Source organism: Erpetoichthys calabaricus, chromosome 6, assembly GCF_900747795.2.
Source record: "Erpetoichthys calabaricus chromosome 6, fErpCal1.3, whole genome shotgun sequence".
Taxonomy (NCBI): Eukaryota; Metazoa; Chordata; class Cladistia; order Polypteriformes; family Polypteridae; genus Erpetoichthys; species Erpetoichthys calabaricus.
Genome location: NC_041399.2, coordinates 40878792 through 41436958, shown reverse-complemented (window position 1 = coordinate 41436958; position 558167 = coordinate 40878792). Strand labels below are relative to the sequence as shown.

The 558167-nt window shown below is 38.3% G+C and overlaps 2 protein-coding genes and 1 long non-coding RNA gene across 9 annotated transcripts; 2 read left to right on the top strand and 1 right to left on the bottom strand.

Annotated features, from left to right (window-relative positions):
* The first annotated feature begins 99487 nt into the window (after positions 1 to 99487).
* On the top strand, positions 99488 to 177994 carry alkal1 (ALK and LTK ligand 1). 2 transcript variants are annotated; one of them, XM_051929390.1, is made up of 6 exons: positions 99488 to 100278; positions 101980 to 102257; positions 166513 to 166566; positions 168698 to 168778; positions 176050 to 176125; positions 177628 to 177994. In XM_051929390.1, exons 1-5 carry the CDS (start codon positions 100148 to 100150, stop codon positions 176112 to 176114), a joined length of 609 nt encoding a protein of 202 aa, XP_051785350.1. In that variant the 5' UTR covers positions 99488 to 100147; the 3' UTR covers positions 176115 to 176125; positions 177628 to 177994. The 2 variants fall into 2 exon arrangements, with proteins under 2 accessions (XP_051785350.1, XP_051785349.1); XM_051929389.1 differs by having other exon boundaries at positions 99490 to 100278; positions 168695 to 168778.
* Positions 177995 to 280963: 102969 nt separating this feature from the next.
* On the top strand, positions 280964 to 542975 carry st18 (ST18 C2H2C-type zinc finger transcription factor). 6 transcript variants are annotated; one of them, XM_028803518.2, is made up of 25 exons: positions 280964 to 281244; positions 293859 to 293938; positions 297498 to 297613; positions 330494 to 330656; positions 409094 to 409200; positions 427946 to 427997; positions 431619 to 431649; positions 440564 to 440751; positions 458466 to 459167; positions 471063 to 471194; positions 483785 to 483875; positions 484661 to 484753; positions 486418 to 486626; positions 491718 to 491926; positions 502677 to 502907; positions 506734 to 506852; positions 509805 to 509867; positions 512361 to 512429; positions 518129 to 518191; positions 518499 to 518579; positions 522686 to 522907; positions 523143 to 523234; positions 531331 to 531434; positions 539370 to 539513; positions 541765 to 542975. In XM_028803518.2, exons 3-25 carry the CDS (start codon positions 297503 to 297505, stop codon positions 541903 to 541905), a joined length of 3417 nt encoding a protein of 1138 aa, XP_028659351.1. In that variant the 5' UTR covers positions 280964 to 281244; positions 293859 to 293938; positions 297498 to 297502; the 3' UTR covers positions 541906 to 542975. The 6 variants fall into 6 exon arrangements, with proteins under 6 accessions (XP_028659351.1, XP_028659352.1, XP_051784701.1 ...); XM_028803519.2 differs by having other exon boundaries at positions 293859 to 293942; XM_051928741.1 differs by lacking the exon at positions 502677 to 502907 and having other exon boundaries at positions 293859 to 293942.
* A 13013-nt stretch (positions 542976 to 555988) lies between these two features.
* LOC127528356 (uncharacterized) lies at positions 555989 to 557503 on the bottom strand. Its single transcript, XR_007935245.1, has 3 exons — positions 556357 to 557503; positions 556136 to 556231; positions 555989 to 556100 (listed from the first exon to the last, which is right to left on the bottom strand). It is a non-coding gene; the product is annotated as an uncharacterized LOC127528356 (long non-coding RNA).
* Positions 557504 to 558167: the final 664 nt, after the last annotated feature.

The following is a 558167-nucleotide window of genomic DNA, read 5'->3' as shown; positions in this document are numbered from 1 at the left end:
CGCCAATCTACTTCACTTCAGGGGTTCTGTGGGCAGAGCAGAGCCTTGGTAGATTTGGACACAAGACAGGTGCCAACCCTGGACAGGGTGTCAGTCCATCTCAGGGTTCATTTAGAACTGCCAGTTAACTGAGCACATACAGTATTTGTGGTCTGGGAGGAAAAGCCCTTTGGGATGAATGGAAAAACATGCAGACTCCACAAAGACAAAAACCAGGGTCACAATTTGAACCCAACATCCTGGATCTGTGAGGCAGCAGCACTAAACGCCACATCACTGTGCCACCCCAAACATTTAGATGTATTCGCTTAGCAGATGCTTTTATCCAAAAGAAGTCAATGTGATCCAGTAAACATCAGTCTGGGGGACTGTTTAAGAACAAGTGCTACAGAACAAGGTTATGAAATTGAGCATCACAAGTGAAGAGCTTTAAACCAAACAGAACAACACAAGACTCTGGTGAGAGGACCATACATCAAAGCCATTATCAATTACATTATTCACAGAACAAGAACGTCTTCAAAAGCTTCTTGAACACATTGAGGGAGTCAGCAGTTCGAAAGGAGGTGAGCAGCTCATTCCACCAGCTAGGAGCTACACGTGAAAAGAGTGTTTGATGCTATTCAGGGGTTGCGTTATTAGATGGCATTTACTAGCAGACCTGAGTGGGCAAGAAGAAGAAACTTGGGACCTCATGAGTGCATCCATATACATAGGCACTGACCTCCTGACTGCTCTGTAGGCAATCATTTAGGATTTAAACATCATGCATTCTGCTACAATGAGCCAGTGACCTAAACAGAGGAGTGACATGCGCCCATCTCGGCTGATTTTGAATCAACTGCAGTGGCTTGGTAGCACATGCATGTACTCCTGCCAATAGTTATCCAGATGTGACAGGAATAGTTGAATTGAGATTTAAAAATAAATAACACATCAGAGAGATTCAGGAGTGTCATCTGAACCCATATTTTCCACCACCGTCTTCAAATTTGCAAGGTGTAGGATTTCTAATGGAAGAATGGTATCCCCTCCATCTACGAGTAGAATACATGCCAAGGTGTGGTGAAGTTATGGTGGTCATCTCTTCTGGAAAGATGAAAGAGTCTTTGAAATACACCCTCAAAGTTAATACTGGATGCTGAGAAGGACCAGGAAGATCTTTCCTTACTGTGAGGTTCTAACAAGTTCTTGCCTTGACTTGCTGTACAGAGTCCAGTTGAAGGGTTTTAAGTAAGGGCTTAGTTAAGTTTATGTTGAATACATCAGGACAAGATGCTGAGGCCAAATGAATGCAAATCACCACCAAAGCATGGGGCATGTTGACAACAATGAGGACACCTTATTCTTACCGACTGAACACTCTAGTGGTGAGGCCAGTACTGCAGTGGCCTGAGGAGCCAACTTAAGGATGGTTTTCCTCAAAAACTCTCTAATGTGACTCACATGCTTACACATGAAATAAGTCTTCAGTAGCTTTACTGGTGGGACCTGAATGGAGAGCTTACCTGCAGTTCACCATCTGGTTTCCCCATTGTGTTGCAGGTGAACATTAATGGATCACTATAAAGAAGGGTCTTCTTGAGAAGTTTCTCCTGGAAACCTTATTGACATAATGTTCTGAGCTACTGTCTACGCTGTATACTGTGCATGACCAAGAAGGACCTGTATGCACACTCATACACTCTTTTAGACAGGAGACTGCAGCATCTGTGGAGAGGATTTCAGAGGCAGTGATGGGAAAGTCTTGTGATCACACAGTAATTTCAGTTGGACTGAGGGATACACGTTCCTCCTAAGAGGATGTCAACTCTATTGCCAAGAAGCTTCTGGTAGAGATGTTCTCCAAGCTGGGCCAGCTTCCTGAAAGAGCCACATAATCATTAGGGATATCATTTTGAATCTCAAGTATTTTGGAAGTTGTGCTGTACAAGTCCCTGAAACCTCCTGTTTCCAGAGAAACAGAAAGTAAACTGGGTGCTGAATTCGCCCACCTCTGACTATCAATGTAATTAGCATCATGGGATTGAAACACTGACTGGTGTATTTGTACAAATCTTGCATGAGACAATGACCTGGAGGAGATGAGGAACGAAATACAGGTCGTCTTGAGGTGGGCAGGGACTTTCTATGTAACCCTATGAACACACTGAAAAATCATTTTTATGGGGTCCTTTAAACACAATTTAAATTGTGTTAAATAGTTAATAGTGGGATAAATCAAGCACTGGCCATTAACACATATCCAGCAACCATGCCACATGCAATTCCGAAGAGGTCATCCACCAGAGTCTAAGCATCTTCAGGCCTGGCCAGTATTTGGATGGGAGACCAAGCAGGAAAATGCTTGGGCTCCTGCTGCAAAAGGTGTTGGTGAGATCAGTAGGGGGCACCTACCCTGTTGTCTGAATGTGGATCCCAATGCCACAGTGCAATGATGGGGACACTGCACTGTAAAAATGGCGCACTTCTTCACATGAGATGTAAAACCAAGGTCCTGACTCTCTGGTTATTAAAGATCCATGGGCATCCTTAATAAAGAGTAGGCTGTATCCCAATGTCCTGGCTAAATTGCCCACCATGGTCTAGTCATTCTGGCCCCCTAATTATCCTCTGTCTCTGTTTGGCTAACTGTCTCTCACACCTTCAACAGCTAATGTTTGGTGATTGTATTGGCACAAAATGGCCACTGTTGAATCATCCAGGTGGATGCTGCACATTAATGGTGGTTGAAGTTGCTCCCCACTCACTGTGTAGTGTTTTGAGTACCTTGAAAAGTGCTACAGTATATGAATGTAATGAATCATTATTAATAATGGGTTTGCAAAAAAATTATTCTAGCAAAATGCTGAAGGCAGCTCACAGGCTGGATGGGCTAAGATGCTTGAGTAGCATTCCGGTAAGAAGGAATACAACCTTTAAAATGAGGAGAATTTGGGGCAGAGACTCTCATAGGAAACAAATCAGATAGTATTAGTAACATTACTACCTGCATGGGGCATCATCTCAGTGTTGATGAAGAGTGTGATGATGATTGCCAACACCGTGCTACTGACAGTGTTCAGAAAAAATGTGACTCGCTGCTTCTTCTTCCCACTTTGTATTTATTACTTCTTTGTTTCCTGTGGTTTGTAAAAATGGGAAAAGTTAATTCATTGTTTTGTTAGGCTCTTATACTGCATTTACAGTACATGCTATCAAGACAGATCGGTAATAAGGATTTCCCATTTAGAAATTTCACATGAATATCTTTGAAAATGGGGGCTCTGAATTTGAAGAAAACAATACTGACTTTTCCAAGTTGTGATGTAACTCTGATGTGTCAGCTCAGTCAATTAGTAGAAGTCTTTCGGAGTATGTGAATTTCCCCTTGGGATTAATAAAGTGTCTATCTATCTATCTACAGTGCATCCAGAAAGTATTCACAGCGCATCACTTTTTCCACATTTTGTTATGTTACAGCCTTATTCCAAAATGGATTAAATTCTTTTTTTTCCTCAGAATTCTGCACACAACACCCCATAATGACAACGTGAAAAAAGTTTACTTGAGGTTTTTGCAAATTTATTAAAAATAAAAAAACTGTGAAATCCCATGTACATAAGTATTCACAGCCTTTGCTCAATACTTTGTTGATGCACCTTTGGCAGCAATTACAGCCTCAAGTCTTTTTGAATATGATGCCACAAGCTTGGCACACCTATCCTTGGCCAGTTTCACCCATTCCTCTTTGCAGCACCTCTCAAGCTCCATCAGGTTGGATGGGAAGCATTGGTGCACAGCCATTTTAAGATCTCAATCAGATTCAAGTCTGGGCTCTGGCTGGGTCACTCAAGGATATTCACAGAGTTGTCCTGAAGCCACTCCTTTGATATCTTGGATGTGTGCTTAGGGGTGTTGTCCTGCTGAAAGATGAACTGTCGCCCCAGTCTGAGGTCAAGAGCGCTCTGGAGCAGGTTTTCATTCAGGATGTCTCTGTACATTGCTGCAGTCATCTTTCCCTTTATCCTGACTAGTCTCCCAGGTCCTGCCGCTGAAAAACATCCCCACAGCATGATACAGTTTACAATACAATACAGTTTATTTTTGTATAGCCCAAAATCACACAGGAAGTGCCGCAGTGGGCTTTAACAGGCCCTGCCTCTTGACAGCCCCCCAGCCTTGACTCTCTAGGAAGACAAGGAAAAACTCCCAAAAAAAAACCTAGTAGGGAAAAATGGAAGAAACCTTGGGAAAGGCAGTTCAAAGAGAGACCCCTTTCCAGGTAGATTGGGCGTGCAGTGGGTGTCAAAAGAAGGGGGTCAATACAATACAATACAGTACAGTACACAGAACAATTTCTCAATATAGTAAGAAATAAAAAAAAAAATATATATAAATTTTAGAAGTACAGAGTAGAATTTAACAGTAGATGATATATCCCATAATAAGATTTGTATTTGTATAGAGTCCTGGAGACCTCATCCTTCAAGCTGCCTCCCCCATTTGGCCATTCCACAGCTGAAACAGTGCTGGGTCAGCCAATCCGATGAAAGGACCCCTCTCTCCCACGATTCCTGCGATCCTCCATCTGGGATGACTTTTCCTTAGGCAGGCAAAACAACTTGGCAGGTGGGCCATGGCACCAAGTGCCACATGATGCTGTCACCACCATGCTTCACTGTAGGGATGGTGCCAGGTTTCCTCCAAACGTGACGCCTGGCATTCACACCAAAGAGTTCAATCTTTGTCTCATCAGACCAGAGAATTTTCTTTCTCGTGGTCTGAGAGTCCTTCAGGTGCCTTTTGGCAAACTCCAGGCGGGCTGCCATGTGCCTTTTACTAAGGAGTGGCTTCCGTCTGGCCACTCTACCATACAGGCCTGATTGGTGGATTGCTGCAGAGATGGTTGTCCTTCTGGAAGGTTCTCCTCTCTCCACAGAGGACCTCTGGAGCTCTGACACAGTGACCATCGGGTTCTTGGTCACCTCCCTGACTAAGGCCCTTCTCCCCTGATTGCTCAGTTTAGATGGCTGGCCAGCTCTAGGAAGAGTCCTGGTGGTTTCGAACTTCTTCCACTTACGGATGATGGAGGCCACTGTGCTCATTGGGACCTTCAAAGCAGCAGAAATTTTTCTGTAACCTTCCCCAGATATTTGCCTCGAGACAATCCTGTCTCGGAGGTCTACAGACAATTTCTTTGACTTCATGCTTGGTTTGTGCTCTGACATGAACTGTCAACTGTGGGACCTGATATAGACAGGTGTGTGCCTTTCCAAATCATGTCCAGTCAACTGAATTTACCACAGGTGGACTCCAATGAAGCTGCAGAAACATCTCAAGGATGATCAAGGGAAACAGGATGCACCTGAGCTCAATTTTGAGCTTCATGGCAATGGCTGTGAATACTTATGTACATGTGCTTTCTCAGTTTTTTTATTTTTAATAAATTTGCAAAAACCTCATGTAAACTTTTTTCACGTTGTCATTATGGGGTGTTGTGTGTAGAATTCTGAGGAAAAAAATGAATTTAATCCATTTTGGAATAAGGCTGTAACATAACAAAATGTGGAAAAAGTTATGCTAAGTGAATACTTTCTGGATGCAATCTATCTATCTATCTATCTATCTATCTATCTATCTATCTATCTATCTATCTATCTATCTATCCATCTATCTATCTATCTATCTATCATACACAGTGTCTAAGTGCAAATGTGTAATGAAAAGCAGTTACTCCACATGATGCTGTTTAGAAGTACAAGGTGCTCTGGCTTTTGTTTGTAGATCATATATCCACGTGTGATACGATTTTCCTGCTTAATTTATGCATATCATAGGTAGCAGCATCCTCCATTGTTAACTCATTGTGTAATCCATAGTACCAGATATACAATGACACTATTCAGATTTCCACAAAGTATTTCGCTCGCTGCAGAGAGCCCCTACTAGATTCTGGGGTAGATCACAGATATGGTGTACTTTCAATGGATTCAGAAAGTATTCTTACAGTTAGTGTAGTTCTGAGAAAAAGAAATCAAAATATACTGGCCAGTTAAATTTCTCTGAATGTGGTTTAGCATGTGCAGTAGGTTGGTTTGTGCAGTTCTTGCTGGAGGTGGTTATGAATATTGTAATGAATGATGGGATGGCAGTAACGACACACACACACACACAACCAACCTGAGGAAATCCGAACTGGGCATTTAGAATCAATAAAACATCATAAACCTTCCTGTTGTTTTTGGCCACGGGAAACACCTGATAAACGCCTTGCTGCCTTAGATTCAATCCCTACTGTGGCTGCAGATTTTTGTTTTAACCAACTTCCGTTTTTCATTGGACTCAGCCTAATTAAGTCAATCATTATTTCCCAGTTTCTGTGTTTTTGAGTCAATGTAGAATTTACAAACTAAGTTTGGTAGATTTTTATTAAAATGTAATTATCAGTTATTTGGGGAATATATCATTTTTTTAAGTCGTTAACAGCATTTTCAACCTAATTTTCAATCTGCTTTTCCAGGTGTTCTGATTATTTAATTGATTATTCACTAATTAGTGGGTCTGACAATGAAGTCGTTGCTGCTTTCATCATCCTGGGTGTCTGCTATGCTGGTTGTTAATTGTCACTATTAGGGTTTAATGAAGTGAGCAAACTACACAGGAAGAGGGGAAAATAATAGAAAAACAACAAAAGAGAGTTATTTCTACCTCTTTATTTATTTCTACTTAAATCACATAGAAATATTTCTAAATGTGTCATAAATGTAGAAACCCTACTGTTGTGTTTTTCTGAATGCAGAATAAGAGAAGAATAAAAAACACCAGCTAATTAAATGAGATCAGTTGTTATCGATTATTATCACCGATTGTAAATCTGGTTGGAACAAAAACCTGCAGCCACAGTGGGTCCCCAGGATCGAGTTTGGGAATCCCTGCCTTAGACGATCTCGTCCTCCTTCACAAGTCACTCCTTCAGAGGTCCTTTGAAGCACCTGTCTGGAGTAGTGCTCTTTGTGTAAAAAAAGACCCCTTCACTTTTTCCATCTTTTGCTATGTTGCAGTCTTGTGCTAAAATCTTTTAAATTCACGTTCTCTTCATCAAACAGCACTCAACAACTCAGAATGACAAACTGAAAAGAGGATTTTAGAAACTTTAAAATAAAAAACGAAACATCCCATTGACACAACCATTCAGACCCTCTACTCTACTCAGTGCTTGAAGCACCTTTGGCAGTCATTACAGCCTGGGATCTTGGGTTTGAGGCGACAAGCTTCAACCCATCTGGATTTGGGAACTTTTTTTGCCATTCTTCTCTGCAGATCCCCTCAAGCTCTGTCAGGTTGGCTGGAGACCGTTGGTGGACAGTTATTTTCATGTAGATGTGTGTGCTCTGGCTGGACCATTCAAGAACATTCCTAATTCCTAATTGTTCCTAAGTCACTTCTGTGTTGCTTTCTGCTTAAGGTCATTGTCCTGTTGGAAGGTGAGTCTTTTGGTCCAGTCTGAGGTCCAGAGCTCTCTGAACCAGGTCTTCATTAAGGATATCTCTGTCCTTGGCGTAGTTCAACTATCATTTGACCCTGTGTAGTCTTTGACCCTGTATAGACCCTAACCCTAACCCTGTGTAGTCTCCCAGATGTTTTAACAGTTCCTCTCTCTCTTATTAGGTATTTATTTGTGTATTTCATCTTTTAAAGTGTGATCCTCATTTTTGGTCTCGTATGGCCCATAGCTTGCAGGTAGCAGTTGGGAGCTGACTAACTTGGGGTAAGCCTTTTCTGGACAGGCTGATGGAAATCTTGGCCTGCTTTGTGACTCTTTGGGAGGCTTCACAGCCCATTTGCCACCCTTAAATCTCCTGAATACTGCATAGCCATATTTTTTTTCTTGGTTTATGTTTTCTGGTGTCAACTTTGAATGAAATAGCAAATGCAAGAATTTTCTATCACATCTGTGGCATTGTACAATGCAGCCCCAGACATAGCAAAATGGGCATGAGGTCTCCAAAATATAGCTAGACCTTTACTAGCCAATGCAAAATGGGCTCACCTGGACCATTTTACTCCTCATTGCTCTCTGCAGGTTTTAGCCTAGAAGGCCCCAAACAAGAAGAGCTGTCAAAATAATCAGAAATGTTCCAAAATATAGCAAAAGCCCCATGTAATGCCCCATGCCAACTACCTCTCTAGAACTGATCTTACTATGGGACATCTAGTAGTTCATAACCATGAATAAAACAGGGTGAATGAGAGAGAAACAAATAACAAGAAAGATGGATATAAAAAGTGTTAAAGCTCTTTATTAGAACAGATCGTATCGAAAATATCAAAGTAAATATGTTTAAGGGTTCTTAGTTTCCACATGAATGAGATATAAATAATAAAAATAATGAAAAATCAATAGAAAAACCCCAATAATAGGTCAGTGTCCTTTTCTTTCTTCCTTTTCCAGTCTTTAAGGAAATGGAAGGATTTTGAAAAAAATATATAACTGATTCAGAAACTAAACTAATGTCCTGCTCACCCAATTTTCTCCACTAGCAAAGCTAGGGAATAATTAATGCATACATTGCAATCTTCTTCTCTCTTTCAAGTTGCTCAGAAGAGCTCTGAGGCACCTTCCTCTGACCACAGACTCAAAGCAAAATGAAGAAAACGCAGGCCAACTCTAGCATCACTTTTCCTGTTTTATGCAATCCCAGGATGTTGTCCTCCAGTTTCTGTGTACGCCTCTCCAGCCCCTTCTAGTTACCTTGTGTGCCTTCACTCCGGTTGCGCTGCGCACTTCAATCCAGAAGGAGCTCCATAAATTCACAACTCATGCTCAGCATGCGTGTGTGTCCATCTTCAATTTCTCGGCAATAATTAATTCAGATCTATATGCTTGAGCCCCTTAACACTCACCCGAATGGCTTCTCTAGCTTTTCTGATTTAATGTTCTTACAGGTGGCGCAGTGGTAGTGCTGCTGCTTTCCAGTAAGGAGACTGTGGAAGATTGTGGGTTCGCTTCCCAGTTCCTCCCTGTGTGGATAGCGCTTTGAGTACTGAGAAAAGCGCTATATAAATGTAATGAATTATTATTATTTATTATTAATGTTTCCATCCATGCATAGACAACTCCATGGCCACCCCAAGCACTCTGCCTCGGACACTCACCCTTGTGCAACAGCACCACCATTTTCTCTACCAAAGCTTCCAACGGCACCCCCTTCTAACCTCTAAGGTAACTCCAATAAACGCCATAGCCTGGCCCACACACTGACAAGAGGGGGGATGACAGCAAAATCCCAGCCTGTAGACATAAAGACAAATAAAGAATCTTTAAAAATTAAGAATTTGACAAAAAAATTAAAATAAGGCAAAAATGCTTAAAACAGAAAAAAAGGCAAAAAGGAGTTGCCTAAAAGGAAGTCCTACAGCAAATAAGTCCCAGTACACAATGTTGTAATTAGAATCCTCGCAACAGCAGCAAGAAGTCATCAAAAAACAAAAATCCAAAAACAAAGTGCAATGTTCGCCTACTGTGAGCCTTCTCTGCTCTGACCTAAATAGCCAATGGGAGAGCTCATGAGTGATGACATCAGAGTGGCTCTGCCTCCTGGGGCTCCACCCACAAAGTGCAAAGAACTGAAGCACAATTAGTTCAAGTTCAAAGTTTATTGTCATGTGCACACTAAGGAAACACGTTTCCCTGTACAATGAAATTCTTTCTTTGCTGTCCACACCAAATGACAAAACCAACGTATAAAGATAAACATAAATAATAAGTAGCAGATAGATAATAAGTAACAGAGGCGGCATAAAGTATAAAAACAGAATAGAAGTATAAAGTGTAATGTGCAGGTAAGGTGTGTGATGGACAAGTCAAATACAGTTACAGTTGTGTGAGGTAGATAGTATGAGGTGAACCATAGTTATAAACTCCACTCAGTTATTTAGGAGTCTAATGGCCTTGGGAAAGAAAGAGTTCTTTAGCCTGGAAGTCCTGTGTTTTATACTTCTATACCTCCTGCCTGAGGGTAGAAGTGTGAACAGTTTGTGTTGGTGGTGGGTGGGGTCCTTGAGGATCGAGGCAGCTCTCCTGCAGACTCTGCAGTTGTAGATGCTCTGCAGAGAGGGCAGTGGGGTCCTGGTGATCTTCTCTGCAGTCTTTACCACTCTCTGCAGGCGTTTGCGGTCCATAGCAGTAGTGTTGCCGGACCACACGGTGATGCAGCTGGTCAAGATGCTCTCAACAATGCAGCTGTAAAAGTTGCTGAGGATCTTAGTCAACATACCAAACTTCCTCAGCCTCCTCAAAAAGTACAGACGCTGCTGGGCCCTCTTGACCATCTGTGTAGTGTTAAGTGTCCAAGTGAGGTCCTCACTGATGTAGATGCTCAGGTATTTAATGCTGCTCACCCTCTCCACTTCAAGCCCTCAGATGAACAGAAATTAAATGTAACAGGATATAATTGTAACAGTAATAAGATAAATGTATGAAAAACTGATTAAAAAATGACAGTAAAACATAAAATTCATATTGATACAGTTTATTACAATAACAGGTATTATTTTGTGGGATTTGTTCTGAACTAATAAATATTAATTGATTTACACCTAATTTCTTAGTAATGGAGAGAGAAGCAGGATGGGTAGATTTTATAAAAGCTTATAAAAAAAAAGAATCAGAGGGCGTGAAAAGATTTAAATCTTTCATAAAGTAAATCTCAGATTGTTTATTTGAGACTTTGGAAGTGGGAATGAAATATGAATCCAATGATGAAGTCTCAAGAGACAATGAGAATTATTTCAATAGGAGCACACTTGATTCCTGCTGCCAAAGACAATTCACCCACAGTTTCCAGCTGGGAGTAATATTTCCTTTTGCAACGTGGACGGTGTCACTACGAAAGCTGCTAAACTAGAAAACAAAGTTTTCTCATGGTTTCCCTCAACGGTTGTTCTTTTTTTAGAGATCACCCCAGTTTTCATCACCCCAGGATGGAGGACATGACAAAGAAGATAACAGGAGAATCACAATTCTGCCATGTGGACCTCCAAGAGAAATCATTTTTTTAATATATGAGGATTTTTAGAATAAAACTATGGAAATTGCAGCACACACTGAAAGCATTTTTAAAGGATATCACTTGAAATGATAGTAGAGTTCTTTGCTACTACAGAGGGGGCACATGTTAGCAGGTACATAGAAAGTAGCTTTGGGAAAAGGTATGAGTCTATTGACTTAAAAAAAAGATAAAATATTGTATCTACTTCATATACTGTGAGCGGAATCTGAGAACTTCAGTTACAGCTTGTGACAAAACAAAAAAGTATAGCATTTGAAAGATTATGCCAAAATACACTTTGCTGCCAAAATCTATTTCAGAAATCTAATTCATTCATCAATTCATTGTGTACTGCAATCCAATTATTCAAATCAGGGTCAAGAAGGCCAGAGCCTGTGCTGACAGTGCTGGGCATAAGGTCATGAGATGGCCTACACGCACACACACAGTTCTTCTGCCACGGCCAGTTTAGAGTGACCAGAGGTGTTGTCACATCTCGTTGGTTTGATGTTTTATTTTAAACTCTGGTGTGATGTATTGTTCATTTAGGTAGAGGACACTCACCAATCGCACACTGGTACAGACTAAAACAACCATACTGAGACCCTTTGGAAAAGGTGGTCCAAGTGCGGTATCAAGCAAACCCCAAAGTGGTTCTCCAGCAGTATGAATATAATCTGACATGGAGCTGATTTAACTGTGTTCTGGGGTGTACAATCTTTAGTGTTTCAATTGCAAACTGTTTATATAAACTTTTAATTATTTTGCTTGGATGAAAATAATGTAAAGGAACTTTAATTACAGGCATTGCGAGCATCCTTTTGTATTATACTAGCAATTTAGGCATTTGTACCAGTCAGTTTCTATTTCAATTTCTTTATCACCTGGAAATGTGAAATAAGTACAGTACTTACCACAGAGGTTGTTTCAATTTGTTTATTACCTACAAATGGATGGAAGACTAGGACTAGGAATTACCATATTAGTTTGCAGCTTGGAAAAGGAAGGAGTACAGAGGTACTTAAAAGGTCAAACAACCTGACCAGAATCAAAATGGTTGCAATAACACATGTCCCAAAACCCCATACTTTTAACTTAAATATGGCTCGTCTGATGAACCAGATTAGAAGTGGAAGAAAAACAATGACAGAAGGGTGACATCAGACATCAAGAGACGTGAGATCATCTGATTTGGATGTCAGAAAAGGTATCTATGAATAACACCAATCGCTAAACCAAAAGCTGTCCAGGACAACATCCACCCCTTGTCACTTCTGGTTTTCAGTTTTCTAAGACTGTTTATATCCAGACTTTTCTATTATATTTTCTTCTATTTGGTATTGTTAGACATTAAAAAACACCATGTTACTTTAATATTTTCTGTACTTTGTCTTTTAAATAGAGTGATCGAAATAATAAATGGGTGTTAGTTAGATAGCTGCTGTCCTATTCACAGGATTTATCAAGGCTACTGAGGTCGCTCCTCGGTACTTAGAACAACTGTAGAAGTAAAAGGGCATAGTCTGATGAGTAAGTAGCATAGAACCAAAAGAGCTGAGCCTTTATATGTGTCACGCTGACACCCGCGTGTTTGTTAGAGCTGCTGATAGTGACTCCTTATATCGGGAATCTTATGTAGAATACTACAGAGTGACTGGCAACTGATGCATTCGAGACTTCGTCCGGATAGGATCACTATGTGTGTGTGTGTACACCTGTGTGTGTGTGTGTGTTAATTTTCAAGGGTGAGAGTAAATTATTGGGTATAAATGTTCCTGGTAAGTCTCACACATTTCACAATAATACATGCAGAGGAGACTTTGCCCAGTCTGCAGTAGTCCACTGCTGGTATTTAAAGGCCCTATTTTGTCTTTTAAGGCCACGGTTTTCAAACTGTGGTACGTGTACCACTGGTGGTACTTCAAGTCATGCCAAGTGGTACTCGTGTGGTCCTTTATTTTCCACGAATCGATGTTGCTAGAATGCCAATATGTTGCATATAATCATATATAGTATAAGTATACTACTGTAAATGCATCGAAGACTCCAAGCCGGCTTTTATTAGCGCAGGCACCCATTTCTCTTAATTAGTTTAATATCACTTTAACATCATAATTATAGTCATTATAGTGATTATAGTGACTTTTTCTTCAAAACAGCACGGGCGTAAATTAACGTTTCATTGACAGTGGTATTTCAGTTTACTGGTCCTCGCGGAGTGGTACTTGTTCAAAAAAGTTTGAAAACCATGGCTTTAAGGAATGGCTTTCTTACTGCCACTCGCCCTGTCAGACCTGCAGCACAAAGTCTCCTCATCACAATAGAAACTGAGAGTTGCTTTTCTCATCCACTGTTAAGCTGTGCTTGAAGTTCTTGTGCTGAGAGGTGCCTGCGATCAAAAAAATTGGTGACCCTCAGAAACTTGTCTTCAGATTGGGTTGTGACTTTGGGTCTGCCAGATCTCTTCCTATCAGAGTTTCTTCCAATCAGAGTTTCTTCCAGTTTCCAATTGCTTTTGGATTGCATAGGACACCAGTGTACTCGCTGGCACTTGGATTTTTTTTTTTTAAATTTCTCTAAATGAAAGGCCTACACTTCTAATAATGCTCTGTCTCATTTCAGTTGTTAATTGCTGTTTTCTTGCCATTATCTCTGGAATTTACAACTTTCTACAGTGTTATATTGTCCAAATAGCACTTCAGAGGGTGTAGTAACACAGTCTGTTCCAACTCTGCTTTAAGACAGAGGGTGGGTTTTTAAGTAATCAACAGAAGTTGGGACACCTGTGCAAACTGTTTGCTTCAACTTGCAAGGCTTAATCTACTTATTTGCTGCAGAACATCTGTACATAGTAACCTATGAGATGTTCCCTAAAGAAGGTCCATTTGTAATATTCTGATATTTCCTTTTCTCAGCTTTTGCTAACCTAAACTTTAAATTTAAGCCTCTGGCAGTTTGCTGCTTACCTTTTTACCATTTTAGGTCATTCATTGAATTTTAACTGATCAAATTAGAAGAAAAACTGAGGTGTTCTAAAACTTTTGACTGGTAGTGTTGTTTGTGTGTTTTTACTCAAACTAAACCTATTAGACATTTATATTGGACATTAACACCCTAAAATTTTTAAGGACGTTGCAATATGTTTACTTCATTCCGAAGTTTACAGTGTTCAACACAACCAAACTAAGCGGAAATTGAAATAAAGTAATGAATCATATCCTAATTTGTCTGAAACTGCCTTAAGTGACCTAACATGTACATCTTTGAGATGTGGGCTCCAGAGCAGAGAGCCGAACTCCAGATGCTCACTTGCTAGATAAACGTCTTGCTGTTGAATGTTAAACAAGCTGTAGCTGTTTATTGCTTTCTTTAGCCGTGTACAGTGGAGGTTTTGGTCATGAAAATTCTAGTGGTGCCATACCAGATTTTCCCTGTATGTTTGTAGACAAATAATTTACCTAACTAATAGTGCCTGTCCCTGTTTTGCTAGTGACTAGTGAAAATTGTTAGTTTATACACCTTTCACATCACAAGAAATCAGTCAAACAATGGTGTCCTGGTACCTGGTCCATCATCAAAACCTGACAAAATGCAGGCTTAGAGATTTAAATATCAAGTAAAGTGAGAGCCTTGTAATCACACACTGCACAGGACAATCATTTGGCTACTAAGTACTCAAAATTAAAGGACCGTTCCTCAAGTTCTGCCTTTGAGGGTGAAAAAAGACAAATCACAATAACACAGACAGAATACACCGATGACACAAACTGCACAACCCAAACTGCACTCTGCATGTCCAATAGCAGCAACTACTGTGTGGCCAGGTGTTTGGTGGTCAAACCTGGGACAGCACACAATGCAAAAAAATGATTTGCCTACATACATACCTGTTCTTTCCTGACCAGGAATCACTTCTTTGAGACAGGAGCCTCACACTGCTGGATTCTGTTTCACAAACTGGATGGAGCACATGTAGACATCCTTGGTGGCTTTTACAAATTTGGTACTGTCATCCTCAGAGGTGGGTGAAAATCGATCTGCACCATCACATGGGATTAATAAAGTATCTATCTATCTATCTATCTATCTATCTATCTATCTATCTATCACATCTTGTGACTATTCCTTCCTGATATTGACCTTCTTTCTTTTAGCAGATTACCATGTCTTCCTTTAACAGTGCATTTGGTTGTGGACTTTTCATACCTCTGTGTGTGCTAAATGGCTACAACTGAGAAAGCACAAACTGGAAGTGTGAATATGTGATTAATAAATAAATCAATAAATAAACATGCAGTCTTTAAGACTCATCATGCACTCACACTCCCAAGGGCATGGAGAACACTGCAGAGCCAACTGCACAAAGACAATTTCATATTCTGTAACAGTGCTTCCCAAACTCGTTCCTGGTGACCCCCTGTGGCTGCAACCACCTTCTGTTTTTAATTGGACTCCTGAGCTAATTAAGTGAACGGTTATTTCCCAAGTTCTGTGTTCTTGGGAACAATATAGAAATTAGAAAACTAAGTTTGGTAAAAAAAAATATTAAAACATACCAAGCAGTGATTTTCATTCTACTTTTCCAGGTGTTCTCATTGTTTAATTAATCCATCATTTACTAATTAGTGGGTCTGACGCTAAAGTAGTTGCAGCCTTTGATTATTCAGTGTGTTGTTTGCCTGGGTGTTTGCTCTGCTCGTTTTAAATTGTCATTAATAAGATACAACGAAGGGGGAAAATTGAACAGAGAAAGGCCAAAATACAATGAAATCAACAAAAGAGAGTTAAGCATTTAAATCTATAGCAAAAATAGAAATACTTCTAAGTGTCTTATAAATGCAAAAATCATGCCGCTGTGCTTTTCTGAATGTAGCTAATCCCAGCTAATTAAATGAGATCAGTCTTATCAGGTGTTGTCACTGATTATGAATCTTGTTGCAACAAAAACCTGCAGCCACAGTGTGTCCCCAGGACCGAGGTTGGGAAGCACTGCTCTATAAGACGGAGTATTTTTCTAGATAAGTAATTATATTGAGCATGTAATAGGAAATTGGATAATAAACTTGAGGGTTAAATTACTGAGGGAAGTGTATTACTAATTTTGCACAACATCTGATGGGGCTGTGCCTCAATGGTCTTAAATGCCGCAGAAACACTACTGAAAGGTGATTACAGTAACAGCACATTACAGAAGTGGGTTAATAACAAAATCTTATGGCAGTTTCTCAGCATCCTGCACTGACAGAAAAGGTCAAAGTGATGCTATGTCTCTTAAATGGAAAGTCCTGGTTAATGTCGGATTTGAAGTTTACTTTAGAATCTATGATGACGCCTAAATTCATTATTTCTGGCTTGATCTGTAAAGTGAGATGATTGAGTTTTGTCATCAGATCCTTGTTTTTTCACTTGAGCCAATTAATAGAACTTCTCTTTTTTTCCATGTTAAGCTTAAGAAAATCAACTGTTGATTCACTCTGTGCTCCTAGACAGGCATAGTCATGGGGTTAAGAGCAGGTTAATCAGCGTAATTGACCTTGATAGCTGTGGGTCATCTGCTTAGCTGTGGAAATTCATCTAATATATTTTAAGATAATTGTACCCTAAAATACCGTTATTACATAATTACAAAAAATTGTCAGTTTTTAGTTTTTTAATCAAATTTGCAATCCTTTCTTTGTTATTTTGAGTCATTGAATGTAGATTGATGGATGGGCAAAAATGTCAAATTTATCCATTTAAAATTAAATCTACAACACAATAAAGTGTGCAGAAAGTGAAGGGGTCCGAATACTTTCTGAAGCCACAGTAGATACAACATTACTGTGTTGGTGGTAAACTACCTAATTGTTGCCTAATAAAACATCAGGGGCCTCTTGCATAACACCGTGTGTAGAATTTACACTAAAACATGGCGTATGGACAAAAGCGGAAATGTTCATACGCACAAAAAAATCCAGATGCATAAATCTGTGTGAATGGAAACTTCCATATTCTTCTACTACTTAAATCCCGGTCAGTGTAAAAAGTAATGCATGTTCATGTGCCTGCTGCCACTCCCCAACTCCTCCCAGAATTACGCCTCTTTGAACATGCAAATCAATATAAATAACCCTTAAGCTCAGCGTTCTGTAAAAAGGCACTGGTAAAAGCACGGAGGAAATAGAAGAATTTCAGCGAATACCAAGTGGCAAGGAAAAACGTACTATTTGTTGGTTTAAAAAGTGGTATAAACAACAAAAGGAAGTTGATCGAGTGACATAGAGTGTGGAAAAACTCGAAAGCACAAGTTCACAAAGTCACACAGTGCCCGAAATAAAAAAGAAGTTGTCAGATATCAAAGTCACTGTGAAAAGGCGAGTCGGAGCCCACTGTCTGAGTGACATATGAAAGCTTATGAGGGTATAGAGAAAAGAAAATAAAATAGGGACAAAGTGAGAAAAAAGCTCAAAATGTAAACTTTAATCTCAAAATTTCCACTTTAATCACGTAGTTTATTTTGTCATTAAAGTAGAACATCATAAACTTCATTTTTAAATCGTTTAGTTTACTAGTTTCTCAAATACCATCGTAACTAAATTAGCACGTTAAATGCTTTGTTTTCTATGTGTTCTTCTATGTGCTCTATGTGTGTGAATCACTACGTGCTTCTTAAACGGGTTTTCTCTTCCTCCGACAGGACACAGAATACATTACATTCGTGATATTACAGCTCTCTGAATAATTTAAATACTGAGATGTATACTTGACATCATTTTCATGATGATAGGAGTCAAAGCATGTTATTAAACATGGGAACACGGTGGCACAGTTATAGTGACAAGCTGGTGCCCTGTCCAGAGATTGTTCCTGCCTCCCGCAAAATGCTTGCTGCGCCGTGTGCGACCTTCGATGAAATAATTTATTGCAGCAGTACTGTCTCATTCAAATGTACTAACCCGCAATTCCTGTCCTTACTTTTCTTTCCCCAAGCAACCAATCGCCACACAATCAGCTCTGTAATAGATGTTAAGCCATCTGTAAGCTTGGAATGCCGATTCTTCAAAACTTTTAAGGAACATTGAAATATCTTCGTATTACATGTTTAATTATTCTATCCATCTATCCTTCCAGTGTCATGTCAGCCGCAGTAAGAATACAGTGCAAGGCAGGAACAATCCCTGAACTAGCTAGCGCTGCGACACCATGTTCTCACATGTTTAATTATTAACAATATAGATTATTTAAATGGTGTTAACATTTTATGTGTATAATATAATAAACATATTTTGCTGCATTTCATCTTAAAAATGATATTGTCATCATATGTAAATACGCGCTTTATAAAGTTGCTCAGGTTGTGCAATATTATAACTGTATCACAAGTTTACAGTGAGGTGATTGTACTTATAAGTACAAACAGTTCTTCAAGGAGCACTTGATGGACTGATTGAGTGCGTTTATAGTTCTTGGGATGAAACTATTTCTGAACTGCGAAGTCCATACAGGAAAGGCTCTGAAGTGTTTGCCATATGGGATCAGTTCAAATAGGCAGCATGGCTGAGGCAGCGTGTGCTTAATACTGTATACCGATAATTCTCTTTCTGATCAGCTGCTGTAGAGCTGTGATTCCAGACTCAAATACAGTAATATAAATACTCTGAGTGGTGCAGTGAGAGTAATATGGAAAAAGATAATCTGCTGTGGCAACCCCTAACGGGAGCAGCTGAAAGAAGAAGAAGAAGAAGTTGAAGAAGAAGGTGCAGTGAGAGTAACATCGCTAAAGCAGCTATGGTATTTGGAATAGTTCGGCTATTCTGTGGACCATTATATTGTTAAGGGTTAATTACAATCAGATGCCTTAAACTAATAAACAATATGCGGTGAATTTCAGTGTACCTGTATTTGATAAAACCGTGTCAGGGATGTGGATCTAAAAAAGAAAGGAAAACCACACTGGAAGAAAAGCATTGCTTTGACACTGGGTGCCACCAGTTTACAAAACCAAGCAGAAAACTTGTGTACGCCAGGGTTTGAGCTAGCATGAAAATGTGCGTGGCTTTGTGCCAAGTTTAGGTTTTATACATTGCGATGTGAGCGTGGAAATGGGCGTACGCAACATTTTTGTGCATATGCACCGTTTATACATGAGGCCCCAGGATAACAAATACCAAAACTGAAGGAGAAAACATGTAAGAGGTGTCAGGAAGTAGCATGTGAATGTGCTCAGTGTGCTGTTGATCCTGGCAATCGTTAATTATTTTGAAGTTTCAGTTCACTTCGAGGCTGACCGCCTGTGCACACACCCGAGACATAAGGAAGCATACCATGAACACAAATGGCTAAATGAATACTTTCTTTTTTACGGCGGTTGGTGTGAAATATCAAGGTGCCTGGACTAGATGGGACAACAGTACAGTCACTTGGGCTGAGCTCTGGAAAGTTGAGCCCTACAGATCAGGTTTTTTTTATCCAAGCAGTGTACAATGTGTTGCAGAGCCCTGACAACCTACACACTTGGAGAAAAAGAAATACCAGCTTGTCCCATCCTGCTTAGAGTGTGGAACCTAAAAACACATCTTGAGCAGCTGCCAAAAAGCTCTGTAAGATGATTGCTACAGTATCTCTGGTTCCATGATCAAGTTTTAAAGGTAATTGCATAGTGCATCAGTGCAGCAAATGAAGGAATCAAACAATTTCTTTCCTCTAAGACTTTGATCACCTTCATCAGAGCTGGAGGTCAGCCATCTCCCACCACAAGTCTTGCTCACAGCATGTGACTGGAAAATGGTTGTTAACTTGAGAAAACTCAAGTTTCCATAACACATTGCAATGACTACTCTCAGACCAGATCTCATCCTATTATCAGACTCTACCAATCACACCATCTTAGTAGAGCTGAGGAGCTGGGGAGGGCCATCTTGAGGAAGCATTTGAATGAAAACATTCCAAATATGAGAGACTAATCATCCAATGTAGGCAGTCTAGATGGCGAGTAAGGCGCTTGCCAGTTAAAACTGGATTCAGGGGATTTGCGACACAATCATTAGTTTGAGTCCTCACAATAGGGTTTGAAGGACAGATGCAATGGAGAGCTATCGGTGAAACCACCAATGTAGCAAAGAGAGCCTCAAGTTGGCTGTGGCTCAAAAGAAGAGAACTTTGGGCTCACTTCTATTAGCTTCTTGACATCTGGAGACAAGCAGGAGTCTAATCAGTCCCTGCTGGGTCACCTGGGAAGGGAGTACAACGTTGAAAGATCCAAATCTCTTGAATATTCTTGGAAAACCACTCAAGATGTGTCTAGCTGTGGCGTCAAATGATGTACTGTATGCACATACTGTATGTGGGTTTGGTACACAGATGTCATTTTCACACATATTTAGTGTATTTCTTGAAAAGTTTGCAGTAAGAGGTAGGAAGTTTGGTGTAAAATGCACGAGAAGAGCTTGTCCTTTTTTCATACATTACATTTAACAAAAGTCTGTTTATTATCTTGTGAACATGTGTCTCAGACTACGTTCTGTATCTGCCCCTTATGAGTTGTATCTGGTATAATGTTAGAAGAAAAGAAATAAAGAATACCCTCAACTGGTTCTTGTTGCTCCACAGCCGTAGCAATCTGATTGTTAAGATTCTCTCCCCATCACATGGAACAAGTCTGCAAAGAAGCTCCATTTCTGTACCTGTAATTTTAATCTTTTGATCACCACACACAAATGGTTGCTATATATAAATGAGTAATCAGAATCCACAAAAACAAACAAAATCCACAAACCAGAAAATCAATACAATCTAAGAACTTTAATGAGCCTCTGGAGGATCTGCTCTTAGCTTCAGACCATAACTATAAAGGCTGAGGGTGGTCCTTCTGCAGTGACATCAGGGTGGCCCCGCCTCTTAGGGTCACACTCACAAAATGCAAGGTATTTAAGAGAACAAGACAAAATACATAGAAACACAATATTTACAATTAATTAAAGAACACATAGCCAAAGAAAAACACGATCTTAAATAAGCAGAAAGATGTGGATTTAATAAACAACTACAAAAATATTAAATACACAAAAGATAAACCTCAGCCAGGGTAAAATTCCTGGCTAAATGCTAACATGAATACTCTCCAAGCTTCAACTGGACATTGATAGAAATCAAAGGCATCAACATTCTATTTTCCAATTGCTCTTTTCAGTCGAGAATTCATCTGTGTGCTTATCATTAGTAAACAGAGGGAAAGCAAACTCTTTGTCATGACCATGAACAATTTTTAATTTTTCTCATCTGATTATTTCATGTATTTCTATGATTGCATTCTTCTGTATATGTGAAATTCACTTTTGTAATTGGTTTTCCCATCTAGGATCATTTTCAGCATCTTACAAATACTTTGAGTCTTGGTGTGCCACCGTTTTGTTTTTCTTATGTTTTGTAAAATAGTTGCAATTACAGAACATGACCTGGGATGTCACTAGTGTAACAGTTTTATAGGTCAGCATCAGGCATCTTCCATTGTCTACGGTTGTGTAAGTGGAATAGCTTTGCAAGTGCTTTCAGAGTTTAAGACTCTTTGATTGTTTGTCAACAAATTCTATTGAATTGTGTTTGACTTTCATTTTGTTTTAAGTGTGCTACCACTTTGTCATCCCAGTACTTGACCTTAGCCAGCCTCTACACTTTGCTTCCACGTTTTTCCATCTCCTGGTTCTTTTAACAGCCTCTTGACTGCCTGGCTTGCCGGACACCACACTCTGCAGGGAATGCACTCCAAACAAAAATGAACTAGGGTTCAAGCATTGGGACCAACCATACAGTAAATGACAGAACAGTTGAAGGGTAAATTGTTGCTATCAGGTAGTTTGAACTAGAAATCAGTTTAGGATATAGAAAAGTATTATAAGAACATGGGAAAGTAAGCATTGTTTTATACTAAACGTTAAACATGTGAGTGTAAGGATTAAAAAGCTTCATATCTACATATTCTTTATTATTTTGAATGAGCTAGAAAACATCAGACGTGGTACAGAGTCGAAGGATGGGCCCTCTCTCTTGGAGAGGGAATGTGAACTCTTTGGCTGTAAATAATGGTAGCAAGCAAGAACAGTCCTTATCGAACAGATAAGACAGACAGAGCAGGGTTTGACACCCCCTCAACTAAGAATTATTGGTGGAATTAATTAGAGGCAAGATTAGAGCAGTGGCATATGAGGAGTCAGATGAGTAAGAATAATGGCTTAAATTATAAGAATTGTAATAAAGGTAAAAAGTGCTTATGGCTGGAGGCTCATTGTTCCATCTGAGTTGAGTCTGTATGTGCTGCCTGTCCTGAGACTCAGAGTGTCTGCACCAGTCTGCTTCAACAAGGACCTCTAATTTTATTTAGAACAAATATATAATTATGAAATTATAATTATGTAACATAACACATATCAACTAATGTACGCTAGTAATAAAGTTACTCAAGTTTAGAGTTCTTTTTTTACTTCTTCCTCTACTTTTCAGAATAAACACTCAAAGAGTGGACCATTGCCAGGAATCTCTTTGTCTTTATTAGTCTTCAAAAAGAGCCCAAAACAGAACTAGACTTCTGTTTACTGAACACCACTGCGCACACATTCTCTTCTCTTCCCTTTCTTCCTGAATGCATTAAAAAAGGTGGCTGTTCAGCCCAAAACACATTTGAATATCAGTTTGAACCTGCATTCATACATTTCACCTTACACTACTATTCCCTTTTTGGTTCGAATCCCACCACTACCACCAGTGTACGCTTACACTTAAGCTACTAACATTTAGGATTCGTTATTTCTTCTTCCTCTACATTTCAGAGTAAAATCTCACAAGTGGACTGTTGGCAGGAATCTCTTTGTTTTCATAAATTTTCAAAACAAGACAAAAACAGAAGCAGCCTTCTGTGTACTGAATGCCACAACTCGCATATTGTCTTTCTCTTCCCGCTCTTCTTGAATATAAGAAAATAAGGGGGGAGACCATTCAGCCCATCAAGCCCGTTTGTTTAGCTAATCTCTAAGCTGTCCCAATATCTTCTCCAGATTCTTCTTAAAGGTTATTAAGGTTTCTGCTTCAACTCCATGTCTCAGCAGTTTATTCCAGAGTCCCACAACTCTTTGTATAAAGAAGTGCTTCCTGGCACCAGTTTTATATGCACTTCCCCTTAATTTCCACTAATGTCTTCAAGTATGTGATTCACCCTTAAGCCGAAAGAATGTTGGCAGTTTACCTGGATTTAATATTTGAATATTATATAGTACAAATCCGTATTCAGAGATTTAACCTTACACTTATAAAACTATACAAATCTGACATTTCACTTTTTAATGCTCTTAATGTACAATACCACACCATACACTGGTAATAACATTCAGGCTTAATGTACAAATTTTAATTTTAAGTAGAATTCTATGTAAGGATTAGAATGAGATAAAAAGCGACCATTACAGCTGAGCAAAATGGATTAGGCGCCTGGCAGACGACTCTTCCCAAATATGCACTGGTATCTCTTTTTAATTTTAACTTTGTAAAGTGAAATACCATTTCTGCTAATACCAGAATTTGCTCACCAAGATCACATTTCATTATATCAAGTGACTGCTATCTGGTTGATTAAACAAACGGCAGTTACTTCTTTATTTATTTCTTTTTATATTTGACCCATTTTATGTTCCTTGATTAAATATAACTAGCATAGCTGGAACTTAGTGTCAATGTGAATATACTTCATAAAGCTGCTATCCATCTTCTCAGGCGATTCTGTTTGAATGGGTATGATAGTGAATAAAATATGAATTCTTTGAAGTGTTTGTGTAAAAAAGGATTAATAACCGTAAGTAATAATTAATTTTTAATTTTATTTATTACCCTTATAGTAAGTTTGAAATGATTCAGTACATCATGGATAGGCAGTGACAACAATAAAACAGAAATAGGTCAATTGTAGAGAGTAGTGGAACAGGCAGTAAAAGTCCTGATATAATCTGGCAATAATAAACCTGTTAAAAAAAAAGAAAAATATCTTTACTATTTTGTACCTTTGATTCCAAGTAATTGCCACCAGTGAACATATTAGCATATGTACTTCAGGTTGTTGGTGTTACTTACACTGAAATTAAAAAGTTAAACTTGTGAGATCCTAACCTCCTTCTATCAGACTTGCAGATGCTGGCTGTCAGCCACATTCAGTCTTAGACTCTGCGACGCCGCATGGACGCACATTCCCTCACAGCCGAATTCTGGGAGTAGAGCTGACAGCTACATCCAAGCAATCAGGCACAGAGAAGTCTGCTAACCAGACAAAGATTTACCCATTCTGTGAAAAGTGTCTGGCATACAGACCTCCAGTTGCAGATTCTATTACTCCTACCGCTGGCTTTGATTCGAATGCTCTCAAAATGGCAAACAGGTGTGAGGCCTTTAAAAGATATATGAACCAGGTCAGGGCCTTCCCCTAGCCTGACTAGAATAGACCTCACCCTAGGCAGACTGACCCTAAACTCCACAGGCAGACTTTGGTCTATCAACATGAAGATCTGGCTTCAAAAGTTTATATTATACATAAATGTCTCACAAGGGGGACAAATTGTAAAAGAATGTTTGGCTTGAGAGACAAGTCCAATGCAAAGTATTTCAAAATGATTATGTTTATTTGAATAAAAAATAAGAGCATAAATAGCACAAAGACAAAAATGCAAATGCAAAAAGGGCTTGCCCAAGGAGGTGGAACACAACAAACAAATCCAATCATTATAATCTATCATAAACCCAAGACAGAAGAACAATGATACTTACAAAAATACACTCAAAAATGCCAATCAATGAACCACTGCTGGATCCATTCCTCAGTCTGGCCAAATCTATATCTATATATATATATATATATATATATATATCTATACCTATATATATATATATATATATATATATATAAAATCCAACGTCTGTCTGTATGTCTGTCCGCTTTTCATGAGAGGACTGCTTAATGGATTTAGATCGGGTTTTTTTCTATAATTTGCTTGAACATTCCAGTTGATTTTTACGACTTCTCTCATCGCGCTAAGTATTATAGTTCGCTTGCAGTACCGATTTATTTGCACAAATTCGAGAGAGGCACTGCAGGCTGAGGGGAGGGGGACAGGGCCCTCCTCACTCACATGCCAGCCTCCATTCGAGTCAGTCTACCTCTCGCCACGTGTTATGGAGAACTTGGGAAACTTTACAAATGCCCTTACAATCCTGTTTGGCCTACTTTATGCTCTTAACATGAACTATCTCATCGACCTTAAATACATATTTGAGGTGGTCCCGAAAGTGTTCCAGCACCTTGGAAATGACTACACTATTAGAGTGCAATCTCTAAAAAACAAACTATTTAAATGCAATTGACTATTAAATGGTCTGTTTTCTTGTTTGATTTATTCATTTTCTAAATAAGTTCATAGTACTAGGGTGTTGTACCATGTTAGCCATTATGAATGTAGAGAAAAGCCAAGCAAAATGACAAAGAAGCAAAGTGAACCAACAGAAAATGGCACATCTCCATGCCTACAAAAAAGATGCAAAACATGTGTCCACATTTATGATACAGACCGTATAGTTATACTACACTGCCGACTTGAACATCACATAAAGGGATGTGATGTGATTTATAGAAATAAGTCTTCTGAGGAGATGAATTGTGGGTTTTTTTGTCTGTTTTTTAATGATCTTGAGCTAAACAAGATGACTGCCGATATTTTTATTGCAATTGTCTGCACTATTATGATTGGTAAATTCTGTCAACAGTTTTTGACATCATTTTTTGGGTTAAATTGTTGTCACCATTCTACTGCTCTTACATAAAGCATTCTTTCTGTGCAGCTTAAATGCACAATAATATTGCAGCTGCAAAGTTATAAATGTTGATAATAATTCAAAAGTGATGTGTTAATAAAACATTTAAAGTATTTTATTTTTGTCCTGCATTATTCAATAAATTCTGTGTTAGTTTTAATTTGTAGAGCATAAAATGTACAGTTGTGTTTAGTTTTTATACTGGCTTTGTAGTTAACTAAACTAAACAATAGTATTTAATACAACACATGAATATGTAATTAGAACAACAAGCTGATCTGATGAGTACCAAACATTTAACTGACACAATGTATTACTGTTATTTGAGCCAACGTGGCAAGGATGTCAACACAAATCAAAATAATCAATTTACACAACTTTAAAATTCAACAAGTCACTAGAAAATTTTAAGTTGGAAAGGGCAAATGTTTTTTTTTACAGTGAACCTTTCTGAATAATTTGTCTGCTTTGGACATTAATCTTGCTTGGCGAAGTCGAACGTTTCTGATGATTAAACATAGGACTGCTCCATATTGTTCCTCTTCCTAATAGCCATATTGTTGTCATGGTCTGTGGCAAGTAATTGTAGTTTTTTTCATTAAATGTACCATGATATGTATAATCTGACAAAGCCTTTTAATCTCCATTGCTCAATTGGATGTTATTTCCTTACATTAATCAGATACTATGGTGTGGGTTTCTTTTTGGGTATTTTGGATTTCCTTCCAAATTCCTAAAGATTTGCATTTTAGGTTCATTGGTGATTCTAAACCGATCTTGCAATGGACGGGTGTCCTATTCAGGACTGATTCCTGCCTTGGATCTCAAATTCCTGCCTTGGATCTCAAGTTTTTTCATGATCTTGAACAGGATCAAGCAGGGTAGAGATTGTTATGTTCCATACAAAGTGTAATCAAAAAGATCAGAGTCTATCATAAAAAGAGAAAACCAGTATATCCAAAAGACTTATTTTTAATATAATCCCTGCCAATACAAATACACTTGTTAACCTCTCACACAAAATGTTTTGTCTTGCTTTTCCAGGCTCTCTGTCTTCATCATTGTCATAGCACATTCCACCAGGGTAGCCCTTCAGATTGTGGTCACATTAGACCAAATCTGGAAGATAAGGTGGTTGTGGATGTTATGTCAGCACACTGACAAATTTTGAGACAGAAAAGGGTCAAAACAGGAGATCAATTAGAATGCGTGCCATAACCAAAATGAGAGACAAAAACTGTAGTCAAAAATTCAAGAGTAAAAAGTCAAAAAACAGAAACACATTTAGAATAGGAAGTTCTTTAAAAAAATGATCGAATTGAAAAGGAGTTTTGAATCCGCAGCACAGAGGTGTGACTGAAAACTTGGACTACTTTTTATCCCCTTGCATCATTACCTGTAGGTCATAACTTTTGAGAGCATGCGCCTAGCATCACATGACATTGCCCTAATGATGGGAGTGCAAAATGGCAGTGATGATATAAAATATAGAAAATGGTAGTTGAAATGGTCCAAAATAATATATAACAATTAAAGCAAATGAAGAATTGAAAAATAAACACCAGATTCAGATTGTGTGACCCAAAAACACCCAAAAATGTGTGTCACATCTCTGAAAATGATGGAAAAAAGCATATAAAATATATAAACAGAAACAAATTCTAACAGTGGAATCTTGTTCAATCTATAGTTTAGCAGAAGCAGCCTATACAACCTACACAGTGTGAGCAGACCAATTGTTGTGAAGCAGACAGATGATAATAGACAGCTTTCCTTGCTGCTTTTACCTAATTGTTTGAGACCAATGTAAATAAAAATCTGTGAAATATTAATGAGGTGTTTTGATTTATGCAATAAACATAATATTAACTACACCCTCAATGTCAAAAAAATAAGACTGTGCTCATGATTTTTCTGGCACTAACTCGGACCTTGAATTCTGTGTCGAGAATTCCCATCCTTCCATTGTTACATTGTTATTTTGGCACTGGGTCATAGTGATGTATTAAATGTCACCCCCAGTTATTTAGCACCTCTCACATTTTTCCCACTCCAAATTTAAACCTATGATCATCTTCAAGAGATGTCCTACCACAACAGAAATCTGCAACCAATCTCTTTCCCATGCCATATGAAGAAGACTGAACCTAATAACTATAAAGGAATTCCAAAATGGATATTTTTCTTTAGTAGAAAAAAAACTCAATGACATTTTTGACATCCAAGTTCATTTGGTGTTGAAACAAGAAACATACACTTTAAACCACAAATGCTAAAAACATATGATTCTAATTATATTCAAAAACACATAAGTTTATTTTTGGCCTTATAAAATCATCATCATAACCCAGCCACAGGTGATGCATCAACCAGTGTGTTTCTTCGTGCCGGTCCCAAGCCCAGATAAATGGGAAGGGTTACATCAGGAAGGGCATTCGGTGTAAATTTTTGCTAAATCAATATGCGGACAGCAATACAAATTTTTATACCGGATCGGTCGAGCCCCGGGTTAACAACGACCGCTACCAGTACTGTTAGCCAACAGGTTGCTGGTGTAAATTGGGCTACTGTTGGCCGAAGAAGAAGAAGGAGAAGAAGAGGGGGGAGACGTGTTCGGAGGCAGGAGAAGAGGAGGAAAGTAAAGAGAGTGGAACTGAGGGTAGGAACTTTGAATGTTGGCAGTATGACTGGTAAGGGGAGAGAGTTAGCAGATATGATGGAGAGAAGGAAGGCTGATATATTGTGCGTGCAAGAGACTAAATGGAAGGGGAGTAAGGCCAGGTGGATTGGAGGTGGATTCAAATTGTTCTATCATGGCCTGGATGGGAGGAGAAATGGGGTAGGAGTTATTCTGAAGGAACAGTATGTCAAGAGTATTTTGGAGGTGAAAAGAGTGTCAGGCAGAGTGATGATTATGAAGCTGGATATTGGAGGTGTGATGATGAATGTTGTTAGTGCATATGCACCGCAAGTTGGATGTGCAATGGATGAGAAAGAAGATTTTTGGAGTGAGTTGGATGAAGTGATGAACAGTGTACCCAAGGGACAGAAAGTGGTGAATGGAGCGGATTTCAATGGGCATGTTGGTGAAGGGAACAGAGGAGATGAGGAGGTGATGGGTAGGTATGGTGTCAAGGAGAGGAATGAAGAAGGTCAGAGGATAGTGGATTTTGCCAAAAGGATGGGCATGGCTGTGGTGAATACATATTTTAAGAAGAGGGAGGAACATAGGGTGACCTCCAAGAGTGGAGGAAGATGCACACAAGTAGATTACATCCTATGCAGAAGAGTTGATCTTAAGGAGATTGAAGACTGCAAAGTGGTGGCAGGGGAAACTGTAGTTAGACAGCATAGGATGGTGGTCTGTAGGATGACGTTGGAGATGAAGAAGAGGAAAAGAGTGAGGGCAGAGCCAAGGATCAAATGGTGGAAATTGAAAAAGGAACACTGCAAGGTTGAGTTTAGGGAGGAGGTGACACAGGCACTGGGTGGCAGTGAAGAGTTACCAGACAGCTGGGAAACTACAGCAGATGTAGTAAGGGTGACAGCAAGAAGGGTGCTTGGCGTGACATCTGGAAAGATGATGGAGGAAAAGGAAACCTGGTGGTGGAAAGAGGAAATACAGGAGATTATACAGAAGAAGAGGGTGGCAAAGAAGAAGTGGGATAGTCAGAGAGATGCAGAAAGTAGACAAGAGTACAAGGAGATAAGGCGCAAGGCGAAGAGAGAGGTGGCGAAGGCTAAAGAAAAGGAGTATGATGAGTTGTATGAGAGGTTGGACACTAAGGAGGGAGAAAAGGACCTGTACCGATTGGCTAGACAGAGGGACCGAGCTGGGAAAGATGTGCAGCAGGTTAGGGTGATAAAATATAAAGATGGAAACGTACTCACAAGCGAGGAGAGTGTGTTGAGCAGATGGAAAGAGTACTTTGAGAGGCTTATGAATGAAAAGAACGAGAGACAGAAGAGGTTGGATGATGTGGAGATAGTGAATCAGGAAGTGCAATGGATTAGCATGGAGGAAGTAAGGACAGCTATGAAGAGGATGAAAAATGGAAAGGCCGTTGGTCCAGATGACATACCTATGGAAGCATGGAGGTATTTAGGAGAGATGGCAGTGGAGTTTTTAACCAGATTGTTTAATGGAATCCTGGAAAGTGAGAGGATGCCTGAGGAGTGGAGAAGAAATGTACTGGTGCCGATATTTAAGAATAAGGGGGATGTGCAGGACTGTAGTAACTACAGGGGGATAAAATTGATGAGCCACAGCATGAAGTTATGGGAAAGAGTAGTGGAAGCTAGGTTAAGAAGTGAGGTGATGATTAGTGAGCAGCAGTATGGTTTCATTCCAAGAAAGAGCACCACAGATGCAATGTTTGCTCTGAGGATGTTGGAGAAGTTTAGAGAAGGCCAAAAGGAGTTGCATTGCGTCTTTGTGGACCTGGAGAAAGCATATGACAGGGTGCCTCGAGAGGAGTTGTGGTATTGTATGAGGAAGTCAGGAGTGGCAGAGAAGTACGTAAGAGTTGTACAGGATATGTACGAGGGAAGTGTGACAGTGGTGAGGTCTGCGGTAGGAGTGACGGATGCATTCAAGGTGGAGGTGGGATTACATCAGGGATCAGCTCTGAGCCCTTTCTTATTTGCAATGGTGATGGATAGGTTGACAGACGAGATTAGACAGGAGTCCCCATGGACTATGATGTTTGCTGATGACATTGTGTTCTGTAGCGATAGTAGGGAGCAGGTTGAGGAGACTCTGGAGAGGTGGAGATATGCTCTAGAGGAGAGGAATGAAGGTCAGTAGAACAAGACAGAATACATGTGTGTAAATGAGAGGGAGGTCAGTGGAATGGAGAGGATGCAGGGAGTAGAGTTGGCAAAGGTGGATGAGTTTAAATACTTGGGATCAACAGTACAGAGTAATGGGAATTGTGGAAGAGAGGTGAAAAAGAGAGTGCAGGCAGGGTGGAATGGGTGGAGAAGAGTGTCAGGAGTAATTTGTGACAGACGGGTATCAGCGAGAGTGAAAGGGAAGGTCTACAGGACGGTAGTGAGACCAGCTATGTTATATGGGTTGGAGACGGTGGCAATGGCCAGAAAGCAGGAGACAGAGCTGGAGGTAGCAGAGTTAAAGATGCTAAGATTTGCACTGGGTGTGATGAGGATGGACAGGATTAGAAATGAGTACATTAGAGGGTCAGCTGAAGTTTGACGGTTGGAAGACAAAGTCAGAGAGGCGAAATTGTGTTATTTTGGACATGTGCAGAGGAGAGATGCTGTGTATATCGGGAGAAGGATGCTAAGAATAGAGCTGCCAGGGAAGAGGAAAAGAGGAAGGCCTAAGTGAAGGTTTATGAATGTGGTGAGAGAAGACATGCAGGTGATGGGTGTAACAGAACAAGATGAAGAGGACGGAAAGGTATGGAAGAAGATGATCTGCTGTGGCAACCCCTAATGGGAGCAGCCGAAAGAAGAAAAGAAGTTAAATCATCATCATAGAATACCTTTCAGGTTTAAAACCTTTATAGTTTGACCAGGGTTTCCTCTGTGGCTTTAATTTCTTTTTGATTTTTGGTTTATTTAGTTTATTTAGTTGTTTTTTGTGAATTGTTTTGTGTTTCTCTAACTGAACATATTTTTGTTTAATAACTTTGATTCTTTAATATGCATTATCTTTCTTGTAATTATTTTGAATTTTTCTTTTATGTGGATTGTGTAGTAAAATTCTTTGTATTTCATCTGCTGAGCCTAAGGGGGTGGACCCCCCTCCCGCCCCAAACTCAACCACTGAAACTGTAAGACTGTCCTCAGCCCTACATAAGTTCTCAAATGCTCATGCTTAAGGCTGAGGCATTAGATTCTGCTCTGGTTGTACATCTCAGTTTAGCTTCCTCTGTTTTTGTGTTTGCTTTTTCATCATTTTGGTTTTGATTTTTTTTGTTTTATCTTTGGATTTTAGGCTTGGCATTGTTTCATCTTTAGTAATGTTTTGTTAACTCCTAATAAATTTCTGGATTTTTGTTCTTTCTTGGTTTTTCAAAACTTTTTTGAATTTATTTAAAAATCTCTGCTTTTTTTCTTTCAATTAATTGTTTATATCCCCTTTTCTTCTTTTCAGATGTATAACCTTTGGATATTTTTTTGGGTTTGCAGGCAACAAGCCTGCTTCGTGGGCTTTGAAAAGCAGGCTTGTTATGATTACCAGCACACAAAATGGTGAAAAGGATGAGCAGACCACCAAATACCATGAGCTAGAGCAGGACTTCATCGAGTCTGACCCTAAAGTAGGCCTTACCCCAGGCAACCAGATTCTAAACTTAACAGACTGGCATCCAGGTCTGCACAGGAACAAAATGATACTTGAGCTTTAAAAAGTTCGAAATACTCAAAGATTAAAAATTAATAGACCTCTTCAGGCTAAGATTCATTTAGCGAGAGAGAGACAGAGAGAGAGAGGAGAATAGTATATAGTCATGATCTTTTGATCAGACAACTGTCCAACAAAGTCTTTTGAAGATTTTGATGAGTTTTTCCATACAATGTGGATCTGTAGACAAGCTGTCTAGATGAGTCAGAGAGATGTAAACAATCTTCATATCTGGTCATGAAACTCTTGTCTTTATTTAAACAATGTTGTAATATGTTAAATTTTAGCATCAGTTTAACTCCCCATTTTTTTCTCTCTTGTTGTGTCTTGAAGTTGCCCATAAGCAGGACTTCACTGAGTCTGACCCTAAAGTAGGCCTTATCCCAGGCAACCAGATTCCAAACATAACAGACTGGCATCCAGGTCTGTACAGGAATAAAATGAGGCTTGAGCTTTTAAAAGTTCAAAATACTCAGAAATACACAAACTCAGCTTCATGGAGGTGGGAAAAAACAAACCTCTGACTTTTAGAACAACACAAAACAAAGCTCAGTATGTATGTTAAAGAATTTAATACGTTATCGGAAAGGATAAAAAAGAAAAAGGCAAAATATATGGTAAAAAGGGTATGCCTAAAAAGGTAAGTCCAAACTAAAAGTCAAAGGCAAAATCAAAGAACAGAGCAAAAACTCCACAACAGCAGAGAATCTAAAAAGTACTTACAGTATAACAATGACGAAAACTCAACAACTTCCCAATGAACGTCTGAGGGACTCACTCCCCACCATGAATTATTAAACCTGAGGTTGGTCCCTTGGCAGAGATGTAAAAGTAACTCTTGGGGTTTCAACCACAGAAATCAGGGAGTGTAGCTTGGGACTCATATGTACAATAATTAACAATTACATGACTTGTACATGAAACAATTCTAACGGAATTTACATAAAACAAAAAGATAGGAACAATAATAATTCCAAAGCAAAAATAAAATGGAAAATATATCTAAACCTGGAAATAAACCCTGACTGAAATGTAAGAATGCTCACCTTTTTGCTCTTGAGGTGGAAGTATGCGCCTGATTTTGACTTTGAGGCCTCCTTTGCGGTTTCGTGAGCCCTGGTTCATAACAGCATGCACGTTATGTTACTCCCTGTTCATTCATCACTGTGTGCAGCTTCCTGCCCTTTAATTCAATTGCCTACAGAAAGTTCACACTCACCCCATCTAGATGGCACTGTTTATCTAATTATCATGACAAAAAGCACTTTTAGATTGAAAGTTCCAACTGATTCCAACTGATGCCTGCTACGATGTGATTTCAAAGTTAATTAAAGGTGTTTTCACACCTAGTTTGTTTGGAGGCTGATCCAGTCTTAAAGCCTCCTTTTCTGTCTTATGATCTCCCATTAACAAAAGGTGTACATTGATTTATAATCAAGTAGATCAAACCAACACCATTCAGGGTTGGTGTGAAGCAAATGCCCTTTGCGATTGATGATCAAACCCCCTAATCTTACACTGCAAGAGTGATGTGCACAGAAAGGACGTGCTCTCAATGCGAGTGTAAGATGGAATGATGCAGACACTGTGAGGGCATTAACTTTGATACCATCTAGTAAATGTGAATCTAACATTTCCAAGTGACTATTATTAACAAATATTTACTGGCCTGAAGATAGAAGGCATGTGATTTGATATAACTTAAATAGAGGTGACGTTCATGCTGTTGAAAAGTGAATATGCAACATCATACGATGTAATTAAATTCACATAATGCATTTATTGTCTAAATTAAAATTAAGGCACATTACTGTATGCCCTCAGCAGAACCTGCCATAGAGTTGCCAGATGAAATGTGTCCTTTCGTTAGCCTGCACAGTACTGCATTTTCATATTTTCTTCTGGTACTAGGGTGTTGTATCGTGTTAGCCATTATGGATGCAATGAGAAGTCAAGTAAAATGACACCTTTTATTGGCTAACTACAAAGATTACAATATGCGAGCTTTCGAGATAACTCAGGACCCTTCTCCATGCAAGATGTAATACAGAAACTGGAATTCCTTGTGATTATATATGAGGGGGGACCCACAAATAACCGGAATTTTGTTGTTGTTAGGTTGGTACTTGTAGTACGTGGTTGGGCCGCTAGGGCGATCTAGTTACACTCCTCACAAGTCAGTCTGCCAAGTGCCATCAGTCTGGAAGGTTGTGCTTGTGTTCAGTGAATTTTTTTGTAAAAGTAGGTTGCGCAACAGTGTGAGAAGGAAACGCCCTGATTTGTGGGAGTCGGGTGATTGGTTCTTTCATCATGACAACGCTCCATCTCTCACTGCTCTCAGCATTCGCCAATTTTTGGCAAGAAACGGTATGACAACCCTGAACCACCCACCCTACTCACCGGATTTAGCTCTGTGAGATTTCTTTTTGTTCCCTCGGATGAAAAAAGACTTGAAAGGAAGGTGTTTTGCTGACGTTGAAGAGGTAAAACAAGAAATGACCAGAGCATTAATAGGCATTACTTCAGACGAATTTAAAAAATGTTTCGAACAATGGAACAAACAGTTAGATAAGTGTATTTCCGCCAATGGAGAGTACTTTGAAGGAGACTAATTGTAGTTTGTACAGAGAATTAAATTAAACACGTTTTAAAAATATTTCCGGTTATTTTTGGGTTCCCCCTTGTAGACACTTTAAGTGAGACATCTTAGATGTAAAAAATTAATAGACCTCTTCAGGCTAAGAATCATTTAGCGCAGAGAGAGGAGAACAATGTATAGTCATGATCTTTTGATAAGATAACTGTCCCACAAAGTCTTTTGAAGATTTTGATGAGTTTTTCCATACAATGTGGATCTGTAGTCAAGCTGTCTGGATGAGTCAGAGAGATGTAAACAATCTTCATATCTGGTCATGAAACTCTTGTCTTTATTTAAACAATGTTCTAATGTGTTAAATGTTAGCATCAGTTTAACTCCCAATTTTTTTCTCTCTTGTTGTGTCTTGAAGTTGCCCATAAGCACTGTGACTTCAAAGTCCTTCTCACAATGTCTATGGCTGTTGAGTTGAGATCCTACAGGAATATCTTTCTTGCCATGCTTAATGAGGAACCTGTGGAAAATCATTCTTCTGCGGAGTGTTTGTCCAGTTTCTCCCACATAGAGTGCAGTGTCAGGACATTTCATACAGAGAATTAGGTAGACCACATTAGATGATCTCTTTAGATAGATAGATAGATAGATAGATAGATAGATAGATAGATAGATAGATAGATAGATAGATAGATAGATAGATAGATAGATAGATAGATAGATAGATAGATAGATAGATAGATAGATACTTTATTAATCCCAATGGGAAATTCACATTCTTCAGCAGCAGCATACTGATACAATAAATAATATTAAATTAAAGAATGATAATAATGCAGGTGAAAAACAGACAATAACTACGTATAATGTTAAATGTTAACGTTTACCCCCCCGGGTGGAATTAAAGAGTCGCATAGTTTGGGGGAGGAACGATCTCCTCAGTCTGTCAGTGGAGCAGGACAGTGACAGCAGTCTGTCGCTGAAGCTGCTCCTCTGTCTGGAGATGATACTGTTTAGTGGATGCAGTGGATTCTCCATAATTGATAGGAGCCTGCTGAGCGCCCTTCGCTCTGCCACAGATGTCAAACTGTCCAGCTCCATGCCAACAATAGAGCTTGCCTTCCTCTTCTTTATGCAATATTCTAGTTGGCAATGTAGTATAACTACATGATCTGTATATAAATGTGAGCACACGTCTTTTCTGTAGGCAGGGAGATGTGCCATTATCTGTTGGCTCACCCAGGGAGCTTCGGACAATTAGTTGCTGCAAGTTTGGTTTTAGTTAGCCAATAAAAGGTGTCATTTTGCTTGACTTCTCATTGCGTGTTCTCTTCTAGTTATCAGATAAAAGACATTCTACTTGCAAAACTCTGCATGGTAAACGTACAACATAATCATCAAAATATTCCAGCACACAAACACAGCTCTTGCTGAATCTTCCTCACGGTTTTTCCTATGGAAAAAACACTTTCTATCTAATGAATGAAATCCAAAACACATATTTATAGTTACTTATGATTAGCTTGTAAGATGCAAGTGAATGAACGGCCAGTGAAACAAAGTAACTCACAATCTCCTGATTGGGAATAAGGCAAATAGACTACAAGCGTGAATCTCTAGGATGTTCTGGAGTACTTTTTTGTTTCCCATATTAGTTTTTGGAACAGGAGGATTTTGGATTTTGTAACAGTTTTTATACGAAAAATGAACATACTATAAGTGAATTTTTTTTGCAACTTTCCAACACTATGTTGTTTTTCAGTTGTTGAGGTGTTGCTACCATTCTGCTAAGGAACTAAGCCAGAGGTGCCGACTACTAACATTGCCATCATGACAGTGTAAAGATGACATTTTGCACTTGCTAATTATCCAAGTTACTGGAGAAAAAAATAATTTCTGTATGAGTATATTTTGATAGAATTCCTGACAAAAGACTTAAGGATTGTTTTCTGTGACTTTGATTTTCTAGTTTTGTTGTAAGATCGGCAGACCTCTCTTTAACAAACTTGGAAAAGAATCTTGACTTAGATCTATCTCCTGGTCCTTCCTAATATACAAGGGACGTTCAAAACGTTTTCACACTTTTAAACTTTAATTGGAAATGGTGAAAGTGGGAGGAGTAGTAATTGGGCATTAAAAAGTTGGTACAATGCTGGGGAAAATTGCATCACAAAGGAAAGTGACTATGTAGAAAAGTGCTCGTAATTTTGTTTTTGAAATTCTAAATAAATAGAGTTTAAAAAAAGTAAGGAAATGTTTTGAACATCCCTCATATATACTGTCTCTCTCTTTGAGTCAGTAAAATGCCCAACCAGATGTGGTTCTTGTTACCAAATGCTGTTGGGATGGGCATGACCTCTGCACCCCTAAACTGGATTAAATTTGATGATGAATGAATAGATGCAAAGGACCAAGTGGCTAACACCTGCTGCCTCGCAGCTCTAGGGACCATGGATACATTTTAGCCTGATTTCTATGGAGTTTCCACATTTTTTCCGTGGTAGTTTTGTTCCATTTCCAGGTACTCTGGCTTACTACCACAACATAAAGACATGTAGATAGATACAGTGGTGTGAAAAACTATTTGCCCCCTTCCTGATTTCTTATTCTTTTGCATGTTTATCACACAAAATGTTTCTGATCATCAAACACATTTAACCATTAGTCAAATATAACACAAGTAAACACAAAATGCAGTTTTTAAATGATGGTGTTTATTATTTAGGGAGAAAAAAAATCCAAACCTACATGGCCCTGTGTGAAAAAGTAATTGCCCCCTTGTTAAAAAATAACCTAACTGTGGTGTATCACACCTGAGTTCAATTTCCGTAGCCACCCCCAGGCCTGATTACTGCCACACCTGTTTCAATCAAGAAATCACTTAAATAGGAGCTGCCTGACACAGAGAAGTAGACCAAAAGCACCTCAAAAGCTAGACATCATGCCAAGGTCCAAAGAAATTCAGGAATAAATGAGAACAGAAGTAATTGAGATCTATCAGTCTGGTAAAGGTTATAAAGCCATTTCTAAAGCTTTGGGACTCCAGCGAACCACAGTGAGAGCCATTATCCACAAATGGCAAAAACATGCAACAGTGGTGAACCTTCCCAGGAGTGGCCGGCCGACCAAAATTACCCCAAGAGCGCAGAGACGACTCATCTGAGAGGTCACAAAAGACCCCAGGACAACGTCTAAAGAACTGCAGGCCTCACTTGCCTCAATTAAGGTCAGTGTTCACGACTCCACCATAAGAAAGAGACTGGGCAAAAACAGCCTGCATGGCAGATTTCCAAGACGCAAACCACTGTTAAGCAAAAAGAACATCAGGGCTCGTCTCAATTTTGCTAAGAAACATCTCAATGATTGCCAAGACTTTTGGGAAAATACCTTGTGGACTGATGAGTCAAAAGTTGAACTTTTTGGAAGGCAAATGTCCCGTTACATCTGGCGTAAAAGGAACACAGCATTTCAGAAAAAGAACATCATACCAACTGTAAAATATGGTGGTGGTAGTGTGATGGTCTGAGGTTGTTTTGCTGCTTCAGGACCTGGAAGGATTGCTGTGATAGATGGAACCATGAATTCTACTGTCTACCAAAAAATCCTGAAGGAGAATGTCCGGCCATCTGTTCGTCAACTCAAACTGAAGCGATCTTGGGTGCTGCAACAGGACAATGACCCAAAACACACCAGCAAATCCACCTCTGAATGGCTGAAGAAAAACAAAATGAAGACTTTGGAGTGGCCTAGTCAAAGTCCTGACCTGAATCCAATTGAGATGCTATGGCATGACCTTAAAAAGGCGGTTCATGCTAGAAAACCCTCAAATAAAGCTGAATTACAACAATTTTGCAAAGATGAGTGGGCCAAAATTCCTCCAGAGCGCTGTAAAAGACTCATTGCAAGTTATCGCAAACGCTTGATTGCAGTTATTGCTGCTAAGGGTGGCCCAACCAGTTATTAGGTTCAGGGGGCAATTACTTTTTCACACAGGGCCATGTAGGTTTGGATTTTTTTTCTCCCTAAATAATAAAAACCACCATTTACAAACTGCATTTTGTGTTTACTTGTGTTATATTTGACTAATGGTTAAATGTGTTTGATGATCAGAAACATTTTGTGTGACAAACATGCAAAAGAATAAGAAATCAGGAAGGGGGCAAATAGTTTTTCACACCACTGTAGATAGATAGATAGATAGATAGATAGATAGATAGATAGATAGATAGATAGATAGATAGATAGAAACTTTATTAAACCTGAAGAAAATTTTAAGATTACAGAAGCAAACAAAAAAGACACAAATATACACATAACAGGAATTATAATAATCGTAAGTATTCTAACAAGGTACCAATACACATATAACAAGAATTATCTGTAAGTAAAGTAACAAAGTGCAGGTATTTACTAAGTGTAAAGTGATTAGAATTGCACATACTTAGCAGTTACAGTTTCACAGTACAGGATGTCAGTCATTGGCACAGTATCAAGGCACATAGCGCCATTTTCTGTTAAGCTGTCTGCTAGACCAGCTCAGTACCATTTCGCACACAGGGAACAAGATCACCTCAGGCGAATGGTCACTCATTATAGAGCCTGATGGCAGAGGATAGCAACAACTTCAGATGGTGCTCTCTGGAAGAATGTAGCTGTCTCAGTCTGTTACTGAAGGTGCTCCATTTTTTAGCCAAAACCTTGTACAGAGGTGAGAGTCAGAGTGCAGGATTGTAAGCAGCTTGCTGAATGACCCCTGGTTTACCATTTCCTCCAGTGAGTCCACCCTGACTCCCAAGATTGAACTAGCCTTTTTAATCAGTTTATTTCTTCTGTTAGCATCTCCTGCACTAAAACCATTTTCCCAGCGCACTACCGAACAGAAGATGGCACCAGCCACTACAGACTGGTAGAAAGCATGTAAGAGTGGTCTGCATACACCAAATGACCTAAACCTCCACAGGAAATAGAGATAGCTCTGATCCTTCTTGTATACAGCCTCTGAGGTGGTACTCCACTCAAGCCTCCAGTTCAGATACACCCCAAGTTACTCATATGTCCTCACCATCTCCTCAACAATGAGAATTGAGGGAAGAATGGGCTTGAACCTCCTGAAGTCTACAATTATCTCCTTTGTCTTACTGATGTTGTGCTACATGCAATTTAGTTTGCATCATTTAATCAAGTCTTTCATTAGTGCCCTATATTCTCTTGCCCACTACTGATACACCCAGCTATGTTTGTCCTCAAGAAATATCTGCAGATGACATGATTCAGTATTGTATCTAAAGTATGGGATGTACAGGGTAAACAGGAAGGGAGCAAGTTCAGTTCCATCTGGACACCCTGTGTTACTCATGACTATGTAGGAAATATAGCTCTTAAGCCACGCAAACTGGGGTCTGCCAGTTAGGTGGTCCATTATACAGGATACAATGGTAGAATCAAAACACATTGACCAGAGCTTCTCCCCCAGCTTGGAGATGAATAAATTAGTGAAGTCAAAAAACAATATTCTCACCCTGCTGCCCTCTTTCTCCAAACAGGATCGGACTCTATTCAGCAGAGAGATGACAGCATCAACAACCCCTATGTGGTCCTGGTAAGTAAACTGCAGAGGGTCCAGTACTGTTCTGACCAGGGATTGTAAGTGAGTCAATATTATCCTAGAGTCATTAATCTAGAGTTGTATTATTATTCTATTATTCTAGAGTTCAGAGCCACTGGTCAGTAGTCATTTAAGACTTTTGGCAGCACTATCTTGGGGACTGGTACCATACAAGATGATTTCTATACTGCTGGGATTCTTTGTAAGATCAGACTCATATTGAAGGTAGGCTGAGAAACTACACACTCAGTACATTAGGGTAAACACCATCGGGTGCAGCAGTGTTAATTGGTGACTTCGAACTTGCCTGGTGTGACTCAGTATACCCTTTGTTAGAACGGAATTCAACCCTGGTCCCCCTGACATGGACTTTGACTCCTTAAAACCATGCATGCAGAAAATAGATCAAGGAATGACCTTCTTGATGGTGTTCCAGGCCTCTTGTTGATGACTACTGCTGGCCTGTAGTGTCAGAGGCAGGCAGACCACCTTTTCTTCTGGGCAGTGAGTTCATATCATCTCCATTATTATTCAGCTTGCAGCCTGATCTTCATACAAGGGAAAGTCGGCCTCATTTGAAACGAAAATCCTGTAATTGGTGTCTTAATGAAGTTGTAACAGTAATGTAAAAAGCTCTTCTTGAAACAGGTGACAGGAAACCGGATCAAATAGATCCGGTAAATGCTTCCATTGAATGGAATTTTAACACATGAATCTAAAGGGTGAGACTGGATTGAAATGCAAGAATAAACATTATCAGTCTTGAAAAAGGAGATATTGATATTAGCAGACATTTGCAAAAGAGCTAACTGGCAGCAGTAAGTAAATAAAATTAAGCATTTCCTCCCACTCCAATGTTCCCAGTCGAGCCTTTATGACTTTTAATATTTCCCTGGGGCCAAATATACTAAAGGAAAACCCACATATCTGTTCAGAAATAGTCACAGAACGCCTTTGGAGTGACAGGAAGCAGTAAGACTGTAAGAGTTTTACCCTCCAGAAAAATACTCAAGATGTGTATTTTTAGAGCTTTGACTTTTCAACAAATACAATGCTTTTATTTTAGGTACCTTAAGTGCATATTTTTATTAATGTGTTTCTGCGGAGGTTCTGTACCGAATAGTGGGTTGTGGAAATATAGACAACTTGACTAATTTCCTCTGCTTTCCTCAGCCAGATCTTTCTCAGACATGTTCCACATTCATTAACTCTGGCTGTCTTCTTGGTTTAAAAAAGAGGATGTGAAGTGCTGTCCAGGCTTTTGTCAAGAAGGCTCACCAGCACCTCTACCACTTTAGACATTTCAGGACAGCTTGCATTTCTCTGTCTCTTCTCATAGTTGATATCCTGATATAACACATTCTTGGTTCAAGATTGTAAAGCCCCCAGAAGGTGGTGATGGTGGCACAGGACATTACCTGCACCCATCTTATGTTGAGAACCTACAGTGCCTTTGAAAGTATTCAGATCCCTTCACTTGTGTTGCTGTGGTCGTTGTCCTTCTGGAAGTTTTTCCCATCTTCGCACAGGTTCTCCGCAGCTCAGCCAAAATGACCACCAGATTCTTGTTCTCCCATGATTGCTCAGTTTGACCACGCAGTCAGCTCTAGGAAGAGTCACGGTTGTTCCAAAATTATTCCATTCAAGAATTATGGAGGCCACTGTGGTCTTCTGAACCTTCAATGTTGCAGAAATTTTTGTAGCCTTCCACAGATCTACAGTATGCCTTGACGCAATCCTGTCTCTAACCAATGCAAGCAATTTTTTCAACCTCATGGCTTGGTTTTTTGTTTCTACAGAATGTCAGTTGTGGGATCTCATACTGAGAGCTGTGTGACTTTCCTAATCATGTGCAATCATTTGAATTGACCACCGTTGGATTACAGACAAGGTGTAGAAACATCTCAGTGATAATCAATAGAATGGGATGCACCTGAGCCAAAGATGAAGTGGCTTAATAAAAGGGTCTGAATACTTGTGTGAATGAGATATTTCAGTTGTTTATCCTCTTTAATAAAATCCTTGTGTGCGTCCATGTGTCCGTGTCTTCTGGTGAAGTGCGCATGCGCGGGGCACGGAGCGATGCTTCAAAGCAGATGCTTCAGAGGCTGCCTGACGCATCACACAAGACAGAGAGGGCGGGACCTATAAAATATTGTGCGGCAGATCCAATTGGATTTCGGTAAATGAGGTAAGACCTAAAAGAGAAAACACGAAAAATCCAATTGGGTACTGAGACGTGGAGACCAGCTCTCCCATTGTTGTGCAAGCGTTCACTCTGAGGATGTCAGATTTGCAATTAAGAAGCTTGGCCCAGTAAAGTGTAAAGTAAAAGTAGATTTATTTTTGCGCACATTACATCAGTTGCTGGGGAGCATCTGTTGATTGCCCACTGTTGTCACAGAAAATTAAACGCATATTACAGACAGCAAAGCCAGTATTACTGTCAGAGAAAATTACAGGCATTTTACGGAAAAAATTTAATGAGGTAAAAGGTCCCTTGCCATTTAATATAGACTGTTCCTACTAATGTTTATGGACTACTGTTCTAGCGCCCGTTATTGTAACAGGCTTAATGACTAGTTTTTAATAAATTTATAAAGAATTCTAAAAGCCTGTTTTTGCTTTGTTATTCTGTGGCATTGAGTTTTGTTTAATGAGAGAAAAATAATTTAAACAATTTTTAGCAAAAAGCTGAAAAATAACAAAATGCATAAAACAGAAGATGTCTGAATATTTTCTGATCACAATATGCAATGGTCATTGTCTTAGAAAGGCAAACTGGATAACTGAAGACCTCATCCATCCTGCATAGTTGCTTTTCTCTCTGCACCCTTTATCCAAACAGTACAGAGCAATTGGTGCTCACTCCAGTAGATTCATGGACTATTTCTACCCACAAGTCATAAGGCTGCTGACCAGTCAAGGATAAGAATTCAAATGGTAAAATATAACAAATGGTGTACATATATAATAACTTGCAAATACATACTGTATACTGTATACAACTGTACATTATATACACTGAACAGCCACAACATTAAAACCACTGACAGGTAAAGTAGATACCATTGATTATGTCATTACAATGGCACATTAAGAGGTGAGATATATTAGGCAGCAAGTGAACGGTCAGTAGTTGAAGGTGATGTGCTGTGATGGCTGGATGACTGGGTCAGATCATCTCTAAAACAGCAGGTCTTGTGGAGTGTTTCCAGTATATAGTGGTAATGCCTGCCGAAAGTGGTCCAAGGAAGGACAACTGGTGAACCTAGCAACAGGTTCATCGGTGCCCAAGGCTCATTGATGTGCATGGGGAGTAAAGACTAGCCTGTCTGGTTTCCTCCCACAGAAGAGTTGCTGTTGGTACAGATTGCTGAAAAACTTAATGCTGGCCATGAGTGAAAGGTGTTAGGACACGCAGTGCATCACAGCTTACTGTGTATGGAGCAGCATAGTCGCAGATCAGTCAGAGTTCCCATGGTGACCCCTGTCTACCGTTGAAAGCATCTATAATGGACACATGAGTGTCAGAATTGGACATCGGAGCAATGGAACAAGGTGTCATGGTCTGATAAATCACATTTTCTTTTAGACCATGTAGACGGCTGGGTGCGTATGCGTCATTTACCTAGGAAAGAAATGGCAGCAGGAGGCACTATGGGAAAAAGGCGAACCAGCAGAGATACTGTGATGCACTGGGCAATGTTCTGCTGGGAAAGCTTGGGTCCTGGTATTCATGTGGATGTTACTTTGATAGATATCACTGACATAATGATTGTTGCAGACTATGTAACACCCCTTCTTGGCAATGGTATTTCCATGATGGCAAAGGCATCTTTCTGCAAGATAATGCATCCTTCCCCACTGCAAAAATTGTTCAGGAATGGTTTGAGGTACATAACAAAGAATTCAAGGTGTTGACTTGGCCTCCAGATTCTCCAGATTTCAATCCAGTCAAGCATCTTTGGAGTCTCCAATCCATGGTGGCCCCATTTCACAACTTACTTAAAGTTAAAGGATCTTCTGATAATGTCTTTACTGGAAATCCAACTTTAAGTCACTAAAATTTATTACAAAGTAATGTAATGTGCCCTTCACTGTACCCTTTTAACTTGTTAAAATCCTATAACGTTCGTATGAAAATAAAACTTGATGTTTGAGATCAGGGTTAATAAAATAAAAAATGTACAAAAATGAAGTGGGCTTCGCGTCACGTCTCGTCACTGCGTGAATTACGAAAGGAAGAGGAGCCAGCTCGAAGATAATCTTTGCTTTAAATTGACTAATTATGAAGACAGACTTGCAACATCAGACTTCTGTGATGAAGGAGGATTAAAGAAGGATTTAAAGGAATCTTTAAAATTCTTGGAGATTTTAGCATCGCCAGTTATTGGTAGCTGAACCAGAAGCAATGGGACAAGGTTGAAAGGAGGGTCAGGACTAGACAGTAAAAGAAGGTTAAAGTCATTGCAGGAAAAGTGGATGAACTTTATGGAGGTATCAGGGGACAATATTGAAAATTAAAGCAAAAAATTTTTGAAAACTCTTTTCTTTCCTAATGTGGTTGATAAATTATTGAACGCCCCTCGTACCTGACTGATAGACCATGTATATAGGATTTGAGCTGAAGATATTGTGTCTATCAGTTGGTGGTGTTTACCACTACCACCATCCTGCCTTTGTTTAGTACACAGGAAATGCCAATGGCAGGCCATTTTGTATTTCAGCGTAGTGTTATTATGTGACAGACACAGTTAGTCAGGCTACATTTTTTCACATTTGGAACATGGAAATGTGAAGTAGAAATTCGAATCTGCAATCTTTTCTTTCAACACCAAGTGCATTTGGTTTTAAAATACTTACTGTGATCCTTGAATGACCCATTTGAAAACTCTAAAATAACCAAGAATACCGACAATGAAAATTCCATGCAGACCAGGAGACTTTATGTCTCATTGAGCAGCAACAAGTGGCATTGCATTGCTGCACATTTGTTTGTCGTTTGTATTACAACATATTTACTCTGACTTTATCCAACAGAGGGCATGTGGCAGTTCAAATGACATTAAATAAGGCACAAAGACAACAGACTGGTACGCCAACAAGTATTGCTGTTAGCACTGGTGCCCGTCATCTTCTTCATTTGGATTAAGTTGGCTTAATAACAGATGAATGGAATACAGCTGCACATAATTCTATGTAAAATAAATGAGCAACTTGTCAATGGGAGGATGTCTACAGGTGAATGAAGAAAACAACACACCCTTATGTCTCCCATGACAAACTCTGGGTAATAAAAGAGCCAACTAACAATACAGTTCCGATGCTAAAAGAGAAAGGGTTTATTTACATGAAGGGTTTATTTACATGAAGACTTACAACAGGGCAGCACGGTGGCGCAGTGGGTAGCGCTGCTGCCTCGCAGTTGGGAGATCTGGGGACCTGGGTTCGCTTCCCGGGTCCTCCCTGCGTGGAGTTTGCATGTTCTCCCCGTGCCTGCGTGGGTTTCCTCCGGGCGCTGCGGTTTCCTCCCACAGTCCAAAGACATGCAGGTTAGGTGGATTGGCGATTCTAAATTGGCCCTAGTGTGTGCTTGGTGTGTGGGTGGGTGTGTTTGTGTGTGTCCTGCGGTGGGTTGGCACCCTGCCCGGGGATTGGTTCCTGCCTTGTGCCCTGTGTTGGCTGGGATTGGCTCCAGCAGACCCCCATGACCCTGTGTTCGGATTCAGCGGGTTGGAAAATGGATGGATGGATGGACTTACAACACCAAAACTGTAAATCAAAAAACTCTTATACTCACGGCATGTGTGAACAAACTCACAAGTGAAGGTGGGTGCTGTTTTTATCTTCTAATTACATGCTGTATATCTTACTCCTTTATATTTTTCACTTATTCTCCTTAATTAAAAAATTTGATTACAAAAAACTACACAGTTAAATGTTTACAGGTGATTAAAATAAAAGCACTCATATTACTGGTAAGAAGTAGTCACTACTTGCCAGTTACTTCTGTAATTTAGAGAATTTTGTTGCTCATGTAATAAGATCTGAGGCTCTAGGAAGAGGAAGGTAGAAGACCAATCGATGAAGGCAATTCAGTGCGAATACTGAAGGATAGAAAAAAGTTATTGAACTCTAAGATGGAAGAAGAGTTGTGAGGATGTAGACAAGTCAAACTCTAACAACATAAGAAGAACACGAGAGAAGTCTCAAGAATGAAAGATAACAGCGATGTCTTTATCTCGACACTCCGGCCTTGCCTATGGAAGAGGTGGTAGCCATGGGTGATGGGAGCACAAGAAGTTCCACATTAGGCTGCTAGATTTCCACAAGACAGGGCAAGTGATCATGTCTCCATAAGAATTAAATAACAAAGAAAAAGAGAAGGTAATGAGTTGAAGTAATTTAGTGATCACACATATAAAGCACACATGAAATTTGTCGCCAAGTAATTGTAGCCACGTTAGCCTTTGTGACTTTATCAACAAGGTCATGGAAAGGTTAAATACAACGGATTGAAAGAGCATTTAATTAGGAACGGTAGAAAGAGAGTCTCAACATTGGATTAGGAAAGGTCAGTTAATTTCAGACAAAACATGTCAGCGATGTCATTGACCCTGATAGAAAACATAACTTCATTTGTTTAATTCTCCAAAGAGTCTTCAGCACTACCACACACAAAAGAATACTGCTTAGGCACAGGTCGCAGAAACTATCGTTTAGTACTTCTATTTTACTGGAAATCCAACTTTAAGTCACTAAAATTTATTACAAAGTAATGTAATGTGCCCTTCACTGTACCCTTTTAACTTGTTAAAATCCTATAACGTTCGTATGAAAATAAAACTTGATGTTTGAGATCAGGGTTAATAAAATAAAAAAGTAGACAATTTACAAAAATGAAGTGGGCTTTGCGTCACGTCTCATCACTTTTTATTACATAAGGAGAGGAGCCAACTCGAAGATAATCTTTGCATTAAATTGACTAATTATGAAGACAGACTTGCAACATCAGACTTCTGTGATGAAGGAGGATTAAAGAAGGATTTAATGGAATCTTTAAAATTCTTGCAGATTTTAGCATCACCAGTTATTGATAGCTGAACCAGAAGCAATGGGATAAGGTTGAAAGAAGGGTCAGGACTAGACAGTAAAAGAAGGAAAATATAAAAATTAGGCTATGGACAGAGAAGATTTAATGTATTAAACAGTAATCTTCCTAACGAGATGTTTCATTGTTGCCTTTGAGATTTTCAAAACCTTAAAATAATTCTAAGTGATAAAGTGTTCTGATGCAGTGGTCGGCCCTGCTGGGTTGACTTCAGACTTGTGTTTTAATTGTTTTTCACGTATCCTTTTTTACTTCACACATGCTAAAGATTTGCAAGTCAGGACTCAGACTCTGCATTGGCCCAGTGTAGCTGTGTGTGTGTTATGTCAGGATTTGGTTGTTATGTTGCTGAAACAGGGTCCTGAAACAAGTAGGTGGGAAAGAGGCCCTTTAATGAAATAGATGGAATAGGCAAGTTCTGATGAAAGCAATCCATTAAAGCCAACTTATGTAACGGCCGACCCCTTACCCAGACCGGCCACTACACTACAAAGACTATTCTTTGGATCACCTGAGGTTTCTTGCTCTAATAACAAGCCATACTTCTTATAGATTGTCTTATTTTTCCCGAAACGATGAAATAACCAGAAAACAGTAGACAGGAATGTAAAATCAAATCATATATTGTAATTGGATAAGACAAACATATACTCAATAACTTAGATATGTGGGTGCAAAATACCACCACCCAAAGACACCAGCGAGTAATTACAATATAAAAACACGAATATACAAATATTTACATTAAACCCTCCCTTGACCCTATACAATAAATAAAAACACGTAACACAAATACAAACACAGATCATTTAAACACAGCAATTGAAATGTGGTGAAAAATGAGTTCAAAATAAAGTCCGGCAGTACTGATACTGGCTGTAGTGTTATTGTGCTCCTTCCAGAAAACAAAACGACCTCACTGTGAAAAGTCCTGGCAATGGCTGGTATGATTCAGAACCCTGGGGTTTCTTGGCTCTGGCTGTTGTGATGTTGAATCAGTGGTTGAAAAAGCAAGCAGTGGAATGATGCAATAAACGGTAGTGATGAGTTTGAAAATGATTGGGTAAATTGTCTCCTTTCTCCTCTCGATTTGTGTCCTCTCTCTCTCCTCCTCGCCTCTCCTCTTGCCTTCGCTCCTCTTTTTTTAAATACAGAATGTCCCGGATGTATCTGGTGAGTTAACAGGTAATTTCCATCTCAGGGCTGCGGTCTCTCTCCATCATCCTTCCCCTCTTCACTTACGGGGACAACATTTACTGACGCACATATAACGAACAGTAAAGGGGACGATGAAAATAAAAAGCACTCAGCACATACAAAAACAAATACTTATTATTATGTAGCCCCGATAATCACGCCTATTGGTGCCCATGCGGAGTAGGAAAAAAATTCTGACAGATTTATCATGTAACAGAGAAGCATAACATTGAGCGATAACAGGTCTGTGATGCACTAAAATGCACATGCGCTACACTGAATGGGTCAATGTGTGACTAACCATTGAATCCCGTTTGTGATGTGGACGGGGGAATGAATTTTTTCCCATGAGCGGGAAATTCCCAGTAAGTGCATGTCATATGCTCATACTGATCAACTTCCTGCTCTTTGTACACACTGATTGGATGGTTTAGCAAGGTCCTCAGTTTTGCCTTGCTAAGGCAACTCACGGCATCTGGTGAAACACCTAGAAGACGATTGAACTTGAATACACAAGAAGTAAATGCCATAACAAGGTTTGTAGGTGAACCCGTGGAAGGATCTTTACTGAGCGTCCTGGGGCAAGAGTGCAGTGGTGAACCCGTCTCCATCTGCTGGTCCTTCCCCCATGGGATCAATGCTTCAGTATCTGCATTTTCTGTATTGGCAGGTTTTTTCAGGAATGTAACCTCCATGGATAATGAGAATTGACTGTACTATGTAACGTCAGCATTAGTGTTAACCAGCTATCTGAACTCTGTGTTCTTGCTGAAGAACTCATCACTTAGCTGTGCACTGGAATTTTGTCTTTCTCTCCATTCACAGATTGACTTGAATTAATGTATTCATACTCTGTTTATGTCTTAGTATTTAAGTATTTAAAAACAAAATACCCATACATCCATTGTGTATGCCTTCTTAATTCTATTTTAGGGTTGTGTCACACCTCATGCAAGGCAGAAACCAGGCCAACCATCTACGGGCACACTCATGCACTCCCAGACTCTTTAGATATATTGATGTATATGTGATACTATTAAACATTGTGTTGTTGTGTTTGCAAGTTTTTTTTTTATTTTTGTGTTTGCTCAGAATAATCTCATGCAGGACCAGATTTAGACCGTGTTCCCAAATCCAAGAAGAGTTAAACATAGCCAAACATAACACTTTATTGCAACCAAATAAAGGAAGGAAGTACAGAGAAAGCGAAAATAAAGCAGAAAGTAACAACAAAACAGCGATTAAACAACGACCCCAATGCCTCCCTAGACCGATCCGTGCAGGTCTAAAGCAACTCTCCAGTCTACTGGAATGGCTGCCCACTTACCCAAGCAAGGCTACACTACTGTTATGAAAGTTTTTAAATGAAAATGATCTTCGTTCGCAATAGCGTTTTCTAATTTTTTTTTAAAAAGTACCTTCATCCACAGTAACATGACTGAAAATACAGTTAGGTCCATAAATATTTGGACAGAGACAACTTTTTTCTAATTTTGGTTCTGTACATTACCACAATGAATTTTAAATGAAACAACTCAGATGCAGTTGAAGTGCAGACTTTCAGCTTTAATTCAGTGGGGTGAACAAAACGATTGCATAAAAATGTGAGGTGCCTTTTTTGCAAACTTCAAGCAGCCTTCATGTGTCATTTGGCCACTCTGCCATACAGCCCAGATTAGTGGAGTTCTGCAGTGGTGGAAGTTTCTCTCATCTCCACACAGGTTCTCTGGAGTTCAGCCAGAGTGACGATCAGGTTCATGGTCACCTCTCTTACCACAGCCCTTCTCCCTCGATTGCTCAGTGTGGCCTGGGCTAGGAAAAGTCATGGTTGTTCTAAAAATTAGCCATTTAAGAATTATGGTAGCAACTGTGATCTTAGGAACCTTCAATGCTGTAGAAAAGTTTTTATAGCCTTCATCAGATCTGTGCAGGCAGTTCTTTCGATGTCACAGCTTGGTTTTTGCTCTGATACACATGGTCACCTGTGGGACCTCGTATAGACAGGTGTGGGCAATCAATTGAATTGACTACAGGTGGACTCCAAACAAGGTGTGGAAACATCTCAATGATGACCATGTAAAAGAAAAATGAACTGCTTGCAAGCTGCTTAGGGTTAATAGCTGACGAAGCCATTTTGCTATAACGGCAGGTTATTCATACAGGCATCTGTCATAAGACAGGGTGCAATAAGCTGACCCAGGACAACTTCCAGTTTCGTTAGGAACGCGTCTATTTGACACAGGAAAGATGACCTTTCCTTCTTTAGGGTCTTTCTGACAAGTGAAAAAAATAAGAACAGATGGCCCATTAGCGTAATAAAATAAAATGCTTAAGTAAAGTATAGTATGATTTTTGTTATAAATAACAGGAAGGAGAAGGAAAAAGAAATTATAAAACGCCAATAGAAAAAAATGTAACTTTGCTCTTCTGGTTTGCAATGCAGAATCCAGGAACTCATCTGTGACTGAATAAAAATCTAAATGATTGAACTTGTCTTGTCTTCCTCGGGGAGTTTTCTTCCACAACCAATAGAATGGGATGCTACTGAGCCAAATTTCAAGCATCATAGTAAAGGGTTGGAATACTATTTTCATTGTGATAATTTAATTTTTTATTCTTAATAAATTTTCAAAAACTCCTGCTTTCCTTTTGTCAGTCTGGGCTATTGAATATTTTTAATGTGAAAAAAAAATAATTTAAATAATATGATCATAAAGTTGCAACATATCAAAATGTGTAAAAAGTAAAGGGAATTAAATACTTCCTAAAGGCACTATAGATTAAATTTCCAATTTAAAAAAAACAAAACAAAAACGTAAGGCATTCTACAAAATAGATTCTTGATGAAGAACAAAAAATCTGTGAGACTCTCTTTTCATTACTTAGAAAATGGGTAGGAATCTGCTGAAGGTCTGCATGAGAAGTTTCTATCCTGTTGTGGACTGTCCCGCGTCTCCATTTAACACAAGCAGAGGTCTTTTCCCCCTGAGACCCTAATTCTGATCTCACCCCATCTATCCCTTGCAGGATACTAAACATGGTACAGGATGCTAAGTACATTCTTCAGATAGGGCTACTTAACGTTTAAATGTAAACTGCAAGAAAAGAAATATTTTAGGTAAACCACTTTTCATGAGAGCCAATTAAAAGCTTTTTGACTAGTTTAACAATTCTTACAAAGTAATCTTTTCTTGGCACTAATGGCCTCATCAGACCTGAACACCAAAAAGCTTTAATTACATTGTTTTTAGGATTATTACAAGACATTGGATCAGGAATTTCTTTTATGTTCATGAATGCAAGGGCCACTTTTAATCTAATCACTTGAAAGTTTTTGTTTATTATTATTAGCATCACATGGAGCCCAAAAATCCTTGAAAACACTTTTATTCATGATTTTTATCCTTTGTTATAGTGAGAAGTTAAGCAAAATGACACCTTTTATTGGCTAACTAGAAAGATTACAATATGCAAGTTTTCAGGGCACCTCAGGCCTCTTCTTCTTTGTGATTACATCTTGCCAGAACAAGAGGCCTGAGTTGCCTTGAAAGCTTGCATATTGTAATCTTTCTAGTTAGGTAATAAAAGGTATCATGTTGCATAACGTCCCACTACATCCATTATGGCTAACTTGGTACAACACCCTAGTATACTTTATTTGAAAGCTTTTATTTGACGGTGAGAAAGTTTGGGAAAAACTTTATGATAGGCAGCATTGGCCAAATATGGTCAAAATAGTATGTAGTACAACGGTCTTCTCTCTTTCATTTTGATGTCAGATGTAGACGCATGTGGACATATTACCAACTGCTTTCTTTACTTTGTTCAGTCTAAGATAGTTACATTATACCATTTTCTCATAAGGCTCTTTTCATGTCGATTGTAACTAATAATGTAAGTCTGAAGAAGCCTTCAAAAAGATTACGCAGAGTCCAGATCAAGGCCAACACCTCTGACTTATGAAGATAGCTGGCAGATAAGCCTATTGTTGCCAAAAATTTGGCAGGCACATTTATTTAACTGCAGGCACTGCTTATCTGCTGCTTTTATTTATTTATTTTTTTATTGATTGGTTATTTTTCTTTAAAATATGGAGGACAGAGGAAATAAATGTAAAACAATTGCTTCATCTCTCCTGTACACTCTGTGGTATAAGAAGTTTGCCCATTTTCCTCTTTGGTAAAACAGATGTAGTACTTGTCTATTTTATGTGTGAACAAGGAAGTCCCCCCTTAGTGCAACATTGTTAGCACTTGTGCAAAGATGCACAAAAACTGAAAAGATCGTGATAATAAATTGTTAATTAGGAACTTCTTCCCAACTGGCTGCAATTTTAAAATGTTGAGGTTATGAGAGGTTCAACTCAGGAGATTAAAACATTAGATAATTTGAAAATTGTGCCTAGAACAGGCCATTCAGCTCAACATGCATTTCACTTAGATTGTCTAAAATAACATCAAGATGAGATCTGAAAGTCCCCAAAGTCCTACTCTCCACCGTTGTTGAGGGGTAACACTTTACAATTATGTGATTTAAGTTGTCAGATTACTGTTTAAAGTAACAAATAACCTCATGCATTACTAAAGTAAAAATATGTCTGTTACTTAAAGGTTAGGAGCACACGGTGATACAGTGCATTGCCTCACCCACCACATTACAAACCAACTCAGGATCCCAGAGTAGGACCCGGGTGACACGTCAGCACCACACTAGTTCAGATGGAATGGAACAGTGTGAGCTGTTTTATGGTGGCTGGAGTGCCAATTCTGCCAACAATCCCCAGGTTTTTCCCTGTAGGTTGGAGGGCCTACCTGAAGATTAACGTCATACCCAGGACGAAGCAATTACAGGTTAAGGGCCTTGCTCAGGGGCCCAACAGAGTAAAGTCACTTCGGGCGTTTACGGGATTTGAACCGGCAACGTTACGATTACCAGTGCAGATCCCTGCCTCAAAGCCACCACTCCGCCAGTTACTTTAAAAAAAAAAAAAAACATTTGCATTACTACGTCACTACTGAAGCTAATTTCCAACACTTCATGCGATCTGGTGACAGCTAATTAGGAAAAGGATAAGCACATGCGTAGCGTTCAAGCAAGTGAGAAGAACTGAACAAAGTTACAAGTACATATTTAAATATATATGTGCTGGGGGCAAATTCATTCTGTTCAGTTTAGGGTCATGGGGAGTGTCATGGAAAAATCTTCTCAATGTTTAAAGAAGACAGTTACAGAGTCCAGATAAAAAGGCAGAACATTTCTTTATTTGCACAGAGTAATGCAGTCCATGGAGTGAGCAATCAATTAAACAATTCATCGCCTTTTATACTGTTTTCTAATTACCATCACCTCATCTAATACATCACATCATCTGACTCTTAATATGCAGAATTTTATCACCACCTCCGATCAACTAAAACCACCAGTAATTTCTGATTCTTGTTGAATCTCCCATTATTCTGAGCACCGCTTCATTAGAAGGGGTGTTTTGCGGATCGTCCTATTGATCTCAGCACCACTTCATAGAAGGGGTGTGTAGGCTTTGCCACCAGATTATTCCCTCTTTCTAGAATGGTGTTCATTACGCATTTACTTCATTTTAACCTTAGAAAATTACGTTGGTGGCTTCACAAAGACAAGGCAGAAACCCCTTTAAGTTACATTTAGTTAACCGTTGAGTTTCATTGAGTTCTATTCCTTATATTTAATAATTCATTCTGCCTGCTTTATATGGGAACTGGAGAAACACCTGTGCCTGCATGAGAAGAACATTTAAAACATGCCTGTTAAAGTAGAGTTATAAAGAGCAAGGCGGCCAACAGATCAGCAGCTAATTTGGTACTGTTTCACAGTGAAGAGTACTGAGGGGTACAAAGCCATTCTGTGGAACACTAAACATTTTGTAGTTTTAAGAAATTTCTGTAACTGCTGCAGCCTCTGACAACTAGAACTGGGGACTTCAGGTATCACAAATCAGTTAAAAGATGGAAATGCACTTCAACATAGAACTCTGTAGTAGGGTGTTGTACTGTGTTAGCCATTATGGATGCAATGAGATGTGAAGCCACATGTCACCTTTTTGGCTAACTGAACAGATTACAATATGCAAGCCTTCCAGGAAGCTCAGGCTCCTTCTTCAGGTAAACTGTAGTCAAGCTCTCCCCAGGGTTTGTTTCCTGCCTTGTGCCCTGTGTTGGCTGGGATTGGCTCCAGCAGACCCCCGTGACCCTGTAGTTAGGATATAGAGGGCTGGATAATGGATGGATGGATGCGTGGATGACTACAACTTGCCTGAAGAAGGGGCCTCAATTTTCTCGAAAGTTTGCAGTTATCCAATAATTCATTTATGTCATTTTGCTTCACTTCTCAATACATAAATCTACCATTAATTCATCAAGTGCTTTATTGTATGGATTTTATAAAAGGGAATAGAAACATACAGGTAATTATGCCTTTAAAATAGAATTAACATACACAATAAAGTTCCTTCTTAACTGGAATTGGATTAAACAGCTTCAAAATGACGAATAGACAGTAATAGGTGTCGCAAGTGGTTTTGTCATTTATTTCCTTTATTTTTCATTTAGTATTTTCTGGGTTGTCATTTTATAAATAAATAGACAGAGCATCATTTGTCCTCAGGGGGAAATGTGGCATTTTACAGCAGCTCAATAAATAAGTACATAAGTAATAAATAAAACATAAATAAGTACATAAGTAATATTATTATATTATAACAAACAATAGCACCCTTCTCAAATACACGCCAGACTGTCTAGAAAAAAACAAAAATGAAAGAAACCATTCTAAAATGGCTAAAAATAAAACACAGTCACAGGAAGGCACTTTAAAAGGCATACTACTGTAGCATTTCTTCTGCTAAATTGTGCTGAAAGTCCTCAGTGTTGGCGTGTCAGTGAGATGACATGTATCATTGTTCATAATGGCACTTAGTTTTGTTTTAATTCTCTCCTTTGTTACTGCTTCCCAGGGGTCCAGAGTGGGTCCCATAACTGAGCCTGCCCTTTTAATTAGCTTGTTGATTCAGTGGGCCTCTCTTGCAGTTACATTGCCAGCCCAGCACACCAAATAATAGAAAATTGCACCGGCCATTACAGTGTTGTAGAAGATGTGAAGAATGTCACTTCCCATGTTAAAGGAATGTAGTCTACTATGGGAAAACAGCCTGCTCTGCCCTTTGTAATATAGTTCCTTAGTGTTACAAGACCAGCCCAGCTTGTCATGAATGTGGATCTCCAAGTACTTGTAGGAATGGACCACCTCTACATCCACTCCCTGAATGGTGACCTGACATAGAGGCTTTTTGGTGTGGCAAAAGTCAACCAGATCCTTGATTTTCCTGACATTCAGTTGCAGACAATTCTTTCTGCCCCAGGAAACAAAGTTCTCCTTCTGACTCCTATATTCTGTCTCATCCCCCTTATTGATTGATACACCCGATAAGTGCAGAACCATCTGAGAATTTCTGCAAGTGATATGACATGGTGTTATATTAGTAGTCAGAGGTGTACAGACTGAAGAGAAAAGGAGACACGGCTGTTCCATGTGGTGCTCCAGTGTTATACATTCATATCAGAAACACAGTCCTTAAATCTTTTGGACTGCAGTCTACCCTACAGAAAGTTCATTATCCAGGACACTATAGGCTCATCCACCTGCATATCTCTGAGTTTACTCCTTAACATGGATGGCTGCTTGGTATTGAAGGCACTGGAGAAATAAAAAAAACATAATCCTCACAGTGCTGCCAGTTTTGTCCAGGTGAGAATAAGCATTATGGAGAATTCCAATCTTTGTCCAATAGGCAAGCAGCATTGGGTCCAGGTGATCTACCCGGGACCAGCCTGTTATTCTAAACATCAAAAAAAGGACTCCACATTTTGATATCCTGGAGTGTGGTCTCACAGTCTCAGTTGTGAAACTTGACAAATGGATAATTGACAAGAAGGTTCTTTAAGTCCACTACATCTCGGCTGCACCCGTGATGTTTCACATATTCATACATTCCTTAGGTCATGTGTCTGGATGGTAAACACACAAAAAACATTGACAGTATTCATTATTACAGGAAATAAGGGTCAGAAAGGTCATCTTGACAAAGGCACCTTTTCACAGTAACATGGAAGGGTGAAGTCATTCAAAACTCATTATTATGATTGTGTTCCTAGAAAACCCTTGAAAATAAAACTGTTTACTATTTTCTTGCTAATCTAAAATATCAATTTTATGAACAATCATTTTATGTATTCATGTATTCATATTAAATTAATTGCTACCAATTTATCATTGTTTATATTTTTGAAAATTCATTATAATTTAGAAATGACAGACATAATATTCTTTTACTCATGTGGCGACATCCTATTTTTACAGCAGAGAGCAAAGAACTTAAAACAAGGACAAACAATTTATATATAATATTGGGGAAAATACAATACAATGTAAATCACCATGGTAAAATAATCAATCATTCATTTTATTAGAGATCAGTTAAAGGACATTTATGGAAGCAAATTTGTAGATTTATTGCATTACAAGTCACATAACTGTATTACCAAATTACAAGTCACATAACTGTATTACCAAAGATTTTATTATTAATTTAAAAGATGGATAGTGCAAAGGTTGAAGGAGTAAGATAGTGACATGCTGTCTTACACTGAACAAATCCAGACTGGTTTTTTAAAGGTTTATACAGGGATTGTGGGCAAATTACTTGTTTCTTTCATTATTAATGAGATGTGTTTAAATTGGGAGTAACATAAAAACATGGGCTTAGATTAAGTCTGTGTCACTCTCTGCTGCGTGTGCACTTCCTCTCTGTGTCCACATTCATTTTTTCCAGGTACTCCAATTATTTTCCAGATCACAAAGATGTGTGCCTTACATTAATTGAGTAATTAGTTGTTGAATTTATAGATCCTCTGTGATGGACTGACACACCATTTAAGGTTTGGGTAACACTTTAGTTTGGGTACTGCAAACCTACAGTACCTAACTCAGTTACTGCTATGTAACAAAACCTTAACAAACACTAACATTTATAAAGCATCAGTAAAGTGTTTCTTCATCTCTGTAATGTGACCTACTAACAAAACTTCACTTTGGGAGGCTCTGAGATGGCTTAACTGAGACATATTTCTCTTGATATTGTACATTAAATATAAGACTTCTTCATACTAAGAAGTCATTTTACCATCATGTCAATATGCTACACTGCAAAGAGATGAGTATCCGATCTACTCATGTTTTATAAGTGTTGTGAAGACCAAAAGAAGCCTTTGTTAAGGTCTTGTTATGTAAGAGTAAACTAAGAAATAGCAGTACCCAAACTAAAGTGTTATCTGGCTTTGTTTCCTAACACTTCTAGACTTTAGAATTTTCAAATGGAAAAAAAGTTCCATAGATTAATAAATAAATGGACAAAAAAACATTTTTGATTGATATAAAACCCTCCCAAAACTGATCACCTAATGCTTTCTAATTCCGTTGAAACAGCAGTTAGTGCTGCTGTAGTCTTGCAGGGTTAGGCGTGATTCTCAAACGAAAACACATATGTGGAGATAACTCACTAAAATGTTTGTAGTGAATGGCAGGTTTCTTCCAAAAAACTCACCTCCATATTCCGTGCATTTTATATGTTCTGTGTTGCAGTGTCCCATTTCAACTCACATATTACAAAAATAAATAACAATGGAAATATGGAGAGAATAAAAATAACTGAACAAACAATTGGCAAGATAAAATTGATGTTATCGATTCAAGAGCTCTGTAGCACCTTGTAACTGAAGCATAATGATTAATGTTTACATTTTAATGAGCACGGGAATAGAAAAGGCAGACAGACACAAACACACACATGCGTAGACCACCACAGGTGCACTTGAGAAGTGCTTCTGTCTGCTACAACAATTTTCTTTCATTTTGCCTATTACATCACTATATGGCATTACAGCATAGCAACAATAAATATAGCTTAGATAAGCATTATACTCTATAAATACATATACTGTACATATGTACATACACGTACTTATATATATTCTAAGGTTTCTAAACTCTTTTGGGACTCTTTCCAAGTGATTGCTGTCTGTGGGAGACAGCTTATCCTTTGCCGGGGCAACCACAGGCTCCCAGTGCTGCTGCAGCTCGCTGTGAAAACAAATCCGAACCGACCGTGGTCGTGCTGTAAGTGTTTGTCATCAATGGGTGATGCAAGAAACATTATAAATACAGTGAATAGTATTACTTGGGTATTAACCTGGTCATGACCCTGCCTGATTGCTGTGTCTGTGTATAGGAGAGTGGCAGATCACGCTACAATAAGTAACCGTGCTGTTCCTATTTCAAGCTGTATTTGCTAAAGTACTGAGACTCTGCCTCGTACTTTGGGGTGCAAGACAGGGACTCACATGTCACAAATATATATATAAATAGTAAATAGTACCATGGAGGACAGGTGAGTGAGCCAGCGGGATGAGGAAACTGAATCTTTTCTGGCCAGAGGCATATAAAAGATGGACCAGTGGTAGTCAGAGGCCAGGAGAAGTTCCATCCCCTGTATATCAGGTGGCAGAGATCCTCTTGAAGTGTCCAAGTTTGGACCCTCACAGGGGTACATGGGAGTGGGAGTCTGAAAATGCAGCCCTGTTGTGGTCCCTTGGTGCCGTTAGAGGGTGCTATTGGGGGATGACTTAACTGGTTTCCACATGACCTGGAAGTACATCCAAGAGTACAAACCATGACACCAGAAGTATTCCCTAGTCCAGCTTAAAAAGAGTCTGCTGCCTTACCTGGATGAGTCTGAGTCAGGATGCACTGTACGTGTGTTATGAAAACTGTTAACCATCTGTAGAAAATGGCACTGTTTAGTGGTAGACATGTGATTTAACATTATAAATGGATGCAATTGACCGAGCAGCAGGCAGTTGGTCCTCTCACTTTTCTGTTAGGAAAATTATATACAAGCAATGTAAAGAGAAACTATAGGGAAAAAAATATAAAACACACAAGTTTGTCTAAGAAGAAACTGGAGTCTTCAGGTCACACTCTGTGGCACTGCTCAGGAAGTGAGCTAAGGAGGAAAACAGCCACAATAGCAGTGATAGCACAAGCTCAATAAAGCTGGCTGGAAATAAGAGTGCTTTTTTAAATTATTAATTTGTTATATTAAAAACAGTCTTCCAGTCTGGGTTTGTGGTGAAGCACACCAACAAGAATGCTGACAGATGCATCAAAGCAAGAGCAAGTCAATTCATTTTTTAAGAAAATCCATATCTTTACATTTTCAATCTGAAGAGTTAAAATGAACTTGTAATGGAAGTGTGTCGGATCCAGAACTGCACAGATGGTAGCCAGCTTACTCATTTATGCTGACGGCGCAGCGGTTCTCTGTGGGCAGCTACCAGAGCTTATACTGCGTCCCACCAGTCACAAATGATATGCAGTCCGTTGTTCTGCTGAGTTTGTAGGGTTAAGAGTGTGGCTAAAGCTGAGCTGCTTACTCAATACACAGAATGCTGCAGAGCGTCACCCAGAAGGTGTCAATCAGCAATCTGAAGTACAGCAAGTAAACAACAAATTAGTTTAAAAAATAATCCAGGACTGTGTGGTGCTATGTATTAATAGTACTGAATAGTGCAGAAATTCCCTGAATTAGAAAGTTCCTCCTCTGATAAACATTTGCTTTGTTTTAATCCTGAGGCAATGAGAAGGCTGCACTTTAGAGGGAAATATCCACACATGGGTTTCTATTATTGGCATCAGATATCTTTTATAATACCATCCCTGAAAAATGTGTGACTGGATACAATGGTATACGAATGCTATAGGCATATATATACTGGGTACACACAGAGTGTGTGTGTGTGTGTGTGTGTGTGTGTGTGTATATATAATGGGTGTCACACAAAGAAAATCATGGAGGAGTACGAGCTGACATGACCTTCATTCTGGGTGTTGGAAGCTGTTCAGCCTTTATAATCTGCCTACTCTTAAGTACTAGAAAATTGAATAATACACAGTTTCAGAAGCTAGAGTCATAAAACATTAAATCAGAAATGTTTAAAAGGTAACTAATGACACCACAAAGGTTAGGATTAGCTTCTCATTCTATTTACAGCATGTATTCATATGTATTTTGAGTCTTAATTATAACTTTTCTTTAACTGTTAAGAATACAAGGCATTTATTTATATGACACTGTGCTTGGTAATTTTGCTAAGTAAAACTTGTTATTTTAATTCTGGAACAATTATCTAGATTTAAAATACTAGTGCAAAAATAGAACTAAGGTTCATTTCATTTCCGTTTTAAACAATAGATTTCTCTTAGTTAATCCATGTGATGGAAAACTGAATAGTTTTTCAGAATGCGTAGCTCTTACAGATTAAAATGTGAGAACTAAGCAGATGAACGTTCAGTCTACACTAACACAGATATTAATTGTCTAAAGTTGTTAAAAAAGAAATACAGTGTTTGTGTTTCAATCAGCACCAAAAAATACTTGATAAGCAATGGGATCAAAATCTTGTAAAAAAAGGCTCATGTGTAAATAATATATATTTTACAACTACACTTAATAATTAAAAAATGGTACATTTAGGTTTTATTTTTAAACATTGCCACAACTGTATATTAATACTGTACTATTTAAACTGCTCTGTGTAATGCACTTTATCTACTCTATAATAAAACGCTAAGGTCTGTTTATGTGTCCTGTCCCTCAGAGCAATCTTCGCATTGATGTGATTGGTCAGTTTGTCTTTGATGATGCAATGGAAAGAGAGACAGGTTGAGACACACGAGGAGGAGTAAAGGCACAGGAGGCATGCTGAGATTTGAAAAGTATAAAAGCAGGCAGCTGCCGAGCAAAGCGCCTTGAAATGACGGAGTTGGACAAGCGGGCTTTACGAGAACTCATTTGACAGAGAAAGTGGGAATTGAGTAAGATTCGGACACATGAGGATACTGAGGTAAGGAGCTGAAGGTGCACAAATGACAAGGATATCAAACATTTTAAAATTTGTTTCATGACCTGTCTTTGACAGGTAACATGGCTAGTTGTTATATAGTGTTGTGCATAATAGATTAATTCTAAAGACTGTCAAGACGTAACCTGATAAGCAAGGAGAATTTCTTTAAGCAGGTCCTTGAGGTTATCGTGACTGCGTTTCTTATTTTCAAGCCCAGGACGTAATACTTTTAGTTGATATTCTACCAAGGAATTCAGTCTTTCACAAATTGAGCTTCCAGTTTTTGAAGAGGAATAACCTGTCTGTAACCATGTTTAATAGCTCAATAGCTGCTGATTTAGCATTGAATAAGTAATGCAAGCAGTTAGGAGACACACTCAGAGAGGAGAGATTGCGTTGGTGTCAACATGTGCAGAGGAGAGATGCTGGGTATATTGGGAGAAGGATGATAAGGACAGAGCTGCCAGGGAAAAGAAAAAGAGGAGGCCTAAGCGAAGGTTTATGGATGTGGTGAGAGAGGACATGCAGGTGATGGGTGTAACAGAACAAGATGCAGAGGACTGGAAGATATGGAAGAAGATGTTCCGCTGTGGCAACCCCTAAAGAGAGCAGCCGAAAAAAGAAGAAGAAGAATCTAGTGAACTGGAAATATTGACAACCAGCCGACGCTCACCATAGCATACGGCAGTGTAAGAATAGGAACGGAAAACGGTGAGAAAGGAATTCAGAAATCAAGAAGAAATAAGTACTTCTTGAAAGACACAGTGTGCATGTAGAATTTCCGGCCAAGCAGGATTACATGTGAAAGTGATACATAAATCAGGCTTTCTGAATTTACGTACTATGGCCATGGCATCCTGATAGTTTTGTTGCATGTATCTTGGACTTCCTGGAAATGTGTACGGTAATATGATCATTTTGCCTACATGAATGTTGTTATTTTCAGCTTTTGCTTGCAGTGCATCTGATAGTTCGACGCGTAGATCTTGTTGATGTAATCTGAGATAGTTGAGATGCGCGCCCTCTGCTTTAACATACGCATCTACGATGTACTGTTGGAATAGTTTGCCGCTGGAGTGCAAAATACTAAATGTATTCCTCATTGCTAATCTGTACGTGTAAAATGGGCATTGAGTAAGCCTTATTCGCTTAGTGCTTCTTTTATCGAGAACATGTTGTAAATCTTTGTGCCTGCCAATGTCTCCGTAAGGGAATAAAGTGGTTAAACCATAGGATCGCAATTCATATTGAGCGTGGAAATCTGTTTACAGGAGTTGCCTATGGGATAGATGCAAATCTCTCTTTCGTCAGGCGTTTCGCCATCTTCTCCAACGAAAATCGCTGCAACATCGGTGTGACATATCGGGGCATTGTATCATCATAAATCCTGCTTAAGGGTTTCCTTGAAAACCATTCATACACATGCTGTTGGATTGGAGTGAGTGATTTCATGCATGTGTTTGTATGATTTAGCGAAGGGGTTGATAGATCTGAGCATGGAATCTAGCTGGAGAAGTACATTTTCGCTGCATGCAGAATTTGCTTTATTTTGTAAGCGTACTTCAGTAGCTTGCGCTGTGTCAAAAGCATACAACTGTCCATATCCTGGAGAGGTAGAAGTTTTAACGTATAGTGGAGAGATTTGGTGATAAATTTGCCCGTATATTTTAAAACAGTATGGTCCGTGGCCAGGAGGTTGAGTTATCTGTGCACCCATAGAAGCAAACGCTAGAGAAGAGTTGTATTCTCAAATGTGTTCACGATAACTTTTAGCTTCTGATGTTTGCTGTGTAAGAAGCTGTTGTAAAGACACAGGTGGCTCCCGCAAAGGTGGTAAAGCTACTTTACCGTTGTGGCAGCACCTCGAGTACTTGTTGGATGTATTACGCTCAGCAGGCCAGTATAGTGCATGATATGGAAGACGACGAATAGGAATCGAGAAATGCCATGTTGGCTGCGTGTGGGCGGGATCGGTTATGAAGTGGAAGCAGGACGAACGAGAAGAGAAATATATATAAGTGATAGCTGTGAACTGTTAGGGAAGTTTTAACAATAATACAATAGTGCACTGGAAGCTAGTGTAATTAATCCATTTCAGGGGTCATGTCATCATCCATGTCAGACCTCAGCAGTATTTCAAAAATAAGGAATAAGAAAAACAGAAAAACAGAATATTCACAAGAAAAAAAAACAAACACAATTAATGACTGAAAAATAATAAAGATCATAACAGAAACTCCTATAGCAGTAGAAAACTAGCTGACAGTTTCTTGGTCTGAACAGAGCCATATTCTAAACAGTAGAATATTTACATGAAACATGAAACAACTGAGAAAATACATTTTTAGCAAATAAAAAAACATATTCATAAATCTGTACTCCTATCCTAATATCCATGGTTAGGTCTATGCCAAAACACTAGCAGATTAAGCACCTCATTGAAGAGAAGATAGTGAGCCAGGAGAGAGATCTGAATCTTTGAGGTTGCGGTTTGAAGTCCCACTCCATAGCTTCTGGCCATGCTGCCTCCTGCAGTAAGAACTCACTTGAGCTTTAAACGTTTACATTGCTGTGGTTTTGTTCAGTTCCTACAAAGACAGAAAAAAAAGATATGAGCCCAAGAACGAAAATGATTTTTAAAATGATTATACAGACTGTAACATTTATTATCAATTGTAGCAGAAAAACAAAATGTATCCTTATGTGTATTTCCTAATTCTGTGTGAACTTCTTTCTGACAGTGCCTGCCTGTTTAACTGAAACATTCTGTACCGTTTTTACCGTTTTTACCCAGCATATTACCAATAGGTGGAGTGGTGGCTCTGAGGCTAGGAATCTGCACTGGCAATCGGAAGGTTCAAATCCCGTAAATGCCAATAGGGACTCTGCTCTGTTGGGCCCTTGAGCAAGGCCTTTAACCTGCAATTGCTGAGCGCTTTCAGTAGTGAGAAGAGCGCTATAGAAATGCAAAGAATTATTATTGTTATTATTAAGGGATCAACAAGATAATGACAATTAATATACTTAATTTCATTCTGTATAAGTTCCTATTTAGGTATAGACATTTGCCAAAGACTTAATCTATTTTACTATTTTGGGACTTTTAGATATACAAAGGATATATGTGTGTTACAGATTGTACCTTTTACCTGTATGCTGATTGGTGCAAACAAATGTGCTTCTTGTCTCTGTTTTGAACCTAACTTATTTTAAGATGATTGCTTTGTTATATTTTCCAGTCTTATCATATTGAGTTGACCAGTGCACATGATGAGTTCCCTCAAGCTTACTTTAATAAAGAGCAGCCATCTTGGATGTAGTCATAATGGTAATGTCAGCTATTCTTTCTTTAAAATGATAATTTCCTTGACAGTTTTTGGTGCCTTGAATCCTGGGATATTCTTGCCGTGTCTTTTACCTGTATGGTCCTTGACTTGTGGAATCCTCTTCACTTAATTGGATTGCCACTGAGTCGGTTCACCAGCGGGGTCTCTCACCTTTGGGAGTAACTCTGTTCTGGCTAAGACAGATATTTCAGGAACTGTTTTGTGAGTGTTATTTAAAAATAATTTTTACAAACATCAATTCAAGATGCAGGGGACAGGAAGATATGGAAAAAGATAATCCACATATTATTACTATTATCTTTATGATGAAGTCCTACCCTTAGAAAACTACAAAACATTATCATGCTTTCCATGAAAACTACACAATGCCTTCATGAGTGCCATTTTGCTGCTCGGGTGTTAAAAATTAATGGTTATTTATTCTCAAACATGACCTCCTCGCTGGGATGGGTGTAAGATACTTCATAACTACTTTTCATGTCTTTCTCTGGGGTGAGACCAATTCTTATCCTAGTCAGAGTTTAGTGCATTGCCTAGGAGTAATTCTGAGTCACTCAGTAATCACAGGTACTGACTAGTACTTCTGGTTTTGGCCATAGCTTTACACATCACAAATTTAGCTATAACTTTTAGTGTCATATTACAAATGCTTTTTTAAAATTATCAATACATAATCAATAACAAAGTGAACGTTTAGGGGTTTCTTCAGTCTCTGTTCTGCATGTCACAACATCACACATCTGCATTTTCTGGATGAAAGTCATCTGTTAGGTCGTCATGTGACAGCTTCTCTACGAGGTCTGAGTGGATGAAGATGATAGCCAAGCTGCTTGTACTTTCTTGAGCCATGGATGACCTCAACTTGTTGAGCTTGAAGATTCAAAACACTGGTAACTGGAAGGATTGCTGCAATCTGGAGGGCAACCCACAGATTTGGACTTCAGTGGTATTTAGTGGCAATGATATACCAATTGATTTGTTTCCTTTTATAAATGATGGCCTAATTAGTAATAATAATAATAAATAATACCAAAGTTCCGGAGTATCAGTGCGCTGTTACTCTTTGTTACTCTGTGACTTGAAATAGCCAACAATGTCACTTGTGACATTTGATACAAAATCAAAAACAATTTTAATACTACCACTGTGAACACTAAAGGCCTTTAAGGATCTCTTAGGCGCAGCCATCAGCAGTGTGTCTGTCTGCGGAGAGAGTGTCGACCTGGTCGAGAGGCTTACTTAACTTGGCAGTGTTATTCATGTTTCTGGTAGCTCTTCCTATATAGTCAGTAGACGGGAAAAGGGTGTGTGGCGCTCCCAATATCTATGCAGAAGAACGAAGGTCCAAGTCTTTAGAGTCCTGGTACTTCCTCTCTTGCTATAAGGTTGCGAGACGTGGACGCTATCCATTGACCTGTGACAAAGATTGGGCTCCTTTGGTACTGTGTCTCTCTGGAGAATCCTTGGGTACCGCTGGTTTCACTTTATATCGAATGAGCGGTTGCTCACGGAGTCCTGAATGAGGCACATTACCTGCATTGTGAGGGAACGTCACTTACGGCACTACGGCCATGTGACGTGATTCCCAAAGGGTGATGCAGCTTGCAGGATCCTCATTGTTGGGGACCCGTGTGGCTGGACCAGGTCAAGGGATTCCCACGTAACACCTGGCTGCAGCAGATACAGGGTCATTTCTGGAGAGTGGGACTGGACTGTCAGCAACTTTAATTTGACAATTTATGAAACAGCAATAAACCCAACAGAGTCAAGCTGCAGACCTCCAGAGCTCCACTTTGGTGAGGAGGTAATCGCTTTATATTATAATTCAGTGATTCTATACGATACAATAGGTTACACTATGGTTAAGATAAGCGTTGTGGGAGGGGTTATCTGACAAATAAGCCAAGCAACAGGAAGGTGTAATCCAATAGGCTGTCCAGCAGAGCTCCTGAATCATGGAAGTCTGTGAACCCTCAACTGCGGCCCACACCACACACACATTGGTCCTCCAATCAGAGGCCTCACACACAGTGTGTGATCTGAGTATAGGCCGGCTCAGGTTCTTTTTAACCAATGTCTTAATTCGAGATTAAACTCTATTAATTAATGTTCTTATGCAATTATTGAATGTATCTGGTTTCTAAAATGATTGGTCCTGTGGGTTGTATGTTTTTGTAAATGATAATATAACTGGCACATATTTCCTTTCATTTGATTACTAAGATTCGGAAAATGCAAATACGTCATGTTTTCGCACCCATCAGTACACTCACCCAGTCATACACGCATTAGGTATATCATTTTAGTATGGGGTTGGACCTTCTTTTGCCTTCAGAACTGTCATAATTCTTAGTTGCATAGATTTAACAAGCTGCTGGAAATGTTCCTCAGGGATTTTAGTCCATATTGACATGCTAGCGTCATGCAGTTGCTGCATATTTATCAGCTGTACATCCATGATGCATATCTCCCATTGCACCACATCCCAAAGGTGCTCAATTGGATTAAGACCTTGTGACTGTGGAGGCCATTTGAGTACAGTGAACTCATTATCATGTTCAAGAAACCAGTTTGAGATGCTTTGAGCTTTGTGACATGGCGCATTATCCTGCTGGAAGTAGCCATCAGAAGATTGATACACTGCGGTCATAAAGGGATGGGCATGATCAGTAACAATACTCAGGCAGGCTGTGGCATTTAATTGATTCTCAGTTGGTACTAAGAGGCCCAAAGTATGCCAAGAAACTATCCTACACACCATTATGCCACCACCAGCCTGAGCCGTTGATACAAGGCAAGATGGATCCATGCCTTCATGTAGTTGATGCCAAATTATGACCCTACAATTGGAATGTCGCAACAGAAATCAAAACTCATCAGACCAGGCAACGTTTTTTCAGTCTTCTATTGTCCAATTTTGGTGAGCCCACGTGAATTGTAGCCTCATTTGCCTGTTCTTAGCTCACAGGAGTACTACCTGGTGTTGGTGTCCTGTTGCTGTAGCCCATCTGCTTCAAGGTTTGACATGTTGTGCGTTCAGACATGCTCTTCTGCATTCCTCGGTTGTAATGAGTTTTTATTTGAGTCACTGTTGCCTTTCCATCAGCTCAAACAAGCCTGGCCATTCTCCTCTGACCTTTGGCATCAAAAAGGAATTTTGCCCAGAAAACTGCCACTCCCTGGTTATTTTCCATTTGTCAGACCATTCTCTATTAACACTAGAGATGGTTGTACGTGAAAATTTGAGTAGATCAGCAATTTCTGAAATACTCTGACCAGCCTATCTGGCACAAACAATCATGCAACCTTCAAAGTCACCTTTCTTCCCCAACAATGTCTACGTGCCTACTAAATACAATGAGTTAATGCCATGTGATTGGCTGATTAGATATTTGCGTTAACTAGCAGTTGAACAGGTATACCTAATAATGTGGCCAGTGAGTGTATTTTAAAAGTGAAGTTCCAAACACTGTTTCACCTTAATTTGTACAATCTACACCTGCAATGTGTGCTCATCATAAAATAAATGATAGAATAAAAATATTAAAAATTACAAAAATAAAAAACACAAGGATGGAAACATACTAACACACATTGCCTCGCTTAACATTTAATAGGATCTAATTACAGTATAAGATCCTGTGAGTCTTTTTTGAAGAGAGAATGGACTTTCTAAAAAGTTATACTATTTACAATTTAGGAATATCATCGCCATCACTTATTCTCAGACCTGCCTACACCAGTTCAGGGTCTCAGGGGCATGAGGCTATCCCAGTAGCACTGGATGACGGGCACAATGCAGCCCTACATAAGTCCATCACAGTCACCACTCCCTCCCTCATACACATCCATATCCATACTGACGATCACAATTTTGAATCACCAACTAACTACCCTGCATATTCTTGGGATAGGATAGAAAAGTTAGAGTACCCAGAAAAAAACTCACAAAAAATACAAGAAAAATCTGTAAACTCCACACAGATAACAAACCTCAAGGTGTTGGATTCAAACCTGGGAAGCTGGATTTCTGAAGTGGCGGCACTTTCTGTACCATTCCATTCAGTAAACAAAAATGTAATATACTATTTGTTTTATAAAAAAAAAGAACTGTTTGAGGGCCGAACTTGATTTTGGTTATTCTGTATTGCCAATAGAGTCAGTCTGAAGCCCATATGGAGGCCTAGCCGGTATCCTGAGCAAACGCCCCTTGAGTTTCATAAACAGTCCTCGGTGTCAATATTGTACATTCAGTGTTCTTGTTAGATGTTTGGGGGTTCCCCTCAGTGTCTGGATCATGCGCCACGGAACCTCTCAGTGTCCATAGCACCATTCAGTATTATTAGACTTCAGGGATGGGTGCGGGAGCCCCTATTGGTGTCCGGATTTCACAACGGCCCCCCTTGGTGTGCATAGCACAAGCAGAGGGACAGGGATATGGGGCATGTGGATTCCAGAGTGCACGCCGCTTGAGTTTCATAAATGCTGCCTCTTAACTATCATAAACAGTGCCCCTCAGATGACAGCAACCTAGACGGCTGTCCATGTCACTTAATGGATTGAGTTTAACAGTTTAATTTTAATTATGCTGGAAATGGCAATGAGACTTCTTTATGTAATTAGGAAAAAGAACAAATATTTCACAATGGATCCAAGATGTAACAATACCATAAGGCTCTCAGAATCTTTTACATATTTATAGACTTTGTTTTCATCTGCGTGCCTATTCTTTACAAAGATATAAACATTTGTCAATGGATATTTTTTGTAGAGTAAGACCAAATAATTTAAAATATTTGCGTGCTAAATGGTTTTAACGGATGATCTGTTTCATGTTAGTGTCACAATGTTATTCATTGTTTTGAACTCACATTCACAGTCAGCGAATGTCTAACTGTTTCCGACACTGGTACTGTACACTGTGTTGAAATATTCCATTACCTTCTTGCAATCCAGGAATACTTCTCGTAATTTTCAAAGTGTTATTTGTGAATGTTAGATATGTGCTTTAATTAGGCAGTGAAATACTCTTTGCCAAAGGTCTGCATTGCTGACTTTTTTTTATCATTGACTGTGTTTATACTCTCCCCTCCATGATGATTCGGGTGCTTTCACTTTTCTTGGCTAGTTGGTCTAAGTCTATTATGAGATTCCTTTTTTAAGAATTCTTGAATTATGCAGACCTTACTGTATCTATTTAAGGTAAACCAAACTCACATATATACAATTTCATACAAAATGAATAAGAAAAGGAGAAATTCTGTGAGAAATCAGAATTGGGGCTCTATACACAAGAAAAGCATGAGCTCTAGCAACAAAAGAATAATAGTACAAAGCTAATAGTTTCAGAGGAGACTTCACACTTTGTCTCAGTAATATATATTTCCTGTTGCAATATGTAATGAAAGGCAAAGGTTCAACTGTTTTAGAGAGGGAATGTGGATTTTCTAGTCTTATAGTTGCAAAGACATAAGTAGTGCTGATGAGACTCATAAATTATTTAAAAGTAATGTTAATATACAGTAGTGTCACTCTGCAATGGACTGGCTGTCATGTCTCAAGCAGGGTTTCTCCCCTGCCTGGGGTTTAAATTCATGTTTTATGTCTCTTCAGTTCATTTTTCATTCATTCATTTATGTTTTTGTGTGCATCATTCTTTATTTTTGGTCCTGCCTATGCGTGTAAGCTGCCATTATTATGTTCCATGTGTTTTGTAGGTGGTCCACATAGAGGCGGGGTTACCTGGCCATCACCACCAAGAACTGCCCTTAAAATCCAGGGGGTCTTCCACAGATCCTGGTAGTTCATTGGGATTACGCTAGGATGTTGGTGAGTGTTCTTGTGTTTATTGTAATTTCTTTGAATTACTGGATCTCTTTCCACTTTTTGCTTTGTTTTTTGAGTTTGTAATGGAATTTTGTTCAACTTGGATTGCCTTTGTTACAGGTAATTCCATTTTTCCATTGCTTCCTTGTGATTGGAATCCTTTTTGTAAAATATAAATCTTTTATTTTTTTAAAATTATGTGGTTGTCCTTGGGTTTGATGATGATATCCCCCTCTAGTGGGCATCAAGTGTTGGGGACTATGTGGGCAGAGGGGTCCTTTCATCAGATTGGCTGGCCCAGCACTGACTAGGGGGAATAGGGGGAGGCAGCTTGATGGCCGAAGTCTCCAGGGGCCTCATGTATAAACGGTGTGTACGCACAAAAATGTTGTGTACTCTAGTTTCCACGCTCACATCGCGTTGTATAAGAACTAAACTTGGCGTAAAGCCACACACATTTTCACACCAGCTTAATTCCTGGTGTATGTAAGTTCTCTGCTTGGTTAGGCAAACTGTCGGCACCCAGCATCAAAGCAGTGCTACTGTTCCTGTGTGGTTTCCCTTTATTTTTTAGATTCACATGTCTAATACACTGACATTAACCGCATACCGTTTATTAGTTTAAGGCATTTGATTGTAATCAACCTGTAACCATATAAAGATCCACAGAATGGCCAAACTATTCCAAATACCATAACTGCTTTAGTGTTGTGGAATCACAGCTCTACATCAGCTGATCGGAAAGCTCTACCGCAGATTGTGGCAAGAGCAGGGAGAAATATCAGGATAGGGCTTCTAGAACACGCTGCCTCAGCCATGCGCATAGTCTATTTGAACATCTTCCATTCGGCTAACGCTTCAGAGCTTTTCCTGTGCAGAACTTGCGGTTCAGAAACAGTTGCATCCCAAGAGCTTTAAATGCACTCAATCAGTCCATCAAGTGCTCCTGGTGGAACTGCTTGTACTTATAAGTGCAATTGCCTCACTGTAAACTTGAATTACAGTTGTAATATTGCACAACCTGAGCCACTTCTACTTCATATTGTATATTTTTCACTGTTTTTATCCTATTGTTATTACTATTATTATTATTGTTGTTCTTATTTTACCATTTTATAGGAAAATAAGTTTATGGATGATTTACATATTAAATCTCATTGCACCATACAGTAACAATAAAGGAATTCAATTCAATTGAGAGCACGTATTTACTGATGATGATGACTACTGGCTTCTCAGTCAATTTAGATTTCCAGGCACTATCTTCATGGAGCTCTTGATATAATTTTAAAGATGAAGTGCATTAAAGTATATACTGTATATTACATTATACAGATACATTTTAAACTTCATTTAAATAATGTATATTGTTATTGATTAAATATGCATGGACTTGGTGGCGCAGCGTCAGCGATGAGCTGGTGCCCCATTCAGGGATTGTTCCTGCCTCGTGCTGTATGCTTGCTGGGGCTGGCGTGACCCTGGATGGATAGATGTATAGAATAATTCAGCTCACTACTGAAAACGGCAAATATAGGAGGCAGTCGGGATCGAATCGGGGACTCTTGATTACAAGTCAGCAGATCTTACTGCTACGCACGGAAGCTGTTGTATTGTTCTTGAACCTTTTGTGAAAGTGTTTATTTGATCTTTGGACGTCAGGCTTCATACATTATATAGTTTATGCCAACATTTTGTCATTTACTACTAAAATATGAAAAACGTTTCTGTTCTAACAATGTGTTTACACAGATTATTGTAGAAATGGAACACACATGAAATGCATGTGTTCCAAATAATGATCTATTATTTCCACTCTAAAACTCCAGCACTTCACTCCCAGATAATCAATCAAGGCATGAGCTGGAAGAACTTTGTGCATGTTCTGCGGTAGTGGGGTATGGAATAGCAGGCTGCTTGCTGCTTGTCTTAATCAGCACATTTAGAGGACATTAGACGCTGAGGGAGAGGTGCGAACGGATTTAAGGTGGGCTGGGTCTACGAGTTTTTTTGTAGACTCTGGTAATTCTAGTGTTAAAAGTGTGTTAAATCTAGTGTTAAATTGGCATTCTATGGTTACAGATGGCTTGACCTTTATTAAAGAGCTGATTGTTTGGCAATTGGTTATTTGGAGAAGGAAAAGGAAGGACAGGAATCGGGGGTTAGTACGTTTGAAAAAGACAGTACTGCTGCAATAAATTATTTTATTGAGGTTTGTGCATGGGGCAATAAGCATCTTGCGGGAGGCCACTGCACCAATGTACCTCAATATTTTATACATGCTTTAATTTCTATCATCATAAAAATGATATCAAGTATACATCTTAGTATTTAAATTGTTCAGAGAGCTGTAACATAATGAATGTAATGTATTCTGTGTCCTGTCGGCGTAAGAGAAAGCCCGTTTAAGAAGCACGTACTTATTCACACACGTAAGTGCACATACAATTCGAAGCATTTAACATGCTACTTTAGTTACGATGGCATTTGAGAAAGTATTAAATTAAACGATTTTAAGCTGAAGTTTATAACGTTCTACTTTAATGACAAAATAAACTACTTGATTAAAGTGGAAGTTCCGACCTTTTTTTCACACTGTGTCCCAGTTTATTTCTTTTCTCTGTACCCTAATACGATTCCATATGACACTCAGATGGTGGGTACGACTCTCCTTTTCACTGCGACTTTGATATCTGACCACTTCTTATTTATTTCGGGCACTGTGCGACTTTCTGAACTTGATCTTTCGAGTTTCTCTGCTACTCTGTCACTTGACCAACTTCCTTTTGTTGTTTATCACTGCTTAAAACAACAAATTGTATGTTTTTTCCTTGCCTCTACTTGATATTCGCTGAAATTCTTCTTTCTCATAGAACGCAAAATATAAGGGGCTATTTATATTGACCTGCATATTCAAAGAGGCATAATTCTGGGAGGAGTCAGGGTGGAGCGACAGGCATGTGAACGAGCGTTACTTTTCATTCTGACCGGGATTTATGGAGTGGAAGAATGTGGAAGTTGGAGTACGCACAAATTTATGCATCTGGATTTTTTTGTGCATACGTACATTACCGCGTTTGTCCATACACCAGGTTTTAGTGTGTATTCTACGCACGGCATTATGCATGAGGTCCCAGGTCTCTGAACAAATCCAAATCGTATTATGTGATATCATCTACTGTTGAATTCTGCTCCATACTTGTAATATTTCTATTGCGTTATTATATTGTATTGAGGATTACTTTTGTTCTGTTCTGTGTATTGTATTGTATTTACACCCTTCTTTGACACCCACTGCACGCCCAACCTACCTGGAAAGGGGTCTGTCTTTGAACTGCCTTTCCCAAGGCTTCTTCCATTTTTCTATCCCTAAAAGGGTTTATTTGGGATTTTTATCTTGTCTTCTTAGAGAATCAAGGCTGGGGGGCTGTCAAAAGGGCAGGGCCTATTAAAGTCAATTGTGGCACTTCTTGTGTGATTTTGGGCTATACAAAAATAAATTGTATTGTATTGTATGTACTTCGGAACCACTTTAGTGCTTGGGACGCCTAGTTCTTGACATGGGCCTTCTGCCTGGGGCTGTTTTGCTGAAAAGGAACATTTTGCTGAGATCTACTTTCACTTTGAAAGTTTCAGTTTTTTTTTTTCAGTTTTTTTGTGTTGCTTAGTTTCAAAAAGGCCGTATTATATCCACTGTCATTCAATGTTGTATAATAAAAATTGTGAAAATTTCAAAGGGGGTGAATACTTCTTAAGGACACTGTATACAGCAATAATAAATAATGATGAAATCTATTGATAGTGTATAGTTAATGTTTTCATAATGAGTTCTCCCATGCTTTCCTTGTATGCAGAATATTAGTGACAAGGGTTTAGACTGGCAACATGAACAAGGAGGTCCTCCACTAGACACACGGTGTTCTTTTGTGTGGCTTTTGATGCCTAGACGCAATATCAGGTGCTTAGAGGGGCTACAGCTCTTTTATATATCAGTGCTGACACCCACTTGTTGTCTTATTGATATTGAGAAGGCAGAAATTAATTTATCCTGTATAGACTTCCTTTATCGCATTTATGTGCTGCTACTTGGATTCCTTGAGGTCACTATGCAGGATCCCTACCTTGTTCTTAAAAGTCCTTTTGATGGTTGGGAAGCATGCACTGGTATGGTAGGATCCTATCTGGAAACCCCCAAGTCAGACATATGCATCCAGTGCCACCCTCTGGAAATGACCTTCTATCTTTCGCAGCCAGGTGTTACATGGGTGTCCTTTTGACCTGGTCCAGTCGCTCGCATCCTTAACAATGAGGATCATAGGAAAGCACCATGGCTCTTAAGACTTGGACCTTTGTTCTTTTGCAAAGATATCGGGAGTGCCACAAACCCCTTTCCAGCGACCTCATGACCCCTCATGCTCTCCCAATCAGTCTACTGACTTCATAGGAAGAGTCACCAGAGACATGAATGTCACTGCCAAGGTACATAAACCTCTTGATGAGTTTGACACTCTCTCCGCAAACAGACACACTGCTGATGGCTGTGCCCAAGAGGTTATTAAAGGCCTGGATCTTGGTTTTTATCCTGGACACTTGCAAGCCCAGACACTCACACTACTCACTCAGTCTCTCGAGAACCCTGATCAGTGCCTCCATTGACTTAGTGAAGATCATAAAGTCAGCTAAGTGAAGATCAGTAAATCTTTCTTCACCAACAGATGCCTCACAGCCACTGGACCCCACAACCCTGCCCAACACCCAGCCCATGCAAAAACACTGAACAGGGTAGCTGCAAGAACACACCACTGACGAACCCCAGAATAAACTGTGAAAAACACACAGTATGCATACCAGTGTACAGCCTGGCAATGACATCCAGCAATTTTGAGGGTATCCCGTGAAGTCTCAGGATGTCCCAAAGGGCACCTCGATCAGCTGAATCAAATGCTTTATGAACATTGACAAAGACTGCAAAGAAACTATTCATGTTTGCACTCGATGAGAACCCTCAGTGCCAGGATGTGGTCGATGGTAGACATCTTAGGTGTAAAACCAGTAGGTGAGCAAGTGATCATGGATCCTATTGAGATGACCCTGGCAAGAGCCTTACCTGGCACAGAGAACAGTGTTATTCCCCCGTAGTTTCAGCAATCCAAGTGATCACCCTTCCCTTTCCAGATAGGGGTGACAAGTCCTGTTTTCCAGTCAGTTAGGAAGATGCCCATCTCACAAATGGAAGCAAAGATTGCTTGCAATACCAGGAGGACAGCCTTACCACTAGCCTGGAGAAATTCACCCCAGATATCACAGATCCCGGCAGCCTTCCCTACCCTCAACTAGTTCATCACCTATGCAATCTCAGTGAGATTGTGGTTCACAGCTAATTGGAGGATCAGCCTCAAGAACCGTGGACCCAGAGATGTCCAACGTCCTATTTGGAGAATCTGCTTTAACCTCCTTTTGATGCTTAGCTGCTAAATCCCAACTACTATTATTATTTATAATAAGTTACTGACATTTCTGTGAAGACACAAAAATACATAATCTAAGCAGAAGATAAGTTATAAATCATTCTTTCATACATGAAGATTTTTAAAGGAGAAAATACCAAGCACAAAAACACTTCAAAACCAACCTTCTCCACAAGACTCAATAGGAGATTTCTGAAGATGTCAGTATAACATCCCAAATCAATTTGTAACAACTTGTACAAGCAATCAATTCATCTTGGAAATAACCAAGTGACGGGTCACCCTGAACCACATCTGCTTTAACTCATTTAGTGAAGTCATTCTGTTTGCCTTTAGGAACTTTCCACAGCTCTGATGGCTAGCTAATTCTATTTTTATTCCACTCACTTCCACAAATAGAGATTTGGTGGTAGTGCGGATTGAAAAGAGATAAGTAAAATTCAACCATTAGAACTAAAATTCAAATAAATGAGAGACGTATAGTTGAATAGTTTGCAATGGCAGTCCTGAGGGTTTTCATCCCAACCCGTTTCACCCTCGCTGAATCATTTTAACTCTAACTGATCTCATTGTTTACCTAACTAGTATTTTTTGTTTCTTTACTTATTCTGCATTTAGAAGACAGTAATAGTATGCAATCTATACTCAAAATAAATATTTATATTTTGCTGGAGTTTTATGTTTTTAACTCCCTTTTTCTGTAGTTTGCTTGATTATTGTAACCTAACAGTTACTATTAACAAGGAATGAAGTACACACAAAGGAAACAACGTAGTGCTGCTGCCTCGCAGTTAGGAGACCTGGGTTCACTTCCCAGGTCCTCCCTGCGTGGAGTTTGAATGTTCTCCCCGTGTCTGTGTGGGTTTCCTCCCACAGTCCAAAGACATGCAGGTTAGGTGGATTGGCGATTCTAAATTGGACCTAGTGTGTGCTTGGTGTGTGGGTGTGTGTCCTGCGGTGGGTTGGCGCCCTGCCCGGGATTGTTTCTTGCCTTGCACCCTGTGTTAGCTGGGATTGGCTCCAGGAGACCCCCATGACCCTGTGTTCGGATTCAGTGGGTTGGAAAATGGATGGGATGGATGATTAATTATGTGTTTTTTTATGTTTGGTTTTTAAGATTTTCTTCACCATCGTCATTATTGTATTTTTTCATTCTAGTAATTTAAGACATTATTTCCTAATGACCACACTACTGAATCTGACTCTGAACTTTATACAGACACTGATGTACAGCAGTTGCAGCAAACTGCATGGGAAAAGATAAGTCAAAGCTCCCGTCACACTGCACGATTTTCCAGCAAGTTTTCAGTCCAGACTTCATTTACAGATTCTTTGTGAATCATGGAAATCATCATCAAGTCCTGTGACCATCAGGCCATCATGTAGTTTGACTCCCCCAGTGACTCAGAAATACTGGTGTGTGACTTGGTGTGTGATTTAATTTGTAGCGGTGAGGTCAACCAATAAATGCTTAGTCACACATAAAATGCATACAGTGCAGCTGAGATGAAAGAAGAAAGGCTGTTGCCTTGGATGGTGCAAACAGAAGAGAGGCTTCTCAGTCCAGGAATCAAACAATATGCCATCGGAGCAAAGGCAAAACAAGAATCACAGTTGTGAGTTCAGAAAAATGAGTCTTAAACCAGTCTTAAACCTTATAACAAGGTTTAAAAAATCTCGGATAAAATTTAAAGGACATTCTGATGTTTATATGGTCATGTTGATGACACCACAAGTAGTGCAATCTCAGAAAATTCTTGAACCTATCGCCAGGGCAATCATCAACTCTGTTGCCAGAATATGCTGATGTTCACAAGAAAAACAAAGAAGCACCACGATAAAGATAAGCTTTCTTGGGAGGACTTGGATCACAAAATAAATGTTGTGAAAGGGTGCGTCCCGGACACAGGCAGGCAGACACGTTTTCCTCCATCACCACGTTTATTTACACTACTCACTATTATTTACAAAGTCACTGTGCACCACACCAAACCTCCCCACAGTCTCTCACAATCCAGGCTCCTCTCTGAGCCACTTCTCTTTCTCTCTCTTCTCTCTCACATCACACAGGGCCTCTCCTCGCCCCCTCTGCACCAGCCTTGTCCACCTCCTACCCGACTCCAGCCTTGATTGCATGGCGGCGGCTCCTTAAATAGGTGGCTGATTGCAGGCCGCACCCAGCCACCTGCGACAATGTCAAAAATGAATTCCCTGGTTATTAAAACCCCATAAATTTATACCTTGACCCAAAAATTTCAAGGAGGCACTAAAACAATTAAATAAATGAACCAATCACAACAGCAAAAGTGTACTTTGCAATTTAGAAACTGTCAAAGGCAGTCATTCCTTCAAAGACAAAATGAGGAATTGAAATACTGGCTATGGACTACTGCAAACTGGCTGTCCTTGACTTCCACTCTCCCTCTCAATCCTGCAGCACAATGTCTCATCTTCACAGTAGAAACTGAGTGTTGCTTTTGCTGACCTACACTGTTAAGCTGTGCCTGAAGTTCTTGTGCTGTGAGGTGCCTGTGATCACGCAAGCTGGTGACCCTCAGAAACGTGTCTTCTGATTGCGTTGTGACTTTGGGTCTGCCAGATCTCTTCCTATCAGAGTTTCTTCCAGTTTCCAATTGCCTTTGGATTGGGTAGGACACCATTGTACTCACTGGCACTTTGATTTTTTTTGCAATTTCTCTAATTGAAAGGCCTACACTTCTAAGGGCAATAATGCTCTGTCGCATTTCATTTGATAATTGTCATTTTCTTGCCATTATTTCTGGAATTTACAACTTTCTAAAGTGTAATATTGCCTAAGTAGTACTTCAGAGGGTGTAGTAACACAGTCTGTTCCAACTCTGCTTTAAGACAGAAAGAAGGTTTTTAAGTAATCAACAGAAGCTGGGACACCTGTGCAAATTGTTTGCTTGAACTTGTAAGGTTTAATCTACTTTAAGTGCTGCAGAACATCTGTACGTTGTAATCTCTTCATTGCTCCCTGAAGAAGGCCCATTTTTAATAATCTGATATTTCCTTTTTTCAGTTTTTGCTAACCTAAACTTTAAATTTAAAACTCTTGGAGTTTACTGTTTACCTTTCACCATTTTAGGTCATTCATTGCATTTCAACTGATTAAATCTGAAGACAATGGGGTGTTCTAAATCTTTTGACTTATAGTTTACATAATCTAGAAATGCTGGTGAAATAAGCCTCTGTATTGGTAATACCTCCTCAGCTGTTTTGTGCACAGCTTATTCTAATAATTGTAATAGTTTACGTGTTCCCACAAGGTATATAATCATTGTCAGCCGGACTATCTATATATATAAAAGTCAATGTATGTGTGTGTGTATGTATGTATGTTCCGGCATCACTTCTGAATGGCTGGAGTGATTTTCATGAAACGTGGTACAGATGTTTCTCATTGGTCAACTAAAAATACAGTAGGGTGAAATCAACCCTAACCCACCCCCTTCTGGGTACGGTGGGGGGTGTTCTTGCGCTCATGTTTGCATGTTATCATTCAGTTGACACTCGGAACGAACACCAGAGGGCGAACTGGAGGTGACTGCCAGCATTCTTTATGTTTGAGCGTCACCACCGCGCCCCTGTTGCTTTTGAAATTAAATAGAGTTGGCCGGTTCCGAGCATCAACTAGATGATAACATACATACAAGACCTCAAGACAAGCACTTAAGTGAGTCTTCATTGTTTGTTAATTTATTTTTATTTTTAAAGTTGTGTTTTTTTTAATTATATATTTCTCAAACAATTAAAAAAAAACACTTTATTTTCCTCTCGGGCAATGCTGGGTATTACAGCTAGTATTCGTAAAGAATGTCTAATCACAGCATGAATGACATACTAAAGCACGAACTCCATACAATGGGCATTGTGGAAAATTTATTATCAGACTTGGAGGACATGTGCAAATGTGCTTCCACAGTGGATAAGCCTCGTTTAAACTACAGGGTCTCAATACCCAGATTTAAATTGGTGAAGAAATATGATGCGATGTCAGTGGGAATCGCATTACACAGTCTAGCTATATGCACGTTCAGTTAATGTGACGCATTGTGATGCAGCGCAGGTCAGGCATAAACATGTGTCCCTACTTATTTTTTTTCTGGTGATGCTCCTTAATTTTCTACATTTTAGAAGCTCATTTAGGGCTTGTTTTCTAAATAGGCTGAGTCAGTGGAGTAGGGCTATGACATTATAAGCCTTGGAATGTGTCACCTTTTCACATACCTCCTGTAATTCACACAGAATTCTGCAATCCTCTGCCAGGCTATCACACAAGAGTCAGTGTGAGCTGAGCTTCTTTGTTGTACTCCATTTGTGTTGGTCCCCTACCTGTCGAACCTTCTAGCTACACTTTTTGTGTACACTCCCTGGCGTTTGTATTGGTTAGTGACTCCTTATATCCTTTCATGCATTTTAGAAAACACAGTCTAAGGTTTCCCAGATCAAAGGCAACAACTTGAATGTCTAAGCTTTTTTCTTTTTTATCAACTAAACTATGTGATGCTTCTTTTATGTATGAGGAGAATATTAATGAGAATTACATCAATCTATTTTCTGAAACTACCTATTCCATTAAGGAGCTGAGCCTTTTCACTGATACACTGGACACAAGAATCAGTCCTGCAATGAGAAATCTAAGACTTCATTTTTAATTCCACCTTTAAAGTATCAAATGATTCACCTCCACTTTTCTCCCAGCTCTTGTCTACTGCCTCCTATCCTCTCTTTTCTTTGTGCTGTCTCTCACTCCTGCACTTCTGATTCTGAGTGATTTACATCCGAGTGACCCCCCTTTTGTACCGTCATTGTCTCCCTTCATCCTCTTGCCTGACATATATCACCTCGCAAAGTGTAGGATTTTTCTTTCCTAACTCCTTAAATGCTTATTAGAAATGAGTTACTTTGTTTCTTCTTTTTTCTTATTGTACAGAACCCTGTAGTTTTATTCTTTAGTGTTTTTCAAATGTATAAAACATACAACTCTTAACTCATGTATTTATGACTTTATTTAAATTCCTCTTTTTGTATTGCCTGAGTAATTGTGATGGGCCATGTCACAGAGGTAACATCCATCCATCCATTTTCCAACCCGCTGAATCCGAACACAGGGTCACAGGGGTCTGCTGGAGCCAATACCAGCCAACACAGAGCACAAGGCAGGAACCAATCCCGGGCAGGGTGCCAACCCACCGCAGGACACACACCCACACACCAAGCACACACTAGGGCCAATTTAGAATCGCCAAGCCACCTAACCTGCATGTCTTTGGACTGTGGGAGGAAACCGGAGCGCCCGGAGGAAACCCACGCAGACATGGAGAGAACATGCAAACTCCACGCAGGGAGGACCTGGGAAGCGAACCCAGGTCCCCAGGTCTCCCAACTGCGAGGCAGCAGCGCTACCCACTGCGCCACCATGCCGCCCCACAGAGGTAACAGTTTTACCATAAACTATTTAAAGCCTACGAAACACTTTATAAATAGTAAGAGGGCACTCACCTGTGGAAACGGGATTGGTGCGTTGAGTCACGTTCCATTGAAAGCCACTCCATGGTGGCAGGCAGATGTGCTTCAGAGGAGTTTAGCTCAGAATGAGCATGGGAAAGTTGCTATATAAATAAAATGTATTATCATTATTATTATTATTAATGAGCATGTGGCTTGAAGGCCTACAAGCACACGTATACCTCCAGTGTAAAATTAGCCTTTAAACCCAGAAGTAGTCTGCCACCATTGAGTCGGAAGCGTAAACACTAAGACAGAGCCGGGAGAACAGTTCAGATATTAGTATGCCTGTTAGTGTTATGGCCACCGCAAAAGAATACTTTTATTAAACAGTGTTACAGTATATTTCATATGCTTTTGCATAAAACAACATAAAACATAAGTATACCTTTATTTTTTTTTACTGTGTTTCAACATCCTCATTTTCACTGGTCATTGAATGGCAGCCAGATATGCTAGTGGAAGTAATTACTGTTTCATTAGGTTTCACATTCCTGTAAAGTATGCTACTGTAATCTGACAAAGTCTTCAAATGCAGGCTGAGTTTCTGAGGGTGGAAATAAACATGTTCATATTTTCCCATTCAAATCATCAGTCCAGTCTGTAGGGGAAAACATGTTTAATATCAAAGTCCAACATGGAATGAAAATGTAAACCTTTGGGAAGTAATGGCACATAAATAAAAATGAATGAGTGATAATGTTTCTAACACTGTCCTCTCTGTTCTCTGGCTCTTAATGATCTGCTGTGCTCACATATACTGTATATGCCCCCTTTACTGAAGATGACTTACCGGAATGCTTACATCTGCCTAGAAATATTTACATGATTAGAGCACCAAAGACGAAATGTTTCTTTTTTTCCCGTTCATTGTTCAGTACTTAACGGCAGAAATATTTAAAATGATGCAGCATTCCATAATGAGCACACGAGTTTGTTAACCATTAAATTGGACACATTTTATTTCAATAACAAAGTTTTTAACATTTTTTTATCAATTTTTATAAGTACTTTTGGAGTTTTTACATTCTATTCTTGCCTCTTGCCAGTGCATCCAGAAAGTATTCACAGCGCATCACTTTTTCCACCTTTTGTTATGTTACAGCCTTATTCCAAAATGGATTAAATTCATTTTTTTCCTCAGAATTCTACACACAACACCCCATAATGACAATGTGAAAAAAGTTTACTTGAGGCTTTTGCAAATTTATTAAAAATAAAAACTGAGAAATCACATGTACATAAGTATTCACAGCCTTTGCTCAATACTTTGTCGATGCTCCTTTGGCAGCAATTACAGCCTCAAGTCTTTTTGAATATGATGCCACAAGCTTGGCACACCTATCCTTGGCCAGTTTCGCCCATTCCTCTTTGCAGCACCTCTCAAGCTCCATCAGGTTGGATGGGAAGCGTCGGTGCACAGCCATTTTAAGATCTCTCCAGAGATGTTCAATTGGATTCAAGTCTGGGCTCTGGCTGGGCCACTCAAGGACATTCACAGAGTTGTCCTGAAGCCACTCCTTTGATATCTTGGCTGTGTGCTTAGGGTTGTTGTCCTGCTGAAAGATGAACCTTCGCCCCAGTCTGAGGTCAAGAGCGCTCTGGAAGAGGTTTTCATCCAGGATGTCTCTGTACATTGCTGCAGTCATCTTTCCCTTTATCCTGACTAGTCTCCCAGTCCCTGCCGCTGAAAAACATCCCCACAGCATGATGCTGCCACCACCATGCTTCACTCTAGGGATGGTATTGGCCTGGTGATGAGTGGTGCATGGTTTTCTCCAAACGTGATGTCTGGCATTCACACAAAAGAGTTCAATCTTTGTCTCATCAGACCAGAGAATTTTCTTTCTCATGGTCTGAGAGTCCTTCAGGTGCCTTCTGGCAAACTCCAGGTGGGCTGCCATGTGCCTTTTACTAAGGAGTGGCTTCTGTCTGGCCACTCTACCATACAGGCCTGATTGGTGGATTGCTGCAGAGATGGTTGTCCTTCTGGAAGGTTCTTCTCTCTCCACAGAGGACCTCTGGAGCTCTGACGGGTTCTTGGTCACCTCCCTGTCTAAGGCCCTTCTCCCCCGATCACTTAGTTTAGATGGCCGGCCAGCTCTAGGAAGAGTCCTGGTGGTTTCGAACTTCTTGCACTTACAGATGATGGAGGCCACTGTGCTCATTGGGACTTTCAATGCAGCAGAAATTTTTCTGTAACCTTCCCCAGATTTGTGCCTCGAAACAATCCTGTCACGGAGGTCTACAGACAATTCCTTTTACTTCATGCTTGGTTTGTGCTCTGACATGAACTGTCAACTGTGGGACCTTATATAGACAGGTGTGTGCCTTTCTAAATCATGTCCAGTCAACTGAATTTACCACAGGTGGACTCCAATTGAGCTGCAGAAACATCTCAAGGATGATCAGGGGAAACAGGATGCACCTGAGCTCAATTTTGAGCTTCATGGCAAAGGCTGTGAATACTTATGTACATGTGCTTTCTCAGTTTTTTTTATTTTTAATAAATTTGCAAAATCCTCAAGTAAACTTTTTTCACATTGTCATTATGGGGTGTTGTGTGCAGAATTCTGAGGAAAAAAATGAATTTAATCCATTTTGGAATAAGGCTGCAACATAACAAAATGTGGAAAAAGTGATGCGCTGTGAATACTTTCTGGATGCACTGTAGCGGGTTGGATAATGGATGGATGGACATTCTATTCTGTACAGAGGCTTAAGCTGGCTATTAAACCTTTAATGGTTGTATAAAACAAAACAGCACCAAACATATTTCTTCTCTTTCTATTTTGTATTTAAAATTTAGTAGAGGTGGTCAAATTATAATTTTTTATTATTTTTCTGCAGTAATTAAAATACAGATCATTTTATGTCACCATAGAATATTGTTTCACAGTCTTTAGATAGATTGATTTGTGACTCTAAACTGTCTGGTCTAAGTGACTCAGGGTTTGTGTGTGAGTTTGCCATATGATGGAATGGCATCCCATTCAGTGTTAGTTTCCACTTTATAAGTAATGCTGCTTGTTATCTACTGGAGCAACATCAGGCAGAGTCCATGGATGGCTGCAGTGGGTGCCGTTTTTTGCTTCAATTAATTCTTGACTTTAATTGGACTCCTGTCTTAATTAGATATGTCAGTATTTGCCATATTTGATAGATAGATAGATAGATAGATAGATAGATAGATAGATAGATAGATAGATAGATAGATAGATAGATAGATAGATAGATAGATAGATAGATAGATAGATAGATAGATAGATAGATAGAACTTTATTTTTCCCTAGGGAGAGTTTTGACTTTTTGCTGAAGCTCATTAAATAAATGAATAAATAAATACACATACAGTACATACTACAAATAACAACAACAATTTATTTCTTGGAAAAAAACACAGAATTGGAAAGGCAGTGGCAGTCTTCCAGCGAATTTGGTCAACAACATCGATCGATGAGGCCGTGAAACTGCGCCGCTACAACAGCATCCTGATCCCAACTTTCATATACGGCACTGAGACTTGGAGAATGATGAGGGGCGTAGCTCAGAAGCTCAATGTCTTCCTTCAGCGGTGCATATGATGGATCTTAGGTATCACCTACCAGATCAGACCATGAATGAAGAAGTACTTCAGTAAAGTTGGTTTACTGAAACTGGAAGACGTTATCACTGCTTGCCACATGTGCCTAGAAGGACATGTGTTACGTTTGCCCAATAACTGAATCCTGAAGATGATGATCAATTGGAAACTGAGAATTGGTAAATGGAAACAAGGGCAGCTATTGAAGACCTGGAGGGTGACTTTCCAAGAAGATCTAGCAGCCCTTGACATAGAATGAAATGACTGAGCAGCCGTGGCTAGGGAACGGACACAATGGAAAACACTTGTTGCCTAATGTGCACAGCACAGGAGGCACTAAGTCTAAGTATAGCCCAAAATCAGGAATGCCTCAGTTGGCTATAACAGGCCCTGTTTTTTGACAGCCCTCTCTAAGAAGGCAAGAGACAATTCACAAAAAAATGGAATAAAATGGAAGAAATCTTGGGGAAGGTATGACCAGAATGAATAAAAACAAAGAACACTTCTGATCTGACAGTCAGTCCAATGATGTGTTGCGCAGGCATATTGCTGTCAGTATAAAGGAACCCCAGTAGTGTTTCTTTACACACTTCTGCTGAACAATTCACTGGCTGAAAGTCCTCAGTTTTACGGTAGTGTGTCAGTGAGAGGATGTGCAGCGTATCTGCACACACCATGTTAGAGCTTGCACACCTCCTGTATTCTCCAGATCTTGCTACCTGTGACTTTATTTTGTCCACAAAATGAGAGTTGAAACTGAATGGAAGAACATTAGCTACCATGGAAGAAATCCAGAAAAGTAATCGCAGGTGGTTCTAGACACAGTAACAAAAGTAGAGTACAAGTCATGTCTCCAGAAATGGGAGAAGTGCTGGGACAAGTGTATTGTATCTCAAGGGGAGCATTTTTGATGGTGACTAGAAGGTTGTATAACCTACATAGAGGATGTAGGTTGTATAATCAAGGGTCAATTGCGTGATGTGGTTATACAATATATATTTGCAAGTGACAGTAATATTCTGTATCACCTGGCCTCTCTCTGCAGGACTTTATAATCTTGAGCCAAGCAGGTAATGGACAAGGATGTGATGCAGACCATGAGGACAGACTCCACTGTGCACCTCCAGAGGTTGCTGAGCATAGATGGAGGAATCTGCACTTCCCTGAGACATCTGAAGAAGTATAGACATAGGTGAGCCTATTGACAAGAGCCGAAATGTATTGCGCCCACCACTGTTCAGATTTGTCAAACAGCGGTGTGAGACTTCACTTTGCTGTAGAAGTTGAAGTTCACCAGTGGAGAAACATATTATGCCTTAGAAGAAGTGGGCCTGTTAATTAAAACAAAACCACTTAAGTTTAATATTCACTTGAATGAAAGACAAATCTTGTTCTGTTTTTCTAAGTAAAGTGCTGTTTTTTGTTGCACACATGGGGAAGAGCATAATCAAGGTCTGAAACAAATTCTATTACACCAACCTCATAAAACAAGTCAAGAAGATTAGAATTACTAGATGAAAATGTAACAAGAATTTCATCTAGTAATGTAGTCAGAAAAGAGTTTGCCGAGAAAACAAAATATAAAGGTGACTGGAGCTGGTTAAGTCACTTGTTCCTCCTTTTCTGGCAGCCTTCAAGTAGATGGTGTCTTCAGAGAGCAATTATTTCTGAAACTGCTGTCAAGTGGAGAATCAATTAATTCCTCAAGTATTTATGTATGAAGAAATTCAGTAAGAGAATGAATGAAATGCCTTACTCTAAACTCTCCAAACAAATTACTAATGGAGCTTAAAATCATTTACCCAACCATCAATTTATTTTCTCCACTTAGTTCCTCTAATTGGGACAACATTGAATGAGGTGCTAGTGTGTTACAGGGCCGAAGATAAACTGAGTCTTTTGAATGTTTACAATATTAATCAAAAAACTTTACAATTTCAAAAGCACATTTTAAAGTCCCACGCCAAGGATGAGTTTCTAAAAACATCACGGGTCACCAATATTCCCACAATTTTCCTAAATAGTGACAGAAATGTTTTCCATTTATAACCTTATAAATCTGGCACAGTGCTCTATTTTGCAAATTTCACCCTTTATATCTTATCAGTACAGATTTACAGATAAAAAGCAAGGCTTCAACAACCAGACTTCAGACATTCATTCCAAATTTAGTGCATCCAGAACAAACCGGCTTTATCAAAGGTAGACATTCTTTGGAAAAAAATGAGACATTTGTTTAATACTGTATATTCAACCCTTCTACCACTAATGGCAAGCCAGCCATAATGATTCCCTTAGTGGCTCAGAAAGTATTTCATTATCTCATCTGGTCATTCCTGTTTTTGGACTAAGCATTAAGCAATTTTACTATCAAATGTACTCTGGCCACCTTTCTTATTTGCCAGATGGCTAATGTTCCCCAGTCAACTCTTTACTCGAGAAAAATGAGCACTTGTGGAAATCCTGCCTCCGGGTGGCTCAGGGTACATCACAGTTGGCAGTTTGGGGCTGACAGAAATACCAGGTACTGAGAAAAGGTGGAGTATTTTGTCTCAGGATATACTTGTAAATCGCAGGAAGAACAGACCTGGCCCTGCCAGGGTGTAGGTATTTTCATGAAATATTATGAATGACAGTGTCCCATTCTTTGAAATAAACATAATATTTATTATCTTTTTGACAGATCTTGGGCCTGTCTTGCACAGAGTTCTAGAGTCCTGTCTTCTCCTGGCTGAGCTACTACCTGTTTGCATTATCCTGTGCAGGCCATGTAATAGAAAGTATTAACTCTCTGTCCATTAGTGTTAATCAGAGAAATTCACCAAAGGGTTTTTCGCAGTGGATATGCTGTGTTCAACAGTGACCTTGTTCGCAGAATATTTACATGAAATTCACCACACAGCTGGCTTAAGACAAACATTTTCTTCCTAGTGCTCCATGATGTTTTGTGAGGGCATCGTGATATCAGAGAGCTGTAGCAGCCATACACAAAACTTTCACACATGGTACTGCAAGGTTGCTTTCCAATCTGCTTTGAACACATGTGATATCAAAACCCAATCATTCCTCATCTTAGATATGCACTTCACATGCAATTAAATAAAAACAGTTATTTCCTTTAAGGGATACATTAGCTGACCATAATGAGAATACTATGAAAATAATTTGTTGTTCTGCATAGATTCTTTGTATGTTGCATCTTCCCTGCTGAATTAAGCACGTCATTCTCCTCACTATGTAGTTGTGTAGTAGTCACGGCTAACCAGTGTGCTGAAGACTGGAAATTTGTGACCACACAGGGATCAACATTATTTACATATCAACAATAGCATATAATGCTGGTCCTAGTGCACTCAATCACTCGACACTGTGCCACATGGCTAATTACAATTGCTGGCCAAAAGCATGTACAATTAGCCATGTGGTGTGTACTGGCGCATCAAAACAAACCATGAAGGAGCCCAACAACTGTGTCTTCCAGAAAACACATAAATTTCCATGAAGTAATAAAAAAAACAAAATATTAATTAATATTTACAAGACATTTATATCTTCTTGATGGGAAAAAAACAGTGCAAGGGATCTGCACAGATTGATCGGAAACAAAAAAGACATTTCAGCTGCTTCCAATGCCATGACTTCAAACAGCAGAACGAGCCAATCCCACACCAGTGCTTCATGGCTTGGGGAAATCACTGCCCCAAAGACTGGATCTCTTTTTTAGCCACAATAATCAGTCCACCATAGTTGGCAGACACATAGCTAGCTTTCAGAGATATTTAAAAGACCATTGCATCATTATAATCCACTCAAAGCTAGTCTGGTTCCTCCATCCAAATTTAGCACATTTACATGAGCTTCAATAACCCGATTATTCACAGAAACCTGATTTCTAATATGCCATGAAAATTCTTATGTCGATTAAAGATATCTGGTTATTGGCCTAGTAGAAATCTGATTAACAGAGGTAGATTTCTCCACAAATAATCTGATTATGTGGCCATGTAAACCCTTAACCGGGTTACTGTTACTGATTTTGAAGTCTACATATATCTGTTGTCATCCTGAGCATGAATTTGCTTGGCTTTCAGTTTCAGCAGCCACATGTTGAAGCATCCACAATGTACATTTCCAGAGGTAGATGTTTGGGCAATCACTTTATTTTTTTTTCTGGCTAAAATAATTTCTCTCAATATTTCAGAAATCATTAAATTTATCTTGATGAGCTGAATGACCAGTGCTAAACTCAGCTACTCAATATCAAGAAAAGTTAGGTGAAATATTAAAAAGTAATGGGCATTAAGTAGTCTGATTACTTTTTTAAGTATTGAGTAACCTAACCTAAATCTATTGTAAGCAAATAAAAATACCTACATTATTTTTTTTCCAGCTGCACTGGGTATAAAGCAAGAAGCACACATACTGGTTCCTTTGCAGGGCTCTGTCGACAAACCAAGAAGAAAAGAGTTTGCAGTATGCAATTCAATAACAGAAACCTATAAATAAAGTGTCAATTTGTTTAAATATACTTATAAAACACTAGAAAATGATCACCAGTGTCATGATTTTTTCACATTTAAAATGACCGATGATGACATTTATCTAATTTTTGCACTGTTTAATGATGTCATAGTGACAAAGGACAACTTCAGATTACTTGCGCATGTAAACACCGATTATTCAGAAACCAGGTTTTTCACCTCTGCCTGATTATATGTGTGCATGTAAACACACTGACTGACTTTAATGTGTGGTGAAGTTCCTGAACTCGTAATGAAGCGAAGTCCACTGGGTTCTCTCATCACTACACTCCATCTCTGGTCTGCAGTACCAAATAAAAAGGATGTCTACCACATTCTTACTTGCTGTGCTTTTTCATTCTGTAAACTTTTATTTGTGTGTAAACTGATCCGATTAACCTAATTTTCGTTTTTAAGCCCTTTTAGATAAAACAATGATTCAGAGTTGAGAAAAATGTCAGGTAAGACAGAAATAGTATAACCCAGCATTTCTCAAAGCAGTCTGTGTGCTGAAGATTTATAAACCGGAAGCCTTGTGGTCACAATTACCCGAGAGAGAACATTTTTCTTAATATGAATGAATTCTTCTTAATTTTTTATTATCAATCCATTCGTCTATCTTGTAAAGCCACTTAGTCCATGACAAGGTTATGGGAGGCTGGTGGCTGTTCAGCAGCTTCAGGCAGGGCACACTCACACACATATTCAAACTAACTCTTAACTAGCTTCGGATTTGAGAAGAAAGCAGAAAACAAAACTCATGAAGACAGAAGAACATGGAGATTTCACAGAGTCAAGGATAAGGCTGAGAATTGAACTCTGGTCCCTGGTAGTCAGTGTGCAATTTGAAGTGGTGCCCTTGAAGGTAGGAACCATAACAAGCCTCTTTGTATATAAACAGATTTTGGTAATATTGAGACCCTCAGCAGAGCTTGGAAAATGTAGTGGTGACATAATGAACAAACTGGACAACGGGTTGATGGACAGTGATAAATGACAGACTGGTCAAAATTCATCTAGTGAGTTCATTTTCAGGGTGGCTTCATTGACCCTGTCTGTCAGTCTGGGACACAAGGCAGGAAAAAGCTGTGGACAGGGCACCAGTCTATGGCAGGGCCCTCTCATACACACTTAACAGTACACTGGATCATTAAGAGTGAGAAATGAGATGTAAAACATCAAAGTGAAAAAGTCAGATGTCTGAGGGCTCAGACAGAGAGAGCAAGGGAGTAAATTTTACAAAACTGAAACCTCAGATGTGCAGCAGTGATCACTGAGCACTGCATAACAAAGTGACTGTTTGGCTTGTGGAATTTCCAGTTGGGTGAGCCAATAGAAGAATTTTGAAGAAGTTTTGAAGATGATTCAGTACCTTTCATGAATCTAATATGGCATTGCACCATTTACACAAAACAAGCATAATTTTGTTACACATACATCCTTTTAAAAATCTGATCAAAGATATGGCTGGAGTATGTGTGGGCTGCAAAGTTTTATATGTCTTCATTACCTGCAGAATTAAAAAAAAAAAAACATAGCTTCAGTATGAAGAGGAATGGAGCGTGCTTGAAGATATTGTGCTCTTAAACCAGCACCCATTTGAAAACTCTTAATAGGAGAACTTGCCTCTAGATTACTGTACAATTAAAGACCAACATCCTATCCACCATTACTATAAAAGAAGAAATAAGTAATATAATGTGCAGAACTTTCTGTCTGATTTTTGGAGAAGAATGCACTTTTTTGCCTCAGTGCAAAGAGCTACTCCAAAAAAATATCAGAGTTGTTTCTCCTTGGGATCAGGTCTTCAATAGCTGCCCTTGTTTCCATTTACCAATTCTCGGTTTCCAATTGATTGTCATCTTCGGGATTCAGTTATTGGGCAAACGTAACACATGTGCAGCTAGGCATACACGTGGCAAGCACTGACAACATCTTCCAGTTTCTGTAACCTGGCTTTACTGAAGCACTTCTTCTTTTCTGGTTTGATCTGGTAGGTGATACCCAAGATCCGTCATAGGCACCGCTGAAGGAAGACATTGAGCTTCTGAGCTACGCCTCTCATCATTCTCCAAGTTTCACTGCCGAATATGGCAGTTGGGATCAGGATGCTGATGTAGAGGCGCAGTTTCACGGCCTCATCGATTGATGTAGTTGACCAAATCCTGTACATTTGTTGGAAGACTACCACCTCCTTTCTAATCCTACATTCCAATTCTGATTTTCTTTCTGATTTTGGGCTATACAAGAAAAAAGTTGTAGTTATTTTTAGTGTGCATATGCATTTATTTATTCATTTATTTAATGAGCTTCTGTATAAAGTCAAACCTCCCCCGGGGACAAATAAAGTTCTATCTATCTATCTATCTATCTATCTATCTATCTATCTATCTATCTATCTATCTATCTATCTATCTATCTATCTATCTATCTATCTATCTATCTATCTATCTATCTATCTTTTCCTGGAAAAAGAGAGCTAAAGAGAAATTGTGAAAGCAGTGAACTAATCATCTTGTTACTGCTCAAGTGAATTCACCTCAGGATGTTCTCGTTGGTTATGGATGGTCGTTTCTTGCTTCCTTTCAAGAAGAAAAAATATAATTGTTCTTTTCAATGTGCACACAAATGAAGAAGAAAGCCTATTAAATGATTGCACATCAATAATTATCATAATTACTACACTGATGTCTAACTATTAGAGTCTCTGCTTCAAAAGAATACTCATTCATATCTTAAATCAGCAACAAAAATTGTGAATTTCCCTTTGGGATTAATAAAGTATCTATCTATCTATCTATCTATCTATCTATCTATCTATCTATCTATCTATCTATCTATCTATCTATCTATCAAAAGTACTGTACACAAAATCTCTATCTTGATATACAGTATAATATACTGTATAATGTTTTATATTACCTTGTCCCAAATGTACCACTGCAATATATGATAAGTGTACTGTAATTATTGTCAAATGGATTTTAAATGTTGAACTGTATATAAATATAATTGCAATCTGTTGTTTATTTGTTTGCCAATCATGCAAAAAAGGTTGAGCCGTTTTTCACAAAATTTTGCATGTGTCTTGCTGTTGGTCACAATTGTGGCTAAACAGCATACCAGAAGGGTTGAAATGGAGGGGGGAAACCTAAAAGTAGCACAAAAGTAGGGATTACAGTTCCCATCTGGTAACAGAAGAGCACCGGGGCTGATGGGAGGACACTGCTATCAGCAGTATTGGCCAAAGCGGTATCTCGTTTAAGATGGCATGTACAGCATTTCCTCCTCAACTAATATGGGTAACAGGTTTATTGACTTGCTGGATTACAGCTTTTGCTAAGAGTATGTCATTTTGTTTTATTGTATGTTGTGTGTAGCCATTTTGAACGTCTGAAAGACAATTTTTACCCATTAATTTTCATGTGGACCCTTTTCTAAGACATATATGGGTCCAAAAGGGACATATATTGTTGCAGAACCCACAAGGAGCAATGTCCCTTTGTCAGAGGGGGACACTTTTACATTTTTTTTGTGCATTGGGTGGTTCCATTAGGCACCCACTGTTGGGACTAGGGGGGGTGAGAAGTTAAAAGGCTATCTGTACTTATTAATGGTATTTGCTGTCCTGCAAGGGAATCACTGCTTTGAAGTCTGGCCTTGGTAGAATGTCTGTATTTACCTGGCTTGGAAATATTGGTTCCGAATCAGCATATCTGTACTTATTAATGTTTGGTAACCATACATTTTGTTAACTTGTGTTTTTATTAATTGTTAAACCCAGGCAATTTAGATGTGCCATTGATTAAACTGTTTGTCCAGGACTGACAACAGAGGGGTGAAGTAAATATAAACTGCTGGCCAGCAGAAAGCAGAAGGCAGGAGGGAGAGTCCACAGGAAACGCTGCCAAGACACTCGGACAGGGCACAGGGGCTCGCAGGCAGACAAGGGTACCTGGCTGGCACGACGTGAGGCACAAGGACGGCAACATTTACTTCCAGGGAGGAAGAGACAGCTCCACAAGGAGACGCCAGTTGTGGGTCCAGCGAAAGAGGGAAGCCGCATGGGAGGACCAAACGAAGCTGACAGATGCAAAATGAGGCGTGCCTAGGTCCCAGCCACACAAGGAGCCCAGAGTGGAAGAAAAAGGAACAACGAAGAGACGCTGACAGGGAGTCATCAATTTGACACTTCTGCCGGGGAACAGAGTGCATCCATGAACAATTAAGTGTTGGGGTAACACAGTGCCCAAACTGGACTCTGCACCACTAAAGGTTGTATCCTCCAATTCTTGTTTTTACGGACTTTGAGTGTGGATTGTGTATTTTCCTTTTAAAAAAAGGAAATTAATTCCTGATATGTTTATGTTCTGTTATGTTCATTTATCTTTTTAATGTACCTTATATTGTCTTGTACAATAGAACTTACTGTTGCCTTTTTCGGAAATTACTGTTGTGTCTTTCATTGTGTGTTTACTCACCGCCCAATTTAAAGAAACCTGTGTGCTATTATTGGTAAATTTCAGGAGTTCCCAGTCTCTTAATAAAACTGGGTGGCGTAGTCGGATATTTTAATGGTGTCTAAGTTAGATTACCTATAAGTGTGACCAGACACCTGTGACACCTTTCTTTTGCCACCCAAAAAAAATGAAAACTCCAAGTACACTTTTTTGTATGTTTTGCAAATGTGAAATTGCATGTGATATGAAGTTTACCGTCAATTTTGGGAATATGTAAGCAAAGGGAAACTTGACTTTGTCACTCATCACTACCTGTTATTTTGTGACATTACACATAACCCATGGAGCGAGATTCTTGCTGCCAGTCAAGGACAGGGGCGGCCTGCTCCATGCTGGCCAAGCATGTGAATTAAATTTCTTTGCACTGTGTACACATGACAGTAACTCTGAAATGAATTGATGACACATACATTTTTATCAAAACAAACCCTTACATTTTTGAATAAGTCAACACTTTTGCACACCTGCATATCATTACCAAGTGCAATGGAGATAAGCCACGACGTAACAGAATGAGGTGCACTCCTTTAGCACATGCCAAGTTGTTACTCTGACTGTGGTAGAAAGGGAACAACTGAGGGTGCGTTTGTAACTTTTACTGTTTTTGATGGTAGACATTTATTCGGTCCATTTTATGATGTGGCAGTTATGAATTTAGGCTTTAATACCAATACAGTGTCATGTTTTGTAGCAATTTTAAAGCAAGATGAACGAATCAGCTTTGAATCATTTTTATAACATTATTGAATATCACCACTGGTACTGTCTCATGTAATGAAATGGAGATCAGCAGCAATGTCTTTGAACCCTAATCATACCCCCACACACACAGTCAATGGATTCAGTAATACACCAAGCCATCCAGTTTATGAATGTGTGATTAAGAATGTATTTGTGAAACCACACTAAACCGGGAAATACAGGGAGGTAGTATTCATGGGTTCAACTCAGCAAGGAGGTATGGCAATTACAGTATCCCAATTATACACAAAGCAACACAAATGAGAGCAGAGAAACTGATAGTTAGCAAAGAAGTTGTGTAAATGACAGATGGGACACTGGTATTTCAGCTTAACAAACATGTTCTTTCTTACCTTAATCCATTTTACAAATATACAGTACTTAAGCAACCATGGATACCTCAACTAGCAGTCATACCACTTGGAATAGCCAGTGTTTGGATGGGAGACCAACTAGGAAAGCATGAGCTGGTGCTGGACAGGGTGCAGGTGAGGCCATGTGGTCTTGTGTGTGGATCTGAATGCCTCAGTGCCGTGACAAGGACACTGTGCTGTAAAATCGAGCTGTTCTTTGACCGAAATATGAAACCAATGTCTTGTAGGATATACTCCTGTGTCCTGGGTAATTGCCTATCACAGCCATTCTGGCTCCCTAATCACCCCTGTCCCTAACTGGCTTTCACCCCTTCACCACCTAATAGCTAATGTGTGCTGAGCATATTGGCCGAGTATTGGAGGCTGCACATTGGTGGTGGTTGATGGCTCTCTGTTGTCTATGCAAAGCACTTTGAATGATTAGAAAAGCATACTATAAATGTAATTAATTTGTTAATTAGTATTTTTTAGGCAAACCACACAGTGTATAAAATCAACATATTAAAAATGTATTAGCACAGCTGTCTCACAGATTCCTTGATATGGATTTGATACCCAGCCCTGTCACTGCAGCATTTACAACTGTCCTGTGTCTCCTCCAGTTTCCTTGTTCTTCACCAGTGTCAGTGTGAGTGCGTCCTTGCAATGGATGTACTGTACATCCGCTCCAGGGCTGGTTCCTGCATGGAGACCTAATCCACATCTTCAAATCCCTCTATGGCTTTGATAAAGTAGATTCAGCAGAGTTCTTTCAGCTTAAGAGTGAATCATTTACTCGAAGATATCGAGGGGAGAAAATTTAGGGCCAAATAATTATAAAGAAAGAAAACTGACTTGGCTGTCACAGTCTCCGTGAGGCATTATGCAGGCGTATTGCTGTTGGTGTAAAGGAGCCCCCGTAGTGTTTCTTGACACACTTCTGCTGAATTTTTTGTTGGCTGAAAGTCCTCAGTGTTAGTGGATCATGGAGAGGATATGCAACATTGTTCATAATGGCTACCAAGATATGTAGGTAAAGCGGAAACTTTGACAACCTTTCAAACGTATCTGGAGTCGATATTTGGACAGCTTAGCTCTTAGCTAAACAGATGAGCCTGATGGACCGAATGGTCTCCTCTCGTTTGTTAAATTTCTTATGTTCTTTTGTAAAGCCCTGCAGAGAATGGCGAAGGCACAAGCAAAGATTTACTGTGTATAATTGTATATTTAGGCTGCATTCTATGCATACTTTGTGAGTGTGTGTGTTTGTCTTTGTTAGTACTGTATTACTGTCACGAGTTTTAGGTGACATACAAATAAGAATTTCACTGAACTATGTATGTGCACTATGTGGCATATACTGTATACATGACTATGAACTTGAATAAGACTAAACTAAAATCAAACTAATTATCTGAGTTCACTGACACATTTTCACTCTCTGTTAGAAGTTGTTCAAGTGGTGTCCTCCTCCTGTTCTTCCATGTTTTTAAGGTTGCTGGATTGTGTTTCATGCTAACGGGATGAAGCTTGAAGTGCCCACAACCCTGTATTAGTAATATCTTTTTCAGAAAATAGTTATAGGAATAGAACATCACAAACACATCAGTCACAATATGTATTGTTAGTGTAACCGATCATTTAGAAGAAAAACAGAATATACAGTGTGACCAGTGGGGGGCATTGCAGCACCCCAAACCCCAGGCACAACTCACAGACACAAGTGCATAGCAAGTTTTATTACAATAAAGTACGTTACAAGTCGGCTTCTTTGTAAAGATGGCACAACACATTTCCTTTTTCTTTCTCTCTCTCTCTCTGTCTTTCTTCTCCTCCACACATCCCAGGCAAGCTTTTTCCATCCTCCACACCCGACTCCAACTCCCAGGACGAGGTTGAGGGCTTTCTTTTAATTTAGACCCGTGAGAACTTCCAGTGCTAGGGCATAGCCAGTTGAAAGTACTTCCGGGTGAATCAGAAGTTCCACACAGTAGGGTTCATATATCCCTGCAGCACCCCCTGGCAGCACCCATGGAACCCGACAAGGCTGCCCTGTGGGACTCCAGTTCCCAGTATGCCTTGCGGGTATCTGCACAAGTAGCATTGCCAGTGGAGGCTGTCAGCTGTTGTGTCCAAGGATTATGTAGCCCTGCCAGTTTGTCTCTATCTGTCCTTTCATCCCAATGGCTTCCCAGCTGGTTAAGGGTCTAGAACTCAACCTGATAGGGATGCCAGCACATCACAACAGTATATATATATATATATATATATATATATATATATATATATATATATACATAATTTTTGTAATTTTTGAGAGCCTGGGTAAAAAATCACTGTGATGACATAAGGGTTAAAAATAAGAGTTGGCAGGCTGCTTTGAGGGATATTGGGTAGCGAGTTGATGTCTGTGTAACCAGGTCTGTGTAATTGTACCTAACAAACCAGGAGACTTAAGTCTTAATTGATGATCCTGCACACTGTTGGAAACAAATTGGCTCCTAGCTGGAGTGGTCCATGTTGTGGTAGTTTGCCCTGAGATCAGTCCAAAAGCAACGGTCCCATTTATTTTTGAAATCCGTGAGTATGGAAACACTGATGCTAAGCCAAAACTACTGCATTATAACTGCATGAAGCCTTACATTACCAGCACCTCTTGAGTTCACTGTAGCCCACTCTCCAAAAATGTGGAACCACCACCACTCACTACATTATCAGGGATCCTTCTAAATCCAGTCATTCCAGCAGAGCCCACACCACCACCCACACTTGCTAAAGCCTTCCCATCTCTCTTTGGATTGATACCTACATCACACACTCAGATGGCACAGCCAGCAAATTCAGACCCTGCTGAGTCTGTTCTAGTAGCCCTGTCAGTGCCAACACAAAGTCAGGAACATCAGGTAACGTCTGACAGTCCTATAGTTAGGACCACCTCTAGAGCCACTATAAGACGGCTTCCCGTCAAGTTCCCTCACTATCGCTGATGGCTTTGTGTTTTGTAGTAATTGACTTGTTATTTCCTGATGTTCTTAACTGGAATGTTTAATTTTGCTCTTCGCCTGCTATGGTCTGTACTTTTAGTTACTCATTGCTTTTTCGACTTGTTTGGTAATCCACATTGTGTCATACTGAGAAATGAGGACATTTATTTTGGGGTGGGAATGTAATGTGAGGCATAATTTAGAAGAAAGAAAAAATATATATTTATATATAGTATTTGTCATTTTTCAGAGTCAGTAAGAAAGGTCATTGTGACGACAACATGGGGTTATAAAAGCAAGTTGGCGGGCAGTTATGAGGGATAGCGGGCACGCAGTTGATGTGCAGCAGGTCTGTGTAATCGTGCGACACCACGCCAAAATACAACTGCCCTGTAAGTGCAAAAGAATATCGCCTGTTGTTCTTCTTCGTTAATGCGACATCTGATACGAAGGGAGATTCGGAGTCGAAGAAGAAGAGTACGCTACCAAACGTCCTGGTGAGTGACTCTAACGTGACTGCCATATTAAAGAAAAGCACGCCCTGCGAGCATCTTCTGTACCATAAAGACTGCAGTTTACATTAGTTACGTTTACATGTTATTTTCTAATGCTTTAACTTTCTCTAAATGGTTAAAAGTTTATTTTCACCAGTTTTCAAAGTAAGAATGTCCCTCAAAAATTACTCAGAAGCAATCCAGTCCGACTCGTTTGTTCTTCAACTGGACATTTGTTTATTTGATTTATAGTGAAGACGCCCGTGTCTCATGCAGCTGTGCCAGAAACACTGTCAATTCTCCAGTTGCTCACGTATTTCTAAATAATAACTTTAGTTTTACACGTTCATTATTATTCTGGCAACATACCTGTTTTTATTTGTCCTTCAGCCTGAACACAGAAAAGAACAATGCATGGTGCATTTTTGTGTCTTGTAGCCCAGACTTGCGTAAATTGTCTTAGTTTTAAGCTGATGTGCCGCCTTGAGTAGTAATGGGGAGTGATGAGCAGCAATGTACGGATTTAAAAATAATATTCATTTTAAGGAAGGGGTGATTTACTTTTTGTGATGCTTCAGAAGAGAGCAACAAACTATGGCAAGTACCAGAGATAATATGTCCACGATTCTTACCAGGCAGGACAATGCCATCGATCAAGCGGGTCATCTCGGTCACCCAGGTAGTCGGGGCAATCAAAATTACGTCATAAAGCTCCAATAACTCTTTTTCAGCCAATGGTACAGGCGCTCCAAATCTCTTTAGATTTATGAGTTGTGTATTTCACCGAGAGTCCCACACAAGGAATGCTAACTCCTTACTTGTAAACAAATCGATAACAAACCGGCGCTTCTGACCAACGGGGATTCTCTTGTTACAAAGGGATCAGCGCCAGAATGCAGAAATTACGTTTGATGGACTGCCGGAAAGAGGGACAAGTGCCAAAGGGAGCGACCAACAGCTAAATGGAATACCGAAGATGTCCACATTACTTGCCACCCACCCAAAGTCGATAGTATTAAATTCAACTAGCACATGCTGAGGATATATAAGTGAATCGCATGGTTTCCTTGAAGAGAGGCGAAGACGGCAGCAGAAATCCGAATCAGTCCTGTAGCTCACTAGCGGCTCCGGCGAGACTTGAAAGACGACTCCACTTGACGAACACCGCCGTTCAGCGCCGACCAAGGACGTAAGTGACGGGTCTCACCGTCAATTAAAAAAAATCTAACAATTTCCTAAACTGCTTTTAAAGTAACGATACCACGCAGTGTACAATAGCTTATACATCTATGCAAAAAAAAAAAAACGATTGAGTCTGCAATGGACAGGCGTCCCGTACATGTTTCGGGTTCCCAGAGATCCTGCTGTAGAAAAAGCGGAAAAAATGAAAAAGCAGAAGATAGGTAGAAAAAGACACTATATATTAGCTCTTGAAAGTGTCTAATGATAGTTGGAAAAGGTACTATATAATACAGATTGAAAAACTGTAATGATAGATAGATAGATAGATAGATAGATAGATAGATAGATAGATAGATAGATAGATAGATAGATAGATAGATAGATAGATAGATAGATAAAAGAGCCCGAGGAAGTATCTTATAAATAGAAAAAGGCACTATATAATAGAGATTGAAAAGTGTCTAATGATAGATAGATAGATAGATAGATAGATAGATAGATAGATAGATAGATAGATAGATAGATAGATAGATAGATAGAACCGATTTTTTTACCGATTTTCGTGGCTTTCTGAAGCGCCTGTAACAATCCCATTTTTGAAGTCACATACTTTATGGCTCTCGCAGCCGGACACTGCATGATGGCAGGCAGGTAGGGTTTCACACACGAACGCCTTTTACACTGAAAGGGATTGCAGGATTAAGCGCTGCACATATTATTTGCGCACAGTGGCTGCGGATGATGAGTAACATAATCTCTTTACTTTTGTGACCTCTGGATTTGGCACAGTTGTTTCTCCGGCTTGCTATTTATTTCGGAATGGTGTCACGGTCACTTTTTTTCTGTTATAGAATCTTGGAAACGTTCTGTGAAAATTGATGATGCTTATTATTTTTGTTATTGTGCTCAACGTTTATGTTTTAGAACCTTACTGAAAAATCGCATGTTAAAATATAATTTAATGTTAAAATATTATGTAAAATGACAAATTATGGTAACATACCATTTCTTAACATGTCAATATGACTGCATGTTTTATCAAGCAAGAAAGTAATACCAAATGTGCTTTGTTAATAGATTATCACATTCGATTCGTTACAGTTAGTACTGTATCTCCATCGGACTCAGTCCGGGAGTGCTGATTAGTGAAGGACGCTTCACTCACTGCGCTGTGTAAACGACACCAGCCTAACTAACCACACGGTTGCACGTACACTTAAAGTGTTAGCACTTTATAACAAATGTGTCCTGGAGAATATCCGGGCCTTTGTGTATAGACCCGCATATAACGTAAGGATAAGTGGAAAGTAAATCTGAACTAAAGCCTGGATTGCAGTCTGTTGCTTTGGTAATACCTTTTTCTAATCCCCAGCTATAAATGCGTCTAAAGAGATGTTAGTTATGGAATGAAACCAGTACGGTGGGAGGGCCGACTGTTCAGTCAATTGGGGTGAATAAATACTGGATATGTAAAGGAGAGAGTGAGTGTGTGTGTGACTGTGTGTGAAATTGTGTGTGTGTGGGGAGGGAAGGTGGTGCTGGTGGGGGTGGGGGGCTTGAATATGAGTGGGTGAGAAAGAGAAAATCTCAATAATAACTCTGGATCAGTAGCACAAGATTTATGGAGTGAATGCAAAGATTTTTATATATGCATGTATTTCTTTAAACACATGCACATGTATTGTTTCACATTTCGCTACATATGCAGATACCAAGAGATGCAGGCTCGAAAGAAGTGGCACGTCCTGCTGGGTATGAGCTTTCTGCTGGTTACTTCTGGCCACTGCGCGAACAGCAAGGACTCGACTTTGGAAGAAAGGAGGACAATGCAGGACGCAATTTTAGAGGTTTTTAGCGATAATCAAGGTGCCAGAAGCGTGACCAGAAGGAACAGTGGACACCTCTACACTGTCGGACAGGACTATAAATTTTCTCGCAGAGAAAAGGGCTTATTTATTCCGAGGCTGGATAGCAGCAGACCCTTAGGTAAGTTGCTCTTTTTATTTGTCGCTTTTGGACCGCGATGCTTGCCGGCCGCCCACACATGTCAAGAGCATTTTTAATAACTAGGATGGGGTTCCTAACTTAGGAACTATTAAAAACAAAGAAAACTTTTTATGTACTTTATTACAAGGAAACGGGTAAACGTTCAGATTTTTTTTCCTCGATGCAATAACACCACTTTAAGTTTTGTGTTTTAGTAAAATAAATCCTTAAGAAATTGAATAATTTTTTAGCACAAATATTACTGCAGTAATCGATCAAAATGAAAATGCAAACCTAAAGTAGTAAGGTACCCGTAGTTTGTTTTCAGCATTAATACAAAGGTATATTGTGACACATACCGTTTTAATAAAATTCACCCTGAAGGCGTTATGTAAAATGAGTGGAGAGTTCCCATCCTCATGACTCTCTCTCTCTCTCTTTTTTGTCTTTTTACAACTTCTAAAAGCAGAAGGCATCCCTTAAACAGTTTTACTTTTCTATTTTTAAGTCAGCTGATTAGCTTGGCACGTCTAGCATTGGCAATCATGGCTGCAAAAATCCCGTCTTAAGTAAAGGATTTGAGACAGTCCATGCAGAAAATAAGTCTCTTTCTGTCACTTCATATATTTAGTCACATTAGCAGAGTACTTTTGCCTCTGGAATGTATGGATCAGTGAGTTGCTTACCCAGAGTGTGTCCTAAGAAATTATCAATGAGCCAAACAGGTCTTACATTTCTACTAAGAGACATATTAAGGGCACCATACTCTGTTGTATATGTGTATGTCTTTCAGAATGCTGTCATTTACTTGAGATCTTTTAGGTTTTATGCAGTGTGATTTTACAAAGACTTATCTAAATGTAATCATTTAATTCTGGAATGCTATCTAAATGTAATCATTTAATTTCTGCCGTTCTTTATTATATTCTGTAAGTGCCTTGAGCATGGGAAAGGCGCTATATAAATAAAATGTATTATTATTATTATTATGATATATATTATATATGTGTGCATTTTTCCCCTCTCTGAGATGATATGTGCATTTTTATTTCTTTCTAAATGCAATGTTGTGGGCTTGTTTCCTGAAACAGTAAGGGGCTATGATGAGAACATTTGCCAGAAGCACAGTTACAGCTGTCTCATCCTCATGTGCTTCCAAAACTGGATGATTGGTATTCACTGCCTTTGGGCATGTGTGTGTGTGTGTGTGCGCGAGCGTGTGCGTGTGTGTGTGTGTGCGCGAGCGTGTGCGTGTGTGTGTGTGCGTGTGTGTGTGTGTGTGTGCATGTGTGTAAATACACGGACACACACACACACACACACACACACACTGATTAAGAACATGGAGCACTTTGAGGAGTACTGCGTCCAGAGTCACTCATCAGTTACTACCCACCTAACATGTCCAAAATAAAATGAAAGTTGAGATCGGAGGGTCCACAAGGTGCTGCTTTCACACATTTGTAGTATTGAGCACATCTACTCTCCTCCACAAATGAATATTTATTTCATTTATAATAACCAGCTTCTACTAGTGCCCTCATGTACCTGAGGAAGAGCTGCTTCAAAGTAGCACCTTTCCTATTCCAATGTTTCTCTTTTGCCACTTCTTACCTGTTTTTGCCCAGTTTACACCTTGCTCAGCTTTCATCATCATTATCCAGGCTTTGGACCGTCTTACAAATGGCATTAAATGTACAATAAATGCCACGTTCCTGTCTCTTGCAATTGTAATCGTCTACCTGCTGAAGACGGACACCTACATAAAATGCATCTCGCATTCTGTCGGTGTGAAAAAGGAGGTCAGCACAGCAGAAAAGGATGTTCTAAACAAATATTGCAGATAGGTGAAAGATAACCTAAACAGCTTCTGTAAGTATCGAGCAGTCGAGAAGGAGGCCAAGTGTATCAAGGGATGGTAAGAGCGAACCAAAATGTGCACTGATGATGAAATGGGGAATGCTTCTGCACACTTGCATCTTCTGAAGTTTCCACCGGTGAACAAGTCAACAAGCTCATGACAGCCACAGGGACTGCTAAGGAGGTGCTGAATAACTTCAAAATCACAGAGGAAGAAGTGCTGCTTCGATTAAAAAGGTCAGAATCTAACAGGATAACATTTATTCCAGAGGTTAGTGAGTGCATATATAAACCAAGGACGACGTGCAATATTTTTCAAATGTCACTGCAAAGAATTCCGTAGGATTGGAGGCTAACAAATATTGTCAACGTATACAGAAAGGGGTATCAGCTGGATCCAAGGTCAAGTGAGCTTAACACGCATCAGAGGAAAAATAATAGAGTTCTTTATTAAGAAAAAGATCAAGCATCACATGGCAAGAACATGTGTGTTAGAAAACAGTCTGTGTGCATTTAGAGGGGGAAAACATGACTCACTGGCACAGTGGAATTCTGTCAGGTAGCAACAAAAAGATATGACGTGCATGTGATATTATTTATCTTGATTTTGAAAAATGCCTTAGATAGGGTCTCACATGAGAGGCTACTGATACAATGCATAGAAGTGGGAGTCCCAATCACAGTGTGCAAAAGGAGCAAAATGGGGTTTAACGTGAGTAAAAAGTATAAAATATAAATTCAAATTAAGATTACAGAAGATATCAAACTAGGAGAAATGGCAGATAATGTAGGACTAGCTGAAGCATTGCAATGGTACTTTGACAGATTAGAGGTTTAGGTGGAGATGCTGAAGATGAAATTTAAAAATTAGTAAATCTACAACATACATACGAAGTACAAATGTTAGATTTGGATATACAGTGGGAGGAGTGAAATTTGAAGGTACATCTCTTGGGAAAAATCCAGGAGTCATAGTGGACTCATTGCTGTCTACATCAAAACAGTACAGAAGATTAAGAAAGATAATAGGGTGTTAGGTTGTATATCACGATGTGTGGAGTGCAAGTCAAGGGAGAATATTCTTAAGCTTTTATAACACACTATTGACGTCTCACTGGGAATGCTGCTTCGATTTGGTCTCCATATTACCAAAAAAGACCTCACAGCACTAGAGAATATGCAGAAGAGGTTGGCAAGGCTGATTCCAGAACTAAGAGGTATGAGCTATGAGGAGAGACTGAAGGAGTTGAACCATTTCAGTTTAAACAAACAGAGATTAAGAGGAGAAAGGAGTGAAGTGTTTACAATTATGAAGGGAATTAATACAGTTGATCCAACCTGTTACACTATAATAAATTCTTCAACAAGAACAAAGGAGCACAAACAGAAATGTGTGAAGAGCAAATGTCACACAATCGTTCAAACACTTGTTTTAATGCAGAAAGTCATAGACTGTTGTACTTGGCAATTTTGTTTAATTTTTTAGGGGCTTTCTGTAAAATAAAGTATACGTCTTTCCTAATGTATTTTTATCCCCAAGTATTCAGTTTTGATCTTTGTTTTTTGTTAGCAAGTTGGTATCGGACGTTGTTAAATTTTTAACATTATTTACTGACTCTGATTTCTTGAATTTAGTAGGCACCATTTTTGGACTATTTGCGTGGTCCTTTGCTTTAGCAATATTTCCCATGGATTACTGGGAATGTGCGGCATGTGACATCATCGGTGCAATTGTATAAATGTCAACACATGCATTCCAGGATCATCTGCACTGTTGTGCTTTGTTTTAGTATTAGCCTTTGTTAAAAGACAGGACAGACTCTTTAGTAGTTATGACCTTAGCTAGGTTTATGACTCATGCTTCATCTCCTGATCCTTAATTAAAAGGAAATATTTCTCTCGTCTAGTAGAAAGGCAGTTATAACATCGATCATGGAGTAAATTACTAAAGAGGTGTGGTGTAGAGAGTAGAACTTTAGAAACTACAAAACTCAAGTCTAATGTCATTTGGAGAATACAGAAAAGCTGATGTCAAAAATCAGAGTCCTATCAGTGTCAATTAGTTATGGTGCAAAAGACATTCCACCATTTCCATTTTATGTGTCCTGGACTATATGAACTGGATTTTCCATATCCCAAAGATATGCATGCCAGTTTAATTGGCGAGTTTGTGTGGTTATATACTGTACATGTCTGAGTGTTTTTCGGGATAGCTTTGTACCCATTGCTGCCAAGATATGTTGGGATTGGTGGATTATGAGACGTGATTTTGCATTTGTAGAAAGTTTGATCTTAGGTTTTCTGTCTGTCAGCTAATGAAATTTACAAGCTATTTCTTTTGCCATCATTCATTGATCATCTTACCTAGGCCTTAAGTCGTTCAACTGCCTCACATGTTGTCTTCAGTGTTTTATAACAAAGCAGTGCTTGAACTATAGGGAATGTTTGAATCTGGTGTTATTGAATTATGGAGGCTCTGGCCAGTTTTGGTGCTGGTAAAAATGAAATATAGCAGATTTTTTGAACCTGTTACATTGACAAATAAAGTCTATCTATCTATCTATCTATCTATCTATCTATCTATCTATCTATCTATCTATCTATCTATCTATCTATCTATCTATCTATCTATCTATCTATCTATCTATCTATCTATCTATCTATCTATCTATCTATCTATCCATCCATCCATCCATCCATCCATCCATCCATCCACCTGCTTGAAAAAGATGGTGATTACCCTGGGACAAGGAAAACAAAGGTGAATTGTTTCAGTGACCAGTAGCACTCTATTATGTTATGAAATGCTTTGAGAGACTGTTGCTGGGTCACATTAAGCACAAATATCCAAGAAGTTTGGACCACCCCAGGTTGCATAACATCATAACAATACACAGATTTTCTCTGCTGTGCCAGAGTACAGTTTATAGACTACTTCTCATTTAACATCATTGTACCATCAAAGCTCATTAACAGACTCATTGATTCAGGACTTTATAACTTGCTGTTGTCTGATGGCAGAGTCCAGCATGTGAGGATTGGCTAAGTTGCTATCTTCACACTGGCCCTCAACATGGACAACCCACAGGGTGGTGTTCTGAGCCACCTAACGTATTCTTTGTTCATCTGTGACTGAATGTCTAGACACGGCTCTAACTCCAACATTACATTTGCTGATGTCATGCCAACATCATAGGCCTAATCACCAACAATAATGAGACAGCTTACAGAGAAGAATTTTTTTCTTCTAACATGGTGGCGCCAGGACAACAGCCTTTATGTCACTATTCTGAGATATTGTTAGTATTTTAATGCTTTCAGATCTTTCTGATTAAAAGTTTTGTGCATTTTGGTTAATCGGAACAATGTTTTATTATTGTATAAATATCTTTTCATTATGTATATAACATTTCCACACTACCATTTTGTGTTTTATTTCGCGCTCCAGCCACCTTCATGTTGCATGTTTTTCTAGCAGTTGAGGACATATTGTTGTAGCAATAGTGCTGCGTTACCACTGCATGATCTTTGCATGCAACATTGCATGACATCAGTGACTGGTGATTACTTGAGATGATGACTCAATTCATTTTGGCCCAAATTCATGGATTAGTAACAATTCATAGCAGCGGTTTTGGTCTCCTTTAATGAATATTACCTCTTTTCGCAACTTTGAATTTGGATATTGTTTCTTGTCTTGGATATTTTTGGATTTTTCTTGCTTCTGGCCAGTTCACATGTGCACATTTACAAGATGATTGTGATTAATAAATGCACATTGTTTAGAAGTGTTTGTACGCCATATTTATAAATAAGGGTTTTTTATGACATATTCATTTTTCTGTTTTTTGGTGTATGTATCTATCATGCTTGAATTCAAAAGTGCACCCCCACCCACCCTGAACAGTACATTGATACCTGATAGTCGATTGATTGAGTGATAGAGCTTTGTGGTGCTCTGCACCAGTCACGACCATCGAATGTGTGTCCTAGCTTTGTAAAGCTTCATGGAGACCAACTGTGCCCAACCCAGTTGTCAATGGTGTGTCTTGTTTTGTGGCACACATTTCTTCATGGTGGACCAGACCCCACCCTAAGCTTAGACTGCATAAAACCAGTTGAAATCTGTACGTATTTATTCACATCATCTTAGCAGTTACAAAATGTGTAGCAACATACAGGAGGCTGGTGCTCAAAATTTTTTACAATTTTGGAATTTTGGATTAGGGATACTGAACCTTGTAGATCCTCCACAGCATATAAAAATCAGGAGTGGTCTCCCCTAGACTTTCTCGTTTACTCAGATATGGGGATGGATATTTGAGAAGTAAATTGCAAGACAATGATTATATTTTTATATTACGTACATTAAAGAACTATCAACAACAAATCAAATCAAATGAATTATATATTGAACAATTAGCATAAAAATAAAGTTGAATAAATTGGACTCTTCAGCTGCATGAATAAAAAAAACTGAGTATGTGTTCAGGTAAAGTACACTTCCGATTAGCAAAAATAGTCCAAAATTTGATTGAAATCTACGTTTTGTACCTAATACTTGAATGCAAAATTTGGCTGGCCTAAGTGAAAGCGTACTGAAGTTATTGTGTTTACATACACACATAGACAGACACACAGACGTAACTCCAAAAATTGTATTTTCGGACTCAGGGAGGTCTAAAACGTTGAGATTCATCAAAATCTCAACATTGAATATTTGGACGACTGCAATACTTTCCCTAAACTTAGTTTATGAGAAAGTAAAAAAGGGAAATTAGGAAAGTAAGAGAAGTTTAGACGATATTTTGGTGAAATGTTTACTTCACAAAGTTAGAGGCTTTGCATCCATGTATATAGTACATGAGTCAGGATGTTGTTGATAAGGTCAGCAGCTTTACTGTATATTTCTAATGACCTAAAGAAGGGACAACACTTGTTAGTTATTGTCTTTACTTGCTCAGAGAGAACCACTTGGGTTTCTATCTGTGCTCACCTGCCTCTGCAAGTGCAATATGGAGTCCATACTCACTGGCTACATTAGATCCTGTTGGCTTAGGACTGTGAAATCCTGCAGAGGGTGATGAAGTTGTCTTAGAATATCACTGGCATCCAGTTCACTTCTCTGTAGGATATATATTCATCTGTATACAGTATATATATGTATTACTAAAGACCTCGGCCACCCAGCACTATTATCTTTCTCCCTTCATCTTCCTTCTGTAAAAAGGTGCAGGACCATTCACACTTGAAAAACTTGACTCAGGGAGAGGCTTTTATGCACATGTTATAAGGTCGGTCAACAGTCACACATTATGACGGCTGACTAGTCAGTGAAAGACATGTAGGTAAGAATTTCAATGTACGCTCAACAACAAATTTGAACTTTATAGCTTATCCATCACACTTCACACCAGTGACGGTTATCTTTCACCCACTGGATCTACACACTTACCAGATGCCTATATTGCTTTCACTCCTCTTGAATGAATACAATCTGTACAGGTATGGAATCACTCTTTACTACTCTCTGTACATTCTTTAATGTAAACAGATTTGAAACTCATTTGGCAAAAGACCTGCACAGTGACTAGTGACATCAATGCAGTCCCTACTGAGATGAGGGTTGCTTTCTGTCTCTGGTGTATGAGTGACAACTTTAAATTCTGAAAGTCAGCAGTAGTGCCATCAACGTGACACTCTGACCTTCATCTGGGGCAGTGAAGCCTGTCTGGCTGGGCTTCCTACCATCCATTAGGTTAGTAAACGTGGAGAGTTGCAGTGTGTTTTTTTAGTTTTGTTTTATGGCATGCTGTCTGATATTTTCTTGGTGTGCATAGCTTTAGGCACCATTTATAGTGCATCATCACCAGTCACAATGTCACATGGATCTGTTTTGTCTGGTTTGACAAGAAAGGACATGAATTACAGTCTAGATCTAGCACTAAACAGCTAATGGTGGTGTTTAGCATTTCAATCAGAAATTGGGAATCAGCTTGGTCAAGAGCCTACTGTACACTCGACACATTTTAAAACACAACATTTCTACAAAATGCCCACGGGCACACCTGTCATCAGGAATCTTTTTTTCGTGGATGATTACTGCATGATGACAGGTATAGATCACTTTTGTCAGACTGTAGCAATGCCACATATAAGGTTTATTTTTTGTGTTCAGTGTAAAGTTTGATTTCTGTTATTAGATTTCCAAAATAACTGGGGGCTGTTGCTTGGACTATTTGGATGTGTGAGTTGGGAAGTTTCACCTTCCTACTTCAGTGTTTCATATTGGTTTCTGCTTGGACTGTTCAGAGAAATGCCAGGTTGCTGCTGATTTGTTACTCACAGGTGGCGCAGCGGTAGTGCTGCAGTAAGGAGATTGTGGGTTCGCTTCCCGGGTCCTCCCTGTCTGGAGAGCACTTTGAGTAGTGAGAAAAGCGCTATATAAATGTAAAGAATTATTATTATTACTTGGTCTGCAAAACAAAGCAATTAAAGACAAGCTGCAAAAGATAAGTTGCTCCAAATTTAATTTGACCAAAATCTGGCATTTCTTGCTGACCAGGTTATGTGTTTTATTTTCTAAAATAGATTGGGGTGAAAGGTTTAGTGTTACGTCACAACTCGGACTATTCGGGTAGCTTTACTTTCTCCAAATTGTTCAACTTATAGCTCTGAATTCATAGTGCATTCACTTGGACGCAGATTTATGGTCTATACGAGAGCACTTGAGTGGGATATAATAGGGCTTATTAATATTGTAATTTGTCTACTTTGAACCATCTCTAAATACATGGGAAAGGCTGTTGAAAACAACTTCTTGTTCAGACTTTCAATCTGCTCCATTATGAATAATAAGGGAGGCTTGCCTCACGAGCATAAAAATATTTAGGGAGCTGCAGAAGAACTGCTGATTATTTCTTTTGTGGAAGTTCTTTTCTCAGGGGAACGCTAACCACCATTCATCCACAAGTATTCTTCTTTAACATCCAGACTGTTCATCAATTCCGCTATTCTGGAGGTGTTTGGGACTCGATAAAATGCAGTTTGATGTCTGCGTTTTCCAATTCCTTGTTTGTTGTAAATATTATAAATATTTTGTGTTACATGTGATAATATAACTCATATTTAAGCATTTCTTTCTGTTTTATTCAATTTATTTGAATTGGTGATTGATTGGGAGGAATATTTACAGTGTTGAATAAATCCTGGCCTTCAAATCCTGTGCTTTTCAATTAAGCATAGCCTTTTCCACTTACAGTATACAATTCTGTGGTGTCCTCATTGCTTCTAGGATTTAGAAAGTCCTTTGCAAGACTAGGGTCCATCATCAGGTCACCAGCCACATCCCCACAACAGATTGCTATGGATGAAAACCCAATGTAACATGAAAGGGAGATTCAGCTGAACCAATGGGCAAAGCACACAATAATTTAAGCAAATGACTAGACTTACAAAAGAAGGCCCTATCACACTAACAAGTCTAATTTTTGTGACTCCAATGCTGTTTGTCAATGCCTAGTTGACTCTGAGCCTGTACAAAACATACCACAGGATCATTCAGAGAGATCTGCTGTTCTGAGTTATAATCACCAGACTTGGTCCGGCCAGCACCTCCTTGAGTGAATGCAGTCTGTCCATGACTAATCAACTCTCTTTTCCTGGTCCTATGCCGCCCTTCGATGTGCAGCCTGTTGCTGGTCACACGCGCCTCATGCTGCCTGCTCCTGGTCCTTTCTCTTTATTACAGTTGCCTGGCAACTGCTGGACTCACATGTGGATGATGAATTGATTAATTGTAACAGAGCCAACATTCAATCAATGGGCCTGCTGCCTTTGGATGGTCCTCTGGATGTTATCTAATTTTGCCCACCTTTATGGTCTTGTCCCTTTCTGCATGTGCCTATACATAATGCTCCACCTTTTTAGATCAATACAAGGATGCATTCATGTTGGTTTCAAGGTAGAATAGGCACAGGTAATGCAGCGTATTGGCTAAGGCGCTAGGCTTTGGATTTTGCCTCAAGGTGTGACCCTGTGCAAGTCTCTTAAACTGTTGTTGTTTTTTTCTGTGTAATTAAAGCCTACGAAATTCACTTTCTGGACCCAAGTTCTCCAATTCTATCTCAACGGCATTGTACATAAAGCACATACAATTCTTAAAGAACGCAAAGGTGAGCATCCCCCCTATTTATATGGGAAATATGAACAGCATCGGTAGTTAATTTAACGTTCATGTCCTTGGGTATGGGAGGAAGTCTGAGAACCTGGAAAAAAACAAAACATCCATATATGGAGAATATGCAAAAATATACACAGGTAGTGGCAGAGCAGGGAATGGGGTTGTGTTTCAACTCCTCCACTATTTCTCTAAAAACCTAACTGGTGTAGCAGTAGAGGCGTGGAGCCACCTCTAACACCCTCAGGTACCACTCCAGACACTGGATAAAAGTCCAAGACTTCTTTATTAAATGACAATAACGTGCACAAAGCACCTTCCACTCCACACTCATCAATCACAATAAACTCTTTTACAAACCAATCCTCCTCGCCCAGACACTTCGCCCTCCTACCTCCCAGCTCAGCTCAATGTCTGGGCTTTCCCACAATCCTTTTATACACCCTGACCCGGAGGTGTTCCTGTCCAATCAGTCCACAGTTCCTTATCCCTTCCGGGTCAGAGTAAACAGTCCTTTTCTTCAACCCGGGAGCACGTCGTTCCTTCCTGTCACGTGACCGTGACGTACTCCCGGGTTATAGGGCACATAAGAGTCCGCGAGCCCCCTTACAGCGACTCCCCGTGGCCCCCAAGATATCCAGCAGGGCTGTGTATAAACACTACATAGTCCATGAGGCCCTGCTGGAACTCGGGGCATGATCATGCTGTCGGGAGAGCTCCTCCTGGCGGCCTGGGGGTGAGGGCCGGATTAAAAAGCTGGCAATCCATCACACTGGGCATACCAATCCAAATGTAAATGTGGCACAAAATATCCTTTAAACAGTCTACAGGTTGTGGACATACAGTATATGAGGACTCTTAATCTGCAAGTTTTGGGTTCACAAAGCTGTTTCTCAAAGTGATTTTTTATGTTGAAGCTCTGTCCAGTAGGAGACACCACAGAGCACTGAACACCAGACACAACGTAACAAAACACAAATTAATATACAACGATTTCCTGACAGGAAGAAACCAGTCCAGCACAATAACAAAGTACAATTGGTCACCTTCCGTCTCCTTCCACCACTCCTCCACAACTGTCGTCTACCTCCTTCCACCCCCATCTCTCACTCCCTGATGTAGTTGAGGTGGCGTCTTTTATTCCAGACTCAGAGTACTTCTGGGGTCAAAGCATTGCACGTTCAATGCCAGGCAGAAGGCTGATTTACAGATGCTCTTGGCTAGGTAACATGAAGTGAGATGTCTACAGGTATTCTGGTGTCCTTGAGTCAAAGCTGTGTAGACAAATTCAAGATTTGTGAAGATAATTCTAAGAATGAGAGGTGTAGTAGCATCAGTTAATGCCCTGCATAATTGTTGTCACAGTTCTTGATGCAGCATTTTGATTTGGTGGTTGTCTGTTAATATGTTATGGATTGAGACCCATGAAAAGGGAATTATGATTATCCAAGCAATGAAGATTCAAGACATGGTACATCACTTCAGTATATGAGATGAAGAATTGGGGTCTGACAATGGCAGGGATATGTTGATGATAAAGTTAAGTGTTTACTCTACCTGACATATGATATTCAGATTTAGAGTTTTTATCATATCTGTGTCCAAGACTTGTCACATAAGAAATGATGTGTTAAACTGGCAGGCTCCAAGATTCAGAGAGAAAATAATGAAACTTCTTAAATTGTCTTGGAGATCTGACAAGAAACGGTTTAAATTTTACTGATGTTTAAGAAAAGCAAGTTTGATAACCTCCAAATGTTGACATCTTTATGGCTGGAGACCAACTTGACCGGAAATGTTTTACAGAAGTCTCTCTACACTCAAAGTAACAACAGCAGGGTTCAAATAAGTAATAATAATTCTTAATTTTATTACCGAGTTAAAAATAATATTGCTCAAAAATTAGCATAGACAATAAACACCAATTTTCATCATATACTCAATACATGCGTAATATATTATAGATATTGAAAACTCTTTAAAAGGCACAAATTGAAATGTTTTATTCACACATGTAATAAAAACTCAGTGTAATAACCAATTACCTGAGATGTACCCAAAATATATTGTAAAAGTTCTGGTCTATGAATATAATAATTAGCAGTTTTCTCACCAAAATAGAAATGATCTCAACTAGAACAAGTCTTATTATAAATAAACTTAATATGCTATAATGATATTAACACAAAATAAGTTATAACTTAATGTTATCACTTAAATACAACAACAGCATGTATTTATATAACACATTTACATAAGATAATGCAGCTCATAGTGTGTAACAATCAACTATCCCCAAGTTGAGTTACTAACACACCAAGGTTGAATTCTAGAACATTCAAAAAAACTACACCCCTTTAATTTACGGTGTGAAACAACAAAAAATAAATTTATAATTCTAGAATGAATGCATCATTAACTACAAACACTCGAACATACATATCTATGGGTACAGAAGCACAAGGTTTAAATAAAATCAAGCAACATGAGTCTTATTTTCTGCTTTTCCACCGACCAAGGAAAGTCTCAGTTTTCATTACAAAATAGGACTAATCGCACCCTTTCCTTGTGGACCTTCTTAACTCCATCCAATGTTGGTTGTTTTTTTTTTCCTTTGTCAGGAGTCAGGGATCATCCAGTACGTGTAATCCGTTAGTTATCTGGAAGCTTCTCCATGCCACCTAGAACTCCACAATCACTTTGTAAGACTTTGTAGTTCTTTGTAATCCTCACAACTAGTCCCAGCAGCCTACTTTCCAAGGCCTGTTCTCCCTAAGATGGAGGATCTCCACTCTCTTCTTTCTTTTCGAGTTTTGCTTTTTTTTCTCACTTCCTCATGATGATGAACTTCCCGTTATACTTTCCATCAACATAAATGTCTTTCCTGCCTTCACCTTATCTCCGGCAGTCTTTTCAAAATAAAAGCTTAGAACAGAATTGGAGTTTCAGCAGCCCCAATCCCTTCCAAGTGTAAAATTCTGGCTCACTGTGCCTTTGTCACAAGTATTTTACAAAATGACAAAGAGAAAGCTAGAAGAAAACAATTACGATTAAGCAATAATATTAAAGAACAAAATTACAATAAAACAAGGTAACGTCAGATGGCCAGGAGGACAGAAAACAAACAAACAAAAAAAAAACAAAACACCAGTTAGACTGGAGAAAAAAACAAAATCTGCAGGGATTCCAAGGCCAAAAGTCCCCTCAGCCCCCACTGGGCATTCTACGTAACATAAATGCTCCTAAGTCAAACCTCTTAGTTTTCATACTTCACAAGATAGGATTTGACGAAGTTGGTCTCATGAACAGCTAAGACACCCCCCTTCATTCCATCATCTCAGGGAGATTTATGGTGCCTTGACCACCACAACAGAAGTGGAAAAAAAAAGTTATCTTCTTATATAATACGTTACCATGGCTGTCCATTTCTCTGTCCAGGATTTTAAATCACCTGTACTTGGCTACTATCCACTTTCGGGGTGACGATTGACCTCCAAGGTTATTCCTCTTTTTATTTTTATTTTATTGTAGAATCAACTCTTGGCAGTGGCCAGCAGGGTGGCCATGCGGAACATGTGTATAGTCGTCAGTCTCATCCCTAACACCTTCGCCGTCACTTCCCCTACCTCTTCATATCTTAAATCATTCTTGAGGCAGATTGAAGACTTAAGTGCCAGCTTAAGTGAAAAATTAAGGAAAACGTACTGAGTAACAATCAATTTTAATGCAAAAAGATGCTGACGAAAGACAAGAAGAAGTGGGCCGCTAGGGTGGGGAAAAGAAGAGCTGTGCATCAACCTCTGAGCAAACGAATGCTAAACGTACAGAGAAAGAGGATGAAAACTAGGAATGCTCAAGTCAAGTGCATTCACTGCACGTTATCATGCAGTGCGGCATTACTGGTGTATAACATAATTTTATAAATGTAATGTTATACAACAATAGTTGACACTACTGCCTGACTTGACATCTTCAGAGCCCTTGGTTCAGACCATAGGGTCGGTGGCTGAAATTTGCATGTTCTCCTCTTGTCTGTGTTTTCTCCAGGTACTCCAGTTTTATGTTATCATCTCAGACACTTGCAGTTTCAGTTGATTTGTGACTCTAAACTGTCTGGTCTAAGTGACTCAGGGTTTGTGTGTGAGTTTTCCATGTGATGGAATGGCATCCCATTCAGTGTTAGTTTCCGCTTTATAAGTAATGCTGCTTGTTATCTACTGGAGCAACATCAGGCAGAGTTCATGGACGGCTGCAGTAGGTACCGGTTTTTGCTTCAACTAATTCTTGACTTTAATTGGACTCCTGTCTTAATTAGATATGTCAGTATTTGCCATATTTGATAGATAGATAGATAGATAGATAGATAGATAGATAGATAGATAGATAGATAGATAGATAGATAGATAGATAGATAGATAGATAGATAGATAGATAGATAGATAGATAGATAGATAGATAGATAGATAGATAGATAGATAGGACTTTATTTGTCCGAATGGGGAAAATAACTTTTTACAGAAGCTCAAGAAATAAGACAAACAGCAAAATCCAACCCTCTGAAATACATATAACATTTACAAAAAAAGAAGAAAACATCTGTCTTGGCTAAAGATAAGAGAGCAGCCAGAGTGAGGCATTATAAAAGCATAATGCTGTAAGTATGAAGGAGCTCCAGCAGTGTTTCTTGACACATTTCTGCTGAAGGATTTGTTGTGTCAGAGAAGGGGTGTGCAGCATTGTTCATAATGGCACTCAGTTTTGTCTTAATTTTCCCCTCGGTTGTTACCACCAGCGGGTCGAGAGTGCATCCCATAACTGAGCCTGGTCTCTTAATTAGCTTGTTGATTCAGGTGACTTCTCTTGAAGTGATGTTACCAACCAAGAACAAAATCTTTACTTTGTCAACACCACAATTCACAACAGGGTGGATTTACTTCATGAAAGACTTCAAGTATGACTACGCAATGTTTTGCAGAGCTGACTGTTATATTCCTTTCAAAAATTTTGATTTTAAATTAGTTACTTGCTAACAATTACAGAACCAGAAATGACAATAAAGGAGCTGCTGCTGTCTTTTTCTCCTTGTCTGCTTTTTGTTAACGGATGCTATTTGAAGAAAAACATAATATTGCTTCAAATGAATCTCCTCATGAAATTAACTGGCTTTTTTTTCTCCCTTCATTTCACAGTAAGGATTTTTTCCCATAGATGACAATTAACAGGAGATGATTTTTTATTTTCTTTTTATTTTCCTTTTTATAGAGTTAGAACTTGTATCTGAATAATGGCAACTGTGGTGGACAACCGAGACCCTTAACCCAGCCTGGACACCTTGATAAAGGAAGGACCGGGGGAGAGAGCCACGGGCCCCAGCAGGGTTGAGCTTCCATGCTTCAAATCTGTGGCCCCGCTGCAAGTCGGGGGGGCTGCCCTCTAGCATTACAGGGGGAGATAGTGTTCAGAATAAGCTTGATCCTTCTATTATCAAGGCATCTCAGCAGTCCGCCACACAACTAAAAAAGAAAGGACATGGGCGCTCGATGTTAAAGAAAAGCGACTATTTCAATAATATTGCCACCATTACCAAATAACTGTATAAATCACAAAGGTACTTCAAAATAAGTAAATATTATTGTGACATTACAATTAAGGTTTGAGGCAGTAAATCACAGTCTGCTTAATTAAGATTGGAACTCCAATCCAAAGTCCGCATCCACTGTGGCCCTCCATGGGTTTGACTTGAGTAGCTGGCTTTACACACAGACACACTCACACTCCCAAATCAATCTTAACCACACGTTTTGAGAAAATAAGAAGAAACCACACTACTTAGAGAAAACCCACATGGACCAGCAAAACACACGCAGGTAGTGGCAAGGCCAGGATTAGAACCCAGGGCGTCAGAGACATGAAGCAGCGCACCACTTAAAATACATTTGTACTTCACAATCTTCTTATTTTTTGTTGTAAACCACAGGTGAACTGACATTGCTATTTAACTCATTACGCTGCAGTTCTGGCCCTCCAAGCATACCACACATGGGGTGAGTGATACAGGCCAAAGTACTGACTAAACTACAAAACAAAGAAATAGCTTCCTTGTACATGACAACCGATTCTGACGTAAAGATCAACTGTGGCTGTGCTTCCCATGTGAGCATTGTGTGCGCTTCTGGACAGCAAGACTCCACATGTGACCAGAGGAGTACATGTCAGGCTCCGTTCTTTTTACTGCCCTTTATTTTCTTTCTTTTTACTTACCATTGAATCTAGCTTTCACAGCCCTTCGACTTTCTTATGATTTTGTTTTGGCCACAGTCTACTGAAAAGAAAGGACTTGCAGAAATGTAAAGTTTGACCAGATTAATTACTGCTTTAAAACAGTAACAGACTCCTTAGGATAGTAACACAGGGACACAGCGGTATGTCCTGCTGCTTCAAACCTTCAGGCACCCTTGTTTGATTCTCAGCCAAGTCACTGTGATGTTTGTATGTTCTCTGTCTGACTTCTCCTAGAAACTCATTTTTTCCTTCCAACCTGTCAAAGACTTGAATGGTAGGTTAATTATCAGCTCAGAATTGTGAGTTAGTGAGTGTTCATAAACGTTCATGACCAACCCTTAAGGTCGATTCCTGCTTTAAACCTGATATGGTCCAGACCCTTTGTGATCCTGTAGTGAATGGATGTTTTAAGTTCAACTTGTATTGTGTTTGGCACTAGAAACGGGGTGTTGAACTCCAGTCCTGGGGGGCCGCAGTGGCTGCAGGTTTTCATTCTGATCATCTTCTTCATTAGTGACTAGCTGGGCCTTAGTTTTAATTAATCTGACTCAGGCCCCTTAGTTGTTTCTTTTTCCTTCATTAGCAGCCAAACAATACTTTTTTTTTTTTTTAATATTTTTATTTTATTAATTTTCATTGTTATCATTCCATACAAACAGATCAATTTATAACCCAACAAATTTGAAAACAAATCAAACCCCACCCCTGAGAAGGAGAGCTTAGCTAAAGGAAAATTTCTTTAAGCTTTTTAATAAGGCAACATTAGACAAAAGAAGGGGAGAAGTAAATATCTATATAAATAAGAGATGGAGAAGGGAGTTAAATGCAATAATAGTTATTTCTCTTATTCTAAAATAATATTGATTAAATCCTGCCATGTTTTGAAAAAATTTTGTACAGATCCTCTAACTGAAAATTTGATTTTTTCCAATTTCAAATAATATAAAACATCGGTTTCCCACTGACTTATAAGAGGAGAATTAGGATTCTTCCAATTTAACAAAATAAGTCTGCGTGCCAAGAGTGTAGTGAATGCAATCACCGTTTGTTTGTCCTTCTCCAATTCCAGTCCATCTGGAAGGACACCAAACACAGCTGTTAATGGGTTAGGAGGGATTGTGATACTAAGGCTGTCTGAGAGGCACTTAAAAATTTTTGTCCAAAATGATGTTAGTTTGGTGCAGGCCCAGAACATGTGACCCAGTGAGGCAGGAGCTTGGTTGCAGCGCTCGCAGGTTGGATCCTGGCCTGGAAACATTTTGGACAGTTTTAAGCGAGACAGATGAGCTCGATATATAATTTTTAGTTGAATAATTCTATGCTTTGCGCATATAGAACTCGAGTGAATTCTCTGCTTTGCTACCTTCCACTCCTTTTCTGATATATTGATTAAGAGATCTTCTTCCCAATGTCCTCTTGGGTCTTTGAAAGGTAGGGACTCTAATAAGATTTTATATATTGCAGAAATAGTGTTTGTTTCCTCGGAATTGAGCAGTATTTTTTCCAGCATTGTGGAGGGTGCAAGGTGGGGGAAATCGGGCAATTTCTGTTTAACAAAATTTCTAATTTGAATATAGTAAAAGAAATGTGTAGCTGGGAGGTTAAATTTTGAACGTAATTGTTCAAAAGATGTAAATATGTTGTCTATATAAAGATCTCTGAGCATTTTAATCCCAAAACTTTTCCAGGTATTAAAAACTGGATATACTTGCGAAGGTTGAAAGAGGTGGTTCTCTTGCAGAGGTGCCACTGATAAAAGATTTTCCATCTTAAAATGCTTTCTAATTTGGTTCCATATTCTGAGTGAGTAAAGCACAATTGGGTTATTAGTATATTTGCGATAACTTTCATTTATTGGAGAGCAGAGCAGGGAATATAAAGAAGTACTACAGGATTTTACTTCTATTGCGGACCAAGCCTGTGTATGTGCATTTATTTGTGTCCAGGTTTTTATGGCTAGTATGTTTGCTGCCCAGTAATAAAACTGAAAATTAGGTAAAGCCATGTCACCTTCTGCCTGAGGTCTTTGTAGGGTCGCTCTTCGGATACGTGGGTGTTTTGAGTTCCAAATGAATGAGGTTATTATTGAATCTAACTGTTTAAGAAACGATTTATTGATATATATTGAAATGTTTTGAAATAAAAAGAGAAGTTTAGGAAGGATATTCATCTTAACAATGTTAATTCTTCCGGCTAGAGTGAGATGAAGGGTTGACCATCTATGCAAGTCTTGCTTAATTTTTTCCATACAGACGCCAAAATTTTGTTGATAAAGAGCTTTATGTTTACTTGTGATATTTACCCCTAGGTATTTAAACTGATCTGCTATGGTAAAAGGTAGGGTGTTTAATTTAATATTATATGCTTGTGAATTCACTGGAAAGAGTATACTTTTATTCAGATTAAGTCTAAGACCAGATATCTTTTGAAATTCTGTTAGTGCTGTTAAAACAGCAGGGACAGTGTTTTCTGGGTCCGATATATATAAGACCATATCATCTGAATATAGAGAAATTTTCTGTTCCAGTCCTTCTCTGACAATCCCCTTTATCTGATAAGAATTTCGGCAGTGAACCGCCAGTGGTTCAATAGCGATTGCAAACAACAGTGGCGACAAGGGACATCCTTGTCTGGTACCACGTTCTAGTTTAAAGTAGTCTGAGCAAATGTTATTAATACAAACTGAAGCTTCTGGACTGGTATACAGTAGTTTGATCCAAGCACAAATATTCGGGCCAAACCCAAATTTCTCCAATGCAGTGAAAAGGTAATTCCATTCGATCATGTCAAATGCCTTTTCTGCGTCTAATGATAGTAATATCTCTGGGGTGTTTGATTTTGCTGGTGAATATATAACATTAAACAAGCGTCGGAGATTTGAAGATAGATGTCGGCCTTTAATAAATCCAGTTTGATCTTGTGATATTACCGAGGGCAGCACTTTCTCCATCCTTCTAGCTAGGATTTTTGAGAGTATCTTAACATCATTATTCAGGAGTGAAATTGGTCTATATGATGCGCATTGTAACAAGTCCTTATTTTGTTTAGGAAAGACGGTGATTAATGCTTGTCGAAATGTTTGAGGTAGTATTTGGTGGTCTTTAGCTTCTGTAAATGTTACCAATAAGAGTGGAGCTAGCTGAGTGGAGAATTTCTTATAAAACTCTACGGGGTAACCATCAGGGCCTGATGATTTCCCGCTTTGTAGTGACTTTATAGCGTCTAGTAATTCTGTTAGCGTTAGAGGTTTATCCAGTTCCTCAGCACTTAAAGCATCTATTTGTGGTATTTGTGAATTATCCAGAAATGCATTAGATTGCATGTTGTCTTCTTTGGGCTCGGTGGAATATAAAGACTTATAGTAATCTCTAAATGTGTGCATTATTTTATTATGGTCGATGATTTCTTCTCCATTCTTGTTGGTGATTACTGGTATTGCATTGTGAACTTCTTGTTTATGAATTTGTTGAGCTAAAAGCTTATTAGCTTTTTCTCCGTGTTCATAGTAATGCTGTCTAGACTTATAAATAAGTTGTTCAGTTTCTTTAGTTGTTAAGATGTTAAGTTCTGTATGCAGGGCCTGCCTTTTCCTGTGAAGAGCTTCACTTGGACGCCTGGCTTGTTCTTCATCTATTCTAGTAATTTCATTTCTTAGCTCTGACACTTTCTTGGTTTCTAATTTATTTCTATGGGAAAGATATGAAATAATCTGGCCTCTTAAGAAGGCCTTTAAAGTTTCCCAGAGTGTTCCTGCAGAAACCTCTGTGGACGTGTTTGTCTCTAGGAAGAAGCTGATTTGTTTGGATATAAATTCTGTGCAGTTCTCGTCTGCCAATAAAAGAGGGTTAAGACGCCATCTGCGAGGTGAGTGTGAGGGGCTTAATGATTTTAGCTCCAAGACTAGAGGGGCATGGTCAGAGATAACAATTGTGTCATATTTGCATGATTTAATTGTAGGCAGGAAATTATTATCTATAAAAAAATAATCAATTCTTGAGTAGCTATAATGCACTGGTGAGTAGAACGAATATGTTCTTGAGTTTGGGTTAAGAAACCTCCAGGGGTCTGATAAGTTGTGATCATTTAAAAACTGTAATTATCTTTGCAGTATTAGATGTCGTCCCCCCTGTCACAGGAGTCCTATCTAAGAGTGGATTTAAAACACAATTAAAGTCCCCAGCCATTATAATTTTATGAGTGTTCACATTGGGAATGGATGCAAATAGATTTTGCATGAATTCCTTATCATCAACATTGGGTGCATAAACATTTATCAAAATCATTTTACTGTTATATAAGTTGCCCATGACCATCACATATCTCCCTTCAGGGTCCGACACTACCTCTGATGCTACAAATGGAACTGTTCTATGTATAAGAATTCCCACCCCTCTAGTTTTCTTTATAAAGCTAGAATGGAACATTTGGCCAGTCCAGTCTTTTTGTAATCTGAACTGATCCTTGGTTAGTAAGTGGGTCTCCTGTAGAAATACTATTTTAGCGTTTAAGCCTGTTAGGTGAGAGCATACTTTCTTTCTCTTTAATTCGTGATTCAGGCCTTTAACATTCCAGCTCACAAAGTTAACTGTCCCATCATGGAGACATTGATTCTGAGTTTTTAATGTCATTTATAGTTTTAATTGGTAATATGGCACTTTTAATCTTAGTTTCAAAATTCCCCATGAGTTATTGCATTTTAGCCTATTGTTGCATTGATATTTATAATTATAAGAATTACAAGAATAGATTAGATATAACCTGCTCTCCTTCTCTCCCCCCTTTATCCCCCCACCCCCCCATTTTGCCTCCCCACATGAGGCTAGACCCCACTTCGCGATGTTCCAGTCCTCTGACATACGAAGAGACAGAGCACGTCCAAAACAGAACAAACCCCACCCTGCAGCGGCGTAACAGAATTAAAACAGAGATATCTTTTGCAGTTAAATTCTTAATACTATCTGCCGAAAATGTTCTCATTAACAATATTTAAGCTTGAAATAATCTTCAGCGCTTTTAAGTTAAGATATTAAGATTTAAAAAAAAAAAAAAAAACAACCCTGGGAATGATTTTAAAAACTAGTCTAGGATAAACCTGGTAATTCCTACTGTAATAGTATAATGGTAATTATATAAATAGTGGAACAAGCAATAAACCAAGGGTATGAAGTTAAACAGTCTACTTTAAGGTATAGTAAAATAAAAAAAAAAAATAAAAAAAATAAATAAATAAAAAAAAAATAAAACAAATCCTACTTTAATCACTTCCACATTTTCACACTCACGTCTATAACTCTATAACTCTGATTAAAACATAAACATATAACATATAAAGTCCAGATAAAAAAAAAAAAAGAAAATAAGGGATGTATAATTATAATACCAGTCTCATTAAACATGGATCCAGCGATCAGATCATAGGTCCTTCCCGTGCCTTGATAGAATACGGCTCTTTAATTAACTTTCAAAAAAGTGTCGGAAACAGCTTCTTTAATTCTTTTTCAGCTTCTTCTTTGCTGAAGAAAATATAATGTCGATCTTGAACTTCCACTTTCAGTTTGGCAGGATACAAGAGGCTGTATTTGATATCGGCTTCCCGTAGCATCCTTTTAATGTCGATGTAGGATCTGCGTTTTGCAGCTGTTGATGGTGAGAAGTCGGGAAAAATACGAATAAGATTATTTTCGAATATAATCTCTTGCTTGTGTCTGAGAAGTGCCATCACATCAAGCTTACATCTTAGTCGCTCGAAGCGGACAATAAAAGACCTAGGTTTGAAGGCGCTTGGTATCTTTGTGCGATAAGCCGTGGCTATCTCATTGTCGAGTTTAAAGTCATCTCCAATTATTTTAGACAGTAATTCTACTGCAAATTTCACTGGGCTTGAGCTTTCTCGTTTCTCAGGTATACCCTCAATTCTTATATTATTTCTTCTGCACCCGTCCTCCAGGGCTGCAAGTCTGTCTCCAAGTTTTTTGTATTCCGAGTTCGCAGCTGTGGCTTTTTCATCGGCGTTAGATGCCAGTTGTTCCGCTGTTTCCACTCGAGCCGTGAGTCCCTGCTTAACGTCTTCCAGCTGATCTGAAACGTCATTAATATGATCATCAAGCCTTTTCAGTTTGGAATTAGTTTCTTTAATGTGTTCCACTAATTTCTCCAACATAGCTTTAAAGTTCACATCAAAACGTTTAAATAAACGCGTTTCCTTATCTTTGTTATCCTTCTTGAGCTCAATGGCCACCTTCTTAAGATCATTTGTGTTATCTTTCTTAAGCTCCTTCATGGCCGTAACCATGGCAGTTGACTGTGTAGCTATCATCTCTTTCAGTTCGGACAGTTCTCTTTGGCTTTCGTGCTCCGCAAGTGAAAATGCAGCTCCTGTTACAGGCTCGCGATGAGTAGATGAGAGCACGTCCTGCAGAGCCCTTTCTAGTCTCGAATGATCCTCAGAAATCGGCGATCCCTCGCGACCTGTATCACTTGCGCCTTCGCTCCCATTTTCACTCTCGACTGGAGACGATACAATGGAGCGGGGTCCCAGGAATTCTGCGCACTCTTCTGCCTGTTCCAGGTCCGTCTCCGTGAGGCCATACCTTACACTTGCACTCAGGCCGGAAGTCTGTCCGGACTTTGATGCAGCTTTAAGTTTCTTTTCTGGTTCTTTCTGACTTTTCTTCTTGTTACTCATGCTTGTATATTGTAGAGGAAGTACCTTGGTCGGGTTAAATACAGGATACCTCTAAATAATATGAAATACGTGGGAAAATAAAGCCGCTGCTAGCGGAGCTCTGCTTCAGGCGTCCATCTCCTATAAACGGACGAAACCAACTCCAAACAAACAATACTGAGAAACAATACTGAGACACAAAACGAGCCGCTAACCGACCAGCTCACCTGTGACTTTCACACAATTTTTGGAAAGAAAAAAGGGTGGAGGTCTCAATAAGGTTGATCTCTGAGGTCACCAAAATATTTTACCGGTGTTCTTCAAAAAAAACAAAATCAACAGGTTTGGAAATGTCTGCTGTAGCAGAATGAGAGCAGCAACAAGCCGTGGAATTAAATAACGGGTTGCGTTAACAGCAAGAAGCGGCTTCTCATTAAGAACCTGGTCAGAGTGAAACTGGTTGGAGTCTGAAGCCCCAATATACCTGGTTATCTATCAGCTCATTTCACATTTCATTTCTGTTTGGCTACCATTTAGTGATGAAAAGAATTTAGATGACTGAATCTTTAAAAAGACGGCTATTAATCTGAAGGGAAAAGAAGTTAATTAGAAGTGGAAACTGGTCACTGATTAGGAAAAGGGTCAGAATGAAAACCTGCAGCCCTCCAGGCCTGGAGTTTGACATCTGTACACTAGAATGAAAGATATGACATGCTATTGTGATGGAAGGCCATTATCCAGCCGGAATGCCAGCTGGTTGGAAGGACCGAGGGAGAGAGCATCCACAAGACATTATCTTCCATGGGATGCTATAGGGCAGCCCCCACTATGGGTGGCTGTGGCACCAAGGATTCCTGTAGGGCATGCTGGGAGTTGGAGTTTGATGCAGCTCTGTTGGGTTTTGTGGCGGTTGGTAGGGGAAGCTGCAGAGATGGCGGAGCTCTGCTCTATTGGGTTTCCATCACACCTGGGAGTAATTCCAGTTAACCCTGATGAGCCATATGGAGCACTCCAGGTGTAACATAAAAGGAGCCGCCTTACTCCATTTGGGGAGTCAGAGTCAGGAGGAAGAGGGCCAAAGCATGTCCATAGAGGAGTGGAGGAGTGGAGGAGGTGGAGGTGGAGGCAAAGGAAAAGGAAAGACAGTGCTTTGGAACTGTATAGTGCTGCTTCATACTGTGCTGCTGCGGGGAGCGAGGGAAAAGCGCTTCCCCAACTTGAAACTGAAAGGTGTGGTGTGTTCACTTGTGCCTAGTGTCTGTCTTTTTTGGGGTTTGGGCAGCTGGAGCCATGGTGGTTCACACTAGATATTCAGTGCCCATAAAAAGTATTCATTTTTTCATAAGTTTTAATATTTTATTATCATACAACGTTGAAGGACAGAAGATTTAATTAAACTTTTTTGACACTGATCAACAGAGAAAGACTAATTAATATCAACATGAAAACAGATCCCTCCAAAGTAATCTAATTAAAATACCTGTGTAAAACACAAAACAACTGATAGCAAAAGTATTCACCCTCTTTAATTCAGTATTTAGTAGATGCACCTTTGGCAGCCTGTGGCAATGCGTGTCTTGCTCCACGCTCTCATCTCCCTTTTGGGAGCCTTTTTAACCCAACACCGTTGGTAATGTTACCGGATGAGCTGGACAATGAGGACACCAAACTAAGCAAGGGGAAGGTGTAAAGTGCAGAAGCGCTTTTATTAAAAACAGTCAAAACCAAACAGTGTTCAAATAAATAGTGCAGTGCAATCAAAGTCATTAAATAAGTAATCCATTAAAAACAGAATGAAATGTGGAGGTTAAAATAATCCAATAAATAAATCCTTTAAAATGAGGTTAAAAACAAGGACAGGAAGTAGTTCCCTTTAAAAGCACGATGCTTTCTTTAGCTGGTGGCTCCCCTGCTTCTCCCATCTGGGCCCTGCAACAAGGGAGTTGTCCTACCTGCAGCTGACCTTCTCCTTCTGCTGGTCTGGTAGCTTCCCAATCCCAGGCTTCATACAACTCCTCCAGACCGAGACTCGGGTTCCCTCATGCTGGAGCTTCCGTGGCCTTATGCAGCGAGCCAACCACCTTCTGGTCACTCCTGCTCCTCTTAAGCACTCAGCAGGATCAACCACTTCTTTCTGCTCCCGAGTGTCAGCCAAACACTCTACTAAGGGGCTCTTCTCCCAGCTGCTTGTCATTAATACAGCGAGCCTGCTCTCGCTCGCTTGCTCACCAGCTTCTGCCATCTTCTCCCTTAACCTTCATTCTTTTCTTTCAGTTTCTCTTTTTCTTTTCCTTCTGTACTCGCGCTGCTATTATATATAATGGGAACGTGGCACAGGTGTGGTGATTAGCAGATTCCAGCATCAATCACAGACATGGGTGATCCTAAACCTGTGCACTTCATTGTGGAAACACCCAAGCCTACATCACGACCAGGAACTGTCACACTACCACGCTCCCTCTTTAAGCCATGAGTGCAGCGATTATTTATTTAAAAACTGCCCATCCATTTTGAACCGCAGACCCGCTGTATCACACAGGGTTGGAATGCTGTATGCCGATAATCCTCACACAGTCTGTGTACACAGGTCTCTCTACCGACTTGGCACATCTGCACTTTTTCCTTATTCTTCTTTGCCAAACTTTTCAAGCTCTGTCAGGTTGCATGGGGACAGCCTTTTTCTACTTCTGCCCTAACTTCTCTATTAGACTGTGATCTGAATGCTGACTCACCCAATCTAGGACATGAACATGGTCCTTTTTAAGCCATTCCTGTGTACCTTTGCATCATACTTGCAGGAAAACAGCTCTTCTCCCATAGTGTAAAATTCTTGCAGACTCCATCAGGTTTTTCCACAGGATTTCCCTGTGTTTTGCTACATCCATCCATCCATTATCCAACCAGTTATATCCTAACTACAGGGTCACGGGGGTCTGCTGGAGTTAATCCCAGGCAACACAGGGCAGGAAACAAACCCTGGGCAGGGCACCTGCCCACCACAGATTTTACTACATTCATTTTACCGTTTTACCCTCACAAGTTTTCCAGGTCATGCTTCATTGAAGCCTCCCATGATGCTTCCACAGCGGTGTGGACAGTGCGTTATTGATAATGTGCAGTGTTTAGACATGGCATTTAGTGTGATGGTCAAAAAGCTTAATTTTTGTGTCATCAGAGCATAGAACCTTCTTCCATCTGACTTCCGATCCCCATTGTACCTTCTGACAAAATGTTGTGTCTGTGTTTTAACAATGGCTCTGTTTGCTACTCTCCCATAAAGCTATGACTAGTGAAGCACCTGGGCAACAGTCACAGTCTCCACTCTCAGACACTGTATTTTGTAACTCCTTCAGATTTCTCATAGGCCTCACTCACTCATCTTCTTCTTGCATGATCACTCAGTTGTTGTGGATGGCGGCCTGCTTTAGGAAAATTTACAGCTCTGCCCTACTCTTTCCATTTCTTAGTGGCTGATTTCACTGGATTTCTAGGGACATTCAGTGACGTGAAGATTTTCTTGTATCTGTCCCCTAGATTATGCTTTTTCAGTCATCTTCTTGAGGAGTCTCTTAGAATGTTCGTTTGTCTTCATTGTGTAGGTTAGGCCTCGATACTGACTCAGCACAAGTTGGACCTTCCAGATAAGGTGCTTTTAGACGACAATCTACTGAAATCCCTTGAATACAGACAGGTGACCTCCATTGAACTAATTCTGTGACTCTAAAACCAGTTGGCTTTCATATCCTCTGTTATGGAACAGCTAGGGTTGTGTCCCTGGCTCATACTTCTTTTTATTTTTAGTTTCTCCTCTAAATATTATTTTGTATATTCTGCTTGTGCTTTTTTCTGTTTATTTGAGATTTTTCTTAATTAAGATTTTTTTCTTTATTACTTTTTATAAAATTGAAGACTAGGGGAGTGTCTCCCTTATGGTGTGGCGTATGTTTGTATACACAGGCAAAGGGCAGATTAGATAATATATAATGGACAAAAACAATCAGGCACTTTCTGCAACAGATCATATAACGTATAATGGAAAAAACACCAGGGTCTTGGTGCAATAGATCAGGGGCTTAAGCCCCTTCCATCCCCAACTTGATTGTCTTGGTTTTATGTTTTATCTTCCTTGTTTTTTTGTGCCCAAAGGGTTGGGGCCACTGACACATCAACTTTATGACCACCCCTAGGCATATGTAAGTCTGCAAAAGCCTGCAAAAAAAGGGCTAGTACACTAGTGGGCTTATTTTAGGGCTTTTTTTTCTCAGTGGAGTCACAGGATGCTAGAGACTAACCTAGCATTACTGGGTTCATATCAGGAGCCAGTCTATCACGGCCATAACCACTCTCATATTCACTCCTAATGCCCCCAGTTAACATAAAAGGCACGTCTTTAGAGTGGTTAAGGAAGACAAGCTATGGGAAGAAAACCTTCTAGTAAATGCAAAGAATTCTCAAACTCTACATGGAAAAGGACCAGAATAGAAACTGATCCAAGATGCAGAGGCATTATGGCTGACCATCACCAACATGTTATCATAATTTATTACTGTCAGTTTACCAAACTAATTCTCATTCATTACATTTTGCCTTGTAATGGACAAGACTAATGATGAGTGAACCAGGTCAGTTTCCATTCACAGACAGTTTTGCGAAACTGACACTGAAATTTATTTCGCAGGAAGTTTTGCATTTGCAGAACACAAAACTCACTAAATTATTTTTGGGGGCTTTAACGTTTTGGGGAGGTGGAGAAAACAACGAATACTACTTTGTAAAGCCTTGGCCACACTTTTGTGTTTACCTGTGTTCATTTCTGCAGCTGCATAAAGCATGTGATCTATCCCACATGAGTAAAATTAATTCTATTTATACCTCTCATTCACCGTGAAAGAGTGCAGCATGTTTTTTTAAAATGTGACCTGCTGAAAATATTCCACACAAAGACACACCAAAACACACCATCATGCACATGACTGAGCTTTCTCCATAGAAAGCCTCACTACATTGAAAACTGCCAAACCCCCGCAGTCTCCCCACCTCCCCGACTTTAACCTAGCTGAGGATATGCACACTTCTGCTGATTTTGTTTTTCACAAGTAATCTTTAAATACTAAATGATAGGTAGACGCATGCAGAATTAATGCATGAAAACGCTTTCAGGGTGGACTTTCATCAGAAGCAAAACATTTATCGCGCTTTTTTATTCTGAAACATAACACTGAGTTTTGCTGCAAACTCCATTTCACATGAATAATTTTTTCCCATCTCTAGATAAGACAGCATGATGCAATCCAGTTCAGATTATCATCGCATTAAGTTAAGTTTTTCCCTGAAGTGCTTAAAAAATGTTTATTATATTATATTTGCACCAAGGCAGGCAGGTAATGAGAATATCTTGAATGTCTCAGTGCTTTAACGTTAGTGTTAGTAGTAGTCATGGTACGTAGTCATAGTAGTAATATTGTCACACATACAGAGTGAAGTTCTTACTTGCATGTTTTACCAAATTGGGCCCCATATGCTGCTGTGTAGCGGGCAACACCTCAGTACCACACCAGTTCCGATCTCCAACAGGCCTGACCCCACTGGCTCTCCGACGGTTTTGACTCTTCTGGGGATGGGGATCCCGAGGGCTTTCCCCCATCTCCTTCATAATATGAGCAGCCTCTTCCTGTGGATGGCTGCAACAGAACTATTGTCACGGAGAGCAGAAACTGGTACTGTGAGTGCTGTTCAGAGTCGAGGCAGAACCTCTGCGTTTTTCCCAGTTGGTTCTGGGGTTTGTCAGGGGTGTGTTCTTACTCCTACTCTGTTCAATGCTTGCATGGACTGGATGTCAGGCAAGGTTGTAGGGTCCAGCAGCTGTGGGACATCTGTTGGTGAAGAAAGATTCACTGATCTTGACTTTGCTGACGATGCTGTAATCTTCACAAAGTCAATGGAGGCTCTGATCATTGCTCTTGAGAGACTGAGTGAGGAGTGTGAGTGTCTGGGCTTGCGAGTGTCCAGGATAAAAACAAAGATCCAGGCATTTAAGGACCTCTTGGGCACAGCCATCAGCATTGTGTCTGTCTGCAGAGAGACTGTGAACCTTGTCAAGATTTCATGTCTCTGGTAACTCTTCCAATGAAGTCAGTAGATGGGTTAGGTGAGCATCTGGGGTCATGAAGTCGCTGGAAAGGGGTGTGTGGCACTCCCAATATCTATGCAAAAGGACGAAGGTCCAAGTTTATAGAGTCCTGGTGCTTCTGGTCTTGCTACATGATTGCTAGAGATGGATGCTATCCAGTGACCTGAGATGAAGACTGGACTCCTTTGGTACTATGTCTCTTTGGAGAATCCTTGGGTACCGCTGGTTTGACCTTGTGTCGAATGAGCGGTTGCTCATGGAGTCCCGATTTAGAGGGAACATCAGTTTGGCACTACGGTCATGTGGCGCAATTCCCCAAGGGTCATCCGGCTCGCAGGATCCTGATTGATGAGGGCCAAATCTGGCTGGACCAGGCCAAGGGGACGCCCACATAACACCTGGTTGTGGCAGATAGATGGTCATTTCCAGAGGGTGGGACTGAACTGCGTGTGTGCTTGGGGGATTGCCAACCAGGATCCCGAGTTGTTTCGTTGTGTGGTGGGTGTAGCAATGCGGTGTATCAATGCATGCTGCCCAACCTAACCTGATGTCTTACCAACATACAATAACATTGACACACTCCAGTAAAATGATAAACAAGACTGTGTTAAAAAACACAACTACATTTTATTAAACTGAAGCACAAATCAGGCTTACCGGATGAAGTCCATGATGACCTAAAACCTGGTGGCTAAAAGTCAAAGGAAAGCACAGTTAGCAACTGAATCGAGGTGCCTTTCACTAAGATTGTGTAAAAAAAATAATATTTAGATGGGTAGGGGAGAGGAATGTCTGATCAGATTGGAATAAGAGATTAGGATTAGCACTTTGGGGTAACCTGAAAATCTTTAACCCTACAAGAGGGCACTGCTTTGCATTAATTTACATGTTATAGTGACATTTTTATCAATAGTAATATTTGTAAGACCAGAATAAAGGAAGTCAGTTAAGATGAAATGAAGGAAATCCTTTTTTCTTAAACTATTTTCTACCTGAGTCAAATACAGGACCATCAAGGGTCTATACTGGCAGAACAAAATCTACATAGGCTATATGGCTATACATTACAGTATACACATGGCAGAAAAGAAATAATAATGATTTTAAATGTTAAGGAAGGTAATGTTAGCAAGGATTTGCTTTCCCTGTCTGTTAAATGGCTTAGAGTCCTTTCTGGATTATTATTTTCCAGAGTCTCTACTCGTCAAATAGCTTACTTCTACAATCTACAATACATATATTAATTGTACTTCTACAATCTACAGTACATATATTAATTGATAACATGAAGTTTGACTAATTTGTATTAATTTAGAAAGCTTCCTGTTATTTTAATTATATATTTTATGTAAGCATATTGTATATTTATATATTTAAGCCTATTGTATGCTGTCATAAGGGACCTTTGCTAAAAGGTAAAAGACAGATTATGTCAACCAAGTCAACTCCCAGGTTACTGACTTGAAAGGCAGAGTGCAGTAAAGGGAGGCCCTATATCACTGTGTGTGTGTGTGTGTGTGTGTGTGTGTGTGTGTGTGTGTGTGCGTGTGGGTGTGTGTGGGGGTGGGTGTATAAGAGAGAATGAGAACAGGTCATGGAAGGTGGAATCCAGTAAATGGTCTGGATGGCAGAGTTCTGCAAAGAGAGAGAAATCTAGACTGAGATGACCCGTGCCTACAAAGGGAGATCTCATGTATCTGATGTGGTAAACGCAATCTTCAAAATCAGTGTCTTAGAACAAAAAATATAGGGAGCACTAACCAATCGGGTGGGCTGGAGACCTTCATGGAGGTAAAGCTGTAGTAGAGTTTCCAAACAGAATGCGACAGGCTCCCTGTAGTCCACCGTCTAGGCAGTCTGTCCAAGATGGGTGCTTTACGGAGGCCTCACTGCTCAGGGCTTTAGGCGCTGTAGGGATGTGTGACTTTATGCTGACTTAGAGGTATTTAAATATGTCAGACATCCTAACAAATCTATTATGGACTAACTGGTTGAGCATCCATGTACTGTTGGCATTTCATTTGGTATTTATTTTTTGATCTTTAGATTGTTCCTGTACTTATTCCCTGCATGTATTTTGACACATATATATATATATATATATATATATATATATATATATATATATATATATATATATATATATATATATATATATATATATATATATATATGCTTACTTCATTCTGCACAACATAATAGTTCTTCCGAGTTTAACCTTCCTTCATTACAGATAATCACAGTAATCTGAAAAACAGCTTTAACCATATAACGATTTCTCCACAAGATGCAAACATGAACTTTCAATTCTTGTAAATTATTCGCAAAGCAATTAGTTGGCAGGTTTTTACATACTTTTTAGCAACTGTGATCAGCTGTCAGATTACATTGCTTTATTCCCCAATTATGACTCTACTTCAAAGCTCAGACACGGTTCTAAAATGCTTTGAAATTCAGTTCACAGATCTTCTTGACTATGCCTAACTCACATTTTTTGTAACATTTTTTCAGTGACTGAATTTTTCAGTAGCAGTCTCCTCATGCAGTATCTTGAAAACTTCACACTGATGTTTCAGCTTGAGTTGCCCACTTTTACTGAGGTTTTGTCTTCTTCTTTGTTCATAATCAGTCCTCATATTCATCTCCAAGCTAATGATTTGCTCTATCCTTTTATGTTCTAAAATGGGTATTCACAGATATAATTGGTACTGCGTAGTTTTCTTTGTAGTATTTCATCCTTAATCCTTATTTTATGTAGGACATATGAATGAACCATCTGAATCACCTTGTAATGTGGTGAACTACGTAGAAAAGTCATCTGACTCAGTTTCTCATTCTTATACATTGCTTAGTAATACTTTAACAAAGCCTCATGAACAGAACTAAAGTTTTCCTTTTGGAATGAAACAAATCAGCTTTTGTTGTTCAATGACATTTGGCACTGGTAGCAAAAAGGCCACATCATTCAAATGAATTTCACTTATTTCTAAAGTGCCTTCCCCCAGAATATTGTTACTAAGAGAAGAAGATGACCTATCCATCCATCTATCCAATCATTTCTAGAATCCATACTTTCCATTGCAAAGGATTGTTAACTATCCTGATAGAGATGAATAAGATGTCTGCACTTCAGTGGATGCCAAAGAACAAACAAAATTCACATTAGAAAAATTTAAGGTCATTGTTCAATCTAACATCTGCATCTATGGAAACTGGGAGAACACCCCAGTAGAAAAATCAAGCAGAGATGTCACAGAGAGAACGTGGAACTGTGCACATTTCTGAGAAATGATTACATAGTTTAGTATATTCAAAGGTGGTCTCAGAGTCATGAAATTAAAATCTGTAGCTCCTAGGTGGTAGAACAAGCTGCTCACCTTCATCTGAATTGCTGACTCCCTTTTGGAAGAGTTTGAAGACTCTCGTGTTCTGGGAATATCTATCTAATTGATAAGGGCTTCAATGTAACTAGAGTAGCTGGTCTTGTGTCGTTCTGTTTGGTTTAGATCTTTTTCACTTGTGATGGTCAATTTCATTAACTTGTGCTGTAGCACTGGCTTTTAGTCTCTCAAACTGGTATTTACTTAGTCATGTTGTCCTCTTTTGTAAGTCACATTGGAAGAAAGGATCTGCTAAGTGAATAAATGTAATTGTAAATGTACCCTCCGTCTATCGAAAGTTTTCTCTTCCTGCTCACAATCCTGATAAGTAATGGTCCGGTAGCAGAATCTTGCACTGCTCATTTGGCACACACAACAACAACAACATTTATTTCTATAGCACATTTTCATATAAATGATGTAGCTCAAAGTGTTTTACAAGATGAAGAAAGAAAAAAGAAAAGGTATAAAAATAAAATTAGGCAATACTAATTAACAAAGAATAAAGTAAGGTCCGATGGCCAGGGAGGACAGAAAAAACAAAACAAAAAAAAAAACTCCAGAGGGCTGGAGAAAAAAAAAACAAAATCTGCAGGGGTTCCAAGGCCACGAGACCATCCAGCCCTCACTAGGCATTCTACCTAACATGCATGATCTCAATCAGTCCTCATGGTTTTCAGGCTTCATGTGTAAGAATTAGAAGATGATGGTCATGTGGACTTCTGGCCTTCAATCCGCCAATGTAAGGACTGCACGGTGTGCTGATCGGGTGGAAAATCATAAAAAGAATAGCAAAGAAAGTAGGGGTTAGTATGGATTTTGGAGCCATGATAAAAAACTGATAATTAAATGCACATACAGAATATCAGAGTTACACTAAAATGGAGCTATGAGGAAGCCATGTTAAAGAAATGGCTTTTTAGCAGTTCTTTAAAGTGCTCCACCGTATTAGCCTGGCGAATTTCTATTGCTTTTCTATAAAATATTCCAGGCTTTAGGTACATAACACCAGAAGGCTGCCTCACCGTTTCGTTTAAGTTTAGCTCTTGGAATTATAAGCAGACACTTATCTGAAGGTCTAAGGTTACGATTTGGAGTGTAAGGTGAAAGACATTGCGAGATATAGGATTAAGCAGATTATTTAAGGCTTTGCAAACCGTAAGCAGTATTTTAAAGTCAATTCTAAATGGTACAGGTAACCAGTGTAGTGACATCAGAGCTGGAGAGATGTGCTCAGATTTTCTTTTCCTAGTTAAGATTCTGGCAGCTGCATTCTGCACTTGTTGTAATCAATTGATGCCTTTTTTGGGTAGACCTGAGAGGAATGCGTTACAGTAATCTAGTCGACTAAAAACAAACAAGGTTGTTTCACAGAGTTGGATCACAAATATTTGGTATGAGGGAAACATCTAAATTGTAACTTCTCAGTTTCAGGAGGTATTTGTGAACAGCCCCTACAGTATAAATACTCTCACTGGGTAAATTATTAGGATCACCTGTACAGCTGCTTATCCATGCAATTATCTAATCAGCCAATCATGTGTCAGTAGCACAACACATAAAATCATGTAGATACATGTCAGGAGTGTCAGTTCTCACAATCAAACACCACAAGTGTGACTTCAGTGATTTTGACTGTGATATGGCTGTTGGTGCCCCTTTGAGTATTTCTAAATTGCCGATCTCTTAGAATTTTCACACACAACAGTCTCTTGAGTTTACTGGTGTGAAAAAAACAACATCCAGTGAGTGGCAGTTCTGCGGATGGAAAGTCCTTGTTGATCAGAGAGGTCAGAGGACAATGGCCAGACTGGTTCAAGCTGACAGAAAGACTACAGTAACTCATATAACCACTCTGTGCAACTGTGATATGCAGAAAAGCATTAGAATACACAACACATCAAACTCGGAGGAAGATGTGCACCAATAGCAAAAGGCAATGTTGGGCTCCACTCCTGTCAGCCAAGAACAGAAAGCTAAGGCTGTGGTGGGCAGAACTGGACGGTTTTGATGAATCTCAATTTCTGCTTAGGCACACAGAAGGTAGGCTCACAATGTGGCACCAACAGCATAATCCATGTACCCAACTTGCTTTGGGTCAACAGGTCAGGATGGTGTGGTGGTGTAATTGTGTGGGGAATGTTTTCATTTCAATGCCATGGCCTGTTTGAGTATTGTTCTTGACCATTTGCATCACTAATGAGATACTTCCCATATGGTAATACACCATGTAACAAAGCAAAATTCATAACTCAAAGTTTAAGGCTGTTAGAAGACAGGATACCAGTCAAGCATTTGTGCTTTTCATTAATGTACTTAAAATATGGTGCTGTTCAGAACTACTAGATTATCATAAAACATGTTATAGAATTCATTAAGTGCTTAGAGCACAGATACTGTATATTCCCATTATTGACACTGATATTTCTTCTTTTGTAATCTGTATGCCCTGCAAACCCACTTCAGGTCCTTATCCACAAAATTCTTCTGAATCCTGATGACACAGGTTGATTTAAATTTCTTGTTGCCACTTACTTCCGCTAATTTAGTTGCCCCGAAGGTGCCTTGAGTGCTGCACCATCACCAGATTCCTAGCCTACAACAGAGTTCAGCCAAGGCTGCTGCTAAGTAGGTTGAATGGTGACAGAAACCCACAATATGATAAGCACACTGGCAGATATAGACACTGACTGATGATGTGTATTCATCAAAGTCCAAACAGTCACGGTAGGATGTTGCAGCTTTAAATATGTTCCAGACAGTGTGGTCAAAGCAATCCTGCAACGCTCTGGTTAAAATTTTATTTGTTTGGTGATGCGTTCTGGCCTTTTGCGGAGTGTTTTGTTTGCAGGGATCAGTAGCAAAGAGATGTGCTCAGACTGTCCCAGATTAGGGTGGGGTACAACCGCATGCATATCTTAAATGTTTATATAAAAAGATCCAGTGTGTTTTTTTCATCCGGTTATGCAATGAACTTGCTGACAAAAATTTGAAAAAACTGTTCAAAGATTAGGCTGGATGAACTCACCAAAACAATAAAAAGACTGATAGGATATGTGTTTTGTTGAAGGCTAGCAGCTTTTATTTATATAGAATATTTTCATACAAACGATTTAGCTCAAAGTGCTTTACAAGACGTCAAAGAGAAGAAAAAAAATAAGATTAGGCAAAAATATTAAAGAATAAGTTAAATAAAAAGAAAAAAAAAAAAGGTCAGATGGCTAGGAGGACAGAAAAAACAAAAAAATTCCAGTTAGGCTGGAGAAAAAACGAAATCTGCAGGGGTTCTAAGGCCATAAAGACTGCCCAGACCTCATTGGGCATTCTACCTAATATAAAAGTTCTTAATTCATTCCTCTTTGTTTTCAGGCTTCACATGTTAGGAAGTCAGTCTCGTGGAGAGTTGGGACACCCACGTTCATTCCATCATCTAAGGTGGCTTCAATGGTGCCTTGATCAGGTGGTGGTGGCACAGACCATAGAAGCACTGGAAAACACAGCAAAGAATAGTGGGGATTAGTTAAGATAGCAGATCCCTGAAGAATATAATTCTATGACCATATAGTCAGGAATACAACTAAAATGTAGCTACAAAAAAGCCAAATTAAAATGATTGGTTTTTTATTTCTATTGGTAAAGTATTCCAGATTTTAGGTGAATAACAGCAAAAGACCACCTCACCACTTCTTTTACACTTGGCTCTTGGAATTATAAGCAAACCACCATATCAATATCTAAGTTTGCAACACTGAGTGTAGGGGGCAGGCATTTGAAAATATAGGACAACGCAAGATATTTAAGGATTTTAAAATCAATTTTAAATGACACGGGTAACCAATGTAATGACGCTAAAACTGGTGAGATGTGCTCAAATTTTCTTTTTCTACTTAAGATTCTGGCTGCTTGCATTCTGCACTAGTTGCAACCAATTGATGTCTTTCTTAGGTTGTCATGTTAAGAGTGCATTACAGTAATCTAGTTGACTAAAAATAAAGGCATTAAGTAATTTGCAAAGATATAAGAGGTCTAATTTTTGCTATATTCCTTAAGTGAAAAAAATGCAGTCCTAGGAATCTGGTTAATATGCAATTTAAAGTTTAGGTCAGAGTCAATGATTACCCCTAAATTATTCACCACTGCTTGATTTTTAAACCTATGGGATGACATTTATTTATAATGTCCTCACTATGTTTGCCAATCACTAAGATTTCTGTTTTCTCCTTATTTAGTTTGAGAAAATTTCTACTCATCCAATCAGAAATACTGCTAAGACACTGGATCAGAGAGCCAAGAGCATCAGGGTCATCAGGCGCTTATCAATAAATAAAGCCTGCTGTCATCTGTATAGCTGTGGTAGCTCACTTTGTTCTTTGGGATAACCTGGCCTAATGGAAGCTTGTAGATTGAAAAAGGCAACTGACCCAGAATAGACCCTTGTGGCACACCATATACTATATAATTTATCTCTGAAGTATAATCACTATAACTAACAAAGACGTTTCTACCTGTTAAGCAAGACTGAAACCAATTTAAGACACTGCCAGAGAAGCCCACCCATTGTCTAAGGCGATTTATAAGAATACTGTGGTCTATAGTGTCAAATGCTGCCCTCAAATCTAAGAGAACAAGAACAGATATATGGCCTCTGTCTGCATTAACTCGCAAATCATTTACTACTTTAAGCGGTGCAGTTTCTGTACTGTGATTTGTTCTAAATCTTGACTGAAACTTATTAAGAATAGAATGTTGAACCAAGTGATCATTTAGCTGCTTAATTACTATCTTTTCTAGAATTTTAAATAAGAAAGGCAGGTTAGGAATTGGTCTAAAGTTGTCAAAAATAGAGGAGTTGAGATTACTTTACTTGAGCATGGGTTTGACAACTGCAGTCTTCAGACAGTCTCTCCTGCAGCTGGCTCTGAAGCTGCTCGTTTGTGTGATGGAATGCCAGCTCATATTGATGGTGATCTGGAGAACTTTGAAAACTAGAATATTGTTCAGAGCGTTTTCAATACATAGTTCTGTTTACTTATATGTAAACCCTGAAATTTACCATTGGTACAAAGCAAAAAAACATGCCATCCAGCGGCTGATTACAGCCCATGTCCAGTTCCCTGTAACCCTGACCAAGATTAAGTGAACTAGAAAGTAGTTGCAGTTAGGGTTCAAAATTAAAACTCCAAGAAATCAAAACTGATTTATCTTTATAAAGATGACCTTCTCTTACTTGACCTCAACTAAACTGTTGAAGCTAAAATTGCTTTAAAGTTAAAATACATTTGGCTGAATATCAGCCACAAGGCAGTCCAGAGATGTATATTAAGTTGCAAGACCACGGAAGGCTAGGCTCAGACTTTCTTCAAATGGCCAGAATATTGCAGAGGAGGATAGGAGAATTGGTACAATATATCGAGTGGCCTTAGTACAGAATAGCAAGCAATTCTGAAGTGCAGTGTATTATATCATTTTAAGAAGATGAGTGACACAGAGTGCACATTGGAGACTCTAAAGCATGACTGTGTTGGCCTCCATAGCCAATGACTTTATGACTTTGCACAAATCAGACCCTATTAGGAGTGCAGCCGAGCTTAAATGTACAAATTGGATAGAGAGCAAACATGTCAATATGTTTCTACACCAGTTTTTCAATACCCCTGTAAGTCCCAGGTGAATGATTTTATCCCATTTGAGACACCTTCATTTCTAAATAAACAGAAATACAATACTAGGAAAAATAAAAGAGCTGTGATATTCAGACCTAAGGGCACTGAGAATCACGGGGTGGAAATAAGGAAACATTCAGTCTGCAGCTAAAAGGGGGCATAATTCCGATTTTTTTTGTTTGTCATTCAAATCTTACAAAAGATCTACATTTGATATGAGTGTGTATAGATATGTGTGCTCAATGTGCTCTACGTGGACCAATTTAAATTAAACCAAATATGTCAGCTAGATTCACTCTGATAGGCACAGTGAACACTAAAAGCATGTGGGCTGATGTGCCAAACTACTCAATGGTGGGACTGTGTAGAGTTGTGTGAATTCTAACTGTTGAACTGTTAACTTGCAGTTAAGCATGGAAAGCTTAATTGATCAGAATGTAACAGTACATTTTGGCACAAAATAATTGACAACAGCTTACATTTGAAGTTTTTGTCTTTAAGCATTTTTAAATTTTACATTTCATTGTGAAATATCTCCATTTGGTTAAACAGAAAAGATTCCACTTATTCAATCCTTATTCATAACTCACACCCTGCGGTCTGTTTGCTCTACTCTGGACTTTATTCTAGTACCTTTTATCTTTTTTTGTAACATGAAGACCAAAACTGGAGTTAATATTCCAAATGAGGCCTCAGAATTGTGCAGTACACTTTAAGAATGACCATATTTGATTTGTACTTCTCACAGTGTGCCATATAAACTAACATGCTATTGAGGGCCGGCTCACCCTAGATAAAGCTGTAAATGCCCATCTCACTCTCGGCAATTTGGATGACACTTTGAAAGACATAAATGTTTCATAAATGTAGGATTACAACTGTTTTATCCTTTGATATGGTATTGCCATGATAACATTATGTTTGTAATCTGGTAGTTCAAATGGATTATGAACAAATTTATATATTTGCATTCATGAAAGCATTTATTGTAGTCTAAAAAGACAGACAGACAGACAGACAGACAGACAGACAGACAGATAGATAGATAGATAGATAGATAGATAGATAGATAGATAGATAGATAGATAGATAGATAGATAGATAGATGTACACACACACTATAGTTTGAACACACACCAGAATGACTAGAAAGCAAGAAAATTAAAAAGAAAGAAAAGTTCTGACTCAGCAGTCCCAGACACAGTGAGGCATTATACAGCATATTGCTGTTGGTATAAAGGAGTCCCCGTAGTGTTTCTTGACACACTTCTGCTGAATTATTTGTTGGCTGAAAGTCCTCAGTGTTAGTGTGTTAGAGAGAGGATGTGCAGCATTGTTCATAATCCATCCATCCATTTTCCAACCCGCTGAATCCGAACACAGGGTCACGGGGGCCTGCTGGAGCCAATCCCAGCCAACACAGGGCACAAGGCAGGAACCAATCCTGGGCAGGGTGCCAACCCACCGCAGTGTTCATAATGTCACTCTGATTTATTTTAATTCTCTCCTTTGCTGCTACCTCCAGGGGTTCAGAGTGTGTCCCCTATCTGGGCCAGCCCTTTGAAGTAGCCTCTATTGAAGTGATGCTACCAGCCCAGCACAACACAGCATAGAGAATTGCACTGGCTATCACAAAGTTATAGAAGATGTGAAGGATGTCACTACCCACATTAAAGGAACACAGACTCCTAAGAAAAAGAGAGCCTGCTCTGCCCTTTCTTGTATAGTTGCTCTGTGTTACGAGACCAGTCCATCCTGCCATTGATGTGGACCCCAAGTACTAAATAGTGACCGAACACAGAGGCTCTTTGGTGTGGTGAAAGTCATCCATCCATCCATTATCCAACCCGCTATATCCTAACTACAGGGTCACAGGGGTCTTCTGGAGCCAATCCCAGCCAACACAGGGAGCAAGGCAGGAAACAAACCCGGGCAGGGCGCCACCCCACCGCAGGGCGCACACACACACTCACACACCAAGCACACACTAGGGACAATTTTTAGAATCGCCAATGCACCTAACCTGCATGTCTTTGTCTTTGGACTGTGGGAGGAAACCGACGCAGATACGGGGAGAACATGCAAACTCCATGCAGGGAGGACCCGGGAAATGAACCTGGGTCTCCTAACTGTGAGGCAGCAGCGCTACCCACTGCACCAGCGTTCCGCCTGTGGTGAAAGTCAATAACCAGTTAACTTGTTTTAATGAATTTCACAGAAAACCGTCAGTTTAGATAAATAAATGTAAATTTGAACTGGCATTTTAAATAACTATATGTTTTTCTTTACAAAATGTGCAAACAAAAATATAATAATATATAAATATAACAATATGACAAAATAATAGGTAGATTCGTTTTAAAAAGAGAATAGCAGTTTTAAAAAGTAAATAATAATGATGTTTTATTAGAGTTGTTTACAATTATAAAAAAATGCCAAATCATTGAAATTACAAACTGTTTTACTTCTTGAATTCATCTTTGCAAACTTAAACACAATTTCTGCTAAATCCATTAATTGGGTTAGTTGACTCTCCACTGAAAAGCTTGCTGAGAATTATATGAAACGTAACAACATATACAGCAATCAGCCACAACATTAAAAACTACCTGCCTAATATTGCATACGTCCTCCTCACACCACCAAAACAGCTCTGAATCGTCGAGGCACGGGCCACTGAAGGGGTCTTGTGGTGTCTGGCACCAAGATGTTAACAGCAGATCATTTAAGTCTTTTAAGTTGCAAGGGTGAGCCTCCATTGAACTAACTTGCTTTTCCAGCAAATTCCACAGATGCTTGATTGGATTGAGATCTGGGGAATTTGGAGGCTCTTTGTCATGTGCCTCAAACCATTCCTGAGCAATATTCACAATGTGGCAGGGCACATTATCCTGCCGAAAGAGGCCACTGCCATCAGGGAACACCTTTGCCATGAAGGGGTGTACATGGTCTGCAACAATCTTTAGGCAGGGTGTATGTGTTAAAGTGACATCCACATGAATGTCCAGTAACCAAGGTTTCCCAGCAGAACATTGCTAGAGCATGAGACTGCCCCTGCTGGCTTTCCTTCTTCCCATAGTGCATCCTGCTGCCATTTCTACCCCAGGTAACCACTGCAGATGCACCCCGACATCTGCATGATTTAAAAGAAAACGTGATTCATCAGGCCAGACTACCTTCTTCCATTGCTCCATGGTCTGGTTCTGATTTTAATGTGCCCATTGTATTTGATGTCAGAGGTGGACAGGCGTCAGCATTGGAATTCTGACTGGTCTAAGACTACACAGTCCCATACACAGCAGCCATACAGCAGCCATACACCTTTCTTTCATGGCCAGCATTAAATATTCAGCAATTTGTCTTACAGTAGCTCTTCTGTGGGATCAGACCAGACAAGCTAGCCTTCCCTCCCCATATGAATCAATGAGCCTCAGGTGCCGGTTTACTAGTTGTCCTTCTTGAGCCACTTTTTGAGGTACTGACCACTGCATACCACGAACACCCTACAAAACCTGCCATTTTGGAGATATTCTGACTCAGTCATCAAGTCATCACAATTTGGCCCATGTCAGAGTCACTCAGATCCTTATGCTTTCCAATCTTTCCTGCTTCCAACACATCACCTACAAAAACTAACTGCTCACTAGCTGCAACAGACATCACATCCCTTACAGTGCATCCGGAAAGTATTCACAGGGCATCACTTTTTCCACATTTTGTTATGTTATAGCCTTATTCCAAAATGGATTAAATTCATTTTTTTCTTCAGAATTCTACACACAACACCCCATAATGACAACGTAAAAAAAGTTTACTTGAGGTTTTTGAAAATTTATTAAAAATAAAAAACTGAGAAATCACATGTACATAAGTTTTCACAGCCTTTGCTCAATACTTTGTCGATGCACCTTTGGCAGCAATTACAGCTTCAAGTCTTGTTGAATATGATGCCACAAGCTTGGCACACCTATCCTTGGCCAGTTTGGCCCATTCCTCTTTGCAGCACCTCTCAAGCTCCATCAGGTTGGATGGGAAGCGTCGGTGCACAGCCATTTTAAGATCTCTCCAGAGATGTTCAATCGGATTCAAGTCTGGGCTCTGGCTGGGCCACTCAAGGACATTCACAGAGTTGTCCTGAAGCCACTCCTTTGATATCTTGGCTGTGTGCTTAGGGTCGTTGTCCTGCTGAAAGATGAACCGTCACCCCAGTCTGAGGTCAAGAGCGCTCTGGAGACGGTTTTCATCCAGGATGTCTCTGTACATTGCTGCAGTCATCTTTCCCTTTATCCTAACTAGTCTACCAGTCCCTGCCACTGAAAAACATCCCCACAACATGATGCTGCCACCACCATGCTTCACTGTAGGGATGGTATTGGCCTGGTGATGAGCCGTGCCTGGCATTCACACTAAAGAGTTCAATCTTTGTCTCATCAGACCAGAGAATTTTCTTTCTCATGGTCTGAGAGTCCTTCAGGTGCCTTTTGGCAAACTCCAGGTGGGCTGCCATGTGCCTTTTACTAAGGAGTGGCTTCCGTCTGGCCACTCTACCATACAGGCCTGATTGGTGGATTGCTGCAGAGATGGTTGTCCTTTTGGATGGTTCTCCTCTTTCCACAGAGGACCTCTGAAGCTCTGACAGAGTGACCATCGGGTTCTTGGTCACCTCCCTGACTAAGGCCCTTCTCCCCCGATCGCTCAGTTTAGATGGCCGGCCAGCTCTAGGAAGAGTCCTGGTGGTTTCAAACTTCTTCCATTTATGGATGATGGAGGCCACTGTGCTCACTGGGACCTTCAAAGCAGCAGAAATTTTTCTGTAACCTTCCCCAGATTTGTGCCTCGAGACAATCCTGTCTCGGAGGTCTACAGACAATTTCTTTGACTTCATGCTTGGTTTGTGCTCTGACATGAACTGTCAACTGTGGGACTTATATATATATATATATATATATATATATATATATATATATATATATATATATATATATATATATATATGTGTGTGCCTTTCCAAATCATGTCCAATCAACTGAATTTACCACAGGTGGACTCCAATTAAGCTGCAGAAACATCTCAAGGATGATCAGGGGAAACAGGATGCATGTGAGCTCAATTTTGAGCTTCATAGCAAAGGCTGTGAATACTTATGTACATGTGCTTTCTCGATTTTTTTATTTTTAATAAATTTGCAAAAATCTCAAGTAAACTTTTTTCACGTTGTCATTGTGGGGTGTTGTGTGTAGAATTCTAAAGAAAAAAATGAATTTAATCCATTTTGGAATAAGGCTGTAACATAACAAAATGTGGAAAAAGTGATGCACTGTGAATACTTTCCGGATGCACTGTAACAGGTGCCATTGCTATTCACTTCACCCATCAGTAGTTTTAATGTTGTTGCCGATCTGTGTGTGTATATACAGTCATATGAAAAAGTTTGGGAAGCCCTCTTACGTCTTTGGATTTTTGTTTATCTTTGGCTGAGCTTTCAAAGTAGCAAATTCCTTTTAATATATGACATGCCTTATGGAAACAGTAGTATTTCAGCAGTGACATTTAAGTTTATTGGATTAACAGAAAATATGTAATATGCATCATAACAAAATTAGACAGGTGCATACATTTGGGCACCCCAACAGAGATATTACATCAATACTTAGTTGAGTCTCCTTTTGTAAATATAACGACCTCTGGATGCCTCCTATAGCCTTTGATGAGTGTCTGGATTCTGGATGGAGGTATTTTTGACCATTCTTCCATACAAAATCTCTCCAGTTCAGTTAAATTTGATGGCTGCCGAGCATGGACAGCCTGCTTCAAATCATCCCATAGATTTTCGATGATAGTCAAGTCAGGGGACTGTGATGGCTATTCCAGAACATTGTACTTCTCCCTCTGCAGGAATGCCTTTGTAGATTTCGAACTGTGTTTTGGGTCATGGTCTTGTTGGAATATCCAACCTATGCATAACTTCAACTTTGTGACTAATGCTTGAACATTATCCTGAAGAATTTGTTAATATTGGGTTGAATTCATTCGACCCTCGACTTTAACAAGGGCCCCAGTCCCTGAACTAGCCCCACAGCCCCACAGCCCCACAGCATGATGGAACCTCCATCAAATTTGACAGTAGGTAGCAGGTGTTTTTCTTGGAATGCGGTGTTCTTCTTTCGCCATGCAAAGCGCTTTTTGTTATGACCAAATAACTCAATTTTTGTCTCATCAGTCCAAAGCACTTTGTTCCAAAATGAATCTGGCTTGTCTAAATGAGCATTTGCATACAACAAGCGACTCTGTTTGTGGTGTGAGTGCAGAAAGGGCTTCTTTCTCATCACCCTGCCATACAGATGTTCTTTGTGCAAATTGCGCTGAATTGTAGAACGATGTACAGATACACCATCTGCAGCAAGATGTTCTTGCAGGTCTTTGGAGGTGATCTATGGGTTGTCTGTAACCATTCTCACAATCCTGTTCATATCCTGTATTTTTCTTGGCTTGCCAGACCTGCTGGGTTTAACAGCAACTGTGCCTGTGGCCTTCCACTTCCTGATTACATTCCTTACAGTTGAAACTGACAGTTTAAACCTCTGAGATAGCTTTTTGTAGCCTTCCCCTAAACCATGATACTCAACAATCTTTGGTTTCAGATCTTTTGAGAGTTGCTTTGAGGATCCCATGCTGTCACTCTTCAGAGGAGAGTCAAAGGGAAGCACAACTTGCAATTGACCACCTTAAATACCTTTATATCTCATGATTGGACACACCTGTCTATGAAGTTCAAGGCTTAACAAGCTAATCCAACCAATTTGGTGTTGCAAGTAATCAGTATTGAGCAGTTACAGGCATTCAAATCAGCAGAATTACAAGGGGACCCAAATTTTTGCACAGCCAGTTTTTCACATTTGATTTAACTTCACACAACTAAATACTGCTTCACTAAAAATCTTTGTTCGGAAAACACCCCAGTACTCAGATGTTCCTAGGAAATGAAAGACACTGTTGTCTTTTTTGTTGAAAGTACAGTAAATTATTATGCAGGTTCACGAACGTCTCGGTACACATACAAGTTCACCAAACTTTTGCCTCGGTTCATGACCACACATTCGGTATACGAACAAGCCAGTTTCCCTTTCGGTTTGTGCGAGCCGATGATTTCTGCACGTGTTGCATTGTTCTCGGTCAGACGTGCGTGCTTGCACATGCGTGCGTGCTTTCACTGTGAACTCTTTGTGCTCTATTTCATTTCCCTTCCGGTTCGCACGCGCCAGTTACCGTATTTAAGCACGTGTTCAGCCTCTCCCTGTTCATTGTTCTCAGTCAGACGTGCATGCTTTACCTGTGAACTCTTTGTGCTCTACAGTATTTCATGTGCTTTTGCAGTTAACCATGGCCTCTAAGCAAGTGAAGAGTGGTGAAAGGAAGTTTTGCAGAAAATTAAAATCGAAGTAAAGAAAGAAATTATTGAAAAGTATGAGAGTGGCGTTTGTGTTACTGATCTTGCCGCTGAGTACAAGAAGTCAAAATCTACAATTTCGAATATTCTAAAGCAGAAAGAATCTATTAAAGCAGCTGTTGTTGCAAAAGGAGTTACAGCGCTAACCAGGCAGAGGCCTCAAGTGCTGGAAGAGGTGGAAAAACTGTTGCTAGTGTGGCTGAACGAGAAGCAACTTGTAGGGGATAGCGTAAACGAGGCGATGTTATGTGGGAAAGCCAGGAAGATTCATGGCGATTTGCTGCAAAACTATCCTTCTACGAGTGGCGAAAGTGAGGAATTTAAAGCCAGTAGAAGATGGTTTGAAAAGTTTCGCAAGAGAAGTGGCATTCATAGTGTGGTAAGGCATGGAGAGGCTGCAAGTTCCAACACTGAAGCTGCAAAAGAATTCGTGAAAAATTTCACAAAATTAGTGGAGGACGAAGGCTACATCCCGCAACAAGTCTTCAACTGCGACGAGACTGGATTGTTCTGGAAGAGGATGCCGAAGAGGACCTACATTACCCAGGAAGAAAAGGTTATGCCTGGCCATAAACCAGTGAAGGACAGGTTAACCGTTTTGTTGTGTGCTAACGCTAGTGGCGACATAAAAATCAAGCCGCTACTTGTTTACTAATTTGAGAACCCTCGTGCTTTCAAGCAGCACAATGTAAACAAAGCCAAACTGCCTGCGATGTGGAGGGCAAACACGAAGGGGTGGGTCACAAGGACCTTGTTTTTGGAATGGCTGCACGAGGCTTTCGCTCCCGCCGTGAAGCGATATCTTGAAGAGAATAACCTGCCTAAAAAATGCCTTCTTCTGATTGACAATGCACCGGCACACCCTCCAAATTTGGTTGACGATATGGTCGAGGAGTATGACTTTATTAAGGTCGTGTTCCTCCCCCCCAACACAACTCCTTTTCTGCAGCCCATGGACCAGCAGATTATTTCAAATTTTAAGAAGCTGTACACCAAAGAACTATTCGCCAGGTGTTTCAATGTGACCGAGGAGACATCTTTGACCGTGAAAGAGTTCTGGAAGAACCATTTTAATATCGTTCATTGCATCAGCCTCATTGATAAAGCCTGGGAAGACGTCACACACCGGACCTTGATCTCGGCCTGGAAGAAACTTTGGCCTGAATGCGTTCCTGAACAAGTTTTAGAAAGCTTTGAGCCTCCTGTTGTGGATGAGATTGTGTCCATGGGCAAGAGCATGGGTCTTGAAGTGGACAATGAGGACATCGAGGAGCTGGTCCTGGATCACAAGGAGGAGCTGACGACGGAGGAACTCGCTGAACTCCAGCAGGAGCAGCTTAGGTTGCTCACCGAGGAGCAATCCTCTGGGGAAGAAGAGGAAAGGGCGGTTATAAAAAGTGATGCGATAAAAGCCATCATGGAAAAATGGAACGAGTGCCAGGATTTTTTCGAAAAGAACCACCCTGACAAAGCGGTTATGAACAGAGTGATAAACATGATGAAAGACAATGTCGTCTCGCATTTTTGAAAAATTTTAATGCGTAGGAAAAGGCAAGTCACATTAGACCGCTATTTCGTGAAGTCTGATCCACCAGCTAAACAGCCAAAAACACCAGAAACCCAAGAAATCACAGAGAAAACACCTGAAGGAGAACATCCCTCCATCGCGGAGCCGGACTCTCCCTCAAAACTGTAACCTTCTCTCCACTCAGTTCCTCCTCACTTCCTTCATGTCAGAACTCGACTCATGCAAGGTGAGTTTTCTTGGTGGTTTATGGTTAGTTTTTGTATTACAGATTTTTCAAATGTTAATTTTTCAGTTCGTAGCATGAATTGTTGCAATGTTACTTTTCTTGGTTGTTTATTAAATTTCTGATTTTTCAAATGTTCATTTTTTTCCCTGTGCTTAAAACTCATTTAAACAGAGTGTTTACAGCGATCGGGTTGTTAGGCTATTAGCGTGAACTCCTGCAATGTTACTTTCTTGGCTGTTTATGGTTGGCTTTTAAATAAAGTTCGGGTTTGTTCAAATGTTCCTTTTTTTCCCCTGTGCTTAAAACTCATTAAAAAAAAAAAAAGTGTTTACAGCGATCGGGTCATAAGGCTACAGCATAGCACGAACTCTTGCAATGTTAGTTTTCTCTGTTGTTCAAGGTTTTCTCAGTGTTATTCAATGTTTTTACATTTAGTTTACTATTACGCTGTGCATTCTATGGTTTAATTAACTATATTTGTGCTTAAAAACTTAAAAAAAATATCTGGAATGGATTAATTGTATTTACATACAATCCTATGGGGGAAATTGCTTCGGTTCACGACCAAATCGGTTTACGACCAAAGTTTTGGAACGAATTATGGTTGTTAACCGAGGTTCCACTGTATATATATTTATAAATATATATAGTCACAGACGGCTGGGGACCCTACCCAGCCGGGACGCCTGGACGGTCCCCGAGAGAGACAATACCTCCCCTGGGCAACAAGAGGGCAGCCGCCTGGGTCTGCTTGTGAGCCACTGGAACAGATCTGGGACGCTCATCCCTACGGGAGGACGTGCTCACCGCCAGGGGCTGCCCTGGACCTCAGCACTTCCGTCACACCCGGAAGTGCTGGGGGGAAGAGGAGCAGGGACACCCGGAGTGCTTCCAGGGATGCAACCAGCACTTCTGCCACACTGCGGCGTGTTGGTGGAAGTTTGCCGGAACACACCTGGAGCACATCCGGGGGAATATAAAAGGGGCCGCCTCCCTTCATATTGTGGCTAGAGTCGGGTGGAAAAGGACAAGGTCTCTGGAGGAGGCAAGGAGGGACTTTTGGGGTTTGTGAGCACTTATTATTGTAAATAATTATGTATAATAAACATGTGTCAGGTGATTTACACGTGTCTGCCTGTCTGTGTCCGGGCTAACGTTTACAATATATATATACTAGTAAGCCCGTGCTGTAAAAAGCCCAGGCACCTAGAAGCTATTGAAATCATCATAAAAAATATTGAAATACAGAGTCGGCGGTTTCGTTTTGCTGATGTGCTTGCCCCTCTTGTCTATCAGCGGCTAAGTGAGTTTCTCTCTCCTCTGAGGTTTTGTTTTGCCGATGTGCTCGTGTCGCTTGTGTATTAGCGGCTAAATGAGTTTGTCTTTTTTTCTGCGGTTTCACTTTGGTGATGGAGTCACATTCTTTCAGCTTCATGCTGTAGGCTCGTACTTCTTTCTTCTTCAGACTCGTTAACTTCAGACCGCCTTGCGGGCTCTTTCAGCTTCATGCTGTTGCCTCACACTATTAGTCATTATTTATAGTAATATAGAAGAGGCATAATATATTTAGTATTAAGTATACAATTCAAGAAATGTCAATACTGTAAACTGTATGCTGACCAGTTCCACAAAAATGTGAATTAATAGGAAAATGACAAAAGAGGGTTAAGAACTTAAAACTGTAGCATAAGTACAAATTTATACAAAATAAATACAGATAAAAATCAGGGAAAAATCAGTGTTAAGTTTTTAATTTTTAGGTGGATATTATGGTAATGTGGCCATCCAACATTTCTGTTTTTAATATTGATCAGGAAAATAAACATTGTCCAGCTGTGCTGTACAGTCCTCAAACTCTTAAACCCTTCTTTTCTGAAATAAACATATAAGCATTTATGAGCACATGCTTTATTATTTACTGTTAATTAAATATTGAAATGATGTGGTTAGTGCTGCTAACTCACACCTCCAGGAGACTGAAACTAAATGAGGTCCCCATGAATGTCTGTACAAAGCTTGACTTTTCACTCTGGCACCTTGTTAGTTTTCTCCAGGTACTCCAGTTTTCTACCCACAAGAGGTGAGTATTAAACTAATTTACCAACTCTAATGTACACAAGAATTTCTATTAAAGTTATGCTTTAATCATATAATCAATTTATAGAAACCATGCTTTATTAATACGTACATTAATTTCAATTATTATACTGTAATCCTTACTGGTTCTTGCAATTATTTTTTTCGTGTGCCATCTTAATTAACATCTCCATAAAAATGAAAAGAAACTAAAATTTGGTAGAAAAACAAATTTTTGGAATTTCCTTTTTGGCTTTTGTATCGGGACTTGTTTGATTAGGACCACCTTTTAGTCAGCTTCTTTTGTGCCTCTTTTAGCTCTGAGGAATTTTGTCTTGTCCTTTTTTATAAAGCCATATCGGTGTGAAGTCTTTTCCAGGCCGTGGAAGGCGGCCTGGCCTGGCTAGTTATGCATTTTGTGGAGTATTTGAAAGCCTCACAACTTATTTCTATGTCTAGGACTCTTGTTAAGTATATTTTCTTCCCTTGCTCCTTTTTTCTTGTTCATACTCTCTCTCAAAATTAAAGGTCATACAGTCTTTGATTTTTAACATCTGACATGGCATACTGTCCCTGCTGAGGGATCACTTGCTGTTCTTGTGTTGCGCTTTAATGGCTATCAAGTATAATTTTAAGTCTTGACATTACATATTTTGTTTGTATTTGTAAAAAGAATCAGCATATTATATAGAAAAGACCAGAAGATGAAACAGAGTCAGAATTATGAGAATGAAACCGGTGCTGCAAGTCAAACTTATCTTTTAAGCCCAAACAGCATCCAGAACTGCAGTCAATAAATTGTAGCAAAATACCTCTTTAATGATAAGACAAAAGTTAGAAGTAAAGTATAAGCTAGTGAGATATTTTGCTTGTGTCTGCAAGAATTGGAAAAAGAGGACATGCACAACCCTGACCCACACCTCTGGCTGTCCTTGCATAGCAAGACCCTGACAATCATAAACAAAAGGAGTCACCAAATGGCTTCTACATAGATAACAATAACGGCTGCATGAAAAGACATGAATGATATTTAACTTTGTGAAAAACATTCTGACTCTACAAACAATTTGTGTTCTCAAATGTTTCAAAATATAAAACAGTTAGCAGTAACCAAAATAGACCATATGTAACAATTAAAAAAAGAGAAACCATTCATAACTGCCTACTTTTCTATCTTTCTTTCTCCCTTTTATACACACACACACACACACACACATATATATATATATATATATATACACACAGTATATACACACGTCATATATATACATATGTCCTATATATAGATACAGTGGATTCAGAAAGCATTCAGAGCCCTTAATTTTCTGCACACTTTATTGTGTTGTAGACTGAATTTTGATTGGACAACCTCTCATTTATACCACATAAGCACTCATACCCTTTGCTGTGGTACTTCAAATTATGCATCTTACTTAATTTAATTTCCTTGAGATACGTTGGAAATTGATTGGAGTCCAATTTGGTTGGACATCATTTAGAAAGGCACACACCCGTGCATATAAGGTGTCCAAATCACAATGCATGTCAGGACAAAACCAAGCTATGAAGTACAAGGAACTGTCTGTAGACCTCTGTGATCTTGTGGCGAGGTATAGATCAGAGCAAGGGTATAACACCATTACTAAAGCTTTGTGTGCTCCTTGGAGCACAGTGGCCTCAATCATTGTGAAATGGAAAAAGTTTGGAAGCACCAAGACTCTTCCTAGAGTTGGCTGTCTAGCCAATCTGAGTTACCAGGCTAGAAAGGTCTTGGTCAAGAAGGCCCAGATGTCACTGTAACAGAGCTTCAGAAGTCCTCTGCTATGATGAAAGAACCTGTTGGAAGGATAACCATCTCAGCAGCACTCCATCAATCAGACATTTATGGTAGAGTAGCTTATTCCCGCTCGAAAATGCAAATTTTATTTAAAGGACTCTGAGGACATGAGGAAAAAGATTATCTGGTCTGATGAAAAAAAATTTAACTTATTGGGCAGAACTACAAGTGGTACTGTGTGCCTGTGGAAGACCAAGCACTACTCATCTCCTGCCTAATACCATCCCTAGATGAAGCATGGTTATAGCATGGTGTTTCTTAGCGGCAGGGACAGGGAGGCTGTTTAGAATTAATGGAACAATGAAAGCAGCCAAATATAGAAAAGTCCTTGAAGAAAACCTACTCTAGAGTGCATGTAAGGGGCAACACTTCCCCTTTCAGCACAACAATGACACAAAGCAGAGTGGCTCTGTGACAAGTCCCTGACTGTCCTTGAGTGGCCCAGGCAAAAACACCCTCTGTGCAGAGACCTGATGATGGCAGTTTACAGATGCTTCCCATCCAAACAAATGGAGCTTGAAAGGATCTGCCAGGAAGAATGGGATAAACTGCCCAAATTCAGATGTGCAAAGGTTATAGAGATTTACCCAAGAAGATTTGAAGCTGTAGTTGTTGCCGAAGGGGCTTCTACAAAAATGAAAACTTAAGTTTTGATTTTTAATAAATTTCCAAACCTTTCTGAAAATGTGTTTTCATTTTGTTATTGAGTGTAGATTGACAGGCAAAAAAATGGAAAATTTGTCTATTTAAAGTTATGTATACAATTAAGTCTGCAGAAAGTGAAGGGGTCTAAATATTTTCTGACCCTTATATACATTGTGACTGGCGGTAATGAACAGCACGAATCGTTAGGGCACCAACCCAGTAATCCCTGCTGAATGGTGCACAGTGACACAACTTAAAACAACACTGGCCGAATAATAAGCCAATGTAAAGTTATTTTTTGGTTTCATTTATCTTGCTCGAGATTTCTTTTGCATAAACATGCAGCTTTCATTGACAACAGTACTAGACTATCAGACTATGTTGTAACCAGTTAATCACTTCTCTTCTTCTTTTACTTGAAAACATGTCCCCATCCGGATCCTCCTCTGTGTCCATTTATCCTCTGCCACCAGACCCAGCACCATCAAATGTGTTTCTATCAAGTGTTTGCAGCTAAGCATTTCACTTCCTCTTGATTTTTCTTTTACTGAAAACTGCCATGCTGTTCCAATCGCGTCCTTCTCTTTACTGTCCACTCTCCTCCAGGAGTTTCTTTGTCTTAAACAGACCCCCTAGCAGCCGCTACAGCATACACACTTCTGCTTCTGATGAGCAGCTCCTGATAGTCCGGGTTTCCCCGCTACTGTATACAGTAACACTGATTGGACTACTGTCTTATGTACCTTAAACTCAAGTTTCCTTGGCAATCTATGATCATTAACTACTCCCACTTCCTTCCATTTTACCAATCTTTCTCTAACTCTCTCATTTATTGCTTTTCACAGCCTAATTTTGCCTTAACCACTAAGCCCAGATATTTCAAATGGTCTCCTTGTGTTAGTTTACTTTTCTTCCATTAATGGCTCTCATTCTCCCATTTCCTCCATTACTACACGAGATTTCCAGTGTTCAGTCTTTTGTATTGAAAAACTTCTTGCCAATCCCATACTCTACTGAATCTGCTACTATGGCTAAATCATTGGCAAAAAGTAGTTCCCACAATCTTTATTTCTGATGTTTTTGCATAGTACATTCATCGTTAATCTAAAAAGGTGTCCTTTAAAAGTCAGACACTAACCCCTGATAGAAACCTACTTTTATTTCAAAGTCTCTGCCTCGTCATTTTCCCTTTGTATCACTCTGCGTGTTTCTTCAACTATTCTAATAATCTTACCTGACACCTTTTTTCTTGCCTCAGATACCAATAAACCACCTCACTGGGCACTCCAGCACACAGTTTATCAAAGTCTATGAATGCACAGTACATCATCCTGTTTCCTTCAATTACTTTTCCTGATGCCTTTATCAAGTAGTTCCTTTCGAAAACCTTTAAGAAGGTTTTCAAAATTTAATTTCCCCTGTAATTCTCACAGACCATTATACAGTAGAACCTCTGGTCACGAACGTTTCCGAACACGTACAAATCAGGTTACGATCAAAAAGTTTGCCAAAATTTTGCATCTGTTCACAACCACACTCTCTGGTGGTGAACAAAAACACTGGCAGCCAGTTTCCCTACACACGTTTGTACGCGCCAATGATTTCCTATTCTCTTTTGTTTGCGTATACAGGGCCTAACAAAGCAGCTGATGTTTCAAAAGGAGTTACAATGTTAACCAAGCAGAGGCCTCAAGTGCTGGAAGAGGTGGAAAAACTGTTGCTAGTGTGGTTGAACAAGAAGCAACTTGCAGGGGATAATGTAAGCGAGGCGATCATATGTGAGAAAGCCAGAAAGATTCATGGCGATTTGCTGAAAAAAATCTTTCTTTGAGTGGCGAAGGTGAGGAATTTAAAGCCCGTAGAGGATGGTGTGAAAAGTTGTGCAAGAGAAGTGGCATTTAATTTTTTTTCCCTGTTCTTAAAACTCATAAAAGTAAGTGTTTACAGAGAGCGGTTTGCAAGAGTCTAGCACAAACTCTTACAATGTTAGTTTTCTCTGTTGTTCAAGGTTTTCTCAGTGTTATACAATGTTTTTACATTTAGTTTACTATTACACTGTGCATTCTATGGTATAATTAAGTATTTTTGTGCTTAAAAAATATATATATATATATTTACATACAGTTTGTACGGTCTGGAATGGATTCATTGTATTTACATACAATCTAATGGAGAAATTACATTCGGGTCGTGATCAAATCGGGTCGCATCCAGAGTTTTGCGGTCGTGACCAGAGGTACCACTTTATATACAGTGTCCCTTCTGTTTGAAAACAGGTGCAATCAAGCTTTTCCACCACTTTTCTGGTATGTTTTCTTCACCTCAGATGTTTATAGGATTTGAGTTAGATACTCTTGCCCATTCTGAAAAGCGCTATATAAATGTAATGAATTATTATTATTATTCTCTCCAAACATTTGGATGGTTTTGACTGAGACCTCCTAGGGTCAGATGGGGTTTCCTTTATTCATTCTCATTAATGGTAGCCTGATTTTCTTTAATGTTATCTTTGAAGTTTATCCATTTCTATTAGATTCCCCACACCATCACCTCACCTCATTTTCCTCATTAAGCAACTTATTAAAATTGTCTTTGCACCTTTGGCTAATTCCTTTCTCCTTATACAGTACTCTTCGTCCCTGTCAGTTGATATCATTCAGCCTCTCCAGGTCTCCCTCATTTGTTTCATTTCTTGTTATCTTAATAGATTTCTTTTCTCCCTCTGATGTATCCACTATGTCAACAGATTCATTTGCTGCTTCCCATCTTACTCTACCTACAGTTCTTCTGTTTAGCATTTTACTCTTTCTTATTTCTGTCTTGTTCATCTGTCTCCATTTCTTGAAGGCATTTTTCTTATTGGCAACCAATCTTTAGACCTCCACATTCTACCACCAAGACTCTTCGTCTCTTTGTTGCTCTCTTACTAATATTTCTTTCGTATTGCGCCACTTTCCATCTACACTCCCGCTGGACTCGCTAATGGATTTTCACCTTATCATTTTTTGTTATGTGCCTCATTAAAATTCCACTTTTTAATCTTTGCTTATTCCTGGGTTACTATCTTGCCTACTATATCTATGCGATTTGTGACTGACTTCCTATCTCATTAAAATGTATTCTACTTGGATTCTATGCCACCCAATGTTATATGTGATGATATGGCTCTCTTTCTTCATAAATCTAGATATTTGCTACTAATATTCTCAAACTCTGGGCCATTTCAAGGATTCTTTCGCTTTCTGTGTTCATTCTCCCAAACCTGTACCCACCATGCTCAGTCTCAGACCCATCTGGCATCTTGCCAACATGAACATTCAGTCTGCTTCTATGAAAACATTTTCTCTTTCATCCATCCTACTTGGTCTTCAAAGGTAGCCATGAATTCTTCATTTTCAAAAACTGGGCAATCATACTGAAGGGTAAACCAAAACAATGGACACAATCATGTCCCAGTTACCACTTTTGCCATCATGAGTTTTACTCTGTTAATCTCAATGACTCCCTCCTTCATCTCTTTATTTATGATAACCCTAACTTCACTTCTTCTGCTTTGGTCTACAGAGTAGATCAATGTATATATCCTTTTCCTATCTCTTTCCTAGACTGACCTGCACATCTGGTCTCCTGAACGTAAATGATGTCTAGCTTTCTCCTTAAGATGGTGTCCACAATTTTGCTCTTACTCGTTACTGTCAATGACCCAATATTCTAAGTCCCAATTCTTAGCTTGCTTTCTCTTTTTGTTGGCCAATGTCTCTGCAGTACCCCTAGCTCATTCATCAGACTAGTTTACTAATGCATGTCACTTGCATCAGACGCTTGAGCATTCAAACTGGATCCATTTATGAGCACTACCTCATGATTTGGCAGGGTTTTAAAGATGAATCCCTTGTTGGTAACACCTATGGATATTGGTGATGGGTTTGATGGTTGCCTCAGAGGGCACATAATCTGCAAGATAAGATGGCCATTGGCTGTAACGGAGCTTCTCTGCCCTTTGACTTGTCCTCAGCCCTGTGGGTTGTCCACTCACCCTCCTTACTCATATGAACCATATTGTAATGGTGCTAGTTAAGTTGCAGACCACTGTGAAAGGCGCTATATAGCGCCCGACCCGGCACAGACTCAGACAGAGGCACGTACTTAAACAAAGCACACTCCTTTATTTTTCTTCAGCCGTGGGACACGCCTTCCCCGTGTTCCACAGGCCCAACACAGTCCCAAAACACTCACAAATATTACCACACTCTTCTCTTCACCACCACTCCTCCTCAGGCTTAGTCCTCCTCCTCCTGACTCTGGCTCTCTCGAGTGGTGGTGGCTGGCCTTTTTTATACCCCACCCGGAAGTAGTCCAGGTGCTTGATCACCTGGGCCTAATTGCATTTCCGGGTGGGGCTGAGGAATTGACCAGCCGGGCTACAAAGTCCATGCAGCTCCCCCTGGCGGCCAACCGAGCCCCCAACCAGGCTGTGGAGGACTCCATCTCCCATGGAGCCATGTGCCCGGTTGGGGAATCATCGTCTGCCAGGGAGGCTACCACCAAGCGTCCCGGGGGAGGTATTGAGCTGTCCATGGTAGCTCCCCCGGAACAGATGCAGTAGGGGCGTCCCTGCCGGGCATGGGACCCGGCTGTCCTTCACACCACTCAAGAATGTAACAGGTGTACTGGGTAACATGTTACCAATAGCAGCCCAAATGGACCGGCCTGTTAATCACTGTTAATGCCAGAGTGGGCTCTATGAAGGACTGGTGCCCCATCCAGGGTTTGTTTGTGCTTTGTGCCTGTTGTTGCCAGGATAGGCTCCCCCCACAACCCTGAATTTGTTTAAGTGGGCCTGAGGATGTTTGTATGTACACATATAATACACAAATGCAGCCCCAGTCAGTAACTTGAATTTGCATTTAATTTGAATGACTTGAAATTTGCATTATTTATTAGGTGATCAATTTTATCAACATGCCTTTACATATTTGCTTTCCAATGTGAATATCTTTAAACGCTTTTTCTAAAACTTATCTTGAATTCCTGATGATGGAAGTTTTTCCATAACTGAAATCCAGTACTCTTCTGTTGTTTATATATTCAATTACAAGGGGAAAGGGATTACAATTTTATTTGTGCTTTCTGCTTACTGTCTCTGTTTTGTTTCTGCAATTAGAGATTTTTTTTCGGTTTCTTGGAAGTGTCTGGAAAATTATCAATGGGGGACCATTTACATAAACATATTTTGCAACTTAATTCACGTCATTTCTCATTATATAATTATAAAAAAATCCAGCTTCTTGCTATTGTAGTGGCTACAGCATTCATCCACATTATCGCCTCACTATACATAGCTATGTACAATTTGCACACTCTCTGGAAAGTAAAACGTTGTCATTGAGCATTTCAAAACACACAACTTTCCACTGTGCACAGTACCTCACAATATTATCCTTTGCTATATGACGAGGACCACCGTAATATTAAAACAAAATTTTACATGGTATGTTTACTTTGCTCCAGTTTTTAGGACACCACAGGCAGAAAATTAAAATTGTTCAAAAACCTGGGGACACAAATGAAGCTTTAAATGATTTAATTAAATTAAAAAGGAGTTCAAATATTTAAAAAAAATCCAAACATGGTACAAAAATGCAAAATATGCATAAACACTAAAGAAAAAAATGGAATACAAGACAGACTACTAATTCCTAATCAAATAGACAAACCACAACTTTCAATATCCTAAAACAAAAGCCAAAAACTCAAAAAAATAGAAGATCCAAACAGAATGGTCAACCACAACACCAAATGAAACACAAAGAGTGAAAGAGAGCAGAAGACCACAACAAAACGTTCATGCCATTGAACTTGAGGCAGCGGCTGTGAGCTGCTTAAATAGGCCCACAGCAGAAATGCTAATCAATACATCAGGGGGCTCTAATAGTATTAGAGGGTCTCATTCTACCACCATCAAATACAATACGACAATTAACAACAAACAGAGGAGACAAATGAAACTATTGAAATTAAAAGAAGGTAGTTAATGTTAATGAAAGAATCAATGGGAATAAAACAAGAACAGAACATTAATACATTACAACTAAATAGAAAGAAAACAGAAAACAAAACTTCAGGTCAAGATTTCCAGCAGAGCTCAACGCCCATTAACAACAGGAAAAAATCTCCAGTCTTGGGTATGCAAAGTTGGTACAGCACACTGACATGGACTTCTTCTTGCTCTGTCACTTTGTACCACTTTTGTAAATCTATACTGTATTACTCTGTTTGATTGATATGCTTTAACTTCTCTTGTTACTTAATACCACTATTGTTATACAGTATGTCCTGTTAATAACATTATACTGTGACTGAATCTGAAATACAGTATATACATATATATATAGTACAGTATACTGTATCAAAACTTGTTATTTCAAATTCCTCATTTATATTTCTAAAACCTTCCTTCTGTCAGTTAATTGTGAATTTCTTTTATTTGCCATATTTTGTTCTTTTGTAATGATGCAGTATTGTAACCTTGTTTGACCAGTAAAGTGCACTGTGGTCTTCATGCTGTTAGTACTGCTACTTAAAATAAATATGTTTGATTAACCTCAGTTACACACTATATTCATTAACTGCATATTTAGGTCTTTTTCTGAAACTAAATACAAAAAGTAACAGATTATAATAGATACTGCCTGTAATGTATATCATTCATTTACTGCTGTATAAAAAAATGTTGCTTGTTAAGTTTTATTAGACCAAAGAAGGCATTTGTTACTAGTACCATATATATATATATATATATATATATATATATATATATATATATATATATATATATACTGTATATATATATGTATATATATATACTGTATATATATATATGTATATATATATATATATATATATATATATATATATATATATATATATAAACTGCTCAAAAATTTAAGGAACACTTTTTAAACAAATTAGATCTCAATGGGATAAAATATCCTGCTGAATATCTATATTAATATGGACTGGGTAGTGTGTTAAGAACGAAAGGATGCCACATCATTTGATGGAAATGATCGACTTACAGAGGGCTGAATTCAAAGACTCCCCAAAAATCAAAGTGAAAAAATGATGCGGCAGGCTAGTCCATTTTAACGAAATGCAGCTACTCAAAATCGTACTCAGTAGTTTGGCCCCATGTGCTTGTATGCATGGCTGACAATGTCGGTGGGGGGGATCGTGCTCCTAATGAGACGACGGATGGTGTCCTGGGGGATCTCCTTCCAGATCTGGACCAGGGCATCACTGAGCTCCTGGACAGTATGAGGTACAACCTGGCGGCATCAGATGGACCGAAACATAATGTCCCAGAGGTGTTCTATTGGATTTAGGTCAGGCAAGTGAGTGTGGGGCCCAGTCAATGGTATCAATTCCTTCATCCTCCAGGAACTGCCTGCATACTTTTGCCACATGAGGCCGGGCATTGTTGTGCACCAGGAGGAACACAGGATCCACTGCACCAGCATAGGGTCTGACAATGGGTCCAAGAATTTCATCCCAATACCTAAGGGCAGTCAAGGTGCCGTTGTCAAGCCTGTAGAGGTCTGTGCATCTCTCCATGGATATGCCTCCCCACACCATCACTGACCCATGAACAAACCAGTCATGCTGGATGATGTTTCAGACTGCATAACATTCAACATGGCGTCTCCAGACTTTTTTATGTCTGTCACACGTGCTCAGTGTGAACCTGCTCTCATCTGGTTGTGTAACAGCCTGTCTCCTGGTATCTCCTCTATGCTGTTGAGACTGTGCTGGGAGACACAGCAAACCTTCTTGAGATGCGCCATCCTGGAGAAGCTGAACCACCTGTCCAACCTGAATTGGCTGCTGGTACCGCCATATGCTACCAGTAGTGACAATGAATCTAAGAAAACACAAAACTAGAGAAGAATCAGTCAGGAAGGATAAGGAGAGAGTAAGTGTCTGTGGCCACCACCTGCAAATCCATTGCCTTTTGGGGGTTGTCTTGCTGTTGCCTCGCCAGTGCACCTGTTGTCACTTTCATTTGCACCAACCAAAGCAGGTGAAGCTGATTCACAATCACTTATGCTTCCTCATTGGACAGACTGATATCCCTGAAGCTTAATTGATTTGGCGTTAGACTGTGATGATTAATTGTTCCATTTATTTCGTGAGCAGTATATATATCTGAATATCTGAACAATATATATATATATATGAATACATTTTAAAACTTGACATGAAGGAATAGTTAACATCATCAGTTACAATAGCCCTGAATGCCCGGTTTAGAATCTGGAGAAAAGAATGGATTATGCTATTTTATCATATGCAGAAATAGCTTTATCTTCATCTGGATTACTAGAGCTGCAAGGCTTGCATGTCTGGGATTTTAATTTTCTTTCTGTAGGGCAATCCCTGTACTGGATAATTCCATGTCTGTATCTTAAAAGCTAAAAGCAGATCTGCAGCACGGCCATTTCTTTTGTCTTCAGTCTTGCAGTGTTACTCGTTCAACACTGCATTAGCGTCAGTTTCTCGATTTGTGATGTTTTCCTAATTTTAAGATTGAATGTATTTTTGGACTGCATTTTTTTTACTTATAGAAATCAACATGTTCAAAAATGTAAGTTTACTATAAAATGAAAGCTGGGATTCACCTTGCAGATCACAGAATTCTTATGCACTATGAAGTGAAAATTAATAATAAAGGGTAACAGAAGACCTTGATCATTTCTGTGTTGAGAGGTGCCAGAATCACACTCTGTGCCAGGGCTAGAGACAAACAGTGTACCTTTTAATTGTATGAAGCCAAGATACTCCTAATTCCAAATGTCCAGGCACCTATGAATGCCCTTACACTGTCAGTTAGCATAAATACTCACAGAGACCATGCTCCCTTGTGAATTCCCATTGCATCTTTTAAGAACCAGTCTGGACTCAAGAGTCAGCATAAACACACATACACGCACACACACACGCACACACACACAGAGGCTGTTCAGATTCATAAAACTGAATAAAATGCTTTAAAATAATAATGTGGATTGTTTTTCTACTTTTTCCAGTGCAGACCCACATCTGATAGACATGCATGCTGTGTTGATTGGCAGCCAAATAGTGCATGGATATGAGTGTGTGTGCGTGTGTGTACCAGGTGAAAAACTGGTATGCCAACACCCACAGCTGGCTCCTGCCTTATGCCATGTGTTGCTAAGGCAGGCCCTGGCTCCTGCTACTTTAACAATGCATCTGAGAGATTGAAAAGTAATTTTGGATAAAAGTATCAGCCATTCAAATTGTGTTGTAAGGTCTGCATAATAAGTAATGTTTTAACCTCACACCACTATAAATAAAATTTTCTGATGCAAGTAGACAGTGGCACAGTGGGTAGCGCTGCTGCCTCACAGTTAGGAAACCCGGGTTCTCTTCCCGGGTCCTCCCTGCGTGGAGTTTGCATGTTCTCCCCGTGTCTGCGTGGGTTTCCTCCCACAGTCCAAGACATGCAGGTTAGGTACATTGGTGATTCTAAATTGGCCCTAGTATGTGCTGTGTGTGTGTGTGTGTGCGCGCCCTGTGGTGGGCTGGCGCCCTGCACGGGGTTTGTTTCCTGCCTTGCACCCTGTGTTGGCTGGGATTGGCTCCAGCAGACCCCCATGACCCTGTAGTTAAGATATAGCGGGTTGGATTATGGATGGATGGATGCAAGTAGATGTGCCACAATTTTGATAGTCACAAAGACTGGGAAATTGAATTACAAAGAAAGGCAGCACATACAGTAAGAAGGTATCTGATGTCAGTAAATATATCTAAAGATAGTAAATCTATTATTAATCAAACATCACTTCCTATATATGCACATCAAAATTAGTAGTATATAGCAAATGTTTTACAAGAAAGTGAGTTAAAGTGCAGTTTAATCAGAAAAACAGATCCCTAAACTTGAAAACTAATTGAAAACTAATTGAAAACATTTTATCCACAATCTTGGGCAACAGTGAAGTACACAGAAGTACCTAGATTTATAATTGAGGAATCGGATTCTCCACACAACAAAACCTCTTAAGAGAAAAAAAGAACTAAGAATATATGCAAAACAGAAGTGGAGATTAAATAAAAAAGAAGTCTAATATCATGACAAAAACTAGGATGCCTTCTGTATGGACTTTCATGTACTGTACTTTCCTTTTTTAGCAGACTTATTAATAGTATAATGAAATATTCATTAATTAAATTACAGTCTAACAGATTTTATAACAATAATTTTTGATAGTGAGAATTTCTTGTTACTTCACCGTTTATTAGGACTGAAAGGCAACGGCTCGGTTTTAATAGAAATATTTCCCCCACCATTCTCTGGCTGTTAAGCCACAATTCCATATTTTGGGTTTTTCAATGGCATTTTGTGAAACTGCACCATTGAATTGACCTTCTGCTAGTTGAAGCACCTCAGATATACATGAATTTGAGTCATACATTACAAAAGGTAATGATTTTACTTGCTTTTCTTTTCCTAACTGTTCACCTGCTTTTGCAACATTGATATGACATGAAGTGCCCTGTTAGCCAATGAGCGCACTAAAACAGGGCAGGCCTCCTGACCAATGAATGAGTAGAAAGGGTGGGTCTTCAGTTCACAGGATCACTCTGTTAGAACTCACCCGCCGTTTATGAGAGGATTTTCTGGAAGTGGTTTATTTAACAATATTTTCGCCAAAATATGTGTGTTTTGGATGTTGCAAGTGTACAAATGGATATTGTATACTTGTAAAATTTTTATTTTTATACTGTATGGAGGATTTGTTCTGTTCTGTGTATTGTATTGTATTGACCCCCTTCTTTTTGACACCCACTGCACGCCCAACCTACCTGGAAAGGGGTCTCTCTTTGAACTGCCTTTCCCAAGGTTTCTTCCATTTTTTTCCCTACAAGGGTTTTTTGGGAGTTTTTCCTTGTCTTCTTAGAGAGTCAAGGCTTGGGGGGCTGTGAAGAGGCAGGGCCTGTTAAAGCCCATTGCGGCACTTCTTGTGTGATTTTGGGCTATATAAAAATAAACTGTATTGTCTATTGGACATATGGAAAACACAACATATGTAAACTGACATTTTATTCAGGGATATTTCGATTTTGTTTGCTGCATGTTCAGCATTGATCCCCATAGAAGTTCTTGTTATCTCCGTTTTCAATAAAAAACATGACATTAAAATATTTTCTCAGCTATTACTACAAATAACACAAGGCAGGTAACAAAAAATTATTAAGATTTAAAATATTTCTTCTTATTGCCACAGTAAAGGCAGATGTTTTTGTTATTTTTTGTTCCTTGTATTCATAAACATACAGATTGTATATTGTACCATATATACTGTATGCATTTCTTAAACTCTTAAATGCTTTCAGTTGTTTCTGAAAATGTCAATGGATTAAATGAAGCCATTAATTACGGACTCTCTGAGCCTCCTGGTGATTATGGAACTATGCAAATGGAAATTCTTCAACTGGGCAGACAATTTCCAGAACAAAACTAAAAATATACAATGTGGACAACTGAGTTCTGTTTTCAAAAATTGTTCTTTACAGCCACCGTCTTGTTTGTTATTGTAAGAGTTCTGCACATTGTTTTAACTTATTTGTACTATTGTGTTTTATTTCTGAGTTGGCAGTGATAGATCGGCCATCTAGCACCGTGTGGAGGATTACTTGTGTTCTGTTTTGTGTGTTGTATTGACCTCATTTTTTGACACCCATTATACGCCAACCTACCTGGAAAGGGGGCACTGTCTGTTTTGCCTTTCCCAAGATTTCTCCCAATGTTTTCCCTACCAGGGAGTTTTGTTCTTGTCTTCTTCGGGAGTCAATGCTAGGGGGGCTCTCAAAAACAGGACCCACTAAAGCCCATTAGATTGTTCTTCTTGTTGTTGTTGCATTTAACCTCTTCTCATTTATTTTAGTTCTTTCATTTTTGCACTGACAGTATATATTCATATTTTGTTCTTTTTGGTGAATTTATGGAATCATGTCTTGGAAGCTTTGTGCATCTTTTTTATTTAAATAAATCATGAGCTAAATGGATACATTTTATGTAATAGTTTAAGCGCTTTATGAAATCTCATATGCTGTGCATTATATGGAAAAAAAATTCTTTAAGTAAAAGTTAAGGTTTAATAGCTTACAAGTGTATGCTTAAAAAACAAAGATAAATTTAAACAGTGCTTTCCTTTAGGTCATATATGAATTTTAACAGTTTAAATTCTTTCTTGCTAAAAATGATGTTTGTGTTAAATATATACTTAAAGTGCATTGTTCTGCTGTCTTGACAGAAATTGTTCAGAGAGATGTGAACCTAAAGGATAAATTCATTAAACATTTCACGGGTAAGAACACTTAAGCTATAATATTAAACTAGTTAATATTTACTGTTTACTCGGATAAGTCTGAATTTTGTGTTATATTGTGATTTTGATAATGAAGGCAACTTAACATAACAGTCTCTATTTATGAATTGAGTTTTTTTACCCTTCAAAGTAGCAAAGCTACCCTGTCATATTATCATTTCCTTGAAGTTGTATATTTTCTGACCATTGATATTCCAGTAATATTTAAAGGGAATTTAAATGAATAAATAACAATAAATTTGCATAAGAAAATGAATCCTTCACCCAATGTAACCATATGAAGCACAGTCGCCTCTGTAGTTCTAAAAGATGTACTCTATCTAAACTGAGGCCCTTGATAACCAATCAGGACCACTAGGGACCTCGGACACTTCACAGATATCAGCACTCATCATTACTGGGATGCTCTCACCACGACACACCACACTTACTGTATGACAATTTGAGATATCAGGTCTGTCTCCTTTTGGCTAAAGTCAGTATTTGTGAGAGCATCATGGTAGACAGCGTATAAATGGAGTTAAAGGGAATTCAGCAAGGCACAAAAAACAACTCATTCTAAAAAATATTTAAAAAGATCCTGTGGATGATTTTCAAGTCTTTTGGATGAATATTTAAAAATATAACTGTGTACTTTAGAGAAATGACCACAAAGGTCTGTTATGTCTGCTGTAATACAGATATCGCATTTCACACCAAGAGCTTCACACCATTTGTTTGAGACACAGAATGGAACTGCTGATTATCTGACTGCGGAAGGAACCTGGAACATCTAGCACCTTTGTTTCAAGGGACACTTCCATCTAACATTGTCGTAACTGACACAGTGCTGATCCCAAACTGATCCCAGTTTGTCTCATCACACCATATATATGATGGAGACATTACGTCTAAAGTTTTCCTTGAACACATGTTTATTAGCGCTCCTCTCGTGTGAATGGTTTAGGCCAGGGGTTGGGCAATGTCGGTCCTGGAGAGTCGCAGTGGCAGCAGGTTTTTGTTCCAGCCCAGTTTCTTAATGAGAAAACAATTATTGCTGATGAAACACTTAATTGCTTAAGTGACATTTTGATGCTTCATTTTAGTGGTCTCGCTTGTTAAGGTTCCCCACCCTCGATTGCTTATTTCAATCTTAAACAGTCATTGTTTTAATGGCTTCTTATTATCAATAAAATGCAAATGAGAAAGCATCCAGCACTTCTCCATCCAGTTTGTTTTCATTTACATCTGTGTGTGTTTGATTTAATAAAACATGCAATAGAAAATTTGACAGACTAAAAATGATCTGTTTTAGGCTTCATTTGGATGATATCTTTGGAGAGTAAAAAATCTACAATATAAGAACCTTACATTACAGACTAACAAGTCATAAAATTAAATAAGGTGCGAGACTGGCAAGGATTGGTTTCTAATTAAGCAGTTGGGTTGGAATGAAAACCCACTGCGGCTCTCCAGGACCGACATTGTCCACCCCTGGTTTAGGCCATCATTTATGGTTCACTATGTGCCACGCCAAGGCTAAGCCATTGAGGATGCAGGCTTTTGTGCTCTGATTATGCACTTCCTACAAAATACTGAATTTTAAATGGTACTTAAAAAATCCACTGCATAATTCTAACTCAAGCTTCCTGGAAATTTGCAGTCTCCTGACCATTCCCAACATAGTAATGTCTCTAACAAAAGTACCAATGGTCTATAATTTATTCCTCTGTTCTTTCGTTCCTCACAGTCCTTATACACTCTAATATCTGAGACAATTACGTTACTAAACTTTGTTACTTTCTACCCACTTGTGATGCTATGTATAAAATTCAGCCTTTAACCTTTGTTAATGTGTAAATATTTAAAAATATAGCTCTTTGAGGTAATGGCTAATATTACATACTATACATTTCTATTCTATGTTTTTCTTATAAAGCTCATAAATGTAACAGTATCTGCTTTGAAAAATGAAGGCTTTTTGAAAGCATGCATATATTTTTAATGCTTTACCAACATTGGCATTTGTTTTTGTCTTATTATTGTAGGTTTACTTACTTTTCAAAGTCTCAGTGCCCAGATGAACTACATTTTAAAATGTTTTCATTTGTTTGTGTCTGTTATCAAGCAGGACCAGTGAAATTCTCATCAGAATGTAACAGGCATTTTCATCGACTGTACCATAACACAAGGGACTGTTCAACCCCTGCATGTAGGTGCCTTTGTTTGTCTTCAACTTTTTTTGTACTAACAACTGCCCTAACAACAATTATGTTTAAGTAATCTCAGACCAAAAAGTACAAAACCACTGCAATGGCACTTCATTGAAAGCCTTGACAATTGTAAGCTTGTGAGCAGACTACAGATTTATGAAAACTTCATTGGAAGTCGGAGCTCTTTTCTATGCGGGTAATTTAAACATTTCAGATGTATTTAAGGGTATAACAAACATGAACTACTTTGTTAAATTACATTCTGTTTTTAGCGATAATAGAGGGATATTACATGCTGTATTTCACTTTATGTATAGTGGCTACATTATTCTTGGCTATGGTGTATGTAGCTTGTAAGCTTATAACTGCCAATTCATGTACTTTTATAATTCTGCTTTGCAAATGAAATGACATTACAAGTATGTTCACTTGTAGTAACAGTTGATGGGTCATTTTGGTATGAGTCTGTTATTTTCTTGGTGTTATTGCGGGCACCGACATTCAAAATGAATCACATGCAGTGCAACTTAAAGAATAATTCCAGATCTTACTCTGAAAAGAAGGATTGAAATATAGCAGCGCACAAGGCCATTTGAATTAGTGAAATTTTAGCATGGCCTGGATTATAACAGAAAGATAGTATGAATATAAGTTGATTATAACTCTTTGTCACAATGATTTAAATAGGATTTCAGATATAATAAGAATAAATGACTGCTGAATGTGAGAGAAAGCCATTCAATCCACACAGGCTCTGCACACGTAGTTCTTGATCTAAGAAAAAGCCCCTAAAATGTATCAAACAGACAACCATCAGTCCCATAGGTGCTGGAACACCTTAAAAGTATTTGTGGCAGATTAAACATTCATTTTTTACCTTTTACTGATATTAGGTCCCTTTGTGTTTTCTGTTCTCAACTGCAGAGAGCCTGAAATGTTTCTGTTTGTTTCTAACATTTATTCTCTAAAACATTTTGTAAATGTACAGGATTAATTATTAATGACTGGATGTTTGTTGCAAATGAACGTCTCCATTGCTTTATTAGCACATGCCTGCAATGGCATATTTCTTATAGCATTTACATTTTCTAAACTCCATAATTAGAACCAATAACATTCATTTCTGTCCCAGCTTTCTAACAGCTAAGATGACATTTTTGCAGTGGAACATATAAGTACACTTTTTAATTTAGATATATGGACTCTATAGTCTTATTATTTAAAGTTTTAACCTTCCAAAGATCATTATCATACAAGTCTTATTTCCACTTAGCGAGAAGGTATTAATTCCACCACTGACAATTTCACACCAAAACAAATTATATTGATTCATTTATTCAGTTATTTTCTAAAATTTATAAATAAATATTTTCTAAAACAGCTGCTTGCAATAAAGTCGTCTTTTAGGAGTAACATAGCAAAATGGGAAAATGAAAAGTGTATCTGTATACCTACATTCATTTGTGGTCTTCACCTTCAACTTTAATATTTGAGTTTTCTGTGTTAGCACACATTGAATGACACTCTGAGTCCACTGGAATTATTTGCTTGAATATTTAATTTTTGTACCTAATTATCTGATAGCTTCTCAGGTTCATTTAAACCTGACTATTTTCTTATACTAAATCACTCTTTTGCCTTCTGACATTGGTTTTGAGTTGCTAGGTGGCCCAGAATTTATCTTTGCTTCACCAGTGATGTCACCCAATGCAACTTCTGGAGACAAACTCCCAGAAACTCCCACTCTCTTTGTAGCTAAGGAGACTTCAAAGTGGCAATGTCTATAAAAACAAAATGGTGCCAAAATATTACTAAGAGAAACACACTTCAAATTAAGAAAACAACATTATCTTGGAATTCTTTGATATTTTACATATAAGTTTACACTAGCATGCATAAAAACGGAAAAAGCACAGAAAAAATGAAACAGTAATGAAATCACACCATTTTCAAATTGTATTCGCATTTTCTCTCCTTAATGAATGTAATGCTTTCGAAGTCCACTTTGACTGTGATAATACATTCCTGCAGCACAACTGACTGCACCATCAAATGATCCCTCCTTCTTCATTTCTGTGGATAACATAAAGAGGATTTTTAACTCAGTAAACACCCTTAAGGTGTTCAGTCCAGATGGAAATTTAAGTAGACATTCTAAAAACATGCAGTGTTTTAATTATTTGGAATTTTAATAAATAACATTTTAAGTGCTTCACTGAGGGAAACTATGGCCAGGCTTATTCAAAAACACCCACAGTTATCTCTTTGCCAAAGAAAAGAAAAGCAGACCATCTCAGTGACAACAGACCAGTGTCACTCACTCTCATTGTGATGAAAGCCTTTGAGAGACTGGTGATGGAACACATTAAATAGAATATTCTACAAGCATCGGACCACCCGTAGTCTGTGTATTGTCAAAACAGTGGTAATATTCCTTGTACTTCACACCATCTCCTGCAACACCCATTTATTGACTGCAGCTCAGGATTTCACACTGATGTTGAATCACACCAGATCATTAGAACATTAGAACACTCTAGATGAGAACAGGCCATTCAGCCGAACAAAGCTCGCCAGTCCCATCCACTTATTTCTTCCAAAGAAACATCAAGCTGAGTTTTGAAAGTCCTTTAAGTCTTATTGTCTACCACAATAGTTGGTAGCTTATTCCAAATGTCTATCGTTCTTTGTTTAAAGAAAAACTTCCTAATGTTTGTGCGAAATTTACCCTCAACAAGTTTCTAGCTGTGTCCACGTGTTCTTGATGAACTCAGTTAAAAATAACAATCTTGATCCACTGTACTAATTCCCTTCATAATTTTAAACACTTCAATCATGCCACCTCTTAATCTTCTTTTGCTTAAACTGTAAAGGCTCAGCTCTTTTAATCTTTCCTCATAATACAACCCCTGTAGCCCTGGGATCAGCCTAGCTGCTCTTCTCTGGATCTTTTCTAGCGCTGCTATGTCCTTTTTGTAGCCTGGAGACCAAAACTGCACACAGTACTCAAGATTAGGCCTCACCAGTGCATTATAAAGGTTGAGCATATGAAGGCTCTAGATTTTGGACTCAGTGCCATTTATCTTGGACTTCCTACCTGGAAGACCCCAGCATGCGCAGGTTGGCATTATCACTTCCTCCATATTGATCTTCAGCACAGGCGTCCCCAACAGTGTAGTGCACTGAGCCTCCTGCTGCACCTTTGACTGTGAGGCAAGACACAGACAGCATCAACTCCATCATTATATCTGCTGATGACAATCATAAGCCAGATAACCAAAAATAATTAGACGACTTATACTGAAAGGGTCTGCCTTCTGACACAATGATAGTGGCACAATAATCTCTACATTAATGTCAGTAAACCCAAAAAGTCAGTCATAGATTTCAGGAAGCAGACAAAACTCCAATTATTCCACAAACAATGTCAGTTTCCCAGCCTAAGAACATAAAATTAAAAAAAACAAACAAACAAACAGCAAAAGGCAGCAACACTGTATAAGGTGTGCTCAACTAGTTAATGCGGCGCAAAGCATTCAGTCTCAACAGCGCTGGTGCTAGGCTATTGTATGCCCTAAGGCAAGCTTATTAGTGCGTCAACCGAGTGTTCGGTAGCTAAACTGCGCGACTGGGTCCCCCCCCCAACCATATGATCTGAGCCCTGCCTAAATCACCTTAATGGTGGTGCTGGCCTTGAGTCTCAGTATGTTTAGAGAACATCTTACCTAACCTCAGCCAATAAAAATAAGTTACTACCCTTTAGAAAAATTACTTTTCTTATATTTATGACTAATTTTATTATTAAAATATAGCTAGTTAGAGGGCTAAAACAAACAAACAACTTTTTTGAACATATAAAAACTATAGCCATGTAAGCCCGTGTTGTAAAAACCCCGGGTCCTAGAAACTATTGAAATCGTCAGAAAAAAAAATGAAATGTAGAGATGTCAGGTGATTGAAAAGAACTACTCTGGGCATCTCTCTCCTAGGAGGATTTGTTTTGCAGACGTGCTCACCTCGTTTGTGCATTAGCGGTGGGAGGAAAGGTAAAAGGGATACCGTTTTGGCGATGTTAGTGGCTAAGTGACTTCATCTTTCTTCTGAGGTTTCGTTTTGCTGACGTGCTCGCCTCGCTTGTGTTATTAGCAGTTAAGTGAGTTTTCTGTTTCCTCGGAGGCGGAGCCCTTACCCCAACTCCACCTCTCACTTCCGGGCCGGACAGACACACACACTTCCACGCGTAACCGTTTATATGTAAGATAGCTGTAGCTTCCTCATTCCAGGAAATGCTTCTTTTTTTTCATCAGTATATTTATTATTTTCAAAGTTGGATTCATGAAGTATAGTAACTAAGATTTTCAGTAGTATAGATAGAGTTAAATTCAATTAAATTCAGATAATTTTTGTATAGTGGTCCTCAGGGAGTGCAGGTGCAGAGCACTACACAGTGAGTTTTAAAGTTATAATTTATAAATTGAATTAATAATAATAATAATAATAATAATAATACATTTTATTTATATAGCATCTTTCCTATGTATGAATTTCAGGTTGTGTAATTAACTTAAAATGACTTTAACAATGAACAGACAGAACTTCTTCTTCCTCTTCATCTTTTCTCACTTCTATGTGGGGTTGATGTGCTTGATCAGCCTCCTCCAAACAGCTCAGTCCTGCACCTACTCACCAGTCAAGCCCTTCTCCTTCAGATCTTCTTTAACTTTATCCATACACCTTTACTTTGGCCTCCCACACTTTCATTTCAACCTGCTTTCCTGTACTTTCTTAGATATCTCTCCCACTTTTGTTGTACCTCTGATGGTCTCATTTCCTATTCGGTCTTTTTTGAAACTCCACACATCCATCTCAACATTCTAATTCATTTTTGTGGTTGTACCTCTGATTTAAAAAGGTTACCTTTCCCCCTTGCCTTAATTCTTTGATCACACAATACTCCTGATACCTTCTTCCAATTGTTCCATCCCCACTGCACTATGGGTTATCTGTGAATCTAATTTCCCATCTTGGCCCACCACTGATCCTAGATATTTAAACGTATCCACTCTTTTCAGTAGCTCTCCTTGAAGGCTAACTTCTGAATCCTGGTCATCATTAAACCTTATATATTCTGTCTTCCTCCAGCTTATCTTCAATTCTTTATCTTTCAAAGCCCTTCTCGGTGCTTCCAACTTCCTCTCCAGTTTTAGGTTCTACACAACACAATGTTACTGGCATCTGTGAGAATACCAGGCCACTCGGTGCCAGTCCCAGGCCTGAATAAATAGAAAGGGTTGGGTTTAGGAAGGACATCTGGTTGTAAAACTTAGTCAAAACCTTAAAAACTGAAATCAAACTAATCAGCTGCAGAAAATGAACAGAAGGAACAACATGCTTTAATCTGTGATCTGGTATCTTCTTTATTGATTAAGAAATCCAAGAAATCATTATTGCTGGTATTATTGGAAATTTTGTCTGACCCCTGCTATTTTACATTTGGTATATCCAAATGATAAAAATAATTGTGTATCTTTCAAAATGCCTTAATAGTGTGAAAGGGGATTTAATTAAAGTACAGTATGTAATGAAATCCTTTAAATATAGTTAAATCTCTGGTTGATTTATTAAAAAGAAAAAAATCACAGGTCTGGGACAGGAGACGTTCTCCTTGAACGCAGTAAAGTTATATTTTACTATTATCCGAGCACATTTTCTAATAACAACAATATACAGTATAATATGAGATTGCACAGTTAAAGTTGCTTTTTCTTGGATTTTTGCAGTTTATTTTGTTTGTATTTAGGATTTCAAAGTGTTGTGATGTCATTCAATACTTTGTGAGTGTACTTTGCCATACAGATGCTTATTATCACTATGCCATTATTATAAATATAAATGGCATTTGCCATTGTTTTTCATAGGGGAGAAGAAAGGTGACTGCTGCCAAAAACAATGAAAAGCAAAGACAATTTGTTATGTGTTAGAAGGCAAACCCAAAAGATCAGATCTTGGTTATTAATTTTTATTAGTGTAAAGGTCTGGGGTCTCAGGACTGAGTCATAGCTCCCAAGAAATAGTTCAGGGCTTTTGTTTCTGTTAATGTTAATCTGGCAAGGCAACAATTAGTGGTGGCTTTCTTGTATCTTTTAAGACTGCCACATGAAAGCTGTCTTGTGTCTTCTATATAAGATATTTATGTTTTGCTTTCAATGTACAACTCTGGAGCCTTGAACTGGAGTGTTTATTGATTGATTGAATACCACTTTGCTCAATATCACATTTGGAGAATAACATGACAATACACAGATAAAAATGTTCAGTGAAATTGGCTGCAGCTGAATTTACTTGGAAGAGTCAAAGAAAAGGAGAGAATATTTATTATTTCATTTTTGTATTCAGTTGTATAGACTACAATTTCAGGTTGCAGCACAAAATCCAACAGATAAATGTGCCTCCTGCAGTCTCAAATGGGTTTTTACATATTTTTAGGCATTTATGCTAATAAATTACTCTCATTTTAAAATGGCTAATGATTTGTTACATAACATTCTAAAATAGTTGGAATAAAAGTCAAGGCTGTCTGTGCTAAAACATCCTAATTGGGGTGCATTTTTATAACTGTGTGCAACACTAAAGGCCAGGAGATTTGAGCAAACTGAGTTTTGGGCTTTGAAACATTAGAGGAGCCTTTGGTCTGAAGTTCAAAATAATCAAAAATACCCTCAAATTTCAATAGTACTAGGGTGTTGTACCGTGTTAGCCATTATGAATGTAGAGAAAAGCCAAGCAAAATGACACCTTTTATTGGCTAACTAGAAAGATTACAATATGCAAGCTTTCGAGGCAACTGAAGAAGGCCTGAAGAAGGGGCCTGAGTTGCCTCGAAAGCTTGCATATTGTAATCTTTCTAGTTAGCCAATAAAAGGTGTCATTTTGCTTGGCTTTTCTCTACACTCAAATTTCAATACATTTCTGCGAAACACACACCTGAGAATATCAGTGTCCCTAAAGGAGAAATGCAATTAAGATGGAAAATAGCAAATACTTCTTGACACAGAGGACATTGGGAAATCTGGAGCAAACTGTCCATTTTTTTCTAAGGACGCAGATATTGTCCTGTTTTTGAGGAATTTGATTTGATTATTGGATGAGGTATTTGAATTAATGAATTAATATGCTACTAGTGGAACAGCCAAGATAAATTAATTGAATGTTTATCTATTTTTGTAAAAAAAAAAGTATCTTCTACATAATTATGTTTTTGTTTTTTCAGATTACAAAAGATGTGCAAGATTATTAACACGATTAGCACTGAGTCCATTATGCGCACATTCTTAGGAGTCTGATAAGTGAGTATGAATGATCATTGATTCCACTTACATTTTGTGATTTGATTTAGTTAGTTAGAAAACTAGAAACAAAAGCAAACACTCACCTCATCCCACCACACCCCACCTCACCTGAGATGGCTAACTAAAACAGAAACACAATAAAAAGAATTGGTAAAGTAAGATAAAAAAAGGTGGACAATTCAGTTACTTCGAAACCAGCTCTTTACTAACTGAACAGCATGAAGCCGGACATAGATAGTATAGCTGGAAGAGTTTTTGATCCGAGGTACAGTACGCAAGGTTCAAGCAGGGTGAAATTGTATAATGAGGACTTCTAGACTGCAGGAGAGACAGAGCAGGAGATTTCCAGTGAGAGGCTTAAATCAACTTAGCTGTAATCGTTGCAGTCATTAAAAGCCTCTGCAGGGAGAGAAAGAAGTAATGTGAGGAAAAAGAAGAACGGTCTAGGAGGAGAAGAACTTGAGGAGACAAGAAATCATGGAGAGAAATCGAGTCATATAGTGCCAGGGAGCTGCAGCCAGAGGACATTCACAGAACATGTGGCGGAAAGTGCCAAGGACTATAAGAGGGCAAACAGGACATGGGGGATCTTTTTCTAGTCTAATTAGATGATGTCTTTGGGGTAGGGTACAGTCCATGGACAAAGCTGCAATGTGTGTGCTGCTGATTATGATTTTTAAAGTAATTTTTGCTATTTAGAAAGATGATTTGCCAATAAAATGCAGAGGATGGGGAAAGGTCTGTTAGGCAATTAGATATGATTGGGAGAGTTTTAAGGGAAACTTTTCAGAGAAGGGGGTAGAGACCAGACACTAGTTTAGACTTCGGAGAAAAGGCTGAAGCAAATGAGTAGAGGGGATAAATTGGAAGAGGGGAAGAGAAGGGGGCTCCACATGTTCTGAGAACAGACCTTAGCTGTAAATAGAAAAAACAGGAGCTGGATGGGTTATGTTGCCTAGATTGATAAGAAAGGAACATTTCCAGCCAGGACTCATTAAAAACATCCCCTAGCATAAATATCCCAGCCTGACACCAAGAGGAGGAAGACACTGGAGGGCCTGCGATACTTAGAGTGCAGCCACAGAATAAAATGGTGTCTCGGCAGCAGAGCCATCAATTTTTCAACATGTCTCCACATCTGAAAAAATGAAAATTAATATATTATGACTCCTTACAGTACGAACAGTAGATCTTCTGAAATCATATTTACAATACATTATTGCCAATCACTAAGATTTCGGTTTTTTCTTTATTTAATTTGAGAAAGTTACTAAAAGGTTTCCATCATATTACAGAAATACAAATCTTGGGTCCCTAATGCCTAACCCCAACCCTAATGTTTTCAGTTGTTTAAAATGGAGCTCCCTTTGACACAGACAAATCTTCAGTATAATATATTGATTGGTTTTGGGATTAAGGCTAAGACTAATTTTTTAGTGAATTAATTTTTTAATTAATATATTTTTATGTGAATTAATTTTTTTTAATTCTTTTAACAGGTCCAAAAAATGAAGGAGGAACTTCAATTTGCCCAGAAAGTGCCTTGGAATCTTCCCAAGATGGTTCAAAATTCACTTGATTATTATTATTATTATTTTGGTGTAAAAATATTGTTTATTTTTTAACAGTTTTTATTTTCTTGTATTTGGAACATTCCTTATTTGTGTTGATAAAATATTTCTTTTCTGTTTTTTTTTCAAACCACAGTCTAGTGTCAAAATGCAGTTATTTATTTAAAGTATGATGTATATAATGATCTGCCATAATTAATAATATAAAAATGATCCAGAATGTCCAGCACTAAATGCTGAGTCTACAGTGTGTCTGTTTTGTTCCCTGAATTGCTTACATTGTTGCAGTAACTGCTGCTGCTGCTAGGATTTGAGCCTTGATAGTCAAATACCCAGTCATATCTGGATGGTAAAAACACTTATTGTTATTGAATAAATGACAATGCATGACTGTAAGTAACAGGAAATATGCCATTAATCAGTACTTTCTCATCACACTGTACAAACACCCCAACACAACTCTGTCAACAGGCGACATCAACTTTCTGTAAGGGAATTCAAATTTGAATAATCAGGCCTACAGCGTTCTCCTAAACTAAACAAGGAGCTTGGCAACAAGTTTTTATGGCGTACAGTTCAGTGTAGCATGACAAAAAACATCAGTTAAGAAATTAAAACAAGTAATAAACTGCAATTCAAATATGTGGATTACATATCCTCACAGAAATCACTAGTACATTTTACAAAGGCCAAGACTCCCATTTATAGTCCACATGTGCCTTGACTTATCTGTTTAAAAACTGAATTAAAAAAGAGACAAAATGGGTCAGTTGCAGTGTACCTAAGATAGTATCGTAGTAGCAGCGGTTCAACACCAGACTGCATAGTACAGTAGTAAAGGGCGACGGTCCTCAGGTCTCAGTGCCATCTCAGTGAACAGAGGAACAAGATCAGCACCAAGTTTAACTGAACTGCTGCTAGTCTAATTTTGGCCTTGTTATTTTTGTCCTTGGTCTACTCAACTGGTTATCTGATTATCCAGTAATGGTGTCGTGCAGGTAATTACTGCCTCACCCTCTCTTAATTAATGATGAGTAGCTACAAATTTCTCTTAATTTAAATGGATAGAGCACAGTGCAAAAGTACGTCTTTGTATAAACTTAATAAAAAATTGCAGTTGTTAAGCATCATTAGATCAGAACGAGCACTGCTGTTATTACTCTAAACGTTATTCACTTCAAGTGCATGAAAATACCCTCAAATCTATTGAAAGTGTATACTTGTAGAATGTAATGACATCGATAGTAGAATCATATCAGAAGCATAATTGTCTTTTAAACTCTTTTCCCAATAAGATAAATAACACAGTTACAGAAGCGTTGATACTTGTCATTAATTATGTGCCCAGGTTTTTATTTCAACAGTCACTGTAGCATATGAAACACCAAATCCGATTTTGGTAAATATTTGTAAAGAGTGTCTCACTACAGCACAAACTTCACATTAGAGCATAAGCTCTCTATAATATGTACGTATTGTGAAAGATCTTACATCGGATCTGGAGGACACCTGCAAAGCCTGAAGTCGTAATGTGTGTTGGAGGGGTGGGTTCCTGTTATTTTAAATATTTATATTTTTCTTGAACTTCTGTAACTAAGAATTTCACTACAATTTGCAATATGTGTAAAATTGTATGTGACAAATATAATTTGATTTGAAGTGATACTTCCATGACACGCTAATGAAATACAGCATGGAAGAAACTGGTGGCACTTTTAATTGTGCATTCTGAACCGGCAGCCCAGCAATTTCTTAAATAAGGATGCCTACTCTGCATCTTCTTACTGAAGATTAATGGTTAAATGTATGTTGATCCATATTTGTCTATTTCTTACATTCTGTAATATAAATATTTTCATGGGTCATTTTTTTTCTATGCTATTGAGTTAAATATATTTGATTCAGTATTATGCTATACTTCAATCCACATATAAATATAAAATATGGTTTCCATATTTTTATCAATGGCATATTAGTCCTTTTGCTTGTTCGTAACAGTCTGTCTGATGTGTGCGGAATTCATTTTGTAGCATTACAAAGTCCATTGAACCTGCTCGCAATATGGTCTAAGTTAGTATGCGTCCTTCACCATCTCCGACTCCCAGAATCCCCCTGCACCTGCACTTAGTCGTAGTCATGGTCTGCTGCTAGTCCACAGAGCTGAGGCACACTACCAAAGCGTTAATCCCAAAACTTAGTCTCTTAACTTAAATACGTACAAAGCCCAGACCAGCATGGGATCATCCTGAGCTCCAAGCACACACAACTGACCCAAAATGATTGAGCACCTGACTGTAGAACATGCACTTGGCTGGATGTGTATGTGTCCTCATCTGCTTGACTCATCCCTTTGTTACGTTACAGGCTGTGGCAGGTTCAAGGGGCTCCACATGGAGTTGACCCACAGCGTCACACACACACCTGCTAATAAAGGACATTAATTAATAAAGCAAATGCTTCCTGCAAATATCCATGCTTGCAAATGAATCAACAACAACAACAACATTTATTTCTATAGCACATTTTCATACAAAAAGTAGCTCAAAGTGCTTTACATAATGAAGAAAAGAAAAATAAAAGACAAAATAAGAAATTAAAATAAGACAACATTAGTTAACATAGAAAAAGAGTAAGGTCCAATGGCCAGGGTGGACAGAAAAAACAAAAAAAAAAACTCCAGAAGGCTGGAGCAAAAAATAAAATCTGTAGGGGTTCCAGGCCACGAGACCGCCCAGTCCCCTCTGGGCATTCTACCTAACATAAATGAAATAGTCCTCTTTGTAGTTAGGGTTCTCACGGAGTCACTTGATGCTGATGGTCATACAGACTTCTGGCTTTTAATCCATCCATCATTGTTGGAACATCATGGTGCTTTGGGTAGATGGTGGTGGCGCACGCCACCACCAACAGGACACCGGAAAAGGAAACAGAAGAGAGAGTAGGGGTTAGTACAGATATTGAATGAATAGTTATTATAATGAATTAGATATACAGAGTATCAGGATTAAATTACAGTGAAGTTATGAGAAGGCCATGTTAAAGTAATGTGTTTTCAGTAGTTTTTTAAAGTGCTCCACTGTATTAGCCTGGCGAATTCCTACTGGCAGGCTATTCCAGATTTTAGGTGCATAACAGCAGAAGGCCGCCTCATCACTTCTTTTAAGTTTTGCTCTTGGAATTCTAAGGAGACACTCAGTTGAGGATCTGAGGTTACGATTTGGAATATAAGACGTCAGACATTCCGATATATAAGCCGGGGCGAGATTATTTAAAGCTTTATAAACCATAAGCAGAATTTTAAAGCCAATTCTGAATGACACAGGTAACCAGTGTAGTGACATCAAAACTGGAGAAATGTGTTCGGATTTTCTTTTCCTGGTAAGGATTCTAGCAGCTGCATTCTGCACTAGTTGCAAACGATTGATGTCTTTTTTGGGTAGTCCTGAGAGGAGTGCGTTACAGTAATCTAGCCGACTGAAAACAAACGCATGAACTAATTTCTCTGCATCTTTCGATGATATAAGAGGTCTAACTTTTGCTATGTTTCTTAGGTGAAAAAATGCTGTCCTAGTGATCTGATTAATATGCGATTTAAAATTCAGATTACAATCAACGGTTACCCCTAAGCTTTTTACCTCCGATTTGACTTTTAATCCTAACGCATCCAGTTTATTTCTAATAGCCTCATTGTATCCATTATTGCCAATCACTAAGATTTCGGTTTTTTCTTTATTTAATTTGAGAAAGTTACTATTCATCCATTCTGAGATACAAGTTAGACATTGTGTTAGCGAATCAAGAGATTTGGGGTCATCAGGTGCTATTGATAAATACAGCTGTGTGTCATCAGCATAGCTGTGGTAGCTCACGTTGTGCCCTGAGATAATCTGACCTAATGGAAGCATGTAGATTGAGAAGAGCAGTGGACCCAGGATAGAGCCTTGTGGAACACCATATAGAATATCATGTGTCTTTGAGTTATAATTACCACAACTAACAAAGAATCGTGTGTGCACGTCAGTGGTCAGGATTTCATGTCACTGTACACTGTATTAGAAGGAGATTGCAGTCCATGGATATGAATGTTTACCACTTAAAAATACTAGAAGATAAAGCTTTGATTCCAAATGAAAGATATCTAGTTTTTTAATGATAGAAACTAAGCCTATAATTTATTATGCAGTTGCATTCTAAACAGTCTACAAATTTGAACCTGACTTGTAAACAGAAGCAAAAATTTTTCCTTTTCAAAAAATAATTACAAGTTATAGATTTAAGAACTTATAACTTCAGTGACTGCTCAATCTATTGTATGTAAGTCATAAAATGCAAAATGTTCAATCTTCTGTTAAAATGTAATCCTCATGGAACTTAAATAAGTAACACACAACATCTGTGCTATTGGGTACAAGGTTTCAAAGGTAAGACATCTACATGGATTGTGACAAAATAGTAGTTGGTAGTGATATTTCTTGATAAAATTGATAATATAAAGAGAGTAATTTTACATAGTAATCAATGGTCAAAAATAAAAATTTTGTAGTGTTGTGGGTGGTGTTCCGGAGGTTGGGTATCGGTAGCCTTGTAAGAAGAAAAGACAACCACATCTACCTTCCTAAAAGCGCACATCCTAAGCAAGAAGCCATCTACAAAGCAAAGTCAGGTTTGACAGATTCAGGGAGTCTTTCTTCCCACTGGAAAAAATACTGTTGGTAAAAGAGTTGATTCACAAAATTAACGTCAGTACGGCATTTGCTTTCTAGTTGGAAGGAATAAGACTCTCTTTCAATTGTGGTAACTTCAAAAATTTCAAGTTCCTCCCCAAATGAGGATGACCAGACATAACATTTCTTTCTCTGAAGACTTTAGGAGATGTGAGCTCACTCTGCTGCCATCTTTGGACCATCATGGACAGAGCCCTTTTGGCAGACATTCGGTCCTGTCTTGAAATGAAAGGGTTTTGTTTCTGCTCCTATAGCTGAAGTTAAACCGTGAAAACATATTTGTGTGCAGATGGCACTGAGTAGGAGTGGTTAGCTCTGCTACCTCACAAGTCCATGTCCTGTATTTGAATCCATGCCTGATCATGACCTGAGTGAATTTTTCAGATTCTTTTTTTTTTTCTTCACGTATTTCTCTGGTTTTCTCCAAAATCCAAAAAATTGTATTTTTGGTTACTTTCTCATTCTAAATGGGTCTCATGTTCAATACATGTGAGTGGACACTGAGATGGGCTGGAACCCCACCATGTGTTGATTCCTTCCATGCTGCTGAGATAGTCCTCCGTCACCTTGGTTGAGAATGTTAGTGTAAGTTTTAATGCACAGGGCAGCGTCAGCACTCAGTTTAATTCAGTTAAGATGCACTTCACTCACACCTCTAGATATCATATTCATGTTTCTCCCTGACATGGCAGAAGAAGTCACTCATCCATTTGCACAGTCTAGGCAGCAGGAACACAAATGCACACCATGTTCTTCTCTGTTTTTTAACACAGTTGGTAAGTGTTTACCATAAATACAGCAGCGACTACCAATAGACAACAGAATGATAATCCATTACAGAAAACAATCGAATGTATAAAAAATTTACAAAATTGAAGATAAAACTTTTATTATATTTTGACAAAGTTGCAATTTAAAGAAGGCAGAAGCAAAATCAAATGAAAGAAGGAAATAAGTTTAAAAACGGTAAAGGGGACCATGTTCTGCAACCAGACTATCATTGTCAGATTCTTGGAATTTTGGAAAGTGTGTTCAGTGTCTACAGTGCCTCCGCAAGTCCACAGTGCAGACGGGTCAACAGTGGGGAACAAAGACATGTTCTCAATATGTTTTTCATATATGTTAGTACATTTTTTTCCATTGTAATCATGCCATTTATTTTGCTCAGGCTAATGCTCATGTATTGCACTGAATTTATAACTTGTTCTAAGACAACTATAACATTTGTCTGTTATCCAGTTTATTTGTGGGTTTTTTTTGTGTATTCAGTTACATATTGCAAAAATTACACTGCTTTCCGGGAATATTTGTATAAATTTTATTGATCATTACCAGTTACATTTGTATTGGCACTTATGTACAAGTTTGCAAATATTGTAAATAAAGCCTGGAAGACTGCAATGCAGTTTTGGATGAATAAATATATCTATATATATATATCTATATATATTATTCAAACCTGTCTTTTCTAAGTTTTGTTTTTTTACAAATATAACTTTTACAGTCATTTAAAAAATTTGACAGCATTACACCTATGAAGTACATATTACCATAGTATAGTCGCTGTAATAGGTCTAAGAAAAGGAAACACATTTATGAGGTTTAACAATAAAGCAGTCTATAGTCGTATCCAACAGGGCATGTGATGTTTTAGAACTGACGCTGACACTTGAACCTGTACTAGTCCCTTTCCAGTAACCGTGGCGGGTGTATTAAGACAAGAGAAATACAATACAAAGGAAAGGATATACTTAACTTGCTTTGAAGTTCAGCTTTTAATCCTAATATATATTGTAGTGTTCGCTTCCCGGGTCCTCCCTGCGTGGAGTTTGCATGTTCTCCCCGTGTCTGCGTGGGTTTCCTCCAGGTGCTCCGATTTCCTCCCACAGTCCAAAGACATGCAGGTTAGGTGGATTGGCGATTCTAAACTGGCCCTAGTGTGTGCTTGGTGTGTGTGTGTGAGTGTGTCCTGCGGTGGGTTGGCTCCCTATCTGGGATTGGTTCCTGCCTTGCACCCTGTGTTGGGTGGGAATGCCTCCAGCAGACCCCCGTGACCCTGTGTTCGGATTCAGTGGGTTGGAAAATAGATGGATGGATATATTAACATTTGAATGGCGGAAACAATTTATTCACAAAGCATACATCATATGTGCAAGATGATTTACAACCTGGTTGCCATCATGTTCAACACATGTACCATATGTGGCACATAAATTGTCCACAAAAATTCTGTATAAGTATATACTGTACATAGCAGTAGCATTAATGTTAACATAATTTTGACTCACCCTATATGTATGTGTATGTATATATATATACAATCCAATGTCTATCTTTCTGTCTGTCTGTATGTCTGTCCACTTTTCACAAGAGAACTACCTAACAGATTTAGTTTGTTTTTTTTCTATAATTTGCATGAACATTCTGGTTAATGGGCGGCACGGTGGCGCAGTGGGTAGCACTGCTGCCTCGCAGTTGGGAGACCTGGGGACCTGGGATCACCTCCCGGGTCCTCCCTGCGTGGAGTTTGCATGTTCTCCCTGTGTCTGTGTGGGTTTCCTCCCACAGTCCAAAGGCATGCAGGTTAGGTGTATTGGCGATTCTAAATTGGCCCTAGATAGATAGATAGATAGATAGATAGATAGATAGATAGATAGATAGATAGATAGATAGATAGATAGATAGATAGATAGATAGATAGATAGATAGATAGATACTTTATTACTCCCAAGGGAAAATTCACAGTGTGAATTCCTAGTGTGTGGGTGTTTGTGTGCATGTGCCCTACAGTGGGCTGGCGCCCTGCCCGGGGTTTGTTTCCTGCCTTGCGCCCTGTGTTGGCTGGGATTAGACCCTGTGGTTGGGATATAGCGGGTTGGATAATGGATGGATGGATGGATTCTGGTTGATTTTGCGACTTCTCTTATCATGCTAAGTGTCATAGTTCGCTTGCAGGAGCAATACATTCTCACTAATCCGAGAGACAGAGGCTGTGGGTCGAGGGAAAGGGGGAGGTGTGACGTCAGGAATGGGGAGCCGGCCGGGGCCCTCCTCCCCACTCACATGCCAGCTTCAGTTTGAATCACTCTATCTCTCGCCACGTTTTGGAGCAGACCTTGCCTCCATTTCCTGTTTGTTTATCCTGTTTCACTACTACGTGGGTGGAGCTCCGGGGGATGACTAGTATCTTATATATAAACGTCTACGCGTGGAAATGTGTGTGTCTGTCTGTCCAGCCCGGAAGTGCGAGGCTACAGCATGAGGCTCAAAGAGCCTCCAAGGTGGCCCCATGTTAATGAGTCTGAAGAAGAAAGAAGTACGAGGCTACAGCATGAAGCTGAAAGAAAGCGACTCTGTCGCCAAAGTGAAACCGTTGACGAAAGACAAATACACTTAGCCGCTAATACACAAGCGATGCGAGCACATAAGCAAAATGAAACCTCCGAAGAGAGAGAAACTTGCTTAGCTGCTGATAGACAAGGGTGATGAGCACGTCCGCAAAACGAAACCGCCGACTCTGCATTTCAGTTTTTTTTCTGATGATTTCAATAGTTTCTGGGAGCCCGGCTTTATACAGCATGGCTTACACAGCTAGTATAATATAATAATATATACAGTATAGTGGATTGAAAAAGTATTTACTGTAGACCCTTTCACTTTCTGTGATTACATACAGCATGACATTTTGTCCATCAATCTTAACATTGATTATCTCATTACAATGGCACCTGTAAAGTGGTAGGATATGTTAGGCAGCAGGTGAACTGTTCTTGAAGGTGATGTGCTGGAAGCAGGAATAATGGGCAAGCGCAAGGATCTGAGCAACTTTGACAAGGGTCAAGCTATGATGGCTGGATGACTGGGACAGAGCATCTCCAAAATGGCATGTCTTGTGGGGTGTTCCTGGTATGCAATGGTTAATACTCAGTGATTCACATAGGGAGAGAAGGCTAGCTCATCTGGTCCAAATCTACTCTAGTACAAATTACTGAAAGGATGAGGAAGGGGCTGTATGGGGCTGTGTAGCCACAGACTAGTCGGAGTGCCCATTGCTGACCCATTTACACTACCAAAAGTACCTATAATGGACATGTGAGTGTCAGCACTGGACTATGGAGCAATGGAAGGAGATGGCCTAGAAATAAGAAATATGAATAATATTTCCTTTTAGATCATGTGGATGGATGGGTGCGCCTGTGTTACTTACCTAAGGAAGAGATGGCAGCAGGATACACTATGGGAAGAAGGCAAGCAAGCAGAGGCAGTGAAATGTTCTGGACAATGTTTTATGGGGGAAACCTTGGGTTCTACCATATATGTGGATGTTACTTTTACACGGACCATGGTTGCAGACCATGTAAACCCTTTATGGTAACAGTATTCCTTGATGGCAGTGTGGCCCCTTTCAGCAGGATAATGCGTCCTGCCATTCTGCAAAAATTATTCAGGAATTGTTTGAGAAACATGACAAAGAATTCAAGGTGTTGACCTGGTCTTCAAATCCCACCAAATCTCAGTCCAACTTCAAAAAATGTTCTAAATCAATAAAAGAACATTTAAACCATTACATTCCTTGACCTCTAAGACAAGAATGATATCACTAATATTTTTTTGAGAACATGGAAAAGGTCCAACATATGACAAATTTAGTGTAACCAATCAATTCAGCAAGGAGGGCAGGAAAAGTGGAGAACCCAAAAAGACATGGGGAGACCTTGCATACTCCACTGGGCCGGCATTCAAAACCTGTCTTTTGGAGCTGTGAGGCAGTAGTGCTAACTGCTACCCTGCCATATTACCCGCTACACAATTACAACATCTATTAAGGAGCTTTATTTTTACAAAAAAATCTTTTTAGTATTCAGCAGAAGTGTGTTAAGAAACACCACTGGGCCTCCTTCATAATTACAACACTGCGCGTTTATAATGCCTCCCTGTGACTAATCTCATATGTTTTGGCAAGTTGGCAAGAATTTCTATCTATCTATCTATCTATCTATCTATCTATCTATCTATCTATCTATCTATCTATCTATCTATCTATCTATCTATCTATCTATCTATCTATCTATCTATCTATCTAACTGAATATATTAAAATAGGATGCATACAGGATAAATAATAATATTGATTTGAATTATCATGGCTTTTAACTTTTCAGCTCTTGGGTAAGCCTTGCTATTAAAACCAAAGTAATCATTCTTAAGTGACATTTCAGAAGCACGTTTATACTAAAAAGAGAAGTCCTGAAGAGATGATATAACACAGTGCGTATTAAACAGACAACTTTTCAGACGCTTCACTTTGACTTGCAGGGCTGTGAATGAGCCTAATAAAGAGACAGAATCTCATTGGCTTGGGCTCAATCCTCTTTAACCCTATTAACCTCACACCTTCTGGGCTCTGTGGATCATGTGGCTTATGTTATCTTCTGTAATTCCACAAAGCTTTGTCTGTAAGGATTGGGAGTTTCATCAGATAAAGATATTATGCAGTATTGTTTTTTTTTTAAATAAGCAGGTTTCTTTATTTTTGAATTAAATAAAAATTTGTCCATGTAACAACGAAGTATTTGTTTGATGTTAAATAAACCACAGAGCATTTAATAAATATTTTACTGGTAATCACTCAAAATAGAAACATACAGTTTACATACACTGAACTCAAACAGTAGGAACACAAATTGTAACCTGGTACGTAAATGTTGAATCACATAGTTTTAACACTACAAAGAATTACTTTTCTTATGTAGTGAAAGCAGAGAGGTTCAAATAACTGTCTAACATTTACATGTTAAGTTAGTTGAAAGGAAACAATTTGCTCAGTGAGTTTAGAGAGAAAATACAAAAAGTAAGGAAATCATTACGGAGAGGCACTCAGCCACCACTGGTTGATACATTTTAACTTGCGGTATTCTGAGTATATAGAAGAAGTTAAGTTTGGTTTTTATTTTCAGTTTTTTCCCCGGTTGAGTATGCAGATTAGTTTCTACTTTAAATATGCTACTTAGGGAAAACATGGTAATAATATTTCACCTTGTCAATGACACCGAGCATGGGCTGAAATAGTTTAAGGGTCCTGACCCGATCAGGAGGCCAGTATAATGGAGGGAGTGGGGGAGACCACCCGCATAGACTATTTGCTCCCCCAATACAATAGGTGTCAGTCTCACTGAGCGTGGAAACCAGCAGGGCAGGCTGGGAACCCTGCTGGGTTCCATGGATTCAACCAGGGGGAGCTGAAGGGACAGACCATCCTTACTTTAAAGAACTTCTGCCTTACCTGGAAGTGCTTCTGATGTGCAGCATGGACCATCACAGGGGAAAGGAGCACATGAAAATGATCGATTTTGGGTGAAGTATTCCTATAATTAGGCAAGTTGGTTATTTCCCAGTTTGTGTGTTTTGGTGCCAGTCCAGAAATTAGAAAAATAGATTTACAAAATTAACAAAATCTTTTCAGAAAGGTTTACAAGTTTATTAAAAATCAAAAACTGAACTCTCTAATTTCAATATATATTCATACCCTTCGCTGTGGCACACCAAACTGTGGTCAGCTGTTTGCTGTAATGGACCTTGAGATGTGTCTGGAACTTAAATGGAGTCCAGCAGTGGCAAATTGAACGGACTGGACATTGTTTAGAAAGGTACACGCCTTGTACATATGAGGTCCCACAATTCACACAGCATGTCTGACTGAAAACAAGCACTGAAGTCCAAGGACCTCCTTGTAGACCTCTGCAATCAAATTGTGGTGAGTCATAGATCAGGGCAAGGTGATAAAACTATTTCTGAGGCTTTGAGTGTTCTCAGGATCAAAGTGGTGTCAGCAGATGTAGAATAGAAGAAGTTTGGAACCAGCAAGAATCTTACTAGCGTTGACTGTCCGGCAAAAACTAAGTAACTGGCTAAGAAGAGCCTTGATGGACTCCCAGGTGGGCTTAAAGTGGAGAACAACAAACAAACTGTCATTGCCTTTACTTCACTATTAGCACGTAGGCTTATCTTGCTTAACTGGAAGAATCCCAGCCCACCTGTTATAAGTCAGTCAGTATAGTGCAGTACAGTGTTCTATATTATTTGAAATTGGAAAAAAAATCAAATTCTCAATTAGAGCATCTGTTCAAAACTTTTTTAAAACCTGACAGGATCTAATCAATAACATTTTAGAATAAGCACGTATATTGGGGAGAAAGATTCTCTTCCCTCTTTTCTGCTCTTAACGTTTTTTTCTGGCTGTTGGCCTTCCTTATTTGCTTTTAATAATTTCAGTAAAAAGAGGGGAGGTCAAAATCCCAATATTCACTCTAACATAGCTTCAGAAGTCACTCTGCTGAGATGGGAGAACCTATTGGAAGGATGGCCATCTGAACAATATTCCATCAATCAGGATTTAATGATGGATGGAAGGAATATGGCAGACTCTGAGAGCAAGAGGAATTAAGATTCTCTGGTCTGATGAGACAAACATTAAACTCTATTGCAAAACTCCTAACACTAAGTTTAAAAAGCACCAGGCACTGCTCTTCACCTGCATGGTGGTGGCAGCATCAATCAATGGGGATACTACTCAGTGGCAGGCACAGGGAGACTAGGCAGAATTGAGGGAAGGATGAATGCAGAAATAATAAAGAGAGGTCCTTGAATACAACCTGCTTCAGAGTGTATCTGTATGTGACCTCAGACTGAGTGATGGTTCGCCATTCAGCATGACAATGACCTGAAGCATACAGCCAAGACAACACTGAAGTTGCTTCAGGACACATCTCTGACTCTTCTTAAGAGGCCCAGCCACAGCCCGAACTTAAGTCCCATAGAACATCTGTGGAGAGACCTGAAGATGGCAGTATACAGATGCTTCTCATCCAGTCTAATGGTGCTTGACAGGATCTGCCAGCAAGAATGGGATACACTGCAAAAATCTTACCAAAAAACTTACCATAAAGATCTACAGCTGTAATTGGTGCGAAAGGTCTGAACTGAATTCATGGACTGAGCTATCGATACAACGGATCTCGTCATCGGTGTGTAGTTTTGTGGGAGTGTAGGCCAATTCAGGATTTGCAGGTTTTGCTGCAGACGTCACAGGTAAAAACACCACTGGCTAGCTGCCTTGCTGCTTCTTTCCTTCGCATCTTCCCTGCTTCCAGCTGTGAAAGTCTGCTCATCTCAAAGTGCTGGACACCTTCATGACAGATTCGTCACCAGGTGGATCGGTTCAGAGCGAGTTGATAAAACTGTATCATAAGACCACATGTCTTCAGGTTGGCTTTGAGGGTGTCCTTATATTGGAGTAAGGGACGCCCGACTGAGCGATGGCCATTTGACAATTGTCCAAAGAAGATTTGTTTTGGGCTCCGAGTATCTCTCATTCGCACCACATGTCCTGCCCACCGCAGCTGTGCAGCTATGATGACTGCCTCAATGCCATGCATACCACTTTTATGCAGCACATCTGTATTTGGGACCATGTTTTGCCACTTAACATGAATGATTCTGCGGAGACAGCGTAGATGGAACTGGTCTAGCTGCTTCAGATTACGGCGATACAGTGTCCACGTTTCACATCCATATAATAAAGTCGTTAGGACAACGGCTCTATATACTGCCACTTTCATGGACAGTGTAACTCCATGTTCATTCCAGAGGTGATTCTGAAGTTTACCAAAAGATGCGCTGGCTTTGGCGAGTCTTGCATAAATATCATGGTCATTGTCCACAGAATTGCTCAGGACACTGCCTAGGTAAGTAAACTTGTCTACATATACAAGTGCTGTCCCATTAACAGTCACTGCTTGTTGTTGGAGGTGATTACTGGAAGATGCCTGAACCATGACTTCTGTCTTCTTGAGACTGACAGTGAGACCAAAACATTTGGCTGCACTGGCAAAGCGATTCATCAAGCCCTGCAGGTCATCCAGAGAATGAGCCATGAAAGCACAATCATTAGTAAATAGGAGGTCACGTATGATAGCATTATAGACTTTGGACTTGGCCTGTAAACAGCTAAGATTGAAGATGTCACAGTTTGTTCTGAACTGTACTAGAATACCAATGTTGCAATCTTTGAAAGCTATATGCAGCATAAATGAGAAGAAGATACTGAACAGGAGTGGGGCAAACATGCAGCCCTGCTTCGTGCCATTGGAGACCATGAATTCCTGTGACATTTTGCCATCCTCAGTGACGCAAGCTTTCATGCCTATATGAAATGAAGAGAAAATATTCACCAGATTTGTGGGGCAGCCAATTTTATGCAGAATGAGCCAAAGTCCTTTTCTATTTACAGAATCAAATGCTTTGGTGAGATCAATAAACACAGCCATCAGATCTTTTGTTTTGTTTACAGCACTTCACATGAAACTGTCCTGCAGCAAATATCATGTCCATGGTGCTATACCCAGGACGGAAGCCACACTGACTCTCAGGCAGTATGCCATTCTTCACACATGTGTGTGTATAATCTGTTCATGATCACGTTTGCAAGTATTTTGCCAGGGATAGATAAAAGGGCTATGCCTCGATGATCACCACACTGAGCGATCTCCTTTACGTTTGAATATGTAAACTATCTGTGCATCCTTGAAATCTTGTGGTACTGTCTCCAGTCCCCAGATCTTCACAACCAGTTGTGTTAGTTTGCGTGCTAGCTGGTGGCCCCCATACTTAAACACTTCTTGAACAAGACTGTCTACTCCTGGTGCCTTTTCAGATGCCATGCATATGATGGCATGTAAGACTTCATGCTCAGATGGGGGTATACCAAGGTTGTCAGCTATCTGCCACTGTGGTATTTCAGCTAGCACACTCTCATCAAATAAGGATTCTTTGTTTAATACTGCTTGAAAGTGTTCGGCCCAACGTTCCAAGATCTTGTTCTGATCTGTGATCAGTGAACTGCCATCTTTGGATCGCACAGGTACACTGCCAGAGTCGCGTGGTCCACACACGGCTTTCAGGCCGTCGTAGAATGCCCTCATGTCATGACAATTTGCTGCCGCTTGAAGTTCCATAGCTTTAGCTGCCCACTACTGTTCCTTCATTGCACGAAGCTGGGCTTGGGCCTCCTTTTCTTGCAGCAGCATATGCCTGTCTTGTCAGTGCAATGTTTGTTGTTGATCCAGAGTAGATGTGTGGCATGCATTTTATGTAACAGCACACGGGCTTCAAAATCCTGTTCATCAAACCAGTCTTTGTTGCCCATTTTATGGAAACCGACCACGTCTGCAGCACAGCTATAAACACCGTGTTCTTAAACTGGTCCCAGTCACCACAGCCTTCACCAGTGTCAGCCAACTTGGACATAAGTTCTAATTGTAGCTTCAGCTGTGTTTCTGGGTTCTTAAGTGAAGCCACATTTAATTTCCTCACTGCTGTTACATGACAAGAAGACGGAACAACGTACTAGTCTATGGTCTGACCAGCATGATCTACCATGCATGACCCGTGTCAAACGAACTTCTCTGGCATCACGATTCCTTACTAAAACATCAAGCATGTGCCAGTGTTTCGAGCAAGGGTGCATCCATGATGATGCTTGTTTGCTTGCTGGAAGACTGTGTTCATAACCACCAGTTCATGTTTGGCACACAACTCCAGTAACAGGGTGCCGCTTGAGTTCTCGTTACCAGCACCATGGCGCCCAAGTACTCTTTTCCAGATCTTATAGTCACGGCCTACACGTGCATTGAAGTCTCCCAACACAAACGGCTTATTCTTAAATGGAACAGAAGAAATGGTTTTGGTCAGCTCTGCGTAGAATACTCCTTTGTCTTCATTAATTGCTGTCATTGTTGGTGCATAAATGGACAGCAATGTGGCTTGTCCCCCTTGAGGCAGATCGATTGTCATGGACATCAGGCGAGTTGAGATGGCAACTGGTGAAGCAGACAGCTTTGTAGCTATGGACTGTTTAATAGCAAAACCAACTCCTCCCTGTCTAGGTATGCCTTCTGGTTGTCCAATGCAGTAAAAGGTATATCCACCTCCAGCTTCTGTGAACTGTGAGTAACCTGAAATACGTGTTTCGCTGAGTGCAGCAATATCAACATTGTATCGAGATAGCTCTCTGGCAATTATTGCTGTCCTTCGCTCATGACTATCTGTGCTGTCGAGACGGGTACAGACATTCCATGTGGCCAAACGAAGTGTTGGCCGCTCTTGGCGATTATTCTTACTCTTGCTCAGTTTTCGACTGCAAACTGGATATCCAACTGGTCGCGGTCTACCAATAGAAGGAGATGGAACTAGCATTTGTTTGAGGAATCTTTTCTATCCTCGCCTTCTTCTGAAAGAGAGCAGTGCTATCCCTAAATAGGGCTGCTCTGCCACTCAAGCAGGACATGGACATTGCAGTAGTTCCAGGTCTACAACGAGCGGCCATCACACTTAAGCCGCCTACGTGCAGGTTTGCGACTAGTCACTCCCAGTTGTCACCCTCCATCTGTTCCTGTCACCACTCTCCCATCGCCGCAGGACTTGGAAATGACACACCACACCACCAATAATATACCTTCACTTGGAGTGGATTATAGTGTGAGATGCTTGTGCAACAAATCCCACTCTCTTTTGGCACACGAACCAATGTCCACAGGTGTGAAGATCGCGACGTGTGGTCTAATAATTGTGCCCGCAGTAGGCTGACCAAAATTGCAGTCGAGCTGACATGCCAAATCGCCCTTCTGACCATGTATTCTGTCAAAGCTGCCTGCATTTACTTCATTGTTGCCTGTGTTAGCCACCATTTTCAGGGTTCTCTTTGAGCCCGTCTACCTCACGTAACACCTTAAGTAGTACTTCAGCCGAGGCCTTCTCCATTGATGGAGCTATCCCCTACTTGACGTTACACCCCCACACCACTGTGAGATACAGGTCAGGTTTTTGTGGAGGCTGAATTGAATTAAGGGTCTGAATACCAGTGTGAATTATGGGACCTTTTATGTGTGCCTTTCTAAAAGATGTCCAATCAATTCAGTTTGCCACAGGTGATTTTTAATACATAACCTTTCTGAAAATATGTTGGCACTTTGTCGTTAGGGGTTACTGAATATATGTTTATGGGAAAAATGGGGAATTAATCCATTTAAAATTAAATCTACAACACAATTAATTGTGCAGAAAGTGAAGGGGTCTGAATACTTTCTGAATCTGCTATATATTAGAGTTACTAGCGGCTCCTTAGACATTTAAAAGCACATATCATCTTTAAGTCACTAGCTTATGTTTTATTGAAGACTGCACTGCTCATATTCATTGTGTTGCTAAACTGCAGTACTGATCCAAAACACTAAGCCATAGTGCTCATTCTAAAAGGTGCCATACAATATAAAATGAAATTATTCTAGGATAAGGGGCAATAGGCTGGCACAGTGATTAGTGCTGTTGCCTTACATCTCTGGTGTACAGGAATCACCTCCTGGCTCAGTCAAACTGTTTGGAGTTTGCAAGTTCTCCCAGTGTTTCTCTGATGCACCCTGAAGACGGCATGTTAAGTTAACTTGTGTTATGCATTCACGCTTGAGGATCTCCCAAAGGACTCAGTTAATTCCAATGTTACAAGAAAGAGGGGCACACCTGCTAACCATATCTCTGGTTTCCTCTACAGCATGGAGTCATCGCTAGGAAACAATGCCTGACCCCGGTCCCACCAAACATTGGAGGCATCACCCCTTGTGACAGTCTGGGTCAGCTCCATGCTTTCTGTTGCATTTGGGAGCTTCTTGAACCTGAACAGTCGATAGTTATGAACCGAGATGAGCCGGACAAATGACGACACACACATGCAGCAAGGGGTAGGGGCAAAAAGTGACAAGAGCTTGTATTAAAAGTAATTCAAAACAAAGTGAAAATAGTGCAGTGATTCAAGTCCATAAATAAATAAATAATCCATACAAATCAGTGAAAATTTGTGGAGGTTAAAAATTTGAAATAAATAATCCATTAAAATGAGGTTTAAAATCCAGGAAGTAGGCAACACTAAAAACTCCATCCAAGGTGCATCTTTTCTAAAATCAATATCTCCTCTGCTTACCCCACATGGGACCTTGCTGCAGATGAGACACCCAACTGACAGGCACAGATAACCTTTAAAAACCAGGCTCAGGTCCCTGCTGTTGTCTGAGACCCCTGGCATGGTGCCGCACCTTGCCTCGTCTCGCTCCTTCCATCTCCCACTGCCACTACTTGGACTTATGCTGGAGCGAGCATCAGGTCACTCCAGCTACCCTGCAAAATACTCAGCTGAGTGGCCTTCTTCAGACTTACGCATCTCCGAAGGACTTTCCTCCTGGCTGCCTGCCTCCTCTTGCTTTCACACATGAGTGTGCGATCAGCCGAGCACCACAATCAGCCCTTGAGCAGTGCTGCGCCCATTCTAAGCCTCCCACAATCAGGAACTGATTATTTATTTAAAATCTGCTCTACACCATGGACCATTTATCACACCCCTGCCAGGAGGAAGCAGATATAAATGGGGGTCAACACAGATTATGGACATCATTTGGACCCAGAAAAGAAAGAAACGGAGATGGAGCTCTTCTCATGGACAACTGGGTTGAACTACACACAAGAAGTATGTGTAATTTTTATGTTCTGCTGCCTTACTAGATGCCTGTTTTATTCTGTTCACAACTAAACAAGGAAATGTCGGGTTGGCACCCCAACAATTCTTACATCTCAGCCGTCCTTCAGTTCACAATGGCAACTTTAAATTCTGTTTACATGTGTGTGTATATGAGAGAGAGGGAAAGACAGTTCTCTGTACGAAGGACTGACACCCCATCTATGGCGGCTTTATTCTTACATCCAGTACTGCTAGGTTGAACTCTGGAAAGCTCCGCAAACCAGCACTGATAATGGATGAGTAATATTTATTTAAAAGCACATCAACTTGCATAACATTCATAATGTATACAACATTGCATTTCTTGTCTGTTTCTAAGAAATACTTAATTATTCTATCTACCATAAACACTTTTCTTTTTGACATCTAGAAACATGTCCAAATTTAATGTTAATGTTGTCTTTGTTTTTGCCAAAGACACAAGGCTTGCCTGCTATATCTTATAATCTATCGCATGGGAAAAGCTGAAAAGAAAAGAAGACCACATTCTTCTAAGCATCTTGTGATTAAGAGTTGATGATCTCAGATGGTCTACAAGGACTATTTATTATGCCCACTATCTTTGGGAAAAAATAACAAAAAAGAAAAGAAAACAAAAATAGACTATATTGAATGCAGAAATGTGTTTCTACTGACCTTATAGGAACATGGTAGAATGACAAGGGGCCAGTGGCCCACAATCAGGCGAGAGGACAGACCTCGGGCAGTTTGAGAGCTCCACTGTATGGCTGAGTACAAACATAAAGGGAGCTACAAGGCCATAGACATTATATATTGCCTTCTGGGGCACAAGAGGGTGCCTGATCAGCATGTGGTCTGTCAGGCCCTCAGATAAGCCTTAATAGGTAAATCCGGCAGCCCCCAAGTCCTTGATGGAGGGACCAAAGCCAATGGAACAGTACGATAGGTGGACACAGAGGTGCAGTTTGAAAAAAAATAATGACCATTTTATTGTGCAATAGATAAAAAAGTGCACTTTCCAAAAAGCTGAAAAAATAAATAGTTGTTAAAACATGTTAAAAATGCACCATAAATATTAAAAAAATTGTGAAAATGGCACCCACCCAAATTTTCATTCTATCAGTCCCTAACAAGTGCTCAGTTAATTCCGCTTTAGATTTTGTTTTGCCTTCCTCCTCCCTAAGGCTCAGAGGTTAGTGAAGCTTTCTGTCACAGCCAAATTTCAGCCCGCCTGCCCCAGAAAAAAACAGATTAGGTCCATCAGCAACCCTGGACGTCCTCTGATTAGCTACGATTTTTTCTCTCTCCCCTGTCTACATTCCCAACAAGAGACCTGGTCACCTATTCCCCTGTCACTTGTGAGCTAACATGCATTCGCAGGCTTGCTCACCTGCTCACGAGATGGCGCTGGTTTACACTCCCATATACCTACAGACTCCTGCACACTGCTTCCTATGTCCAATCAAATGCACCTCCTCAGCTGGAAAACAAAGCTGCAAAAATGTACAGTTCCTAAAACTTTACCACACTTCCCTGTTTTCCTACATCCAAACCATTGGCAGCAAGTAAGTGACTCCGAAAGAAACAGACAGACAGCTGATGATACTCCCCAAGGGCCCTTTGAGGAGAGACTCCCACAATGCTGTCCAAAATCCTCCAAAGTCATGCCACCCTGTGGCTGCTGACATCATCCTATACCCCTTTATGCGCACCTGAAAGGATGCAGGTATGTGCCATTTCTCTATTGTTTATTTTTAATGCTGAGGATTAATATGGCAGAGTTATATTCAGCAGGATATCTCCAGGAGAAACTATACTGTCCCACAGAAAGCTGGTGGGGGCACATATAAAACTAAACTTTTGTGAAGGGAGTTACATCTTCACACAGTCCCAGACTAAGATAAGCAGGACTATGTTACACCATTAAGCCCAGCCATTTAGCGGTTATAGTGGGCTTAATGATGCAGGCTACTATAGGGAGATATAAACCGGTAACTAGAAGTAATTCCAAGACTCACCTAAGAGTCACCATGTTTTGAGGTTCAAAACGACCTTGAGTCGAAAGTGTATGCAGTCTAGAGACAGAGGGGAAGAGCTGAAGTGAAGGCTTGCTGCTGGGTGGAAAACAGACTAGGCTTTCAATACCAAACAGGAAGCAAGAGATGAGAGAGTTTGGTTTGGAGGACTTACCAAACCTGATAGACATTGTCAAAAAGGGGTTACTAGGATAAAAGATAATAACATTGTGAAGGATATGTTGTGGCACTTTGATAAAAGATTCTTCCTAAACCCAGTCAGAAAGTGTGAAAGCATCTCACAGGCACACACATTCAAACATACTCACACACACACACATGCACACATACCCCCACAGAGCTCTGTGTCATGGGGGATAAGCCAGAACAGAGACGACCTGCTGTGAAAAAATGACAAGGTTCATAACCAGCCAAGGAACTTATCCATCTTGAACAAAAGAATTGAAAAATCAGAATTCATAAGCTGTGTGACTTTTTCTATAACCAAGAAAATGATCTATCTAAGCCAAGAGGTAGAACTGATAAGTTAAACTAAGCTTTCATAATGTTACATTTGTGACGTCTGTTATTGTTCTAATATATATATATATATATATATATATATATATATATATATATATATATATATATATATATATAGTAACAGACGACCAGCAACTCAACCTGGACACCCAAAGACTGGAAGGATGGGGGAAGGCAGCTACTTTGGGACACTGCCAAGACGCTAGATGGCCGCTTCCCTGGACTGTAGCGGTGCGCCGTATTCCCACAGGGCATCATGGGACATGGAGTTCACTATCACAGCCCTGCTGGGTAACATGGGTGCTGCAAGGGAATGCTGTAGGAAGACAAAGATGGGAGACAAGGTTCTCGCCTAGGCCGGAAGTACAAGTAGGTCACGTGAACGGATGTCCAGAAGTACTTCTGGACTGATTTAAAACTTCAGTTCTCTATCTGACCTGGAAGTGTTGGCAGGTGGATGGAAGAGCAGAAGCACTTCTGGGTCAGTAGCTATATAAGGGCTGCTAAAAAATAGCAAGTGAGCCTGTGTTGGGAGAAGGTGGACAACGCTCGCTGGGAGATGTGAAGGAGGAGAAAAGAAAGACAAGATTTGTGGTTATTGTGCTTTATTTACCTGCTTATAGTGGCTGTGGTGCTTGGAGGGCACTGTAAGAACAAAGAAAGTCAATTAAAATACTTCTTGGTGCTTATATCTTGTGTCTTGCATGTCTATCTGTTGTGTTTAAGGGGCAACAGTGACTCCTACTGTCCTTGTATATATATCTATAGGACTAATCGCAATCTGAGAAGCAGATTATACACATACTGTATAGTACCTATCAAATAATGCAAATAGTACACAACATGTGTTTCGCAACTGCGAGGGTGTGGTAACCACCCAAATAATCAGACTGCGGTCAGACCTATGGATGTAATACTCCAATCTTAGATTCATACCTGGTGGCATGGATTGTGGACTATCTTACAAACAGACCTCAGTATGTGCGTCTCGGGAATTGCAGATCTGACATTGTGGTCAGCAACACAGGAGCGCCGCAGGGGACTGTACTTTCTCCGGTCCTGTTCAGCCTATATACATCGGACTTCCAATATAACTCGGAGTCCTGCCACGTGCAAAAGTTTGCTGACGACACTGCTATCGTGGCTGCATCAGGAGTGGGCAGGAGGAGGAGTATAGAAACCTCATCAAGGACTTTGTTAAATGGTGCGACTTAAACCACCTTCAACTGAACACCAGCAAAACCAAGGAACTGGTGGTGGATTTTAGGAGACCCAGGCCCCTCATGGACCCTGTGATCATCAGAGGTGACTGTGTGCAGAGGGTGCAGACCTATAAATACCTGGGAGTGAAGCTGGATGATAAATTAGACTGGACTGCCAATACTGATTCTCTGTGCAAGAAAGGACAGAGCCGCCTGTACTTCCTTAGAAGACTGGCATCCTTCAACATCTGCAGTAAGATGCTGCAGATGTTCTATCAGATGGTTGTGGCGAGTGCCCTCTTCTACGCAGTGGTGTGCTGGGGAGGCAGCATTAAGAAGAAGGATGCCTCACGCCTGGACAAACTGGTGAGGAAGGCAGGCTCTATTGTTGGCATAGAGCTGGACGGTTTGACATCTGTAGCAGAGCAACGGGCACTCAGCAGGCTCCTATCAATTATGGAGAATCCACTACATCCATTAAACAGTGTCATCTCCAGACAGAGGAGCAGTTTCAGCGACAGACTGCTGTCACTGTCCTGCTCCACTGACAGACTGAGAAGATCATTCCTCCCCCAAACTATGCGACTCTTCAATTCCACCAGAGGGGGTAAACGTTAAACATTATTCAAGTTATTGTCTGTTTTTTTACCTGCATTTTTTATTACTCTATTACTCTTTAATATTTTTTGCTGCTGGAGTATGTGAATTTAGATAGATAAAGTATCTATCTATCTATCTATCTATCTATCTATCTATCTATCTATCTATCTATCTATCTATCTATCTATCTATCTATCTATCTATCTATCTATCTATCTATCTATCTATCTATCTATCTTCACCTTGTCAAGTAAGCAAACCAGCTGGCGTGGCGCAATGTCTGAGGCTCTGACATCCAAGGTTTGATCCAAACAAGGGGAAGCAAAGGTGTATATGCCTGATGAGCCCCAATTAGGGCAAAACACGTGTTGTGTACTCTTTGTATTATTTTACAGGTACGGTATAGTATACAGTGTATGTATATTTGCATATATATGTCTTCTATTATCCTTATGTTATAAATAAATGGTATTTTTTTAATGTCAACAAGTGTATCTGCGTTATTTGTGAGCCTAAGTCTTTGGCCATGTTTCACAATAGAGAAAGTGAAACTGTTAATGTAGACTTTTCACTGATCTATGCACATTGTTCATTAATTATACAGATCTGTTCATATTTCTGGCATCTCGGCTAAAAGTTGGAACAAAAATCCAGCCGGATTTTCACATAGCATGCATTAAAAAATAAAAAAAAAGAATATTATAAGTACTGAGTGTGGATGGATAATACTGATCCCTGAGTGCTATGTATGCAAATTAGCCATCTGCCCAGCTATGATCTCAAAACAAGCCTTAAAGGAGCCCTACCTGTTACCTCATTGGAAAACACAGGAGACTCTGTTAAACAATAATAATAACGAAAGATTATTTACTATTTACAAGGTGTTTCTTTCTTTTTCACAGAAGAAACAAGCACAAAGCATCTGCACAGGCACATGGGAGACAAAAACAACAATAGAGTTCTGCCCGGAGCCGTGACTATAAACAGTGGAAGAAGTAATTTCCATGCCAAGGTGTGCTCCAAGGTAGGAACTCTGTTATATTTTATTTACTTACTAGCAAAATACCCGCGCTTCGCAGCGGAGAAGTACTGTGTTAAAGAGGTTATGTAAACATATATATACATAAACATATACTTATATATACATATCTACATATACACATATCTACATATATACATATATATATACATATACACATCCGCATATATATACATATATCAATATATATATACATATACACACATACATACATACACACACACACATATATATATATATATATATACACATGCAGACACATATATATACATATACATATTTACATATCTACATATATATACACATATATACATATCTACATACATACACATATATCTATCTATCTATCTATCTATCTATCTATCTATCTATCTATCTATCTATCTATCTATCTATCTATCTATCTATCTATCTATCTATATATCTATATATCTTCTCTATCTATCTATATATATATATATATAACTATATATATATATATATATATATATATATATATATATATATATATATATATATCTATTTATATATATATATATATATATACACATATATATCTCTATCTATCTATGTATATATATACATCCCCGTGCTTTGCAGCGGCGAAGTACTGCTTTTAAATTTTTATTAAGAAGAAAACCTTTTTAAATTGAGTGAAAATATACCAATAAAAATTAGTTAAGGATCTGTTTTTTTGTGAAGCTGACTTCACACAGCCTCTCCGCTGTTTTATAAACGAACGTCATATAAGGTCTTCCTTTTTCGTTGCTTTGCCAACGGAAGCAGCCTTTTTATTTAATCCTGTTCTTACGATTGTTCTGTTTCTATATCACATTGTCAGTTCAGCACTCCGGTTGTAATATGACCAAGCCGTGCAAGCTTACTGTTGAGAATGCAACGTATAGTTGTACAGGAGAAAAGAAATCTTGCCTCAAATCAATGGTAACGTTTTGTAGGTCTATGAACTTAATTTAAAGTTTAGGTTTACACGGTTCTTTGTTTCCGAAGTACCTGCACACATGAATATGTCTGTATGCGTCAGTCGCTTCATATGTTCACGTGAGCCGCTCTCTTGTGTGATGTTGCGATGTCCACGGCTTTATTTAATGTTAGCTAAGACCCGGCACTTAAACGTTTCTTGCTACAGCAAATTTAACTCCGTTACAAAGTGATCCAAAGTCTCGTTTATACCTCGTGTCTTCTCATTAAACTTGTAAGTCGCGAATATGGTATTGCAAACGGCAGCGGGAGCATTTCTATAAACTTAATTTAAACTTACGGTTTACACCGTGCTTTGTTTCTGCAGTAGCTGCACTTATGAATATGCTTGTATGCGTCACTCGCTCGCTTCTTATTGTTTCGCTGCCTTCTCAATTGTGTAATGAATGTTTTCTTCAGCGCTGTTTGGGGCTCTTCCTTGTTTTGTACGTACTGCCTTCACAGTCAGTTCACGTGATCACGTGGGTGGCGTGATGACGCGATACGCAACTCCGCCTCCCAGGGCCATGGAGGTGCACTGTATTCTCTATCTATCTATCTATATATATACATCCCCGTGCTTTGCAGCGGCGAAGTACTGCTTTTAAATTTTTATTAAGAAGAAAACCTTTTTAAATTGAGTGAAAATATACCAATAAAAATTTGTTAAGGATCTGTTTTTTTGTGAAGCTGACTTCACACAGCCTCTCCGCTGTTTTATAAACGAACGTCATATAAGGTCTTCCTTTTTCGTTGCTTTGCCAACGGAAGCAGCCTTTTTATTTAATCCTGTTCTTACGATTGTTCTGTTTGTATATCACATTGTCAGTTCAGCACTCCGGTTGTAATATGACGAAGCCGTGCAAGCTTACTGTTGAGAATGCAACGTATAGTAGTACAGGAGAAAAGCAATCTTGCCTCAAATCAATGGCAACCTTTTGTAGGTCTATGAACTTAATTTAAACTTTAGGTTTACACGGTTCTTTGTTTCCGAAGTACCTGCACACATGAATATGTCTGTGAGCGTCAGTCGCTTCATATGTTCACGTGAGCCGCTCTCTTGTGTGATGTTGCGATGTCCACGCCTTTATTTAATGTTAGCTAAGACCCGGCACTTAAACGTTTCTTGCTACAGCAATTTTAACTCCGTTACAAAGTGATCCAAAGTCTCGTTTATACCTCGTGTGTTCTCATTAAACTTTTATCTCGCGAATATGTTATTGCAATCCGCAGCGGGAGCGTTTCTATAAACTTAATTTAAACTTACGTTTTACACCGTGCTTTGTTTCCCTTATGAACATGCTTGTATGCTTAACTCGCTCCGTTCTCAATTGTTTAATTAATTTTTTGCTCTTCGCTGTTTGCGGCTGTTCCTCCATTTCCCCCTACTTCGTTCTTTTATCTCGCGAATATGTTATTGCAATCCTTAACGGGAGCGTTTCAATAAACTGATTGAAAATAGTTTTGCATTTACCTTTTTAGTAAAAGGCGAGCTTTTAAGCCTGAGAAATCACCCCGTAAATGCAGACGTTTAATTGCACATGTGTTAATATGTATGGTTACACAGTATTAAAAGACAGTGAACAACGTCAGTTACCTTTGTTCCCGCGTTTGATAAAAGGTGAGCTTTTAAGCCTGAGAAATCACCCCGTAAATGCACACGTTTAATTGCACATGTGTTAATATGTATGCTTACACAGTATTAAAAGACAGTGAAAAATTAACGTCATTTACCTTCGTTCCCGCGTGTGACTCATGCTGTAAATCTCTTCCTTGTTTTTAGTTCACGTGATTACGTAGGAGGCGTGATGACGCGATACGTGACTCCGCCTCCTCCATTACAGTGTATGGACAAAAAATATGTTCCAGTTATGACCATTACGCTTTGAATTTCGAAATGAAACCTGCCTAACTTTTGTAAGTAAGCTGTAAGGAATGAGCCTGCCAAATTTCAGCCTTCCACCTACACGGGAAGTTGGAGAATTAGTGATGAGTCAGTCAGTCAGTCAGTGAGTGAGTGAGTCAGTCAGTGAGGGCTTTGCCTTTTATTATTATAGATTACTAGATTGTGTTCATTTGCTGTTTTTTGTTTGTGCCTCACATTTTTGATCACAGTAATCCTTGTAGCATAGCTGGCAATGCTTCACTCACCTTCAAGGACTCTTAAGACCATCCCACCATTATAATCCACTCTGAACTGGTTTAATTCCTGCTTCCCCATTGACTTCAATGTATTTCATAGAATTAATTTCCTTTATTTCATCAAACTCGCGGCAAAGCAAATTGGGTGTAAGGGTTTGTTCATCACTGATAATCACCTTGTGTACTCCCTATTTGAGAGAAGATGTAACAAAATAAATAATGCAACAGAACAGAAAAAGATGAAGGTTCTTTAGCTTGCTCAATACATGAAATTAAACTTGGTGGTCACTTCACATTGGTTTTTAGGAGATTTCTCTCCCATCAGTGAGCACAAGCAAGGCATTGCATTGAATGTCCTCACAGGTGGCGCAGTGGTAGTGCTGCTGCTTTGCAGTAAGGAGACTGTGGAAGACTGTGGGTTCGCTTCCTGGTTCCTCCCTGTGTGGATAGCGCTTTGAGTACTGAGAAAAGCACTATATAAATGTAATGAATTATTATTATTAATGTCACTTAGGCAGTTGAAATTGTATGGAGAGCATTAGATACGCACGTCTGGTGAAAAAGAGGTAAGGATTAGGCTAGTAAATGTACAGTCACCTCAGATGCAGTACTTATTAACAGCATTTTTAAATAAATATAAATGACAAAAACTCACATCTCACTTTATTAATGAGGGTTACAGGCTCATGAAAAATGAAGACAATTAGTTAAAAACTTTATGCCCTTTAGCTCTACCATAGTACTGTCATATGACCACCAACATTTAAAATACAATACTAGAGCTATTTATTAGGTATAGGGAGGAACATAAGTTCTAGCAGGCATTAATTAGTTTGTCGTGCATTGGTGCATTGGTCTGAATCCAGACTGAACTGGTGTAGCCTTCAGGGGGGACTCTTCAGTGTAGAAAACTCAAGCATAGACTCTCTGTGCATTAATTCACGGTCATTTGATTAATTCTGCATTACGTCAGTAGCTGCTTTATCTGAAAAAGACGATAGGTTTGCATTCAAGCTTGAATAGATGCTATTTTGGTTTTTAAGGAGCACAATTAATATTTGTTTCTTCCAGACCATAAGACAGAACTAAGTGTAGAGTCAGCATTGTGCAGCTTATGCCGGGGCAGGGGTGGTGCATTTAATGGAATAGCCTTTGCCTGACCCAGGCTCTCTGATACCAGAAGGTCTTGAAAGATTTAACAAATATATACAAACAATACTTTCAATGAATCCTTTAGTACATTTTCCTTTATATAGCAACAAAGAAGAGAAAACAGTCTTGGTGAGAAATGCCACAAGACCTAGATGGAATGACAGTTCATTGCACAACACACATTTAAACACACATGCACACTTACACACACACACATACACACACGTTTAAACAGACATTCACACATGCACACTTACATTATCCCATGTAGGATGACTCTGTGCCTTGTGTCTATTGCAATCAGGCTAAGCTCACACTCTTTCTGAGCAATGAGTGTGTTATATATGTAAGAAATGTTCCATTAAAGCATATTTCTCACATGAACATTAGTAAAAAAGAAAAGCGGAAAGCAAACACATTGTTAATAAAACAATACCCATTCAAATCAAGGAACAGATTCCAAAGGTGTTGCGCTTCCAGTGTAAGTGCTTAGTGTAAGCTGTTTCTTAATTGTCCATCCATCCATCCATTATCCAACCCGCTATATCCTAACTCACGGGGTCACAGGGGTCTGCTGGAGCCAATTCCAGCCAACACAGGACGCAAGGCAGGAACAAACCCCGGGCAGGGTGCCAGCCCACCGCAAGGCACACACACACACACCAAGCACACACTAGGGACAATTGACGATCGCCAATGCACCTAACCTGCATGTCTTTGGACTGTGGGAGGAAACCGGAGTACCCGGAGGAAACCCACACAGACACGGGGAGAAAGAGAGAGAGAGAGAGAGAGAGCCAAAGGACAATAACAAACATAACATTATGAAAGCTTAGTTTAACTTATCAGTTCTACCTCTTGGAAATCAGAGCATCCGGAGGAAACCCACGCAGACACGGGGAGAACATGCAAACTCCACGCAGGGAGGACCCGGGAAGCAAACCCAGGTCTCTTTACTGTGAGGCTGCAGTGCTACCACTGCACCACTGTGCTGCCCTTTTCTTAATTGTATTTGAAGAAATTAACATTGTAATACAATCACGTCAAACTTATACCTCAAATGACTTCATAGTCAGACTACATAAATCAGAAAGTTAAAAGAAAAAAGAAAGCAGGGAAAAAAAGTGACAAAACTTAACAAAACAGAACTGAACACCACAGCCACCAGAGAGAAAGAGAGGAGAGCAAATAGCATGGGCAAAAAATTGTTGGAAAAAAAAGAAGAGAGAATGTTCTTTTCCCCAATATAAATGTTTATTTAAAATTGTATTAATTTAATCTTGCTCTATTTAAAAAATGTTTTGAACAGATCCTGAGAATTTGATTTTTTTCCAATTTCAAATACAGTAATCCCTCGCTATATCGCGCTTCACCTTTCGCGGCTTCACTCCATCGCGGATTTTATATGTAAGCATATTTAAATATATATCGCGGATTTTTTGCTGGTTCGCGGATTTCTGCGGACAATGGGTCTTTTAATTTCTGGTACATGCTTCCTCAGTTGGTTTGCCCAGTTGATTTCATACAAGGGACGCTATTGGCAGATGGCTGAGAAGCTACCCGGCTTACTTTTCTGTCTCTCTTGCGCTGACTTTCTCTGATCCTGACGTAGGGGGATTGAGCAGGGGGGCTGTTCGCACACCTAGACAATAAGGACGCTCGTCTAAAAATGCTGAAAGATTATCTTCACGTTGCTATCTTTTGTGCAGCTGCTTCCTGAAACGACATGCTGCCCGGTGCTTCGCATACTTAAAAGCTCGAAGGGCACGTATTGATTTTTGATTGAAAAACAAACTCTCTCTCTCTCTCTCTCTCTCTCTCTCTCTCTCTCTCTTTGTCTGCTCCTGACGGAGGGAGTGTGAGCTGCCGCCTTCAACAGCTTTGTGCCGCGTGCTTCGCATACTTAAAAGCCAAACAGCCCTATTGATTTGTTTGCTTTCCTCTGTCTTTCTGATTCTGTCTCTGCTCCTGATGCGCACTCCTTTGAAGAGGAAAATATGTTTGCATTCTTTTAATTGTGAGACAGAACTGTCATCTCTGTCTTGTCATGGAGCACAGTTTAAACTTTTGAAAAAGAGACAAATGTTTGTTTGCAGTGTTTGAATAACGTTCCTGTCTCTCTACAACCTCCTGTGTTTCTGCGCAAATCTGTGACCCAAGCATGACATTCTAAAAATAACCATATAAACATATGGTTTCTACTTCGCGGATTTTCTTATTTCGCGGGTGGCTCTGGAACGCAACCCCCGCGATGGAGGAGGGATTACTGTAATATAGAATGTCAGTTACTCACTGACTTATAGCAGGTGGGATGGGACTCTTCCATTTGAGCAAGATAAGTTTATGTGCTAGAACAGCGGTATAGGCAATAACAATAAATTTGTCCCTCTCCTTTTTAAGCTCATCTGGGAGTACATCAAGGGCCTTCTTGGCCAGTTACTTAGTTTTTGCCGGACAGTCAGCGCTAGTAAGAGCCCTGCTGGTTCCAGACTTCTTCTGTTTTACAACTACTGACACCACGGCTGTCTGATAGGCATTCAAAGATTTTTGTCCAAAATTATATTAATTTGGTGCACGCCCAAAACAAGAGGTCTAGTGAGACTGGAGCCAGACTGCAACGTTCACAGGTTGGATCTTGCCCTTTTGGACAATTTTTAATGAGATAAATGTGTTCAAAAAAAGATTTTAAGTTGAATGCGTTGCACACATGGAGCTAGAGGGTATTCTATACATGGCTGTCTTCCATCTCTTTCAGAAATATTAAGTGAAAGATCCCTTCCCTACTAAACACAAGGATCTTTAAAAATGAAATTCTTTGAGATGTTTTTATACATTGTTGAGATGCTGTCTTCAGTACTGATCAGTATTTCATCTGGTATAGAAATGGGAGGGAGGTGTGGAAAATTGGGTAGGTTTCTTTTAGCAAAATGTCTGGTTTGAAAGTAGTGGAAAAATTGTGTTGCTGGGAAGTTAAATTTGAAGAGTAATTGTTTGTAAGATGCAAAAACATTATCTATATACAGTTCCCTAAGTGTTTTAATCCTGGATGCTTTCCAAAAATGAAATACTTTGTATGTTTGAGAGTGATGAAAAAGGTGAAGTGCTTTCTGCATTGGTTCCATATCCTAAGTGACTGATAAACAAGTGGGTTATTGGTATTGTGACAACTCTACGGGGCAAGCTAGTCACCCAAACCGACACAGACATACGCAGGAGACATACTTATAAAAACACAAATGTTTTTTATTTGGGTGGCACAGTGGTAGCACTGCTGCCTCGCAGTTGGGAGACCTGGCAGCAAAGTTAGTTAGCCACCAACTTCGGATGGGGCAGAAGTCCATCATTGGGTCCACTCCTACACAATGGACAATTAGGAGTTGCCCTTCTACCTAAGTCAAGAAGATAGTCCTAATTTACTGGAGCATACCCCTCAAGACAGTTAGTGTAACTCTTAAAAGACATACTTTGCTTTGTGTTGTCCAGAGGTTGCAACAGCCAAATAAATGGTCTTCTCTCAATTTCATATTTCAGTAGGGAAGCAAGCTTTGAGATATGCTTTCTGGAGAGTCCTTATTTAATACATTTTTTGTCTCTACTTTTAGACTACGCTATCCTACCAAGACAAATGAGGCATCCTTCAGTTGACATGTGTTAAAGTTTACAACTCTTCTGGTTACATTTCATCATCAATCCAATCATGAGACCATAGAGCCCCTGGAGATTAAGTTTTTGGAGTGTCCAAACAGTTATGGACCATTCAGTTTCAACATTACCTTGAAACCTTGAGACCAGCACAACATACATTTTAAGAGAAAAGATGTGCGAGGAAGAGCAGGTGAAAGCCTGGTGTGAAATGTTCTAAATATCGTGCGACAAGCACGTTGCGCGCTAAGCCTGATCACGCAGAAGACAACCAATTACTTTGCCCTTGATTTACTGTTTACCAGACACAGCAGAGCTACGGAGTTGTCTTTGTGCCGCTGCTGTTAGAGATGGCAAATCGCCAGTGACCCCAGTCACAATAGTATGTGTATTTTTCCCATATTCATTATAGCACAAGTTCCATTATAACAAAATGTTTTTATAGTCCCATGAATTTTTTTACAACGGGATTCCACCTGTACTCACATTCACATTATTTTAACTGGTCACCCACTAGAATTTAAAAGAATACACTTTCCTGTAAAACTGTGCTTTGTAATGACCATCAACAAAAGCCAAGACAAAAAAGGCTGAAATCTGCAGGAATATTTTACTCATGAACAACTGTGTATAGCATGTTCAACAGTAAGCATTATTATTACTTATTATTTAACTGACAGCTTTACCCAGGGTGACATAACATTTCAGATATGATTGTTCATTTTTCATTTGTTTTTATAGTTGGAGTACAGGTAGTTGAAGTGGCGTCCTCATGGTCACTCAGCGTCAGCAGAAGGATTTGACCCCACAACCCCAGGGCTTGAAGTGCTAGGCCCCAAGTCTTAACCACTACACCACACTACCTACTAGTAATTTTAGCCCTTAGTAAAAAAAAAAAAAACGAAAACAAACAAATATTGCATACAGAAAAGCACTTAGTTACATAGTACTTCTCATACACCCAGTTACCCAACGGAACTATAGTGGCGGCCCGTTAGCTTACGAAATATTCCAGGGGAAGACTGGTAACACAGCTAGTTTCTCTCTCTATATACAGTCATACAGTCTTACTTTCATGTGTTCATACGTTCAGAAAACCGTATGGCAATTTCATATTTGAAAGCAAATCTAACAGTTTGTGGTTCTATTAGAGAGTCTACGCACTTAACTGATTAATTAACATTCCGTTATTACAGATATAGCCGAACAAATTCTATTACATGTTATCTTTCAGGGGGTAAAATATTACACTGCTATCTAAGCAACTCTGTGAAACTGATGTTCTATTTAAATTAAGCAAACAATGCAAATGTTAACATTATCTTTCTTACATGCACTTTCTACAAAAAAAATACCATTACAGAACAATATGTTAAACAAATGTTAAACTTGTGTTTGGACCAAGGCCAAAGCCAAAAGGAACACAAAATGCCTCTCCGTCTATAATTTTACAAGAGTAAATCAGATTTGCTAAAGTAACACAAAGTACTATCAACCTTTCAATGTGCAGCAAGTGCAAAATAAATTATACTTCTGAGGCCACGGATCTTCCCGAGGATTTGCTATCTCTAGATTCAGAGAAAAAAAAATACCGATAGAGTCGATATCTGCTTATTAGACTATAAAAAATTGAATCTGAGCCCAATTTATGTGCATACATTAAATTATCAAATTGTACTAAAGCCCCAAGCATCTATGCAGTGGATTCAGAAAATATTCAGACCCCTTTACTTTCTGCACATTTTATTGTGTTGTAGATTTAATTTTAGATGAATTAGTTTGCCACCAGCAAGCCCGCGATTCTCGAAAGAATCGCAAATCCAAGAATGGCAATCACTTTCTGTTCCCTCTGATACTTGGAGGGATGAAATATCATGGAGGGTGGGTGCGTCCTGGGACAGTACATTTAATTAAATAAACATATTTGTACTAAAGCGGTTTCATTTTGGAGCTGTGACTCAGTTGTAGACGCCTTCGTTTATTGTTTTCAGCCATGCAGTCGTGTGTATGTTTTTCTATGGCTGTGTCGTCAGCGAGAAGTCGTTTGCTGACGGCGGTGGATTCGCGTGCTGAAGTGGCCATGGCGGCGGATCCGGGCATGGAGGGCTACATTACTAAACGAACGTGGTATATGCGGTGGTGTGGGCGGTCACGCTCGGGTGGCTGTACAACCTGGTGTGCACGCTTACCTCAGGTTTAGTGTACAGGTTGTAGCCATGGTAAAGTTTTCATTTAACAAAATAAACATATTTGTACTAAAGCGGTCTGTTTGTGTGGGCACCCTCGTTCATTCGTTTTATCCATACGGGCTCGTTTACAGGTCGTAGCCATACGGGCTTGTGTTTGTATTTAGTTGAGCTCTTTCATTGTGGATTCCGTACTGTAATACTGTAATGTGATTCAAATATGCGCTGAATCATTTCGTTTTTGATTTCTCTGTGGCTGTGTCGTTAGCTATGGGCTCGGATTTGTATTTCCGTTAGTTGAGCTGTTTCGTGTTTGAGCCGTGACTCCTTTGCCTGGGACCTGTGTCGTGTGCTTCATTTGTCTAGCGGGTGTGTTTTCTGTGGCTGTGTCGTTAGCTATGGGCGGGCTCGTTGCAGTGCGGCAGTGCGCGTGCGCTTCGATGCGTCCTGCGTCCATAACCTTTGGTTAGTAATATGGATTTTAACCCCTTAATCTTGTCACGCACGTGCGCTTGGGGAGCCGCAGAATGACTCAGGGAGTAGCGGAAAGCCCGGAAGCCATAAGGGATTGGCAGGCAACTAACCATTCTCTCCTTATTTCCCCTAGAAAGAAGGAAACGCCGACACCCTGAGCAAGCTCCCGCTCATCCTTCCCCTCCTATCTGATGACATCATGATTACTGGTTCCACCTGCAACTCATTACCCACACTCCCTCTGCTTATTCCGGTCCTCCCTATAAAGGTTTCCCCATCACACCAGCATGTGTTCAGTGTCAGTTGAATGTACTCTCTGGACTGTTGTACCTATTTTGTTTGCATACTGTACAGTATACGGGGCCGGAAACCCCAAACCTTTCTGTGCTGTCATCTCTTTCTTTTACAGTGGCGTAGTCGGCAGGATTGAAGACAATAAGTCCGATGATGAGCGAAGGACAGGACCTGAATGCCGTACTGACAACTCTGGCTACTCAACTCCAGAAGCTCCAGGTAGAGCATGCCGCGACGCAGCGGAAGCTGGAGGAAACCACGGCCCGGCTAGACTCCCCTGACGTGGTAAGACCGGAGCCGGCACGGCCTCCGCCTCCACCTATTGTGCCGTTGTCGGAGGCGGACGATATTGAGTCGTACTTGGGCATATTCGAGAGGACTGCCTCTCGAAACCAGTGGCTGCGAGCGGAGTGGGCGGCCATCTTGGCGCCGTATCTGAAGGGAGCCGCGCAGCGGGCTTATTATGACCTCCCCGAGGAGGAGGCCGCGAGCTATGACAATTTAAAAACGGAGATCCTTAGTCGCTACGGCGTTACGCCGGACCAGCAGGCGAGTGAGTGGCGGCTGTGGCGCTTTGATCCGGAAGCCCCAGCCCGAGCGCAAGCGTTCGAGTTTTGGGGCAAAATGGGCCGATGGCTAAGGCCAGAAGGTCCCCATGCACGGAAAGTCGTGGAGCAGGTGGCCTGTGAAGGCCTCATAAATGCCAGGTCCGGCGACACCCATACAAAGATATGAAGGGCCTCCTAGAGGTTTTGGAGCGACAGCTCGCGGTTCACCGATCCGGGGGATCAGAACGGTCGGCTCGCGGAGCCCGACAGGGACGCGCTAGCCACCCCGAGCCCTCCCGTCGCGCGGCAGAAGCACCAGCGAAGCCCCGAGACAGGCCAGCCCAGCCGCGCTGTTTCAAGTGCGGTGAGCTCGGCCACATCCTACCAGCCTGTCCGCTGCACGTAGAGGCCATGGATTGCACCGTATCGCTAGCTGAAAGGTATGATGCTTTGTCAAATCCCTTGGCTGTTCCAAATGTGGGAGTGGTATTGGTGAATGGGCACTCGGTGATGGCATTATTCGACTCCGGGAGTAACATATCCATTTTTGCTCGCCGTTTTGTTTTACCGCGACAGTGGACAAGTCAGCGTAAAAGAGTCACATGTGTGCATGGAGAGACCAGTGCATATAGGGCTGCCAATTGCTTTATTACATGGAAGGGAGACGTGATACAACTCTCGGTCGCTGTTCTTCCTGAGCCTCCCTTCCCTGTGATATTAGGGCATGACTGGTCAAACATAAAAAGCGGTAATACAAAAACCACTCCTTACCTTAACCTGAGTCCAGCCGTGAGTAAACAGGAGACACTCGCTGCGGCTCACACGCCGTGCCATGCGGCAAACAATGATGACGTAAGCCGCCGGGGGGAAGATTCCCAGGCGCCGGACCCTGTCCCGGAACCACCTGGTGAGGGCCCGAGCCAGGGCATCGACCCCTATACGGCGACGGACGATCCCTTAGGCCGTGTGGAATGCCAATACAGGGCTACCCCGGCCTCCTTTAAACGTGAACAGTGGAATGACGATTCCCTGAAGTTTGCTAGGAATGCTGTTGTTGCAGTAAATGGCCATACGTCAAACGATCCCAGACCAGCAGAGCCCTACTTTGTACTTGAGAACGATCTGTTGTACCGAGTCGCGTCTCACGAAGGCGAGATACGGAAGTTGTTGTTAGTCCCGCGGACCTACCGGCGGGAGGTCTGCGAGCTAGCGCACGCCCATCTCCTAGGCGCCCATCTCGGGGCCGAGAAAACATTGGAGAGGATAAAGCTCCGGTTCTATTGGCCCGGTATTAACGAGGAGGTCCGGCGTTTCTGCCAGTCCTGTCCAGACTGTCAGATTCGCCAGATCCCCAGGAGGGCTCGAGCTCCTCTCGTGCCAATCCCGCTAGTCGATATTCCGTTCAAACGACTCGGAGTCGACATTGTGGGGCCCCTAGAGCCTTCGTACCGAGGCCACAAGTATATAATGGTCGCGGTAGACTACGCGACTCGATACCCGGAGGCGGTTCCGTTGCGCTCCGCTAACACCAAAACCATCGCACGGGAACTTGTCAACCTTTTTTCAAGAGTGGGAATACCCAAAGAAGTCCTCACAGACCAGGGTACTCCCTTTACATCGGATACGTTCAGGGAGGTGGCCAAGTTACTCCGTATAAAGCACCTGAAGACGTCTGTCTATCACCCGCAAACGGACGGGTTGGTCGAGCGATTTAACCAGACGCTCAAGCAGATGCTGCGCAAAGTAGTCAGCGCGGACGGTAGGAATTGGGACCAGCTACTGCCCCTCGTGCTTTTTGCATACCGGGAGGTACCCCAAGCTTCCACTGGCTTTTCCCCTTTTGAATTATTATATGGGCGCCAGCCTCGGGGGCTTTTAGATATAGTCAAAGAAGGGTGGGAGGAGGAGGAGGCCCTCCCCTCTACCAATGTCGTGGAGTATATCGCGCAACTGCGGGATAGACTGTCACACATCAGGCCCCTTCTCAAAGACCACCTGATGCGTGCTCAAGCAGCGCAGGCGCGGTGTTACAATAAAAACACCGCCCTCAGGGAATTCCAGCCTGGGGACCGAGTGATGGTGTTGGTGCCCTCCTCTCACTCCAAATTACTGGCCCATTGGCTGGGGCCCTACGAGGTTATTGAGAGAAAGGGGCTGGTCGACTATTTGGTCCGACAGCCGAATCGTCGTCCACGCGAAAGGGTGTACCATGTGAACTTGCTAAAGCCGTGGAGAGTTCGGGAGGAAGCCCCGATCTCCGGTACATCCCTCTCCCTTTTTTCAAACAAGATACAGCTCAACCTCGGTCCAGACTTGTCACCTTCCCAACGGCAGGAATTGGAACACACCGTCCTAGCCGTCCCCGAGGTGGTGAGCGAGACACCTGGCCGCACCTCGCTGATTGAGCATGACATCAGCACAGACCCCGGGGTGGTAGTCAGGGAAAGAGCCTACCGCCTCCCTGAGGCAAAACGCGCCGAGGTCGAACTTGAGATCCAACGGATGTTGGACTTGGACGTTATCGAGGAAAGTCACAGCCCGTGGTCCAGTCCTATCGTCCTCGTTTCTAAGCCGGACGGCTCCTGGAGATTCTGTAATGACTTCCGACGTCTGAATCAGGTCTCCAAGTTCGATGCCTACCCCATGCCCAGGATAGATGACCTCATTGAACGGCTAGGGGGGGCTCGCTATTTGACTACTCTTGACATGACCAAAGGGTACTGGCAAATTCCCTTAACGGAATCCGCAAAGGAGAAAACTGCCTTTAGTACCCCTAGTGGGCATTGGCACTATAAGGTCCTCCCATTTGGGCTGCACGGGGCACCAGCGACCTTCCAACGTCTGGTAGATAGAGTGCTACGGCCGCACCGGTCCTTTTGTGCCGCCTACTTGGATGATGTGGTCATCCATTCCGGCACCTGGGAGGAACATATTGTGCAGGTGTATGCTGTCCTGGCCACCCTGGCAAAGGCCGGCCTCCGTATAAACCCCCGTAAATGTTTTTTCGGGTTAAAAGAGGCCAAATATTTGGGCTACCTGGTCGGGCGGGGGCAGGTGAAACCGCAATGCTCTAAGATTAAAGACATCCTGGAATGGCCCCGTCCGAGTACCAAGAGACAGGTGCAGGCTTTCTTGGGGTTGGCAGGGTACTACCACCGGTTTGTGCCTCGCTTCTCCGAGAGGGCAGCACCCTTGACAAACTTGACAAGGAAAGGCGCTCCGTTGTGCGTGGTTTGGGATCCTACTGCGGAACATGCATTCGGTGACCTAAAGGCGGCCCTAACCTCGGCACCGATATTGAAATCACCTGACTTTTCTCTCCCGTTTATTCTCCAGACCGACGCTTCGGACACAGGCCTAGGGGCAGTGCTGAGCCAAAGCGTCGACGGTGTCGAACACCCCGTCTTTTACCTGAGCCGGAAACTGCTGGATCGGGAGACCAGGTACGCGGCAGTGGAGAGGGAAGCCTTGGCCATTAAGTGGGCAGTGACACACCTGAGGTACTACCTGCTGGGCCGGGAGTTCACCCTGGTGACGGATCATGCTGCCCTACAGTGGATGGCGTTGCACAGGGAATCGAACCCTCGGGTCACCAGGTGGTTTTTGGACCTTCAGCCGTACAAGTTTACTGTCACTTATCGCCGGGGTAACCTTCAGGCCAATGCCAACGCCCTCTCCCGGGTTCACGACCTCTCGGTTCGGTACGCCCGCCCCGATGGGGCTGGGCTGAGGTGGGGGCCATGTCACGCACGTGCGCTTGGGGAGCCGCAGAACGACTCAGGGAGTAGCGGAAAGCCCGGAAGCCATAAGGGATTGGCAGGCAACTAACCATTCTCTCCTTATTTCCCCTAGAAAGAAGGAAACGCCGACACCCTGAGCAAGCTCCCGCTCACCCTTCCCCTCCTATCTGATGACATCATGATTACTGGTTCCACCTGCAACTCATTACCCACACTCCCTCTGCTTATTCCGGTCCTCCCTATAAAGGTTTCCCCATCACACCAGCATGTGTTCAGTGTCAGTTGAATGTACTCTCTGGACTGTTGTACCTATTTTGTTTGCATACTGTACAGTATACGGGGCTGGAAACCCCAAACCTTTCTGTGCTGTCATCTCTTTCTTTTACAATCTGTACTCAATAACCCATAATGTCAAAGTGAAAACATTTTTTCTGAAAGGTTTGCAAATTTATAAAAAATTAGAAAACTGAAATCAATATGATTAAAGTGGAAGTTAGAGTTTCTAGAGCAATATGTGACACTCGTAAAAATATTCTGCCCAAAGAGGAGAAGCTAGTGGAGCAAGATCACAGGACCCTGTGAAATAAAGGAAAAGGTTTATAGGAGGATTTACGATAAAAGGAAGAGTGCGTACAGTCTTCAGTCTTCAGAAAAGGAGCAAAACAAAGAAACAAACAAAAAAAACAGTGTGAAGGAATCGAGTCAGATAAAGAGTTCTAAGAAAAAGAAAAAGGGTGAACTGGGAAGATGAAATTGAACAGTTCATAAGTCCTGAACCGTCAAACAGATCACCCAAAAGGCTGAATCCATGGTTCTGTCAGAGAGGAAACCTGCACACCTTGCCACCAATTGACAGATAGTCTCAGTGAAGCCAGACAACTGGAGACATCTATGAGTGAATTCTGCTTAAAACTGGGTGGGAATAGTTAGACGGCTCAATGAGTGTCACAATTTTAAACCAATCGAACACCTTATGAATTTGGCGCTCAAATTAGGGGTGGTGAATTTGAACAGCAAAGATCAGAGGTGCTCTCGATAACCTGGTCAGACAGACAGCAAGCTTCTGTTTACGATGAACCGTCTATAGTCAAAAAAACCCCATATAAATGTGTGTTGCATGTGCACAGAGCACATTGCAAGTTTTAAAATAAACATAACGTATTGCAAGCAGCACACCTTTCTGTTATAATATGAGATTGCAGATTGGCATTCAAAGACATCAATAGACGAGTGGAAAACACGAACGATACCTTGTCTCAGATGCTTTGTGTTATCCCTGTTGTTCACCGTTATTTTGATAGTGTAAGAGTCGATGTAAGCTTGAAAGAATTGGCAACTATGTTTGTGAAAATATGAACTGAAGTAAAGAATGTGTCACACTCCATCAAAAGGACTGCCATAAAAAGAGCTAATAAAGAAGAGCCACAGAAGATGTAGATTTCTGCACTCAAAACACTCAAACAAATCTGCCTGACAACACCAGAACATTCACCTTCTTTGTCTAAACGAATAACTAAAGAGATTTAACGTGACTATCTAATTGGTAATATAAACATGCCATGACAAAATGGTCACAGCATTTTAACACGTTGTAAATCCATAGACCACCATGCTTATCTAAACTTTATTTACTGCTGTTATGTCACATAGTGAAGCAGTGGTTAAAATGATAGATAAATATTGTAGCAGACAGAAGCAGTGGTTTAAGGGTGTGCGTGTCTGTCTGTAACAGCAATTATAGCCTTTTTATTCTCTCAGCATCAAATCTTTTCTTTAGTATCTTTTGCTGTCTCCCTGAAATCCCCCCAACAGTGGTTTAAAATGCATAGACTGGAGAAACATGGGTCTGGTGTTTTAGTAAGAAGCCCTGTGATTATAGTCTTTGCAGCACAAGGATTTCTCCACTGTTCACTATATACTTTTAAACAGGTTGACCTCAGACGTCTATTTTCGTTTGAGAATCACGCCTGGCTCCTTTAGACTAATTGACAGACAACTCTGTTTATAATTAAAGGAACAAACACATTGTCACAGAAAAAGGAAAAGTTAGAATTGGTGTTTATGACAAGGAATATCCATCCTTACCAGCTACCTGGAGTAATGCTAAGTTTTTATTAATTTTTGCCAAAAAATAATTGCAAAGAACCATTAAAAAAAAAATGGATTTTGGAAAGAAATGGCCAGTGTGTCAAGATAAGTTAATGTGACTTGATTTACTTTTACAAAATGCAAAAGTGGTAAAAAGAAAACACACTGTAGCAGTTTCAGTGAAACATAATCCCAAAGTCTACATGATTACCATTTAACTCTGGGGTTTCGTTAAGAACAGCAAGTGTGGGCTGACCAAGCAGAGTTGGATCTTTCTTAAATCACCTCGTGCTGCATAACTGCATGTCATTGTATCCCCAGTGATTGAGTGAATGCATCATGCTTCATAATTTATAGATTTAATTGAAAAAGACGATGCCAGGTAGTTATCAGAATTAGTTCTACAAGATGAATAGTAGAAAATAAAAGAACTTCAGAGCTGTCACAAGGTGACTTAAACAGACAAAAGCATTTATCCTTCAAATTATTGTTAAAGTGTGACGCAGATTCCATTAAGGGCAGGTTTTAAATTATCTAATTCCGACTGAGTCCATGAATAGTACAGGCTGATGAGCTACAATACAGCTTGTCATTACTAATATAGTTTTATTTTTTAGCAAATTTTAGGTAATAAGTGCTGTTAAAGTGTACAGGGTTGCATATTTGTTGTATTCACATATAACACTATTCTTTTTTCTTTTTTTTGATTTCATAAACTACTGAAAAGTACAACACACAGTCAAGGCCCAAATAAACATATTTGCTTCTAATCATCTACTAGACATAAAGGAGGTAATGATAAAACAAGAATATGAAAAATGATGTGGCAGAAACGTCATATTTATTTCATTCCAAACCTTTTCAGGGATTTACAAACTGATTTATGCTATCATCTGCTTCTGCTGAGTGCCTTGTATTTGGATTGATGTTCAGAGCAGATGCTTCGACTGCCAGATGATCTTTCCTGAAATGTGCTCTGGTAAGTAAGAAAGGATAATATAAAAACGCCCTCTCCAGGACTGGACTTGTTTTGCACTTTGTGCTGCCGGGATAGACTCCGACCCTAAGCGGCCCTGATTCGAATTAAATGGGTTTGAGTGGGTTTTCTTTAGAGTGTGGTATTAACCTGGATAAGGCAGGAACAAAAACTGGACAAGAAGTCTCACACACACACACACACACACACACATGTGCACACTTGTATCATGTCTGTAGGACACATTAGGGGTGAAAACCATGTGGACAGTGACTGGGCCAGACCTCTTTGAGCTAGGAGGTAGCAGTGCCAGCCATTTTGCCACCACGCTTTCCATATACGCTTATAAGCATGGAAGACGATGGTGTGGTCTGAACACCTTTAGTTGTAATACTATAAGGGAAAATCTGTAATGGGTATACATTGAAAAAAATGTTTGGATTATTTGGTGTTATTGTTTGGGATCAAAATTCAAAAATGAAAATTATCTTCCTCCACCACTTTTTTTTTTCAGCAAATCCATTGTTTAGCTGTCAATTATTTTTATTATTTTTATTTTTGCTTTGCTCCCTCCCCAACCATAGCCTGTTGTCTATAGGGGAGAAGCGAAAAAAATTCGATTTCCGGTTTTCAATAGATCTCAGTGTTTTAGGGTCCCCTGACACCAAAAACATCGATATCTCGATTATAGGTGTATATCTGACTGTGTTTGGGTGAGTCTGTGTGTCACAGTTTCTTGAGGATGGTGTAGAGCTAAAACTGCTGGACGGAAAAATACCAAACTTGAAACTTAAGCCTGTTATGAGATAATGTGCTGATCAGTTTTTGAGCCAAATTGTGTAAGAGAAAGAGGCACTCTAGAGAAACCCTCAAATACCATAATTCTGCAATTAATTTTGAAGTCTTCTGTCAATTGCTATCATAATGACCTATTTTATGACCATAAAATCAGCGTCAGAGCGGTAAATACTTACTGAAATCCATCCATCCATTATCCAACCCACTATATCCTAACTACAGGGTCACGGGGGTCTGCTGGAGCCAATCCCAGCCAACACCGGGCACAAGGCAGGAAATAATCCCTGGGCAGGGTGCCAGCCTACTGCAGATTTACTGAAATGTTATAGAATAGTTTGGGTAGCTTGGTTCCTAGGGTGGAAAGCCTACTGACGCTCATGTCCGTATTTTTTCACACTGTAATTAATTAAATGTCAATATTTTATTTTAAAGATAATTTCTTAGAATTTAATATTTTACAATATTAAAATCTATATTTACAGCAAAATGGTTCTTTATTATTTTTTTAACAGTCTTTAACTACAGCGAGCACTGTTGGTTAATAAGTGGCAACCTGAAAGTTTTGGGTATACCAGACTCACGTCTTCTCTGTGAGTGGAACAGCAGAGCTGAGAACTGACATTGAGATTCAGAAGAAAGTACCAGCTAGATAAAAGCTACAGCTTGGTGTCAAAAACATCATGAGACATCCCGATAAAGTGCTGCTACTTCATACGAAGCTTGATTTAGTGATGTGGTTTGGCAAGGTCCTATCACAAGATGGAGCCTGTTTGATGTGTCCGGGCCAAATGGTTCAGGGCTGAGGGTAAATTGAAAGAGGGCATTTTTGCCGGACCTGATTAGAAAACTGATTTATAATGCAGAATTAAATGGTGTGATGAATGACCTGGATTAAAATGTTTGAGCATCATTCAAAGTAATTTGTAAAGTTTTTAAGTAACAATAAAGATCCACATTTTCAAGAAATTTATTAGTTAAGTTTAAATTATTGATTATTGCAGCATGACTCTCAAAGTTCACTTTTTGGATTTGCATTTGAAATGTTTCCCTGAAAGACACTGAGTGAAGAGCAGGGTGAAAGATTCCATCAGGATATCAAGGACATGGCGGACTGCTGGTGGATGATTAATAGGGACACACCAGAGAAAGTGGACAACAACAGGCCACCAAATGAATTTTCATATCAAATAAACTAAGAGGTGACCAAAACAGGAGACGTTACATGTAAGTGCACCTGTGAACCTCAAGATTTTCACATCCACATGTCTGGGGCACAAAACAGATGATCTTGTTTTGTTTTGTCTCGTTTGTTTTTTTTCCTTTGTTTTTCTATTTTTCCTTTGTTTTCTCTATCATTTTGAAGTAAATGGTTGGGTCTGTTGTGTTATTATTGTTTGATTGAGTATCCTGTCATTAAAAGTTCTGGTATTCAGAATAATATCCATATAAAAAAAACAGATAATTCATTTAGTACAAACAGTATGCACAAATTCTTCCCTATAATTTATTCTTAGAAGTTTCATTTCTTTGTTTTGAAGCCAACATCTTACTTTTAGCTGAGAGTTCCAGGAATTTGTCAAAATTGATCAGCTGGCACTTTGAGGTCCTTGGCTCAAGCTTCATCCAGTTCATTCTATAGGTGGGTAGATGGATGATTCTACTTTAAAAAGTTATGAAAGTATGCAGTTAATGTAGACATCTGGCTATTAAAAAAGACCACATAGTTTCCAGCAGCATACAATATCTAGTAGAAGTATAAGCTTAAAATATTTCTGTGAGTAAAGAGAACATAATAGACTTGAAATAGGAACAGGAGAATATAAGTCACTCTTTGCAGCTTTTGTAGTTAGGCACAGGCTCCCATGATATTTGTCAGTAGCAGCATTTGTCAAGTTATAAAAGAGAAAAGTGATTATTTTCAAATATGATATTAGGGCCTTCAGATTTATTCTGCTACCTTCCAACACTTTGCTTTGTTGTTTCACATTTTGTATAAGAAAGCTGTAAAACATCCATGACCACTAGCATAAGGAAATCAGTTAATTTTGAGGTTTTATTTATTTCAGGTAAATATAAAAAAGACTGAAATACATATATCCATCTGGTTTACTGCATTGATGGTCTTTTGGCAAAAAGCAGAAATATGAAAAAGGACATTTTTTTTACCAAAAAAAAATCAGGATCCAGATTCCTGATTCTGCTCAATTTCAAAGCAGTAAATTAAAACTCACCTGTCTTCCCATTTCCAGTTCTTCTCCAATATAACCTTCTAAGGCAGTTCTGAGCCTCTCAAATCTTGACTATCATAAAGATGGCTCACTTATTCCTTCACCGCCTTATGTGTTTTGAGGTAAGATTGGCCGTCTCCATCTTTGTTCACCAACTTCAACACGTGCTCAGGAGGGTCATTCCTCACTGGCGACATTCCATCATGATTCTGACTGCACCCTGCGCTACACAAAGTTGTGAAGTTGGCTCAAAATTTTACTGTCATATAGCTCTGTTCTGTTCAAGATGTACAATGATTTCAGAAAATATTCAATCCCTTCACTTTCTTCACATTTTCCCAAGCCTTTTGCTAAAATTGTATAAATTATGTGTTTCCCTTTAATACAACACTTAATACCCTAGAATGGAGGTCTGCTTATAATTTCAAGTGCCAAGCTTAAAAGAAGGTGTTAGGCAGCATTTTGCTGTTAAGCACCTAAAATCTGGAATATTTTACCAATAGAAATTTGCCAGGGTAATACTGTGGAACATTTAAAAAAAACTACTAAATACCCATTATTTTAATTTTGCTTTTTCATAGCTACATTTCATTTGTATTCCTAATAGGCTATGTGCACAGAATTATTATATTCTTCAGGGATCCACAATGTGCACTAATCTCTACTATCCTCCGCTGTCTTTTCCAGTTCTTCTGTGGTGGCGATCGGCGCCACCACCACCTGATCAAAGCACCATGCAGCCCAATGTGTTGATGGATTGAAGGTGGGTGTCTCATCTGTCCACAAGACCAACAACATCAAATACAATCATGTGAAGCCCGAAACCAAAGAGACCTGAATTAGGAACTTTTATATTGGGTAGAATGCCCATTGGGATCTAATTGGTCTTCTGGCCTTGAAACCCCTGCAAATTTAGTTTTTTCTATATCCTAACTGGAGTTCTCTTTGTTTTTTTCTGTCCTTTTTTCTGTCCTTCTGGTCATTTGACCTTACCATGTTTTGTTGTTACTTATTCTTTAATATTATTGCCTATTCTTAATCATTTTTATTTTCTTGTAACTTTCTCTTTGTCATCTTGTAAAGCACTTTGAGCTATATTGTTGTATGAAAACACACAAGTATTCAGACCCTTTACTTGTTATTTCGTTGAAGCACATTTGGCAGTGATTACAATCCAGTGTCAGGTTGGATGGAAACCCTCAGCCGACAGCTGTTTTCAGGATTCTCCAGAGATGTTTGATTGAGTTCAGGTCTAAGCTTTGGCTGGGAACAATCCAAGAGTTGTTCCTAAGCCACTCGTGAGTTGTCTGATTTGTTTCCTAGGATCATTGTCTTGTTCAAAGCTAAACCTTCAGTGCTCTAGAGCAGGCCTTCATTAAATATATCTGTGTACTTTGCACCATTCAACTTTCCCTCAACCTTGACTAGTCTCCCAGTCCCTGCCACTAAAAATAAAACCCCACAGCACGATACTGCCACTACCATGCAGATACCCTGACTTTTTCTCTAGAGTCATTGCTCAATTTTTTCCAGTAGGAAGTCAGTAATCTGAAAAATTTGAAACAGCTGATAGTTTCGTTGGTGCTTTGTGAAGCTCACATTGAGATTGTTTGTTTAGGTGATTGTATTATCGTGGTATTTCCCTCTACTTACCCTTTACCTAGGGGTAAGTGTACTCATCAGATCCGTTACCGGGTTGACGTACTGTTGCACCTTAAGATTAACACACGCATACATAGCCATATGCATACACAGAAACTCAACAGTGCCCTATGAATGACACACACAGCTGGTTAATCACTAGTACTTTAAACCACACAAGTGCCTTAGCAATAACACAACTTGTCACTCTCCTAGGACTTCATGAGATTTACATACACACAGACCCTAACCACAACAGTGCCCCATAAACGACACACACAGTTGCTTAACCTCTAGCACTTTAAACCACACAAGTGCCTTAGGAATAACACAACCTGTTACTCTCTCAGCACTTCAAGAGACTTAATTATTATTGGCACGAACAACATACAATGTTTTAAAGATATCTTGGACCTAAATATTACTTTGGTCTCCAAGAATACATTTAAACATACAAAGGCTCAGCATTCTTGACTATAGGCCATTTATCAGCCAAGAATGCCTTACTTTACGTACTGTGCCCTACTTTTGGGTGGAGCTCTCACCCTCAGCCCTTAATAAATCTCGCAGCACAGAGGTAATGGCAAATCTCCAGGCTGTATCAGGTGCTCAAAGAAATCTACCTTATTACTTCAATCACTCTGGACATTAAGACAAAGTACAGAAAGCTAAAAGCAGCATGGTATTTATTATAGGAATAATAATACCAGTAGAACAAAGAATAATAGAAAATAGGACTGATAGTAAAGTCTGGATATATATCTTTAGAAAAAGCTTACGGAAAGTTAAAGATGACAAGGATGAATGTTGCAGGCGGCTTGTGATCTAGCACTCGTAGCTGTTCATGAGATGCTTTTCTCACGATCAGACGGAAACAAACAGCTGCACGTTGACATCGCCTTCTTCTGACGTCGCTATGTTCCCTTCTCCAGACGTCTTCGTTCCTTCTTTTTCCTCTATCCTATGTCGCTCTTCAAACGAGACATATTTATTATAATATTCTACCGGGGGGTTTTGCAAGATATGATTGTTACATATTCTGATTGGCTGGCTGTCAATATGATGAATGAATTCACTGTCCGTTATCTCAAACAATAAAACTTTTTTGATGTTGATTAATACCTCTTCCTTTCCCAGGCAGTAAAATAATTTTGCTACTTGTTGTTCCAGATGCCCTGGTTATAAACTAATCAATAGCCTTAGGCACCAGCATGTCTTCCTTTCTTTGTTGGAACAGTTGTTTTAAAAGTGAGGTACATCTGGGAAGAGGATATGCTTTAATATGTCATGAATTTTGATCATCTGTTGTTTTGTCTTGAACAAAATATAACGGAAATATAAACCAAAATGTACAGATTTTGTACCCCACAACAGTGATATTCAAGGGCAGGTTATTGCTGCTACACTGCTTTGTCACATCTGCCTCTGCCTCTTCCTATATAAGTACAATTTCATCACTGGCAAAGCTGATAATGTGAATATTTTTCAGTTTGGCTGTACAGCCATAAGGGCAAGAAGAAAGAATACAGTCTGGGACTGAGGCAGTGTTTGAAATATGCATTGGTGAGATTTCACAACCTCCCTTTACTTATCTCTTGTGATCTTTCCATTATGAAATCCTTTAACCATAAAAAGACAGAATGGAAAGTTTATAGTCCACCTCGAAGATTGTAACAGTGTTGATGGTAGTGCTGGAATTAATAAACACATTTCCTAACATACATACAGTGGATTCAGAAAGTATTCCCTTCACCTTTTTCACATTTTTCTCTTTTGTAGCCTTTTGCTAAAATTGTTTAAATGCATTTTGCCCCACATCAAGCAACACATAATACCAAAGAATGACAAAGTGAGAACATGACTTTAATGAGATGTTTCAACTGTGGTCAACTCAGTTCCTTGGACATGACAAATAATGGCACATGCCCGTCTTTAAAAGATCTCCTATTGTGGTTAATGGGGATCAGAGCTAAAAACAAGCCATGAGGCTGAAGGAAATACCTACAGAGCTTAGAGACAGGATTTTGTCAATGCACAGACCTGGGGAAGTCTACAGAAAAATCCTGCTGCACTGAAGGTTCACCAGAGCACGATGACCTTGTTAATTCTTAAATGGAAGAAATCTGGAACAACCATGCCTCTTCCTAGAGCTGGCCACCTGGCCGAACTGAGCAATCATGGGAGAAGCATCTTAGTAAGAGAGGTGACCAGGAACCCAATGGCCACAATTGCAGAGCTCCAGAGGACTTGTGTGTAGATGGGAGATTCTTCCAGAAGGATGACCATTACTACAACACTCCACTGATATGGGTTTTATGACAGAGTGGGCAAATAGAAGCCTGTTTTTAGTAGAAGACCAATGGAATCCCACTTGAAGTTTGCAAAAAGACCCCTAAAGGACAGTAAGTAACAAAATTCTCTAGTCTAATGAAACCAAGATTAGTATCAGGCACCGCTCATCACCTGGGCAGTACCATTCCAACAGTGAAACATGACCATGCCGTGGAGTTGTTTTCCAGTAGTGGGAACAGGGAGATTAGTCAGGATTACAGGAAAACTGAGTAGAACAAAGTACAGAAATATCTTTAATGAAAACCTGCACACTCTGGATATCAGACTGAACCAAAAGTTCACCTTCTAACAGGACAATGGCCCTAAGCACAAAGCAAAGGCAACACAGGAATGGCTTATAGGGTCAACTCTGTGAATGTTCTTGAGTGGCCAAACCAGAGCCAAGAGTGAACCCAATCTGACATCTCTGGAGAGACCTGAAAATAACTGCCCACTGGCAGTCACCATCCAACCTAGCAAAGCTTGAGTGGATCTGCAGAGAAGAAAGGCAGAAAATCCTTAAATCCAGGTTTGTGAAGCTTGTTGTAACTGCAGCCAATAGTGCTTCACTGAAGTTCTGAGCACACAGTCTGAACACTTGTGTTAATGGGACATTTCACAGTTTTATATTTAATAAATCTAAAAAATCTCGCTTTTGTTTTGTCACTTTTGGGTTTTGAATGGTTGTTTGATGTTAGGAAGAAATGAATTGAAATGACTTTAGGACAAGACTGCAACAAAATGCGAAATAAGTGAAGGGGTCTGAATATGTTCTAAGTCACTTCCAGAGGTGATGAAGGTCAGTGATCAGGGCAAGAGTGATGGCATTATATACTGATTTTTATAATCTGAAACACATCTTGAGCAGCCAGGCTGGCAGAGAATGCCTAATATGAGCCTTCTCAAGAGGTCTCAAAAGTGAGCAAGTTGGGTAATATCATGTCAGCCATGCTACTTTCCTTTGTATTGTATTTTTTTTGTTTGTTTTTTTACAGATGTGGACAGTAACATGTTGATAATGTCTGTGATTTCTACATACTGCATCCATCAAATGCACAGTTATGTAGACACCTTCACACACCCACACCAAGTCACCATAAACCTAAATGAAGCTAAAATCAGGATATCCAGAGGAAAGCCCACACAGACATGGGGAAACTCCACGTAATTTGAATGTAAGACTCTCGAAATGTGACTTGTGCCACCATGCTGCTTTTAGAATTCCAGCCTTTGTATATTATACTGGAAAAGCACCATTATTGATTGAGCCACTGAATATGAAAAGAAATCCAATGTGCAAAGGCAGTTTCCTGAAACACTGAAGATGATCACTTTCTACTTTTCATAATTTTGTTAGGGTTTTCCCAGTGGTTTACTCTGGCAGTCTGTTTGCGAACATAGCAAAGCAATCTGTCTCTTCCTCTAATCCTGCCTATTTGTCTTACAGATAAGTGATATCCTTACTTGATTAGAAGTGGGAATCCCAACTCATTCAAGACAAGTGGCTTCCCCTTAACGTTCCCTTGACGGTACGCCATATTGATGTTTTGCTAACTCTTTGTGACAGAAGGCGATCATTTTTCAAGGTACTTCTGCTTTTTCAAGGTGTAAATTATTTCTTTACTTCATAAGAGAATAAACAATTTGTGTATTTTGGAGTGGTGAGAAATGAGAGTATAAATCTAAATGGATACAAATAAAGCGTTGCTGATGTAACAGACGAGCCATTTAGTTAAAGTGAATAAACAGGTTTCCATTTCAGCATTGTTGTGCTGTTGAGAAATGAATGTTTAGTTGGTTTGAAAATAACATTAAAACATGTGGGTGGTATGATGAGGCAGTGATTTGCACCGCAGCCTCACAAATGCAGGGACTCCATACTCAGATCCTGTGCCCAGCTAATGTCTGTGTGGAGGATGCAACTTTTTCTTCTGTGTGAGTGTAGGGATGTGTGTGTGCATGAGTGTGTGTGCATGTGATTGGAGGGTTCTGCATAGTCTGGGTAGTTTTGATCTTACCTGTAAGGAAAAACCCTGCTCTGCCTCTGTGGGGTCTTACGCTATGATAATGTAGTAAGCTCAGTGGCAAAAAGTAAAATGGAGCAAGAAACAGAAGTGATTATAAAGGGGTAAACAAAAGAAGGTCTTTTAAACAGGCAAAAGAACAAATCCCGAACAAGCAAAGTCTGGCGTCCATTCAGAAAGTTTAGTGCCAAAAATCGTAGCCAGAAATGGAAGCAAAAAGTTGTGACTAACTTAGACGTCTTTCTCAAAAGGCCCCAACCCTTCATACAGTGTTTATTTAGAAAAGAAATCCATAAATTTCAAGGTCAAGCTTACAGTACCACCATCTTAAAGCAATACCCCACACAAAAATGATATTTTTTATGTGTTAATTACGCCACATACTTTGCAGTGATAGCCGAGAAAAAATTTTTTATCTCAAGTTTTCATGCAGAATGGAATGAAAAAATTTATGATATAATAGAATCCAATGGTAACCAATGCTATACAATGACGATGTGAAAACATTCATGGAAAAGAGAAAAAAAAAATCTCACGTTACTCATGTCGCATAATCCACATGTCAGTTATTCAGCTGAAGGCTCAAACCGTGCACAACACATGCATTTTTTTTGTGCCCATGATTTAAAAAGATAGCACATCTACCTTATTCTCCACATCCAGCCCAGAGTGACTACCACTAGCGATGAGCGAAATGATTCACATGAAATTGAATATGCAATGAAAGTCCATAGTTTGATATGCAAAAAAAAATTGCAAAACAAATTCAACTTTGCTTTCAGTGAACTCTGTGCCATTCACATAAGAAGAAAGGTGTTAAGTCCTGTCTGGAAGAATTTCATTCTGCATTCATCTTTCTGTTGTCTTATATATAAATGTCTACGCGTGGAAGTGTGTGTGTGTGTCTGTCTGGCCCGGAAGTGAGAGGTGGAGTCGGGGTAAGGTCTCCACCTCTGAGGAAACAGAAAACTTGCTTAGCTACTAATACACAAGTGAGGTCAGCAAAACGAAACCTCCGAAGAAAGACAGAGCCGCTAACATCGGCAAAACGGTATCCCTTTTACCTTTCCTTCCGCTGCGATGCGAGCACATCGGCTAAACGAATCCTGCTAGGAGAGAGATGTCCAGAGTAGTTCCTTTCAATTACCTGACATCTCTACATTTCATTTTTTTTTCTGGCGATTTCAATAGTTTCTAGGACCCTGGGCTTTTTACAGCACTGGCGAAAAAGAAATGAAAAAGAAATCATCGGACTCATTTCCTGTTACCAGTAGACATTTTGTTGAGTTGTTATCCGTGTGTGTTGCGTTTGTCCTGCTGATAGACTCTTGACGACTGATGTCCTAAAGATGTACTGGAGGCAGAAAAGAAAAACTCGAAGTTCCACCCTGCTTGGAGTGGGCATACAATCAGGCTCACCATAGGAAAAGATCGGCCTGGTGGGGGGCGCGAAGCTTTCAAAGTTGTTAGTTTTCTTCTGGAGAAGACACGGTAATGTGCATGATGTTGCGTTTTTGTGTGTCTTTGGGTTGAAACTAGGCAGAATATTACATTTTATTAAAGCATACTGCAATCTCCCACTGTAATGTGAACGAATGGCCTAAATAGAATTGACTTTACTGGTGTGCAGGTGTTACCCTGCATTACAAAGCTGTGAAAATGAACATCACAGGTAAATATGGAAGTGAGAACAAGGCTCTAGGGAGCAATTTTCTGTATTTTCCACCACAAAAAATCTTTAAAACTCCCATAAACTCTTTTAAAACAGTTTTGCATGTCATAATTGTGCAATCACCCGCAAAATGAATTTTAAAGTTAATTTTGTGAAAACAGTTTTGCTCATCACTAACTACCACCTATTCCCAATCTGAAAGGCTACCTCCAATGGATGCAATATAATCCGTGATGAAGATATCTTGAAGATATGTTTTCTCAGAAAATCTTTGTGAACATTACAGAAGTATTTTAGTGTTGAACTGGTGTTTTACTGGTGTTTCCCTAAAAAGATAAAATTCAAAACTGTTTGACCACTCCTTGTATACAAGGTAAGAGGGTGAAAGGGGAAAAGTTTTCCTGAACCTTTAGTCCCAGTTTGGGGGTGGAGAGGCCTTCATGATCACTACAGACCATACTCTTTTGTTTCACGATAGGCTGTTGGTTATAAAATCTTGAAGGGGGAGATTTTTCGAATATGAATTAGACAACAAACATGTATTTTTTTCTCAAGACACACTGCAAGTGAGTCCAATATATGTTTTCTATATTCATATCCACCCTGATAATAATTTTATTTGATTTAATCATCAACATCTTAGCCCAACAAAAATTTCACAACAAGTCAGCTATTTGGGAGTAAACAAAGCAGCCATATACTGTGAAGAACAAGCTTCCACATTTCTGGTTGACTCCTGCTTGCCCCTTTATGCTACCAAGATAGACTTCAGTGCTCCCCACAAATCTGTAAAGGAATAAACAGTATGGAAAAAAGTAATTTCTGCTTCCTTTGTAGTGGTAATGAGGACAGTTTATCTTTATAGATTATGATTAAACTCCTCTGCACTAGTACAGTGAGTGCTGACCTATAGTGTAATCATCCTATTGCAGCGAAACTTTCAAATTCTATTACAATTAATATTAAACTGTCAGTCTACATGCTGTAGTCCTAACAGAGAGTCTGGAAGAAAAAAAATCTAAAAGTCAATAAATAAAAGACAGAGTAGGAGTTGAAGAATGAAGTAATAATATAATGTTAACATCTTGACAGTCGATAAAATGGCAACAATAAGACAGCCAATTTGCAAGGCGTCTTGAATTTAGCTTAAAAATAAATTAAGTGCTTCTCAAAATCATCTGTCTCTAAAGGAATATAGACTATCAGGATTCCAAATATAGTAACAATGAATAAGTGATTTCAATAGCACGACGAAAACCTAAAAATGTACTATTATTAATGAAGTTAGATTAGAAGAATACTATTAAAGATGAATTTAGTTTTGCTAAACTTCTCTGTGTCTTGACTGTGAACAAATTAAAGATCTTTTTTTAAACTCTTTGAAAAGAACTTGCAATAATTGTGATAATAATTTAAGACTCTCTGCTTTATGAATAACGCAGCGCCTTACGTGATATTTGTCACCTCTGAATACATCACTACAATAAAAATAAAGAGCAATTCGATGAATCATAATCATCCAGCCTAAAAGTTCAAAATACATTCAATTGCATTCAGGCAAAGTGACACAGTTACTTTAACAGAAAAAGTGAACACTACACAGCTATAGGAAGGGAAGGTGCACATGTTGCCAAGCTGATAACCACAAACCATGAGAGTCCAGCAGTGGACCTTTTTCATGGCCTCCTTTGGCTCCAGCATTGTAAGGTCAATAAAGGACAGAAAAATAAAATTCCATTCCAAACGGCAAAAATGATGGTCGGAAAATGACTGCTTGTGTCCATATGAATATCTTTTATAAAATGAATAAAAACATTAGTACTGCTGCCTCACATAACCAATCTTCTCTGTTTGAATATGGCACCTACTTATTGTAAACATAGAGTCTGCATATGCTCCCCTCTTCTGCATGGGTGTTTGTTTATCTGGGTACTTCCATTTTCCTCTTACAGCACCAAAAATGTGCTGGTTATGTTGGTGGATCTAAACTGACCCAGTGTGAGTGTGAATATGCATGTGAGTGTGAGTGGGCCCTACTATGGACTGGCACCTTACCCAGGTTTGATTCATGCCTTGCACCCAACACTGTCATGGTGGGTCTTAGCTGTTCTGCCTACAAGGACGAGCATGACACTTCTATGTAGATTAAACAAAGGACCAGGATGTAAATAAAAAAAAAAATCTATAAAGCAGCAGGAGTCAAAATCAGAAAAGTCTATAATCTTTTGCCAAAACCAAAATGCTAGACACTAATCAAAGTCAAAAAGTGAATTGCAAGAAGTCTGAACTCTAAGAAAGCTAATATTGCACATGAAGTTTTTCTTGTTCAGAATCCACAATCTCGGATGCTGCATAAAGCTGATATCACATTACATGATTGGACCATTACTTCATTGCATGGCCTTTTCACCCCTTCTGACTCATATAGTTTAGAGTAATCAGTTAACCTAACCTGCATATCTTTGGGGATTTGAAATTAAAAGTTAATTCTATTGCAATTAAATTGATCACAGTATCAACAACAACAATAACAACATTTATTTATATAGCACATTTTCATACAAAAAGTAGCTCAAAGTGCTTTACATAATGAAGAAAAGAAAAATTAAAATAAGACAACATTTTGTAAGTATCAACAAAATGTTTTCGATGAGTGTCAAAACTGGTGATTTCCAGAATATTACTAAACAAAGTCAAAGTAATTTTTAGCAGCAGTTTCAGAATAGGTTGCTAGAAAGGTGGCTAAAGTCAAACTTGTGTGTAATTACTATGTAATATACAGAAACACCTCAGCTGCTATTGAAAGAAGGAAGGAGACCACCAGTGGACATGTATTTTTAGGTCTCTTCAGAGATGTTCAATTGGGTTCTAGTCTAGTCTAGTTCTAGTCTATCCCTAAGCCACTCCTGTGTTTTCTTTGCTTAGGCTCATTGATCTGTTGGAAAGAGAAACCTAGGCCCAGTCGGGGGTTCAAAGAGCACTGAAGCAGGATGTCTTTAGGGATATCCCTGTACTTTGCTCCATTCAGCTGTCTCTTGCCTCACTGGTTTTCCATTCCCTGCCGCTGAAAAACAAACCCACAGACAGATGCTGCCACCATCATATAACACCAATAGAATGGTATTACACAGGTGATGAGCACTGCCTGGATTCCTCTAGAAAAGATACTTAGAACTGGAGGCAAACATTTCAATCTTGGTTTAATCCGACCATTGAATCTTGTTTCTCATAGTCTGAGAGTCCTTTAGGTACCTTATTTGCAAACACTAAGTTGTTTTTCATGTGTTATCTGCCTATTCTGCCATTAAGCCAGGAATAGTGGAGTGTTGCTGTGGTGGTTGTCCTTTTGGAAGCTTCTCCCATCTCCACACAGATTCTCTGGAGCTTAATGGAATTGACTATTGTGTTCTTGATTACCTGTCTTACCAAGGCCCTTCTCCTCTTAGTATTCAGTTTGTCCAGGCAGTCAGCAGTAGGAAGAGCCATGATTGTTCCAAACATCTTCCATTTAAGAATTATGGGGGGCACTGTGCTCTTTGGAACCCTCAAAGCTGCAGAAATTATTTTGTTGCTTTTCCAGAAATGTGCCTCAACACAATCCTGTCCCTAAGCTCTGCAGCCAATTCTTACAATCTCATGTCTTGGGTTTTACCCTGATACACATTGTCAAAAGTGGGACCTTCCATAGACAAGCGTATGCCATCCTTTTTAGTCATGTTTTAATCTTATTTAATCAATTCAGTTGACCACACATGGACTGTAAACAAAGTATAGAAATATCTGAACAATTATCCATAGAATGGGACACATCTGCATCAGTGTCATAGAAAAGGGTCGGAATACTTGTGTCAATGAGATATTTCAGCTTTTTTTTTATTAAATTTACAAAAATTCATAAAATCGATTTTTGCTTAGGGGTATTGAGAGATAAAAATGAATTAAAATTATTTTAACCTAATGCTGCAACATAACAAAAAAGTCAGGGGGTTTGAATATTTTCAGAAGGCATCATATATGGAAATACAGGCAGTATATAAATTAACATTGAATCCCATAATCTTTTGACTTATTTTGTAACTCATAATTATTGAAGGAAACTTAAGAATAATTATAATAACTGTACTAAATAACATTGAGGTGAATCAGTCTCAGTTCCTACCTGCAACCAAACAAAACAAAAAAAAGCATATCAAAACCCTGCTGCCCTCCTCACTAGACCCCTTGCAGTTTGCATACTGCCAAAACTGTTCAACAGACAAAGCCATAGCCACCACCCTCTATTTGGCCCTCTCTCACCTGGACAAGGACACAGGAATGTTGTTCATAGACTTTAGTTCAACATTCAACACACTCATTCCTCAGCACCTGATTGGAAAGCTAAGTCTGCCGGGCCTAAACACCTCCGTCTGTAACTGGATCCTAGGCTTCCTGACTGGGTGACCTCAGTCAGTCAGGATTGGAGGCAGCATCTCCAGCACTACCACATAGAGCACTGGTACTCCTCAAGGTTGTGTGTTTAGTCCACTGCTGTTCACTTTACTGACTCAGAACTGTGCATTGTATTATAAGTACAGGAAGTAATTCCTCAAAAAAAAGGATCAAATAGAAACGATGGCCAAAAAATATCTTAATTAATGCAAGCCGCCCAAATTCAGGGTGGTCAAGACGAAATGTAATGATTTATTTAGTGAAGTAGAAATACATCATAAACAAGGATAGTTGCATCCAATATTGAAAAAATTAAAATGTGTGGTTCAATTTACATGTTTAAAGGCTAAATATTCTTGATTGTAATAGAAATTTGTCATTTTTCATCCTCTGATAGATCTCCACAGAGGGAAAGATCCCTAGTAAAGAATCAAAACTCAAAACTAATATCATATTACTAATCACTGTGGTAGAAATCAAACATATTAATTAAAGAAAGAAGTCAATAATCAGGATGGAGAAAAACCGTCCATCATGTCATTTAATTACTCCTCGGCACCAAGATGAAGAGGGAGCATCCTTCACAGCAGTCTGTTACAGCATGGTCAGAATGGTCGGAGAAACAAAGGATAGAGGTTTGTTTTATAAACTATTGAATTTACATACAGTGTCAATCAATGAATACATTTCATTCTGGCTGGTTCGTTGGCTTACACCCAAATGACTTGTATAAAATCAAACTGCATTGTATTGTTTTCTGATTTTTCTTCTTATACCCTTCTGGTTGAGCCATCACCCTTGAAATTTCTGTGTATGTAACAACTGTTCATTCTGGTTGTTCACAGGATATCTGCTGACTTCTTAGTCATCTCCTAGTCGTCTTTCAGTACAATTTGTTGTTCACTTGATCTTTATTTGAACAGGTTTCTGACATTTATTGACCCTTTATGTTATTTCTTTAATGTGAAGGCTATATTTTAATATGGACTGAATATCACAACACTTTATCCTATGTGACCCCTAAGTCAATTTTTTTTTCCACATCACTGACCTTGAACTAGTCTAAAATCATACTCCACATGCTTATATTTGACATTTGTCATTTTTAACCTTCTAGGAGTGGCTCTTAGATTGCTAGGTCCATCAATAAAGAATCAAAACTATTATCATATTCGTTATCAGCAACCTCAAAATTGCAATAAACAACACTCCCAATCAACATTTACTCAAAGTTTTATGAAAAGAAGTAACTTTGTCCCCTCGTATCCATTTAGGGGTTGAACAACTGGAGTTGGCTCATGTGGCAGGCACAAATCATTCTGATCATTTTTACTTCAGATGCCAGTTGGTTTACTCTTTATCAACAGGGCATAATTTCCTGCACAAAAACAACTAAAAAATAAGGAATCTTCATGTCTAGAGGGCTAAAAATAGGGGACTCTCCAAAAATCTTGATTTCTTGCATAGGTAGACATCAAGATAAGTTCAGCAGTGCATCATACAGTATGTGGGGATTTTCAAATGCGAGTGAGTCAGGAGATGCTAGACATAAACGCTGAAGTGATTTCACTACTCCTAACAGTTTGGAGGTCTAATCCAAAACACTTTACACTCTTTTCAGTGCTACCAAATGATCGGCAGATCAGAAAGCCAAAAGACAACCCCTAGCATCAGCTTGGACATTTTACACTTCTTTCGGCATATCTCAACCAATCCTTGCAGATACTCATTGGGCTCTTCCAATAAGAATGCACATTGCACCATCAGCTATGTGATGTGTCTCGTCTTAGTAAGAAATTACACATTCTTGGATGGATGCTTGCTGGCATGTGAGCATGCACAGTTCCTTCTATCCACTTCCCAGTGCCTTTCTCAGCTAATCTGTGTGGGTACTTTCCTAATGTGTACCAGCAGTTGTTTATGCTCCCTCCTCTGTAGTGGAAGACTGCTGCTGGGAATATAGTCCTGTTTTACCCAAAGACGTCTATGTGCTTATAGGCCTTCAAACCTCACATATGCTTTGGGCGAATCTTTGCAGAAGTACGTCTTCGTGCTACTATGGAGCCACTTCCAAGGAAGTGTAACTCACTCCATCATTTCTTTTTTACAGGTAAGTGCTCTCTTAACTGTTGAAAAATGGGTTCTCAGGCTATAAACAAGTTTTCTGTATCAGTTCCTCTCCCTATGTCACTGTGTAATCCTGATGATGTCAATTAACATGGCCATTCTCCAAATGTAAAAAAATATCTATAAAACTTTGAAATACATCCTGTTATTGTAAAATAATGGCACATCACTTTGGGTGAAATTAATAAGTGAATTGAATGACACCAACAGTGATGCAAAGTCCTGACTATATTAGTTAAACTGTAGATAAAGTGTAGAAGTGTATACCTTTAAGAGGGAAATTTTTCTGCCTGAAGGCTGGAAGAGGACCAGGTGATGAAGCATAGTCAAAACAGAAACAAGTTGAAATGGAGGTAACAAACCCTACTGTACCAAAGCCTAACTGCTAATCAGAAACCAGAGTCTGAGGGAAACCGAAAAATTTTCAAATCAGAAATTTGAGGGGGAAATTCACCCTATATTCATTTGATGTTTTTATCCAAACTACGGGCACTAATGAATCGTCATGTCAGCATTTGAGGAATCTTGCTGATGACGTAAGATTCAACACTTTCCAAAACTACATTCCCTGGCAACCTGAAACAGCGTCTCAGCAGCAGGAATGATAACATGGTGCTGTCCATATGCCAAAGCAAAACAGCCTTGTGGCACTGTGAAATAAATAATCACTATGATTAGGCGACATTATACTACAAAAGTAACTGCACAGAAATGTTCCAAACATAATGAAACCCATATTACCACATATAGATTTCCTTGGAAAACTGAATTCTAAGATAAATACATTTTCAAAGAGAACATCTTATAACAGAAAATTGATGACATTTATTCCCAAAACATACTTGTAATTTTACAGATGTTAACCCCTGGTTTTATCATCCATAAGGTGGACTCATTCAAATTGTTAATGTTTGTTCATAATTTAACTTTACCCTAAATTAATTTTTCAGGTAACAGCTGGAATCAACCATAGCAATTTGAAGTTGTGCATCAGATTTTGATTTCTGCTAATTCATAGACTATAAAATGTGCAGCACATATGTCTGTATTTTCTAAAGTGTTGCACTCCATTAAAATGACTATAATAATGGTACTGATTCCACAAGATTGAAAAAGCAGCAATCAAATATTCTAAAATCCAGGTTAGAACTTAAGTGAGAGGTGGGGATGAATTTTCTGGTGATGCTGTAATGATTATTTAAAGGAAGTAGCCACAGCTGCATGATGGGAGCTCCGCTCTTTAATACACCCAGACATGCTATGCGCAGTACATAATATTGTCTCTGTCAAGAGCTTACTAATCTTGACATTTTCATCTCCATGCATGGCAAGTTATTGTTCACAGGTGCGTTTGTTTTTTTTGTATTTTAGTTTTAAATATGCTTTTCATTTTCCTACCGACTTTGAAAGGTTTTTGCTGTTCCTTAGTTATATGTTGATGAAACACAACAAAATATTAATGCACTCTTTTGTTCTTTTTTAATTATTTTGTAACACAGTTATATGTTCATTGCCACATTTTAAGTAATATGCTAAAATGTTTCTGAATTTCTGTAGATTTTGTCATATTTAGGCAGTGATGTGCAGTTACAGTATGTTCATATGAGTTTGCCCTTTCTTCTTTCCACATTCCAAAAACTTGTGTGTTAGATGAGTGGAAGACTTGAAATTATCCATGCTGGGCTCCTTCTTTGTGCTAAATGAAGCTGCACTCCAGCTCCCAAAGATCCTGTAGTGCAAGGGCGGGCAAACTTTTCTGGTGGCGAGCCAATTTGTCAATAATGACTTGTACAATGGGCAACATAAAACCTACAGTAGGCGTGACTTTGAACCCATGCAATTTAACATGTTTTAATGGCTGACAATAAATGTAAAAACATTTGCTTCAAAAATGGTTCATTTAAAGTTTTTTTTATTAAAATGCATCCAGCAGGGGAAGCTTGTTCTCTGGAATTGTGTCCTTTCTTGATGCAGAACAGACTAGAGCCAATACCCATCCCTTTTGTAACCATGGTGGAAATAATCAAACGAGAGAAATATGGTACATAAAGAGATATACAGTATGTGTTTAACTTGCTTTAAAATGTAACTTCCACCCCAAAACATACAATGCATAATTCATTTATATATAGATAACCAGGCTAGAGAGAAGTCAGTGAAACATACAGTCATTATTCAGTCTTCAATGGGGGATGATGACAGCTATATGAACCGGCCTGGCAAGTTGGGGAGAAGCATTTGGTCGGCTTCTGGCTCCATAATGGATCCTCTTCATTATAAACACTCACATTTTTACATGCCAGGTATGGGCAACTTCCAACAGAGCTGTCCATGTTATTTTTGGACTATGCCCAAATAACACCTCCTGTTCTCATGGTTTCTACAGACAGTAGCCATTGGTCACTCTGGCCTTATACTGATTCAGCAAATGTCAGCATTTTAAAATTGTCTTTCACATGTGTCTGCCCATCTTCCTGTCCAGTTCATCCTGTCACCTGGTGTGTGTGGCTTCAACTTTGGAATAAAAGAATAATCTCTATATACAGTATACTGTATAAGCCAAATACCACTGACTCACTCATCACAAAATCTCCCGAACCATGAGGATTTGGGACTTGAAATTTGGAATGTAGGTTACTCTTGGCCCATAGGTGCTTGCTAAGAAATGGTTTTAAAAATTTCTGCCTGCATGTCTGTTCGCTTTTCACGAGAGAATTACTTAACGGATTTAGATCTGGTTCTTTTCTATAATTTTTTTGAACTTTCCGGTTGATTTTGCAACTTCTCTCATCGCACTAAGTACCATAGTTCACTTGTGGTACCAATGTATATATGCAAATCCAAGAGAGTGGCTGTGGGCCGATAGCAGGGGTGCGGGGCCTTCCTCATTCACTCGCCAGCCTCTGTTTGAGTTGGTCTACGTCTCGAATCATGTTGGAGTGCACCTTGCCTCCGCTTAGCTAGCGATACCTTTTTGTTGAACAGACATTATCATCTACAGATTGATAAGGAGTAACGTTTGATATTTTTGAGAGAGAGATCAGAGCTGCTGATTGCCAGAGATATCACGGCCATGTGCTTTTCTCAACACGTGGGGAACGCTCTCCCGTCAGAGCTGAACATGATCAGATATAGTGCCAATGCCTATTAATTTTTAAAGTCTGTCCTGTTTCATTACTATGTGGGCGCAGCCAAGGGGTACAGCTATCTATATATATAAAAGTCAATGTATGTGTCTGTGTGTATGTATGTATGTTCCAGCATCACTTCCGAATGGCTAGAGCGTTTTTTCATGAAACTTGGTACACGTTTCTCATTGCTAAAATACTGCAGGGTGAAATCAACCCTAACCCACCGCCTTCTGGGTAGGGTGGGGGGTGATCTTACGGTCTTGTATGCATGTTATCATCCAGTTGATACTTGGAACGACCACCAGAGGGTGAACTGGAGGTGTCTGCCAGCATTCTTTATGTTTGAGCACCACTGCGCCCCTGTTGCTTTTGAAATTAAATACTGTAGAGTTGGCCAGTTCCGAGCGTCAGCTGGATGATAACATACATATAAGGCCGCAAGATAAGCACATTAGTGAGTCTTCATTGTTAATTTATTTTTATTTTTAAAGTAATTATATTTTTCTCAAACATTTAAAAAAAATACTTTATTTTCCTCCCGGGCAACGCTGGGTATTTCAGCTAGTCTTTTATAAAATAATGTGTGTAATCAACCTCTCAGATCACAGTGCCACACGTAAAACCTTTGCCTACATGAAACTATGATGTTGTTTTATTTTTACCTTGTTGTTAGAACAGAAAACAGTTCCAAAGCTATGGAAACAAACCACAATAATTCCAGTAGCTAAAAACAAATCCCCAGAAGCCTTTAATGACTTCAGACCAATGGCTCTGACATCACTGGTTATAAAATAATTTGAAAAAATTATAAAGTGAAACCTAACTGAGAAAACTAAGGCTTCATTAGATCCACTTCAGTTTGCCTACCAGTCTAATAGACAGACAGACAGAAGACGCCATTGTCACTTTGCTTCATCTCTTGTATAGCCATTTAGAGGGCGTCAAGACAGCTTTTAATACCATTCAGGCCCACCTTTTTGCAGAGAGACTTATTAAGGATTTTAATTTGGATTTCAATTTAGTTGGGTGGCTGACTGACTTTTTAATGGACAGGACTCAAAAATTTAAAGACAATGGCCATCTGTCTGTAATACTGTCCTCATTCCCTGGGTCCACCCACGAGTGTATTCTTTCACCTCTTTAATGTATCCTCTACATTAATGTTTGTCACAGTAAGTTGGAAAACAGATTCATCTTAAGATTTGCTGAGGACTCCATGATTATAGGCCTACTGAATGAGAATGAAATCACTTATGGTGCAGTGGTAGCCGATTGTGTTAACTGGTGTGATGAGTTCTTCTTACAACTTAACATTACAAAAACTAAGGAGCGAATAATCGATTTTAGAAGAAATACCATTTGCCCACAAGGACCAATCATCAAAGGACTGTAATAGCTATAAGTATCAGGGTACAATCATAGTCTCAAAGCTAACTTTTAATGAAAATACGGTAGCAGTCTGCAAAAAGGGATAATAGTGACTTCAGTGTCTAAGGAAGTTGAGTACTTTTAGAGGGAATGCTACCATTATGTCACTCTTTTCCAAATCTTGTATTGCGTCCGTCTTTACTTCTGTTCTGTTGGCCTGGTTTGGAAACCTTAATGTCGGCAACAAAAATAAATTAATCAAATTATGAAGTGGAATAATAAAATCAGAAGGTCTCAACAGTCAAACCAAAAATACCAAGTGTTACAGAAAGACAAGTGGATTCCATCAGACAGGACTCACACAGTCCATTCACAATTCCAGTTATTGCCATCAGGCCACAGGCTCAAGGTGACAAGGATAAAAAGCAACTGGATCAAATACTTCTTCATTCCAGCTGCTATTAATCTTCCAAATAACTTCAATTTTAATAACTAGGCTTAAGTCATACGATAAACGGTATTTACACAATCTTCAGTCAAGTCTAAATTTTGGTTTAATTATTATGTCTAAGATGTTTAATGCTTCACCATCAATGCTGTGCTGGTGCTATATTTTATTTATTTGTACTAAGGTTATGTTTGATGGCTGTGTTCTTTGCTAATGAGTTTTTAATGATATGTTGTGGTCTCTCTGCAAAAACCTGCTGACAAACCAAATTTACGTCTTGGGACAATAAAATTGAATTGAAATGAACTGAGCAATGCTCACTTACTATTAAGAGAGTGATTTTAAAACACAGTGATCTCACTGCGATGTTGTTGTAGTGGTTAACATGAAACTGTTTGCTTCTGTTTAAACAGTTAATAGCAAATGAAATGTTAGGCATAACAAAAAAAAGAATCAGTTAATTGCAAAAATTTGTATTTGTAAGTATGCTTTCTCCCTGCAACAAAATGAAACCTAAGCAAGTGAAAAATGTTTATATCAAGACATGATATCTTGTTTTCTTTATTATATGATTTAATGACTTATGAAGAAATTTCTATGTAAGATTATTCAGCTTAATTAATGAAATCTCGTCAGGTAAATTTTGCTTACTCCATTGGTAGATTTTTTTATTTTGGCGTATTCATTTATGGCAGTGCATTGTGGCACGCGGCTGGGGGTGGCACCCAGCCGGGACGCCCAGGAGGACAGGAGGAGGGCTCATGCGTCCTTCCGGACCACGAGGGGGCAACCGCCCTGGTTTCTTTGGGGGCCACGGGTACAGCGCTGGGAAGCTCAACCCTGTAGGGGCCCGTGGTCACCGCCAGGGGGGCGCCCCAGTGCCTGGAGAGCCCTGGACCTCAGCACTTCCACCACACCCAGAAGTGCTGGGGGGAAGAAGACTGGGGACACCCAGAGGGCTTCCGGGAGCACAGCCGACACTTCCACCACACAGGGGAGTGTCCACGGAGGAGTGTCGGGAAGCACCTGGAGCCCATCCGGATGTGTATAAAAGGGGCTGCCTCCCTCGAAATGATGACTGGAGTCGGGCGGATGTGGATGAGAGTCGTGTTGGAGAGGAGTGGAGGCGGCCTGAAGGAAGCAGGCACTGTAGAGAGAGGTCTGGACTTTGGGGGATTGGTGCTGGAGGCACTGGGTGTGTGCAACGATAAACTGTAAATGTTGTATAGAATAAACGTGTGTTGGGTGACATAACGATGTCCGTCTGTCTGTGTCTAGGCTGTGTCTCACAGCATATTTGATTGTAGTCATTTTCATTTGTGAGAGGAACTGTATGTGCCACTAAATAATGATGCCATGTGCACAGATGGTTTGCAACACCTTGGGATGAAATCCTAAGTACTGTACAGTTAGTAGAAAACAAATAAAAATAGCAAAATATGTTTTTGGCATCTAAAGTACTGAAAGTGAGATTTAGACTCACCACCAAGGATGGCAGTTTAAGCTACATATCTGGTGCAGTCCATACCTATGTCTGAACACAGCTCCTTGAAATCAGAAAAACAGCTTTGCTGACATGTTTTGCTTTATTATACCACCAAGGGCTGATAACCAAGTTCTTTTCTCCACTATGCCAATAGGGGTGAGGGAGAGAACACACAGCCAATATGAAGGCTATATATCTGGGTGACATCTGAAGAAACTACTGTTAGAAGGGAAGTGAACCATAGTCCTGGGTACAAGTGAATTGAGGCTGTGAAGGTTGGCAAATGTATGAATAGGCAAACGAGAGTAGCAATAGTGGTCTGTCATGTAACTGTGGGCCCACATTAAAAAGAACCTGCACAGTTTATGTTTTAAAGAGAGGCATCCCCAAAACCATCTAAAAAGGATGGCCTGTTTCTTCCTAGACTTTCCATTCAGAATATAGAAATATTTTTGATATATTAAAAAAAGTTTAATTACTCGGTCACACTGAAAACTGTAACATTGTTGCTTTTCTCCATGGATTTTCACATTGTTTGACTTGTACAGCACTAATTGCCATTAATTTCGTTAACTTTTTTCTGTTGTTCTTCTTGAGAACATGAGATTAAATGGTTTTTTAGCCATCACTACAAAGTACATGAGGAAAGTAACATATAAAAATATTTTTGTGTAGAGTATTCCATTAACATTTTGTATACTTTAATTTTGTTTTTGCTCCTTAGCAATAATAAAAAACTCTTCTTTATTGGTTTGTGCCTTTTTACTCTTCAAGCAGAGTTCAATATTCAATAGCATTTTCTGTATGCTTCAGAAAGCCCAAAACAGAAGAACCGACTAAGCTGGTGTGATGGATGGCCGGCTAAATATTCCGGCCCACACCTCCAGGTCGCCAGGTGGGGCCCTCCCAACAGCATGGAGGTTCCCTGAACTCCAGCACGGCCTTATGGACCTTGTAGTTTGTATACACAGCCCTGCTGGATACCATGGGGACCACCAGGAGCCGCTGTAGGGAGGCTTGGGGAGTGCTATGTGCCCTATAACCTGGAAGTACGTCCTGGTCATGTGAACAGGAGAAACGACGTGCTTCCGGGTTGAAGAAAGGAGCTTTTATCCGACCCGGAAGTGTTCATGGTCACATGGACAGAAGAGAGAAACGCTTCTGGGTCATGGACTATATAAAGGACTCTGGGAGACCAGAACACTAAGCTGAGCTAGGAGGAAGGGTGGCTAAGTGTCTTGGAGAGGAGGAGTGTGTATTGGTGTTGGATTATTTGATTATTGATTATTGTATGAGTAGTGTGGAGTGGAGGGTGCTTAGTGCACGTATCTTATATATAATTCGCCAGTCTACTCACTCACTCACTCACTCATGTCCGAAGGCTAATGCACAGTCGCCTTTTGCGCAGCTGCCCAAAAAACCTTACGAGACCGACATTGCGGCAGGAGGCGGATTTACGGCCGCAAAAATTCAAAGAGAAAGGCGACTTCGATTAAATCTCTAGAGGCCTGAAAGGCGATTTCGACTACAGCTCCAGGCCTAATTACACATTCATTCAATACACCTATATCAGGTTTATGGTGCTTATACTTACTACTATTGCACTCGTGCCCGTTTCATCTTACGTTGTCGAAACGGGCTCTTTGTCTAGTTTATAATAAAAAGAATAATAATTGTACTTTTACCTGGTGTTTGGCGTGGTACCTGAGGGTTCAAGAGGTCGATAACCATCTCTACTACTACACTGGTCGTCTTCACCAGGTGACTTTTACAAGCTGAAGGGGACTACAGTGGTATTGTAACACTGTTACATGTTCATATACAGTATATGTTCATGGTGGAAAAGCCTGTTGAGAACATGACATTTATTTAATACTTTGATGGAATTGTGAGTGATATGACCGAACCAGAAAGAAAATGGGTTAAAGTATGGCATAAAGAGGAAAACAGTATACAACAGTGAATTCATTCACTGCAATAGGGGTGTACTGTTCTTTGCAAACAAGATCTTTATTTCTTAGTTTTTTGCTGTTCCTAAGTGCCTACCGATAATCGGCTGACATTTACTCTAAATTATTTCATTTAGATTTACATAATAGCTTCAGCATGTGAAATATTACAATTTAATGTGCCACACTAATTCTCTTTTTAAATTGTAAATATTTTAAAATGGAACGGATAATGTTCCTGGAAGCTACAGAATAAGATATCATTTGTGCAGCTAAAGTTGCTCTAGTAACTCAAGTCCCAAATGTTTAAAGAATTATGTCTTTCTCTCTTTGTGGACTTTATCACTTGAAGTTAGTAACTTGTTTAAAAGTCACAAGCAATAATTCTTGACAACATGTAATATCCTTAGTTTGTGCCTTTTAAAAATATCTTGTTTCAGGTGCTTGTGGGCTGCAGGTGGGCGGCAGACAATTTACTAACTTGTCTCTTGATACTTTGAAACTCATCAGAAAACAGAAATAGGAAATCCTCAGTTCAAAGACTGTGAAATATAATCTCCACCAGGGAATAAAAATGATACTGATTGATTATGAGAGGCAGCCCAGACAGCTCATGTACATTCTTTATCTATTTAGAATGTTATTGCTCTGTGGGCTGATGTTCAAATTAGACAAAGACATTGTCCATTCAGTAAACAATCAGAAAAGTGCACCAAAAGTCTGCTGACAGAAGAAAAAGTTCCCTTGTATATACAGTACACAGCACACATGATGACAGAAATGGACAAGGTATACTGCTTTACCATGTGTGATACTCAAGATATGAACAGAGAAGGCATGAACACATACAGTATGAACTACTGAGGATTAATCACCCTTCATTTCTCTTTAGCAAAATGAGACAATATGATACACTATTCAAAGATGATATAAGGGTCAAATAGATAATCTAAACTTTTGAAAAACTGAAAAATCAGAAAGAGGAATCAGAATGTCCATGTCAAATGTCTACATCCTCACTCAGGTTGTCTCAAGATCAATGTTGGTCACTGCCTTTGTAGACTTTTTTAAAAAAAAAAAAAAACACCCCCACTGGTGCCCACCCAAAACCCACCCCTCCCTAGAGCTATTTAAGAAAGTCGATTCTAATTGAGGACTGATGGTACACACGGCCGTTTGAAGAAAGAAATCTAATAGAAAAGTGTCAGATTGAAATCAAGGGTTTGCAGTCAGCCATGACTTGATCAGGGAGATATTATTTTCCCATTTACTAATAGTATGCGCAGGTACCCCAATTAATCCATGCGGCTGACAGTTCTAATAATGCTAGATTGTAAATAGAGCACTTTCAGATCGAGAAAGAGACAGATATAGGATTTTTCCATTGGGAGACATTGTGGCCAATGAAATAATACACTGATTGTGAAGGGAAAGAGAGAGAGGAGAGAAATCTCACAGAAGTAGAGTGAAAGGAGAGCAAGGAATAGAGAAAGATAAGATGGAGGAGAGAGCCTTAGCAATTGAAGCCCAAAGAGCCTTTGTAGACTTTGTCTATATCGTAGTGATTAAAATAGTTGAAGTTTTAAAATTGTTTTTTGAAAAGATATAAACACAACCAAAGTAAAAATGTAACAAACTCTTGGAAAGCACAATATGAAAAAAATATCATTGATATTATAAGATAATGTCATTTCAAGTACAGTCTGATTGAATCCTCAAATTAACATTGTGAAATTAAAGGCAGAGAAAACACAATAAAGAGTTGGGCTACCACTGTGGGAAAACAAAAATTAATGAATGACAATGTTTTATTTGTGGGAAATGATGAGAATAAGGAAATAGGTGATGGTCTTGAGTTCTTCTCTGAAACTGCTCTTCACCCTGGATGGTCATCACGTTACCTGATGATAAGAACAGAACTGTCAGGAATCATAAAAACATATTGTGCTTGTTTGGCCTGAGTTTTGTTTCTAAATGATTATGTAAACGAGGCACTGCCAATAATGAGGGTGAGTTGGGGCACCTAAGTGATCGCCATTGAATGGCCGGTTGGTAAGAGAAAAACTTTCTGAAAAGGAGCGCTCTTTTAATGACATCATTGAGTGCCTGGTCACAACTGACAACATTGTTCCAGGTCAGGTGGGTTGTTTGGAGGCAAAGGCTGAAGAAGCAGGACGATGGGCAGAAGTGATATTGGTGTCCCTCAGATAAGACCCCCTCCACTCGATGGCAAACAGAAATCGGGTAAGAGCAAGTGTTACGTTTAAATCCTTCTGCATATTTTTAAACAACCCCATCCTTGCAAGGCACGCCCTAAGCTTGCATGTCTGACATTTATTACTATTTTTATTCTTGTGAAGGTCACATCATCATGTCACTAGTTTGGACATTCACTTTTGGTTTAAAGCATTGCTATTTTCTGATTCAAATTATGGGGACAACTATAGTGTTGATTAATAATTGTGCCATTGCTCATCACATACATCATGTGGCTGCATGAGATGTCACCTCTGTGAACAAATTTAAAATGCCATCATAGTAGATGTGGCATCCAAACTTTTCCTAATTTCTATTAAAAAAACATTCTTGAATTTCTTAAATTTGGGTTTATCTGTTTTCATTCCTGAACTCCTGGCTTTGTGTTTGACCTTGTGTTTGCTTAATGAATTTTAATGCTTTGACAACTGGTTTTTATGAACTTCTGCCTGTTTCCTGACAATGTCTTATCCTTGTCTCTTTTGATATTTTGAATTCTCTCATCTTGATAAGTAACCATCCATACCTTTATATAAAAATGTTTTGCAAAATTCTTACCAATATTTTCTTTCACCCTGGTGGGTAGAGCTAGGTCAGGGTGGTAGTTTGTCCTCTAGAATTGCAACCTTCTAGCTATGAAGAAGGAAGGAAAAAGACCACCTAGAGATATTACACTTCAATCTTTCTTTCTTCCCTTAAAATAAGTCCTTGCAAGAGTGGTAGGATTATCATACAATTCACCTATTATGTCAAAATCAAGCAAAATGATTAACATATTGTAAGTAAAACCTTAAATGGAGGAACTCTATCTTAACACAAAATAAAAAAGAGAAAAATAAAAAAAAGGCAAAAAAGAGCAAAATGAAGATAAATGGGTACCATTTTAGATTAGGTGTCCCTAATTACGCTGTACTTACCATGTAATTACTTGTATAATTACAGTGTAACTACCGTATATACTCACGTATAAGTCAGGTCTGAAACCCGAAAAAATCGATCATAAAATCAAACCCCGACTTATATGCCCGTTCAAAAACGGGCCTCTTCTGATCTTGCATCATTTTCTCAGACGCATCGAATTTTGTTGCAGCAGTGCAGTTACCAATTTCTTTTGCTACTTCAATGACTTTTAATTTAAAACCATCTTCATATTTTCTTCTGATCAACCACTCCATCATAGATAACGGATGCTCTTACGATAAAGGTGTGTGAGGGTGTGAGATACAAAAGAGAGGTCAGGAGCACATGCTGATACAACGCATTGCTGCACCCACATAGAAAACAAAGGCCGTGTGCTCCGTGGTTACTCTCACAGGTTGGTGTTAGTATATCATAATCTCTTGGTACAATAGCGTGAGTTTTCCACATTCAACTTATACGACCGACATTATAACATACCAGAAATTATATGGTAAAATCAAGTACCGACTTATCCACTGGAGAACTTATCTGCGAGTATATACGGTAGGTGTAATTATGTTGTATTTACTGTGTAATACAATGTAATGCTGTTGTCAAGCACTTAATTGTAATTGTTATTCCACAATTTATATACATAGGTACTTATAAAAATTGTGGAATAATAATTACAACTGAGTACTTAATTATTGCATTACACTGTAATTATACAGGTAATTCCATGGTAAGTACAGTGTAATTAGGGACACGTAAAATAAAAAGGGATACCGATAAATGAAATACTATGTTATTTTTATAAAGGGAAAAACAATTAGATAATCTTTATGACAATGGGATTTGTGCATGAAATTATTTTACAATTTTACCACAGCTAAGTACAATTTGTATTGACAAAGTGCCATTTGTATTTTCCACAGGTGTTTTTATGTGAAAGGGTTATATTAAATCATGAATATATTAAAAATGTATGTATGTACTGTATATTGAAGGTTTATGTATATAAAAGTAGTAACAGAGGAGTCCACAAATAACACTTCAGGAAACAACTAGGAAACTCCTTTTAATGAAACAACACAAAAAGAAATATAAGTGCACAAGGGCCTAGAAAATGTTCAGCTACAACAGTGTAAAAACTGAATTCCTTCACAGGAAAGATTTGTTGCAATAGCTCTGTCCTCAATGAGGCTCATGTCTGAAATGAGACTCCTTCTAATTTGGGCTGTCCCGTTTTATGGAGCCCCATCTAGATAAGGCGGGGTCTGCTCTGGGTGTTGGGTGAAGGGTTAGGTGCCCTCACTGGGTGTCTTTTCGGACCTGTGGGAGGAAGTGAAGAAACCATTACTGTTAGTGCCAACTCTCATCATGGAGTGGTACTGCTTACTTCAGCTGAGCCTAATGCCAGGACGTTGGTCCCCAAGCCACCACTGTAAGAAAAACAGCAAAGAAATTTGGGGTACCTTGTGGGTATGCCCCGTTTAATGAAAAGGAGACATGGATTCCACAATGAATGCCGACATCCAGTGGGTAAGTTTCATATAACTTGTAAGAGGCACAGAGTACAGGACTTCCAGGGATAGTATGGTGCACACGATTTCACAAGTCTTGAGCTTGATTGGTCCTTTAAGCAAAGACAAGATTACTTCGTAGCCTGTTGTGGCCTTCACAGCCATTTCCTACTTGCATATGTCTAACTACATATACATGTTGTTGTGTGTGGTTAGGGACTCAGACTGGCTGGGATGCCAGTTGGAGGGAAGGACAGAGGGGGAGAGTGTTTTCAGGGACACTAGAGGGCATGCTAGTGGGATGCTGGAGCACCACAGATTCCAGCACACCATGCTGGATGTTTGCAGCAGCCTTGATGGGTTCTGTGGCAGCCGCCAGTGAGAGCTGCAGAGCCCCACTTTGGGCTTTTACCACACTTGGGAGGGATTGCAGACCTCCCTAACAAGCCACCTGGAGCACTCCCAGGTGCGGCTTAAAAGGCGCCAACTGCCACTAATGCGGGAGCCTGAGCCAGGATGGAGAGGACGACACTTGCTGGAGGAGGAGTGGTGGAACAGAGAGAAAGAAAGAGAGAGAAAAGAAAGAAGAAGAAAGAGGAAAGGCTGTGATTTGTGCTTTATTGGTACTTTTTGTGCTGTGCTGCTTTGGGGAGCGAGGGAGAAGCGTTTCCCCACTTAATAAACATGCGTTATGTGCTGAATTTGTGCCTGGTGCTCCCCCTGCAGACCACAATGTATATGTGTATACCTACATATATATGTGTACATGTATTAAAATATGAATGTATATTAAACGTCTATAATAAATCAATGATGCTTTCTTGCTAATAAGGCATACTTCTAGAATTGTTTTCTTTCCTCAATTTTTTGTCATCATGCTTGTTCAATGTACTGTACAGCTCTGTAGTGTACATGAAAACTGAATATCTTTAACATTATCACATCTCTAAAACTAAGCTTTTTTTGTATATGATCTCATTTTATGGAATATGTTTAATCATTTGGATATTAATTTGTAAGATAAAAAATTGTTACAATCAAACAGTGAAATTTTTAAAGTACGAGGGACGTTCAAAAAGTTTCCACACTTTTTTTTCACTCTATTTATTAAGATTTTCATAAACAAATTACATCACTTTCCTACATAGTCACCTTCCTTTGCGATGCAATTTTCCCAGTCACATGACACTCTCAGACATGACCAATCACTACTCCTCCCGCTTTCTCTGTTTCCAATGAAAATGTAAAAGTGCGGAAACTTCTTGAACATCCCTAATAAGTAAAGCAGTAAACAGCTAAGCATTTCAAGAGCTGAATTATTTTTTTAAGTATACCAGGGTTTTTCATATTTTGCCTATATTCTTATGTGCATCAATAAGATGATACATAAATATCCTCAAGATTAAATGCAAAATGAAACTATGTAGACTTTAAGGGTATCTGTGAGCTGACGCTTAACCCAAATGATAATGAAGGAGACCGAAGTAACAATACTAAAAGGGGAACTTAATAACTAAAAGAAGAAAAACAGAATAGAACAGGGTATAGATCACAGTAGGTGTGAAAAGTAAAGCCTAAGCATTCAGGGTCCCAATAAAAAAAAAGAAAAAGATCCTGGATGGATGGATGGATGGATGGAAAAAGATCCTATAGTGCTGTTGTGTGGCTGGTTCTCTTAACCACCATCATATACGTGCTGCTTCTGTCCCCTGTGGCCTTCATTCCTCCCTCCCGCCAGTTGTGCCCCTGATGTTAACTAATAATTCCAAGTTCCCTGGAATGAGAGGACCCTTTGCTCCCTGGCCTCCAGATACATCTGGATAGTACTTGCAGAGCATCCAGGGTGAAGTAAGAAAGCCCTCAAGTTTTCCGTAAGCCGCTCCCTCTCTAACTGTCCCTGGTATTCCTTCACTTCCAGGTTTGGGCTACCACATACAATCCATGGTGAGCCGCAGACAGCTTGTGCTGGTGGAGCTAAGCCATAGTGTGGAGTGGCTGCACACTGCCACCTAGCAACATGAGGGATTCTCAGTACTTTATTAGGAGTCCCGACTATCTTGAACTACGTATTCCAGGGGTCCCTGTAAAGCTACCTGTTGTTCTTATGTATTATATACAGTAACTATAAATATTATAACTTTAGTGTATTAGTTCTTTCTGAGTAGAAAAAGAAAGGGGGGTTGTGTGCACTCTGTCCAGGTTATTCCAGGCTGCAATTTATTATAATCCAAACCAGAATTTGGAAGAACTCAATGTGCTGCATAACCCAGAAGACAGATGAACAAAGCAAAACATTAGGCCATCACTGACCATTAAGACCAAAGCAGACATAACACCTCATGTGCAATAAAGTGATAAAACACTACATCTCCTCCAACTGGCATTTCACTATCTTGATGCAGTCCTCAGAAAAGGTAACAAAATACTGTTATGGTGTATATTATACTATGGATTCAATATTTGATTTAATAACTTGCCAGTACGATCGATTAAGCGTATTTATTTTCTCTTTTTTTTATTAAAAAAATCACTGAAATATAAAATATACTATTGTCATTATTTGAACATAATTCCCTGACCCAGAGAAAAGTCAGAAAAATGGATGAAAGATAGATTACGTAACAGCTTTGAAAAAATGCATTATTTTTAAAATAAGTAATTTCAATCAAGGTAAACCTTTCATTAGTTTTGTTAATTGATAAAAAATAATCTGTTATGTAGTGGAGTTCTTTTTTTCTTTCTAAAGCAAAAAGGAGTTTGGCAATATGAGGGACCATGACAAATTAAATTTATAAATCCCAAATTGTGCAGTTTTCAGATTAAAACAGAAGACAAAATCCTAGATGTTCCGTGAAAAAATGTCCATAAGTGGTAGCAAAATTGGATGCCATTATGAAAAATCCCCTCCATCTCCTCTATAAGGCGCTCTCTCTTAGAGCAGTCTTAGCCACAGGCTCATTCCTCCATGGTGTGCTGAGAAGTGCCTCTGGTGGTCGTTTCTGCCTGCTGCTATCAGGCAGTTCAGTGCTTCCTCCTGCATTTGGAAGTGCATTTTGAAATCTTTGCACAATATTTATTTATTTATTTGTTTGTTTGTTTATTATTTATTTTATTTACTTGTCATTAGATTGATTGATTTGCTGTATTATCTGTCCTGTGAGTCTATATTCTTATTTTTTCGTGTTTCTGCTGCTGTAGCATCTAAATTTCCCTTTAGGATTATTAAAGCTTATCTAATCTAATCAAAATATTATTATTACTTTAAAAAATTACTTTTTTTTTATTATTTAAATATTCATCTATTGAATAGTCTTACAGTATAACACGAATTAGGTAAAAGCAGGCACAAAATGTAACAAGGACAGGCCATCAGTGTCAGCTCATTTACAAAGCAAAGCCTGCGGGCTACACTAGATGACCTAAATTGGAGGCCTAAATTTAGATACATTTCCCCCCGAAGTAACGATACTACAACAAGTCACATAATAAGTCATTACCCATCCTGCCAAGCAGATATTGACCTTGTACAGAGTATGAGCTGCACAGGGCAGTTGCACATTTCATACAAACACTCTTGCTTGGGACTTTACATAGGAATCTTGCATGTAAAATGCTGGCCTTCCAAAATGATCTTTAATACCTCTTAGCTGGATATTGTGGGTGGGCTGATAATCCTTCCTTATGTAGTATGTATAGAGGCATGAATTTCTGGTATACTTGACGTGAAGTATAGTTTTTTTCAGGCTTGTCAGATGATAATCATAGCTAAAAAAGAAGCAGTGGTCACACATACAAGTTTCAATATCATGTGGCTATAGAAAGCCTTTAACACTCAAAATCAGGTACACATGAATGATCAGGGGCGGCACGGTGGCGCAGTGGGTAGCGCTGCTGCCTCGCAGTTGGGAGACCTGGGGACCCGGGTTTGCTTCCCGGGTCCTCCCTGCGTGGAGTTTGCATGTTCTCCCCGTGTATGCGTGGGTTTCCTCCGGGCACTCTGGTTTCCTCCCACAGTCCAAAGACATGCTGGTTAGGTGGATTGGCGATTCTAAATTGTCCCTAGTGTGTGCTTGGTGTGTGGGTGTGTTTGTGTGTGTCCTGCGGTGGGTTGGAACCCTGCCCGGGATTGGTTCCTGCCTTGTGCCCAGTGTTGGCTGGGATTGGCTCCAGCAGACCCCCGTGACCCTGTGTTCGGATTCAGCGGGTTGGAAAATGGATGGATGGATGGATGAATGATCAGGGTGCTATATAGTAGCTTGGAGGGAATACAGAAACACATATGCTCATATTGTCTAATGAGTCTAGCTAGCCACATTGTTATGTAATTAATAAATTATAAAATTAACACTAGAAGCACCACAGTCATGTTTTTCAATCTTTAATTATTTCCTAGGTGTGCGCATCCTTGACTTTTCCTATATTGCTGTATTGTGAATGGTCATTTTGTTCATCATCATCATCATCATCATCTTTGGGTGGCTGCCCATTTTGACTGTCCACCAAGAGACAGCACTTTCTAAAGTCGAGAACAATTATCTGCCATTTCTCTCAGTCTTATGCATCTCATCTGATTTTGTTTGGGGGCAGCCAGACTGTTTTGATAGTGGTGTTGCTCATATATTGCCAGTACAATTTTATTGGGTGTCCCTGTTTAGGTACTTTGATTCTCTCTATTTTCTGAGGTGTTCTTTTGAGTCTCATGGCAGCATACGTCCTACCCATGTGAGTTGTCTTTTAATGATGATTTTCAAGGCAGCTTCTTGGTTAAGTTGTTTGTAAATTACTTTGTTTGTAATGCAGTCAGTGTACTTTGTTCCAAGAATGACTCTTTGGCAATTTGTTGAAGCTGTCAAGCATTCTTTTGATTTCATCGTTACGCGTTCATGTTTCAGTGCTATATAGAAGGATGCTCAGGAACGAAGTTTTGAACATTTGGATATTTAGTTCTCTTGATATGTACTTACTTTGCCAGATACTTTTGAGCTTTCAGAAGGCTCTCCTTGCTTGGGCTTTTTGAGCTCTGACATCACTGAGACAACTGGCAACCATTGATCCCAGTTATTTGAAGTCATTTACAAACGTGATTTGTTCTCCTTTAATTGTTAAAGGGAGCAATGGTCCGCACTCAGAACTTGATTAGATTAGAAGAAACTAACAGACACTTCTGAAAATTGTCAGTACTGCAGTCATTTCTACTGTATTAGATAAAACACAAATATAAAGTCACCTGAAAGGACATCACAATGTTTTTTACTGAACTTTGAATACAAAGTACATGTATGAGTATGTAAACATGATGTGTATTATCAGTACGAGACAACAGAAATCATGGTTAAGGCTGATTCCTGGAGTTTTATTATGACTCCATATATGACTCTGGCTGGATAAACTTTAAAAGTGTTGTTACACATGTGCGTTTGGGAGGCAGCTAAAGGCTTGAATGAGGCTAATTCCATGCCAGACCAGGAGAGGGTGGAGTTCATTAACCTTTTCATTTTTTCAAAAAGTCAGCAAAAAAAAACTAGTTAATTTCCATTTATACATTTTAAAAGTTTTACTATAGTTCTGTTTTATATTTACAGGATAAGGTTCTTATTGTGTTGATCAGTAGAAAGAATGAAATATACATGCATTAAGATTTTGTATTGTAACATAATAAAATATGAAAGGTCTAAGATGGGTAGGAAATACATTTTATAATTACTGTATGTAATTACAATTTCAGGTTAAGAGAGCTTTCCACTTATTCTATAAAGAAGAGATCAAACCATAGTGAACCCAGTGTTCGTCAGCATGACTTCAGGCTCAATACACCTCTGCTTATCAAAATGTTTCAAATAATGAATGACGTAAGGACAGCTTCAGCTCCATCTCTGCTTGCTGCTGTACACATACATGACACATACTTCTATCTGTCGCTGTAAATTGCAGTGAAACCAAATGCGGTCTCAAACTGTTTTTTTGACAGAAAGGCTGTTGCTAATCTCATGCTGATATCTGAAGTTTTAGCATTCTTGTTCTTGATATGTACTTGTCACAAAAGCCACAAAGAGCCATAGCAAGGTTTGGGGCAGCCACCCATATATTTGGTTTCCTGGCTACAAATCGTCGTTTAAATGATAGCACTGTTGTGCACAAAACCGAGTCCAAAGCAGAACTGAGGGAATAGGGAAAAGGTGTAGGCTTTTAAAGGGGAAGACAGGAAGTGAGATCAAAGGGGTTGGACTCATGAAGGTTTTCAGCCATAGGTTCGAGCCCGGACGTGACATCACAGGGGCCGGAGTCAGCAAGGTCTCCTTCCATAGGCTCGGTCCCGGAAGTGACGTCAAAAGGGCCAGGTGGAATCTCCCGTGAATGGTCTACAAGAAAGGGAGAAAAAGAGTCAGTGCACTCTGCCACATCCCGGTATGACTCAGAACTGCCCTTACTGAAGCCCTTTAGCTGCCTCCCATGCGCATGTGTGTGACAAGCAGCCCAGACCCATTGGTTTGGGCTACCCTGACCGAGAGATCGTGAACCCGAGAATGGGCATCAGCATTGGCGTGAAGAGTGCCCCGACGATGAACAAGCAAAAACTTTTTATGGCTGGAGGTCAAGAAACCACCTGGTGACCTGCGGATTCGACTCCTTGTGCAGGGCCATCCACTATAAAGGTGCATGGTCCGTGACAAGGGTGAATTCCTGGCCCAACAGGTAGTACCTCAGCTGAGTAATCGCCCGTTTAATCGCCAAAGCCTCTCTCTCCACCGCCGCATACCTGGTCTCCCGGCTCTGGAACATGATGGGGTGTTCCACACCGTTGACACTTTGGCTCAGCATGGCCCCCAGGCCTGTGTCTGAAGCGTCTGTCTGTCGGATGAAAGGTAGAGAAAAGTTAGGTGCTTTCAAAATAGTTGCAGACGTAAGGGCCTGCTTCAAGTCACTAAATGCAGCGCCTGTCATTTCAGTCCATACCACAATGTTTGGGGCCCTCTTCTTTGTCAAATCAGTCAAGGGCACTGCTCTGAGAACCGGGGCACAAACCGGCGGTAGTACCCCGTTAACCCAAGAAAGGCTTGGACCTGCCTCTTGGTTCGCGGACTGGGCCATTTCAAAATAACATCTACTTTGGAGCACTATGGCTTCACGGTAACCCGACCCACCAGGTAGCCTAAATACTTGGCTTCACTCAATCCAAAGAAACATTTCTTGGGATTAATCTGAAGCCCAGCCTCACCAAGTGTCCGCATTACTGCTTTTACCTGCTGTAGGTGTTCCATCCATGGGCTGGAATAGATGACCATGTCATCCAGGTAGGCAGCATTGTATGAGTTATGAGGCCTGAGCACTTTGTCCACCAGACACTGGAAGGTTGCTGGAGCCCCGTGTAACCCAAATGGAAGGACATGATACTGCCAGTGTCCGCTAGGGGTGCTAAACGCGGTCTTAACCTTCGCGGAGTCCATTAAAGGAACCTGCCAGTACCCCTTTGTCATTTCCAGTGTGGTCAAATATTGAGCCTGTCTAAGCCTCTAAAGGAGGTCGTCCACTCGTGGCATTGGATAAGCATCGAATTGGGAGACTTGATTAAGACGACGGAAGTCATTGCAAAACCTTCAACTCCCGTCAGTTTTAGCGACCAATACAATGGGACTGGACCAGGGACTATGACTTTCCTCGATTACACCTAGTTCCAGCATGTGTTTGATTTCAAGCTCCACTTCAGCCCTTTTAGCATTGGGACGACAATACGGACATTCTTGGACAATAACCCCGGGTTCTGTCACAATGTCGTGCTCAACCAAGAGATGTCCTTCCTCGGTTTTCACTCACTACCTCCAGGACAGACAGGAAAACAGTTTCCAGCTCCCGTCATTGTCTAGTACTTAAATCCGCACCGAAGTTAAGGCAAGCTGTGTGAGCAAAGAGTGAGCGGGGCTGACCTGAGGAGGAATTGGGATCCCTGTCCTTCCACGGTTTCAGCAAGTTTGCATGATAAACCTGCTCCCTCGGCCAATGATTGGGTTGACTCACCAGTTGATGAGTCCTTTCCTCTCCTTGACTTCGTAGGGACCTTGCCAATGGGCAAGCAACTTAGAGTGGGAGGTAGGTACTAGGACCATGACCCGATCTCCCGGGCGGAACTCCCGGAGAGACGTACCACAGTCGTAATATCGGACCTGTGCTGCTTGAGCCTCTTCCATGTGACTTTTAAGGAGAGGCCGAATTTTACCAAATCTATCTTGTAATTGTGCGATATATTCCAATATATTTGTAGAGGGAAGAGCCTCTTCTTCCAATCCTTCTTTTAAGATATCTAATATGTCCTGGGGTTGTCACCCATACAATAATTCAAAAGGGGAGAAACCCGTGGAGGCTTGTGGGACTTCCCGATAGGCAAAAAAGATGAGGGGGAGGAGCTGATCCCAGTTCCTTCCATCCTCGCTGACCACCTTACGAAGCATTTGTTTGAGAGTTTGATTGAACCCCTCTACCAAACCGTCAGTTTGAGGATGATATACCGTGGTCTTTAAATGCTTTATTTTAAGTAACTTGGCAGTCTCCTTGAACGTCTCCGAGGTAAAACGCGTCCCTTGATCCATCAGGATTTCTTTAGGGATTCCAACGCACGCAGAGACCCTTACTAATTCCCATGTGATGGCTTTAGAAGTGGCTGAGCGCAAGAGAACAGCTTCGAGGTATTTGATAGCATAATCCACGAGGACTGAAAAAATACTCTAGGGGTCCTACTAAATTAACTCCAATTCTGTGAAAGGGAACATCAATTAGGGGAATAGGAACGAGAGGAGCACGGTCCTTCCTAGGAATCTGTCGCAACTGACACTCCGGGCAGGAAGTGCAAAAACAACGAACCTCCTCATTGATTCCTGGCCAAAAAAAGAGGAGCTTGTTCCACTCCAGGGTTTTCTCGGTGCCCAAATGGCCACCTAGGAGGTGGGCATGTGCTAACTCACAGGCTTGCCGCTGGAAGGTCCGCGGGATTAGCAGTAGCCGTCTCTCCTGCCCGTCATGCTCAGCTACACGATAGAGAAGGCCATTTTCCAATACAAAGTGAGGACCCTGTGGCATCGACTGGTGAGTGCGCTAGCCGTTGACCAGAACCACTGCATTTTTGGCAAACTTAAGGGAGTCGTCATTCCACTGTTCCCTTTTAAAAGAAGCCGGTGTTTCTCTAAATTGAAAGTGCAAAAGACTGAGAGGGTCTGGGCTGACCTCAATTGGCGTGGTTTCCTCTCGTTCCGTCTCGGCACTCGTGGATGATGTTGCCACGTCACTCAGGGAGATCGCTTCCTCTCTCTCTGCCGGCTGATGACACGGCATGGAGGCAGCTTGAGATGGCACATCCCTGTCTATAACTAGGCCTAAGTTAAACCCAGGAGTGGTATATGTTTCACCGCTTTTAATTTCAGACCAGTCCCGCCCCAGTAACACTGGGTGTGGTGGATTTGGGAGGACCGCCACGGTTAATATTTTTACAGATCCTCCGCAACTGATGACACAGATGGCGGACCTGTACCAGTGGACTCCGTGGACACAGGTTATACTGGTCTTAATTTTCAACCACTGTCGCGGCAGCACAAACCGGCAGGCAACAATGGTAATGTTGTTTTGCGTGTTGTATTTACCCCATTTTTAATACCCACTGAAAGCCAGCCTACCTGGAAGGGGGGTCTCTTCCTGAATTGCCCTTCCCAAGATTTCTTTTTCTGGGAGATTTTTACATGGTTGGCTGTCAAAAAAGAGGACCCGTTAAAGCCCATTGAGGAAATCCTTGTGTGATTTTAAATAAATTGTTATTGTTGTAATGCATGTAACATTTAGTTACAACAAATGTTTGTGATGCACCGTCTGTTGGACTGAGAGAGACATTGCAACTAGACAGACACAAAGATACACAGACATACATATATTTATATTTTATTGAGCTGGTTATTTAGAGCCCCAGGAACTGTTAAGAAAAATTAAAAATGAGAGTCAAATCATGACAAATAGTATCTTTTTGCTTTGGTATTGAGATGTAGCTATTTCACACCCTATGTTTTCTCATTGAAACAGAGCTGCAGAATTATTTTTTATTCATGGAAAATCAATATGAAGTTATATTTGTGTTCAGTTTAAGTCTATCATAATCACTAAACATTTTCAGGAAGAAAAAATTTGTTGTACAGTGTAACTTGGTTTGAGTTCTGCAATTTTATTATACAGCCTTGGTTGGCTACATGCCAGTATGTGGAATAGTGGGTCCACGACTTAACAATCAGGAGTCTGTTTTTAAATAAATAAATAAATGGCTGGTTCGATCTCTGTGGGTGTGCATGCTTACAAAGCTGTGGGAGGTTGGTGAGGTTATTGGGGCGAGATGCACCTGCACATGAGGGTGCAGTCTGTCTCAGTTACTTCATTGGCTTTTTGTACTGCATGATTTGAGGCACTGCACCTACTGAGGCATATAAGGGGGAGCTGGCATGACAAAGACGGATCCAAAAAAAGAGAACGGGAAAGAGAAATGATGGAGGTTAATGAACAGAGAGAAGGAGGGCAAGAGCGAGTGAGCTTGTCCTAAAGAAAGGAAGCATGCAGACTGGAATGGAGCCCTGAGAGAGAAGTATGTGGCCAACTCTTGAGGAGATGTTGAGCAGCTTGGAAGCAGGAACAACCAACTTACTAGAGAAGGTTCGTTGCATAAGTCCAGGAAGGCAGTGGGAGTTAGAGTGGAGGCTTGGTAGCACCCCATGTAACACCATGGGATGGACGGCGGGGGCATGAGCAGGACAGAAGGATATCTGCACCTGTTGGATGACATCTCTCCAGTATGCGAGATCCATCAGTTTTTAAAGGGTTTCACCAGGACTTACGTTTTTATGGACGGCTTCCTGCCAAATAATTTTAACCTCACTTTTATTAGATTATTTAATGGATTGTTTTAATCTCCACCAGCATCTTAATTTTAGGGATTATTTACTTATTGACTTTTGGAGCACTGCAAGTTCCGCACACTTTGGTTTGGATTGATGTTAATAAAAGCACTTATTGCTTTTACATCTACACGTTGATATGTTTCTGTGTTGTATCCTCATCTGCTGGCTCATCCCTCAGGTACGTTATCAGTGTTAGCAAGTTCAAGAGGCTCCCGGAGGGAACCCGGTAGCGTGGTGCTGACCTGCACCATCACACAGTAGTGGTCACAATGTTAAGACATAACATAACATAACATAACATAACATAACATAACATAACATAACATAACATAACATACATAACATAACATTGCCTTTTAATCCAATTTAGCATCATGGGGGCCTGGATCCTATCCTGTCAGTATCGGGTAAATGCATGTCATATTTTTTTGTGCTAGAACTTTAGTTAGTTTTTGTATTTATCATTTTAATTTTTTTTTATAATTTATCAATTGATATAACATAATAATGTTTTATTCTTATTATTCTATGTAATACTATTATTATTTTTCTCATTATGTAATTTAGCTATGGGACTGATATTTGCCCCAGTATACAGTACTCGTCTGCAGGGTAGCATGGGAGTTGTGGTCCCAGTAGCCTGCCTTGTTGGATTCTGTGGGGGCTGTGAGGGGAGCTTTTGGATATTGACGGCACAAGGACCCTTGGAGTCCTGCCTGGCCTGGAAGTGCTTCCCTGAGGCAATAAATTACGCTCCAGAAATACTCCCAAGCTCAAAGTTACAGAGCCTTCCACTTGGCTCAGGGAGTCGTAGTCAGGAGTGGAGGAGGGCAACACTCAATTGGGAAGAGTGGAGGAGTAAACAGTACAAAGAGACCAAATTGAAACAATGTAAAGGTACTTTGTTAAATAAACTTTGATTGTGAAAATGGGACTTGTTTGTGCAATTATACCTGGGGTTTGGGGCTCCATGGTGACCCCAGAGGCCACAACATGTAAATTAAAGCTGGCTTGGAGACTCCAGCTGCTCTGAGATCCTGAGCACAGATTGACAGTGTTACAGGCTCACAAGCTCATCAGTATTCCTGTGATTTAATTATGGAATTATTTTTGGTACACAAATAAAATTAAAGGAATACATTCTCTAGGCAATGTGCTATAAAGCACTTTGGCATGGTGTTAAGGATGAAAGGTGCTATGTAAAGAACAAGCGTTAAACTCACCCCACATATGACATGTCTAGGTAAACAGACCATGTATTTTTCTGTAGGAAAAGTTTGTTATTTACTGTATGTAAAAGTTTCCATGCAGTGTATTTTTCATTCACTCTACAGTCATTCTCTGTAGAGAGAGTTTCTTTTTTAGCTTTCTTATCACACATAAAATCATGCAACATGTTTTTACGAAGTATGTATTACCTGAATTATTCAGTGCCTTTTGGAACAGGAGATTCTGCTACTAAGCTACAATTAAATGGGCTGTTAAGTCTCTGCGTAGCCTCATTTAAAGAAGCCATAAGGTTTATTTTCTGTCTCTAAGCCTACGGTAAACATAGTAATTGAGGCCATTTAAAGCTTTATTGAGTAGGTTAGTGAGAAGTCAAGTAAAATTAAACCTTTTATTGGCTAACTAAAAAGATTACAAAATGCAAGCTTTAGAGGCAACTCTGGCCCCTTCTTCAGGCAAGATGTAATACAGAAACTGGAGTTCTCTGTGTTTATATAGACATGAGGACAAATAACAACATTGGAAAACCTGTGAGACATCTTAAATGTAAAAAATTAATAGACCTCTTCAGGCTAAGATTCATTAAGTGAGAGAGAAGAACAATGTATAGTCAAGATCTTTGGATAAGATAACTGTCCAAAAAAGTCTTTTGAAGTTTCTGATGAGTTTTTCAATGAAATATGGGTCTGTAGACAGGTTGTCTGTGTCAGTTTGAGAGATGCAAACAATCCTCATATCTAGGTTAGTAATAGAATTTTATATTCAGTCCTTTAAGTCACAGGGAGCCAGTGGAGGTGGAGCAGGATGGATGTTATGTGCTCATTGTTATGGGTTAATGTTAGGACGACAGTAGTCGATAAAGGTTGGAATAAAAAGCACAGGTAAGTTTCTCAGCATCAGAAAAGGAGAGGAATGAGTGCACATGGATACATATGAACATATGCTGCAGAAGTGGAAGTGATTTATGTGGTTAGAATAAGAAAGGGAGAAACCAAAAATGACACTAAGGTTCCTTGTTGAAGAAGAAAGTATGACTTTTGTGGAAGATGGCCCGGACACAGACAAGCGAACACCGAAGGTTCAACCACCAATACACGTTTTTTCATAATTACAGTGCATACAACCCAGTACTCCCGTACTAATTACCCTTCAAGTCCTGGCCTTTTCTCAAAGCCTTTCTCTCTTCTTGACCGCCTCCACTCCTCTCCTCCAAGCTCCATCCTCTTCCACCCGACTCCAGCCATCGAATGGAGGGAGGCGGCCCCTTTTATGCTCACCCGGACGTGCTCCAGGTGCCTCCCAATGAACTTCTGCTGGCACTCCCTGGTGTAGCAGAAGTGCCGGCTGTGCATCCGGAAGCACTCCGGGTGTCCCTGGTTTTTGTCCCCCCAGCACTTCCGGGTGTGACGGAAGTGCTGAGGACCAGGGCTACCACCCCCAGCTGCTCGCCACACTATTTATTTCATCAGCAAGATGAAAGATCACCAAGGTACTCCAGGTCTCCTCCTATATGAGTTTTGAGTTATATGGAGACTTGAAATTGCCCCATTACAAGTGAACATATAAGAGTGTGTCCTATGATGGCCTGACACTCCATCCACGGTTTTTGCCTTGTAGCTAGTACTGCCAGGAGATGAGCTGGCCCACCACAACCCTAAACCGAATAAGTGGGTTAGAAAATAAAAGTATACAGCATATTAAATGACATTCAGTAAGGCCAATGCACCATGTTAAAATTACTTTTGGTAAACGATAGATAGATAGATAGATAGATAGATAGATAGATAGATAGATAGATAGATAGATAGATAGATAGATAGATAGATAGATAGATAGATAGATAGATAGATAGATAGATAGATAGAACTTTATTGTCGCCAAGGGGAAATGTCAGTTTTTACAGAAGCTGTTTGAATATATATATATATATATATATATATATATATATATATATACTGTATATAATATTTATTTATTCATACACACTTTGATCTGTACACATACCAAAATAAGTATGAATTTGCAGTCACAGTGAGTCATTATGCAGACATATTGCTGTTGGTATAAAGGAGCCCCCATTGCATTTCTTCACACACTTCTGCTCAATATTCATTGTCTGAAAGAACTCAGTATTCATGTGTTAGAGAGACAATGTGCAGCCTTGTTCATAACGGCACTCAGTTTTTTTTTAATTCTGTCCTATAACTGATTTTGCCCATTTAATTAGCTTGTTGATTTGGTGGGCCTCTCTTGATGTGATGTTACCAACCCAGCACACCACAACATAGAAAATTAAAGAGCTGTAAAAGATGAAAAGGATGTCACTTCCCACAATAAAGGAATACAGTCTCCTCAGGAAAAAGAGCCCGTTTTGCTCTTTCTTATGTTATTAATGTGGACCTCCAAGAACTTGTGGGAGTGTGTTTTGAGTCCTCAGAATATATTTCACAGAATATTTTCCAAATCCACTCTATAACAAGCTAACTTAGTTTTCTTTTACATAGACATCAGTCAAAATTGTTTCTCATGAATGTCAAAACAAGCATTATGAGCTTCAGCTTTAGATCTGTGGATTGTAAAGTTTCAGTTCGCCATCTAGTGGCCATATTGAATATTATTGCAGGAAGCTAAAAACTAATGCAATATTGCACAGAGCAAATGTAGTTCTATTCAAATAGCACAGTCTAAAATATGTAACTTATCAGTATAATCATTTGGCAGATACATGCATTGTGCTTTCAGTATGAAGAAGCCTATTATAGTAAAATATGAATCCATTTTTTATTCACTTTGAGGTTGTGCCTATCCTGGCAGCTTTGGGCACAAGACAGGAGCCAGCCTTGGATGGGATGCCTGTCCATCTCTGGAGATGTAAACTACAACATAACATCTCAAACCGGCTTAATCCATTTCAGAATCAAAGGGGAGAAGAGGATCCTATAACCAGCAGCACTGGACACAAGATAGAATGTTGTCAGGTCCACTCGTAGGTTCAGGGAGAACATGCAGACCCCACACAGACAGCACATAGCTGAAGGGTTTGAACTCAAGATGCTGGATATATGAGGCAGAAGTGCTGTCTGCTATACCACCATACCATCAATAGCACATTATGACTGCAGAAATGAAGTGTATTTCTGTTGCAACTCTATCACCTCAGGTAAGAAGTGATACAGATAAAAGGCGAGCACTTGTTATGACACAAGACCACAAGTTCAAATGGGTCTTGACTCTAGTTCTGAAATGTTGGAGACATGGTTTACTGAATTTCACCCATCCATCTTTTACACCCAGATCTCTACTGGTCAGATTATACTAATAACAATATTGAAGAAAGAAATGTAATGAACACAGAGGAAAATATGTAGATAGCTGTGAGCTGGCAAGCCACCAATGTTTCACCTAGAACTTACATTTAAATTGAAAACTCATAATGTAAATGAGGCAGAAGAGGTTTAATATTAAAAAGCGGAGTGGTGGCTCTGAGGCTAAGGATCTGCGCTGGTATGCCGAAGGTTGACGGTTCGAATCTCCTGCGCTCTGACCCCAAGAGGTATGTGAAAACTAACAAATTCCTAATACAAGAAATTGTATAAGGTGAAATAAAGAACAAAAAAATATATATATATAAATAACAAGTTTTCAGAGGGCCGCATACTATCCTGGCAACACTGGATGTAAGGGATGTTGGAGCAAAAGCAAACTATCTGCATCAAATTTCTAAAACTTAACACTGTAAACATGTAGCTCGATTTAGTAAAAAATGGCAGATCACTTTAACTGTGCTTACTTGCTGTATTAATGATCATGGCTTATACTATTCTGAATGAAGAGGTTTGCATATAAGGCTAATTTGCTATGTTCCCACCACTTTGAATATGCAAACAAGAACTCTTTAAATTTCCTGACAGACAAAAACAAACATGTTCATATGAAAGTTCATTTTTGTTAATTTTTAATTATATATTAGACTAATTTTCCTGTTTATTAAAGAGAGATTTGTATTTTTAACAGAAATATTTGTTGATGCAGATTATTTTAAAAGTTTTTAGTTTTTTCCTTATTTCACAATATATTATATATGTATGCATACTGTATATGCTGGATTGGGTGAGATCTCGAATGTCATGATATACAAATACAAATATATATATTGTGGCAGACGACCGGGAAAGCTCCCTGACCAGGACATCCCGAAGATGGAAGGATCGGAGGAGACGACATATTGAGGACAACACCTCCCCCGGAACATGAGAGGACGAACCCCTTGGGATACGTTGGGACCACGAGCTTGGAGCTTAGAAGCTCAGCCCTGCTGGGACCCATGTTCACCACCTGGTCACTTGAGGAGTCCTGGACGGCAACACTTCTGCCACACTCGGAAGTGCTGCCAGAAGAAGGTCCAAGGGGGCCTGGAGTACCTCCGGGTGTCCATGCTGCACTTCCGCCACAACCGGGAGTGCTACCGGAAACTACGTGTCGATCATTTAAAAGCCTGTACAGCAGCAGTCCTTCTGTCTCACTGCCTTGTCTCATGTGACGTTAAAGTGTCTTTCACGGGCTGTCAAATTGTCTTCCGAGAAGATCATGTCTCGTCTCCCTGGTCTCCCTGTCAGGATTTTTTTTTATAATAGGGAGACATTAATAAAAGGTTTGAAATAGAACTGAATACAGTAGTAGATAGATAGATAGATAGATAGATAGATAGATAGATAGATAGATAGATAGATAGATAGATAGATAGATAGATAGATAGATAGATAGATAGATAGATAGATAGATAGATAGATAGATAGATAGATAGATACTTTATTAATCCCAATGGGAAATTCACAGTAATGGTTGTACTCTCCGTATTACTTCATAGTAGGACATATTCACACACATAGGCACAAAAACAGGCAAGTATAGATTCATTAATCAACCCACTGTCAGAGAAATGGAAAGTGCCCTAAAATATGACCACAGGAAGGACATGCCAATTTCAGGACAAAATAAGAATCTGGGTCCATGGAATGGTGTGGGTTTAGTGGTTAGTTCTCCACCACCATCATGACAAGAAAAAGGAATTATGGGAAAATTTGGAACTATGCATTGATCTGGCTCCAGCATTAGAAGGACAGACTACCCAAAATCAGGCTACAAACTGATCATATCCAGGATTTAACAATGGATGGCTTTCTGGCTTTAGTGGTTAGTTCTCCACCACCATCATGACAAGAAAAAGGAATTATGGGAAAAATTTGGAACTATGCATTGATCTGGCTCCAGCATTAGAAGGACAGACTACCCAAAATCAGGCTACAAACTGATCATATCCAGGATTTAACAATGGATGGCTTTCTGGCAATAGGAACCTATCAACGCTAACTGACAAACAGATCAGGAATATCTCCTCAAGCTTGCTTCATCATGCCCTCTCTGCTGGAAGCCATAAACGACTGACTAGACCAGGGATCTCAAACTTTGGTCCTGGAGGGCCGCAGTGGCTGCAGGTTTTTATTCTAACCCTTTTCTTAATTAGTGACCTGTTTTTGCTGCTAATTAACTTCTTTTGAATTAATTTGAATTGAGACAGGTTGGTTCTCCCAGAACTTGAAACCACCCGAAGTCCTTCAATGACCTCTATGATGGTGATCATATTTTTAAAAGGTTGTCCCCAGGGTGGCTGGGCGAGATATTCGAGCAATGAATTCAAAAGGAAGAAGCAGGCAAAGTGTTCTATCACTTGTTGGGTGTTATTTATATCCGGCCTTAGCCAGCACCTGATTTTGCCCCATAGGCTAAATGCCTGAGAGTGGGTTGGCCACTCGGGGTCAAATCTCCACCAGAAAAGTTTCCTCACCTGCTGGCCTCGGGCTACCCTTCCTTTCCTAAAGGACTCTGCCTTTGTGGAGTTCTGGTGAGTGGTCTCTCCCTCCGAGAACCCATAACAAGCCTCTTGCATTTCCCCCTTCCAGCATGACTATATTCTCCTTTGTATTCTTCCATCGGTCTGTACTTAGAGCTGACCCCTGGGATGGAGCTTGTGCCCGGTCTTCCTGACCCACGACTCACGCCCCATACTCAGCCACTTGGGTATGGTACTCTCCCACCTGGACCCTTAAGGAATTCAGAAGGCATGTGCTGCTCCCAGTTCTTTCTGGAGTCAAACATCCTGCCGACTACCTCACTGTGAAATAAATGACAATGACACTGTAAAAAGGTTTAAAAGAGTCGGACACAGTTTCTGATAAAGGTGAATGCACTCTGAAGTCCATTAGGGACTATTTAAGACTTTGTAAACCATAAGCAGTATTTTAAAGTCAATTGTAAATGGAACAGATAACCAATGTAGTGACATCAGAACTGGAGAGATGTGCTTGGATTTTCTTTTCCTAGTTAAGATTCTAGCAGCTGCATGTTTGTTTCTTGCTTTTGATATAATTTCATACCCATCTACACACTGCACACTCAACTTCTTTTACTCCAAAAAATGTAAATTGGCATTGCTGCTCATTGTGCAACTGCACCACCATACATTTGCTAATCAGTGTTCAACATGTATTATGCTATGAATCATGGATGCAAAAAATTTTCCTAAAAACACAAAATATTTCTTCAGTTTATTTTCACAAATAGACAAAAGTGAAAAAGTGAAATAATATTTTCCCAATAACCAACATGCCCATACAAAATTTGCAGTAGTTACTGGAACTGGTTGTGCACTGCAAGATGCTTATAAAAGTTATGCAATATGCCAGCATGAAGTAATTTATTAGTAATGTTATCTGACAACTGACTTCTTTTTTATAGCGTTATCTGTTAAAAATGTGAACAAATAATATTGCTTTACTTCTGCAAGATTAACATTCACAAAAATCTTCAATCAAAAGATCTCTGCTTCCTTATTTTAGATACCATTTATAAATGAAGAACAGCAGAAGTTTACCATCAATAGATAAAAAAAAACTTGCCACTACACTTACTGTAAGTGGATTATAGTAGTGTCAACTGTAATGAGGAGAAACAACATTTTTCTTTCAAATGCATTAGTATACCCCATATATGCGTGGGTTTCTTCTGGGTACTCCGGTTTCCTCCCACAGTCCAAAGATATGCAGGTTAGGTGCACTAGCGATTCTAAATTGTCCTTAGTTTGTGCTTGGTGTGTGGGTGTGTGTGTGTGCGCACCCTGCGGTGGGCTGGTGCCCTGCTTGGGGTTTGTTTTCTGCCTTGCGCCCTGTGTTGGCTGGGATTGGCTCCAGAAGACCCCCGTGACCCTGTAGTTAGGATATAGTGGGTTGGATAATGGATGGATGGATGGAGGCATTAGTATAAATGTATTGTTCAGAGAGAAAGCCATGTGTTGAACACCAATCTGAGCACTGTGGAAAACAAAACAAGACAACACAAGCAAGATAACATGCTGATCAACAGTTGATAAAGGATCTGTGACTTTTACACATACTGTTCGGCAAACAAAAAAACTACAATATATTCATGTGATGCATTTGAATCTGCTTAAGTATACATCTTTTCATGATATAGCTATGATCTTCTGGTATGTATGGAGGGTTCACTTTAACATATACAGCACATGCATAGCTCTTCTGAGTTACCTTGTTTCACCACAGAGTTTTAGAGACCAACAGCCCCAACAAGTAACACTAACTGCAAAGCAGGAGGCTCTCCTAGACAGGATATCAGTAAAGTGTTGGGTTCCTTGTCTGTTGCCTCAGTGTATGCTCCGAACGCGGTGACTGATGTCTCGGCGAGGGAGACATTTTATTTCGCAGCTTCGATCGGTGGTTGCTGGGTGTCCACTTGGTGAGTCTCCTCTGGTCATGGGTGACTTCAATGCAGCCACTGGCACTGACAGGGCTGGCTATGAGGATTGTCTCGGTCCCCATGGGTCTGGTGACCATGGTGAAAGCGGCTCCATGTTCCTTGACTTTGCAAAAGGTCAGGGGCTGTGAATCGCTGGATCCTGGTTCCAGTGCCCTGAACTGCATCGTTGAACCAATACCGGTGAAGGAGATTGATCACATTCTTGTGGGCAGATGCTGGAGGCGCTTGCAAAACTGCAGGGTCTACAGAATTGCTCAGTTTGTGAATTCTGACCACAGACATGTTGTTGCTACTCTTAGGATCCAGCTTAGGTCCAGTAGGTTACCACTTACAAGGAAGATGAGCCTGGATTTGGTCAGACTCCAAGACCAGGACTTTTTCTAATGAGTTTGCACACAGTTTGTGTGAGGAACTTTCAGATTTGGGTACGACTGCCGATCCGAATGTGATGTGGGAGACCTTCCGTGACAAGCCCCTGAAGGTTGCTGAGGGTTGTGTTGGTGTTACCGGTGTTCCAAGAAGGAGGTGTTTCATCTCACATTGCACCCTGGGTGTCATCGAGAGGAGTCGCAGCACACGGCTCAATGGCAACTCTGGTCTGTACCGGGAACTGAGAAGGACGGCTGTGAGGGCTCTGATGGTAGATAAAGAGGCGTTTGTTATAGGAATCTGTGAGCAAGTGACACACCATCTGTGGTCTAGCGACCCACGTCCTGCTTACAGAGGAATCGAAGCATTGCACACATCTGAATCTGTTCCTCGGAGAGTGGCAATCAGGGTAGCTGATGGATCAGTCCTTACGGATGTCACTGCAGTTGTGACCTGCTGGGCTGGCTACTTTGTGCAGTTGTTCAAAGCTGATCCTCTGGCTAGGACATTGGATATCTCTGGGTCCACGGTTCTTGAGGCTGATCCTCCAATTAGCTGTGAATCTCCCATTCTCACTGAGATTGCACAGGTGGTGAACCAGCAGAGGGGGGAAAGGCTGCAGAGATCTATGGTATCCAGGGTGAACTTCTCCAGGCTGGTGGTAAGGCTGTCCTCCTGGCACTGCAAGCAATCTTTTCTTCCATTTGGGAGACTGGCATCATTCCAACTGCACTGGAAAACGGATCTTGTCATACCAATCTGGAAAGGGAAGGGTGATCGCCTGGATTGCAGCAACTACAGGGGGATAACACTGCTCTCAGTGCCGGGTAAGGTCCTTGGATAAGATCCGTGATCACTTGCTCACCTACCAGTGACTGGAACAGTCTTGTTTTACACCTAAGAAGTTTACCATTGACCGCATCCTGGCACTAAGGGCTCTCATGGAGCGCAAACGCAAATATTGGCAGAGTTTCTTTGCAGCCTTTGTCGATTTTCGCAAAGCGTTTGACTCGGTTGATCGAGCTGCCCTGTGGGACATCCTGAGAGTTCGCAGGATCCCCACAAGGTTGCTGGATATCATGGCCAGCCTGTACACTGGTACTGTGAGTGCTGTGCAGAGTGGAGGCAGGACCTCTTTGTTTTTCCCAGTTGATTCTGGGGTTCGTCAGGGGTGTGTTCTTGCTCCTACTCTGTTCAGTGCTTGTATGGACTGGGTATTGGGCAAGGTCGTGGGGTCCAGCGGCTGTCGGGCATCTCTTGGTGAAGAAAGATTCATGGATCTTGACTTTGCCGATGATGCTGTGATCTTCAGAGTCAATGGAGGCTCTGATCAGGGCGCTCAAGAGACAGAGCGAGGAGTCTGAGTGTCTGGGCTTGCGAGTGTCCTGGATAAAAACCAAGATTGGGGCCTTTAATGACCTCTTGGGCACAGCCATCAGCAGTGTGTCTGTTTGCAGAGAGAGTGTACCTTGGCAGTGACATTCATGTCTCTGGTGACTCTACCTATGAAGTCAGTAGACAGATTTGGAGAGCAAGGGGTGGTCATGAGGTTGTTGGAAAGGGGTGTGTGGCGCTCCCGATATCTATGCAAAAGGACGAAGTTCCAAGTCTTTAGAGTCCTGGTGCTTCCTGTCGTGCTATATGGTTGCGAGACATGGACACTATCCAGTGACCTGAGACGAAGACTGGACTCCTTTGGTACTGTGTCTCTCCAGAAAATCCTTGGGTACCATTGGTTTGACTTTGTGTCGATTGAGCGGTTGCTCATGGAGTCCCAAATGAGGCACATTACCTGCATTGTGAGGGAGCGGCAGTTACGGCAATATGGCCATGTGGCGCATTTCCCGAGGGTGATCCGGCTCATAAGATCCTCATTGTTTGGGACCTGAGTAGCTGGACCAGACCAAGGGGTCGCCCACGTAGCACCTGGCTGTGGTAGATAGAGGATCATTTCTGGAGGGTGGCACTGGACCATGTGTCTGCCTGGGGGGGGGTTGCCAACCGGGCTCCCCAACTTGACTTGACTTGTTGGGCACACTCACAACTAATACTGAATTAATTTGGAGCGGCCAATTGCCCTAACCTGCTTGTTGTTGGGATGTAAAGTGGACCAGAGTAACTAGAAAAAAGCCACAAGAACACAAGGAGAAGTGCAAACTCAACACAAAAAAGTAAGCAGGCCAGGATTTAAACTTGAACTACTGGAGCGAAAAAACAATAGCACTAACCAGTATGCCAGTGGCACCATATATTGCATAAACTAATATAAAGCAAGTGCAAATAATTTGAATGCAAATTAATTCTTACAAAACATTAAGCAATATTATAGTTTTTTAAAAGAAGTTCTTTGGTTTTAATAATGAAATGTAGAACTTAAAAACAGGTTAAACTAGAAAAAAATGGCAAACTGTTCAAATGTTTTTTTATTTCAATTTTCAATTTTGGCAACAAAAAAAGGAACTAACAGTACTGAATTAAAATGCTTTTTCTCACATATACAGAAGTACCCTTGCATATTTCACATCTGAAAGGGGATGTGTTTGGAAAATAATTCCTCAAATAAGAAAAGATGCTACAAAGACATTTTCTCAAATCCTTTGCTACAGAGATTTCACTGAAATAGAAAGAGATTTAAGCTTCTACATCTATATTGTAGAATAACTTCTGAATTTTTTAAAGGACATCAATGGGGGGCACATGCACATTCCAGCAGCAGATTCAATACTCATTTAATTATGTATAATTTCTTAGATGTTTCTCATTGTTTTTGTGGAGAATGTCTACAGGTGGTAAAATCAACAAAACTGATTTTAAAATTGCTGTTTATTATGTCACAGAAAATTGGTTATAGTGGCTGCAGAATGCTGGCTCACAAGGATATATTTCAATTTATTCCTAGCAGGTGTATGTTTCAGCAAAATACCATGTTTATTAATTTGGTAGTAAGTGTTTGCTCTAAAAGCACATGAAAAGTAAATTTCATTAAAAAACAAACAAACAAACAAAAAAAACTAAAAGAAGCTGCTCGTTATTTTAAGGTTGTACATTCTAAACAGAACAACATAACATCTGTAACGTTGACAAATTGGACAAATATATAACACCCTAAACAAATTAGTTATTTGGGTATGGAAGAGTGCCGCACTAATGAGTGTGTTTGTTTACAGTTAATTACATATTACAGTAGGATTTATTTATAATCTCTGTGACCCTGAATTCAATTAAGATAGTTTCAGAATGGTATGCAGAAGGCTATCCATCTACCCATCCGTCTGTTATTGAACCTACAAAATCCTAGTTGTGCTCTAGAATACCAACACTCGCCATAAGAGAGGAACCATTCATGGAAAGACCATTTGTGCCCATAAAATGGAAATAATGAATCTACACAGGCTTGCTGAAATTTTATCTTTTCCTAAAGTAAAGGATGAAGTAAGAAAAAGTCCACCTTAAACCAACAATATTTAATGAAAAACAAATGGATATTGTTTAGTAAAAAATAATTAAAATAAACCTTCAATTGCCTGGTTGCCTGCTTTGTGTCAGTGGGTAAAAATAAACATCATCTTAAATGTGTTTTGTTGTTCTTTTTTACTATATAACTATTTGTTCCTTGTGGTGCTTTAAATCATCCATTCATCCATCTATCCAGCTTCTAAACACACCCACCCACACACGCACAAACACACACGCACACATACCACTTTAATACATTTTCAGCATTGATCCAACTCAAAGTCAACTGGAAGGACAACAAAAATTACAACAGCAACCTGAAAAGGCACAAACAAAAAGAAAAACACTTTCAAATTTCAACAGAAACTTTAACAACACATGTTACAAGTTTCACAGTATAAACCAGGATATTGTTTGCCAAGTCCTCACCACTACTCTAACAGTATAATACTGCAGTGTAAAGCTTATCATCTCATCTCATCTTCTAAAACCACTTTTACTGGCAAGAGTCACTGTCAGTGTGAGGCTCTTCCACAAACTGAAATAACTGAATGCATACTATGTGTACATACAAATGATTGTGGATGTGCAAGTTCTTTTGGATAAAAATACCAGTTCAATATATACAAATGTAAATAAATTGCATATGTGACATAGAGTAAGACCGTAAAATGAACTGACACCACAAGCCTGGCTCTTTAATTACATTACTATGATGAACTGCTGTGTATAGACTATGTAACAGGTGACCTTGTTGTGCTTTTGGATAAAATATGTGACACTAAATTCATTGATTATTTTGCAGTACAATATACCATCATATTTGTATTCATATTCTACATAGAATCTTTCTGCTTGCCAATGACAGTTTAGAAACTTTGGTTTCCCTTCGGTTGTAAATAGGCATTTAATCCAATCAAGCTTGGAATATTCAAACTGTTAGCAGATAATTCCTCCATCTATCTTTCTTCTTCTCATACTATTACTATAAGGGGGTCATGGGAAACCAAAACCTATCCTGGCAGTTAGGCACAAACCCAAAATGGGACACCAATCTATCACTAAAGCATGCATTTAGATACATTCATTCTCATTCACATAATGTCACTTTAGAGAAACCAATCAATACATTTTTATTTTAGAAACTGTATAAAATCACAGTCTTTATTTAAAACAAAAAAACTAAAGGAAAAGTGCACTGAAGAAACAAGAACAGATTTAGAGGAGAATTAGAAAATGAAGTGTTATAAAAATGGGTGATAAATGATTACTTTCTCAAAAGAAACACAGGGAAAATCACTGGTGAACAAATGACTAAAATATGGAAAAAATACACTGAGTAACAAAGAAAGAAGTTCCTAAGAACCATCAAAAAATTTTATTTGCAAATAAGTGTGCTGCTATGCCTGTTCACATTTGCATTAAGCAAATCAACTTCAGCAGCTCAAAAAAAAGATGTATTTTAAAGTATCTTAGAAATGACCCTGATTTTATTATTACTACAGATCCCTGTTTGCCTGAATAAATACATCAAGGAATAAACTTATTTTAACAGCACTTCTTCACATGAACTCATGACTACTTTTACCAGTCTATTTTGCCTACCTGCAAATACTGGAGGCAAATATTTTGAGATATGGAGGGCTCAAATCAAGTTTTAACCAACATAAGTTTCTATAGATTTAATTTTGTAGTCCACTGACATGTTATTCCTCCATGTAACTACTGTTTTAGTCAATACTTGAATAATTATGTTGAATGATATCTTCAGCTCTGTATGTTTCCATGCCATATTAAAAAATAAGAATATAAAATCCATAAAGAGACCTTTTGTATTAAACACCCTTGGGTTATTTTTTTTTTCTTTGATTTTTTTCAATAAATAAATAACCACACTGCAAAAAAAAAAAACAGACCGTACAGTTAGGCCACAACTATCATGAAAAGGTACACACACCTTACAGTAAATTGTATTATGCTGAGACCTTTCCATCATAATTTAACATATACACTTAAAGACTACACCTTATTATTATTCTTTTCTTTGTGTTCTGCCTAAGGTATGAACAACACACAAACACTAATACAAGCAAAATAAATAAATAAATAAATAAATAAATAAATAAATAAATAAATAAAACAATGACTTTGGCCTCAGACATTTATTTTACAATAATGATGTCTGATATTGTTCAAGAACTCTTGACAAAAGAAATGCACTGGTAAATGTTAACATTCAAGACAAACATGCAGAATATTGCTAGAAAATAAACACTAATTTTACCTCATACTCAAAAGCTTTGCAATTTTTTAAAATTGAATTACTCTGAAAAGCTAGCACTATGTAATTTCAGGAATGGGAGTGCAGGCCACTAACAATACACAGAAGAATGGAGCTGTAAATAATAAAAAGAATAAATGTTTTTTCACCCTACCAAAACAATTTTTATACTCTTAGAATGTTAGGAATACATTTTTGATATTGATAGACAGTGTCATTTATTTATCCATTTTATAACACTCTGAAGTATGTATTCTGCATTGATAAGAATAAAATATACCATCTTGTTGTACAGGCAATAAAAGAATATATGGTGTTTTTAGGTCTATGGGAATGTAAATTCAGTCCTTTAAAAATCACTGTACACTGCAGCATGTGATGTATGCACTAATCCTACTTTAGAAAAGCAAACCTCAACATGCACGCAAAGATCCCTTTAATCTAAAAGAAATGCAAATTATTTCTATGATGCAAATTCTCTTATTAGCAGTACTGGGTTTGGGGGATAAATTCCTCTTGTTTGCCTATGCTAATCTTGGTCATCATTTTCTCAAGAGATTTTAACTTACCATCGAAACAAATATTTCAGTGAAATTTGACACTACTGCATAGATATACTGATATACATAGAAATACTGTCTATAACTGTTTAAAGATATATATATATATATATATATATATATATATATATATATATATATATATATATATATATATATATATATATACACACTACTGCAGATATACTGTCTATAATTGTTTAAATATATACTGTATATATATACACACACTTATTATACAGTATAGATAGATAGATAGATAGATAGATAGATAGATAGATAGATAGATAGATAGATAGATAGATAGATACTTTATTAATCCCAAGGGGAAATTCACATACTCCAGCAGCAGCATATTGATAAAAAACAATATTAAATTAAAGAGTAATAAAAATGCAGGTGTAACAGACAAAACTTTGAATAATGTTAACGTTTACCCCCCCGAATGGAATTGAAGAGTCGCATAGTGTGGGGGAGGAACGATCTCCTCAGTCTGTCAGTGGAGCAGGACGGTGACAGCAGTCTGTCGCTGAAGCTACTCTTCTGTCTGGAGATGATACTGTTCAGTGGATGCAGTAGATTCTGCATGATTGACAGGAGCCTGCTCAGCGCCTGTCGCTCTGCCATGGATGTCAAACTGTCCAGCTCCGTGCCTACAATAGAGCCTGCCTTCCTCACCAGTTTGTCCAGGTGTGAGGCGTCCCTCTTCTTTATGCTGCCTCCCCAGCACACCACTGCATAGAAGAAGGCGCTCGCCACATTCGTCTGATAGAACATCTGCAGCATATTATTGCAGATGTTGAAAGACGCCAGCCTTCTAAGAAAGTATAGTCGGCTCTGTCCTCTCTTGCACAGAGCATCAGTATTGGCAGCCCAGTCCAATTTATCATCCAGCTGCACTCCCAGGTATTTATAGGTCTGCACCCTCTGCACACAGTCACCTCTGATGATCATGGGGTCCACGAGGGGCCTGGTCCTCCTAAAATCCACCACCAGCTCCTTGGTTTTGCTGGTGTTCAGTTGTAGGTGGTTTGAGTTGCACCATTTAACAAAGTCCTTCATTAAGTTCCTATACTCCTCCTGCTGCCAATCCTGATGCAGCCCACAATAGCAGTGTCGTCAGCGAACTTTTGAACATGGCAGGACTCCGAGTTGTATTGGAAGTCCGATGTATATAGGCTGAACAGGACTGGAGAAAGTACAGACCCCTGCGGCGCTCTTGTACTGCTGACCACAATGTCAGACCTGCAGTTCCCGAGACACACATACTGAGGTCTGTCTGTTAGGGACTCTCCCTTGTTCCAGGCTCAGGTTGAAGATGCGCTGTAGAGGACTCCCCAGCTCCAACACACAGGCCTTCAACAGTTGTGGCGATACTCCGTCTGGACCCACTGCTTTGCTGGCACGAAGTCTCCTCAGCTCTCTGCTTACCTGGGCTGCTGTAATTGTGGGTGGGGGGAAACTCTCTCCTATGCTGGTATCAGCAGAAGGATGGGTGGAGGGTGCAGTACTCCGAGGTGAGAGTGGGTTAGGGTGGTCAAACCTGTTAAAGAAGTTGTTCATCTGGTTTACTCTTTCCACGTCTCTCTCGATGGTGGCACCCCGCTTCGAGATGCAGCCAGTGATAATCTTCATACTGTTATTCTGCAACTTCTGCTCCAGCTTTCTCCTGTACTGCTCCTTCACCGCCCTGAGCTGGACTCGAAGTTCCTTCTGCATGCGCTTGAGCTCATGCTGATCACCGCCTTTAAAAGCCCTTTTCTTCTGGTTCAAAAGGCCCTTGATGTCACTTGTAATCCATGGCTTGTTGTTAGCATAGCAGCGTACTGTTCTTACTGGAACTACAATGTCCATACAGAAGTTGATGTAGTCAGTAGTACAGTCAACATCCTCCTCAATGTTCTCACTATATGATCCCTGCAGGATATCTCAGTCCATAGTTCCAAAGCAGTCTCTCAGAACCTGCTCTGCCTCAGGGGAACACTTCCTGAATGGGTGTGTGGTTGTAGGTAAAAAATCATACTGGGAGAAGGCAGGTAATGTTTTGTCCAGCGTCACATGGTTAAAGTCTCCAGTGATTAGCACAAGCACATCAGGGTGCTGCATTTGTAGTTTAGCAACAGCGAATTGGATGATGTCACCCGCTATCTCCACGTCCGCCTAGATAGATAGATAGATAGATAGATAGATAGATAGATAGATAGATAGATAGATAGATAGATAGATAGATAGATAGATAGATAGATAGTGTCACTATTGTCACATACACAAAGTTCAGTGAAATCCTCAGGTGGATGTACTAATCAACATGCATTTCGTCAACTCTCTCTGTTACCTTAATTAGTGAGTATTTACCTTGAAACATCTGTGTTACTTTTGCAAAATAACACTTTACATTAAAGGTTGCATTCCTAAACTTGAAAAAACTCCAAATATACTGTGTTCATAAGAATTTCTTAGGAACATTGAAATCACTTTAGTTATCTTTGTCTGGTGCTTCAGGACTCACCAGTACAAGAAAACCCCCATAAATACCGTCTGACTTGTCTTGACGTTTACTTATGTGAGACATTGAGGTTTTTGGGGAGTCCCCCTTATTTTTAGTCCTATACACCTGAAAAATCTTCAATTTTTACTCCATTCGGTACCATATTTTGTACAAGAATTTGCACCTTTATAAAAAAAAGAGCAAACCAATAGGTATCATCAGCAAAAATGATGAGAAGGACAAACGTGTGCCTGCCATCCAAATGGAGTATATGGAGTCAAATTTACTCCTGTTCACAAAACTTAAAAAAATGGAATTGGTAATGTAGGCATGTGGATTGGTTTATATTATTTTGAGTTTGCTGATCACGAATATGATAATACTTATATTTAATTCTTTACCAGTAGTCCTAGCCCTTTAAGAGCCACTTTCAGATGTTAAAGATGACAATTTCAAACATAAGCACTGAGGTATTGTTTTAAACTATTTCAAGGTCAGAAATTAAGAATATGATGTTATTTTTATTGCTGATCCTTTACTGGGAATCTGGGTGTAAGAGGACAAATTTCTATTAAAATCAAGAATATTTTAAAAATTTGACACGATTGTTCTTATTTATTATGAACTTCTAACTCATGAAACAAATCATAACATTTCTTATGAAGACCCTGACTTGTTTATATTTAATGCCAATATAGATTTAATTAAACTTAAATTTGAAGTAGATTAGGGAAATTTTAATAAACACATACAAAAACAAACAAACTCACAACATAACACTAATTATACACATTTCACTAAAGGGAAAATTTGATAAAGGCTATTACCACATTAAACAAACCAGGAAAAAAAAGTTTAGAAACACACAAATTTTCAGGTGTATAGCTTTCATCAGGTGTGTCATATGTTTATACACACACATAGCTTATATGCTCACTATGCAACACCTGCATCTGTATTTACTTTTGTAACCAAATATTTTAAACGCCCATCTGAACATCATCAGGCAAAAGACTTGAATCAACTCAGCACTGCGATTCAGGACATTAATGTACTTAGTCTAATGTTGTTAGACTACTAAGCACTGTTGTAAGTCGCTCTGGATAAGAGCGTCTGCTAAATGTTGTAAATGTAAATGTTTAATATTTTTCTGTAAGGCATAAAAATACATTTTTAGATACAATTAAAATAATCACAAGAATTACATTATCTACTGCTTTACTGAAAGATACTTTGGTAATGTTTAAATAATCTCTAACTGAAGAAACTGTAGATGACTTCTTTTGGGAATTAATATTGCAGAAGATCCACTATTTTCAGGGCAAAATATTTATATTAATTTACATTATCTACTGCTTTACTGAAAGATACTTTGGTAATGTTTAAATAATCTCTAATTGAAGAAACTGTAGATGACTTCTTTTGGGAATTAACACTGCAGAAGATCCACTATTTTCAGGGTAAAATATTTATATTAATTTGATATGCATCAAAATCTAGCAGTAGAAAGTAGTTAACATAGTAGAAAAAATGAACATGTTGTTAACAATGTAGTTTTAAATAAAGAGTACTAAAATGAAAGGAGCACCAGAACTCTAGAATAGTTTCTTAACTTTTTAGCAGACAAAAACCAGAACTAAAAAGAGAACTTCCCGAATAACCAACCCTGGATCATAGGGGAGGAGGGGTGCCAGGCGTCGATGCCCACATACTGTGTGTGCATTGATAAGCATCGAATAGAAAGGAGCGAAGCCAGCCTGGAAGTTTTGGTCACATGACATAAAGTTGTGCAGTGGGTTTTATGTTTTTTCTCGTCGTACCATTTGACTTTAAAAGATGTAAGGACAATTCCTCTTCCTCAAATAGACATCACACTCTCTGCCCTCCGGCGTCTTTAACCTGACAACGTAAAGAGACGTTTCTTAATATTTATTTCGACTTTTCGTTTTACATAATCTCGCAGGAAAGCAGAAAAAGACGCGCCTGTTTGAGTTGGTAGTGAGCCCAAAGTGACATGTGCAGTGACAAAAGTGAGAGGCAGGTGGTGTATGAACTGTTCCGTCATCCTAATTCACAGATCAACTCTGTAAATTTTAAAGCTGTGGAAAGTCGAGTACAGTAATTGTGAAGATTACAGCACTTCATTAGCGACAGGATACGCCGAAAAACTCAAGGACGAAGGTACGATCTTTATCAGTACTTCTAAAGTTTTCTGTCCTGTCGCGTAACTTTAATAAGTTTTGTCTTTTGCATGTTCCACCTGTTCTTTGCAGGGGGCTTCGGAATAACTGGTTGTAGCTTTTAAAGTTTTAGCGGTTTCTGTAATGTTGTTAATCATTATCGGAATATACGCAGCTATTAGATATCAGAAACGCCCACTCAACTTTCATAAATGTAAGTTTGTATGGCATTATATGAACAGATTGGCCGCGAAGTGCCCGTTTTACGCATCGAATGAACTTCGGAAAGGCAGAGCGAGAAGCGAAGCAAATCCGAACAGTGTGAGCGCTTTTCCGAGGCGGCTACGAGTCAACTGCTACCGATCCAAGAGACGCGCTGAGTGGCTACGGCTGCCTCCCAGCACAGATAGGAGCCGGGACCGTGCGAAATGTCGCCTGTTCGGAGTTATAGTTCCGCTTTTTAACACGTAATTATGAACCGTTTTACACGGCGCAGGGCATAACACTCACAAAAGAAAAAAGGAAAGGAAAGAAAGCGAACCGACAAAAGCCCCCAAATATCGTGTGATTTTCGCGTCGATTGTTGTGTAATTGGTACTTTTTTTTTTTACAGGCACATATGACATCAATGCGTTGTACGACAGACTCGAAATAAAGGCCGTCCCGGGTTCATTTCTACACACCATTATAAATTAACTTTGGCTCATGAACAGGATCAGCACGCGACGAAGCAACGAGAAATTCAACATGCAGGTGTCTTTGTGTTATCTAAAAACAGTGATAATAAATTGTGCTTTATGTAAACTAGAGCACGGCTGCCTTTCACTCCTCCCCTGCTCTCATTCCTTCAGAGTTTAAACGTACACTGCATCACAGATGTTTCTGCCTTTAAGAAAGGGTTTCTCAATCTCGGTCCTGGGGAACCACTGCGGCTGCTGGATTTTGTTCCAACCAACTTCTGTTTTTAATTCGACTGCTAACCTAATGAAGTGTTCTGTTATTCCCCATTTTCTGTGTTTTGGAGGTAATGTAAAAATTACGAAGCTACGGTTTGGTAAATTTTTATGAAAATGTACTAAGCAGTCATATGGGAAATGTTTTTTTTTTTTTACTTTGTAACAATATTTGCATACCGATTTTCATTGATCTTTTCCAGGTTTGTGGTTATTTCATTCATTATTTACTAATTAGTGGGTCTGACGTTAAAGCAGTTGCAGTTGCAGTCTTTCATCATTCAATGTTGTTTTCTCAGGTGTCTGCTCTGCTTCTTTTTAATTCTCATTATTAGGATACAACGGAAAAAGCAAACTACTCAGAAGAAGTTCTACATAATAGAAATCAAATGAGTTAAGCATTTAGATAGATAGTAGGTAGATAGATAGATAGATAGATAGATAGATAGATAGATAGATAGATAGATAGATAGATAGATAGATAGATAGATACTTTATTAATCCCAAGGGGAAATTCACATACTCCAGCAGCAGCATACTGATAAAGAAAATATTAAATTAAAGAGTTATAACAATGCAGGTATATAGACAGACAATAACTTTGTACAATGTTAACGTTTACCCCCTCGGGTGGAATTGAAGAGTCGCATAGTGTGGCGGAGGAACAATCTCCTCAGTCTGTCAGTTGAGCAGGACGGTGACAGCAGTCTGTCACTGAAGCTGCTCCTCTGTCTAGAGATGATACTGTTCAGTGGATGCAGTGGATTCTGCATGATTGACAGGAGCCTGCTCAGTGCCCGTCGCTCTGCCACGGATGTCAAACTGTCCAGCTCCGTGCCTACAATAGAGCCTGCCTTCCTCACCAGTTTGTCCAGGCGTGAGGCGTCCCACTTCTTTATGCTGCCTCCCCAGCACACCACCGCGTAGAAGAGGGCGCTCGCCACAACTGTCTGATAGAACATCTGCAGAAATCTTATTGCAGATGTTGAAGGATGCCAGCCTTCTAATGAAGTATAGTCAGCTCTGTCCTTTCTTACACAGAGCATCAGTATTGGCAGTCCAGTCCAATTTATCATCCAGCAGCACTCCTAGGTATTTATAGGTCTGCACCCTCTGCACACAGTCACCTCTGATGATCACTGGGTCCATGAGGGGTCTGGGTCTCCTAAAATCCACCACCAGCTCCTTGGTTTTGCTGGTGTTCAGGTGTAGGTTTACAGATATTGAATAAAATAGAAATACTTCTAAGTAGTTTACAAATGTAAAAATCACTCTATTGTTCTTTTCTGAATGTAGAATAAGAGAAGAGAAAATAGACCAGATAATTAAATTGAAATGAATGATACATGGATTGTGAATCTGGTTGGAACAAAAAAAGCCTGCAGCCATGGAGGCTTCCCAGGGCCGAGTTTGAGAACCCCTGTTTCAAGACATGAACAAGAGATTGAATTAAAGAAGGGGTTCTCAGACTCGATCCTGGGGGCCCACTGTGGCTTCAGGTTTTTGTTTCAACCAGATTCATAATCACTGATAGTAACTGATCTCATTTAATTAGCTGTTTTTTTTTTGCTTTTACTCTACCTGCCTGTGACTGCCTGGGGGGTTGCCAACCGGGATCCCGAGTTGTACCAGTGCATGCTCCCCAACTTGACTTACTCTACATTCAGAAAAGCACAGCAGCATGAATTTTACATTTATAAAACAAATCAAAATATTTCGTTTTTTTGTTATAGATTTAAATGCTGAACTCTGTCTTGTTGGTTTCATTATATATTGTCCTTTGTCTGTGCAGTTTTCCCCCTTCATTGTATCTTTAAATGGTAATTTAAAGATGAGCAGAACACCTAGGCAAACATTAAAATGCTGCACCTACTTTAGCATCAGACCATCTAATTAGTAAATAATGGTTTAATTAAACAATTAGAACACCTGGAAAAGTAAAATGTAAATCAAGATGAAAATATTGCTTAGTACAATTTATTCTTTTTTTTTTTTTTTTAACCAAACTTGTTTTTCTAATTTCTGTATTGTTCCCAAAAGACAGAATCTGGGAATTAACAGTTCACTTAATTATCTTAGGAGTACAATTAAAAACAGAATTTGTTTGGAATAAAAACCCACAGCCTGATTATTGAGAACCCCTGGGTTAAAGGTTTTTTAATTTTCCCATTTCTTATCTGTCTGGTTTTCTTATTTTTGATGAATGTAATTATCACAGGTCTGCAAAATTCAACTCATAAAAATGGTTTTAATTGAGAATAGTTTATTTTTAGTTGCATTCATGAACACATTTAAAAATATAATTAGAATGCTGATGTTACATCACATTTAAGTACAAAACTGAAAAGAAATTTATTTAAAATCTAACAAATTACATAATTTATTCTTGTATACAATATTGTTCTAAATCAGTTTTATCCTGAAAATATGTCATCAGTCGAATATTCCTAAACTTACACATGCAGGAAACAATTCATATTCATTGACTTACTTATAACTTCTCTAATTTTTGTCTCTTCTTAGATTTATTTCTTTGTACACTTTTTATCTGGTGCATCCCTATGAACTGTCTAGATTTAGTCATCCATCATATTGACATACCAATGTCCCTTGTACCTTCTCTCCATGTCCTTGATATCCTGATGGAATCTTTCACCTACCTCTTCACCGAGTTTCCCCAAGATATTCAGGGAAAAAATTCAAATGCAAAGCCAAAAAGTGAACTTTGAGACTCATGATACAACCCAGTTACTTAAATTTAACTAATATATTCATCCATCCATCCATTATCCAACCCGCTATATCCTAACTACTGGGTCACGGGGGTCTTCTGGAGCCAATCCAATCCAACACAGGGTGCAAGGCAGAAAACAAACCCCAGGCAGGGCGCCAGCCCACCGCAGGGCGCGCACACACACACACCAGGGACAATTTAGGATTGCCAATTCACCTATCCCACATGTCTTTGGACTGTGGGAGGAAACCGGAGCAACCCCACGCAGACATGCGGAGAACATGCAAATTCCACGCAGGGAGGACCCGGCAAGCGAACTCAGGTCTCCTAACTGCAAGGCAGCAGTGCTACCATTATGCCACCGTACCGCACTTAACTACTATATTTTTCACTATTTCTCTATAGTTTGCATCTTTATTGTTATGTAAAAACTTAGAAATTACTTCTTTGAATAATACCTAAGCCAGTTGATTCAGGATGTTAATTGCACTGTCAAATTCTGCATCAGAAATCTGTTTTCTAATGTCAGGTCTGGCAAAAATGCCCTCTTTCAATTTAGCCTCAGACAAACCTGGAAATGTTAGGCACAAACACATCAAACAGGCTTCATTTTGTGATAGGGCTTTGACAAACTGATTCATTAAACCAAGCTTAATATGAAGTGGTGATGGCAGTAACACTTCTGGATCCAACAGCTGAGGTCTGATAGGAATTTTATAGGGCTTGGACTGTTAACCCAGTACAATACACAGACCTTGCAAGTTCCCACATATGAATCAGCATTGCTCATTTTCATTAATTCTGTGAGATTTGCAAAGCTTTAAACGTAGATATTAATATTAGAAAATATTAAATATGAACAATGTATAATTAAAATAATATTTAATAATAGTTAAAAAAAACAAAAACTAACAGCTAAAAATGAGTTTTGTGTAAAAAATGTTACACAATGTAAAAAGTGATTTTCATTTTCAGTGCTCAAAAATATACGGAAAGCAGATAACAGTGCCATACAAAAATATTCAAAGCCTTGAACAGTTCCCTTATTTTATTCAATAGCAAAATCCTGGAATGAGTGGATATACCTCAGATTTGCAATGGTAAGCAACCCACACGGAATCAGACAGACACTTTTAGTGTCACATTGAATGATTTTACTGTGTAAAGAAATCAATTAGAAAATTGAAATGAGAAATTAGTTTTAATTAATTGAATGAAGCTGATACAGGAAGGTGTCAATAAAAATAGCCCTCTAGTGTTCAGGCCTTCAAACCCATATATCCAGAAGCCATAAACAAACTGATGAAGGAAGTGTTACCAAAATAAGCAAGATAATGTTCACCCAAAATTGTTGTAATATTGTTCATTTTTCTGTAAAGGAGTGTATATAACATAAAACATAACATTCTGAAACCCACTTGTCCAGTTCAGGCTTGATGCTATAGAGGATAGCTAGATAAACTGCTTCTACATCAAGGTGTTGCAAGTGTAAATTATGTAGTATATTAAAGGTTTTTCTTTTTTTCCTGTAATTGACAGCTTAAAAAAGTGTTTTGTGAAAAAATGTAACGTAATGGAGAAAAATGATTTTCATTTTTGAATTCAGCACCCAAAAAGAACTTGCCCGTAACTAACCAAACACAAAACTGAAAGGTAGAGAGAAAAAGAAAAAAGAGCTCTGTGATGGTTAACAGTGTAAGGCAGTGGCTTCTCTGAATGCCACAGTTCAGTGCCCCAATTCAAGAGAGTGTAACAAATTATTGTGAGAAGTCTTTGAGGCATGTGTCTCTGCAAGTGTGTGTTTCAAGGAGCTCTTGACAGCAAGTACTCCTGTAACGTCTTAATGTAGATGGATAATACTTCTACCATCTCTTGTAGTGGAGATAGTGCTACCTGCTTTATAATTCATTACGTAATTGATTATATTTTCGTACAGGTTTTTTATTTCCATTTGACTTTATATGCTTGCAGAATTATCACTCTGACGGCTTAACAGTGCTATTTTTTAAAACACTAAGTCTGACACCTCCTACTCTGAAGCCTTTTTTACTAAGCACTTTTGTGATCTGTGGCAGACTTACTGATACTTTTCTCTCACTTCAGCATGAGGTGTTCTGTTTCAGGAGTAGTATAGCAGATGGGCATTGTTTCCTATAAAAAACAAAGCCATTATCCATTTAAAGCTTCTAGTCAAATTTCAGAAAAAAAGTAAAACTTGTATTGTAAACAGTGAACATTTTCCTATCACACTGTAACACCATACTCTTATGAGTTTATTTTGCCTAAATGAACTTCACAGTTATATAAAAAGTAAATGCAAATCTGTGCGTTTTTTTCTGAAAAGGACACAGGGAACTGTTAATGAAGCACAAACAGAAGGAATAAGATGATAATGATAGTATTGTGAAGAGCACAGTTCAGAGAATGAGTGGCGATTCAAAGAGGAAGACCCAGTTTGTGTGATGTTTGAAATGCAGAATATAGTATTTATCAGGAAGTAAACTGAAAGCTTAAAACTTTATACACTCAATGAAGAAATGCCTTTGGTTAGACTTAAGTTGAAACTGTCCACAAAGAACAGTGTTATTAAGTGATATAAAAAGATGTGACTTAGATGTGAACATCAAGTGAAGGCCCTTGAAGACATGAATACCCATTGTGATTATACTGATGCAGTATGACATGGATGCATTTATAAAATATTTATAAGGTGATTAGTTACCCAATGTTATAATATTACAGCACAATCATACAGAATGACGTAAAATCTGGAGTCAAGTTGGCATTCTTTGTAAATACATAGGAAAAAGGCAAATGAATAGACATAAAAAGAGTTGGAGTTCTTAACTTATAGTCAGTCATATAGGTCATATATGTGTGTAAATATATATATATATATATATATATATATATATATATATATATATATAAACAATGAATGCTCAAGTCAAGTGAATTTGTGCAGTGTGCCGTTACTGGTACATTATACTGTATCTATATATATATATATATATATATATATATATATATATATATATATATATATATATATACTGTATATATATATATATATATATATATATATATATATATATATATATATATATCCATCCATCCATCCATCCATCTTCCAACCCGCTGAATCCAAACACAGGGTCACGGGGGTCTGCTGGAGCCAATCCCAGCCAACACAGGGCACAAGGCAGGAACCAATCCCGGGCAGGGTGCCAACCCACCGCAGTATATATATATATATATATATATATATATATATATATATATATATATATATATATATATATATATACTGTATATATATATATCCATTCATCCATCCATTTTCCAACCCGCTGAATCCAAACACAGGGTCACGGGGGTCTGCTGGAGCCAATCCCAGCCAACACAGGGCACAAGGTAGGGAACCAATCCCGGGCTGTGTGCCAACCCACCGCAGGACACACACAAACACACCCACACACCAAGCACACACTAGGGCCAATTTTTAGAATCACCAATCCACCTAACCTGCATGTCTTTGGACTGTGGGAGGAAACCGGAGCGCCCGGAGGAAACCCACGCAGACACGGGGAGAACATGCAAACTCCACACAGGGTGGACCCGGGAAGCGAACCCGGGTCTCCTAACTGCGAGGCAGCAGCGCTACCACTGGGCTATATTTTCCCGCAGTAAATTATGAGCCTGAGTTATGGCTCCTTTTACGGATACTCACAGGGCATGCCCTATCTATTCTATAAGGAGTCCCAATGTCCCATAAGCCAATGGCTCTCTGTCCTTCATCTTAAGCATGTGTTAATCCTTGTAATTTCCTCAGTCGTTCCTGGACTGTCATATGGCACAGGCAGAATGTTATAGAAGACCATCTTGTAAGTTCTGTAACTCAGCTTGGCATCTGACTCTTTAAATTTGGATTACGGAATTTATAACCTTCCTTACGTATGTTATTTGTTCCATCGTTAACAACATGGATCTACACTTGCTCTGGCCCAGAATCTGTCTGCCCTTACAGGGAGGTCCCCTACCACTGCAACTTGAAGGAAACACACCATATAAGACTACCTTTGGAGCAAATCTGTGTCTTGATCCTGCTAATGATTGAGTCTGCCACTATCACTACATCTCTCTTTCTGTGGATGGTTTTGAGATAACCTGTTGGGGCTCCATGCCTTTCTCCCCACAGTTGTCGCTGACTTTTTATGGCCCCAAAAATAGTAGGAAAGTTGTTGGGAGACTCTGGACAGCATGCACCCTTTGCCTTGTGCTTACATTCAACTGTGACCCACTTGTTTCTTCCTCTGTGAGCTAGAGTCTTTTACTTGGGAGGTGCACACTATCTTCCTAAAGGATCTGCTAATTCTTTATTACAATTCTGGCTAGCCAACTCTTCCTCCTCCTCAAATTCAGCGACCCTAAACCCGACGTGCTGGATCAACTGGCATCTCCCACAGATGTAACACTGCTGAGAGCTAAACTTACTGAAGCTAGGTTTTAAAAAGTCCAGCATCATACAGGACTTTCACTGTACTGGCATCATGATTAAAATTTGTTTGGGTGACAGTTGTAATATTAAATATCAATCAATAATGAATTTAACTACGATACCTGTTTAATACTTACTTTCCTTCTCAAAGCCCCTATATTTACTGTGGAAGATACCCTCACTACTACATGCTTTATTCCCGCAGCTACTGATGCACTTTATGCTGACTGGTGAATGTGTTCTTTTCTCTTACTACTGTAGACTTTCCCTTAGGCCTGTCTGGTTCTCTAAGCAATTGTTTCTTCCCCACTTCCTTTTTTTGTAACCAAAGTAATTATCAATGTTGTAATTGCTTGAATGTCCTCCTTTTTGTGCTTTTTACCTTTGCTTTCCTCCTAGTGCAAATGCTTGTTGACTTACATGCATTGTACGTGTTAACTTGTATTTCTGTACTTCCTTACTGGAAAACCCACCCAGTTATTTACTATTAATGGATTATAAAAATATAATTATTTAGTTACTGTCCTACTGCTGAGCTGTGCTACTCCTGAGTTGTGGTGTGCCTGTTGCTGGCACTGCTTCACCTACACTTGCTGCTGAGATACACATGTAACTTTCACTAAGAATATGCTCTTGAACCATGGCAGCTGAAAAATAAAAGCAGCAAAATCTACTAAGGGAAAAAAAAACTACAAAAAGTGTGGCCCATTAGCAGCACCTAAAAACAAAGTTTTAGGAGCAAATGGTGTCTTTACATCAAAGTTCATGCACAAGGAACATACAGCACCAAGCTCTCAGTACAATCCACCAGCAAGGATGATGTTAACATTTAGTACACGGCTTCATAATTTTAGAATTCAGCTGTAAAAGACTTCCTGAGACCGAAAAAATTGTGGATTCTTACTTTGACTGCTCATGCGATTTGAATCCAAGTCAGTTTTGGTTCTGTGATTACCCTACGATATTTGTAATTTTCAGCAGTTTTTCTGTTTGATCCTAATGCTTGTTTCTAGTGGGTGAATGATGTTCTTTCTGAAATCAGTCACTAATTGTTTAGCTTTTGTAACATTAAGTTGTAGAGAAGACTTATCACACCAGTTAACAAAATTATCTACTACTAGATTTTCACTCATTTTGTTCTCATTAAGCAGATCCAAAATTATCTCAAAATTGTAAAATTAATATATTTTCAAATTTAATGTAACTTTACTGTGTACTATGTACAGAAAAGATGAAAGAACACAGAGCTGAGATGAACATACTGAGGACAGTGTGCTAAAAAGATGCATTCTTTTTAATGTCTGAGTCCTGTCTGTATAAAATATTACATAGCCACTCTACCAAGTTTAACATTAAATTAAAATATTTAATAGTCTTCTCTACATAAAGGTATGATTGAGCAGTTTTAAGTGCTGATAATAAGTCTGCAGGGAGGAGCTTTGCACAGGAGTTAAAGACCATTACTTGTTTATGCAAATGATGAAGCAAAGAAGCAACAGCCTCCTGTTCTGGAAGACAAACCGAACTAACATCTAATACAGTTTGTCAGCTACCTCTTTATTAGTTTTTCAAATGATTTCATCACTATTGATTTCAGAGCCATTGGTATGAAGTCATTTAAGGTTTGGGGGAATTTATTTTTAGCTGTAGGAATTATTGTACTGTAGCCTGTGTCTACAGCTATGAGACCTTCTGCTGTTGTAACAACAAGATAAAGATTAAGATAAACTGAGAAGCACATTTCTCAAATAATCTGCTAGGTTATCTTGTTAATTTTGTGTTCCATATTAAATGACAAGTTCTATGTTAAAGAGTGAATTACATGATTATGTGTGTTTTTTACATTATTTACAGTAATGGCCATATGAGGTCTGCAATGAAATTAATGAGAGTGAATGAAAATGTATAAACAGGCCTAACTGATGTATTGATATACCTCACATGAGACATTTTGCAGGAATGCTAGGAGTTTAATAGAATTCTCTTTAATACTAGTTTCACTAATTTATTGAAAGATGTATATCTGACTGTGCTTGCCTCTGCTGCTTTACAGTAATGTTGCTTTAGCAGGCGGCTTAAAAATTTTTGTATAATTTCTCTAGGATTCTTGTTAATCACATGATTATGCACATCAGCAGAAACATCTAACTGCTTTGGACTCCATGGTTGAGAAATAACCTTGCAATTAACATGCTAGCCTTTACTTTGTTCCTAGGAGTTACTTTCTAATAATATTCAAGTCAGTACCGAAGGACTGTTAATAATTTGCACCAATTTCTGTTGTTGTGAAAGTGTATGTTTACAAGTTATATATACAGTATATATTGGTGTGTTTGCTCGTTTTATTCAGGGGAAGCACCAATAAAATTTTTGTTGTCCTTGTGACACAGAACAACTAAAACAAAACAATTTTCCAAAATTTTATGACCTGTTTCTTTTATGCATTTGTTTTATTGTATTTGAATAAAATAATTTGCACTTTAATTGTATTAATTAAGAGGTTTAAAAATGAAAAATAAAAACTTGTACGCTAATAAAAATAATCTATGCTACGTTTATAAATGTAAAATATTTTACATGGTACAGTGAAGTGAATAAAAAAAGTTTGAACTTCTCTTTATGGAGGAAAGTAACTCTTTCGAATGAGAGAACCATTAAAACAATTTTAATCCCACAGGGCCAGGTGTAGTGTGCAGTTAAATGAGTTGGGACACAAACTTAGTATTTTAGAAAACACAAGAACAGAGGGTCAAAAAAATAACAAATAATGGTAGAAAATTTATTATAACAAAATTTCTGGAGCAGCCACAGAAGTGTGCTGTATTACCGAGTTTGAGAGCCAATGCTTTCATTAGTACTGGTTGTAAAAGACTATAAATGCTGAGCCTTATTGATCATTTTGTACATTTGAGTTCTGGAATTTCCCTGTTCCTTGACTTGTTTTACCTGTCATTTTGTTTATGTACCTTATTTGAATAAAGTGAAAAGAAAACATTTATATGCTGTGGTTAAAACAGCTTTCTTCTTGAAATGATCATCCTCGTGCATGTTGGGGCTGCTTCAAGGCAGTCAGAAGCAGGCAACATCAGGACATTTCTCAACAAGAAAAACAACAACAAAAAAAACAACATTTTGGTTTTGAAATAAAGGAGTAGATGATGTTATGCCAATAAAATGCCAAGGATTCTTTAGTTTCAGGTAGAAGGTTTGTTAAACAAGAGGGTATATTTAGTGTATGACTTGTCAAAAGTACCATATTTCACATTTTATATATTTGTTTTCTGATAAAGATCTGTTATCATCATTATATTAAACATTATAAAGTGTGATTCTTGCATGTGTTTATAGCATGCCATCATTAGATTTCTTTCTTTCTTCCATAAGCACACTGTTCATTATACACTAACCTGAAGCATAAATAGTGCTTTGCTTTATAATTTGTGCAAGAGGTATTGCCTCTCTTCTTATTGCAAAATAGGAAGAATATTGATGAAAATGTTTAAACTTTAGACACATCTTATTTTTTAACATATTCTGTATTAAACCTGCTTAATCTAGTTCAGACTTGCTGGTAGCTAGAGGCAAATCCAGAAGACAGACACAGAAACATTGCCCGGACCAGATGCCAGAAAAAGTAAAATAACGTGCTCTGACTAAGGCAGTACCATGTCTACAGTTGACCTGGCAGCACGTTTTTGAACTGTGGGCCTGGAAGGAAAATGCTGGAGAAAAGTCACTTGTAAGTTGCGCAAGGGTTCAGAGAACTGTTTAAATTACTTGTAAACGTTGGATCAGGAGGTGAACATCTTACATGGGGAAAAGGAAAAGAGTAGTCGGATGTTAGTCTGGGGCTGATTACCAAAGAGCACAAAGAAAACTTAATGTTAAAAACACATGGAAATTAAAATTCATCATCTAAATAATAAAGCCAAAAAAGGTCCTTGTGCTATCTGTTGTCCTTTCCCAGTTTTTGATCATGAATTATTTTGTTTTAATTAAGTAAATTGTAAACTTGGGCCATAGTATATAGTGCACTGCCATCTTATATACTGTAGCAGGAGCACCATCACATCATGGGTTATGCCACCAACAGATCACATGCCTAACAGTGGGTGTCATTATAACAAACAATATAATATGGTGTCAGAGTGACATCAATAATGTCACAATAAAAAAAGAAAACTGTAAAAAGAATACAAAGTATGTAAAAATCCAAAAACGAAAAACAATATAGACTGAGTCTGTAGGTTCCAAAACCAGTTTTTGGTAACTCTAGACCTCAAATGCACGTGTGCAGATCCTACATGGATCTACATACATCCTCACCTGAAATCAATACTGGGACCCAAAGAATGCACCCCTATGCTGCCCATTATTTTTAGTAATTTGTACCAAATTATAACATTTGTATGTGTATGCTTTTTTTCCAGATTTCCAGATACCCTGGTTGTCCTGTCATGTTCGAAAGACTTGCAGCTAAGTTCGACTGCCAACTCTAATCTGACCTGATGTGAGTGAGTATAGATCTTTCTTAGTGTGGTATATGATGGATTGGCACCCTCCCTAGTGTTGCTTCCTGACCAGTGCTGTTGATAGAGGCTCTGGCCACACATAACCCTGAACTGGAAAAGAGATTAGACGATGGATGGATAGATGTTAACACAATTTCACTGCTGTTATGTGAGGTCATTAACCTTTCTTAACCAACATGTGCTCACTGTCATTACCTCCCACTCTGTTTAATTCAGGGCCATCAGGCTGCGACATATTTCTAATGCTTACGCTGCCAATACATGTAATCTTTGTTTTTTAAACATGTATCACAAAGAGTCCTGATTCTTTGATCTGTCTAAAAGTAGGTTCAGGACATCTGTTCCTTCCATTCCTCCATTCCATGGTTCTTCTCTTGTTGTGACTGCAAAAATGTGTATTTTTAATTTAATGATATCTTTTCGTGTTTTTGTTTTTTCTGTTAATTCTTTGTTTAATGCATTTACGTTGAAATGAGTACTTAACGAAAGAGACTTTGATATAGCTTTGAAATGTATTGAACTTGTAACTACAAGATGCTTCCAAGATAGGCTTTTGTCTCCTGCAACTCTCATAAAGTATTCAGAAATTTTACAGGGCAAAGAGAACCTGAAAGTGTTTAAAACTATTAGTAACCCAGGCCCATCCATTCATAAATCTTCTAAAACTCATTTTTTTCAATTACAAAGCACTAATGCCTATTCTTGTAGCAAGACTCAAACATTGCCACTTCAGTGGTCAGTTAACCTACCATGCACATCTTTGGGATGAGAGAGGAAAACTCAGTGTCTGAAAAATAATTTAATTGACGCTTGAAGAACAAGTGCACTCCACATGGAACAGGAGTCATACCCTGGACCCTGGATCTACTATAATAGGAAGCAACACTAGCTAGCACAACACTAGCACAGTTTATAGTTTCAATAAACAAATTAAAAAAAATAACAACATTACAGTGGCATGGTGATAGAGTGGTTGGTTTTGCTTCATGAAGTATGTTGCATGTTGCATCTCACATTCAGCCATTGTCTACAAGGAACTGACCCTTTCTCCCTTTGTCTGTATGATTTTCCATTCCAGGTTCTCTGCTCTTCTCCCGCTTTTTCAAAGATGTGCAAGTTAGTTTAACTGATTGTTCAAAATGAAGTGTTGTATTTATGTATTTGTGAGTGGGGCCTGTCTTGTACCTAGGGCCTGAATTGAATTTAATGGATTTCAGTATGCCTATTTTTTGTTAAATGATTACTCAAACCATTTGCAATATTTCTGGTAACTATTTGCCACCTTTGGAAATCTATCCCAAAAGAGTCCCATAGGATATATTATTTCTGTCTTGCAAAAAACAATTAGTCAAAATCCAAGTGTCCTGTGCCATATGTAATTAAAGATTTAAAAATATATTACCTAACTTGTAACCCCAAACTTTCAAAAAATGCCAGAGTGTATGTAGGTGAACAGGGATTGTCAGAACTGATGTACATTTTTTTTTGTGAAAGGTGCCCTGAAATTAAACATCCCATTATTTCATTGAGCCACCTCTGACCTTTGAACTGATTCCTGAGTTTGGCCTGACAGGATATTATTTTTAGTGCTAGAAAAACTCTTAAACAAAGAAAGGAAGCTACCCTACCTAAGAGATAGGGGTAACAGCTTGTGAAGCAGTAGGCATTTGTATGTTTATGTTTTTCTTTCGCTAATTCGATAATAGCTACAACAACTACTACTACAGTTAATAATAATAATAATAGTAATAATAAACTGCTAGGTTGAGTTTTATTTTACATCCGCAAGTCATGACATAACACTCTCAAAACACAATTAATCTAATTCAGGGGCAGGAACCAACCCAGGACAGGACTCCAGTTCATCACAGGGCCCACTCATGCAGACACTGACCCTCTCCTTCACGCAGGATAAAGTTAGAATTGCAAAATATCTATGTATAGTAAAACATTCTAAAATTTACATGTCTTTGCTGAATTGTCACCTGCAAAGCAAATTTTATCTTTGCTTTTCTATAACCAGTCTCACTATAAAGTAGTAAAAACATAAAATAACATTCTGAAACCCACTTAATCCAATTTGGAGTCACTGATCCTATACTGGCAGGACTGGGTTCTGGACAGGTACCAACCCAGGGAAGGACACTAGTCCATTGCATGGCCCATTCAAGCATCACACTCACTCTTAAACACAGCCAATTTTAATTCACCAGTTAATCTAATCTGCACATCCTTGGGAATATGGGAGGAGAACTGGGGTTCCCAGAAAAAAGAACTTGTACAACCATTGGATAATGTACAAATTCCACAATGTCCAAGCTTGTGATTCTAGATCCCTGAACCCCTTATTCTGTAACCACTGTGCAAAAGTGCTACTCTAGTAGTGAAGGTTGATTATTTACTTAACAGTTTACCAATGCCATCGGTATTTCTGCATAATTGCAACCTATACTTTATTACAATAAAAACCATGTGAAGGCATGTAATACATTGAACATCATCTGATCTTTGCACAGTTTGCCTTCTAATGCTGGTATAGCACCAGAAAGCAGGGCTCCAATCATGGGTTGTTTGCTGTCTGTGCTGAGATTTCACATCACTTTCTTTTTATAAATAGCTGTGGGTTTTCTCATGTGTCCCAGAGATATGCAGTTTAGGCAGATCAGGTTAGTGTGTCTGCATGATTGTGCTCTGGTATGGATTCAAGCCTTATGTATAGATTTCTTATACCTCGTGTCCAGTGCTGGAGGAACAGAATTTTGTTGCTTTTGACCCTACAATTAGATTAAATAGGTTCACTAAATGGATGAATGCAATTACATTAAGTGCTCATGTTCAGCCTTGCAAACAGGGCTCCTTGTACTGATCAGGATCTCAGCTGGTTGCCATTTTGGCAATAACTGCTAGACATATCCATCAGTTCATTTCCCATAGCTTCTTGTTTCCTAATTAGGTTTTCAACAGCCTATTCTTGTAATAGGATCCAAGACACAAATGCATCATCACTTTCTCACAAGATAATTCAGTGTCTGCCCTCTACCCCTGAGGACCAATAAAGTTCTATCTATCTATCTATCTATCTATCTATCTATCTATCTATCTATCTATCTATCTATCTATCTATCTATCTATCTATCTATCTGTCTGTCTGTCTGTCTGTCTGTCTGTCTGTCTGTCTGTCTGTCTGTCTGTCTGTCTGTCTGTCTGTCTGTCTGTCTGTCTGTCTTTGACATGTGGTAGAATCCAGATATCCTGGAAAGAACTTCATCCAAAAATGGAGAAGTTCAAAGCTCTACGCAGATGTTTTCTTAGAACCAGGAACCTGTTTCTTGTCATGCTGATTCCATTAAATATCTGCAAATGCATGCACACATCTAAGACAGAGAAGGTTTGTTATATTTGCTCAGAAAAATAACTCATTATAACTGTGGTTAGATCATCAACAAAATGGTAAATATTAATTTCATGTCAGCCTGTTATATCTGAAAAATAAATCACCACTGCAAACTTACTTTTCATTTTTTTTTAACAATGTAGCGATCATGGGCAAAGGAAGTCTGAAAAGGTTCAACAATAAGTCTTCTAAAGAACTTAAAATAGTGCAAAAAAGAAAGGACATGAAGCATGCCGCAACTGACAAAACAAGAGCAAAGGTTAGTCAGCCTGTTTCTTCTTGTTTGCCTTTTCAGTCTTATATATTTCCATTTCTAATGTTGGTCAGCACAGCGTTAGAGTCATGATTGCTGCTGCGTCAAACCTCCTGCTGATTGGATTCAAACAGTAGTCCGAGGATTAATTGTGGGGAGATTGCACATTCTCCAAATGTATGCAAGGATCCTTCCCTTTGGTAGTTCAGTTTTCCTTCCACAATCCATTTAATTTGTGTGCCCTGCGATGTATCATCAATCTATACAGAGATAATTCATGTCTTGTACACAGTGCTGCTGTGATAGGCTCTGGTTCACAAGAGCCCTGAATTGGACTAAGTGGGTTAAGGAAATTGATACATTTCTAACGTATTCAGTATAGTGCCTATAACAAGTATTCAACTTGTTGGAAGTTTCGACATTTTAATGTTATACAACATTTAATCAAAATAGATTTAGTTTGCCTTTTTTGACACAACAGAAAAAGACATTTTACTGTCACAGGATAAACAGACCTCTGCAAACTAGTCTAAATTAACTACAAATATAAAACAGAAAATAATTGATGATATAAAGCTTTCTCTCCTTTCAAGTCAGTATTTAGTGTTAATATGCTGGAGTTGATGAGTCAGAGTCCAGATTTAAATTCAGTTGAGAATTTGTGGCTGGACTTGAAAAAGGCTGTTTACTGTCAATCCCCATGCAACCTCACAGAAATTGAGCAGTTTTACGAAGACGAGCAGAAAAATAAATCCAGTGTCTAGTAGTGCAGAACTGATAAAGACCTATCTAAATCACACATATTCTACTAAATACTGTAGTTGTTACAATAGTTATGTTTGATTTGACATTGACAAGTTTTTTAGGTTTAAAGTATTGCTCACTGGCATTTTTATATAACTGATTTATAAATTATTTTTGAAGGTGAGTTGTATAGATAAGTTCCTGGTATGACTGCACACAGAAATCCATCAGTACAGAACCAGAGCTCATTTATTTGCTTCCAACATCTTAGAGCTGCTCTTTTTAAACCTGAGTTTTGGAACATTTTGAAACATTTTATGTGATATAGAGCTCCATGGGAACATAAAAAAGTTGTTTTTGCAAATTAGGTTACTATTACTAATGGAGGTTTACAGTCACATTATGAAATGCATTGTCTGCACCTCTCATAAAACGCAGGTGTCTGTTATTGTGTCCTGCTGTGGATAGGCATATTATAAACAGACTAGCTGTGCTCCCCGGCCTGGGAAATTTCCAAAAACACTGGGCCTAAGTTATAGTGCTGTTAGTAATCGGATATATCAAAAATACTAAGTCACTAAATTAATGCTTTTTTCTATACAGTATTTGTAATTTTTTTTACCTGGGGCTAATATTATTAGCTCACTGGTGCTTCTTACTCTTGAATATGCTACATACAATTGCACACAACTAAAACATTCCTGCCATTGATTAGTTCTTGCTTTTCCTAGTGACCCGCCTTGGCTTTTTTTGATGGTTGTTTTTTTTGTAGATTTTGAAATAGAACAAAAGGACAGCTGGCACTGTGGTTTGTAGGCTTCTTAAACTGCTGGCCCACTTCAAGCACTGGTTTTCTCTCTGTAAATGTATTATGATGAAATTTTGTTAGAGAAAAGAAGACATGTCAGTCTGAAATGAAAATAGCTAAGAGAATAACCTTTTATATGGAGGAGTGGGGTTCAAAACAGGAGAGAAGTAAGTATTGTGCAGGAGACAATAGGTTAAAATAAATAATTTTGTTTAGCACAGCATTTGTACATTTGTCAAATCCGCTCTCCTTTTGTTGTGTGGGACATGTTATCTGAGCTGCGGTAGTATTTAAACTGATGACGTTGCTACCTACTTGTGTTGGAATGTGAGGAAACCACTTCTGTATTTCACCCTCCTTCCCTGGCAACTTGACTCTAGCCTTATTGCCAAACGCATCTTGTCCTTTGCCGAACTTTCCTCCTTTCACTTCATGCCACGCAGCCTCCCGTCCAGTGGTTGAAGTGAATCCATACAGGAGGTACTCTGTGTTGTTGACGTCTTCTTCCCCATTGTGAATTGTTATAAATTTTACAAGACATTTTAGTCTAGTGGCTCCCCTTGATGATCGGAATGCATTTATTTTAATTCATGATTTTGAGGAGCGGGATTGCTTGAGATTAGAGAGTGATGATGTTAGTATATGAAATCAGTGAGCCCTTCAAGCTCTGATCCCCACTTTTTTCCTGTACAGAACACTATGCCTTCTTCACTCTTTTCAACCTATTACTATTACCGCTGTTCTGCCATTGGCCTAAATATTTATATACATAAAGCCCCATGACTGTGCGTGATCATTTCTCAGGACTGTACTGAAAAAAACATGTCATCCATAGAATAGCCTCCTTGCTACAACATTGTTATTGACAAATATCAAGAAATAAACAACACATATTAGCTAATTTTCTTTTTTCTTTAACATTGCCAAATTTCAACCAAATTCGGCAAAGCATTTTTGAGATTTTTAGGGTATTTCATTTTTCTATTGTAGGGAGGGTTTTTACCCCTAGATATTAATATATCGAAATGTAATTTCTAGTAGATGCCTACTGACCTGGGTTTACTATCCTGCCAAATTTCAGCTTTTTAACTAAACAGGAAATAATTGTTTTTATAGATGAGTGAGAGAGTGAGTCGGCTTTGTATTTTATATATAGATACACAAGATTTGGTTCTGCTTTACATTCTTTGATGTCCAAATTGTCAGTTACTTTTTGTGGCCCTTAATTGGACTAAACTGGTTCAGGAAATTGTTTTCTGGTGTATAGCATCCACTTCTTGGACATCAAAGGATAAGTTCAGTATTTTTCTGAACTGTCTTGGCTTGAAAAATGGATGTATTTGATAAGTTTTCAAGCTTTTTCTCTGTGCTATTTACCCTCTATTGTAAAGTGCTAGTGTGGGCAAGATATTTTTTTAAATTTATGGAAAGTGCTTAACTTTTGAACACAATTTTGTGTGACAAAGGAATATATATCATGTTTCTGAAGAAATAACTTTGACTTCAAAAATACCAAACTTGTCCTTTAATAACAATTGCAGCCATATTGTGTAGATCATTGTTTTGTTTTTCATATAAATATTTTTTGAGAATTACTCATAAAGATAAGTGCCTAGTATGAATGATCATAAGTAGCCAGCAGTACAACAGAAAAACCTGATTATTAGCATCTTACAGGTGCTGTTCTCAGTCTTTTAAGATTGTGGAACATTTCACACAATATGGAGAGCTATTGAGAACCCCAAGGAAGAAAAAGTCATGAATAAGTCATTTTGCAAATGAGCCACTATTACAAATGAGAATTATCATGTTGCTTTATGCAATGTATTGTTCGCACATATAATAAAATCAAACCTACAGTATACTATGTTTCAGTTATTGTTCATAGTGATGAACTAGCCTCCTATTCATGACTGGTTTCTACATCCTACAGGTAGACAGGCATTGGCTTATCATGATTCTGAACTGGATAATCATGTAAAAAAATGAATAAACAGTCACAAATTTGTATTGAAAATGTTCATTGCTGCTGAAAAAAAATTTGAATGCTTGTCATGATTTTAATGTTCTCAAAATTTTGTTTAGAAATTGTGATAGACCATCCAGTTTCTGCACTGAAACATTGTGTTATAACTTTAGGAACATGGACATTTTTAAGAGAACCTTCTCCTTATTATAATACTAGAAAAAAAAAAAAAATTTAGGGGCACTTAATGTCCACTAGGTGGAGCTCTTTGCCTGTTAGGTCATACTGGTTTGTCACAGAATGATTTTAAGTCCTGCTTGTTACTGCAGAAGGATACTAATTGTTAGGTCAAATACAGTCTTTCTTTAAAACCTTTTTTCTGTTATATGCATGTTAGAGATTCTGCAAAAATAAACCTGCTGAACATTGTTTATGTTTCGCACTCTAGCTGTGATGCAGCCACAAGATGTATCCCAGTATTGTACACAAGCTTGCAAAACGATGTGTCCTTAGACAGTTTGAAACAGTGACAGTAAAACAACCTCCCAATATGATTTTCAGACAACAAATGTAAATTGATTTTAAATAAAATAAATTTATCATCCATATGTGCAAAATATGATCCAACTCTGCTCAATATTGTATAATGCACCCAGCACTTTTGCCTTAGGCCTGTTAAATATGTACCCACTTGTAACAAATGCTTCAAGCACATGATTGTCTGGGCCATGTATTCTGGGATGCTTAATTCCCTTTTGAAATAAAATCTTTGCATATGTATTAGACATCCTAGAGATGACAATAATCCATAATTGCTAAAAATTGTAATACAGTATGTTTAAAAAACTGGGTATGGCTCAAATATGCAACCTCCTGAAACAAGAAAACTGATCACTGTGCTAACCCTCTGGCCTGTCAGATATTCAAAAATGTGTGCTTTAGTTGTTTTTTTTTAACAGATTGTAGTAATAATATGCATGTATCCTGAACTTTTCATTTCAGATTTTGCTAATACTTTTTCCAAATATCTTATGAAGTCAAAGAATGAATTTTACACAAAACATGTTCAAGAAATCTGAAGTAAAGACACATTCTAAAGTATATGAAGAAGACTATAGACCTGATTAAAAAAACAAAACTAAAAAAAAACAGGTCTTAACCTATGTTCCTTCTAAGTTGTGCAGATGCATGGCTGTGCACCCTTTTTCAAGGTGCCATGCAGTATTTTTGAACTTCCGTTCAGCTGTTTTTACGCTGCTCACTACCCCTCCCACACAGCAGTTTTGAAGTTCCATGTAGCTGCAACTATTGAAACTCTATGTGGGAAGGTCCCGCTCAACAACAAGCTCATTACTTTTGTATTAGTGTTTTGCAATGGTTGACACTCCATGGGAACCCCCTACCCACCCCTTCATCCATGTAATGGTGCTTTGTGCCATTAAATGGTTGGTAACAGCTTATATGTTATTCACATCTACTCATCGTAGAGGGAAGATTGGTATTTACGTAATTTAATGAAAGCTTAAATCACACTCTCCATTATATTCAAGATTCAAAAATCATATACAGACATCAAAGAAGATTTTAGGAACTCTCTGGGCCCTATGCAAAAACTCCTTATGTGGCACAACAGGGAGGCATGTGTGCATGCAGGCTGAGGGAACGCAAAAAAGGTAAATGGTAGTTTTCAAGCACCTTATTCTTTGATGTTTTTAAGCATGATTGCTATTCCAAAGGGAGCCATCAGCCTTCCCTCCCTATTCAAACCACTAGCCCCTAGGCTCTTCAGATGTGTATATGTATGTGTGTATGTATATACAGTATCCGTTGTTTATAAGCGCCATTGGAGCTCCAATGGGGATCCATTTCAGAAAAACATATATTAATGTAAGCTCACTGGATAGTTGAAAGAGGAGGCTCCTCTTATTGATGTTTGGAATGTGGCATACAAGGGAGGCTCATGATAGTGCATCAAAGCAGCGACGCAGACATGCATGCGAAGGGTGGTTTGGAGGAGTTATCAATTTTTTGCTTCTGAACAGTTTTAGTACTAGTATTGGGGTCCAAAGCTGGTATCAATACCAAAGTCAAAATTTTAGTACAGATCCAATACTGGCTGACACCCAGAGAAAGTTCTCTAGTCTATCTATCTATCTATCTAGTCCAATGTCACTTTATGACCCTGAGTAACCTCATATTTTTCTAGGAACAGTACGGTTTTTATGTTTTAGCTCTTAGAAAGCTTTCTGCAGGCCTTAATTTTTTATCCTACACTTACAATCATAGGACCTACTGTTGCAGGAAACAAAGACATTTGAATTCCAAAGAAAAAACAATTTATCCTGTATGATCCTTCAAGCGGGGCAGCACGGTGGCGCAGTGGGTAGCGCTGCTGCCTCGCAGTTAGGAGACCCGAGTTCGCTTCCCAGGTCCACCCAGCGTGGAGTTTGCATGTTCTCCCCATGTCTGCATGGGTTTCCTCCGGTTGCTCTGGTTTCCTCCAACACTCCAAAGACATGCAGGTTAGGTGCATTGGCGATTCTAAATTGGCCCTAGTGTGTGGGTGTGTGTGTGTGTGTGCCCTTTGGTGGGCTGGCACCCTGCCCGGGGTTTGTTTCTGCCTTGTGCCCTGAGTTGGCTGGGATTGGCTCCAGCAGACCCCTGTGACCCTGTAGTTAGGATATAGCGGGTTGGATACTGGATGGATGGATGGATCCTTCAAGCATAATAAAATAAGATTAACATATGTAAGCTGCTAAACAAATGTAAAAGGAACATTTTAAATTGTATATAGTTATGTGATTCACGCAAAACAAAGAGGAAAAAACTGCTTTCTTTAAAAAGCAGTATAAAGTTTAAAACTAGTATGTTGTACACAGTAGCTTTGGCCATCCATCCACATATTCTTTTTCTAGGCCAGAATCATGCTGACATGGTACAAACAATGGCAACAATGGGCAGTCAGTTGTGGGGCACACTGGCACAGGGTGGCAGTTTAGGGTTGCCAGTCAGCCTAAATGTGGACATCTTTGGGAAATGTAAGTACTTGGAGAAAACCCACACCAGTTATTTTGTCGTAGTACGGTTCTAGTGTGATCCATTTCTCCCCTTTATTAACTCTGTTATGTAGACCAGTTTTTCCCAACCTTTGGTGTGTCACAACCCAGTTTTTCACATGCCGAATGTAATTGTCAGGAGGTTTGGGGGAGTGGGTTTGTCCCGCACTATCACCATCTGTGAATCGAACATGATCATCAGACAGGTGGATGGGGTTTGTTTGTCCTGGGTCTGCTGTGATCCATCTTCCCAAATGCCTGCTATAAACCTTCAGGCATCAAGGTAGAGTACCAGAACAGGCAGGAAAAAAAGTTGCACATTTATTTATGTATTATCGATGGTGTGCCCAAAATACAAGCAGAGTTCAAATGAGTGTTGACAAAATAATTATAATTTGATTTAGGTAATAATCAGTTCGTCTTGCTTAGGCTACCAGGTGGCTTTTCTGGCTTAATTTCTTTATTAGTCTCTGGTTCAACATGGTCAGGCAAGGCCCTTGGATGAATTAGCATAAACAGACAACATGGCCTGTCTGAATATGGTAGCCAAGAGAGTGGCAGAATCATCTCCTCTGTCATGGATGGAAAATGGCAGAGAGAGCATGCCTTTGAAGGCCGCCTCTTATTGTTGCTGTGTAGCCCTTAACTCACCAATGAAACAGACAGATTACGCTCAACTCCCTCTGTCTAGTTTTCAACATTTTCTCCAGTTTCAAAGGAATGCACAAACAAGAATTAAATGTAATTAAATTATAAAACTGTTCTCTTCTTATTCAATTAAACTCATTGAGTAGCAAAAACTGCTTTATCCAGCTTCCTTGCACTTTAAGATTAGACAGATTGACAGTTGTTTGAAGATTTATATTGTTGGACATTAACAGAAGAAAAAAAAAACCAACAACCTACAGTATATGCTACATATTATTCTCTGTTACACTGGTAGAACTTGCAAATGACATAGTGACAGTGACTAAGAGGTAATTGGAACCCAATGCTCCAGAACTGTGAAGCACCATTTCTTTAACCACTTCATATGTTTCCCTACTAATATAAATAATGTGGTAAATTATGTGACTATTAATACTGTGTTTCAGATGTGTTAAATGACATTAACCCCTGCCAACACTGGTAAAAAGTTGTCTTTGACTGGCTGTAAGTGACTATGTAATATTATTTGCAAAAAGTGAATAATAAATGATGTGTCCAATGTGGCAAGGGTGTAGAATGACCTGAAAACTGTAGCTAACAAGTATAGTTGCTCTACTGCTGCGTAAAAAGGAATTATTTGGCGCACTGCTGCTGTATAATTTTTGAGATGAGCCTCTTTATGCGGCTTCCAATTCTATCATCCCTTTGTTTGAAAGCTTGTTTACCTGCTGATAACATAGGCTGGCGAATGCAGGAAGACATTTCCAGAACCTGCTGCCAAAGTCTGTCAAGTCTTATTGTATTTTATAAGCAGAAGTAAAACAGTTAATACAGAGGGGTTTGAATACAAATGTGCAATGCGAAAAGACACTAAGGAAACAGGAAGGGCTCAGAGCTACTTTGGCAGTAGTTTCTTTGTGGCTTTTTTTGCCTATTTATTTATTTATTTATTTATAAGCTTCTCCTGTTTTTAACATAAGCAAAATAAGGCGTCTTTTCTAAAGAATGCCACAGCAGAATTTGCATTAGTATTTTAACTTAAACTGGTTTAAAAAACAGGACGAAATTATTAATATTACAGCAAATGTCTGAAGCAATAAAGCTTTTCTATTCAAGTCTTTGGAACAAAGTAACAGGATGTGTATGTGTTAACTGCATTAGCTGGACAGACCTACTTCAGTATTTTATGGTTGGATCAATTCTGTATATTTTTTTTTTTTACTGTATAATTATATATCTAAATGTTGAAATACAGCTCTTTAACTCAAAAGGGGGCCCAGATACAGTATAGACTTTGCAGTAGTGTGGTTATTGTGAAATCTACAGTACTTAGTGTTCACCACTAGGAGGGGTAAACCTTTATTCACCTGTCCATATATTTTTAGGCAAGTTGTGATTTGCTGTTGAGTAAGAGTCACTTAGAACAATTTGGATTTCAAAGTAAACCTGTGTAATTTATTTATTTGTATTAAACTCCACTTTCATGCTTTTTTTTTTGTTTTTAACTGTTCCACAGTTTGTTGTAGAATTTTTCTTTTGATAACTTGTCAATAATCACAAAAGTATGAAAATTGATACAGTATTACTTTTGATACAAATCTCTTAGGACCAAATTTGTTTAATATAGCATCATTTTAATGCAAAATCATTTTGATATTTGATGTATTAAAGAGCAAAAAAACTACAGTAGTACACTGCACGGTCAAACATACAGTACATACTGAGGTTAAAGGCATTGTATGCCAAAAAACTCAGCGAACTTAAAAAAAAGGATAGCCTTATTCCCCTACCACATCACAGAGCTGTATGATTAAAATGCCCAGTGTGATTCCTCATATACGGCAGGTTCAGAAAGTATTCAGACTCCACCGAGTGTTTGCTGTTTGCTAAGTTGTAACCTTTTGCTAAAATCATTTTAAATCACGCAACACTTGATAACCCAGAATGACATATCAAAAACATGATTTTAAAATCTTACAGCCTTCTTGGGTCTGATGTTACAAGCTTTTCACAGCTGAATTAGGGAATTTTCTGCCATTCTTCACTGCAGATCCTCTCAAGCTGTGTCAGATTAGATATAGACCTTTGGTGGATGGCTATTTTCAAGTTTCTCTAAACATGTGTGACAGATAGGGGGCGCTGTTGTCCCCTTGAACCCTCAGATCAGACGCCAGGCACCACATAAAAGTCCAAATGTTGACTTTATTATAATAATAATGTGAACAAAGCACCTCCACTCCACTATACTTAAATAAATCAATACTCATAACAATAATCACAATCAATAAACAATCCTCCACACCTCCCAGCAGCTCAGTCACCCTTCCTCCCAACTCGGCTCGATCTGCTGGGGTTTCCCATAGTCCTTTATAGTCCTTGACCCGGAAGTGTTTTCTCTCTATCTGTCCATGTGACTTTGCAACACTTCCGGGTTGGATGAAAACTCCTTTTCTTCTACAGGACAATTGTTGGATCTAATGATTTCTACAAGAAAGCCACCCATACCTGTGGTGTTCATCAATCTCTGGTGGTGAGCGTTGTCTTCTGACCACAGCTTCTCTTTGTCAGAGCTGTTTGTCCATGTTTGAAATGTACTGTCATTATTTTTGACAGTATTCCCCTTGACATGTTACGATATTCTTCAGTTTATGTGACTGATTACCTTCCGTTTGAACACTGTTTATTTGCCTTCCTTGGAACTCTGGTAGTTGCTCATATTGCTTTGAAAGTTGACATATCAAAGTACTAATTATCAGACCTCTTTTATAGCTGATGCATACTTCAAATTTGCAATCAACATAATATGACTAACCTATGAAGCTGCATTTGTAATTGTTGTTTATCTTCAAAGTTGAACTCCTTTTTCATGTGGTGTTTCTGTTATTTTGCCCACCCTTGTGCTCTGCGCATTCTGAAAGTGAAAAGATCTATTCATATTCAAACCCAGTTATCCAGTTGTAAGAGCTGGTCCTAACAGCATTAAGTATACTGTAGGTTTGGATCATATCTTGATGGAGAACCAGCCCATTGAAGGGCATATACACAATGTGAACAATAGGTGCTCTCTTGATTCCTTACTGAAATCAAAAATTATACAAAAGAGACCTAAAAGATCAATATTGTCAAAAATTAAATGAAGTATTTACAAAAATAATAAAAACAGAAAATACACACTATTACTACAAAATAAACACAACAAACAGAATTTTTAGCCACTCTGGCCCTAACTACACAGGAGTTATGTGACCTCTCTGTCTAGACATTTATACATTTCCTGTGTCTTTGGTCTCCTCCTGCTTTTCTCCTTTCTTTCACAACACTTTTTGCTTTGTGAGCTCTTGATACCAACTAGCTTCCCCACTCCAACTCCAAACTAGATTGAACAGAATGAGCTTTTAATTTCCTGCAGGAACTACTTCAAGAAACATCTAAGTTTTAACTTCCAGGGTCAACAGTGCCCTTTAGACCTCCTGGTGCTTTTCTGGTAGAATTCTGTCTGTTGGCCAGTAGTATCCCTGCAAATCTGAGCTCTCTGTCTAGGTTGGATCTATGTTTTAGTGCCAGACTGCCTCCAGGTAGCCTACCCATAATATTGTGTACCAGGGAGCCAAATATAATATAACAGGAGTGAAACATGAGAAATGTAAGTCACGAAAAGATTTGGGGCACCAACCGGAATATCTCTGTTGCAGTGCAAGTAAAAAAAATTTTCTTTTTTTTATAAGTTGGTGAAATGTCGCCAACTGGTGATCAGGTTGTGAATTGCTCAGAGTTGTCACTCAAAGTTCTTTTGGTCATAAGAGTCTGTTCTTTTATTCTGGGTGGTTGGAAGGGGTCCAAGTGGAGGTGGAGTTGGAAGTGATGACAACTCTTTTCCAACTGGTGTTACTCCATTCTAGAGAGTCAAATGGATACCATGATGAAAGATGCTCAAGCCCCCTATTACACTCAGATGTAATTAAAATTAGTCCAGGTAAAAGACTTACAGTTCCTCATGTGTGGCACAGGTCTTGCACCTATCAGTCATAATAACTCTTAGTGTATTATCTATTACTTTCAACTGTGATTCTTTTACTGCTGTGCTCTTAGTACAAAATTGTATCTTCATTTTTACAGAAAGACAAATGCATTACTTGTTGTTTCTGATTTCTTCTAAGAATAAATAATTGCACATTCTGAGAATTGCCTTTTAATAATTTTGGGCAGAGGTGTTAGCAACAAAGTTTTGCTATTCCTGTATAATAATGAGGCATTCTTGCCCCAGTGGTGGCATCTCAGTTACATTGCTGCCAAATACTATTACACCCTCTGCAAGGGCTTCTATCATCCTCACACCTTTCTTGAACAGAGTGAAACAGCCTGTAGTCACACTATTGTTGGGGTCTCCTCCACAACACACACTTGTCCACAGGTGACCAATATTGCATCAACATCTAACAGGCATATGTGGAATGTAAGAAGAAACTGGGGGCATTGTTAAGGAGGTTGCATAAGATTAGTGATCAGCAACAGGATATAATGGGTAGAGAGAAAAAAAGGCATCTGTGAAGGCACTTTACCATCAGATAGAGAATCATGGACATCTGATACAAATTACCAAATGACGTTTCTTAATGATACTTTAGGACAATCTAACTATTATTTAACTAACTAAATAGGCATAATGGACAGAATGGTCTCCTTTACTTTGTCTAACATCTTGTGAGGTTCTTATGAAGTAATTGGTCAGTAAAGTAGAAAAATGATTTTAGTGACCTTGGTGAGTGAGCAAGAGAGAGAGAGAGAGAAAGCATTGTGGTGAAAGAGAAAGAAGAGTACAACGTGGTTTTACTTTGCAGTACTTCTCTTGAAACCTGCATCCAGCCCAGCAAACAGATCATCCAACTTGCACGGAAAACTTGGGGGTTGGTGGCAGGATTGGCACTCCAGCCACTGTAAAAAAAAACCTCACACAGTTTCACTACATTCAAACTAGTGTGGTGCTGAGGTATCACCCATTGCACAGTGATGCTTGGGTCCTAATTTAGGATCCTGATTCGGTTTGTTGTGTGCTGGGTGCAGGAACACACTGTACGAGTGCATGCTCCCAACCTCTTTTCTCTCTCTCTTGAGATCAGTTCCTGCTTTAACTGTGGGTTCTACCTTGAAAGAGGGTAGAAGATCCTCTGCTGATTAATAAACTTTGAATTCTAAATGTCTCAACTTTCACCACTTAAGTAAGGACAGTGTTTGATGAACTCAGAAAAAGGACGGTTGCTTTTAGAGAGTCTAGTATTCAAAGAGCTGTACTGAAAGTAGCTGTGACAGTCAGTAGGTTTATAGCAAAGTTTTTACTTGCACAGAGTCAGTGAAGAAACCTACATAGCAATGAATCTGACTTCCTTCAGAGGTGGAAACATTTTCAGTACACAAAATGCATACAGTTAAGTTAAGACATAGCTCACCATGTACACTGTGTTCGCACAATTGCTGTTTTTTTTCAGATATCAAATTCTTTAGAGTCGGGATGCAGTAGGCTTTGCAAAACTGGAGGGCAAAGTTTTGTTTATTTTCATTGCCCCAACTGAAAACATTATTTTTGTTTTTAATTCTCAATGTAGCATACATATTAATACCAAAGAATGTAAAAATGTTTGTGTGTTTTGTATGAATCATGGTCTTTTTTATCTGTGTATGTTTTATAAAGTGAAATTAAGGAGGATTTTGTATACATAACAATACACGGTCCCTTGTCAAAGTGAATTTTTGCTTTTAATTTGAATGTGGGTGTTTATATGTTTGTGATAACTTCTGTCCAGTTAGATTCCTACTTTGCACCTAATTTTGTCACAGCAGACTCCATTTTTCTTGTGATTTTATATTGGATTGAGCAGATTAAGGGAATGGGTTGCTTGATGGATAAGTAGACAGCTCATCAGTTGGGCATGTTGGGTGTTTATATAAAGCATTTACATCTTAAAAGGGAAGTACTGTAAGCAACCATATCATGAAATGCTGAAACTCCATAGTGTATTTATAATATTTATTCACCAAGTCAAGTCAAGTCGGGGAGCATGCACTGGTACAGTGCGTTGCCGCACCCACTACACAACGAAACAACTTGGGATCCCTGTTTGCAACCCCCAGGCAGACACGCGGTCCAGTCCCACTCTCTGGAAATGACCCTCTATCTGCCGCAGCCAAGTGTTACGTGGGCGACCCCTTGGTCTGGTCCAGACACTCGAGTCCCCAACAATGAGGATCTTACGAGCTGGATCACCCTCGGGAAATGCGCCACATGGCCATATTGCCGTAACTGCCGCTCCCTTACAATGCAGGTAATGTGCCTCATTCAGGACTCCATGAGCAACCGTTCACTCGACACAAAGTCAAACCAACGGTACCCAAGGATTTTCTGGAGAGACACAGTACCAAAGGAGTCCAATCTTTGTCTCAGGTCACTGGATAGCGTCCATGTCTCGCAACCATATAGCAAGACAGGAAACACCAGGACTCTAAAGACTTGGACCTTCGTCATTTTGCATAGATATTGGGTGTGCCACACACCCCTTTCCAGCGACCTCATGACCCCCCCTTGCTCTCCCAATCTGTCTACTGACTTCATAGGAAGAGTCACCAGAGACATGAATGTCACTGCCAAGGTAAGTAAACCTCTCAACAAGGTCAACACTCTCTCCGCAAACAGACACACTGCTGATGGCTGTGCTCAAGAGGTCATTAAAGGCCTGGATCTTGTTTTTATTCCAGGACATTCGCAAGCCCAGACACTCAGATTCCTCGCTCAGTCTCTTGAGCGCCCCGATCAGAGCCTCCATTGACTCCGTGAAGATCACAGCATCATCAGCAAAGTCAACATCCATGAACCTTTCTTCACCAACAGATTCCCCACAGCCGCTGGACCCCACGACCTTTCCCAACACCCAGTCCATACAAGCATTGAACAGAGTAGGAGCAAGAACACACCCCTGATGAACCCCAGAATCAACTGGGAAAAACGCAGCGATCCTACCTCCGCTCTGCACAGCACTCACAGTACCAGTGTACAGGCCGGCATGATATCCAGCAACCTCGAGGAGATCCCGCGAATCCTCAGGATGTCCCACAGGGCAGCTCGATCAACTGAGTCGAACGCTTTGCGAAAAACGACAAAGGCCATAAAAGAAACTCTGCCGATATTCGCGTTTGCGCTCCATGAGAACCCACAGTGCCAGGGTGCGGTCGATGGTAGACTTCTTAGGCGTAAAACCAGACTGTTCCGGTCGCTGGTAGGTGAGCAAGTGATCACGGATCCTATTGAGAAGGACCTTACCCGGCACTGAGAGCAGTGTTATCCCCCTGTAGTTGCTGAAATCCCGGCAATCACCCTTCCCTTTCTAGATAGGGACGACAAGTCCTGTTTTCCAGTCAGTTGGGATGATGCCAGTCTCCCAAATGGAAGAAAAGATTGCTTGCAATGCCAGGAGGAGAGCCTTACCACCAGCCTGGAGAAGTTCACCCCGGATACCACAGATCCCTGCAGCCTTTCCCCACCTCAGCTGGTTCACCACCTGTGCAATCTCAGTGAGATTGGGAGGTTCACAGCTAATTGGAGGATCAGCTTCAAGAACCGTGGACCCAGAGATATCCAACATCCTAGCCGGAGAATCAGCTTTGAACAACTGCTCAAAGTAGCCAGCCCAGTGGGTCACAACTGCAGTGTCATCCGTAACCGTTCCATCAGCTGCCCTGACTGCGACTCTCATTGAGAGAAGTCGCAGCGTGCGGCTCAATAGCAACTCTGGTCTGTACCAGGAACTGAGAAGGATTTATCCACCATGAACTCAAAAATAAAAAAAGGTGTAATGAGAATACAGGGCATCAAATGAAGGCAATGGCCTCAAAAATACTGTAGCAATGTATACAGTGTGTAACTTCTGTACTTCTATTTTAATTTTTTTTAATTTACTTTTCAAATTGTGAATGTTCCTTTTCCATTTCTAAAGTAATTTGTGCTACACTCTTTTAATGAAAATGTACTAAAGAAATAAATACTGTTGTAAAGGCCTGGCACAGCAGTTTCTCTCAAGAGCATCCACACAGACTGAGTGATGTGGAGTCATCAGTCACTCTGCTTATAGTGAACTCAAGCCCACAAATAAGTTGTATTCTCAAAGCGTGTTATCTTAACTGACATAACTGTTGCTGGGTGCATTTGTATAGTGTATGACCTTGGATTTACATATTTTAACCATTACACAAATTTTATATGCAGTTATTAAATATTTGCTGCTGCTTAAATTGGGGTGATGCTTATTTTCAGACACCGACTGCCCTCTCAACCACCAATTGCTTAGTTAACTGTGTGGTTAAATAAGAGAGGTACAAAAGCAGAGAAGAGGCTTTTAAGAAGAAATCATAGCTAAAATTTTGTAATATAAATATAGTAAGATCGAATGTTTCTCACTTTGTAAATTGTGTCAATACCATGTCGTATTATTGTAAAAGTTGTGTGTCTTTGTCACTTGTTTCATTGCATTTTGTGGGCAAGTTTGGGATAACATTAATAGTTAATTCCATTACTACTGTTAATTGCTTTGTTAAGTGATTAATGAAGGCATTCAATATGAATGGTGCAATGTAGAGTCAGAAATACAGCTAACCTACTCGTCTTCACGATGTGGGAGGGAAATCAGAGTGTTCTTAAAGAAAGGTGTGGCATTTGCAAAATTAACACAAATAATGTCTATTCTGTGATTTGGATCCAGAAGCTGTGAAACAACAATGCTAACTGCCGTGACACTGATTTATTGAACCAATGTAATCCAGTTCAGGATTGTGGGGAGAGAGAGCTTATCCAAGCAGCACTGGACACATGGAAGAAGCCAACCCAGCAGAGGGTATCCATTTATCACAGGACACTTTCAACATGCACAAACCCAGTGAGATGCTACAATTAAAGTTACTTTCAAATTTTTGGGATAAAAACTATATTAGCAAGGGAAAAAAAACAATTCAGATACAAATACTGTGTCACTAGGCCATTTTTCTGCAGCTCCATTATTGATTAATATATTTGCAAACAGTAATGTTGAAAACTTCAAATGTAAAGTCGATTCAATTAATATTTTATAATATAGTTATGGAAGAACAGTGGTGCAGTGGTTCCAGGTACCTGGGTTCACGGTTTGTGTGGAATTTGCCTGTTGTCAACAAGTTGTTATGGGCATTTTGTACTTCAGTTTACACCAAGCCAAATTAGCTGATGACTCTTGTCCTAGTATAAGTTAGTATTGGTATGCATGAATCTGCTTTGTGAGATACAGCATACCATCAATGCTGTCAATATAAGCTCCAGAGCTTTGCAGCTTTGACATGAGTAAAACATGTTCAGGAAGTTGTGGATGTAGAAAAAGTCATTTATACCAGATTTTGTCACCACTGTATATTAGTACCTTTCTGAGTAAACACCCTCTTAAAATTTCTTTTTAAATGAAAAGCAATTTTCACATATTATATATTCCTATTGAGCAGAATGTGGATTGATTAGGTTTGAAAATGGATGAGCTGATAGGTTGTTGGGCATGCTGCATGACCTCATTTGTAATATCTAGTCAACTTAATCATCCTACACATGTTTATATAGTTTAGATAGGCAGGATAATTAAACCAAAGAACTTAGGGATTCACATCTGATTGCTTAGCCACAACACCTCACTGGCTAGGCACCTAGGATTTAGGTTTTTTATCTTGCATTTATTTTTGTTCCACACTTTGGCATCAATGTGGTTAGATGAGATGAAAACTCAAATTTTCTTTCTCTATATGCAGATGCAACCTGAAATGCAGGGCATTGCCTCTTCATTTTTATAGGTCTTTTATTTCTGAGCATTGGATCAGGGTATTACGTGGCTCGCATTATCCAGATTAATTATAAAAATGAGCAACATGCACTGCTACTTATAGCTTTTGAATAAAATCAGAGGTTTTTTTTTTTCTTTGTTTCATCTCTTGCCAGGAGAAAAATAGAATTTTTAACTAAGTTTCATGCAGTAATAACAAATCTGGAATCATAAAGCAGCCTTGCTTTCCTTGATTCATTTAAAAAGACATTATGTGCATTCAACACATCATTTGTATTTTTAATCTCTATCTTTAAGAGTAGTGCCAGTGCTATTTAGGGTGTATGCAGCATTCACTCAATCAATTTGTGTAGGATTTGAGCAAATGAATCAGGTGGAGCAGCAGTGTCTGTGCTGTTTTCTTAGGTTAATAAGCCTTTTTTCCCCCAGAAAGCACTACTCATCCGTTCATTTATTTTCAAAACTTGTCACGGTGTCACAGTATATCTGGGGCCTATCCAAACAGCATCAAGCACAAGGCATGGTCCTCGCACTCAGTCATACTGACATGGGGCCAATTTTGAATGACCAGTTGCCTATCGTGCATTTTTTTAGGATATGGGAGAAAAATGGGAGTAATGCTATCCATTCATTAGAAATACACAGCCATGTTGTGATTAAGTTTTACATTACAAGACTTAATGCACTTCCAGTTTTTCTTTTTAGAAGTTGTATTTAACAAACTGCTTATATTGTGTTAACTCTGAAGCAAATGCCATATGCAAAAGGACAAGGGCTTGTAAAATTAACACCAACAGTGCAAAGTATCAATAAACTTTAGAAAAACTAAATATATGAAGGTATAAAAGTGCATTTTTCTTGCCCTTATACTTTTTATTGTCACTGAATATATGATTACTGGAAGATAATACTTCAAATATGCTTTTTTTCTTTAAAGTGTCCCAGTACAGTAGTATTAGCTTGAAATTGAATATATTCCACCTTCCTTTGGCTTCAGTTGCTAGTATTGTCAAACTTTTTAATTTATTGTTGTTCACTCCAGGCACAAGATGTTAGTGAAGGATCAGATATGTGGCAGGGCTAATGAAGCGGGAATGATCATTTTAGCTTCACAAACCCGATTTGAGTTTTTTCAAATGGGCCACATTCAGAGTTTTGGAAATTCATTAAAATTGGGATCCACAGACAAATTTAAATCTAAATGGATTGTTGGCCTTATCTTAGCTAGCCAAACAAACTCAATGAACTAAACGGTCTCATCTCATTTATCAATATTAATATGTTGTTATGTAAAGATCACCTTTAATTGAATGATTATAAGAAACAAAAACCACTTTCAATAGAAAAACAATTAATGAAAATAAGCCATTCAACCTAAAATGACTTAATTAACATTCACCTAATTGTTGTAAAACATTAAGCTGAGAATTGATAGCCTGTAGCTTATAGCTTATAGCCTGTACTGCTTTCAACTATACTATTGATAACTTGTTGCGTGTAAGTTTTTTCAACTTAGTGAAGAAATATTTTTCAACATTTCTGATTAAATTACCTTTAACAGCTTCTATGTATGTGCTCCTATTATTTTAAAGATTTGGCTTTAAATAACTTGTCGGCAACAACCTAATTACATCCCTTACAATTTTATATACTTCTATCACGTTTGCTTAAGCTGGGAAGGGTCATCTCTTTTAGCTGTTCCTTATAGCTCATACTGTTAAAATTCTGGAATCACTGTGAACTTTATCTGTACATGGTATTCCAGGTACTTTATAGAACTTAACCATTACCTCTATTCCAGAACTTTCTAAACTTAACGGTATTGTAACATGGCTTGAGAGATGCCACAAAGGTAATATTGTTATTTATTTAAAATTTTTAATTTCACTTTTGACTTTAAGTATACAATAAACAAATCTGCATTAGGGCTGTTAAATTAGCCAAAAACTAAGATTTAAATACTCATATCAAAAATATATATTTGAAACTATATGAATTTGGCTTAAAGAATACTATACTCAAAAGTTATATGAAAACATGACATTAATACTTTTTTATGCCATTATTATAAACTACATGGGGCAATTTAAAAAATATCATTTTTGGGTGGAGTATCCCTTCAAATTTATATTTTTTCCTTTTACTTGTGGTGCGTCTGCAGAAACTTAATATCCTTAAACAGTTAAATGCTATAAAAATAAAAGCCAAAAAAATAAAAAAAGGCAGCTGGTGGGACAAGAGATTAGGTGTGGAGGATGGATCCAAACCCGACTTCATACCTATGGTAGAAGTTGTCAGGCAGTGAATAACATACTGTACTAAACTAAACTCATTTTCTATTTTTTCCCCTTTACAGTTACAGCAAAAATAGTATACCATTGATCAGGTGAGCTTTATAAGTATTTTTCATTGTACCTTTGTTTTATGCATTGTCAAGCCAGCAGCCAACTAAGAGGCAGACTGCTTGTTACCTGCCTGTTGGTCGAGTTAGTTATGTGAGCATTCTTGACATTAAAAGGCTGTTTAAAATTCTGACTATACAGCTGTTATAATAACAAAATTAAAGTAAAAATATGGCTTGTATAAAAATAGTAAAATACAAAAAACTATATAAATGCTTGATAAAGAGATGCAGGATGATACACTTTGTAAGCCAACATCATATTATCTACTGTAGTGTCTAATTTAGGACAGTGATGAGTCTGTGGAGACACCCATTTATCATCATCATCAGTTTTTGTTATTACAAAAAAAGCAGACCAACAATCTCTTTCTGGATCATTCTTGTATATCTGGGACTTTGGCTGTGTAGTGACATTTGGAATTGAAGCCACACAGGTTTTCTGCCTTACTTTTCTTCATTTTCTGATTGAAGCACTCAGATCCATGATCTGAGATCTTCTTCAACCTTGTCAGTCTTTCACCAGAAATTCCAGTTCACCAGTATGATTGCAACAGTGGGTGAGGTTTTTATTTAGTTTGTCATTCATTTTTTTCATGGGTTTCCTTTGTAGTATATATCCCACAGCAGCTCAGAGCAAAGGGTGAGTTTTGGAAGCTGTGTGCCAGATATTCTGATGGCATGTGTAACTCACCAGACCTAATGGGGGATGATCAAGTTCATTGTTATGGTCATATCCTCCTGCTGGACAATCTCAATACTGTTGGTGACATTATTCTTTCACTTTATTCTGAAGAAGGAGTGGACTTTGCTGTAGTGGACTCTTTTGAATGCTGTCAAATGACATTGGTATGATGTCCAGGTTTCTTGGGAATACAGAAGGGTCCTGATGTCTGCCATATGTTAGACAGAGAGCTCAGAGACAGAAAGCACTTAAATGGTGGCAAAGGAGGAGAGTACATAGCTGAGGTAAGATCTGTTCCAAAGATCTCGGCATTCCATTGCTGAGAGTCCAGCCAATATCAGCTAAACATCAAGTTACAGTATATAATATATAATATAATATAATATAATATAATATAATATAATATAATATAATATAATATAATATAGTCCTGCGGTGGGTTGGCACCCTGCCTGGGATTGGTTCCTGCCTTGTGCCCTGTGTTGGCTGGGATTGGCTCCAGCAGACCCCCGTGACCCTGTATTCGGATTCAGCGGGTTGGAAAATGGATGGATGGATGGATAATATAATATAATATAATATAATATAATATAATATAATATAATATGATATGATATGATATGATATGTATGTGTTCTTTCTATTTAAGAGACAATATACAGATTCAGAATCAGATCCCAGTGTGTTACCATGTGTACATAGTACAATAAAATTCTTACTTATATACAGTAATTCTTTGAAATAGTTGACAATAATATAATTCTAGCAAAGATAAACACATACAAAACTACGTATATACAGTGTGTATATATACATATACTGTCACGCATGGGCATCGGAGGATTCCTCTAAGGGCCGGGGAAATGTATGTAATAACCCACTGAGAGAGGAGGGCTGCTACCGCTGACTTTATCCTGTTGTTCTTCTTCCCCCACAGCTCCAAGAAGCTGCCCAGTAAGGGCATTTAACCCCGCCCCTTCCGGACGTTTCGCTATAAAAGAAGCTCTGTGTCTTTTACCAGAAGACCGGAACGAGCCGCATGGCTGAGCATGTGACTCTTGTAATCCTTAAAGAAGGAGGAATCCCTGATTGGGAATAGTGCATTGGTGCATTTTTTTCATTTACTTTTTTATTATGTTTGTTTCATCTCGCGATGATTAAAAGGGATGACCCTGTAGGCATTGTAAAATTTCAACTGTTTCCATTCTGTCCTTCCACTGCTGACCACAATATATGTATATATATATATATATATATATATATATATATATATATATATATATATATATATATATATATATATATATATATATATATATACATATATATATATATATATATATATACATATATATATATATATATACATATATATATATATATATATATATATATATATATATACTGTATATATATATATATATATATATATATATATATAATATTGTCATGGGTGGTAGCAGTGCCTCAGACTCCCGCAGGGCTTCATAGGAGATGGAGTTAGATGCAACCCTGTTGGGAACCCGGGGGCACCACCAGGGGGTGCTACAGCTGTTCCTGAACCCGTGTGGGGTCAGCTGACATTACTCAATGATCTAGAATTGGGTGTAAGGTGGACGAAGCTTGCTGAGGAGGAGTGGAAGTGAAAAGAAAAGTAAAGAAAAGTATCATGTGTTGTTGTGCTTAGTGAGACTGTGTTGTACCTGTGGGAAATTTGGAAAGCGTATCCCACGAGGTGAAAAAAAAAAACATTTTTATTTTTATCAGTGTGCCTAATAATATATATAAATATATATATAAACATGTTATTATGATTGGCTGTTCAATAACCTCCTTACAATTTATCATGGATGTTTCACTTTTTGCTACATCCCAGTGAACTCTCAAATAATTTTGATTTCTGCCTTGTACCTGATGATGCTTCAGTAACTTGCAATAGATAAAGCCATTTCAGAAAATGTCTACTAAACTGGTAACCTTTGTCGTTTTCCTTGTTTTGTAAGGATTGATTGCCTGAATGCACCAAAACAGATCAATTATGAATGTTAACGTGTTTGAAATCCATTTCAGGGCTGAAGTCACAAATGAATATTTTTCACTCCCATATTCTTACATTTATTTCTGATAACAATAATGGATAGTTTTTGCAAATGTGCGCACATTTTTAGATAAATCTACTAGATAACTTCATGTATCCAACTCTACATTGCTTTGTAGACATAAAAGTGCTCTGTAATTTTTTCATTTACAGGCAAACAGTGAATAAGTATACTGTAAAATTTATTTGATATCTTATGTCAGTGTGGCTTCTGCATATCTTTCTCCCCCTTCCTTTTTTTGACCGTTTTGGCTGAAATGTAAGTGTGAGTAGGAGCTTCTGTGAATAGTGTACATAGTAAAAATCTAATCTAAACTTTAATATAGGGAAATGTAATCTACATTAATTCTGCATTCATTTTTTAATGTTATTTCATAGTCTAGTAATGAGAATAAGGTATACTGTATAATTAGCTCATTGATAACATATTTTTGGTTGACTCATTTGCTTTATTTTTCCACATAAAAAACAAAAATGTTCAAGCAAAGCTTATAGTATCATCATCCTTCCATTTCTTTAACTCATTACTGACATTAAAGTTTCCATGTCAGCCCAAGCCTGTCTATGCCTCCCTGACTTCAAAGCCAGAACCACTTGAGGAAGGGGTCCCACTCCATTGTGGGGTACCTTCAATCACACAGAACCAGTTTATCAGCATATGCATGTTTTTGGGATGTGAGAGGAAACCTACATCAACAACTACATCTGGGATTGTTTTACCTTTTGAATTAATATTTTATACGAATTGTAAGAGATTTATACACAAAGATGTTTACTTTCTCTGGACACTGACCTTACCATGCATTGAATGCATTTTTAAATTAGCCATTTGATGCAAGGCTTACATTAGTTCCCATTAAATTAAATTAACTGATCCTATGTAAGCAGTGGTGTGTGTTGGTTATCATTGCTTACTTTCAGTTCTATCCATCATCAAACCTGCTAATTTTGGTGCAGGGGCATGAGGGTGACAGACTATTTTGGCATCATCAGGCACAAAGCAAAAGAGTAGGTTAGAATCCAGAATGACTGTAGATGGTAAACTGAGACTTACGAGTAAATGTGAGTGTGTGAGTGTTCTTTGTGGAGGACTGGTACCCTGTTTGGGGTTAGTTTCTATCTTATGCCTAATTTGGCCAGGATAGATTTCAGGCCCCTAGTGACCCTGAATTAAATAGGTAGACAAATGGCTGCTTCTGTTTAGGCTGTCCAGGTCAAGAGGAACTCCCTGATGAGCAGGGATCATAAATCTACACAGCACCCCCTGGTGGCACCCATGGAACCCAACAGAGCTCCTTCATGGCACTTCAGTTTCCAGCATGCCCTGTGGGTATCCATTTGAATACTGAGGCCCAGGAAAGCTGCCATCTGGCATATGAAGTCCTTCCCAATCGCACCATTACTTTTTACCCCCTTGCCTGGCAGAGGCATAGCTAGGGTTTTCAGCGCCCGGGGACAACTGAAGATTTCGCACCCCCTCCTGTTTGCCTGTTTGTAACATCAATTTGGCGCCCCCTGGATGCTGCGCCCGGGGACAGATGTCCCCCCTTGCCCCTCCCAGCTACGCCACTGTTGCCTGGTAAGGATCCTCTCTCCACCCCTGCCGGGCTGCTAACACACTCCACAAATTGCTGGCTCCTCATGCCAACATTATGGCAAAGACAGGAGGTGTCCTCTCTGTTCTTTCTTCTGGCCTCCAAACTAGGTAATGGACTGGGACCCTTGCCAGCCCAGGCACGCCTTCTATGATATTATATCACATACAAAAGTGTAGCTCAAAGTCCTTAAATGAAAAAATAATAGCAGGTAGAAACAGAAGAATAGAGTGAAAGTGAATGTAGGTTGAGTTCAGATAGTTATGGCCAGATATCCTGGGAGGAAAGGAAAGTAGAGTTCAACCAGCACGAAAAATGGATTAAATAAACCTCTAGGGGTTCTATGGCCAAAAGACCAACCAGCTCCACATGAGCAGTCTGCAGTACTGAAATGTGATAGTTTTTAATTATTGACTACATATGATGAAACGTCTGGAAAGATTTGATTTAGTAGTTGTCATTGTAGTAGTAGTACCCTTTATTCCTTCCAGTATCAAAGGTTCAGAATACTTTATACTTTACCTCGAGGTTGCAAAGAGTGCCACCATAGGCCACTGTAAAAGGAAAACAAAGAAAAACGTAGTTATTAGTAACTAAAATTTAAAAGTAATTCAGTGTTAATTGTAATCTTTTTAATAATTGTGCTATTAATAAATTATAAAAAGACCAAATTAAAAAACTGTATTCTTAGCAGTATTTTTAAATGTTCAACAGTATTAAGCCTGATGCATTTATATCTGTAGATAGATAGATAGATAGATAGATAGATAGATAGATAGATAGATAGATAGATAGATAGATAGATAGATAGATAGATAGATAGATAGATAGATAGATAGATAGATAGATAGATAGATAGCACCTTACTGATACAAAAAACAATATTAATTTAAAGATTGATAATAATGCAGGTAAAAAACAGACAATATCTTTGTATAATGTTAATGTTTACCCCCCCGGGTGGAATTGAAGATTCACATAGTTTGGGGGAGGAACGATCTTCTCAGTCTGTCAGTGGAGCAGGACAGTGACAGCAGTCTGTCGCTGAAGCTGCTCTTCTGTCTGGAGATGACACTGTTTAGTGGATGCAGTGGATTTTCCATAATTGATAGGAGCCTGCTGAGTGCTCGTCTCTCTGCCACAGATGTCAAACTGTCCAGCTCCATGCCAACAATAGAGCCTGCCCTCCTCACCAGTTAGTCCAGGCGTGAGGCGTCTTTCTTCTTAATGCTGCCTCCCCAGCACACCACCGCGTAGAAGAGGGCGCTCGCCACAACCGTCTGATAGAACATCTGCAGCATCTTATTGCAGATGTTGAAGGACGCCAGCCTTCTAAGGAAGTATAACCGGCTCTGTCCTTTCTTACACAGAGCATCAGTATTGGCAGTCCAGTCTCATTTATCATCCAGCTTTACTCCCAAGTATTTATAGGTCTGCACCATCTGCACACAGTCACCTCTGATGATCACGGGGTCCATAAGGGGTCTGGGCCTCCTAAAATCCACCACCAGCTCCTTGGTTTTGCTGGTGTTCAGGTGTAGGTGGTTTCAGTTGCACCATTTAACAAAGTCATTGATTAGGTCCCTATACTCCTCCTCCTGCCCACTCCTGATGCAGCCCACGATAGCAGTGTCATCAGCGAACTTTTACATGTGGCAGGACTCTGAGTTGTATTGGAAGTCCGATGTATATCGGCTGAACAGGACTGGAGAAAGTACAGTCCCTTGTGGCGCTCCTATGTTGCTGACCACAATGTCAGACGTGCAGTTCCCAAGACGCACATACTGAGGTCTGTCTTTAAGATAGTCCACGATCCATGCTACTAGGTATGAATCTACTCCCATCTCTGTCAGCTTGTCCCTAAGGAGCAGAGGTTGGATTGTGTTGAAGGCGCTAGAGAAGTCTAGAAACATAATTCTTACAGCACCACTGCCTCTGTCCAAGTGGGAGAGGGATCGATGTAGCATATACAGTAGATGATGGCATCCTCCGCTCCCACCTTCTCCTGATATGCAAACTGCAGAGGGTCGAGGGCGTGTTGAACCTGTGGTCTCAGGTGGTGAAGCAGCAGCCTCTCCATGGTCTTCATCACATGTGATGTCTGAGCAACAGGCCGGAAGTCATTCAGCTTACTAGGACGTGATACCTTTGGGACTGGGGTGATGCAAGATGTTTTCCAAAGCCTCGGGACTCTCCCCTGTTCCAGGCTCAGGTCGAAGATGTGCTGTAGAGGACCCCCCAGCTCCGATGCACAGACCTTCAGCAGTCATTGTAATTCATGTAATTCGTTATTTAAGATTCAATGTACCGCACCTCCTTAGTTAAACTTACTGCATATTAGACATATATAAACAAAAGATTTGTGTGTGTATGGAACAGTCCGCTCTGCTCATGCTCAACCGCGCAACAACGACGTTGTGTTAATGACACAGATGAAGAGACACAATGTCGAAATGAAGCAAATGCTGTGGCTCAACAAAATGCAAGTATAAACACCTCAGCAACGGAGGGCAAGGCTTGAAGTTTTCACTAAAAACATTGTCTAAGTGGAGGTAGTTTCTCAAGACAATGATTAATAGGACTTGTATACAAGAGATATGGCTAAGATATGGTATCGCCAGTAAGGTAGCACTGGCCTCTGCACTGGGTAATTCTTAAGAGTTAGCTGCTGTCTCTCCAAGTACACGAATATAGTAAAACTGCTAGGGAGTCTTTGGGTTGTTTTTGTCCTGAAGACCACATGGAGCTAATTCATCATATTTTAGTATGTGCTAGTATCTACCATTAAACAAATAGTTTGTGGATGCTATCTGAAAGGATTCTTGAACCTTGCCTAATGGGGTACAAGAAGTGTGTTTTTCACAGACAGTGTCCCATAGAATGACAAATATTATTGCTCATTGTTAATGCCATTGCTCATATTAATTTAAAGGCAGGAAGTGTATATTTTGTTTTCAAAATATTTTTGGATATTCAGTGAGAAAAATACAGTAAAAAGTATTGTGGACTCAAGTTTTGGTAATTACTCCTTTAACGTAAGATTTTTATTTATTTTTATTATTCTGTTGTGACTATAGTTGTAATAGTTTTACAATAGTGCTGTTTAAAGAAATACATGTAGCAACTGCATCCTTTCATCTTAGTCTTTTAAAGTAGGATCAAGCAAAGTTTGGAAACAGAAAATAATTTCAATTTAAATAGCAGAAATGTTTTTCAGAAATGCACAGACAAGATGACTTACAAAATCAGTAGTTACAGGTAGGTTTCAACTTACACAAAATCTGCAAATACAATTGAGTACATAATACTCCAAAATTTTTTCTAGTTTTGACACAGAATTGATTTTAAATGAATACATAACAGCCTTCACTAATGTTGAAATATAGTACAGTAGTCAGTGGTTATTCACTGTTTTCAGTCATTTTTGTATTTTCTTACACATATGTCACCGATAGTTGTATCTAACCAGCAGTGCACACAGTCGTGCAATAAACTCCATTACAGGTAACCAGCTAGATTGGCTGCTGGCTATTTAAATGAGAAGTAGAACCTACTGTTTTTAATTAGTAGCATTCAAAGTGCGCTTCACAGCCGTGCCTTTCCAGGGGCTATATGAGAGGGGGAGGTGACACCCTGAGTAATCCCTCTGAGAGATACATTGTCAGTTAGTGGTAGATTTCCACATCATTATTTTTGCCTTTTCCAAATCCATGAGGTACTGTATTACTATCAAAACCTAAAAAGTTTTTAAGCATAATGTACCCATGGTTAAACATGCCTGTGTTTAAGTTTAGTTTAAATTAGTTTCAGGTTTTTGTGTTTTGTCATTTAAGCTATGGTAATATTGCTTTACTGTCAATTAATTAATAAATCTTGAAATGTTTTCCTGTTAAACAAGTAATAAAGTATTGTGCATTTTTACTGAATTTTTCATTATTGAACATCTGCAGCGCACGTTCCAACTTAGAAAACCATGTCACAAAGGTTCACAGAAACAGGACTTGTTTGTATCCTGAGGCCCACTTGTATTACAGTTTTGTGCAATTGGAGCACAGGCCGTTTAAGTAATTTGTTCAGGGTCACACAGCCAGTAGGAGGCAGGAAATGAAATTGCCAGCTTGACAATTAAAGTCCAGTACATTAGCCACAACATCATAAAACCTACCATTATGCATAAACTGTTCATTATATCACAGTGTACTCTGTAGCTTATTCAGAAATAACACCTGACTTGTGCTGAATTCTTCAAGGTTAGGGTCTGGCTCTTTTGCATTCCAAAAATGTGTTAAACCGATTCTGTATATTAATGGATTGATGAATATTAAACTTCATTGAACTAGATTTCTCATCCAGGATTGGTTAGGGCCGAGTGCTGCTGGATAGGCCATGGCTTTCTAGACCTGAAAATTAGATTTAAAATGCTTCATAAATGGGTGGGTGGGTGTACTACAATAGTCTAGGATTAGTTTTGTATTTGCTGCTTGTACTTTGAAGATAGGTTGTTACTTCTTGTGACACCAAAATTGGAGGGAGCAGGTTGTGTTAGTGGATGAATAGGTGGATGGATTATTCTTCAGTGACAGCCCAACCAGTGTTTTATAGTCTTACTTTCTGTGATGCTATCTGTGTTGATTAGGAAAATAAATGCATCCATAGTTCATTCCTGCCTTGCACCCAGTGTTGCTGGAATCAGCTGTGTCCTGCACATGACTCTAAATTACATTTAGCCATCTTGAATGATTTATATTATATTAAATCCTGAGGTAAAACAATAAGATCTGACAGCTCAAGTAAAGAAAAGATCAGTGTCCCAACTTAAACAAAATAAAGTTTTCTGGAAGACTTGAGAGTTACACAAAAGTGCCCTGCAGTGGCTGGTAGCGGTGTCAGCCAGTCCCATGCTCCGTGGGATAATGACTGCAGCTCAGGACCATGGCATCATTTGTTCATGGTCTTCTTTTGTCAAAAGAGTTTTACAGTGTGTTTTGAATAGACAGCATTTTTCTTTGTGTAGCTGGTCAAAACAGAGAGCAAAGTTAGTCAGCAAGTTGCATAGCTCCTGCATTTTGACTCTTGGAGCCTCTTTTGTGGCAAAATATTTTACCGTATGTGACCTTGCCAGGATACTGGAGGTAGGACCTTTCCAGATTGCTCTTTTTTTGTTTGTTTTAAAGGACAGCATACTGTTGTTCATCTATCACTAAAGAGTATCACCTAATTAGTATAGATTCTGGGAGATAACACGTTTCTTTGAGGCATGAATCAGAATTGGTGGGAAGTTATTAAAAGTTGTCAGGTTCACTGAAAGTAGCCTCCAGCATTAAAAAGAGGTCTTGATTATGTCCATTATTAATTTAGGTGTCCAGGAGTCCAACACTCCTAACCAGGGTCATTAAAACTCTGACTTTCCTGAAAAGCAGATGAATTGGAAGCAGAGAAAATGCATAGTACTGTATACAATTTAACATTTTATTTGAATATTTATGTTTAATGTGTGTGTGTGTGCGTGTGTGTATATACCCTCCCCCACCCACCATTTTGTATTTCTAGCATTGTGGGTATTACCTGGAGGCAAACTATATAGATTTACTGAAGTTATTTACCACAACAGCCAAGTGATTTTGACTGGAAACTCGGCTTCAGATCAAAGGATTGTTTTGATCTCTACTTAGCATATTTGTTTAACCTAGCCAGTGATTCTGAAAAGTGCACATGCTTTCTGGTGATACAGAGAGCGCAGTCTTTATCCTTCTTTTTCTTATGTTAGCTGGGGATTTAAATACTATCTGTGTATTTGGGTGACAACTGGATTTGGCAGCTTTTGAAATTGAGTTGCCCACTGCTAGTAGTCTGTCTTTCAGATACAGATAACTAGGTATACACTGAAGCTAATCCTGACAAGTCATGTAATAGTCCCTTTGGACCTGTTAGGCAATCATTTATGGAACATTAGGTTATTTTTAGCTATCTGAAATGTTAGTTTTTATTAAAAAAAAATTTAATTAATAGTAGTACTAGGATTGAATTAGGTTTTGCTATTCTCTTCAGGGCCATTGTTTTACTTTTGACGGCTTAATTAAATGCCCCTAAGTACTCGACTGCATTGGGCTCAGATGATATAATGTGATTTGTACAAGTTAGAATATTGAATATATGATTTAATTCTATTTTAATTAATAATTGTCACAGTATCACAGTGCTTCTGTTTAAAGAGAATACATTCACATTCAAGGCTAACAGACATTTTATGCCAGAACAGAATACTGCTCTAATACAGCAGGAAAGTTTGCAAACAAGGAGAACCAGTTTAGTCTATCAAAGTAGTTTAAGTAGATTATCAGTTCAACTGCCGCAAGATCTCATCTTGTTGGCTTTTTAAAAATGGCAGATTGTCTGCTTCAACAACAGAACTGGGCAGTTTTCTTTGAGGAAGTTTGCCTTGGGGGAGTCCACAGATATACTTCAGTGTTTTACCTGTTAGAAATTGGCTTGCATTTTCATAGTCGAGAATTCAAATATTATGTGCTGTGCAAATGACCACCCACAGGTAAATATCATACTTTTTCTGGGTCTGGGCTATTGTAGATGCAAGAGACTGAACCCATTAAATAATATGTATTGATAAGGTGGAAAGGAAGGTAAGGACAAGGATGTGATTTTATAGTTCCAAGGACTTCGAAGGTGACAGTTCAAATGCATAAATTCACCATGATTTATTTTATGCAGTGCATTTCATACCAAATACGATCACAATAGGCTTCTCTAAGCTCCACTTATCATAATAGTCGACATTGACTCTAAAGGCAGCAAAAAATTCATTCTGAAAGGAAAGTGTAAGGCAAATAGCATAGTAAATATCATACCCTAAAGAGTATAGTGTTCAGGCAGCAACCATGAAAAGGTGATTTTTAGTCTATGGTTATAATACGTATATTATGAGTGGGGTTTACATGCTGTCTTTGTGTCTGTTTTTTCTATGCATACCATACTTCATTTTTCCTTTCACATCCCAAACTTTTACATGTTAGGTTAACTTGTAAGTCTAAATTAGCCCTTGAAACTGTTTGCGTGTAGCTTCTGTGATGGACTGGTGCTCTGTCTAGACTTGGTTCATGACTTTTTTGCCTGATGGTGTTGGAATTGGCTCCAGGCCTGAGAATGTTAGGTTTTGTCACATATACTATATTATATTGTTTGAATTATCAATAACAGAAACATAGCATCGGCGCTCTAATGATTACTTGTACAGTGTATTGTATCTGTATATGCCAGAGTTCTCTATGAATATTTTTCTATAAGACTTTTTCAGGGTCAGGGTCTCCATCATAACTGGAGTAAAATTGTTATTGTATTTTTGTTATTGTATGTTTTGTGTTGGTTTTGGTTTATTTCCTTACATTTACTCAGTGTCCATTGTAGGCATTCCTGTGTCGATTCTCAAGATTTCCTATTTTATATGTGCAGCTGGGGGCCCATTACTCAGCAATTGTTGAATAGCTTATTTTTTGTTAAACTACTAGGATAGTACTACTCCCTACTACTTCCTGCCTTGCTTCTGTGTTTTCAGAGTCTGAATATTGTTAGTTTTATACAGTACAATTAACTATGACTTTTTCTCTCTAAATGCACTATTTTGTGGCATACAAGTGTTAATGCTTAATAGTAAGGAAGTTTGAAAACAGTATTCAGACTTGGCAATGTTGAGTTCTTAGTGATTTGCTCTGCTGTTTGTGTGGAGTTTGCATTTTCTTCCCTTGTCTTTGTGAGATTTCTGTAAGTTAAACAGAGATTTTTTAAAATGCCAGCAACAAAAGACAAAACGTTGTTCAAACTCAAGTCAAAAAAACATTGTCAAAAGATCCTAATAACAACTACAAGTGCTTTACTTAACTGCATACTACAAATTATTATTATTTTTTAATCCAAATGTTTGTTTGCTGAGTTCTGTGCAAGGCCGTTGTTAACAGTCCATGAGGGAGCTTCATAACCAATACAGTGTGGCACCCAGACGGGGCTCATGCCCAGCCGGGACGCCCAGGAAGAAAGGAGGAGGGCTCATTCCTCCTCCAGACCGCGACCGCCCTGGTTGTATTGGGGGCCATGGGTACAGGGCTTGGAAGCCAAACCCTGTAGGGGCCCGTGGTCACCTCCAGGGAGCGTCCCCCTGCCTGAAGGACCCTGGACCCCAGTACTTCCGCCACACCAGGAAGTGCTGGGGGGAAGAAGAGAGGGAACACCCGGAGTGCTTCCGGGAGGACAGCCGGCATTTCTGCCACACTGGGGCGTGTCCACGGGATTGCCGGTGCACACCTGGAACACATCCGGGTACAGATAAAAGGGGCCGCCTCCCTTCATTCGAGGCTGGAGTCGGGTGGAAGCAGGACAAGGCGCTAGAAAGAGAGAAGGAGGTGGTCCGAAGAGGAAGAGTGGTTGGCCTGGACTTTGGGGAAGATTGGGGTTTGTGGCACTTGGACTTTGTAAATAGTAGTATAAATAAACGTGTGTTGGGTGACATGAGCGTGTCTGCCTGTCTGTCTCCGAGCCAGTCTCCACAACAGACAACTGGTAATGGACATTGTTGCCAGCAACTGTTGTTACTTTATGTTAAGGACTATCAAAATATTTTATTTCTGGAAGAATATTGAGAACATTTTGTTTTATTCATTTTGAAAATTAATATCATCTTCACATTCTTTGAGTTTGGAACTTTCCTGACACCTAGGGTTGTCAAGATAGCCTCTGTCTCCAAGTAACCCTGAGTTTAGACTGAATAGATTGAAAAATTAATGAATGGATAAAGCTATTAGCATTCATTGAATAAATGTACGACAGGTGAAGATTGTCAACAAGACAAGTGTAGAGGGCATATTTTACTCAATTGTTGCATTTAATCTGTAAGAATTTGGCCAGCAAAACAATGGTTTAGACTTTTGCCTAAGTGAAACTGTATTCATCTACAAAACTGCAATAAACTGTATTTTAAAAATAAATTTAGAAAATACCTTCAAATTGCAAATTTGCCATGTAAATCATTTCCTTTTGACAGACAAATATGAAAGGAACAGATCACGAAGTTATGTCAAAGCCGTATGGAAAAGCAAAGATTAACTCAAGAAAGTCGAAGATTCTGGAGATACCTATTGACTGCATTGAGGAAGAGGATGAGGAGGAGGCTCAATTCAGCAGCTCCAATGAGTCATCTGGTAAAGGTAAATCAGGATCAAACCAGAACAAGTATTTATAGGCAATGCCCTAGAAGACCAGTGATAGAGTGCAGGTAATAAGTCTGGCTTACCAAGAACTTTCCCAGACGTTTTTCTTTTTATTAAAGTGTGATGCTGCAAGGTGAGTCTAAAGAGGTTCACATGTCCAAGCAAAATAATTTAAATGTAATCAAATTTAAAATAAATACAATTGCAGGTTATAAATGTATTAAACACTTTGGAAAGTTTTAGTAATGTTGATGTTATGGGACAAAATCTGTGAGGCTTGCATTTGATTTAACCTTGTTTGTGCCATGCTAATGCTGTCATCTCATATACCCAGCTACCTGTGTTTGAATCCCATGCCCAGCTTTCTTCCATGTGGAGTGTTCACAGTCTTATAATGCTTGCATGTGCTTGCCACTCAGTGCTTCTTCATTCTTCCCAAATCCTAAATTTTTGCACTTTAGGTTTGTTTAAGACTCTAAATTGACCCCAAATGAATATCAATCCCCTTAAGTGAACTAATTCTTCCTTTAGTAGATGGTCCATACCCCACTGGGGGTAATGAATTGGGTTAAGCAGACTGGGTAATGAAAGAATGGATGAAGGTTCAGCTTTGGGATTCATTGATTTTTTTTATCAACTTTTTGCCTTTACTTCTACCTGTAGTTTAAAATCCATGTGTTTCTAATGACATGTCTTACTTTTCTCATTGTGTAATACAATTTGACAAAACCAAAATGAAATGTGAACTAGCTAAAATGTGCTTAAATGCCAATATTCATTTCCAGAATGTATTATTATTAGTGTACCTTTTTATTTATACTGCCGTTTTTCTTCAGTAGTTTGGCAGAGATCTAAAATTTCTTGGTTGGTGGTGCCAGTTTGACCAAAAGCAAAACAGGAGATGTCCATTTGATGAAGAAACATACAGGACTACACAAAAGCTTGAAAATATGAGCAGCAATCACAAAAAACATACTGACATGTGTTCTTCTATCCTTCTAGTAGGCCATGTTTGGTTGTTTCTGTTTTCGATGTATTTTTGCTGTGGTGATTGGATTTGATGAGGCTCAGCAAAGAATGAAATCCCTTGCTTTGAGCTGTCAGAAAGTCAAAGAAAATTATGGAGTTTAATAGTTCTAGGCTGACTGGAATTGCATATACTCTGTAATTGCCCATAATATTTCTACGTATTGTAATGAAACTTGGCTAAGAGCAAAATGTGGGGTATAACTATTAATGTTTTTATGGCAAGCAAGAGGAGATTGTTCAGTTCTCCAGGCTTGTTTGGTTATGATGTGGTTATTATGCATTCAGTGTGTGAGTATAACTGTCTTCATGTCGTTCTCCATTCAGGGTTTGTCCATATTTATAACATATTTGCAAATATGTTCCTGCTCCTTGGGAGCTGTGGTGTTATCATGTAGCATCTCTCTTTTGTAATCCTCATAGTTACACCAGGTTTTCCACTAAGTGTAAATGCATGCAACCATGCTAATAACACTGATTCTCACCTTGCGTACACACTTTTCTACTCGGTTTTGCAAACTGGCGGCACCCATTATCAAAGCGGTACCACTATTTCTGTGTTTTTTCCCTTCTTTTTCATATTCACATCCATGACACAGGATTTATTAAATATACCAAAATTAATTGCATATGGTTTACACATTTAATTCAGTTGATTGTAATCATTCTGTAACAATTTAATGGTACACGGAATGACCAAACTGTTCCAACTACCATAGCTTCCTTAGCATTGCTAGAAGTCATCGCTAAAGGAAGAATTAGAAGAGGGCGCATATTTACAGATGATGATGACAGGCTTCTAAGTCGATTTTGATTTCCAAGAGCTATCCTCTTGGAGCTGTGTGCTGAACTGACACCAGCTTTACAAAGGCAGACTTTTAAGAATTGTGCTCTACCTGCTCCTTTGCAAGTTCTGTTCACTCTTGCGTTTTTAGCTATAGGAGCCTTTCAATGTGAATTTGCTGACCGATCATGTATTTCACAGGCATCACTGAGTCGTGCAATGCCAGTTGTATGGGATTGCATTATCCATTTGTTATCAAGGTATATAAGATTTCCTTACACTGTGGTTGAAACTGGGAAACAGGCAAGCAGTCCTTTTAAAGATATCAAGTCACCTCAAAGAACCATGTAAAGAGCAGAGAATCTATCCGTTGTGGCGTTGAGCATCAATGCACACAATGAAGGTGCCTTCAGAGAATGAATTTGCTAATGTAAATAGAATGAATTTCCACTCTATTAATGAGCAGCTCTATAATCCACAGAAAGTGTGTCTCATTGTACAAGCATGTAGCATGCTGCATAATGTGGCCCACATTCGTGGCTTACCCGTACCTGAAGAGATGCGGTATGATGAACCTAACCCTGATCCACTTAATGATCGGCCAAATCGGAAAGCGTTACAATTTTGTTTGAATGTAATTAGCAGAATGTAAAAACAGGTAATCAAATGTATCATTTATTTTTTAAACAATTCATTTAATTTCTGGTCAGTATCACATAGTATAGCCCTTATATTCCTTAGTTCATTGGCCACATCTCTAATAGCATCCACTATTGCATTTTGTGACTCCAGAACAGCGTCCGTCAGCACACAGCTAGATGGTTGCCTAGCAGTTTCTGCGGCAGACGTATGTGTGCAGCCAGAGCCCAAAGATGTGCTGGGCACAGCATCACCATCACCGTGTGGATTAATGTCTTCGGCACAGAGGTCAGCGTTTGTAATATTTCCTGAAACAGAATAAACAGACGGTGGGCTGCAACTCACTTTTCGTGTCGACTTTGATATCTGACCACTTTTTTATTTTGGGCACTGTGTGACTTTTTGAACTTGAACTTATGAGTGTCTGCGCCACTCAGTATCACTTGATCAACTTCCTTTTGTTGCTTATACCACTGCTTAAGCCAACAAATAATGTTTTTTCTTGACTGCACTTCGCATTTGCTGAAATTCTCCTTTTTTTCCACATGCTTTTGCCATTGTCTTTTAACAAAACACTGAACAGAAGGAGCTATTTATATTGATTTGCATATTCAAATATGCACAATTATGGGATGAGTCAGGGTGGGGTCTAGGAGTAATTTACACAAAAAACTAAACATGGAGTTGCTTTACTTGATGCACAAAATTTGCAGTCTTGTTGGTATGTCACTGTCATTCCAACAGATTGGGTGTCACCAACATTTGTAGTGGTAAAATGCATGCATATGTCACTCCAAAATCACAAACATTAATGCTGCTTTTATAAATCCTGAACCAATTTGCATATAGCATACATATGCATTGCATTAGTCATTCCAAAAGATGATGCATCACAAATATGTGTAGTAATGAATTTTATTACTACAAAAGTTTGCGATGCACCATCTGTTGAAATTACATATGAAAAGCATTTCATTATTTCATGCAATTAAAAATACATTCCAGTAAATGGTGTACTACAAATGACAGGTAGCAAGCACAGCTAGTTCTTTCATATAAAACAGTTAAATTTCATCCTGTCTTGGACAGGTAGCACAGCTAGTTCTTTGATATAAAACAACAAAACATCCTGCATAACTCCATCTGTCTGGTGTCTGTTCATGGCCAGGCATTACATACTAAGCCATCTGGCAACTGTCTGTGCCCGGGCATAACATAGCAAACCTTCCTGTATATGTCCGTGCCTGGGTGTAACGTCAGCATTTATATGTATCAACACCACTCATGTCATATACCATCCACAGAGTCTCTTTTACTAAGTCATAACTTAGCAACTTTCTTGCATCTGTCTGTGTTCAGGTGTAACATTGCAGCTGACATCTGGCATCCACAGCAATATGTTTTAAAAAGTTGTTACTTTGAATGAATCCCCTCAGTTATTAATAAAACCTAAAATGAATTGGTCTTTTGATGAAAAGCTTTTAGAACTTAAGAAAGAAGTTAAAAGGCAAAGGGCAAAATTAGAAAAAGAAAGAAAGAAGAGCTAGAATGTCAAATGAGCAGAAAAAGCAAGAAGCACAAAAAAATCAGAATGTAATGGCTAGAAAGTCCAATGAACAAAGATAGCAAGAAGCACAATGAACAGACAATTTCATCTGACTGGACTCCATATATATTCAAAAATGTTATGGAGAACATAATATCAATCAGAAGCTCCTTAGCATTTTCATCTATGGGTACCAACATTGTGTCTCCACCAGGTATTTGACTATATTGTTTTAGATTAATGATGTGATTTACCATTGTGCAGTTGCATTACATCCAGCTAATGGATAAAAAAAGCCAGTTTACCAAAAATATTGTATACAAAAAATCTTTAGTCTTTAATATCTACAGTACATACTACAGATTTTTTTATAAAACCCCTGTCCATAAACTGGATTAATTACAATGGCAATTAAGTATACTATGAAGAAATTTTCACTTGACACTTCCAATAACATAGGCATTATTTCTGCTGTATCAAATGAGTATGCCTTTAATAGAAACAATCTATCCTGCAATCCTAATGTCACAATAACTAAATATTCCTTTTCCTGTTGTTTTTACTTATATTTTCATCCTATTCTAACATCATACCATTGTGCCTGTTTTACTAAATGGGCTTCTTTTTAGTTGTAATAATATAGAAAAGTACAAATAAAGTATATATATTACATAAAAGAGTAATATTTAATAAGCAGGTTATTTGATCGCAAAGCTGATCTAATACACAGACTACAGTGTCTTGTTGAATACTGACTTCATGCCTGTCTAAACAGAGTTACAGCTATGTATGTCGTTGATGGGACATGTACTCATTCCAAGCTACTTGCCTCCAAACAGGCCCTCAGCTGACCTACAGTTTTAGGGGATGCACTGAATTGGTCCTGCTCTTCTAAAGGTCAGCACTGAAGGAGCTCACTGGTGTACATAGGCCAATTCTGTCATATTTATGTCTTGTACCTTCTGTCAGTACTACTTCACTGGTTAAATCAATTGATCATGAAATTCCTTTGAAACAAACGAGATTGTGGGTGTATAACACCCATGTAAAAAAGGGCACTTTCCATACATGTTGCCCTGATGTTGATCTTGAAAGTAATGTACTTCCATATGATAATGGTATTATATACTGCACCAGGGCTGACATGTTTCAGCAGTAGGGTGATTGATCTTAAAGTCCAATGCTCAGCTGAAGAACAACTGCTCACCCACTATAACTACCATATTTACATCCAATGCCTTGAGAGTTCAGCCCTGAGACAAAGCACTCAGGATAAGCACTCCCTTCTTCATTGCCATGGTTCTGAATTTATTCTGATAGAAACCTTGTGACATAAGGTTCAAGGTAGTGGTTGTCTTTAAGTGTAATGTTTAATGCTAGGTTGATAAATACTGCTCCATCGTCTTGCGTGTTATTAAGGGTACATAGTTACAACAGAGAATAGCTGAATTTCATTGGAGAGTCCCTTGAGGTTTCTGATTGACACATTCCCAACCAGGTTAGGTTCATGCTTTGTGCTCAGTGCTGCCAGGAAAGGTAATGTGATGGTTAACATTAGTTTAATTTGGGGTTTGACAGCACTGGCAGCAAGTTCTTCCTCTCCGATAATACTTGTTATTAAGGATAGTCTGTAAAATGACAGGATTCAAACTCAAACAGCATTATAGTATTTAGCAAATTAAGAACATAGGCAGAAGTCACCTAGGTCTTGGAAGAAATAGCTCTCTGTGCTTCTTTTGAAAAAATGATCACAGTTAAAAATGACTCCTTACATTGATATGAAAAGGCTTGGTCGTATTTATATAAAGGCCCATACTTCAAATAAGGATGTTACTTTAATTATCTGCTCAAGTTATCTTTAAGCTAAACTCTTTCATTTTACTCTTAACGTTTGTTCAGAAAGTGTGACTGTTTTTCTTTTCCTTTTTTTTTTGCTACTATAAATGCATGCGTTATTATTGATTAAGAGTTTCCTGTCCTTAGTTTACTGTCATACTGATTTATGTAACTTCTGTGTTTTTTTCCTTTAATTACTTAATGTTTTGAGTAGTATCAATAATTAACAGAGAATTTCATTGTTATAACTTAGCATTGCTATTTTGATAATATGTAATCAATATTTGATTATGCAATGTTGTAATATTACAGTTGAGGCATGGTGGTGCAGTGGCAGCACTGCTGCCTTGCAGCAAGGAGACCAGGGCTTGCTTTGTGGGTCCTCTTTGTGTGGAGTTTGCATGTTTTCCTGGTGTCTGCCTGGGTTTCTTCCGGGTGCTCTGGTTTTCTCCAGTTGGATTTCCATTGCTAAAGTAGGCCTAGTGTGTTTGTGTATTGTGTGAGTGTCTTCACCCTATGATAGACTGGCAAACTGTGCAGGGATTGGTCCTACCTTGTGCTTATGCTTGCTGGGATAGGCTCCAGCCCCCCACAACCCTGCTTAGGATTAAGTGATCTTACACAATGGTTTGCTGGCTTACCCTTTCATTTAATTATATTCTGTTAAAAAAAAACAATACAGGCCAATTCTGTTTGAAAAAGTAACCTATCTAATTAAGAGCTGCTAGTGTTCGCCAGCAATCAAAACCCCTCTTTTATGAACAGTGCCATGAAGAAGTATTTGTCCCTACCTGATTTCCCCTATTTGTGCTTATTCATAACACATAATTGTTTCTGATCTCCAAACAAATTCAACTTGAGTAAACAGATTATACTATTTTTAAATGATCATTTAATTTATTGAAGGGAAAAAGTTTATCAACACCTATATCACCCATGTAGGAAACGTAATTGCCCCTAAACTTAATTCTTGGTTGTAACACCTTTAGCAGCAACATATACAATCAGATGTTTCTGGCCATATGAGATCAACCTTTGGCATCACTGTAGATAATATCTGGCCCACTGTTCTCTACATAATTGTTTTAACTCAGCCACACTGGATGGTTTTCGTCTATGAATTGCCCATTTAAGTTCCTGCCACAACATCTCAATGGAGTTCAAGGCAGAACTTTGACTAAATTTCTCCAAATCCTTAATTTTGATGTTTATCAGTCACTCTGAGGTGGACTTGCTCTTGTGCTTGGCATTGTTGTCCTGCTGCTGAACCCAGATGTGCTTGAGCCTCACATCACTGACTGATTGCTGGACATTTTACTTCAGTATTTTCTGGTAGAGAGCTGAATATGTGCTTTTCTCAATTATGGCAAGTTGCCCAGGCCCTGAAGCAGCAAAGCATCCCAATGAATACAATTTTTGCTCATGGTGGAATCATGAAAACTGATATTAACTGAGCTAAGAGAAGCATCCTTAAATGTTCATCTGGGTTCTTTTCTGACTTCTCGGATGAGTTTTCTGTGCACTTTTGCAGTAATTTTGCTAAGCCTACCACTCTTGGGCAGATTTACCATTGTTCCAAGTTTTCTCATTTAGGGATAATGGCACTAATGGTGGATTGCTGGAGTCCCAGGGTTTTAGAGATTGCTTTGTAACCCTTTCCAGACTGATATATTTCATTAACTTTGTTTCTCGAGTCTTCTGGAATTTCTTTTGATTAAGGCATTGTGTGCTGCTCGTTCAGAACTTTTGTCCAACTTCACATTGCTGGAAAGGTTCTATTTAAGTGATGGTCAGTTTAAAAGGATCATAAACAATTAGGTGTTATGAATAAGCAAAACTAGAAGAAATCAGGAAGGGGATAATACTTTTTCATGGCACTTCAGTGTATTTTATATGGTGCATTATACCACTTAATACACCATACATTAATATATCTGTAGGAGCAAATTTTGAACAAGTGATGGTACTCTTCATGAGCCTCTGCTGCAAAAGTGCCTAAGGCTGAAGGATAGTCTGACTGTCTGTAGGACTGAGGGGGAAACTCACAGACATGAACCCTCTAGAGATAATCACCGCGGGTGGGGAAAGGCTTCCTCTCTTCAAGAACAGTTATATGCCGTGGGCAGCTTTAGCAGAGTATGGCACAGCTGTAGTTCTGAATTTGGCTGCTTCAGAGAAAATTTTATAAAGAGGATGTCATTTGTAAGCGGCAGGGAACATTTACTCAACTGTGCATTCAGATTAAACAGTGTTGTTGCATGCTAATAGAATTTTCTTCATGCTTTTTAGCACATTGGACCTACTATATATCAAATTCGTGCAATGCCTTTTCTTTCTTCAGAACCCAGTAAGGTTAGATTTTACAAAACTGAGTGTTCTATTTTATAGGAAGGTGGGCACAAAAACAAGATGAAATTATGAGAGTAGGCAAAGTCAGCAAAGGCTTCCTATTATAGGGTCATTACTATCACATGTACAGAGTACAGTGAAATTTTTTTCTTGCATGTGCTGGTCACTTTCTGATGCCATGATTAGTGAGTATAACTACTTCTTCACCTTAAAACTTTTGTGTTTTAACTTTTACGTGGAAAATCTCAGAGCATATGTATTACAGTATACCATTGTAAACTAGAATAGTACAATTCTTAAGCTCCCTCTTAGCTGTAAAATTTTAGGACACAATCATTATGCTAAATGCATAAAGCGCAAATTTTTTCACAAACTTTTCCCATTCATCAATTTTTTTTTTGTTTTGTCACTGAAGATTCAAGAAGATTGAAATATATTTTTCTGATGTGTTTCCAATATGGATTTATGTTTTAAAAATATGTAAATCCTAACATTTTGATATTATCAACCTGTCTGAAATTGTTATATGCAGAAGCCACACTGCATTACAGTAAATACACTGAGTATCGCGTATCAGGCCAAAGAGGGTGTCTTGCGTGTTCTTTTATTTAGAAAATTTTCAGTTGCAACAATGCAGTCTTGTAGCAGAAGTTTTATTTTAGATAAATTGCTTTCCCTAACTGGCAGGCCTAGTCATGCTAGTGCTTGTGCTGCTGCTTCATGAATCTAGCATCCTGGGTTTGAATCCTCCTCCAAAACTTTTTCTGTGGGGAGTTCGCATATTACTCCTATGTTGTTATGGTTTTCTCTGGGTATTCAAGTTTTCTTTTCAAATTCTCAAAAAACCTTCAGTTTAGGTCCATTGTTGTTGTCGTCAGGTGGATTCATTCTTTAATTTGTTTTAGACTAGGAGGAGTATTTTTCAGGAGTAATTTTAAGTTTTTGGGGTTCTGTTTAACATTTTGAAATTTATAATGTGCATATTTACCATTTGTTTTCACACCATTTTGTGACTTTGTCCTTATGACACTAATCAGTTGTTATGGGAATGGTCACCAGTAAAGACCTCGATGCCGACTGCAAATTACGGTTAAAAAGGCAATTTTTTCTGCCATTTTCTTTTCAAGTTTATGGATACAGTGCATCCAGAAATTATTCACAGCGCATCATTTTTTCCACCTTTTGTTATGTTACAGCCTTATTCCAAAATGGATTAAATTCATTTTTTCCTCAGAATTCTGCACACAACACCCCATAATGACAACGTGAAAAAAGTTTACTTGAGGTTTTTGCAAATTTATTAAAAATAAAAAAACTGAGAAATCACATGTACATGAGTATTCGCAGCCTTTGCTCAATACTTTGTTGATGCACCTTTGGCAGCAATTACAGCCTCAAGCCTTTTTGAATATGATGCCACAAGCTTGTCATACCTATCCTTGGCCAGTTTCGCCCATTCCTCTTTGCAGCACCTCTCAAGCTCCATCAGGTTGGATGGGAAGCGTCGGTGCACAGCCATTTTAAGATCTCTCCAGAGATGTTCAATCGGATTCAAGTTGGCTCTGGCTGGGCCACTCAAGGACATTCACAGAGTTGTCCTGAAGCCACTCCTTTGATATCTTGGCTGTGTGCTTAGGGTCGTTGTCCTGCTGAAAGATGAACCGTCGCCCCAGTCTGAGATCAAGAGCGCTGTGGAGCAGGTTTTCATACAGGATGTCTCTGTACATTGCTGCAGTCATCTTTCCCTTTATTCTGACTAGTCTCCCAGTTCCTGCCACTGAAAATCATCCACAAAGCATGATGCTGCCACCACCATGCTTTACTGTAGGGATGGTGCCAGGTTTCCTCCAAACGTGACACCTGGCATTCACACCAAAGCGTTCAATCTTTGTCTCATCAGACCAGAGAATTTTCTTTCTCATGGTCTGAGAGTCCTTCAGGTGCCTTTTGGCAAACTCCAGGCGGGCTGCCATGTGCCTTTTACTAAGGAGTGGCTTCCATCTGGCCACTCTACCATACAGGCCTGATTGGTGGAATGCTGCAGAGATGGTTCTCCTTCTGGAAGGTTCTCCTCTCTCCACAGAGGACCTCTGGAGCTCTGACAGAGTGACCATTGGGTTCTTGGTCACCTCCCTGACTAAGGCCCTTCTCCCTCGATTGCTCAGTTTAGATGGCCGGCCAGCTCTAGGAAGAGTCCTGGTGGTTTCGAACTTCTTCCATTTATGGATGATGGAGGCCACTGTGCTCATTGGGACCTTCAAAGCAGCAGAAATTTTTCTGTAACCTTCCCCAGATATGTGCCTCGAGACAATCCTGTCTCGGAGGTCTACAGACAATTCCTTTGACTTCATGCTTGGTTTGTGCTCTGACATGAATTGTCAACTGTGGGACAGGTGTGTGCCTTTCCAAATCATGTCCAGACAACTGAATTTACCACAGGTGGACTCCAATTAAGTTGCAGAAACATCTCAAGGACGATCAGGGGAAACAGGATGCACCTGAGCTCAATTTTGAGCTTCACGGCAAAGGCTGTGAATACTTATGTACATGTGCTTTCTCAATTTTTTTTATTTTTAATAAATTTGCAAAAACCTCAAGTAAACTTTTTTTGGGGTGTTGTGTGGAGAATTCTGAGGAAAAAAATGAACTTAATCCATTTTGGAATAAGGCTGTAACATAACAAAGTGTGGAAAAAGTGATGTGCTGTGAATACTTTCCAAGTGCACTATATATCTTTTAAGACCATTAAACCTTTGATCTCATTTTTGCTTAGTGATTTTTGGTTCCTCTACAAAAGTACAAAGTACTTTGGAATTGTTTATATACATATTTTTGTGCATGACAATTTTTGTAACTTATAAAGGGTGATTCAGGCACATTTAAGGCAAGGACTTAATGAACAACTATGATTCAACAGTGTACATAGTGTGACAGCAACTGTGTCCTACTGCCTGTCTAGGATATGAAAATATTATTTAGCTGTTTTAGGTTAACCTAGGATTTATTTATATACTACATAACCATCTTTAAAGCTCTTTTTTCCCCTTATAGTTCATTTGTGATTACTATGATGTTTTTAGAATTCAAATTGAAGGCAGTACATTTAATGTATGTACCAAGACTGGACAGTAGGGGTCAGCATTTGGTATTTAACAGTCATGCATCAATTAAAGACTTGTTCTATTTGTCAGGGTTGAGTGGCTATAATATATAATGTGACTAAGGAAATATTAAAAAAAAGTCATATATTTTAAATATAATATTATTAATAAAAATAATAATAGTAATAATAAGTACCAAGGGCAGCACAGTGGCGTAGTGGTAGTGGTGCTGCCTCGCAGTTAGGAGACCCGGGTTTGCTTCCGGGGTCTTCCCTGCGTGGAGTTTGCATGTTCTCCCCATGTCTGCGTGGGTTTCCTCTGGACGCTCCGGTTTCCTCCCACAGTCCAAAGACATGCAGGTTAGGTGGATTGGCAATTCTAAATTGGCCCTAGTGTGTGCTTGGTGTGTTTGTGTGTGTCCTGCGGTGGGTTGGCACACTGCCCAGGATTGGTTCCTGCCTTGTGCCCTGTGTTGGCTGGGATTGGCTCCAGCAGACCCCCGTGACCCTGTGTTCAGATTCAGCAGGTTGGATAATGGATGGATGGATGGATAATAAGTACCTGTGGACTGCTAGATAATGCTGATAACAAAATCCAGTTAACAGTACATATTTTTACAGCATTTTAAATTATTTTCATTGAATGAAGCTTAATTTCATGGTGTTACCTTGCACTATTATTCTTTCGTTAAAAATATGTTAGAGCTAACGTGCAGGAAACAATTCCTGATACATATTTGATATACAAATGTCAATTTTTTAATGTTTTATTACAGAAAATGATTAATAATACAAGAAATGGTACAAAGTCAAACAGGCATATTTTTCTCTTGTAAATATGCATATTTAATCGGTTTAGGTGACATGTTTGCATTGATTTGAACATGAGCACTAATAGTCAATAAGAGGAGCATGTTTCTGATGTCTGTGTTATATGGTAAAGATTGAAAGTGGTTGATGCATTTTTATACTTAAAATAATATGCTTATTTATTATAATGTTTGATTTGCTGCTCTTAACTTATAATAATAAAAAAAAAACTTTTAGCCAACAGGTGACAAAACACATTTTAAACTATTAAGTGTTATTTGTAACTCAATTGTAGCTTGCTTATACTCATAGAACAAGATACACATACTGTATAAAAAGGGTCATGAATATTATAATTAAAATCACAAGGATATATTGAATATTCGCACAGCTGTGTGTTTAGCAGTGTCATTTATAAAAGAAGTTTGCAATGTAAGAATATGTTTAAAATTTTAAAAGCCAGACATTTGTTGGCCATTAAATACCACAAGCTGATGAACCGTATTGAGGCTACATAAACCTTTTTCTTATGATTTTTTTTTAGTGTGGATTTTTGGGCAGTTGCCAGTATTAATTATCATATTGTTTTTTTTAATTAAATACATATCCCATTGATGCAAAGGTACTTAAACTTAAATTATACATTAGTTGCTTCAAGGTAAGAGGGGGTTGGCACAATTTCCAATTGGAGGTCAACAAATGTAGATATTTACAAACTCTTTTGATTAAATGTGTCACATTTAATGTGAAAAAAGGGTAGTTTGCTATCAGAATCACGGGCAATTGCATTTCTGATACTGATATCAGTCTAGAAAACAATTACAAATTAGATTTTAATGCCACACCGAAATATTTATTGCTTCAGCATAATATACTCCCACTTACTGTATGTAAGTGTGTGAATTGTACATAATGTAAAGATATATATGTAGATAAACATCTATGGTATATTCTTTTAATTCAATGATTAATTGAATATTTTTTCACAATTAAAACACCTGTTCTTGTCACAGTGGAAATATAGAGTATTATAAAATTAGTCTGTTGCAAGGATGTCAAAGTTGCATTCCTTCATTCATCTATCCATCCTTCTTCTAAACTGGATTTGTTTCATCTCAGAGTTAAAGGGAGAATGCTGTATCCTGACAGGATAAGGTGCAAGACAGGATCAAGTCCTTGATCAGGGTATCAGTCTATTGCAGGACACACTCTCAACCACTTACTTATACTAGGCCAACAGGTGCCAAACAATCAAACCAGCACATCTTTGGGGAAAAATCAAACTACTCAGAGAAAAACTATTTTAGGAAGAATTTTCAAATTCTAACCAAGTTGTAATCTTATCTAGACTCCTGTATTGGGCCATTACCTGTCAAAACTATGGCTTAATTGTTGGACTTGTTATTTTTTGCTGCCATAAAAAATGTTAAAATTGTTAGTTGGGTACAGTCAATAACAGTCTTAGTAATATTATAACCATGACCCTCACCAGCAAAAGTGGATGGGAAGATAGGATGAACTAAAATAATAACTATGTATTGTTAGTTTTTGTAGGAACTTGTTTTTCTCTCATCTCTTTTAAACTGTGGCAGTAAAATTTCAGTCAAAGGAGAAAGCCGTGTGTGGTTGTTTTTTTGTGAATTTCTCAAAAATAAAGCCACAGACATATTTGGCTTAGCACAATAACAATCATTTGTGGGGAACAGCCCGGACACAGACAGGTAGACATGTTGGTTTCACCACACACACGTTTATTGTACATATTTACACGTTCCAGAAGTGCACAAACCCAGTGCCGCAGCACCAATCACCCCTTAAGTCCTTGGCCACACAACACAATGCCTTCTAGTCTCTGGTCCGCCTCCACTCCTCTCCTCTGAGCTCCATCCTTCTTCCACCCGACTCTTGTCAATGACTGGAGGGAGGCGGCCCCTTTTATACACCCCGGATGGTCTCCAGGTGCATCCTGAGGAGCTTCTGTAGCAACACCCCTGTGTGGCGGAAGCTCTGGCGGTGTATCCGGAAGTCCTCCGGGTGTCCCCAATCCTCTTCCCCCCAGCACTTCCAGGTGTGGCGGAATTGCTGAGGTCCAGGGTCCTTCAGGCAGGGGGACGCTCCCTGGCGGTGACCACGGGCCCCTACAGGGTTGGGCTTCCAAGCCCTGTACCTGTGGCCCCCAAAGCAACCAAGGCGGGTACCCCCTCGTGTTCTGGAGGAGGCACAAGCCCTCCTCCTGTCCTCCTGGGCATCCCGGCCGGGCATGAACCCCAGCCGGGTACCACACATTATAACATCAGTTATCTGATGTCACATAGGCAAAACTAGCACCTGGGAAATATCAGATAATTGGAAATCTGTCAAAGGTAAATGAGATGGGAGGTAAATGAGATGGGTGAGAACATTTACTGTCATTATTTTTTGAAAAATAACACAAGTTGTAAAAAAGTACTTGTTTATGGCAACTACAAAATAGATGCACAGTTCATTATTTTTAAGTTTATTATAACCGTAAAAAATTTACATACATTTTTAAAATTATTTTTACGATACCGTCATGTCTGATTTCAGCCTAGAATACTACTTTAATATGGATTTCTGAAGACCAATGAAAAGACAGACTCATGTCCTGTGTCAAAATTAACATAGAATGTCACACTTAAAGCAATCCATTAATATCTTGGTTTTGAATCCTAAATGATATGGAATAAATAGATAACAGACAAAACGGAAAAGAAAACAAAATTACTTACAAAACTCTGTTTAAAAACAATGTTCTGCTGATTTATCTTACTCTGCTCTGGTCTTAAATAGCCAGGGAGAGGTCTTAGAAGAACTGATGTCAGGTGGGCTCTGCCTCTTGGGAATCCTCCCACAAAACACAAGAAATGGAAGCACAGATAAAGGGACAGTACTAAATTATGAACATAACAGAAAAAAACAAAAATATGAACATAAATATAAACATAAATACAGACCCTTTACAAATACTCATATTTTAAGTCACATCTTGATCTGCTTCATGCAGGCGCGATGTCACCACCCGATCTGTACTCCAGCCAGATTTGTGTTTAAAAGTATATATACAGTATATATACAGTATATATATATATATATATATATATATATATATATATATATATATATATATATATATATATATATATATATTATATACATTATAATATACAGTATATTATATTTTCACTTGAAAGGTACATTAACAAATCATACTGAGAATATTATGAATACAGCAACCAAATATTATAACACATCTTTTTGCACTCATTCAGTAGTGCCACATGTTGCTTGCCAAATACTGTACATGTGTGATTAGCTGTGTGGCATAGCTATACTTTTAAACAAGCCTTAATGGAGCACTCTATCTACCCTTCTATGAGTCAGTTAACACAAGAGAACCATTGAAATAATAATAATGATGATTTTTTAAATTGCGTTTTGCTAATTTATGGCCAGTTGTTCTATTTTCCTTGTGGTTATCATTTGATCTGCATCTTTTCTTGTTTGTGGCATGGTGGTACAGTGGGTAGCACTGCTGCTGTAATTGGTCTAGCATAATTGGCAGACTCTTCCCTATCCCTCAGGGACAATTAAAAATTCACCATTATAATCCGCTCAAAACTTGTTACATTCCTCCTTCCCCAGTTGGCTGCAATACGTTTTGCCAAGCTCTGAGAAGTTTCTAAATATTTCTGTGATTTTGCTGAACTCATGGAGAATCAAACTACGTGGGATTCACTCATTACTAATGAAGAGATATAGTGTAAGATTCATTGAATTTGATAAGCCATCCCAATTACCATTCTCCATTTAATCAGTGGCTGGGTTATTGTTCAACATTAATTTGCAGGCCACAGTCTGTGTATGGTTTTAGTGCATCTAGTATATTCCAGGTAAGGTTCCTTAAAATGAGGCAGTGATCAGAACAAGGACTCTAGAACTGTAAGAGAGTTGTAACTAAATAATTGTTTATTGACAAAATAATATGTTTAATTGACAAAAAAAGATAATAAATGTAATCTATATATATAATTCACTAAGCCGCCGACAAGTAGCCACCCATGGAAAGCACGCACCGCCGACAAGTAGCCACACATTGAAAGCACGCAAGACAGCCACGCCTACCGTATATAATTCACTAAGCCGCCGACAAGTAGCCACCCATGGAAAGCATGCAGGACAGCCACGCCCACCAACTCTAAGACCATTGGATACAACGACAATTCGCAGAGCCACGGCCACCAACTCGGACGCGATGCCTCGGAAAACACGCCGTCATTTATGTTCGTTTGAGCTACAGTCCACATGCACCTCTGAGCCACGTTGACTTTTCGGTTATGACGCACGACCGCGTGCACCATCGCAAACTGTTTTACACGCTACATACAGCAATTCGCATCCGCGACAAACATGCGTCTTCTTAGATGGTCCTGCAGGAACACGGAAAATGTTTCCCCGCCCACCAACACTCCTTATACCCTGGCCCGCGTCCACCGCATCCGCAACAAACATGCGTCTTCTTAGATGGTCCTGCAGGAACACGGAAAATGTTTCCCCGCCGACCAACACTCCTTATTCCCCGGCCCGTGTCCACCCTCGCTCTCTAGGCATTCACTGCCTGCTCATGTGCCTGGACGCTACAACTCACCGACCACCCCGTAAGTCGCTTTCGTGTGTGCTAGGAGTCCACATGCACCTCTGAGCCGTTGACTTTTCATTATTCTTTTCGGTTACGACACCCGACCGCATCCACCATCGAAAACCATGGGAAAGGAACAACGAAGCCCCGCCCAGAAACTCTACCCTTCCTCCCACGTGATAGGGAACGCACCTCAGAGCACTGCCCGCCAACTCGAACAGCTCATCAAACACATACTCACTCGCTTTGGTCTGTGCTGCGGTCCAAATCCAGCTGTGAGCCACGTTGACTGTTCATTTGCCCTCCATGGCTACCGCTTCAAATGTTTTTCATGGAAACAACACTTCTTTCAATGTTATACAGATTCCTCCATCAGGTAACTGCACGCGCTACACTGAATGGATCAACGTGTGTCTACCTGGCGCAGAGAGGCATGGGTAAGCCGTTGAACCCCATTCGTGCTGGAAACGGGGGCTTGCAATTGTTGCCCACGAACGAGGAATTCCCAATAAGTGCGGGTCATACGCTCGCACTGATTACGTCCCTGCCCTTTTTAACTTCTTACTCACAGGACACTTTTTAGTTCAACTGCTTTATTCAACTATGGTATATTAAGTAGATCTGTGTGTAGTTTTAGCATGTTATTTACACTACAATTAACATAACCTAGCATGACACAAATAAACCTGTTGAATCTAACTAAAATTCACAGACACGGAAAGTATTTTTAAATTGTGTCCTGTCCAGGTTTTGCCTTGTATTTCCTTTTGCTAGATCATCTGTTTACCCATTTTTGAAGCTACTTTACTATAATATTAATTTTTAAATCATTTTTACAGGTTTTTAAACATTTTTACATTTGGTTGATTTTGTTCATATAGTAAAAAATTAAAAACATTGTTGTAAATTAGAATGAAGAAAATGCATTTTGTCAGGCTTGTTTGTTTAGCTGACAGCTGAGTTGTCCCAGGAGCTCATCCAGTTGTTATGTCAACTAATACTTTCACAGGGTTCCTTTTTATGTTTCAAAGGTTAAGGCAGTTAAGTGCCAAGAAATTTCATCTTCCATGTGCAGCGAGTTAAATCACATGAAATAAACCAGCATTCTTTTTTCTTTAGCTCTACTACATTTCATTAATTTAATAAACAGATTAATTGTTTTTTGGCAAAACAATTCTGTTGCAAATGTTTTTAAGCCCCTACTTCCATAAAAGGAGTAGACGTCTGTTACACAAGCTCTATCACTACATTATTATTCATACTATACCACCACATAGGCAATACCTACTTCTGAATTCAGTGCAGACCACATTATTACTGTACATTGTTTTATTTGAATGCATTGTTTCAATCTCAGATTAAACAGTTTTAGTAGAACCACTCACCATTTTTCAGGAGAAGGCATCAGTTCTTATCTTATTGATGTTAAATGTGGTTAAAGCAGTTTATGCACATTGTTAATGATAAAATTTCTTAGTTATACAAAATTTGTTAAGAAAAAAGTAGATTTCACTCATATTTAATTAAGAAATCCTAATTTACTTGCTTGCCATAAAGTTGAAAAAAAAAAAGTTTAATGTGGTGTGGAGGATACCACACAGAATTAGCCTCCAGGATTTTGAGTCTCATGCCTGGTCATTGGGTTTTTCCCCAAGGATTCCAGTTTATATTCCACTTCCCAAAGATTTGTCTGTAATTGCTGATTTTCAAATTGACCCTATGAGATGGTGTAAATAAATAGGCCCTGCTATGGACCGATGCCCTGTGCCCAATCTTGCTTGGATTGACTCTGGCACTCTGTAATCCTAAATTGGATTAAGCAGGTTTGGGAATGTTATGTTTTTTGAAAAATAAAAGGTTTTCATATAAAACTCAAGTTAAACTAATGATCCTTGAGTAATGTGCTATTTACTTTAATATTATGACAGCTTTGATAAATGTTGTAACAAATTAAGCTTTGGTTCATAATGGATGCAAATTAGAAACATCATTTGATATGATTACAACAAGCTTTTTGCTAAAGATAAGATTCTATTGCCTATGTAAATGTTCAGCCTAAACATGAAAAGGTATTCTATGGTATTCTATGGTGCTGATTTTGTGGCCAAAGATTAGCTTCTCTGTACTAAAATGTATGAATTGCAAGTTTTTAGCTTTTATGGTAGCTAATGCTTTAAAGCCAAGTCATGTCAGGCTTATTGTCATGTGTACATCAATCATAATTTACATAGTACATTGACATTCTTACTTCCTTGTCTCCTCAAAACAGTTCACAATATTCCACTACAAAGTGAATGTCACATAAAAAAGCATACATAGCATATATAAATTGTTAAGGGTTTACTGACTGTCACACAAAAACACACAAACACTAGTTCAGGCAGCAGGCATGTGTAACAGGAAAACCCCGGCGACATCGACTGACAGTGAAACATATATATAATGTATATGGTATACATATATATATAGTGTAGACACAACTACACACACTCCCACACCCACGCACACACACACACGAGTCCTGGCTTCAAATCCATCACTTTTCTTTTAAATAACATACACTTTTTTCAGGCTTCCTTCAGTGTCATAGTAGGTCTCCCACCACCCAGTAGAGTTCAATAATTCCAACAGTCTCTCCCTTTGCTCCTTCCATTTTCCTCTACTTCTCCTGGGTAAGCGTTGCCCAGTGCTTCTCTCCTGACTCTGATTCCCCAAACCGAGTGGAGGGCTCTCAGTATTGATGTCCCGATTCAATTCAATTTTGATTCACAATGTCCTGACTTGTTTCAATATCGATTTTATCTTGATTTAATTAGTGTGCACTGAAGTACCGTATGTACTCACGGACTATGACTCAGGTGCCGCTGCGAGTGGCAGCCTTTCCAGCAGCTCCATGTATGACTTTATCTTTCTACGTTTATCTCTATTATTCTCTGTTTCACTGATCACTCCTGTCACTTTCTTTTATGTGGACTTTTTACTACTTGGACATGGATTTTTACACGCCGAGACTTGTCTATTCAGGTAGTCAACTTCTAGCGCTGAGAACAAAGGCCCGTGCCAGTGTGGTTCCCTATTTACCTGACGAGGTAAGAAGGCAGTATCGTGGCAGCAGAGGCGGCGCTATGCTAAAAGCCAATCGGCTAGCGAGACAGTGGCGATACAAGCCTTCGGTGCCGTCTGTGATCCTGGGAAATGTGAACTCACAACCAAATAAGATCAATGAACTGGCTGCGCTGGTGAAAAATGTCAGGACCTACAGAGAATGCAGTTTGTTGTGTTTTTGTGAAACGTGGCTAACAACTAACATCCCAGATGCTAACGTGGAGCTACCTGGGTTTAGCACAGTTAGAGCGGACAGAGACGCAAATACCTATGGGAAGCGGAAAGGAGGAGGACTCACTCTCTATGTGAATACAAGGTGGTGCAACCCTGGACATGTAAACGTCAAAATCTCCACTTGTTGCAGGGTCTTCGAACTGTTGGCCGTAAGTCTGCGTCCCTATTACTTGCCCAGAGAGTTTGGACACGTCATTATTATTATTGTTTACATCCCTCCTCGGGTGGACGTGGAGATAGCGGGTGACATCATCCATTCCACTGTTGCTAAACTACAAACGCAGCACCCCGAGGCGCTTGTGCTAATCGCTGGAGACTTTAACCATGTGACAATGGACAAAACATTACCTGCCTTCTCACAGTATGTGGATTGTAACACCCGGGGAAATAGGACTATTGACCTACTGTATGCAAACGTTAACGACACATACAGCACCACCCCGCTGCCTGCACTTGGGAAATCAGATCATAACCTGGTTCTACTTCAGCCTCACTACAAACCAAGAGTGAGGGAGCTACCTACAACCACACGCTCATTCAGGAAGTGGTCCCCTGAGGCAGAGCAGGCTCTGAGAGACTGCTTTGGAACTACGGACTGGGAACTACGGACTATGTTATAATAATTATTAAGACTGCATAAAAGTAAATATACAGTAGTACAGTGATCCCTCGCTATATCGCGCTTCGCCTTTCGCGGCTTCACTCCATCGCGGATTTTATGTGTAAGCATATTTAAATATATATCGCGGATTTTTTGCTGGTTCGCGGATTTCTGCGGACAATGGGTCTTTTAATTTCTGGTACATGCTTCCTCAGTTGGTTTGCCCAGTTGATTTCATACAAGGGACGCTATTGGCAGATGGCTGAGAAGCTAGATTGCTTACTTTTCTCTCTCTCTTGCACTGACTATCTGTGATCCTGACGTATGGGGATTGAGCAGGGGGGCTGTTCGCACACCTAGATGATACGGACGCTCGTCTAAAAATGCTGAAAGATTATCTTCACGTTGCTATCTTTTGTGCAGCTGCTTCCTGAAATGACATGCTGCACGATGCTTCGCATACTTAAAAGCTCGAAGGGCACGTATTGATTTTTGACTGAAAAACAAACTCTGTCTCTCTCTCTCTCTCTCTCTCTCTCTCTCTCTGCTCCTGACGGAGGGGGTGTGAGCTGCCGCCTTCAACAGCTTTGTGCCGCGGTGCTTCGCATACTTAAAAGCCAAACAGCCCTATTGATTTGTTTGCTAGAGATTGTTTTCTCTATCTATGTGACATTCTGTGCTCCTGACACGCACTCCTTTGAAGAGGAAGATATGTTTGTATTCTTTTAATTGTGAGACAGAACTGTCATCTCTGTCTTGTCATGGAGCACAGTTTAAACTTTTGAAAAAGAGATAAATGTTTGTTTGCAGTGTTTGAATAACGTTCGTGTCTCTCTACAACCTCCTGTGTTTCTGCGCAAATCTGTGACCCAAGCATGACAATATAAAAATAACCATATAAACATATGGTTTCTACTTCGCGGATTTTCTTATTTCGCGGGTGGCTCTGGAACGCAACCCCCGCGATGGAGGAGGGATTACTGTATAGTTTTTATGTATGTATACTTATAATAAATGTATACTTATAATAAAAAATGAAAATTTATTGTAAAATTTGTGTATTAAATTAATATCTATATATCAGTGGCGTAGCTGGAGATCATGTTGCCCGGGGCGGTGAAAAATTTGACGCCCTAAAGCTGAAAGAAATTTTTTTTTGCGCCTCCTCAAGGAACAAAAAAAAAAGGAAACTACCGTAGTTTGGACACCCGTAAATAGCTGGCGCTCGGAGCGGAAACTGCCCAAAGCTATGCCACTGCTATATATTTTGGCTTTTAATGTGCCGCGGAATTCTAGGAAGAACTTTGGTGTGCCGTAGGTGAGAAAAGGTTGCGGAGCACTGCTGTAGAGGACTCCCCAGCTCCAACGCACAGGCCTTCAGCAGTCATGGCGATACTCCGTCTGGACCCACTGCTTTGCTGGCACGAAGTCTCCTCAACTCTCTGCTTACCTGGGCTGCTGTAATTGTGGGTGGGGGGAAACTCTCTCCTATGCTGGTATCAGCAGAAGGATGGGTGGAGGGTGCAGTACTCCAAGGTGAGAGTGGGTTAGGGTGGTCAAACCTGTTAAAGAAGTTGTTTTGTAACACAAAGGAACTATGTAAGATAGGGCAGTGCAGGCACGTTTTTTCTTAGAAGAGTGCAGTCCTTTAATGTGGGTAATGACATCCTTCACATATTCTATATTTCTGTGATGGCTGGTATCATCACTTCAAGAGAGGCCTACTGAATCCACAAACTAAAAGGGCAGGCTCAATTATGGGATGTAATCTGGACCTTCTGGAGATAATAGCAGAGAAGAGAGAGAATTAAAACAAAATGGAGTGCCATTTGGAACAATGCTGTGCATCCTGTCTGTGAAACACCAACACTGAATACGTTCAGCCAACAAATTATTCAGCAGAAGTGTGTCAAGAAATGCTACTGGGGCTCCTTTATACCAGCAGCAATATGTTAGCATAATGCCTCAATGTGACTGTAACTGCCAAGTCAGAAGTTTTCTTTTTTTTCAATTTTTTGTCATTTAAGTCATTCTGATGTGTGTTCAAACCATGATGTATGTGTATATGTGTATATAGTGCATCCGGAAAGTATTCACAGCCCGCCACTTTTTGCAAAAACCTCAAGTAAACTTTTTTCATGTTGTCATTATGGGGTATTGTGTGTAGAATTCTGAGGAAAAAAATGAATTTAATCCATTTCAGAATAAGGCTGTAACATAACAAAATGTGGAAAAAGTGATGTGCTGTGAATACTTTTCAGATGCACTGTATATATACTATCCATCTGTCTAGTTTATTAGTGCAACTGGTATTGTTTAAAAAAATTAAAATTGTATAGCATTTGTCTTAATAGGTTAATGGACATCAGGGACAGTGCCTCTGGATTGGCAGACCGTGGTGGTGGTCCCCCTCATTAAGAAGGGGGACCGGAGGGTGTGTTCCAACTACAGAGGGATCACACTCCTCAGCCTCCCTGGAAAAGTCTATTCGGGGGTTCTGGAGAGGAGGGTCCGTCGGATAGTTGAACCTCGGATTCAGGAGGAACAGTGTGGTTTTCGTCCTGGTCGCGGAACAGTGGACCAGCTCTACACCCTTAGCAGAGTCCTGGAGGGTGCATGGGAGTTCGCCCAACCAGTCTACATGTGTTTTGTGGACTTGGAAAAGGCGTTCGACCGTGTCCCTCGGGGAATCCTGTGGGGGGTGCTCCGGGAGTATGGGGTACTGGACCCCCTGATAAGGGCTGTTCGGTCCCTGTACAGCCGGTGTCAGAGCTTGGTCCGCATTAAGTCGAACCCATTTCCAGTGAGAGTTGGACTCCGCCAGGGCTGCCCTTTGTCACCGATTCTGTTCATAATTTTTATGGACAGAATTTCTAGGCTCAGCCACGGTGTTGAGTGGGTCCGGTTTGGTGGATTCAGGATTGGGTCACTGCTTTTTGCAGATGATGTTGTCCTGTTTGCTTCATCAGGCCGTGATCTTCAGCTCTCTCTGGATCGGTTCGCAGCTGAGTGTGAAGCGGCTGGGTTGGGAATCAGCACCTCCATATCCGAGACCATGGTCCTCAGCCAGAAAAGGGTGGACTGCCCTCTCAGCGTTGGGAGCGAGATCCTGTCTCAAGTGGAGGAGTTCAAGTATCTCGGGGTCTTGTTCACGAGTGAGGGAAGAATGGAGCGTGAGATCGACAGGCGGATCGGTGCGGCATACGCAGTGATGTGGGCTCTGCATCGGTGTGTCGTGGTGGAAAAGGAGCTGAGCCGTAAGGCAAAGCTCTCAATTTACCAGTCAATCTATGTTCCTACCCTCACCTATGTTCATGAGCTATGGATAGTGACCGAAAGAACGAGATCGCGAATACAAGCGGCTGAAATGAGTTTCCTCCGCAAGGAGTCTGGGCTCTCCCTTAAAGACAGGGTGAGAAGCTCAGTCATCCGTGAGGGGCTCAGAGTAGAGCCGCTGCTCCTCCGCATCGAGAGGAGTCAGATGAGACGGCTCAGGCATCTGATCAGGATGCCTCTTGGACGCCTCCCTGGTGAGGTGTTCTGGGCACATCCAACCGGGAGGAGGCCCTGGGGAAGACCCAGGACACGCTGGAGGGACTATGTCTCCTGGCTGGCCTGGGAACGCCTCGGGATTCTCCCATAAGAGCTAGAAGAAGTGGCCAGGGAGAGGGAAGTCTGGGTATCTCTGCTCAAGCTGCTGTCCCCACGACCTGACCTCGGATAAGCGGAAGAGGATGGATGGATGTATGGTTAATTTTAAAACTTCTTTATCATTGCTCATATAGGAAAGTTATGCACAAACAGTATTTTCTATATCAGAGTGTTGGAGAAGACTCGGGTAGCCCATGATTATTATTATTATTAGGGCACATTACAATTATTTACATATATATTTTTACAAATAAGGCAAAGGCTCCATTTGCTTAAAGTTATACAGTGAGTTGAAGGTGGGGACTGAACCAGGTTCAATGCACTACACCAAACTACACCAAGCTCAGAGGTTGTGGATGTCTAAATCTCTGGCATAGCTGGTCATTGGTGAGGACAGTGTAAAGGATAAACTTTTTCTATAGCTTCTACTTGTAGTATTGTTCAAGGAAACAAAAGACACAAATTGGTTAATGAGGGATGTAAGATCATCACTGCATCTGAGTGCTGTGTGCCTCTCAACATCTCATCATGTGTACATTTGGTAGGTTGAACTCAATCATACTTTTTAAGTTCATTGGCCATATATGAGTGAGTGTGGATATATACAGTGTCATCAGAAAGGATCCAGACTTCTTCACTTTTTTCACATTTTGTTTTCACATTATGTTGTAGCCTTTTGCTTCTTCTTCTTCTTCTTTCGGCTGCTCCCATTAGGGGTTGCCACAGCGGATCATCTTCTTCCATATCTTTCTGTCCTCTGCATCTTGTTCTGTTACACCCATCACCTGCATGTCCTCTCTCACCACATCCATAAACCTTCGCTTAGGCCTTCCTCTTTTTCTCTAAATCATTTAAATTATTTTTTCCTCTTACCAAGCAACACTCAGTACTTCAGAATGATAAAGGTGAAAACAGGAAATTAGAAAATTTAGCAAATTTATTATGAATACAAAGACTAAAATATCATATTGACACAAATATTTAGTCCCTTTACTCAGTAGTAAGTTGTATCACCTTTGGCAGTGATTGCAGCCTAGAGTTTTCTTTGGTTTTAATGCAATAAGCTTTGTACACCTGGATTTGGGGATTTTCTGCCATTCTTGTCTGCAGATCCTCTCGGGCTCTGTCAGGTTGGATGGAGATCATTGGTAAACAGTTAGTTTCAGGTCTCTTCAGATATTTTTGATTGTGTTCATGTCTGGGCTCTGACTGTGCTACACAAAAAAATTCACAGAATTGTACGTAAGCCACTCCTGTGTTGTCTTTGCTTTGGGCTTAGGGTCATTGTTCAGTTAGAAGTTGAACCTTCACCTCCAATATGAGGTACAGAGTTTTCTAGAGCAGGTTTTCATTAAGGATAGCTCTGTAATTTGCTCTGTCCATCTTTCCAAGTCACTTCCAATGACAAACAGCCCCATAGCATGATGCTGCCCTCACCTTGCTTCACAGTATCACACTGTTGATAAGTGGTGCATGGCTTCCTCCAGGCATGATCAAACTGAGGCCAAACAGTTTAATCTTGGTTTCAGTAGGCCAGAGAATCTTGTTTCTCATGTCTAAAAGAGTCCTTTAGGTGCTGGCCACTTTGCTATAAAGCCCTGATTAGTGGAGTGCTGCAGTGATGGTTGTCCTTCTGAAAGTTTCTCCTATCTCTACAAAGGTTCTCTGCATCATCACAAAATGTCAAAAGGGAAGTGGTCTAAATACTTAGTACTAAATACTAATTCTGAGTCCAATCTACTGTATAAGAGTGTGCTCTTTGATATACTTGAGTTCTGTCCAGAGTTGATTGTAGGCTTGCACGTAGTGCTGCTAAGAGGAGCACCATCTCTTTAAGACACTAAAATGAATATGATATTAAAATGATATAAAATGATATTAAAGTGAAATTAACTCCAGTGTTGACCAGTACCCAGAAAATCACAGCATAGACTGTGGATGGGTTTTTTTCTGTGATGAACAGGTGCCTTACACAGGATTAGTTTCTGCTTTGTGCACAGTGATATCAGGGTAAGCTCTAGTTGACAACAAAATTGGATTAAACAAGTTTAGAACATTCATGAACAGGTGATAAATGGTTATTAACACAGGTTATGCAAATCATAACATTTAATAAAGCTTGAATTCTTTTTATTTTTGTTTGTCTTACAACAGTGATACACAGGTCATATGTGGGTGCACTAGGGTCACAACTGTATAACATAACTTGTAAAAACTTTTAAATATATTGAATAATGATGACGTTTGGCTGAAAGAATCTGGCAGCAAATTAATATATTCATTTGATAGAACCATTAATCAGAGCACTTATATTAATTATACAGGAGCAACTCTTAGCCCCAATCAGTATGCTTGTTATTATGAAAAGATTTTTGCATATTGATACATGAAGGAAAGCATCTTGTATTGGTGGCAATCAAGCATTTTCTTACAACATTAAACAGGCAGATTTGTAAAAGCAGAAAAGGAGTTTTAAGGGGACAAGAAATTAGACTCCGACAAATAAAATATGTATAGTATTACAAAGCAACACTATGAATCTGTGTGTACATTTTGCATATACATTTTGAGGCTGAGGTTATGTTTTGTAAGTTATATTTATTTATGCTTACATTTATTCGTTACAGTTATCTAAGAAAAAATAGTTATAGTTTCATTAAAAATGGCATTATCATTTAACAGTATTTTGAAATAAGTAGCCACAAATTATCTAATTAGTAAAAGGGAATTGAACATTGAATGATCATGAGTTTTAAAATCTTCATAGTTTTCTTCAAGTACAGTATCACATAAGATATTCAAATATTATGACACTATTTGTTTGTTAATTATTCATCATTGTTTCTCCCACTTTCTGATCTTAAATATTTGCCTTTCAGCTGAGGAAGCTCAAACTGGTCTGATATGTTTTAAAATTTTCATAGAATCTTTTATTTTGCTCCAGTTGTTATTTTTTGTCTTCAGCCCTGAGACTGCTAAAAATGCACATTTCCCATATTAGCATAGTTTTTATTCCTTATATCAAATATAGTTAAAATTCTTATATATGATATACTCTATATTCCTAAGCCCTTATATCACTTGTTTAATTTAACCAAGAATTCATTAAAAAGTAGATTGCCATTTGTATGTAAACTTTACATCTGTTACAAAAACTAATTTATGCAGAGGCAATGTTATTTCATTACATGACATGTCAGAGATACATGAGAGATCGATGACTGTGACTAAGTACAGAAAAAACGTGTGTTAACTGAGATGTAGTCTGAAAATATGGTTCACTAATGGTCACCTATAATGGGCTTATTATAATTACATATAATTGATGATCTGTATTTAGAGGTTATAGGTAATTAAAAAGAAAAATCAACATTATCAGACATTATTATGAGTAATTGTTGTTCATTTGTAATCAGGCTGAATAAGCACAGTTTATCTGGAATTCTACAAAAGACATGGCATTGCTTACTTCTTAAAGTCCTACACTAACTACTGTAAATGAAAATAAGAACAATAATGAATATAATCAATCCAACAGAATGACCATGTCCGTCCTGTCAGCAGTTTTATTGTCTAAATAAAAATGATTATGTCAAATTATATAATGACTTTTATATATTCATCATCATCCAAATTATTGGTATTTGGCCCAAAGGCAGGTTCAAGTTATCCACTTTCTCCATTTGTTTCTATTCATAGTTCTTTACATGATATCATAGTATAAGTTCCATACTTGTTATATCACCTAACAATATTGTTCCTTATTTTCCTTGTAATCCATTCTGTTATTTTCTTATATCATTCTCTAATGTTCTCCTCTTAGAAGGCTACTTTTTCTTTTAATATTCTGTGTTCTAATGAATGTTCTTTGTCTGCCATTTGAAAGACATTTTCATTTCTACATGGGAACCAAGTTATAATAAAAATTGGGGGGCTTAGACTACAACATAAATAATAATAATTTCATGTGGCTGCAGACATTTACTTATTGCTATGAATGTAAATTCTTTGCTAGAAACATGTATTTGCTGTGTTTAATTTTTCATAAAGTAACAACAACAGTAATAATAAAAATTATTCACCTGGATTAGCATAGGAGACACAAACATGGCAAAATAAAACAATTTGAGGCTTTCAATGTATTGGGAAAGGTTGATTTAATTCAAAGTATAAGCTTCAAATGGGCTTATATTAAAACTTTAAACCTTGGGAAATACCGTCTATTATTCGGTGTCATGATTGACATTATTATTATGGTGCCATTATTCATTTATGCTCTTGGCTTGCTTAAAAATGCTCTACAGTTTCTTGAGAAAAGACTCTCAAATGTCATACACTGAATGGATGACGATGTTGCATTTTCTGCATACACTGCTGCTATTCACATTAAACAGTAATAATGGGTAAATGTTTAAAGATGATTAGAACATTTGAACAATCTAGATGAGAACAGGTCATTCAACCCAACAAAGCTTGCTTAATTCTTCTGAAAAAACATCAAGTCTAGTTTTGAAAGTCCCTAAAGTCTTACTGATTGCCATGCTACTTTTTTAGCTTATTCCAAGTGTCTATGGTTCTCTGTATAAAGAAAAACTTCCTAATGTTTGTGTGAAATTTACCCTTAATAAGTTTCCAACTGTATGCCCGTGTTATTGATAAATCTGATTTTGAAATAACAGTGTCAATCCACTGTACTAATTCCCTTCATAATTTTAAATACTTCAATCATGTCACCTCTTCTTTTGCTTAAACTGAAAAGGCTCAGCTCTTTTAATCTTTCTTCATAATTCATCCCCTGTTGCCCTGGAATGAGCCTCATCACTCTTCTCTGGACCTTTTCTAGCGGTACATTATCCTTTTTGTAGCCTGAGGAACAAAACTGCACACAGTACTCAAATGAGGCCTCACCAGTGCATTACAAAGTTTGAGCATAACCTCCTTGAACTTGTACTCCACACATCGTGCTATATAACCTAACATTCTATTTGCATTCTTAATGGCACTGTCAGGAAGTTGATAGCATAGAGTCTACTACGACTCCTAAATCCTTCTCATAAGGTGTACTCCTGATTTTCAGACCTCCCAGTGTGTATTCAAACCTAACATTTTTACTTCCTGTGTAATACCTTACATTTACTGACATTAAATTTAATTTGCCACAAGATGCCCAAGTCTGTATGCTGTCCAAGTCCATCTGTAATGATTTAACGGATTCTAAATTATCTGCCAATCTACCTCTTTTGGTATCATCTGCAAACCTAACTTGTTACTTATATTCCTATCCAAATAATTTATATATTGTGGCAAGTGGCTGGAGGTGGTATGCAGCCGGGACACCCAGAAGGACCGGAGATTAGATCACGCCTCCTCCAGACCACGAGGGGGCGACCACCCTGGTGGCTTTGGGGACCACGGGAACAGAGCTTAGAAGCTCAACCCTATAGGGGCCCATGGTCACCGCCAGGGGGTGCCCCGATGCCTGAGAAGCCCTGGCCCTGGGGGAAAGAAGACCATGGACACCCGGAGTGCTTCCGGGTGCACAGCTGGCACGTCCGCCACACCAAGGAGTCCGGGCCGACACTCATTGGGAGGCACCTGGAGCACGTCCGGGTGATTATAAAAGGGGCAGCCTCCCTCCATTCAATGGCTGGAGACGGGAGGAAGAAAGACGGAGCTCGGGAGGAGAGGAGAGGAGTGGAGGCGGAGCAGAGAGGAAGGCATTGGTTGAGAGGACTGGACTTTGGGGTGAAAGTGGGTTGTGTGCTGTCACTTTGTAAATAGAATGTACAATAAACATGTGTTGGGTTTTGTACCTACGGTGTCTGCCTGTCTGTGTCCGGGTTGCTTACCACAATATATTAAAAATAGCAGCGGTCCTAGGACTGTCCCTGTAGAACACCACTCTTAATATCAGCCAATTCTGATAAGGTTCCTCACACCATTACCCCCTGCTTCCTGTGTCTGAGCCAATTCTCCACTTATCACCGTGAACTCCCAATTCTTTTAGTTTGATGCCCAGCCTCTCATGTGGCACCTTTCTGAAAGTCAAGATAAATAATATTGTATGCTTCATTTTGATCATATCCTTTTGTTGCTTCCTCATAGAATTCCAGCATGTTAGTAAAACATAACCTCCCTCTTCTGAACCCATGCTAACTATTCAGAAAAACACCTGTAATTACCATGTGCTAATTCCTTCCATTAATTTTCCTGTGATGCATGTTAGGCTTACTGGCCTATAGTTACTTTGACCTGCCCAGTCACCCTTTTTATGTAACGGGATAATATTTGTCATTTTCCAGTCCTTCGGAATCTCCCTAGTGTGCAGTGACTTCCTGAAAATACAGTATGTGTTAAGGGTTTATATATGTACTCTCTAGCCTCCTTAAGAACTTGAGGGTAAATATTATCTGTTCCTGGTGATTTGTTTGATTTCAGCATATTTTATCTGAGCAGTACTTCTCCCTCTGCAATTTCCAAATCTGTTAGTACCTCCTTAGTAGTCAGGTTTTCCACATTTTCACTTATAAAGACCTCAGAAAAATGCAAGTTTAGAACGTCTGGTATTACATTGTCTGTTCTCCTTTACTCTTCCTAATGCACTTCACCTCCTCCTTGACTGTCCTTTTACTACTACAATACTGAGAGAATCTCTTAGGGTCATCTTTCACCTTATCTGCTACATTCCTCTCCAACTATCTTTCAGCCTCCCTAATATCCTTCTTAATGGTTGCCCTCATGTTCTCATACGCCCTACAATTCACTTTGGAGTTATTAGTCTTGTATGCCTTATACAGCTGTTTTTTTTCCTTTGCAGCTTCATTTTTTTAACTCTTTATTAACCCACTGCAGTTTTTTTTTTAAATTTCCTATTAATTCCAAATTTAGGTATGTACCTGTCCTGCATTACATGAATAAGATTTTTAAACCTGTTCTACTGCTCCTCAACTGTCTCCACACTTAAAAGCTTATCCCAGTCTATCCTCCTTTGACTTTGCTGCATCTCCTCAAAATTTGCCCTACCAAAGTTAAACTCAACAATTTTAGACTTTGCATCCACACTCTTACAAAACACTGAGAACTGTTATACTGTATTATATATATTATATAATGGTCACATCTATATTATATGGTCACTTATTTATGTTATATATTATATTATGGTCACTTGACCCTACTAGTTCAATCACCTCTACACCCTCAATTCTACCTGATTATTACAAAATGCTAAATCCAGACAGGCTTCACCCCGTGTTGGTACTTTAACATACTGTGTTAAAAAACAGTCACTGATTACTTCTAAAACTCCTGTTCTTGTGCTTCTCCATCTGCAAGGTTATCCCAGTTAATATTTGGGTAATTAAAGTCCCCATGACTATAATATCCCCCTGTCAACTTGCCTTTTTAATATTAATAAAAAGATGTGTGTTGAAATTACTGTCTGCACTCCTAAAATAAGGCCTCTTTCCCTAATGCTTTCCAGGCAAAGCTACATGTCTTCACTAAGATGGGGCTTAATGTCCACCTAAAGAGGACTTGCATTTAAATTCTATTTGACATAAACAGCAACCCCACCTCCTTTTCTGTTCTGTCTATGTTTCCTAAAAAATGTGTACCTCTCTATGTTATAATCGTCCACATCTTTGTTATTTAGCCGGGTTTCTGTTATCGCTACAATATCATAATTATGATCTGCCACATACAACTCCAACTCACTTGTTTTATTTTTGGTACTTCTAGTATTAAGGCAAGCTATTTTTAATATGTTACTCCTTCTCCATTTAAATGTTGGGTTAGAATTTACATTACTATGCATTTTTATCTCTACACAGTTGTTTGTTCCTCCATTTATAGTTCTAAACCTAGCCTGTCCTAAACTCCCTGGCCTCTATTCCCTAGTTTAAATAATCCTCAACTAGCTTACTCATATATGCCTCCCCACATTGGTGCCCATTCGGTTCAGATGTAACCCATGATGGTGGATCAGGTCCTATCTGTTCCAAAATGAGTCCCAATGCCCCATAAACCTATACCCTTCTACCCTTCACCAAGACTTGAGCTACATGTTGAGCCTTCTAATCTCCTTAATCTTACATGGACTGGTGCGTGGCACAGGCAGAACTTCAGAGAAGAACACACCGTGTGAGACTCTCTGTCTCTGGAGCAAACCTGCACTTCAGTCCCCCTAAAGATTGAGTCCTCAACTATCACTACCTCTCTTTTTCTGGGAACTGTTTTTGATATGGCCCGTTGGGGCTTCTCATTCCTGCCTACCACCTCAGTATCATCAGAGACACCTTATAGCTCCAGAAGGACCTGAAAACGGTTTGACTCTTTCAATTCTGGGGTTGACCGACCTATCTCTACCTATCTGGTCTGGGATCTCCTTCCACGCTACCCTTGGGGTGCACACTGTCTCTTTGAAGAACACCTGGGCCAGGTCCACCAATTCTCTGCTACAACACAGGCCAGCCAACTCCTCCTCCAGTTTAATGACCCTGAGCTTGAGGTGCTGGATCATCTGGCTTCTCCTGCATTTGTAACCTCCAAGCCATCATCTAAAATGTCCAACATCCAACAGGACTTACATTGCACTGGCCTCATTATTAAAATTTGATTTAGGATTACTAAAACTGCCTTCACTTTTTTTTTTATTTAAAATTAAATGATTTAACTTAAATGGTAAAACTAAACAATTTAAGCTAAAGAAAATACATTTTAGAACTACTACAGCTATTTTACACCTTCTGTCCTCCTGTAATATTCTCCCTCTCAACTGTCTGCTGTTTGTCCTTCTGTGAGGTTAACTTTACTTTTCTCTGTCTGCTTTTGTAACTTTGCACTCCTCTTATTCCTTATTTAAAAGCTGTCCACGCGCACTATTTGTATTCCCCCAGATTAATGAACCCTTACAGTGTCACCCACTTAACTGTTCTACCTCCGGTCTGCTAAGAACTGATCAATCTAAAACAAACAAGCAAATAAACAAACAAAAAATAAATAAATAAAACTTCCATCCATCCATTATCCAACCCGCCGAATCCAAACACAGGGTCAACGGGGGTCTGCTGGAGCCAATCCCAGCCAACACAGGACACAAGGCAGGAACCAATCCCGGGCAGGGTGCCAACCCACCGCAGAATAAATAAAACTTGCTTACTGAATATCTGCTGCTTGTTAATTTCTTACTATCTTATCTGCTCCTATAGCCCTTTGTGCCTGATTGGGCGTCTTATTGCTGGCCGCCTATTTGTGCACTGCTGAGCCTTCCCCTTTACTGTACTGAAGTTAGCTGCAACAATTTTTTCAAAACAGTTGAAACAGTAAGAAATCACTGTTTCAGTTAGTTGTTAACAATTTATTGCTACAACATGGTTATTTACTTACTTATTTACTTACTTTCCGATTTTGGCTACTGCTGCTTTGTACCCGGCCTCCTAAAGACTAGTTCAAATACAGATAACAAGAACAAGTACACATACAAGTACAAGTAGCTCTCCCAAGCACATCTCCAAATACCCAGCTACTTTTGCTCCTGTGTGGGTGGAAAAAAAGGCAAAAACCCTTCTAAAGGGAAAAATAAAAGCTTTAAAAATTCCTGCATGGTTCCTTAGCGGCAACCAAAGCCCAAGTTTATTGAAGCAAAATGTATTTTTTAATTAACTCTCACACCACAGAAAACACTAAAACTCTCAGCTGCCTCTCTCGTTTGCAAAGTTGATGTCAGCATGTCCTCCTTGAATAGTATACTTTAAGTTAATTTTGTGATTATATCGAAATAGTCAGTTTATTTTGGGGACTATGGTAGAAATATGGGTTGACTAGCATCATGACTCAGAAGGAGGGGGCTACAGATGGATGCACTTCCCAGCTGAAATGGGTCCTGTTCTCTTTTACAGATTTGTAGTTTGGGAAGGTAGCCCTATCAGGTTCCTTGGGGGCTGCCAGGGGACACTGCAGGCAGAGGACTTCTATATTTTATGGCAGTTATACCCAGAAGTGTTTTATGGGTGTAGTGTTCCAGCACTGGAAGTATTGTGGTATTAAACATAAAAGCAGCCTTTCTGCCTCCCCAAGGTGAGTTAAAGTCAGGTGTGGAGAAAAGACAAAACTTGCCTGGGAGTAGTGGAGGAGGAAAACAGAAAAAGAGCTGTATTGTGCTGTGGAATTCTGAATAATAGACCTGTTTAAAGGTATTTCTGCACCCACTTATGGCTGGTGGGACACCACCATATTTCAAAGCTGTTTTTGTTGTTTTTATATAATGCTGTTCTTACATACCCAACGGTGTCTTCTTTTAAATAAATCATACGTTTTCATGTTGTCTGCACAAGTACAGTATATCCTGAGGCAAGCAGTGCATTGTAGTTTAATGAATCTGCCTTCATCAAAGATCTCACCTACAGAGACCTTTTCCATAATCTATAGTTGTCTATGACTGGCCACTTGTACTTCATGCCAAAGCCACATATAAAATATAGGAAATATATTGCTTATGCAACAGTGAATATTTATGCATTCGTACACACAAGCTTCTGTGAGACTCCATGCAGATTGTTTGGTTGATGTGCAGTAAGACTTGAAGTTTGTACTAGGGAAATGGCTTCTTCAAAAAAAAAAGACTTGTGGAAGTTCTAGATAAGTTACAGAATGCTAATGAAACGGAATATTGTGACCTTGAGTCATATTTTTGACTCTGTCATGCCCGTGCCATGCCACTTGTCTCAATTTTACATGAAGAATTACCTCCTGCACCCCCTTAATCATTTGTGACTGTATAAGGTCACTCACGTTTATGTGTCAGGAGCACACAAAGAAAAAAAATCCATTTCTGCTAGTGTTGTGTTCACATTATAATGCACCCACCCTGTACCCCCTCCACCAAAGCGATAGATAATGTAGTGCGATATATTTTATCACGTTCTAATAGCATTTGCTTCCCCCCTCCAACTGCATATCTCTGGAAGGCAAAAATGGCCATGATTACAAATGGGAATTAAAGTTAAAAAGCAGCCTAGAGGTTAACACAAGATTAAAATCGGTGGGTTCAGATTATACCATGAACAAGTCTCACGTAATTGTGATGTAGCTATGACCACATGCACCCCAAAAGAGTCTGAGAAAAACTATTTTAGGTGTATGTGTGGACATGTGGTGAGTGTGTGTAGCTGTGGGGCCTTGTCTAGCTATTTCCTGTCCTGCGTGCAAGGCTGCCAGCAAAAGTGTTGTCCCCACCCCTGTAACCCAGCACTGATAAACCCACCCCATACCAGCAACTTGAAAAAGCTGGTATGAAAATGAATGTACATACTTAGTTTACTTCAGACATGAAATGCAAAAAAAATCAACAACAAAAAAATAAATTAATTAAAACTAGGCCTGAGAAAGTTAATGCATTAAATTTTGCGATTGATGTGACCTGTTTAATGCGTTAAAAAATACGGTCGTATCCAGGGCTGGTAATGAGGAAAATGCCTCAGGCGGTGCTTTGGTCAGGGCAGCATTTTTATGTAATTTTTTTATTTTTTTTATTTTATAACATTACGAAACAATAATACTGTAATGATATGGCCAGAGAATCAGAGGGGGCTAGACAGCTACTGTGCACTGTGCTTGCAGAAGGTGCAGTGTGATATGGTAATGAAACACCTATGCAGTAGGAGGAGGAGGTCCTGGAAGAAAGGGTAGAAGGTGCTGGAAGGTGTGCTAGTTTTGTCGGCACTTAGTACAGAGAGAAGGAGAACACAGTGTACAGGAGCAGCACGTTTCTGGATGAGATTCAGAGAGCGTTGTGCTTAGGGGCTGTAACACTGAAGCAGAAAACAAGCAGTGTAAAAGAGTAGAATGAGTCAGATTGAGAGCAGAAAAGTTGAGGGGTCTCCCACGGCTAGAACAGTGTAGGTTTAGCTAGGAAGCAATCAATAAAAGCTCATCAGTTTCAAATTCCTGAAACATGTATTGGTGTTGTTCCTCCCTTACTGATTGTGGGTGTTACAATATAAATAAATTAAGTGTGAACCTAAAGAATTACATACACACCCAGTACCATATTTATATACTATGTTTAAAAATTTTATAAAGTAACATTTTCATTTAAGGTTTAACCTTTTGTATTATGCAGTTCACAATGATAAACCACATGTCAATATGTAGCAATGGTGTACATTTTCTTGATTTATACGTACTGACATAGATGCAGGGGAATGGGTGGAAGTTGGGTGGGAAGAGGGGTTTATGGCAGTCCTGGTGCAATACAGAAAAGTTGTGAAGGTAAAAACGATGCTTTCTTTTTTTTTTCATTTCATTTTTCTGTAAGAAGATTGAATCAGTGCCATATCACATAAGTGCTAAATAAGATACCTTTGAGTGGCACTAAAACCAAAATAAGTCTCTAGTACCTCTGTATTTGAGTCGACAGTCTGCCAGCCAGCTGACAGTGCTTAATGCCCTAATATAATGACAAAATTCTATGAAACAAAGTGTAATGATTATCCCTACCCCGTATTGCATTTTGCAATATATTGACTAATTTATGCAAAGAACACAACATAACCATCTAAGTAATGCACAGTATCAGTTTTTAAGTGTGATAGCACCTATGGAGATATTTTTTAGCATTCCAGGAGCAAAGGTGTAGGTAGAGCAGTGTTTTCCAACTTTTTCTTTGTGGTGGCGTACTTTTCATAACCTAAAATAATCCCCAGGCACACCATGATTTTACCAACCACAAAACCATTAATTCTATACACGTGCTAAACTGTCTGAAGGGGTGGGACAGGGGTGCGGCAAAAAAGTAGCTGTTTGCAGATTTTCTTTCGCACTTCGGACACATTTCCCAGCTGCTTCATCCCTTTGCCCACTCATACCTGGAGTCAGAGGCAACTTATATGCCTGCTGGCCCTCGGCTCTGCGAGAGTTGCTGGCGAACAGCACCCCAGTAGATGGACCCTTGACATGTCTCCTGGCAGCTTTAGTACTTTTCAAGTGCTGTGTCTGCAAAATGGTAATCACAGAGCTGCTTTTATGTCAGGTTCTCCAGGTAGTCCTGTCCTCCTTGGATAGGTCTCTACCACCTGAAGAGCAGTCTCTCTCAAGTTTGGACCCAGGGGCACTACACTGTTATTTCCATAGCACACCAGTGGAAAAACACTTATGTTGAGTATAATTATCAAGTCATTGATGGTGATGAACAATTGACAATAGTATTTGCAAAGTTTTAACACAAGTTTTAATGTAGGCCCATTTAAGAGATGCGTATTCGTATTCTATTTAGTCACCAGTCATTTTGATCGTTTTTTACTTTGATATGTCTGTCTTATATGCCATACTAGTTTGACAATTAATACATTGGCCTCATTTTCTTATTGCCTTCTTTTAAACTTGCATTTACTTTGACTAGACCAGCCCAAGACTTTAATTCTGATTCTTGTCAGCCAGTCTGCTGTGGATTTGATAATGTGGTTTGGATCAGTGTCTCTGCATAATCTGCTTCAGCTTCTTAGATGGATGACCAGACATTCTCAAGAATTTTCTAATACAAAGCAGAATTTTTGGCTCCTTCAATTAAGTTGGCTAAGCCTCAGAGCAGCAAAGCATTGTCTCACCATTACACAGTCACCACTACATTGTTATTAAGACTACCGTAGTCTGGATTGCTGTGTTTGCTTTAACTTTTGACATAGTTGGACCATTTTTATAATCTGTCCTTAGACTAGTCACCAAAACGACTGGGAATCACCCAGGTGCTTTCTGGAAAATAAGTAATGAGCAATTATGTTCCTTTTGTTAAGCAGTGGTTTCCTCAGGGAAATCTGTCATTCTTTGTATTTCTTTAGTTTACTTTATGACTTTGTGGAATCTGTTATGCTGCAACCTGGAAGTAATTTTGGCAGTTTGGCTGTTCCACTCAAGAATGATTACTGTTGCAAGTATTTTCCATTTTAAAATTGTGCCTTTCACTTCAGTTTGGTTAATCAATAGAACCCTAGAAATGACTTCATAACCAGTTTCAGACTGATAGATATTAACTTTTGTCCTGGTCTCATCAGGAAATTCATTTGATTGTGTTTGCTGAATCTTTGTGCCAGCAGCTTGACTTGATTTGAGTGAATTAACTAACAGGTAATTTCTTTTTCATTCAGTTAGTATTGGATAACTTTGCTCATTTGATAAATGAAATGAATTAAGAAGTCGTAATTTTTTTTTACTCAGTTACCTTAAATCTAATATGAGGTTTTAGTTGAAGATCTGGAATTAATCATTGTCCAAATGCCAAGCACAAGTTTACAGCATTACATATGGCATATTTCTTGTTTTTATGTATGAAAGTGTACTTGGAAAAGTTTCTATAAAAGTTTGGGCTATCCTGGATTTTGAGATTAAATAAAGATCCAATCATTGAAATTATGTAACCCTTGGTATGGCAGGATGCTACTGGCTAATAAATCTGTTGTGGTATCGTGAACTACATTGCACATTACCTTATTCTACTCAACTAGAAATTCTCTTTTTAGAATTTAGCATACTTTCATTAATAACAATATAACATTTCTAAACCCTCTAAACCAGTTTAGGGTTGAGGGGACTAGACAGCAGAAAACAGCAGAGTGACAGTCCATGGGAGGACCCTTGCAATACTATTGTCCTACTCTAAGTTGACTTTAACCAGTGCAGTATGGTACCTTTTTCTGTTGTACAATAGTAATAATAAATAAAATTATTAATACATTTGCTGTTAGATGTCATTTTTCTGTGAATTAATTTGTTGTTTCATTTAGGTTGGTACTATTGGTTCACTCCTGTTTTCAAAATATCTTCCATTGTCGATTTAGATCAGGGGTCAGCAAACTGTTACACAACCTGCAGGCTATTCATAGAAGTATTGCACATTCGGGCCCTTGTGAGTTTCTCTAAGCAAGATGCTGATGCAGTTGGCATGTGCAAATATAGCAGCCAACAGGTTTGCTACCCCGCATACATGCAACCAAGCCTCCAGCCCTTCAACAACCAATGCCGCATAAAGAAAATAGGCCCATTTTGTTTGGCGCCCCTATTTTTATTCTCAATCCCTTCATCTCAGCATCCCAATTGCTGCTTTCCATCAAGCGCGGGCATTGTGAAACTCTTTCAGGGTGTGCTCACCCTGCTGCGGTGCTCTGAGCAGCACTTACTTGCATACCTCTTTCCAGCTATACATGATGCGCCCTGATTGGTGGAGGTAGGTGGTTACAATATTAACAATCTGTATAGAAGCAAACAGTTTGACGTTTATGACCAGAGCAATGGCAAAGCGAAGTACCTTTGCTTTAAAACTACTCTCTTACTGGTGTTTATGTTAAAGGCTATTAAGATCAGTCCTCAATGTTTTATAATTAAGTCATTCTTGTTGCAAGTATTTTAAAAAACTAATGTTTGTCATGTGTGTTTGTTTGTTTATTGTAATCTTTGTTAACTTTTGCCAAACCCTGATATAGAATGATTCCGATTGATGGTCGAAGGGAAATACTGTAAATGTACTGAAAATTTTCATTTTCTTTTATTTATGTTGGAACTTTTGGTTAATTTCCACCTCAAAAATATATTCACTTTAATTTCCATTTTGCAGCAGCTACCAGCTTAGTGCACATGCCACATGAGTTGTTGTCTAATCTCAAAGTAATATACCAATTTTCTGAGATGAATAAAATAAGCAGTTATATTTGTGCTGGTGTGCCACAAGAGAAAATGTGAAAATGTAGAATCATCATCTGTTCCTGCAAAAAATTAAGAAGGTGAAACCAACATTGACAGTACCGGTAGTGTAGATAAAGTGGAACACAGTTCTGGTAATGATGGGCCTGATTGCTGGACAGCAACTTGGAAAAATAATTTCTTCCAAAGAAGTGAATGACTTTACATGAAGGAAAAATATTAGGTTAGCACACACCTTAAAAACCATATCTATGTCATCAAGTGAATGTGAAAGTGGATTTTCTCAGATGAATCTGATAGTCACCCCATCGAGATCGTCTTTGTTAATACAGACAACCCCTGCACTGATGTTCCTGAAAATCATAGGACCTCCACTTCTTAAATTCAACCCAAATAGATATGTGGACCTATGGCTGTTACAGCAGATGGAGCATCGGAAGATATGTCAAAAGTATGGAAGTTCCTGTAAAATGTCATTCATAGAAAAGTTTATGTGAGTACCACCACCTTTTTTCTTAGAAAAAAAATACTAACCTCAACTAACTTTAAGGATGCCCCAGTATCTTTGAGTGATGACTGCCTGTTAAATGACCAAACACTACCACCAAAAAGAAAAATATTGCAGTTAATACTTATTTATATGCAATTTGATACTTATTTATTAATTACTATTTGATGTTTTTCCAAATTACCCCCCGGTTTGGCAGATAGTGTACATACATTTTGGAGAGGAATATGAGTGCACTTCATTTTCTATTCACTTTGCTTAGTGAGGGTCACTCTATCCTCAGCATCAGTTTCCATCTTTTCTAGAAGAATTCTCTGATGTTCACTTGAGAGATGTATACTTTTCAACAGTAGGAGCAAAGGAAAGTGAAGTGACTGACTCAAGGTTGTTTATTGAGTGTGAGGTGAGGATTGAATTGGCAGCCTTTGCATTTAAGGCCTTGGGCACTAGACACCTCTCCCTGCCTTATATTTTACTGATGTAACAAGTTTAAATACGATAAATAGGAAGTTCAGTAAATAGTATTAGATTCTCATATAAATGTGTGTGCTTACTTATGAGAAGCCAAATCAGAGAGAAAAGATGCTGATGATTGAGCAGATAAATCTGCATATAGATTTATCTGGTTATGTTCTTTTTCTCTTTTATTTATTTTGTATGTTTCCCTTGCCATGGCTTACTGTGGATGTTTTTTAATTTTTTTTCTTTAACAATGATAAGAAATATTTCATATACTGTATAAGCTTCTGTTTTTCATGTTTTAGTGAATAAAAACAGAAATGAGAAAAACTTGCCGAAGTTAATCCTGATTTTAACAAGTTATCAGTTAAGAACTAGAATTTAAACAAATGCTTATTAAAGATGGCTGTCAGACAGGGGTCTCAAGAGGCAGACCTGTAACCTGCAGAGAAGCTAGCTGTACTGTCCCCGGTGGCAGCTGGTAATGGAATACTTGTTTCTCTTAAGTGTATCACTCACTTTGTGGGCCAAGTCAGCCGGCTGGCTGGCGGGCCCCCCAGGCTCAGCCTCGAAGTGTGGCTGCCTTTGTCATATTAAACGTCCCCTGTTTGCTAAGCAATTCCACTGTTTACTTTTTGCTCAAGGCCTTTTGTTTACCAAAGTCAGCAGGATGCTTAGTGACATCATGGTAGCCTGGCATATGTAAGCTCGGTGGCAATATCTTGAGGCAGTTTCTTTTCTTATTCACTCCCTGAGACTGTCTGAAGCATGTGCAAGCACAGGAGGGTTACATGGCCTACAGGGAGGAATTACACCTAATTACTCAAATAATTGCCAGGCTGCTGCCTTCCTTAGTCACCAAAAATAATTTTCAGGTCTCTGCCTTTTATAGATAGTTTTCCCGAGGCACAAGGATAGAGTTCCTCTTTAAATAAAGCTATTCATTCACAAAAATACAAGCACAAACAAACAAACAGTAGCGAAGAAAAAAAATCAAAATCTAAAAAGCCTACCCACTGTGGCAAAAAAAAGCAGACTGCGTAATCTTGCAAAATTAATAGGCACCTCTTCCATTACATATATTTTTGGTTGTTGTTGCCGTAGCGATAAAGTCTAGGACATTGAAACTCGTCTGTTGAGCCATTGTTATCATCCCTGGCCATCTGCTGCACAAGAGTGATATTCCATCTCATTTGCATGAAGACTGATGTATGGGAAGCTCAGAAGGACATATGCCACTGAAATCATGCAATGAAAATTAAAGTGAAAGTTTGTTTTTAGCTTAAAGCTTGAAAATCAGTAAAGATTGATGACTTTTGATGATGGTGTTTTTGTTTGGGATGGATTATTTTTTATGTGTGTTTGTGGCCCCAAATCTCTGTTTGCCTTCATATAGGGTGTATTATGTAAATATACATATATATCTATAACTTGCATATGTATATATGCACAAACCATAGAGAGGGAGCAAGAGAAAGAAGAGAGATTGGTTGGGGTGGGGGGGGGGGTTGGGTAGCGTCTAGGGGAGCTCACTGTTGATGTGCAAATGTGCATCTTATTGAAGAAGCATGAATAGGGAGGTGTGACGTAAAAATGGGACTCAAACGCAGGTGCTTATCTCCAGGCAGTCAAAGGCACAGTATGTCATATTCCTGGGGACTACCTTTGAAAGCCACAGCTTTTGCACAGGCGGACACATCAAAAAGGTAAAAAAAAAAAAAAAAAAACTTTAGGATCAAAAAGTAGGTCTCTATTCGAGCTAAAGTATTCCTACTATTACTGCATATTTCATGTTAGCTAGTGACCCTATTATCTACTGCAACTTTTAATATGTATTATAATTTAAAATGAATGTTGCTTTTTTTAGCTTCTTTTGTTTTGCATGCCCTTTACATTCTACCTAAAATCTGATTTTGGGATTGTCCTTGTAAAATAAGTTCTAAATAAATGCTGCTGAGCTGACACAGCACTATTTTGTTAAGGAGGATGACTTCTTCTTATATGTCACTCAAGACTTGTCAGCAAAACATTTTTTAACTGCATTAGTTTGATTTGTGATGCATTATTGGCACATTATATTTAGTGCTTGAGCTGCTAACTTATAAAGGAAAACTTTCCTAAAGTGAATTGTTTTGTTCACTCATCAGGAAATGCAACATACTCTATGATTAATATCCATCACTTCTGTCAGACTTTAGGCTGGATTTAGATTGTGACTAAAGAGATTATGTGGCTAAAACTGTTTTTTTAAGAATCATGACCTAAGAAGCATGGCCTATTTTTAATCATCCATATAGCTTTAGATGATGTCTGCCTAAATTAAACCTAGTGAATCTTTTTAACTGTAAATGCTTGTATCAGAGGAAAGATTAGTAAAGCCTAAATGGATGTACAGTAGTGGGGTTGGCTCAGAGGTTTAGTAACAAATTGCTGTTTGCAAGGTACCTGGTATAATCCAAATTTATGACGAGTTCTGAGTATATTGTATATAGGGAACTTTGAGAACTTCTCTGTCCCACTAGCCTTATCTAGCAGAGAATGTATCAGCTTACTTCATTATTGTATCATCAAATCAATGTGGGACAAGCTTCAATTTGTCACTATGGGATGAACAGATGTTCAGTTTAAATTAAGCAGTGCCATAAGTAGAGAAATGGTGTCTAGTTTTGACCTTGCTTTGAATGGCAACTTCATATTCAAGAAGTTCTATATATTCTTTATTTGTTGTATTTTCTCAGAATGGAAAATAACAGACTTTCTTTTTGTAATATGAATTCTTCCTAATTGCTAAAGATTTTTAAATTGTATATCATAATGAAAAGTGTTTTTACAATATGTAATTAGTGGACTTCATAAGCCATTACTAAATATTTAAGTATCACAAATAATAAATAGGCAGGAATTTACTGATGTATTTTAAAGTAATGCACCCATTTTAGGCCTACAGTTATACCAAAAATGTAAGAGAGAAAGAAGCCACATTTCAGCTTTAATGCAAGGCACTGCTAGACTGGAAAGAAATGAGTGTGCTAGTTTGACATAGCTTCAGCATCTGTTAGTGCTTTTTATTTAATTATATTATTAAATATAATTATATTATTCAATGATAACTATTTCTTAAAAAGTTCATGTACATGTTTAATTAAGATGAATTGATTTTTCAACATTTTTAGGAATAATAAGAAGTCAATAATAACTTTAAAAAACTGTATTCAGAATATCCTTTCTATGTATGTCATATTGCTTATATTCATTTGTGTTGTCTTACTAGTTTATATACACATTTATATAATGTGTATAGTCTTTGAATTAGCAACAATGAGTAGTTCTCTGGGTCAGTCCAGTGAGAAGGGTGCCATCAGTAAAAAAATATAAAAAGATACTATATGATAATAATAATAATTATCATCATCATGGTCATCAGAACAGTTGCTGTAGAATTTGTATGTTCTCCCCTTGTCTCTGTGAGATTTCTGCAGGTACAAGTTAGATAGTGTGGTGTAGTGGTTTACGCTTTGGATGTCAAACAGTGATGTTGTGGGTTCAAATTCTGCTACTGAAACTGTGTGACCACAAGCAAGTCACTTCTCCTGCCTGTACTACAATTTAAAAAAAATTAAAAGCAAAATAAATATGTATAATATAATATATGAAATATTGTATGTCCCCTAGGATAAAGTTGCCTGCCAAATAATAATAATAATAATGTTAGGCAACTGCAATTTGGTTTAATGTAAGCAAATACAGAGATGTTCATGAGTGTGGCCTGCAGTGGGCTTGGCACCCTGTTAGGTCATGCTCATGCACTGACTCCATGAAACCTTGAACAGGATAACCAAGTGAACAACTAGATGGATAACTAATTCTATTATTCCACTTTTCTATTGATCGAACCTGGAAGCCCCCAAAGTGTCTGCTTGTATTTTCTTTGGGAGTTATTTGAGACTTCATTATGGCCCAGGGCTGTATGATTGTGCGTGATCTACCTCAGCATTCACTGGCATCCCCTCCCAGTTTATTTCTTCCCTTGTACATTATGCTGCCAGAATAGTCTGTAGATTCTGGCAACCCTCTAATGGAAAAAATGTTTCTAATAAAGGGATAGATATAATAAAGTTGTTAAAAATGTAACAGTAATCTAAGATGGGTTAAGTAGTTTACTCTATTATTAATGTTTACATATACTAAATTATTAAATATATAATATGTTCTTAACAATCTTCAGGCAGGGTTCAGGACAACTACATATTGTAATTCTTTATTTAATACAATACAGTACAATACTAAAATTATTGTGTTTATGGTTGCATTTAAAATACTGTAGGCATGTAATAAATTCAGTTTTAAGTTGTACCACACAACTCTAGAATCCTGGGTTCTGATCCTTACCTGGTCTCAATCTATGTGGACTGTTCAAGTTCTCCCTGTATTCTGTTGAGTTTTCCCCTGGATCGTCCTCCCATATGATATGCAGCTCTAAAGTGGTATAGCCTATGTGTCTTAAATGAGTTTACCCAGTGATGGGCTGATGCTTTGTCTAGGGTGTGCTCTTTGCTTGCAGTAATGGCTACAGCTTATGCAACCTTGAATCGCAATAAACATGTTTGTTAAGTGATTGAATGAATGGATGTTCAGGTTTGTCTGAAACAAACTGCACAACTATCTATGTCAATGTTAGAATAGATATATTTCTGAATCATTAACTTGTAAATGCAAATTTGTAATGGATAATTGTGTCAGCAGGATAAAATATAAAAATTTATATTTATACTGTAAAAGTAGATTTTATCAAATCTGTATCAAACATCTATTATGATATAAGCAGGGCTAGGCTGTGTGATCCTTATTATCATTCAGCGTGTCATTTAGAGTAGCTGCTGAAGTGGAAAATTGGCCGTTTTCCATGTGTCTTTTGCATGCTTTATTCCCTGTTCATGGTGTGGACCACTTTACACATTTTCTTGTTCTTGAATAATATGGGAATTGGTTCATTCCGGTTTTTGATAAATACAATATTATTCACAAGTAATGTTTTCTATATGGTTTCATTTTAACTGATCTCTGTAGCTGGTTTAAAATATTTTTATTCTTCATGAATTATCTCTATTTTGGCAGACTCACCAGAGAGAAAAATTTCTTCCATTTTTCTAATATTAACTATTTTGCCAAGATCTATGGCAGATGAGAACTCACTTTGTATTATGTAGAGTGACCTTTATAAATATTTTTATGTCGATTATGCAGCAAGCTTTAGGAGTTATGATGTTTTCATACTTGCATTTTCCTATAAATCTTTAAATTATACATTAAAAGATGAGCTGAACTTTTCAAGACCTATCACCTGCTTGAAAGTTTTACCTTAAAAGAGTCTGCATTGCATTATTCAAAATGTAAACCTGGAACTGTCCATGGTGCCTTAAGGAAACAGGACCAGAAGTCAGACTTACAGTGGGGAAGATTGTTACTGTGCTCTAAGTGTAACTGAATATACAAAGAAAATGTAGAGTAAACATAATGCTTGCTCTTTTATTGACTTAACATCTACCTAAGAAAATTGGTGGGCTTACATATAAGACTCTTCAAGTCAAAGAATAAAAAGCCTACATTAGAAGTACAGTACAGCAGAATTAATAAATTCTTACAGTTTCACTTCACCAATTAATTGCAAGAACATTTCTCAGGAATAAATAGACAAAAAGGTTATCCTCCAAATAGTGAATTACAGTATTCAGGTCTATATTTTGTCATTTATTTGGTCTTTTAAATATAGTTTACCAGACTTGCACTGTTTGGGTTTCCAAAACAAATTTAAATATTCTTTCATTTTTAAACTTGTAAATTCACCTGAACTGTTTGCAGAAAATGTATTATTTTTCATTAGATGTACAAAATTATCACAATAAAAAGCGGTTTAGATTTTAAAATCAGGTGTATAATCAGAGGTAAACTCCTTTGACTACCTGAGCATTCACAGAAACTTTGCCCTGGCTAATCCTAGGAAATTAGTTTTATGGATTCAATTCAACAAGGTTTTTGAAATGGTTCCATCTGCTGCCTAGCAGCTGGTGAAAGGATAAATTTAATTAATTACTTCATTTGGAAAAAAAAGTGTTCTAGCAAAATTGTTCATAGCTGTTATTGTATGTTCTGGAGCTCAAGGTAAAGTTGTAAATCACTCAAACATGTAAACAGTAGGAGGAATATTACCAGAAATAGAGGCCAGAAGGTTTCGTTTACACTTCAAAGGCTAATATTCTAAAATTGCTCTTTATCTATTTAAGGGTACATGTCTCTTTACATGTATATTTGATGTAATCAAAAAAAAAGCTTAATATCCTACCTGCAAGCAGACTCAGTTTACTATCTTTTTTTTCAAACCTTTATATAAAAATGTAACTGTTATGAGGACAATGCATATTTTGGATCATATAAATTACTTTTTATTGTTTGAAAATCGGCCATTTCACATGTAAAGCCTGACATATGTACATGAATTCACTCATATGTATTCATGTATACCCTGCTAAATCAAATGATAATTCATAAACAAGAGTTAAATATGATTTTTTTTGTTTTAATTTTTGCTTTGCAAATATTACATACAGTATGTTACTGTTTCAGATAGGCAAACACTGTGTAATTTGTTTTGTTGTATTGTTTTATCAATGTTATAGAGCCATGCAGAATTGAACTTAGGCTTCAAATATATACATGTCTTTACAAAAAGCATTCAGCCCGTTAAATAAGTGTCACACCACTGTAGTTTTTTGGCACCTAAAACTATAAGCTTTGTTTCTAATTAAATTTACATGGATTTTATTTTTTTTTATATCTTAGTATTTACCTTTATTGTAATGTTACCTCACTGGCGGTGGTTTTGTTTGTTGGAATAACTATAAAGGATCTGCTTGTACCCTTGTGGGTTGAGAAAGAATTAGGATTTATGAATTTATTTCCTCTGTTGTATTGTTTAAACAGCTTTGCTTTAGTTTTGATCCCTTCCTCTTGCCTTTGAGGCTGTTCCACGGTGTCAGCTGTTGACTGATAGTAAGAGAACTGCCTCACAGTGTGAATGAAAGAAAACTAGCGGTTGGTAAACACTGATAAGGGATAAATAGAAAGCGGTCAGGCAGAGATAGTTCTGTGAGAGCCCAGATTGTGTGCGGTCTGTTAAAGTGAGATTCAGAGCTTGTCCTTTTTCTTCTTTTTTTTGCCTCTACTGCATTTGTCTGGAAAATCTCTGGTGACCTCGCTCAGCTGTCCCAGACTGCAGTATTCTTTTTTTTTTTGTATTCTAACAAGGGTCAAGTTGGCCAATAGACATGTCCCTGATGCTTATGGACAGCTGTCATGGCTGCAAGTACTTACAGTAATTCATTTTTTGAGGAATTAAAGAACTGTACCATAAAAGTCTCTGAGGGTCATTGAAAAATAAAGAAGTACATGCGCATTATGCTAAAATGTGGTGAAATTAATGCTATTATTTCTATCAGTACCACAATATGGCTTTTTAGGGGACTGTTGCATTATTTCTTAGGCATTCTTTTCAGTAAGGGAGATTTGTGCATTTATTTTTACACTGAAATGGGTTATACTACACATAATTTTAATAGATATATGGTGGCATAAAAATATCTTATAAAGTATTTAGAATTTTAGTACCAGTTTACAAACATGTGTGACCATTTCCAAATTAGCTGAAGTTCCAAAAAACTTAAAACAGTCTTTTAGACCCTTTAACTTACAGTATATATTTTTTATAATCTAAATATTCAACTATAGATACAGATATTGATATAGATATAAATATAGTACGTCCCTGCCTCACATTTATGTTGTTTTTGTTTCTATTTGCCATGTCTTGTTTGCTTAATATTTAAAGGGTGTGTTTATCTTGGCAGTGTCCTGTTTACTTGGCCAAACAGATTTTTTCTGTTTTGTTTGTAAATAAAAAGGACTTTGTGGGGCTCAAACAACCAATGTCCACCTTGAGTACAAAATCTGCAATGATTAAAGTTGCTTATTTGTATAGAAGCCCTCTCCAAATTCTACTCATTAGCTTAAAAATGGCAAGATAGACATAATGCAAGTCTTAAAAGCAAGTTACTTCATGGACCACATGTGTTAAACTGGATAACAGAGATAAAATATTAGTAAAGACAATTAGCATCTACTGGGATTGTAAATTGTAAATGATTTTGGACTAACAGCAATGAGACCACAATGAAGAAGGCTTCAGTTCTTGACTCTTCACTAAACATACTTTTAGTTTAGTATTTATACTGTTTTTTATGATAATGTCTTATATTTTTTGTATGTACTGTAATGTTAGAATTTTAATATATATAATAAACGTTTGGGTACCAACATTTATTATATATTTGGTACCATGTTGGTATCAAATGTTGTGGTACCGACATTTACAGCATCCAAAAAGAAACAAGAACCCAGTGGCATGTCGTTATATAATAGGAAAATGTAAAGCAGAGCAAAAAAGAAATAAATTCTAAGTTTTCTAGAATGGTCAGTTCTCAGTTCTACAGTCGCTGTCTCCAGAATGAGACAACCTTTCTCAGGAGTGACTCGGCTTTAAAATGGAGGGACTGGAAGAGGTGGAGCTAGTTGCCCTCAATGGCCATTTTCTCAGGGCTATGGGAGACAGTGCCCTCTCATACTCCCACAGCCATGTGAAGCTGCCCACTGAGGGCAACTAGCTCTGTCTATATATATATATATATATATATATATATATATATATATATATATATATATATATATATATATATATATATATATATATATATACAGTATATGAAAAAATGTCCACTAGAGGGAGATATACCATCAAATCCTGGCTAGTTACAATCTGGCAGAAATATAACAGTTTTGCTACTTTACCTAGATTTATTTAATGTTTTTGATATTTTTATTTAGTGAGCTATCTTGAATAAAAATTCTTTTGTTACATGTCAGTTATTTTCTAACCCACATAGTCATGGACGGGGTCGTGGGGTCTGTTGAAGCCTATCCCAGCTACCACAGGATACAAGGCAGGAATGAACCCTGGACAGAGCACCAGTCCATTGCAGTTTTATTACATGTGACAGCATAAATTTAAAAGCTTAAGCTTAGTTGCAGTTCTGTTAGAAATACTGTAACCTACACAAATTTGGTAGGTTATGATGAGAAGTGAATGTCTGTGTATTATTGTATGGTGTAAAAGAGAATTTTGGAGTTGTGGCTAGTTGGGTGTAAGGTTATTAAATGCATTTAGTGTAATTGTGACATACTGTGCCTTTAGCACTTATGTTATTCAGAATTAGTTGTTTGTTGAAGATGATCAGGTGCTTAGCATACATAATGATAATATTTTTGAAGAGTTTGCTTAATATGCGCGCTAATACAAAGAGAAAGAAAAAGTATGTACACTTTGTGAAGTTCTGCCTTGTCAGAGGCAGCAGGAAACCAAGTATTTTGCATGAGGCCCTGATATTATGGACGTCAGTCCCCTGTTGAGTTACAAGGACAGTGTCCTCTTCCGGATGATTTTTTGAACTGGACATTCTGGAATAAGAACTCATCCAGCCCAGAAGTTTTCTTGAGTTGACCAGAGGGGCTGGGGTGTAAATTGACATGTTGACTATGCTGGTGATTAGAAGGATGAAAATTAGGCTGTAGGGAGTACTAGGGTGTTGTACCATGGTAGCCATTATGAATGTGGAGAAAAGCCAAGAAAAATGACACCTTTTATTGGCTAACTAAAAAGATTACAATATGCAAGCTTTCGAGGCAACTCAGGCCCCTTCTTCAGGCAAGATGTAATCAAGGAAAGAGGCCAGAGGTTTTGAGTAAGAGTGGATGGAAGCAAAGAATGGTTCTGTTTTGGTGGAAAGTACATTCTATATAGTATGTTTTTCATATATAGTATTTATAATGAAGTGGCATGGTGCCGCATTTGTTAAACACCCTAGATTTGAATGTCATGCCTGGTCACAGTCTGTGTGGACTTTGCATATTTTTCCATTGTCTGCATTGATTTTTATCTGGGTAATCCAGTGAATCACCCTTTTACCGAAGATATGTTTGGTTAATTGGTGGTTTCAAATTCACTCTGTATGTGTGTGTGTGTGTGTGTGTGTGTGTGTGTGTGAGAGAGTTGGTCCTGTAATGGACTGGTACTCCATTCAGAGTTGTTTTCTACTTTACACTTGATACCGCCAGGATAGACTTTGGCTCCCTCCCTTTGATTGTAAAAGAGAGGGGTTTACAAATTACAAAAAGAAGTTAAATGTCTATCTACTGTATGATGTGTGCTATACTTGCTTATATATTCATGTATGTACTGTACAGTCTGTGTACACACACATATATATATATATATATAACTACACACACATAAAACCAGCATATACTGTATTTGTATAGCCATGCAGCAAGTAATGGTGGAAGGTGCATTATATTATTTTACAGTTGTACTGTGGTCACAGCCTGTCCATCTCATCTGTGAAAGAGTAGCATTTTTCCCTAGAGTATCTGAATTACCAAACCTAATCTTTGTTTAACTTGACAGCTTTTTTTGTTCTAGGTAGAACTCAAACTTTTCAAGGTACTTTAAATTTTATACACTTAACCCATACTATACTTGCTCAGACAGTATTAATATAAAAAATCTCTAAGGCTTTTGGAAGGACACTTACTTGGAATAGTTCAAATACATCTGTTCACTGATTAATCTCCTAATGCTTTCAATTTTATAATTTAAAAATTTGTAATCCCATAAATATGTTATCATTTTTTTGAACAGTTAGAAGAGATTGAATGCAGCACAAAAAATAATTTCTTACTTGTTTACTGCAGTATGAGCCTTTTTCTTGCTTCGAAAATCCAGGGATGTAACGGTTCTAATTTAGGAGCAATCTGTTCTTTTTTTAATTGATTTATTTTAAATATCCATCTTTTATGTGATTAAAAAGACCTTCAGAGGTCTAACCTTGAGGGTCACCATGTGGTGTATTTACACAGAAAATGTATCAGCCCATTGTACCCCGGCAGCTAATGAGATTGGTCGTTAAGTGAATGACACAAAGGCTACACACAAAAAAAAGCTTAGTAGCTCACTGGAATATCACACAGTGTCCCCGCACACCACGCGACAGCGACACATTGGACTAACCTACCCCACCTCTGTTTTCTTCTACATCACTGCTTCGCTGATGTTACTATGAAAGGCAGAACAAAGGCTAAAGGGGACATGGTAAGTCAGGCTAACAATTTTGCCCTGTAAAAAATGTTTGAGCCATTCTGCTAGTTCTTATTTATTTCATTCTGTTTTGTGTATTTTTTGTTTCTTGTTTTATTGTTACCACCTGAGCTTGTAAGCAAACTCCTCTATGTAAAAATCCATGTGCAGGGAAAAGGTTATACACAATATATGTAACAAAATCCAAAGTGAGAAGGAAACATTTAAATATTAAACATTTAAATATTACCTTAGTGGCAAGTAGATTAATAATACATTTGGCCCTGTTTGGTGTCTGCTATGAAAAGAGTAATGGGACTTGCTTGATCTGTCAAAAGTATTGTGAAAACAAGAGAGGCACCTGCCTTTCCCAGGAACTTTTACACTTCATTAGGATAGGCTTTTATTGCAAATGTTTTGTTGGTGTCTTCTCTTCATTTTTGATTTTGCATCCTATTTATTCCCAAAGTTGCCTTTGCTAGTAAACATTTATTTTACTAGCAATACAAGAGTGACAAGTTAATCCAGTCATCTATCTGCTTGCCTTTCGGACACTTTTTATGTTTCCTTCGGAAATGAGATGAAAGTGAAGGTCCCACTGTGTGACTCCGCAGTTACATTTCTGAAGCGCTCCTGTGAAGCTTGTTGAAAAAAACTGTATTAGATGAAATCAATAAAGCCCCTTAGGTTGTGCTTGTGAAGCAGAGGGACAGGAAGTTACACAGATGGCTTTGTTTGTGTTAGGTCTTCTTGCGCAGTTACTGATTTTTCTGTCTAGTGGATATTTAACTGAATTTTGAAAGAAGTATGAAAATAAGAGGAAAACAAAAAGGGCCGATTACCTGAGGCAGACTTATTAAGTGATTTTTAAGTGAACATGAGTTTACAAAAAAGCCAAGTGAATGTTTCATTTGATTAGATATGTGTTGCATCCACCAATTTAATTCAGAGGAATAAGACTTAATATTTATAGTAACACAAAAATATAGTCTGTCAGCAATAAAGTATGGTTACAATGAAAAGCATAATTATCAACAATGAAGCATGCACATAGTGAGCATTCACTTGATTATCATAAACAAACTAAAAATAAAAAGAAACAACAGGGCTTCTCTGTAATTATTATTTTTTTTTAATTACACATAGATATCCAAGGGAACTTACAAGATTAAAATCCATTAGAACTCTTTGCAGATACTGTTGGAGCACAGACAGGTTAAGTGACTTGCTCAGGGTCGTGCAGTGTGTCACAGGTGGGAACTGGACTACTGGACTTATGATTAGCCGCTATACCACATTGTCTATTAATTAAGTAGGCTATGTGGTATAGTAAATTAAGAGCTGGGCATTTATTTAGCCATTGAAACTCCCCTTTAACAGATTTATTTTACTAGCTTAAGTGAACTTTTTGATAAGTTAGTGAAAAAAGCCTTAGTTATAGTCCTTTATGGAGCAAAATGGTAGGAAGTTTATAAAAAGAAAAAGAAGGAAAAAAACTTGCTTTTTGGTAATTAATTAGACACAGATATAATGTAACAACAAAATGCTTATTTTTTAATTTATTCCTTTATTTCTCACATTTTATTTTAGACAGCAGGGCCTAATTTTACCACATATTGCCTAATTGGTGGTACAACATTATAGCAGATAACTAAGAGTTAAAAAATGCAGTACAGTCAATTTCTGTCTTTCTGTTAAACCCTAGAGTTAAGTAGAAATGTACATTTTGTTAAAGATGATTCATTTTATTGATGCATATAATCATAATCAGGGACCATCTGCTGGGCTGGCAAGCTTGGTTGAAACTCTGTATCCAACCTCTGTAACCTTTTAAGTACAATGCAGTCGGGGCTTAACTCACAGTGTTATCTAGCAAAAGGGGGAGGAAAACTAGTGGGATTGTCCAGCCTTCTATACATTTGACTCTGACCATGACCTTCTTGCTCTCCATTTGTTAAATGTCCGTTTTGCTATTTCCATAATCCTAAGGGAGTACATGATAGTTTCCCAAAACAATATCAAGAAATGGTGTAAAGCTGAGTCTTGGGATATCTTCCAGTCCCACACTGGGCTGAAATGAATTGCACAGGTTTCAAAATGATTGGATGAAGGAGTTATAGTGATAGAGCTCTAAGTTTTTCTTGTATTTTGATACATTGTTATGCTTTGTGTGTTAAGTGGACCTAATGTTAGTGAAGTACACAGACACACCACCTATCTTTGGGGAAAAATAATTATTAAAATATGTCAAAAAATAAAACTTCATATTACTTGTGTTTTAAAAGATTATAATAAATAAATCTTAGAAATTAAAAATGTGTTTTTGAAGACAGCTGATAATACAAAGTTATACTGTATGTAATCATGTTATTGACTGTCAGTCCAGGGATGATTTTTGTGTTGTACTCAATGCTCCTGGGGTATGCTTTGCTTTTTACAACTCCATACTAGATGATGTTTTTACTTTTACGCTTTTGAAGTTTGAACAAACATCTAATTGATTGTACTTCCAATATGACATTACCCACATCATTTAACTAATTCAAATTTAAGTTTTATATCTGGACAATGAAAAAACAAGATGATCATCATATGATACTTTGTGAATACATTTAAATACCTATTCATTTCATGAAACTGCTTTTTTTGGGGCACAAGTTTTGAACTAGCTGTGGGTGGGAAACCAATAAATCAAAGAGCACACTCTTGCATATGTCAGCACTCACTCATACCTTAGATTCACATCACTGGTGTTTGGAAGAAAACTGGTGTACCTGGAAAACAAACGCATGAACAGAATAAAAATATACAAAGTCTGCAAGGACAGAGAGATGACTGTCAATCAAATGTAGGTCCCTGGATCTGAGATGCAGTGGCACTAGCCAATAAATCACCGTAACACTTGCGTGCCATTACATTTACTGCAGGGTATTTATATGATTGTCTTAAACATTTTTAATTATAGTTTACAACTAATATTTCCCATGCATCATTTTTTTTAAATCTGCCACAGGTAAATACTGGGTCAGCCCAGAAATGTACAGGCATACGTTATATGAGTGTAACTGGTAATCCAGGTATCTAGGGGATATATTTCAATTTGGGTATTTTGCCTCATGTTAGTTAAAGCATTCTGCATTATTTTTGGTGCATTTTTCAACTCCATCCAATTCTTAAATCAGTTTTCTTAAAGGGGTCAAAGTGATTCTCATATTTCAGGTATTGAATTTTACAGATCTAAAGTTGTATTCAGTTATCCCTTGTGATTTACAGTGGGTAGGGGTGCAGGACCCCCACGAATGCGAACATCTTCAGATATGTTTTGGGCCCCCTTCCTCACCTCCTAATACTGTGCTGGTGACCACAAGCCTTACCAACAACATACAGTTGATTATTAAATAAATCCTAAACAGTAGTTTTATATATACAGTATATATATTGGGCAAAAAAGTTAAAATGTAATTAATGTACAGTATACTGTATAATTCTGTAACAGTAGCATACAGAATCCTTGCGTCCGCTAGTGTAACTGCAGTGACGGCTTCTCAGATTTCCTGTTCTTTTTTCTTGATACGATTTAAAGGAATAACTCCACACAAAAAACATATTTTTTAAATGTTAGTTACCCCATGTAGTTTGTAGTGATTGCAGAGAAAAACTTTTAATGTCATGTTTTTGCAGAGAAAGTACATCTTAAATATATAAACTTAATGATGCCCGGCAGTGACAGATTTTGGACAATAGCAAATGATGTGAAAAATTTCCATTGAAATAAGAAAACAAAAATTCACATAACTCATGTTGCATATTCCACATATCTGTTATCCATTTATATGGTCAAAATGTGTGCATTTGTTGCTAAAATATTATTAACAGTTACTTCATGGGAAGGAGATGTTCATTATAAACAGGAAAGATGTCATTCTCACAATTCTCTCCTACATTCATCAGTCAAGAATCTTGTCTTTAATTCACATGCACAGCATTGTGGAAATAACATCTTTCTTGTTTACTACTCTCAAAACTCCCAAAATAATTTCATTTAATTATTGATCACAAATCCAAAATTAGGAGGATCCGCATAAACTTGTGAATCGCAAAGGCTGAATGTGTATGCATTGGGGAGGTACAGTAGTACAGTGGTTATTCTTTCTGCTTCATGCCTGCAGAATCCTGGGATCAAATTATGCCTGTTTGTCAGCTGTTTCAAGTTTGCTTGTTCTCCATGACTGCATAGCTTTTCCTCCAGGTTCTTCAGTTTTCAGTCCACCACTACAAAGATGTACAATTTGCATTGATTGGTAACTTAGAATTGCCCCGTTTGCGTGTGTGTGTGTTTTTGTGTATGGGCCCTGAAATGTACTGGTGACTTGTCCAGGACTGTTTCCTAACTTCTGCGCCAGCAAGTTTTCTTGCTGAAAAAGCATTTTTCACAGATTTCTTCACCTGTCACTTCTTTTAACTGGAGACAAAAATACCACAACATGTTAAATTTACAAACATGTGTAGAGTGGCACAGTGGCATACAGGGTAGTGCTTGTCCTCATGACTCAGGAATACTGAGATTGAATCAATCTAATGCTCAGCTGGAATCCGTTACGTGTCTGAATATTCTCTTGGGCTACCCATTTTCACTTCCACGTCCCCAAATATATGTCTGTTAGGTGTTCGCTATTCTGCATTGTCCTTGGCTAAGGGCAGGAGTTTGTGACTAAGGCTTCATTCCTGCATTGTACTCAATGCTGCCAGGAAAGGCTCTGGCCCCAGCAATCCTGAATACGGTTAAGAGTTTGAGAAGTTTAGTTTTATTCTGCACAATAATGGAATACCTCAAGGAAAACCTCATGCAGATACATGGAAAATTGGAAACTTTTTCTTTATCTTTATCCTACATATTCATGTTACAGAGTGTTGGTGGCTATCCTGGCAGCAAGGCAGGAACCAACCCTAGAATGGCACACTTTCCTGCTCAACTATACACCCACACTCATACATATTAGGCTAATTTTCACATGATGACTGCATCTATAATGCACATTTTTAAGGTATTCTGTGTTTGATGTTTAGTAGTGGACTTCAAAGTTGTCATGCAATGGCACCTTTTTAAGAACCATTTACTCTTGCTACAATCTATACAATAAGTGTGTGAAGCAAACTGCACCTTCACTCCCCAAACCTTAAGGTTTAATTTTGACCTTTCCTTTCACTGTGTAGTGCAGTATGTTTGTAAAACTCAGTTACCATCTAAATCTGAATTGAGTTGTTACAGTTGAGGACACAAAACCAGAAATGTGATCATTGAACTATCCCTTGACTGGAGTTTAAGGTGAGTTTTAATGTAAAGTTCTTAACATACAGCCTTGCGTAAAAAAGCTGTCTTTAATTTTATATACAACCTACTATAAAACCTCTTGTTTCATGAGCACTGTATATTATAGTAAAAGTAAACACATATTAGTTGTATTTGTTCTTGCTGAAGATGCCTAGATGAACAAAGTGGAGTTGTTTAATGACAGGAACAGCTGACTCATTAGGAGAGAGCAGTGAAAGGTAATTAACCCTGGGAAAGTACAGCTGCCATGCGAGCTGTTCATTTCTGTACAATCTGATTAGGAATCAGTGTTAAATCAGTGATTCTTTAGAAAAAACTGCTGTCTACGATAAATGAGTTTTTTTCTTCAGAGACACGAGCACACAGGAGTACACTCTTTGTAAAGAGGGGCTATTTAAGGTTTAGAAGGAGCACCGTTTTGGTAATTGGAGCCCACCTGTTTGCATTCATGCATTTCAGCTGAATTAAAGGCTTTACTGGAAAATAAATTGTTGGGGCATAAAATGTGTAAAAGTAACAGCACTGTTTTATAAAAGTAATGCATGTTTTGGGTATTGTTAAGATAAAAAAAGTATTGTGGTCCCGATTAAGATGTTGGAGCATCATAAAGGTGCTGTTTCATCATGGTTCCAAATTATTAAGTAAGTGAGCATCAGTTAAATAACAATATTTCTCAAACTACTTATTATATTGTCTCACGGTACTGTATATAATCCCAGCAGCATCAGGAAGGAACCAGTTCTAGACATGGTACTAAACATGAGTAAAATGTGTTTTTTAATTAGATTTGAACACTTGATTTAATCAGACAAACATAAAGCAACAATGATACATTGCAGTTTTTATTGACACCTAAAGAATTATTGACTGCATTGAAAATACCCTTTAAAATAATGGTTTGCATTTTCTTAAACATATAGATGTGATAATTGTCATTTAGTATCACACAAAAAAAACTAAAGAACTTCAACTTTGTTAGAATTTGACTTCTGGTAAAATAATTGTGATTATAGTAAGACTTCATTTTTAGTTTCATTTTTGAAATGTACACCAATGTGGTTATGTTATGGTTAGGGGTGCTGTTCTATGATTCTAAGGTTCTTGATAGAGTTTACATCAACTTCCATGTCTACACAAGTTATCTCTGGGCTATCTAATTTACCATACACATCCTCAAAACAAATAGGTGAAGTTGATTGGCAACATTACATTGGCTAATCCAAAGTTTATTCCTATCTTGCATTCAAAACTGCCGAGATAGGCTGCTACACTTAATGAGCATATATTGAAATAGGTGGGTTGAAATGTTATATTGTATTATATTATATTGAGAACATGTAATGTTATCTATCCATTTATTACCAGACTCGCATAATTCAGTTCAGGGTCATCAGTGGGGTGAAGACTTTCCTGGCAACAATATATACAAGGCATAAATCAAATCTGGAAGAAGTTTACTTCAGGAAAAAAAAACAGATGTAATTTTCCATGAAAAATAAATATAGTTGGGGTTACCAGAGTGGCTATGTATGTTTTTGCACAGTTGCAGGGACCTAGTTTTTACTCCTGGCCTTGTTATTGGATATAGTTTATGCACCATCTCTGTTTCCACAAGGGCCTTTCTCAAGTTCTCTGGTTTTATCTCGTATCCTTAGTAAGTTCATTGGGAATATTAATTGAACTCAACAGGACCTATTACCTGTGTGTGAGTTAATGTACTCTAAAGCTGATGTCACATTTCACAACTTCAGATTGGCAGACTGCTGTTGCTAATCTTGTCACCAAATGTGCTGCCTATGTCACATTTACCGACTGAGTGCAAACCTTTCAGTATAGTCTTGCTTGCCCCTTTTCCTGACAGCCAATAGCATGCTGTCTAAAGGAGCCAGTGCTGTATTAAGGGGTAATAGGTACAGCAAGCAGAAAGTCCAGCTGCAATTTATTTTATTTGTTTTGTAAAACACAATGTTCCTTATTTTTTGTTACTACAATAAATACAGTACATTATACTTACAGAATTTATCAGCTCTCATGTGCACAGAGCCCACCCTTATGAATAAAGATAAAATCAAACCTGTTTGATTTTATCGAAGCGAGTTGCAGACTAGTGAGTTGTTGGGCATGTCACATTAGGTGACTGTTTCTTGGTAGCATGTCACTGACTGCCACTGATTTACTAAAATTATATGAATGAAGGCTATGAAAGAAAATGCTGGGAAGTGACATAATGTGACATAGCCTTAAAATGCACTCTCATCCTGTCAAATGTTTGTTGAAGTATTGCACTAAATATTGTCAGAACAGTATGACTGTATCAAATTTTTAGGCTGAATATACAGTAATAAAAGTATAGAAATGTATATGCGTATTATTATCGGAACATCTCTGTGTGCCACACTTTACTGGAACAGAATCACTATGAACATTCTTTTTCCACAGTAGGTGGCTTTTATTGTACAATAAATAAATACATGAAATGAACTAATGGGAGAAGTAAAGTAGCAAATTAATAAATAGTAAGAAATCCTAGTTGCCACATTGGGTCTGGTGGTATGGATTTTGGATTTTATTCTGCAGATGGGATGACACGTCCACCATCCAAACAAAACAAAAGCTCTAATAATTACCTCAAAATTACAAGCAATCTTTTACTCACCTCCTTATTCCTCTGTTTTGCCACAAATGCACCTTTGGGCAACACTCTGCAAGGCTAAGCTCAAAGTCCTTCTGGGAAGAGCCAAGGGTAGCTCTCCACCCCCAACACTGTGGTGGTCTGGGCCTGTAACCAAAATATGGATTACACAAAGTATGTGTTTTACAGATTTTTTGTTTCCTGCCCCTTTTGCTTCTGGGACAACATTGGCTGAGTGGCACCTTGTCATTAAATATACCAAATACATTGTTACAGGGACTGAAGGCTACCCTGGCTGCATAAGGCATAGGGTAGCCTAGGGCTTCTTTGATAGGCTATTCTGCAACCCTAAATTGGATTAAGTACAATAAATAATCTGTGAATTCACAGATACTCCATTACTTGTACTTATAGGTGTAATGTATCTCATATGTAATTGTCTTCAGAAAAAAAAATCTAATGTATTTTAATTATTTTTTTTTGTAACTAATAGCATTTTATGTTTGGTTTTCCCTGATTTGTTGACATAACATGAAAAAGGATAAGATTAAGATGGTTTACCTTAGCAGAAAAAAAAAGTGAAAATAATGTTAGACATCTCTTAATTCTGAGTACTTTCCAGGGAATAAAAAATCAGTTTCCAGCTCTTATTTACTATAAATTTATAATTTGTTCCATTCATTTTATGTTTAATATGAAATTTGTAACAAAGGCCGTCTTTTTTCTGTGAACCTGCAGTTAAAAGGTCCTCAAGCAATTTGGAAGCAGACTTCACGGTTAATAAGTGGGTATTACAAGGATGTCAGCCTATGATTTCTTCATATGCTGTTTACTAAGTGCATCCAATAGCCAGTCTGGCCCGTAACAGTGCCATCAGAGCAAATTATCAAGTCTACAGTTGGAGGCATTATTCTTCATCGTGTTTAGCATTCTGTATGTCAGATTTTAATGAAGCTAGCCTGCCTTGTGGTAATGATAGAAAGCAGCACTCATTTTAAAAATTCTCATTTTGGCTTAAACCACAAGCACTCTGTTGTCTGACACAAGTGACACCTACTTTAATGAGACAGATAGATAGATAGATAGATAGATAGATAGATAGATAGATAGATAGATAGATAGATAGATAGATAGATAGATAGATAGATAGATAGATAGATAGATAGATAGATAGATACTGTATTTTTGTGTTAATCAGATTGCATCTTTTCAATATATATTTGTCATTTGAATGCAAAAAAAATTGTCAAAATGTTCTCAAGGTTTGCCTGACTATTTTAAAATGGAATGTCATAACACAGTTTGATATTTGATATAGTTGCTAAGTGGGTGAGTCTACAAAAATACATGCTAAGTTTGTTTTTCCAGGTTGTTAACTTTGATTTAAATGTTGAAGAAAAAATTGTATCAACATTTTACCCCATTCTTCTTAAATCCATTTGTCAAAAGTAATGAATTTGAAAAAAAGCCGTGAGAATCAGTGAGATTATTTTAATGGCTTTAGGAAAGTAAAAAATGGGATATGATGAAAAAGCTTTTTATTATTAGAAAACCACAGCTGTGTCTTTCTCTGTTCTTTACATTTTCCAAAAACTGTTTTTTTTAATATTAGCATTTTACAATAAAGTACAAATCACAGCCAGGTTTATGGGTGCAATTATCAAAAGGCTGTCATATTTTCCAGATGAATCCATTTTACAAGCTGAGTTTAATAAAAGTATAGAAATAAGAAATTGTTTTGTAAATTAAAAAAGAAACTCCTCCTCCAAGTCCTTACTGTCAAAAATAATAACATCTCATAAAAAGCAAAATGAAACTATAAAATACCAATGAGATAACTGGAAACATTGATGTGTAAAATTGCTGACCCTTTCAAAGTGTTTTATTATTGGCCATGTGGCTCAATTGCAAGTTTTATAATTGAGGTAGAAAATTCATGAACAATGTTAAGTTGGTAAGATACAGTAGAGAAAAGTGAAAAAGTTAACTTTGTCCTCATGAATGTTCTTTCCTTTTGACAATGTATGACTGTTTGACTGCGATGGAGTGGCGCTCCATCTTAAACTGAAATAGTGTGGATGTATATGTATGTCTTTCCCGTGCTCAAAGTGCTTATAGTTTATAAAGTTTATACTGCATATGTATGTGTGTAATATATATGATATATACAATATACATGTATAAATGCTGCACTTATTGCTACTATTTTAACAGTTATTATTCATAATTCTGTCTATAGTTGTTATTATTAAATCCATGTTGTTCTTTACTACGAAACACACTAGAAAAAATGTAAATTTATTTTCTTTGCCTCCGTTTTTTCAGTACTGCTTCTTCATTATTTCCTAAGTTGAACTGACCACAATTATTTCCAGTATTGGAGCTTCAACAACTTTGCACTGCATCTTTTTTATGCCTACATTATATTCTGCTGAACTTTTATGCATTATATCTCAATTATGCATAAGTAATTGGCATCAATATTTTTTTCAAATAATCTGGTTGATAGATTTGTAAATTATGCCACAAAGGAAGGGCATACTGCTCTTAACAAGGAGAACTGCTCCTGTGTTTCATCTATAATTATTAGCAGTTTGCAGTGCACTTATACATTCATTACAAGGAAATGTTAAAGTAAATTGTACCACCTCGCCTTGTTTATGTTTTATTATGCAGAAATGGAAAACACTTAGCATGTGAAATTAATGTGGAAATTATTTCTGGGTAAACTATAAACACGGAAGTTACCCCGCACATTCGCCCTTTTTTTCTCTCATCCCCAGATCAGAGTGTAATTGCCAGTAATCAGGTCTGTTTGCTGCTGATAAAACCACTCTGAATGCGAGGAACCCTCTTTGTGTGATGACTCAATTATGCCAGAAGTGCCTCATCAAACCTGGCCCATCAGCTGGCTTAATAAATAAGGAGGAAAACTTGCTGGAGGCACATTATAATTCCATTCATTCCATAATTAAATCCATTCCATTTTAACCCTTCCTTCAGTCTACTGCAATAAAAAAATGCTTTTAGAGGTATTGACCTTGCAAATCGCATTTTTGTATGTGACCATCCATGTAATTCAGCAACACCTACCAGTCTTTTACATACATCAACATGTGAGGATATAAAAAGTGATTACATGTACAGCCGTTCATGAAGAGAATCTGCATATATATATATATATATATTTATAATTTTTTTTTTACTGGGGGGAACTTGTCAAGAAGCTGAGGCAGCAACTCTGCCATATATACAGTAGTATATGTATATTCCATTACAAAAGAATGCATTTATTAAACAAGTGAGGAGCAGACAAGTGAAATAAACAGGTTTTAGTCCAGTTAGTAGAACTGTGATCCCTCAGTTAGTATAGTTCACATAGCCATAAAAGCATATTCTCTTCTCCCCTATACAGCTTCCCTGTTAGCAGAAAAAAAGCATCTCTGTCATTTGATTATGAATGTGAACTCCATTCAAGTTCTTTGGCTGGAAGTGACAATCTGCCCTGGTCTCCCATTTATCCAGTTCCCACACCATGTGACTAAAAGTCTCAACAGCCTTCCAGGAACCCTTATAGAGAGTTGTTTCTCCTAGCCCATTTCTAGGGAACATCTTAGATGGGACCCTCTCCTGTTAGTTTCTGGTCCTATCCTGAAAAAAGAAGGAACGTGCTTTAAGGCAACCAGAGTTTCTTGTTGTTCCTCTTGTGGTTGTCTGTGGTCCATTGTTGGAATATGTTTATGTTTATATACTGTTAGTGATGTGAAATAAATAGGTACACCCTCTTTTAATTTCTATGATTTTTGCATGTCTGGGCATAACTAAGCTCCTAAAACTAAATAAATCCTAACTTTATATAATAAACAACATGCAACATATATTACTTTGTCACTGTTTATACCGTCCAAGAATTATTTAACTTTAGGACTAGTGGAGATTATTTAGTTCTAGAATTATTTAATTTTAGGACTTGGTGAGAATTAGTCAGTCAGTCATTGTCCAACCCGCTATATCCTAAAACAGGGTCACGGGGGTATGCTCGAGCCAATCCCAGCCAGCACAGGGCGCAAGGCAGGAACAAACCCCGGGCAGGGCACCAGCCCACCACAGTTGGTGACAATTAGATGACTATTAAACCTGATACATAAAAACATATTCTTCACATGACAATATTATGTGTATGTGATTATTTTACATGCTGGTATTGGCACACCTTTGTCATTTACTGCCACCCAAATATTTCAATATTTTCTTTCTTTGAAGTTACAGTGAAGAAGGTTTCGTCTTTCTTTGTGGTCCTTGCTTTTTATATCTATTTTGTGTCACACAGTAAGTAGATGCAAAATTGCTTTCTTTTAAGTTACATAGCTACTTGAATTGAAATCACTGAAGTTAACAGTTACAATAGACATTTATGTGCTGTATATTAATCATGTCAAAATGTAATAAATAATTTATATATATTTTTTTTAATTCCTAAGTCTTCAGAATTCAGTTTAATATGACATGTGCTGTCATCACCCAGCTTAACAAAAAACTAATATGATAGTTAGTTCATAATTATTTCGGGATTTCAAATATAGTTGATTACTTTGACATTATCCAATCTGGGGAAAATGTGAATTTTATAAGCTGTAGATAACATTTATTTAATCTTTACTTTGCCACCATTGACAAAAAAATAAGCCAATCATTAATTTATGTAGTGCCAAAAGTGTTTTAACCATGTTGAACACTGCAACACTTGCAATTGTTTGATATCAAAGATGTATTAATACCATGTCCATAAGTAACATCTCAGAAGCAAGTTAAAATTATAAATATTTTGGCAAAATATACATCTGAACCCCTGTCTTTAAGTATAATCGTATTTTGACATAACAATCTTTGTCATAAAAGACCATTTTAATGCAGTGTCTCAGGCCCCTTTAACACCTGGCATTAACATGTGCTTTTGGTGATCCGATCATGATCAGATAGCATTTGACCAATTTTAAAACCAGGTGTAAATGTACTTACTGTGTGAATGGACAGCGATCGGATCACGCAGGCCACTTTGATGGTCAGAAACAGGTGGAAACCATGTTTAATAAAAGTGTAAATGTAAACATCTTTCCTTTCCACATACAACAACTAAATAAATGTAACCTTATCTGAATTTTCCATGTCCATGATGACATCAAATCTTTGTTCAGACATGATGTATTTTAATGTAGGAGTAAATATAACACAGATAAATTATATCTGGGTCTAATCCAGATATAAAACACACAATAAATCCAGGTGTAAAGTGGCCAGTTAAAATGAGTAAATTGTGGTTAGAGTTTTACTTCTTGATGATTATTAGTACTTTAATGTTTGCTGTTTTTGAGATGTCATTTTTCAACAGATTCTTAAAACATACCAATACTTCTTTTGTTTTTTAATACTGTCAGCTGCTTTTTCAAACTCTTCAAACATATTTTTAAAAATCTTACATAAAATAAAGTTAAAATGAGCTTCTGTTGACATTTAAATGCTATAGTAATAAAGCCAAGGTCAAAATAGGTTTCTGTGATCCCAAGCCTATTCACCAAAGTTAGGTAATGTTGAAAGAAATAAATTCTACTAGTTTCTAAGCCAAATATTTAACAAACATAAGCAATTCAAAACCATAAAGTTTTGTCATTTCTTTATGTTCAGTATACTTTATTTGCAAGCAAAACATACTAACTTCAGATATCATAGTTGGATTTGTACTTCTACAACATGCAGATTATTAAGATACTGTATATGATACTAACCTCCAAACAGAAAGTAACATACCCAGGAGTAAAGGGTAAATAATCCTTTAAACAAATTAAACTAGTCCCACACAAGGCCCCTTTTTCTGAATTCTGGGATATTGTGTCTAGGTGCCACTATAAAAAAACATTGAAAAAAAGAAAACACAACATACTTGTATTTCTGTTTTACAGATTTTTATCCTGTTAGGGGACAATTACAGGCTCACTTTACAATGCATTGTGCAGTTTTTAACTTACTAATGATTACTTCCCTCACAGTGCTCAGCCTTTTCAGATATGGTTTCGTTACTAAAAGAATTGTGTTTTAAATTAAAAGTTTAACTGTATTAATGTCCACTAGAGCTAATTACACATCAAGGCAGTTGTGTCTGATTATTCATGACTTGGAGAAATTAGGACATTTTCATCTAATGCAGTTGTAACTTTGCATTTCTAACTAGCGTGAATGAAGTAAAAAGTGTGGGGAATGTATTGCATATGCAAACATAGTAGGCACGGTCCATTCATCAATCATGCAGTCTATCACTCAATCAATGCCTGTACATTTTATATACCAGTTGTCAAGTATGCACAATTCTCACTTTATAACATCTATTTATGTACTGCATTACAATTCAGTCAATGTTCTGAACCACAAATTTTAACCATTCCATTTTAAAAATGTGTGCACATTCTTTTCTTGTTTTAATAACTGATTTTAATAATCTGATGTCAACATGCAAAATGTAAGATTAAAGTATTCACTGAAAAAAAATGACCCCAAACAGATGGACCTAGAATCCCAGCATTTCCCTACTGACGAATGGGGTGTATAATTATATGATTTGCAGGTTACACCACTGTTGTGTGTTTCACTTCTCTGTACCACCTGTCATTAAAGAAAGCTCCAGGTGTCCGCCTCCTCTGATATTGTTCGTGAACAGTAGCTACAGTCTGACAAGGTCAAAGCATCCTGGGAAAGCTCTATACCACCAGTTGACTATTTTCCCACTTCTAGCTAACTCATGTATCCCTAGAGCATAGGAGGTGTGTGCATTTATACCACCATTGTGGAATTTGGTTCATAGTAATGAGGTTATTCTATGACACCAGCCATGTGGTCTAATATGAAAAATTAAGAATAACAAAGTATAACAATATTACTGGCAAGTAAATGACAACTAGCAGTCAAGTATGCCTTGTTTCTATCCCAGATAACTTATTGGACTGATAGATAGCTAGATAGATAGATAGATAGATAGATAGATAGATAGATAGATAGATAGATAGATAGATAGATAGATAGATAGATAGATAGATAGATAGATAGATATTGTACATAGACATTTTGCAAAACTGTAAAAAAACAAATGCAAATCAACAAAGAAGTGCAAGACTCACAGCTATGCACACAATTTGCCCAGTCTACACATATATATTGGCCCTATATAGTGTATGATGATCTACACCAGGGGTAGGCAACGTCGGTCCTGGAGTGCCACAGTATGTGCAGGTTTTTGTTCCAACCCAGTTCCTTAATGAGAACTCAATTATTGCTGATGAAGCACATATTGCTTAAGTGACATTTTGATGCTTCCTTTTAGTGGTCTCGCTTGTTAAGGTTCTCCAACCTTAATTGCTTATTTCAATCTTAAACTGCTGCATTCAGTGTTTTAATTGCTCCTTATTAGCAATAAGATGTAAAAGACAAAGCAGCCAGCAGTTCTCCAGCTAGCTTTTTTCCAATTACATCTGTGTGTGTTCATCATGCACGGTTTGATTTAATAAAACACTTAATAGAAAAATGTGACAGACTGAAAATGATCTGTTTTAGGCTTCAAATCATTTGGATGATATCCTTGGAAAGGAAAAAAATCTACGATATAAAAGCCTTACATTGCACAGGCTAACAAGCCATAAAATTAAATAAGGTCTGAGATTGGCAATGATTGGTTTCTAATTAAGCAATTGGGTTGAATGAAAACCTGTAGCCACTGCGGCTCACCAGGACCGACATTGCCTACCCCTGTTTTACATCTTATTGCTAATAAGGAGCAATTAAAACACTGAATGCAGCAGTTTAAGATTGAAATAAGCAATTAAGGTTGGAGAACCTTAACAAGCGAGACCACTAAAATGAAGCATTAAAATGTCACTTAAGCAATATGTGCTTCATCAGCAATAATTGAGTTCTCGTTAAGGAACTGGGTTGGAACAAAAACCTGCACATACTGTGGCACTCCAGGACCGACGTTGCCTACCCCTGATCTACACTGTGATTATATAGGTGCGGATTAGGTATTTATTTTATTTCTCTGTTTTGTTTGCATTTTTGTTGCATTTCTGTTGTCGTTGTCATGATGTGATTTGAATTTGCATTGGGTTTGTTTGTATGTTCACTTTTCTGTTGCAGCAAAGTCTTTGCATATGTGTGTTCCCAACATGGCAGTCACCATCTTATTTAAAAATGAGCCATTACAGAAACTTCCTGTCTGACCTTGTAGACAAATAAACTTAAGACTCTTCTCAGTTTCTAAAGAAAGAGTAAAATATTTAAACATTTTAGGTGTCTGACTTAGCTAGTTTCCTTTTTGGATTTTTCCTTTGCTCTCTTCACAAAGTTTTGCTTCATCTTCTGACTGCTCCCTGTTTTACCTTTCAGATTTCCTGCTTTGCAATTCTAAATCACTGCCACTTGTTTTACTAAACTGCATACATCATTTATTTTAATGTTGGCCACAGCAAAAAGAAAAGTGACAATGTATTTGATAGACAGGTTTATGAAATCTCTGATGATAAAAATGGAGTAGGAGTATTTTTACTTATATTTAACCTAAATTGTGAATTGAGAACCACATCTCATTAAAACAGCCTGATTTGAGTTTAACCATAAAAATGTTTTGTGGCATACTATGTTTAGGTGAAGGTAAATGATTACTTTGTAAAGGAAATCAATAAAAGAAAAGTGGAGATAATATGGTACTGTATAAGCCATAACCCATAATAATATGGTAATAATAAAAGCCATCACTTGCTGTGTCGCTTTGATTTCCTGTAAACAGGGCATTAGTGTACAGTATATGTTAGGGTTCAGTTTAGGTATTAAATTATTATATTATTGTATGAATAAATTATTTTATTATACCAGTCCAGGAACATCTTTTAATTACTCACGTTTTAGGCAAAATAAGTTACTAAAATTTTATGTGCAATGTTTTTTATGTTTTGAAAGTTCTGGTAACTTAGCCATTTTTTAGAGTATGAAGACCGCCATACAAGCTCTGAAGTTTATTTTAATTTTATTGATACTTCCTGCTTAACATCCAGTGCTGCTACGATAAGCTGTAGCTCGATAAATCTGAACTGGATTAAGTGGTTTTGATAAAGGATGTAAAAACATCAGCCAAAGCTGTATCAAAGCAATTTATAACACATTTCTTTGAGTAAACATTTAAACTGTCTTCCGAACACCATTTTTGTTGTTGCATTGCTTTTTTTATAAGAAAACATCTATTAAGTAGTGTCATGTACAGATTTGCTTAATGACCATTAGCTACAGATTATAAGTATCATCTGAGGGGAGCATTCATGCTGTTTTAACCCATATTTGCACAAGGTGTGCAGTCAATCTGAAAGTACAGTCAATTAGAATGATGTTCTTGGATCATTTAAGAAGCAAAAGTAACATTTCTAACAATTTTATCTGTTTTTTTTTCCTACTTTACATCAAGTGTCACTTTTAATTATTTGTTTATTTAAAACAGTGGCACGGAGTAATTGTAAGGGGTGTACATAGGGTGGTGCTTGGTGATAAGTAGTTAAGTGATCAGCCAATAAAACTACCCAACTGTGTGCAGATTACATACTATTTGATGAAGTTTAAGAAGTTTTGCTGAAACAGCGCTTTTGTTTCAGACTGTTAAAAGTACTTAGTTATTTGTAGAGCCTTACATTTGTGTAGCAGAACAGGCCCACACAGCTGTGCTCCTTGCACCCCTATCCTTATGGGATGAATGAGACAGCAGATGGGGTTAAGGGCAGAGGGCTGACGCTTCTGACAGCAAACAGCCTGGTTACCACATAGAAACTGCGAGCATCAGGAAGCTGCATTTCCCCTGAGAAATCCAAGCTTTGTAGAAAGGGAAAAGCAGCCCTGTGAGAACAGGCTATTTGTAAAACGAAGAATCCCCAAAATTGTGATTCAGCAGATGACAAACTGCTGTGATTTCTTTTTTTTATGACTGCTTCTAATGCAAATGACTGACATTAAGGTCTATTTGCAGAACACAATGTAGCAACGCTGTTCTGATTTAGACGTTTTTAATAAATTATTTTTTGACAGAATGATTCTATCACTTATAAATACTTATTAACTAGGGACTGTTTTTTTTTTTTTTACTGTGGAACAGCAACATCCTTTCAACTGCTATATTGTCATCATAGAAGAGCAGAGGTTAGTCTTGTATGCATGTTGATAAATTCATTTACTGGATGCTATATTTGAAAAAAAAACACGTAATAATAATAAAAATAAAAATTGAGCAATAATTAATAAAGCAAGGTAGTGTTAAAAATTAAAGAAAGGTCAGTATGTTTTAGCTGGTAAGCCTTTCTCTGCTAAAGAATATCTCCCTGAAAAGTTTTCATTTTTTCTTTTCTGTTTCTGAGATATAAATTCACAATCAGTTTCATCATTAATGTAATCGGTAGTTTATTTCATTTTTTTTTTATAATACAAGGTAAAACAGCAAGGCGTCGAGTAGTTTTAGTGCTTCAGGAAGCCAGAGCCTATCAAACAGCATCAGTTCAAGACTGGATCCTGCATTGGATAGGGTGCCAGTGTATTGTTCGGCACACTCAAGCAAACACCCACATTCAGTTTAACCAGACCAGTTAAGAGCTTATATTCCCCAGTCAACCTTATTGAGATCAATAGATAGATAGAGAGACAGATGTGGAGACTGAAAAAAGATTGTTTTATTGTGAAGCTATTAAAGGAAATAAACATGGGAAAAAATTGTAGAAAGTTAGAAAAACATATCATCCATGCAGGTGTACATGTATGTGATTTATACCTATTTATTATTATTATTATTATTTAGTAGATGTCTCATCTATGTGAAGTAAACATGTAATATGACAAGAAAATAAAATTTATAGCAGACACATGTTTGTAATAACTATACACACACAAATACATACATACATTGTTTATGCAGGACATAAAATTCATTTTCTTATTTTCTGAAATGAATGCTGTGTTTCATTTTAAAAATCAGTGATTGTCTTCATGTGCAGTTGTGTGTTCGCAAAGTGCTAAATATGTACAAACATATACAGTGTAATAGTTATAGTAAACAACAGGTATAAACAATAATTTCAATAAATAAATAACCTTCCCTTATCTCTTTGTATTACTTTGGAAGTGTCACATTCATTTATCATGCCATGGAGAGTCATTGTATATATTAATACACAGCATTAATGGTGCAAGAAATGCCAGCGTCCTGATGCAACATTGGAACATTGGGGCACGTTAAAATTGATAATCCACTAATGCTAGGACTGTAGAAGCATAGATGTTTAAACTCAGAGGAAAACTTAAGAAATTCACCCCAGACTAGGAATGTACCTGAGGACAAAAGCATTTTAGGCTAAAAATGGTTTATCATCTATAGAGTTAAATTTTGTTTCTCTCTAATACACCATATATTTTGCTTCATGAACTACAAAAATCCCTTACTGTCATATTTAATGATATCTTTTTTCTTTCTTTTGGGAACTTCCGTACTTTGATACTCTTTTTTCCTTTGCCTCTCTTTGTCTTCCACCCTCTCTCTATCTCTTGGATAGTTTACATTAATTACAAGTATGCAATTAGATTTCTGTCATCCTAATAATAAGTTGCAAAATATAACACAACATCTTTGTATATTACTTCACACTCACAGCTCTTTTAATTTCTTTTATTCATTTTTCTCTTCAGTTTTGAAGATAATCAATGCCCTTCTCCTTTTGTTCTGTTACAGCACTGGTAAAAATAATTTATATATATATGCATACATTTAATTATTACATTTTTAGAAAGGAGATTCTTTTCATTATTTCACTGTTTTCAAAAATGCACTTTGTACTTTATGAAAAGTAATCTAAAAACAAGATATAGGTTTTGTTTGTGTAAAATTAGGTGCAATCATTTACGTTCTCACATATTTCTAGTTCATTTCACTATATTCTGAAAAAACAAATTCTCTTCTGACATACACTGTACTACTGAATGTCTGGGCTCCTTTGCTTTATTTAAACAATTGGTTTGATCTTAGCCATTGTAATTTGTTCATGTTTTTAGCTCTTGATCACTAGATGATAATGTTGGGTGCTAAAAGTAACAAAAATAAAACAAAGTCATAAAATTAACTGTAGATGTGTTCTTGTTTCAGCTGAAAACACCTTCAGTGGCAAAAATACTGCAGTTTATATTTGTCTGGGCTGAATTGCTTAATTATTAATAAGGTGTGTTTCTATTTTTGACTAATTATAAAAGACATTTAAAATGTCAGCAGTTGTGTTTCCCATTGTGTTTCTTTAAATAATGTAAGCCCATACACAGATACTGTCACAATATTTAGACGCCCTACTTCTTGTCAAACAGGTTCTGTGGGTTGAAGTCTGTTTTTCCCTTTTGTTTACGGTTATTGTAACATCCAACTACCAGTATTTTTAGTAAGACTCTTTCTACTTGTCTCAAATTTATTGTAAATATAAATCATCTTCAAGCTATTGGGACATGTACTAACTACAGGAGAAAAGATGAACAAAATGTAGCTGTATATGTATGATGATGAACGATTTTTGTCAATAAAGTAAAAACATACACCAGTACGATTACAATTTTTCACTTAATGGCATTCACATTTTCCTAAGTTAGGCAGCAGGAGATACTGAGAGCAACAGTTTATAAAGACAGGATTATTGTATTACTTGTTTGTAATATTTTTTTGATATTTAGATTTTCTAGAGTCAATTTTTCTGCACTCATCTAAAGACAATTCTTTAGGTTTCAGATGGTTTTTATTTCTCTCCTCTTCCTCTTCCTGTATTATGTATTGGACTTCAATTGTCATGACTTCTTTCGTTTTAATTTTTACTTATTTTTGTTGATCTGGGTGTTAGAACACAGCCCTGTGATAGTGATCTTTCAAAAAACCAGTATATAAAATATTTATTGATTGATTAAACTTTCCATCTCTGAAATTCAAATCGTGACCTTTTAGCTTGATGGTGGAAATCTAATATTATGAAAACATGAATAATTAGGTAGTGGCCAGAAAGTTGAAAACATGTTTTTAGCAGAGGTGCACTAAGTATGTATTGCAATATATTCTTTTTAATTATGTCACCAAAATGTGAAGACATGTTGCATGTTGGTCACACACACAAGTAAGTATTTCACTGTTTTCTGTGGACATGACAATATACTATAAACATTTTAGTTTCTTGTATTATTGTCAGTATTTTTGGTTCTAACGCATTGAATCCTTGTTTATTTTGAACATCAAATTAGGGTGTATAATGATGATGACAAAGCTTTGATTGACAGAAAAAATTAAAATCATTGCCTGAGTGTTTTCATTACATAAGCAGTCTGTAATTTTCAAATTGTGTAAACTTCAGCATGCCACACAAGTTCATCAGTTGTAGATTTGAAATGGTGCTGTGAAGATATTGCAAAATATGCAGTTATGAAGAGGAATTAAAAGGTGCATATACAGTATGTGGTGTGTAAAAAAAGCAACAGCTGGACAGTGAGAACATTAGTTGCTGAAACTTGATGATCTTCATCAGTTTTACTTTGCCGTACTAGTCAACAGTATTTGTAGTTACATGATACTGTACAAGAGTATGTTGTCATTTTAGAAGGACCTTTTCAGTAGAAAGATAGATTTGGTGTTGCTGCAGTGAAGCCATATGCATAGTGCAAATAAAACTATTTTTATTTCTATTTCACCAAAGTTTTTTTAAGATTCTAAGTGGACTATATTTCTGACTTCTCAAATTATATTCCAGTGAATTGACTGATATCCTGTTTTATTAAAACTGAATTCTTTGAATATTATATTTATGTTTCTTGTTATTCAAAAGGCATCATCATAGCACAATGGTTACCAGTGGCTACTCACAGATCCAGTCTTGTTAACCTACTTGTTGTTTGTGCAGAGTTTGTATGTTCTTCCTTTGTTTGTATCCCCAAAGACTTTCTTGCTGAAAGTGTGGGTGTGAATGAGAGGCACCCTGGCTTGGGCAGTTTCTTGCTTTGTGTCCAGTATGTCAGAATAGGTTCTGGCCTTCCCAGCAATTCTGGACAGGATTTTGTGATTTTTTAATGTAAATTATCTTATTAAGTTTTTTTTTAAAGTAACAGTAGATAATATTATAGTTTAGTATACAAATATCATATTGTTTATTGCATTTTCTGTATCTTTTCCCTTATGTTATACTGCTCAGATTTTGTACAATGATTCCATATTATAATCTTGCTAGTAGTGTAAATGATCATGTGATGGTGGAAATTATTAATGGAGATTTACAAAAAAAAAAATTATTAATTAATTAAGTAATAGCTTTTTAGTTTTCTAATACAGTTTTTCATATGTTCTGTATTTTATCAAATGTATACTAATTACTGTAGCATTCTGGTACACACATTAACATATGTCTTCATTCAAATGGTATTTTATCCATTAAAAAGGAATCCCGCTATTGAGTTTTTCCATATCATTTGATGTTGTTATTTTCTTGGGTATTTACTATATTTTTATGCTGTATGTAGGTTTACTTTACATCCTATGCCAAAATAAGCAGTTCCTTTTTAAGAATACTAACTACCTGAGCATTCACCTCTCACATTGATTCCTCTTATTTTAAACACTGTTGTACTCACATCTTATTAGTTTATTATTATTTTTTGTTTGATTTTAATTGCAATTTAATAATGATATATCAGCAAGTGAGTCAACTACCATATTGGAATTTACTAGGTAATGGAAAGTTAGCAGTAATACATGATTCATATGAAATATTAATAATTTCAAAATAATCAAATAATGTATTCATTATATTTGTGTTTTGATTTAAAAAATGAACAACTTTGATATTGATAGTATAAACATAATCTATCCTGCCTTCCATCTATTCCCAGAACTCCTTATTTGTCTTACAAGCTTGTTCTTTGACCAGCCCTTATCCTGGTGCCTTTAGGTTCAAGACTTTAAGTAGTCCTGAATAAAATGCCAGTTCACCGCAGAGTACCATCTAACATATCCACCATTTCTTATATAAGGACAATTTATAATCACTAACCTTCACATAGGAAGAAACTAAAGGGCTCTAATGGAGAATGTGTACTGTCCAAGGTTGACATTTGAACCAAGGATTCGGGAGCTGTGAAGCATCACCATAAACTAACCACGACAACTCCATTCTGTTCTTTATATTAGTGACGTTATTTTCATTTTAAATTTGCATTTTATGTTATATCAGAAGCTGACACATTCATACTACAACTGGTGCTACTGCCTCATAGATCCAATATGCTATGGTAGAGAATCCTGCACTTGTTCATTGTCTGTGAGTAGGTTGCATGTTCTCCCCACTCCTGGGTTTTCCTCCAGCTGCTCTTTTTTTTCTCCTGTACCTCTCATTACATTCATTTTATGTTAACTGGTGACTCAGTTTACAAAAGCTGATTATGTTATATACAATCTGTTTCTTTCTACAATGTCAGGTTACTGTTTCTGTTCCTACATCTTCCCTTCATCCCCCATTGTTTCTCCATTTCTTTGCTTGCTGTAACAAAATGAAAAGGTAAAAACCTGTGAGGAATTCCAAGATAAAAAACAATTCATGACAATATGAACTGCCTAACTGGTTTACTGAGAGTTGCAACAAACTATAAATAATATAATTCATACTAAGATACAACATAAAGCACTTTTCGTATGGAGGTGATCATTCAAAAACATTGCAAAGGGTAAACAAATATTGCTAATATTAATACTGTATCAAATGAAAACTTAATAGAACAGGAGGTTACTCAGCACAGCACCATTAATTTTAAATAATGCCTCTATATATAAACAGATTTGTTTGTCACAATTTTTGCTCCACCACCATTAAGTGGTCAGATCCTTGTTAAAATTTACTACTTTCTGTACATATGCACTGTAAAACAATGTTGAAAACAGTTCAATAGAGGATAACCCTATTTTTCCATGTTGTTACTTTGGTACTATTTTGGCTCAGTGCAGTCATTCAGGCAGCTCTCTGGAGATACTGTGCTACAATAATGCAGAACAACATAAAGGTTAGATTTTTTCAATCCCACTTTCAAAGATAAGATCCACTTCCTTTCAGGGCCGAATTGGTGTGGTGAGAGAGAGAGCAGACATTTGGTTTATTTCTCTCATTTTAGCCTCTACCCATACCTGTATCCCCTTTAAACTTACCCCATAAATTTAACTTTAAAACTACACTCCTGACACAGTCCATCCATCTAAATCCAGTCCATTACAGAGAGCACTTTCACACAACTGCTATGCTTAAATTTAGAGTTGCCAGTAAGTATAGTAGTAAAATGGGGTAGCAAAAGATATATCACATGTGTATTAGGGACATGAGCAAAATACATGCTGTGGTGGATTGCCGGCTTCTTTCTCCGGCCCTCACCCCCAGGCCGCCAGGAGGAGCTCTCCCAGCAGCGTGGACATGCCCCGAGTTCCAGCAGGGCCTCATGGACTATGTAGTTTTTATACACAGCCCTGCTGGATACCTTGGGGGCCACCAGGCGTCGCTGTAGGGGGGCTCGTAGGCTCGTATATGCCCTATAACCCGGGAGTACGTCACGGTCACGTGACAGGAAGAAACGATGTGCTCCCGGGTTGAAGAAAAGGACTGTTTACCCTGACCCGGAAGGGAAAAGGAACTGTGGACTGTTGAATGGGAACACCTCCGGGTCAGGGTGTATAAAAGGACTCTGGGAAGCCCAGTACACTGAGCTGAGCTGGGAGGAAGGGTAGCAAAGTGTCTGGGAGTGTGGAGGATTATTGTTTATTATTGAGTATTGTGGAGAGGAGGGTGCTTGGTGCACTTATTTATATTAATAAATATTATATTTGGACTTTTACCTGGTGTCTGACGTCTAGTCTGAGGGTTCAAGGGGTCACGGAGACCCTTAATCTGTCACAATGCATAATAGCAGTCTGCCTGAGGTTAAAATCCAGCATCCTTGTACTGTGATGCAGCAGTATTAACTACTAACTATTCCATCACTTCTCTTCATATTCAAGTTGCTACAAACACACATATACCAAAATAGCACACCATAAAATAAATACTTTTTCATTTCTGCATATTTATTCTGTAGATAACAATAAATACTTAACACGGTATAGAAACAGGATAGAATATTCTCGTTTTTTTCACATAAGGATTTCTCTAAGTTAACTTAAATGAAGATCTAAATTTTAAAAAGCCTGTTTTTTTAAAGGGTGGCGCAGTGGGTAGCGCTGCTGCCTCGCAGTTGGGAGACCTGGGGACCTTGGTTCGCTTCCCGGGTCCTCCCTATGTGGAGTTTGCATGTTCTCCCCGTGTCTGCATGGGTTTCCTCCCACAGTCCAAAGACATGGTGGATTGGTGATTCTAAATTGGCCCTAGTGTTTGTGTGTGTCCTGCAGTGGGTTGGCACCCTGCCTGGGATTGGTTCCTGCCTTGTGCCCTGTGTTGGCTGGCATTGCCTCCAGCAGACCCCTGTGTTCGGATTCAGCGGGTTGGAAGATGGATGGATGTTTTTTTAATAGTTTAAATGAATGTTTTAAATGTCAAAGTGGTTCTGAAAGTAGGTATAGAAAAGTATGTGATTCAATTTTACTGCTTTTGTTTTTTAACTTGACTGTGATTTAGAAGCTCGCACCTTCGTGTTAGAAGAGTTAAAACAAGCACCTGAAAACTGCCTTTGTAGAACAGGTTAATTGAAATATGACTGTTTCTTAGTTCTGTAGCAGTCAGATATGCTAACATCTCTAGCAGCTAACAAAAACATTTAACTGTTTTTTATAAATGGTCTAGGAGTGAAACCCAGACAAGAAGTCTTTGTTGTAGAATACATGATCAGAGTTAAAATTTCAAGACACACCCTTGGCTCTGTATTCACTGTCCTTCCTCCCACCAAAAATGACTAATTTATTGAATTTGTAGAATACTTTCATTTCATTGATAAAAACAGTGTATCTGTGAGTAATTTATTGGAAAAGCATTGTGTTAGTAGCTGTGAAAAGATAATTTGGTAGGCTCTGATTAAAGCATGAATAAACATAAACCTCTGATGTTTCTAATTTTGTAAACAATATTTCTTGATTTTCTGTTTTAAAATCAATAATTACATGTTGTACACATTTTTAATTTTTTTGTTTCTAGAAAATGAATTTCGGCCTTGCCTACTGAAACAGAAAAATACGTGTGATTACAGTAGGAACCTTGGACTGCCTGGGACATCTTGCAAATTAACAATAAAGCAAACCAAGGTAAAGAAACAAACTTCGACATTTTAAAGCAGAAATTTGTGTGTTGTAAAAATGTACATGTATGTGAATTTTTTTTTTTTCAACTGGTCAGAACTTACTTTTCTAAAATAATAATAATTATTATTATTATAGATTTTCTGCAGATTTAGAATATATTTTGCTTGCATTACATGCTGCTAAAAACAGTGATAAGTGCATTTACTTATTTTCTTATTTCCTTTATTTTCTAGATAGCATAGATACTAGCTGTTGATATTGTGTTCTAGCAACATTACTATTACTGGGTTTTTAATATCCTGTAGAGAAAGAACTGAAGCATTAATATAACCTTCGAAAATTCTATCATAAAATAAGGAAGTTAGCAAACATGTTACAGAACCATGCTTGTGTATGTGCAGTATTCAGTATCTGTTATTTTATATTCTGCTCAAACCGGACTAATATAAGAATATATATACAGTATTTGCTTTGGTTCATAAAAAAATCTAATGCAAGCCAGAGAAATAACACATGCACGTTTTAACCATTTTTATAAAGAAAGATACAATGTAGAACTTGTGCATTGGCATAATGCATAACCATGACTTTGGCATGATGAGTCCAAAGCAGTAATCATTGCTCATCTAGAGAAGCAGTATGGAAGAACAGGAGAGTAGATTAATTTACAGTTGCATTATGTTTTGTCTGAGTGTGCTAAATCAGCTTACAGGTTAAAGGTATTTTATTGTACTATATCTCATTTATGTTTCCATTATTCATCCATTTATCTAGCATGAATAATCTAATTTTGGGGTTGCAGGTCACTGACTGCTGGTCCTTAACTGGGCACTAGTTTGTCAAAGGGCAGACCATTCATCTTGATCCAATTTAGGTTTATTAAGCCTGTGTGTTTGAGGTGTGGAAAAGAAACTGGAGAACCTTGAAGAAAACCAATGCAAAAATGAGGAGAATTTGCAACTTGTTGAAAGTTCATTTTTTCAACTATTTTCTCAGCATATCCTGGTTGTACTCCTAGTAGCTTTAGTGAAAAAAAACCAATTTTAATAGTCTGATGCATTTATATTTTAAGCATTAAAAATATGTATTGCATTATAAAAATATTCTGTAAGCAATGCACAGTATATACAGTAGTAACTTAAGAGGTCTGTGGAGGAATTTTGTATGCATTGTTTGATTTTTTTTTAATCATTTTTCACCTTCACTGAAACCTTTTTCCATTACGTTTTAATTTACTGTAATGCTCTCCTTACATTGTCAAACCATCATGTGCGTGTTGTCATATTATTTGTGTCCTACAGTTATTTAACCTATTGATTTGGTTAATTTGCTGGTATTTAGCTTTGCACAAGTCTTAATCTGGCTAGTGTGTTTTGTATATCTGTTTTAGCTCATTATATTAATGATTAAAATCACACGCTTGTCTCTTTTAATATATAAATTATATTCTTATTTGAAAATCTGTTTGGCATTGTGTGTTACTGTAATTGAACAGCTATCTTGATCCAAAAAACTTTTTGCTAAGAAAAGGGCTCTTCTGTATTATTCATTGCACATTGTGCCACACAAATTCTCATTTACTCTTTAATGATCTGTAACATCTTTTTTGATCGAAGACTATTTCAAGCTGTCTAGTTTCTCCTTCTGTTTCTGTTTATGGAATTATATTTGGTGTCTGTATATGAATTTGTTCATTTCCTTAATTTTATATTACTTAATAACATGGCTGTTTTTGGCCTCTTTGTCTCATCCCTTTTAACCTGCTATGAAATACATCATTCACCCAGCTTTCTCCTTTGTGAGTGTGTCTCAACTACCATAACTATTCTTCTAGTGTAGAATAATCTTTAAAATCATTTTGTCTTTACATATCATTGTTGTAATACTGTGGCTGCTCACATAAAACTTTTTTAGACATTGTGGCTTACAACATGACATTGGCTGAGTTACTGAGTAATTTCCGGGATTTAGTTATATAAAGGGAACATTGAATGCTAGCTAAGGTAGTGGATGAATTGGCTAGTTCTTTGTTTTTTCCCTTTATTTTTCTATATTTAAATGCATTGAACCATTTTTCTTTCTTAAGTCATCAGTGCTCTTGTCCATGAACTTTATAATGCTTTAATCCACACTACCCATTTAATGATCTTCTTCTTGAGTACTTGGTTAACAACTGCTCTTTTTTCTTCATCTTTAGCAGTTGTGATTCTGACCCTAATCTTGTATTTGCCCTTCATTTATCTTTAAAGTGCATACCTAAGTATAAATAATTGTCTGGCTTTTTCTTCACTCCAAATTGCTTTCTCCCTTGTCTTTTGCTGCTCTGTTTTGAAATGTTTATATTTGTATTTTTACTCATGTCTTGCCTACTGTGCTATTTGCATTTCTTAGTCTTTTGAGTCATTACCAAAAATATATAGCATATTGTTATCTGTAAATTTTCTTTTTTCATATCTTCGTCTCCTATTTTTCTAAATCATATAAATAATTATCTTTTCAGAAAGCATGTTATGTGAAGTATGTTTCTGTCACAAAAGTTTAGATTGTACAACCTTTCTGATTCTCCTTCTTCTATTGTGACTGCTGCTGTTCCAGCTTTATTAGATACACCCACATACATGTAGTAGTGTGTGAAAACTATCCTGCTCAGAAAGGAATGAATCTGAAAGGCAAATGTCCAAGTGTCCTATTGTAATTGAACATTTCTGTGCTCTTGTTAAGGGACATAAAGTTTATTGCCAGCACACATTCCATACTGTTGTGCCACAGTCACCATTAGGTAGGAAGAATCAGGCTTGTGAACTAATGAGTTTTTCAACATATTCTGATCCTCCCATCAGTTTAGTTATCAGTTTCTGAGATTCATTAAACCAGACATTGTTTTTTCAGTCCGTAACCTTAACCCACCGCAACGGCACCTTCTTCTTTTTCAATGAAAGTTTGCTATGACTCATCTAGGTGTAACAATTTTTGTTTTCTGATGGATCTCTTTCAGCCCTAATCTTTTTGTTAGCCATTAGTTAATTGATTATTTCTTATGTTTTACTCCACTCAAATTGTGAAGGCTTTTATCTATCTTCCCCAACTACATACAGTGTGGCTTCTTCTTCTGCAATCTGTTTCTGCAGATTTGTTCTTCCTAGTATACTCATTCTGGCATGTTTAATGGTAATCGTGCTGCTTTCAGTTAAATTTTGAGACTTGCTTGTTCAAACTGTGATATGTACAAACACATAATTCATTTGATTCAGCTTACCTGCTTTAAATAACATTGGTGCTTTTGGTGATTGAGTAGTCAGTTGTCTTCTAAGATCAGCTGGGCCATAAAAAATGTCTGCTCAGTGTATGTACCACTGCGAGCCTGAAAGGTACTGAGTCTTTGTGTCTCTATTCCAACTCCATTGTCTTCCATTTTACCCCAAGTTTCTTGCAGTTTCTTAGAATCAGTTCAGTCAGTCAGTCATTATCCAACCCGCTATATCCTAATACAGGGTCACGGGGGTCTGCTGGAGCCAATCCCAGCCCACGCAGGGCACAAGGCAGGAACAAATCTTCGGGCAGGATGCCAGCCCACCGCAGGGCACACACACCCACACACCAAGCACACACTAGGGACAATTTAGGATCGCCAATTCACCTAATCTGCATGTCTTTGAACTGTGGGAGTATCTGGAGGAAACCCACGCAGACACGGGGAGAACATGCAAACTCCACGCAGGGAGGACCCGGGAAGCGAAACCAGGTCTCCTTACTGCGAGGCATATGAGTATATGAGTAATTCCTTGTTAAAGTTTGCATTCCACAGCTTTTATTGAGTGCAGTGAATTAGATTGTCCTCCTTTCTCAACTTTTAAGCAGCACTTTAGGGTTTAATGTTGAAGCATATAAAATGAAATTCACGGTTACATTATTTTCAAACTCCACTACAGTACTTTTTTTTACCTCTGCCAGTCAGTATTATTATTCAGTATTACTTGTAGGAAACTTAACCATGGTTTTTCCATTTCTTTATTCTTTATCTGTAACTTTATTCTTTATCTGTAACTGTTTTGTCTATGGGATTTGAAATTACCCTTCTTCTTTTAACCTTACTATGCTTAATTTTTTTCAGTTTTCATCCTATGTATTTGTATGTTTCTGTATGCTTATATGTATGCTCTAAATATTTATATTTCTTGCATATGCTGCCATGTCTTTGAAGTTTGCGTTCCACTTAATTATTAATTGGCAATTAATACACAATGCATTATTTCATAATTGAGCAAATAATAGAGCGTAATCCTGTCTCATTAAAACATACATTTTAATCATGTAACCATGATGAGAAAAACTGAAAAAACCATAAAGTTTGTGTAATAAATGATTATTTTCTAAATTAATTTTTAAACAACACTCAAATTCATTTGTAAATGGAAGATATGCCACATCAGTTGTATGTTTTTAGTTAGTGATATGATTAAATTAAGATTTTTTTATCATCATGTTCCCCACGCGATATATACTTATAGTAAATCTAGAATTCATTCCATTCTTTTGTTTTTGAGTTCTTAATTACCGTAAGAAAGTAAAACAAAATGAATAACGATTTATTCCACATGTATGTCAATCAATTTGTGGTTAATTTAAAAAAAGTGGATTAGGGCCATTTCTGCAGTGGATTAAATATTATTTAGTTATTGTCTACCAACATTTAAGTAGTAGCTGCCTAAAAATTATTAAGGCACAATAAATTCAGCTTATTATTAGACTGCTTGCATTGCTCTGTAAAACTTATAGTATTGATCTTGAGGCCACACTGAGCTCCCCAAGGATCTGACTCTGAGGGCTAAAGGTGACGCAGAATATCTGCTGTGCAAATGTATTTTAATATTTACTCATCTACGTTGTACATCAACAGAGGTACAATTTTGTAAATGTCTGCTATGGTGGAAGTCCCATTATTACTTGCCTAAAACTTGGGAAAATAGATAAGATCATTAATGAAATTTAATCACATGCATATATGGGAAAGTAAACATTGGGGAAAAACTGATAGAGATCAAACAAAGAAATGCCAGCTGTTCCACTGGTCCCATCTAACATGTATTTAGCCAGAGGGGGTTCATAACCTAATTAGTCCCACGTAAAAGGATACTAAGTAATCTCCTTCTCACTTCCACTCCCTTTTTCTCTATTTTTCTGACTCCATTCCTACCACAGAAACACTGCCTAAACCTCTTGGCTCTACTTACTGGAATAATGAGGTGTGGGTCCCATGAGGGATAGCACGCTTGCAACCAGAGTTCATCCCAGACTACTTTTGTGCCTCTGAGCAGTAGTACTCTCCATAAATGGACCCAAACAGAATGAAAAATAATTATTTTACTGAGACCAATAGACTTTCATTCAAGTTTGCTTTCATTTTCCAGAACATCATGGTATTTGGTTAGCTTATCTCTGACTCTTCATTGGCAAAGGTGCAGTTAAAATCCTAGGTTGGGCAGTCCATCTATCTCCCTTGCCCTTTGAGTAAACATGCATTTTATAACACCATCTATTATCTGGACTTTTTCATCTGAGGTTTGGGGGAGAAGGGGCCTATCCTTTCAGTATAAGGTACAAGGCAGGAAAGGAAAGCATGGGCATGCAGATTTACACATACTCACAATTGGCCAATTTAGAATCCCAAATTAATGAACCTGCATGACTTTGAAATATGGGAAGAAACCAGGTCAACAAATAAGATCCAGACCGTCACACTGAGATGCAGCAAAAATATAGTACCAATAGCACAACTGAGTAATATTGCATTGTAATCAATAATAAATGCATATTATATTGTAGTACATGGTTTGATGATCATTATTCAAAAACAGTCTGGATAAGAGTTAACATAAAAGGCGCAACTTTTAGGTCTCCAAAAGCCGAAAGAGAAGGTTTAACATATAATAACAAACTAGCATTCTAGCCCACAAATACCATATGCTTGTATAAATAAGATTTGTTTCTCTTCTCAGGATTTTTGATTTAGCACTATAGCTCAGTATTATGAATTGACATCTTAACAAAGAAACTAGGCTATAAGTAAAGTATGTTTTTTTTCTTACAAAGCAATTAGGCTATAAGATGAATAAGTACTGAACACTGCTTTTCAGTTTTCATATGTGAGTTTTAAAGTTGAGAAGAAGTGCAAATTATGTCATGGTGAACCAAACACAGCATTAAATAAAGAAAAGCTTATTCATCTGATTGGAACACTTTTACTTTGGATGTAAGGTCATGGTCTCTTATGAGTCAGCTGACTGTGAGCAACAATAAGTGAAAATGGTGGCAAATTCAACTAAGCTTTAACGTGTTTATCAGTGACTATACCTGCCTTTAAAGCACAATTTTTAAAAAAATCTGAATTATACTTCAAGTTCTTCAAAACCAAACATGTAACAATTACAATTTTCTTTGTTTTTGACCAGGTTCTTAACCATACCACTTGTTTGGCAGTTATGACCATTCAACTAGCATGTAGGTCCATTTGTTCCTTAATTATGCTTGTGCGATTATTACTGAGTCATTTTCAAGTTTTTGTACTTAGTAATGATCTAAAACTTTATATCTTCGATGTTTTGAACTATGCTTTTTTTCTATCAATTTTTGCTTCGAACTGTACTGTAGTTCTTCTCTTATTGGATTTCAACCTAGTCATTCGTTCCACACATTTGTCCACATGTAACTGTCTAGTTCGTTTGACTAGTGTGATCGCTCTGTGCCAGGCCAGCCGTACCAAGCCCTGTCCCACTTGGAAGAGGTGGGCCCAAGCATGGTTCAGTAGCATTCAGGAACAGTGTGTGAAGGTGCAATTCTCATTTAATTCAATGTCTTTTGAGTTAAAAACAGGTTTTTATTCTCACCTTAACGTGAATTGTATTTGGCAAGAAAAGCTGCAAATTCTTCCCTTAACATCATTTGTCACCGTAAAATCTTCTCATACATGCAGGATGATTAACAGCAAAACGCTATGCTGCACACTCAATAAGTCTGTAAGAGGGTAGAGCATTATCGTGCCCTACATGATTACAAAACAACCATAAAATAAGTAAAATTGTTTTGACGTATATGCTGTCACTCCATGTTTGGATCTTGTTTTGGCTTTACACAAAGTCGCTTGGTCATGACAAAAGCGTGAAAGGGCCCAGAACATTAAGTGCAGTGTGAGTAGGGAGGGGAGACAATCACACTTGGGCACATTATGGAACAGACATGCCTAGTGTGAGTACACCCTTAGTCTTTACCAGGGGTGGGCAGATTCAGTCCTGGAGGGCCGCAGTGGTTGCAGGTTTTTGTTCCAACCCAGTTGCTTAATTAAAAAACAATCCTTGTCAATTATTTAATTGCATGGCTTGCTAGTGCTTTAAATCTGCCATGTCAGGTCATTCTCATATCCTAGATTTATTTTCCTTTCTAAGGATATCATCCAAATGATTTGAAGTCTAAAACAGATGAGTAATTCTCAGTGCTTCACTTTTTTCTCGTCACTTTCCTTCCAAGTATTTAATTAAACCAAATAGTGTGTGATAAATACACACAGGTGTAAATGGTAACAAGCTAAATGGAGAAATGCTGGTCTCTTTTGTCATTTGCGTGGTATTGCTAATTAGGAGCAATTTAAAACCAAGAATACAGCTGTTTAAGTCTAAAAATAAGCAATAAGGGTTCAAAATCTTAACGAGTGAGACAACTAAAGTGAAGCTGAAGTGTTACTTGAGCAATAAGAGCTTCTTATTAAGCAATTGGGTTGGAGCAAAAACCTGCAGCCACTGCGGCCCTCCAGGACTGAATTTGCCCACCCCTGGTCTATACAAGACTATTTCCTCTACTGTTCTTATTTTTCTCTGTTCCCCATACAGATTATTTCATTTTTATTGGTTTCTCCAACTGCTTGCCTCACTTTTTAAAGGTGCTGACAAGGTGTTTATTCACCTTAGCCTGAATGCCCAGATGAATGGTACCAAAGTGGAGGTGTAGGTCAAAATGCTAACAGCTTAGACAGAGCAAAAAGGGGATGTGATAAACCAGAGAAAAGGTGCTATGAGAACTGAAGGATGTTGGCAGACAACCAAATTCAAGATCCAGAGCAAATGAGAAAAGACAGCTTTAGCAGTGGGGTGTAAAATAGATAAGATGACACAAATAAGGAAGTGATGTAAACAGTTTACAATATGCAGACTGGCACTGAAAAATAAAATATTGCCACTTAATAGCCAGACATCTCCTAGGATATTTATTCTTTTTGATTGCATATAAGTGGAGCTGGAGTGGGTCATTATATTATTTCAAATTTGGATAAAAGAGCAGTTTTGTCAGGACTGCCTTAGACTCTTCCCCATGATTAGAAGAACATCCATCCACATAGAGGCAATTCCCACCTAAACCTTTATCCCATTAATGAAGAATATTGATTAAAGGTACTAAGAGATATAAAAAAAAAAAAGATTTAGCAAGTCAAAGAATAATCAAGTTCAAAACACAGAAAACAAAAAAATGAGTTCAATTAATTAACTAAGAGTTAAATAATTATCCATCCATCCATCCATCCATTATCCAACCTGCTATATCCAAACACAGGGTCACGGGGATCTGCTGGAGCCAATCCCAGCTAACACAGGGCACAAGGCAGGAACATAAACATGTTAACAGATAAAAAATTAAGCAGATAATTCAAGTAAGAAAATTAAAAAGAAGCGATCAAAACTCATAAGTCACTGCATTGTGAACTCAACAGAAAATAATCTAAAATGAAACACAACCAAAAATCAAAACTTCTAATCATTAAACAAGGCCAACAAGCTAATTCAAAAATTCTAATAGTCAGAGAAGCAAAACTAGAGTTCACTAAACTGTAAACACTCAAGGGGCCGATTGGCAGCCCAGTGAAGAAGCAGGCAGAGCCTCAACAAAAGACGAGTCTCTAGCTTGCCATTATATTAGATCTCAGGTGGCCGCCATAATCAGCAGTGCACCTGAGTAATTGGTGGCAATTCAAGATAATTGGAGGCCCCACCTACTTGGCTTTAACTCAAAATAAAGGAAGGGGAAAATGATTAACAAATAAAACAAACATTAAGGGAAAGAAACCAAAAAGAGAGAGAAAAGGTAAAGCCAGGTGTTGAGCATCAGCTCCACCACGACAGGTATAGAATCCTGTAGGTAGTCTTCACTTATGGAACAAATATAAACATAATAAATTAGTCTCGACAGACATTTTTATTATTTTTGACCCCACTAAAACTGTTATCAAAGATACATTTGTGTAATGCTAACATCAATATGTGTATGTGTGGCATAACAGGTTTTGTTTAACGTTCATTTGAAATAGCGCAAAATCGCATCTTCTCAGTTTGCAACAGAGCTTTGTGTCACTTATTAAGTGTGAGGTGTAGAGAAAACGGAAACCTGGAAACATAATTTAATTCTCATGTCTGCTCTACAAGTTTTGAAATCCTAAACTACATTCAGGTTACCTTAATTATTAGAGATGTGCTGTCTTGGTTGAGCCCAGATGAACCAAATAAAAACTAATATATAACTAATATAGAGTAATGGAATTCTACTGAAAGTTTTTCTAGACTTGTTCCCTTCCTAGTATTTAAAACTGTAAGGACTTCCAGAAGTTCATTAACACTGACTGACCGTTCAAAATCATCCATATTAGATTTAGGATGTTTTTGATTATCTTTGGAAACTGTCACAATTCTTCTGGAAGGGCATCTTCTTCAGGGCAGTATACAGTTCACTATATAATTTTACAGCAGCATTCCAGACCTCGGCATCTTGTAGACAGCAAATAACCTTCTTTTTTGCTGCCTTCTCCTATAAACCAAAGACATGTTAACAGGGTACAACCGTTTCAAATATATATAGGATTTAAGACTTATCTAGTGCTTCTTCTACCTCTTTAAGCACAATACCTTCTTTTAAATATTATTTATATTGTGTATTTAGAGGCTGACAGATCTGAAAGGAGAATTTTATTCTTCAAAAGTTTCACTTGTCTAATAGATTGTAATGTTTTGATTATAAAGCCTCATCTGCATTTTTCCAACTTTGCACAATTGCATAACATTTTCAAACCACCCTTTCTTTAATCCCCACCTCTCCTAAAAATCTAAGAAAGCAAAATATAAAGCACTTGTTTAGTAAAAGACGGTTGTTGACATTTACCGTATTATTCATTTTCATTCTTTAAAATTGGTGACACTAACTGTGATTATAACTAGACAGTGGTCAGGAAATCAGTTTGGGGTAATACCAGAGTTACATAAAAACATCAAGCAGTGCTTTTACCCATAAATGCAGTCTAAAATTACATGAATTTAACCGCAAATGCCATGCCTTGTCCTGCTGTTTTGCCTTACATCCCCCTTCACATACAGACAAATTATGAGTAACCAATAAATCAGTCAATCCCTTACCAGAATCGGGTCATGGTGGTGGGTGATTCCTGTCAAGTGAAGCACCTACCATACAACTCCTATCCCCACCAAAAATTGTCCTGTAGTCAGCCATTTTCATTTCTAATTATGAAAAATATTTACAATTCACCTTTTTCCATCCAACATTTATAGCATAAGCATTTAGGAACATAAAGATTAGTTCTCATATTCATCAAATGACATTTCTGATAGGTAATATTGGCCATAGACGTTTTTCTAATAATAATTTCAGCGGAATTACCAAACATTTGAAGATGGGGAAAAATATTTTTTTATTTTAACCCCTGCTTTCTTTTAGATCTTGAACACTGTCGTCTGTACTGTCATTCCTCCCAGTAGCCATCTCAAAAGAATGTGAGTTATCATTTGCATACCCTCTTGGATTCCTTGTCATGGCAAACGAGACCCCAGCTCTCTGATTGTGAGATCCCCACAAAGTAACATTGTCCTTGGTAGTTGCCTGTTCTTGGACAGCCACTCTATTGTACACAGTTAAGTGCTCCCACTAAACTGGGTACATTCTGCCATCAGCTCTTCTTTGACTAAATGATCAGACCCATTTCAGAACCACCACCTTGTACAATCATATTTCTATTAATGTACCAGGCTGTCTGAAGTGTAAATCCCCTATAAAACCTCACCTGGATTGTCCTTGCCTTCCTGTAAAATAGCTTTAAGACTAAGCAGCCCCTGACTGGAACTCTATACCCATAGCCTTCATCTTTGCACTTTAAATACTTTTCACAATCCTGATCCTGCACAATATTTTGTTGTCAGATTTTGAAAAAATACCCCTCTGATTCACTTATATTACAAATGACTTTGTGAAAAGGTGCAAACATCCATCCATCCATCCATTTTCCAACCTGCTGAATCCGAACACAGGGTCACAGGGGTCTGCTGGAGCCAATCCCAGCCAACACAGGGCACAAGGCAGGAACCAATCCCGGGCAGAGTGCCAACCCACTGCAGGACACACACAAACACACCCACACACCAAGCACACACTAGGGCCAATTTAGAATCACCAGTGCACCTAACCTGCATGTCTTTGGACTGTGGGAGGAAACCGGAGCACCCGGAGGAAACCCACGCAGACACGGGGAGAACATGCAAACTCCACGCAGGGAGGAACCAGGAAACATATTTTATTTTATTTTTTTTTAATTAATTTTCCATTGTTAATTTTTCTCTCTGTATAATCATCCATATAAACTTTTTTTTCTTAGAAACACAACATGCCTCACTTCAGGTGCATTCAGGGTGCCTATGAATTCAGGACATTGCTCTATCAAATTACTGTATTTCACTGACCAATGCCTGATCTGTTAAGTACAATGAGGTGTTTCAGCAATCCCTGATGGTTAAAGGGGCAAAACTGAATTAAAGTTTTTGTTCATCAGCAAACCCTCCTCAATCACTGCCCTTGTCCATACAGTTTGCTAAAACAATGTTTGTATAGTATAACCAGGGCTACCGTCACAGTTTCTGTAACGCCTGAATCTAAATGATTCCATTCAGTCTGTGTACCCATTTATAATGGATGCTTGCTCAAGGTCTCTCTTCTGAACCTAGAAGTGCAGAACAAAAACAATGTTGCACATTTTAAAAAGAAACATATTAATAAAATAGAAAAAGGGAAAGAAAGAAAGAAAGAAAGAAAGAAAGAAAGAAAGAAAGAAAGAAAGAAAGAAAGAAAGAAAGAAAGAAAGAAAGAAAGAAAGAAAGAAAGAAATTTCCTGTTGTGCATCACTAAATGAATTTCTTGCAAATAATGAATATCAGACACCATTGCAGACTTTCTCACTCTTTTCCTCTCCCCAATACTCCTACTCCAAGCATTCATTCATTTCCAAAAAGAAAGAAGCTTTTATATATTCTTAGTTTAATGTTTGCCTATTTAAAAAGCAACTCCCTTTCATTATTTGAAGGTACAGTGTGTTCTTGAAAAAGTCAAAGACATCCAAATTGCATATGTTTTTCCTAGAAATATCAGCACACCTGAAAATTACTGGCATTGCAGTTGTTAAAATATACTTTAATTATGTATTACCATTTAGCTCTTGACACAAAAGTAAACAAGTATCAGTACCAGCTTCTGTTAGAATTAAAACAATACATTATTCATTTTTTGAGGTTGTAAAATTTCATAAGATTATCATTTGCTGCCTAGATTCTGCATGACTGAAACCCTGACTGTTTGTTGTTATTCCATACCTCCATTTACTACTCTGTTTCTGCAGTCCAGGGTTTCAGTAAGATGGTAGTATTCATTACAAACTGAGCACAATATGGGAACTAGCCCATTGCAGGAGCCAGTCATGCATATGCTCCTACTGACTGATCCATTCCAGAGTTGTCATGTTGACAAATATGCTTGTTTTTGAAAAGTGGAAAAGAAACGGCAGTACTCGTACAGAAACCCATAAAGATATATAGGACTTGCATGTACCACACACACAATGCCTAATCCAGAACTCGAGCTCAGGAGTCTCGAGGTATAACAGTACTTCTTTACAATCCCAACCAGGTGAAGTTGTTTTAGAAAGCAAACAAATGGATGAATGGATATATAGATCCCATCATGGAAAATTATTAAAAATCATTGTATTTATAATTATTCAGCAGGGTAAGCCTAATGAATTAAAAAGAAAGTGGCATTCTAGTAGACATTCAATTACCAATTCTGTTTCATTGCATTTAAATTCTGGGCTGGAATTTTAGTTCTTTGGCATTTTCAAATGAATGATATTTTGAAGGTGGCAAGGTGACTGAGTTCTCAGGGATGCAGCCGAATAGATACAGAGTCCAAATTTGCAACTTGGAGCATGAGTGAGTGTTGGCGTGTGTGTAGCTGGTGCAATGAACTGTCATCTCATCCAGTGTTGGCCCTTGATTTGTTCCCAGGGCTTCCAGAATAGGCTGTGGTTCATAGAGATCCAGCAATTAGAAAAGTATATTCAAAATATGGATGTTGTTTTCAAGGTGGTAAAGTGATAGAGTGGCTATCACTGCTGGCTTACAATGACAGGGACCCAGGGTTGATTCCTAGCCTGGTCACTGTCTGTGTGGAGCTTGCAGGTTCTCCCTTTGTGCACAGCTATTTCTTCTTACACGAAAGAAATATGACTTTTAGCACAATTGATGACTTCAAAATGAGTCTAAATAAGTGTTAGTTTGAGTATGTGTGTGATCTACTGAGGGCTGAGATGCTATCCAAGGTTGGTTTCTATTATACTTAGGATAGGTATGACTCCAGTATACACTCATGATGTTTTCAATTGCTTTAAAATTATTCTGTAAATGTTAGATCTACTATTTACTTAATATTAGCTAAATTATGTTTAAAGTAACCTTAAAATAATTTTGAAATAAATACAAAGAAATCTTGGAACTTAATGAAAACTCTACACAGATAATACAGTAGTTGCACGGTTCTTTTTATGTATTTACTTTTGATAAAGTCCATTGAAATGTATGTGACACTAGAATGTTAATTTGCTTTTTTCTTAATTGTCTACCGACTTTTCTGTTTAATAAACCATTTTATTAGACCATGAAAGTGTTGAATGTTGAAAGTAAAAAATAAATGTTTGGCCATTTTCTGCAAAAAAAGGTCCTTAAATGGCTTTGTGCACCAAAAAAAATGTCATTAGCAAAATACTAAATATAAAAATGGATTAAATGCAGGACTGCATTATTAGGCGAGCACAAAACATTACCAGCACTTTTAATAGTTTTATCTTTCAAGAGCTATTGTTCGATTTGCTGGTTGTTGTGTGATGTGGAAGAGTGTAATGAACTAATCGGGTACATTAGTTTTACAGAATGTAATCTATAGTGTTTGGGAGTTGTTTGTCTCAATAGGCTATAGTAATCAAAAGTAATGAACCTATTATGAGCAGGACCTTGGAGAGCACAGTGTGGCAGTAAGAGTGTGGCACATAAAAGGTTTATTAAAGGAAATTAAGGTCCATCACTGCCACACCTGCTCCCCTATTATAAATGTATGACAGGTCAGTGCCTTCAATCACAGCAGCAAACGAGAAAAGGGAGTCATGTTTCCCATTACCACTGAAGTAACAGCATATCCTGTGACTCAGAGGTTTCATAGATGGTGACCACTATGCACAGCCATCAGGCTGGAATAATTATATTTAATAGGTTTTATTTGGGATCTGTAAGCAATATGCACTGACAGAGTGGTTAGTTTTTATCAACTATTTTGGGCAAAAAATGCATGCAACACCAGTGTCTTCACATAATGGCTAGCTATTTTTCTATTAAATGGTAGGAAAAAAAACTTTCTTTGTTACCATTAACATATTTGCATTTTGGGAGCATATTCCCTGTGGCTATATTTTAATAGTTTTAGCTGGTTGTGAGAACATGTTTTAATCTTGCTTTGTTCTGATTGAGATTGAACACTCACTTCCCCTCCCCTCCTCCAGCCAAACCACCATCCAGCACCCCCCAGTCAACTTGGTCTTCAGGCAAAGCTTGCTATTTATTTAGCATTCCTAGAATATTAGGGGAAAATATGTAGAAGATTTGTGAAATCCTGAACAGGCTAGCTGAACATCTAGAGGGACAAATAATGATGGCTTTTGTTTAATACATAGCAGTAGAGCATCTGGAATTCTGTTATCCTGTTTAGCATAAATGATTTAAATGTGACTTCTGCCTAGAAAGGTGGCTGCTTTTTGGACAACAAAGTGAAGAAAATTGGGGTTCTCCTTGCCAAGCAGTAGGCATGCTGATATTCATTATCTGCAAGATATTCATTTAGTGATGCACAACAGGAAATCTTTCTTTCTTTCTTTCTTTCTTTCTTTCTTTCTTTCTTTCTTTCTTTCTTTCTTGCTTTCTTTCTTTCTTTCGTGGCAGTGATATTGTCTAAAGAACTCCTATTAGAACGTTTTCAACTTGCCATTTAACAAGAAGCTCATCAAGTGGTTAATCTATTAGGAACAGTAGCAATGGGTAACTCAAGTTATGAATCAGAAATACAAATTCTAAAAAATGACTTAACAAAAGGTGCTTTAACCTGGAAAATGTATAAAGTCTTGTAATTCATTTGGTGATTTCAGATGCTGAAATGAAAGGCGTTAATTCGGTTGTGGCTATTGTGTCACCATCTGTCAGTGCTTTACAAACGAAATAACGGAAGAACTGTGCAAGGTTTAAGTTTGAAAAATACACTCACGGGGTATCACAATAGACATTCCTAGAAACCAGGGTTTTTGTCTGTTCTTTAAATTCATCTTTGAACTGTTAGTGCATATTATAAATGTACCAGATTGCTTTAAAGCATAGATGTAATGAATACATTGTACTGTAATAAAATATTTTAAGAATTGAAAGAAAATCAATACTGTAATCCAGAACTTTTCAATATTGCTGTAGTAGGTTGTATGTGGTTCATTTTACATAGCTAAAATAAACACATTTTCTTTGTTGGGATTTACATCTGCATCCCCACTTAGACCTAGTGTTTGCTTTCATAAGCTTTTTCTGGTCTAGCTTAGTTTCATCTCCTGTCAAGGAGAAACGCAGAAAGGAAGAGGGTTTAGCTGTGAAATAGTGGAAATGGCAGTTTGCATTTGGATTCTTAGGTCCATGTTATCTGTCCATGCATGGACAATCATTCACATACTCTTACCAATGCAATTTAACTGCTGACAATTTCAGTTGAGTTCAACTGAATATAATATTACTTTATATCTAGGTTCATCCTTTATCGGAAAAAATCGAACTTGATTTTTTCAGTAAGTGTAATTACATCATCAGGTGAAGTGGGAAGATTAATAACCTGAATGCGCACGTGGCCATATGTAAAGTTTGCTTCGTATTTTATTTATTTATTTATTAAAGTAGTCAAAACACCTTTTTTAGTTTCCGAATCATCTATCATTAATAGCTAATGAATAGTAAAGTAAATAAGAGCTCAGAACTTGGAGGAGGTGTAGTGTACTATTCTGCCACAAAATATTTCAGTTAATTGTACATTGGCAAATTGTGTGGCCAGGGTGGGCTAAACACTTAGTGGTAGTTTATATTGAACTGAAGATCAGATTTCCAATGCTCATTCAGACCGCTGTGGTTGTATCTTTGATAATATTGAGCTTCTATTCTTGGACTATGTTTACAGCTTCTTACATGACAGCATAGGTCTCATTTAAAAAAAAGCAGAGAGGAATCAGTTTACCTTGTAGGAAGAGTGTTACACAAAAAGGGATTTGAGTAGGATGCTGGATGATTTCTTGGATACTAGAGGATACAGAGCCTCAGGTGTGAACGCATAGGACAGTGGGTGCTGTTTTGTTAACAGTTTCAGCTGTCTGGTGGTTGGCTGCAAACCTGACCTATTAAGCACAAATGAAGGCTCAATGGTGCAGCGGCATCAGGATACCCTAGAGGGAGTTCTAGGCTGCTACAAAACTTTGTCTGTCTCTGATCCCAAAAATGATAATGGGGTTTGGCTAGAGGTGACCCTGGCAGCTAATACAAAATAAAGTCAAAATATAGGATTTTTTGAGACTACTTTCAGTTTGAGATTGGGGGCATATACTCACAAGGGCAAGAAACAGACAAAAGATAAAACAGAAGGTTCTTTGTGCTGCTTATGCGGTGGGCAAGTGAATTAGTCATTCAATTCACAGGTGAACAATGTGGATAAATACCTGTGAAGGTAGACTGTGGCTGATATATGTTTATTTATACTTTATTTTGTCTGTTTTATGCACTCGTGTCTTGTGTAATCTAAGTTTTATAAACGTACTGTTTCCCATACTGTTTGATATTGTTTCCTTGATTTCACTATGGTTTTGGTGAGCTACTACAAAAGTAATCCCCCCAATGTCTACACATAATGAAATAGGACAAAACGTCTTTATTTTGTTCTTTTACTTAAATTCTATATATTTGTCAAAATGTCTCAGTAAACTAGGTTTCTCTCCTTTGGGCTAGATGAACTGTGATTAATTTGTACTTGTGGGGATGTGCTTTTCATGGCCTCATAACTCGGAACTGGATTAAATGGCTTTGATAATTAGTAGCGGTAGGCAGTGTGATGTATTTGTTAAGGCACTGGACTCAAAACCAAAAGGTTGCTGGTTTAGTCCTTGATATTAACTCATTATGTGACACTTTGCAAGTTACCTAACTGGCCTGTGCTGAAACATTTACAGTAGATATAAAAATTTGCTCTGTGGCTTTGTACTAAGGATGCAGTAGAGGAAGATGATCAGTGATAACTTTTGATCTGAATTTTTGCTGATACTTTTAATGGTTACAGAATCACACAAACCAGTAAAGTGCATGCTTAGTGGAAAGATATTCTTTCTAAGTATGAGCAGCTAATCTGGTAATGCTAAACTCCTACTTTATTTTAGGTTTTAGTGTAATTACTACAAAGCAGTCAGCGGCATATTGCCTCATTGATTAGTGTTGTTTCCTCACAACTCTGGGGACCTGGGTTCACATTCCAGCTTAGTCACTGCTCGTGTAGAATTTGCATTTTCTCTGTGAAAATGTTCTGAAGGTTTCCTCCCAAAGGCAGGCATATATTTTAGTTTAACTGGCTGCACTAAATCATCAGTAAGTGTGGATGTGACTGTGAGTGGATCCTTTGATGGATTAATGCCTTGACCTACAGTTGAATTAAGTGATTGGATAATTCATGAAAGGGTGTAAGTTCACTATGAAACATGGTACAGTATAAAAAGATTACATAATGATTAATGATTATGGCAAACACAGTGCTGACTGATTATTAATTCTTTTATGGTGAAACACAAAGCATTAAAGTGCTCATTTTAGTCAGATTTACAGCTGTGTTTATGCAAATAGTCTAGTAAACTTTAGCCCCTACTTTATCTTACCTTTTAAGTATTTACTATAGCAGGCAACATGGTAGTGCCTCAGGGGTTAGCACTGTCTTTTGAACACGATGTTGCTAAAATATGTTCTGGATTCCCATGACTCCATAATAAAATTACAAGGGATTAATGCCTAATAAAAAAATAAATACTTTTAAAAATGTCACTCGGTCCTTACCACTAGGAAATGTTAACAACACTTAGTCAATACATCAATCCAGTAATCCCTGGATAGTGAAATAGAGATAATACTGTACATACCATATAAACACAGGAATTAATGTTTAAAAAAATTGTTCCTCATTGTCATTGCATCTTTTTCCCCATGGGGTACTTTTATGAAGAATTGTCTAAAACACTGTTTTTGATTTTTATGGGTATATGGCTATTTTCTTCTTGTAGATGGAAGCTGAAAGTGAAGAGAAGAGGCTTCAAACATGCAAGGGAAGCAAAGGTGAGTCTATACTGTAGCTGCCCTCATCTCTCATGGCATTTTTAAGTAATCCATTTATTTTAAAATTACACTGGATTAGGTAAAGAGTTTCACATTAATGATAGTAATTATTACATTATGTTTAAGGAGATATTTTGATTCTATTACCATATGTGTCTCAGTTAATTTAGATGTACATTCTCATTAAGTCAGTAGAGTTCACAACTGTGCAAAATATTGATATTCCTCGCACTCACAAAGTAAAAGTATATAAAAAGTATAAGTAAATAAAATTAAAGCTTCTTTTTCACTCACGGCACCTCTAAACAAACAGCACAAGACATGCTTTTTGGGTGCCCTCTTTCTGGTTGCAGTCAGGTTGTACCATACATCACCTTGGGTAATGTTCTTAGGAGCCTGGCTCAATTATTTACACAAAATGAACATACAGTACATATTCATGAACAAAGACATCACCTTTAAAACAGTAATACACCAACAAAAAAAACATTTCCCCTTATTCCTGTTGCATGCACAGATTTTCACGTTTTGTGATAGAGCATGTATTATGTTTAAATGTGTTCTTAAGTTTTCAACTCATTTTCAGCTTACCAGTAAAATGTTTTTGTCCAAATCCATACTACAAGACAAATTTTATCCGGTATACTGGATCAACTGGATTATCTTCCAGTCCTAGTTTAGTAACATCAACAAGTCTGTTAATTGAGTCATGATATACTAAAAGCATGCAGGTTCACAGAGGATCTGTAGCGGAAACTCTGAAATATTCCAGCCAGTCTACTGCTGGCTCTCTCTTAGAGAACGAAGACGTTGAAAGATGTGTTGATGAAGATAACGAGGTGCTTTGAATGTAAGTGTCACTATCGGTCTCGCATACAGCCGAGAGAGTAAATGTTGGCAGGGCATTTACAGTAACTCACATTTGTTCATTATCAATTAAGAAATTGTTTATTTACCTTTTCTGTGTACAAACAGGTAAATACAAAAATGGGACTGCCACATGTATATAAATGATTTAAGGACGTTTAATAAATATATTTTAAAACCCGTTTTTTTCATTTAAATAGACAACAACAGTAGCATAGACATAAATGAATTAAATTCTTTTGATGCTTTAATTGGATTCCTCTTATTCCAGTTCATAGTTTCAGGGGCTGGAGTCCTTTCTGTTTGCACTGAAAGCACAAACCTAAAAGTGGAAGAGACACCAGTCCACCACAAATCACACCCTTACACTAATTCACACTTAAGCATATGGGGCAGTTTAGAATCATCAAGTAATCCAAAATGCACATGTTTGGAGATTGGAGAAGAACTGGAATATATACAGATATAACAACACAGACAAGGGGAGAACGTGGAAACTCTACAAGATGAGAAGGCAGGAATTTGAGAACCTGAATGTTGGAGCTGTAAAACCATAGCAGCACTAAGCACTACATAAGCATATAAGTCAGGAAACATACAAATAAACAGCAAAGATTTTACATAAATAGCATTATTTTGGTAGTGCAGATGTGCTGCAGGAATTGTAATTGACTTCTTTCATCTACTAATCATATATACTTGTTAGCCACTGACCAAAGGTAAAAAAATGAAAGAGCTTAATTTTCATTAACAGGTACATACAAAATAGGTTGTCAGCCTTTTCAGAAATTAGGAAAACAAAAGCTGCGATGCAATGAAAAAATGAAAATGCACTTCCTAAGATGCATGCTTCTGCTTCTGCTAATTTAATTTACTCCTTTTGTGGGCACAAAAGTTACAATGAAAAGGTTTGCTTAATTAAGAAGAGGAATGTAACATAAGAGCTGCAGAAAGAAAACAAAAACACAAAGAACAGCATCAAATCAGAGAGCTTATTTAATGAGTCCTATAAAGTTGAAAATTTACACTACAGTGAAAATTTGCAAGGCAATGAAAGTAAAGTTTGACATTAAATTAAGTGAGATTTTTTGAAATGCTAATCATTTGCTTACCTTTTTTACAGACAGAACATTGTACTTTTTTCATTTGTACACAATATATTAGAAGTGTAACCATGCACAGCAGTTGTTTAGCTGCCTGTTGCCATTTTCTGCACATTGGCCAGTTTCTGTTTTATTTGAGCCATAAGTTTCTTTTAAAAATGGCATGCATGAAATTGAAGGATGTGCACATAAAATCTAATTGAATATGAGTTTTCAGTATCTTTTTATTGATTCTATTAAAAGCAAGTAACATTCCATAGAATCAAGTCAACCTTAACAGAACTCAGTATCTTTTATTTCCTTTACTGGCCCTGACTTTCCTCAAGATCACACAATACTTTTCCCACCAATTTGCTTTGCTTTGTTTAGATGCTCCAGCAGCACTTAATTTTGACAGTTTTTTTCTGTTTTGCTGGTTACTGATTACTTTGTATTCGATCAGTGCGGCTAAACTGACTGTGATTCACCTTTCAGAAAAAAAAAAACGTTATCCCCATTGATGGCCAGGTTTTATCTCAACCTGTGACCTCCCACGCCAGCCTGGTAAGAATTGTGTTGATTTCAAGAAGACTGAAACTGGACATTCAACAGCAGGCACTCGTTCAAACAGTTGTTTTTTTTTATCCTTTAGATATTTAAGTTAGTAACATTCAATGTGTACTATAAATGTTGACTGTAAATTTAAGCTGATCACCACTTATCCAAAACGGTGCAATAACCGCTGTTTCAAATTACAGTAACTATCTCAAATCTTCCATCATAGTTTTTATTATTCTGTTTAAAGTAAAAGCCTCATCCTCTTAACCATTAATGCTTGGTTTGGGACACCTTTGTTACCTGTACCACCATTCTCTAGGTTTAGCATGGTGTGAGTCTTTATGCAGGATTATAGGAAATGTATAAGATTAGCTTTCTGAACTCAACAAATTCAGAATTATCACTTTAATTTTTGCTTATTATTGAACCTTTACTTTAGTTGTTAGTTGTATTTAGAAACCTAACATATTTTACAGAAATATTCACAAAATTTACAATGCATTCAATCTTCATAAATCTTAACAATTAGAAAATACTAACTGAAAAGTTTTAAAAGTTAAAAATCAGTTCCATGTGATGGTAAAAAAAATTGTTTCTGTCATAATTCTGTTTTTTTCTTGCTGCTTCCTTGATGGACTCTTAACTTTCCAGTTTCCAGAAGTTTACTGTGCTGCTGTAAAAAAGCATAAAAAGGGTAAAAAGAGTAGAAAGGAGTTTACCTTTAATGGACTTTTCTCCCAGAGATTAAAGCTCAGTTATAGGGAATGCAGGCAATTCACAACCAAGGGTGTACATGCACTACTGAACAACTGTAACAAGTGTTAAGATGTTTTACTAGCTGACAGGCTTTCTTGTCAGTTCCTTCTAATAAGTATTTTGACCTGAATATTTCTTTTTAATGTTAGGAAAGCATATTGCAAATTTTGAGAACAGTGTAGAAAGTTCAGTCTTGTTTCACCTTCGCCATTGACAGTGTCTTTCAGTCAAAGCTCACCTGTGTTTTTGGCAGATTGTGTGCTGTTGTCACAGCCAGGCAGGTGTGCGCAACAGACTCTATTGTTCCAGAAATGCAAACATACTAATTTTTATCACTTTTTTTATTTCCTGCTGACAGTTCCAGTAGACTGTATAGCTCAAGCACTAAGGTAAGAACATATCTCCCATGTTATAGTTTTAAAATAATGCTAATAAAACACAGAGGAGTGAGGGGAAAAAAATTATTAAAACTCCAGTGCATTGTAATAGAAAAATATGTGACCAGATGGTGTGCTAATGACCACATGCGAGTGCACACATTATCTTCTTAGTCTGTTGAAATTCTTTGGTTTGTTTCCAGTTGTTTATATATGATTATATTTATATTAATATTATAATTAGTGTATGCTTTAGTGGAAACTTTACAATTAAAATGTATATGTTAAGCCTGGTGTTACAATTAGTGCCTTGATTGCCAAATATAAAGAGCCTAAGTGACAGGTGCTTTGCATATTAAATTGATGTGATAAATGTATAATGTTTCTGTTCTCTCTTTTATAAGTATGTGAAAATCTTTCTAGGAAAAAAGCCTTATCTGGAAAGAAATAAATAAAAAGAAAGTAACCTTTGCCATTCAGATAAACTCAGCATACAAACTATAGACCAATTTTGATGTGTGTGATATGCAGATTAAACTAGCCTGAATTTTAGGGAAGGTCAATTAACAATTGTTATTATTATTATTTTCATTTTATTACATTTAGAAGAGACCTTTATTTGGGGCAGTACAATAATGGGAAAGTGTTGACTGTCATGGCATATTTCGTACCTTGTTAACTGACATTTAGTTTATTCCATTCTTGACACCTGCATGTGGCAGAAATTATCATCACAAAATCTTATACAGTAATATTTTTCTGGGCTATTCTAAAGTTAAGTCTTGCACTCTTCATTTTGCTTTCAAAAACTGCTTCCAATAATATGCTCAGCTGCAAGGTGATACAGTTGAGCACCATCGTCTCAGTTTTAAAGTGCTGAGTCCAATTACTGGCCTCTTCACTGTTTGTGTGAAGTCTACACATTTTCCACATGTCAGTATATTTCTGAACTGTCTGGTAAATTCTGGGTTCAAATTCCAGCCTGATAACTCTGTGTGAAGTTTGCATGCACTCCCTATATCCTTATGTCCAGAAAAGGTTAATCTTAATGGTGATGGAGTATTTAGCTCTGTTTCCATATTGTTCTATAGTCCTGTACATTGTTCTAAGTCCTGTGTTCACTTTGCATGTTCTCTCCCTGTCTAACGGGGATTTTGTTTACAATATTCTGCATTCCTCTCCCATTCCAAGATATGCATATTAAACTGATGTGAATGTGAGTAATCCAAAATGTGAGTTTGTTTTACTGAGTGTTCTCTGCATCTTGCTGCCCTGAGTAACGGGGAAGGATAAAAGCTACTGTTTGATACAATAGCAGAATGAGCAATGATATGAATTCAAGTAGTACAGCTGTGCTGTTCATTAGTTATTGTGAGTTTGCATTTTAGGTTTCATTGTAGATCATCAGGTTGGCAGATAAATTTTGCATTAATCTAGACCAAAATTTTCCAGTCACATAGATATTAAGCTATTTCTATGACCAAGCTAGGGAAAGGTTTTTTTTATTATTTTGACCCACCTTGAAATCGTTGTAGCAAAATAAGCATTAATCCAATTAATTCCCCTCATCCAATCTAAGCCAAGTTTAATGTTTTTCTCTGAGGAGCAGTAAACTGGATCATCACCCCAAAAGATAGTACCTAGATTATGCCACTCTCCATTTAATCAAAAAAGACTCTCTCTGTGGTGTGGTGTGGTGTGCCTGGGTTTTAGAAGTGCCAGTCTGCAACTGAGGTTTGTTATAGACAACTCTAAGCCACTACTAACCTGAGAGAGCACTACTCCTAGTCTGATCCCAGGCACTTCTTTCCAGTGAACTCAGATGCCCTAAAAAGATGCAGAGAGGTTTGTCCCTAAATGCAGTTTATGTTTGGGATGTCCAGGTTTTGGTATTAGTCGCATTGTTGATTCAGTCACACGGTGAAGCCCTTACCGAGGTACTGAACCTCCAAAAACTTCTTTCTAACTATAGAAAAGCTTGCTTTTTCCTCATGGGCCCACACCTTAGCCATGACATAATTGTTTCACCTAATTGTGATGCAATCTGCTTTTCACATTGCTTCCTTTAAACAGCCATTTATCAGTGCTGATGAGGAGTCCAGTGTCTTTTAGAGACTTGCTGCACAAAGGTTCGTTTTTATGTTAACATTAGAATAATTATATAGCACCGTTTCATTTTACTTGAAAGTTTGTTTGAAATTAATGCATAATGTTAGATTCTATTACTCATTTAGCTAAAGCAGTCTGTGCACGTGATGCTGGCACCATGCCTCATGAAACCCACAAGTATGCCACAGTATTACTAATGGTCACTGCTGGAGCTGAAGGCCATGTTCTCTTTTATCTTTTTATTAGTTGGGCTTGTCAATACACTTTTGTAGTATCAGCTGTGAAGATATAATGTGTGTCCTCCAGGTTCTCATTAAGGACATCTACCCAGAATGGTACAGGGCAGATATCAAACGGGGACATTTGGGTGGGTATTCTGAAACCATGTAAACACCAAGATATATCAGACATCCATCCATCCATCCATTTTCCAACCTGCTGAATCTGAACACAGGGTCACGGGGGTCTGCTGGAGCCAATCCCAGCCAACACAGGGCACAAGGCAGAAACCAATCCCGGGCAGGGTGCCAACCCACCGCAGGACACACACAAACACACCCACACACCAAGCACACACTAGGGCCAATTTAGAATCGCCAATCCACCTAACCTGCATGTCTTTGGACTGTGGGAGGAAACCCACACAGACACGGGGAGAACATGCAAACTCCACGCAGGGAGGACCTGGGAAGCGAACCCAGGTCCCCAGGTCTCCCAACTGCGAGGCAGCAGCGCTACCCATTGCGCTACCGTGCCGCCTATATCAGACATGATATATTAATTGAGTACAACTGGAATTATACATATACATACTTGTATTGATGACACTGAAGGTAGACCTCTTCTTCACTTATACTTCCATCCGTTAAGACTAAGGAATCCTTTGAGGTGCTTTCTCACCACTGTATCTGGGAATTCATTCATAACATGTGATACAAAGTGGACTAAACTTGTTTTTTGTTCACAATTTCATTTTTTTTTTTTTTTTTAATCAGCAATTAGTATCTGATGCTTTTGAATATCAATTAGGATGTATTATCTTGTAGTTTTGGGTTTCTCAAAAAATGTTTCTGGTAACAGAGTTGCTCTGCCCAAACCTCTTGAAAAATCCAGATGCTCTCACAGTATATTATCTTTTCTGTGGAGTGAATCTGGTTTTGTTTTAATTTGCTTTTTGTTTTGTTTTCTGCTTTGTATTTGTTTCATTGTAAATGGTTGTATCGGTTATTTTTATTTCTTTGATTGAGTAGCATGCCATTGTAATGTTATGGCTTTTGAAAATTAAATAAAAAAATGAATAAATACATTTAAATAGAAAAAAGGGCACAGAGATGATTCCAGTCCCTTCCATCATGTTGCACTACTATACACAAAATATTTTTAAGAGTCCTATTATACATAGCTCTGCGCAGGAAAGGCAGAAGAACTACCATGCCAAGGCAAAGATATCGCATAACACCATAACTTCTGTTAAAGAAGGACAGAGACCAGTTACCCAGAGTCAAGCTAAGTCAGTCCTGTTGTAGTTGACCTAGGAGGTGGGAGGATAAAGTCGAGTAAGGAAGAAAGCTTCTGTATCTGGATACAGTACCATCCACAACATTAAGACTAGATATTGTAATTTGGTCCACAGAGGGAAAGAAGATCATCTTAATTAAACTAACAGTACAGTGGAAGGAGGACTGGGAGGAAGAGCAAGTACCAAAAACTTGGCCAGGATTGTTGGGATAAATGTTGGACAATGTGGCTGTTTACACAGGACATAGTCCTTATGGGATTCCCAGCTCATTTGGTGTGGAATCTGTTGACAAGAATTTAAGTGAAGGTCTTTTTCTATTTCTGTTGGAATATTGACAAGACAAAGTCTTTTGTGAGATTGCCTTATAGGAGACTGTCCTTAACAGAAAGTTTAATTGAATCATGTTGCATAATTCACAACTACCAGTAGGTATTGGTATCTTGTTGCTGGCGATCTCAGCAGGGCCATAATATTCTTGTCAGGGTTTGAAAGTTTATTAGTATGTAACTGGGCCTTATAAATGCCATGAGCTGGCAGGACATGAGACACATTATTATTAAAAGCTGATACTTAAGAGCCTATCTTATGTTTTGTTCATTCAATATAGCCACGATGTGGAATGTTGTGAGACTGAAGCAGCAAATCCTTCATAGACAGCTGCTTCTGATCTTATCCATTATTTTCAACTTGATAATAATAAGACTTACTGGATACCATTTCTTACATAGGATGACACCAGCGATGGAATGGCAGTTTCTTTCAGGATGTATATTTTTCCGTTAGTGGTGTCAACTCCACTATGAAAATTTGTTTGCATTTTCTTATTTTGTCAGTGAAAAATATCCTGCAGCATTATGATTTTGATGCTGCGTGTTTTTACCAACACCTGTCAAAACCATAAATATGAGGGGAAAGAAGATAAAAGCCAATGTGCACTGTCCCTTTTCCCTACTTACTTCGGAAGGGATTTTTTTGGGCATGACACCAGATGGTCCACCCTACTTCCGTCTGCAGCCACTCTTCCATCAGATGGTCTGTCCAACTCAGTGGTTGGTATGATCTCTTTTGATTGTGCAAACCTACTGGGATTCTCTCCCTCTCTCTCTCTTGCCCCCTCTATCTATCTATCTATCTATCTATCTATCTATCTATCTATCTATCTATCTATCTATCTATCTATCTATCTATCTATCTATCTATCTATCTATCTATCTATCTAGTGTATGGAGTTTATCTAGGCCACAGGGGATTCAGAGTAACAGATTCTCTATGAAGGAGCTTTGGAGTCTACGCTCTTGAGCGCAATCATTAGTTAGCTCTGGATGTCTGCTTCCTGCAGCTGTTCACATATATCATACTTTCTTCAGGTTGCCCTGCTCATTCCTCTCCTACTTGGTTAGCTATTTAGGTCTATTAGGAGCATTCAGTAACGAAGGACCTCAAATGCTGTATCATTTATTTACAACTCTAAGCTATCAGAGTAGACTCCCTCTTGTGATGCTATCACCTATGAGGTGTTGCAGATTCCCCATACATTGCCTGGAGCAGTCCCTTGAGTAGAGTTCATTCTCTTCGGTGATGCACTTCAAGTTCCATCATGAAAAGAGTGAGTTTTCTTTCTACATCCCCAAGACATACAGGTTAGGTAAATTGATAACTTTAAATTTTGCTTGATACGAGTGAGTTAGCATGTGTGAGTTTGCTCTGCATTGTGTAGATGCTGTTTTCTAGGATTCTTCGCTGCCTTGAATCTGATACTCAATGACCCTAAATTTGGAAGTGGGTTTAAAAATAGATGAAAAATTTTCTTGTTGCAGAGAATTCTTGGTATCAGTTCATCTAAATATCAGCTCAGGATCACATGGGGGATGCTGTAGCCTATTTTGATTGTTTCAAGTAAGGGGAGGCAACTTACATACTCATGTATGTTTATTCATCCAAGGATAATTTAGAGTTACCGGTTAACCTAACAGACACATCTGGGGTGAAAAGTAGCTTTTCTGGGGAAAAAGCCATGTCATTAGGGGATACCATTTGAGATCCAAATACACTTTGACTGGGCCTAGATTCAAAGCAGGATTTACAGTATGAGCTTTGAGGAAGCAGTGCTTAACCACTGCATGACTGTGCTACTAAATTGTTTCTTGCTTTGATCCATTTTGGCTGCCTTTGCCCACTAGAATATGATATTTTTTTGTAAAATGGGATAATGTATTCACTCATTAATAAAATATAAAAATTAAGTGTAAGATGGAAATATACTGAATACTTCGGTGTTAAGTCAGAAGAACATCCTACCTATTGCACTGGCCAATTAAAGGGTATTCTTACCTCTGTTTGACCAATAGATAAACTAGTGTTGAGTAATTGCCTAACCATTGCACATAGAACAAGAATTTAAGAAATATGCAGTCAGTTAAATGGTTAAAGTAAATAACAAAATAATTTGGAATGTTCAGTCTGTTTAAAGTCTTTGAAATTAACAAGCTGAAGCATGTTCATTTTACATTTCTCATGAAGTCTTTTGTTTCAGTTCTTTATGTCTGAAAGTGGAATAAATGGATTACGTGCTACACATAACATCTGTTTAAGCCTTTGATGGATCTTCTTCACCTTCTGAAAGCTCATTTTTAATAGAAATCCGTGGGAGTATCTTCTCACTTGAAAAAAATTAATAAATAAAAGGCTTAACTCTATTATTTTTGCCAATGATCAGATACACTGCTTGTGTCTTTTGGAGCCATTTAGCTTTTTCAGATTTTTTTCATCTTCCCTGGCCATGATAATACTCCCAAAATCATTCATACTATTTTCCTGTAGCTACAACTAATTGCAGCAGCTGCAGTGTCGTGGTAAGTTGTTTGTTGTGCTTAGTTCAGGACGAGTCCTGTAACACTTCCAGACCCAGTCATTTCTTGTATTTTTTATGCTGATTTGCTTGGCAATGCAATTGCTGTTTTGGCCATGGTTTCTACAAAGCCTCTTCTTATGATATTCAGTCAATCAATTTTTCAGTAATTCACATAGCACTGTTCATATAGAGTAATGTAAAACTGCCTTGTGAAGAAACAACTCCAAGTAACATGACAAAGATGGAGAAAGACAATATTTACAGTGACATCCATGTTACACTATGAATATGCAAGACCCACTTCAACATGAAATGTTCATCTAATCACTTTAAACCTATTTAAGCCATTGTAGAACTAAAGTCTGTCCCAGCAGCATTAGGTACATGCTAGGTGCTTTGGTGGGATGCTTATGTAATGGAGAACATAACGTTTTCATACAGGACCCAATTTAGAGTTACCAGTGAGAAGTTTGTTTTGAATATTGCAGCCACTCCTTGGCTTTAGCTTAAATCTTGGTGACATTTTCTATAATGTATTTTACCACTGGACTTCTCCCAGTACCAGGGTTCTATCAGCATTATATCCATGTTTCAATTTTCGATATCCATTTTTCGTTTTATTTCACTATAGAATTCTGAGGCTTATAGTGGCAGCATTTAGAGCTAGAAACAACTTCAATGGGAATGGCATTCTAATACAGGACAAGCTATGTCACACACCCACTGTTGATCATACTGAACCAATTTAGTGTCACCAATCAACCTAATCTTTACGGTCTGAAAGGAAACCCCCAAAAGTCACAGAAAATGTAACAGTATACAATGGGAACAACGCTATGTAAATAAATGTATTATTATTAACTGCTCTAAGTGAACAATAGATGACACACCAGTCTATTCTAACTACACTGAAATGGCAGATCTTTACAGAGCACTGGCCAATATGTGGAATTTCATAATAGAAAACCACCAATCTTAAATGTGTTTTTTTTTTTCTAACCGCATTGAAATACCCTATGTTTTGTTAACTGTGTCCTTTAAATCCATCAGTAAAGTAAACCCAGTTAAAAGAGTTTGAGTTTACTGGGGCTATAGCCTAATAGGGTTGTAGCCCATCATAGATCATATCCAAACACATAGCTTGAATCAGACTTGTGTGGGTATTTTTTTCCTTGATTTTTATTTTAATGCTGAAAAAGACATTCACGTCAAGTTAATTGGTGACTCTACATTGCCCCGTTGTGAAAAAGGTTTGTAGTGCATTGGCATAACATCCAAGGATGGCACCTGCACTGTACCTAATGTAGCCAGGATGTACTTTAGCTCCAAACAACCCTGAATTGGAAATTAGACAGTGTGTGTGTCGGGGTTAAGAATGAATGGATGAATGCTGAAAAAGACAGATTTCTGGATGTTTAAGAATTAAACAGTCCAAAGGAAAAGAAGTATTTTTTTTTATGTACTCGTGCTCTCTTCTATCCCCCAGGCTTTCCTCTCATTTTCCAAAGACTTACATACAGGGCTTTTCTATGTTACCTTATGTAACTGTGAGTATATATACATATGTGCCCTGTAATGATCCAGTTGCTGCAAACATCAGCAAGATTAAGCCAGTCCAATGATCAATGAAGGTTTTTTTTTGTTTATTTTTATTTTTATAGATTTTTTTTATATATAATCGTATATTTGTTGTACTTTAATGATGAACACTGCAAAGGAATACAAGGGCAAGCCAGTAGAAATGCATATGAAGAAGTAAAATCTGACCGTTTACTTGCAATGTCTATTTTTATCATGAAATATAAAACTGTTTTCTAAGGAAATTGAAATTCAGATAGCTTTTGGAATCGGGGTACTTGCAGCATGGTAAAGGCAGAAAATAAAGTACCTGAGGCATGACAGCAGGCTGCGTAATTTCAAACAATATTCTAAGCAGATTTTTGACTTGTTTTGGTAATTACATTCACTGTGTGTGTGTGTGTGTGCGATTTGTTTCAATATTAATAATACAAACTAGAGAGCACAGAAGTGACTACTGTTACTAAGACTATTAAAAGCTTATGTTGCTTCAGATTAGTGTACATTAAAATTGGATGCATTAATTAAAAATGGATGCTGCTTTAAGCAGGCTTTAAACTGAAACTTTCTGCATTAATAGTAGAACAGTTTGTTAGTAGCACTGATTGCATTTTACTGGAACAACTGATTCTGTCAGTGTTATCAAGGACAAATAGAAATACTGGGCACCAAGATATTTCTAATATTTTGTTCAATTTCTTAGTTGTTTATGTAGCCAGATGGCACCTTGTTGGCAAAATACATAAAAATGAGAGATCACCATAAAATATAAACATTAAAAAAAGAAAACAAACGTAGATTAAGAAATCATTCTGATATGTAGTCATAGCAACATGTACGCTTTATTGCTCTTTGTCTGCTCTCTTAAGCGCCTATGGCTCCATGGCAAGAAAGAGAAGTGGCCAGGAGATAGCATGTGGAGCCCCAGTTAACAAGAGGAAATCTCTTCTCATGAAACCACGCCACTACAGTCCCAGCAATGACTGCGAGGAAGAGAATGAGGATCTCACAGAAGCAGAGGACAAAGACGAGGAGCAGAGTACCGACACGATAGCAGGTAGACAGATGTCCTGTTGTTTTTTCTATTGTGACCAACAATTGACACTGAATTTTTAAATACCATCTGTTGCTTTTTAGTCTGATGTTGGTTCCTTTGCAATTTTTTTTTTTGCTTTATTTGCAGTTTTATTGTGTTTAGCACTTATTCAGATATTCATGAAATGGGGAGGGGCAACATACAAATGTGGTTGGTATCCACAACTTGTGCAGATTAATAGGTTTTTAAAAATATGTTTGGGTTATTTCTTTTATTGTCAGAGTCCAGTAATACTTGTGCATAACTAATTTGTATAGGTATAACCTCATATATGCCAGAAGTAATACATCTCAATGAGAATCTTAATCAAATCCATATTTAATGCATTAAGTAACATCAGTCTGCTTGCACAAGTGTTATATTTTGTGTGAAAGGTGTAACAGAATCGCAGGACAATGTCAGAACAATCTGACAAGTGCAAATATATAAAAAAAAAATGTTGTGCTGCTGGGATAGACTCTGACCTCCACCAAACCTGAATTGCATTTAAAAGGGTTCGAGGTCAATATTTTAAATTAAAAGTCTTTTTTGCAGTTTCATCATAGCCTTGTCCACTTGATAAAACAATTATGTGATAGCACCTTACCCAGGGTTTATTAGTGCTTTCTGACCCCTTGTTGCTGGGAAAACTAAAGCTCCACATTACTTTCACCTGAATAAAGCAGGTTTGATAATCAATGATTAGATGAATGTCATTATGTACTGAAAAAAGTACTAAAATTCTGTTGGACCCTTTTATGTACAGTATATGTATCAAATTTAATTATTGTTACCTACACTACACTTCAACTGTGTGACACCTACATTTTCTTATTAACAGTTAGATGTTTGAAAATCTCACGATACAAGATATTGCACTAATTTCTTGAAGAAGGATAAGTGCCCACATGTCATTTCATTTTCTAACCCGCTTAATCCGGACCACAGTTGCGAGGTGCTGGAGCCTGTCCCAGCCAGCAGAGGTCGCAAGTCAGTAACAGACCCACGACAGGAAGTTAGTCCATCACATGTATGCAGCCAGTTGTAACACTTTGCTGAGTGGTGGATGGATGCCCTTGAGGTGACACTTCTTTGGTCATGGATGACTTCAGTGTTGCCATTGGCACAGACAGGGCTGGCTATGAGGATTGTTTCAGTCCTCATGGGTCTGACGACCATGGTGAAAGTGTCTCCATGTTCCTTGACTTTGTAAAAGGTCAGGGGCTACGGATCACAGGATCCTGGTTCCAGCTCCCTGATCGGACTTGGTATTCCAATATTGGTGGTGTGATGTAGTAGATCGATTTCATCCACTTGGGCAGATGCTGGAGGATCTTACAAAACTGCAGGGTCTACAGACATCCTCAGTTTGTGAATTCTGACCACAGACTTGTTGTTGCTACTCTGAAGATCCAGCTTAGTTTCCAATTAGGCTACCAACTACTAGGAAGATGAGGCTGGACCTGACCAGACTCCAAGATCAGACTGTTTCTAATGAGTTTGCACACAGTTTGTGTGAAGAACTTACAGACTTTGGTGCAACTGCTGATCCTAATGTGATGTGGAAGACCTTCCGTGACAAGACCATGAAGGTTGCTGAAGGTTGTGTTGGTGTTACCAGAGTTCCCAGAAGGAGGTGTTTCATCTCGCAAGGCTCTCTGGATATCATCGAGAGGAGTTGCAGCACACGGCTTTATAGCAACTCAGGTCTGTACCAGGAACTGAGAAGGACAGCTGTGAGGGGTCTGAGGGCAGATAAGGAGGAATCTTCTAGAGGAATCGGTGAGCAAGTGATATACCATCTATGGTTTAGTGACCCACGTCCTGCTTACAGGGGAATCAAAGCATTATGCACATCTGAATCTGTTCCTCAGAGAGTTTGCTGTCAGGGCGGTTGATGGAACGGTCCTTATGAATGACACTGCAGTTGTGACCCGCTGGACTGGCTACTTTGAGCAGCTGTTTAAAGCTTATCCTCCAGCTAAGACATTGGATATCTCTGGGTCCAAGTAGCTGTGAATCACCCAGTCTCACTGAGGTTGCACAGGTGGTGAACCAGGTAAGTGTAGGGAAGGCTGCAGGGATATGTGGTATCCAGGTGAAGTTCTCCAGGATGGTGGTAAGGCTGTCTTCCTGGCATTGCAAGCAATCTGTGCTTCCATTTAGGAGACTGGCATCATCCCAACTGACTGGGAAACGGGACTTGTCGTCACTATCTGGAAAGAGAAGGGGGATCACCTGGATTGCAACAACAACAGGGGGATAACACTATTCTTAGTCCCTGGTAAGGTCCTTGCTGGGGTCATTCTCAATAGGATCTATGATGATTTGCTCACCTACCAGTGACCAGAGTAGATTGGTTTTACAGCTAAGAAGTCTAACATTGACCGCATCCTGGCACTGAGGGTTCTCATGGAGCGCAAATGCAAATATCAGCAGAGTTTCTTTGCAGTCTGTCAGTTTTCCTAAAGATTTTGACTCGGTTGATCGAGCTGCCCTGAGACCATCCTGAGACTTCACGGGATCCCCTCAAAGTTGCTGGATATAATGGTTGGCCTGTATACTGGTACTGTGAGTGCTGTGCAGAGTGGAGGCAGAACCTCTGCCTTTTTCCCAGTTGATTGTGAGGTTCATCAGGTGTGTTCTTGCTCCTACCCTGTTCAATGCTTGCATGCACTGGTTGTTGGGCTGGGTTGTGGGTTCCAGCTGCTGTGGTGCATCTGTTGGCGAAGAAAGATTCACTGATCTTGACTTTGCTGATGATGCTGTGAACTTTGTGGAGTCAAAGGAGGCTCTGATTGGGGCTCTCGAGAGACTGAGCAAGAAATATGAGTGTCTGGGCTTATGAGTGTCCTGGATAAAAACCAAGACCCAGGACTTTAATGACCTCATCGGCACGACCATCAGCAGTGTGTCTGTCTGTGGAGAGAGTGTCAACCTTGTCGAGAGGTTTACTTACCTCGGTAGCGACATTCATGTCTCTGGTGACTCTTCCTAAAGTCAGTAGACGGATTGGGAGAGCATGGGGATTCATGATGTCACTGGTCAGGGGTGTGTGGTGCTCCCGATATCTATGCAAAAGGACAAAGTCTTTAGAGTTCTGGTCTTCCTGTCTTGCTATATGGTTGAGAGACATGGACGCAATCCAGTGACCTGAGACAAAAACTGGACTCCTTTGGTAATGTTTCTCTTCAGAGAATCCTTGGGTACCGCAGGTTTGAGTTTGTGTCGAATGAGCGGTTGCTCACGGGGTCCCGAATGAGTCACATTATCCTGCATTGTGAATGAGAGTCAGTTATGCCGTTATGGCCATGTGTCGCTATTCCTTGAGGGTGATCCGGCTCGCAGGATCCTCATTGTTGAGGACCCAAGCAGCTGGACCAGGCCAAAAGGATGCCCACATAACACCTGGCTGCAACAGACAAATGGTAATTTCCGGAGGGTGGGACTGGACTGCGTGTCTGCCTGGGTGGTTGCCAACCAGGGTCGTGAGCTGTTTTCATTGTATAGTGGATGTGGCAACGAGCTGTACAAGTAATGAATCAACTGAAATGGGGCAACTACCTGGAGCCTTTCCTAGTAGGAACAGGCACAGACCAGGAGTGTTTGTAAGTTTATTTTTTATTTAAGACAATATAAGCAAAGAAAATAATGTCTAAATAAACAATCAAATCAATGAAAAAACTCCCAAGTGCATATTAAGCTGCAAAAATGCATACACTTAATAGCAAACTGAACTGAACGAGACTAGAAAATGTACAAATGACTTCTGCTGCATTTGTTTTTTCAGTCTCATGTTAGACAGGTCTGTGACTTGAGGGTATACTTCTTACTATACTCACATTGTCTACCTTCCCTTGATGTCTGTCTAATTGTAACCTGCTATTGCTTGCTTTCACAGTATGCACATATATGCATTATGATTTGAAACATGGATAGTTTAATTCTGAGGTCTTGAGGAATATTTAGAATTAACCCAGTGATCAATGAAGGCCACCATTTTTAAAGTGGAGTAGTTGTTTGTGAAAGTAGACACATATGATCTTTGAACAAACTAATACACATATAACTTAATTATCAGCTGTAAATGTTGCAAAAAGCCAAGTTAAAACATAAACTGTGTGGGTTACTAATAACAAGAAATGTAAGGGAGCAGGAAGCTTATTTATGAGTGGAACCTGGAGGACATTTGATAGTGCAGTTAGTTCTAATGACAGAAACTTCAGATGTTTCATTTTTAAGCAGCTAAAGCTCATCCATTGATGGCATAGTATGTGATGTGGTAATTGTACTGTAACTCATCACATATTTTCATGGTAACATATGAAATAGATATAAATATTGTGAAAATATAAAATTAATTTTATTTTATACTACCTTTTTGTACTGGCAAGTTCTTTTTAGCATATTTATAGCATGAAATCAATCATGCCCCTTTCCCTGATATTCCCCTCAAGCATTCAGTACTATAATTTTTAGCCGAGATATGTATTCACGATACGTAAACAAAATTGAGCAAAATCCTATTGTTGATATTGGTATAACTGCATCTGATTTTTCATTGTCTTTTTAGTATGACATTGGACACTCTTAAGGTGTAATTTGTCATTTCTATGTCCATCCTTAGCTCCCCAAATACACTAAAATCATTTAACTATTAATTGATAAGATATTGCACCTAATATGAAATAAGAGACAGAAATTAATGAGTTGTTATAATTAACTCACTAAAGAATAATGCAAAAATAGATGTAACGTTGTTACACACTGTTTTATTCTGTCCTTCCAGAAAAATATAGTAAAATATAACTGGGTTGCCTTAATAGTTGACATCAAAAAAGTTAAAAATTCCATTAAAAATGCAGAAAAAATTATAATGTACTAAAGACAAAAATCATGAATATGCAACATAAATATTTTTATTCATGCTGTCCTTAGTGTAACCTTGTTTCTAAACAAAGAGTTTAAGTTCCAAAGCTTTTTGTTTACCCATGTGCTGCCACATGATATGAGCTTGTTTCTATTTTTTCTGTTTTCATCATTTAATTATATTGCTTGTTTTAGTCAACATTTTTTCATCTTGGTCGTCTCACAATTACAAATATTAGCACATGTTCAACTTGCTAACTTGGTCAAAATAATAAATACAATTTATACCGTTCAGTTCATTAGTATATGCTTTTATGGTGAAGCCTTTCATTTTGATTTTTCATTCATACATTCTTTTTCTGATATCACATTTCCCACTGTACTGTCAGGGAGAGTCGTACTTATCCTGGTAACATTAGACACAAGACAGAAACAGTCCCTAGATGAGATGCCAGTTCTAATTATTACACACATACCCACATGTACTTGTACAAAACTAATTTATTGTTACCATTTAACTTAAAGTGAATCTTTTTATGAGAGAAATAAGAAGAAATTCAATTACTCATTTTGATATTCAGCCTTAAAAGTAACTGGGCAAGAACAGAATATGCTTCAAGATGAGATGCTGATTTTTCTAGACATCCATAAGTTATCAGACTCACATAACCAGTTTTTGGTGCAGGTTTTTTGTTGCTGCATTAGAGCTTCAGCCTCTTGGGTTAAAATATCAGCCCAGGTACTGTCCATTTGGAGTCTACATGTTCCCTCTGTGTTTGCAAGTGTTTTTTCTCTCAAGAATAGTCAGTTAAGTTTTATTATACATTCTAAATTGGACCAATGTGAATGAGTGTACACTGTGATGAATTAGCAAGTTTGATAATAGAAGCAATGATTTATCCAGTGTCAGCCCCAAGATTAGAATCAACCCTGAATGTAGTAGTAGACCATCACAAGGCCAACTCATGTACACTCACAGAAGGCCAATTCATAATTGACAGTTTTGGGATTTGGAAAGTTCTAGTGTCTTATGTAGTCCTCTTTTGTATACTTCATGGAGAATGGATAGGCGTAGTACCCACACAACTTGATTTCATGTGTAAGTTGGAGAAATAAATATATGACAAGACTAGATGACAGGTGAGCATCTTGCCTGGCACACAGTAAGTGAGGCATAATTTAGAAAGGTAGTCACCTGCTATTAACATGAAGGTACAGTTAATTTCATTTGATAAGTATGTAGTTTATGAAGAGAAATGAAGTAAAACTTGCACCGAGGTGCACCATAATGGCCAAAATCTAATGCAAAGCTAAGGGAAATTAAATTGCAGATCAGTAAAAGTGGTAATGTTTGAGTGAATTTCAGTTGGAAACAGCTCCTATGAGGATTATGTTATTCTGTCTTAATTTTTTTCTATTGTTAGCAAATACACATGCTGAAGTTAAATATCCTGTGGAAAATCATCATACACCCTGAGAGATCTTTGATCTGCAAACACTGTTTTGCTAAATCCTGCTCTGACGCTTTGTGTTCTTACACGACTTTTTTATGTCTGCAAAAGGCTTTCTTTTTTTCAAAGCACTGTGCATTCCCTAAAGGTCCATATATATAAATATTCTATTTAAAGTGCACTCTTTTGTTGAGGCAAAGTGGTGATGAACCAAACTATGAGCAACATTTTGGCAACAATATAGTAAAACACATTCCATGAAGAATGATTAATATTTTATTTAAAAGCACTGTCCTTTCTAGAGACAAAACAGTGTGAGCCTCTAATGAACTGAATTATGAACAACATTTTGGCAACAGTGCATGTGGTTTACATGTGCATTTCAGTCCTCTATAATCTTCACTTAATAGGTATATTTTAAACTATGTAACTAAGCAACAGAGGTAATTGTTGCTTTCGAGAGCTTTTGTTAGGCCTTCTAACACAGTCCAAATATGCATAATTAGGCATAATGTCTACAACTCATTATTGTACACATGTGGGTAGTTAAGTGGACCAAGAGAATAGCTCAATGAATTGAGCAGATTCACTGGAAATGGCATTTATTTGTTTCCTGGGTTCATATTACATTACAATTATCATAACCCTTTTTGCTCTTCTCTAACCATCAACAGGGTTATTCTGAAAACTTAATTAGATTTTTTTTGCTTGTCATGTTCACATCCTAAGAGTGTTCTTGTGTCTCAAAATAACTAAATGACATAAGATCTTGTTGAGATCACCACATGGTCCTAGAATATGCATTACTACGGATACTTATATGCAGCCAGAGTGAATAAAAACACCATAGGAATCAGTGCCTGCGGGATGCTCTGAATCTCTGTCTTTCATAGCGGAAAAAAGCTCCCATTTGGTCATGCAGCACTGCTGTTGAGACGCGCCAAGCTTCTGTTCTGCAGCACAGCTCCGGTAATGGCTATTCTGGAGTACAAACCGATCACCTGTTCCAATACAGAAACGACAGACAGGATCCAAGATTTTTTTTTCCCATCCATCTGGATAGAAAGCAAATATTGATTGCCTATTCCAGTTTACCTGACTTAGCTTTAATCCATTGATTGGATAGCTTTGCCGATAGATTTATGTATCTGTGTATGGATATGTTTAGATTACAGTGTGTCCTCTCCAGCAGAAAACAGATAAGGTGTTATCAGGGCACTCACACATTTCACTAGGATCATCTGAAAGCAGGCACTTTATGAAAAACAGAACGCTTGCATTATAAATAAATAGGAGCAACTGGATTATTTATTTATTTATGTTTTTAAATGGCAATTTGAATCATGAGGATTGAGCCACATGTTCTGTTAAGCTGTATAATGCAATCTAGACCACTTTAACTTGATGCAATTAGTGATTATCAGCTATTGTTAATTGACAATTCTGTGCAGTGTTATGGACCGAGCATTTGCATGACGTTAAAAAGCCTGTAATTACTGATCAGCTGAGGTTACTTGCAACATTTTACAGTAGCCAGAAGGCAACATTTCAACCAAAACTGTTCCAGGAAACTTTATAATAAATTAACCTTTCTTTTTTTCAATAAAAGCTTTTTGAGGAGTTGTGGTAGAAAATGCATTCACCGCTGTTATTTTGTTCGCACCTAGAAGCAGTGAATCTAGCCCATCATGTGGGTCTTTACTATTCTAGGCATGTTTTCAAGCCCCTAGCATCAACCATGAAGAGTCATAGAAACAATTGGTGTAAAAGGGGTTGTCACATTGAACTTATAGTCAGTCTGTTGTCAGTTGATCCATTTCCTGAACCTGTTACGTTAAAGGACCAGGTCAGGACTAAGATTGCTGCAAAGACAATATGATAAAGGACAGATGCAGAACAGCACAAGACCCTAAAAATATACACACTGATAAGGACAATATAGTTGAATACCACCGGGGTGCTATATACTTCTTATGTCTTGGACGTCTCTGGCAGGTGACATGGGTTAAAATTTGTTATAGTATGTTTTCTTAGGATAGTAAGAAACAAACCACTTAATATTTGATAGAGTGCCATGGTTTCTGCTGGAAGACCTGGACCTTTATTGCTAAAAAAAGACTTAATGGATGTAAGAACACCAGGCGCCACTTCTTTGAGCTGTAGCCATGTGTCAATGTAGCAATGTCCCAACCCATGACGTAGTTCCAGGGCTAGGCTAAAAGTAAACCCTGCAGGGGGCTTAAAAACCACTTCATAGACAGGAAGAAAGTTGGTTTCAGTCAGTAAAACTGTGGGAGGAAGAAAAGCCAAGGTGAAGAAGTGTAGGGAGGCCCAGAGCAGCTGTAGCATTGTGTTTACCTTTTCATCATGTCTATGTGAGTTTTTCTTCAGGTACTTTGCTTTTTCTTTCCACATCTATAATTACAGGCAGACTCTAATTTCCACTTTTTTGGAATATCTATAATAATAAAAGGCAAAGCCCTCACTGACTGACTGACTCACTCACTGACTCACTCATCACTAATTCTCCAACTTCCCGTGTAGGTGGAAGGCTGAAATTTGGCAGGCTCATTCCTTACAGCTTACTTACAAAAGTTAGGCAGGTTTCATTTCGAAATTCAAAGCGTAATGGTCATAACTGGAACATATTTTTTGTCCATACACTGTAATGGAGGAGGCGGAGTCACGTATCGCGTCATCACGCCTCCTACGTAATCACGTGAACTAAAAACAAGGAAGACATTTACAGCACGAGTCACACGCGGGAACGAAGGTAAGTTACGTTAATTTTTGACTGTCTTTTAATACTGTGTGAGCATACATATTAACACATGTGCAATTAAACGTGTGCATTTACGGGGTGATTTCTCAGGCTTAAAAGCTCACCTTTTATCAAACGCGGGAAGAAAGGTAACTGACGTTGTTCACTGTCTTTTAATACTGTGTAACCATACATATTAACACATGTCCAATTAAACGTGTGCATTTACGGGGTGATTTCTCAGGCTTAAAAGCTCGCCTTTTACTAAAAAGGTAAATGCAAAACTATTTTCAATCAGTTTATTGAAACGCTCCCGTTAAGGATTGCAATAACATATTCGCGAGATAAAAGAACGAAGTAGGGGGAAATGGAGGAACAGCCGCAAACAGCGAAGAGCAAAAAATTAATTAAACAATTGAGAACGGAGCGAGTTAAGCATACAAGCGTGTTCATAAGGGAAACAAAGCACGGTGTAAAACGTAAGTTTAAATTAAGTTAATAGAAACGCTCCCGCTGCGGATTGCAATAACATATTCGCGAGATAAAAGTTTAATGAGAAGACACGAGGTATAAACGAAGCACACGCCGTGGCGCAACGTTAGGGGCAACAGTTTCAACCATTCTATGATCTGCTTCTCGCAACTGAAAGACGGCACATGGCGGATATTAGCCGACTTGCTGACCGCAACGTTAGGGGCTTCAACTATGGCGCTGACGCAACATCTCAGTGCCAACACTTTGCAGACTGTACTTAAAAGACACGCCCTCCTCACTGGACAGTTAAAAACACCAATCAAACTAACGATGACATCAAGTATTACCCAATCAAAAGTAGGAAAGGAGGCATCTTCATAAAATGTGTGTGGGATGATTTGCATGAGACGCTGCTTTAAAAAAAAAATGATAAAAAAAATACGGGATAAATCCCGTCCAGTATTGATTCAAAACGGGACGCGCAATTTCATTCTCAAACGCGGCACGATTCCGTATTTTAAAGGACGGGTGGCAACCCTACAGTGCCAGGTAACCACCCATACAATCAGATTGTGATTCAGACTAGGAATGCAATGAATGTAATTACCCCGATCTACATACAAGGCGAAAGTCTTGCAACATTCAAAGATGATGGTTTGGGATAATTAGTACTTATTAAGTACAACATTGAACATAAAAGAGCTTATGAAGCCTTGAACCGAAAAAAGCAAGATCTCAGAGATCGTAAAAAAAAAAAAAGGAGGTAATGTCGTTTTACTCGCTGTAGATTTTACTCAAACATTAACAGTTATTCCACGAGGGAGACCAGCAGATGAACTCAACGCGTGTTTAAAATCCATGCTTCTCCCACGGTCGGTTATATGTCGCGTGTTCTCGGGTAGGTACACCAAAAAATGTATACATTTAAGCATGTAATGGGCAAAGAAAAAATGAGACAGGAACGTTATTCAAACACTGCAAACAAACATTTGTCTCTTTTTCAAAAGTTTAAACTGTGCTCCATGACAAGACAGAGATGACAGTTCTGTCTCACAATTAAAAGAATGCAAACATATCTTCCTTTTCAAAGGAATGCAAAGCAAGCAGTCAAAAAAAAAATCAATAGGGTTTTTTGGCTTTTAAGTATGCGAAGCACCGCCGGTACAAAGCTGTTGAAGGCGGCAGCTCACACCCCCTCTGTCAGGAGCAGGAAGAGAGAGACAGATAAAAAAAATCAATACGTGCCCTTTGAGCTTTTAAGTATGCGAAGCTCCGTGCAGCATGTCCTTCAGGAAGCAGCTGCACACAGCCCCCCTGCTCACACCCCCCTACGTCAGCGCAAGAGAGAGAGAGAGAGAGAGAGAGAGAGAGAGAGAGAGAAAGTAAGCTGGATAGCTTCTCAGCCATCTGCCAATGTATACCCGAAGGCACTGCAGTAGTACTCAATGTAACTTTACTTCTTAAATGTTAATGTTTTACTGTTTAATAATTTATACGCTTCTTATATATTGTTCAAATTCTTTTATGAAAATACCAGTGACAGCGCAATGCATGATAACATGGAGTGAATACACCATACGCATCCGCCCACGGCCGCCCTGGTGTGCGCAGATAGGAGTTGATTCTAAAATAAAATAAACATAAAAAGAGTAATACATTCATCACCCATAAAGCGGATAGCAGACGTGACGTATTATATGTGTACCACATTTCAAGTCAATACGTGAAACGGTTTGCAAGCTACATGTGATTTAAAATCCTGGACAGACCAACGAAAAGCCACGGTAGCAAATTATTGAAGAAGATTTTACTGTTTAATAATTTATATTTATATGAAATGTGCTTCTTATATATTACTTCATATTCTCATATGATAATGATGTTAATGTTGTTTATATTGATTTCTATGTTATTGTAAGTGCATCTATGTGTGTATATGTATGTATGTATGTGTGTGTATATATATATATATATATATATATATATATATATATATATAAAAAATATATATATAAAAATATATGTGTATATGTATATATAATATATCTGTATGTGTGTATATGTGTATATGTATATATATATGACAGCAACACTCATAACAATGACAACACAATTACATTGACAATCATGTTACGTTATTTTTAAAATGTTTCCTTTACTTTTTCATAACCTCTTTAACACACTACTTCTCCGCTGCGAAGCGCGGGTATTTTGCTAGTGTAGCATATAGGATCTTGTCAATTATTGGATTTAGTAAAATGATACTGTGATTGGTACTCTACATTACTGTAGTACTGTACAAGTGTGCGTTATCAAGTGTTCCATCTTTAGGAATTTCATATGGAAAATTCTCTTCTCCACTTGCTTTGTGTTCAAATACTCCCTTCATTCGCCCATTCATCTTTCCATTCTGAACCTCATCTTACATTGTCATGCCTGTTCTTCCTCTTGGTCTTCTCTCCATGAATCTTCCCTTGTTCACTTGCACCATCAGACCATTCCTTCTCAGCACATGCCCAATCCAAATTTTCTTACTCATCATGACAAGAAAATCTTCTCTAATTTAGGACCTCTTCATTAATTTTCCTTTCCATTCATCCTATTTGCATCGGCCCACATCTTAACCTAAAATAGTAGTTTCAGCCAGAGTATTATTGCTTTCAGAGAACTGGTGGTATTTTTTTGTATTTTTCGGAGTGTCATTCATAAACGAGTCCTTCCCTTGCACCCTGTTCTTCTACAACATATTCTAGTTTTAACTCTGAAGGTTAAAGAATGAATGTGTATAATTTGAATATAGCCTAATAAAACATAGTTAATCTGTATTCTATGTATTCCATTCCCTGACATAAATGTGTTTTAGTGTGCTTTAAATTCTAAAACACTGAATTGCTGGCGTTTTATTTTCTTCCTTAAGCCCTGTATTATGTTACTGACTATAGTCTTTATATTATTGTGTGCCTTATTTACACTTTCTTCACATGCTTTTTTAGATGATCCCAAGGCACTCTTTATGTATTTATGCAAACTAATGAATGTAAGATTTCTGCTGCACAGAAGCTGATGAGGATGTGCATATTTGTGCATTTTTGGAAGGTTTCATCTATTCATTTAAGTTCTTTTCACGTTTTAGCATTTCTAATAATATCCTAACTTCTGTTATGTAAATAAGATGCAAATCAGATTCCAGCCTTTATTGGTGCAGTCAAAGAGGATATGCTTCAAATGTTGCATTAAAAATAGATTAATGGTTTAATTTAATGTTCTCCAACTTGTATATTTGTCTTATATCATTTATACTATACAGTATGTGAATTTATGATATTTATACTTCTAGACACAGTAGCAGATCAAAGAGTCCTACTTTTTATGTATGCTTTCCCTTATTTTTATTACTGTTTTATTTAATTGAATTTAATGCATACGTACAGTAGATCTCTGTTGAGTTTAACATTAATTTCAAAATAACATTTAATACTGAAACTGTTTCTTACCTATCTCTTCGATTTTTAATTTATATCTTTGTCCCAAAATATCCATTTACCAAGTAAAGTAGAATGCATTTAAAGTCCCATTAACTGACAATGATGGATGTAAGGATTTAAGGATGTAACAAATATTAGAACATTTCACTGCTTCTGGTCCAAGGAAGTATACAGCCCAACATCTTCTTTAACTATCAACTTTCATACTCACAGGAGGTGGGATAATATGTCCACACTGGCATATGGTAGCTTGCTAGTTTTAAAAATCTAAAAAAATATTATAAGTTTTAAATGACAAAAATAACTTATGAGAAAAAAAATGTGCTGACAATTAATTTAGAAGTACCATTGAATCTAATGACAAGAACAGACTGTGTTTATATGCATTGCATTTTAAAATTCATTTTGACAATTAGTACATTTCTATTGGAAGTAGGGGTAGATATTTATACTACTTTATTTCCTAATTAAGAAACAGTTCTTTGTATTTATGGATCAGACAATTTAATGAAATATTATGTTACTAGTACCTGGATTTTGCTGTGCCTAAAATTCCATTCCAGCCTATATTTTTACTTTTCTGGGAGAATCAACAAAACTGGACTGAGAAGGATAAAACCTTTTAATTCATCAACTTTTCTGTTTTTTTTTTTTTTTTTCAAAATTATTTTGTTAAACACGACAGTTTATTGATAAACACATGCAGGTCAAAATGGCAACAAGTTGGCTGAGTAGCTTTTGTGTCTCTTGTTATTTGTATAAAAGTATTACTTTCAAGATAATACAAAAAATTAAATAAAAATTCTTCATATGCAAGTGAATTGAAATAGGTAAATGTATAGGTTAAAGTATAAACTCATGAGCATCCTTCTGAGTTTTTATTATTATTAATAATTTAAGATTCAACAAGCAGAGAACTATATTGAGCTGTGTGAATTAAAAAGAAGCACGGTAAACAAATGATTGATATTCATTTTTTTTATATTATGTGGAAAAAAATAACAATCCATATGATCAAGTCTAACTTGTACTACAAAGAAGGTAACATCACATCCAACCCCCACCCAAGAGAAAGAGAGGAGAGCCAACAGCAAAAGCAAATCTATAAATACAACAAAGTAGGCAGAGTGTCCTTTTTCCCCAATATAAATGCTTATTGTAAATGTTATTAATTAGATCTTGGCATATTTTTAAAAAGTTTTGAACAGATCCCCAAACCCAGAATTTGATTTTCTTTTTTAATTTCAAATAGTATAGAACATCAGTTACCCACCGACTTATATAACAGGTGGGCTAGGATTCTGCCAGTTAAGCAGGCTAAGTCTAAAATTAATATTAAATTAAGAATTGGGTTGAAACAAAAACCTGCAGACACTGTGGCCTCAGGAAAGGATTGCTAACTGCTGTCTGAACAGGCTGGCTGTGCTGTTTTGGGGACTTTTCTTGTCAGATTCAGACAAGAACATTTTTATTCATCTTGTTAAGGCAAAGTACATTTTTGCTCTATTAGCTGTTTTATTTTTGGCCACAATGGAAACCTCATTAAGGTATGTGTAGAGTTTCCTGAAGGTCCAAATATAGTAGAATGGTGCATTTTATTTGTCAGTTTCTAGTTTGATTTTATGCATAAATGTTTTATTTCAATAATTGTTTCTGCCAGTTTATCATTTTTCATGTTATACTTTATCATCTAAAAAACTTTTAATTCACTAGGAAAAGCAAACAGAGACAAGGAAGATATACTGGCCACATATTCTGCTCTGTGTCCTCCTCAAAACAACATTCCATTGTATTAAAAAAATCTTTAATATGCATCTCATCACTGTTGAGGCTTGCAATTAAGCAATTTTTGCTGTGCTTTCAAAACTATTAATCAAAATATTATGTATGTTATTGACCACTAATAGCTTTATAGGGCCTTCTTTTAAGTATCCATTAAAGTGAAAGACCCTTCAGAGCATTATGTGAAGCGATTACATTTGATGCATTATTTTTTACAGATCCTCCATGCCTAAAGAGTCTTATGTGGAAGTTAGTTTGATGATCTGAGGGATAAAAGGAGATATCAGTAAGGATAATAGCCTCATATTCTTGATCACTGACTACAAATATAATCTGTTACCCTATTTTAGTTTTTGTTCAGAAGCTTTTATATGTTTAAATAAATCCTTAATGTCTATCTTCTTAGAAGTCATTTATTACTTACAAATAAATGCACATTTCCATATGGGACTACTTAATCAGAATGGATCAGGGGTATTAGCATTGACTCTGGTGTCAACCACTCTTGGCAAAATCAGTGGAATAAGTTAGCCTTGTGTTGGATTATTGAGTATACATTTTTAGTCTTTCCAGTTTAAGTGTGAGCTCTATTAGACATTTTATAGTTTTTAGCTTCTGATCTACCTAACAGTGAATTCCTAAAGGCAATGCTGGGCATTTGTTAGCTCTCTACTCTTGGATTGTATAGTTCTTGAAAGGGCATAACCATCATCAAGTAGAAAGCTCTTTCAGCTGTCAACTAGCACTGAAAATGTTGATTACGTGTTCAGATAGCTTTATTTCCAGGGCAACACAAATATAATTGTCCCTTTAAGCATCATTAAGTTTTAAAATTTAATCAGAGACAAGGCATTTAAAAACCTGCTTGCTAATAGATAAGTACATAACAAAGATGATCTATAATGAAAAATGTTCAGCCTCCTCATTTGTTGGATGCTTGTTTGTGTGCTTATATGAAATCGCATTTAATTCTACTGTTTGATGTCATTTCCACCAGTAAAGTTAAACTATATAGTTGAGATTTTAATCAAAGCCTATTATACATTTTGCAACTTTTAAATAAGCCTGCATTTTCCAGTAATTCCCAAACAGTCCATTTTTTCCACCACATCTGATTGGCTAACACAAGGAGTGATGACTAATTGATTAAAACTGGTTGAGCACTTTTTTCTTTCTAAAATTTACATGATGAGGCTAGGGTTTTACAACAGTTGCATTAAGTCATAGAACAAAGGTTTGTCAAGATTCTTTTAAAAAGCAAACAATATAAATTATTGGAAAAGTTTAATGATGATACAATGCTAAAAGCTGAATTTTAGATAAAATATAGGTTTCAGTTTTTTGTGTTTGGACTTTATACAAAAACGCATCATTTTTATTTTAAAAATGTGTTTTTGCTACATGATAAAAGATAATGTGCAATATAGGGTGCTACCAGACATTTCAGATTTTAACCATTCCTAGGGACCCGCTGATTGTTAGCCACATGCAAATCACTTTTTGCTTGTGCTATGCATCCATTTTCTTTTCCTGTGTACATCATGCATAGTTTGGTTGGTGAGGTGAGGAACTGTGTTATCTTGAAGGGGTGAAGAAGAGTGAGAAAGTCTGTAGCAGGGTGACTGTCCAGGTGGATGTTCAGGTCCACAATGATTAGGATTGGGCTGCTGTTGTCTGGGACGAAAGAGAGCAGTTCATCCAGCTCATCACTGAAGTTCTTAAGCATCCCTGGAAGGTGATAAGTAGCAATGATGTTAATGTTAATTGGATGGAAGACCATAATTGCATGGTATTTCTAGGTAGCATAATTGTACCTAGTGCGTTGAATCTCCATTTCTTTGACACAAGGATACTGTCCCTCCAACTTTTATCACTGGGATAGCAGGTATGGGTAAATTTGAAACTGGAGGAAAGTGCTCTTGGTGTTGGTGTGTTTTCTGGGCGAATCCATGTCTCCATCAGAGCCAACACTTGGAGAACCCTCTGGAATGAAGTCAGCTTTGTTCACCGCAGACTTTCAGTTCTGCTAGCCAAATGGGGAGTAGGGTGTCTGAGGAGGTGGCTTGAACAAGCAGACAAAGATTGTCAGTGTTTCTCCCTCTCTTGCTATAGGGGCTGAAACATTTAGTTAACCAACGGCACTGTAACTGAGGCCCATTATCTTTGTAAATTACCCAGGCAAGGCCTGGTAACATAGCTAGTATCTCATATATTCTAAGATTCTTATTATTATCATGACAACAAGAGCTGAGATGACCATCAGAAACAGTCATTAAATAAAACAGTATTATTATTTATACTTACTAGTTTATTTAAATATTATCTAGGTAAAGCAATGTTTTTTCTTTGCATTATATGTTCAGTTAGGTGTTTCATACATTCATTAATTTATAATGCATACCTTTACTTCTGACTATTGATGGTTCTAAATATTTGTCTTTTTCACCAACATTCTAATACATTATAAACAAAAGCAAAAAAAAAAAAAACTTGAAAGGACCTTTTTATAGCATATTTACATATTGAACATCTTCCCAGGGTTCTTTGGAACTGCAGAAAATATAATACCTTCATATAATGATATTTTTTAGATTTGGAGCACTGCCAAGCTAGTGGTTTGCATGGGGTTGCATAATGAGTCTGAAGCTGGGATCAAGTGAGCAAATTTATGGTTTACTGTATAATCCAGCTCTTTAGCTGCAAGCAACAATGCAAGATTCCTCTAAGGCTGTACTACAGTAAATTCATTATGATTTTTAAGTCAGTTGTAGCCACATGCATTCCTCCTCTGTATGGAAAAGTGGTTAAATAACACTATTAATAATTGGTACATGGTTTCATTAACATTAATATTTTCATTTTATTTCCCTCCAGGTGGAAATCTCAAGAAAATCTCTACTGCAAATTCAGAGTCAAATAAGGTCTCAAGTAACAACAAACCTATTGAAGAACTAGCAAAATGCCTCCAAAAAACAAGTTCAGAGGATTTACTTGAAGACAGGAGGAGCATCCATCAGACAGATACACATGATGATGCTCATGCTAAGGACCAAGTAAAGGAGCAGTTAAATAATGTCAATGTGGAATCAATGGTTAAATCCTCAAGCTTTGTAGAGCTTAATGGTAGCAGCTCAGAGTGGGATACAACGTCCAAGGTTGGAAAAATAAACAGTATAAACGAGCATAACACTGAGCAACCACAGGAACCACTAGGAAAGAAATGTGATGAAGGACAGCATGAAACTGATGCAGGGGACTCAGACACTAGTCAAGATCTGGACATTCACGATAAAGAACAGGAGGATGCTGTAAACTACTCTGATGAGGAGGCAGAGGTCATTCATGAGAATAAAGTTTGGTTAAATGGGTTCTCTGGGCGAGAATGTGACTTTCCAAGTTCTAAGGGCAATCTCAGTCTTCTGAAAGAGGCCATTGCACTACAGTCTGAGCAGAGACAAGTTCTGCACAATGCTTACAAGGAAATGGACAGATTCTTGCTGGATCAAATGACTGGGGAACGGAGACACAGTAGACTCATAGACCTTGAGGCCAGGCATGTCTATAATGTTTGCAAAGGTAATTATGCATTTGTTTGTAATTCTTTATATGAGCTTAATCTAGGTTTTACTATTAGTTGAAAGGAAAGGTTGCTTTTGTTTAGCCAATTTATGTACTTAGACATTATTTTGTCTCTGAATACAATCATAATCAAAATTGCACTCTGCCTTTTAGTAAATAATATTCATGATAACATACAGTAGTTGTGAAATACTTTGGTGGAAATTACAATTCATCCATACTTATGCTATTATAGTTGGTGTTTGTTCACTTGTTTGATTTTTTAAAACTGGAATAACTTCTAAAGAACTAAACTTAAATGTGCATCTTAAGACACTACCATGTGAACACAGCTGAAAGAATTCCTAAGATAGGCTGGCACTAACTTACAATGTTTTTAAATTCATTACATATGTGTAAATATTATCTGTGTGTCCATGGCTAAGCATACTATGTTTCTAGCAGGCTTCTTTTAGCAAGGGACTAGAGATTACAAAAAATTAATTAACAGTAATTAGGACTGCACTGTGACAGCATGGTGTGCTTTCATTCCCCAGTCTTTTTGACACAGATTTCATTTTGGAACTGTTACTTGACTTATGTGTAGGGCTAACCCGTTCTATTTGGATACAGGTACAATAGGTTTCAACTGTAGTCATGACCCTAGATCACGGTGCATGCTGGTCATGATTGCACAGATTTTTGCTGTACTCTTTACAAATGACATTAACCTTAACCCTCAACTCTATATCTCTGCCTTATTCCAGCAACATGATCCAGGTCAATTGCCTACTTAAAATTACCCTGTTGTGATTATGTGTGCTTTCTTGATGAACTGTATTGTGACTATTGGAAAAAATAGGAAATGAAAATTATTTGAAAAATCAACCAAAACCAAAGAACCATATAATGTTATCCAAAAAATAAATAAAAATATTTGTTGTCTATTATCTTTTCCCTAATTCCTGCGACAAAAAAATACTTGAGGGAATTAAGCCATTGTCATTGATGTCATACACAAATATGAGCAACTGTACGCTGCCATTTTTCATAGGCAACATATGGTGACACACATTATCACATGACATCTGTGGCATTAAAAACAGCAATAAGCATAATAATTATAATCAATATGGTAAGAGCCGTGCAAAAAATCCAGAAAGAGAATACAAAATGATGTTAGTTAAATAATGTAAGTAATTATAAAAACAAAGTAAAATTATACACAAAATCCAAAATAGAGAACAAGTGGTTCCAAAATCTTGATTACAGCCGATTGGCATTCCATTCAGGATTTTTTCTTGCCTCGGGTGCTTTGCTGCCGGGATAAATTGTATCGTTCCAAGTAATAGAGCGAGATTAACAAAGTGAATATAACTAATTGTAATTAAGTACAATTTTAGCTCTTTTATAATTGAATAATGGGTATGTCAGAGGCAGAATATTTGCACAACTGTCCACAGCTCTAAGTACCTAGTTTCAATAATTAGTTGAGTTACTGTCTGTCTTGGGTTTTCTTCCTGTTCATGTAGGTAATTTGGAGATTCTCTTATTTCCTCCCACAACTTAGAGATGGGTATACTGTACTATAATGGTGACTCTAAGCTGGCACCATGTGAGTAAGCTTGGTTGTGTGTGGGAGTGAGCCGTGCAATGGACAATTGTTCCATCAAGTTTTTCTTGCGTCTGGCGCTTGATTCTGTAAGGGAAATATTTTTGATTTCTATGACCATTTAATGGAAAAAGTTCATTCAGAAAATTAATGGATAAATGGATATAATTAAAAGTAAAATTGGCATTGCCCTGTCATATACTGGTCTCTTGGCCTTGGTTGGCTGCTTCCTTGTACCTTATGCTGCTGTCACCATCTCAGACTCAGTGTAAGCCTGATTTCAGTTAAACAGGCTTGAAAATACACGTCTAGATGAATTAATGTGTGAGTTTAGGACACTGATAGCTGTCTGGCTGGTTAGCTGGCTGGCTGGCTGGATGGATGGATGGATGGATGGATGGATGGATGGATGGATGGATGGATGGATGGATGGATGGATGGATGGATGGATGGATGGATGGATGGATAATTTATTTATTTTAATATAAAAGTTCCGGACAGGAATCTTCACAGTTATTATTTGAAGAGTGTGGTTTTCAGTCTTCTCTTTATACAGCCCTAGTTAGAAAGGTATTATTGAGTCTGTGTGCGACTGCACACAAGTGGCTAGTCTCAGGTGGAGTTCTTCTTCCTCTTACATCTAGTAGCAAACTGCCTAACCTCTGTTCTGGATACTTGTTACTGTTGGAATTAGCTAACTGGAAGAGACAATACATATTCATATATCAAAATGTAACAGATTGTATCAATTAGGTTATCAGATAAATCATCCTCTCCTTTCATGCTTATAAAACAATTTACATGCATATGCATGTTGTGCTATGGATTTCTAGAGTATATTTCTGAATATTAATGCCTAATTGTAATTACTTAAAGATCTATTTACAAACATATGGTGGTGTTTTCCAGGTAATTGTAAGGGAGGAACTTGTGTTGTTCATGACTGCCGAGAACAGTTTGAATTTAGGATATTATATACTATTAGTATACTATATATACTGTATTTAATACACTAACTTTGTAGGAAAAGATTTAAAGATTCTGTACTATAAATGACAAATCTTTTATAATTGTTTTTGGGACCATTTTTGAATTCAGTGTCAGTCTTTTTTGACATCACAATTGCCTGCTAACTCCCAGTCGCCATAAGTGTGTCAGGGACAGACTTTTTTGTGTGTATGATCTTTTTTTTATTGAGAAAATCAAAAAGGAAATCAACATGACAGAACAAGAAGTAGATTCACTTCAGTGTGCCCTTCAAATTCAAAATCTTCTTAAGCAGAAAATAAAATTAAAGCAAAACAAAAAACTTCAGCAAATGTGTTTCACTATAAAGGGTACTATATTGGATAGTAACTGGGACAAATCTACTATTGAAATATAATAATAATAATGATAATAATAATAATAATAATTGATTACATCTATGTAGGACTTTTCTTGCTATTCAAAATGCTTAAATAATTTGTACATTATATGACTTCTTTAACACTGTATATACAGTGTACAAATTCTGACTGTTCATGCTTAAAATACAAGAAATGTTTTCTACTGATTTAACAGTATATTGTAAAATGGCATCATAAGATAAAAATTGGAAAAAACAATGTATTTTTAACTCTTATTAATTAGAGACTTCAGATGGATAAAAATGATTTTCATGTTTTACATGTGAGAATAGGATTTTCAGATTGTTTCAGTTTGGTAACAAGCTATATTTTGTCACTAATATATTGCATACAGTTAAGTTAAAAATGTTAGATACAATTTATACTGTATATTTTTCAATGAAATTATATTAGTAATAAAGAAGGTGGTTCAGTGGCTAGAAATACAGGGTCTCAACATGTGTCAATTTTACACACTTTCTACATGTCTGTGGGTTTTTTTTTCTCCTGATACTCTACCTTCCACATCATAAAAATTTGCATGCTAGTTTAAAGAGTAACTCTAAATTTGGTCCATGTTGTTGTGAGTATATGTTCCCTGCAGTGGTCCAGAAACTGGTCCAGGGTGGTTTCTTGAAGGATATTCTATATATCGGTTTTCACAGTATCTTGCCTTGTGAATTGTGTTAACAATCTACTGTACATTCAACGGCATCATAGCTTAAAAAATTCAAACACAATTAATTCTGCATGTATAAGGGCGCAGGTATTATGAGAGTAGCAAAAAGCTTACAAAGCAAGGAAGAAGGTAAACTCACAGGTACTGTTCACATATGTCAGGACCTTTGTTTGTGAAGAGGGGAAGCTTGGCATGTATCAACAGCAAGTTCAAGTTCAACAAATCGTAACAGTCTCAATCCCACTAGTACATTGACATTCTGACTTGCATTTCACCCACAGACTTGAGACAGTGGAGGCAGTAGTACAATACCAACAACAGACAAAACATACAAACACAGAAATTGAATACATCATCATACATAAAATGAAACATCACGTGATATATACATAAAGTACTGTTGTCAGTTGTAAGTACAAGAGGCTGTTGAGTAGTCTTTGACCTGTTAATAAAAGCCATCCCTGAATCTAATAACATGAGAGTGCTAATTATCTAGTAATGTTTGTCAAAAGAGACAAGGAGAAAATGTGAGTGTGAAGAATGGCTGAGGTCTTCAGTACTGTTTGCCTTTCTAATGTAGCATTTGTTATACTGAATGTGTTTTGAACAGAAGGGAATACCAGGTGCCATTGATATTCTGAGCCAACTTAATAATCCTCTGTAGTGCTTTGCAGTCCTGAGCTGAGAAGGTATCTTACCAGAATATTATGTAGTGAGTGTGACCTCCACTGTGAACCCATAGAAATTGCTATGTGGAGATGGGGACATTCAGGCTCACTTCAAATGTCTGAGGACAGAACGACTTTGGCAAAGTTCTTGACAGTAATGCACATTGAGTTATCAGTGACTGTGACTCCAAAAATTTAAAGCTGCTTATGTTATCTACAGTATCTCTTCTGGTTTAGATAGAAGTGCAGTCTTGATCCAGCTTTTAGAAGTCTAAGACCATCCTTCTGGAATTATTCTTTCTTTCTTTCTTTCTTTCTTTCTTTCTTTCTTTCTTTCTTTCTTTCTTTCTTTCTTTCTTTCTTTCTTTCTTATCAAAATGTGGCAAAATTCATTAGCATTTTACACTTTATTTTACTTATAATATTGGCCATTATCATATTTCAGTTGATTGTGCCTTTAAAATGACATTGAGAAAAGAGAACAATATTTTTTAAGTGGAAACTGCTTATGTAAAGAAGCATGAAAAGTCAGGTCAGCAGCTGTATTGAAGTTTCAGTGCTAGATAAAATAAATCACGTCAAGAGCACCCTGGCACGTAGTTTATCATTTAATAATATGTGTCTGCATTTTTCCATGCAGTAAGAATTCTTAAGGAGACTTGGTGAATTATTGCATCAAAAATATGGTTTATTGTATAAAATACAGTTGATGTTGTTATTGAAGTGATTAAGACAAGTTTTTAGTTAGGTGACATTTTCACTTCATTCCACTTAATGATAATTGGCTCATGTGAGTGAGTGTTGGGATTTTCATGTGTGTACCATTTTTGTGGAGTGTCATCCCATCGGGGGTTCATTGCTACCTAGAGTTGGATGTTTCAGGAATAGACTGCAGTTTCACAAGGCTGGTAGAAATTGATATTTGGCATAGCAATAGGAAATATTAACTATGTCAAAATGTTTAAAAATGCAGATGTATATTACTTTACATTGCATTTCATTTTAATGAGATAATTGTATTAGAACCACACTGCTAAAATTTGATGAAATTTTTACTTTTGTCAAGTATTGTAATATGTTTTGACACAAAGTATCATTGATACACTGAGGATATGTATGAGAGTTTGTAACAGTTGCAGTGCCAACACCTTTTAAAATATAGACGTAATCCATTTTATTGGTTGTTGCAAATTAAAATGCATTACTTCTACGTTCCACCAAGTGGCACACGTGAAAGTTACCAGTGTTACAGAGATTTCTATACAAATGCACATTTAAGTAGAATATTTGGGTTTAGCTTGATTTTCACAATGTTTCCAGTGAAGAAAGAGCTTAATATAAATTGTGGAGTTTACAAGCATTATTATATTAAAATCAAGTACTCCAGTCCACTACTCCAGACACACCATGTTTCTCCAACTCCAGCTAACTGGAGCACTTCATGGACAATTTTTATTGAATTGAAAATTCACAGAATAATATAATCAAAGAGAAAGAGGGAGAAAATAAATATTTTGTCAAATTCAACTGCAGTGTTTGCATGCTCCTGTGCTTGGCTTGTTTTATCTTTTAATGGCATGTGTACAGCAACAGAAGTATAAAAATGTATTGTGCAGATACAGTGGCATTTTATTGATAGTACAGTTTTTAAATGCAGATTTATATATTCTAGTCTCAGTTTTTGTTTGACCGCCTTATTAAAAACATAAAAGCTGACCTCACAAAAAGTGACCTAGGACTACTTTTAGTCAATACACCTAAGTATGTGTTATGAACCATAGCTGAACATCCCTAATCTTATTGTGGAGGCTGCTGAATTACTTGAAACCAGTTTCCATAACTAAATAGATTGTAGTGGGATGAGCTGAGTAAAGGATTTTTCTTAAATGGTATAGTAAATTGATGCGCTTCTGCCTGCGAGTATGTGACTTGATTTTTAGCAAATGAAAAGGGGACAATTTATTGCAGAACGGAATCACAATACTTAATATTATAAAACATAGTGAATTGCAGTATTGTTATATCGAGATCCATGTAGCTAAATATTATCATATTATGGAGTCCCTGGCAATTTCTCCATCTACAATACATGATTACTTTTAGAACTGTAGTCTCGGGGCATAGTGGGAGCAGCAAGCCTAAAGTACCGTATTGCTAAAATAATGGGGGCAGCCTGAAGTTCATGTTGGTTTTTTTTGACTTTTATCAGTTAATATTTTTCCAAAAGGTGATCGAAATTTTTGCAGTCTCCAATCAAAATACTGAAATCTTACAACTTGTTTTGTACCTGCACTTTGATTTTCAGAATTTTTGTTTCACTGGTTTTAAAATGATGAGAGGTTTTTGAGGTATTTTTAAAGTTGATTTCATTCATCTATTATCAAATACTTCTAATACAGTCCAGGGACATGGGTGTTGGAGGAATTTCATTTGTGGTCAGTGGGGCTGTCTCACCAGTGTCACAGCTCATGGTGGGGGTGAAGTAAGTGCAAGGAGGGGGGTGTCAGGGGGGTGATTTTAGTGTATAAAATCAAACATTTTTAAATCAGTGCCATATGAATTAGTAAATGCCCAACAACTTGGGATATTTTATTTCTTTAAAGCTCTTTGTAACACCACACGTCTTGGTCAGAAAAGCACTTTGTCAAGGTATTGGCATTTACTGCTGTGAGATTTGTGTTTGCATCAGTATATGGAGAAGACATTAGCTGTTTAATTACACATACTAAAGTACTATTTTGTCATTATTTAATGGTTTTGGCACATCTAGAATTAATTTTGGGCTTAGTTTATACATAGTTAAGTGTTTTATAATATTAGAATACATTTATTGTTATTTACTTCAGCTCCACTTTGTTTAGTGTTTTTGGCCATGGTCATGACAATTAGAGATTTTGTGCAGTTGAGTATTTTGTTGTTGGTTTCAATCTACAATTGCTGCCACACAACAGCAGAACCTCCAGCACATGAGGTCATCTTAGCAACACAGAAACCTAAATGTCTACACTTGTGGATACATTGCTTAACAAAAACCCTTGCATGTGATTATAGTTAAGTTTTTTCAGTGATCATCATTTGCTGTCTACCATGTGGCTTTTTTAGTTTGACAATTAATAATGAATCCATTATTTAAGAACTTGTTTGTTGTGTTGTTTTCAGTGTGCCTCCAGTATTATCCATTGAACTAGACTGACCATAACTGCAGTATTTGCTCATAACTGGAGACTGTCTGTAAATCCCCCATATACCATTCAAATATTTGTCAATAGTGCTTTCACTGTTTTGGCACATTTAAGTTGTAATATTAATAAACATTACTTTGGCTTCAAAAACCCACTTCTTTAAAGAGCAGGATTTTCACACTGATACTACTCATTACTCCTCACTCTGATACTACCAGTTATTACGAATAACACGTACAAATCGGTTTATGACCAAAAAGTTTGCCAATTTTTTGCATCTGTTCACGACCACACACTCGGTATACGAACAAGCCAGTGTCCCTTTCGGTTTGTACGTGTTCAGTCTCTCCCTGTGCATTTCCTGTGCAGCGAGCAAGCAAGAGAGCGTGACATACACACACATAGGCGCGAGAAAGAGACACACACACACACAGGCGCGCGAGAGAGGGAGACACACACACACAGGCTGCGCGAGAGAGAGACACACACACACACAGGCAGAGCGAGAGAGTAAGAGACACACACACAGGCAGAGAGAGGGAGAGAGACACACACACACAGGCAGAGCGAGAGAGGCACACACACACACACAGGCAGCGCGAGAGAGAGAGCTGGACGCATAAGGTAGGAAGGCAGTTAAAGAATGCACTGGGCTTGATTTTGTTTTCACTTCTGTTTACAGCGATTGGTTCATAGTGTGCATTGTTGCAATGTTACTTTTCTTGGTGGTTTATTAAATTACGGATTTTTTCAAATGTTCATTTTTTTCCCTGTGCTTAAAACTCATTAAAAAAAAGTGTTTTTAGCCAGCGGTTGGTAACGCTATAGCGCGAACTATTGCAGTGTTAGTTTTCTTTGTTGCTCAAGATTTTCTCAGTGTTATTCAATGTTTTTACATTTAGTTTACTATTACGCTGTGCATTCTATGGTTTGATTAACTATATTTGTGAATAAAATCCTTAAAAAAAACTTCAGTTCACAACCAAATCGGGTTACGATCAGAGTTTTGGAACGCATTATGGTCGTGAACCGAGGTTCCACTGTACTTGGTAATAGCGTCATCATATAGCTTTCATAAAATATAAGACGAATATACTCTGCCTAAAGGTGTAATTAGGACAAAAATGATAAAGGCTCCAGGCATAAAATACAAGGCTCGACAGCATTAAGAGGTATCTGACAGCATATTAGCATTTTGATACAAATATAAAATGACTGAGAAACACTGACTGAGGGAAAGACTTAAACAAAAGATTGTGTTTTGTTGTAGGTACAGGTGATCTATAAATTTGCACTGGATTAAAGAAAAAATAATTAAAAAATAAGAAAATAAACTAATATACAGTATACAGACATACGGCCCTTTGTTGATGTTATTTTGTCTACATTGTACAATGATGGACTTGAAAAAGTTCTAATGTGCACAACCACAGGGAACCAGAGTTTACATCAATGTGCATACGCAAAAGAAACCAAATTTGAAATGGCCAGAATTGAGCTCGGTGTTATGAGCAATTTACAATATTTTTTAAAAATATTCCAAAGGTGAACTTAAAGGGATACTCCACCTAAAAATAATATTTTTTATTATATTACTTTCCCCTTATAGTTTGCAGTGATGGCCAAGGACGATTTTTAATCTCTTATTTTCATTCAGAGCGGAAATAGCAAAGTTTCAAATAGAATAGGCATCTATGGTAACCAATGGTCAAAGCTGCACAACAGCAAACAATATTAAAAAGTCCATAAAAAAAAATGTCATGTTACCTGTGAAGCATAATCCACACGTCCAGTCATTGACTCATAGGGTTAGGGTCATTAGTCATAAATGTTTACTACTATATTGTTAAGTAAACCACTTCCAGAAATCATTCTCGTGAACAAGAATTTGAATTGTAGACCCACCTCCCATCATTACATTTATTTTCATATCCACAACTGGACTACCTTGGGATTATTTAGTGGCAGTCTGTGAAAACTGAACACAGGAGTTGACCTTCTGCTTATTGAATCATCTCGGATTTGCACTAGTACGAGACATATTCTCTTGCTGGTAATGTGTTTACTCACTTTTCTTTCAGTTGTACTCATATCCCAGTACATTTTGCAATGTTAATATCACATGAAGTGCAATGTCACTTGTACCCAATAAACAAGCTGTTAACTGGGTTAGACTCTCAACCAGTGAGTGAAAGGGGAGGTGGGCTAGCAAAATGCTAGCTCTGTTGCATTTAAGTAAGTTTCCTTTTTAGTTCAGAAGATCATTTTCCAGAAGTGATTTATTTAACAATATTTTTGTAAAATTCATGTATTAGGGGCATTGTGAGCATATGACTAGATGCATTGAAATGTGGAACATGCAACACAGAGTGAAGGGAGATTTTGCTACTCTTTGCTGTTTTTTACCTATTCTAGCAGAAACACGGATTATATTTTTTTCTCACCAATCACTACAAATTATTGTACATGGGGAAAGTAACATATAAAACAACATCATTTTTGGATGTGATATTCCATAATAAATCTGTAAAATCTTTCTGCACTTTCAAAACAAAAGAAAAAAATAATAATAAAACTTACGATTAATGCCACTTTCAATCACTTATAAGGTGACTGCAGAAATAATGTACACGATTTGTGCATGCTTTGAGAGTTCAGTGCTATTACTAATCAGTTGTTATTGCTAACCATTTTACCTTCCATTGTCCCATAGTTAAGATGAATGAAGGAATTAGAATTAATAGTGAGATGAATGTAAGTCTTATAAAAATGTTATACTGTACTTCTACAGCTGTTGCATGTACAAATTGAATCAAATGGCCCTCTGTTCTATGGCCACTTTTCAGTGGTGCCAAAATTAGCTATTCTGTACCTCATGGTGATTCCAAAGTAAAATTTATGAGTTAGTGTTACAGAACTTACACACTAGCCAACCGTTTAGGTGATTGAGCTGATGAAATAAAAGCACAAAGGCAGTGCAGTGCAGCCAACTAATATTTTAGAGACAGTCCACTCTCACAAAGAACTGCAATTAATAGAGATTCTAAAAACTTCCAAGAAACAATGTTTCAAACACTAAATTTATTGAGGTCACAGTGTTTTTCAAAGACAGTGGATTTTGTCAGTGCAATAACTAAAATGTGATGAATGCCAGAAAAGGCCATGTGGTACATATTTGAATAGTGTGGGAGTAACTAAAATGGAGTCTGCATTTAAAGGTATATTGAAAGTTGAATTGATTACTGGAATTATGGCCATTCCTAATCAAGAGCTTTTCTGGAGGAGTCAACTGACAAAAGTAGTAGCAAATTACTATTCACTTGTGGGAGATACTTTAAACTGAAACAGTAAACTGTTTTTTTCAGGAATTCTGAAATAATGGATAAGAAGCCAAATTCAATTTTTAAACAAGTTTAATTAATCAGTCAGTTACATCTAAATATATAGATGCAAATGAGTCTCACATGTTGAATTAGCTTGTTGACAAACTTGATTTGATAAATCTTCCTTAAATGCTGTTTTCAGTTGTTGTAAATGAAAATTTTCTAATTAATCTTAGTGTGTACAGTTTAAAAATGATATATCAATTATAATATAAGGGAATTATATTATATTATACTATATTATATTATATCATAAGGGAAATGTTAGACAAAGATAAAGATTTATGGTCATTTTGTTTTGCCAGCTTAATTAAATTAGAATCTTGTAAAAAAAGAAAGTGACACAGGGGCTGCCACCATTGTAGTTTGGGTGTGAGTTTATATCTTCCCTAGGTTGACTTCTACTGTATGTGTGGTGGTTTTGTTCTCATACTGCTTATGATTTCTCTCAAGAATTCCAGCCTCCCGCCAGGCCTAAAATCTGCTGACCAGTTGCTTCATTTAATCATTTTCCAAACAGTGGACTTCATAATAATTTATCGCAGGGTACAATCAAGCAGACACCCACGTATTAATTCACATTGAGGCCAATTTTAAAATAGACAATAATCCATTTCTGCTTGTGTTTGGGGTGTGGTAGCATAATCACGTAATTCAGGAAAACATAAGGACAAAGTACACATTCTGGTCAGACAATGACCAGACTGGGGTTTTAACTCAGCGTCCTTGAACTGTCAGGCCAATAAACTGACAGAATTAATGGAATTGGTTTACTTACACAAAGCCAGTACTGTGATGAACTGACATTCTAAACAGAATGGTGCCATGGCAAACTATATTGTCTATTGAGAGAAACAGGAAACTGATAGATGTATTTCTTTCTGAAAATGTCGACAGTAACAAAGCACTGAATGTGGTTGGTAAATGAAAGAAGATTGGTACATTAAAGAGAGAGTTATAAAAATGTGTGCCATAACATTTTTCATTTTTTCTTTTCTTAGAGTCCAGATCTGAGAAAAAAGAGATCAAATGTCCAACACCTGGATGTGATGGAACAGGTCATGTGACTGGTCTTTATCCTCACCACAGAAGTCTTTCTGGATGCCCCCATAAAGTTCGTGTACCACCTGAAAGTGAGTTTGAGAATTTAGCTACCAGTCTTGTTCATATTCTTTTATCAGAATAAACATTTTGGTGCACTTTAAATTTTCTTTGCAGCATTTTAGAACAACTCTCCTTAGAAAGTGTCTTTAGATATACAACCAGTAATTTAAAATCAAATGTAATTAGTAATTTAAAAATAAAGCCTTACCATACCATATCTTACTGAACCTTGTATTAACTTTACAGGATATTACCTGAATTATATACATGTACTGTATATATTGATTTCTGGATCTTGTTATTGTTAATATTTGGGCTCAAGTGGGAAGGCCAAAACACCTTGCCAATTCAAGACATTAAATATTTAATATGATTTATCTAAAATAATTTATTAGTTTAAATAAGATACACAATATTCATCTTGATACAAATCAAAAAAACAAACATTTAAACAAAGAAAAGAAGACAATTTAAGTAATCTAAGCAAAAAAACGAAAAAAAGAACTGAAATATAGTGTTATCAAAGCTAAAAGTCCATCATAAAGAATTCATAATTCTAAAAAATAAGACAGACATCCAAAACCAGAAAATCACAAAAGGTAACAAGACCCCAAACTTTACAAAAATGGGAAGCACAAAGATGAAGTTGAAGAACACTATGGCCCAAAGAGAATGCCACAGCAATGTGTTTGTGGAAGCAGGTGTCTTAAATAGGACTGTAGGTTATCGCTGATTGAATCAGGGCAACACCTGAGAGCCCTAAATAACTATAATAGTCTTACTAGAGTGTGAAGAATGAGACAATGTAAAACATAGTATAAACCAAATGTTAAAAACATTTTAGATAAATTGCAAAAATAACAAAAAATGAAAAACACTACAATAAAAGGAACCCTAGTCCCATCAGTTATACAAACATTAGCAGGAGAAATATGGTGCACATCATGGCCACTTCTTTGGAGTGTGCTTGGAGTGCAATGCAGCATTAACCACTGCCATAATACCATACATCTTGAAAGTATTCTTCAGGTTTCTGGTTTTGCTGTCAATATGTTGTGACCAGTATAGGGCAATGTTTGACTAATCTCCAAAGCCTAACATAGGGCCAAAGAGGCCAAAGTAAAAAACACATGCCAAAATAGTATGGGATGTTATAGTCAGGGCTTGCTGTGTAATGATTTAGCCGCTAAAGGACAATCCCACCAGGGTAATGGTTTGTCTTCTTACTCCTTTGCATTCTCTCTTCCTCTTGTCAGTTGAATCCTTGTCACACATTTATCCTCATTACTCCTAGGTCAGGGGCCTAATGGCCAGAAGGGGTGTTTAAGTCCAGTCATGAACTACTTCTGGGTGAAGCCCTGGAGATACTTTTCTGGTGTGTAGAACTTCTGGGGCCGCATTCTTCCAATTTCTGCTTTCAATCCCAGGTGTTCCTGTTGTATAAGTATTCTGTCTTTTATCTTAGGTAACAGGCCCCCTTTTTAATATAATGGACCTCCATTCTGCCCTCTGTTGTACTAGGGAACTCTGACATAATCACTGACAGTTCCCCATTATCCTTCTATTATATGATAATAATTGAGTTTTGCTGGTTTCACTTCTCTCCTGTTCTGATTTATGTGTCTACACCTGTAATCCTGGCTCTTACTGGGCCTCAGTCCATAAGGTGTAATTTTGAGGAAGATTATGTCTCTTGTTTATTTAGGCAGCTGATTGATTGAGATAAGGGCTAGTGTTATTGCACATTAAGAGACAAAATTACCATAGATTTAGTATCAAAAAACTGCTACATTATTCCAGTACACGGCAGGAGTCGTCATTTATTTCAATTAATACTTGAGAAGCATGGGGAGAAAATTGCATAGACCCTCACTTTCACCTGGGATTGTTTTAAATTACCATTTTAGTCCCATAAATAAATATATCTGTATTATTTCATATTTTGTTAGCAAAATGCAAACTCTCACACTAAGCTGAGCAAACATTTTATGTAAAACTAATTACAAATGTGATGAATTGTATGAAACAAAGAGTAAAGTTACTAAGGAAACAGTGAAATGCATTCTGCCTTTACCTAGTAATGTCTGCTAATTGTGTAGGGCCACAACGCAGCACATGCCACATGTCTGTATTTTAAACAATTGCTGTGTTCCTAAAATATTTAATTAAATCTCAATGAGTGCAGGTGCTTGCAATCTTGTAAATAAATCCTTTACAGATGGACATGACAGACAACAGTGGGGCCTCATTGTTTTGAGAAAGAGGTATGTTTTCAGTAGCAGTTTAGTATAGCAGACATTAAAAAAGAAGAAAAAAAAACAACTGTTTTAGGCTTAGGAGAACCCAAAAACTACCCGAGCATTCATTGGTTACCTTTGAGAGACAAACTCATTCATGCTTACTGGATTCCTGGATTCATTTTTCTAAGAAACATAGAATAGTTCAACAATATCATTGTGTTTTAAGATACAGTACGATTATAGTTTTTATTGGGCGGCTTCTTTTATTTTACACCAAACAGATTAAATATTTGACAGACTGCTCATTACAATCAAACAACTACCTTTCATACGGCACATTCCTACAGTGCTGTGATAGGCTAAAACACCTAGCAACCCAGACCTAGTCTGAAAATAGATGGACGGATGGATGTATGGGCTTGGAAAATGAATGGATCTTACTATGCTGAACATCATATAAGATGTTTGTTAAATATAACAAGCCATAGTACTATTGTCTGCATACAGTATGTAGGTGTTCGTGCAAATTAAGTGATTTAAAATAATTACCCAGACCTGAAGATTGTGTGTTTAAAGTCTGACAGTTGTTTATATGTATACTGCTCAAAAAAATTAAAGGAACACTTTTTAATCACAGTATAGCATCAAGTCAATGAACCTTCTGGGCTATTGATCTGGTCACTGAAGTAGCAGAGAAGGTTATTAATCAGTTTCAGCTGTTTTGGTGTTAATTAAATTAACAACAGGTGCACTAGAGGGGCAACAATGAGACAACCCCCAAAACAGGAATGGTTTAATAGGTGGAGGCCACTGACATTTTTCCCTTCTCATCTTTTCTGAATGTTTTTTCACGAGTTTTGCAATTGATTACGGTCAGTGTCGCTACTGGTAGCAGGAGGCGATACCTGGACCCTACAGAGGTAGTCCAACTTCTCCAGGATAGCACATCAATAAGTGCCATTGCCAGAAGGTCTGCTGTGTCTCCCAGCACAGTCTCAAGGGCATGGAGGAGATTCCAGGAGACAGGCAGTTACTCTATGAGAGCTGGACAGGGCCGTTGAAGGTCCTTAACCCATCAGCAGGACCAGCATTTGCTCCTTTGGGCAAGGAGGAGCAGGATTAGCACTGCCAGAGCCCTACAAAATGACCTCCATCAGGCCACTGGTGTAAATGTGTCTGACCAAACAACAGAAACAGACTTCATGATGGTGGTCTGAGGGCCCGACGTCCTCTAGTTGGCCCTGTGCTCACTGCCTGGCACCATGGAGCTCAATTGGCATTTGCCATAGAATACCAGAATTGGTAGGTCCACCACTGGTCCCTGTGCTTTTTACAGATGAGACCAGGTTCACCCTGAGCACATGTGACAGATGTGAAATGGTCTGGAGAAGCCGTGGAGAACGTCATGCTACCTGTAACATCATTCAGCAAAGCTGGTTTAGCGGTTGATCATTGATGGTCTGGGGAGGAATATCCATGGAGGGATGCACAGACCTCTACTAGACAACGACACCTTAACTGCTATTAGGTATCGGGATGAAATCCTTGGACCCATTGTCAGACCCTATGCTGGTGCAGTGGGTCCTGGGTTCCTCCTGGTACACGACAATGCCTGGCCTCGTGAGGCGAGAGTATGTAGGCAGTTCCTGGAGGATGAGGGAATTGATACCATTGACTGGCCCCCATGTTCGCCTAAGCTAAATCCAATAGAACACCTCTGGGACATTATGTGTTTCAGTCCATCCGACGCCGCCAGGTTGCACCTCAGATTGTCCAGGAGCTCAGTGATGCCCTGGTCCAGATCTGGGTGGAGATCCCCCAGGACACCATCCGTCATCTCATTAGGAGCATGCCCTGACGTTGTCAGGCATGCATACAAGCATGTGGTGGCCATACAAACTACTGAGTACAATTTTGAGTTGCTGCAATGAAATTTTGGTAAAATGGACTAGCTTGCAGTATAATTCTTTCACTTAGATTTTAGGGTGTCTTTGAATTCAGCCCTCTGTGTGTTGATAATTTTCATTTCCATCAAACGATGTGGCATCCTTTTGTTCCTAACACATTACTCAGTCCATTTCAGTGAAGATATCCAGCATGATTTTTTCCCATTGAGATCTGATGTGTTTTCAAAGTGTTCCTTTAATTTCTTTGAGCAGTATATTTTTTACAATAATAGCACAGGCAGATTAAGGACATTAGTGGTGAACGTTTAACTGACATTCTTGTGGTTTAAAATTCCACACCCAACTGACCTACCTAGAACTGAATATAATATAGCATTCCAAAGCCTGCTTTATTCAGTTCAAGTCAATGTTACCCAAAGCCTATCTTGGCTGCATTAGGTGACAAACTGAGAAACCAACCTTGCATTGGGTGCCATTTCATCCTAGTGCCCAATAACACACACACCTACACAGCTAATTTTGTGTCAGAAATTAATGTAACATGCATGTCTTTGGGATATGGGAGGAAAATTAAAGCACCTGGAGGGAACCCCATACAGACATGCAAACTCCATATAGTCAGTACCTCACTTGATTCAAACCAGGGTGCTAACCACTGTGCCACACTGTCACCATCCTTCTATTATAATGTTTGTAGCATGTAAATAGATTTATATAGACGTTATTGAATATGATAAATTGTTAATTTAAATACAAATCTTAGTATTAATAATAGTCATTGCTAGGTAATTGACACTGATTGACACTTTGTTCAATTCCCTGCTTTTGAAATGTATAAAGCAATATAAAACTTCAGTTATTAAATTAAAGAGCTAAAATAAGGCAAATACTGTATCTCAATGCATACTGTGCATGTTACAGAAGCCATCATGCCAGGCATGAGAGCTATTATGCGATTTCAAATAAGTGCTTTTTGATTTTGGGCTTATGTTTCCTAAAAACCTATAACACATCTTAAAATAACTGTTACTGTATATGTTTGTGTTAGCTTTCATTTAAATAGGTTCCCTGCAGGGAGTTAAATCTATGAATAGCTGGCCTACATATGCTCAAAGAAATCCCACGCTGCACTGCACTATTACAAACATTTCATTACTCACCATGCTAGTGAACACGTTTCAATAAAATATGAAAAGCATGTGTTTATGCACAATTGGCCATACTTGAGTCACAGTATTTATTTTCTGTTTAATTCTGTATTGTTGCTACATACAGTACACATATATTGCTGTTCAATTCATTATAAGATACCAACAGAGATTAAATAATTTCTGTGTTTGTTAATTTTGGAGGACTGTTGTTTTGAAAGTAAAGGAATACTGAATTAAACTGATTCAATCAAAATGCCAGGTTCTACCTGTTTGGTGTTTAATATGACTGACTAATGAGAAAAGAGCTGATTAAGAATCTATAAAGTAGCTATTCAGAAAGACATGATAGTAATGAACAAAAGGACTCAAAGATTATCCTAATTGAACATTGCTTATTCACTTTCTATTGCATTCATTTGTGATTGATTTTCTTTTTTGATGGAATGGGCATAGTTGCATGGTTTGCCACAAGAATCAGTAGATAACACAAGAGAGAGAATAAGGAAACAGACTAGACAGAAGAAAATCATCTGATCGAATGTTGTTAGTGGTCTGTAGCTAATAATTTTTAATAATAATAATAGTAATAATAATACATTTATTTAAACTTAAATTTAAACTGCCACATGTAAAACTTTGAATTCTGATTATTGTCAATGGCCAAATAACAATGAAAAAGAAGAAAACAAAAACTTTAGGAAGTAGAAGGATTGGCAGGGCAGAAAAGGCAATTGTACAGTGCATGAAGAGTTACGTTCTCGAATTAATATGTGTTTTGTTGTCAAAACAATTGCTGGACAACCTGTTTTTAGATTTTGGGACATTGGTTATTTGTCTGAATTTTGCTGTATTTGTGAAATTCACTAGTCTGATGAATTTGCTGTCATAAATGATGAACACCTATGTATTTTATATCCAAAGCCCCTGTGCATGTTAACAGATTTAATTTATGTGGCAACAGGAGCACAACTTATTTAGTATTTTGAATTACACAAAAATATGCAGAGGAGTACCCTGAATTGGTATGTTTCATTATTATGTCATTATGTACTTCACAATTTCAAAAATTAACAAGTGGCACAGGCATAGTGTTCAGCACATAGGAACATAGTCCAGCACTGAAAACGTCATTGTTTTGCCAAAATGTTCAGACACTACTACATTTTGTGAAAGGAAGACATACATTTATTAGGAGCAGTACAATCAAGTTTCTTTTGAAGGTTTTATTTGTTACAAATCTATGAATTATACAAGAGGTTCTATAATATAATAATCAAACAAGTTTTACTAAAACAAAAATAAAATTAAAATATATAAGTCTGTCAGTCAGAAATACAATCAAACCCATAGGTCATGGAAACATTTAAGAGCTGTAATCGTACACCACTCTAAAAACCCCACCCCTACCCTGGTTTTAGATAATATAAAATATAATTTTCCCATTAGGTGCGGAGGGTGTATTTTGATTCTTCCGAGTAGAATTACTTGACGCATTAACAATGCAGAGTGTGAAATAATGGTCAGTGTATCACCAGATAGTCTTAAGAACATCTGAAAAACAATAACTCCAAACACTGCTACAGGATGATTTACAATGTTCCTAAATCCTACACTATTGGATAGATAAGAAAAGACTTCTCTGAGAAGGGCTTTAATTTCGGATAGTCCCAAAACATATGCCTGAGTGAGACTGGAGCTACCTGGCTTCATTTACATTTAGTATCTAAACAGTGATATAGTTTAGATAATTTTAATTTGGAGAGGTGTGTCCAGTGTACATTTTTCAGTTGAATTACAGTATGTTTTGCACTAAATGAAAAGAAATGAATGTTTTGAATTGTGGAGTTACATTCCTTCAGTAAGATATTGATTTAGTCATCTTTTTCCCAGCACTGCCAAAGGTGGTCCAGTGGTGAGTTTAGAAATGGAAATGCTGTCAATAATCTTCTCCGTATTCGTTATATTTTTGAGTGTGAGCTTTAGTGCTGGTTTAGGGAAGCTAAGCAAATTTTTTTTTTACAAAGTTCCTTACTTGTAAATAGAAGAATAAGTGCTTTGGGGAGATTCTGTATTTATAACATATCTGATCAGAAGTGCAAACATATCATCAATACAGAGATTTCTGAAGGTTGAGATGTTTAATGTCTTCTGAAACTTAAATACTGTGTAATTTAGGCAGATTTTAGACTTTTATATTTTAAGGTTATCTTGTAATGGAACAGTTGACAGCAGTGTTTTTTATTTAAAGTGTTTTCTATATATTGGCAATAATTAATAATGACAAGGGCACAGAGAAGAAGAAAAATAACTTCTTTCTATTGTTTTAAATTGCAAATACTTGCAACCTAGTGGTATAGCTGACAGTCAGGTATCATCATGGCACCTTCTGTGTTGGATATTTGTGATGCTGTTGTTTTAAAACCTGGTCTTTTTGGTTTCCATATAAATGAGCTAATAATGTTAATAATTATGGGATTTTTTAGGAAGGCATTTATTTTACTATGTTAACTGATTATTTTAACCAGTTTCCTGGCAGTCCTTCACAGGAGTCCCCAACTTAAGCCACTGCTTTCTAGAACAAATCTAAATTAAAGCTACTTCCAGAAATTATTTTTAAGGCCATTGCCCTTCAGCTTACATATGCAATTGCTATATCCTCCAAATAATGGGATTTAGAAGTGTATAGATATAATTGTTATATTATCTGAGTACATTGTATAAAAATGGTTTTGTCAAAAATAAAATTCTATACCATTAATATTCAGCGGATGTAATTATACGTTAAACCTTTTCTGAGATGCAATGTGTTTCCACCCACACTCCAAAGATGTAAAAGATGTAAATTGACAATTCTAAACTACTATGATATAAGATTACCCTGTGATATATTAACACTCCACCATGGCTGGTTCCTTCCTTGAATTTGATGTTGCTGGGATAAGTTCCATCCTACAACGGCCCTAAATTCGATTATATACCTGAAGTATACATAATTAACTTTTTACATATAGGGTATATGTAAATATTCAGCAGCTTCTGATCCTCATACAAGTCTGAATTTAATTAAGTTGGTTTCATAAGTATTAGGCAGTGGTATTGTCACCACCACTTTGATGGCAGTTTTTATGATTTTATTATGATTTTAGTATTTTTTCAGACAAAGATGATGTACAGGGGTGCCACTCTTACACATGTCCGGTCAGGTTGGAGAGCATGCGCTGGTACAGCGCGTTGCTGCACCCACCACACGACGAAACAGCTCAAGATCCTGGTTGGCAGCCCTCCAGGCAGACACAAGGTCCAGTTCCACCCTCCAGAAATGACCCTCTATCTGCCACATCCAGGTGTTGCACGGGCGTCCCCTTGGCCTGGCCCAGCCACACGGGTCTTCAACAATGAGAATCCTGTGAGCCGGATCACCCTTTGGGAATCGCGCCAAATGACCATAGTGCCATAACCTACTTACTTGCAATTGGCTTGCTCTGCCTCACAATGCAGGTAATGTGCCTCATTCTAGACTCCATATGCAACCACTCATTTGACAAAGTCAAACCAGCAGTACCCAAGGATTCTCCGAAGAGACACAGTACCAAAGGAATCCAGTCTTTATCTCAGGTCACTGGATAGGGTCCATGTCTCCCAACCATATAGGAAGATAGGAAGCACCAGGACTTAGAACTTCATCCTTTTGCATAGATATTGGGAGCGCCACACACCCCTTTCCAGCGACCTCATGAACCCCCGTGCTCTTCCAAAATTTTTCCTACTGACTTCATAGGAAGAGTCACCAGAGACACAAATGTTACTGCCAAGGTAAGTAAACCTCTCAACGAGGTTGACATTCTCTCCACAGACAGACACACTGCTGATGGCTGTGCCTAAGAGGTCTTTAAGGTCCTGGGTCTTGGATTTTATCCAGGACACTCGCAAACCCAGGCACTCAGACTCCTCACTCAGTCTCTAAAGAGCCCTGATCAGAGCCTCCATTAACTACAAGAAGATCACAGCATTGTCAGCAAAGTCAAGATCAGTGAATCTTTCTTTGCCAACAGATGCCCCATAGCTTTTGTACCCCACAACCTTGCCCAACACCCAGTCCATGCAAGCATTGAACAGAGTAGGAGCAAGAACACACCCCTGACTCACACACCATGTAGTTTAAATCTCCAAGACTTGTCTTCCAACAATGGTAAGGGAAAGACCTTGTGAATGAACCCTGTCTTTATTGGAAAATGATCCTGGATGGGCCAAGGCCTGCTCCCTGCCAGAGCTAACTGATCATAGAGTCAGTAGGTAAGTTAGTGAAAAAGCCCATTGGTAGGGCAGAAGTGATGAAGGTGATGGATTTTGTTATATGTTTGTTTGAAAGCTCAATTAAATTAATTTAACGCAGACTGGCTGTCTCCCCTAGAGGACTGTCTGGTAGCTGCTTGGTATCATTTTCTGGCAAATTTTTCTTTTCTCTTGGTCTATAGGGTCAGAAGTCCAGACAGTCACGAAGGAAAAGGTACATAATGGTTGATTACATTAGAGATACCATATTCATGTGTGAAAGTGAAATATATTTAAAGGTGTTTAACATGTTAAATCTGATTTGAAACGTTCCTGTTTGTCCATTTTGCTTTTTATAACACTGTTTATCTACATTGTGGGGTTTTTCAGCTCACCATCTAAGGTAGCCTTATTTGAACATCATGTCTTGGAAGTTTATTTTTTAAGTTGGACAGATTTTTTTTCATCATTAAAACAAACGCATTTCTGTCCAGTGATTAAGAGCAGCCTTTTGTGTTTTCGATGTAAGGTTACTTTGTGGATCTCTATTGCGGCTTAATTCCTCTCTCGGTGTTAGCTATTTAGTTATATTTCTTGTGGAGATGAACTTCAGGTGATATGAACAAATGCTGTCATTTTAGTAAGTAATGCTACTTGATTCTGTGTTGTCCTCTAGCGCAAGGTTTACCAACCGCTGGTCCGCGAAAATCAGTGAATTCCCAGATCTTGTTTTTTAGCCAATGTGCATGCACTTCAGATAACATTTTAAACAAAAAATTACCTCATGTACTGTCTGAATGCTCAAAACTCTTAAGGTCGTCTCCCACTTTTCAGTCTCTGTTTTTTTGTAAATTATTTTTTATTTTATTATTTTGTTTCATTATTACTGTTGCTTACATGGGTGCCAGACCTTTAACAGCTTCACGAATCCTTTCTTTCTCTGTGTTATGTTACATCATCAGAGTGAGCCTCTCCCAGTGTTCATTATGTTAACTGTGAGAGGAGGAATCATACCACCAGAGTTTGAGCGCTCATATGCTTTCTTTTTTAACATTTCAACCTATTAATAATAAAAATTAAAAAATAAAGGAGTTCAGTGTGGTTTCATTACCCCTTTGTGGCAGTTTGCATGAAGCAGCACATTGTGTAACACAACACAGAAGCTTTGTAGGTTAACCGGATTCAAAGCCAAAGCACAGCAGTACAGCGCTGCGGTGGACACCGGTTACAATGGGATAACTTAAAGTCACCTGCTTTCGCTTTCTTTCCTCCCTCATACTGCTTGATTACCTTCATTTTTGTGTTGAGATCAATTGCCTTTTTTTCCTATAATTGTAAGCCAAATGTAACTGAACATAGTTGAAACTGATGAATGAGTCATGGCATACGGAGCTGGTGTGGCGAAAACTGTCCTTTGCCCAAGAAACACGGTATCAGTCATAAGTCGAATGGTTATAAGACGGATAGGTCGTAAGTCGACAACTACCTGTAGTAAAACATCTTGCCACATGAAAGTCCAATCTAATGTAAGTAAATCTGGACACTCAAAACTCCAAATGGAACCACACCCAGGCAACATCCCCTCCCCAGGCTTCCTCACTCAAACCCCCCCCCACTTTCCCAAGGTAATTGCTCTCCAATGTTAATAAATCTAGACACTAAAACCTCCTTTCTATCAAGAAATCAGAACTAAACAAGACAGTACCAGTAATTATGCATTTCCACTTCATGCACTGGTTGAACAAATAATAATACAAAGTAAGTAAGATTATTATATTTTCCACAAGTCAAAAAGGTTGAAAACCGCTGATATAGAGGACACCATTTTATCAGAGAATCAGAGAAATCAACAGTGCAACTCATGGACATGAACCACGACGTTCCAGTAAAGCATTCAGGAAAGCAATATAAACACATCCAGGAAAACCTTTGTTGTTTTGCTCCGTTAGAATAATTAGTAGATGATAACAACGCATTAGACAATATTTTACATATCGAAGCATTGTAGCAACATAGGTTGGACAGTACTTTGTGTACGACTAATTTAATAAGACACAAATAGAAAGATGTGCTAATAAACAGTATAATATACTACAGCAGTTTTGGACAGGAAGATATGGAACAAGATGATCCGCTGTGGCAACCCCTAATGAGAGCAGCCAAAAGAAGAAGAAGATCATGATCTGAAGTTGGACAAACTCAGAATTTCCGAGCTGGAAATCCGACTTAAGGGGGCGTTCCAGTTGGAAATTCCAATAGGAAATTCTGACTTCCCACTTTAAATGGAATGCAGCATAATTCTACAATTGTCTGACAACAAAAGTTCCACTACACGTTTTTAACAACCCACTCCCATGTTGTTGACCGATAACAAGCACTTGTTATGTTGACTTCTAGAGTCCCAAAAGTTTTGACCATTTTCACTAATCCCACACAATGTTTACATTACCTCCACGTGCAAAACACTGAATGTAGATCCACTGGACAAAGTATATACTTCATTGTCTTCGCTTGAAAATTGTAATTTTGTGTGTGCCATGGAGCTGAAGTTCAAAGTATAATTCTTCCTTAATTGCATTCATCAGCCTGATAGGGACAGTGACACAATAAAGTTAAGAAATCAAAAAAAAAAAAAGAAGAAGACAAAAGGATGCAGGGCAACGGAGGATATATGGAATAGCCAAAGAAGACATAGACAGAGTGACACCGCTATTCAAAGACCACTGAAAGCACAAGCTATGAACCATAATAAAAAAGTAATTAAAGAGAAATAGTGGTTGTACAGTAGTCAAGATCTTAAACAATGCCACGTGGTTTTCCAGTAAATACAGTATATATATATATATATATATATATATATATATATATATATATATATATATATATATATATATATATATATATACTGTATATGTGTGTGATGTTTTGATGTTTTTGATTTCCTTACATTTATACATTACTGAATCTATTAAAACATTATATTTTATTAAACCTATATTTCATCTGCATAATTTTCCTCTGGTAATGAAATTTGTAAATGTCTTTTCAGTACTTGCAATGCATGAAAATGTACTTAAGTGCCCAACGCCAGGATGTACGGGACGAGGACATGTCAACAGCAACCGTAGTACCCATAGGAGGTAAGTTCAGCTAATCTCTTTGTTCTGTTTTTATCTCTTCACACCTATACATAATACATAGTAATAACTATAGAATGTTAAAATAAGACCATGAAATAAAATGGAAAAGTGTATGAGTAGTATGTAAGCTGTAGAAAAAAAAAACTTTACATAATCAACCATCAGCTGCATCATACCTTGACAGGAAGCTTGTCATGACAAGGAACTAATTGGGTAAATACCAAATGAAAGTGGGTAACACCATTTTCTTTGTACAGTTACTGGTTTTGACAAGGTTGTTAGTTGGCCTGCCATCAGCCCAGCCCACTTACTTGCAATTGGCTCTCTGAATGAAAAATGTCTTGCACTGCTGTAGATTAACATTCATGTAAGTGTCTGTCACTACAAAAGCGCTGTATGTCCACCCATGGGGTGGTGCAGCGTTTACTGCTGCTGCCTCATAACTTTACAGGCCTGAGTTCAGATCTCAGCATTCACACTCTTTCCAAGGAGTTTCCATGTTCTCCATGTTTCTGTGTTTCTTTCTTTGGGTACTCCAGTTTAACTCTCACAGTCTACAGATGTTGCGTTAATTGGAGACTCAGAATTAGCCTCAGTTCTTAGTGTCAGGGAGGGACGGTACCTACCTGAAACCTGATTTTGCTGGAAAATTTTATTTTGCGAACTTCAGTTTATTTTATTGTTGCTAAACATTTTAGGAACAATGTGTTTTATCTCTGCTTTCTTTTCAAATTATACTAGCTGTTTTTGAATTCTACTGAAACTTTTGGTGCAATATTTTTCAGTCTTTCTGGCTGTCCTATTGCTGCTGCTGGAAAAATGACCAAACCACAAGAGGATAGTCCAAAAAGTATTCTAAATGCAGACAGAAGCTCCAGGTATGAAATCTTTTAGTAGAGTCTGTGTATACACAAATATTCAACATGTTGTTTAGCTTTTTACTTTTTCTGCTAATCCTTAAAATTCATCCTATTCCCATCAGAATAATTATTACACCAAAAACATTTTCAAAGAGGAGATGTACTGTATGTGCACCGTATTTCACATTTCCATGCTAGATATCAGACGTTTCACTTGAATTGATCTGTCTCCTAAATATATTTACCTCTGCTTGTGCCATTTAACAATGTATGCTTCAAATTATTTTTAAGTTTCATCTAAATTGCTAAATCTTTGTGTTTTGTTCACAGTAATAATTTATGTTAATAGTTGTCTTGCCAACTGCTAGATTTGGATTAATTTTACATTTTAGAATTTTTGGAACCGTATATTAAGTTTTACTACTTCAAGTGTCAAATATTTTGCATATTTTGTAGTGTAGTAACTAAAAACGTAAGAGTTTTTATGTATTTATTTCTCAACACCCAAGGTTAAAAATGCTTTTAGTTTTTGTAATGTTTCAGGTTACAGAACAAGAAATATACATTATCCAATCAATATGAGCTGGAAACTGCAAGTCACTTATGTGCTATTTGCCAAAAATAATCGACAATTGGCTCAGTAAATGTATCTGAGATCTAATTACCTATTACGTTGTGCGTAATGTCATTGAATTCTGCATCTTTACTGTTAATAACATAACATGCTGGTAGAACTTTTGATTACTTTCCATTACATATAAAATCTCATGTAAAACACGCATACATATGATTCATTTTCTTGAATGTTGAATTTGTATGCAACTGAGTTTGTCCTATTCCTTTTAGGTCTTTTTGTAAACTTTAATTTAGCAAATTAGATTTTTAAAAGAAAATTCCACCTTCAACCTCATTATGTCACATTGTGTTGGTATGGGTTATGTTGCCAACAGAGCAGACTTCTCTCTACCCAAGTCTTTACTACTTTCTGTTGAATTCTCGGGCTCTCTCTGGTTTGTTCTTGGTTGTGATTGGAATGTTTTCTCTGAGGTGCTTAGAGGTCTTACGATCTAGATTCCCCAATCATCTTAGCCTCTCTCAATCTGGAGATATCAGTTTGGAAAGGTATCAACGTGTTTATGGATTGAAAACTATAGATTAATCCAGTCAAATGCACATTTTCTCCCCTGGATGAACTTAACACTTTCTGTGCTTAATTTTATTTCAGTAATACAGTAATTCTCAGAGCCAGCAGCACTGCATGGTTCACATTTCTCTGTTTTTGTTCATGGTGTAAGGAGGATTTTAAATCAAGTAGGCTCCATAAGGCATCCATTCCAGATGGAGTTTTAGAAGGCTTTTTAAAAACTTTTATATCATAAACATAAATAAATAAATATATATATATATATATATATATATAAACACATAAATCATAATATTACAAATTGTTTGGACCACCCCCAGATATTTTCCTAATCAGTAAACAGTGCATGCAATATGCCTTGCTTGGCACATCTCAACAATATTAACTGCTTTTACTATACTGTAGGTCACCATTAAATATTTTTGCCATTAAAACTGATCACCAGGCCCCATACTATACATCTATCTGTTATATACTATATAATTTATGATATATATATATATATATATATTAATTGGTTTTTTTTTTTCCTTTACAGGCCATCAAGCTTAGTGAAGCAGTTTGAAATACCTAGCTATAAGTACAGGTTTGCCCAACCAGTCACTGCTCTTCAAGTCACATTGGCCAAGGATCTGGATAAATATGCCAAGGTCCGGTTTGATTATGCAAGTTTTGATGCACAGGTGTTTGGCAAGCGCACTAGTGACCCAGTGTCACAAGATCAGGAAAATGCACACTTTTCTGAAGGTAAGACAGCACTTTACAAGACCTTTATTTACTTAAGGTAAAATATACATTAGATACTGTATATGGTCTTAGACTGGAGTGTTTTAAAAGATGTAATGCTTTCCTGCTTGCATATAAGCAATCCTTCAGACACACACACATATTTTCATTTATAGTATATAGGTCAAATCCCGTATAGTGAATACTGAAGTAATGAAATTTTCAGAATAATGAATAGTTTTTGTGGGCCTGAACAAGCGTTCATACAACATCATGTTAAACAAATTCTGTTTTTACAAAGTGTAAATTTCAACCAAAAATCGGCATAAAAATTAATAATGCAATTCAAAAAATACTTAATGCCCACCTACACTAAATACACCGATTCTCAGGAAATGTGCAACAGGCTGTCACAAAGAGAGAGACAGTCTGTTGCGAAATTTCCAGTCTCGGGCAATCTCAGCCTTAATATAGGCACAACATCATATTGGTATAGTGGAATTCAGAGTCAGCACTCCACCTAGCCACTGCATGGGTAGTTGTGTTGTGTGAATACTGTACTGTTCGAGTTTCATAACACTTCTTAGAGTTTCTTTGAGATTAACAAAAAAAGAGAGAAACGGTTTCAGTTTGCACAAAATGAAAAATTAACAATCAGAAAAAGTTGATTCTGAAATGAAGAAAAATCACGTGGCCAAACCATTCGGAATCGCGCTTTCATCTTCATTTAACTTCTTGTTTTCATTCATACCTGTATTTCTATTAAAAATTAGTTACATCTAACATATCATTCTGTATCATTTTTCATTCTGTATTTTCATACTTGTCTAACATCTCATTTTCAAATAAAATATTTTTTGCAGTTTAAGAAGCGTGTTTTTTTTATACTAGTATTGTCAAGTTTGGGTCACAGAGTTTTTTCGAGAGACAAGAAGGTGAGTCCAGATATACAAGGAAAATACGCATTTTTTATTACTGTATAGAGAAGACAGGTATAGCCTCAAGACTTCATTCAAAGTAGGAGCTTCTAGGAGCTGCGACACAGGCAGTTGTCCTGTTTTAACTCCCATTTTCAGATTAGAAGAACACCAGTGGCTCGGAATCAAGAGAGTGCAAGGAAGAGCATTTCAAAGCCTGATGTTAAATGTTATAAGCATTGTGCAAGAAGCACGTTATGCAGTAAGTCTGATACAGCAGAGAACAATCAATTACTTTGCCCTTGGTTTAGTGTTTGACACAGCAGAGCAGCTACAGAGCTGTCCTTGCGCCGCTGCCGGTCACAATGGTATGTGTATTTTCCCCATATTTGTTATAACAAAATTTTCGTTATAATCAAATATTTTTATTGTCCCATGAGTTTTGTTATAACAGTATTACACCTGTGTGTGTATGTGTGTGTGTGTATATACAGTATATATATATAAAATACTAGCCATATATAAATATACTAGCCATGTGCGCCCAACTACGTTGCGCATGTTAAAGTTGTCTGTGAAGGGCTCCCTGTTTAAACGCGGCTGCCAGTCGTGAACTGGGCCCTTCGTCGCACAGCATTATGATTTTTTTATAAGGGAAACAAAATTACAAAACAAAACCCTTGGACATTGATTCGATAGGTACGGCCTACTCGGAATCACTGTCCGAATAGTAATTATGTGGTGGTGGAGGAGCATTTCTGCTTCTCTCCATTCACAGTCCGTCTCGTTTTCATGACGCTGTCATTTCCTCTCATGATCTCTTCTCAACCTTTCTCCAATCTCGCAGGTTGCTTTGTGGCAATTCAAAGAGTAAGGAAGAACCAATGCTTCTTTCTTGAACTCCAAACGCCGACTGATGGAAAATCACAGAAGTGTGTCCGACTTATATACTCTGACTGCCGACTCCAAGAAGTGGGTGAACATTCGATTTGGACGAAGTGCTGCCAACGACGGTCGATAGAAACACAAAAAACCACAGTCTCGACAACGAAGCAGGTGTCGACGCCAGATCTAAACACAAAGCACGGTGTCGACGCCAGATCTAAACACAAAGAGTGGTATCGACAGTGTTTGTAAACAAAAGTAACAACCAAGGTGTTGGGTATTCAGCCAGTACAAACAGCACGTAGTCTCCTTTAGTTCAATCCTCTTTAATCACCACACTCCAACCTCATCCAACAATCCTCCCCCTCACTTCCTCTCCTCCTCCATCACTACTGCTCTCTACTGAACACAGCAGGAACACCACAAAAGGCAGTGAATTCGCAGACAAACAAAGATCAAGATCCAAATGAAAATTATATATATATATATATATATATATATATATATATATATATATATATATATATATATATAGTGAAGCCGGGGGGGTGTACAGCCACCCTAACCCCGACACAGACATGCAGGAGACAAGTTTAGCACCCAGCACACGGTTTATTTATACAGTGTACAAATCACCAACACACAAGGCTCCACATCCACTTCTCCTCAGGCTTTGTACTCTTCCTCCTGACTCTGGCCGTTGACTTCTGGTGACTGGCCCTTTTTTATAGGGCACCCAGAAGAACTCCAGGTGCCCAAAGAGCTTCTTCCTGCCAGATTTCCGGGTGTGGCCAAATAGGGTCCTGAAAACGTTCATGCACCCCTGGTGGTGGTCATGGGACCCAGCAGTGTTGCGCTCCCATGTTCATGACCCATGGCCCTGCTGGAAACCAAGGGGGCTGCCCTCAGTCAGTCAGGGGGAGAATCTGTCCTGGAAGTACTCTCTCCCTCGGTCCTTTCATAATCAGGGCATCCACCCATATATATATATATATATATAGGCAAAAGTAGGTTTACAGTTGTATGTGAACAACTGTAAACCTACTTTTACCCACCCCTGTACATTATGATAAGTGGAGAGTATTGCATCAGCTGTCCACACCCAGACTGATGCCAAAGTGACTCATAGTTTTGCCTTTATTAATCAAGAAAATCAATCCAAACAAGATATTAAGAAACAGCAAGATGACATTGTTGCAGTCTGTAGGGGGTTATCTTATTTAAACCCCGCCTATCAAGTGAGATGGCTGGTCCACTTATATACTGTTGAAATACCAAAAGACCTTATCTTTTATCTTGTATTTTATCTTGTCTATCTCTCTCCCTATCTCCCACCATCTTTTTGCCTGTCCGTGTATGGTCTGGCCTCTTCCCCTTTGTTAGCTTAGCTTTCACCCCAAACTTTACTTCTAAGACTCAGATTACTTCTGGTTGTGAGATGACTTTAAACTCTATCTGAGTCAAGCAGGAGCCCTACTTTGGCTAAAGGGACATTAAACTACACCTCAGTCTACCTTGTATATGGAGCCCTAGCACCCTTCAACCTTCTATTGCTTTTTAAGGGCTAACTTTCCCAGGCACTCCTTGATATTCACAGTATTCTATTGCTCTAGTGGTGGGTTATAGAATAGTGGCCACTATCAGGCTTATTCTTAAATGATGAGTCTTTGCAGTTTCCCCAGCTAGTGACGGGAGATCCTGCAACCTCTAATTTGAACTACCTAGAATATTGGGGAACATAGTTTGCTTTCACGCAAGACAAATGTATTTCTCTTTTTATGTTGTTGCCAGTGCATTTAGCATGCACAATCAAGGCACACCACCACCTAGCAGTCCTTGTGCTTCCACACTGGCTTGTACAGGGCATCTCTCTCTGGTGATACCAATTCTCCAGGGAACCCTTTGCCAGCTGGGATACCCTTTCAATGTTCTGTATATACTGTAGAGTACCCTAGATAAGTCTTTAATAGGAAATTCCACATTCAACCTTATTATTCTCATTTTTGGGGTATAATCGGATTGTGTTGCCAACTTAAAATATCACCATAGAAAAAGATTCTAAAGAACAGCCTAACTTTCATCGTTAAAGAACAATTATAAAATTATTTAATAATCATTTAAGAATCATAACAACATTTCTCACAGTGGTTATCAGTGCTGTATCACAGCAATTGGGACTTGCTCTGAAATACTTCACCTTTACTATTAAAGGTTATCCAATTATATTCCTGACTTTCCTTCCTTTTTTAGCTGATTAGGCCAATATCCAAGACTTACAATGTAAGTTATGGAAACTTTATTTTGATGCTAATTCTGAATGTCATTTTAAAACTTTGTATTTTTCATGGCCTTTGTGTATATGGTACTTTCTCTACGCATTACTGAGGCACTTATTGCATATGCAGGACAGTGCACTTTTATTTTAATATTTATTAGAATAATTAGCTTTTTTTTTTTAAATACATGCTGTATATGCCTGGTCCAAGAAGCCAGTATCCCAACAGTATCATCTGTACTGCAGAAACCAAACTTGGATGTAACGCCACTTTTCACAAACTATGCTCATGCACACAGTTCTGTGATGTTAAATGAAATCAAGGTGCCTGGGGAAAACATATCCCAACACAAGAGTAATACAGACATTACACAGAAATGACTAGGTTAGGATTTAAACCAAGGATTCTAGACCAGTAAAGCAGTGCCTACCAATGGCCAACCATGCCATTCTATTTAGTACTTTTGTTCAAGCTCTGGCACTGCCCGTGTGGAGTTTCCACATTCCCTTGTGACTGTGCAGGATTTTTTATGAGTATTTTTCCTTCCACATACTAAAACCATACATGTTTGGTTACCTGGTGACACTGAGCTGTCCCAGTATGAGTAAATGTGGACATAAGTGTGAGTGTGCCCTTTAGTGGGCAGGTGCCTCATCCAGGGTTAGGTCCTGCTTAGTGCCCACTGCTGTTGAGAAAAGGACTGGCTCACTGCGATCTTGAACTGGATAAGTGAGCTAGAAGATGAGTGGATATACTGTACAGAATAGAAAGATATAATCATTATCCATCCACCTTAAAGATATCCTCTTACACAATGTAGTTTTCTCTCAAAAGATTATTTTTTTATGATTGTCAGTAATTTGTCTTTGTTATCATAGAATCATAAATGATTGTTTAATTTTCCTTTACAAAATGATGTCTTTGTGATTTCCAGGAATGAATTTACATCCCATTTTAACATCTTGAGTTTTTGCAGATCTTTTTCACATTTTTCAATTTTCTGTCTAACTGACATTCTTTATTTGCCTTCTCAGCACCATCACAGTTTTCCAGTTCACTGACACCCAACAGCCGACTTCAAAGCCCCAGGGGACAAAGCCCAAGTCACTCTAGTAAATACAGCTACAACCAAGAGGCTGAAGATACCCACTCAGTCACCACTGCTGCCATTCTCAACTTGTCTACCCGATACAGAGTGAACACTGACAAAAGTCCTACTGGGCCACAGACTCCGTCCTCAAAGGTAATGCCACTATTGTGCTTCCTGAGCCATGCAGCATTGAGCAGACAAGGCTTTGCTATTAGCAAAAGTAATGACTTAAGTAGGATGTTTGCCCATAAGCAAATAAAAGAAACACAGCTTGTGCTAAATTTGCAGCTCACAACTGATCAGTTACAGGCAAGAGGTCATTAATTTATATTTCTGTAATTTAAAAAATACTCTCTTGAAGCTGTGTCTTCTGGAGCTTGCAAACTATGTGTTTACAGTCAATCTGTGTCAATGATTTTGAGCTAAGACACATGACCCCTGTAAGCATTAGTAACTGTTCAGCATGCCTGATAGATATTCCTTAATGCAGGTAAACCTAGTTTATTGGGCAATGTAATTTAAAAAATATTCTCTTGAAGCTGTGTCTTCTGGAGCTTGCAAACTATGTGTTTACAGTCAATCTGTGTCAATGATTTTGAGCTAAGACACATGACCCCTGTAAGCATTAGTAACTGTTCAGCATGCCTGATAGATATTCCTTAATGCAGGTAAACCTAGTTTATTGGGCAATAAACTCTCATTTTTGTATTGTTTATTTAATATAGTAGTGAGTTCATCACAAGAGCTCCTGTCATTTTTTGTATTTTTTAGTAATTTAATAATTTACATTTAATCAAACAAAAGCAATTAGACTGAAAATTAAAAAATAATCTGAAATCCTGTGGCGTGTTGGCAGGGCATTGAATGTTGTGCAAACTGCAGGGCTTGAATAGTCCAAAAGCGTGCTGTTAGAATGATTAGCAAGATGCCTAAGATTGGGGTTTGATTGGTTAGCAATAACTGAAATTTTCAGTAAGAAGCCCATCTGTTAACAATGGTATATCTTTCAGTCTTTGTTTATGTTAGGTATTATCAAAGCAATTAAAAAAATAACATGTAAGGTTTTGCATAGTTGCACATTTGCTATTATTGCAACCTCACAGCTCTTGCAGACTAAGTTTGAACCCAAGACTACTCATTGTTCTTATGGAGTTTGTACAAATCTCACAGTGTCCTTGTAAGCTTTTGTCCTTGTTGCTTACATTTCCCACTCGCATATCAAAGGCATGCGCATTAGGCAACTGTAAATTGGCCTGGTGTGTAGAGTGCCATCCAGAGTTTGTCAGTTGTATCGATAAAGAGCATTCATTTCTTATACTTGAACAAGAAGGATCATCTTCTTCTTCCTTGTCATCTTGCCTGACTTCTATGTGTATTCAATTTGCCTGATCAACCCATACAGCTCAGTCCTGCATCTTCTTCTTCCCAGCCAGTCTCTTTTTCTTCAAATCTTCATTTACTTTATCCATCTGTCTCTGATTTTGTCTCACCCATTTTCCCTTCCCCTGTTCTTCAGTTACCAGCTTTGGCCCACATTGTACATAGATGCTTATATTAAATATTAGCAAGCTAGAATATTCATGATTTTCTTTTTTTTTTAAATTAAATCTCATTCTTACTGAAATAGTTGGAACAAATATGCTTCTAGTAGGACCACCAAAACTGCAGATAATGCAATTGCAAAAGTGGCAAAAAATTATCTTAGTACTCTAAAAATACTAAAATATAGTGAATGTTACATTAATCATACTTCCAATTAGCAAATTAATTGTTGTTAGAAATCCAGTGGTGTCTCTATTTGGTTTTGCTTATTATGAAATTCATAGATAATTCAACCATCTATCCATTTTTGGTCCAGTTTAGTCTTTTTCAGTATAATGAGCCTAAAGCCAATACCAGCAGCATAGACAACAATACAGGAATGAGCCCAAGGTGGACTGCAAGTACTTTACATGATACTACCACTGCAACAATTTAAAATTACTAATTAACTTAATACGCACATCCTGGAGAGAGGCAAATGCAGACAAAGTTAGAATGTTCAATCTCCACACAGACATTTCTTGGACTAGGATTCGAAGGTTGGACTATAGAGCTATGAGGCAGCAATGCTTACCACCACCACCACCACTTAATTCTTAGCATCAGTAAAAAAAACACATTTCATTTTTCTTTGAATTTGATTTTTTTTTTTTTAAATCCAATAAAGCATTCTTGCTTTTCAGTAAAATTTAGTGGTAATCTGTTGACTCAAGTTAGTGTCTTCATCATTGTCTGAAGTATAATAAATTGATACATTTTAAGGTTATATCAGGTTGTACATGTTACCTGTGTCTACACAATATACTTCAAAGCAGTTAAGTAGCTGAAACGAATAAATATGTCAGTCATAAAATATGAAAAATAGATTGATGAGTATTGTCCTTTGAGTCATCAAGAGTACAAAACGATAATACAATAACAAAGTCTAACAAAGTATTAGATGGCAATGGTTGTGAATGATATATAATCATGTTTTTATGAAAATTAAATCTACAGTATTATTACTTTAGCGCTAAATGTGTCTCTTTGTAGTTCTCAAGAATGCACTTAGAACTGTCTGTTATTGTACATAATTTAATCAATTAAACATACTACTAAGTCACTGATTATAGTGTCAAGACAAAAGAAATTTGGAACAACTGATTTAGTTATTTTTGTCCTTCTATTACTGAGTAAATCATTAGTAATATTTTAGGTGCACACAAAAATGAATTGTTTCAAAGCTTGTTCTTATGAACGTATTCTGTAATAATTTAAATGTATCAGTTCAATTTAGAAGGATGGTGTGACCCCTTAAATCTATAATTAAATTACAGCAAAAATATTTAACAATTTTCTGTGCCCTAAATTCAGATTATTACTTTGCCTAGCTTTTTGGTAAACATTCCAGCTCTAAATGTAATGATTCAGTGCTATAATCTTTTCAGCATTCCAATCTCGAGCATCTGATGCATATGGTTAATACTTTCATTGTGGAGAGAAAAAAAAAAACTTTAAATAATGCCTCCGTGAAAGTCTGTCTGCTGTGATGCAGATGGCAGAAGATACTCTGGTTAGTAAGATATTATCCAGGATAAGCTGTGTCAGATCAGTCTTTACTGCCCATCTCCATCAGATGGCCTATAAAACTATTTCAGTGGATTAAACCAATCAGCAGACAGATTAATAAACTGAGCTCTTTTATTCACACAAATTGAAAATCCCCTACTTTTCCATCAAATATGCATCAATTTTAAAACTTTAACCTTCTTTTTGAGTGGCAGATTTTCGATAGATTTTATTATCAAATGTTGCTTTGACAGTAGCAAAAGAATAACAATTTAACTGTCAAAAGGTTATAGTACTGGGTGAAAAGTGGGATGAATATGAAAATTCTAATAAGACAAAAAAAAATGTTAAAAATCAGACTCACATTTAAGCAAGTTTAGTTTTGGAAAGCTGCCATCCTAAAAATGCTTTGTGCCATTTACAAAAGACTAATTTCTTTTTAAAGCACTGTAATATGCTATTTTATACTACACATTTAAATAGGAAAATCAATGCAGAATTGTGGGGCAGCTGGCCAGTTAAATAAAATACAGGGTGGTATTTTATAAAGTGTGAGGAGGAAACTGAGGTTCATTAAAAGTAAAAGCCCCCATTTTCTTTAAATATTTAAATCATATAAAAAACATGGTGTTGTAGCATGTGAAAATTGTCCTCAAACAAATTAGCTTATACAGTATAAATGGTGTTAATAAGCACAGCTTTGCCTTTTGGCTAAATTAGCATACATTGTAATACATGCTACATTCTTTATCAGTTTGGAATAAAGACAATTTTCTTTATGGAAATGCAAATTAAGAAGGGCTGGTAATTAGTATTAATCATCTCCTCTACTTTGGCTTCCAATTCAATTTGAATATAAATCACTATTTATATATATTATAATAAAACTGGGTAGATGAGGCTGGAGACAGTGGTGTTAAAAAGAATCAGCTTTTATTAACAAACAAAATAAAATCCTGCACACCTATCATTGACTGGCAGAATGATAAACAATTGTGCAAGTCTTGTACACACAGCACATGATCTCTAACCAAACCACCGAAAGACACAAGTGTTTTACTGCATAATTTGTTCAGAACAGGGGGCGCACTATGTACATGAAGTAATGCACAAGTGCATATGGCACAGGGGCTAATGAACTGTGTGTGTCCCCTACAGGTGACATCATTACTTACACCATGCAGATACAAGGTTTACTCTGTGCTACTGAAAATAACACTGCTCTCTACACAGTACTTATTCAGACTTGGTGTTGTTTTGAAATCTGATTTCTTGAGCCTCATGTTAGAATTCTTTGATGCAGAGAAAGGCAAGCAGTACATAGCACAAAGCAGTAATTGTTAATGTTCAACTCATTAAGGTCAGTCATATGAAAATTTGCACAGCCTTGCACCTTGATAAATACTCTATTTTGTTTTAACAAGACACTTCTCAATTGCCATTCTGTTTTCTTCTTTTTCTTAATATAAATTTATTTTGATACAAAATTTACCAAAAAAAAAACAAAATTTAGGAAAACTCAGTGTTTGTTTTCAGTCCAATACAAATGAACCATTAAGCATGTAGATTTAGGAGATTTGTGATCGTTGTCTTGATAAAATGATTTTAGTGCTTATCTGCTTTAAAAGCAAGTAAGCATTTATAAGTGTACATACAGTACATAAAAGACAACACTCTAATTTTGATTATTTCTGTTAGAGTGTAAGAAGTGATAAAAGATTGTAACTTTATGGACTGAACAATGGAATGCATAATGAACTTTTTAATATTATAGACTAACATAGCCATAAATTTAACTACTTTTCAGTATGCAGCATATTCAAGAAAGTATGATTCTGGGAAAAAAAGGAAAACTGTGAGCTTTATTTGTTCAGTATAATTTAATGTAAATGTCAGTCATTGATAATAACCTCTTAACATCTATTGGTTTTGTAGGTACCTAAATGCATGTTCTTACGGAACTTATGAATATTAACATCTGTTCAATAAATAATTAAAAACAACTGAGTGTGGAACAGTAGAGTGTCATTAATTAAGTGTCTTGATAAATCCAACTATCAGTCTATTTTTGACCTATTTAATGTTGAGAGTAGCTACAGCCTATCACAGAGTAGAGTAAATTTCATCGATGTCATCAATTTGTCTGAAAATAACTAGTCTCATTCTGCCAATGAAAACATAGATAACTTAGATAGCACTCTGAATGTTTTTACTACAACTGAAGAATGCAGTTATCCACTAGTTTGTTAGGTGGAAGGTTTGGTGTAAGTATTTTTGCGTATATCTCTGGTACATTAATTTTCAGTAGTTTCAGCCAGCCAGAATTGTGTGGGAGCTTCTTTATGCCAGCTGCAAAAAGCCTCACTGTGACTGTAACTGTAAAGTCAGCAATTGTATTTCTTTTTAAATTTCTTCCTTTACAGTCAGTCTGGTTTGTGTTCAAACCTAGTGTGTGTATGTGTATATATTTTTATTGATCTGTTTATGTATTTATTTATTTAAAGAGCTTCTGTAAAAAGCCAAATTTCACCCTGGGGAAACACAACACAGCACTGCTTGACAATGTGGCCACAGAGTTTTATTAAATGTAAATTTATCTAGATTGAATGGTTGTAATTATCTGGCTGTGACTTCTAAAAACCAAAGAGACATTTTTTTAAAATAAATAAATATACACGATTTGAAAAATAAACAATTGTTGGGAATTTTATTTTTTCTTAATAAAGTATGTTTGTTTAAGCATAACAAAAGCTGATTAAAATCCAAGAACCACATGAAGTCTTTGTGACGTTCTGTCTAAAGACAATACTACTGCGGTCTGTGAAGGGGATTTGTGAATGATTTGATATTTAACTGTGTGCACACAATAACTACACATTGTGGTCCAGTACATATTCTTGTCAGGCTGAGTTAAAAGCTGTTGCTCTGAGTTGAATCAAAACCTGATCCCTACTTTAGTATCAGCCGACTTAGCAAAGTGTGTCCTACAAAACATGATGACAGCTGTCACTAACAAATAAAATGTCAGCAATCTGTGCTGCTTATAGAGTAATAAAGAGTATTACAAAGGAGGGCCTGAAGTTCTCTAATAGCCTAGTGCCTTAAAAATCATTTCAAAGTAATTATCTAAACAAAAAAAAATGTTAATAAAAAAGATTGACATTTTTAGGACCATCTGAGCAGAGTTGAACAGTGACATAAAGGATGTTTAATCTGTAAACAGAATCCCCCAGTTTTTGAAACTCTAGTTAAAGAGGCTTTAACTGGTTCTGTTGAAGCTTATTCAGTTGTCCTTTGGCAATACTTATGAGCTGGCTAAAGTTCTTCTTGTCTTGCGTCTTTCAGTTAATTATAGTGGTAATTTTGTTGATGTGACCTGATCGCATAGACCATGCTATTAGTATAAAAACTGTTAAGTAATAAGTAACTTAAATATATGCTTTTTAATAACATTAAATATAAATATATAATACTGACATTTTAATATAATACAAACTATAAATGAATGAATTAGTGTAAAAATCTAGGTTAAGTTTTAATTACATTAAAAGAATGAGCACTATTTTATATAGAAAATGTCCTTACAGTACAAAAGTACAAGATAATATATATTTCAAGATAACTCACAAGGAAATATTTTGACTCTTAGAGTAGCAATGTTGTACTGAAATATGTGCCTTTGCAAGTTACTGTAATTAAAGAAGCTTAAAGAGAAATCTGAATTTTCCTTTGGTTGAGCTAGTTAATACGTGCAATTTTTTTGTACTTATCTAGATTCAGAACTCTAGTAGTAGCATTTAGTTCTTGTCCTTATATCTATGTATACTCTATGCCTGACACTTTAGGTTTTACATATTTGAATTTTGTGTGTATATTCCCAAGCAACATACCCCAGTTAGCCACAACATTAAAACCACTGACCCATGAAGTAAGTAACATTGATCATCTCGTTACAATGGCACCTGTCAATGGGTGGGATATATTAGGCAACAAGTGAGTAGCCAGTTATTGAAGGTAATGTGTTGGAAGCAGGACACTTGGGGAAGTGTAAGGATCTGAGTGACTAACAAGGACCAAGTTGTGATGGCTGGATAACTCCAAAATGGCAGGTCTTGTTAGATGTTCCCAGTATGGTGTGGTTAGTACCTACCAAAAGTGGTCCATGGTAGAAAAAAACTGAACTGGTGACCGGGTCACAGATGTCTGAGGCTCATTGATGCTCAAGGGGAGTGAATGCTAGTTCTTCTGGTCCCAACACACAGATGAGCTACTATAGCACACAACAGTGAAACACTTAATGCTTTCCATTAGAGAAAAGTGTAAGATGATACACAGTGCATTGCAGCTTCCTACATATCGTGCTGTTTAGCCATAGACCGGTCTTAGTATCATTGCTGACCCCTGTCTACTACCAAAAGCCCTTACATTGGGCATGTGAGAGTCATAACAGGGCCATGAAGCACTGGAAGAAGGTGTTCTGGTTTGAGGAAGCACATTTTCTTTTAGATCATGTGAACATCCAGGTGCAGGTGCATTGTTTACCTAGGGAAGTGATAACAGCTGGATGCACTATTGGAAGAAGTCAAGACAGTGGAGGCAGTGTGATACTCTGGGCAATGTTCTGCTTGGAAACTTTGGGACCTGGCATTTATGTGGATGTTATTTTGACTCGTATCACCTACCTAAAAATTTTTGCCGACCTGATATACCACCTTCATAGTAATGGTATTCCCTGATATCAGTGGCCTCTTTCAGCAGGATAATGCATCTTACCACACTGCAAAAATTGTTCAAAAATGGTTTGAAGAACATGACAAAGAGATCATGGTGTTGACTTGGCCTCCAGATTCCCCATAGCTCAATCTGATCGAGCATCTGTGGGATGTTCTAGAAAAATAAGTCATATTCATGGATGCCCAACCTCAATACTTACAGGGCTTGAAGGATCTGCTACTAATGTCTTGGTGCCATATACCGCAAGACACCTTCAGAGGTCTTGTGGAGTCCATGCTTTGCTGGATCAGAGATGTTTTAGCAGCACGAGGGCGACCTACACAATATTAGGCAGGTGGTTTTAATGTTGTGGCTGATCGGTGTGTGTGTGCGTGAGTGTATGTATATGTATATATATAGAAATAGATAGATATAAATAAATATTAATTTCTATTAATATCAAGGAGTGTTTAGGTTTTAAACATTCAAATTAAAACACATTTTACTATTTCAAATACCTGATTCAGCAATTTTGGTTTATTATGATACAGAGAACCAAGGAAAAATAATTCCTAATGAAGACAATGAACTGTATATAAGGAAGTATTTTTTACTTAAATATGTTTTTTAATTCAATCAGGAGTTACGTAATCATAGAAGTATATATGCAACAAGTGTTTAAGCATGCGGGTTACAAAGATGCATGTAACTGTACAGCTTATTTATCCATTTTCTCATATTTGTTTCACACTAACAGCCATAAGCACTGTGCACTCATCCAGTGTTACTGCATTGTTGTCCTCTGTCTATATACTGTAGATACTCTGTTTTCCTTCCATGGTTCAAAAACCTGCCTGTAGCTTAATTAGAGACTCCAAATTGTCTCAGGCTAAGGTATGGTGTGTGACTAAGTGTGTTCTATGGTAGAATGGTGTCTTTTCTCTAACTGGCTCTTTCTTTGTGCCTGTTGCTGGGCTGTGGCTCTCTATAACACAGGTAGTGAACTACGTGGGTGTAGAAAATGGATGGATGCATCAGTTGCATCTTATGTCCTCACCATTTAGTTAAGTCTTTCAATTTCATTATTGTTTTGGATGTGTGTTTGTCCTCCTTTAGTTTTAAAATTCATGCTACTGCTAATGCTCTGTGTTAGGCTAAATGCAAAATATTATATAAAGTAAATCATTAGAAAGTTTCATTACTTTTGAATGTTAGTAAAGTAAAAGTACTCTTTTTTCATTAATACATACTGGTTTTCTTAAGTAACATTACAGGAGTAAAGAATACGATTTGCCAAATGAAATTGTCTTATATTACACATATTTTCATGGATATTCCATATCAGGCTTCTGATAAACAATGATTAAAAATTGCCATTTAAGTTCTACAAACTAATATTTACCTGCCCAGTTAATAAGGGTGGTACAGTAATACAGCAATGTATTAATGACTTAATAATATTGTAGAAGAAAACACATATTTAGAACTAATCTTTGGCGTTTTTGTTTCTTCTTCTTTCGGAGAACTGTTTTTCTGCAGCAGTTATGCATTTGCATATACAGTAACAAGAAAATGCAGAGAACTGTTTTGTAATAAAGCATTACAAAATTTTATGAAGTTTAATGTAGCAGTGCCCATCATGGAGATGTCTTGCAGAATAAACATTCTTTAGCTTCTTTGGTATGTAAAGGTATTGAAAACTGCTGTTCTCAAGGGGTATCCAGCCAACAATAGGGACCTTGTGCAATTTTTCAAAGAAGAACTGACAAAATGGCATTGTCTACATGTGCTAAATGGCAGAGATTTGCCCTAAAAACTGAAGGCTGCAATATGTGTCAAAATTATCTCCACCATATCTCTGTATTATATTAATAAAGTTTTCCGTCATGTTCGCATATTCAGCCTTGACCACTCCCCTCTACACCGCTCACCCAATCATTACTCCTACTATGCACATCCTCTCTCTGTACCACTCCATGACTCTCTCAGTGGTAACTCGCCTTTCAACATAGTCGGTTATACTGGCAAGACAGAAAAGCAAATTGTCTATTCAAGAACGTCAAATTTTATATCTCGATAGAAGAAGAACAGCAAGAGCTGATAGTGAATGTCGAAAAAAAAGAAAATGAACAAAAAAGAGCTACATATAATAAAAATCAACAATAAAGAGAATCATCCAATAAATAAGAAAGAGAAAAATATCCCTAACAATATGCAAACAGAAATGCAAAAAGCAACATTTATATAATGTAAGTTAGAGGATAAAGTAATTCATAATATTGCTTTTGATTAGTCTTTAATGTAATTTAATTTCTTATTTATTTTTTACTACGTTTTATTATTTATTGGTATTTAAAATAAATAGTTGTAGTGAAACACTCAAATAACTGATTTTTCGATCTATAATAATTTAAAACCAAACCATCTTCATCCTGCACCCCGCATACTCTTCTATATACCATCTCTTTAAATACAATCACATTCTTTAATGGAGGAGTGCCCCGACCCGATGCCCTTCAAACGGTTCAACCACGAGATAGTGGGCACCCAGTGCCTGCCCCAGAGGGTTGGCGAGTGAAACGAGTAGATGGCAAAGACCCTAGTATTAAATAAAACTGAGTGAATGCTTACAGAACTTCATTATGTTCTGTTTTAAAGCTATACTCTGTATAATTTAGAAGTATCAACACATTGTTAGCACTTTGTCAATATGATGTTCTTTGTGTTGCCATATTCTTACTAAAAATATTATGGTACAACACAGTTAGATCATGGTAAGAAAAAGCTTTTTATTATCTATATTATTGAAAAGGAGCTGTTTTATTTTGGCTGACCCTTTGAACAAATGCAGAGTAGTAGAAATATACTTCAGTATGTTCACTTTTCTAGCTTCGTTTACTTTCATTTCTTTAGTTAAATAGCACTGACATTTATATTCAGTAATAGTGTGCTTTAGTTCTTTAAGGCCTGAGACACTCCTGATGTAGGAAGATCTAACACTGTATTTTTAGAATTACAGAGTACGTCAACTGACTGTCCTGAACTGACTTCTAGAGTTGACATTTCCTCATTTTGTTTTGGGTTTAATGTTCTGTTTTAGGATGTGCTTATTGAAGTAGATGAAAATGGTACATTGGATCTGAGCATGAAAAAGAACCGTGAACGTGAAAAGGCTCCTTGCATTTTACCAGTATCAACTCCAGAGGCTTCTCCAACAAAACCTGGCAGCATCAGAGTTACTCCCACATTTTACCAGGACCTCTGTGAACAAGAGGGTTGGGACACCCCCATCAACTACAGCAAAGCTCATAACCTTCTTAGAGAAAAAGAGGTAATAGCAAAAAATAAGCAGGTAGGACAAAATATTTGTTTTATTGTAATAAATAAAACAGGCAAGTGCATGTTGAAACATATAGAACCTTTTTGTATAACTAGCATTATTTGATTGAATTTAAAATGCACTATACAGATGGGAGAGAGAAAGAGAGATGATCACAGTCATTTTGAATTTTTTAAATGCAACGGTCTGCTCAAGTTACTATATATGTAGGCAGAAAACCATAGTAAACAATACCAGAAATTAGCAATCCAGTCTGGGCCTTTTTGATAAATATCTCTAGCTATGGCAGCACATCAAGATTACAACACACATTGTCTGTTCTCACTTGCTTTGATTTTGTTGGTGTGTTGCCTTCAGCAGCTTGTAAACTGATTGCTTCATTGGGTCTGTATGAGAAAATGCCCTTTTTGGGCCAGTTATTCTGTGTCGATATTTTCACAAGGTTCTGTATATATAAATGTATGAATTAAATGGTGCTTCCATTATGCCTATAAGGAAAAAAGTAAATGTGAAACATTTAAGTCTTTACGTTAGCATTGCTATATTCTGAAAGCACTATGGTGTTCTCAATAGTAGTAGTGTCGCTCAGCACCAAATATAAGTGATTGATTCCCAGCTCTGCTGAGTTATCTCATAGCTCAATTGATAATTGTTTAATTCCTAGCCATACCACGCCTTTGTGGAATTTTCACATTCTCTCTCTCTCTGCACAAGTAAAGAGACTGTCCATCAATATTAATAGAAACAAAACTAAATCAGTATTATCTATAAGACTTGCAGTTTATACTTAAACAGGGATCAATTGTACTATATGAAATTAGAATGGATTTAAGCTTCAATGCACAGATCATGGGCTGGTTTACTGAATCTTTTATCTCATAAATATATTTATAATTGGAAATGTATTTAACACCATTTTTACCCTTCTTATTTGTGAGAAGAGTAAACTATGTGTTTGGTAGCCTCACTGATGTGTTATGACATCTGCTACAGTGTTTTAGAGCTCAACTTTTTCAATTAAATCCGTGACAGGTTTTCCTTTATATACTGAATATCATAAATGCTAGATGGATTAAAAGCAACTTTATATGGATATGTGGTTTACTGTAAGTATTTTAAAGAGCCTGAATGGTGAGACTTTTCTTGAGCCTACAGCTTATGTGCTCAATATTAAAAGCGCAGCTTATGGTGTACAGCCTAGCAGATTGGTAAATAAGTGAGCTCAGTTTGTATGTCTACATACAATCACCGGCCACTTTATTAGGTACTGTTTCAACTGCTTGTTAACACAAATATTAGCTAATCACATGACAGCAACTAAATATATTTAGGCATGTAGACATTATCAGGAAGATCTGCTGAAGTTCAAACCGAGCATCAGAATGAAGAAGAAAGTAACTTTGAAAGTTGGTTGGTTGTTGGTGCCAGATGGGCTGGTCTGAGTATTTCAGAAACTGATGATCTGCTGGGATTTTCACGTACAACCATCTGTAGGGTTTACAGAGAATGGTCCGAAAAAGGGAAAATATCCTGTGAACGGCAGTTCTCTGGGCAAAAGTACATTGTTGATGCCAGAGGTCACAGGAAAATGGCCAGTCTGGTTTGAGTTGATAGGAAGGCAACAGTAAATCAAATAAGCACTCGTTACAACCGAGGTATGCAGAAGAAACTTATCTGATTGCACAACAAGTTGAACCTTGAAGCAGAAGGGTTACAGCAGCAGGAGACCACAATGGGTGCCACTCCTGTCAGCTAAGAACAGGCAACTGAGGCTACAATTTGCACAGGCCCCACCAAAATTGAATTTGATGTCAACAACATGAAAGCATGGATCAATCTTAATTTGTATCAGTGGTTCATGCTGGTGGTGGTGGTGTAATGGTGTGAGGGATATTTTCTTGGTACACTTGCGGCCCCTTAGTACCAATTGAGCATCATTTAAATGCTACAGCCTACCTGAGCTCACATTGTTGCTGACCAAGTCCATCCCTTTATGACTGTAATGTACCCATCTACCCAGGGTTGGGCAAAAGTAGGTTTACAGCTATGGCTGTGAGTACACAAGGCCAGCCATTTGAGCACTTACAAGATTGTAGCTAAGTGTGCTGTGCCATTGTGACAATCTTTTGAGTTAATAAAGTTAATAAAGCTATTGAATTATTAAAGCTATTGTAATCATAACCTGCATGTCTTATTCTATCTTATAACTATAAACTTATTTTTCCCCACCCTGATATACACACACACACCGATCAGCCACAACATTAAAACCACTAGCCTAATATTGTGTAGGCCACCCTCATGCTATCAAAACTGTTGTGACCTGTCGAGACACGTACTCCACAAGACCTCTGATGGGGTCTTGTGGTATCTGGCACCAGGACGTTAACAGCAGATTTTTTAAGTCCTGTAAGTAGCGAGGTGTGTCCTCCATCGTTCTGACTTGTTTTCCAGCACATCCCACAGATACTCAATCAGATTGAGGTATGGAGAATCTGGAGGCCAAGTCAACACCTTGATATATTTGTCATGTTCCACAAACCAATTCTGAACAATTTTTACAGAGTGGCAAGGCACATTATCCTGCTGAAAGAGGCCACTGTATCAGGGAATACCGTTGCCATGAAGGGATGTATTATATGTGGTCTACAACAATCTTTAGGTATGTAGTGTGTGTCAAAGTAATATTCACATCAATGCCAGGACTGAAGGTTTCCCAGCAAAACTTTGCCCAGAGCCATACTGCCTCCACTGGCTTGCCCTCTTCCCATAGTACATCCTGCTGCCGTCTCTTCCCCAGGAATATAGATAGATAGATAGATAGATAGATAGATAGATAGATAGATAGATAGATAGATAGATAGATAGATAGATAGATAGATAGATAGATAGATAGATAGATAGATAGATAGATAGATAGATAGATAGATAGATAGATAGATAGATAGATAGATAGATAGATACTTTATTAATCCCAATGGGAAATTCACATTCTTCAGCAGCAGCATACTGATACAATAAATAATATAAATAAAAATAGAAAAATAAAAGTAGAAAAGTACACATACATATACAGTATGATGCATATGCACTATATCCACATGACCTAAAAGAAAACAATTCTTCAGACCAGGCCACCTTCTTCCATTGATCCATGGTCCATTTCTGACACTCGGGTGCCCATTGTAGGCACTTTCAGCAGTGGACAAGGGTCAGCATAGGGACTCATTACCATACTCACCAATCTGTGATGCACTGTGTTTTCTGACATCTTTCTCTCATGGCCAGCATTAAGTGTTTCAGCAATTTGTGTTACAGTAACACTTCTGTGGAATCAGACCAGACCAGACAGGCAAACCTTTCCTTCACACGTGTATCAGTTAGCCTTGGGCGCCCATGACCCTGTCAATGGTTCACTGGCTGTCTTTCTTTGGACCACATTTAGTAGGTACTAACTGGATTCCAGGAACACGCCACAGGACTGCTGTTCTTGCTGTTCATCACAATCTAACCCTTTGTCAGTGTCACTCAGAATATTACACTTGCCCATTTTTCCTGCTTCCAACAAATCACAATCAAGAACTGACTGTCACTTGCTGCCTAATATATCACACCCCTTGACATGTGCCATTTTAACAAGATAATCAATGTTACTCACTTTAGAAAATTAGAAAGATTTACATGAGAACAGGCCATTCAGCACAATAAACCTCTCTAGTTCTTTACCTGTCAGTGGTTTTAATGGTGTGGCTTATTGGTATATACATAAAGTCTGTGTATGTGTGTAAATCATTTTTACCATCTTTTTATTTTACAGAAAGAAGAACTTGAAGATGTAGCTGAAGTTCTTGACGAGAGGAAATATCCTGGTGATGTTACAATACTAAGTCCAAAATCTAAAGTTCTTTCCAGAGAAAGTAAAAAGGAGCTCATGAGGTATGAAAAACACAATTACTGTGCCTTAGTTTTAAACTGTTGGATCATAGATTGTAGTTGTGCTTTGAATGCTTTTAAAAAAAACGTTTGCTTTTCTAAGAGTAAAGCTCAATGTTTTCTGTTTTTCCAATATACTGTACTATGCCCCAGGATTTTTTTTCTATATTTTTAGGATTTAAAATAATGAAATATTCATCTAATATACTGTATTGGTATATGGATTATTACTCATTAGGGGTTGCTTTATGCTTTTTTCCCCAGTGTTGACAGAAAAAGGTTTGCCTCCATCAAACCCTTGAGGGTTTGATAAAGGATGGATGGATAGATCCATTCATGTAGTGGGCATTCATGAGCCTTCTTCGAAACCCAGAAGAACCTATGGAGGCTGAACATCCAACAATCTATACCCCTGCTTCAACAATGATAAGGCCTAACTTCCACATGGCATTACTGGTTAATAATAATAATTCTTTGCATTTATATAGCGCTTTTCTCCTACTCAAAGTGCTCAGCAGTTGCAGGTTAAGAGCCTTGCTCAAGGGCCCAACAGAACAGAGTCCCTTTAGGCATTTACGGGATTCGAACCGGCAACCTTCCGATTGTCAGTGCAGATCCCTAGTCTCAGCGCCACCACTCCGCCCTATGTACTACTCCCTCTGATAACCCAATATACTGTCATCTCACCTTCCACATCACTCCTTCCTCTACTCATTTTTCCCCTAGTTCTTCATGTCAGTTGATCCTTCATCCAGTAATCCTACCTATAAGCTTGATGAAATTCTGGCTATATGAGGCTTTAACTATTAGCAGGGTTCGAAACAGTATTTCAATGCCTTTTGACTTTGGGTGAGGAAGGCACTCTGGTGGCTGCAGATGCTGCTGCACATTTGTGCTACAAACATCATAGAAATAATATGTTGAACGCCATATATGAGTCCAACCATAGTTTAATGGAGCTCCCAATTACTTTTACTTTCAATTTGCATCACCTCATACTGGTAATAAACAGGTTTGCTTGCTGCCTTTAATTGTTTATTTCTAACCGCATTTCCTTTTTAGATATTTGTTTTTATATTTAAATTACTTTTTAATTTTTACTAGCTATTTAATGTTTTTAATAAAATAATCTATGAGTTTACAGTTAATGCTAAGTAATTTCTCCTCCTCATTTGTATCACTCTGTAGATTCTTCCGTGTCACTTTTGTGCTTATTATGTAAAGTGCCATATGCACTTAAATAGTAATTCTATATAGGTTTAATCACTTCTTGTTTGGTCAAGGAATTTGTGACAATAAAAACTTTCATTCCTACATAATTGTTTATGGTTCTCTGTTTGAATAATAACAGGGAACAACAAAGGCAAGTAAATGTTGTACCTCTACCAGCTCTTCACGTTTTAGGGTACATAAAGCAAAATGGCAACAGACTGGGAGGGAATAAACATCCACAATACAGAAGACACTAACTCCTAGACAACTGTAGAGGGAAATTTAAGGACAACTGAACTACTACCAGTTTGATAAGCACATCCCAGTCTACACTGTGACTGTCATATTTTAGTCGCTCTGTTTCCTTAAAAACAATTGTTTCCTCCACTCCAAATCTTCCTAAAGTTATTTTTGATTTTAAAAGCCCAATTGCTACTTTAATATTCACAACCTGGAGAACTCAGTTACAGCAACTCTGTAGTCAAGATCCTCTGCTAAAAATCCAGACAACCAAAGTTTTGCCTTCTTTGCTCTACATGCAGAAGGCCCCTCAAATCAAATTATGTACACAGTACAGTACAATATTTTAGTGAAATGCTTAGTTGCTGAACTCCAAGACTGTGCATTAAAGAAGAATAAAACAACCCCCCTTAATAAAACAATAAGTGTCTGTGTGTATGTTTGTGTGTCCATCCAGTTGTTATGTCTTTGTCGTTACAAAAGATGGTGCATCACAATTTTAGTAGTTAAAGGCATTGCATTTGTCATTCCATTGGATGGCGTATCATTAGCATTAACACTGCCTTTACAAATCTCATACCAAATGGCATATAACAGAGACATATGCATTGCACGATGCACTGCAAACATTAACACCAAGGTCTACATTGGTCACTTACTTTGATTTCAACCCGTCTTAGATGGCTAGCACAGCTAGTAACCAATTATACACAAAATAATAATACAAAACTTTTGTAAATTTAGTAATAAAATCATTGGCAAATGTCAGCAATACCATTCATTATATTAAAATGATAAAAAAAAATGTGAGAAATAAGTAATACATAACTTAATGACCTAAGTAATATAAAAGCATATGCAGTTTTGGCATTGCATCCACTCAGTTACCGTCATCCAGGTGACCTTTAGTAAGATACACTACTCCACTTAAAGCAGATCTTGTACTCTTACGTACCTCCTCTCCGTTTAGATTTGCTTAGGAGATCCAGATGCCTTTGCCAGCACCCCTCTAAAGACAAATGTTATTAACCACCCAGTCTTGGTGTGAGACAGTCATGTTCAACTTGACCTGTGCTTCCTGATAGTTTCACCTCCAAAAAACCATACACTGAAAACCTGAGGCCTCTATTTTCATCTGTCGCTTCCGTGCCAACTCCCATATTAAGATTATCTGTGGATGTTTTATTCATCTTAAATTTTATTACATTTAATGTAGTCACTCAATACATGTAGTGCATATTCAGCTCATAAGACATGAAAGCCTATCTGTATGCTCTCATAGTCATTAGACCATATTTAAAAATTTGGAGTCTAACAGGGAACCAGTCACTGTGCAATGAGTGACTTGCTATGCAACTTTGCCACTGGTATTTAATATTACATTTAACAAAATTCTGATGTTTATACAATTGTTCAAGGAACTTTATTGAATTTGTAAATAATTAAATGCATTTCTTAGAAACCACAGTAACATATATCATATTTGCATGTGTCCAATTCCAGTTGTCCTACACCTGGGTGTGATGGCAGCGGCCACGTGACTGGAAATTATGCTTCTCACCGCAGGTATATAAGTACAAACTTCTATTGGCGTTACTTTCAAGAAGTGTCTGTAAACCAACATTTTGATGGTTTTACTATTTGTTTACATTTTATACTAGGTATCTTGTATGAATGTACCTAACCAGTTTAGTCTATGTTTAAAGTAAAGGGCAAAAATTCACTTTAATGGAATATTTATGACAGAAGAGTGTACAGACACAAATAAATGGAGTAAAAAGGAATTATTTCTTTTTATAAAGAAATTAACAAATTTACTGTCATAGCTTTTTGTGAAGCATGTTCACACAATGTTTAGTGCTACTGCCTCACAAGTACAGAGTCCTGGGTTTAAATCTCAGCCCAGGAATTATATGTGGGAAGTTTGCATGTTCTTTCTGTGTCTTCAAGGGTTTCCTCCAGCTTCCCAATGTACGTTGGGATAAATTGTCTTGATCTGGTTTCCTCTCACTGTCCATAGACATGCAGATTACGTGAATTGGCGTTGCTAAATTGTCCCTAGTGTATGTGTGGTGGTATTTGTGTGTGTTCACCCTTTGGTAGACTTGTATCCTGTCTAGGAGGTATGCCTCCCTTAGGACTAATGATTTCTGGGTTGGGTTCCAAGAGCCCCACAGCCCTGCCTTGGATAAATAGGTTAAGAAAATAGATGGATAGATAGATGGTTGAATGTCAAAGCATTCTTCAATGTATAGTGTGCTAGACTGGTACATTGCTTAGAATGTGGTGCCCTTAAGAGCACAAGCACCCTGTAATTCAATATTTGACCAGGTCACTTCAGAAAATGAATACATGGTTTATGGTGTATTGCAGTTGAGGGGCACCATAGTGTTGTTGTTAGTGTTACTTCTTCACTACTCCAGGAGACTGGATTTGAATCCCCACTTTGTAACGTCCAACATTCCAAAGAGACACTGAATTGTCCCCTTATGAATCAGAAATGTAAAAGTGTGATCTGCAGTTGAATGACTTGCAATCTGCCCTGTCATCATGCTGAAATAGAATAAGTAGAATCATTAGAGGTAGAAGAAGAAGAAATAGAATGAATGGATGAATATATTGACTGACCCTGTGTATACACTACCAGTCAAAAGTTTTAAAACACCTCAGTTTTTCCAGTGTTTCTTCAGATTCAGTTGAAATGTAATGAATGGCCTAAAATGGTGAAAAGGTAAGCAGTAAAGTCCCAGAGGTTTAAATTTAAAGAGTAGGTTAGTGAAAACCGAAAAAAGAAAATATCAGAATATTATAAAGAGAATAACAAATAGGCTGCAATGTACAGATGTTCTGCAGTAATTAAAGTAGAATTAAGCCTTGCAAGTTGAAGCAAACAATTTGCACAGGTATCCCAATTTCTGTTGATTACTTAAAATCCCTCTGTCTGTCTTAAAGCAGAGTTGGAACAGATTGTGTTACTACATTCTCTGAAGTACTATTTGCACAATATCACACTGTAGAAAGTTGTAAATTCCAGTGATATTGCCAAATAACAGCAGTTAACAAATTAAATGAGACAGAGCAGTATTACCCTTAGAAGTGTAGGCCTTTCAGTTAGAGAAACTGCAAAAAAATCAAAGTGCCAGTGAGTACAGTGGTGTCCTATGCAATCCAAAAGCAATTGGAAACTGGAAGAAACTCTGATAGAAAGAGATCTGACAGACCCAAAATCACAACACAATCAAAAGACAAGTTTCTGAGGGTCACCAGCTTGCATGATCGCAGGCTCCTCACAGCACAAGGGTTTCAAGCACAGCTTAACAGTGGATGAAAAAAGCAACTCTCAGTTTCTACTGCTGCAGGTTTGACAGGGTGAGTGGCAGTAACAAAGCCATTCTTTAAAAGACAAAATAGGGCCTTGAGATACCGGCTGTGGACTACTGCAGGCTGGAAGAAAGTCTTATGGACTATTAAATCAAAATTTGTAATCTTTGGTTCATCACGCGGGGAGTTTGTACACCATCAAGTTGGTGAAAGGATGGTTCCTCAGTGTGTGACACCAATTGTCAAACATGGAGGAGGATGTGTGATAGTCTAGGGTTCTTTTGCTGGAGACAGAGTTAGTGATTTGCACAGAGTGCCTGGCATTCTGAATCAAAAAGATTGCCACAGTTTGGCTGTTATATCAGGAAAAGGTGGCTATTTTGATCATTTTTTAGTAAAAAAATTTTAGTAAAATTTTGTACACTTACTGATTCCTTGACTTATTTTTTCCCATTGTTTATTTGTTCTATGCATTGATTTATGAAAGACTTTAAACTGTAAGCATTCCCAGAAAAACTGAAAAAACTGAGGTGTGCTAAAACTTTTGACCAGTAGTGTGTGTATGAATTTCCCCTGCCATGCAGTGTCACATTATCTGGGACTGATCAGTGTCTTTTGTCTGATTCTGTCAGGATAGCTGTCATCTCCCTGTGACCCAAAATTGTATTAGGCAGCTTCTGAAAATGGAATATTTCTGTTGTAATTTGTGTGTCTGGCAATTGTTTTTTTCTTTTCTAGTGTCTCTGGATGTCCTCTGGCTGATAAGACTCTAAAATCGCTAATGGCTGCCAACTCTCAGGAACTTAAGTATGTATTTTGATTAAAGCTTGTGCACTGAATGGAATCAAATAGAGTGAGAAACAATGCACAGTTTGTTGTTCGTTATTAATGTCCATGCAAATGCTAATCACTCATGTTAATTGCTTGAAACTCCTTAAGACTGCAGTAAGCATAAAAGCAGATGCTACACACTTCATCAGCGTATTGTATTATCTATAGTACTACATAAAAACTGATTAGTAATATATAAAATGAAACACAATGTTTTAGACAAGTGACAATGTTTGATAATTAACTGCAAGTTTGTTTTTTTTTTTTTAATCAGTGCATCTTTCTGGAAAAAAAATAGTCATTTACGATGTAACAGTTCAGACATCTCTGTTTCTGGTGATATGCTAGTATCTCACTATGCTTCTGCTCATTAAATATTTATATATTTTAGACTGTTATATCTATAACAATTTTTAATTATGGTGATATTCACAGGTACATGCAGTGTTGCTAATTTAAAATAAAAATGCTCCTAAGTCACAGGATCTATTGAGACTATAAACCTTTGCATTTTGGGGCTGTTTTATGATCTCTACCACTGAAATTTAAATTTTCTTCTGATTTCTGTGCAAACATGTAGTGAGAGACATACGATACAGTATGTCAATTTATTCAATCTAAAAAGTATGCCAATAGTACCAAAATATAGAGAAAAGACTATAGTATACAGCAACACAAATAGAAACATTTTTTAATATGCCTTAATAACAATGCAAAAATTCCAATTAAGAAAAATATGACTTGATTTTTAAGAAGTATTTAATAAAATAAAGAGCAATTCCAGTATTGAGTGAACTTTACCATAAGTATTGCTCCAGAACTGCCCGTTGTATTAAAAATAATTGCATCATAACTGAAAGCATTCCTATTGTCACCTGATGAATGAACACTCACTATATATTTTGTAAATGTATTTTGTAAGGAGAGTCATTTACTGGCGATTTGAGAGCCACACTTGAGATTCAGTTAAAGACACCAAGGGCCTCATACATAACACCATGCGTAGAATTCACACTGAAACATGTCGTACGAACAAAAACGGAAATGTGCATACACACAAAAAAATCCAGATGCATAAATCTGTGCATACACTGACTTCCACGTTCTTCCACTCCATAAATCCCTGTCAGCGTGTAAAGTAATGCTCGTGCACGCACCTGCCACTCCACCCCGACTCTTCCCAGAATTTCACCTCTTTGAATATGCAAATCAATATAAATAGCCCCTTATGTTTTGTGTTCTGTGAAAAGACAATGGCAAAAGCACTGGGTAAAAGAAGAATTTCAGCGAATACCAAGTAGAGGTAAGGAAAAATGTACTATTTGTTGGTTTAAGTAGTGATATAAACAGCAAAAGGAAGTTGATCGAGTGACAGAGTGGCAGATAAACTCTAAAGTTCAAATTCAGAAAGTCACACAGTGCCTAAAATAAATAAGAAGTGGTCAGATATCAAAGTCGCCATGAAAAGATGAGTCATAGCCCACCGTCTGAGTGTCACATGAGAAAAGTAAAAAACTGGGACACAGTATGAAAAAAAGGTAAACATTTCCACTTTAATCACGTAGTTTATTTTGTCATTAAAGTAGAACGTCATAAACTTAATCTTAAAATCATTTAATTTAGTAGTTTCTCAAATGCCATTGTAACTAAAGTAGCATGTTAAGTGCTTCGTATTCTATGTACTCTTACATGTGTGAATCACTACGTGCTTCTTAAACGGGCTTTCTCTTACGCCGACAGGACACAGAATATATTACATTCATGATGTTACAGCTCTCTGAACAATTTAACTACTAAGATGTATACTTGATATAATTTTCATGATAACAGAAATTAAAGCATATATAAAACATTGAGGCACATTGGCACAGTGGTAGCGACAAGCTGGCGCCCCTTCCAGAGATTGTTCCTGCCTCCCGCAAGATGCTTACTGCGCCGTGCATGACCCTCGATGAAATAATTTATTGCAGCAGTACTGTCTTTTTCAAACGTACTAACCCCCAATTCCTATCCTTCCTTTTCTTTCTCCAAATAACCAATTGCCAAACAATCAGCTCTTTATTAAATGTCAAGCCATCTGTAAGCTTAGAACACAGATTCTTCAAAACTTTTAAGGAACATTGAAATATCTTCATCGAGAGGAGTCAGATGAGGTGGCTCGGGCATCTGATCAGGATGCCTCCTGGACGCCTCCCTGGTGAGGTGTTCCGGGCACGTTCAACCGGGAGGATGCCCCAGAGAAGACCCAGGATACGCTGGAGGGACTATGTCTCCCGGCTGGCCTGGGAACGCCTTGGGATTCTCCCGGAAGAGCTAGAAGAAGTGGCCGGAGAGAGGGAAGTCTGGGCATCTCTGCTCAAGCTGCTGCCCCCCGCGACCCGACCTCGGATAAGCAGAAGAGGATGAATGGATGGATGGATGGATGAAACATCTTTGTAGTACATGTTTAATTATTCCATCCATCTATCCTTCCAAGGGTCGCGCTAGTCGCAGCAAGCATACAGCGCAAGGCAGGAACAATCCCTGAATGGGGCGCCTGCTCATCGCTGATACTGCGCCACTGAGTCCTCGCATATTTAATCATTAACAATATACCTTACTTAAATGAAGTTTAAAATGTATCTGCATAATGTAATATATATATATACTTTAATGCATTTCATCTTTAAAATGATATCAAGAGCTCCACGAAGATAGTGCTTGGAAATCTAAATCGACTTAGAAGCCAGTCGTCATCATCTGTAAATACGTTCTCTCAATTGAATTTAATTCCTTTATTGTTATTGTATGGTACAATGAGATTCAATATGCAAATCATCCATAAACTTGTTTTTCTATAAAATGGTAAAATAACAACAATAATAATAATAATAGGATAAAAAACAATGAAAAACATAAATATGAAAGCATAAGTGGCTCAGGTTGTGCAATATTACAACTGTAATGCAAGTTTACAGTGAGGCAATTGTACTTATAAGTGCAAGCAGTTCTACCAGGAGCACTTGATGGACTGATTAAGTGCATTTATAGCTCTTGGGATGAAACTGTTTCTGAACTGCAAGGTCCATACAGGAAAGGCTCTGAAGCGTTTGCTGAATGGGAGAAGTTTAAATAGACTGTGCACATGGCTGAGGCAGCGTGCGCTAGAAGCTCTATCCCGATATTTCTCCCCGCTCTTGACACAATCTGCGGTAGAGCTTTCCCATCAGCTGCTGTAGAGCTGTGATTCTACACTCAGATACAGTGGGTTAAATACTCTGAGTGGTGCACTGACAGTGACAACACTAAAGCAGCTATAGTATTTGGAATAGTTTGGCCATTCTGTGCACCATTATATGATTACGGGTTGATTACAATCAGATGCCTTAAACTAATAAACGATATGTGGTTAATTTCGGTGTATTTGATAAAGCCGCGTCAGGGATGTGAATCTAAAAAATAAAGGGAAACCACACAGGAACAGTAGCACTGCTTTGACGCTGGGTGCTGCTAGTTTCCAAAACCGAGCGGAGAACTTGCGTACACAAGGGATTGACCTGGTGTGAAAATGTGCGTGGCTTTACACAAAGCTTAGTTTTTATACATTGTGTTGTGAGCATGGAAACAAGCATACGCAACATTTTTGTGTGTGTACGCACCATTTATACATGAGGCCCCAGTTTACTATTAAGTGCAGATCTTTGAAATATGGTAGGAAACAAATAAATGGAGACAAGAGACAATGAATGATCAGGTAAACACTAGACTGGGCCATCGTATAGCCATGCTAAAACCATCATCCATGCCACCATGAAAATATACATTTACCTTTAATTTCCTTAGATTTTATCAATTTTTTTATGATTTTCTACTTTCTTGTGAGAGCATTATAATTTGTCTTGGAAAATGAGGACATACCCTGGTTTACACAATATTTGCTTTTCATTCATTGTGGTCTGGTCTGTTTTTGCATAAGGACTGCCTAGTGTGAGAGAGAGTGAACAAGAGTAAATGATGCCATGCTGTCAGGGCTGGATCTCCTTTTAGCCTGCAATGAGGCTGTTGTTGATCTTTGTCTTTCTAACAGTGCTTTGAATATAATATACTGTAGAATATGTATTCCTCAGCAGCATATGAATTAAAATATCTAAGCCATATAAAAATACTTAAGAAAAAAAACTTCTTCTTACTTCTTAGGATGCTTTGATTGTATCATATTTTTTCTACAGTAAATCGGGGCATGCCATTTCCTGGTAAGAGAAAAAGTCATTTAAAAGAACTGATTGATGGTATACTTCTATGTTAAAGTCTCATTTAATATTTATGGAAAATTAAATAGAAAAAAAGAAAGAACAAGAAATGGCATCAAACTGCACTTCATGTCACCTTTTTCTAAAAATTAACAACTACCCAAAAGCAGATTATATTTCTTTGTATGCTTCTTTCAAATCTTGTGATGCTATCAACTGTTTGCTGGCAGACCTTAAAGCAATAATGTAAATCAACAAAAAATCAAATATCTTCAGTAGCTGGAAAATATTTGTTTGTCTCACAGGTTTTATTACTGAATTGTATGTTTTTAATCATATTTACATGCTTTAATTGAATTTATGCTATAAAATGAAGGCCTACAGTTGCCATGTGGCTTTGAGGGTTTATTGGATCAGGTTAAACCATCCAGAAACATTACTGGCCTTATCAGTAAAAGGGTAAAAAATGAGATCCACATAGATATTACATTCATTGCCACATTTAAATTCTGATCTCAGTTTTTCCATTACATTTTGATTTATCTGTACAGCATCAAGAGGACAGCAACTAACCATGGATAAGATGTCAGTCTATTGAAGAAGACACTCATACATTTAACCTGTTAACAATTAGTCCATCACACACACACATATACAGTAGGGCCAGTTTAGAATTTTCAGTCAACATGTGGAGAAAACTCAATAAGTCGAAGGGAGCCAGTTTAGAATTTTCAGTCAACATGTGGAGAAAACTCAATAAGTCGAAGGGAAAAAATGCAGACTCCACACAAACAGACGCAAGGCTAGGAATTAAATAGAAGTCCCTGATGTGGAGAGCCAGCATCTCTATTTACTGTGCCACTATGCTATATTCAAAATCCAGACTGGCTTTTTTAATTAAATTGTCATATGAAACTTATGCAGAACCTAGTATTAATGTGTTGTTCTAATCTAGATTTTATAATAGTAATTAATATTTATTTATAACTATTTTCTTCTTCAGCACCATAGTATTTTCCTTTGTTTTCAGTGCATATTACTCAAAGCAGAAAGGTCTGTGTGGATTCAGATCAGTGAATGCCTAACCCAGTGCATTAAGCAAAATCAAAGTATTTGGCACACAGTTATATAAGCAAATACTCTTTTTTGATCCTTTAATAGTGTACAGTATGTTCATACTTTTAAAAAATTGTCTCTGTTTTTGGAGAATGTATTATTTAAGTATGTTAGATAATTTTGCTATGTTAGATAATATGCAAAACTATTGCTTGTTTAAAGATGTTTTTAGAAATTGTCATATTGTCATTCATAAAAAATATTTCTGGTTTACAGTTATTTTTTTTCATATTATATTTACTGCGTACCATTCCAGGCTTATACAATAAATGGATCTATGCTTAATAAGAAAAAAATAAAATAATTTTTTTTTCCATCTTGCTGTTCTAGGTGCCCAACCCCTGGCTGTGACGGCTCAGGTCATGTAACTGGAAATTATGCTTCACACAGAAGGTAAAAAAAAGATACTAGCATATGGACAGTATATACTATTATTTTTATTATTTTAATATTGTAAACATCATTTATAATGTGTTTTAAATGGTTATTTGATAGTAAATTGATGCACACAGGGTCATTTGTGATCATTAATTGTACACTATTTCTAATGTTATCTTTCAGTATTCCTAATGGATGATTGGTTATTGCTATAAACAGGCTCATATGGATGAATTATTGCCAAAGTTTAACTAATTATTAATAATTCATTGGTAAATCATTTGTCCAGACAGTAAATGTATCTCCACTGAATTTCTTTTAGCTTATCTGGCTGTCCTCGGGCCAAAAAAGGGGGCTTGAAGCTAACTCCTAGCAAGGAGGAGAAGGAAGATCAAGATCTCAAGTTAGTTTTCATTTTATTTTTCATTTAACCTGAATATTACAATTACTGTATGTGTGGTGAATTTAATAGAGAAAAGGTACAGTATATACAGAAAGACATTTACACATGATGATGATGATGATACATTATAAGAAGTTATTTTTTACTTTGTTACATAAATTTTTAACAAATGTTATACAGCATATGAAAGGCTAAAAGTGAATGAGAATATTATAAAATTAAAGTGTACAACAGTCAAACATCGCCTATATGCGTGAATTATATTACCAAGTTAACATGCTTTTACTCTAATCATACATAGTAAAGAATAAGACATTTATGTTAGGTTGCTCAATTACATTCATCTAAAGGAGGTGCTGTAAATCCTTCTGTTCCACTTCATATCTATCCATCCATGTTCCAACCCACTGAATCCGAACACAGGGTCACAGGGGTCTGCTGGAGTCAATCCCAGCCAACACAGGGCACAAGGCAGGAACCAATCCCGGGCAGGGTGCCAACCCACCACAGGACACACACAAACACACCCACACACCAAGCACACACTAGGGCCAATTTAGGATCGCCAATGCACCTAACCTGCATGTCTTTGGACTGTGGGAGGAAACTGGAGCGCCCGGAGGAAACCCACGCAGACACAGGGAGAACATGCAAACTCCACGCAGGGAGGACCCGGGAAGCGAATCCAGGTCTCCTAACTGTGAGGCAGCAGCGCTACCACTGCTCCACCATGCCGCCCTCCACTTCATATTCCAACCTTAAATCCTGTATTAATGTAGTGTATTGTAAAAAGCCAAAGTACATTAATAATTTAAATTTATTCATGTTAATGTTTTTCATGCTATTGTTTATATGTGGTTTTCCTCTGCTTGTTATATGCAGATTAGCGCAGTAGAAGTGAGGTTAGCGGTGCTGTTTCACAGCTGCAGTAGACTCCGTTTGTTTGGCCCTGTTACTGTCTGTATGGAGTTTGTATGTGCTCCCTCTATCAGTGTGGATGCTTCACATTTTCATTCACACCGCCAAACATGTGTGTTAGGTTGACAGATGTCTCAGAATTAGCCCTATATAAGTGAGTCTATGGAGGTATGTGAGGGTATCTTCCAATGTTCATTCAGGGCTGGTTTCTGTATTGTACCTGATGCCAACTGAAAACACTTCAGCTTCTTACAACCTGGAAAAACTGTGTTGAGCATGTATTGAACTGTATTGAGCACAGGGAATGGTTGTATGCTCAAATGCCAAATTTTCAACTTAATAATTCACTGCAAGGCAAATGGCTAATTTAACAATTTTATGCATAGGTAATGGTGGTGGAATTGTACCACTCATTATATGGTTGGGGGAGTATTTGATCCCCTGCTGAATTTGTACGTTTGCTCACGTACAAAGAAATGAACAATCTGTATTTTTTATGGTAGTGTCATTTTAATGGAGAAAGACAGAATATCAACCAAAAATCCAGAAAAAACACATTACATAAAAGTTTTAAATTGATTTGCATGTCACTGAGAGAAGTAAGTATTTGATCCCTTACAACCCAGCTACAATTCTGGCTCCCACAGATTGGCTGTGTGCCCATGTAGCACACAGATTACAATCAATCAATCAATTACAGATACTCTTGATCTCAACTCATTATGTGTATAAAGCACACCTGTCCACAGAATCAATTTGTTCCATCTCAACCTCTCCACCACCATGGGCAAGACGAAAGAGCCGTCAAAGGACATCAGGGACAAGATTGTAGACCTGCACAAAGCTGGAATGGGCTACAAGACCATCAGTCAACAAGAAACTTGGTGCGAAGGTGACAACAGTTGCTGCGATTATTTGGAAATGGAAGAAATATAAAATGACCATCAATCCCCCTCGGTCTGGAGTCTCGATGTAAGATCTTGCCTCATGGGTTCAGGATGATCATGAGAAATGTGAGGGATCAGCCCAAAACTGCATGGGAGGAGATTGTTAGTGATCTGAAGGCAGATGGGACCATAGTCACCAAGAACACTGTTAGTAACACACTACGCTCCGATTCTCAAGAAGGCACATGGATGTTCACTGGCAAACTTAAGACGGGCCTGTACTGTATATGTGCCTTCATGAGCAGGGGGACCTTGTAGGCACTGGAAAATTTCAATCTATTACGGCATAGTGTGTTTTTTGCCAAGTTTATGGATCAACAGGGTAATTTGAACAGGTTTCACGAGAGAGGCTCATAATAACTAGTTGTCCTTCAGTCTTTGCAGAGATCAATGAAAAGGACACAATATAACAAACAACATGTAAAAATTATATTGAGATTTCAGAGGATTTCAGGAAATACTGATTTCAGGAAAAGAAGTCATCCTAAATAATTAGTGACAGACTACATACAGTATATTATAATCTTCTTCCTAACAGGCTTTGTATAGTCCACATGCTCCATCTGTATAATCTCTTAGCTGTACTCAGCGATATTAAATTGCATTCTATTTCATCCTTCCATCCCAGTGTTTTTCACATAAAAATTTAATTAATTAGTGGCATTGGTTGTTGACCAGGGTCCCCTTTTAAAGAGGTGCAACCAACAAATAATTAAATAACTGTAGTGATTAATAATTAAATAATGCAAACAGCATCTTTTTTATAACAAAAAAGAATAAATACACATTTATAACTGAATCTCATTTTCTAAGTTGATGTAATAAATAGGAGGTCAGAACACAGTTGTTTGTTTTGACTTATAGGTTAAATCTTTGAAAGAGGGTGAGAAATACACTTGCTTTGGGTGATATATAATTGTTTCCATACTATACTCCTCTTTGGGAGCATTGTCAGATGACATAATCTGCTCAGGGTCAATCATTCAGGAATTTAGTACAGTTTCATCTTTCACACATGCCAGGACAATTCAACAATTTGTCTACTAGGTTTTGTTCAAATGTGCAAGTCTTATCCTGTGTAAGGAGGAGTGTTCATCTTAAGCTGAGCTCATGAGTTATTGCTCATATATTTTAGGACCATTGCTCATGGATTTTACATTGTTACTCACAAAAAGACCCCACTTTCAAACAAACTGAAACTATAAAAATTAATTAAATCAGTTACTGTCCTAATTTAAATATATTTCAAGCAAAATTGTGCTATATGAGACAGTCTTTAACCATGTCTAAGAACAAAGCTGAAGAGAATTGAAGTAGTATGTTGAAGAAATGGTGTTTGGGGTTTAAGATGAAGTGGTCGATGGGCTTACTGCATAGTGTGTGACACCACGAGCTTCTAGGAGAAAGTTTTAACTACTTGGAGATGGATGGCTTCATTTGCTAAATTTGATTGAAAGCAGGATCTCTTCAGGAAGTAATTTTCACTTTAGGACACGTGTGGCACATTCCAGGCCTCAAGTGCTAATTGTGAAAAAGGATTTAGTCTGATGAATAATATAAAAATGAAATGTAGAAATCGGTTAGATGTCGAGCATTTGGAAAACTTGATGAGAAATTCTGGACACACTGTTAATGTTAAGACAAGCTTATAACTTACGGAAGACAGAAAAAGTCAGACAAGAAACTAGATATTCAGTGAAAGTTTGAGTAGTAATACACTTTTTAATCAGCTCAGTTAATTTTTTCATACGCTGCTCTATGTACAGAAATGCATTGCAAATACGGGTGCTTAGAAACTGTTGATTTTTAAATGTTGTTGCTCACATGAACAAAAATTTGCAAGAACCATGCTGCTCCTTATAGGGAACATTGGTAATGAGCTTGTGATAGGTACTCTGTCAAGCACTTCCATTTTTGTTTATGCCTTGTAACAATCTTCTGTCAGCATAGGGTGTAATTACCAGGTTCAGAACTTACACGGAGGATGAAAAAAAAAAGATTCTACATTTTCTAGGAATAACTACTCCAGATAAATCAAGTCATCCTGTGGTAATTTTAAAAAGTCAAATAGTTAAATAGAAAAAATGTTTTCCTCTGTAAAATATGGTTTATAATAGTGTTCTCTCTGAAAGCTACTAAGTAAAGTATAGAGTGATCTTTAGTTAAAGCAAAGAATATTTTTTCATTCTTCTGACTGAAACCCTTTTTTACCCCCATTTATTTTGTATGTGTCTTCCTTAGGTGCCCAGTAATGGGATGCGATGGTCAAGGTCATATTTCAGGAAAATATACATCTCATCGCAGTGCTTCAGGTTGTCCAGTAGCTGCTAAAAGACAGAAAGAGAGCTGTGTTAATGGCTCTTCATTTTCTTGGAAAGTCAACAAACAAGAACTGCCCCACTGTCCATTGCCAGGCTGTAACGGACTAGGACATGCCAACAATGTATTTGTCACTCATAGGAGGTATGGTGGCTTCATCTTCTCTTTTGTTAGATACATCTTAATTTGTTGGCATGTGTATGTTTTTCAAAGTAATACATTATTGTCAAAATACCAGCGTTTTCCTAGTCTGTTCTAAAAATGTAAATCACAGTTAATGTCTTAACAGTGCTCCATACATGCCATTCTCAATAAACATTCAGTATGCAGAACTGAAATTTATGTTAATGTCTTTATTCACTTGTCTATTTTTTATAAGTTTATCAGGATGCCCACTGAATGCCCAGACGATCAAGAAAACCAAACTTAGTGGAGAAGAGATGATGACTATCAAACTAAAAGCAAGCAGTGGTAAAGCAAATTTCATTTATTTTAGTATTACACAAATGACAACCTTTAACCTTCTTCATATATTTAAAAAAATACTAAATTGCATATTGATGTGTCATTATATGAATTCTAAAGAATAACTAAGAATGTAATAGTCAGAAGGTTAAATTCAAAAGTTGATGGAATTTCCCCCTGTTTGCCACTGAGATTTAAAATGCAGGTAATAATACATGATAAAAGGAGCTATACAATAAAAAAAGTAAAACGCCTAAGACACCAGTGGCTGTCACTGAAATGATCCGATCCATTACTGTGGTCATCTACCCAGTGTGTTGGTAACAGAAATTAATTCATGAACACATAAATCATCGGTTTTACCAAAGTGTACACTTTAGGACAAGTAAGGTGAGAGTCATATACTGGATTGGGTCCTTTCCAGAGTTGGCACCTGTCTTGTGGACAGTACTACCAGTATAGGCTACAGCTACTGAAATGGAGCTATAAAAACACAAGGTATTTTACAATTATATGAGGGACTTATTTAATCTATTAAGCTTATTTGGTTAACAAATACTTAAAACAGTCCCATTATCTCATATACTTAAAAGCTATCATAGCTCTGGTTTAACTACACATCTTGATAGTTTCTTCCAGATTTGACTTCATAACTCAGATCAAATCATCATCCCCTTTTGTGCCCTGCACTATTCATAGCACTTCTTTCTGCATACTGAGAATATCTCATTGTTGATTAGAGTTAATAACACCATTACTTTAAAAGAGAAATAATTTTCTCCAGTTTTATCCATTAGCTTTATGAAATTGTTGTGATAGTTTTTTTTTTTCTTTACTATCTAGTGTGCCCAACACCACACAGAGGACATTTCATGTAATTTCACTGTTATTGTAATGGTAATAATGCCTTCTGTTTTAGGGTTTTCTTTGTTAACAACTAACATGGTACATCATCAATGCCAAATGTATACCTGACCATGATTCAGCTAGGCCTTGAGAGATTAAAAGAAAATAAAGTGCTCTCTTTGATGTGTAGATGCTCTCTCCGTAAAATACCCTGTACCATGCATTCTACTGCTACAGCTATCACAATCTCAGTGACCAGTGGAAAAAAAGAAAGTAGTTGCACAATCAAAATAGATCAGCGTGTATATGAATTTTGCCATCAAGGAAACTTCAGATTTAAATGAAAGCAAGCATTCCATAGAGAGAGTGCCGGCAAACTTCATACACATTCACTAAAGCAATAGCATTAAGACTGTAAAATATGGAGAAGGTTGGGCGCCGAGAATTTCATTTGGTATACTGATAATATACAGTAATGGAAGCAATGAATGCAGGTATTCTGGGGTTTTCAGTCTGAAAGCTATGCAGTTGAGCATCCAACTCAAGAGGATAATTCTGAACCCTGATCTGTTTAATAGAGTTATAGCAGCATGTCGGATCTGATATGAAACTTCTTGTTGACCATATAGGATAGAGCCTGGTATTCTGCATGTAAAAGAAAAATAATATAATAGTATAAGGCCTCGGTAATATAAATTTATTAATACTAATTTGAAAATTATGGATATCACTTTGTCTTGTAAAATTGTAGCAAAGAAGCCTGTGCAGTGTTATTGTATCACAGTGTATGAGTATCTTATGGCCAAAAGAATGACCTATTTGTGAAATGATTGTTACTTATGTCTAGAGGGTGTAGTGAATACAAGCAACAGTATCTGAGTATTCAGCAAAACTTAAACCTTTTTCTTTTTTTTATTTTATGTTAACAATAGCACTGTATTGTTTTGGTTTGAACTAATAGGTTTGAGAGTCTCCTGAAGATTAAGGTTATGGTGATATTCATCTAATTTATTCTTTTCCATTACAAAATTTGCAAAACTAAATGTGTACTAAACAGACAATTATGAAACTTAAATAATAATTTATTAGATATAACCTGTTCATACATTACTTACTTTAGCCCATACATACATATAGTCATAAATATACGTTTTTTCATAGTGGTCCAAAAAGTTACTTCCTCAACTCTCAAATTCAGTACCTGGCTGGAGTAAGTACTGTGAGGAAATTAATGTGACTTTCCTACATGGTCACTTTGTCCCCTGAGGTGGAGAAATCTCTTGTGGCACACTAGTGACTATCTTTATTCATTGATGACAAGATAAACTCAAAAATCTCTTGGTCTCGTGTGACTTCTCCTGATTTACACTATATGACCAAACATTTATGAACAGTAGTCCCATCACACTTGTCTGAGCTTGTTGGACATCTCATTCCAAAACCATTAACATTAATATGGAGTCAGGCACCCTCCCCCCTTTTATACCTATAAAAGCCTCCGCTATACTCCATAGGAAAGGCTACTTGAGTTCCTCTGCACTCTGACTCTTAAAGTCATCAAACCACATCTTTATAGACCCATTTTTGTACAGAGGTGAAAATATATGCTGGAGCAGAGAAGTTCCTTCCCCAAACTGTTGACACATAGCTGAAAGCACACAATTGTCTAAAATGTCTTTGTATGCTGCAGTATTAACACTACCCTTCACTGGAACCAGTGGGCTGTGTTGAAGCAAGTTAGGGTTCCATGCTGGTGTAGAGATTTATGTTTTAAAATAGTGCTGTTCAAAGGCGCGAATGGATTAATTAGTTATGCACCCATCCTTAATTAGCAGTTCTGCAGTTCAATGAGCACAGGACCTACACTCGCAGGGATAACAAGGGGTTTGACATCTTGATAGAGAGAGAGAAACAGAAAGAAAAAAGAGAAGGTAAAACCAATTAAAAAGGAGATAGCATAGGAGCAGGCTGGAACCAGTACCCATTCTGAGCTGTGGAGCAGGAGCAATCAAGGCTTGTATAAATCTACAGATGCTGAAGGATGTAGGTAGAAGGTCCCGGCATGTAGTGACTGAGGTGGCTGTAGTGAGAGGTAGCCAGAAGTGTTTGGTGGTATCTCATCCCTGCTGCTAGATCTTAGGATGTTGAGTAGGGGAGACAAGAGTGAGAGAGCACTGGGGAAAAGGCAAGGGAGGAGCTGATCTTGACTTTGTTTTTAATAATGGGTTTTAATGGAAATATTTATTAGAGTTTATTTGTTTAATCTTTACAAACGATTTTGTTTTTATGGATTATTTAATGATAAAAGTTTATTGCATTATTTGTTTATTGGACACTGACTTGAGTTAAATAAACCACATGATGCACTGTTTACACCCATGCTGCAGACACCCATGGCATCACAGAGGCCTAGTCCAAAACTTGAAACACGCCCACTATTATCCCTCTTCCACCAAACTTTACAGTAGACACTCTACGATCTAGAAAGTGGACTTCTCCTTGCAACTTCCATCAGACTGCCATACAGTGAAGAGTAATTTAGTATTCCAATAATAGTACTTATGGTTGACCAGGCAGAACTAAAAGAGCAAGTTAATGTATTACTTGTGGCAAAGGTGGCATCCTATGACAGTTCCAGGTTTAAAGTCACTGATCTCTTCAGTATGATACATTCTGCTGCCAGGTTTTTCAGTTGTGATTTCATGGCTACTGTTTGTGCTTGATTTTATGCACTTGTTAATAGGGGACTAGCTGAAACACCTGATCTCAATAATTTGGTGGGGTCTTGGCATACTTTTGGCCATATAGTGTATCTGCCAAGCCAGGTGAAGTCCAACTATAAAACTCATTTAACTCCTACTAGGAAAATATGTAACAATTATATACCATTCTGCAGAGATGTATGTGACCAGGCCCTACTTTGATACTTCCACCTTATAACAAACAGAAATAAACAATAAAATAATATATCTATGACTTCGATGTAAATCGTGCCCATCTCTTCACTGCATTTATGTTTGAAATCTGCTGTATTTATTATTTGTGCATAGTTTTCCTGTAGATTCATTTGCAAATTTTAGGTGTTTTCATTTCATTAAAGTTTTTTTAATTACTTTATAGATTAATTCTGTTTTATAGTGAGATTGAGATGGGCCCTCTTTATTAAGAAATATTATAAGCATTGCAAATATCCAATAGGTGTTAAAATGTAAATTTACTTTGACACCTGACCAGATATTTATACATATAACCCAGGAATGTTATACCTGTACTGAAAAGTATGATTTTTGAATAGATGGGATGGTCAACTAAATAGTAGTATGAGCTGGAGTATTATGTACTATCACGCATGCGAGCCTGGGGACCACCTTCCTAACTCTGCTAACTCTACAGACTTGGTCATCCTGCCGATTAAGCCACTTCTGTGAGCAAGATGAAGACCCACAGCAATAATAAAAAAAAACGAATGTTGGGGTACCAACCGGGTCACCCCTTTTAATAAATATATTAAACTAAATCTAAACAGTGCTGCGGGGACTGCAAAAGGGCTCCTCTAATATTGCTCATTGCAATGTGAAAACAAGGCCCTTGTCAGGAGCTGTGTACGCGGTAATGTCTGATCATATTCTGACTCCGTTCTTCATTTTGTGTTCATTTTTATGGTGCCTGTGCTGGAAGGGGAATGGTAAGTCTGTGTGTAGCATGGAAAGTGCTAGGCAACCTCCTTAGACTTTGGATCTGAACTGAGGCTAAAAAGGAGACATTGTTAGTAACAGTGCCTCCTCTGGTCCTGGGGTGGTAGTGCTTACCTTATCGGAGCTAGGAAGATGGTCCCCAGGGGTACATGCATGGCAATATATTTAAATAAGATAACAATGTGCTTCGGTGGTGCAGTGGTAGTGCTGCTGCCTCGCAGTAAGGACACCAGGGTTCACTTCCCGGGTCCTCCCTGCGTGGAGTTTGCATGTTCTCCCTGTGTCTGCATGGGTTTCCTCCGGGTGCTCCAGTTTCCTCCCACAGTCCAAAGACATGCAGGTTAGGTGCATTGGCGATTCTAAGTTGGCCCTAGTGTGTGCTTGGTGTGTGGGTGTACGTGTGTGTCCTGCAGTGGGTTGGCGCCCTGCCCAGGATTGGTTCCTGCCTTGCGCCCTGTGTAGGCTGGGATTGGCTCCAGCAGACCCCCATGACCCTGTGTTCGGATTCAGCGGGTTGGAAAATGGATGGATGGATGGACGATGTGCTTGTAATTACTTAAATGGTGTCGGCAACTTTAATAAAAGCATTTGAGCTAAATTACAAATTATAATATCATCAATATGACAGTGACCTTAACAATAAGTTTTGATGATGTGTCAAAGTCTCAAGCCAGTGTGAAGGGATTTAAGTTATGGGTGACATTTATTATCCAATTATGAACTAGATGAATAGTTAAAATAATATAATTCAGAAATAGGAGTATTTAGTTTTAAAATAATTGAATACAGAAATAGGAATGTTTAGTTTTAGGTAATTATTGTTATTACATTTAACTAAGTTAGGGCTAGAGGTTAAGTCTGACAACTTACATTTTATAGTAATTATCTTTCTAAATGCAGAGGTCACAAACTTTATATCCTGATAAAATTAGATTTTGATGCTGAAGACTGTTTACCTCACAGTGTTATAAGATGCAGCAGCCTAAAACAGACTAAGGTGATTCTCATATACTCTGTCACATATGATCAATTTAAAGTCACCAAATAACATAGGACACATTTCCTAGGGATCTGGGAAGAAAGCAAAATTACCCAGAGAATAGTTCATGGATATTCTACCCATGAACTATGGACGAATCTAACAAAACATTGTTTTTTATGCATTAAGGACTTTTTATATAAAAGAACATAAAAGAACTGCAGTCATTCTGTAAAAGTCATGGTTTGTTTATTATATTCCATACGCTTGCTTCAGTCAGCTTTGTCTCAGCATATTATACCATAGCTGTAAAACAAATGTAAGTTGTTGTGAGCCTATTCTCCTTTGTAGAGCAGGTGACATTGTATGCTGCTATGTAGCTACTGGCAAAAAGCAGGCTATATATCAATTTACTACTTAGCATAAAATATTAGTGTATGGATCATGATATCTTTATTGGTTGATGTGAATTTAAAATACTATTTTGATATACAATATTTTTAAATTAAAGCAGCTTGAGAATGCATAATGTCAGGCATATGTGCAGATCCCCATGAAACAGTAATACATCTGATAACCAGATGCTCTCAGACACCGTGTCTTTGTAATATATTAACCTTTACATGTATTTAACCAACCTGACATTCAGTCTGCTTCATGAGAAGAATATTCTTGTGTGAGTGAGCTGTAGAACGTAGATATTATCATCACAGAGATGTTGTCATGGCACAAGTTCAAAAAGCGATTGTAATTTTGGAAATATCCAAAATATTTGTTGATGTCTCTCTAAAAGAAAATTGCTAAATTATGTCTAATCTGCTGGGTTTCACCTAACAATAAAGACTAAAAATGAGAAAGTAGTCATGGCCCCACAGTTTTTTGAAAAAAGGTTTTACGTTTTCCCAAAGCAGTATCTAGGGATTTGTAGGTCTTTCTCAACATGGCAAATATTTCTGTTTATGACTGTACTATTTTACAAACACTGAGCAAAAACAAGATCCATGATAGAGTAGGAAGACAGAAACCATTGAACAATAACAAGAGCTCACATAAAGCTCATTGTACCCCAGAGTCATGAATAGTAGTTTTTTGGCAGGTGAGTTAAGTTTCTAAATATGTGGCCAACACAAGCTTTATTATGTGAGGAGTAAATCTAATATGGCATTCCACAGTATGAATCATGGTGTTGGTCATTTCATTTCATTTCTAAATTTGGGATTCTTTCCAACTTCAGGATCTGAATGACTTACCAACATCCAAAACAACTGTATATTCTGTTCTATATCAGAATAATGATCTGGACAATTACAGTAGTCCATAAATGAGGTGAAGCTGAAGACCACTTGGGTGATCCAGCATGATCCAAAAGAACAAGTAAAACTACCATAACAGAACTGTTGAAGGAAAATAAAGTGTTGAGTTTTGGAAAGGCTTAGTCAATGATTGGGTGTAAATTTACATTGAGGCAGATCTGAAACAAGCATTTCATGAGTTAAAATCCACAAATCAGTTGCACAAAAAGGAGTGTGTCGTAATTTCTCCTTATCAGTATTGTAAAATACTGGTCAGTAATTTTAGGACATGTCTTTGCTGGATACGCTCAAATTGGCAGGGTTTTTTTTTCAGGTGAAATGTGGAATAACTTCCTGTAATAAATAAAAGTTTGTGTAAACATGTTGTCACATGTTGACTTGGCTCCTTTTTTTATCAAGTATTATGTTTTGGTTGAATATCCATTGACATTCACTGTACAACATATGCAGCAATTGAAAAAAAATCCATTTTCATGGCACTATATATCTTCTAGCCCACCTCTGTTTTGGAATAAGAATCAAAGTTATTTCATGCTAATTATGCTTATTCTACTTCAAAATATACCAACATGAGCAAGAAACAAATGACCCAGTCATGCACTAGAACTAGATCATATTGCCCTGTGCCACTTTTCTTGGAGTTTGTCTGTCAGTCATTGTCCAACCCACTATATCCTAACACAGGGTCATGGGGGTCTGCTGGAGCCAATCCCAGCCAACACAGGGCACAAGGCAGGAACAAATCCAGGGCAGGGTGCCAGCCCACTGCAGGACACACACACACACCCACCCACACACCAGGGACAATTTAGGATCGCCAGTGCACCTAACCTACATGTCTTTGGACTGTGGGAGGAAACCGGAGCACCCAGAGGAAACCCATGCAGACACGGGGAGAACATGCAAACTCCACGCAGGGAGGACCCGGGAAGCGAACCCAGGTCTCCTTACTGCAAGGCAGCAGCGCTACCACTGCACTACCATGCTGCCCTTTTGGAGTTTGTATATTCTGTAATTGTAACCTGATGTCATATTGACTGATAAGTCAAAATTGGCTCAGTGTCATTGATTTTGGAGATGTACAAGTGTACCCTGTGATGAAGTGACATAATGCTTTGTTTCCTTCCTGCCTTCCACTCATCGCTGCCATGAAAGACTGTAGCATCATTCAAAATAAATATTTTCAAATATAGCATTGGTAAAAAAAAAATTGTGTTTAATTGTTTAATACATTTTTGTTAGTTTGAGTCACTTGTGCATTTTATTTAGGAATTGAAAATGATGAAGAAATAAAGCATCTGGATGATGAGATTAAGGAACTGAATGAGTCAAACCTGAAAATAGAGGCCGACATGATGAAACTTCAAACTCAGGTAAATGCAACACATTTATATGAAACATAAAGGACTATGCTGGAGGAGTTTGCTTTGTTTATGTTAGTGGCTATATTATTAACACCAAATAAACAGAATCCTTACCACTACTCTCATGCAGAGGAGCATAGTACTGGATTGTTGAAATCAACTAACAGTCATTAGAGGTATGTGATGTGTAGTAAAGATGAAATTCGTTTATTTTAGAAATTTTTGTTTTAATTTGTTGTAAATAAAAATGTTAATAAACTGTTTTTATTATACAGTATTCTAAGAAAATAAATTACAGTAACATTGTCAAAGTACATTCACAGATTCAAGTAGATTAAGCTGCACAGAATGATTTGTACATCTTAAGTTTATAGTATTATCAGACAGTTTGAGCAAAGAGTTGTCTTTGGGAAACTTAGTTTTAAATTTTCAGCTGAGTTTGAACTTGTATGTGGATATAAGTATGGATTGGATACAACTTGCAGTTCTTACTTATACAGCAGAGCATCTCTTACTAGGTCCTATAAACTCTGTCTTGAAACTGGATTATAGGTTCATCAAAACTGAATTATAGATTCATCTTAGTCCTTAAAGCTACAATTATGGCAAAACTAAGATTGTTGCAGATAAAAAAAAGTAGACTTAAGGGTTAGAATTTTTACTAAATTGATGTGGAAGATTTCATGACACAACAAAAAGAGCAGTCAGGACAGATCAGTGGTCAGTTCATAAAGGTAAGTACACTATTCTCAAGTATTAAAATATATAAAATCAAAGCCAAAACTTAAATAAAATGCCAGAGAAGCTGGTGTTCTCAAGCTAAATACAAGCTCTACCCATCCATCATCCAACCCATTATATCCTAACTACAGGGTCACGGGGGTCTGCTGGAGCCAATCCCAACCAACACAGGGCGTTAGGCAGGAAACAAACTCTGGGCAGGGTGCCAGCCCACCACAGGACACACACACACACACCCACCCACACACTAGGGACAATTTAGGATCGCCAGTGCACCTAACCTGCATGTCTTTGGACTGTGGGAGGAAACCGGAGTACCCGGAGGAAACCCACATAGACACGGGGAGAACATGTAAACTCCACGCAGGGAGGACCCGGGAAGCGAACCCAGGTCTCCTTACTGTGAGGCAGCAGTGCTACCCACTGCACCACCCAAGCTCTATCCTTTAAAATTAAATTTTAAAAAACAATAAAGTATGGAGCTTAGCTTTAATTAATTAATTAATTGTGGCATAATAGACAGAAAAATCTAAAATGTTATAGTGACGGTTTTATCAACATGCAATCTAAAACTATGACAGACATAAGTAATACAAAAAATAATAATAATACTTTAGCATAATTGTAAACTAAAGGGCAGCCCAATGGTGTTGCCATTTCGTAAATCCAGGGTTATAAGGTCAAATCCCCCAGACGTTGTCTGTGTGGAGTTTGCATATTTTTACATATCTGCTTGGGGCGTCCTTTGAACACTCAGGTTTTCCATTCAGACCCCCCCTCAATATATATGGGCCAGGTAAATGGCTATATGAAAATGCCCATGCAGGAGAGTCAGTGTGAGCATGTGTGCATTAGTTTGTCCAGAAGTGGACTGGAGCTGGGATAGGCTTTTTTATCCAAATGTGCCTCCATATGAAAAACTTTACTATGATAAAACCATTTAAAAGATGTTATTCAGGGATGGAGTTCACACAAAGAGTGGAGTTTTCAGAAGCCATTAATTCATTTACTACTGCCATAGAAGGGGTAGAGCCTTTTGGAGATAGAGGATTTTTGAAATCCCAAATCATATCTCCGTAGACTGCTATCACAGGAGACAAAACATAAAATTCCAGCAGGTATCTATGAGCTTCAAATGATTTTTGGTTATATGGGCAATCTTTAATGTTATGGTACAAATAGAAGTACTAAGCACTCAACTCATTTATAGAACAGCAGAGGGTAATGCCATATACAGTAGAGTTTTATACAATCCTCAACCAGGGCAAATTATTATGGAAAGACAAGACAAATTATCATTTTGGGATTATTGAAGAAGATATGATTTGACATTGCATTTAAGTCTAGTTTATGGTCATTTGTGTTCATACTACAACAAATTCTTACTTCTGTGTTTCCTCAGAACGTGTGGCAAAAATGCAGTACAAATAAATTAAAAAAATAATAACTACACATAGGATATGAGATATATGCAGTGCATCCGGAAAGTACTCACAGCACATCACTTTTTCCACATTTTGTTATGTTACAGCCTTATTCCAAAATGGATTAAATTCATTTTTTTCCTCAGAATTCTACACACAACACCCCATAATGACAACGTGAAAAAAGTTTACTTGAGATTTTTGCAAATTTATTAAAAATTTTGCACATGTACATAAGTATTCACAGCCTTTGCCAAGAAGCTCAAAATTGAGCTCAGGTGCATCCTGTTTCCCCTGATCATCCTTGAGATGTTTCTGCAGCTTAATTGGAGTCCACCTGTGGTAAAATCAGTTGATTGGACATGATTTGGAAAGGCACAGTGGCCTCCATCATCCATAAGTGGAAGAAGTTCGAAACCACCAGGACTCTTCCTAGAGCTGGCCGGCCATCTAAACTGAGCGATTTCGGGGAGAAGGGCCTTAGTCAGGGAGGTGACCAAGAACCCGATGGTCACTCTGTCAGAGCTCCAGAGGTCCTCTGTGGAGAGAGGAGAACCTTCCAAAAGGACAACCATCTCTGCAGCAATCCACCAATCAGGCCTGTATGGTAGAGTGGCCAGACGGAAGCCACTCCTTAGTAAAAGGCACATGGCAGCCCGCCTGGAGTTTGCCAAAAGGCACCTGAAGGACTCTCCAGGCCAATATCATCCCTACAGTGAAGCATGGTGGTGGCAGCATCATGCTGTGGGGATGTTTTTCAGCGGCAGGGACTGGGAGACTAGTCAGGATAAAGGGAAAGATGACTGCAGCAATGTACAGAGACATCCTGGATGAAACCTGCTCCAGAACGCTCTTGACCTCAGACTGGGGTGATGGTTCATCTTTCAGCAGGACAACAACCCTAAGCACACAGCCAAGGAGTGGCTTCAGGACAACTCTGTGAATGTCCTTGAGTGGCCCAGCCAGAGCCCAGACTTGAATCCGATTTAACATCTCTGGAGAGATCTTAAAATGGCTGTGCACCGACACTTCCCATCCAACCTGATGGAGCTTGAGAGGTGCTGCAAAGAGGAATGGGTGAAACTGGCCAAGGATAGGTGTGCCAAGCTTGTGGCATCATATTCAAAAAGATTTGAGGCTGTAATTGCTGCCAAAGGTGCATCAACAAAGTATTGAGGAAAGGCTGTGAATACTTATGAACATGTGATTTCTCAGTTTCTTTATCCTGTGCGTCCAGGTGTCCGTGTCTGTGTGTCTTCTGGTGAAGTGCGCATGCGCGGGGCACGGTGCGATGCGCGATATTACTGTTAGAGAAAGTTACAGGCGTTTTACGGAAATATAAACCAGTATTACTGCAAGAGGAAATTAAAGGTACACAATACAGTGACTCATATTACAGCCACATACAAGCCAGTATTACTGTCAGAGGAGATTAAAGGCATATTACCGACGCGCACGCCTGTATTACCGCCAGAGAAAATTAAAGGTATATTACAGACGTACAAGCCAGAGGACGTACAAGACAGTATTACTGTCACAGAAAATTAAAGGCACACAATACACGGCGGCAGCCCATGAAGAACAATCAGCTCAGCAAGTAAACATCAACAAAAGAAAGGCTGAAAGAAAGAAAAATACGACCAACAAAAAGAATGAGGTCAAAGTCCCTTGCCATTTAATATAGACTGTTCCTACTAATGTTTATGCACTACTGTTCTAGCGCCCGTTATTGTAACGGACTAAATGACTAGTTTTTAATAAATTTGCAAAAACCTCAAGTAAACTTTTTTCACGTTGTCATTATGGGGTGTTGTGTGTAGAATTCTGAGGGAAAAAATGAAAAAAAAAATTGAATCCATTTTGGAATAAGGCTGTAACATAACAAAATGTGGAAAAAGTGATGCACTGTGAATACTTTCCGGATGCACTGTATACTGCTCAAAAATATTAAAGGAACACTTTTTAATCAGAGTATAGCATCAAGTCAATGAAACTTCTGAGCTATTAATCTGGTCATTGAAGTAGCAGAGGGGGTTGTTAATCAGTTTCAGCTGTTTTACTGTTAATGAAATTAACAACAGGTGCACTAGAGAGGCAACAATGAGACGACTCCCAAAACAGGAATGGTTTAACAGGTGGAGGCCACTGACATTTTTCCCTCCTCATCTTTTCTTACTGTTTTTTCACGAGTTTGCATTTGGCTACGGTCAATGTCACTACTGGTAGCATGAGGCGATACCTTGACCCTACAGAGGTTGCACAGGTAGTCCAACTTCTCCAGGATGGTACATCAATACGTGCCATTGCCAGAAGGTTTGCTGTGTCTCTCAGCACAGTCTCAAGAGCATGGAGGAGATTCCAGGAGACAGGCCGTTACTCTAGGAGAGCTGGACAGGGCCATAGAAGGTCCTTAACCCATCAGCAGGACCAGTATCTGCTCCTTTGGGCAAGGAGGAACAGGGTGAGCACCGCCAGAGCCCTACAAAGTGACATCCAGCAGGCCACTGGTGTAAATGACTCTGACCAAACAATCAGAAACAGACTTAATGAGATTGGCCTTAGGGCCTGAAGTCCTGTAGTGGGCCCTGTGCTCACTGCCCGACACTGTGGAGCTCGATCCGCATTTGCCACAGAACACCAGAATTGGCAGGTCCACCACTGGCACCCTGTGATTTTCACAAATGAGAGCAGGTTCACCCTGAGCACATGTGACAGACATGAAAGGGTCTGGAGAAGCCGTGGAGAATGTTATGCTGCCTGTAACATCATTCAGCATGACTGGTTTGGTGGTGGGTCAGTGATGGTCTGGGGAGGCATATTCATGGAGGGACACACAAACCTCTGCAGGCTAGACAACTGCTCCTTGACTGCCATTAGATATCGGGATGAAGTCCTTGGACCCAGTGTCAGACCCTATGCTGGTGAAGTGGGTCCTGGGTTCCTTCTGGTACATGACAATGCCCTGCCTCATGTGGCGAGAGTATGCAGGCAGTTCCTGTAGGATGAAGGAATTGATAAAGAGGTACTAAGGAATTTGGATATTGTAGAGGGAGAAATACTGCTCAGATTAAATAGGCTGAAATCAAACAAATCACCAGGACCAGATGATATTTACCCTTGAGTTCTTAAGGAGGCTAGTGAGTACATATATAAACCCTTGGCACATATTTTTGGGAAGGCTTGGAAAATGGCAAATATCATCCTATTATATCAAAAGGGTGACACGGCAGATCAGATCCAAGCAACTGTAGGCCAGTAAGCTTAACAAGCATCACAGGAAAATTAATGGAAGGAATTAAGGATAAAATTGAGCAACACTTGGCAAGGACAGGAGTTATTAGGAACAGTCAGCATGGTTTCAGAAGAGTGAGGTCATGTTTTACTAACATGCTGGAATTCTATGAGGAGGCAACAAAAGGATATGATCAAAGTGGAACATATGATATTTATCTTGACTTTCTGAAAGCATTTGGTAAGGTGCCACATGAGAGGTTGGCCATCAAATTAAAAGAAGTTGGAGTTCAGGGTGAGATTTTTAGATGGGTGGAGAATTGGCTGAGACACAGGAAACAGAGGATGATGGTGCGGGGAACCTCATCAGAATTGGCTGATGTTAAGAGTGGTATTCCACAGGGGTCAGTGCTAGATCCAATGCTATTTTTAATATATATAAATGATTTAGATAGGAATATAAGTTACAAGCTGGTTAAGTTTACAGATGATACCAAGATAGGTTGATTAGCAGATAATTTGGAATCCATTATATCATTGGATAGCATAAAGGCTTGGGCAGATCTGTGGCAGATGAAATGTAATGTCAGTAAATGTAAGGTATTACACATAGGAAGTAAAAATGTTAGGTTTGAATACACAATGGGTTGTTGGAAAATCGAGAGTACACCTTATGAGAAGGATTTAGGAGTCATAGTGGACTCTAAGCTATCGACTTCCAGACAGTGTTCAGAAACCATTAAGAAGGCAACCAGAATGTTAGGTTATATAGCACAATGTGTGGAGTACAAGTCCAAGGAGGTTCTGCTCTACCTTTATAATGCACTGGTGAGGCCTCATCTTGAGTACTGTGTGCAATTTTGGTCTCCAGGCTACAAAAAGGACATAGCAGCAATAGAAAAGGTCCAGAGAATTGCGACTAGGTTGATTCCAGTGCTATAGGTAATGAATTATAAGGAAAGATTAAAAGAGCTGAGCCTATACAATCTAAGCAAAAGAAGATGAAGAGGTGACAAGATTGAAGCATTTAAAATTATGAAGGGAATTAGTACAGTGGATCAAGACTGTTATTTTAAAATTAGTTCATCAAGAACACGGGGACACAGTTGGAAACCTGTTAAGGGTAAATTTCGCATGAACATTAGGAAGATTTTCTTTACACAAAGAACAATAGACACTTGGAATAAGCTACCAAGTAGTGTGGTAGACAGTAAGACATTGGGGACTTTAAAAACTTTTGGATGAAATAAGTGGATAGGACTGGCGAGCTTTGTTGGGCTGAAAGGCCTGTTGTCATCTAGATTGTTCTAATGTTCTAATCCGACGCCATCAGGTTGCACCTCAGACTGTCCAGGAGCTCAGTGATGCCCTAGTCCAGATCTGGGAGGAGATCCCCCAGGACGCCATCTGTCATCTCATTAGGAGCATGCCTCGATGTTATTAGACATGCATACAAGCACATGGGGGCCATACAAACTACCGAGTAAGATTTTAAGTTGCTGCAATGAAATTTCGGCAAAATGGACTATCCTGCTGCATCCTTTTTTCACTTTGATTTTCGGGGTGTTTTTGAATTTAGCCCTCTATAGGTTAATAATTCTCATTTCCATCAAACGATGTGGCATCCTTTCTTCGTAATGCATTATCCAGTCCATATCAGTATAAGTATCCAGCATGATTTTTTTCCTATTGAGATCTGATGTGTTTTCAAAGTGTACCATTAATTTTTTTGAGAAGTTTATATACAGTATAGGCCAATGTGGTGCCTGAACATGGGGAGACAGCCTTCCAACTGTATGCTCCCTGTATGCAGGAAAGTGTAGTCCCATCGGGCAGCCCAGCTGGGTTCCAATGGTGCCACAAGGGGGAGCTGCAGGAAATGGCTGTCCCTATGTTGTGTGGCTTCCACCTGATCTGGAAATGCTTCCCCTGTGCAGAATCCTGACATTGATAGTACCCCCTGGTCCTGCATAAATGGAGCCACCTCACATCATTTTGGGTGGGTTGAGTTGGGAGGAAGAGGACAAAACCTGCCTAGAGGAGTGGTGGAAAGGACAGGCCAGGAAAGGAAAGGAAAGGGCATTGTGTTAGAATTGTGAGGAAGGAGTAACCTGTATAAGGTATTTTCTTTAATATGGGTATGACTGCCAGTAGTGCTATACTGTTTACATTCCACTTGCTTTTAAAAAATTGAACATATATGAGAGACATGCCCTAGATATAGACAGAATTTTTATTAGAAGATCATGTACAATTGAACTGCAAAATAGTTCACTGAAGTATTAAACATTCACTTAATTTAAAGTGCTTGCATATCCCTGCCAAATCTGCCACTGTTGCATCAGTTATATTCTTATTAGACACTTGACTGCATGTCTAGGTAATTTAGCTTGGTTGGAAATGTCTAATATAGAGTCGTTAAAAAAGAAATAAAAATAATTATACAAGTTTCTTTAATTTTTTTCAGTAGAACATGTTGTAATGTTTCATTTTTAGCTGTAGTTTTAATTCGAACCAACAACTGGGTATTTCTTGTTCAAAATAACAGATATCCTCAATGGAATGTAACTTGAAAACAATTGAAGAAGAAAACAAGCTGATTGAGCAGCACAACGACAGTCTGCTTAAGGAGTTAGCGCGTCTGAGTCAGGCCCTTATCAACAGTCTGGCAGACATACAGCTGCCACAGATGGTAAGTCGGTTTAACAGTGCTGCTACTTGTATAAAAATAATATTGATTGTTTAAAAAATAATCCAGACAACACTCTTTGTTTCCCAAGTAAGCTATATGGACTGTACTTGACAAGCATAAAATCTGAACCTGTAAAATATAGTGGCCTTTTTAGGTGTCCTAAGAATTTCTGACTTGTCCCATTTAGGGCAGGTCAACTGAAACAGTGTAAATCAAATTATAATAAAAGGATAGTAAACAAGTAGAAGAAATGGAAAATCTCTCCATACATCAGACTATCCCAAAGAGTTGGATTTAAACTATATATATGATTATGCACCATGCAATACCAATAATTTCACATTTCTTAAAGATTTTTTTTTCTCAGATCACTTTATATGTGATCAAATCTGAAAAAGAACTTTGTCTCATATTAAACAGAATATACTTCACCACAATTTGAGTAGCATCATGGAGAAAGTACAGAGAATGTTTTTAGACTGTATGACAGCTAAGAAAAGGTAATTGTACCAGTGATTTACTGAGGAATGGGTGAGCATAAATTGTTCCCCACTATCAGGGAGTTCTGGTCACAGCAATAAAACTTAATAAAGTTCTTGCTACATATTGTACAGACTACACAGAAACATAAGGTACCTCCAGTTAGAGGATGTTTCTAGATTAGGTTAACATGCAGTAGAAAAGCTGTTTATATTGGTGTTTGTTCTTACTATATCATATTAAGAAATTAATTAAATAAGCAAATGCTTACCTTATGTACTGTAATTACTATATGAATCCAAATAATTCAAACAAACTGTAGATGGGTAAAAATAGGAGAGAAAATGTGAAATAGTAATATGAAAAACACTTCTTACTGATTTTAAGCATTTTGAGTGTACAGTTTCCACTGGTGCCCATTCCAGGACTGGTTTCTGCTACAAATGCTGCCAGCTTAGGTGGCTCCAAATTCACTCTGAATTGTATTGAGCTGGAAAATGTCTGGATGAATGCATGTACTGTTCCTAAAATGTGACAATAATAGTATCTATTTATTTCTTCATTTTTCGAACATACTCTGGTTTAGAGTTCTGACGAGTCAGAACCCATTTCCATAGAAGCAGTCAAAAGGTAGGAATCGGTCCTACATAAGACACAGGTACGCTGTTGCAGATATGTATACTATATCATGCTGTGCTAATTTCAATTATAATTTAATCAGTGCTTCATTGCAATGACAGTGAAAAACTGTTGTTCGCAGACAAAACACACCCAAAACATACAGAACATGGTAAATCCATGTAGTCACTGGCCTAAAAAACCGAGCAAGAGTGCTATCCACTGAATCACTCCCAAAATTATGTTTGTATCGCGGTGCTCCCTCAAAGCTCTAGTCAGATAATCTGAAATGATGAAAGTCAATAGCAATGCTACAAAAATGAAATCTTTCTTCCAGATATTTGATGACATTGTACAATGCATGCAAAATCAAAACAACTTTCATATCTTAAATATTAAAATAAGTCAAAAACACATAATGACCTAATATATTAGTAAACTTAAGAATTTTGATGTGTCGGAAAAGTGTTCGTTTTGCATGAACTGATTGGTTGAGATGGTCATATACGTTCAGTTGCAGAAAAAAGTGATTTTTGGAAGTGGATATACTGTAATATGTTTGTGACTCTAAATAAACTTCCTGAGATGACATTTAATTAGACAACTAGTCTACATACACTCCTCCAATCTTTCCTCATACTTCATACCCAGCAGTCCTGAAATCAGCTTAGTCACTCCTCTCTGGACTTTCTCTAACACTGCTGCATCTTTGTGTTTGTAATACGGAAACCAAAACTGTACACTGTACTCCACTGTAACTTAATTTGCCTTGTACTCTACACATCTACACATGACTTTGACACTGTTTTTGAACTTGATGTCCTTAAGATTTATATTCACAGCGATGTTTGTTTTTGTAATTGAGTCCCAATGTGTAATCAATTTTATGTATTTTATTTCCACATTCTGTGAATGTGGTGAGTGTGTCCTGTGATGGACTGGTGCCATGTCAATGTTGGTTTTTGCCTTTCTCGCCATGCTGCTCAGATAAGTCCCAGTCCCATGCAGCCCTAATATTGCTTTAAGCTAGTTAAAATAAGGGATAGATGGATCTGTGCCATATGGTGAAAATATTATTGCAACAGTACAGACAACATTCCCACAGAAATATACTGATCAAAAATTAATGTTTGAATTTTCGATATCCTGACAGGGGCCAATCAGTGAGCAGAATTTTGAAGCCTACGTGAATACGTTGACAGACATGTACAACAATTCGGAGCACGACTACTCACCTGAATGTAAAGCCCTCCTTGAAAGTATCAAACAAGCTATAAAGGGAATTCATGTGTAAGTTTTCTAGTCAGCATGAATTTTATCAACACTATGAATGCTGCAGAGGAGCAAGACTCTTATGAAAAAAAAAAGAACTGGTTTGTTGCATATTTAAGAAAAAGACTTTTGCAAATGCAGCTCAATACTTCAATTGACACATTGCACTAAACATATATATAATATATACCAGTACCAGCAGTGAAATGTAATAGACATTAACCATGATTCACTTGATATATTTTTTTTGGTGGATTATTCCCCTTTTGCACTTAGTTTTTTATAGTGTGTTGTAAATTAATTGTGCATTTGTTATTTTTTTTATATTTTACTATTTATTGTTGGATTAAATGTATTAGCTATTTAATTTTTAATTTATTTCTGAAATATTTAAGTAACTGCTTTCCTGAGGGGCAAACAGTTAATATAATGAACTTTCGGGAATATGGGCTGTTCATATTTATAAAATAAGAAGAGTTTTTATGCAGTTCAGTAGACAGCGGTCTTGCTTGTGTATATTTTACAAAGTGAACAGACACGCATACAGGACGGATGGATGTTTATGGGCTTGAGCAAGATTTGTGTGTCCTCTTTAGCATCAATTTATAGTGAAATACTGCCCTCTAATGGGCTCTTAATGCCTGACATCTTTACATCAGTGTAGAAAATTTGTATTATTGCTTTGTGTTGGTGCAGGAAAAAGCTGCACGTGATGTCGAGCTGTGTGGACTGGTGCAGTCCATGAGCACAGTGCACACCTCTGTAGATGAACTGGATTGTACCAACTGCATTTCCTTGCTGATTCCAGAGTGTACCACACAACTCCCTGTGCCCTAAGTGATCGATAACTTTCCATGTGTGTTTTAGCAGACATTTTACTGATTCTGTCAGCAACTTTCAAATTGGCAATGACATGAGTAGAAACTTTGTCTTCACTCAAAGTTCTTCTCACCAAATGCAACCTGATAATCTCATGCCTTAGCCTATTATTGACTCACCGACTTCCTGGAGTCAAATCAGATCAGCACAGGACTGCTCTGCTAGCACAGGCAATGAGAATATCAGAAGCTTCTTGCACAATGCAAAAATAAAGTCTTATTTTTAATATTTTTCTTTTCATTTTGTAAACTTTATGGACATGAACTGCCTTTTTGTGCACACAGAATATTGTGTGCATAGTATAAATGTGCCTGAGTGTAAATGTGTACATGGAGTAAATAACAAGATCCATTATGTATGGTAGGACCACAGTGTTTGTTAAGTGGCGTCTGATTTATACACATGACTGTTTTTAAAGTTCAATTTTGAAGCAGTTGCTTATAATTATTAATTCTGACTGTCAAGGAGTGATTTGCATACATTTTTAATTCAGGTACAGTGAATTTTTATTTTAGCATTAATTATGGTACCTAAGGCTGTTATCCTTTTTATTTTAATTTATGTTTGAAAATTCTTATGAAACATGAAATAAATAATGACTAATTTGCATCTTTTAAACATCAGTTTATATAAATATATATATATATGTATAAATCCATCCACATTCATCAATTCATTAAACTTGCTTTACATGATTAACATTTTTAAGACTAATAGCTCTATGAAATATACATATTAACTAACTGAACCTGCATGTCCCTGGTATGTGCAAGAACATACAAACTCCACACAGTCAACAAGCAGGTATGGGATTTGAACCCAGGATGCAGCAGCACTGACCACTTTCTCATCTGAAATAAACACACACACACACACACACACACACACATATATATATATATATATATATATATATATATATATATATATATATATATATATATAGTTATGTCATGGTACTGTATTTCTTTAAAATGTTAATAACAGAAATTCATAACAAGACTGGCTGCTTTCTTGGGTTGAAATTCGATATCCTCATGTAAGAACTCAAATGCTGCAGTTCTTATGCTGCGTTAAAACAAGCAATCACTTCACCTGGGTAGAAAAGGTTGACAACATTGAAATCTGTTCCCAGATCACATCTTTTTAATTTCTTTTGCTTGTTTAGTACATTTAAAATAGACAACATTGTTAATATTCGCTTTTTATTATTCACTTTCTTTTAACTGAGAATGGTGGCTTTGCCAACATTTAATCGGCTACATGCTAGCTTAATTTCAGAGCATATTTGAATATTTCACTTTATATTTTCTAAGAAATACAAACAAACAAACAAACCAAAAATTGAAAGATTGTTAATTAGTTTTTTATTTATTCTAGTTTGCTTAATTTATATCACATTCCATCAGTTATCCATACCATTGAATCCATTTTGTTTTCGAAGGTTAAGTAAAGGAGACCAGCTTAAAGCCTTTTGTAATTCCATAGACGTTAGTGTATTGGTGGTTTATTTTCATGGCTTGTTAATATTCAAAATATCATTTTGTAAGTAGTTTGGAATAATTTTGCACCTTCAAGAGAGAGACAGCATTTTGAAACAAATAAAACAAAATTTCTGTATTTGTTGACTTCAGGAAAGAATCTAATGCTGCAAAAGTTATGAAGTGTAATATTTTTAATCAACCATTTCTTTCAACACAGTGCCTGCGTCAACTATAGCTCCTTTCAGAATGATTTCAATTCCTTTTATCTGCAGCAGAGTATCACATGTCTTTAATAAAAAATGTGGAAGCAAGGTCACTAGCTGGCTGGTCTGAGTGGCTGCTGGCGACAGTATTAACACAACCTTTGTCACGCATTACCGGGAATATGTAAACTGAATGCCAAAAAATGATATTTATGTAAGTATGTATTTGATTTCCTTTTCTAATAAGATATTACCGATGATTAGGCATTGGGCTTTTTTGAGATTAGAATCTTTAATATCAGTGTTATCCACACATATTGAATCGGAAGTCCCTGTTTATTTAGGTTTTAATTTGAAGATAAAGGCATGGGATTATTTTGTTGGTTTGCTCTTTTTTCTTCTTATTTTTTCTCATCATTAGCAACTTCTTATGTGCTTAGTGTTCTGTTTGGCTGGGCAAGGGCTGATGAAAAGAATTGAGCAGATTAATTCAAGAAATTCTAGTACAGCTAACAAACCTGTCATGAGGATAAATATTTGCTACAGTGCAAAAAGATGTAATTTTAATATATTGAACTTTTATCAAGCATTTTGTTGAAATTCATGATAATTGCAAAACTTTATAATTATTTATTTGTAATTGTTATTATTTAATTTATATGCCATGCATTGTTTGCTCAGGAAGTTTTGTGAAGAATATTTATTTCTCCATGTTTGTACTTGATGTGTTTTGTAATTGTGCACTGAACTTTGTGTTGAACTACATGGTAATGAAACTGTACTGTAAATTAGACTTTTTTTAAAAAAAGAAAAATGTATGTGTTTTTCTGTTTCAAATAGTTTGTACATTGGAGGTTCATCATTATTTTACTATTTCATAAATTGAAATGTGTTGTGTTGTACAGTTTGTGTATTGTAGACAATAAAACACACTACTAAAAAGTCACAAGTTTGTGCTTTAGAAATATGTCATGACACTCATTTCTTTCATAGCCTTTCATTTGCCACAGTGGTGTGAATGGTTCTGGAGCGTGTGGTGATGTGACGGTGCTGGTTTGCCACACACTAAAGGGTCCTTACGGGGAGCCTCTTCAACCTGCTACTGCCAGTAACGTAACCGATGGATGAGACTATCAGATGAGGACACAACACACAAAGCAAGGGATAGGTGCAAAAGTGCATCAGTGCTTTTATTTAAAACTCCGAAACAGTGTTCAAAAGTGCAGTGCAAAACTTCCATCATAAATAAATAATCCATAAAAACAACTGAATTGTGGAGGTTAAAAACAAACAAATAAATAATCCAGTAAAACAAGGTTAAAATCTCACAGGCCTTTAAAATCAAGTCCCCTTTAAAATGGATGTCTCCCGGCTTACCCAGCCCGGTTCTTGCAGCCCAGAGAGACGTCAAACCAACAGGCGCAGACACCCTTCTGTCCTGCTCGTGCGCCCACTGCCAATCCCATGGTGTTCAATGGCACATCACTGGGCATCCCTGCCTGACTCGTCCTGCCTTCCTGGACTTGCACGGCAAGTCGTCTGGAGTAAGTTGGCTGCTTCTGCTCTGGAAGCCCCCTCAAGCATCAGCCACACACTTCTCTCGCAGTGCTCCATTCCCATCTGCCTGCTTCCTTTCCTTTAGCACTGGCTCGCTTGATCACTCATGCCCTCCTTGTCTCAGTCCATTAACCTCTGTCATTTCTCTCTCTTTTCGTGTTCTCTTTTTTTTGATTCCCCTTTCTTCCCGAGTCCCCCTTTATATGCCTTCATGGGCACAGCACCTCAATTACACCGCAGAAAGCTGGTGAAGTAATTGAGACAGACAGCACCCTCACATGCACATGAACTCAGTTACCTCACCAGCCTCTCGCCACACACCCACGGAGATCAAGCCGGATATTCAATTATTTATTTATTTAAAGATGGGCCACTTAAATGTTAAGCCACGGACCCACTATTCCACAGGTGAGTACGATAAAATACTGAGCTCTAAACTTAAAATGGCCCATTTGGAATATCTGTACTTCTCTAGCTGGATTCCTTTAATTTTCTAACCACTGATGCATTTTCGGAGGTGATCTTAAGGCCACGTGACATTTCATGATGTTTCCAGTGATTTTCAGTCACACTCTTTCCTTTACATAATCTTTGTGCGATGGAGGCAGTTGGTGGCACATTCCCATTATTTCCAGTCATGTATTTTGACATATCCAGCAACTCAGTTCAAACAGATTTAATTTTGCCTTAAGTCATTGGGGAGCACATGTGTGCATGTGAGAGCAGAGAACCAATGAGTGCAGATCCAGCAGTACAATGCATATAATGCAGCCTTGAGAAATAAGGAGTACAGGTGTTTTGAAAAACACAAGCAGAAAACAGAGGCTCGTCTGTCTGATGTCTTGTGTTCTGTATACTAAGACAGAATGGGAAATAAGAAAAACAGATTCTTATTTTCTTTCTGAGATTGCATCTGAACTTGACGTATCTATAAAGCCTTTGCACAGGGAGCAACTCTGTCAGGCAGCACATTATTAACTGTCAGAAAAGGGGTACGCTGACAATACTTTGAAAATGTGAAACTGTGCTGGAAAGTCATTTTGCAGTTGTCTAATTTGATATGCATTTCACTTTGAAATTGTCAAATTTGGCATTTTCAGGCAATGAGACTGTATTTGTTGGGTTTGATATCCCAGTCACCTAATGTGTCATCAACTTTACAGAAATTACACCTAGGAGCTTCATTAGCCAATGAAACGCTCTCGGTAGCTGGTCTTCTAGGGTTGTTCTCTCTGTCTTTCAACTCCTGTGCTGTTTTTTCTTTTCACACCTAACAGCTCATGACTTCCAGCTATAGACCAGGCAACAGTGATCCATTACTTAACCCAAGGAGCTGTGAGTATTCCTGACATAACATTCCCTGTTTTAATTGCACTGTAAATACATATTTTCTTCAGCACTAATATATTTTTATCTTCGTTATCATTAAAATAATCACTTTCACGGGATTTGTTTTCACCAGTAATGTATCTATTACACTAATATATTTATTGCAATTAAGTAAACTCTGCTCCACCAACTCCACACCCTCTGTGCAGTTTCCCTCTTTCAGTTCCTATTTTACTTCATTTTCTGATTTAACACACAATTTCCTTCTCCAGCCAATGGATTTTTACCTATATGGGGGATGTTTGAACCTTTTCACTTGACAGATTTCAGGTACTGTAAATGGCCAAGGCCTGAAAGAATTGTCAAGCTGAACAGGAGTGAACTGTGTTCTGGGAAAGCTGAAAAACACAGCAGGACCTTAGAATGTTTTAAATAATCAGACTGCTTGCAACTTAGAGCAATTCCCATGGGAATCGAACCTGAGGTTGTGTGATAGCTTTCCTGTGTTTTGAGAAACTGTAGAAGTATTAGCCCCTTTGTTAGCGGACAGTAAGCTAGGTGTGCACGCTTAATCTCAGTAAAAAGTGGGGAAAGAGTGGCTGCCTGTAGTTGAACTTGTTCCAAAATTAGTTAATTTTTTACTTGCGTTTTAATAACGATGGAGTGTTTGGTTGCTGCGTGTCTGATGCTTTCGATGGAGCCTCAGATATTTAAATGGGGCTTGCTTTCTAACTAACTGCAGGACATTTTCCAAGGAATTTTGTCTCCAGCTTTTACTTTTTAACTAAGGATATATCATTAATAACTAATGAACGATGTCTTGTGGGAAATGCCATCTGGGACTTAGTGAAGACCGCATGAAGCCACCCAGGTTGTATACTTATTGGTATTGCTTATATTTGCTGCCATTAGTTATTATGCCATTAAACATAATTGAATAGAAACTTAAAGTCGATGTCTCTGTTCAATTATTGATTACTGGTATTGCAGAGTGATGCATTGTCATTCCTTCTCTAGCTGCAGTTCCTTAAGGGCACGAAGGACACTTTGTGGAATCCGCTGTTGGTCATAAACTGAGTTGAAGCAAATGAGTGAAAATTAAGACAGTCCCTGTCTTTCGAGGTCCCTGGGGTTGAATAAGCGGGGTACAATAGAGACAGTGAGACAGGTAAGAGGTTACAGGTAACAGGTATATGGCTGGTTTGACATTTCTTCCTTTCCCCATTAAGAAAGAAACATAAGAGGTTAGTTGGTACGTATTGTGTTACGTGCACATCACAGATGATCTAATACCATGGTAAAAAAAAAATTGAATAGTATTCTGGATTTGAAACATGTATCTTTTTATCGTTGCCGTTGTCATTAATGGAGTACCTTTTTAGCTCTAAGTTCTGGTGAATGTGGCATTTTGTATATTTGAATAATTTTTCTCCTTAAATCCCAAAGGCACAGTTATCTATAGAAGTAATCATGATTAAACATATCTGTCAAATTTGAGTATATACTGTACAACTAGAGCAAAGTCTTAAAAAGTAAAACCTGTCTTATTTCATTGAAAATATATATATATATTGTAATTGTTATTATTTTTTTGTCCTAGAATTATGATGACTTTCTGAAGCATGGAGATCCACCATCCTGGGTTTGAACCCTACACCCAGTCACAGGCCTTGTGAAGTTTGTGCATTTTCCTTTTGACTGAGTAGGTTTTTCTTCAGGTACTCCAGTTTTCTTCCCCATGTTTATGATAGACACTAAACTGGCCTAGTATGCATGACAGTACTTGCATGTCTTTGCCCTGTGATTGACTGGCACCCACTGCTGTCAGAAGATCCTCCAGCACCTCATGACCCTGAATTGGATTAAGCAGGTTGGAAAATGTATAATAACTTTAGAATAAAAAAAGGAAAGAGACAATACATCCAAAGACAAAGAAAATGGTAATCCAAAAAAAGAAAATAAAGTAAAAAAGGAAAGAAAGGTTAGCCGGAAAGAGGACTTAACTTGTAGGATTTCTCAAACATGAGAAACTCTTATTTTACACCCTGCACTTGCTTCATCTTTTATATTTTAGTTAGTGCCTGGTTGTTGCTGAACTTTGCATGCTCAACTTTACTTCTATTTAAGATTTGTCTCGTCAGGCTGAGTGCCAGTATAACATAAGATATTTTACTTTGCTCTTCTTGAGTCTTAAATGAAGTGTGTACCACAGTTTTGTCAGTGATGGTCTTTTATCTGGTAGTAGCACTTACCACCACTTTACAGAATCCACTTCAACTAAGTATACTGTAAAGAAAATGATGTTAGAGCGATGACATTGTGCATTCTTTATTTAGAATGTTTACCAAAACGTATGCCATCACCTTTGCCCTGCACGGTGCTCTGGGATATCTGGAAAGGAAAAGCACCCACGCAGCCTGGTGCTTAAGCTCAGAGACCTTGGTCTGAGCAGCTCTATCTGTGGTTTGGTTTTTGACTTCCTGACAAATAGACCCCAGTCAGTGAGGATTGGCAAAAATAACTCCTCCATGCTGTTTACGAACATCCGCGTTCTGCAAGGCTGCTATACAGTCTATTCACCTATGACTGTGTAGCAAAGCATGAGGGCAGCAATATCATCAAGTTCACAGTCGACACCACTGTAATTGGCCTCATCACTGACAATAATAACCCTGACTACAGGAAGGAGGCAAAAGAGCACACTGTATGGTGCCATAACAGTAACCTCCCCCTTAATGTTGGCAGAACAAAGGAGGTCATTGTTGACTTCAGAAAGAATGAAAGCAGTCACGCTCCACTCCGTGTCAATGACAGTTAACAGATTCAGATTCCTGGGTGTCCATAATCATGGACTGCCTTGCGTGGTCAGTCAACATCACCTGAACCCTCATAAAGGCTCAGCAAAGGCTTTTCTTTCCTGAGGAGGCTAAAGAATTTTGGAACAGGAACCAAAACATTAGTGAATGTTTACCGCTGCACTATTGAAAGGATCCTGCATCCTGGAGTGATTTGGTAACCTGAACTGCCATGATTGCAAACTCCTCCAAATGACTCTCTGTGCAGCTGTCCAGATGTCTGAGTAGAGCTGAATCCATCATCTCTGATGACAGCCATCCAGCTCCTTCCCCTGTTTTTACTTCTGCATTCTGCGTTCATCTGGCCAGAAAGTCAATGAACTCTCAGTAACCTGATCTTACGTTCCCTGCACTGTGTGCTGTACCCACCTGTTGGTTTATGTGTAATCTTACTGTGTGTTATGTTTTTTAACTCTTATTTATTTGTTTTTTTATCTTGCATTATTTATTTGTTGTATTTATTTACTTATACATCACTGCAACTGTGGCGCAAGAATTTCACTACGCTAGTGCAGTACATGTGACAATAAAGATCTCTCATTTATAATTCAATGTCCAATCTTTTATTTTGTGAATAACAGGAATGTGCATCTCATTTTGAAAAGGAATAAAATAATAAAATGAATAGAAGGAAACAAAAATATTGTAAGCTCATTAAAATACACTGATACTAAATGCAGTGAGTTTAGTGTGAGGATGACACACAGGCATGTGGTGTCTTGAGTTGGCTTATAAATTTAATTTTGTCCAACTGTTTCTTGAGCTCTAAAAATTATTTGAGCATAGTTTATGAAGTGGTGTAGTCATCTTTCCTTTAAAAACTAGCTACATTATCTAACAAAGACAAGTAATAAATAGAATAATTTTGAAAATACTTGATTTTTGATACTGCGGTGGGCTGGAACCCTGCCCGGGATTTGTTCCTGCCTTGTGCCCTGTGTTGGCTGGGATTGTCTTCCGCAGACCCCCGTGACCCTGTGTTAGGATATAGCGGGTTGGATAATGGATGGAGGGATGGATGATATTTGATATCTCTTGCCTTACATGTACCCTCCACGTTCCTCGTACATCTTTCTTCACTATCCTCGTGTGTCTCAAACTGTTTTGGGTGCTGTGTCCTCTCTTGATCACGTTCTGCTGACTCGAGGTGTGTTGCTTACCCCTTGTTCTATTTTTGACTACCCCAACTGGTAGATGGGCTCCCATTACCCGCCGTGAAAACATCATTTGTATTCTTGCGAATACTTCACATGTTTGAAGGAGACATTCAGTGTTCTACACTGTTCTTTATTATCTTTGTGCATGTAAACCTCCATTGCAAAACTGACCAATCAGACTAAAGCCAAATTGACCAATGAGATTGCTCAGAGGAGATTGCTCAGGCAGGGACCCTGCCTTGTGCCCTGTGTTGGCTGGGATTGGCTCCAGCAGACCCCCGTGACCCTGTGTTCGGATTCAGCGGGTTGGACAATGGATGGATGGACCCGACATACACACAGACATTAGCACTTTATTAGATATTAAATTGACTTTTGGAACAAGGGGATGAGGTGGAGGCTTGCTCCGTCCGCTCTGTGCATTGACACACTCCCTAAAACACATCATGAAATAATTGGAAAAACAAAAGAAAGATCTAAAGGCCACCCCTTTGAATGTGAAACTTAAAGTTATAAATATACGTAAACAGTTTGATTAAAATGTATTTAATGAAAGGAAAATGTGTTGTTGGAGTTTGTTTGGATGACTAATGTTATTATTACTCCACTAATTCTATCAATGTTTTTGTATTTTGGTGATATTTCAGCAAAAGTGGGGGGTCATTGTTTGTGGTCAGGGAGCTCTTAATACTTTATTCTATTTACATAAATGGTGTTTATGTGTTTGTGTTATGAAAATTCACCTTATGAAGGGGTTTTCAAAAAGAAGACTTTTTTTTAATTTGATGTTTTTTATAAATGTATCATAAATGTGGTCACTTTATTGATGACATCTTACTTTGCCACATCTCATTTTGTGTGTGTAAACACTTCGCTGCTGGGCATGCATCACTTAATGTTAGCCACCAACGTATTCAAGGCTGAGGATTTCAGGTAACTGCTTCAGCTTTATTTAAAAATAAAGAAAAGTGTTTATGCAAAATACTGAAAGTATTTTTTTTTTTGTTATGTATTTTGAGTTCAGGGTCTAGCTCTTTTGACTACAGCTTCTGCATTTGCCCAATAACAAAACTTGTGCTTGTCTTACAGTTGTACTTAATTTTTTTATAAATATGGAAAGAATGAAACTACCAGAGACATACTCTTTCTAGTGAAAAGACTGCCTTGTTGGTCACACACAATGTGCCTTCAGCTTGACATTCTTCAAATACCTGAAGAAAGAATTCAATAAAATGCACTGAAGAATAAAAAGGAAATGTCTGTGTGTAGGTGGGCGTCACACCAGCAGGACTGGAAGTCTGTTTTTAGTGCTATGGAGAGCAAATAAGGGCAAGGAGAACCAAAGAAATGTTGAGGTCACTCCATTTACGGCCACTGTCCAAACCAAGGACAGAAATGTGAGCCTCAGTGGCTTCTCTATGCTGTCAGCTCTCTTGAGCAGGTCTGGGTCGAGGAGCTCTTTCACGCAGGATAGAGATGCCATCCCGCCTGGAAGGGGCGGGGTTTAGTTGAGTGGGGGTGTGGCTGAAGTGCCCTCCTTGTGTGGAGGAGAAAACAGATGGCATTGATAGCACTGGCACACCATGTCTTAAGCCTAGAAGGTAATCTTCAGGTGCCCATGTGTGACATTGTGCATCTTTAGTATTATTGTTATTGATAATAATACAGTAAAACCTTGGATTGCAAGTAATTAGTTTGTGAGTGTTTTGCAAGACAAGCTAAAATTTTTAATAAGGTCTTGCAATACGAGTAGTACATATATGCTTTGTCTGCTGAGTGTCACATGATCACAACTGAGCTGATGGTTCTTCTCTCTCTCTCGCTGCAGGATTGTGGGTAATCGTCTCCCATTCTCGGCCTCAGTTGGCATGCCTCACTCATATAGTCAACATCCATACGAGCATATACTGTTCACTATAGCATTGTGACCACGTGTGTGTGTTGTAACGTGTGAGTCCTTGTCTTGCACCCCAAAACACAAAACTGAGTCTCAGTACTTTAGCAACACCAGCTTTTATTCAGCTTGAAACAGGAACAGCACGGTTATTTATTGTAGCGGGATCTGCACAGCAATCAGGCAGGGTCATGGCCAGGTTAGTGGCCAAGTACTACTATGCCCTTGCATTTATAATGTTCCTTGCATCACCCATTGACAGCAGGCGCTTACAGCATGTCCACGATCTTTTTGGATTCGCTTTTACAGTGAACTGCTAAAGCGCTTGGGAGCCTGCGGTTGCTTCGGGACACTGTTCTGCGTGTCGTCCCATTGGGTGGAATCCCAAAAGAGTTTAGAAACCTTACAGTGCATAAAGCATTTTTTTAATTTTGTGTCCAAGTGTAGTGACTCTTCAGGCAAAAGCAACTGTCATTGGATAGGTGGCTTCCTTGTTAAAGTCGCAAAAAAAAGAAGAAGATTCCAGTGAGCCAACAGATAGCAGGGATTCCGTTAGTTAGAGTGAAAGTCGTCCTACACAATAACCTCTCCTCTCTCTCGTCTCCCTCACACCAGCCATGATTCTTTTCAAAGGTAAAGTGCAAGTTAATTTGTTTTATGTATTTTTACTTTATATTTTATACTAATCATTTTCATATGAATAGTTTTGGGTTGTGGAACGAATCATCTGAGTTTCCATTATTTCTTATGGGAAAATTCGCTTTGATATACGAGTGCTTTGGACTGCGAGCACGTTTCAAGAATGAAGTATGCTCGCAAACCGAGGTTCCACTGTCATATTAATGGCAAATATCATTAAAGACTTGCATTGGAATATACACAGTATAACTTGGTGATTGAACTTTTATGGCCTTTAGGCCAAGATTTTTAAAAGGAAACCTTATAGGAGTCTGTCACGTTATTTTCTTCTTCCATGTGATGATGACTGCCAATTCAGTCAATGTGTTGAATAATCACTGACAGCCCAGGTGGACTAGTCACTGTTGATGTTCTGTTGACCCGAGGCTTTGTTTACATTACAGTTATTGTCAAAAAACCTTCTTCTCATGATGGTGCCATGCTGAAGAGCCTTGCATTGCTGCCTTATTATTTACTTCAGTTAAACTAATCACTTTATGGAAGATTGTTCATGAGATTGTATAAATTAATTCCATTAGAATTTGAAGAGGAAACTGGCAGAAAGATTTCTCTCAGTGATGCAGATTGCAATCTGTCACCAATTTTTGTGTGGAATATGTCTGACAGATGTGCTCCAGCCTGGCGTCCGATGACCCTGAAATTGAGTATACAAATCCATTAAGGCATGTCAATAGTTTTTGCTGAAACACATGTTTTTCAGGGATTTTGAAACCCCACACTCAATCGTGGTGGGAAAGGCAAGAAGTGATTGAATCCTCGTTATGTATTTGTTTGGTTTGCTTTACTGAAATACTCTTCAACATGGCAAATTTCAATTAGCTGTGTCTCATTTCCTCTCAGATATGCCAGGTCAATTTTCCTTCCAGTGAGGAGAGCATACAGTTAGGAATCCAGGGCTGAAAAAACATGCAGGCACACGTACCGGTGGGCTCATTTCTGGGTCAGTTTCTCAGCTCCAGGACCACCTGTGATGCCCTGTGATCTTGAACCCCTGCACAGATAAATCCCTGGGCATCTTGTACTTCATGATTGACCAGAAACCACAAGTGAGTGAGAAACTCAGACAAGATTTGAGGGGCAAAAATAAAAAGCTATCCTTTATGGTAGCCAGTGCTAATTAAAAAAAACAATAATCAAAAATCAGTGTCCTGCACACAGTCAAATAGCAACGACACACAAATAGGAAAAATAAGAACTATTTACAACATTTATACAATGGCTCTTTCCAGGAGCAGCGAAAAAGTAAATCAAAAAGAAAAAGTTTTCTTCTTTAAAAAGAATATTATTTCAGTCCTGGAAGATGTCCCAGAAAAGAAAACCAAAAAGAAAGGAAAGATCAAACAAGGATACAGCTCAACAGCTCAATGGTCCAAATCGAAGCTCCTTACACTTGGCTACTCACATGCAGGCAAAAGGCCAAAAACACAGCCTGTGGGATTTCCCAGGGATCTGCCAATGATATCACTCATCACGACACCAGTTACACCATAGGAAATCACTATGGCAGACGACTGTGGTCCTCCAGAGGTTTGTTTTTCTCCTACTGGACCAATCTTGGAAGTTTTTTGTTTCCTCTCCTCCGTGTTAGCTGGTCAACTAATCACATTCAAGAATCAAGAACTCCATGTACATCTTAAATCAACCAAAACTATTGTGGACTGTTTTATTTGCTTTTGCATCATTTCATTGGATTTAATAACATCAAACTGTCTCCACTTAATATGTTGCCTTGTACATATGCCTAAGTCAAATGCAGGTATATACTGTATATATGTTTATTTTTATATACATTGTGGCGGATAGCTGGGGAGCCTGCCCAGCTGGGACGCCTGGAAGGACCGGGAGAGGGACAATACCTCCCCTGGGCCACGAGAGGGCAGCCACCCTGGTCTTCATCGGGGCCACAGGATCAGAGCTTAGAAGTTCAACCCTGTTGGGGCCTGTTTTAGTTGATTTATCTGTGGAAAGTACCTTGAGTTGCATGTGAATGTATGATAAGGTTCTATATACAGTAAGTAAAGTTAAAATTAATATTCTTTGAACACACTTATCTCTGCGTGTGTGTGTACCAACATGAGCCCAAGGCTTCTCCGTCCACTTCCTACTGGCTCTTTAAACTTAACTCGAGCCCCTTCTCTATACGTGTGTCCCTGCACCATACTAGTTATCCACAGAGAGCGTCTCCCAACACCAACCCCGTTTAGAAAGGTAAGTGCTCTTTTAACTATTTATAATATTATTCTTGGCTATAAACAGTTAAACTCCATAAATTATATAGAAAACCACAATCACTGTGTAGCGGGGCTACATAGTAATAGTGTTCAATGTTTGTACTGAACTGTACTGAGTGCGTTTTGTTTCCATCGTCCCGTTCGCTGTTTATGTGTGCGTCAGTGAATGTCGTCCCCGTAGATACACGTGACGTAGCCCATCACCCCACCAGCTGTGAAGCTGTACCTTCACAGACCGAAACACAATTAGCGGCGGACATGAAAACATCAAAAACCAAATGTATTAATTGCCAGTGTTTCATCTCCAGATTTATTCAAGCAAAAAAGTTTTTCCATATCTGAGTAACTCACTTACAGTAAGCAAAACAAAGTCTAGTGAATGTAAGATTTCTGGACATGTCAGTTTGGTTGATTTGCCAGACTTTCCTCATGAAGATGGTGAGTGTGTTATAAAGATGCGGCTTTTGTCTTGCAGGTGTGGCAGAAATGTAAACAACTTTTAAGGATCTTTTCTAAAGTGTTGTCAAGCAAGCGATGGTCACTAACACAATTCAGAATTGCTGTGAAATAGCCACTTGTGGAGAGAGAAAACTGACACAAAACCCTGGTCACAGTGGCACCATTAGTGATTTGGTTTACTTTATTTATTAAATAATGTGAAAAGGAATGAGGGACAAGCAGGCAAGGTCAAAATTCATAGAAACGCTTCATCAAAAGTACCAGAAGTCAAAGCCAGAAACACACTCAAAGGTCAACCTACCTACATTGATTATCTAGTTAACAGGTTTTTAGATATAACTACAGAAACTTGGAAATCAGGATTAGCATGCTGCCATCTTTTATAGGTGAAGAGTATTAACTGAAAAATGCCATTTGACCACTGTGTCACAGGCATAGCAGTAGATAACAGTAAGGCCCTGATCATGCAGAGATGGATGCAAAATGGGGTTACACCTTCAGAAAAAGAATAGAAAATAGAATCTTCAGAACAATGATAAAATAATAATGCCAAACCTGAAAACAAAGATACAAAATAGAAAAAACAAAACAACATTATAAAAAACTTCTGAATTTTGACTGAACCCACCACCTATGAAATAAAGTGTAGACATGCCTATTGGGGTTTTCTAGATGACACTAGTGGAACTGGGAAAGAAATTATGAATGTCATGAAATGGAACCTAAGACGTCAGATCCATTGCCTCACCAATGGACCAAGCAGAATACAGTTGATCACAAATCTGCAGTTCCCTGGATCTAGTATTCCTGATCATTTTTAACTTTAACAGGTGGTGGATGTGAAATGTGTTTTCTTCTCACAGAAAATAATGAACAAATGGATTCAGTCATGTTATCAAATGTATCACTCCACAAATAATTCCAAAAGTAGGTGCTCTTCACTATGAGCAGATCTCCATTTTCATATTACTGTGCCTTGTCAGACAAGTAGTGTTACGATATCAATGGCTTAGATGACGTAACTCCAACTTTGATTGAAAAACTGGTGGCCTTGTTTTGTTAGGACCGGGTTGCTTTGACAGATGTCTAGAGGTTTCATCCAAATTTTCACATGTGGTTTGTAATTCTTTAAATCTTATGTCAGAACAGTATTAAGATGTCATTGATGTATTTAATAAAAAATGGACTGATCATCTAACCTCTCACTGACCTTATGACTGCAGTTTCAATTTTCTACTGCAGAATATACAGTATGCTTTAACCAGACATGAAACTCATGTTATCAGAAAATACATGAATATCACACCAGCTAGCAGTTCTGGAGGTATAGGACTTTTTTTTTTTTTTGAAAAGAAAGATGGCACTTCTGCGGTGGGTTGGCACCCTGCCCGGGATTGGTTCCTGCCTTGTGCCCTGTGTTGGCTGGGATTGGCTCCAGCAGACCCCCGTGACCCTGTGTTCGGATTCAGCGGGTTAGAAATTGGATGAATGGAAGATGGCACTTTAGGAGCCGTGACAGTCCTGGTTGGCTCCACGA

What these genes read in the sequence shown, in the direction of transcription:
- st18 (XM_028803518.2), top strand. Translation starts at nt 297,503, where the DNA reads ATGGGCAAAGGAAGTCTGAAAAGGTTCAACAATAAGTCTTCTAAAGAA. An exon ending in TGTCTATAATGTTTGCAAAG is followed by an intron (nt 459,168 to 471,062) that starts GTAATTATGCAT and finishes TTCTTTTCTTAG; the next exon opens with AGTCCAGATCTGAGAAAAAA. An exon ending in CAAACTAAAAGCAAGCAGTG is followed by an intron (nt 523,235 to 531,330) that starts GTAAAGCAAATT and finishes CATTTTATTTAG; the next exon opens with GAATTGAAAATGATGAAGAA.
- alkal1 (XM_051929389.1), top strand. Translation starts at nt 100,148, where the DNA reads ATGGTTTCCTTGAAGAGAGGCGAAGACGGCAGCAGAAATCCGAATCAG. An exon ending in GGATAGCAGCAGACCCTTAG is followed by an intron (nt 102,258 to 166,512) that starts GTAAGTTGCTCT and finishes CTGTCTTGACAG; the next exon opens with AAATTGTTCAGAGAGATGTG. An exon ending in GGACTGTTCAACCCCTGCAT is followed by an intron (nt 168,779 to 176,049) that starts GTAGGTGCCTTT and finishes TTGTTTTTTCAG; the next exon opens with ATTACAAAAGATGTGCAAGA.